The following is a 576,716-nucleotide window of genomic DNA, read 5'->3' on the forward strand; positions in this document are numbered from 1 at the left end:
CCATCGGAGCAAGGCCTATGGAAAGGAGGCTGGGTCACGCGTCATTTGTTGGGGGGTACAACACATGCGCAGTGTAACTAAATTGAGCCAATCGCATGGGCCTTGACCCCAAGACCCATGTCCACCATGTCCGCCGGTGACCCAGCCTCCTTTCCATAGGCTTTGCCCCGGAGGTGAGAAAAATAATTTCCTTTCCTGTCACAAAATGAATTAATTTAACTCCTTGCTGACAATGAGAAGGTAAATGTACCGTCACACAACACTTCACCATAACTTGTGTAAAAATGTATTGTATTTCTTTCAAAGCTAATACAGTACACTAAAGAAAGAATAACAATAGGACAAACAACATTACACAACTACTACTACTAGTAGTATTAGCCTACTTGAGCAGAGAAAAATTAGGGTTTTCAAATCTGGTAAAATGAAATAAAAGAAAAAAATGCTAACGGAAGTCACACATCTCTCGTCTGGGGATCCTACTCATAGATATATATACATATCTACATGTCTATGATCCTCTTTGCTTCCCATTGGGTTGCAGACTCAGGGTCCCTGCATAGACGGGGTCCCCACAATAGAGTGCTTCAGGGATGACGTATTTTTACAGGCCAACCAGGAAGTTATTATTTTTGGTTTCAAATTATTTTTCATGTGATTAGTTCTTCTGAAAATGTACTTGATATTTTTCAGAGGTGGACTATTATACAGACTGTGGAAGACTGTGAACCCTCTGACTCACATCGTAGCTGGATCCTATAAGTGCAGGGTGACAGGGTGCAACGCAGCAGCCTTTTCCAAAAGCAGAACATCTCATCAGAGTGCCAGTAAGACGCTGGTAGGAAACACATCTGTGACATACAATAAGGCCACACAGTAGTAATAACAGGCTGTCAACAGCTTTGAGAAACCGCAGCTTATTAATTCCCCCCGTTTATGACATTAATAACATGAGGGGATGCAGAAAACGTCCCCGACACTGATCTGATAACAGCCCATTGTGAAGCTGAATGTTGTGGATTATGTGTAGATCAAATGGTTTGTCTCATTAGTTCCTACACAGCATCCTCTGTACTGTCATTATTTCAGTGAGCTGAGGATGGATCTGGACATTTGGTGAAGTAATATCACATCAAACTTGTTTGGCTTTTAAACCTCTTATGGTGTGCTTGTGTGTGTGTTTATGGGTGTGTGTGCAATGTTCTTTCACATCCATGTCTCAAATGGACATTCTTTTGTGTATTTAATATGAGGCTGATAATAGCATGGTACTGTCTGTGCTGTATATCATATCATGGCTTATGAAGAGCCATGTTAGAAATAGCATGTTAGTCTTATCCGAGTCTGGGTTTGTATGTGTTCAGCAGGAAGGGGGTTAGGGTTGGGTTGGGGGGGATTACACAGGGCAGGTTCAACAGTGCACTTGGCAGCTGTTACTGGGGAGGGCCGCCCTGTTGGATTCCATTCCAGTGCAACGCCCGCCACAAATAGACAGTCTAGTGCTTTCCATAGACGAGTTAGGGGTGTGAGCTGGGGGGCTTGAATCGGAAGGGAGGGCTCTGTGGACAGGGGTGGTGTCAGTGTGTATAAAAGCTCTCAGCTGAGAGGCAGACAGCACGTTGGGAAAACACTTCCAGAGAGGCCTTCATCTGCAGCCAGCAGCTCTTCCTTACAGCAACACTCCTCCGCCGCCGAAACACAGCAGCCATGACAGAGAGACGTATCCCCTTCACCCTGCTCCGCACCCCCAGCTGGGACCCATTCCGTGACTGGCACCAGAGCCGCATCTTCGACCAGACCTTTGGCATGCCGGCCCTGCCCGAGGACTTCGCCACATTCCCCAGCACCCACTGGCCGGGCTACATGCGTCCCTCCGTCATGACCCCGGACATGGCCGCCATGGGTCAAATGGGCCAAATGGGCCAAATGGGCCAAATGGGCCAGATGGGCCAAATGGGCCAAATGAGCAGCATGGGCCCCATGGTGCCCCACGCCCCCATGATGTACCCAACCCCCATGATGGCCCAGCAGGCTCGTGCCCTGTCCCGCCAGATGAGCAGCGGCATATCGGAGATCAAGCAGACCCAAGACAGCTGGAAGGTGTCGTTGGATGTCAACCACTTCTCACCTGAGGAGCTGGTGGTGAAGACCAAGGACGGCGTGGTGGAGATCACTGGTGAGCACTCATTTCTCCGTCACTGATCCCCTGTGATGTCAGAATACAAATACTTCCAATGTCATCTGAGAGTACAAATGATAGTAAGCATTATGCTTTAACGGTGTTACGATTATGAGGGGGTCCCTCGAAAATGTTCTCTCCTTTAACTGGTCCGTGACCCCAAAGAGTTTCTAGACTTAGACCTAGTGCATGCTGATTCTAGGAGCACAGTATTTTCATCACCTTATAGACTAAAAACCTGAGGTAATTTCCTGTCAGGGAAAGCCAGTCTTTAGTTGGACCACTCAATCTAACAACAAAGTACTAACATCTAAAACTGTGCATATATACAGGACATGCATAGATAACATAATGTCTCATTTAGATAAAATATAAGACAAGATATAAAGACAGGACACCTTGTTGTTCAGTCAAGCACAAGGCGGATGCATTGCTGCAGAGTTGCATAATAAGTTGAGACAATATCCTGAGTTCCAGCACACTGGAGGGCGGGGGCTTTTGGCTGCACGCCTTCTAGATGCAAAACATCACACAATTCAACATGTGGGAGTCGACTGTTACAGCAGCTCACAGATGAACACAATGCAGAAACTGTTTTAATAAATAGCTGGTTTCACTTCTTTGCCGTGAAATGTTCTCATTGTCCGTCCACGCTCGCGAAGGACCAAAGCTAAATGTGCAAACCTGAAGAAATGTGTGTGGAATGGATCATGTACTGTAATAGCTTTAGCTCTCTGAGGCCTTGAGCTCCCCTTTTCTCTGAGTCAGTCTCAGCCTCTCTGTCTGACATTTCACTAAGAATCACGCTCTTAGAGTAGGGGATTTAGCCGTGACTCACCCAGTGTGTCTGCTACTTTAAAAGGACTGCTGGATCTTGTCCAGGTCCATGGTCCAGGGCCGGACTGTAGCCAATACCTCACTGCTGATAGAATGGGCATAGTCAGGAACAGATAAACAAAAGCGCCGCGTCTAGTCCGAGTGGAATTTGCCACCTCATGTTTCTCTTGTCACCGGAGAACGAGGATGATCTGTTTAAAGATGATCTCATCGGCTTTAGTGAAGAGTTTTGTGTACACACCAAAAGTGCAACCTCTTTAGTCCTTTTCATGCACACTCAGAACTAATGACCCCCCTTCATGCAGTAGCTGAACAGGTGTAAACTTGGCCCATTCACACTCACACTACAGTAGCAGTGTCGTCCTGTTGAAAAGGGGACAGCTCCCCGAGGACTGTAACCTTTATCAGCCCGTTGTCATAACAAACATAGTACTGTATTTAGAGCCAGAATGAAGGGGCAATGTTTCAACATCACAGCCAGGCCTCGTAGTGCAGAGAGACATGAGGATCTTCTATGGCTGGTATGGCTGTGGCTACACGGGGAAGATAAAAATATCCACCACAAAGCCTCCAGAGACACAAAATAACACTGCCATTGTGCTGTTTGCATGTGTCACTAATACACATACAGTAGCCTATAGAGTGCTACCGGAATGAGTCCTAAAACCTGGAAATGAGTTAGCATTTTAGCACTTTCGGTTCTCTCGTCTGGAAGTCAATGGGTTTTTAGTTAGACACCCGAAATAAGGTCTGTGGTTAACACAAGCTGAAGAACTTTTAACGTTTTGTTCTACGGCATAAGGTTCTACGGTTGCTAACAAGTGGCCAAACAATACTACTAAACGTCATCACGTCGACACGTCCACCTTTACAGCCTCGTTGTGTATACTCGCGCTCATGCGACTATGGTGTAGCTCGTTTATAGCCTAACATTAGCTTTTTACTTTTGCCGATTGCTTTAAAAATCATAGAAATGGTGTTCATTTGTTTAGATTATTTTACTGAACAAAACGTGTAAGTATCATAAATGTTTTTTGCCACAGAGCTTATTTTCTGCAATAATCCAAAACCCAATGGAACAATCCCATTGGCTTTTTGTCTAGGGAACCAGGGAGATGCTAACTTCCGGGTCGGCCTACAGATATACATCATCCCTGGAACACTCTATAGCACTAGATCGATAAACATGCCCTGACCTTTTCAGAAATACGCTTATTCACTTTCTATGCAAAAGTTAGCTGAGAAGTTTGGTACCACTCTCATGCCTGTGCAGTAAATATGATGCTGACACCAGGAGACAAAGACTGGAAGGGCCTGCCACTATGTGACTTCCTGTGAGGTTGCCTGTCTTTTCTTGTGCCAAGAAATTGTCCAGTGCATAACCTCCTTCAGGCTTCAGAATAATAATTGATATGAAGCTCTGAGCTAGAGCAAGGAGCTGGTTTAGCTTAGCATAAAGACTGGAGACTGGGGGAAAAAACTGCTAGCTTGGCTCTGTCCAAAGCTAACAAAATGTGCTTACCAGCAACTAGGACACATCGGGAATGTTCACATTTACAACTGAGAAATTGTCTATTGTGCACACTGACTCAATGTAGTCTAATGGCTTTTTGTGACATGCTTGAATTGAGCCATAATTAATGATATTAGTTACAACTGGGCTTTTACTGACAAGACAAGACGAAGCGGAAAAAAAACGTGTTTAAGCAAGTTATAGCTAGTTAAAATGAATTTGACAAAATACATACAAGATGTCTTCTTGCAGAATTAGTGCACCATAATGCATTCTTTTAGTTCCAACTCCTTAAAGTTAATGTATCTTTTAGATTAGTGTCACATTTGGGTAAACGTATGTTGTCTGTGTCCTTAGGCAAGCACGAGGAGAGGAAGGACGAGCACGGTTTTGTGTCCAGAACCTTCACCAGGAAATACACGTAAGTAGCTCGATGTTTTTAAGTTCATTATCAAAGAATACGCTGTTAGAATAACATTTCACCCAAATTACATTCGTTCTTGATCACTTTTTACACATTGTGTAAATGAAAGGAAGCTACTGGCCGTGCAATACGTCAACAACTCACTTCAGAACTAACAGATTTCTTATTAAAGTGGGTTTGTTGTGGCTGTTTGTTGGTGGCTTTGCAGTGAATTTTCACAGAGGAAATGCATTTCCCAGGCTGGCTTCAGATTCCTGTGATTCTCTTATTGTGGTTTTGCTGCTGTGCGTCTCTTTAGGTTTGGTTTGGTCCAGCCATGAAGAGGGCTGGCTGCTGCTGATAGCTGAATTTCATGCTCTGAAAAGCAGCAGCAGCAGCAGCCTCCACCTCCTAGTGTTCATCCCTCCTCTGGCTGGAGCTTTTAGCTTCATAGGGCTCTGCTGCCATCCAGGGGCCACATCACACACTTGAGACAAGACAAACTGAGCTGGTCTTGGATCTGATTTTACCCAAGGGTGACTCAGGGATTAATATTTCAGTCAGCCTGTGTTTAAGTAGTGGCAGTGGTGCTTCTTTCAAGACTGGAGCTCTTTGTAAATCTACTGGAGTGATTTCTTAGACTAATTGTGTTCCATTACTCCCCTCCAGCCTCCCCTCCTCAGCTAACGTAGAGAAGGTGGCCTCCTCCCTGTCTCCTGAGGGCTTTTTGACCGTGGAGGCTCCTTTGATCAGATCGGCCATCGAGTCCTCAGAGACCACGATACCTGTCAACGTGGACAACAAAGGGGGCGTGGTGAAGAAGTAGGAAGAAACGCAGCGCAGTGTCTCCCACACACACACACAAATACACTCTTCATGTCTGCTAACTGCTTCTAGAAAGGTGAAGAAGCAGCTTATCGCTCTCCCTAAAGCAGGCTTGTTCACACGCCAGAGAGAGCAAAGCAAGGGATTGCCCTTGCTCTCCTCTCTCCCCTCCGTCTCTGGTAATGAGCCAACCCCAGCTGAGCGCTCTGTGTAAACACATCTGCAGCAGTGCCATATGCCTGCTCTTTCTGCCGTAATTACACTCTTCATCTGAATGTAGGAAATCTCAGCTTAGCCTCGCTCGCAGCTTTCTTTCTCTCTCTCTCTCTCTCTCTCCCTCACTTACACACACCTTCTTCATTTCTGTTGAGTAAACTCGCTTCATGCTGCCTCTACAGACACATGAAAGACAACAGTAAAGCGGACTGTAATAGCAGTGATCTTGTAAAGCGAAGAACCAAGGTCCCAGGAGAGCATGCACACCACCAGTTTGAGTGCAGAACAAAGCCTGTTAGCGTACTGTACGTACTGTGGGTCTGGACTGGAAGTAGACTGGTTGTACCTGCAAACTATTCAGTCCTGCAAACACAGAATAAAGAACAAACAACATACTGAGTCTCTTCTTGTTTATTTGGTAATATGACATCAGAGGTTACGGCAGCTACTGTGAGCTGTGTGTGTTTTACATCCGGAAACAGGAAGATAATAGCTAAATGGAAATGCATAAAGGGATAGATTGGGTGTTTTGAAGTGGAGTTGTATGAGGTGCTTATCCATAGTCAGTGTATTACTTACAGTAGATGATGGTCGGTGCTCCGCCAGCATCAAGAAACAGGACAGGAGCACCGGCACCGGAACAAAGCAATACAGTGCTTAGGACGGGGACGGCAGAAAAACTTATTTTAGTCACATAAAAGAGAGGCTCACCTTAAAAATATATAAGTACGTTTAAGTGTACGCTATATTTAGAATATTTTCAGACCGCAAACTGAACTGAAAGTGAAACTATCTATACTGTCTTTGTCATTTGAACCTGCTGGCGTTGAATAGAGCAAAGATACGTTTCACTTTCAGTTCAGTTCCCGGTCGGAAAGGAGAAGCAAAGGGCTGTCTGATGGCTAGATAAAGCATACACTTAAACAGATAACGATTTTTTTTTGGATGGGCCTTTCTTTTAGGTGTCTAAAATATGTTTTGCTGCTGGCCCTGTCTACAGCACTATATTGCTTTGCTCCAATGTCCGTACTCCTGTCTTTTTCTCCAAGCTGGGGGTGTGCCGACAGTCATCTACTGTAGGTAATACACCTACTATGGATAAGTACCTCATACAACTCCACTTCAAAACACCCAAACTACCACTTCAAGCTTCTTAGTTGTGGTATCTTATGCTAAATTATGCATCCGATGGTCATCCATGCAAAAGAGAGCAAGTGAAACATGTCAGCCCCCCGGAGTGATGCAGGCAGCCCATGACAAACAAGATTCTGTTCACTGTTGTGTTGTAATTTCACATTTACTGTGAGAGTATAGCGCCCCCATCAGTCCATCTGATCTCTACACAGTGCCACAGGATTCATTAAAATTGTCACAATAATGTCTAGAACATTTATTTAACACGGTGTTCTTTCATTACAGCGCCCCGGCCAATCGGTGTGAAAGTAATACTAAAAAGGAGTTAATATAATATTCATTACGTTCATACCATAATATATCAAAGTCAGCAGACAGGACTCATTCAGTGCAAAGGGGACGAACAGTAAGTTCATCCTGACACTGACGTGTCCCTGATCTGTGGTCTGTCCTTTATGAAGTGGAGAAAAATTGCGAAGGCAGTTGATATATGAGATGAGTGTCACATGTACAGAGATATAAGGCCATTGCTGCTCTGTTTCTGCACTGAAATGTGCCATAACGCCCCAAATTGCATAATTCCATCGTACAGAATGGCTCTGATGAATTATTCATGCCCCATATAGATGCATAATTGATGGAGATTTGCTCTCTACTCTTGACTGAGCAAGGTCATTTAAAACAATTGCACCAGGCATGGATGCTAGAGGAGGAATGGGAATACTATAGAGTCTGGTGGAGCCACCTTAAATGTCTGTACAAAATGTCATCCGACAGTTGTTGAGATATTTAAGTCTGGGCCAAAATTGTGGACCAACAGATTGACAAATAATAGGGCCACGCTGAAAATATGGCAAAAAGTATCAATACATTAATCGCTAATAACATAATTAGTGGTTGTACTGTGTATTGGTGAGTGATTATGTTTATTTTTCTAAATGACTCTCAGGTAGATAGATAGATGGGCGGAGCAGAGGTGCAGTGGTAAGCACTGTCTCCTCACAGCAAGAGGGTTGCAGGTTCAGGGCCCTTCTGTGTGGAGTTTGCATGTTCTCCCTGTGTTAGTGTGGGTTTTCTCTGGGTTCTCCGGTTTCCTCCCACAGTCCAAAGACGTGCAGGTTAAGTTAATTTTGTTTGAATGTGAGTGTGAATGGTTGTCTGTCTCTAAGCCCTGTGATAGTCTGGTGATATCTAGATAGAAAGATAGATACTTTATTAATTCCAGCAGGAAATTTTACTGTTACAGCAGCTTAGCGCAAAAAAACCCCAATATATGTAACAGCAAGCACCAAAAAAAAAGATATATATGTTATACTACTACTATACTGGCTCTAGGAAAACAGTATATCTGGAACTGCTACTCTCTAGTTGACACTGAAGCATGGCTGACGCTCTCCAGGAACTCTGCTTTTTGTCACTGCCATGATGCCTTAACAAGAGTTACATAACTCAAAATGGTATAAAGGACGGATTCAGTTCTCATGTCCCCCTTTCATTAGATATCCATGTGATTTTATCAAACACTCAAGAAACAGATTTGGATTTGTTTGCTCATCTGAACCATGGAAATCAATGCTAAAGCAATGGGCCTTAACATTGTTAATTCACCAGAAGAACACGCCATAAGGTAAGTTATCAAACTCAAACACTCAAGACGGTCCTGTATGCTGGATTTTCATCATATCCAGCACATTTTCACAGTGTTAATGTGTACTAAACATATACTATGTAGGTAGAAACACAGACATTGTAAGTAGAAGAACTAGGCCACGGGCAACCACTGGAAACCACATCAACAAACCATACGAGCTGAGGGCCCTATGCAATCAATACACTGTACAGCAGCACGTATGGAGCTATGAATTTTTGTTAATGCTCAGCTCCTTCATCATCAGTCAATGCAGGATGAAATGAAAGATGTAGCAGCACAGCGGGTGGCGTTCTGATTGGGTGCTGGTTTTCATCACTTCTTTTTCTTCCTCCCTGTCAACCAGTCATTCATGTTGCGTGCCAGCCCACTAATGCACATACTAACTCTACTCTTGACTCCAGAGCTGCAGGGGGAGATCTATTTATAGAGCGCTCTGCTATGCACTGAGCCTCCAGCATGTTGAATAGTTACACAGGCTAGATAGTGGACATTTTCCCCCTATGGCCCCAGACCTGCAGTGACTAATGGGCTGCTTGTTATCAGCTATCATTAACATGATCTCAGACATTTCTGTTTCTGTTTGGCTGTAAGTACTGTATATGCAACGCTGTATGTATTCAACAGTAGTATCTGCGGCACAGTGAGCTGAGTGGAAGCTCTGCCATTCATGGAAGCCACGCAGACGCTGCCTTAACAGGAGGCGGCACTCTGTAAACCACTTAGCATTTCAACTTTTCCTCTTCCATGAGTCACCATTTCCTTCCAGTTTAATGCAGGCCTAAATTATTCATGCCAATCCCCATCAATCCAGGAGCCGGCCAGTCGTTGAACCGGGGAAGTGCGTCGCAGCGCTGTTAGCTACCAGGCTGCTGATTGGCTGCTGATTGGACTCCTCTCAGATCTCTACATCCTCCCTGCACCCCCCTGACAGGCTGAACAAATGGGAAAATAAATGAATTCGGTTTAATATGGTGGACATTTTCTGCAGGCAACACATGTTATTATGGTAGCATAAGTATGTATTCACTACAGGGAAATATGGGCATCTTAAAGGATGCTTCTGTTTGTCTAAAGTCCAGTCTTTATACAGCCACAACATAAATATTACTGTAAGCTTTAATTTTGTAAAGTAAATTTTTACTAGCCTACATAGTGTGCATTCTTTTTTTAATTATTATTATTATTATAATTAATTATTGATGTGCATTAGCAAGGCTTTTCACCAAATTTAATATTTTACACTTTCAATTTTACTATAGCTGTAAAAGCATTTGATTACATATGTAAACAAAAGAGAGTGAACCTTCATATTAAACGCTAACCGTCCATTTAATGGCGTTCAATGTTCCAAATCTAATGACCATCTTTAATCTAAAATCTAATGGAGTGTCTAACAGGGAGACATGTCATTTTTGATCATAAAAGATTAATTCCATCCACAAAAGGTCTGATATCTGCAGTGTGGACTGAGCAGAGCAGGTGGTGTGCTTTTTCTCCCTAGCAATAGCTCAGGATTGGCTGGTGACCACACCTTGGACAGGGGGGGTTGTCCAATCATATGTGAGAGTGTTGATTGCCTTTCAGCCAATTAGCACTCATCACCAGCTGCTCAATAATTAGTTCTCCCTCAGTGATTGAAGATGTTCATTAGTCCAATTGTAGCTCTTGATTGACGTCAATTTCCAGCTTTTCAGCACAGTTATTCCTGGTTTCATGAAATGTATTCATTTTGCTCAAAGACGGGGTTTGCTTTGTTGTTTCAGCTGACTTACCTGCATGGAAATTTTTATATTTAATGTGAAAACAGGGCTGACAATGGTAAGAACAGTATTCACCTGTTCTTGATGAAAGTAAGGCTGTGCTTGTCTTGTCACTGTTTTATGAATAATGCAAAAGTCTGATGGACTGAGTCATGAATTTCTTACGTTGTTCTGATGATACCATTTGTTTCAGCTTGACATAACATTGACAATTCCATAGTAAGATAATGAGGACACTATACCATTAATTCCCACTGATGAACTCCATTTGGACTAAAACTGTCCATGTTGCATATTCCTTAATGGTGCCACAAGTAACTGAGCTCTTTGTTGTATTAGCCACGCTAGCAGCATGGCTCCAGGCTCGGCAGTCTCTTTGGTTCAGACTGAAATATCTATATAAATAAAATAAAATAAAATAACGATTTTATGGACTGACATTCATTTTTGTCCAGACATTCATGGTATTCTACTGACTTTGGTATTTCCCCTGAAAAACTTGTTGATGCCTCATTGTGTTTTGAAGATACTGACCGATGAACTTTAAAAGGGCGTGGCTCAGCACATCTATGGACCAAACTCCACAATTGTTGGGGGTCCAATCATCATGAAACTTACAGGATATGTCCACATAAGTACATGAAACATAGCCTGAAAGTTTCATTCAAATCAAGTACACTAAGGGGTGCTACAAATGCAAAAAAAAAGAGACAAATCTGACTATATATCAGAAATTGCTTGCCCAACCATTACCAAACTCACAGGATATGTTTTGAATTGGGCAATTGAGTGAATGGCGATTGCAATATATATATATACTATATATATATAGAGAGAGAGAGAGAGAGAGAAAGAGAGAGAGAGAGAAGTACCCACAAGTCTCCCCTTTAAAGACGTGCCCACTTTATGATAATCACATGCAGTTTGGAGCAAGTCATAGTCAAGTCAGCGCACTGACACACTGACAGCTGTTGTTGCCATGTTATGATTTGAGCATATTTTTTAAGCTGAATGCAGTATCTGTGAGGGTTTCTGGAGAATATTTGTCATTATTTTGTGTTGTTAATTCATTTCCAATAATAAATATATACATACATTTAAAAAACAACATAAAGCAAGCATTTTTGCCCACTCCCATGTTGATAACTGTATTAAATCCTAGACAAATCTCCCTTTAAGGTTAACTTTAAACAGATAAAAAAAAAGTGTGATTAATTTGTGATTATTTTTTTTAATTAATCGATACAGTATACTATATATATTAATTTATATATATATATAGATAGATAGATAGATATACTGTATATGCTATACTTTTTTTAGTAATTTTTAATATATAGTTAATTTTACTATTAAGTACTTTTTAAGTAGGCCATTCGTCACATTCTGTTACAGAGTAAAAAATAAGTCACTTGAAAAAGTCCTGATGAATGCATGAAAATGCAACAGATTGAGCCAAATATATTATCATTATTATTATTATTATTATTATTATTATTATTATTATTATTAAATCAGAAGCTGCAGCAGGAACGAATTTGCTGTTTTATGTAGATGGCTGCTGTTGTGTCTGTTCCATCAGTCTGTTCACCTGTCTGTCTGTCTGTCTGTTCACCAGTTCCGGTGACCCTCTGCACTCCGACCGAGCTCTCAGTGAACAGGACAAAACAATTAACAACAAAGTAAAGAAATTCAGGAAGTCATTATGGGGCATGGTAATGGTTAGCATTAATGTGTCTCTACATCGTTAGAACGCTTCAATTTACCTTAATAATCACTGTTGTTAAAGTAACCTGGAGACACGCTCAGTGACGCAATCAGACACACCTGAGATGTTACCTGGCTCTGGCTAAAAGCTAACATGCTAAAGTGGACCCTTCAGAGGTGACTTCTTCGTCCTGTCAGGAACTTGTACCTTCAGTGAGGTGTCTTGAGGCTGAGCTGACTGGTTATACTGGGATATGGAGGCTCCAGACCAGGTTAGTACAACAACACACACTGAACTCTCTCCAGATGACGACGTCACCTACCACTACGTTGCCTAGCAACGCAGCATCATGTGTAAAATCCTGTGCAGTCTCTCTTTTTGCTATAATGTGAGTTTGCTACCCTTAATATTTCTCACCTTTCGTGGTGCAACAAGCATTTACTGTCCTTTTTATTTATTGTTGGATAGTTTAGTCTCTTCTCTTTGGTTATTCTTCCTGTGAGGCTAATAAAAACAGAGATAGCATCAGTTGTATGAACAGGCTGCAAAGTGCCATAAATGGAATGAATTGATGGTTTGGACATATGGCTCATTGCTGATGTTGTTGTTGTTGCTGATGTTGTTCCTCTCGTTGACATTTAATGTGTTCTTTAATTTAACAGCAGCATCATAAATCACACTCTTTCCACCTCTGCTAATTACAGTCTACAACAGAAAGAGCTGCTGTTGCTATTTGTGACACAAATTAGACCATAACACCTTGTTATGTTCCTCATGAAACAGCAATTGTGTTTAAATGAAGATAGAAAATGAAAGAGTCTGTTTTCTCTGTGTAGAATGAGTGCAAGAGAAATCAGAAATCAAAGGAGATGTATTCCATATTTCAGGGATATTAATGAACCAACACTATTTTGCATGTCGTTATAATCTACCTTTTACATCCGACTTGCACGTTACATTAATGCAGTGTTTGGATTATTACTCCCACATTGCACATATTATTTATCACTTGTACATTCCTTTCTCTTCATTTCAAACACTGTACAGCTCTTTTCACTTTAAAATATGTATTTATTTATATTTATATATGTGTTTTCTCTTACTTTGTATATTATTGTCTGTATGCACCAGAGCACCGAGGCAAATTTCCTGGTATGTGAAAACCTACATTGCAACAAACCGGTTTCTGATTCTGATTTAATCTTGGCGATCTTCACGTTTTGTAATGAATTATTAAGAATTTCCATCATATGATTTTTACATGCTTTCATTTGTGTATCTGCTGCTTTGTCCATCAGTCGTAAAGCTGTTGCATGTTCATTGTGGAGGTATTGTACTCCTTCTTAATTGTTTATCTTGACTCCAGACAAGCAGTGAGCAACATGGAAGATATCATGATTCCTATTTTTGCACTGTATTTTGCAATACCTCTTTCTGGTGTCTTTCGAGGTGACAATTCTTAGTGTCTTATGAAATGCAGTATTTTTCTATTTATAACACTTCAACCATGTCTAGTCATATCATTTGTCTGTTCATACACTTCTCTGACTCTCTCAAGCGTCTACTTGCACGTTGTATTTTTCTTTTAAGGCTCTCTTGAACTTCTAGACAGTTGTTGTCTGCTGTTTAAAGACTAATTAGTCAGAGCTGAGTGAGTCTAATGCACCTGTCCACGTGGGGCTGATGAACTACAAATGCGTCCTTACAGTTTTGGAAGGTCAGTCCTACATGTATCTGCTGTTACTTTTAGGACAGCATTAGCTAAATGGTGCATTTGGAACCAAGCTGACCACCAACAGTGATGGAAACTAAGTACAATTACTCAAGTACAGCATATAAGTAAATTTTTTTGTGGTTTAAACATTTTTCAGATCAGACTTGGTCAGGTCACTTAGTCATGAAAAGCTATGCTGGGATTTAAAAGAGGTCGGCAAACTGCAAGTGCTAATAAGAATAATAAAGTTGTAAGTTGTCCCACAACAAAACTACCAGGAGCGTGATGATGTCACATAAGCCCAGTTCTGTGCACGCCCTCACAGTCCCGTGATATCAGGAGAAATGAGTAACAATACCTGTGATGGACCTTTGAACTACCAAATATAAAATTAGCTCCACCTTAACCAGCCATTAATGTCATATATTGATACAGAAGCCCTTTATTATCTTGTCGCACTAGATGATAATTTGTGAGCATAACTTAAAATCTTTTGCACACAAGAACCGGTTCACCTTGCCGTGAGACGGCTATACAGTCGATGTTTTCCGACGGGGAACTAAAGCTGTTAACTATGCTCTGGCCAAAGCAACCAGACTCCATTGAAAAAGACAGTAATTTTGCCTGGCAGAACACAGGAGTTGCTGGTCTACCCGCCGTGTTCTGCGAGGTTCTACAGTTTTTTTCAATGGAATCCGGTGGCTTTGGCGAGAGCATAGATGAATACAATTGCTTCAGTTCCCCGTGGGAAAGGGCTGTCTGACGGCGAAGTAAACCAGCAAAAATATTCTAAATATAGCGTACACTTAAACTGATATTGCTTTTTTTTTAGGTGAGACTTTCTTTTAGATGTCTAAAATACGTTTTGCTGCCGGCCCCGTCCACAGCAGTACATTGCTTTGCTCCTGTGTCGGTACTCCTGTCTGCTTCTCCAAACTGTGGGCGTGCCGACCGTCATCTACTGTAGGTAATACACTGACTATGTTTAAGTACCTCATACAATCCCACTTCAAAACACCTGAACTATCCCTTTAACGTACATTTTACTGTACCTACCACTTCTGTACTCCTGCTCAAGTAGAATTTTGAATGCAGGAGTATTTTTAAATTGTGGTACTGCTAAAGGATCGGAGCACTTGCTAGTGGGCGTGTCTCCCACTCAGTTGAATTAATGATATAGCACCTTATAGATTAGTACATTGCTGCTGAAAATGTTTCCCTCATGGTCCAAGAGACTGTATTTCACTTTACTTTAGTTGTGTTTGTTGTACACCAAATGTAAAGAATTTAATTTTGCACGTTGCTGTTTTATTTATTTAATTATCATTGTTTGCGTTACTGTAAAGCTATGAGATTCTGCAGAGCTCCCATTGTGTGCACCGTTAACAAGCCAATATGATCTCTTCATCTTTTTTTTGTCACCCATACCAAGAACTGCATGTGACCATAGCGATGTCCGTAACAGATCAATTTATTGTTAACAATCACTGTTTTGGTATAGCGTACTTCAGCAAATGGAGTAAAGAAAACACAGATTAAAATAAGGTCTAGCTAACAATCGCAATAAAAAGAAATAAATAGAAAATAAAATCCGATTAAGGTCTAGTAATTTCCATGTTCATATGAATACATAACATCTACAGTATAAGTTAATAAATTGAAGCTACTGTATAAATACATCACCAGCATGCACAATATTGTATTATGGAGAATATTGGAGCAGTTATCATCTTACACTGAAGAAACAGTATAATAGGCAAGTGCATTTCTTGACCGAGAAGAAACCGAAGACAAAGTAAATCCACAAACCTCAAATCTGCTTTTAGAGCTTCCACTTAACATTTGCATGTGCTCTGTCCACAAATTATACTGAGTTCACTAATCAAGTCTGTGGGTCCAGGTGTCGTTTCCTACTGGTTGTCATGAAGATAGCAGAACTAGAGAATAAGGGTGGACATGATCGTGTTAAATCACTTTTTTTCCCCGTCTAATTTCCATTAATTTTATTTCGCTATCTGGATTTCTGTGAATCAAATCGTTTCCCTACAAGGAGCCAATAGGAGTTGTTATAGTAACGACAATACTGACAATAAGAATTAGGTGTCCAAAAACAGTTAATTTATTTAATAAAGCACATCAGCACATGAGAGGGACAAGCTGCACTAAGTTTACTTTATGAATTTGTATTTTTAGTTACAGTATGACTGTGTGACTGAGCTGGACACATAACCTGACACAAAGCAAACAAAAACATAATTTTTTTTAATGTTATCCTCAATAACAGAGACGACCTGCTTTTCACTCGACGATCATAGTGTGATGCAACTAAAAGATGTTTTTGAAGTTACACAATGAAGTTCGACACCCCCCTTAAAAAGCCACGTCTTCATCTCAGTAACCACTCGCTCTGATCCCTCGTCTTTCTCTCCTGCTAAGCAAGGCCGTGACATTCAAGGTTACTCTTAAATTTTTCTGGTTGCTCAAGCATCGAAACTTCTGAATGCTCCTCCCCTCACCAAATACAATAAGACAGCTCAGCTTCGTTTGCGCGATAAGACCAGTCTCTGCCAGTGTGAAGGTATCGCTACCCAATAGTCACACTGCGATGAACGACATACCTCTTGCTTCTAAAGTGGTATTTTGGCAAAATGCTGCAGAGGCTACCAAGGAGGGGGTTTCATTCTTTTATTTTTTTATTTTTTTAATCGTAGGTTATTTCTCAAACTAAAATTCCCTCCGTCAACTTTTTTTTCACTTTTAATTTGTTGAAAAATAAAGAACAGCAGCCACGTTAGTACAATCGGCTAAATTGGCAGCCGATGTTCCACCGCCTTCCCCCCTCCCCTCCCTTTTTTTTAAATTCTAAGAACTTTTTAACTAGTATTATTATTTTGTCATCATTTGTGAGCGCGCGTGTTGTTTTGGCAGAATGAGGTTTTGGACTCTTTAATTGTTGCCCTCGCCTCCCTCGTCGTCCTGCTGGTCGCTCGTCCACAGCGTCAAGTTGTCTCGTAGCAGCTGCATGATCAGAGTGGAGTCTTTGTAGGAGTCTTCGTTCAGGGTGTCCAGCTCGGCGATGGCGTCGTCGAAGGCGGTCTTGGCCAGGTGGCACGCCTGCTCCGGGGCGTTCTGGATCTCGTAGTAGAAGACGGAGTAGTTGAGAGCCAGGCCCAGGCGGATGGGGTGAGTGGGCTGCATGTGCTCCTTGCTGATCTCGTGGGCTTCACTGTAGGACTTCTCGGAGGACTCCACCACCGCGGCTCTCTTCTCCCCCGTGGCCACTTCGGCCAGGTAGCGGTAGTAGTCGCCCTTCATCTTCAGGTAGAACACTTTGCTCTCGTGCTGCGTCTCGTTGCAGTTCTTGATCAGGAAGTTGTCGAGGAGGTTGAGCACGTCCTGGCAGACGGCCTCCAGCTCCTTCTCGATCTTTTCCCGGTAGGCCCGCACCATCTCGATCTTCTTCTCGTTGCCGTCGGCCGACGTCTTCTGCTCGATGCTGGAGATGACGCGCCAGGATGAACGCCTCGCCCCGACCACATTCTTATAGGCCACAGAGAGCAAGTTCCTCTCCTCATTGGATAGTGCTTCGTTCAGCTCTGTGACCTGAAGGAAACACAGAAAGAAAGAAAGATATGCAGGCATTAGCATGTCTTTTTGTTATCTCAATTGTCATATTTATGTAAAACATGTGAAGACAATGGAACAGTTTTAATCTGTAACATGCTGCAAAGTAGAGTTGGGTTGATTTCCGTTGTTGTCCGTCCGGTCAACGACCTTACACCGGTTCGATTTTATGCAAACTGGCTGAACCGGCATTTGTCATTATGACACGTTCTCGCAAATTAAAATGTAGCCTACATCAGCAACCTGTGCCGATGCTGTCACTGTGCTAAATTCAGCTTGTATTTTCTATTTTTAGTTTGTTTGTAAACGGACTAACCGAGTCACTAGTGTCTTAAAGGCTGTGTGCAATTTACTGTCGAGGCGAGGCCAGCATCATGAAGGAGATCAAATTTCAGTAGAGGTGGGAAGGGGATGTGTTTTTTTGGGTTGACAAAACAAGACGGGTTTCTGCCAGCCAGTGTATTGCAAGCCCGGCGACCCGTAACGTTAGCGAGTGTGTGGTCAAGATAGAAAGAGCGTGTGTTACGGACCGACAGTGAGTATGAAGTTATCAGTAACGTTGTAGCTGTTAACGTAGCAGTGCAGTGTGTGTGCAGTTCAGGCTATCGGTGAATAAACAACTCCTCAAGACCCAAGCCAAGTTCCTGTGTCTTGCTTGCCACCTGCTGATTAAAGTGAAGGCAGTTAGCCCTGAAGCTACCGACAACACCGGCCCAGGCTAACTTAAGGTGGGCTGACATTTAAGGTGGACCAGCTATTCTGATTTTAGTTTTGGTGGAGCAGCTGCTGAGTCAAGCCTGACACCTAGTGGTAAAATTCTGTATACCGGTCTGGTCTGGTGTTTGGCTTAAATATCAAACCAGTTTGAAATTTTTAACACCGGTCCAACCCTTCTACAAAGTATGACTAAGACTGTTAAGTATGACTCGAAAAAAAATATTTAATGCTCTGTGCACATGTCAAACTACAGCAATCATAATCTGTTGAACAACATAAGCAAATAAATACTACAAGCTACAATTCTTAAAACTGTCACAGATGCCTCCAGACAAACTGTACAACACCCAAGTCAACAGTCACTGCAGGAAAACCACACCTCCAGCTCACTGACATCATCCTCTGAGCTGACTCCTGATTGGCTGTCCGCAGCTCTGAAAGCTGGTTTTGTTTTGTTTTGACAGGCCTGTGTCTGGCTGGAGGATTTAATCCTTTATACCCCACTGGGACTGTGCAGCAGAGGCATCTTTACAGACCTTTTCTGAGTATAAAGCCTGTTGTTACTTTCTTTTTCAGTACAGATTTCAGTTGCATGAGTGTAGCAAAGCAGGGGGCCCCGGCCGATCACGCGGAACAGCTCTTCACAATCCCTTTACTGAACGCTATATCGGTTAACATAAAACTACATTCTAAAGGCCTCTGCACACCAAATCAAAGTATTGAACACATTTTGACCTGATGTTAGTGTTGGATAAAAAGTTAAGGGATCACCAAAGTTATTACAATTCATCCTGAGGTGAACATGAATATCTGGAACAAATGTGATGACAATCCATCCAATTTTTGTAGAGACATTTCACTCAAAACCACAAATGTCATCCTCATGGTGGCACTAAAGCCAGAAAGTCATTAGGATGCATCATCTGGGAACCAGGAATGTTGACAATGAAAATTGTGTGCCCATCCGTTTAGTAGATATTGAAATACTTCACAGGATAAATGAAAAATATGACCTAATGGTGGTGCTAGATAAAAAGTCAGGGGATCACCCAAGTTATCAGGATTCATCCTCTGGGGAGCATGAATGTCTATACAAAATTTCATAGCAATCCGTCCAATAGATATTTCTGTCTGGACCAATCAACAGACTGAGAGTACCGTCCATAGAGCCATGGTAGCATGGCTGACAATAATATGATTTTTCTTATTCTGTTGTTACATTTCAGGTAAATCTGCTTCCTGTGTTTGTGTATCATTTCATGTGTCTTCTCCTGACCATCCAGGTGGGGTCGCACTCCACTGCCACAGTGATAGAGAGGCACTAACGGGTCACTTTCGGAACTTTTTAATCACATTGTAAGACAAATATTCCCCGGAAGTCGTGCCGCATGACAGTGAATATGCAGCATCCTCGACACATGGCAGAGCCTCAGTGTGTTGCCCACGGACAGGAAAGTTTAAACCTGTGACCTTTTGAGGTGCACCACAGTCACGATGAGCTAACAGCTGTGTCACTCAGCTTTGGTTAGACTCCAATAACACACAGTAGCTGCTAATCCCTGTTCCAGTTGTTACTACAGTCTCTATTGATATAAACCTGTGACTAATGTCTTCATGTGATGAACTCATTCTCAGCATACACAAGTCCTTTTATACATCTACACCCATCTCTCACGTAGCAATCAAAGCGATGGTTCACTTCAACAGACCTGACCATCTTTTAATGTGAGTATTGTAAAAGGGAGGGAGTGGAGGCCAAAGAGCAATCAGTGATGCAATCTCCTGTTTCCATGGCGACTGCAAAATCTGCTCCTTTGTTTGCGAGAGCCATGCTATCGCTGCTGGAGATGCTGGCCACAAGCTGCTAATGGCGAGGATGCTGACATGGCTGATGGTATGGAGAATGCTGCAGCACTGTGGGTGGGCGAGAAGTGCAAACAAGCCATTTCATATCTCACACCTTTCAGCCAACTCTAACGCTGGCGGTCAGCCATAGCAATGTCATTTCCACGGCTCGGTGCAGGACACAAATGATTCAAAAGCCGGCACATGAAACATGGGAGGACTCCAAAAACCACAAGCAACCTTCTCACTTCAATCATGCTTCGACCTTCCTAGAAGCATGCAAGGCCCGAGGATGGTGATGTTAGTCGGTTGGTCAAATGTATAGAGCACATTCATGCTGCCCAGAGGATGAGCCATTTCCATTTTGAACAGTCCATGAGCTTTCCTCACCTCCATCAGATCAAATTTTCAACTCTGTAGCTTAAAATATGAAAAACAGTTTTGTACAGACATTCATTGTCCCCAGAGGATGAATCCTATTGAGCTTGGTGATTCCTTGACTTATCCTTTTTCGCCACCATGAGGTTGATATTTGTGAAATATATTGCAATCTACTGGATGGATTGCCCTAAGATTTGGTACAGATATTTCAGGGTAAGTTCTAATAATTTTGGTGATAACTATTTGGTAAAAATGGGGTGGCAGTAGCTCAGTCCGTGGGGACTTGGCTTGAGAACTGAAGGGTCGGTGGTTCAAGTCCCCGTACGGACCAAGTCCCCGTACGGACCAAGTATGGAGTGCGGACTGGTAGCTGGAGAGGTGCCAGTTCGCCTCTGGGCGAGAGCAAGGCACCGAACCCCCAAAAAACTGCTCCAGGGACGCCATACTATGGCAGACCCTGTGCTGTGACGCTTCCATAAATGCATGTGTGAGTGGTATCTAGGAGGGATTTGCGAAAAGATACATTACAACTGCCTTATGGATGTGATTATGCCTTGTGTTGACTGACAAATAAAGCTTCTTTTTTTTTCTTTAAATTGGTTAATTTGATACAGGCATTCGTGGTCTCCACAAATAACTTTGGTGGTCCCTTAACTTTTCCGCTGGAACCTCCATGAGGTTGACATGTTTGGCTTTGAGGGAAATATCTTGACAACTATTGAATGGATTGCTGTGAAATTAACTATAATATAACTATGTTTGAGATCCCAAGAACGGAAATTCTCAACCTCACAGAGCTACTAGCATGGCTTTAAACTCTCTTGTTATGGTCACCAGAGGATGAACCCTACTGATTCTGGGATTAATCTGAAGCTAATACTAGGCCAAAGGTTGTATATCGAGGACGGAACCTGCCAAAATCAGAAACTGATAAATTAATGACTCGATAAATGAATAAATATGCCATCAAATGTACCAAAAATAATATTGAAAATAAATGTAGGCATTAATTAATTGATCAAATGTGACATAAATTGATATTTCTGTTTGAATTTGCTTCTTTATTTATTTACCGTCCTCCATAGTTGTAGGCTACATGTCTCACCACCAACGTCCACGACAACTTGTTCTGTAGCGTCGTCCCAACAACCATCCATCATGCTTTTCGTTCCTTACTTTGCATTGGAATGAACAGTGCAGCTTCTAGAGAGCCACTAGCAGTACTGTTGACTTTTGTGCTTGTTCACTAAGGAGTGTTTCTACACAAGATGTTGTAAAAATTTACAACACACATAAATAACTTGACCTCTGTCCTGGAAGAGTAGAAGACAGGCAAACGATAAATGACATCCATTGCATAATGATCCCACTTACAAACACAGGAGAAAGTCGCCCTGCCCCCCCCATTAGTCATTGCTGAAGCACAGCCTCCACTCTATACTGCTCTATGCCATAGCCCATTAAATTACAACTAGTGTAAATGAGTATCTGACCTAAAGCAAATGCAACCAGCAGAGTAGGTCAGTGCCGGAGCAACGGAGAGGTCAGAAAAACAAGGCCTAAACAACACGTCTGTAAAAACATGGATGCCTTTGTTTCAGGAGGCTGCGGGGTGAGCAGAAAGCCCTGACGGAAGCGGTGGTGTGGGGATGACAATGGAGCTCTGTCTACCCATAAAGCTCATCAATCGCGCCTGCTCTCTCGTGACTCATCCTTGCACAAGGCAGTCAAACTTCCAAACAACCGAGTGTTAATACAAACAAAAGCCAGGCAGGACAATCAATAACTTCCTCTTTGACAGCTCTCTGCATGCCCATTAATATCCACAGGAGAGACCCTGTAAGAGCTGCAGGGCTGGAAGAGTAAGAGGATATGTTGGGCCTTAAGTAGAGGTTGGGTTAGACCTCAAAGCCCGCCGCCTTACATTGCCATTTAATGGATTACAATTCACATAATGAAGGCTTGCCACAGTCCTAGAGCTCCCCATTTTTCTTCCCGTTCCACGCTTTCCTTCTGTCTTTTGCTCATTTTGTCTCACTCTCTGGGCTTTCCTAACCTGATGTGACAACCCCCCCCCAGCAGACCCTCTTTCAGGCAGCAGAGCACAAAGGCGCCGTGGACTACCTGACGTCACTGGCGGTGTGAATAGGGCTGGAGCCTTGATGCTAAGGAAAGGGGGATGCAAGGCGGTGTATGTCCGTCTTAGTAACGGTGGTGGAGAGGAAGCTTCAAGTAGCGCTTTGTTGCTACGCTACCACGTATGACGGTAGTTTTCCTGTTATTACAGCTGATGTGCGTATCCAATAATAAGACAGATGAAGGGTTGATCACTCTAAAGGCATGAGGAAGATGTGCAGACTAGGGATGTCACCGTACTAGAAATGTAGTAGTCGATACCAATACTAGTGAAGTTCCATGATTTTCGATACCACGGTAAAAAACAAAAGTCAAACAATAGATCCCATGTACTTCAACATCCACTCCTTTATTACCATTAGCATGCTGTTTTTTGTTAGGAAGCTCAACAGGTCATAATTCCCTCTCTATTATCTATTTCATATTGCAGTGAAAACATCTACTTCAAAAAACTTGATTTATTCAAGTTTCTCGCCAAAAACTACATTTTCTTTTCATAAAAAAAAACAAATTTTGGCATCTATTTGTTACTGAAGTGTTGGTTCTTGTGCCTAATGCAGACCTAATTAGGTTAGGTTACTGGACTGGTCAAACACAAGTTAATGCAAGCCTCTGTTAGTACTAGTTCTCTGCTGTCATTAGAAAAGACTTAGAAACAGCCAATACACAATGTGACCAAAAGTGAAAGTAAAAATTAGCCCTATTACAGTACATGCTGTACATGTGTCAAATATGACTGTGACTAAGTAACTAACGGCTTATTGGGGGGGGGAAAGGGTGTACAGTAGAGCTAGTCATGTCCGGCCCACATTTTTTCCTGCTTAGCTGCTTGTTGTGAAAGGCAGATGTGTTCTGCCTCAGAGGTCAGATAAGGGTCATAATAGCGCCTCCCAATTCACTTTTATGACAGCACAAAAATGGCTAGTGGTTACCTTTACAGTTACTACTAAGTCACATTAGGTGATTAAAAACGTCCCGATCATGGTTCGGAGAAACTGCAGACCCTTCACGTATTGACAAGTAGCATTACGAACAATAACCGTTCGGAGATTATTGTGTAATTGCATTACTAATAGTTGGTCATAGACTGTCTCAGGGACACAGGCTGATGTTTCACACTTGTGTTTTTAGGGTTAGTCCATCTCCTAGCTATCGCCATCTCCTTTTCCTACTTTCCAGGTCTGTAATAATTCTGTAAACTCATTCAGGGGCATGAAATCCCAAACAAATAACCCTCATCATGGTGCCAAAGCAATAAAGCAACAACTTTAACCATTCCTCTACTGTACAAACATGAAATGTGGTGTCAAGGCACGATAAACACAAGAACATAGCCAGAATTAAAATAAGGGAGAAATAAAAAAAAAAAAAAAAAGTGATCTGGAAAGGTCCACAGATCTGGTCTTAAGATGGTAGAACGACGTCCTTGTTTGACCCAGAGTCCTTCCTGACCATGCCAGCTTTACCTAGAAAGCAGAGTGCTCCAGGAATGAGTCCTAAAACCCGGAAATGAGTTAGCATTTTTGCACTTTCGGTTCCCTCGTCTGGAAGTCAATGGGTTTTCTGAATGGCTTTTTAGTTAGATGCCTGAAATAAGGTCTGTGGTTAACATAAGCTTAAGAGATTTTAACGTTTTGTTCTACAACATAAAATACATCCGTAAATATTCCACTTGTGAATTTTGAAGTTTTTATATGTCTTAAAAAAGGCGGTTGTTAACAAGTGTTTAAATGAGACTACTAAACGTCATCACGCCGACTCGTCCGCCTTTACAGCCTCGTTGTGTATACTCACACTCATGCGACAACATTAACCACGTCTTTAAAACTATTTAAAACAGCGATCAAAACATAATTAAGAATGTATGGGAACGTAATTTTGTAGGAGACAGGGTTGGATATTGAATCTGTTAGACACAACACCTGACAGAAATATGAATATCCTAAAAGCTGGCATCAGTCTGCACAAGTTTTCACACTTTGTGAAGATGTTTTTAGTACATGAATACTCCCTACTTATTATTTTTTTAGCTGTCCTTCCTTTCCTTTGAAATATATTACAACTGCACGTCAGGGTAGATGTGTCAATGTGATGCCTCATAACGCGGCTAGCTTTATGTCCCTGCACTCGTTGACAGTGACTAAGCAAAAGGAAAAGTAAAGTAGACATCATAGCGGCTGAATAATGCCACAAGAAAATAAAGTACTGTTGTGGGGAATATCACTCAATTCAGCTCTAAGTAAGATTTTGTGAAATGAACCTGATTATAGTGTGTGTAGGGGGGTGAGGTGGGCGTTTCTCATAGTGCCTGTATGACTCACCACTGAGTCAACACTCATTTCAGGACATCCTGAAATGTCCTCAGATGACATTTGGATTGGACTGAGGTTAAGGAGTGTGTTCATATTTCAGAAAAGAAGAAATAGATGTTTGAATGCTTCCTATGCCTCCTGGACAAAAACTCAAAAATGAGGATGAACTAGAAAAATAGGCATTTTCTGGGGCTATAACCCATTTCTTAGTAATCAGTATCTAAAATGAAGCTCATCATTTGTGTCAAATAAAAAAACAAAACTCACTCTTCCATTCACATCATGGGCACATTTTGAGCCCATAAATCTTGTTCGACGTTGGATGATATCTCCCACAAGATGCACCATCCCACTCACACCCACTCCTATGGAGGTTCTGATCACTCCCGCACGAAACACTGTTTTCTAATGAAAATGTGTCTGCCGGCAAAAATAAGACGCCTGTAGCCCATCGAGTTTGCTTTAAGCAGTGGGAATTAACAAATGGATAAAAAATTATTTGGAGCAAGTTTCTCTTCCAACTTATGTTGTTTCCCATAGCAACAGACAAATCAGATGCTGGAGTGTCAGACTGAGAGACAGTAGCAGTGATGGTGTTAAGTCAAGTGTAACTGTCTGCGTGAGAAACTGAAATGTCACTTGGTTTATTTCAGTATTTGGTGGCACACAGTTACTGCATTTACAGTATTTGGATAGGTAGACCTGCAGGGTCACTCCCTACTGGTACAGATACAGAGCATATGGACTACACTCATAGACTTATATAAGAAGTGGACGTAGTCACGGTTCAAATCACCCATTGGTTTGTGGACTGCCGTTTTGAAGCTTCAAGTTCGGCATTTTGGGCGTCACCATCTTGGTTTTTGGCCGTCAACATCTTGGTTTTATGGACCCAGAAGTGACACGAGATGGGGGAGCTAAGTACAACTGAATGCTGAATAAGACATTTTCAAGCAACCAAAAGGTTATAATTAACTTTGGTGAACTGAAAACACACCGTGAAAGGGTTAAAGTTGTAAGACGAAAACACGGACAACGCCGTGGTAGCGACCTGTCAATCACAAGGTAGCCACGCCCTAAAGCATTCAATGCCTTATGGTCTATTTGACTCTAAATGGGACCATCATTTACTAAATGAACATCATGCTGTATTGAAGAAGACTTGAAACTAGCGATTGAGACCATAAACTCATGTTTACAATGTTTACTGAGGTAATAAATCAAGTGAGAAGTAGGCTCATTTTCTCATACACTTCTTTACAGTCTGACTTATTTTTGCAACCAGAGGAGTCGCCCCCTGCTGGCTGTTAGAAAGAATGCAAGTTTAATGCACTTCCGCATCGGCTTCAATTTTCAGAACCGAGGTAGCCCACTGCCTACACTGTATCTGTGATTATTACGTGTGGGTAACCCAACGCTTTAACAAAGAAATGTCTTAAATAAATAACTAAATTAAAATCTGTCTTTACAGCTCGTCTTAAAATGATTCTACGGAAGGCAGTCTGATAATTAGCTGTTCTATAACACCCTGACATTTACAGACTTTTGTGTCGACCATTTCATTTTATCCAATGCAGAAAACACTATTTAGTCAATACATATTAAACATGCATTCAGTGTACGGAGCAGCGGCAGGCAGCACAATGCATCTGTTAATGCATTGACCTCCATGAGAGAATAATGCATTCAGTTCATTAAGTGTGATGGAAGCCCTTGCTCTCTGTGCCATGCACTTCCTAATACGCTCTGCAATAGGATGTGTGTGTTTGTGTGAGCGTCAAAGCTGATTCAGAATAATTCAGCGCATCATACTGGCTGGTCACTTGGTTAAATCAGTCCTACACAAGCTCAGAAATGTTAGCACGTATATGAAAGTAAGCTGCAACAAACTACCAGACCCTGATTTCACAAAATTACAGCTGCAACGATTAGTCGACTAATTGATTAGCTGATGGACAGAAGAAATAATTGCCAACTATTTTGATAATTGATTAATTGTTAAAGTAATTTTTTTCATGCAAAAATGGCAGAAAATTGTGTTTTCAGCCTCTCAAATATGGAGATTTCCTGCTTTTCTCTGTCATATTAAACTGAATATCTTTGTGTTTTAGACAAAGCAAGACATTTAAAGACATCACCTTGGATTTTGAGAAACTGGGATGGCCATTTTTCACTATTTGCTGACGATTGAATCGATTAATCTAGAAAATAATCAGCAGATTAATCGATAGTGAAAATAATTGTTAGATGCAGCCCTAGAGAATAAATATATAGTATATCCTATGCTGTTGCTATGGGACCCTGGATGTCAGATGCTGGGATCTGTTTCACCCCTTTCAGACCAACACAGCGAAATGGGTCAAACCCAATAGTGCGGTTGATCTGAATGGACCAATACGCATCATCGAAAGTGTTTTCTTGACCCTCATCCCAACCAGGATGCAACTTGAGTTGGTCACTGCCCACTTTTCATGAACAGAATGGGGACTTAAGCTAATGATACTTTTATTTATGACCTGGCTTGTTTAATAAAGCTAAGAGAGAGAGATGGAGAGAAAATGAACTGAAACTTAACCCCCGTTGTGTAGTTACTTTACGTAATCTAATTCTGTGTAACTATGTAACTCTGTAACTCTGCGGTGTAGCAGTCATTTGTATTGAGCTACAGTTGCAGACTGAAGACTGTGAACGGTGACGCTCAGTGATTAACATGTGAAAGCGGTCTCAATTGAATCAGGTCAAACCCGGGTTGAACACGCGTTCAATAAAGCACGTCATACTCTGGTTTGTATGAAAGGAAGAGAAGCCTTGCGTGGCCTGCAAACTGGCAGCGTTTGATTTTGCTGCTTCAAAAGCTTGAAAGAATAACTTGACGTTTTAGAGATTTCTTTGGGTTTTCTTTTCCTTGTGGGAATCAAAGGTGCTCTGTATGATAGCCAGAGCATTAATAGAGTGCTACAGGAATGAGTCCTAAAACTCTGAAGTGAGTTAGCATTTTAGCTCTTCCGGTTCCCTCGTCTGGAAGTCAATGGGCTTTTAGTTAGATGCCTGAAATAAGGTCTGTGGTTAACACAAGCTAAAGAGATTTTAACGTTTTGTTCTACGACATAAAATACATCAGTAAATATCCCACTCGTGAATGTTGGAGTTTTTACGTGTCTTAAAAAAGGCAGTTTCTAACAAGTTGCTAAATATGACTACTAAACGTCATCACGCCAACGAAGACAACAAAGAATGTCTACCTGAGCAGAGAATGACTCTCTCCCTCTGTGTGTGTTGTAATCCGAGCTTCTCTGTGCTTTGTTGACATAGCCGGGCCGGCCGTGCATGCCTTTTAGTGCATGTGAGCGTGCTCCACTGGGTAGCTCACAGCTGCCGCTCCGCACTACGCTCAAACGGAGGTTACAGCTGATAACGCCATCGTGGAAGCGTAGCGCCCACCCTCCGGTTCCCCCTCAGGTTAACACTGTTAGCTCTGTCAGCACTGTTAGCACCGTTAGCTGCTAGCCGCTGCCATGTTGAGAGCCATGCAGAGGCAATAGAAATGCTCCCATTCTCGCATTTAGCACTTTTAAGGTTCAAGGTTTCCCCCCCAAAATGACATGTTGGGTTTCTTCATCATTCAAACAAAGAAGAAGCAGTGCTAGTCGCAGGGTAAACGTATTCTAAATATAACGGTGTCCTCTTAGAAGCTCTTATGATCATTATTTTTAAAATATAAATTTAGCAGAATGACAATTTGACTTGCGTGGGTACATTTCTATACCCTCTTCTTCCGTCAGTATGATCCTGTTTCCGGTTAGTACGATCTCAAGAGAATAAAATGCATACAGTGTGAAGTGAATAATCTACACCATGCAAACACACTGGCACGGTCTTTTTAAGAGATACTGGTGAAAAACGCATAACATTTCTTACATTAAATGCATTTCTTACATTAAAACTGGTGTATTGATTTTGGTTTATTCCTGTAGTTCAGCCTTTAAGAATGCATCGTTACTATATCAAAGGGCTGAGGCACCGTACCCATGTGGATAGTATGATGTAATAGTTTCATTAGATATGCATACTGTAATACTGAGATCATTTTACATGAATATTCAGTATTCACAGTCACTCTTGAAAATGACTCCTAAAAAAAACTATGTCATCAATGGTACTGCATGTACTTTAACAGAGCAGGCATTTTGTAATATATACAGTATTACTATAAAATAGCTCAGTGCAGAGTACCGCTATGTACTGTACAGTACAGCGAACCATTTTTTTATGAATTTATTTGGCTTTTAACATCATGTTTGAATAATTTATAGCCGGGAACAGTTATTGAACAACTAAAATCCTCATTTTTTAGTTCATGTGGCTTTTTAATGTAGAAGTCCAGGATCCTAATTTAATTTTCTGACTCTTGGTCCAAGGCTAATAGGATCACTAGAGACCCACACATAGCCAACTTAGTGCTTTATAGATTTAAGGAAAATGCACAACAGAATGACATTACAAATATATTTTGTCGGCAACTGGGTCTGCATTACTGATCGGTTAACTGATCACTGAAAAGCAGAATTTAAGGTCGCTCTTGAACATGTGATGTTGCACATAGCTCCTAAAGAAATTTGGAAAGACATTGGAGGCCTGATAAGGACTCTTGGGTGTGGCATTTTAGTTTGATGTAAAGAATCAAATGAATTATATAAACGAAGTAAACCTGTCTCTCATTTACAGCTGGTGTGAAATTTGCCTTTTTTGATTTCTAAGCTGGCTCCCAAATAATGAATGCCTGCCCCAGATAATGAGAATGTTTTCCAATGATTTCCCTGAAAGATTACTAAATCATTGGTGCTGTAAAAATATACTTAATGGTGAGGCATGCAGTCCAGATATTCTAATCTTATAAAGGCAGTGGCGAAAACACAAGCGGTTGTTCATTTTGGCTTGGTCTGGTTCCTGAATCTGAAGCGTTAACAGTCCTCTGGAGGACGGGTGCAGTGATGTGTTCTGTAAATCCTGGTTATTTGGTTCAGTTGCCACCGGGGCGGTTGCCATGTCTGCAGTGGCAAGGGATTCCCCTCAAACGATGGGCGAGGCAGCAGACACACCCCGCTGCCCGGTGCTGCAGAGAGACTGGCTGGGTGAGGGGCAGCTCTCGCTCTGACTCGGCATTTAATCGGAAAGGGGTGGATCCGTCCCCCCCACCTACCCCCCCTTTCCTTCCTTCCTTCAGGGCATTACCACTCACTACTGCCTGGTCCTAGAGAGCTGCACATTGAGCGTGGCCTTTTAAACACGCTGACAGCTTACTTGTTGACTCTTGGAGTTGAAGCTGATGTAGGAAAAAGTTCCACTAATCTTGCTTTCTCTGCCTTATACAGGCTTGGGCCCACATGCTGAGGTCTGACCTTGTTAATAAAAGCAAACATTAATTATAGAGGAAAATTATAGAAATATGACACAACAACTTGCATCCAAATCAAAATATATAGTAAAAGCTACTAGAAATCTATAAAAGTCACCACAGACACAATATGAAGTCCTGCACAGATATGATGGCCTGTCTTTTAAATAAAGGAGTGGGCCTTTGTCACACAGCACATCTCTTCAATGTGTCCCTTCCTCTATGATCTTATTGTCCAGACAGCACTGATAACAGAGGGGGATGCAGCCCTCTTTGTGAAGCTCTGATAGCTGCCTATATGAAATGGTGCACTACGGGTGGGCCTGTGCTGCATCTTGGCAGATGCTGCGGCACGCCTCTCTGTGATGGGGAACCTGCTGGAAGAGGTCGAGGACGCAGAGATGCGGCTGCAGCTCCACACACACACAGCATCGATTAACACCAGGCAGACCGTCATGCAAAAAACAAAAAAACGACGCAATATGACATGATATTGCAGACAGAGCTTTCTGGAACAGTCCACCAACACCCACGTCTGTAATAAGCTGGTGGACGCTTCGTAGTGCTTTATTTTGTGTGCTGCTTCTGCGCAAATCGATTGCGATCAACCTTCAGCCAACATTGCTCTTCTCTATGCGCCAAAAAAACGCACTAGGAGGGACTCTGCATGCTAGCTTTCTGCATGTCAAGCTAAATAAAAAAAGAAAAAGTGGTATTTCATACCAAAAAAATTTAATTTCTCATCAAATGTCCCTCTCCTCCTCACCATGGTGCCTCCTATAGCGCGTCCTCTGCTCCAACACTAATGCGCATCTTTTAGACGCGCTCCTTTTCACGCTCTTTCACCACTAAGCACACATTTTCCACACACACATGATTAAATAGCATCTCAATATTGTCGTGCTTTATTTCCCACTTTATTCTCATACAAACAGGGCAGCCTGGTGGTTTTTATTTCTAAGGAGCCTGGTGAAAGGCACCGCCCCAACATCAAACAGTCCGCATCTCCACCACCATCCACCGCAGCAACACCACCCAGAAAAACCTGCTGATTTACTGCAAATTACTCATTTATATTTAACCTTATTATATAAAAACTGTTTCATTAATACCTCTAGAATAAGTGGTGATAATGTGAGCATAAGGCTTTGCAGGCCTGTTCATAATGATGGTGCCCAAATGTGCCTATAGCAGTTACGCATCCTGCTCACACACGCGTCTTTCTCCTAAACGCGTTCTTTAATCATAACTTTAATACACCACTTTTGCATTTCTTATTAGCTGAAGTCATAATGTGTCTCCAACACAGAGAGGCACCGTCCTCTTGTCTGCGTATGGCTGTCCTAATGCCTGGTCAGAGCTCTTTTTTTACACATTTCCACACACTTGAATGAATGATTGATAAAAGAGAAAAGGTCATCCCAGAGGAAACCTACTCACCGACTTCATGGCTGCTGCCATATCATCATACCTCTCCGCCTGCTCGGCCAGCCGGGCTTTCTGCACCAGTTGCTCGCGGTCTACCATTTTAAGATGTAGTGCTGTGTGTGTTGTTTGCTGTCCTGTTCTGTGTGTGTGGGTCTTCTGGAGCTAAAGGAATCGTTTAATGTGAATGTCTTTAATGCAGAGTAGAGTAACGGTACCGGTGCTCCTTCTCTCTGCAGCTGCTGCCTGCTGTCTGTCTGTGTGAGCTGTCTGTGTGTCTGTCTGTGTGTGTTTCTGCCGACGGGACACCACCCCTCCCCCCTCTGAACACTTTCCCTTCGGTTGTGTCACCACCCCAAAAAGGCGTGTCTTCACCGGGTGATGTAACGAGCCTGGCAGCCTGGAGAAAATGACAGCACAGCCCTATTGGCCCTACAGTCAGGCAATGGAGGGTTCACTTATCCAGGGGAAAGGAGGTCGTTTTTATATAGTGGTGACATATATACATATATATAGAGGCTTATACTGTAGTGGATCGTTCTATCACACTTTACATGTACAGTAGCAACTCACATGCCAAGTCACTTCACTGCCATCCGGGCAAATGCCAGCTGCCTGGGTAGTGTCCAGGGCCGGCTCTAGCCCCTTTTGGTGCCCACGGCAAAATTCTGATAAGGACCCCCCAGAAACCCCAAGAACCCTAATGGTACGTGTCCACAGGATCCGTCCTTTCCACGCTTCCCATTCATTGTCTATGTAAGCAGCCGTGCAATGCATTCTGGTAGCGTGGCGGCGCGATTCAAGAGACACAGCGTCACGACTTTCGTAGTGGCCAAACGGCGGTACTGCAACTTCCGTGTCAGTCACGTGATGCCGTTGGGCCCAAAAATACTTTTTCCCATAGACTTACATTGGGAAAGAGACGTCTGTAACTCAGCGGATAATTTTTTTTTGAGGTGAACCAACTCCCCAGTACGAACACTCTAATAGCCCTTATTTAAAAAATTAAGTTTTTAAAGTTGTAAAATGCACTAATAGCCGAATCCAGAGTTATTTCCCTTCCTCCGTTCATTCCGTGACGACGGCGTGGCGTTGGGACCCCGTGACCGAATCATGTGACCGAGCCAACGCTACTGCGAATGTTGCATGTGCCCAAGATCCGTCAAGATCCGGGTACTTTTCCAGACGGAAGTCGAGCCATATAGGCTTCATGTGCCACTGAGCAACTTTCATAGGAATGAACGGGGCCCTGCCTCCAACACTATATCCAGTTTTCTTAATACATCCATGGTCACGACGGCCGTTCCTCATTTGCATAAAGTTGAGGGCTAGTCTACTCTATGCAAATCACGGGCATCCGACGCGACTCGCCGCCTCTCGAAACTCCCGAGAATCTTTTAAAATAAACATTGTCGATCCAAAATAAAGACAGATTCAGCAACTGCATGGCTTATTTCTCGCCTCAAATGTTTTCAGAAACACATTTCGGTGAACTATTTTCGTGAAATAAGTTTCCAAACGAGCCGCATGGTTGTTTCCGGTTCCGGACCTTCAAAGCCTGTTTAGCTGATACAGAAAAGACACACCTGTGACCACAGAGCAGCTCATATCTTAGAGGAGAAGCATAACAGCACGCCTATTATCACTTAAAAGCAAAACATTTAGAATTTATTGCACTTTAATTTTGTAATAATGGAGTATTAGTGCTAAATTTTTAATATTAATATATACTAACTTCATTTAGAATAGAATATGGTTTGTCTCATGTAATTTAAATCGTTTGTGAAACCATATCTTTGTAACCATGGATAAACTATTCCTGGTAATTGTTGTGATTGTAGATATGAAGCAGGTTCAATAACGCTGACATGCTGAGCCATTTTTTATCATGAGTCATCAAACACACCCTCTTGTAAAGGCCACTCTGTTTCCCTATCCGGGACTTGTAGATACTGAATGCGTCTGGAATTGATTACTGCTCAGCTCCAACTTTGCTCTTGAGCCTGCCGGATTATGGAAAGCCATTTAAGCTTTTTATTTTTCTGTTTACCACGTTCATACTAGGTCTACAGATATCTGTAGGCCTACACCTTCATTTATAAGTCAAAATGCCATCTTAAATTATTGTATCTAACTGTGATTTTTATTTATGAAAATGCAAATTTAAGATGCTGAATTAATCTCTAAGTACAATATGACTAATTGCATACAGATATCTGGAATTCAGGTTTGACAATCTGTAATGTGAATGACAAATATCTCCATTTAAAATGGCAAAAATTACATAATAACCTTTCAGCATGTTGTAATTCAAGTGTTCTGAGAGAAAACTAGACTTCTGCACCTCCTCATGGCTCTGTTCTCAGGCTTTAGAAAATCTAGCCCGTGACGGGAGACTTTGACCAATCACAGGTCATTTCAGAGAGAGAGAGTTCCTATTGGCTGTGCTCCGGTCATGTGACCGGTACTTACCGTTTCTTCAAGCCATCTCAACCCGATCTGAACATGGCTGCCGGGTCACAAACTTTCTCATTTTACAGCTAAACAGCACACTACAAGATGTTTCTGAAAACATTAGGGGCGAGAAATAGGCATTAAGGTAAAATAATATTGATTCATATTTGATCAGTGCTGCCTAGTTTGACAGTTTGGTCGGAGTTCGCAAGTGATTGACAGCCGGCTCTAGACGGCAGCTGGACAGCAGAACATCAGATCAGCTCTGACTGCTTGTTTTCCTCCGGTCTGTGAAATCTTGCAGATACCGTTAGGACACAGAGGCACATGATTTTTTTTCAGGTTACCTGTTTCATGTACTACTGTCACGATATAGCGATCGTTTTATAAAAATCTGATTTGTTGATTTTTTGTTGGCAACATTGTTCTTTTTCTTGGTTACATGGACTGACTAAGTTAGCATCATGGTTTAGCTCAACAATTACAATGTTTCTACTAGCAACAAAAGGTAAATATCAAGGAAGGAAATGAGCTGGCTTAAAAGGTAAAAGGTAAATCTAAATATCATACTCTCCCCTGTAAATGAAGATATCTTGTTTTGCCGGTTGTGCAAAATCCTCTCCCTTGAACAAAATCAAATGGTGGAGTCGTCATATTTGCATGTGCCGTTTTAAGAAGAATACAAAATGAAAAGCGATGCACGCGTTTAGTACAATGACAAATGCAGATATCCATTTACAAACCTCTGTTTTTACACCAAAAATATATTATATACCGAAAAATAAGAACATTTATTTTGTCACATGTAAATGATTATTAGTTACATTTATTTATATGATGGTTTACAGGACACAAGTAACACGTCACTTGTAGATGGGGAGATGCTGTATATTCACAAGATATAACACGTATTATGGGTGTTTCTGTTAACTTGCATTCTTGTTGTTTGTATATAATTTGTTCCCATTTATATTTTTACCATACCTACTTGCGAATTGAGGAGCTGAAATCCACAAAATTGTCCCCTTTAAGCCGCATAGTTAATAATTGAGGGACTTCCTCCAGTATTTCTTACTTAATCATCAACAAATCACATGTACAGTAAATATTTTTAACATTTTGGGGGAAAAAAGAGACATATATATATTTATTTATAAAGTGCTTAATATGCATAGATAGTTTATAGTATGTAATCATATATTGTCATATTAGTTACTTTGTATGTTGTTGGTGGTGGAATATTCCTTCAGCAAAGTGAAAGCTGTTATTTACATAATGTATACAAGTCCCAGGTTGGCACGCCCACCTCCTACCCATGGTGGAGATGGGAGTGTGGTTCTGCTGAAATCACGACAGCGAGCAGGTGACGCCAGCATCTTCGGAGTGGTCGCAGTTGTGCACGTTCCAGGATATATGGGAGCACTCCTGCAGGGAGGCCTCCGCGCCGCTGCACTTGAGATTGTCCAGTAGGATTAACCCTGAGCCGGGCCCGAAGAAAGCTTCTCCCCGAGCCGCCGTGGCCTCCCCGCAGCCCAGTTGGCGACACACAACCTGAGCGTCGGGGAGGTCCCAAGCGTCGTCGCACACCGTGCCCCATCGAGAATTTGAGAACATCTCCACCCGACCCTCGCATTGGTGCTGCCCATCCACCAGTCTCAACATTCCTGCAAAGACAAAGAACAGTCACATAAATTACCGTTTTTGAGGCCCAATCCAGAGGAGATGGGTTGATTTCATGTTCATCTCTATAATCAGATTCTGCAGAATCTGTAGGCAACGGGACAAGATTTTGGTATTGGAAGTGTTCTGTTTTGCTTTTGTAGTCCGAGTAGTATTGACCAATAACGTTTGAGCAAGCTTTGGTTTAGGGATGCACCGATACCGGATCAGATATCAGGCCGATACTTACTCAAATAGCTGGATAGGGTATCGGTGACAATGGGTCCGATCTATACAATTCAAACACACCTGAATTGTAATTCCTTTTTAATTTTGAAGATTTTTTTTTCCAAGTTGCTGGAATATGATTTATTATTTTATTACAATTCAGTAAATTTATATCTATGTATTTATTTGTTACATTTTGTTTTACAAAGTTAGGAAAGCAATGTTTAAGTCAAGCCTGGTGTTGCCTTATACATAAAAGAATGATCCCAGTCACTTCCACGCAGTGAGGCATACTGCTTATTAATTAAACACTGGTATCTGATCGGTACTCTGTATCGACCAATACCCAAAGCCCATGTATCGTATCCGGACTGAAAAAGTCGGATCGGTGCATCCCTACTTGGGTTAAATGCAGGTAAACAGTCTGTGTGGAGAGCAAAAGAGGCGGAACGCATCGACCGAAATGCACTCTGGGAACCCACCGGCTATCGTCTGCCGATGGTTAGGCTTTTAATTGGTTTAATATTAGCTTGTAAACTGGCTACTGGTGAAACAATCTGGTCGTACACAACGTCTCTCAACTCCAACTCCAGTCTCGTGTCTCAAGCTGCTAATCGGACTGTAAACAATGAGCAGCGCGCAGAAAAGGAAGTCTTGGCCCGGATATCCAGTATAACCCCAGAAATAAAGCCCCTTGCCCCCAGAGGCTTATCCGTCGTCAGACCAATAGCCCATGAGTTCCGAGATTGATCTTGTGCTGGTTGAAGATATATTCAACCTACCTTCAGAGGGTTGGGGGGTGGTGATGGGGGCGTCAGTTATGTTTTCTGTTACTCTGATGTCACGTCCACCGTAGAAGTCAGCAGCTAAGGGAAGCAGAGGAAAACAGAGTGATGATTCTGGGTCCAGGGCATACTCAGGAAACATCAAGTCACAAAAGGAAAAGCAGGGTTTTCTTACAATTACTCTAGTGATCAATATAGGAAGCATCTTGCTTGGCTCCTTTAATGCCACAATACAGAGACGCACTTTGCAGCAACATTGTTGTAGCAATTTCAACAACAACTGTTTGTAAAATAGGTCCCCTTTGCCAATTCTAATTAGCTTCTGAAGGCAGAGTTACTCGAGACAACTGATTAAAAACTGCTGCCTTTAGAAAACATGTATAATCATTAGGGCTGTCAAAGTTAACGTGATAACGCCTTAACGCAAATTCGTTCTAACTCCACTATTTTTTTTAACACATTCAACACTTGTCAAATCTCCCTTAAGGTACATTTTGAACAGATAAAAAGTTTGGGATTAATTTGCGATCAACTATGTACAGTCATTCGATTATTGCAATTAAACACTTGAATCGATTTACAGCCCTAAATATCATATTTTCTGATCAACTTGAAACCAAGGATGTGCTATCTAAGTAAAGGCGAGCCTGTGTGTGCTTTTGATTTAGCCTTGAAGAAGTGGAATTTGGCCTGCAGGCAAGCAGTGATGCTGATGTGCCTTGACTCATCCACTGTATTTTTTATGCTTTCTGGTTCTGTCTCCTCCTCAGAGTACTACAGTCATACATTGCGAGTGGACAGCTCAGCAGGGCGAGCACAGATGACCGGATGAAAAGGAAGTATGAGCTCTCAGTGGAAGTGATGACTTAAGATAGGGGTTTGTGATACAGTGTTCAGTATTGTGCTTTGTCATACATGTATGCATATTGGAGCCTGCCTTAGCCCCACATGATGTTAAAAGACTGTCAGGTCTTACGTGCACAGATAACTCCAGCATCCTCATGATGGCCACAGTTGTGTTGACCCCAGCCCAGGTGGAAGCACTCGGACAGCTCCGATTCAGCGCCGCTGCATTCCACATTATCCAGCAGGGTCGGACCCGAACCGTAGCCGAAGTAGGCCTGGTTCTTGGCCGCGATAGCTGGGCCGCAGCCTAGCTGCCTGCACACCACTATGGCGTTGCTCATGTCCCAGCCATCATCACACACTGTCCCCCAAATGTTCAAGTAGAGGACCTCTACACGACCCTGGCAGGTGTTGTTACTATCTTTGTCCTTCACACGAATGCCTAGTTTGCCTGCGGAGGGATAAATAGACAGGTACGTCAATGCAGTGTCTCTTTTCTGATAATTACATAAAAGGCTGTAATATTCAGTGAAGTCAGTCCGGTGTCAAAACATACTGCATTTGTGTTTAATTTTAATATTGTTACCTTTTGTCTGGGCAGGTATGGTAACCGTCGTTGTAGTTGTTGTTGTTGTGGTGACTGGTACTTCTTCTGTTGCTGGAGGGAAGTTTTAATACATGATAAGATTACTCTCAATACAGCAGACTACCTGTTTATAATGATCATGGTGAGGTTAGTCTGTTGCAAACACTTTTAGGGGCTTTTCACACTTGCACCTTTTCAGCCCTCCAAACAGACTCAGAACAATTAGTCAGCATTTTTTGCGCATATGTGAACTCAGACCTCTCTGAAACAAACCAAACTCTGAGTTCGGTTTGCTTTAAGTCCACGTTGCGGTTCGCTTCACCTGTGCATTGTGAACACAACGCGCTCAAGGGTCGCTTTGCCCTTTGCCATTGTATTTTAGCCCTCTGTAGGCTTGCTGTTAGGGATGGCCTGTTTAATCAGCCACCGATCGTTATTGGCCAATATTCAGTAAAAATATGCAATCGGGAGGTCGGCACTTATGGTTTCTAGTCACCAATCCCTGATAATGCAATGTTGTGAACAAGACGAGAGCTGGTTGACGTTACCTACGTCACCTACGGAGCTAACAGCTAACGTACGGAGGTTCCATTGAGTTATATTATGATGCGTTCAAACTCAAAAATTTGTAATGGGGCGAAAATTATAATGTTATCATGATAGAATAATCTTGTAAATTGTAGTTTTTGATGAGAATCTTGAATAAATCCAGTTGTTTGAAGGAGATGTTTTCACAGCGATACAAAATAGATACTGATAAGTGAGAAAAAACAGAGAATCCTCTGACACAAGAGGCTCCTTTTATGACAAACTGGACAGTATTCTGCGTGGAAGCGCCTGTGCCATCCCTAAAAATGTCATGAGGGTAGGAGCTAAAGTATGAATAGAGAGAAGACCGAGGCCCCATCAGAGCTGAAGTGGACCAGAAACGGAACTGAGTCCTCTTTCAAATGAACTGACAATGTGAACGCAGACAGTCCCTTCTCTCTTGGTCCCCTTTTTGGTCCCCTTTAAGAGGACAGAGTTTGGTTCATTTAAAAAAGGACTATATGAGAAAACACCCTAAAAGACAATGGGGGGAGAAATAGCTCCCCCTGTTGGTCATTTGGCAGAAGTGCACATTTCATCTTTACTGTGGGAAAGGAATCCAGCAATACAAATTGGACCTGCTGATGCAAAGGAGTAATAATAATCAGTGTGTGCTACGATTGCTGACAGATAAACATATGCTGTGTATTATGTCGATATACCTTCAGTGTTATATGTTCCAATCCGCACTCTCTGGTAATCTGTTGCCACGGGAGCTATAGTGGAGGATCCTACAGAGGGTAGAAATGGAAATTAAATAGTTTTTATACGTACAGTACAACTTCTGCTATTTCTGCTAACACTACTAACACAGATACCACTACTATACTACTGCCATTATAAACTCTTCCCATCCTCCTTATTCAGTATCTCCCAAAAACCAATAAATTACCTTAAGATTTTAGCTTATTTATACTTCAACATTACTAACTGATTTATTCTCTACATGTGGTCAAGCTATTTATAAATGGTAAATTGATAGTTAATTAGATAATAGTTATTTTACCATTAACAAACAATTACGTGATAATTACTAATGTTTACTTATTATTAGTAATGCTATAATTCATGTTATTATATCATTAGTTTGTATAGTACCAAATAATTAGTTTATAAATTATATATTGTATCGTAGCTGATAAGAGATAATAACAATTAAACTATTATCAGTTTATTTTTGTACACATTAAAACATTTTATATACTATATTAAGTATTTGTTAGTGATTACCAAATGATTTGTAAACCTTTAAGAAATTGTATATATATATATATACATATATATATATATATATATATATATATATATATACACATATATATATATATATATATATATATATATATATATACGACTGTACGACTTGTGTTAATGAATATTCATGACTGAGAGCGAGCAGCGTACCAGTGCAGGTGACCCCGGCGTCCTCGTGATGACCGCAGTTGTGTTTGCCCCAGCCCAGGCTTTTGCATCTGGTCAGGTCCTGTTCATTGCCAATGCAGCGGACATTGTCCAGGAGAATCCGGCCGGTTCCGTAGCCAAAGTAGGAGTTGGTGTGTGCGTAGACGGCACTACCACAGCCTATCTGTTGGCACACCACCTGGGCATTGGTGAAGTCCCACTCATCATCGCACACCGTCCCCCACTTTCCCTGATGGTAGATCTCTACCCGGCCCTGGCAGGCGTTCTGCCCACTCTTCAGACGGATGGTGCCATCTCCTAAACCAAGATGGAGAGGGAGGGATTTATAGGGACTGGTGTTGTTTACGTCTTCCTCTTCAACATATTTTCAGACTCTGTTGGTTTTTATTAGAGTCTGTAGAATTTGGTATCTGTGGCTGTCACAGGACTGTAATAAACCCGTCCAATCATTTCATTGCACTGTCAGTGTTGCCGACATTCTTGCTCGTGCAACGACTAGCGACTTTTGGAGTGCTTCTTGCTACTTTCATTGGAAAAGATTTGGCAACACTGGGCTGGATTTTTCGGTTGGATCATTTTGAAAATCTAGAGTACTCTTGCTAGTTTCTCAACATTACCAACCCTAGCTTTAACGTTGAAATGTAATATGTGCAAGGCTAAGTGCTAGGATTTTTGTGCGTGCATTGAACACAGAGGAAATGACTTCCAGACATTGATACAGGGAAAGGAGAAGGGCGTGGGCCTATCAATACATACTGAGGCTCCTGAAGTAGGAGAGTTAAGGTGAGCACCTGATACGGCGCTAAGCACAGATGTTGGCATTTTTTGCCTCGGCCCAGACAAAAACACACCTTTAACAGAGACAATAGATATTCTCATGTGTCCTTCTTTAAAAAAAGCGCTTCACCTGAAAGGAAGTCATGAATCTGGATGGCTTCACTGCATTTCCCAGTGGGTTTTATGAGGGCCACCGGAGAATTAGCTACATACGTCACTTTGTTCACAAAATGCTGCTCTAGTCTGTCATGATCCTCTTGGGAATTAAGGGAAAAAACAGGCACAACAAAGACGAACCCAGTCAACAATAAGGACAGCCTGGAATTCAAGAGGCCCTTGAGGTGTACTATACTGTTTCCCAAAAGATACTTTCCACTGAGCTCAAAAGCCTTTTGATGTTGTGTAAAATTCAATGACAGTTTTGCAAAACTGAAATTATATATCCTTAAATAAAATTTTTTTGGATAAACCTATTTGCTAAATAAACCCGGCTGTGCGATTCCTGCATTTTGGACCCTCACAATGACTAAATAAGCCATAATACATTATTTAATGAAACCCGCCCTCGCATTTTGTAGTAACATCTGGCATGCCACCTGTCTGCTAGATTTGGGTGTGTGTGTTTCTGATTTTGATCCGAGAGCATAAAAAACATCTAATCAAACGGAGAAAAGCTGGCCAGAAGTTTAATTACTCTGACTACACAACACGTTTTCTAAATATCCCCTTACAGTCAAAAAAAATTGTATTTGCACTTTTCTTAAAGCTCGATTGGAATGAGCACATGAATAATGGTCTGATCTACTTATTTAGAGAGCAGTGCAGCATTTGTCCTTAAACCTTCATGCAAATCAGCCTGATGGCGTGAATCCATTTTAGAGGTGGGAGACTAATTTCATCAGTTGTGTTCACTAATGCCAGACGCAGGTGTGGTTTGTGTTTTTCAGGGTCAAATGCTTTGACCTGCAATAACAGATTTGTTTGGCCACTTGGGGGCAGTGAAAACAAGCTGTGAATAAAGTACTGACTTTTTATCACCTTTTTAAAGGCAGGGTTGGCAAAGACTTTAGAAAAAATGTTTTTGTTGTATTAGTTGAAATTGTCATAACATCCCGACAGCAATCAATAAATCAAATGCTCTGACAAAAAAAAAAAGAAAAAAATCTAATATCTGTGGCTGTCGCAGGACTGTAATAAACCTGAACTGTCATTTCATTCAGCCCGAATGTTATGATTGGACGGGCTACTTGCCTACTTGCGTACTGTGGATTTTAAGAGCATTTTTGCTGAAAACAGCTGCCTGCTGTGGCCAAAAAATGACAATACGAGAGCGGTGACAGTGAACAGAAACAGTAAAGTTGCGGGCAGTAAAACCAAAACAGCTAAAAAATGGTATAAGTGCAGAGGGGAACTGCTGACTGACTCTACGGGTTCATCACCACTGCACCAGCAACCTCTTTCACATACTGTGCAAGTAGTTATGTGATTAGTGATTAATGATTAGTGCAACTTAAAATGTATACAGGAAAAAAGGATTCAGTAATCAAAGTAAAACATGACAAGTTTGTCATTTCCTAGTTGTTTCACTACCTTGTTTACTTTTTCACATAGCCCCTAGTTTATTATCCTCAAATTATCATATTTGTTTCTGGATTTTGGCCATTTGCCTTCATGCTTTTTAAAAAAAAAATACACTTTCATCCCTCTGACGTTTCAGGCTGGCAGAAGACCAGTCTCATTTAGATAAAAGCAGGGAGCACTTACGTAAACCGAAGTTCTCCCAGGGCGGTGTGGTGCGATCATCAAAGCCTTTTGCCCCCACCACCTCTGGTTCTATAGCAGCAAAATGAAAAGGAAGCAGGAATTTAGTCACTTTGTCTTCTTTTCTTTCTAGAGTTACACATGAAGAGATGATTTACCACTACCTCTCCAAAGCTCAAATAGACAAAGAAACACCTGGACATACTGTAGTTGTGTGTGTGTGTGTTACGGTGCCGTGACAACGCAGTCCTACAACTGTGGGTTGGGGGACGACATCATCAGCAGTAACCGCTGTATGAGCGCTGTATGAGCGCTGTATGAGCGCTGTATGAGCGCTGTGCAGTGCGGCGGCGATTAGCTAGCCAGTGTGACACACACAGCTTCTATTCACATGATTGGTATCGAATGCAGTACTTTGTTGGTATCTGTATCACTTTAAGGGTACTGGTATTGGTACCGGCATCGTCATTTTTTAAACGATACCCAGCTCTTGTCCTATGTCTTTTCCTGACAACTTTTCCTTGACCTCGATGGAAAACGTCATGGGGTCAAGGAAAGATCTGAGGGATTCATAAGAACTTTGATAACCGTGGTGCTAAGAGAATCCGACTGCACTTGGATGTTGTTTTTGTCTTTTTTAAAGCAACTTTATTGACAGTAACACATAGAAAATGAAAACGTTACAGTGACAAACTCAATGCTGTACATTTCAAGTAAGGATTCCTGTCCAAAACAGAATCACACCTCCTAAAAAGGATGTTTTCAATTTAAGGAATTGAAAAGGAATTTTGGGACGGCATTATCTCCTTTCGTAAAGGCTAAAGGAGATAAGAAAGGAACCTTTATAAGCAAAAAAGACTATTAGCTCACAGCCCTATAAAGTTTTGTGATGCTAAATCGGGCGAGGGGCGTAAAGTGTGTGGCCTTAACTGCACGCCTGTAATGCACGCAAGGTTTGGACTGCATCTTCCATAGTCTCTGCATCTGTCTGCAGACATAAACACTGGGCAAAGTACCCAAAAGCGCCTCCGTGGTAGTTCCCACTACAGTGGGTGTCTCTAGCACCACATTTTGCCATGATGACACACACACACATATTCTCAAGCTAAGAATCTCATTTTTCAGACACAATTTAAAGCTTGTCTCTGTCATAAACTGCTCCAAAGTTCTGTAATGTTTTGTACATTGTCAATACTAGACGAGGCTTTAGAAGCTGTATGAAGGCTTTACCTTTGCAGGTAACACCCACGTCCTCGTAGTGGTAACAGTTGTGGACGCCCCAGTCTAGAGTACGGCACTGGCTAAGGTCTGTCTCGCTTCCTTTGCAGTCCACGTTATCCAGCAGGATGGGCCCTGTGCCTTGTCCAAACCGAGAGCTGCTGCCCACCGCCACGGCCACTCCGCAGTTCAGCTGCCGACACACCACGTTGGCGTCCACCATGTCCCAGTCGTCGTCGCACACCGTGCCCCATGAGTCATTGTAGAACACCTCCACTCTTCCCTCACACCTGTTTTGGTCGGGGTATCTGTTCACCAGTCGCACTTTGAAGAGATAAGCACAGCTGTCAGATTAGTTTTGCCGTCAGTGTTTAAAACACAACTCTGTCTTTGAGTGAGGTGAGGATGTTTGAGGTTTGGTTATAGATTTGTGCCACCTCACTGAGAAGTCTGAGGCCTATAAAAGCTCTACTGTATGAGGGACATTTTAACAACATGATTCTGTTTGGAAAAAAAGAAATGTAATGACAGTTAATAGCAAAAAGTCTAATCCTACCAAGTTAAGGCACACAATACGCCACATGACTCCCTTGGAAGAGAGTGAGGAGGATGCAGGAGGGTGGGAGGTTACATAGCAAATAAGTGGGGATTAGGGAAACTGAGAGCTGGGAAAGTGACCTTGTTTAAAAAGCCCCAGGCACTGATCTACCTTCTGTACTCTCTGTCACTGACACACAGCCAACCACTGATAGCTTTTCATATTGTGGCCTGGATGCAGACATGTTTTTCTGAACACAAGTGTCTTGGGAGGTGTGGAGGTGGCTGTCGAACTCGTTCTTACCTTGGTGCTGCGTCCCAACGGGCGTTTGACCGCCAATGGCTGAAACAGGAGGGAGGAGGGGATATGGAGAGAGACGGAGAGAGAGAGCATGGTCAAATTATTTGTTGAAAGGAGGCTCTTGGCCTTCCATAGTTACTGTACTCTATATCTACTATATCTATTTTCCTGTAACACTAGACTCAGACTGAAACCACAACAGGAAGCCTGTTCAGAACACGCTGGTGCACTAACCAGCTACAACAGAAATATGTTAGCCTATTCCTTTTAGCCACGCTAGCAGCACGGAAAGGGAGGGAAGGTCAACAATCACTCACTTATCCGTGGGTCAAATCAAATTGCTCTCTCTATAATAGCACATTTATTTAATGCCTGTCTTTGATGTTAGCCAAATGCATCAATTAAAACTGTCAATATATATTATATATGGAAACACGGAGGGTCCATGTAGATCTGAGCTGTCTTCTGTGTGTGATATACATGTCTGAAATGTCTGTATTTTAACACAGATATACCCAGGAGTCTCACATGAAGATCTTTCTGGAGCTGTATAAAGGACATTCTAACGCCTGAAGACTAATATCTTTGGTTTCAACAACTCACAATGACACCAGAGGGATTTTACTGCCCATCACACCCAATGTAGGTCGATTCACAGGCTTCTCCCATTTGTTTGCGGTATTGAAATATATACAGCGTATACACTAAAAAGTACCTATTTTAGCTTCAGGGGCTGGTAACACATCTGTTTATGGCTGGTTTATATTCCAGGGGGACACAGTTATTTTTCTCAGGAGGATCAGTTAAGTAAAATGTGATTAACTTAAATATTACTTACTGTTTACAGCCCGTCTGCTTATTTTCATGTCTCCTGAAATTTAAAAAAAAAAATGTTAGTATGACACACGTTTGGATATCTTTTGGCTCTATCAAGAGAAAAAAGCAATAAGCTGGTGTCAACACATTTGTATAATGTCCTCTCTTGATATTTGTTGATCCATAACATCCAGTGAGTGGAATTGATCCTTCAGAATAACTTCAGGGCTTTTAGCCAGCTATCACTGGTAAACACAGGGCAGAGAGTAACTGGACACAAAAGCACTCCTCTAAAGGGAGTTCACTTGCAGGCACACCCGGTTCATGAGCATTATTAACGCCCAAAAACGTGATTCAGCTTTGACAAACAAAACTTGTGTCGCATTCTGTTTCAGTTTATATCAGTCATAACCCTTTCCCCTGGAACAACTACTGAAATATGTAGCATCTCAAATGAATTTAGTCTGTGGACTCGAGTGGCCAGCAAAACGTTGATGGCCCTTTTTTAAAAACTACTGATGGACAGAGCCACTGTATTTTTAAGAGTTTAAAAATCAAGAACATAGGAGTTTGTTTAATGTTACAGTAGTAGACAATAGCTTTAGATAGAGCTCGGGAATCGGTTTCATCTTTATACAACCAACCTCTGGTCCTGAGCCAGCGTATGAAAAATGAACCTTTTAGGAAATGATATCCTTTAATAAGCAGTTTTATCCAACACCTGGCATGGAGAATTTGAAACAAGTGCACCAAACTTGTAAGGCCTATTACCTTTCAGGGTTTTCTCATACACTCTTCGTAGCTATACCTATGAAAAGTAATTTGTATATACTGTATTGCACAAAATAATTTTGTATTTAAAGGGGAACTGCGCCCATTTTGAAAATTCATATATATTATTCCTATGGTCTAAGACAATCCAAATTAATATTAGTAAACATAAACAACTCTCTCCCAAATCCAAAAACCAGAGTGCTAAAACTCAAACTTGTAATTTCATAGGGTATAAAGTGTGGAGCTGCCCCATACACAATGAATAGAGAGAGATATTATATATCTATATTACACTGAGAGCACCCAGGGGAATGTTCTGAGTATATGGAAACATTTTCTGTTTCACAACTGAGAAAACTACGATAGAATGAAGCTCATTTGGATATAAAAAAGAAAACAAACATTCTGTGGGTCTCCCATTCATCGTCTATGGAGCAGCTTCAGACTTTATACCCGATGACATCACAAGTTTGAGTTTTAGCACTCTAGTTTTGGGATTTGGGAGAGACTTGTTCATGTTTACTAAAAAAATGTTGGACTGTCGTAAACTATAGGAATAAAATTTATGAATTTTGAAAATAGGCGTAGTTCCCCTTTAATCCACATAATCATTAACCAGGAAGTATAAAGAGCAACAAACTGTGTAGGGTGGATGGGTGGGTCAAAAAACACCTGCTTTTTGCCCAGGAGACTGGCGACAACATTGATTTATTTGTCACGTAACTTCCGTACTTAAGTAACACCACTTCTGTGGTTATTTTAAATACAATCTTTTCCTAAACCTAACAAAGTCGTTTTGTTGCGTAAGCCAATCCAAGTTGTTTCCTGTGAAGATGGAAGTTTATTTTGAAAAAACTGTAACCCTTTTAATGAGCGGTAGTTGACATGTGTTGCTGGATATTCGTAGAATGAGGATACGTTGTACTTTTCCATATAGACTGTATTTCACATTGTCCCTTTAACAATAATAATACACCACAAATATCATTAAAAAACTGTCCTTTAAAAATTGTTACATGATGTTATTACTTCATAAGTGCAAATGAAAATACAAGTCCTTTAGTTTAAACTGGATTTCAGACTGTGGGTACTTTAATATGTCTTTACCTAATTACTGTATGTAAATGTTTCTCAAAAATGCACCCAAATAGAGACAAATACACTTTTTCCCTTATCACATGTAGCATTCTGTTTGGTAGAAGGTGAACTCCTACAGTCTGGCAGCTTGGAGCAAGTGGCCTTGACCCCCGCGCCGACCCCCCACTCATACACTCACCGTTTCGCAGCACACTGACGGCCACCAAGACGAGGGATCCCAGCAGGGACACCAGGAGCCAGACGGCCGGGTTCCAGCACCTACACTCGCTCTCCACCACACGCTGGCCTCGCATGGCTGCCTGACTGACCATCCGCCTGCAACACAACGCAATCACACACCGTCAGTCTCTCTCATCGGACTTCCCGAAGTCCTGCGCTGCATGCGATCACAACTCTAAATGTAGGAGAGTTTGGTAGACACTTTTCTACTACTACAAAATAATCACTATGTTTTTTTGTCCTGGTTCAGAGCAGCCTAATTATAGTATTGGATTGTTTTCTCTGGTGGAGCCTGCAGCTGTTGTTATTGTGCTTTAGTAGGTATTGATGGTAGTCTGAGGTCAGGCCAAGCTCCCAGGAAGCACGCCGGGCTTTGAAGCCATTTGACACAGCGGCCAAACGGTGGAATTACAACTTCCATGTCCGTCATGTGATGCCATATGGCCCAAAAATACTTTTTCCCATAGACTTACATTGGGAAAGAGACGTCTGTAACTCAGTGGATACATTTTTTTTTAGGTAACTCAACTTCCCAGTACGAACACTTGAATAGCCATTATTTTAATCATTATTCCTACAAATTATAAAATGCATTAATAGCAGAATCCAGAGTTATTTTCATTCCTCCGTTCATGTGAATGAGCCATGGATGTATTAAGAGAACTGGATAAAGCGTTGGAGACAGGGCCCCGTTCATTCCTATAAAAGTTGCTCAGTGGCGCATAAAGCAAAAAAGTATAAAAGTACCCGGATCTTCTCGCAATCTTTCCGCATCCAATTGGCCCAAAGAGCAGAACAGCTTGCATTCAAACGTGTATGTATTGTAGGGAGATGCCACCGCAGTAATGGTGGCTCCGGTATTTCCCTGGATTCGTCCATCTATGTGTCAGGCTGTGATGCACATCACTCACCATCGACATAAGAGAGCTGTAAGGAAGTTTGTGTGGCACGCAAACACTTCTCAGAACAAATCAGGAACCCCGTGCAGTTTCCCAGACATGGGCAAGTGCCATCGAAAAAGTGCAGCTGCTGCCAGTAAAACAGCAGGAACAGGGAGTAGAGTTACGTTGCTGTTTTGTAAGTGGAAAATGGCTGCCGTGCACCTACCTGGCAGCAGGAAACGGAGGCCGCAACAAGAGATTCAGGGTGTTACACTGATGGTCAGAGCTGAGGAAGTTTTATTTCCAAGCTTCCCAGCATCATCAACAGCTGGGGAAGGCTTGTGTTACACACAGAGGCAGGCAGGCACCTGTGTCGTGTCATGGTTTTTGATAATAAAGGGGATTTTCCTTTGGAAGGAGAACATTTGGATTCACCGACAATCACTCAATAATCCGAGTTAGATAGTGCCGTGGTCAGACACTGAATAGCCTACATTCTTCTCAAGTGGAAACGGCGATGAATGACATTCAAGAGGATTCAAATACTTCAGCGCCGTAGTGTGAGGACGTTTAATCGAATATCCCAGAAATGAACTGAATAGGCATGTTGTCATTAGGAGACATCAATGTGTGGCTTGGCCTTGGGTTGTTTGTCTCTTTGCTCATGCAGAATTCCCCCCTGACCTTACCCAGGAATGTGTATTAGGGGATGATGAGGGCAGAATTTGATATTGGCCCCCTCGAGATAGTGGACATTCCGAGCCCACGGGGCACAAAAAGACATTTCTGCTTTCTGTGGTCCCCGTCGTCAGGCATAAACGCTGCTTCCTGCAATCTGTCACTAGAACCCTCCAAAACGCTTAGGCACCTGATGACACTGCAGGGGCGCCTCTCGTCTCCTTTGGGGGAGGCAGGGGGAGTAGGGAGGGGGGGGGGGGGGGGACATCTTGAGCCGCTGTACTGCATACATGCAGTTATCTTAAGCTTGTGTAGGTAAATTTAACTAATTTGTAGGGCCATTAGTGACAAGAAAACCACTTGGCAGCAGCCACAAAACCAACTCTGGACTGTGCAGTTCTCATCTAGGTCCAGTCCATTTTCACTGGACTGTTTGTATTGTCTGCAAATGTGCAGCGCAGAAGGCCAGAGGCCCACACAGAGATCACTGTGCGTCCAATTGGGAGGTGGGGAGTTTAACAACAGCACAGTGCCGGAGAACCACGGCCGTCTCATTTGCAGACCGCACCAACAAACCACTCGAAACTCCGGGACAAATGGCTCAGTTATGAGGGATGAAAAATAATCTAGTCCCCAATGTTGTGTTTTCAATACTCCATTCATAGTAGGATGTAGCGCAGATCCGCTGGGGAATAATGTTGCCTTTTGTGTCGGCCCTGCTTCCCCTCCCTTCTCACTTCCCCGTGCTGAGAAATAGCTGAAAGATCTCGGCCCCACAAAAATACCCCTTAATGTCTGAGATAAACCGCAGAATCACGCTGTCAGTCTCTTTAACTAACAGAATTTTTACAGAGGATCAATGCTATAGCCTTTTATGAGCAATAACCTCTGCAAAATCTATTAAGTTTTTTTGCAAAATGTGACAAAAATGACAGAAGAAAGACATATTTTAGAAAATATGGAAATGTCCTTGTTCAATTTAAGGTAATAATTCACAGAATCTGAACATGTTTGACATTATATGATCTTAATTTAAATATCTGCCTTGCAGTATGAACACCTTAAGGATCTCTGTCCTTCACATTATAATAAATGTGCAGTTATAGCAAAAACAACTCAAATGACAGAGAAAAGCTAGATTTAATCCACTTGAAAGAGGTTCAAAATGATTGTGATAGTCAAATAAAGCAAAAACAACTTAGTATTTCATTAGAAAAAATACATACCTGTTGTGAAAGTATTTCTCTTCGCCCATAATCATAAAAAATAAAATAAAAATAAGTTTCCTCCCCCCCAAAAAGTACTAAAAATGTCCTCAGAATTCAGATAGCAGGCAGCTTAATTCCACACAGAAAACGCAGAAAGTTTGTGCAGAAATTGAGGCAGGAAACTCAGGAGTATCCAGAGCTACTTGTTTAAGGTCTTTCATCTCCTTAACCCTGCTTGACTATAAGTACCTGGCTTCAGTGACAGGGATTACGTAAAAAACAATAAATACCAGAGCATTGTATGTTAATATTCTTAACGCCCTGTACCTGTCTATGTTTAAAAGAAGCAGGAGGAGCAAAAAAAAGAAAGAAAAAAAGACAAAGACAATGAAAGCTAACCCTTCACTAGTACCCCTGCATCTCCAGTTTCAGGTAGCGCTCACAGAAGGTGCGGTCCTGCTCATCTCTGCACACACTCGCAGAGGGCGACGAGGCTGGGGCTCGGGTCCTGTCTCTGTGTGTTTGTGTGTGTTTGTGTGTGCGCATAAGACTCTCCCACTCTAAAGCAAAAGACTTTGCGATTATGAGGCAATGACAATCCGAAAGTTGTACACTGTAGTTCCTCGAGAGTTTTAAAACAATTCAGTCCTCATTCAGTCCCGCAGAAAAGTGATGACTGACAAATGATACTGGATCCACCACAGTGGAATGAAAAGATGAGGCAGACTGAACATGAACATCTTGGCTGGGTTCTTAATAATGCAGCTGTTTGTTTTCAATCTTTTTCAGAAGACAGTGTAGGGTCAGTATTCTGCATTTGACCTTTAAAAGTTCCCACAGCACCTCCAGAATCTTTCATTAGCTGCAGGAACAATACACTGTCTTTTAAGTTCGATATCCAGATCATTAATATAGCACCTTCTCACATACTGTATGTTTACATTATATGTATTCATTTTTTTCATATGGATTGTCTATGTTGTATTTTTATTATGTTGTAATGAACAACATAATGAAAATATGCTGTTTCTAAAGTAGGAGACGAACAAACCAAACACTGGTTTTACAAATAGCCTTTCACGTTATTACGTCACCTGAAGTCCACCGTAGTTCTCCGGCACGCTTGTGAAACTGGTAACGTGAGCCGTAGAGTGCAAAACCGTGGTACCACCAGTCGCCGTCTGACTTCCGTTGCTCCTAAAGTAGTGTTATTATGGTATGAATGGCCACTGAGTGAGGCGAACGGCGTAACCACTGTCTTGAAAAGGAAGGAGTGAGCAGAGGGGTACTCAGTTGGTTGCAATCTGCAACCACACAACTAGATGCCGCCAAATTGAGCCTTTGGAAATAATTGGTTTCAGAGTGCAGTGGTGCCATTGCCGCATTCGGGTTGAAAGGCCTATTAGCTGCGAGGCGCCGGCTCATAGGCCTTTCAAACAAAACACGGCAACGGCACCACTGCGCTCTGGAACACATTATCGCTTGCATGGCGCAACAACAGCTTTTCGCTGCGGCAAGCAAAGCACAAGCGTAGAAGAGCACGCAGCTCACGACGCGCTGCGCCCAAAATTCACACTGTTTGAAATGTAGGAGCAGCACACTGTGATGTGAGCGTAGCAAAAACCGCGTTCTATGTGAAAGGCCCATCAGCTGCTGCCATGTTAAAAGCCATGCAGAGGCAATAGAAATGCTCCCAATCTCGTATTTATCTTCATGTGTTACCAACATGATCTCGACCTCAGCATGCACGTCCCCTGAAAGAAATATTACTCCACAAACTCTTTATTTCCATGAATTCCTGCACTCCATCTTGTTTATTTGTCTTTATAAGTCTTTGCTTCAAGCTAGAAAGAAGCTTAATGTGTCTCAACGTGGTTATATTTCACACATACAAGATATTCTGTAGTTGTTTCAATTGCATGTCTCCTTACAAGGAAAAGCCCGAGGCCTCTGCATTGTGCAGCAGATTAATAGCAATTGCTTCCGAGCACTAATCCTTCCTGAGCCGTGGAGAAACGTGCGGGCTCTCCATGGCCATTGACAGGTTTTCAAGGACCAATTCTTGGCTCCTTCCTGGGGTGTCACCCGAATCAGTGGTTGAGCCAGAATGCGGGGATTCTGTTACACTAAGCTAATTTTCTGAACCTCCGGGATAAGATTGAGAAATCACAACACCACACAGCCAGAGTTACAGAGTTACAAGTAGCCTTGTCTCGCTTTCAAAGCTTGTTTTGCTTTTTGTGTGTCTGCAGCTTTTTCTATACCAAAGAACTAGTGAAGTTGCTTACTAGTCAACTGTAAACAAGCTGGATTGGACAGGCTTTTTACAGTCCTGCGACAGCCACAAATACCAGATTGTTATTTGGGATGTAATGAGAATTTCAACAAATATAACAAAATATGTATTTGAACAACACTACCATACCTTTAAAATCAAAACTACATTCAACCAGCGCTTGCTAACCGGTTTGAATTTGACATTTATTACCAACAAGAGCTCAGCTGTTTGTGCTGGTATGTGCTACAGTAAATAGGGCTAAGATGAGAAGAGGAAACAAAGCTGCTGCTAACAAAAGGAAGAAAAGGCTCAAGGAAGACCTGTCTCCTCATTTCCCAGTTGAATTTCTGAGCAGAGACTCACACAATGTGGATAAACAGGCCACTCTCAGTTGGGAATTATAAAGTTTCTGGAATACATGGCATGTTAGTGGTGTGTTGATGATTTGGCGAGGTCAGCTATTGTGCATGTTCTCGGACTCTTTTTCATAACTCCAGTGATGCAGACCGGACGGAAGTTCATGCATCACCTTGGGTCATATGTCAACACTTTTGTCCCCTTGTCATCAGGATCTTGAATTTGAACTTGACACATACAGTATAGAGCAGCATGTCATCCTGTTGCCTTTGTCCTGGAAAATCATTTAAGTGGGTCATGATGACAGGTAGTATTGTGTGTCGCAGGTGTTGAAAAATGTGACAGTTCACAGTTACAATGCACATGTCAAGACTTAGATTCAAGTCCTTTACTGCCATGTGACTCCTTCTTTTCTTAATTAGAAATGAATAACAGGAGTAAGTTTTATGTCTAATAAAATATGGGCTCAATAAATAAACTTGATCAGACATGTTTGTTTTAAAGATTTTAGTAACAAAATGTAGGCCGCTATATGACATAACATCGAGGGTATTATGTTTAAGGTAAGAACATACCAGTGCCAAATACATCATGTAGTTGTTCAACAAAGATAAATGGCCACAAAAGACACTGTATTCTTGCATAAGGTTGGGTCTGATTAGATAACTACAGAGAACGAGAAAAGAAGAAGGCACAGTATCAAAAATAATACAAGAAGACATACATTTCAAATAGGCAAATATATTGTCTTTTCACATCAGAATTATTAATTATTATTACACAGCTTTGTTGAATACTCGAGTCTGATTAGTCAATCACAGCATTCTACGGTCTGCTATTTCTTTATAGCAGACCGTTGCTATGTATAACAGACCGTTGCTATGGGCGCAGTTCAGATGTCGGACTGTGGCGGACGGTTTTTGTGTCAAATTATTGATCTCTTAAGTAAGTAGCCATGTAATAAGCGTGATAATGTACAGCTAGCGGGTCATTGTTGTGAAATAAACCCCGTCATGATCCCTTACTTGTAGATAAGTTAAATTTATATGTGCACTGGTGGCTGCCGCATTATAAAATTTACAGACATGCAAATGGTAGTATTCCCACATGGTATCAGCATACACACTGACATGTGCCCAATCATACATAAGCCATATGTGCCAGAAATTATTGCATATGAAAATATAGGTACAGAATATGCTGACATCATGTGCATGGCCTCAGATCAGAACTGCAGAGGCAGGCAGATGCAAGACGTTTGCAGACAGAAATGTGTATTAGTTCAGAGCAGCAGCCCCAGAACACAGAAAAAAAGATAGTTATCTATTTGCAGGGAGTATCATTACTGTAGATGTAAAATACACTGTCAACTGTGTTAAAGGCACAGGGTGTAGGATTTGGCAGCATCTAATGATATGGTTGCAGATTGCAACCAACTGAGTACCCCTCCGCTCACTCCTCCATTTCAAATGTGAGCCAACACATTCTCATCCCAACTCGTCACATACCCCCCTTGGTGTCACTTTATTTTTGGCATCAAAACCTCTATAGTTAGGTTTAGGAAAGAACTACATGGTTGGGCTTAAAACTACTATGTTTGTACAGTGAAAATGAAACTGAATGTTGTGAACACAAACGAACAGCTGATTGTAACGTAACACATGGAAGAAAGCCTTGCGTTTGTTGCAGTTTCACAAGCATGTCGGAGAACTACAGTGGCCTTCATGTAACGTAAAAACACAAAAAGACTCTCTCTAGAGCCAGTGTTTAGTTTGTCTGTACTGGGCTACTGTAGAAACATGGCGGGGCAATTTGGCGGACTCCTTGAAATGGACCCGCTCCCATGTAGATCTGAAGGGCTCATTCTAAAGGCCCAGACACACCATGCCGATGGTTTGCCATCGGACAGTTTGGGGCTGTCGCCTTTAGTCCGCTCGTATCGGAGGTTTTTCAGCTGATTCGGCACGTTGAATTGGAGGTGGAGCCCATCGGTGACAGAAATCACTCTGATTGGTTGTTCAGCTTAAACGAATCAGTGCACGAGAAGAGAAACAGACGTGATGAAAGCAAGCCAACGAGTAAAGTAGGGCACACACAGAAGGCTCTTCTCAATCTTCTCATGCAGGCACAGAACGTCCATGCTAACTGGCCGTCGACTGTAATCTTTGCGGTGTGTTCAAATGCAACTTGTCGGCCGAGACACAGGCGACATGAGGTGACGCAACAGTCGGCCATCATCGCATCTGGTTCTTTGATTTCGGTTTGGTGTGTCTGGGCCTTTAGCTAACGAAAACACAATGATTCTTAGTTTCAGGTGATTATACACTAATAAAAAACATAGTTATGAATATTATATTCCATTTCTGCTAATGAATCCCCCGAAATGTTACACACTGTTTCTTTAAATGATTAAATCCCAGCAGCATGCATTGGGGTTTTTGCAGTGCATTAGCTCTCCCTCTCTCTCCCTCTCTCTCTCTCTCTGTTTCTGCCTCTTCCCAACAGCCTGCCACACGTGAGCAGACAGAGATGGAAATGAGAGAGGGAGCGGCCCAAGGACACCCTGATAACACAGAGTGGTATGCTGGATCTCTCTCTTTCTGTCTATCTCTGCCCCGTTAAGCCTCACAATGAACACAAACCAATAGAGATGCTCTCAACTAATGCAAGTACATTAGTTCATTAGCACAGCCTACTACAAAAAATATAGACGAGAAGAACAGAAATATAGACTAAATACACAATTCTGTGTGTATACAAACGCCACCCAGTGGTCAGACATGGTACGCTTTGCCTCTTTGATGGATTTTGGCAACATGATATTGAAAAGGTATGTACATACCTTTGAGGATTTATACATTTCAATATCACTGCCAACAATAATGAAATCTCAGGAAGCATTTTATCAAGGACCCAGGGATCATATTAAACAGTGCATTCCTGCTGATTATATCCTCACACGCAGAAAAAGTGAGACATAACATTAGGATGAGAGTAATAGTAGCAATAACACATTAGATTAGATGAAATGCATACAGCACACAACTCCACCAGACTAATAAGTCGTTGTAATAAAATATTGCTGTGACCAGAATGTCAGCATTAAAGTGTAAAGGATTCCTGACTAAAGGGAAGGGAAGGCAAGGCAGCTTTATTTGTATAGCACATTTCAGCAACATGGCAATTCAAAGTGCTTTACATAAACATTCAAGAACATTGCGACAAAGTGCAAAAGAACATTAAGACATAATTAAAACAGTTATAAAAACATAAAAACATTAAAGATTAGAAAATAAAAACAAGCTAAAAATAAAAGCTAGGATCGAAGCTAAAATAGAGTATAACACACAAGAGTAAGAGTTATAGTGATCATTATTTGGTTTAATAAAAGGCAGCAGCAAACAAGAAAGTTTTAAGCTTTGATTTAAAAGAACCTTCCCAGACCATGCTGCCATCTCTTACTTGTCCACTAGTCCCCACTATTGAGCGCTCTTTCCTTCCTTCCTTCCTTACTTGCCTCCTCATTAGACACTTGCACACCTGATCCCCCTTTCCTAATTAGTTTTTCTTGGTGTATTTAAACCCTGGGCTTGTTTCCTCTCTCTCACTGACTGCATATCTTTACTGTCAACATTTTCAGCCATTCCTTAATCCTGTTTCCTGTCTTACTTCTAACAGTTTTGTTTTTTTTACATCCCGTATGCCTGCCAGAAGTCTCTGCACGCTTTGATTTAGCAAACTTATTTTCAGCTCAGCCTGCTGTGTTCTGCGTCTGCTCCATTCCTCCTTCCTGTTTGCAGTTATCCAAAACTGTGACACAAGGGACGTTTTGTCAGTGCTATGAAACACATGCACACACACACACACACAGACACACACACACACACACACACACACACTACAGATATTAGATAGATAGGTTAGATACATTCATTAAACACTGTGCAGACACCTGACATTGCACTGAGGACATAAAATTATAGGTAAGAGATGACAAATGTAAACAACTGCTAAGTTTTTCTTCCAGAATATACCAGAGGATGTAATTATACTGGTTTCATAAGATTTGATTCTTTTCCACAGCATATAAAGATAATGTAATATATGTCTATTAACCCTCAAAACTCTTGCATACATTTATCATGACAAAAAAATAATGCAGATTGTTAATGGCCCTCTGTCTGCAAACATTACAATCAGTTAGTGGTTTGTGTACTTAAGGAGCATTGGGGGAATGTATCTTATTTTAAAAATGCAAACATAATAACATATTTAGATTTTTATGATAAATCAAAAATCATCCAATACAATGATCCCTCTGAACAGGGCAACATAATCTAGGCAGATTTGCAAACTTTAACAACTATGCACTAGCAGCCTGCAGCCACTAGCGGTCATCCTTCTCTCATAAGTGGATTACACTCAATGATTATGTTGCCTTCAGGAACTGTCGGCAATACTGAGGTTATTGTGAAAAAAAAAATAAATCTGTAACCTAAATGCAGCTACTACTTGACTAAAGGTGGAACTTTCTGTATTAAGCAGGAAGTTTAGAAGTAGAGGAAAAGACATTTAAAAGAAAGAGGAAGGACGTATAGAATAACTTCTGAGAGAGAAATTACTGAAAACTTTGATTACATCTGATATACATTAATCTCATCATTCTGTTGTTGCAGGATAATACAAGTCTGACGCTCCTGACTTCTAAAAATCACATCAAAATTTTGTTTCGGTATTGCTAGAGAGTAATTTATGAAGAAATTAGGAAAAAATTCTTTACAAAAATTAAATGTAAATTCCAAGATTTTGATTCCCTCTCTGACCAAAATAAAATACAACATCTACTTGGAGAAAATAGTGTCATTGCAATAGAAGCTGCAGGATATGTCAGTGCATGTCACATCCTAAGAGACAACCACAACAACAACACATCATAGATGTAACTCACACTCTGCCTTTTATTTACTCCTCTAACCCTCTACTTCATGTTTTTTTTTTGGGGGGGGGGGGTTTTGTGGGGTTTTTACATTTATCCTTTGATATTGCAATATATTGTTATTAATTGTTATTTGTTTGTATGTTTTATTGACACAACAAACATGAATTACTTCTTTATTGTTTTCTTCCATTTACATGTATGTTCTTTTTAAATATCTATATATTGCAATTTGCTTAATGAATTGTATATATGTATATATATATGTTTTTGTTTTTATTTTGTTCTTTTTTTATTTTTATATATTTTTGAATTGAAGCTTTGGCAATATTGTTCACCTGACAGTCATGATCAATAAAACAAATTGAATTGAATTCAATTGAAAATTTAAATACGCGACAAGTCATACTGTACAGTTTTTCAGAGGCCCTTTCCAAAGATGCACCAACAGTGGCCACTTTTAAATCTAGACTCAAGACCAAACTGTTCTCAGACGCTTTTCTTAATTGATCAAATGCTGCACTTTACTGTCTTTTGATTGTTTTTATTATATCCTTTTAATTTTTTCTTTTAACTTATACTTTTATAGTCTTTTATATTCGTTTTTACCTTATGCACTTTGTGCTCTTTTATCTTGCTTTTTATATATGTAAAGCACTTTGAATTGCCTTTGTGTATGTGCTATATAAAGAAACTTGCCTTGCCTTGCCTTTAAATTCTGAGACGAGGCGCACATGAAGGCATCACAGTGCTTGGACGGGCCAGCATAGTGACGCTGGACTCGGACTGTGTGTGTGTATTGTGACACTGGTGCCTCTCAGATAAACAAACCCCTTGTTGCATGGCTCCATGGACCTTTAACAACTAACGGACACAGCCTCAGTGTTGTCAGACCGCTTCTTGTATTCCCTACAAAGATACATTGTTTCAAATGAGATGATTCCATTGATACATTGATACAAAGTTACCGGTTGAGTCGCTGAGAGGTGAGTTTGATACAAAGTTGCGACTAGAGAACTGAACGGTGAGCTAACAGCAGCTAACAGGAGGTGGTCTGTAGCTGTAGTGGTCAGGACTAGTTCCAGCTCTGATATACTACAACATGTTCATTAAATAGCGTTAGCACCAGCTACTTGAACATACAACAGCTTGCTTTATTATGCTAGTTAATTAGCCATTAACCGAGGTCCCCATCCTCTGTAATATGAGCCCATATATCCCAGCGTCCACATGGGCACCGCTAGGTTGAGTTAGTGATGGGTATACATGTCTACAGTGATGAAAGCTAACCACGCTTTGCATGTGAAGTTCACTAGTTCACTTGTTGCATCCTCAGCTGACTGTCAGGCCCCTGCTCCTATAAACATAAGCTCTATTGTTCTCATCTGTTTAAAGGTTGTTAGCTCAGCCATCCATCTGAATGATATGGACATGTGTTCATTTTACCAGGTTTAGATAGAACAATTAAAACATGTCAGGTATAAATACAGTCATAATTTGCTTGGTAAAGCATCTGTAATGAAGCATTTTGTGTATCTATAGTACGTAAGCTATCAAATGTATGTATTGGTTGTACTTCACATAGCCTATGTTATCAGCATCATTGGTGTATTCATTGTGCTTGCTTTACTTATGCTCTTCTAAACCAATTTTTTTCTGAATCTTCTCACTGATAGAGATGACAAATCATCACCTGCTTTCACTAAGGGATGCACCGATACCGGATCAAATATTGGGCCGATACTGACTCAAATAGCTGGATCGGATATCGGGACAATGGGGCCAATCCAATAAATTTATATACTATAAACTGTACATTATATACTGGAATTGTATTCCTATTTAAATTTAAAGATTTCTTATGCCAAGTTGATAGTTTGTTATTTTAATAATAAATAACATTTTAGTAAATTCATATCCATGTATTTATTTGTTACATTTTGTTTTACAAAGTTAGGAAAGCGATGTTTAAGTCAAGCCTGATGTTGTCTTACACATAACAGAATGATCCCAGTCACTTCCACACAGTGAAGCATACAGCTGATTAATTACTGGTATCAGATTGGTACTCGGTATCGGCTGATACCCAAAACCCAGGTGTCACTATCGGTATCGGGACTGAAAAAGTCGGATCGGTGTATCCCTACCTTCACCATGTTGGAAACATTGCATTTCATGTTACTACCTTCATCTAAAACATTTCAAAATAACTGACCATTTCTCCAATTCTCTCTCACCCTCCACTGTCTCATCTTCCCAGTGACCTGGTGTGATAATTGCATGCTGCATGTCTGATAACCTCCCATCACCCACCTGCACTTCCTCTCAGTTCTGATGCATGGCCCCTCTTTAGAAATGTCTCGCCGTTCCTTGCATGTTGTGCTGTGAAAGTGGCATAATGAGAGAAGACGGGGATAACCCTCTGGCGCTGTCATCCAAGAATCCATGCCGGGGCCAGACGGACTGTGGACAAGAGCTAGAGAGGCTGCGGGCTGATTGGGACGCAGAGAAGAAGCAAACCCAGCGGGCGCACGGACACCTCTCCGTGGAGCTTAGGCACCTGCGGGAGGAAGCAGAGAGGGAACAGCAGAAGGCTGTGAGGGAGCTGGCGGCCAGGCGAGGGTGCCAAAAGGACACTAACAGATACCAGCGTCTGCTGGCTAAGGAGGGGAACATTAAACATGGTGGACACACAGAAGTTGAGTCCAAAGAGAAAAAGGCTTTTTGTTTGTGCAGTGGAGAAACGTATACAAAGCTGGAGCAGTTGCTGCTGACGCTGTATGAGAAGATAAATGGTAAGCAGGCAGTCTATAAATTGCATCACAGGCAGGAATTGGAGCTAGAAAAAGCCATCTTCCTCTGCCACCTGCTAGAGGCCCATGGGAGACTGTTGCAGGGGAGGCCGAGAGCAGGACACCCCAGCTACATTTTTAACACGAGAAAGCCAACTCAGAAAAACGGCAGTAATTCCAGTCAGACAAATCCTCCTCTAACCTCCTCCAGGGCCTTGCCACAGAGATCCCAGACTGCCTCCCACTCACTGAAGAAGAAAACTAAACAACATCAGAGAGAGCAGCCTTTAGGGAGGGCCGTCCGTGCAGCTGACCCCTGCACCACCGCTGCAGTCGTGGACACCTGTCAGAGCGACTCTCTGAAAATTTGTCACCCTCACGACGCTCCCCATGCAGGCTGGAACGACCAGCCCCCCTACTGCGCCGAGTCCTCTAGGTCAGACAAGTCATCGCCCTCCAAATGCATGGACAGAAACATGGAGGTAAGCTATTTAATTCTTCCAACTTCCACACATGGTTGCTAAATTAAGTGAGTAAGTAAAGTATTGCTTTTTTCCTTTAACTCAGAAACTGTAGCTGTGTACATACAGTATGTTGTAGTAGTATTGGATTATAGAAGTGTATTACACTTTTCTTTGGTGGCCTTGCTTCATACTCATATGGACTAAGAAGCCCCTGAAGGGTTTGTGGCAATAAAATTGTTTTGACTGTATTTTTTTTGTAAACAATCCTGTGCATTTTTAATGAGATCATCATTTTAAAGAGGACCTATTATGCTTTTGTGCTTTTACCCTTTCCTTTAGTGTGTTTTATAGTTTTTTGTGCAAGTAAAAGGTCTGCAAAGTCCACGCCAAAGGGAGTTAATCTCCCCCACACAAACACTGCTCCTGAAATGCCTGAAACACCTTGCTTGAAATCCCGCCTTTTCTTCTGTAACGTGGTGATGTCACCAAGTAACACATTTGCATAATACCTGCCTAGCGGCTGGTTTGGCACGCCCCCAAACAACGCTAGTTGTGGCGGAGCTGGCATTTTGTAGGGCTGGACCGCAGAGGGCCTGTTATAAGCATAACAGGTCATCTTTAAGTAAGATGAATATGGCAAATTTCATTTAATTTATGCACATATTTTATATATAAAATATAGATATAGACCTAGAGTTATGGTTGTCTAAACATAAGCTGATCATTGCAGTAATCGTACAGGAAGGTAACATCACAGAAGCTGAACAGCTAACTAACACCATGACCATCAAATCAAAACCTATATATTAGTATTGACATAGCACGCACAGCACAGGCTGCATCACAGAACATAGTAATGTAAACCATATTCATTGCAAATCAATGACCACTTTTCATCAATGGGTCTTTATGCTAATGGGGTGAAAGCCTGTACCAGGAGTCGTTATGAATCCACGTTATATTCAAAACAGCTGAGACAGAAACCATTCAGGCTATCATAGACAACTCTCTGTCTTCTCGTCAGTAGTTTTTGCATATCAAGTAGCCTCATCATGTGAAGACGCAGTGTGACTGTCAAATTTCTCCCTCCTATTTGAAGCAAGCTTAGCGTGTCGTTTCATCCTCAGGGTCCACTATTCTGTAAAGGCAGCAAGTGGTGCACAGAGTTTATTTTACTTTTTGTAGCAATTAGACATCACTCTAGTGCAACAAAACAGAGAACCAAACACTAGCTAATGTTGCAGCCTTTTTTTAGTTGCCATTACGATGCAGGATATGTTAAAAATATTGAATATGACCGGTGGTGTGGTATGGTAATGTTAATGTTGTCAGTGCGCCGAGGAACTGTGCAGGATGTGAGCAGAGAGGAGGGGTTAGCACATGTGGGTGGATCTGTTTATGCCTCTTGTTGGAGTGGCAGAAGTGGGTCAGCGTGCTTCCGTCTCTTAAATTTTGGATTCAAGTTTTCACAGAGAGGAAATTGAATAATTAATCAAAGCTCCCGACTGTGTCCAAACAGCGGTGCCGGAGCCTCATATTTCTTGCATGGTCCCGTTGAGGCATCATCCTTGTTATCGCAGCTACTGCCGTCAGGGCCAAGTCAATATTTTAAAGGGGTGCAAATGGGAATCCCCTTTTAAAACAAGAATGAACTCATGTCTGTTTCTATTATTCATGTCAGTTTTGAATTGTCTTTTAAAAGTGTGTAAAATATACTATGATTCACAGTAGTATATGTTTGTAACACAAACATGCAAACCGTCTGCCACCTTTTTGCCTGCTTTTTATTTTCTATATAGCCTGTCTTTGCTATGAAATGTTTGTTTTTATGGATAAATGTGAGCATGTGAGATTTTTTAGTATGTCTGAAACCTTAGTATGAAAAAAGTTGTGCACAAATTGTATACTATTTTGGGTGAAATATTACAGTATGCAATCACTGGACACTACAGTGCAATGCAGTAGTAATGACAACCTTCATAACAATGGCAGACAGCTCTGTAACGTCAATAACGCTTCAATATAAGTGCAAGTATAAGATTCTTCTTTTAAAATGATTTCTGACTTCATGATTCTCACAAGTCATAGTTTGGTCACATTAATTTGGTACGGGTTACCATGGTTACGCCGATAACGATTGTTTGTAAAACGTCCTATCGGCGCCGATTAAACGGCCGAACCGATTAATCAGTCTACCTCTAGTGCATAGTATGTGATTCCGGAGGCAGCCTTTGTGATTTCTTTAAATTCAATTTATAAAATGATAATTTGGTTGAATCTGAAAGAATTTCCAAAAAGAAACCAAATAAAGTTGGGATAAAACAAAGCAAAGCAAGTATTTATATTGTGTGATATGATACAACACAGCAGATAAAGAAAGAAATGATGAATGGCGTGGTGCATCAGGATTTCTTTGTGATTGCAATCTGCTGTTGGGTCTGATAGATGTGGTGATACGGTAACTAACAGCTATTGAAAGACTGCTGTTTAGCTTTTTTGCTGAATTTCAAATGATCTTTCAGAGTCTATGTGAGATGTATTCATCCAGCAGCAGGTCTCATAAGACTCTCATGACAGGCAAACAGGGAGACTTTGTCAAAATATGTCAGTGTGATGATGGGATGCCAATACCACTGAGCCGTGATGGACCTGGCTGCAGCTCATTTCTGTGCAGAGCACATGCTGTTTGACATGCGTTAGGTTGTGCTGACTGGATGCTTTTCTTTGTTAAGTGAGATTTTTTTACGTTTACTGTATGTCTGCTGTGTACAACATGGGATAAGTCCACGTGCTGGTGGCAGTGGTAATGTGTGCAACCGTAATCTCACATATTTTGTTCTCTGTTGGTTGTTTACCTGTCAGCCCCTCTTTTACCAATCAGGGTACATTATCAAAGGAGCTGAAGCAGAATAGAAACAGTGGAGTTCACGTCAGCAGGGTTGGTTTCAGTCTCAGCCATGGTCTTGTGAGCACACTGTAATTAATAAGGGAATAGACTGAAGCTGTGAAATGCAGCGTTAGGGAAAAGTAGGAAGCTTATTTCCGTGGTGGGTGTGATCTGTCTGGGCCATTTTTTAACATTTCTGTCTATGAAAATCAACCCCTTTTCCTTGTGTTACTGTACATACTGTATGTGTGTATCAGTACATTTAAATGGGGGTGACAGACAGTTAATGTGAAATGGATATCAGTTTCTTTCTGAGAGTGAGCCATTGTAAACAATCTTAGTGTTGACAACACTGGCAGTGTGCCAGAAAAATGCCAGTTGAAAAAAAATTAAGGCAAAATGTCTATATTTAACTTTGCTGCACCCAGCTGTGGGTTTTCTAACAGTGACCTTTAAAGGGACAGAAGCTAGGCTGAGCCCTTTTATCAAAGCAGCCACACTCTAAAGTTTCAGCGAGCTTTGTGTCTGCAACACAGCAGTCACAAAGTGTTCAAGTATATTTTGACCTGCTGGAGAGGAGTACAGAATAGGCTGGAAAAGAAAAAGGGTGTTTGGAGTGTAACCTGAGATGAATGTGTAACTACATTTTACTTATTGTGACATATACTAACCTAATCTTAGATTGTGCTATATGTAGTGTCATATTTCGACTGTGCTTTAGCTATATGGAAAACGTATCCTCATACAACGGTTCGTATGATATCTTACAAAAAGTTATTCCTCATTTTTTGTGTGTTTTCCCACGAATGTCCAGCAACGTGTCAATTTCCACTTTTTACATGCATCTTCACAGGAAACAACTTGGTTAAGTTTAGGCAACAAAACTGCTTAGTTAGGTTTAGGAAAAAATTTACTATTCTGTATACACGCCTGCTGTAGAATAAGCAGCTGCCGCAGTGATATTGGGACCTTAAAGTGGTTTACCCAGATAGAAGTGTGAGGCTTTGTGCTTTTTAAATAATGTATAGTTTGTCAAGGCTGGGCGAGGATTTAACCAGATGCATCACAAATAACATAACAAACCCTCCTCCCAGCCTGTGTTCAGGCCGCTGCTTGTTAAGGCAGTTTATTAAGCTGCTTTGCTCATTTAATAGACAATTAGGTGGATGGCCTGATAGTACCTCCTATAGTAGAGGGGAGGGTAAATGACAAGTTAATTTGTGAACTGGCATTGAGTTGTGACAGCGTTTTTCTTTTGTGGCATTAGACCTACGGCTTTATATGTTTTTTTAATGTCTGTGTCCGAGGCTAAATCACTAACACGAGTAGCATTCAGTGCCTTGTAGACATCTTATTTGTTTCTCGAGGGCACAACTGCAATAAAACATCCGAATCAGTCTGGACTGGACACACTTGTCCCCCTGTCTGCCTCCTGCAGCCTCCCTGTGTTGCAGTGTGTACTGCCTATTGATTGTTCAAGAGGCAGCCAACATCATTCCAGCGTCATCTCCATGGAAACGAGCAGTGGTCGCGGTAATGATTGGGCCCCGTCTCAGAGCCTGCCTTTTTGTGATAGGACGATGGAAGCAGTCCTCCCCACCCCCCTCCTCTCAGCGACACTCGCCGTCTTATACACACACAGACACACACACACACATTTTTCCCTTCGTCCTCTTTCTTCACCTTTATGGCGCTGTAACCGAGATGGGATTAAGCAGCCTGTCGAGTCTTATTGCATCTGGATGAAATATTTTTTTGACACGGCGGCATCAATGAGGACAGACTCACAGCTGAAGAGTCAACATGCCACCCTCATCTCCGGCGTACTGATAGGACGGGGACCGGAGCAGAGACCTGTTAGTTAGATCGTTCTCTTGTTTTATTTCTCTCCATCACACGTCTCTTCTTGTTTGATATTTTGGTTGGGCCTCCATGCGCTGTTTCAGCGTCACGTAGCGGACTGGTGTGTCTTTTCCCTTTTTCTGGACAAGTACTTATGACAATCCCCCGTCAGACAACACAGCGGTAAGGCATGAAGAAACAGGCTATGTCATTGCAGTGAGCAGGACTCTGAATGATATGCTGGGATGAATACTAACCACAGAATGCTTAAGAATGCTACCAAGACGATGACATTCATTGAATTGCCTTCACGAGCCAAGGCCGAAAATATGTAAGATCCCTTTGGAGACGATTGTCCTCATTTTGGAAAACGTCACAGCGCAGAGAAGAAGGAGGTACTTTCCAACTCCTGATTTATCTGCAACTGGTTTCGTCTTGGATATGGCACATAGACTCTTACTCAAACAGATTTGAGGCAAAGAACGTCACTAGTGCTATTTTTATCAGCTTAAACTCTTACTGACAACCATGTCAATACCAGTCCTTTGCTTGGTTTCAGACGCTTCACCTTAGCTGTGAAAAACCTCCACTCCTGCTTATGAACTGCTGTGAGGACAGTGACATCTTTATCATTTTGAAGTCAACCTCCCACAGCTGATCCGTGTAATTCTCCTCCAGCAAATGAAAATCCTGCCATGGCTCGGTCTTGGCCGGGCACCTCGTTTAGTCCCGTTGATCCAATCCGCACTGTTTGACTTTGACAGAGAGTGATGTATGACCTGTGTACCCGGCCTGAGCTGCCCGAGCCTGCACCGGCACACACAGAGATGGAGAGCCGCGAGGTGGCCGAAGCTCTCGGGCGACAGCAGCAGGAGCTGAGGGGGTCGGAAGAACAGGATGATAATAAGCAACAGGGTCTCTCGGACAAGGCAGTCCCAACCCTGGCTAATATCACTTCAACATCACTGTTAGGGAAACGGCACCACTCGCTTTATGCAAACCTCAACGGTTTTGAAGTGGAAGGCACGCGCAAGGTGAGTGTGGAACATTTGTTGATTCTTCCAGTGCCATCCTTGACGGTTGACATCAAAATCTTTTGGGGCCTGGAGACTTGAAAGAGGCGTCACACTAATATTAGAGAGTAGCAGACATAGTGTAGTGTGTTATATATATCTTACAAAAAGTTTTTTTGTGCGTTTTCCTACGAATGTCCAGCAACACGTGACGATTGTCCAGGAACTCGTGTCAATTTCCGCTCATTACATGCATACAAAATAAACTTCCGTATTCACAGGAAACTTCTTGGTTAGGTTTAGGAAAAGATTGACTTGGTTAGGTTTAGGCAACAAAACTACTTAGTTAGTTTTAGGAAAAGATTGTGGTTTGGGTTAAAATAACTCCAGAAGTGGTGTAACTGAAGTTTGGAAGTTATGTGACAAATAAATCAACGTTGACTTCTGGTTTCACACGGGACACGAACAGCAGTCTCATGGGCGTGAGTCTGGTGTTTTTTGACCCACCCATCCACCCGGACCTCCTTCCTACGTGGCGTTTGTCGCTCTGTATTCTTCCTTGTTCACAATTACATGGATTACATATGAATTCATTTTATGGGCTATATACGGTATAAATTCAGTGCATTACTTTTCGTAGGTATAGCTACGAACAATGTATGAGAACAGCCTGTATAGGATCAACAGTCAAAAACAAAACAAAACAGTTTGATGGCAGTTTTCAACCCATTACTCAAACTGTGGTTGTGGTTTTTACATTGCAGACTATAATATATTGTCTGGTTGAAATGTATAAAGCAGAGGTTAAAGTTCCAGTATTGTACAGAGTAAATGTTACTCTGTCACATGTTAGAACAGGTAGTTGGATTATCATTTGTGTTGGATTACATTGATGTTACACTGAATTTGTGTGTGTAGCACATTGTCTTGACACCTAATCTGGTACAGCGCTGTAGCTGCTGTAGTAGTAACAGAGAGCTGGCACGTATTATGCTGACTGATTGCGACCTTGACCGAAATTTCACACCTCTGCATATCCTGTTAGCACAGAAGATCCACCTAATGCTAGCCAATTGAAAATCAATGGGAAACCCATCAGATTTCCATCTATCAGATGGATGCTAGTATAGCCAATACCATGAGAGACATCATTGTAAGGAACTCTCAGAATGACTTACATTACTCCAGCCAATTAACAAAATAGATATTTTTAATGTACCAGTGACAAATTAAAAAGTCCAGTATATTTTAGTAACATCTGGAATAATTGATTTTGAGTGGTTTAGCTGGTCTATAGTATAGGTATAGATGTAGTATAGGGTTGCAGATAGTGCCTTGTTGGATAAACCAGGCAGTTCTCCATCATAAAGTGTGAAGAGCAACACAATAAGGCAGCTGAATCAACTCAAGCTATGTTGAGCTGCCACTCAGTAACCCGCCACATACACTATAGTAATATGTGATTTTCCACACTGTCATTTCATCGTATTAGATTATGATTATTCTCATCTGAATTTGGGGTTACTGTAGCTATTAGAATCATACTTGATTGGAAAGTAATGCCAGCTAATCGTTCCGCATTTTTCTGACATATTTTTTACGACTACAGTGTTTTCCATCACCAATTCTTTCATCAAACCTTTTTTCCTTTGTTCGATGGATTGAATGTATCCTTGGTCGAGTTTCATCATTTAACCAAGGTAGTAATCTGTGTGCAACATTGCTCGCTGCCTCCCCCACCCCCACCACTTCATTACCCAATCACCACAACCACAGCGTAGTAAAAAAACCCTAATGAACTGTCAACACAACACGGGAGAAGATCCGTGGCCACAGAGGCTGAAAGAGAGCATCAAATGATGCTTTGGAAATGATTATTTGGCCATTTCAGACAGGGGGCTGTCACTCTTAGATTATTGTTCATAATTACGCCATTATTTTCAGCGGGGGTACCTTGGTCGTCCTTTTGTTTTCTTATCACCAGTTCCACCCGTAATTGATGACTGTGTGTGGGATTAGTGTATGTGTGTTCGTACGGCAGGATGTGTTTTTTTTTGTGAGAATATAATGAATCCCTGTAGACCTTGGAGAGTAAAACCTTGATGTAAGAGGCAGAGCAGGTATTGTACAGCAGAAGGAAAGGGGGGTGAAACTGTAGCTGGAAAATGGCACATGTTCAGCAACCCCCCATATGAATTGGTTGGGCTATAAATGGAGTATATATTGAAAGAGGGCTGGTTTTACTGTGTAGGTTGATGTTAATCATCAGATCTCCATGATCCAGTATGGCTGAAAAGTTAGTCCATACATTATATTACACATAAAGCTCTCCACTATTTTTCAGAGTTTTTTTCTTGTAAATTTACGACTTTATAATCTCACTAATTTGTAATTTTTTTTCTCGTAAATTTGCCACTTTAATCTCTGAGAATATACAAGTTTTTTTCTAATGAATGTATGGCTTCGTAATCTCGCAAATTTCTGAGTTTTTTTCTCCGAAATGTGCCACTTTATTCTCAGATAATATCCACTTTTTTTCTATAAATTTATGACTTCATAATCTTGCAAATTTGTGAGTTTTTTTCTTGTAAAATTGCCACTTTAATCTCAAAGAATATCCAACTTTAATCCCAGAAATTTTGAGTTATTACCTCCGTCCCCCGGCTCCATCATTTTTTTTTTTTACCTACAATGGCCCTAGTATGCCGCCATACTGATACTCATTCATTCAGTCAACTTTCTTTTCCTGTGGCTGATGTCTTTTATGACAGGATGATGTTGCATCTGAAACCTATATTAGTCTGTGAGCGCAAATTACCCAAATCAGTTGTCAGTCATTCCACTTTATGGAAGAAAGAAGTGTGGTTCCTCTGAGGGCTAATGAGCGTGTTGACTGTGTGGTCTTCTGTCTCCCAACACCTAAACACCTGTCTGGATACCATATGGCTGCCTCTCTAATGATTGATGGGTTTACACACTCTGAGTTCCAAATGGAGCTACAAAGAGGTGATGTACAAACAAAAGCCTGTTTCTCCTCAAAACTCCCCTGAAGACAGTTACTTTTTCTTGTTTGACCCTTTACTCAGCTGTGATCCCTCCCTGTGATTGTGAAGCTGAGGCCAGGTCCTTTGAAAGTGGTCTTTAAAATTGTTAGTTTTTATTCACAACCCAACAGTGGTGATACCAAAGATGTACTGTATGTACTTTCTCTGCACAGTTTTACTCCAGCCGCTGCCCAATCTGTCACTGTAAACATTTATTCTGGAGTCCTTGGGAACACCATGTTTGACTGTTTGCCTTTGAAGGATGTGCTGAAGCTACTCTTTGTTTATATTTGTGGTGCTTCTGTTCACCTTTACCTCAGTTAATCCAGTCAGCGGGGGCATTTTCTTGCCTTGTACCCAAACGTAAGTGTGCTTGTCGCTCAATCTGGCGTCAGCTGTGGGTTTATAACCTGTAAATATAGGCTTTGTTACCTTGTCAACACGTCACTTACCCCGCTGTGGGTATAATGACATAACTAGCGCTCAGCAAAAATCCTGGAGAGCTATTTCGCCAAGCAGCTTTAGAAAAGTGCAGTCAGACTTGTAAATGCAGATGGTTGAGTGTTAGACTGTGACGCCAGCCCTACAGGTCACCGCCGACCTAGTTTGTACCTGTGGGAGAACTGAAAGTGGAGCGGTGTGTCTGTATAGAAGACCTGATTTTACCATTGCGTTGCCTGTAATCCTCTGAAATGAATCACAAATCTCAAAGAGGATAGATTCATGCCATTTTGGAGTCTTTGAATTGTGAATCAGCCTCTTATTGTTCTTATCCACTATGTTAGACGGACACGAATAAGGTTGATTTAAAGGGTCGATTTAAAAATTGACTTTTTAAAAATGATTTTTTTTTTTTTTTAATGGATCTTCCAAATCAATATGCTTTAATGGAATAGGAATGCTAAGTAGCAACCTAAATTGTGCACAGTATTAACCTAGTAGTGATGATGAGAGATGTGGCTCAGAGGTAGGGCAGGTCGTCCTATAAATAAATAAATATATATTTATATATAATATAATAATATATATTTTTTAATCACGCTGGTATCGGATCGGTACTTGGTATTAGCAGATACCGCAAGTTCTGCAGCATACCTCACAATGGAGAAGTTGCCACCAGAATGATTCAATTATCAAAATAGTTCAACTAATTGATTAACTAACTACAGTAAGGTCAACGTATTTTTTTTTTTTTTACAATAATTAATTTAACAAGCCAGATAAGATTAGCATCTGTGTAAAATGTATTCCTGTTGCTGATTCTATAGACTCCTTTTTGCCACAAGGCCCTATGTATGTGTGTGTGTGTGTTCACATATGAGTGTGTTTCATCGGCCAGCCATGTTGTGACTTGTGAATAATTGATGGAGTGAATCTCTGGAGTATTGGTCTCTCACTATCTCAGCCCAAACATCGCTGTCTGTCTGCTGTATGTCTGGCTGCAGACTCTCTCTACGGAACAAGGGTCAGACATTATGCTCACTGTCACTCTCACTCACAGCTGAGAAGCCAGGACTGTGGGGTATCACTTCCACATCATACACACGTCTCTCTGTATGTGGGATATAGAATAGAATAGAATATATCCTGTTGAACAGTAGGCATTAACTCAACAGAGTACTGCTGCTGATGCACAGATTTGCCGTGACAAAGATTGAAAACTGAGGAAGGCTTTGAAGCTTTTTCAAATCACTGTTGGAAATGGAAAATGGAAATGTATGCCACATTCAAACACCATGATTTTTTCAGTATTGGAAATCCCCTTTGCCGCTGCAGACTGCAGAACACCTGAGAACATCTTTCACATCTTTAACATGGCACGAGCCAGACAGTACATATATCATAGTCCTTATTATGAACAACTCAAACCTAGCTTCTATTATCTGTCCGTTCCCATCCCATTCTTCACCAAATGAGTACCATTAAAGTGACAATTTATTGTTTACCTGTCATTTAAGTATTGCAATCCAATATTAAGATTTATTGCGGTTTTTGTTAACTTTTTAAACACTAGACACTAGACCATGGGAAAAAAGTTGAATCATACATTTCTAGGGATTTTTAAAATATCTAAATTGACACAGTAAAAATGTTTGATCAGAGATGTCCTGAAGTCAAATATATCAGTCATTGTCAGGCATTATTTATAAAAAAAATTTCCAGCAACCCAAAATTAATAAAAGAATAAAGACATTTCCCTCACACATTAATGGCATTTTCTTTTTAATTTATGAGGGACATGTAATCATTTATTTCCATGTATTTTGTATATCAGTTCCCTTTGTTAACACCTTATTTTGAAAACCAGACGTAGTCACACGTGTATACTTCTGCTAACTTCGCCAGGTCCGTCTCTAGCTCTCCCGTCAGCTCCGTTCTCTTTATACATCCATGGTCAGCTGAATGCATTTAACATAAATGTCAGTATATGGGCGCTCTACAGTTGTAGCATCGGCTGATTTGACCGCGGAGATGAGAGTGACGGCTGGCTTGACCGCACGATACCGCAATACGTTTCCTGTCCATGACAGAGTTAGCATGCAGCTTTAGCTATGATGTCTAGCTCTGCTTTTCATGGCAATGTCTGAAACCCAGTGTTTCATACTTTACTGTATGTGTAGTGTTTACCACTTTGGATTTAAAATGTGAGGGTGCAGGTCATATTCATGCACACCTTCCGCCGTTTTCTGCTTTTTAGTTTTGGCTCGCTTCTGTTTATTGCTACAACAATAAAAGCAAATTTCTTCTATCTCTACATAGACTCAAATGAAGCAAATACATTGATTCTGGCATTAAAAAATCAATTTTGAAATTGTAAAGAAAATCGCGATACATAGGTGAATCAATTTTTTCCCCACCCGTACTAAAATGGCACACAAGAAATAGAAATAGTTTCTGTTACAACTCAACTGTCATCAGCTGTTTTTGCACCTACAGTGTTTGGCTTTAGCTCAGACATCACACACAGAGGGTGTCTGGCTCTCCCGCCTCACGTTTACATTCACCAGCCTGCATCCAGACAGCTATATATTTGGCGTCCTCCAAGGGCTCTCTGCCGTCTGTGACATTTCTGCGTAATTTGGTCGGCCTCCCCAAACTGCTGACGAGATTAAACCCGTGATTACCTGTGTTCCCCCTCACAATGAGAGATGCTTTTTGCCCGGAGGAGGAAAGGGAGACTCATTTTGTTGACCTACTGAATGTCAAGAAAGGTCACTTAGTTCTTTCATTACTGGAGTGCCTCTGCCAGATGTGCATTTATTGGATGTGACTTGTAAAGGTTTGTTGTGGAACACTGTAATAGTGTCTAGACATTTGAATGGTGCAACATTGCGGTCAGAGGCTTATTGACTGTCTTCACCCTCTGTTGTGTTTTATTAATAGCTCTGTCATCTGGAAACTAATTTTCAAGCCTGGTCTGCCCCATGTTCTTCTGAATCTATCTGTAAAGCGAGGAATCTTTGTTTGTCTGTATGTCCTTCGCATATCTCAAGAACCGCTCATCCGATCGACTTCACACTTGGCGGGTGTTTTGCTGGGGACCCCAGAAAGTACAGTGTCAATTTGACCAGATGGTGGCGCTGTAACAATGAACTTTACATTTTGGCTTACTATTGCAACCACATCTGGCGGACACGTGTAGATGTGATGTTTGAGTGACCATGACAAATTTGGTGCAGTTTGGCCAATAGTAGTAGCATCATACATCTATAAAGGAAAGAATCTCTGTCTGTCTGTGTATGTATGTATGACTGTCCTTCGCATATCATGAGAACCGTTCATCCAATCAACTTCACACTTGGCGGGTGCAAGCATCCACATCGCTGTTCTTGACAACGCGGCAAGCAGGCCACGCAGTCGGACCGTTCCAGACTTATGGCTAAGCCTACTTCTAGATCATATCACATCATCTAAATAGAGAGATATAAAGTGTTTTTAAGGTCAACCTTTTTCCTTTGTTTCGATCGTTGCCTTTAAAAGAGATGCCACCTAATGTAATGTATTGAAGAGTACTGTAGTTTAAAGATAGCGTTAGTGTCAAGGACTGTCCAATCAATATATTGGAACATCGCCAACAGAGAGAACAAATTCTCAAACCCATCAACAAGCTGTGAACTCTTGAGTAGGTCGACCATTTAGAGGATTAAATGTCTGAACACAAGTATGATAGTGATCAGTCATTTAGTGTAATAATACATTAAAATAAGTATGTACTGTATTGGCACAGTACTGGTGATACAGGAACGGGGAAGCCCAGTGCTCACTAAGCGTTTGAGAGTCTCTTTACTGGAAATATCCGGAGGGGAATTTTCCAGCTCTTTATCAGTGAGCTTGTGGTGACGAGATGCTGGCTGGGGAAAACTGCGTCGATGACAGTGATGGAGTATGAGGAGTGATTTTTGGCAACATCAAGAATGGCAAAGTACGTTGTCCTTGCGGGGCTGGTTGGACGCATTCTTTCAATTAATTTTATGCACTTCCATTTCTGGCTGAGTGTATTAGTTTATGGAGGTAGAGTCCAATCTGTGGGATGAAATTGGCTGAATGGTGTGCCCATATTTGTCATTTGCTCACCTTTGATTGTTTTTATCAAAGCTGCAGTTAACAAAGGCAGTTTAGCCTCTGTCACATAACTGTTAATCCGCAACACAGAGGCTGCCAGAAATACTTAAAAGTCAATGTTAGTGTCTCTTTAATGTTGATTTTCTATATATCAAGTCATGCTGACAGAGTAGCAAAGGAACCAACATAAATTTCAAACTGTGTGTTTTGATAGAAATATAATCAATATGTGAGTCAATGTGTAATTTAATATTACATTGTAGGGTTTAAGCAAAGCAGAGTGGTGTATAGAAGTTTGAGTAAAGCCAATTATTGCTTTATTTTCCCTATTATGATGTCTGTGGTTTTAAAGGAGCAGTGTGTAGGATCTGGTGGCATCTAGCGGGGAGGTTGCAGATTGCAACCAACTGAAACTTCTCCTGTGTGCCGAGCATGTAGGGGAACTATGGCATGAAAACGCGACTGGCCCTGTCTAGAGCCAGCGTTTGGATTGTCCGTTCTGGGCTACTGTAGAAATATGGCGGCCGACTCTGTGAAGAGGACCTGATTGCTATGTAGCTATAAATGCCTCATTCTACAGTGACGAAAACACAATTCTTATGAGATTGTTTATACACTAAAGAAAACATACTTATTAGGGCTGTCAGCGTTAACGCAAATTTGTTTTAACTCTACTAATTTATTTAACGCAATTTTTTTTTTAGGTTGTAGCGGGTTCAGTTTTAAAGCTAGAGTGAAGATACTGGTATAATATGAAACCTGCTACTGGTACCAACCATATCATACTAGCTTGTTGCAAAGGAGGCTAAATAACGCTCCAAACTTATGCTAAATTTTGGCGAGGAAAAGGGGTCCCTTGACCTCTGACCTCAAGATATGTGAATGAAAATGGGTTCTATGGGTACCCACAGGTCTCCCCTTTACAGACATGCACACTTTATGATAATCATATGCAGTTTAGGGCAAGTCATAGTCAAGTCAGCGCACTGTGTGTGTTATTAATTGATTTCTAGGAATAAAAATATACATACATTTGCATAATGTATGTTGATAAGAGTATTAAATACTTGACAAATCTCCCTTTAAAGTACATTTTGAACAGATAAAAAATGTGCGATTAACTATGGCTTTTAATGGATTGACAGTTCTATTTTTCTACACATCATGTCATGCTGACAAAGCAGCATGTAGCAGTAGCAGTACAAAATGTGTGTTATCACGAATTAACCATTCCTAAGTGTGTCTGTTGTACTAGACCGCAAATTGAGCTGTTGCTAGTGTGATAGCGGGGGGTCGGGGAGATTGTATGCATATGCAATTTTCTTTGACAAGATTAAGGGTTATATTCTTTTGAAGCTCTCGATGTTGAACCTGTGGAGGGTCGTGGGGGGAGAAACAAATCATCTCCAGCACGTTCCGTCTCCCCTCTATCCATATTCTGCTGACACTGCACTAAATGGAATAATCTGGACGACCCCTCCTTCTGTTCATCTCCTGACTTTTTAAAAGACCAGATGTTCTCTGCATGTCTGACACCTTATTAATACCTCAGAGGCTTCAGGGGATTGTGACATTTTTATTTGTGGACTGTGAGATGATGAGACAGCCGCGCTAGTATGGATTTTAATTATTGTGTCGGTAGGGCAGTGTTATGATGCCTTTGTGAGAAAGAAGCTCCAAGATGTAATGGAGACAAGATCTGAAGGCTGATGGGATGAGCTTTCATAATTAATGTTACACATGCTTAAACATAGTTACCATGGCTTCCATGTTGATTTCTTAACTTGGTTTAAAAGCGTAAAATCACTACTGGCATAACAGATGAATTAGGCCATTGTTACATGAGAATACATCATGTTGGGAAACCCATCCCTGCATGTAAACTACATAGTTCATATAAAGGTTATCCACTGAAATGTATGCACATCTTATTTTCTAAACATATGGAAGGGAAAAGGCACTAACAAGCATTTCCAGACAGTGTATTTCATTTTGGTGCACAACCTCACCCAGAGGACGTCTGTATGAGGGGTGGTGGAGGTAGATTGCTGGACGCCTGGGGGGAGTAAAAGGGGAGTCTGGTGTTGGTTCTTTGTTCTCCAACGCAGTAAGAGAGACCCCCTAATCTGTCACCGTCAGGTACCCCGGGGGGATGAGTGGTGATAAATACAGGAGGGGATTTGAGAGGACACTTAAGAGGGCTTCCTCATGACTTATATATGAGTATAGGGAGAGATGCTGCTGTTAATAAAAATACCTCGGGCCACAAACAGCTTTGTGGTTCTTTTCTTATATTTTTTAAAGAGATATTTCTCTGCTTTGTTTGTGACCACTGCAGATGGAAGCCTCCCTGTTTCCTAACTGTAAGAAAGTTTGGCAATGCCTTAGATCTCAAATGAGCTTAAGCCTAGGTAACGCATATTATTGATTTTACTATTATAGCGGCCTCTTTTAAAGCTGGAATGAAGATTCCATCGGTAACAACCATGTCATAGTAGCTTGTCGCAAAGGAGGCTAAAGAACGCAAAATTTTAGCGAGGAAAAACTATCACGGACATTTTCAAAGGGGTCCCTTGACCTCTGACCTCCAGATATGTGAATGTAAATGGGTTCTATGGGTACCCACGAGTCTCCCCTTTACAGACATACCCACTATATGATAATCACATGCAGTTTGGGGCAAGTCATAGTCAAGTCAGCACACTGACACACTGACAGCTGTTGTTGCCGGTTGGGCTGCAGTTTGCCATGTTATGATTTGAGCATGTTTTTTATGCTAAATGCAGTACCTGTGAGGGTTTCTGGACAATATTTGTCATTGTTCTGTGTTGTTAACTGATTTCCAGTAATAATATACATACATTTGCATGAAGCAGCATATTTGCCCACTCCCATGTTGATAAGAATATTTAATACTTGACAAATCTCCCTTTACAGTACTTTTTGAACAGATAAAAAATGTGTGATTAATTACCTATTAACTACGGACAATCATGCGATTAATCGAGATTAAATATTTGAATCGATTGACAGCCCTACTATTTTGATAATCGATTAATAGTTAAAGTAATGCAAAAATGTCAGAACATTCTGTTTGCAGCCTCTCAAATATGCAAGTTTCCTGCTTTTCTCTGTTTTCTATCACATGAAAGTGAATATCTTTGGGTTTTGGACTGAAAAAACAAGACTTTTAAAGACATGACCTTGGACTATCTTGATCATAGTAATTAGAACAAAACACAAGCTTGGGGAGTAGTAGAGCATTGGAGACAAACATTTTGTTTCTTTGCACTGGAAAACCCATGTGCACAGACAAGCAGTGGAGTATTAAACCACAACATACAGTATGTAGGTGGCAATAAAGTAAGAAAAAAAAAGACTACTATTATATTATCTATTGTAGAAGACAAGGCATAGGAGATCAAAACAGATTTAACTTTTTTCATGTCTTTCGAGGATGTTTGACAGCAGAGCAGTTCAGGGAACCTCATTAGAAAACCACTGATGTTGTCCTGTAGGAGACGGAGATAAAGAGAGTCATTGATTCGGCTCTAAGTTGTAATGCTCCACTGATATCGTGAAGTCCATTAGTATCCACTTCAGTGGACGGGCGGCCTGGTTACAGGTTCTCTGTTTCTCGCCTCTGCTGGTAATTAAAACAAGTTCAGGAGTCAAATCTCCAACCGTGTGCTGTTGGAGGGTTGGGTCTACAGGAGGAGGCCTTTCCCCTTCCATTATTACCGGGAGCGGAATGAGCCGGGATTAATTAAGGCACATTTCCAGATTCAGCAGACTGCCTCCATCATGCCAATCCTCTGAGCGACTCTGCTGAATGAAACTCAGCAGCGAGCACTTGCAGCTCGTGCATTTATAAAAATTAGGGCTGTCAATCGATTCATAGTTAATCGCGATTAATCGCAAATTGATCACACATTTTTTATCTGTTCAAAATGTACCTTGAAGGGTAGCTCTTATATTTATTATATTGGAGAAACTGAAGTACCCTTTTTAAAAATATAAATAAAGAAGCTAGAAGGAGTAGTATTAGTAGACGTATGTAATAAAAACAATGATTATCATGTTGCAAAAATTCCCTTTAATGCTTCAATGCTGTGTTACTGCTTTCTTTGAGTATGCAGAAAGCAGACCTACTGAATTATATGTTACTCTTGTTTCCATCCAGGCCTTGCCAAAAGTAAGCTTTGTGCTGTTTCAGTGGGAATGGTAGGAAAACATTGTCAAGAACTAAACCAGTGAAGGTTGTCATATATTTCCAAGTAGTGGTATATTGATGTATTGCTTTAGTAGTAGACCCTGGGGTTGCATGGGTTGTGGTTGTAATACAGACTGTATGGCTGACATGGCTTTAATACTGCCACTTCAAATATCATATCCAACAAAGAGTTAACAATGGCAGAACGTGGTGTTGTGTGTGTGCGTGTGTGTGTGCCCATGTGCATGTCTGTGTCTTTGTCTCACCGGCTCCTTAGAGGTTTATAGTGGGGGATTTCTAGCTGTCAGCTAAAACTGCTGATGTTGGCGTTTCTGTGAAACCAGACTGTGTAGACATTTCCATATGCCTCGCCGTGGATCCCAGACAAAAGGATAATCTGGTTGTGGGACCTTATGAATATGTACGAATAAATGGAACGTTTAATGATGTATTCAGATCTTTGTTGATGGGTAACTAAAGTGCTCTATTGTGTCTCTCCTCCTTTCCTTATAGCCTTTATTTATTGTCAACGTTTTCTGCATTTTTTTTCTGCTTTTCTTTCTGCCAAATATGCTAAACGCTGATTAATACTGCAAAGATGCCTAAATATTGTAGTGTTTTTACATTTTCATTTCTCAGGAAGAACCCCCTCACCCCCATATGTTCATTTTGACAGCTTACCATTTGTGATACAGGAAATCCCATAAAACGCAGTGGAGATAGGGGCTTCCTAGGTCAGGAAGAATTAAACAGAAGAATGTACGGTGGCCCTAAAAGCTCAACGCACTGCAACATAAGGGAACACAAAACACAAGCAAATGGAGAAAACATCTTTACCAATTTTTGCACACGTGCAAAAAAATGATGCAAAACGAGAACACGGTGGTGGTTTCTTTTTTGCTCTTTTAACGTTCAGGTTGCATGATTCAGATATTATTTCAGATACTTTATTTACTGTTAATCTAGCTCTCGCCTTTAGCTAATTGCTATCTTACCAATTCAAATTGTGAATCATGCAATCAGAATCTTTAAAATGAAGAAAGAAAAAAAATGGTTTGATTAATTTAATATATATATATATATTAAATTAATATATATATATATTAAATTAATCAAACCATTTTTTAATTTTCTCTGTGACTTGCAGCATTTCTGTATGGGTTTTTTTGTGCATATTTTTTGTCCTCTCACATTGCAGCATTTTCTTTCGAAATGCTGTGCACATACTATATACAAAATTTTGTTTCAGAGACTTTGTTTCCTGCATTCTGGTGACTTTTAAAGAATGAAAATAACAAAATAAAAAGTACACTGCAACAACACTTGTATGTTAAATAGGCTTTTAATTTTACTTTTACTTTTAATTGAACTTGTGTGAAACTCTGGCATAAACTATTATTACTCCGTGATGTACGGCGAGCGCAGCTCAGACCGTGATGTGTCACAAGCATCTCTTCCTCCGGGAAACGGCATTCGGTGTAGCTCTATTGTCGTCCGGGTGGAAACAGTAGGGCTTATACTGGACAGTCGGAAACAGGTTGAGATAAAGAAAAGGAAATGAAGTTTTGAAAATGTGTCATAAATCGGGAGAAATACGGGACAACTGTGGCTGTGCAAGTGCTGTCAAAGTGATGATGTTTTCTCCATTCGCTTGTGTTTTGTCTCATTCCATGTGTTTCCTCACAGTGTGTTGTGCTCTCAGGGTCACCGCAGGAATGTCTGAATAATTTAAAAGAAATGCACAGTGAAGTTATATTTACTGCTATTGCCAATAAAACACTTTGAAGCTGCAAGTATGGAAAAGTCTAAATTTAGGAGTTACTGCATGAGCGCTGTTCTGTGTGTTCTGGCCCCGTCATAGATCATGCTCTGATAGAGCTATTAGAGCAATTCAGTATTTTCTGCTTTGATTAACGTCCTTATTTGTCTCAGTAACTCTGTTTATATCTCACTTACCTCACATATTGATTGTCTCCTTATGAGCGGTTTTATAAGCTCCAAATAAGACGTTTCATACAGCAAGAGTGGCCAATTTAATATGAAGATTTGACATATTAGACTTTTTATCTGCTATTTTTCCCTAATCTATCTCGACGGTGTCGTTGCTGCGTGTCTACTTCAGAGCTTGCAATAAAATGCCCGAGCAATGGGATGAATTCCAGAGAACCCCTAAGCCATTTTCATTTAGCCGTAGAGGCATATAAAACAGCAACTGACCCAGATAATCAAGAGGCAATTCAGCCTGCTCTCTTTACAAAGCTCTCCGTATCAGCATGTTAGAAGAAATACAGTAGAAGTAATACATGTGGATAATTAGCAACAAGACACTCTTTAAGACAAGACAGTCTTTAATGTTACTCTTTTATTTTAAAGGGCAGGTCGATCTGCGTTCTGTTTCGATCTTGTTTTCTCAAATGGAAACTCAGCTGTTGCAAAAAGCATTGACACAGGTTACCAAAGTAAGCTAATCAAAGCCGATCAATAAGGTTATGAATAATGTGAACGCCATCACTAGCTGAGTCGATGTCAGCTGTGCTAAGTTTGGAAATAATTGAAAGTTCGTTTTTTGAAGTGGGGTTGTAAGTAGATATACTCCCGCGTTCTGCAAGGTAAAATTACTGCTTTTGTGAGTGTAGTCTGGTGGCTTTGAAGAGAGCGATATAACGGCTTCAGTCCCCCATCACAAAAGGCCGTCTGATGGCGAGGTAAAGCGGCTGTGGACTGGAGCAGCAGAAAAACGTACTTCAGCCACCTGAAAAAAAACATCAGTTCATGTGTGCACTATATTCAGAATGTTTTCACCTCTTTACCTCGCCATCAGATTACGACGGGGAACTGAAGCCGTTATTAGACAAGACTCCTTTCACAAAAACAGTCATTTTACCTCTCAGAACACGGGAGTTGCTAGTCTACCACTGCATCGATCGGTTAGTTATTTTGTTTGTGTTGTTGTGTGACTTTCGGATCTGAACTAATGCTGCGTCCACAGCAGTACATTGCTTAGCTTCTGTGCCGGTACTCCTGTCTGCTTCTCCAAACTGGGAGCATGCTGACCGCCATCTAAGTTACTGTGTGTGACGTTAATACACTGACTATAAGGCTGTATACATATGTAGCAAGGTCATCATGCAGAAACCTACATCAGGTCACGTGGGAAAAAACTTTTATAAACTTTCTTTAGATTGACTCAAGTTAGGTTGTTTTGTTTGACCTATAAAACTAATTTTATGATAAGTGGCATTGTCTGTAGTCTGCATTGCTCCAGTTGCATTTACTAACAAGACCAGTAACATGTTGGTGCTGGAACCACCTGCTGTGTCGCCATGGGATGGTGAAGTTTGTCCTTCAGTGGGTGTACTTAGCAGAGTCCCTTTCACAAGTGGAACCTGCAACATTGTTGAGGTCTATTATCTGGATCAGTGTCTTCACACATAAAGATCTCCTATACAGAAAAGGTGTCAGTGTCACTGTGAGATGTTAATGTGAAAGGGGCTTATCTCTGAAAAGCTGTTTTACAGACCTGAAAGTATAGCAGCGTTTTTTGTGTTAATAATCTGAAAAGACCAAAGTGATTCAACTCCTCTTCTTAGGTAGAGAAAGCACCAGAGAATGGTGTTGTGATGAGAACCTGACCCAGATGCCACAGAGGGTTTTTCACAGCACAAAATATCTCAGCAATCAGTGAAGCCTCATCCACGCTGCTTTTATCAGCTGCAGTCGCTCCGGAGCTCTCACAGCAAAATCAGTCCTACGGGACTAAGATAGGAATCCGTCAATTTTGGCTTACTGTGCAGTTCATTTCAGGTATTATTTGCATAATTATGTCTTAGTTTGAATTTCAGATGAATTCTTCCTTAAAGTCCCGGTGAAACGGAAGTTAGAGCATCTTCAGCTTCAGTGAAACAGAAGTGGAGACGCGTCATCCATCTACAGTATATATACAGTTTAGACACACACACCAACCTTTTTCCCATCTTCACAATCAAATAGAATAATTAGGTTTCCCATCTTGACAGCTATTGATACAATACAACAATAACTTAAAAATGATTACAATAGTATGGTACATGATAATGTGTTCTGGGCCCCGCGGGCTGTCGACAGTAGCATTATGCTAAGCAGTGTCTGTGCAGTGTGTGTGGTGTGAATGTGTGTTTTATAATCAGTCCTCCCTTCAGTTATCTGCGTTCATCCACAATGATTGCAGACAGATTCAAACAGAGCACAGGGAGACGGCTCCATTAGGCCCGTCTGCCCTGCCACCAGGCTCAGGCTCTCCTGACAGACGTTTGTGTAGAGACCCCTGCCCTCCTGCTACTGAGTTACATCTGCCTCGCTTCCCGAGCCAGGCCCGTATGAAAACAGCCCTGCTGCCAGAGAGAGCGAGAGAGGAGAACTGGCTGAATGCTAATACACTGGCCTTGAGTGGACCTCACCACCTGCAGCCCCTATTTCTGTGGCAGCAAGAGAAGCGAGGGCAGGGCGGGTTTTTAGTCCGTAAGAAGCCGGCATTACCTCATGCCTAAAGAAAAGCCTCCGGTGTATTGCGGTGTGATTCCCAGGGAACAATTACAAGACATGGACGGATTCCAACATCATTAGAATCAGAATGGAGGCAGGCGGAGGCTGAGTTCACTCTGGCTGGCCTTCCTCTGAGCTGATTGATTGGGCTTTAGCGTCGTCGTCCTGAGAGGAAGACTGGGACACTGGGACCGGCTCCTTTTAACTGATGGCAAAATAAACTCTCAAGGACACAAAGGCTCATCTGAGAGCTGAGGCTAACTCTCTCTCTAAAGCAATTTAACGGTGTTTGCTGTGTAGAAAAAGCAACATAACTCTTCTTAAATCTGAAAAACTAGTTTAGGCTGCAACTATTTCTGCTAGTTGTAGTTTTTTAGCATCACTTCAATGACATTTAGTGGTGTTGTGTGTCCTTTTGCCATTGGCCAAGTTACAGCACCCTGTGGTGTGTCACCTCTAACATTGCTGTGATACTACTTTATAAAGTCAGAGACGCTTTTATATACCCATTACATTCAGTTTTCTATCTCCTGTGTAACACAGGACTTGCTGTAGTTTGTGGGATTGTTTCAGTTTTTCATGACTATTCTTACTTTTATCTCACAGATAGCAGCCTCACTGTTTTCTGATCCTTTCTCCTTTTCTGTATTATCAGAGCTGTCATGAAGTCTGCTGCTGAGCTGACAACCGATAATTCAGACTGAACACTTTGTGCTGCTGCTTCATGTTAAAAGCTTTCCACTGCTATTCAAACCTCCCTGTTTCCTTCATTTTCACCCTCCATAGTTACAAACGAGACAATCTCTGTCTTTTTTTGTCTTCTTATGTTTATGTCTGTCCGTACATACAGTACGTACGTTCGTCCCTTTCTCGTGAACGTGATATCTCAGGAACGCCTGGAGGGAATATCTTTGGCACAAACATCCACTTGGACTCAAGGATGAACTAATTGGGATTTGGTAGTCAACGGTCAAGGTCACTGCGACCTCACAAAACACATTTTTGGCCTTAACTCAAGAATTCATGTGCTAATTATGACAATTTCACACACATGTGTAACAGGACAAAAGGGATGACATTTTGGACAGATGTAAACTTGGCTGGTTACCATTATATTATTACCATATTCACATTGAAAGCAAGAAACAATAGATTTTAAGGATTTACCAGATATTTTTCCTTTCAAGCACTCCCTTATCGCTAACATTCCCATACAGGAGATGAATCAAACCAAGACAGTTGAAATAGCAGCGTCCCTGAAAAATCCCCGTATCATCAACAAAGCTAATGGTGCGGTCATGAAGTGCTGTTCAAAGGGTTTTATGACGAGCTATACTCTTTAGTGTGCAGCTTCTCTATGTGCTCTATAATACATCATCCAAGGAGGGTGAGGAGAGGGATTCTCACACAATGTATGAAAGGGTTAGTGTTTGTCTGTTTGTGTGTTGACCGTGGCGTTTCTTGTGGCTTCTTCACAATAAATGCCACCCTGTGGTTGAATGTTCAAATGTAAATAGATTGACTGGCTATCACAGAAAAAATACCGACCAGATAAAGTATCAAAAATGAGGTTTGATTTCATGGTAATCTTAAAAGGATACTTTGGACTTTTTGGAAGGGGGTTGTATGAGGTTCTCATCCATAGTCAGTGTATTACCTACAGTAGATGACGATCAGCCCCCTGTTTGGAGAAGTAGACAGGAGTACCAGCACTGGGGCAAAGCAATGTTCTGCTGTGGACGGGGCAGCACCAAAGCGTGTTTCAGCCACCTAAAAGAAAGGCCCACCTATTTACTATAGCCAATACACTGACTATGGATAAGTACTTCATACAAACCCAGTTTAAAAAATCCAACCTATCATTTTAAGGCGTTAACTTAAATGGAAAGTGGTGTAATAGCTTCAGTAGTTTCCTTGTCTAATATTTGATGCGCCATCATGCTCAACCATAATGATGAGATTACATTTTGTCTTCCAGTATCTTAGCTGGTGCCAAGATGAGCCCAAAGAGAGCATTCAAGTTTAAGGAGAAGGCACTTGCTGAGTCACGGCCTGTATTGATTATAAATGTCGTCCGTGAAGCATCTTTTTTTGCCTACAGTGACGAATAGTGATCACATCTTTGCTTTGACTGCAAGCTAATTTAGACAGTTTTGGAAATTCACTTAAACATGCACTTATTTAAGGGAAACGGCCGTTGCATTGTGTCCCACAACTATCTTTAAAATGTCGGCACTTTTGAAGTTTGTGCAGATCATTTATTGTCCCATTCTACTACTTCTACAGTTGTACTTTATTATTTTTTGTAAATTATATTCCTCACCAGATCATGTGTTAATGATTTCAGTCAGTATGTTCTTTCCTTGAAAACATATGGTCTGTCTGGCTCTAGTTTGTAACCCACTGACTAGATATTCAGACGGGATGTTACCATCACAATAGCACTGGAAGATGAACACGCTGGAGCCTCAGCTGCTGGTTTAGTAAACAGCTGGTCATTAGTGTTGACTTAAATAACAGGTATGGGAGCATTAAAAACCCTCGAGGGAGCCACCAGATCACCCATCATCTGCCGTTACCAAGACAACATAATCTCACAAGATGATGTCACATGATTTTTAGAGCGCACCATGTCATCCGGATGTTTAATGTTACATTAGTCTTTTTGAGCCGTTAGAAACGTGTGATTGTGGCAGAGGGCTGTTTCAGGTTAGTAATGAGATCCCAGGAGTATTATGGAGACAGGTTTACTGGTGATTCACATGTGGAGCCATCTGTGTGCTTTTGTCATGCTGAGATATGTGGTCTACCACTGTCTAGGCCCTTTCCTTCATCTGTCTGTGGATGCTGCAGTACAGTAGCTGTGGATAGGGACGTGCAGACCACAGACAGGTAACATGAGGCAGTATTACCTTTTTTTTGTGTTTCACTCTGAGGACAAACCCTCCCTTTACCTCCAGCTTATCTGTTCACCCCGTCTGTCCATCTGCTCTCGCTGCAGCCATCACATTCATGTGTGCCAGGTCCACTCTCAAGCTCTTCCCTCTGAGCCTCGGGGCTCATTTAGAGCAGAGCATCCCCGTCACAGCGGCAGGGGGCCATCATCGGTTCCATTCAACTGAAAGACCAATCTTCCATTCTTCCACCATTTCAAGGTTTCCTCCACATGGGTGACAGGGTGTTTGTATATTCATAAATAGATAGTAGATACAGTCTCATCTGGTAAATCTCCCATACCTTCTTAGTCCATGTATTGTATGTTGGGGGGTTACCAATGACAGTCTTGATCACCACATTGACTGTCACATTTACTGCTGCTTTGTTTAGCTTGTCCTTTCACTAAGAGCTCACAAGATAACGAGCTCATTTGTGTAACACCCAGGATTATTACAGTTCTATAAAACATCATAAAGTGTATTTATTTCCGGGCCACATAGGATGCGTGAGCAGCGCGTGTGCGTCACAGAACCTCTTGCCTTTTATTTCGCCTTCCATGTTAACTGGTTAGAGCAGCACGGCTCAGGTGCGATTCACAGCAAAGATAGACCCTTAAAATGATCTTTTGAAAGTCTATTGACATCATACCAGCAACATTACTTCAGTTTCAATATCTATATCTGTAGAATACAGTATGTCACAGACATGGACGAAAGTAAATATTTATTTTCAACTCAACACTTCCTGTTTCCGTTTCAAACTGTGGACAGAATTCCTTCATTTGTTAACACAAGGCTTTACTCTGAAATATTTGCAGGACAGTGGTGGGAAAAAAAAGTGAAGTGACTTGCACGGCTCCATAAATTAATAGAGTAGAGAGCTTTTAATTGTAGATTATTATTATTATTTACAAATGAGCACACACTTCTTAACCTTTTTCTGTCTTAAGATAAATATGAATTACATTTATAATGAAATGAAATTGCCATTATGAAAGGCAGTAGATGTAGAAAGAAAAGGCTGACAGTAGCAATAGTAGAAACGCTGCTGGTGTGGCCGCCACGCGCTGCTCAAGTCCTGAGTGTCCTGGCTTTTAGGTGCAGACCTGACGCCTGAGACAAATCCTCACTTTAAAGTTGCTGTGTGTAGGATTTTGTTAGTATCTAACAGTGAGGTTGCAGATTGCAACCAACTGAAACTTCCCCCGTGTGCCAAGCATGTAGGAGAACTTCGGTGGCCAACATGAAATGGGAATGTCCCTCTCTAGAGCCAAAATAGCGACCCGCTCCCTATGTAGATATAAACGATTCATTCTAAGGTAACAAAAACACAAAGATTCTTATTTTCAGGTGATTATACACTAAAGAAAATATACTTATTAATACATACTTATTAATATTATATTCCATTTCTGCCAATAGACCCCCGTAATGCTACCCACTGTTCCTTTAAGAGACCTGAAGATCACAGTTTTCCTGTCCAATTTGAAAGAGCATCTGCAAGGAAGAGAATGTCACCATGGGGTGCAGCGTGTAGACTGATGACAAAAAAAATTAAATATGTAAAATAACAAAATTAATAAAAACAGGAAGTGTCCACTGTATGTGATTTCCTTTCCTTGATTCTTTTTTTTCTTGTCCTCTCTCTTGCTCTGTCTCTCCTTCATCTCTCTTCATAGCTCAATATGAGCGCAGAGCTCTCCTTCCTCTTATGCTGAGTTGGTGTGCTGTAGTTAAGTGTTCAGTGCCAGTGGTAGACTGATTGAGTTGGTCTAATGAAAAGCCTTTTCACTGGGCTATCATCTGTCAGCCGCCATTAGATAGCTCTATGTAAACATTGGCAGAGGGAGATGAATCATGATTGAAGCAGTTCTAGAGAAATGAAACTCGATCCCTGTTTCACTCTAAATAAAGAAACAGATACACTGATACTGATGGTGTTTTATAAAAACATGAAAAGCCTGTAGTTGGTAAACTCTGTCTGTGTTGTGCTTGTTTTTCAGAATGGTACTGACTACGGCTTCCTGGTGCGTCAGAACTCTGAACTCTTGCGAGCCCTCGATGAGCTGGAGAAGACTTGTTCCACACTGAGGGAGGAGAATGGCCTGCTGGTGAGACTAAAAATAACAGAGCATGCAGTCTTGACTGAAGGCTTCCTAGAAAGTAGGCCAGGTGCAGAAAAAAAGGAACAGCGAACAATACATTTTAAACGTGCATTGTTTCAGTTAGGTGCTGTTACTTGCTCTGCTTCTTTTTTCACCGTCATTTATTCAGTTTATAAATAGATAATTGTCTCCTCAGTGTGTTGGCCTTTCCCCATGTGTATTTTGAATTTCCACTGCAGATGATATAAAAGTAGGAAGTGTTCCACTGAATCCCTCTTCAAGCCATTAATAAGCCGTCCTGAATAACTGTTTTTGTGACTCGTCATTGCTGCGTTTGTGTTCGCTGCAGGCGTTGTCTGATGATGATGATATTTGTTTCACATTTGTTTAGCGGAAGAGCAGCGCCCCAGAGACCGAGGAGAAGGTCAGGCGGCTGAGGAGAAAGAACACGGAACTGTCTGTTCTCGCCAAGAGGCTGGAGGAGAGGGCGCGAAAACTGCAGGAGGCCAACCTCAGAGTGGTAAACGGCACAAATCAAACACTTTTAACAGTTTCACAGCGAACTGCGTCTCCCGGCGTTTGCCCTGACTGTGACCTAAACGCTGGAGAGCGACTCATTATCAGGCAAAATCACCACATCACCACAATGTCCGGTGATGAGTTGAATGGAATAGTTCAGGATGTGATGAATGGGAGCCTTGTTGAAAAATATCAGCATCCTATTGAATAATTTAAAGCTTCACTAAAACCGGCTGCAAGAACTCAGTTTTCAGTAGGAAGTCTCTCGAGATGTAATATCTCTCCAAAAGAGATGCAGCAAAAAAAGATTACATAAAGCAAACTAAAGATGAAACTTAACGGTCGAGGATGATAAACATTTACATTCCTCATGAAACATTGCTTGAATACAATATTTAAAAACCTGATATGATGGATGTTTTCGTTTACTGTAGTTGTCTTGTTTTACAACATAGCTTGCCAGTTAGGTATCATCTGTAACCTCCACATAAGCCCCGTTTCCACCGCAGGAACTTTCTCCTGGAACTAAGAACCTTTTGAGGAACTCATTGTGTTTCGACCACAGGAACCAGTGACTAAATTAAGTTCCAGGGACATTCTATGAGGCCTTTTTACCCCCCAAAAAGACCCTGGTCGTGGAGTCAGGGTGGAGTTTGCAGGGATGACCGTCGCTGATTGGTGAAACACACACACACAGCACTGCTGCTTCAGCGGCTTCAACTCATGTACAGCTTCGACGTTAGAAGAGGGGGACAACGCGTTGGTGCTGTAAATGAGAGAAAGAAAAGTTATTTTCTGATTGTGTCTCAGCGGTTACGTTCTAAAGCACAAATAAATAACCATCAAACACTCAACAGATGATTTACTGTGGAGCCGGACGCTCGTAGTTCCATTTTCCCCTGCTGCATTTCATTCATTACATCCAACGTTCACCAGTAAATATATGCAGCAGTAAATATCGTTGCATTGAGACATAACATAAATAATAATAATAATAATAATAAATTTAGACGAAACAGGCAGACACACTGAGCTGCAGGCTGCAGAGTGTGTTTACGGCCGTGACCACCAGCAGCCCTCGTCCTATGTCATGTTGCTTTTTCATACATCAGTGGACTAATTTGCTTAATCTTCACATGTCTTTAGACCACGGTAGAAACGCAGACAACATTGGGGTGAATTGCTTAAAAACACAAAAATGTACAGTAGTTTCAGCAAAATGTATGCCCTTAGTCCCTTGACTACTTTTTAATACAGTAAGTCTGAATGCTCATGCAGCGTTTCTGTGCATCTCTTTATTGACGGAATACAGATGTTTAGATCCAGATCACTTTTGATGGAGACATCAGCATTAGGGCTGCGTATTGGCAAGAATCTGGCAATACGATCCGTATTGTATACACGGGTTACGATTCAATATATTGCGATACTGTAGCAAGGCAATATAGTGCAATTTATTTGATTAAAGGAGGAAAACTGTCATAGTATAAATAACACACCACCTGACCACCATATGGTGTGTATATATGTGTATAAAATCTGAGTAAAGAAATCTGCATTTGCATTTATCACAGTCCTTTTCTCTTAAAAACAGACCTGAACATCATAATAAAATCAGATACTGTAATACTATTCTAATGAAAAGCTGCATGATGCACGGTTTCTCTCTTTGAAGTCTGAAGCGGGCATTTGAAGCAGGCTTTTGACGTAACAGAGTAGGGGGGGTCGTGAGTGTGGAAAGAGCCTCCGGCACAAGTCTCTCCTGAAGACCGGTAGTGAAGAACACAGTAGTCTAGCAAACAATTAAAGGACCACCCATCTCTGTCCAGGCTGCTACGGTCACTGGCTGCGTTGTTATTCTCAGTGCACCTGTTCACCTCCTCCTCCCTCCCCTCCTGCTGCTCTCTGAAGGCCATGTAGCTCTGATAAATCTACACCAACTATACGTTTAAAGACTTGCATGTATTGAACTCCTGGTTTTGGACCTAATCTAATGATGTTTTTAGAAATGGAGTTGCTTATAGCCAAAGTGAGAGCCATACATTTCTCACAAATCATTGAAAGCTCCATGTTCAGCGGCTGGACTGTAGTATTTGACTACCTTACTGGGGTCTGTTTATAATGCTGCTCCTGTGTGATATTGTATGATTTTCTAGCTGTTCTTTGCTGATCTTTGACTATATATAGGACAGTACTAGTAGCTCTGCTGACCCTGCACCACCAGACATCTACAGCAGCCATTCCTGCATACCACTAGGGTTCAAGGTTCTTTATCTGTCAATTCCAGCAAAGCAGTCATTGGCAATGAAAATCTTTGGTCTCAGGTTCGTTCAACAATGCTCATAAAATATGTATTTATAAAAGGGGAAATTAAAGTAAAAGTAAAACAGAATGATCAGAATCTAAGGCATAAAATAGTGCATTTAAATTTAGGGCTTAAAAACTATAAACATTAGTAAATATAAAATAGTAATGTACATGTACATTTGTAACTTTGTGGAAGACAGTTTTTCAGATGGGAAAACTGAATGTAAGCAGGATGTAGTATGAATATGCGTGAGGAGAAGTAATATATGTACACAGAGTGTAGACAGGAATAAAGTATGTATAGACAAGTAGTAAATATGTATATATATATACAGTATATATATATATATATATACTATATAATGTTAAAAGAGCTTGGTTCATGTAAAAGTTTAAAAAGTAATTTAAAAAATGTTTCACACTGTCTTCCTCTATGAAATACTTTCTGGGGATTAATACATATTTCCTTCTTGCTGTTGTACAGGTGAATTCCCCGTCACTGATGAGACCCGGGTCGGTGGAGCAGTATAAGAGAGCATTCGCCCGTCAGCGAGCTCGTGACCTCGCCCAGCATGCCGATTCGCTGCTGTCTAAGGACAAAGAGATTGCTGCCCTACAGCAAGAGTGCAGAGAGCTGGAGGAACGGCTGGGCACCACCAAGGTATTTCTAATACAACTCCAAAGTAACTAGTTTGAACTGTGGTCTTCTTCACTGCTCTTCCAAGTTTTTAACCCCAGACAGTGTTCCATGTAAGCTCATCATCTCTGCCACAAGCTCGCTCTCTGCTGGACAACATGGGTACTACTCTAAAGTCCTAACTCCCTCCTAAACCCGTATTACAAAGGCTGCGTCACTGCTGATGACTAGATGACAGTGCAGGAATAGGCTGCCTTTCTAAGTGCCTGTTTTTATTGACCGCTCCAGAACTCATTCTCCTGAGTGTGAACATCTGCTGGGTTTAATAATGAAGGGTGTTACAGGGCGATCTGTTTATTGACCTAGTGAGAGTGTCTGCGCTGGGTCCCATGTTCAACCTCAACGAGATGACTTTGATAGTACTTGATGTTCACGACCCACAATCAGTTTTACTGCATGCGTCCCCTCTGGCTGTTATATTTATCACTGTTTTCATTTATAGGGATTTATTAAACACAATTTTAGAGTGTTGGGATGCATTTTGAAAATGTTAACAACTAAAATTAGAACCAGAATCAGGTTTATACAAGTATACACATACAAGGAATTTGACTCCGGTTTTATGCAGCCCTCTCAATGTACTTACACAGAATAAAAATAACAGAATAAAAGAATACAATAATAAATAAATACAAATAAAATGTCTATATATAAGTCAAGTGTTCAGAAGTTGTAACAATACAAATAGTGCAAAGAAATAAATACCGGATGGATATACATGGACTGGATGATTATGTACAGTATGTACGTGTGGAGATGTCTATATACTGTATGTACAGTGAGTAGGATTTATATTTACAGTGACAGGTATGTACATATTATAATATGTATATAAAGTGACAGATGAAATGTACATATTTCCAAAAATGTGCATTAAAGACTAATTTATAATCTAAAAATGCGCATTAAAGACTGTAAATTATAATCTAAAAATGTGCAGTAAAGACTGTAAATTATAATCTAAAAATGTGCATTAAAGACTGAATTATAATAAAAAAATGTGCAATAAAGACTAAATTATAATCTAAAAATGTGCATTAAAGACTTTAAATTATAATCTAAAAATTTGAATTAAAGACTGTAAATTATAATCTAAAAATGTGCAATAAAGACTAAATTATAATCTAAAAATGTGCAAAAATGTGCATTAAAGACTGTAAATTATAATCTAAAAATGTGCAATAAAGACTAAATTATAATCTAAAAATGTGCATTAAAGACTAAATTATAATCTAAAAATATGCAAAAATATGCATTAAATATCATATAACCTATAACAGCGGATATTTGGTGTTTAAGGGATACTGACAGTGTATGACTAAGTGTTCAGATTGATGGCCTGTGGGTAGAAACTGTTCTTGTGTCTTGTTATTTTGGCATACAGTGTTCTGTAGCGCCTCCCAGAGTAAAATTAGAACACCAATAATGTGCTGACTTGATGATGTTACGATCTTGCGGCGGTCTTTGATGCATGCGTCTGTGTCTGTCTGCGTAGGGCTCCCCTGTTCCATCTGGCAGAGTGGAATTTGAGAGGCTTCTCAGGGAGTCTCAGAAGGAGGTGTTGCGGCTCCAGAGGCAGCTGTCGGTCACATCATCCAGACAGCAGCACGCCCACAGTCCCGACCCCGGCGGCCCTCAGAAGTGTGGGGGAATTGAGGAGGAGGAGGAGGAAGAGGTAAAGTCATCCCCTCATATCAGAGCACAGCACAACACTACGCTGACCCCTGTTGGTCCTAAGTGATTTTAATAAGAGAACCTTCTTTATCATTATTATTATTTATTATATTATTATTTATAATTTATATTTTTATTATTTATTATATTTAAAAAAATACAGTACAATAACAATATATACATAAAAAAACTGCTCATGCCAGGGGTACATTAATTAAGTAAAAAAATAAATGAAAATAAACGTAAATGTGGAAGTTTCCCAAAATAGAATTAACTGTACAAAGAACTTATCTTTTTCTTTCTCATTACCTTCAAAACTTTTCCTGAAATTGAATTGTTTGCCCAGCTTTCTTTCTTAAATAATGTTGAGCATCCTCCCGAAATATTCTGATATACATATATTGATAAAACAAATGACGTATTTTTTCTTCTTCCAGTTCACAGAATAAGAGAACCACGTCTATGCACACTAAAACTGATGACGTCAGTCAACTGTACATGAGCAATAACAATAGCTAAGCAAATTCTATCATTCTATCATTTTTTAAATATTAAGAATTTTTAAAAAGGCATATCATTTCGCCACTAATTTCTTTAACGCATTAATGCAACTTGCAATTTTTAGGTTGTAGCCGACTCAATTTTAGAGGCGGCGGAGAATACTGACATCATATGAAACTAGAACCTACGAAATCGTTCGATACCAACCATGTCATACTAACTTGTCGGAAAGGAGGTTAAATAACGCTCCAAACTTGCGCTAAATTTTGGCGAGGAAAAACTGGCATGGCCATGTTCAAAGGGGTCCCTTGACCTCTGACCTCAAGATATGTGAATGAAAATGGTTTTCTATGGGTACCCACGAGTCTCCCCTTTACAGACATGCCCACTTTATGATAATCACATGCAGTTTGGGGCAAGTCATAGTCAAGTCAGCACACTGGCACACTGACACACTGACAGCTGTTGTTGCCTGTTGGGCTGCAGTTTGCCATGTTATGATTTGAGCATATTGTTTTATGCTAAATGCAGTACCTGTGAGGGTTTCTAGACTTTGTGTTGTTAATTGATTTCCAATAATAAATATATACATACATTTGCATAAAGCAAGCATATTTGCCCACTCCTATGTTGATAAGAGTATTAAATATTTGACAAATCTCCCTTTTAATGTTAATTTTGAACAGATAAAAAATTTATTTATTAAAATAAATATTTTAATCGATTGACAACCCTAGTTTTTATACCTAGGAGCGTTGATGGTGTTGGTACTACAGTATAGTTTGGATTACAGTATTCGCCGCCCACAGAGTTTCTCTAAAACCTAGTGTATGTTTATGTTGGCATGGATGCTGTTTTGCAGCGTTATATAATGGCTTGTCGTTGGGCCCTGATACTAATCTGCCACAAGCCATAATGAGATGATTCCCTGCCTTGAACTTGGGCCTGATCAAAGATACCGAAGTCTCACACTCTGATCCTCTCTTCATTTAATACTGATCTTCTCTCGGTTCGCTTCTTAGAAACAATTATTCACCGGTGAAGTGATGCACACATTCTGTACATCATAAATATATAAAAAGGATACATATTGCAGAAAGGACGTTATTTTGTAATTTTGAAATTTAGTTGGCCACACATCTGAACATCTGTTATAGGTTGTTTAAATGTTATCCTTTTGAAAGGTGTATTAATATCAGTTTGCATCACTTAAAGGGATACATCTTATTAATGGATATTTTTGTAAAATTGCCTGTGAAGTAGAGTAAATTCTCTGCCTGTGAAGCTCAAATGAGAATGCCGATTGTGGTAATCTCCCGTTTGTGGGACGCACACACGCACTCCCAGTGGCACACGCACACCCAGAAAGGGGCCATGTTGTGTGAACTCTAATCCCCTCTAACAACAGAATGGTACAGTCCAGTAATCCGCTCTCTGTTGCTGTGGCAGCGGTGAGAGGGTTTTGGATGGTAGGTAAGACTCCAGCCGCACTAAAGACTCTTCTATCTCGCCCTGCTCTGGATAACTAGCAGGCCAAGGGGAGCCTTGACGTTGCCACAGATCACACGAAAGGGGTAGGTTGTCTTGTTGAGTTTTGTTGTCTCCGTGTGTCGGCCCGCCGCCGTAGTTCTCTTCGGCTAAACCTCATATGCGTCTGCTTGGATGCGAGCCTGAAGCCCTGCAGGACTCAAAGTTGAGACTTAACACTGAAAACTAATCAGTGTCATGACGAATCGGGGGTGTGAGAGAATTGGCTCAAGGCGGCGAGTGTTGCATTTGTGTTAGATATTAAACGCCGGTTTATTCTGGAAGATTATTAGTATGTTACATGCCCCATGTTGGTATAACAAGGGGATTTTTCTTTTAGGTCTGTTGTTTTTTCGTATTCATTTCTGTAAATCCTGTGCTAAATCCCATCCATGTCTGTGATGGACTGCCACTTTCTTACGAATCAGAAAGACGGGACATGCATGAGGCCTAGTCAAGGGCAGCCTGTGACAAACCTGCTTTTATAACTGTCATATTTTGGAGCTTCCAGATGCAGAATTTGGACGGGCCGACTTAGCGACAGGGTGGTAGAGCGTTTGATTGGTGGACATCGATATGCTCCGTATTAAAAAAAGAAAATCAACGGCCAGGCCAATCCATTAAGGTGCTTTTAAAAGAAGTGATCCAGTTACCCGTTTCAGTAGTCTGCAGGGATTACACCAATGTGCTTATGGCATTCAGGGCCTGCTGCATGGGATCTGACCCTGCTTTAGTACGCATGGGCCCAAGGTGTACTTGATCCTTTAGTATATATGGACCACATCAGTGTGGAGTGTACACAGTGGCACCTCACCGTGTGAAGCACTGTGCAACATGCAACACCTCGACATGAGATAGACTTTAGACATGGCTGAATCCTTCATCATCATGACTGATAATGATTCATATGGCTGCACACATTCAGCAGGATTTCAGTATTCACTTTATTTATTGTTTTAAATAAGGCTGTTAATTAAAATATTTAATTGCGATTAATCTTAAATTAATCACACATTTTTCTATCTGTTCAAAATGTACCATAAAGGGAGATTTTGTCAAGTATTTAATACTCTTATCAACATGGGAGTGGACAAATATGCTGCTTTATGCAAATGTATGTATATATTTACTATTGGAAATTAATTAACAAGACAAAACAATAACAGATATTGTCCAGAAACCCTCACAGGTACTGCATTAAGCATAAAAAATATGCTCAAATCATAACATAGCAAACTGCAGCCCAACAGGCAACAACAGCTGTCAGTGTGCTGACTTGACTATGACTTGCACCAAACTGCATGTGATTATCATAAAGTGGGCACGTCTGTTAAGGGGAGACTCGTGGGTACCCATAGAACCCATTTTCATTCACATATCTTGAGGTCAGAGGTCAAAGGACCCCTTTTAAAATGGCCATGCCAGTTTCTCCTAACCAAAATGTAGCATTCATTTGTAGCGTTATTTAGCCTCCTTTGCAAGGCGAAGCTAGTGTGACAGGGTTGGTACCAATGGATTCCTTAGGTTTTCTAGTTTCATATGATGCCAGTATTGTCAGAGGAGCCAACGATCACTCATTCCAAATCCTTATAATAATATAATAAACATTTCAATTTTAAAAGAAGTTCAGTTCATCGTGTCATATCAAAAAAAAACACAGGAGTAGAGACAAAACAAGAAAGCGTTTCGGATTTCTGTATTTTCAAAGTTTAAACAAGCACTAGTGTGTTATTGATACATCAGGACGTACTGTATTGACCTGTCTGTCATGACCCACTCAAGCCAAAAGACATACCAAAATAAGATTCCTCCATCAGGTTGCCTGTAATATTTAACTGAAAAAATAAAACAGCAAGGAAATGTAGGAGGTGACCAAAACATTCAATCAAGCTGGAACTGTCTTACATTTATAGATATTTACATACATGATACTGTATGAAAGCCTGACTTAGGCCTCAGTGCTTGAATGCATAGCAAACAGGTGTATGCATGTAAAATGTTAAAGCTCCTATGCACAAAATAAAAGTGCTTGTACAAGTTATACTTGTTACAATTAAACAAGTTTGCATGCCAAGAAATATTATATTTAGCATCCTAGCTCCTCATTCAGCATTAATCTGTAGAATATTAGCGCTTGTTAGCTGTAATTGATGATATATTAATTGCAGATAAGTATGGATCCAGCACATATTCACTCAGAGCTGCAACCAGCTTTTCTCCTACCGGATTATTGTCATTGATGATTTCATTTGACTCCAGTGGCTTCAGCAACGATGTGTATTTGTCTGCAGAGTGTGTTGGAACGCCCCGTGCTGCAGAAGTTAGCTAATAATGAGCTTTTGAAAGCTGGAGCTGATATATTGGATTTGAAGCTGAAGCTAACCATAGCATCTTTGAATTTGACCACCTACTCACCTACCTGACATTGACTGGTTGGTTGATAATTCATATTTGAATGAAAGACCAACACGGACACAATAAATCAACAAATAAATAATATAGAGTTTTACTATAACGTCACATTTTTGGATGGCTTGATGAGACTGTTCGAGGGCAGGAACCAGCTATACGCTTAAGCCTCAAAAACAGAAAAGAAACTTTCAAAATGCAAAGAAAACCTTTTGGAAAAATGACTGCTGTATACAATTATTAAAGGACCAGTGTGTATGATTTAGTGGCATCTAGCGGTGGAATGGAAACTTCTTTCATGTGCCAAGCGTGTAGGAAAACTACGGTTGCCGATGCAAAAACACGGCGGTGCAACACTAATGACAACATAGTTATGAATATTATATTCCATTTTTCTGCCAATAGATCCTAAATCCTACAAACTGGATCTTTAAACCATGTTCCCTTTAAAGAAGGGTATGTTTTATTATAATTGTTCAATATTATTCAGCTTTATATTAATGCAAATATTTATTATAGATGGTGATTTATTTTAAAACACTGATTGACTGTGACTAGTTAAGGCCAATGCAAGCACAAAATTCTTGCAAATATACGGAATGATTTATCTATTCAATGTATGTATATAGTCTATAGGCTGCGTGGTTCTTTGGGGACTCATTTTAATCATGCTCTTCATCCTTTCACCCACATTCAAATATAATTTTAAATATTCTTGAATTGATAAAAGTAGTTTAAGGTAATAGGCGTTTCCTCTGTGGGATTGAAACAGCTGGTGATGCTCTGAAGGATGGGTTTTTTTGCAGGATAAATTTAGATAGTTATCTTCTTAAATAAGAATCCCCACTGCTCAAAATGTATAAGAAATGAATTGAATATCCATTGACAATTAATTGAAAAAAACAAAATCAACCCAAAATTCCTATTAAAACCAACAGACATTTAATTTTTCATTTCAAAATTGTAAATTGTAAAATAAAAAAAAAAAATAAAAAAAGAGAATAATCATACAAACAAGTGGAAAGCCAGAAAAAAAGTAATATTTACATAAAATGAAAAGCATAAGCAAAAGAAATTGTCAAACACTTAATGTCTTGGTTTACAAAAGGAGTGAGAAGAAGTACAAACTTATTTAATCCCACCCCTTCTCCATAAATCATTCATTGATAATTAACCAGCTTCCTTATTGAGCTAAACATATACAGTACTCTAATTAATTTTCCTAAACTTGTCTAAATATAATGATTATTAACTTTTACCTCTGTCATACACAAATATAAATGAATTACTGATATAAAAAATATAAATTCATTATCAATCAAGAATTCATTACTTATATTGTATCTTAATCAAAATACAAATTCATTACTTACATATTTATCTTAATCATATTGACTAGTTGTTATCTTTTCGTATATGCGGATATTGTTATTTATAATATACAATACACACATGTAATACAATATGCAATATATACACAGTACAATACACAGCATCAGACCATGCATATATACACATTAAACCATGAGGCCAGACATGAAATGAATTTAGGCACTATGAAGTGGGTACAGGAATGCCTACCCATTTTTGTACTCCTTCAACACCTGCTCTTTCAGCTCATATATTTTAGAGCAATGACACAATGTGCCACTAAGGCTTGATTTTGTTCCCATTATAGTTTTGCTTCAAAAAATTTCAAAATCCATGACTATGTTTGCTCAGAACTGTAAAGAACGCTATTTGAATTAGTTGGAACATTTGACTCAGTTGATCTTTTCTCTTAATTGTCCATATGAGAACAGAGAATTAAACACTGCGCCATGACCAAGTGAAACCTCTGAAACATGCTCAGCTTGTTAGGTCACACTAAGTTTTGTTAGGTTAGTGTGTTGGCACATAAACCTTTTGAAATGATTCATAAAAGCCTAAGCCTCGGTCTAATGCTCTCTATGACAGTCCCTTTATTCCTCGTAACATTGTATAAATGAGGCATTATATAATATTCCCCCCTCTGTGCTCATCCCTCAGAACCATGTTGGAATTATATCATACGTCGCCTGAAACCTGATTATATTTGCTCTGAGCTCATCATTGTGAGCTCTCGCATTCCCTTTTGCTCTTTTAAGGGATTTCACCTGCAGGGTGACGGCAATATGTGTCAATGCTGATTGTAATGTGTTACTGTCACTGTGTGGCTCAATCTAAAGTTTAGATTCTCCTTAAAGTCACCTGTGATAGGAGTAATTAAGCTGAATCAGGTTTACTTAATGCAAAGAATAGCTGCACAAGTAGCGGAATAATAATTCAAATGATGGGGTTTGTTCAAATTTGTATAGGGATTATATATATATAGTTATATAAAATGTATAAATATCGAAAAAATATATATAATTATTTTTATATATATATATATATATATAAAAATATATATAATTATTTATATATATATATATATATTATAATTATATTTATAATTATATATATATATATATATATATATATATATTTATATTTATATATATATATATATATATATATATGCAGAAGTGGAAGAAATTCTAAAATATTTTAGTAGTAATACCACAGTGTAGAAAAACTCTGTTCAAAATCTAAGAAAAACTAATAAAAGTATTAGCATCAAAATATACTTAAAGTACTGATTATGCAGAGTAATATATATTATTGGATTATAATTAGCAATGCTTTAAATGTGTATCACTTTAATATTTCAGCTAGTAAAGGTGAAGCTGAATCTATAATAATACAACATCATTTCTTTTTTTTTGCACATTCTTTATTCGACTTTCATGAAACATAAACGATACATAACTATATTAATATACAAACATACACAAGACAAATAAAAAATAAAATAAGAATACATTAAATGCATAGAAATAAAAAATGTAATACATTTTAAAAATCTTTAAAAAAATGTTTCTAAATAAAGAAATGTAGTGGAGTAAAAAGCACAATATTTCCTTCTGAGATGTATTGGAATTGAAGTATAAAGAAGCAGAAAATGGAAATACAAGTACCTCAAAATTGTATTTAAGTACAATACTTAAATGTACTTAGCTACATTCCACCACTGCTTATGTGTTACTCCCAACTTGACACACGGCTGCCAGATTATAGCAGCAAACTCCACACACTTACGACTCAATGCGTATGAACTAGTGCTACAAGCTAATTAAGAATCACAAGAAGACAAACTGGTTTAACTACGACTGATCCATGAATTTGCCAGGATACTGGATTCAACTGGAACGTTTGTACTTCCGATGGACATGATGGGACCTTTACTGACCACCAAATGGAATCAGGAGAGCACTTGTTTAAAGCCCTCAGTCCTGTGTGCTGTTTTTGTACAGGGGCCAATGGAATTAGAGCCTCCTGCTGGCCTTTCGTCACCACTACTAACGCCATCTGGTCTCCTATCCAGAAGATAAAACAGGGATAGCCTCGCTTAACTTCACAGACATGACACTGATGTGGTGCTTAACAGTCACAGTAGGTCTTCGGCTCCATACTGAGGTCTTCCGTATCCGCCATGTTGCTTGAACTTAAAGACAACGACCCTTCGCCCTCCCTGATGCAAGCTGCTTCACATGTGAAAGGAAGACGAGTTTATGGCATCTGCTTGTTAAACAAACAGGCGTTTAACAGATGTTTAACAGTGTGCAGCCAGAAAACTTTCACATGATAGTCATGCTGCAAGTAGTAGTAATACAGAGGGTAGAATCTTACTCTGTATGTAAGAAGTGGACGTAGTCACCGTGACCCATCAGTTTGTGGACTGCCGTTTGAAGCCTCAAGGTCGACATTTTGAGTGACAAGAGAGGATGGAGTACAAACAAACGCTGAATAAGACATTTTTAGGCAACCAAAATGTTATAATTAACTTTCATGAACTGAAAACACACTATGAAAGCCTACCACAACGCCGTGGTAGCGACCTGTCAATCACAAGGTAGCCACGCCCTAAAGCATCCCCTGCTTTATGGTCTATTTGACTCTAAATGGGACCATAATTTACTAAATGAACATCACGCTGTATTGAAGAAGACTTGAAACTAGCGATTGAGACCATAAACTCATGTTTACAATGTTTACTGAGGTAATAAATCAAGTGAGAAGTAGGCTCATTTTCTCATAGACTTCTATACAATCAGACTTCTTTTTGCAACCAGAGGAGTCGCCCCCTGCTGGCTGTTAGAAAGAACGCAAGTTTAAGGCACTTCAGCACTGGCTTCACTTTACAGTCCCCGGAGTTGCCCACTGGGTAGAATTCAAGGATGCTGGGAATGGCCATCTTAGTATATATAGTATTATATTATACCAATGAGAATCAGCTCCCTTCTTTATGACATGAAGAGTTGTTTTCCATAGAAGCCATTCTGTCTGCCGACTTTCCTGTCTTTCAGAGGCTGTAGCCGGCTCAGTGTTGGAGATAGAGTGAAGACTGGTATAACATGAAACTAGAAAACTTAAGGAATTCATTGGCTAGCATGTCGGGAAGGAGCCCTGACCGTCCCTTGACCTCTGACTTCAGGATATGTGAATGAAAATGGGTTCTCTGGGTACCCAAGGGTCTCCCCTTTACAGACATGCTCACTTTATGATGATCACATGCAGTTTGGGGCAAAAAACATGCCGTTTTTGTGTGTTTTTTTCATCTACTCTAAAAATGGTTTCTGCATACTAGGGTCCTTAAACAGTCTTGGAATATGACTGTAAAGCTGAGACTCTCTTGGATCCGATGAGTACAACTGTATTCATGTGTGATGATGTTAGTCCCCATAGTAGCCATTTCACTGTAGTGAGACCATTTTTTGAAACTTGACTCTGTATAAAATGACCTGTGGTGACCTCTAGGATAATCACAGCCTCATGAAACTTTACAGCCACAAACTACAGACCTAGAGCATTCAGAGAATGGATGGCTTTCCTAGGTAGATTGACAAAAAGGGGGTTTCTGAGCAGTTTCCAGAACAGAAGTGCTCGCCATCCATTCGCCGAAAAATGCAATTCTTGCATAAATCTCCAAATGTCAAAAGTTTTTTATACCAAATCACAGCATGGCTTTTTCCGTGGTGTTCCTCAAGGTCTTTGTGTCTTAATGTGGTATTTTGGAGGGATTATTGATCGTTTTTATCAAATGGGTGGTAAAAAAATAGTTAAATTTAGCACCAAATCTGTGTAACAAATGATATCAAGCCAAAAATGGCAACAACAACTTATGAGACATTATAGAACATGGGGATGGCCATCACATACTTGTATCATAATGTTCTAAGACCTTATATACTTTCAAAAAGTATTGTAATTCATATTTTTTTTCTTGACACACAGTACTGAGTTGCATCTCAAATGAATCTTCAAGTTCTTCAGAATGAATCCCACTTGATCATTAATTGGAGGCGTGTGGCCGATTGTTTATTATTAGCATAGGTAACGCCCCCCTAAATACTATATAAGGGCAGGTGTTGGAGTGGAGAGATGCCACCAAAAGTTGCCATAAGAAGAAGAACTTCAGCAGTAGTGATATCGAGGTACCGTTAAATAAACTTTGACAAAGTAAACATGTGATTTTCCAGAGCGTCAGTTCTGGCGTTATAGGAAAAAAGCATCGAAGAGCAGTATGTAAGCACTATGTATATCATCCAAGGGTTTTCATAGTCTCAATTGGGATCACTGGACCAATAGTATTTCTGTGGCCCACAAATTTAATAATCCAATCATTCTAATTACTCTTAAACATATTATAATCTACGTTTGATTCTATTATATTCAGGTTTTTCTATGTTCCACAAATTTGTAACTTATGTTTCCTTGCATTTGACAAACACTTTTTTTTCTTATCTTGGTAAGAGTGCTCTCGACCGCTCGTAAAATGTTCTCTTACCTACTGAAAATCAATTGAAATCAATGGATACTAACAAAATAAGAACAAATCTTGGATACGAACAAAATTAAGAGTACATTTGTTCTGATATTGCTTCCTGCATGAGGCCCATTATTAATGTTTTTTTGGGGGGGAAGTATATGACTGGTTTAACAGTACCCCTGCATGAAAAAGGTTGGTACATATGAGTCTCTCCGTGCTGTGTCCTGACAGGGAAATCATGTCTTTCAAAAGTGTAAACTGTGCGTGAAGTCTGCAGGGATATGTCTCTTAGTGACTAACAATATAAAAGAAATGAGATCCTCCCCTTTGCAGCACATGGCAGGGCGACTTTGATCCTGTTATTGGGTCATGGCTTTGGCTGCACTAGCACAGTTCTACTTTGAGCATAAGTAGGTTTGCTCTAAAATTAGAAACTGATTCCCGACTCTTAACCCTTAACCAATGTCAGCCTGTCCCCCACCTGGATCCAAGCTGGACAAATCACACAATTTATAAAAAACGTATGTAGCCTATAACAGCAGTTGGCTAAGAAAAGCAGCCTAGTGTGAAACATTCAAGTAATTACAGCCATCTTAATTAGAGAATATAGGCTTTCTGCTAATGTGTCGTAGTGCTGATTCAGGCTAGAGGGATTCCCCCCTGGATTATTCTTTGATTGTAGTCGGACCACTGGGAAGGAGGTTTGCTGCTAATCCCTCACTCACGGTGGGGGGGTGTAACGTGAAGTTACTGTACAGTATGACAATCATACATTTGCTCCCCTCAGTAGTCATGGTGGTCGTCATAGTGCTGTTTATCAATGTTGTTTTGGTGTGAGTGGCAGAGTGTTGGAGATATCGATCTTCTGCCTTCTCTCTAATATAATGGAACTAGATGGCACTCAGCTTGTGGTGCTCAAAGCTCCAAACAAAAGCAGTATCATGTAGAAACTATTTTCTTTCTACCGAACTACACCCGCCAACCTTATCACCGCGCAGAAGGAAGCGTGCATCTACTCGTGGACAAGAGGCTCGTGCTCGTGACAGGGCGAGATGTAAACATTAAAGGCATCCTCCTCGGCTGAGCTGTAACGTTAGCAAACTCAGTGATGCTAGGTGAGCCAGCAGTATCGGTTAGCTATAAACTATAAATGCAAAACTCTTTTCCGTGAGTAGATGCACGCCTCCTTCTGCGCGGTGATATGGTTGGTGGGTGTAGTTCGGTAGAAAGAAAGTAGTTCCTACATGAAACTGCTCACAATAAGATCGGTGGATTATCTTGAGAAACCGAGTCACGGTTTCCAGGAAGAGACATTGCTGTTGAGTCTTTAGGCTTCTGCGCCGGCAATGTCCGTGGCTGGTGCCATCATGTTTTTGGGTTGTCCGTCCGTCCATCCGTCCGTTTGTCCGATCCATTCTCGTGAACACGATCTCTCAGGAATTCCTGGAGCGAATTTCTTTAAATTTGGCACAAACGTCCACTTGGACTCAAGGATGAACTGATTTGATTTTGGAGGTCAAAGGTCAAGGTCACTGTGGTCATAACTCAAGAATTCATATGACAATTTTGAATGTCTAACAGGATAAAATGATGAAAGGATGACCTTTTGGACGGACATGGATGTAAACTACAACTTGACTTTTTGGTGGAGGCATAGAACCGCGAGGCGTTGATTCTAGTTCACATTTATTTTTTTTGGCACTTTGAGGACCACGAGCCGAGTGCCATCTAGTTCCACTATATTTGAGAGAAGGCAGACATCTCTACGGCCGATAGCTCCACACTCGGCAACTCACACCAAAACAATCCAGACTGATAAATAGCACTACAGATAAGAGGAAAAACATGCATTTTGAATTTTGTGGTGAACTGTCCCTTTAAGATAAGAACAGAAGCTTTATTTCTGGACGTATGAAGTGACTGACTGAATGTTTATCCCTGTCCCTGTCAGGTTGTAGGAGAGACCCCGTGTGTGGTAATAGATGAAGCTCCATCCAGGTGTGAGAAGACTCCCGGAGAGGAGGAGGAGTCGGGGCTGCGAGTAACGCCCCAACCGGGCCTCAGCCCGACCCCCTCCCATCAGGAGGAACACACAGAGGAGCAGCGCCTACAGTTTCTGGTGAGAGCATCTCCTACTATACTCAGCTGATATTTCATAATGTCACTGGCATGTAGCACAACATGCAAACCACATCGTTTTTGCAGTGCTAATGTGCTACATTTGGGCATTTCAGGTATAAAATCCAGTTTAACATTGCTTTCATGAAGACAAAACCGCTTAAGAAAGCAATTTGTTAATAATTACTCTTAATATTATTCAACATAATTGAAAAAAAGCCCCAATTATGATTGTTGCTGAAATTAGAGGGTTAGTAATACAAACGGTGTCACCGCGGTGGCTCTCAAACCAATTCTTTCCTCCAAACAGTCGTTCATGAGAGTCCTACACTCCTCTTAGCAGCAATAACTGCACATTGTGCCTAATTGCAGGTATCTAGCTATCCACTTTGCATTTCCATGTGATACTGAAGCTCGTATTCAGTGCTGCTGTGACTGAGCTGACTGCCACTGAGGCTGAAACTATGGTCAGATTTGTTATGTAATGCTGTGGGATTATTTTGAGCTTGTCCCCTGGAAACCGAAGAGCACATTGCCCTTGCTGATTCTACAAGTGGGTCTCATGGCTTAAATAGACCATATTCCCTCTCAGCTGCGTGTTGACTGTCTTTGCTGGGATGGAAAATGAAGATTCCACATATGAATCGATGATGTATAGAGAACTGATTAACACAGCAGCATTAGCATCAGCACCAGGCTGCATGTCTCCTCCTCCTCACCCTTCACTGAGCCGTTCACGTGCATCATATCTGCACTACCCTCAGTGCTCTCACTGATGTGTCGGGAGCATTTTGAAAAGCTGCTACTGCAGTTTTCTGATAGTGAGAAGAAGTCATAATTAATGTGCAGATGTACCACTGTAATTTAAGTTATTTACATGGTTTGCTCAAATGCATGATTGCTGCAGACACAGCTTTCTCATTTTACCAAAGTCCTGATTAAATCTGCATAATTATGAAGAGAATGCGTAGTACGTGTTATGCTGTGCATCATTATATTCGTTCAGTCATGCTGCACAAGCAGTAACTTAACTTATTTGAGCTTCATCATTTTCTCTTAGCATGGTGAGAATAGCTTAAATGTAGCTCTTTTTTTACCTTAGTGTGTCTTGTTAAAGGATCTTAACCTTACATCATAGACTAACTAGTCATGGGAAAAAAAAGTGGGATATCTTAGATGAGTTAAATGAGTTCAGATGAGTAAACACAGAGCACCCCCAGAGACAATGATGACGCTCATATGCACAAAATATTCTGTTTTATTGCCGTTTTTCCGAAAAAGACAATATTCCTACTAAGCTGTTTACATGGCTAATAAAATATAATATTCCACTAATATTCCTGTTTACATTCAGCCGTGCGTAGCCTACTCCAATTAATGTAACCGGTGGTGGACTTGTTCGACTGTGCGAACACAGCCTCCCTCTTTCATTCCTTCAACCACCTTCTTGAAAAGGTCGGTGTTAGTCGGTGTCTTTCATAATGTTTAAAAGTAGTTGTGTTTCTCCTTCTTTTCTTTTGGGCATCCATCTCTGCTAACTGTCGTCTAGTTTGTTTGTGTGCAGCGCATAGAGCCGGCCATGAACAGGCAAGAGGCCGAACTGCCGTAAAACCCCCAATTGAGATGCATATTGCCGAATGCGTTGTATACAGAATAATATCGGCATATCCCACATGTCTTGATCGGAAAATGCTCCATTCCGAAAAAGGCCCAATTCAGAATATCCGAACAGGATATGCTGTTTGCATGACCCGTATCAAATTCAGAATATTTTGTCATATTTGGAATAAAAGTGGGGATATTAGTGTCCATGTAAACGTAGTCAGTGTTAGCCCAGAAATCACGCAGGTGATATTTTTAGCCGTGCAAGCGACGTCGGTCGGTCCACCACTTTGGTCCAGACTGAAATACATAAACAGCTATGCCATGGTATTGAGATAATCTATGAATTATTATACTACAGATTTAAAATTATAATATTTGTTTAACTATGAAGCCTTTTGTAAAAAACGACGTGTAGCCTATGTTTATCTGAAAACTTTTCACGGACCCCCTGGAAGAGTGACAAAGACCCCCCAGACCCCACTTTGAGCATCACTGGCCTATAGATTTCGTTCATGGGGAGCTGGAGAATCCTAATTGGTAGAAAAATCTGAAGAACAAAAGTCGGACCCAAAACAAATGAACCGTTCAGTGAGGAGTGTCTTTGTTTGATTGTGAAACAGCTGACGGTACATTTAAGTTGCAATCAGTGGTAGTTTAGCTTCACAGTCCTGACTTGAACAGAACGTCCTCGCTTGACACACGTTATTCAGGCTGTTAAAGCTGTGACTGAAACACAATCAAGCAAATCAGACCTCAGATTCCAGTTTAATTATCATTATTGTGTTGCTGTGTCATCACCGGTACAATATCTATTCCAGTCAGCTGCTGGTGGTCTACAATTAGCCTGTCTGTGCTGTAGCTCCCCCCCCAAACACACACACACACTCACACACAGTCACAGCGGTAATACTTGATTGAGGTCCTGTGGCTGTGCTGAAATAAGCTGATTTCTCCTATGTTTGTCCTGCATGTAAGCTGCATTTAGAATAATTAAAGGATGCTAAGCTTTGTAATACCTCATTGCTATCGGGTCAGAGGTCAATATGGAAGCTAAAGCCAACGTATTCCGCATTGCAAAATGTAAATCATTTGTCATTAGGTTGCATGTTGTTTTTCATGGTTTTTGCTCTTTGTTTGAGAGTTTGTTCAGTTTAAAATCACATAAAGAACCGGATCTAGTTTTAGAGCCATATTCAAAATAAGGATTCAGTGTAACTCTTCTTTGCTTCCATGGGTTCAGGAAAGTGAGCTGAGCAAGAAGAGAAAAGAATGTGAAAACCTCGAGCATGAAGTAAAGAAGCGACAGAAGAGATGTCTGGATTTGGTAAGCAGTCTTCTTGCTCCTCACATGCTCTCTGGCAGCGCTCCAGTCGGGGTTTAAGCATTGCATCGTAGTGGAAATAAGGATGACTTGGAGGACATGGATTCCCTCTCCTTTATCTGAACTTTGTCCTGTGGTTTCCTAACAGGAGAGCCAGCTTGAGGATGAGCGAGGCAAAAATGAGCAACTAAAGGAGGAGGCAGATCTCCTCAGGAGGAAGGCACAGCTGCTCGACCAGGTCAGTGTCTCCCTGCACTCTCTCTGTCTTTATAAAGTGGGTCTCAGCTTCATAGTTTTGGCAAACATAGCTGTCAGTTGTGATGATATTTTAACTTAATGCCCAGTAGGTCAAGTAAGACAAGTGGTCTCGCAATCAAAGACACTGTAAACAACTCTTCAGTCTCATGTAGCTGTAGAGTAAAATCTCAAAATAACCAAGAGGAATGATGACCAATGGTTGCAAAAGAATTAGGGCTGTCAAAGTTAACGCTATAATAATAACGCGTTAACACAAATTAGTTTTAACGCCACTAATTTCTTTAACGCAATAACACAACTTGTGATTTTTAGGTTGTATCGGGCTCAGTTTTAAAGCCAGACTGAAGATACTCATCATATGAAACTAGAAAAACTAAATAACGCTTCAAGCATACGCTAAATTTTGGCGAGGAAAAACTGTCATGGCCATTTTCAAAGGGGTCTCTTGACCTCTGACCTCCAGATATGTTAATGAAAATGGGTTCTATAGGTATCCACGAGTCTCCCCTTTACAGACATGCCCACTTTATGATAATCACATGCAGTTTTGGGGCAAGTCATAGTCAAGTCAGCATGCCATGTTATGATTTTAGCATATTTTTTATTCTAAATGCAGTACCTGTGAGGGTTTCTGGACAATATTTATTGTTTTGTGTTGTTAATTGATTTCTAATGATAAATATATACATACATTTACATAAAGCAGCATATTTGCCTACTCCTATGTTGATAAGAATATTAAATACTTGACAAATCTCCCTTTTAAAGTACATTTTGAACAGATAAAAAATGCGCGATTAACTATGGACAATCATGCGATTAATCGCGATTAAATATTTTAATCAATTGACTGTCCTAAAATAATAAATATGTATCATAATCCTTTCTCCTTTTGTTGTTCGTCAGACTCGGGCTGAGAATGAGGAGCTGAGGGAAGATCTCTCTGAAGTGACCGCTCAACACAATTCAGTTCTCGAGGAGAACCAGAGACTCCGTGCCAAACTGGAGAACCTAGAGCAGGTCCTAAAGGTACGGCTGGGCTCAGTGTTATTATTATTTTCAACGTCACTCTTCATCGTGCTACTGGGAAAAAAACGGGCTTCTAATATTTTTTCCTTTCTGAGCAGCATATGCGAGAGGTCGCCGAGCGAAGGCAGCAGCTGGAATTGGAACATGAGCAGGCACTGGCTATCCTTAAGTTCAAACAGGATGAAATCAAACGGTTACAGCGGGTAAGAAGCAAAGCCTCTTCTACGTATTTGACTCAAATTTTGTTCTTGCAAAAGTCAAACCTTCCTGTCCCCCAGGACAGCCTCATTTTGGGGAATGGATGTCTTTGTCCAGCAGGAGGCAACCTTTGGGCAATGATGAAGCATTGAGTTTGTCAACCGAGCTCGTTGTGTTGTGAATTTTATGAGCGACAACCAACGTTGCACTGACTTTAATGTCTTTTTAATCCTCAGGCTCAGTTATACGCCAAGAGGGAGCATGAGGGAGTGGTTCAGATGCTGGAGGTGAGTTTGTGTTACACCACTGTGACTAGCTAAATATTATTTCTACACCATGCAGTGCTTTTATTGCCATACAGTAAAGCATTGAGTTGCTTTCAAGAATTTAGGATGACATCCCAAAACAAAAATCAAAGGTGTCAGTTTTTATTACAGTCACACAAGAGAGTGGAACTTACTGTAAAGAGGACCTATTATGCTTTTTTTCCCCTTTCCTTTAGTGTGTTATGTAGTTTTTTGTGCATGTAAAAGGTCTGCAAAGTTACAAAGCCCAAAATCCACACCAAATAGAAGTTAATCTCCCCCACAGAAACACTGCTCCTGAACTGCCTGAAACGCCTCGCTTGAAGTCCCGCGTTTTCTTCCGTAACATTGTGATGTCACCAAGTAACATATTTTGCCCAGCGGCTAGTTTGGCACAGCCATAAACAAAGCTAGTTAGAGCGGAGCTGGAGCGGAATCTGAAGAGTTTGGTTTCGCTTGACCAATCACAACCGAGTGGGCCAGCTGACCAATCAGAGCAGACAGAGCTTTTCGGAAGGGGGCAGAGCTCAAACAGAGTGTTTCAGACAGAGGGTGAAAAGAGGCGCTGCAGCACAGCCGCTATGAGAAAAATAAAGTATTTTTTGAACATTAAAGCATGTAAATATGTTCTTGTAGAAACCCAAATTACAAGTATGCACCTGAAAATGAGCATAATAGGTCCTCTTTAATTCACTCAGCCCCAACATTAAAGAGAGGATGAGTGTGTCTTGAATGCATTATTGAAGAAGGTGTTTCTTATCTCCCTTTAACATCAAGCAAAAAGAATATAAATATTTGATTATGTCCGTGTTTAGTAGACAAAAGACCCCCGTTGGCACGGCAGCAGCTCTTTATTCTTATCTGAACACCTGGCAGAGAAGCTGTTGCAGAAATTACTTGTACTTTTTGTAGCACTCATGGGCCTGGAAAACCGTTTGAACAGATGGCTTCCCCGCCGCCCCGTGACGTTTATACTTTACTCTCAGTGTGAGTGTAGCACACTTTGAATTCAAAATGAATCCAGACGGCCGATGACAGTTGAAGTCCCCGTCTGTCTGATTGGCTGCTGATTTTGAATGATGAAAAAAGAAAAAAAAAGTCCTCCATCCACACTTGATGACTTTATATGTCTGCTGTCTGTGCTCCGTTTTCCACACTGTGCATTTTGCTAAATGAAGTGTGTATTTTATTTTAGGAGTTGACTCAGCTTGTGTTGCGGAGGGAGCTGGTAGAGTATAGCCTCTCCTGTGTTTTTTTGAAATGCTTGCTTCCTTCCTCTTGCTTCGTTTCTCTCGCTTTCTGTCTCTATTTATTAAACCCAAAGCATCACAGGAGAAAGTCTCTTTCCCTCTCGAGAACCCGAGGCTTTGTTGCCAAGTCAACACGCACACTCTGCCTTTTGTAAGATTAAAAAGAATATTTGCAATCGATCAAAAGGCAGGTGTTGGCTGCCGAGGGCCAAAGACACATTATCTGGTGATACTGGCTCCTGAGAGTTGCCGACCCGGACTCAGACTGCTGTGTTTCTACTTTTTTTAATATGTTTTCTGTTTCTCAGATTCATTGTTTCACAAGCATGTGTTTCCTTTTTTGTCCTTTGTGTTTGCTAACCAGAGTACACTGGACTGCATGCAGGTACTGTTAACCTTTAGGCCAAATGATTTACCTTCCTGCCCCTAAACCTCCCCTAGCTCCCTGTATATAGAACCATCACACCGCAATTATATTCATTTAAATCAGGGCTGTCAAAGTTAACGCAAATTCATTTTATTGCCAGTAATTTCTCTAATGCAACTTGCAATTTTTAGGTTGTAGCGAACTCAGTTTTAAACTTGCGCTAAATTTTGGTGAGGAAAAACTGGCATGGGCATTTCCAAAGGGGTCCCTTGACCTCTGACCTCCAGATATGTGAATGAAAATGGGTTCTATGGGTACCTATGGGTATGGGTTCAGCTTTTTTTAATTAAAAGCAGGAGTAACAGCCCTGCAGTTATTAATGTAAAACAGTCTTTTATAAATGCTTCATGTGGCCACAGAGGCCCAGTTGATGCTTTTTAGGTTCGTAAAGTGTGTGTAAATCAGGTCATTCACATGAGGACTGATAACAGTGTATCTGTGGCACAGTTATCGCTCCCAGCTGCACCGAGCACTTCTCATGCTGGCTTGTTATTTGATGTTATTATATAGCTACATAACCAACACATCGCAGAGTTGAATTGCTGCTTGTAATCAAGTATCCATTTGAGGTTTCTAAAGTGATTTCTCTCGATTGCTTCTGTACTCGTTACCACTTCAGCTCAGTGTAGTTAGATAACAACTTGACTACAGGCAAGGCTCTGCGTAGGTGAGGGCTGACAGGAAATGTTGTTGAGACAGTTTGTCAGATCAGCCTGCCAGGAAACTCCCACCGCAACCTGAAGTGAAATCAGCCACATATAGAAACTCAGTAGAGCTGAGCGAAACCTCTGTAGTGTTCTTAGCAGATAAACCGGCTGCAGTGGCTTTGTTAAAGTGAATGAAGTGTAAAAAACAGAAGCAAAAAACATAACTTCTCATAACCTGCTGTATACTACCCCTCCAGCTCCTGTTTCCCATTACCCAAGAAAACTACCCACCTTTATTTCCCTCCCTTTTTTTGTTTCAACTGAACCTGTAATTCTCTGTTATTTGTGTTTGAAGTGTTTCACTGACAGTTTATATCGAAGAAATCTAACCTTATATTGCAGAACTTCATTTTATAATGTATTATTTATACCTCACATAGGCAGCAATGTATTACCTGTATGTTGTATGCTGTTTATTGTGTTGCTCCATCTGTCCATCCACCAAAATAATCATAACTCTGTAAGATCAGATGTAAAATTGTAATGTGTTTTTATCTATGATAAAAAATGCTTTCCATTGTTACCAATAAGTAGCTGTATGGGTATCAAAGGTTTCTGCATGACACTGACAATTTATAAAGAATGTTACTTTAACATTCAGGGCTCTTTTCTACGACGGAGTATTAGGGCACATTGAGGGGGAAAAAAACGAGGTTATAAATTAGAGCATGGGTAAAATTAGCGGAGGCATTTTTCCCGCCGTAACGTTAGGAAAATACCAAGCGTTCAGGACACTGCTCACGCCGGTCACTGCTGGTCGAAAACAGAGCACACAGGGTTAGATCCCACCACATGACTGAGGTGATACAATACAACACTCACTTAAAGCTCAAATCCACCTTAAACACAAGTTTTCAAACGCTTCTTTACCAACCTATTAAGAAAAGCTCACTTGCTTGTGCATTTAGTCAATTGGTTAAAAACTGCTTTCCCTGTCTGTTGCGCCATATGTGCAGTCAAAGGTACGAGACCTGGAGGACAAATGCCGCAGCCAGAGCGAACAGTTTGGCCTGCTGTCCCAGGAGCTGGAGAAGTTTCGACTGCAGGCCTCGAAGGTGGACCTGGCCGGCGTCAGCCTCCTCAACAACCCCAGCCTCTCTGTTCTGACCAACGGGGTGGGCCTGACTTCAGAGCGAGGTGAGAAACATCCGCACGACATGGACTCACAACCCAACCTGTACAGAGAGAGTATTAGTTGTTAGGGGTTTTGCTCATGATAGATTCGTTACTGCTATTAGCTGTACATCGGAGGATGTAAAAGGAATTTAAAGGCCCATTTTCAAAATTCGTACATCTTATTCCTATGGTCAAAAAAACACTAGTAAACATGAACAACTCTCTCCCAAATCCAAAAACTAGAGTGCTAAAACTCAAACACATAATATGATATGATGATATTATACAATATCACATAATATCTCCGTAAAAAAAACGCCGTCGGTGTGTAAAGGCCTTTACAGTGCAAATCTAGTCCAACTCTTTCCTACTGTATGTATCCCACAAATGTATCTTTCTCCTTACACTGTTCATGTGTTTTAGACTGCACTGGTGACTCATGGGATATGGTGTCCCTGGGCGAAATAGCCTTCTGGAGTCTCGAGGGAGGTGACACTCTCTCCTGCCCTGAGGGTAAATGATCCGCTCGGTACTCTCTCCGCCTCTGTCACTCATAATATGTCACAAAAGCACGGCATGTTCTAACCCGTCATCTGACCCGCACCGTCACCGTCCAGCACTGCCTGCACCATCACACGGGGGTCAGTGCTCGTGGGCTGAGGTGAGCGAATGAACCAGTTAAGCCCCTTAACAGTGCTGGTGTGACACAAGGTCATGTGACCTCTGACCTCAGACAGATGGAGATGGGATTTTTCCCTCCACTGTTTAATCAGCCAGGTTCAACCTTGAGCGTCCTGCATGTGAACCGGTGACCTCGCCCACCTTGCTGCTCATGGATTCAACCAGTTTAACCAGTGAGAGGGCCGTGGGGCTGTCTATTAAAGTCATGGATTATGTATTATCCTCTTCCTCTCTCTCTTTCCTTCTAGATGTGGCGGCTGCGCTGCGGCTGGGGGCCACCCCCCACGCTGCGGGGCTGTCCAGGGTGGAGCGCTCGCCCGTCACCAAGCACCGAGAGCTGCCCACCATCAGCGTCAGCAAGTCAGGCTCTTCCTCCAGCAAGTCGGAGACCACGCACCTCACCCCCAAGTCAGACACCCACCTCAGTCCGCACAAATCAAGCCCAACACATGAGGTACCAGCTCATTTCAGATTTAATACTTTACTTTATTCATCATTTATCAGGAGCAACACACAGTAATTATCCACTCAGTAATAGACAGTTTGCATGTAAGGCGAAGCAGTATTGGAAGTTCTGGCAGCCACTCTTAAAGGTGCAAAATACGTTTTGCTGCTGGCTCTGTCCACAGCAGTACATTGCTTTGCTCCCGTACAGTACGGCGTGCCAACTGCCATCTACTGTAGGTAATACACTGACTATGGATAAGTACCTCATACAATCACACTTCAAAGAATCCAAACCATCCCTTTAATGTTCACCCAAGTTATGTCACTGTGCAGGACTCCTGCCTACAGCTCTTCTGCTTTCTTTGTTTCCACATAGACAGGCAGATTGCTCATCAAGATTACCAAGACGGCCATGCACGATCACATTGATTGTGTGGATTTAATGGATTAAAAAGCCCTCCTTAACCTCCCCGTCATCTCACGCGAGCACAGACTGTAGCTGCGTATGCCAGAGCTCCCTCTGCTCAGTCATAAGAGAAGTTATGTGGATCTGCCGCCATGGTGTAGTATCTTTTGTTGTGCCACGTCTCCACAGAGTCAGTGTCTGGTCTTAACATGATAGACAGGTTGGTGGTCTTCTCATCTGGTCACTCGTCCGCCCACATTTCAATAAAGCTCATATTTAGTGACATAATCCATTCGCCACTGTGGATTATGAAGGTTATACAGTAGTAGTTGTAAGTGATTATCCTTCAAAAGGTTTTCCCAGGGAGCTATAAATATCCAAGCCCTCTTATTGTACTGTGTGTGTAACCGCTATGAATGGAAATCAAACTCGGGTCTCAAGGTGATTCTCTAACAACAGTGACTCATTGATATTAACCATCACAATATAACAAGAATATTAGTACACAGTATCTTCACATCTTCACAGCTCATAACTAGTTCTGTATTTACAGTAAATAGATATATTTTTTAATAGAAAAATGTTAAAATATATGCTTCTTTCCTCTACATCTGCTTTCTGTTGATTTACTGTGTTGAGAGAATACAAACTTTTTTAACCCTAACCCTTTTTAATTAGTTTTCTGCACACTAATGCAAGCAGTTTTAGGATTACCTAAAAGTCCAGGCAACTGACCCTCTGTTCATGGCGCTCTCAGGTGGACACAGCCAGTGAAGTGGAGGAGCTGGACATTGACGTCGCCCCCGCACCTTACACAGCCAGCAGAGGAGCAGCAAAGCTTCAGGTTTTCATTGCAAGATACAGGTAAGTACGCCCATTTTCAAAATGCATACATATTATTCCTATGGTAAGTAAGTGACTAAATGAGAAAGCAATTTTTGAAATTGGGCCAGTATTGGGGAAAACGCTGTAACCGGAAGTGAGCAGCGTCACCATGGATGTATTCCACTATTCCACCGCTGACTTCCAGCAACACGTCACCTCGCCAGATTTCAGAACGAGACTTCTCCTTGAGCGAGACTCTTTCCATAATGTTGTCAGACACCTATAATAACAATCATGACTTGATTGACTCACTATGTCAACAGTTTGTTAATATGTTTTAATAAAATAAATAACTTCCTGGTAAATTACTTTTCAACAGCTATAATCCATATGATGGCCCCAATGACAACCCTGAGGTGGAGCTGCCACTCACAGCTGGAGAATACATCTATGTGTACGGAGACATGGATGATGACGGCTTCTATGAAGGTAAATCTGGAGTTTATATTGTTGCATCTACAATTTCATATTTCAGTCCTATTCAGTGTTTAATTTGTCTCCTTCCAGGTGAGCTGATGGACGGACGGAGAGGGCTGGTCCCCTCTAACTTCGTGGAACGGGTATCGGACGACGACGTCATGAGCACTCACCATCCAGAGACTGCGGACATGTCCCATAACTCCCTGCTAGACAGCAGCCTGCACAGTGCCAGCCACCAGCATCACCTCCACGTGGGCGTCAGCGCCTCGGAGAGGACAGAGGCCTCCGCCGCCTCTGGCCCCGCCTCAGCCCCCTCAGATTCAGCATCGGCCTTGGCTGTCCCAGCCCCCCTCACCAACGGCCTGGACTTGGATTTGGAGGAGGTGGGAGTGGACATTGTGCCTTACCCACGTAAGCTCACCCTCATCAAGCAGCTTGCCAAGAGCATCATCATCGGCTGGGACCCTCCGCTGGTGCCGGCTGGGTGGGGCAATGTGTGGAGCTATAATGTGTATGTGGACCAGGAGCTGCGGCTCAACGTGCCCTTCGGTGCCCAGACCAAAGCGGTCCTGGAGCGGTTGGACATAAACCTCAAGGCCTACCGTGTGTCAGTGCAAAGCCTGACAGAGAAGGGCCCCTCGGACCAGCTGCGCTGCAGCATGCTGGTCGGTCGGGACGTTTGTGTGGCGCCCACGCAGCTGCGCGTGGAGAGGATCACCGCCACCTCTGCCAACCTGACCTGGCTGCCCAGCAACAGTAACTATGTGCACATTGTGTCCTTGAACGAGGAGGAGTGTGAGCTGGTGAAGGCTGGCTGCTGCTCGCTGTGCCTCAATAACCTCTTGCCCAGCATGCAGTACACAGTCAAAGTGGAGGCGCGGCCACACCGCACGCCATGGGAGCTACCTGTGGAGCGACGCGAACACAGGAGCGCAACAATCACCTTCAACACACTGATGGCAGGTCAGGATTCAGTATTTTATTTCATATCAGATGTTTTCTAAAGGTATCATGGACACACAGTCTATGGGTCATGAGTCAGTAAGACTAATTCTCCCCATCCAAAAATCTGAAAAAGCTTAAATGTTGTATCCAATTTAAGGTTTTTGACACCTTTTTGAGAATCTTTTTGAAATAATAATTACAACCTAATACTGTTGCTGAAAAAAAAATTCAGGTTTCCTCCCACAGTCCAAAGACATGCAGGATAATTGTTGACTCTAAATTGCCCGTATGTGTGAATAAGAGTGTGAATGGTTGTCTGTCTCTATGTGTCAACCCTGTGATAGTCTGGCGACCTGTCCAGGGTGTACCCCGCCTTCGCCCAATGTCAGCTGGGATCGGCTTCTCAACATTACAACCCTAGCTTTAATACAGGAGCGTGCCTCCCTTTGTGTGCGGCAAGCAGGAGAACAAACAGTTTTTTGACCGCAGGGAAAATTTAGTTTTTGAAAGGCTAAACGCCAACAAGAAAGAAGAAAGAGAGACAGACAGACATAGATCCCTCGCTTTATAGTTAGATGATTTCCTGCCCCGCCAATAAAGCATTGTACAAGACTAAAAGGGGAGGCTCAAAGAGTTTGAATTCCATGTAAATGAGGAAGCTCAACGTGAGGTTTGGTATTTTGGTGAGAACTGAGTCACTGATGTCATTAATCGCAAACATCATTTGATGTCCGTTTGTGGTGCCATGATGGCACTCAGTTTCTTCCACTCAACAATATCTTATTTTTAGGCCTGCAATATGCTAATTTGTGATCAGTGTCATGTCAGATTTGAGTTGTATTTCTCGAAATGACCGTTCAAATTTGCTTAAGTTCCATGCCCCCAGCCTGGGAACTCAGGTATATGGTTTCTAAATGTCCTAGTGTCCCTCTAGAGTATTAAATAGCATTTTTTAACCCGTAGAATCATGTTCCCGTAGTGATAATCATTTCTTATCCCAAGCACTGTATTTTCAATATGATCGAATCACTTGATCCTATATTGAAGTGGACCTATTGTGCTTTTTCCCTTTCCTTTAGTGTGTTATATTGTTTTTTGTGCAAAGTTACAAAGTCCACGCCAAAGGGAGTTACTCTCCCCCACAGAAACACTGCTCCTGAACTGCCTGAAACACCTTACTTGAAGTCCCACCTTTTCTTCCATAACATGGTGATGTCACCAAGTAACACATTTGCATAATACCTGCTAGCACACCCTCACACAAAGCATGGAGCGGAGTCCAAAGAGTTTGGTTCGGTGACCAATCACAACAGAGTGGGCCAGCTGACCAATCAGAGCACACTGGGCTTTTCGGGAGGGGGGAATGGGAGAAAATTTAAGTGTTCTTTTGAACATTAAAGCATGTAAACATGTTCCAGTAGAAACCCAAAATACAAGTATGCATCTGAAAATGAGCATAATAGGTCCTCTTTAGTATGGAACTATTCTTTATCCTTTGGCTGTGGTATGATGCTTTCAATCCCTGCAGGTCCCCCTGATGCTCCTCTGGATGTACAGCTGGAGCACGGCCCCTCCCCGGGCATTGCCCTCATCAGCTGGCTGCCAGTCACTATCGATGCTGCTGGAACGTCTAACGGAGTCCGTGTCACTGGATACACTATATATGCTGACAAGAAAAAGGCAAGAACTTACGAGTTTTTTGTGCATTGTGGTTTAATTTCAGTATATACCCTTTTATAATGTCGATGTGATGTTTGAATTATAAAAAATACACCTGTCGTTCTCCTATTCAAGGTGCTGGAGGTGTCTTCCCCGACAGCCGGCAGTGCCCTGCTGGGCCCCTCTCAGATGCAGTCCCTGCTGGCAGCCGAGGAGCTCAGCGTCCGCACCATGTCCGCCCACGGGGAGTCCTGCGACTCTTTGCTAGTCAATGTGCCCTCCAAACTGGCTGCCATCATGGCAGGTCCAGCCATCACTGCCCCAGTTGTGCCACCCCAACCCTGCAGCCCCACGGGTTGCAGTAACCTGCCCTCGCCGCCGTCCTACGGGAACTATGCTGCCAAAGTCTCCATGCTGCCATCAGACACAAACATCACCGGCCTCACGGTGGAGGCTGCTGCCAACCCTCCTCAAGCTCTCCACCCAGAAGATCTCCTCTTATCTGCTTCATATGTGAATGCCTGGGCCAACCCCTCATCTGCTGCTGCTTTGGCTGTGTGTGAGGCCATATTACCAGTAGCCTCCACCATTACTCCAGAGGTAATCCTCATTCTTCCACCCTCCTATATGGGTGCAGTTGTCTCAGCTTTGTCTCATGGGGGGGCCCATACTGTCAGACTTGGAAAACCTCTTTTCTAGAATAGTTCTACAAAGTTAATAAGTTTTGTACTGACTATCTTTTTCATTTTCAGGTTAATATGACCTCCCCCATGACCTCCGTACCTCAGACGTCTCCAGTAGCAGCAACTGCACAAACACCAGCAACGGCAGCAGCAGCAGTGTTGGAGCAGCGCAAGGACACCGACAGCCCTGGAATGATACGTCCTTTCCCATGTTTCTTAGAATTCATTGAGGACCCTGGTGCCGCGCTCAGTATCCCTGAGCGCATACCTACCCCACCCAAAGCCCCGATCCAAGACTTCCTTAACCCTCAGGACTATAACCTCCACCGACCCCCCAGCCACTCACCGCTGGGGTCCGAGGCAGACGAGGAGCAAGAGAATACCCGCTTGGTGTCCATCGAGGAGTTCTTGAGACAGGACCAAGAGCCAGCGTACAGTAGGACGCAGCAGGTCAGCCCTCATTTGTTGACACCACCTACTAGTTTACTCTTCACTACAAAAATGAATATGGCATGTTGTTGTAGTTGAGTACAACTGCTGAGAGCACGGTTAATGTCTTCTGGAGCCATGAACAGTGTATCCTAGACTTAATCAACCTTGGTTATATGCTGCTGGGAAGTACTGAAAAAATGTGACATAATAATAAATAATTCTAGGCCATGCTGTCCATTATACTTTAATACTTGATATAGAGCATGATAAATGGTAGTGAACTACATAACTCCAGAGCGTTTTAAAGTCCAAAAGTCAAAATGTATTGCAAAAAGATAGATGTAATCATTTCCAAAATTCAAAACATGGCCTTTTATCTAACAAAATATTCCGCTTCAATCCATACTTGTTGGCGTTTAGCCTTTCAAAAACAACATTTTCACTGCGGTCAAAAAGAATGTTCGCTCTACCGCTTGCTGCACACAAAGGGAGGCACACCCTGACGAGTTATTCCATCAGCTACTCGTTAAAGGGACTTATTTTCTGACATAAAGACCAGTGTGCTCATCTCTCTCTCGCTCTCTCGGGGCAGGGAAATAAAAAAGGTTGGCATGGGATGCAATCAAATCATAACAGAAGTTATCTTTTCATGTAGAGCAGGTCTAGACCGTACTCTATAATTTAGAGACCCAACAAGAAATCCCCCATGAGCATGCACTACGTGCGACAGTGGCAAGATAAAACTCCTATATATACACGCCTATATCGGTTTTAATAGATTATCAGTGTGTTTTCTTCTCTCGCACGTAAAAAAACTAGATTAGACAGATGGCGAAACCACCGCGGTGCCGGGCCTGTGCATGTGTGTGTCTAATTGTGTCACTTTCAGAGTGAATTAAAGAGAAAGCAGGCAAATGAGTATTGACACGCTTCAATTCAGAATCATAGTCATCTGATCGGCTCTTCTGATCGCCCTTTATAAAGACCGGCTGATAACGATCGATCAGAGCACCCTTAGTTAAACTGCATTCTATGTGGTATTAAAAAGGTCTTAAATTCTTGGTGAATCTGCAGAAACCCTGATTAAATATATCTATTCATTTGTAAGTATTAGTTGCTTGTAAAGCAACTTGTTAAAACATCACTTAATCCTGATGGATTAATGGAGACAATGTATAATGCAAAGTATTGAGCACGTATATCTTGGCATTTTGCTCTCATATTAAGAAAGCTTAAATCATTAGTTAATACATTTGCATCATATTTCATTCAAGTGAGCTCTTAGCAGTGCTGTTTCTCAAAGGTTCATGCATTGGGCCAATGCCAGAAGAAGGCCTTGGTCCTGTATGGCTTATAAATTCAGCAGTACAGCTTTGCTTAACGTTTACATTAGTATCTATCTTTTAACTTACAGATTTATTGATTTTACTCAATATTCAATGGAATGACTAATAAGGATTTCAAGATAAATTGGGTAGTTTGTTTCAGAATGTTAATGTATAATGTATTTCATTGCAGAGTTACGGCAGAGGGCTTGTGGAGCCTGCCAGTGAATACCACGCAGACAACAGCCGTTCAGATCTGTCTGACATCCTGGAGGAAGAGGAGGAGGACCTTTACTCCGACCACCTCGGAGAAGCACAGGCCAGGGGCTACTCAGTAGCAAACAGGGTAAAGGAATGAGTGCACTACATACTTCTTTTTTCACAGGCACTTTGTGCGTTCTACTGTTTGAATGCTTCTTTCAGTTTGTCTTGCATATTTAAGTTGTCATTCAGTGGCTTTCTATTTCTTCTGTCATATTTTTGCTTTTCTTTTTGTTTTTCTTCCTCTTTCTTTTCTCTTTCCTTTGCATGACCGGGTTGTCCTCTGTTTTGTCCGCACTTCCCTTATTTTCACTGAACGATATGATTTCCCATCCCACCGTCACCGACCCATTCTTGCTCGCTTTGACGTGTGACCTTGTAGTCCCGAAAGTTGGCGACTCCAGACAGTGATGAGGAGGTTCTTGAGAGGATCCTTAAGTTGCCCGCTCAAGTCCAACACCACAAGCAGCTGTTCAGCATCCCTGAGGCGACAGAAGATGAAGATAGCAGTCAAGAAGGTCCTTCAACCCACCGCGGTCATCCTCGGCCCAGGCCCGACCACTTTCACCCCAGAGACTCGGAACGCCTCTACCATGCCCCCCAGCATCACTCGCGTCACCCCAACCCATACTCACAACCACACTTCCCCCCTCACCATCACCACTTCAACAGGGATCCCAGATCCCTAACCAAAGAGCCTTTACTCAGGCACGGAGCTTCGCAGGTCAAGCCTAGAACGCAGCACAGGGTGCACTACGCAGACCCGGTCGACACCATCAGCTATCCTGAAGAAGACATGGGTCAGTATGAGGGTCCCACCAGCAGGCGGCGGACCCGCTGTCCTCCCCAGCTGACCCACAACAGCAAAGACAGATCACTGCTCAAAGGGCTAGGGGACCGCCTTAGGAGGGAGGCCATGCTCAGGAGTCAGATGGCTGTCGCCGCGGCAGCCAACCCCGGCCATGGTCTTGTCCCGCCAAGACCCTACCCGGTCAGTCAAAAAGCACAGACTCACAGGTTACCTGTCAGTCGCGGGGCGGAGATCGACGTGGAGTACGGCACCGATGACAACGAGGAGCCTGCGCAGTACGGTCCGGGGGAGGCGGGGATGGAGCAGATGAGCTCTGAGTGGTGGGTGGAGGGGGCTCAAGTGGAGCACGGCAGACCCGCTCACCGCCGAGGGCTGAAGCCTGATCCGCTGGTAAATGTCGCTGCAGGCCAGTTCACCCAGCCCCCTCCTCTTCCCTGTAGCAGTGTGGATCTAACCCTCTAATTCCTTTAGTGGATATCACTTAACTCCACCGCTCAGGAGATAGCTACGTTCTCGTCATCACCACTGCAGAGGACAGAGGGAGGTTAGGGAGCACATTTTGTGGCATTTATTGCTGTTATAAAAGGAAGCAAAATATAGTATATTATTTAGTAAGTTCATCATCACCCAGTGACTTCTAATCTTTATAAGTTTTTGTGTCAGCCAAAATGTAGCTGACCCTGTTCTCCTTCTGTCTGACTGCACTACTTCCTGTTGCATTCATGTTCTCCTACACCAGTGGTTCTCAAACTGTGGGGTGCCAGAGGCATGACAGGGAAAACGTGATGTACAATTAATGTTTTGACTTCGGAATCTTTTCCACGACAGCACAGGAAACAAATCGTCTCTTTATACATCCATGGTAGCGATGGTGTTCATTCAGACAGTTAGTCTGTAGGTTTGCAGAATGGACAGATATTTGACAGAACAGGACAAAAAGAAAAGCAGACGATGCTTCGGAAGATGAACAAGACAAAGTGCTCATCTGACGGTAATCAAAAGAAAATATGACAAAGTATGGCTGCACCAAGTAGTTTGAAGCTTCATTCATAACATTGACATTATAATTATTATTAAACTTACAGAAACATGAGCTTACCTACCACCTTCTCTCCCCCCCCCCCATCTCTCAGACACACAGAGCAAGCGACGCGGCGCTCTGTCCGTCTCTGTAACGCCTCAGTCTTCAGTCCAAAAGCCAAAATTTATTGAAAAAAGAGAGATCATTATTTATTCCAAAATTCCAAATTTAGCCTTTTCTCTCCCGCACGCACCTGTAACGTAACGAGGCGGTCTAGCAGCAATCCAACAGCACAATAAATTACATTTATATAAGTATGAATAATAATGAAGGCGGTGAAAAATGAGGAGAGATCAGTGTGTGTTTTATGTGTGAAAACTCTGGCAGCTGTCAGTATGAGACCCAACAAAATAACATTTAGAAACATTACATCCCAGTCACGTCAATGAAGAAATGTGGTTTGATAAAGTTTAACCCCCATCCTACCAACCTATTAAACATACCAGGACTACCGACTGAATAAACTATAAGAAACAACCATCATACCATCAAAACATTATTAGTTATGTAATAAATGTCATCTGAAGAAAAACAACAGATTATTATTATTATTTTAGGAAAGTTAATTTGCATATTGTGTAAAACAAAATAGACCCGAGCACATGAGTAAATCTGTGTTTGCTGCATCTGTGTCTGTCTCCTTCACAATGACCCTCCTGATAGTGTGTGATACTTTAAATTAGGACCCATGGCAAACATTTTATCTATCTATTCTATTTTAAGTATTTTTGACTGGGCGTGAAAATATTTCTTCCTCCAAAAAAGTTTGAGAACCACTGACCTACATGGTAGTCTGCCTTGTTCTGCATTATCTTACAGTGGGTGTGCTTTGGTCTGTGTCTGCTAACACCCCCACTACGCAAAAAAAAAGGAAGATGTGTGTTGAAACAGTAGAATGTCGGAAACCCTGGAGTGCCCTCTCTTCCCCTGTAGTGTTTCTGTATTAGATGTTTTTTTCTTATTATTTCTTTTTTCTGCATGTCGAGCAGGAGGCCAGCCAAATCCCTCCAGCTGAGGCGGGTCCATCATGGGGAGTGCAGGCTGAGCTCTCCCCTAAACCAGCGTGCTCGCAGGCCAGGCAACCCAAAGGTCAGAGACTCTTTCCTCTTTTGACTTCCTGTTCCCTCTATCTCTTGATTTCTTTCTCTCTTATCTCAAATGCGCAGATGCTGCTGTCACACCTGTGTGCTCTCTGTTGGCAAGTCTCCCCCTCTCTCACATGATGGTAGTCAGATTAGCACCTTGTGTACGAAGGGAGGGGGGGGGGGTCAGGGAGGAGGAGGAGGAGGAGGTGCTGTAGCTGCAGTGAAGAAGTGGAAGAGAGAGAGCTTGCTAAGCTGAGAACCGGCTTAACTCAAAGTGGCTTGTCATGACAGGAGGAAGTGACAGACATTAAAATAGTAACCTCGATTAGCCAGCAAAGAAACGGCCTGCAGCGAGGACGTATGAGTCCCTCGCTCGCTTCTTTCCCTCTCAGCCGCTGTTGCGATGACACAGACGGCATGTAATAATTCTGGTATATGTGTGGGTGCACAGTTGACTACACACACATAAGCATGAATGTACACGTGCACACAGATAGAGGAAGGGAGCAAGTTACTGTCCTATCTACTAGAAAATCAGTGAGGATGTGAAAGTGTGCCCGTGACTTTTGCCACAGATGGGCTGATTCTCACTAATGAGATAGAGAACACATCTCTTCACTGCAGCTTAAAGTCTCACTACAGCTCTTCAAATGTGTCGCTCGCTGTCAAATAATAGGCTACAGTTGTAATGCTTTTAGCCACACTGGTTAGTCACACCTCATGTCCGCTATGCTGTAGACCAAAACGTGCTACAAACCATATTCAAAGGCCGCTTCTCACGATCTGTGACTTCGCACCTTTTGATAATGTTCATTTTTTTTTTGTCCTGTGTGTTTGTCAGTAAACGTCCTCAGATTTAGATTAGAGAGTGGGTCAAACACCGTTTTCCCCCGGTGCTCGCTCGCCTGCTGCAGATCATGAACGGGTGCACGTTTGTCAAACGGCTCACACAGCTTAGGATCAGTGGTTTAGCTTGATTACCTCTTTTAAGGACATGCCTGTGCTCGGCGAACGCTGTGAACGCTAGCAGCACTGTGCAGTTGGTTGGGGGGGAGGAGGGGGCGAGCTGGCTGTGCTATTTGCAGAAGTCATTGCAAGCTATGCATGGCTTGTGTGCAGAGGATGCATCGTGTCATAGTAGTGACTATAAATTGTATTTCGATTTTATAAAGTTAAAGAATAAGTAAACAAAAGCTTTTATAAAACAATGCATGAATTAAAAACAAGGAATTATATATTCTTATTTGTTTTAAAGGGATTGTTCGGGTGTTTTGAAGTGGGGTTGTATGAGGTACTTATCCATAGTCAGTGTATTAGATACAGTAGATGACAGTCGGCACGCCCCCAGTTTGGAGAAGCAGACAGACAGATAGGTTAGTTTGTTTGTGCTATTGTGTGACTTCGGTGAATCCGAACTAACAAAAGTCACACAATAACACAAACTAACTAACCGGTCATCTCATACAACCCCACTCCAAAACACCCAAACTATCCCTTTAAGAAACTCTGTAAACCCATAAAAGAAGTCTGATGGGGCATATAACAACTAATGCTCTCAACACTGCACTTCTCTAAACAAAAGGAAAGATGCTTGTGAATCGGTCACCTGAGAACAAATCTCAAATATATAAATCCTGTGTCAAATGCACCTGGATATGTGTAGCAAATTAAGTATTGTGACCGTGTGTGTGTGTGTGTGTGTGTTTGCAGGTGTTGTTGATTCACCAAAGATCAAAGGAGACGGTGACATCCGTATCTTCGTGGCCCTCTTCCCTTACGATCCTGCCACCATGTCACCCAATCCTGATGCTGCTGAGGAAGAGCTGCCCTTCACTGAAGGACAGATCATCAAAGTATGCCCCCCACACAGCTCAGACTCTACTGGAATAACCTTGACAGTCATGCATGTTTTTCATTATAAGCTCACATCAACAGGAGGGCTACAGCACGCACAAAGATTAAAGGGGAACACAACCTAAATTCAGAATTCCAATATGTTATCTTCATGGCCTAGGAAAGTACAGTCAATATTTGTGAACATGAGCTACTCTCTCTCTCGAACCCAGAAATTAGAGAAGTCTCAAACTTGTGATGTCATAGGGTATAAAGTCTGGAGCTGCTCCATAGACGATGAATGGGATCTATTGTAGTGTTGTCAGCTGTGAATCAGAAAATGCTCTGAACATTCCCCTGGGTGCTCTCAGTGTCATCGACAACATCTCTCTCCATTCTTTGTCATTGTTCATTAGGCAAGGCAAGGCAAGGCAAGGCAGCTTTATTTGTATAGCACATTTCAACAACAGGGCAATTCAAAGTGCTTTATAGAGCAGCTCCACACTTTATACCCTATGACATCACAAGTTCGAGTTTTAGCGCACTTTTAGCGGGAGAGAGTTGTTCATGTTTACAGTACTAATATTTTTGGACTCTCTTAGACCAGTAATTCTCAAAGTGGTGTTGACAAAACAACAAAACAAGCATATTGTGTCCATTAATACCACCCACGTTAGTTTTGGGCCAATAGAAACTCTGATATGATTGTGACACATCACGTCAATCTGTCATGAATCACTCACTTCACTCAGGGCGCAACGGACCGTTCCTGCTGCTGCTCAGCTTAGTTTATTATCCAGCATGGAGAAATATTTGAGTCAGTCCATATCGTCAAGTGACGCTAAACCCAAACTAGCTAAATTGAGAAAATCTGACGACAGGTATATCTAGAGACAGCGACGGGAAACCAAAATGCCTCACGTGTCTTCGGGTTGCTGGCGAACGAAGCCATGAAGCCGGCCAAGCTAAAGCGACATCTGATTACAAAGCACCCGGAATATCAGGGGAAAACAAAGTGGTGTTAACATGATTCAAACTGAAATGTGTTTCTGTTTATAACTATGAAACAGGTCTGAAGTATTTCAGATGAAAAGACTACTAATACTTCCAATGGCATCTAAGAGTACAAATGGTAGTAGGCTAAGCATACGCTGAATCGGTGTCACGACTATGAGGGGTCCTAATTCCTCCCTCCCCTCAGGTTTACGGTGATAAAGACTCAGACGGGTTCTACCGAGGAGAGTCTAGTGGTCACCTGGGCTACGTTCCATGCAACATGGTGTCTGAGATCCAGGTGGAGGACGAGGAGACCCGGCAGCAGCTGCTGCAGCAGGGCTTCTTGTCCACGGCAGCCTCCATGGAGAAGATCGGTAGGTGAAACTGTCTAAAGGCGTGTTCTTGTGTGCTGTTAAATGTGTTCTGTTACAGTTGGAAGTGAGTACATTTGGACATCTTTACCATAGATGTTAATTGTAATGTTTTACTCATGATATCACCGCTGTTTGTGTTTAAGTGGTTAAGTGAAAATAGCAGCACAAGTGTTGACCTAAAATGTATTATAATGTTTCACTTCATTTAGTCTTTAAATTGGCCAGATGTGTAAAGACACAAATTGTCATATTTTTTGTCTGCGGTTAATTGGATAAAAAAAAGCTGTTTTTCCAGATGAGAGGAGGCGAAGTGAAAATCTCCCTCTGGCCTGTTGACCTTTTGACCCAACAGGAAGCACAAAGCTTGGATGAAGTAAATTAAATGTGGACCCCAAAACATTCCCCCGTGGCAATTCTTTGTATGTTTTAATGGCTTTTTGTTCACTGTGTTGCTATGAAGGAAATCATAACCATCTATTCTCAGTCACTGACTGCGTTTTCATGCAGGCATCTAGAAAGATAAACCCAAGTCAAAGTGTTTGCCTGTGGCGAGTTGTAGTGAGCCGCGCAGCAAAATCAAGCTGACACTTTGCTTCTGTTTCCTGCTTTCTACCCCGAGCGGTGTAGCTGCAGATGGTTTAACCTTTTCACTTCCACTTGTTCTCACTGCTGTGTCTGCTGCTCACTGGTTGTCATTTTTTAAATTGCTCTTCACTGGCTTTTCATTGTCTTCTTTGTCTGGTCTGCTTCTCTCAAAAAAAAATTGCACCTCTGTGTTTCTTTTTTGTTTCATTTTTTTTTGGTTTTCCTTTCTAAAACTCCATAAAGGCTCTCGCACACACGCACAGCTTCCGCGTCGCCCTGTTCCACCGCCGAAACCGAGACGATCCAAGAAAGGTGTGTCTCGCTGCAGATTGCGGCTTCCCACCTCCTTCCTTTACTCTCTTCTCTGGTTTGCTTCTCTTTCTGTCTCTTTCACTTTTAGCTTTTTGCTCTTTCAGTTGCTGCTTCTCACTCAGCGACCAGGGGGGATTTTTAGGTCAGCTTACTGTAGTAATGAAATCAGACAGCTTCCCAGCAGTCTGGTAAAAAAACACCACTATGAGAACACTGCAGTAGTTTCATATTCTATAGTTAAGTATCAGTGTTACACTTTGTTTCTTAGTGCTTATAGGCTCTTCAGAGTAACTTCATCTCTCCACAGGTTAATTTTTTTTATGATTTTTGTTTTCGCAAATGTTAAAAGGCACATACATGAGTACTGAGTCAGTCCTGTCAGCTTTCATTGGATATTCATGTAATACATTGCAGACATAACAGCAGAATGTGGCAGTTAGAATGAAGCTTCGAGGCGTCATCTTTAACGTTGAAATTCAAATTCTAAATCATTTGAATGCTACGCTAATATTATTAGTATTAAGCCATGTTTCCACTGCATGGTACGGCTCTGCTCGACTCGACTCACTTTTGGTACCACTTTAGCATCGGCTCAGCTTGCTTGCAACCTCGACCAATGTGATACCAAATATGGAGCAGTGCTATTGGTACCATCCACAACTTTTGCTAATGGAAACACAAAAATAACCTTTCTAATGTGGAAAGAACTGAACTGAATTGAACTGGACTGCGTGGTGGAAACGCGGCTTCATAGTATTTGTCGAATTAGATTCCAGTGGTGGCTGCGTAGGATTGTTCCCGACTCGTGTGATCCAAACACTTTCAATAACTCCAGAGCATTGTAAAATCCAAAAGTCAACAGTTATTGCAAAAAAGACAGATGTAATCTCTTCCAAAAGTCACAACATGTTTTTATCCAATGAAATATTCTGATTCAATCCATATTTGTTGGCGTTTAGCCTTTCAAAAACTACATTTTCACTGCGGTCAAAAAACTGTTTGTCAAGCGGGAGCTTGCCGCACACAAAGGGCGGCAAGCTCTTGTATTAAAGCTAGGGTTGTAATCTTGAGAAACTAGCAAGACTACACCAGATTTTAAAAAGGAACCAACTGAAAGAAAAAAAAAGCCCACTCTTTTCCAGTGAAAGTACCTAGCAGCACCAGCTCCAAAAGTCCCTAAATCTAGTGAGAAAATGCCAAGTTGGCAACCCTGACAGTCTGTTCCTTCAGGCCTCCGTCCAAAGCCACTCCCCCAATAAGGGCTATTGTTAGTACTCAGAGCTGTCAGGCAAGCAGCTTTGGAGCCGATCTCAGCTGACATTGGGCGAAGGCGGGGTACACCCTGGACAGGTCGCCAGACTGTCAAAGGGCTGACACATAGAGACAGACACCATTCACATTCACACCTACGGGACATTTAGAGTTAACAATTAACCTGCATGTCTTTGGACTGTGGGAGGAAACCTGAGAACCCGGAGAAAACCCACGCTAACACAGGGAGAACACGCAAACTCCACACAGAAGGGCCCCAAGCTGGGTTTGAACGTTCGGCCCTCATAAAAATATGATGACAGACATTCGAAGCTTCATTCGAAAACCTCAATAGAATCGTTGCTTATTGATAAAAGAAAGTCCTCCATGCCAGAATTCTGCTCCGATGTCACAACTGCATTACATGATCAAAGTCCACTTGTTGAGACATCCATCCCCTCTGATCTCCATCTGTGACTCTTTGTGTGATGAATGAGACTTGATATTTTGACTTCAGACAGGATTAATCTTTGGCCTTTGAGCTCTCGTGTCGTCCTGTGATCGTGCTTATGCTCTTTTTTTCCCATAACTCATCTCTTCCAGTTGAGTCTGCGGCACTCTGGGAGGAGAGCTTAGACTCCTCCAGCCAAGGTTGGTAGTTAACACGTTGACTCCTCTGCTACTCTCTGTTCTCACCTGCATGATCAGACGACGTCTTCAGCGTCCACCGGAGGACGGCATGTGTTTACTCACTATTTCATTTATTCATTTATATGCCATTTTGTGAACGTTTTTCTTTAATGGTTGGACTGCTGATAACACAAGGCTCGACTTCATTCATCATTAATAGGGACTGTTTGATTATTTGGGAGTATACTGAAGAATTATAAATAATTTTGAAATCATTAACAAATACTTTTGATATGTGCAACAATAAACTGTTAAAATTAAATAAATTATAGCATTACTAATAATTAGTAATCATTATTAATTACCATTTCGTTGTTTGTTAACAGTAAAATAAGTTTAATTAATTATCAATTTAGCATTTATAAATGGTGGTTATTATATAGTGTTACCTCTTCTTCTTAAGTTCTTCATTAATCCCCTGTTATAAATGTCAAACAGTCCCTCCTCCTAACTCCTCTTCTCATTTCATCAAATCATTTCACTTTTCTTCATTTTTACAGCTCGAGCTGCTACGAGCTTTTTAATGGAAATGCTAACTCTGACTGCTAATCTCTCTGTTGTTTGTATTTTCATTTTCACGTGTTTGACTGCAGTGGTTTGACTTTTCCTCAGCTTAGCATGACGCTGAGTGAGTCGGACGTGCAAGACACGATGAGCTGCATGCTGATGAGCTGGTCTGAATTGCGGAGAGTTGTTACTCCTCTAATTATCAGGATGTCACTTTGACCCCTCTCTGTTTGACTGACAGAACCCAGCCAGACTGCCGCTGCCGCTGCTGCACCGGTGGGGAACCCGGCCCCAGGAGCTCGCAGGATGGTCGCTATCTTTGATTATGATCCACGAGAGAGCTCCCCCAACACTGACATAGAGGTCAGACTCATGCACATACATGCATAATATCTGTTTTTCCTCAGACAGGTCGCTATATGTGTGGTAGCAGTTGTTTTGCTCATTATCTGCCTGGTTTTTGTTTGTCTGGATTCAGGCTGAGCTGACCTTCAGTGCCGGAGACATCATCCATGTGTTTGGTGACATGGACGAAGACGGCTTCTTCTACGTAAGTGTTGGCGTGACTCGAGAGTCAGGAGTGGCCTGTTTATTGCCACATTGTTTAGTGATAAGCAGTTTTTGCACTGAACTTCCTGAAAACAGTGTGGTGGCTCTAACTAACTATCTTCTTGTATTTATTCTAAAACAAATTAAATGCATTTACTGTGTTTGAGAGGATTTTTTTTTTTTTCCAGAAAACAAATCTCCATAAGATGAGATGAAATAAGACGAGCCTTCATTGATCCAGACTATTTGAAGGAAATAAATAGAAATAAAATAAGACATTATAGAAATTAGAGAGATGACTATATACAGCTATATACAATATCTGCATTACATTACACTTCAGGTATTATATTTAATAATAAATACAATATACATAATATATACAGAATATATAGTGTTATGTATAATATCATATACACACTATACAGTAACAATGCAATGATATCTATATATATATGTGTATCTACTGTATGTATATATATTAGAAATTGAAAAGAATTCTACCATATGATATAGTATATGATATAAAAATACAATGATAACAATAGTTGCCATATAGTAATAATCATTTTGCATCATTGAGTAGTTGTTTGGTTCGTTATTATTTCAAATCTCCCAAAATAAACAGCAGCAAATTCTTACATTTAAGAACCTGGAACCATCAAATATTTGTCATTTTTGCTTGACAAAATTGCTTAAATGTTTAATTGATTTACGAAATAGTTGTTGATTAATTTTCTGTTGGATGGGTTTACAGTAGTTGAACTACATCCTCATCGTTAAAAGGCGTCCTCGTGTTCGTAATATTGTAATTTTTCTTCCAGGGAGACTTGAATGGACACGCCGGCTTGGTGCCCTCCAACTTCCTGCAGGCCGTACCAGAGGAGGCTCCAGCCCCGCGTCACGCTGCTCAGCATGCACCGGAACCCAGGAAGGAATCACAGGTAGCTTAGCGTTTCTGTCTATCTAGCATGTATATATGGAACTGTGGGCAACCTCCTCACCTGCAGGCATACATCATGTCTCATTTTCACAAATCACTGACATCAAAAAGTTCTTTTTTTTACTTTCATGTATTTCCAGCGTCTGGTTACTGTCTTTTTCTGTTCTGTCTCTTAAATTCTGTCCTGTTGCATTTTTCTTTTGCCCCACTGTTTCCTGCATGGCCTCTTGCAGAAGCAGAAACGAAGTGTACACTTTGAGACTTGATCGTAAGTGTTTTTAGATCGGACTATAGCAGCTCAGTGACCACCACTAGTGTCCCTGTTTATGTCCTCTTCCCTCCACCTTAGCTGTAGTCCTACGCTGCTCATTTGCAGCAGCAGCAGCATCCAGCCCCTACCGATGGTTTTAGTTTAACACGGGTCAAAAAGGTTGAGATCTCAGATCCACCGCCTCCTCCTCCTGTGTGTGTGTCCTGTCCTTGTGTTTCCCTTTGGTGTAATCATTTTAAGCGTAACTAAGCTTCACTTTCATTCTAAAAGTCTTACTCTCTTCCTGAAGGGTACCTGGACGTCTTCTACAGAGCCACAAGATCCTGGGCCCTCAACCACAGAAGAGGCTTCGCACCCCCAAACAGAACCTCCTCTCCCCGCCCCAACAGAGCACACAGACCCGCCACCCAAACCGGCACCCGCTGCGAGCCTCGTGCCCGACCTGGACCCTGCTCCAGGTCCAGCTCCAAGTCCAGCTCCAGGTCCAGCAGCAGCAGCAGCGGAGGCCTGCTGCTCCCCTCCGGCCCCCCTCCCAGCAGACAGCCCCGCGCAGACGGACCGCTCTGCGCAAGGCAAGAAGAAGAAAGGCTTTTTCTCCAAAGGCAAGAAGCTGTTCAAAAAGCTGGGATCCAGCAAGAAAGACTGAGTCAGGGACAGCTGACTCAGAATACTCGCGTCACATTGAAAGCACTTTTTCTATCTTCACTGTTCGTCTCAGCTGGTAGTCGGCGCGGTTAGCGACCATCAGATCTAATAACTGATGCTTTAACCGTCAGTAATTTTACATTTGCCTTAGATCACTGCTAGCAGCTGTTAAAATTAGAGTACATCAACATACCGCTTACAGCAGCACACGAGCATGTACGAGTGCATGTCGAAGTGTGCAAACACAAATATATCCTCTAAATACTACCTAACTATCTAAGCATTTGCAAACTCAATAGGCTTTAATGCTCGATATAAAACACTTATTTATCTCTCAGTGGATCGGTTTTATTTAGAATAATCTGATACAGAACGATATTGATCAGCAGACCAGGTAAAGCTAATTAGATATTAGCTTTAATGTTCACGTACTGGTGCCACTTTATTTATTTATTTGAAGCAAACGAACAGAAGCAGCAGTCTATCTCTTCCTCCGTGTGACTATAAAGAATGCACTATCCATCCTGAACGGGATGTATTTTAAATATCTTGTCTGCTCGTCCCTCACACGTGTGTTTTTCGCGTCTTTAAGAGTATTTATACAGTACTTTGTACAGAACATGTTATTTATTTGTATCAGACTCTTGCCCTAACCATCACCGCATTGCATGAAGGGCAGGAAGTTTAGTCGTAAAACAGTAGAGCTGTCAGAGACGGCAATGATCCACTTAGGTTAGATCTAATTAGGTTTGAGTTTAACAGTTAAGACTGTTTATTGAAGGTAAAGAATGTGAAGGGTCGCCCTTCTTTGGTGTGTGTGTGTGTGTGTGTGTGTGTGTGTGAGTGTGTGTGCGTAGACAAAGCTGAAATCAGATGCCTTTCTCAGACATAACCACGGGAACTCTTGATGTTTGTGACAACAGTCACAGCTGGCCTAATGTTGCATACTACATATTTCCTGTGTGTGTGTGTGAGTGTGAGAGAGAGAGAGACCTGCAGCGTGTGCAGTAATGATGTAGTATCTGGTGATCGGTAGGCTGCTCTGTTAGTTAGGGCTGCAACTAATGACTATTATTAAATCATTATCGATTAATCAATTAATCGTTTGGCCTACAAAACGTCCGTCACAGTGTCCTGCAGCCCACGGTGGTGTCGTGAAATATCTCGTTTTGTCCGACCAACAGTTCAAAACCCAAAGATATTCAGTTTATTATAATTTAAGATGAGGAAATAAAAGTAAATTAACACATATTAGAACATAAAATCCATCCACTATTTTTTGCTTAAATGATTAATCGGTTTAAATAGTTGCCAATCAATTTTCTCTCGATTAACTAATTCCCCTTGGTCAAACCTGCGCCCGCATAATCCTCCCAACCCTGCCCCGTAATTTAAAATTGCTTGAGTTTATTTTGAATCTGTGTATAAGAACGGATAGAGGAGAGTGTGAGAGTTCCAGGAATATAAGAACCACGTCAATGGGACATTCTGGGTCTTAGTACTGTCAAAGAAGTGTTGAAAACCTTTTAAGCAATGTGAAATAAGTTAATGTTCATGGATTTTGTCTTATAGAATGATGCAGGGATGACGTATTTTTGTAGGCCAACCCAGAAGTTAGCATCACTCTGGTTCCCGCTACATTTTGAGCCCTATTTTTTTAGCCAACATTTGTTTACATTTTGGCAATTGGCACAATTAAAAGTAGGCCAAATTATCTATTAGTACTTCCTGTTTGCAGTGTACCCACGGATGTATACGCACCTGTCACTGGATTTACCTTGATACTGAAGAAAACTTAAAAACGTGATTCTCAGGCAAGTTCTGGATTTAACTTTTGCAAGTGGACAGTTTGAAAACCTCTGGACTAATTGATCAATCGACTAGTTGTTGCAGCTCTACCTAATTAATACTCCAAAATCACAATACTGAAACTATCCTAGATTCATTTAATATCCAGATTAGAGTGAAACGGTGTCATCGGGGGTGGTTACATTAATAACATACAGTATTTAAGGCTTTGGGAGTCATTATAGCCTGAACGTAGCATGTAGGAACAACATTTGCTAGAATTGCATTTAAAGAGGACCTATCGTGCTTTTTCCCTTTCTTTGGTGTGTTATATTGTTTTTTGTGAATATAAAAGGTCTGCAAAGTTACAAAGCCCAAAGTCCACGCCAAAGGGAGAAACACTGCTCCTGATCTGCCTGAAACGCCTCGCTTGAAGTCCCGCCTTTTCTTCCGTAACATAGTGATGTCACCAAGTAACGCATTTTGACCAGTGGCTAGTTTCAAACAAAGCTAGTTAGAGCGGAGCAATCTGTGTTTTTTCGCGTGGTGCAGGAGCTCAAACAGAGCATTTCAGACAGAGCCGGTATGAGAAAAGTGAAGCGTTTTTTGAACATTAAAGCATGTAAACACCTGAAAATAAGCATAATAGGTCCTCTTTAAAGTGAACAGTTTCCATTCATGGCGCTGCTGTACTGTTATAGACTCTGCAATAAGTTGTCTACGTATCTTTTCATTTGCCTCCATGTTTGAGTATGATGAAGTTCAACTTGTGGCGTGTGAATATTGGGTCAGAAAGGCTAAACGGCGTCTATCAGCCCATGACGTGTCGTTTTTTTTGTGTCCACACATTAGCATCATAAAATCGTAGACTGTTTGGTTGAAGCTAAATAATACAACTTTAGCAATATTGTGTACTGAAGTACTAAAGCAAACCGTTCTGTATCTTCTAATGGTCTGTGACAGCTTTACTCACTTTAAGATGTAGTACCAAGTACTCTGTTTGGATGTGAGTGTGTGGACCCGGCCTTAGTATTGAGCTTCATTCTGATTGGTTATCTGTGTGACACGGGGGCTGTTAGGGTAACTTCTCAGGTTTTTACTTGTAGTTTCTTATTAATGCTGAGCCACCTGTTGACTCCGGCTGTCAAAAAACAAACTGCAGAATATGCCAAAATCTTAGGTGCTTTGCCTGTTACCATAGCTACGAGAGGCCAAGCTAGTCCGGGTTGAAGAGCGGAGGTTCTTCTTGAAGATCAGACCTGATTTCACTCCCGTTGTTGACACAAGTTGGAGGCAAATTATTATTTATTTTTCTTTATGTCATGAATGTTTGTCAGTGTTACATAAAGGGAGCATGATGATGCCAAGAATAAAAGGGAGGGCGGATGGACAAAGACACTTTAGATGTGAGATAGCCGGGATAGAGGCAACACTGTACTGTTTGTTTTATTTATGTTTTTTAAAGAGGGACGGATGCTCAAAAAGTTGCCGAAATGTACAGCGAATATTTGTACCGATCTTGTACTTGACGGCCTTTAATGCACAAGTATTCCTCTGACCTGCTGTGTAGTGAGTAGGCGGCTCCGCTGTTGACTGAATAGCACCCATGTAGGTAGTGTTTTAGCTCGGTTGATCATATTTAGCCTTACGAGAAGACCTTGTTTAGTCTTAATATGTTGTTTACAGGATGTTTATTGACTGCATGCATACCAATGTTACACCCATGTTCGGCCTTATTTATGTTACTGTCATATTTATGTGTTTTCTAGGCGGACTTGTCTACAATGTTTGAGTTGTAGATTGTGAATGCAGCGGACAGGAAGCTGTGTGTATATACTGAACAGTGTTGGGACTATATTTTCATACAGCGCGGATTTTTTTTTTTTTTTTTTTTTTCTTCCCTGACCTGCATTCATTGTTTGAAAGTGGAAGATTTACCTTTTTATATTATATATATTAATGTTTTTATTACCCTTTTTGGAAGCTCGTCTGTAAATATTTTTGTTAATATTGTTTTTCAGATTTTTTTTTTTTTTTTGCATGTTCAGGCTTTGTGGAACGGAGGAACAGTAACTGAAGACGTAGTACAAAGAGGACTTGAAAATTGTGATGGTTTGTTTCAATATGGATCTTTTTACAGGAATAAAGTATGTATATTTTCACAGAAAACAATGTAATGTGTGTGGTGTTCCTCGAAAAACAGACGTTAACACAAGGTATTGTTTCATTTTCATCTTTATTGAATGTCACACAGCTTACACATCATATGTTCATGATTATTTCTTTTTTTTTTTCAGGACAGATGAATTACAAAATGGAGGAAAGAGTTGCGAGCTTCGCTCCGCGCCGCACGCCGCCCCATGTGAACCGACAGGGGCAACACTCTGGGGCAACGCGTGGCCTTGTGAGACAAAGCAGCTTCCTCTTTTGTGACTTCCTGCGTGCGTCGGCTCCTCTCCCCTGAAGCCAACAGTACACTCATCCATAAAGTAGGAAACACTACACTGTGGCGATGAGTTTAGTAGTGCTTTCTACTTTATGGATGACAGCACTGTACGTTCCGCTGCTCGTCTTCGGTCTTCTCCAAGTCCTCTTCTTCTTTCTGCACCTGCGCTCGTGTCTGCAGCTGCACATGAACCAACCCCCCCCTACCCCGCCCATACACACACACTTTTACACCAAACTGAAACCTCTCAGCTCAACGCTCCAACAGCCGTTGCTTTAACCAGAAAATGCACACTTCCTGATTTGTCTTGAGACATTTGCATGGCAGACAGCTCATTCAGAATCTAAGTTTGGCCTGTGAACATTTTTATACAAGACAAAAACCATTCAATAAACCCCCACCCGCATGCTTCAAACTGCCACTCAGTGCTGCGTTGAGGCAAAAGTCAAGAGCTAAGCCCGTCGCCAGAGGAAGCGCTATCTCGAGGAAGCCATTTTGGCAGGCATGAGTAAGCTTTTCTGTCTGAGCGACGGATCACTTTGTACATTCAAAAGTCTTAAAAAGTAAAATAACTGCAGACATCTGTTATCAGTTCAGAAACAAATTGGAGAGAATGAATACAAATCCAGTAGATACATTAAACACTTACACAAATAAATAATATTACAGGAGAAATAAACAGTTTAAAGTACAATGTTATTTTATCTAAAATTCCAAATGGACTTCTGAATAGAGATCAGTCGACCAGAAGTTAAAAGAAATGCAGAGTTAAATGAAGTAAAAGCTGTAATACTGAAAACGTATCTGTCATTATCTGACGGATAATGTCGACACAAACAATTCTAGCATTAAATAAACAACGTCGTCCATCATACTTTACCCAAACCTTCCATTTCTTTTCTCTTGTTTTAAGCGGCGACAGCCCCGGCTGCCTCACAGGTGTCCTCCGCCTGTCCGAGGAGCGGATGAAGAAGAAGAAGAAGTCGTCTCCTTATGAACCCTCCACAACCACGTGACGCAACCACAGGAAGAGGTCTAACAGTCACAGCCGCTCTCCTTCTCTACTTCCGCCTTCACTCTCTGCCTTCTTCTTCTTCTTCTTCTGTTGGCGCTTTTTTAAAACGCTGACTGCAACTAAGAAGATCATTTTTCGATCACAAACTTATTTTGAAACAAATACTCAACATTTGAGATTTTGTTTTAGTCTTAAGTACAAGACAACACAACACTAGAACATCCCATATCTCCTTTTAACAGATTCCTTTTCCTTTAATCAAATTCTTTTAAGGCTTAAGCTCAGTTTTTTCCATCTTGACCACGTCTGCACCGGCGTGATGATGTCATTTATACTCGTGTAGATTTTCTGTAGCTTTATCCGCAGCACAGCGCAACGTCAGGTTGAGCAATTGACCCATAATGAAGTGGTGAGAGATTACAACACACTAGTGTGAACATATTATCTGTAGCATTCCCATCAGTCAAACATGACCTATATACAGTGTTATATTTCATGACTTGTGTGTGTTATATTAATATTAAGTATAATATTAAGTATACACGGCAAAGAGATGCAGGAAGGTTTGGTTGGGTGAAGTACCTGATGAGTTAAAACAGCTCCTGTGAGATGATGGTTTCACTGATAATCTGACTTTCCTTCGCTAGAAATAGCAGTCTTCCAAGTATTTTACAGTCAGATGAGTTAATCATGATTAATCACAAAGTAATCACACATTTTTTTTTCCTGTTCAAAATGTACTTTGAAGGGAGATTTATTAAATATGTAATACTCTTATGAACATGGGAGCGGGCAAATATGCTTGCCCGCTACAACATCCGAAACAGTGATTGCGTTAAATTAGTCGCATTGAAACAAATTTTAAAACGTTATTATTGCGTTAACTTTGACAGCCTTACTTACAGGAGGACTGTGTTAAAAAGATGGCAAGTATGAACAGGAGAAATAATTACAGGGAACAAATGTACACAGGGGGGATGTGAGACTAGTTTTAAGATGCCAGACTTGAAAAATCTAACATTTTTTAAGCTGAATTCTCCGGTTCAAAAGGTGATTTGTTGCGTGTCGAGTGCCATTTGAGCATCACCGTGATTATCATCACCTTTCTGTTGGTTTTCAAAAGTGAAAGGCCACAGGTTTCAGTTCCCTGTAAATGTAAATGTCCAACTGTAACTGAGGGGGTTTCTCATCATGCTAACCTGGGGGAGGTGGAGGGGTGGGGGGTTGGGGGTTATTGCAGTGCAAATGCATCTTTTTTACAACCATAAAAAGTGCTGCTCTGGTAGTTTACTGTCTAATCTAGGTCACCATAAACATGTCTCTGAAGGAGCACCGGCAGTAATGCAGTAAATGGACCTGCTGCTGCCTGTGAGACAGACAGTGATGAGAAACGACTTCATTTGCTGGTTAACAAACATTACACAACAGTTTATTCTATAAGCTCCAAATAAGTCTTTTAGTTTCACAAAGAGGCTGCTCATATATACTCAAAGTGAAGTGTTAGCATGGTAGGATACACATTTTTCCTTTCCATTATTTTTAGTCCTCACATCAGCTCCTTCTCATCTGCTATTCTTTGAATTGAATTAATTTTTTTATTGACAAAATATTAAAAGAGAAATACAGTATATGCATATATAAGGCTTTTGAAATCTGGTCTAGTGAGCCCGGTATCAGTGGAGTAATGTCACATTTAAGAGAAGGATGTTCGGAATCCATTATGTCCATTATGTATAGTTGTAACATGCAGTGGTGGAAGAAGTACTCAGATCCTTACGTTACAACTATAAACAAGAACAAAAGTATTATCAGCATAATCAAAAGTAAATTACTTGTTTCATCCCTGTAAGTGATATATAATTACATATGACATTATTATATTGTTAATACTGCTGCATAAATGTTTAAGTAGCGTAGTTAGCTGGTAGTAGTAGTATTTTATTCACACATCACACGATACAATAAATATAAACAGCATATACAATCTAATCAATTTAAGCTACCCTCCAGAAAATACAGATAAAAATCATTCACACTTTATAAACCATAAAAATAGCTTTATAAACCTATTTTAGTTTTTGGAAACCAAAAGCGAGTTACACATTCTTCCATTTATGTTAGCATTATTCCATAATTTAACCCCAACAATAGCGATGCATGTCCTTTTAATAATTTTTTTTTCAGCTTTTTGTACGATAAACTTACAAACATCACTGTACACAGTCTGGCGGTGACTTTGTTTTAGCTCCGAACATTATTTGCATTATTTTATAATCTACCAAATCATTAAATTTCATAGCATGAGATTTCATAGACAATGTGATCATAATAACCAGCCTTATTAATAATAACACGTATAGCTCGTTGTTGTAATAAAACGAATGAGTTCATAGTCATTTTAAAGGTCGACCTTCCACACAGTAAGATACTGTATATACCGTATGTGGTTGAGGTGGAGCTAGTTTTAACTCCTTTATATAGAATTATTAGTCCTGTGGTTTCCAACCTAGGGCTCGGTCCCCTACAAAGGGTCACAAGATAAGAAAAAAAGGTCTGCTACACAAAACTATATTCACTTTTTCTGCTTTTTGGCGGCATTTGTGTGAAGTTTAGATGGGAAATCACTATTTGGTGGAACTGCTGAAATATCTAAAACCAGACTCTGCTGTTTGTAAGAGGCCACAAGCCAAACAGGAAGTGTGTTATATTTCAAAAGCTCATCATATGTTTTATTTAATGTAAAATCGTAATATGAAGTAACTTGTAACTATGGGTGAGAATCACCAGAGGATACAATATTATCACAATATGATCTTATTGCGATTTTAAACATTTTGCGATATGCTGAATATTGTGATATGATACACTACAGTATATTGTGATTTATTACCTTTTTTCCTTCTCAAATCCTTTTATTGATTTTACACCAGTATTGTGAACAATAAACCGTGGCATAGCTAAGATGTCCAAGTGAACTGGTCTCTGAGTTAACAGACAGGAAATATAAACAAGAACAAATACTAAACCGCAAACCAACCCTCTCTTCTACTCCAACCCTCATACGTATATACCCAAAGACCCCTCTCACCTACTTTTCTAAATTCTAGGTTCAACAGGTACATTCATCAATCAGTAGTGAAGAAAAATAATGACAATAGTAAAAATAACAATAACAATAATAAAATAAATAAATAATAGTAATTGTAAAAGAAAATTATTTAATTTAAATCAAATTGGGAAAGAAAAATTCTGGGGTGGGGGGGGCGTGCTTTCACTTAAATAAAATGATAAAATTGCTAATAGAGGTGTAAAGGCCACAACACGCTGTTTTATCAAAGGGAATTATTACCTTTTTTTCCAACCGCAAGTTATGTCAACGTCTGTTTTATCTAATATTATCTAATGTACAGTTTTGACTCTATTCATCTCTGAGTTTTCATTCACATATCTTGAGGTCAGAGGTCAAGGGACCCCTTTGAAAACGGCCATGCCAGTTTTTCCTCGCCAAAATTTATCGTAACTTTGGATTTAGCGCTCTTCCTGACAAGCTAACTTGACGTGGATTCTTTAGGTTTTCTATTTTCATATGATACCAGTATCTTCACTCTAGCTTTAAAACTGAATCTGCTACAACCTCTGAAAGACAGAACAGTGTCCGGGCCCGCCGTTGGCTTGCCGGATTGTTAAGAGGTTAATAGTTTACATAATAAAAAATCAATACTTGACATTCATGTATCGTCACAATATTGCCACCCAAAATATTGCGATATTATGCTGTATCGATGTTTTCCTCCACCCCTGCTTGTAACTATAACTGTCAAATAAATATAGTGGTGTAAAAAGTGCAATATTTCCATCTGAATTGTGGTGGAATAGAAGCATAAAGTAAAGTATAAAATGGAAATACTCAAGTAAAGTACAAGTACCTCAAAATGATACTGAAGCACAATACATGATGTGAAACAGCATGGGTGTGTATAGAAAGTGTCGCATGGTTATAGGTCCTCTATAGGTCTTTATTCCCATGACGTTTATTCCTGTTTTGGAGTTGATGGCTGAGAGAAAAAGAGCGGATGTTATTGTGATATCAGCACCTTTTGAGGTTCAGTGGAAACAAATCCTACAGAATGTACATGTGTTTGTGTCCACTACACTACAAAGGCCTCAGAGGAAAGATGACACGGTTATGATAGAAAACTCGAGAGGAAGGTGACGTCAGCTGTTGCACCAGATAAACACGTGTATCTATCTCACGCTGAATGTCTCAATAAGGCAAAGCAGAAGCCGGCTGTGTGAGGATCTGGGTATTCATTTTCATATTCAATCACTCACGATGCTCCAATTACAAATCAAACACGTCCCCTCGCAATAAAGACTTGTTGAAAATATCCAGCATATGGTGTCTTTAAAAGCCACACATTTTTTTTTAGCCCTGAACCCTCCAAATCTCCTGACCCCTGCCCTGCGTTTCACTAATCCCTGCCCTCTTCAACTCCATGAGTTAGCGGCCTCCACTGAAGTGCTGCCGCTTCATCTGGCGGACGACCACTAGCGTCTGAGCATGTGCCGGTGAGGGAAGTGATCCTAACTCCCTGTGTGAAGAGCACGCTAAAGCTGGGGCCCTGATAGACCTTATCTGGGCCGGCAGCCATTTCCCCTCCCCGCCTGCATCGCTCTGCGAGCTCCTCCTGGGCCGCTGCAGGGTGTCGACACACCGCCGAGCCGCACACCAGCTTATTTCCCCACCAGACCGGCGAGCTCCACAGAGGCCTGAGCTGCTCTAAACCGGCTTCTGCACTAGATTTACTCACGATAGGTCAAATTTTGATGTACTTTACTTGAGTGTATCCATTTTATACATTTATTTGAAAGCTACAGGTACATTTCAGATTATAGTTTTACATGAAAAAGATGATACGTTTATGAAATAGTTTGAGATGTCTATGAGTTGTTAGCAGTTCCACCAAAGAGACATTTCTCTTCTAAACTTCTCACATGGTGTCATTCAACCCTGGTTAAATATCTATGCATTCATTTTTGTCTCTGCTTTTGTCCTTAACCCACACGCATGGCGTCCTTTGTTTCAGCACAAACTCAATTCAAGTTAATTTACACAACAGGAACCTGAAATACAAGAATGAATGAAACATTTACAAATCTTTAGTAGTAGTCAATCAAAATATTAGAAGAGTTCAAGTTGTATTTATTCACGTCAGTACAAAATAAAACTATAATACAGTCTATTTACAATTATTTACAACATTTCGGGGCATTTTTTTTATTTGAAAGTCTATGAATGACTGTAAATCATTGAAAATATTATAATTCACACTTTTTAAAAAAAACATTTCTTTCAGAAAGATATGATATGGTCTACAGACATAACTGAGATAGTGTGTGAAAGCCCCGCATCAGCACTTTCAGCTGTTATTCTCAGCTTGTCTCTACATGATATATGAATAAAGTTATGTTACTATAGATAAAGCATTCCCAGTGTATTTGCAGATGAATTGTTTTTTTTAATCTGTATTTAAGTCACTAACTAACTATCGCCAAATGAGGTAACACAATAGTGATTAAGCCTATGAAAGTATTGTAATATTTATATATTTGCAGTATTATGAACTGAGTGTCTGTGGTGACAGTCCTGCAAAAAATGCTGTTGTAATGACACAAAAAATGGAACTATGCACACAACTCTGAAAACTTGAAGCTCATGTACATAGAAAAATAACTTTTCTATTCTATTTCTAAGCTCATGGCTTCGTCCGAAATCACATACTATTCACTACATACTCAATATGTGTACTATCGTTGTAGTATGTATCTCTTCGGACGCGCTGAGCAGTAATTTACGTCGTCACTTACTGAGAGCATCCTTGCCGGTTGGAGCTGTAACCATATGTGACCAGTGCTAACCTCATGTGACCAAAACAATGGTTTGTGAGAATCAAAGTCTGAACTAATTTAAAATATATATTACATCTAGCAAAGTGAAATCTGATACTTAAATTGAAGCGTTATTGATGTTCCAGAGCTGTCCGACAACGTCCGTTATGAATGTTGTTGTCACTACCTGCATTGCATTGTGGGATATTTATGCCACTGTAGTCTCTGGCATTGCATACTGTAATATTTTATCAGAAATAGTATGCAATTCGCATACTATTGGATTCATACTAAGGTTTTGGAAATACTAAAATATCTCACATACTGTTTTAGCGTACTAAATAGCATGTTAGTATTGAATTTCGGACGCAACAAAAAGACTCCAGACTGCTAAACTCTGAGCATGATTAAATTGTCTTCACTCAAATAGAAAACCTAAATCAAGCAGGACTGAAATCTTAAGGATTGACACTTTAAGCACCAGTACTGAGCATCAAATTTAACAAACTATCACAAACTGAGGGACTGGATGTGTCCTCCTGTACTGTACAGGCCAACACTGTGAAGCAGAGGCCATCATTTGTAAAAGAAATAGAAATTGTTAAGTAGGACACGTTGTGCTCTCTGTTCTGTTGCTGCTTTCTGTCTGCAAGAGACAGGAAGTTGTGTCAGCCTGATGAAACACACACACACACAAACCAGTTTGAGTGTGTGTGTCCTTCTCTTGATAATGTCCATCCCCCCTTTACTTCCCTATCTCCACTTTATCCCTGTCAGACAGAGCACAATCCAACACTGAGTTGCTTGCTTCATCCCTTTTCTAACAGAGGTCACCGAGCAGCCGAGGCCCAGCAAACCTCGAGCCAACACCTCAGTCTCTGATCTAATACCTTCCCTTCAGCTTATAGCCCTGACATATCCAAATAAGGGCAAAAGCGTGAACACCAACGAAGCCGAGGCCGTGTGTCCCCTTGTTAGTGTGAAAATGAAGGGCGTGCTTCTCTTCTCTTCGCTGCGCTCAGATGCCGGTACAACGCTGGGCGCGTAGAGGAGAGCGCCTGGGCGGAGCTGAGAGCCTTCCTGTGGTTGTGGAAGTGTCTTGCAGCGCTCAGACCAGTTCTCGGTTTCGTTTTTAGCATGCGGCTCTCGTGAAATGACTTCACCCACATGTAGATTGAAGAGAGAAAAGAGGTTCAAATCACATGGGGGGGGAAGGGTGATAAAAACTACACTCTAGTATGGTGTTGTTTAGGTTAACACGGCAGGAAAGACGTCGAACTGAACAATCTACATGCACTCAGATGTGCATTGAGTTAAAAGCCGCATGGAGGCGTACAGAGTGACTTGTGGTTTATTTGTCATTTGATTATAAACCGTCTCCAGGCGCTGTAGGTAGATCTGAGTGCAAAAAAGTATCAGTTCCACTTGTGATGGAAGGAATGAGAGATATTCTGTACATTTGAATGAGATGGATAGTGTGGTGGCAGTTTCTGTTAAAACAAGACACAAACCAACGTAACAACTTGTCTTTCAGTGAATTTAATAAAAAGGTATACATTAATAACTAAAACATCTGCAGATGGACTGCAGATGGACTCACGAGCACAGCCACCTGTTGTGGACTGTGGCAAGTGAGCCCCGAATACAAAGAGTAGTCAGTATTTATACATTTAACGCATAACATGAAGATAAGTGCAAAGAAGAAAAGAAGAGAAGGATAGAAAGTGTATCAATGCGTCAGCACACAGCAGACAACAAAGCATCACAAGACATAACAAGTATTTCAGCAATCTGTTGTTTGCAGTTACAGAGAACTAAAATGTCAGGTCACTGTCCTATGGTGACGAAGTTGAACATGTGAGGCCCTGAGATTATCTAAAGGTACAGTTTAAACTGCAGATATGAAAATTGCCATTACAATAGTTTGTATGTTGTTAAGGAAAATCTGAGTTCTCTTCAAAACTGCAAAGACATTTCACATTTTAACATAAAAGAGGAGCTGGAGGTCTTTGCTTGTCCATTGGATGATAGTGTTAATGGGGTTCTGTATTTAAAGCTGGCCATACACTGAAAGATTTTAGCATGTTTCTGGCCCAAATTTTTGAATTGCACGACTCATTTTAGAGACGGACCGAATTTCAGCTTCGTCAGGCGTCGTTTCCGTGCAGTGTACAGGAGGGACAGAGGACCGGTTTACTCCTCCCGACCGGATCGGTCGGATGAATTTCTGACACGACAGAAATTTTGGTCGGCTGTCCACAGGCTCTCACAGAGTTAGAGCAGAGCCACGAGCCGATTCCCCAAAGTCAGCGCCTTATTTATACTTTTATACAGTAATCAGAGCGTAGCTATCAAAATAACAATGTACATTAGATATAGAAAAACGTAGCTAGCTTACCTCCTATTCTTAATGCAGAATGGACAAGCCATACTGTCTACGCCTTCCTAGCTACAGCAAGTCCATATACGCCGGAGTCAAATTTTTTTTATTTTAGACATTTTAGCAGACAGGATGGCACAGATGATCAAGGCAGCACGTTTCTGCTTTGTTAGCATTATGACCCGTACTGACCTCAGCTAGCAAACACACTTTACCTGCCTCAGAGCTTTCAAACCAATCTTTATTGACTACTATCCACAGCCAGAACGGCCCTCAGGGGCCAACGGGCTGTGTTTTTTTTTCTATTTTACACGTACAGTGTAAACACTCAGGTCGTTGCTGATGATCAGACCGTACAGTGTGAACACTCAGGTTGTTGCTGATGATCAGACCGTACAGTGTGAACACTCAGGTCGTTGCTGATGATCAGACCGTACAGTGTGAACACTCAGGTTGTTGCTGATGATCGGACCATACAGTGTGAACACTCAGGTCGTTGCTGATGATCAGACCGTACAGTGTGAACACTCAGGTTGTTGCTGATGATCAGGCCGTACAGTGTGAACACTCAGGTTGTTGCTGATGATCGGACCATACAGTGTGAGCACATAAATTGTGAGCTTTGGCTTTACATCATAAACAATCTACTCATCATCAACATTTCTAATATCGTACAGTGTATGCCGAGCTTAAGACATATTTAGTCACATGGCTTGTTTTTATGTATCCACGTCGGCTACAGCCGTGGCCAGAGGATTATGTGTCCAGGTTGTCCGTCTGTCCGTCCGTGCGTGCGTATGTCCCATTCTCGTAAATGTGATATCTCAGAAACACCTGGAGGGAATTTCTTAAAATGTGTCACTAACGTCCACCTGGACTCGAGGATGAACTGATTAGAATTTGGTGGTCAAAAGTTGCTGTGACCTCACAAAAATGATTCCGCCGTAACTCAAGAATTCATATGCTAATTATGACAATTTCACACAAACAGGATGATGAAGTGATGACATTTTGGATGTAAACTGCAACTTGACTGGTTGGCGGAGGCATACAACCGGCACAAGCTGTAGCCTGATTCTAGTTTTTAACTTGTAAAATGTCTGACTTCCAGGCAAACGACGTGATCGGTATCAGATTGCTTTGATTGAGCCGAGAATCATTTTATATGTTAAATAAAATCACAGCCACAATCGAGTTTCAATAGGATGATCTTTATGTGGCTGCACACATGCGAGAATATTTTGATACCCACGTTTTCCTGCTCTGACTCACAGGGTGAAGGTATACCAGCATACCAGCATGCATTGGGCAGAAGATGGAGAAATAATCTGAATACATGATCGAACAGCCAATCTTCCTATCTACATTTTCAGCGCGTCTCTCTCTGTCTACCTGAGCTGCATGTATGCATGTATCGCACAAATACAAAGAGAACCAGGCTGTCCGATCATATCTGTAAAGGGGAGACTCGTGGGTACCCATAGAACCCATTTTCATTCACACATCTTGAGGTCAGAAGTCAAGGGACCCCTTTGAAAATGGCCATGACAGTTTTTCCTTTGGAGCGTTATTTAGCCTCTTAGGATCTTCACTCCAGCTCTAAAACTGAGGACGCTACAACCTAAAAATCGCAAGTTGCGTTAAATAATTTAGTGGCGTTAAAAGGAATTTGCGTTATTATCGTGTTAACTTTGACAGCCCTAATTTGAAGTGCTAAATTGAAATGGTTTCTCAGGAGCACTTTCTAAAATGTGGTTAACAATGCCACCTCTTTATCAGAGTTAGTTTCCTAAAACTCATCCATCAACTATGTTGGTCAGTTATCTACACTGTAGCATCGCTGTTTACAATGAATGAGCCTCACTGATCTGTTAATACAGATAGAGCTGCGTGAGTGTTTCCATTGAATAGAATAACTCAAACAGAGTCCTCACACGTTGTTAGAATAATGCTTCTAGTGGAAACATGGTTACGGTGTCGCGTCATGCAGAGGGCCGACAAATCTACATGTTCCACTCCTACACATCCTGCAGTACAAGACACCTTATGAAGTTAGTACTGTTGTAGGAAACAGTCTAACTGTTGTATTTCTTCATCCATAGTATATGCGTATCTTTGCACAGATGCATTACATAAGAAGTAATCATTAAATCATCTTAAAAAATAGATGCATTAAATCCCCTCCTGATGTTTGAACATTATTTAACACAGATGTTACTTCCTTGTTCATTGCATAGAATGAAAAACAAATTGGGTCATGGCGTATGTTGCACGTCATTCCATGTCTTCCTCCCATCTCTCCTTCCGTGACCCATTGTAGTGTGTCCAGACAAGTAAAGTGAGAAATGTTCCTGCATACATGAAACTGGGACAGCTTTCCTGTATAGGGAGTGTGTATTTTATATTGTGCATTAAATCGAGGACTCTGAGATTAAAACAAACACAGCTTCACTTCACTAAATTATAGCCTCAGTTGTCTCACTAACCGTGCCTTGTAACTAAATATCAGCACCATGAAACCCTCATCTAATAAGACAATAGCAAGAGCTTACTGTGCTCACTTCCAGAGACTTAGAGTCCTCTGTGTGCATGACCTCGATCCATCAGGTTACAGTGAAATCAAACAATGCCCAGACCCTCGAGCAATAAACAAATCTTCCTCAACCGTAATATAAGCCAACAATACAGCTGAACAGGAAGACAACCTTCAAACCTCAGATGTTATTACAGACTATCGTACAGTGAAAGAGTAGCCGCAGCAGAGACGGAAACAGGAAAGCATTTAAAATGTAACTGTAGTAACTAGTCATGACAGACAGTAGGTGAGAATTAAACAACTAGATTTACACCACAAATAGTTTGGCTGATGGTTCCCCCTACTGGCAGTGTTTGGTACCGCCTGTAATTCCAGTGCTCAGTTAAAAGCACCATCTTGTGACCCAGATAAATAAGTACAGGGATGTTTCATTAGCATTTGTTCAAAACAAAAATGACAGACTGTTTAGTTCCTCCTCTCTGTTGTTTCAAATCCGTCGCTAGTTCAGTAGACTATTCTGTGACTTCTCTGTGAATACAAGGAACTTTCTTGGTTCAATGAACATTGAGACACTGATGAGTCAAGAACATGATTCTGTGGTGGTTTTAATTCGGTATATTACACCCTAAAGCAGGGGTTCTCAAACTGTTTGGGGCCAGGGATCCCTTACAGGGGAGAAAATTATCCAAGGACCCCCTCATAATCGTAACATAGACTAAGCGTATGCTTAGCTTACTACCATTTGTACTCTTAGATGCTTAGAAGTTTGAGTTTCTATTGGCCTAAAGCTAACATGGGTGGGAGTAATGGGCAAAATGTGCTTGTTTTATTGCCGCAAATGATTCACATCTGTAGATACGCACTTGTTAATGATATAGCACAATTTAATAATTTATAGTAAATTATTTCAGACCCCTGACAGACAATCACTGCCCTAAAGTCATGCTAGTGACTCAGTGAGGCAGCACAGCAGGGCTTTGAGCTATCCATCTAACAGCTGACATATTTCAGTTTGGACTAAACTTATGAACTAACTGACTGCAATCTCTAGAGCTACGCTGCAAGAGTGTGTGAGAACAGTGTGTCTCACTATGCTTCTCTTCCAGGGAAAGAGAGGATTTATGTTTTGTTTGTTTCAGTTCTTTCAGGGAAATGTAGGAAGCTGATTTTCTGGGGACCTCCCAGTATGCTGTATCATCTTTTGCACTGAGACACCCTAGAACATATCTGACACCCCATGGCAGTTCAGTCTACTGAATAACAGACTGCTTGTCCTTGAATTGGTTTACTGTGCTAAAAACCATTAGTCTCATTTCTTATAAAAACAGATCTTTATTTTGTTCTCAATTATTCAAAGAAATAAAAAATATCCACTTCTTCTCCCCTATAAGCAACCATGCTAATATTTCTAAACAACAACAAACACAAATTGAACAGTTGAAGGGCAGTCCCATAAGACATCACAGACGTAATCAAACGTAGTCCCACTGTTGTCACTTCTTCCTGGAGTTAGCGCTACCGCTCTGGTGTGGCTAATCGCACAACTGGATGCAGTCAGCTTTATGACTTCACCGCCGTATCTCTGGATTTGTAGATCACTCCTCTGCTTTTCAACTCTCTCACCACGCCTTCAGAAAAGGAGAAAAAAATCAAATCAAGGAAAAAGCCAAACATTTAATTTGCTACACATGGAGGCAGATTAGATTAAATAAAGTGTACCTGGAGGTAGTCTGCCTGTCACTGACACTGCATATACACCTGGCTTGAAGTTACCTGTAGGATGGAGCAAAAAGATATACATAAATGTTATTAATCACAAAATAATTCAAGGTGAAAAGAGACAATATATATTTGTGTCTATTGCCTCTTAGCTTTTAGAGTTCCTCTGCTCCCTCTATGGTTAAAAATCAATGAATGCAGCTTCAGGTACATCCTTACCTATCCTCTGCCATTTAGCCACCCAGCTGTCCTCAGGACTCATCATGGCTATCACACTGTGGGCATACAAACAGCATTTGAAAACATTAAGAAAACAGTTCAATGCGTGTGAAAGTTTTTAAATAACCAATAATAAATCAATGTTTAAAAAAAAAAAGAGTAATGTGATGATAGTCCGAAGTAGAGAAGATAAAAAATGAGTTCTTCCTGTGTTTCATTCGTGCGATATTCCTCTCACGACATGTAAGGAAATAAAATACCTTGGCCATTTTCTCACTGATGACTGGAATGATGACAGAGATATCTATCGACAGTGCTGTAAACTATATGCTCAGGCAAACATGTTGCTTCGTAAGTTCAGTATGGGTTCTGTAAATGTAAAATGTACATTATTTAGAGCTTTCTGCACGCCTTTGTACACTGCTCATCTTTGGTTTAGCTACAAGAAAAGCAGTATGCGAAGGCTCATAGTGGCTTACAATGATGCAATGAGATTGTTGCTTCGGGTTCCCAGATGGCATAGTGCTAGTCGACTGTTTGTGTCCTCTGGTGTTCCTACATGTGAGGCACTTATAAGACATTTGATGTATAATTGTATTTGTCATTTGGATGAGTCAGAACAGCATCAAAGAGGCTTTAACCAGCCCGAGCAAGAGCTGCACAGTTTTGTTTCTTTTTCTTTTCTTTACTTGCTATGGACCCTCGTGTGTGTCTGAAATAACGTTTGAATATAATAGATATATATAGTTTACCCATCAAACGAGGAACTTGTGCATTCATAAACCATCTCTCGGTTCCCCTTCATCTGGAGGTACGACTCACAGTTGTCACAGCCGTCGTATTCAAACTGATCGATGGTCTGAAAGAAGACAAGAGGGAGGAGAAGAGTGAGCTCATACTTCATATTATATGAATCCAGGACAATAATAGGAGAGAGTGAAAACATAAACATGTAAAGTAAGATATAAACCATCTCTAATAGCAACAGAAAGCATTACTTTAAAGGTTTAGATCATGTTTGAGACACAACAACAACAACAACAACACAGCTCAGAGAGCGGCTACTTGTACAGGCTAGCAGAGAAGCTAACGTTGGTTTGAGATGTTTCTTTCTCTTAAATCTCAGCTTACCTTCACTAGAGAACAAAGCAGACATGCTCGCAGATGGCGAAGGTCTTTGGGGACCGTTTCCAAAGCCATTCTGTTAATCTCCTGCAGAGGAAACACCTGGAGAGTTTAATACTGAAACACCAGATGAATGTTGTCAATGTGCTCCAGTCGCTGGGGAATTACGTCACTGACTGTGAGGACCTAGTGAAGGCCCAGCAAAGAGGGGTCCCTGTTGGGCGCCTGTCTAAAAATATAAACTATAATGCAATGATTTTAATTACAGGGGTTATGCTAGACTTTTTTTGTATAGTCATAAATTGTGTATTTGTTCCACTATGTCTTGTCATGAATATACTAAACATTGGTTGTTATTTAATTTGGTCATGCATGCATGTATTTCAACCAGGGACTCAGATCATGTTATCAGACGAGTGGACACTTTTTGATTATACTAAAATAATAGATGTTTAAATACAAAAGCAAAGACGTGTTATGGATGGATTAAGACCATCTGGGTGTTTTTCAAGTAGATGTAGGCTAAGCATTTGGAATTAATGGCTCACATAGGCTCCATTATATTCATGGCCTTCCCGTGTAGTTAATCCTGTCATGATTGTCTCCCTTATAGAGCCCTTTGATCCACCACTGCTGATCTAATCCTAACTTTTCTCTAAAGTCTTTATCAATTCATTGATACTCCACAACCATTTAAATATAAACACATTCACACAATCTTAAATTCAATTTAGTGTTTCTCAATCTCTGTGGTTTTTGACTGTATAAGACTATGTATTTTAAAAATAATTGTTCTTACATTGTCCGTTTTCATATATTGCATTTTCTTTTTGGTATTATTCTTAATATTAATATTATATCACTGTGCTGTTATATCACTGTCACTCTTTTATATATTTGTTTTAAGGAAAATGTTGAATTCATATTGTGTTTTTTAAATACAATTCAGCAATGTTATAATAAATTCAATGACATACAGTTTACTTTTACTTAACTTAATTTTGGCACAGGTGCAGTTAACACATTTAATTCTGGCTGCCTGCATTTCATTTTTCATGTGCCATTTCCAGGGTCCTGCTATTGTGCATGTTGGCTCAGTGGCATAGTTTAACTGGGACAATTAAATGGAGCAGTACAGTAGCAGTAGTAGTTACAGTACACCTGGGCTTTTTCTGAGGCTGGTATTGAAATGAGGATAAAAAAAAAAAAGCTGAACTTTGCTGAATATGCATAACAGTAAGCCACCTGGAGACTACTCCAGTGCATACAGTATCTATCTATCTATCTATCTATCTATCTATCTATCTATCTATCTATCTATCTTTCTATCTATATCAAAAACAGACTCATAAGAAGTTATTGATACCTTATCATAGTTATATATTTCCCAAGTGGTGAATAGTAGCTAAATGCATTTACTCAAGTACTTATGCTTTTCTATATACATTTTTATTTCATTTAATATATATATATATATATGTAGTAGTTTATCTCCTGTGGACAGACATGCTCTAGATGAAGTCACTTTCATTTAAAAGTGACCCAGAAATCAACACTCAGTTGTCAGTTTATTAGATATACCTGTCGAAAAAGGATGCAGTCCTGTAACAAATCCTACTTTCATGAAGGTTATAATGTTTTAACTGTTATATATATATATATATATATATATATATATATAAATGTGTGTATATCTATATATATGTGTATATATATATATATATATATATATATATATATATATGTGTGTATATATATATGTGTGTATATCTATATATATATATATATACATATATATATATATATATATATGTGTGTGTATATCTATATATATGTGTATATATATGTATGTGTATATATGTATATATATATTTTTTATTATTATAGACCTTCTATATAACCCTACAGTATATAGGTAGGCCTACATACTCGACTGCATGTGTGTGCCAGCTATTGTTACTTAAGTTTAAAATTTAAATATTTTTCATGCACAACATGTTATATAAAAATAGAAAATGTGATGTTATAGGTGAATATATATATATATATATATATATATTTTCTATTTTCTTCAAAAATAGAAAATGTGATGTTATAGGTGAATATATATATATATATATATATATATATATAATACAAACCTCTGAAAGAGACAATTAAGTAGCCTTCAAAGTAGCCAGTAACAAACGGTCGTCTCGAGCTGTGTGCTGTCAGTTGGCTCCAGCATCAGAGTGTCACATGAGAACCGTTGAAACTTGAACGGCACCAACGGTTCGGTTCGGTTCGACTCGGGAACGATCAACGGTTCTGAAACCAGCAGAGAGAGAGATGTTTAGTTCTCCAGGTACAGTTCACCTTCACCTGTCACCGTGTTTCTCTTTAGTGTAACATCACCCCCTTAAATATGAAGATATATCTAAAGAATGTATTTAACTTTACTGCAATAAGAATGATTTAAAAGTACAGTTCAGTTAACTGGTGAGCTAACGGTCGCTAATGCTAACGCTAATGCTAATATATAGATATCTATTATCAAGCTATAGATATCTTGAAATGAATTTTGATTGATCTGGATATATCTTTAACTTTCATTCTGCCTAGTCAAAATGTAATTACAGATATCTTCAATTAGAGGCAAAATGATTCAATTCACACTTTGCTATTCATGTGTATGGGGTTTGTTATTACAGATATCTACTATTAGGTTGCAGATATCCACAATGTGAATTACAGATATCTGCAACTGAATTATGATTGGTTGTAATTCCAGTTTCAGATATCTACAATTTAATTCTGACTAATCATAATTCCAGTTAAAGATAATCTTTAATTCCCCTCAATTCAAGATATCTACATTATCACGTTGTAGATATCTTGAACTGGAATGATGACTAGTTAAAATGATGTTAGGAATAGTCATAATATAATTGTAGATATCTATTATCAAGTTATAGATATCTTGAAATGAATTTTGATATTTGGAGATATCTTTAACTTTCATTCTGCCTAGTCAAAATGTAATTACAGATATCTTCAATTAGAGGCAAAATGATTCAATTCACACTACCTGTGCTATTCATCTGTATGGGGTTTAATACAATTAGGTTGCAGATATCCACAATGTGAATTACAGATATCTGCAACTGAATTATGATTGGTTGTAATTCCAGTTTCAGATATCTACAATTTAATTCTGACTAATCCTAATTCCAGTTAAAGATAATCTTTAATTCCCCTCAATTCAAGATATCTACATTGTCACGTTGTAGATATCTTGAACTGGAATGATGACTAGGCAAGTTAATTAAGGCAAGGCAGCTTTATTTGTATAGCACATTTCAACAGCAGGGCAATTCAAAGTGCTTTACAGAAACATTCAAGAACACTGCGACAAAATGCAAAAGAACATTAAGAAATAATTAAAACAGTTATAAAAACATTAAAACATTAAAGATTAGAAAATAAAAACAAGCTAAAAATAAAAGCTAGGATAGAAGCTAAAATTGCATAAAACTCAAAAGAGTAAAAGCTCTAGTGCAGTGTCAGATCATTATATGGTTTAATAAAAGGCAGCAGCAAACAGGAAAGTTTTAAGCTTTGTTTTAAAAGAAGTGAGAGTTGGAGCGGTCCTGCAGGGTTCTGGGAGCTTGTTCCAGATATTTGGTGCATAAAAAGTGAAAACTGCTTCTGCATGTTTAGTTGTGACTCTGGGGACACTAAGCAGACCTGATCCAGATGACCTGAGAGGTCTGGATGGTTCACTAGTTAAAATTATGTTAGGAATAGTCATAATATAATTGTAGATATCTATTATCAAGTTATAGATATCTTGAAATGAATTTTGATATTTGGAGATATCTTTAACTTTCATTCTGCCTAGTCAAAATGTATTTACAGATATCCTGAATTAGAGGCAAAATGATGTTGCAGATATGTGTAATTATGTCAGAAGCAACAGCAAGAGGAAGGCAGGAGTGGCTATTCAACATACTGCACTACAACTGTATGGGTTTATAAAATGTGTCTGGAGACAATACATCTACAATACGCTATAACTCTCCAGTGAAGAAAGTTCTCGTTTTCCTTTTTCGATCAGTTCCTTGATGATAAGCTCTTTCTATTTCATGGCATTTTCTAACTATCTTAACAGCAAAAGCTTCTGCTAACACTGTTCAGATGATTTTTTGGGGCCAATATCCAAGGGGAAGCCTTGCATGAGCAACGTCATGCACAACAATTCTGACTAGTCATAATGACATTGGAGATATCTGCAACTATTAATTGGGATGGTCAAAACTGAATTACAGATATCTGCAGTTGTCATTTAGGATGTGTGACGAGTTGAGTGTCGTTTTCAGTGACTACTGCAGATATCTGTAATACTACAGATACCTCTAACTGTCGGAATGACGCTATAGATATCTTAAATAAAAATTCGGACTAGTCACAATGTAATTACGACTAGTCAAAATGCCGTTGTTATTTTTAAGATATTTTCAAGCTTAGCTAATAGATGTTAAAACGACTTGCCATAGCGTCATCTCCTTATGTTCACTAACTTTAACTTTACCTCTTTCTCTCATTCTACAGACAAAGACATGGATGTTGGTGGAAGTCCACTCCCTGAAAGCATCAACCCTAACAACTTTCCCGCCAAACTGTGGCGTTTGGTGAACAACCCGGCAAATAAAGCCATCTGCTGGGACAGACAGGGCCAGGTCGTCATCATTGATAAACATCTCTTCGAGATACAGCTCCTGTTTCCCAGCCCCTTGTTCAACGCTGACGCCTTCAAAACGTCCAACTTCTCCAGCTTTGTCCGTCAGCTCAATCTGTATGGCTTCAGGAAAGCCGATCCAGCCTTTCTAGAGAATGACACTGGGGACAGCACAGGGTGTCATTATTTTTCCAACCCAAACTTCAAGCAAAACCACCCCGAGCTTGTCGCCAGTCTGAGGAGACTCACTGTTGACAACAAGGCCAAGATACAAGCTGGTCTGGATGTGAAAATTCGGCCCCCGAGTCGATACAGTCTGGTTGATGATGGCAGTGGAGATAAAATTATGAGAAGAGGCAAGTGTCACTGTATGACTTCCACTTAGCGCATGGCTATCTTTCAGTGGGGAAGTGGCTGTAGATAATGGAAACCTATTGAAGGTCACACAAGTTTCCCTATAGTGGTAAAGTGAATAATACTGTAAGATTAAACTATTTCTTAAACCGTTCATGGACTAGAAAGGGTCCACAAACCCCACTTTGAAAATCACTTTAAATCGTTTTTAGCTCATTTTCTTAAAGGTCTTAACATTCTGTAAACTGAGTGCAATTGTCACAACTATTTAATGGGGCATCACAACTCTGTTGCATGTCTGTAAAAGGTAGTAACTCACCCAAAACACTTAATTCGTGCTTCAAAATCAAGTTATTTTCTCAGTAAATTGGCCATCAGTCAACCCTGGAAATGTTTCTTATATACAAATCTCTGTTTTGTTGACACTGACTGCTTCCTGTACTATGCCAGAATGTCAGTTCTGTCTAGCTGAATGCTATTGTGCATCGCACGGAGCTTCTTAGATTCCCGTTTCAACACTAGGTCAAAGTTTTCTGGGTAAAGTCAATACTGTAGTAGCTACACAGAAAAAGGATATGCACATTTGTATGTATACAGTAAATGTATTCATGTAGCAATGTGTTAGATGTACTGTAAACAGAAAATTCACTTTTGATCTTTCATGTAAAGTCATATACAGTGAACAGAAATTTAGCCACAAAATGACATCTATGCCAAAAAAACTACGAAAAAACCTGCAGTAGTTCACTTTAACAACAACTAATTGTACCTCCTTGCAGTACCTAACACCATGTCATAGATATTTATGGAATATACATGCATGTCTGACAGATTCTGATAATTGAATGGGTCATTTTGCATGTGATGGCTCAAACAATGAAAGAATATTCAGAAGTTGTGAAGAAGATGACGATTTCACTGAGAATCAACTCATCAGTTTTGATCAGCAGGACGTGCAAGTGGTTATTGTACTTACTCTGTTGCACACATTTGCCAAAACATGTGCAATTTGCTTGAATGAATGAGAAAACAACAAACTAATTGTTCAGAGATTTGAACTTATTGTATTGGAAAAAAAAAAAAATTCTCTTTTAAGAATTGAGCCAAAGCGAATGAGAAAAACTGTAATCTAAACCAAACGTCTAATTGCAGTTTTAATTCCACAATCCAGTGCTTTACATTTGAATAATGTCTAACAGGTTGTTGTCCTGCTTTGCTTGTTTCCTGTTTCTGCAGGCAGTTCTTCCCTGCTTAGCCCCACACACCAGGAGTCACCTCATCCTTACTATCCAAATATAGCTCAGGCCATGACGGCGCACAATGGAACCCCGGTCCCACCGCGATTCCTGATAAGGGGTCACTCTGCACCTCTTTCGCCTACTGTCTTCACCACGGAAAAGGGGATACCAGTACCTTTACGCCACCACTACACTGGAGTAGCCTCAAGCGCCAGTGCCGTGGACTTTCAGCAGGGTTTACTGGCACATGCGAACCAGGGAAATCAAAATTACACTTTTAATGCTCCTAATGTGCAATATCAGCCTGGCTACTATTCCCCACGTGAGCATGACATCAGTTAATGTATTATGGATGGAAGAGTTATAAACCACACTATTTACATCACTTATATTGTACATGAGTAGAAAAATACTTTAGCTACAATGTACTTGTAATCTACTAACATGTACTTATCTGTGTGTTGAATAAATATTATTTACTGATAAGGAATGCAAAAATGTAGGTTTCAACTCCAAATCCTGCATTTTATAATCTAAAATATTATCTTTTGCCTTCTTGAAGTTTGCCAGTGTTACCACCAGAACCTTGTGGCATCACATATGGCAGGCAGTGAGCTTCAGACTGGGCCGTTCTCTCCCCTCGGTTATTACCAGGTAGGTGGATTGGAGTGTATTCACTCTGTCAAGTAATCAATGACTCACAACAAATGTGATTGGTCAAGGAAGATGGGATGTGTCTAAAACATATCTTTATATTTCACTGTTTTAGGCAGGCTATCCTGTGAATATGTTGTGTCATGGGGACCGCAGCCAGGTCCCAAAGAACAAGGAACACCAGGAGCTGAAAAAATGTGACATTAACTTGGACACAATTTTCCAGATTGCCGACGAGATGCAAACTCCACCCAACAGCGGCCCGGTGAGAGTCATGACCCCCGAGAAGCCGGGCCCTGTGTTAGTGCCGTTCTCCGTTACCACCATGCTGTGCGACAATCCTTCTGGCACAGTGGAAGTTCTCCCTTTGAGTCCCAGCCCCATTATAGTGTCTGTGACAGGCAATGCTGAGCTAGTCGCATACGGACAGCAGGAGGCGTCTGTGGTTTCAGTGCCTGAGCAAATGCCCGAGGATGCCATAGTCAAGGTAAGCCTCTACGTTGTAGATCTCCTGAAGGAATTTAGCTTTCTTTTCCTTAAGGCAAGATACTTGGGAAGGTTGGCTGAGGGCCGTCCAGCAGTTTGCAAATAGAAATATTCATCCATGATGTGTATTTTTTTAAACATTTGATAGGGAATTTATTAGGGCTGTCAATCAATTAAAAGATTGAATTGCGATTAATTACACATTTTTATCTGTTAAAAATGTACCTTAAAGGGCTATTTGTCTAGTATTTAATACTCTTATCAACATGGGAGTGGACGAATATGCTTGCTTTATACAAATGTATGTATATATTTATTATTGGAAATCAATTAACAACACAAACCAATGACAAATATTGTCCAGAAACCCTCACAGGTACTGCATTTAGCATAAAACATATGCTCAAATCATAACATGGCAAACTGCAGCCCAACAGGCAACAACAGCTGTCAGTGTGTCAGTGTGCTGACTTGACTATGACTTGCCCCAAACTGCTTGTGATTATCATAAAGTGTGCATGTCTGTAAAGGGGAGACTTGTGGGTACCCATAGAACCCATTTACATTCACATATCTTGAGGTTAGAGGTCAAGGGACCCCTTTGAAAATGGCCATGACCGTTTTTCCTCGCCAAAATTTAGTTTGGAGCGTTATTAAGCCTCCTTCCCGACAAGCTAGTATGACATGGTCGGTACCAATGGATTCCTTTTCTAGTTACATATGATGCCAGTATCTTCAGTCAAGCTTTAAAACTGAGCCCGCTACAACCTATACATTATTTGCTGTGGTTTCCTCTGTGCCCTGGCAAGGTTGACAATGATGAAGCAAAGTACATTGAGGTCATAGATCTCGAGGTAACGTCACTCTGAGGGACACCAGTCAGTCCTACAACAGCAGATGAGCAGGAAGTACACCAAATCTTTAGGTAAGACAACATTTAGGGAGCACAGTCAGAATAGAACTAGTGGAAGGAAAGGCGTATAACATTTGAATGTATATTCAAGTCATCACTGCAACTAGTTTACTGACAGTTATTTCTCGTTTTAGATCTCAACTTGTTGATTTGAGTGGCATGTGACAGGGAGTCTTGATTCACTACTTCAGGATGTGATCTTAAATTCTCACTATTACCACTTTATTTATTCTCCATTTTAATGATTTGTTGTTGTGCAGAAGTTTGTTGATGTGTTCTTATTTAAATCTTAATTTAAAAAAAAAATTGCATAAGTAGTTCTATATTGTACATTTGTGTGTATTTTCATAGTGCATTTTCCTTATTATTAACTTTGTAACAGTCATATTTTTGTTTCTATAAGAATTATAATTACTTGTACCACGGTATATTTTTAAAGCAAGATTTTACCGCTACATTTTTAACACAGTATTATCTAAAATGTAACCAACTTGTGATGTTTTTAAAGAATTGTAATTTTAACTATAAATTATAGAGGTTTGCTGTAGTAAGGCTAGCTCAGCCTCTCCCCATTTTAATGTGCACATTAAAGTGACTTAGTCTGTTTTTAATAGCATAACCGGTAGCGTTTGTCGTTGCAAATTATAACAAACTGCTGCAATGGGGGAGAAAATATTGAATGAATTGTATGAAAATATAATTATTAAATGTACTAGTGATTGTTTGCTTTGTGATGGTGACCAAATGGTGGTTGCATTTCCACACATTTTTATTTTTCACTACATAACTTGAAAGGTGCAGTGTATTTAAGACAACTAACTGACATGTTTTTTAAAGGCAAGTGTGTAAAAGTATTAGAATTAAATATATTTCCGATAATTCAGCGTTCAGTGTATTTAATTATTATGTCCTCAGGTGTTGTCCTGTAGGCTCGTGTCCACTAGAGGGAGCCACTTGCTCGGTTCTGATCAGCTCCGCCCTCAGCCTCCAATGTGGCGTTCAGGTGCTACTCGGAAGCTCCTCTTACATTATTACTTTAACTATTTTTTAAATTATGTAACATGCAATTTTAAGGTTGGAAAAAAAGTTGACAAAAGTGGTTATTGATATCTGTTTATTATCAAAGACTGGACATTGCGTGAAAATAGGTGTAAATAGCCTACCTGTTGTAACTTTTACTCATTGATTTTTTTATAGTAGCGTCATAATAATGACTTAAATAACCTGTGAAGTCATTTGTTTTGTTTTAGAACTCGGATGACAAAAATCCATCCTTCCCTAAACGAGTGGTAGGCTACATGTGCATCGTTTCTCTAAAAAAATCCCAAATGTCCCACAGCACATGAAGGCAGCAGGACAGTGAGCAGGTAGAGAGTGTCAATGAGATCCCAGGGGAGAGACAGAGAGACAGAGAGACAGACAGTCCGGGAGGTAGACAGACTTTAGGGACGGTGTCATAACTGTACACGGTGTCTCTCCACTTTATACACTTTAAATGGAGCTCACGAGGAGTTTGGACCACTTTTATTCCGTACTTTTTTTCTTGTAGTCTGTATAATCGCTGATGATTTTGATAAACAATTCATTTTTTCTCCCCTCAGTGTTCTTCAGGAGGATCGGATCTAATTTCTTACAGTGCAGAGGAGCCACTGAACTCAGGGGAATGCCTGGTGGTGATTTTTTACAGCGAATAAGTTGATGTGTCTTGTTAGAGAAGTTAAACTCAGCATAATTACCGAGTTACACGTGAAGTAAGGCAACGGGTCCATTTGCTTTTGGTTAATAATTAGTGCTGAATTTCTTCGAGGATTTATTTTTCGCAACTCTTTGGGTCGTAAAAAAATATTACCCAACTTTTTTTTTTTTGGCAGTGCACAATCTGTCACCATGCCTCAGAAGTCCCAGGCGGACACCTGTAACACAGCCTTTGAAGTTCAACCTCTTCTTCTCTTCTTTTCTTGTGGAATTATGCAGAAAACGTGGCGCCTGCAGGATGTGCTATCTTGTGAATGTGAGGTTCAGTGACTGGTGCACAGTAATAGTTTGGATACGGATGAAGATTGATATGCCTGCTCTTCTTCTGGGAGAGGATACAGCAGCTCAACTTTAACCAAATGAGGACATTTGTTGTGTATGTCCTGCAGACCAATGCACACTTCAAGCTCCCAACACAACACAGCGTGTCTGCACGGTGCCTCTGAGCATGCACACACATTAATGACACTGGAGAAAAGTTCATTGTATCTCGGAAGATATCAGGCTTTATTTGCTCCATGTGCGCACTGAGAGGCATTTCTATAAAGTTTGAACTCTGGTGCTGAATGGAAGTTTTGAGTTATGATGGCAGTCCTCCTCCGGCTTTAAAAGGATCTGTTTAGTCGGAAAAGAAAGAAGAAGAAGAAGAAGTGTGGACGTATAACTATCTCTAACTCTTCTCTCCGTCTATCTATCCGCGGGTGCTCGCCTTGCTTTGAAGTCCACCATGTGCGGCCGGGCACCGCCGCTGCAGCCGAGGCCATGACCGTCCCTCAGCGGCGCCTGGCCGGGCTCTGGCCGTGGCTCTGGCCGTGGCTGCTCATGGCGGCCCTGCAGGTGGTGCTGGGCCAGCCGGGCCTGGAGTCCGAGCGGCCGGCCCTCCGAGCGCTCATCAAGGTTGCACTGCTGAACCACGAGCCGGCGGGGAAACCCATCACTCTGGAGGGGGTGTTCGTGGGAGGAAGTGCCGGCTACGCGGAGGGGAAACTAATGCAGGTAAGGTGTCATATATAAGAGCATCTGTGTTGCATTCTCACTCATCATTCAGCCTACACCTCCATACATGCAGCCTGCTGGACTCACTGGACAGGGTTCCAGGGGTGCACCTGTTGTCAGAGTTGTTGTTCAGCTGTGTCAGGGGGCCTAAAGTTACTACAGGCTGCCCTGCATGTGAATACATCCCTCAGAGCTGTTAGGAATCCAATGCCTTGCTCAAAGACACGTAAGCAATGTGGAATTGTGGGAATATTTGGTCTGGATGGACAGCCTTACCACTTGGCATCCTTTGTGCTTTGATATACTGTTGCTCTGATAAGCATTTTGTCCCAGAGGACCCTCCCATTGACAGTGTCATTGTAGATTAGAGGTGTAAGAAAATATCGTGATGTTATGTTATGTGACACTGTATCGATTTTTATTTAATAGTATGCATGCAAAGATGAACTCAGTCAATACTTTATTTCAGTTGCAAAGAGATGCATCCTCTCAGTGGATGTGCCCTCTCACAGTAGTGCTCTGATGTTGGATGACTGTGGTAAATGCAAATGCAGATCCCACTGTTCTGATTTCATAAAAAAATCTGATTTAATGCATATGGTGGTGTGTTCTTTATACTATGACAGTTTTCATAAAGTTAGATAAAAAAAATTTAAATATATTGCCTTACTAACAATATCGCAATATATCGAATCGTAACCCCTGTATCATAATACGTATCGTATTGCCAGATTCTTGTTCTACTGCTGTTCTATCTGTAAATGGACAGATCATTTTGAGACTAGATCAGTATTATTCACTTGAATGTTCTCCCATCCTACGTTATTGAAAAAATACTGATGACGTTAAATGGTGTCAACTGGAGAGTAACGATTCAACATTTGTTTGTTTGTTTGTTTATTTACACATATAAAAAAATTAAAAAGATACAATATATAATTTGCCATGGGATGTGAAGGAGAAAACCCTCCAGGGGCTTGAAAAGTGGCATTCTCCAGGCAGCAATATTACATGAAATAATTACAGTAAAATACAGGATTTGTATCTATCAATCGTTTTAGACATAGGAAAACATAGGAAAAAACAGACATAGTTTAGCAAAGTACTTGACAACAATGCATCCCATAAACACCCATCGATTATGCAAATATCAAGAAGACTCATTCATAATTCACTGTCAGAGACTAACTTAACAAACTAAGAGCATACGCTCATGTGATATGGCATAGAGTTTTCATAAGACAAGAAAGATAAACAGAAAATAGAAGAAAAATAAAAAGGAGAATCAAGCGCTAATCATAGAAGGCTTGTATGACAAAGGAAAATATTGGTTCTGCCGAGCTTATATAGGCAGTCCAAAATGGAAATATTCAACATCAATCATTCAAAATAAGATTAGAAAAAGCATTCATTTGAAAATGACTTTTCAGAACACACCGTCCTGCCTTTCAGTGCATCAATCCCTCTGTGGAGTGACTGTTGGCGCCACATGTTTCTCTAACCTAAAAAAACAGTTTACACAGCATCCACTGTCTGATAAACCAAATGATGTTAACACCAGCACTTGTTGCCATACGCCATCAAACATACTGTAGTGACCGTGGGTTACTGCATCTTTCCGAGAGCTGCTGCTCAAAATACCACACTCTGCATGTGATGACAGAAAATTCCTCGAACAATAGTGATGACATACAGGTGTTATTGAGGTTAGTTGGTTTTCAGTCTATTTTTACGTATCCCCTGAAAAACATGGGTTTGGTTGAGGTTGCCAACCTTTTTTTTTTAATGTGTTTCTTTTCAAAGATGACAGATTTGTTTTGCAGCGTGATGCTCTTCCAACATTTTTAATATCGAGGTGTGGTCGAAGACTGTTAGACAACACTGCAAATCATGTTTAGACTCATGCAAACCTATAATTTAAGCAAAAGTGTTTTTTTTTTCTCTTTACCATTTAGAAAAAAAGCACGCCGTTACCTTGCAAACGTAAAGTATGAGCTCTATTCAGCATGCATATTTAGGATTCAGGAGTGGATTAAGGTTCCCCCCGGCTGTGTCGATTTATTTACCGTCTCCGGAGAAACAGGACGACAGATGTGAGGTATACTGTAGGGTCTTGTCTCTTCTCACTCAGCAGGCGTGGGAGGTTTTGTGAATGGCAAGCCAGATGCATGCAGTTAGCTGTAATTGATAAGGATTTACATGGCTTCTCCACAGAGAAGGCCCAGTATCAGGCACTGTGAAAAAGCCATTGCTGTTTTTCTTCTCCTTTTGGCTTTAATGTGTCTGTGTGGGAGGTTGACAACATGTTATGGATGCATATCACAGTGCAGGTGAGATTAAAGACATTTCCAGCTTTCTGGGATTTCCAGCTTTACTTTTCTTCCCCATAAAACCTTGCACAGTGTTCCAGATACAAATGTGCTGTAGAGGAAATACGTGATAAGATATTAACCCCCTGTATGTCTCAGCAGAGAGCTTCAGCAACATACTGTAAGGTAGCACATGGGTGACAGAGCTTGATCAACATTGTCGAAGTGATATCTTCCCGGATTTCCCTAAAAAGTGTGATGAACGTTGCACCAGTGTCACATTCAAACTGACTTTTTTCTTGCTTTCTGCTGGCTAAAAAGTCTGTAGTGGTTTTGTCCGCTCTCCTGTTTCCTTGTTTCCCCAAGTCAGACCATTGATTGTGGTTCTGTCCGAGGCTAGGAAGGTATAGTTTTGTCAGACAGGCTGTTCCCACAGTGCACAGAGGTGGTGTTATGCCGCAGGATGCTCTTTGTTGCAGCTGAGGCCTGTTCCAACAGGTCCTCGTTGCCTCTGCAGGCTGCTTTACGGTCCCGCTTTATGTTCTTGTCTTCCAGTGGATGGGGGGGGGGGGGTTGAAGGCTTGAGTTCAATACATAGATTCTCTTCCTCACTCTGTCTTTGTCCTTTTTCTATCTTCGATCGCGCTCTCTGTCCAGACTTCGTGTATTATCGTGACAGCAAAGCCAAATTGTGTTCTAGTGAGCTTAATTGCTGTCTGTGAGTTCATTAAGTGCATTGTAGGAGTGTCAGGAGATACCTCAGATTTGACTCTGGACCACGCTGAAGCATTGCAACTACTTTTCATAAAACTATTACTTGTCAATTTGGCCACATGCTGATCTTAGTTAACATGTCGCTCCTCTGAGCCTTGGGCTATCTTGCTGTTTTATTAGAAGTGTCTAATTTTGGGAAAAATTAACAACACAAAACAATGACACATATTGTCCAGAAACCCTCACAGGTACTGCATTTAGCATAAAAAAAGATGCTCAAATCATAACATGGCAAACTGCAGCCCAACAGGCAACAACAGCTGTCAGTGTGCTGACTTGACTATGACTTGCCCCAAACTGCATGTGATTATCATAAAGTGGGCATGTCTGTAAAGGGGAGACTCGTGGGTATCCGTAAAACCCATTTTCATTCACATATCTGGAGGTCAGAGGTCAAGGGACCCCAGTGAAAAAAATCACCATGCCAGTATTTTGTTGCCAAAATGTAGCGTAAGTTTGGAGTGTTATTTAGCCTCCTTCTTGACAAGCTAGTATGACATGGTTGGTATCAATGGATTCCTTAGGTTTTCTAGTCTCATATGATGCCAGTATCTTAATGCTTTAAAGAAATTAGTGACGTTAAAACGAATTAGCGCTAACGCGTTATCTGTGACAGCCCTACTTGTAGCCTTTTGATGATAGTAAGTTTTGTAGAGGCAGAACTGGAGTTATTTGATCCTGTTTTGATTATGTTTGCTTACAGGACAAACTCAGAGTGCTCGGGATAGAAGGAATTCCTAGTTCCCCTCAGTGTATTCAAGTCATAAGACTTTACTTCGGTACACATCTCCCTCTGATCTATTAAACTGTGATCTCCCTGGAAGTATGCCCTGTCCTCTGAATGAACACGTTCATTGGAACACTGGCTGGTGTCTGGCCAGCACTATTTGGACAAATACAAGTGCCGAGGAATTTTGACTCCCTCCCCCCCCTTTCCAAAAACGAAGCTTGGATTATGACCGGAGGAGAAGTGCAAAGGCTTCTGGGATAACTTTGAACTTGAGAGGATTGTCAACTGTCCTCTGTTGAGAGAAGGAGCTGGAGTTTATCCTCCAATGGGCGCTGTGCCATAAAGGACATCACAAGAGCTCCACCTATTTTTTTGCTCAAAGCCATCTTGACTTGCTTTTCTTCCCCACGCTGTATTTTTGTGCCTTTGTGCTTTGAAATGTTGAATTGACCTTTGCGAGCTCCCTTAAATACATCAGCTATAATTAAGGCAGGGCAGGCAATTGACTGAACACCAGTTAACTCTGCGCCACTTCACATTCCTTCCTCTCCCTTCTCGGTGTCCCACAAGGTACTGAATGCCTTCTCGTCTCTCTTTGAGCCCTCGACTGTCCGAGGCCACTATCTGCACGTTTTACCCGGCTGGCCCTCGGCGCGGCCGTTTGGGAGCGAGGGATGGGAGGGCGGAGGCGGCGCTGAGGGAGAACATCAAAGCGCGTCCAGTCCGGAACGTGAGCCGGGATGATTAAAAACCGAGACTGTTTACACTGCGCTTCCCATATGGGCCCTCTCCTCCCCCTCCCTCTAGATTTCCTGTCCATACTTCCTATCTCCCTGGATGAGATAACAGCCTGTCCAGGGCTCCTCGGGGCTCCTCGCTGCTTTACATTGTCAGAGATGCTGCTGGGCATGGCTTTGCTTTTGTATATGTGGCATTACATAAATGTATATAAAAAAATATACTCATTTGTTTTCCTAACGTGTGTCCAGGTACCTGGAGCTTTTTTTGTTTCATATCAAACCTCTAAACTTCTTGTTGTGTGAGAACTCTTGATTAGATGAATAATCAGTGTAACTTAAAGGGGCCATATCATGGAAATTCAGTATAACTTAACAATCACTACTTCGCAGACTCTGGTGACAAATGGCGTTATAATCTCTGGATGGCAGCTCCCGTATCGGGGATATTTTGGCTTCGCATTACAATGGTAGGAAGTGGAGATGCGTCGTCCATCTGTATATACAGTCGATGGTATAAACCCACACATTTGGCAGAACAAATTCACTCCCAATTCTTTTACAATACAGTAACAGTCAGAGTAGCAGTAGAGAAGGCCTGCTCTGAATTTTGCTGCAAGTTCCCGTTCACCATATGAGACCCCAACATAAACAGCAGTAGAATCACGTTGCCATCCATCCTATCTGCCCCTCGGCAACACTGGCAGTCATATAAAAGTATGAATGAAATCGCTATAAGCTCACAATTTCCCCCTGCTTTGCCACAGCGCCTGTTAAAAAGAACGCTGACTTTTCTGTGATTAACTGCTGCTTGCGTACCAAAAAAAAAAGAAGGCTATTCAGGGACAAACTTTAAAGCCTGCGCATAACATAAGAAACATTCTCGGCACTGTTGATACGGAGATTATTCACATTCCTTTATGTGGCCAGCTCACACAGATCTGCTGTCAAGACATGTTCGTCTTTTGTACTTCCATATGGTCATCAGCTCAGCCTGCGCTGCTATTGCCTTTCTATCGTCTCCTTCCTCTAGTGATCTGAGACCACGGTTCCATGTTGCCTCTGGCTCTCGCCTTGAACGGACCCCCGCGTGTGTCCAACCTATCAGACAAGCTAATGGTTTCTCCTGAGCAGGGGGATCTGACAAAGCTGCAGCCCTGCAGCACAGGAAGCAGGGGCTGGTGCTGTCTCGTCCATGCTTCTTCTTCCACAAGAGATGGCTGTTGAGATGTTTCTTAGGGCACTGGGAAGAAGGGGAGAGGCAGGTAGGGGGAAACATGGCAAATCTCTTAATCCTGCCGGGCCCCCTTCTTTTTAAGTCATTAGACCAGGTCTGGAATTCGTGAACGTTATACAACACATTCATTCATAGCTCTCCTCGTGCAAATAACAAGAGAAAGTATCCGTTACTTCAGTGTACACTCTGCCACTGTCACCGTTTCACCCATCCAGTCACCGCCTTTGTGTTTGTGCAAAAGAGTTGCTTAACTTCTTTGTAGCACACCTACAGTATGTAGAGCATGCAAACCCACACACATGCTAAGTACACACACACACACACACAATGCAGCATGGTAAAGGCATTACTACTGGACTTCTCCTTGAACCGGCCCACAGACAGGGCGAGTTGGAGAGGAAGAAGGAACAAACAGCGTTACCAAATCTCACATTAAAGTCAGGGCTTGTCCTCTTACACCAATATTTTTGTGTGCGCTCTCACATTCACACATTTCATTGATCTCAGACAAAAGCGGTGGAAAAACTTGAAAATGGCCGCACACACACACATAAACACACACTTAGCTGAAATGGTAATGATACAGGCTTTGTCTCGCTCTTCTTTTCGAGCGGTTTTTATTGTCTGTCCCTCCGAGAAACCACCAGGGCACTGAAGGAGCTGCAAATGTACGCAGCTCTTTTAAGTCGTGCCATCAATGTAGCCACGCATCCATTACAATGGAGAGCAATGAGTCACCGCCGGCTATAAAAGAGCACTCGCACTCACACACACACACGTGTTTGTTTCCCTTTGAAGGCACCGTACCTGACATAGGGCCAGGCGGGGCAAGGGTGCGTTCAGGGTCAGCGGAATTCAATTATGTGGGGTTAAACAGTTGAGAATACCTTTGCATTTTTGCATTCCCGGAGAGATGGGTATCTTGTGCGCCCTTTCTGAATTTGTCCTGACAGTGCAGGTCAAGTGAAGCACCTGTCCTCCAGGCTTCCAGTTGAAACCGATCCACAGGGAGTACAGGGGAAAGCCTGCTGATCCGTGGCGGGTGTGGAGGCCAAGCTATCCCTTCCCCGGGGATCAAGGCCACATTTATAGAGATTTACAGAGAACCATGTTGCAACAGATGACAATTGCACCATATTGGCAGTAGAAGTCATATGCTACTGGTGGGAAAGTTGGCTCTGTCTGTTTTGTATTCTTCCCCCAGGTGGAGGGAGAATGTTGCATATACATTGTTAAACAATACTACAAAAAAGAAAATAAAGAAAACTATTTCAAATAGTTTTTAGATAGATGAAATAGTTCATCTTGCCAGGCGTTTCAGACAAAGTTAGCAAACTTAAACACATCAAATTTTAACAACCATTCCAACTTGTATTCATGCGAGTGGCATGACTCTGTCTGGCGGTCCACCACTTTGATCCAAGCTGAAATATGTCAACAACTACTGGATGGATTGCCATCAGATTCGGTACAGATATTCACAGGTGGTCCCCTGACCTTTCGTCTTGCTCCACCAATGAGGTTGACATTTATGGTTTTGAGTGAGATGTCTCAGCAACTATTGCAGATCATATTTGGTACAGACAGTGTTAGCATGCTAACATGCTAAACTAAGATGGTGAACATGATAAACATTATACCTGCTACACATCAGCTTGTTAAAGTTGATATTGTGAGAATATTAGCATGTTGACTTGCCTGTCTTGACTTGGGACTTGACTTGAGACTTGCCTCTCTTGACTTGGGACTTGCCTCTCTTGACTTGGGACTTGCCTCTCTTGACTTGGGACTTGACCCGGGACTTGCCTCTCTTGACTTGGGACTTGCCTGTCTTGACTCGGGACTTGACTCGAGACTTGCCTCTCTTGACTTGGGACTTGCCTCTCTTGACTTGGGACTTGACCCGGGACTTGCCTCTCTTGACTTGGGACTTGCCTGTCTTGACTTGGGACTTGACTCGAGACTTGCCTCTCTTGACTTGGAACTTGCCTTTCTTAACTTGGGACTTGCCTGTCTTGACTTGGAACTTGCCTTTCTTGACTTGGGACTTGACTTGAGACTTGTCTGTCTTGACTTGGGACTTGACGTGAGAATTGCCTGTCTTGACTTGGGACTTGACTTGGGACTTGCCTGTCTTGACTTGGGACCTGACTCGGGACTTGCCTTTCTTGACTTGGGACTTGCCTCTCTTGACTTGGGACTTGCCTCTCTTGACTTGGTACTTGCCTGTCTTGACTTGGGACTTGACTCGAGACTTGCCTCTCTTGACTTGGAACTTGCCTTTCTTAACTTGGGACTTGCCTGTCTTGACTTGGAACTTGCCTTTCTTGACTTGGGACTTGACTTGAGACTTGTCTGTCTTGACTTGGGACTTGACGTGAGAATTGCCTGTCTTGACTTGGGACTTGACTTGGGACTTGCCTGTCTTGACTTGGGACCTGACTCGGGACTTGCCTTTCTTGACTTGGGACTTGCCTCTCTTGACTTGGGACTTGCCTCTCTTGACTTGAGACTTGCCTCTCTTGACTTAGGACTTGCCTCTCTTGACTTGGGAATTGCCTCTCTTGACTTGAGACTTGCCTGTCTTGACTTGGGACTTGACTTGGGAATTGCCTCTCTTGACTTGAGACTTGCCTGTCTTGACTTGGGACTTGAGTGCAAAGACTTGAGACTTGTGAGTTGCAGAACAATGACTTGGTCCCACCTCCGACTGTTGTTAGTTACAACAGTATAATTCCTGCTTGCTGTCTTATCATCAGACAGGTATTATTGTGTAAATGTTTTCATAGATAATGTAAACGTAGACTTTATCTCAAAGTCCCTCACTGATCCTTCTGCCCGGCCTGTAGTGGCGAGAGCTGCCTCTTCTGCCGCCGCTAACATCAAAGGCTCAGAAGCTTCTCTGCACTTTTTTCATTTCTCTGTTTGTCCCGCTCCTCTTCCTCCCACAGCGCGGCTTCAAATTCCTCCTCCTCACCTCCTCTCCTCTAACCAGCCCTCTCTTGTTTCTTGACAGCTCTTTAAAATGCTTGTAATTCATTGCATGTGCTTTAGTTTCAAGGACAAAAATGGCCACATGCACTCAAAAGGCAGGAAGCGCTTAGTTTGCTGAGAGCTTGGAGGAAAAGAGTCATCACCATACCACAGATAAATGCTCTCTGACAAACTCCCTCCCTCTCTCCGGCTCCCTGTGGCTCCTTCACCCACTCTCTCAGGCATTTTTGTATGGCTTTGTGTTACAATAACACCTCCCAGCAATGTAATTTCATAGAAAGTTGTTTACTTCCTGTATGAAAACTATTTGCAGTGCATGTTTATAACAGACATGTGCGTCAGAGCTGCGGAGTGATATTGTTAAAAAGCAGAATCTGCAGAGAGCACAGAGCAGTCTTCTCTGAGAGGAAGCACATTTTCTACTTTTCTGCTTGAACGCTTGGCTCAACGATCCGCAAGAAGAGAAGCTTTCACCTGTGTGACGGTCTGATTCTTTATGTATGTGTGTACAAGCATGAGTGAGTCTTTGTGAGTGTGTCCACCACAGTGTGTGTGTGTGTGTGTGTGTGTGTGTGTGTGTGTGCGCAGGAGGCGGAGCTCCCATACTGAGATCATTTACCAAACTCTATTAAGCAGGATCAAAGTGACTTAGATCTTTCAGTGCTGCATGACTACAAAAGCCATATTGTAACCCCAGATCCAGGGAGATAGCGCTGCTGACAAAAAATGCTTTATGTCTGCAAAAGTCACATGGTCACTTCCAAACAACAAACTGCATGTCCCATTTTTGACCTTTCTTTTTTTTTGCCTTTTTCTCAGAAAGGCTTCAGTGTTGGTTTCGATAATGATCCTCATACTTCCCTGCTTCATGCAGAGTTTGAGATATTGAATTAGAAAAGCTGAATACGAAATGTGAAACAGCACTTGTTGAAATATTGGCCTTCACTACGGCCTTGCAGTACACTATCACTCTCATGAAGGCCACATGCCACCCATACATCACACACATACTGGTACTTCATGAAACGTCAAGGCTGCGCCCCCTTTTTGGGGGATAGAAAACCAAAGATGCCACAGATGTCAATGCAATTTGACGTGGGTTTGGATTGTAATTTTGACAAGTTTGTATCTCTTGTAAACAAATGTTTGTTTTATACATTATAATAATGATTATGAACTTCAATGCCCCAAAGTTACGCTAAATTTTGGTGAGGAAAAACTGGCATGGCCATTTTCAAAGCGGTCCCCTTGACCTCTGACCTCCAGATATGTGAATGTAAATGGGTTCTATGGGTACCCACGAGTCTCCCCTTCACAGACATGCCCACTTTATGATAATCACATGCAGTTTTGGGGCAAGTCATAGTCAAGTCAGCACACTGACACACTGACAGCTGTTGTTGCCTGTTGGGCTGCAGTTTGCCATGTTATGATTGGAGCATATTTTTTATGCTAAATGCAGTACCTGTGAGGGTTTCTGGACAATATGTCATTGTTTTGTGTTGTTAATTGATTTCCAATGATAAATATATACATACATTTGCAAAAAGCAAGCATATTTGCCCACTCCCATGTTGATAAGAGTATTAAAAACTTGACAAATCTCCCTTTTAACGTACATTTTGAACAGATAAAAAATGTGTGATTGTAATTATGGACAATCGTGATTAAATATTTCAATCGATTGACAGCCCAAATTTAATGTAAACTATCAGTCAGTTTATATTAGCAGTAACTTAGCACAGCTCTGTTAGGTGTTAGGAGTAAACAGTATATCAATGAGATATAATTACAAACGGTAACCCTGGATTACAAACTTACATCATTTCCTGTGAATCACTTGTGCGTAAGTAGGTAATTGGTCAAATTCCAGTATATAATGTATATAGTATATAAATATAGAATTTAATTTATCGCCCCCATTGTCACATATATCCGATTCCGTATCGGTGCATCCCTAATGACAGTTTTAAGGATTTTAATTTAATCTGGAAATACGGATGTATGACTATCTGTGTCCTTTGCTAATTGTTCAGCTAGCATAGTTGATTACAGACTTTAGAACATCACTAAGACACAGTAAACCAGATAACAAGTATTCTAGGAATTCAGTTATAGTGTTAACATCCTCAACCATAACTTCTCCACTCCAGTGAAGAAGTAGCATCAAAGATTTTTGTTTGTGAAAGACTCCTCATCACCTCTGTGTTTTTCAGAGAATGTAGTATTAATCTTTCTGGAACGGGAGGTGTATTACAGTATAAAACACTGTCAATGGAAAATGACTGTCATTTATTTTTGGGGCTTGAAACAGGGCTGTGTTTTTGCCCTTTGTAGTTGCTCGCCTGCTCCTAATGACTGCTGTGTGAGCGGAAGGTGAATGATTGTTCTCTGTGAACACGGCTGATCATCACACTTCCAGTCACATGCTTTGCCAGCATGATAGATGGCTGTTCTCTCAGTTGGACCAAATCAAAAGTGCATTCTTCCGAACCAGACAAAGGGTCAGTATGTCTGCCAGACAAGTGTGTTTAACTGATGCGTTCGTCTCTGAGTTTTCCTCTTCCCCTTCAGGGAGTTTTTGTTTAAAAAGGCGCCCTGGTGTGAAGGGTGTCACATTGGCATTGGGCGCTATATGTACATACAGTGTGCATGCGCTCATAGGTTTTTATCCTATATTATAGTTGTTCAAGCACTCGGAGATCTTTACGAGTCCACTTGTTTCTGAGGAACTGAGACCCGAATCAGGACTCGAGACAAAGACATCCAAATTATACTAATTGGTTTGGTTAAGGTCTCGTTCTGCTGCCACTGATCTCAGGTCTGTGTGTCAAGATTTCATTGCTTTATCAATGACAATTCTTTTTTTTTGGAATTTCATTCATAGATGTTAAATTGATTAGAAAAATCTATTGCTATGGCAAATAACTCTTCCAAATTGATCACAACCAGGCTAATCATTAACAGTGTAATATGCAAATATTTCTCCAATTACAAGATTGTTCAGGACTGTGGCACTGCATGCTCTTCATAACAACATTTCCAAAGTCCCTGTAGCCACTGCGGGGCCATTTTAGAGCCATATACTCCCTTGAAGCGTGCGATAACAATGCTGCCACCAGCCATGCAGTGACCTTGTTGCACGCTCCAAAAACAACGAAACCCAAACTCGACTGTGCCCGGTGCGCTGGTCCAGCAGCCCTCAGGAGAGGACGGCGTATCCAGGAGACCCGTTCCAATTGGCCGTGACCTCCTGACTGGCTGCTCCTAATTAGAAGCGGTCCCTCACAGTGCCTCCCTCTCTTGTCCAAAGTAAATACCTTGGCACCCAGCAGGAATGCTGACAGACTGCTGTTTAGGGTGCTCCGAGAGAGGCTTGGACAGTCGCTGACTCCCCTCATGTTTAACCCTCTGGAGCGTGGCGCGGCCAACACTAACAACTAACGCTAGTTGGCAACGGAAACACAAATGACTTCATTGTTGAACTCACTCAAAATATGCATTACTATCTCGGCTTTTTCCATGCCAGCATGCTGTGTTGGTTTTCCACTTGGAACACATTCAGATTATACTCTCTTCAGATGGCCTTGACCACGGACTGGGACTTTGTAGGGAAGTGATAGAGCCGGGGGAATATCATCTAGGTTGCATAACCTGTGTATTTACTCCAACGCTAGGCTTCCTGCAGCCTCCCAAGTAAAAAAAGAACAGATCCTCGCCATTTCAATGTCAGCTGCCCTTGGTGTGCAGCGGTTCACTGGAATCAGGTGGGCGGATCAAAAGGCAGTCTGTATTTGAGAGAACAGGGCCATGATGTCTCATCAGGGCCATTCACCTGATAACCTCCTCTGTGGGAGCCGCTCCAAAGCAGCGGAAAAGTAGTACTTGACTGCTAACAAGGCATGTTTGTCGGGCTGCGTGGAGTCATACGGGCTCCTTTTTTTACTTTGTGACGGTCTGTTGGTGACCAGAGCTGCCAAGCCCCATTCCCTCACAGCCTGCTATTTAAACCCCCAGATTGCTGTGCGGGAGCGGAGTGGAGCATGGTGTCGCTCTTTGTTCTGGGCCCTAGGTTAGGGTTAGCACAGCATTACACCACAGCGGCCCGCTGAAAGCCAGCTCTAAAGACTAAAGCAGAGCTGTGTGTGGTTTGGTGTTTGGTCTGCTCACTCTGAGATTAGAGCAGCAGGTTGGCAGAGGACCGGGTAATGACATGTCTACCGCTCTCGAGTCCTTGGACTGTCTGGGACTGCGGGGAATACTTGAAAGCGAGACGCACACACACACACCTACACACATGAGCGTATTCTTCCGCCACCGGGGTAAATGTGACCATGAAGAATCACCGAGACACGCTAACATTGCGGTAGCAGAAACAACATAACATTTATAATCTCTGCCAAATGAGATGTGACATGGTCAGCCACTAATAGTCGTGGACACAGATGACACATAATGTTCCACTCATGTCGCCGAGTCAAAATGTTATTTTCCATGCAGAGTAGAGTCTTCATGACCATATACAATGATAATAAATATGAAAGTGAAGCAGGAGAACACAAGAGGAAGCGTGCTTATAATATAAATAACGTCACAGTGACCGAATTATAATAAAGGAACGCATTCATTTGAAGTGCCGTCCGCAGCTTTGATCTTGTCACTCTTACACTCCATTAACATAGGTGTTGAATTTTGCATTCTTTCCATTTTACACACGTGTGTTTGTACATGTTTGGAATGTTTCCTAGCGAGGATTTAGTGTTTTGCATATCTGTCTATTCACAGCATCTGACCCTGGAAATGAAAGGTTGCGTCTGAAATTCCATACTAACATGCTATTTAGTACGCTAAAGGCTAAGATTTTTAAAATCTTAATAGATGTTGAAAATGTGAGAGACCCCACATATAACCACGTGTTATGTTAAATTTAACAGTTTTGTTCCTATAGTATGTGGTGAGCAACAACACACTAACAGATTCATTCACGAACAACAAGAGTCCCGACTTAAACAAATTGAAATCGCGCAAAATATCTTGCGATCAAACATGACTTTAGGGTAAACAAACATGGCTGCTTTGACTGTGGTTGTTGTCCTTCCGCTTCAGTCAGCTTGGTTTTCCATTGGCTATCGTTCTTTCCCAGGTGACTGATTCATCGGCTGTCCTCGGGGTTCCCCACACACAACAGGATATCCGATTGTAAATATTGAACATGTTTAATATTTATGATTTGAACTCGGTGCGGCCAGGATGAACTTCCGAGCAGATCAGGGGATGTAAAAAAACACTCTTAACATACCTCACACCACAGGAATATCTGGCGAATTGCGTACTATTTCTGGTGAAATATTGCAGTATGCAATCGCTGGACACTATGCCGGTATAGTAGTAGTGCAGTAGTGACAACAATGTTCATAACAGACGTTGACGGACAGCTCTGTAACGTCAATAACGCTTCAATGTAAGTATAAGATTTCACTTTGCTGATATATTAAAAAAATTAGTTAAGACTTTGATTCTCACAAATCATCGTTTTGGTCACATGAGGTTGACATGGGTTACCGTGGTTACGCGTCTCCGGCCGGCAAAGAGGCTCTCAGGAAGTGACAACGTACATTTTTGCTCAGTGCGTTCAAAAAGATGCGTACTACTGTTGATTCACACAAAAGTATTTTTAACGATGGCACACATGTTGTAGTGCATAGTATGCGAGTTTGGACGAAGCCAGTGTGTAAGTATACTCAGGTACTCTGAGGGGTCAGTCAGATACTGTGATCCTGTTTACATCCTGCAGTATTTTATGAAGACAATCCTGTTGAGTGCTCATTACAGCACTCTGTCCCATATGAGTCAACAGCATGTTCATGAAGCTCCAGTTCAAACCCAAGAGCCAGGAGCCGAGCCAAGTGTCCCAGTGCTATGCCAGATCTGGGAGGGAGGGTTGGGCTGGAGGGGAGTGTGGGGGGGCAGCAGTGTGTCTACTGCAGTTCTCTGACCTACCTCCATGCCGCTGACTTCCACTGTTTGCCCACTCTGTTAACTATTACCAAAAGGCTGTGTACCTTGGCTGCAGCCCAGCGCTCTTACACATACTGTGGCCCATTATCAAAGGAGACCTGCACTACAAGCCCTGGAGTCCTTCCAAAACAGGCCACGGTTTCTGCTCGGAGACCTATCCCAGCGCTGCAGCACTATCTGAGCACTCCCTCCTGTTTTTGTCTACCCATCGCTCTCCCTCTACCTCCTCCTCTCTTTCTCCTAATCCCCTTGCTTGAACATGCACATGTTGGTTAAACTGTCTTTGGCAGGTACCTCACCCACTCGCACTTTATTTTATAATCCCTTTTATGTTTGCATTCATTTCCTTTGGTGGGGTCGCAGTACGAAAACACTGAGAGAGTAAAAACAGGAGTGCTTCACCTCAATCCATGAAATTACTTTCATTATCTATTTATGTTTTGCTTTATTAAAAGTACCTGTCGATGTCTGCAGCTATGCTGCTACTCTCATGCAATGCCACAATGTATTGTGGCATTACATGTTACAGAGTTGTTAGAACATCAACAAGTGAGTTAAGTGAGGTTCTTGGAAACGCAATTATTTTCATTATTGATTTATCCAACACTTATCTCTGTGAATAATCAACCAATTGTTAGGTCTGTAAAATATTTTTCTAATTTCTAAATATTTTCTAATTGCTTATTTTGAGACTTAACTGTCTCTTTGAGAACTATCTCATGGTCGGCATTTTTGCTTGAAAATTGACCTAAATGATTAATTGATTAACAAAATGGATTTAAATTTGGATCATTTTCAGTCAATCAACTAATCGATTAATCAACAAATCGTTTCAGCTGATAATAATAATAATAATAAACATTATTTACTCTGCACTTTTCATACATGAAATTAGGCTCAAAGTGCCTTACAAGAAAAAATAAATTAATTAATAAATGGAAACAATAACACAGGTGTTAAAGACAGAGGTCATCAGGAGCAAAGTCTGCCAATAAATAATACCAATAAAATAGTAAAATAGATAAAAAACAATGATGTTACAAAAGGTACAAATTACTTAAAAGCAAGATCATAAAAAATATAATATATATATAAGTATTGAGCTGTGTTGCTTGTCTGATTTGTGATGGGTATCTTGAGTGATATTAATAGCAGTTTTTTGTTTGTCAAACAAGCAAAACGTTCTCGCCTTTTCAACTACATAACTGAGAAAGTAGTAAAATAATAATAATATGTTTAAAAGCATATTGAGTAGGATTTGTCAGTTGTGGTTTGTAAACACAACATTCAGTTGGCTCGCCAGCGGGTGAAAGCCAACCACAGATTCACTTTCGTTTTGGAACAAGCTTTGTTTTCACGTTTTTTCTGGGCTGTGTCCGCCATTTCCATTTCCTATTGGATGCGTGCTTACGATCTGGCACCTGGTCGCTATGTTTTTATATTTGACTGAGAGGGATTAGTTTGGTATCAGTCTATACATTGTTTTAGGAAAATCCTAGTCATTGTGCCTTTTTAAGATTGCTGCTGTATACCCACGCTGAGAGCGGATGTACTGTAGTTGCTCATAAATGTTTTCTCAGCTTTTTTTTTCCAGTTTTCTGATATGACATCGTAAAGGCAGCTTATGCGATCCAAATGTAAAAACTACAGTCACCTCATCTCAAAACTAAAACCAAAAAACAAGACTGGAACCTGCTATCAACACCAAATTATTATCACAACTTTATTATTTCATTATTACTGATAAGAAATTACAATTTTTGCATATTTAGCCTGTTTTGTCAGCCCATCATTCTGAGATAATAATCCAATTATATTGCTATCTTGAGATATGAAACATTGTCTTACTATGATCAGGACTTTATTATTATCTCATTATTTTGAGATGACTCATAGTTGAGCCGAGAGTCTGTCCGTGAGGAAGTAGCCGTAGACGGCAGAGAGGATGACTGATCAACTAATCAGATTTCACTCAATTACTGACTCACTGTAAAAGTCAAATGAGAAAGCCGACTCGGATACAATCTTTATCAACATTAATCCAATTGGCAAAATCATACAATTGTTTTCTCAAGAAAGTGAGATATCTTTGTCACGATCAGCAGAAAACAATTTTATATGCATGTAATTATATAATTGTATCGTTAATGGGGCCTTTGAGGACCAGAATTAGTTATTTTAAGATAAGGAGATATGCTTTAAAGGTGCTAAATTCCAAATTTTTTAGGGATTGCCTCCATGTGGAGTCAGCTGAGCCGGTGGCTAGCAGCTAACAGTGCTAACTGCACGAACAGTGCAAACAACGGCAACACTGCCGACAGAGCTAACAGTGTTAACTGGGGAACTGGAGGGTGGGCGTTATGCTTCCACGACAATGCAAATCAGGGGTAACTACCGATGAGCGCAGTGCAGAGCAGCGGCGTTTAGCTACAATGGGACTCTAATACACTAACATACACGTAAACAAAACACAGAGAAGCTCTGATTACAACACACACAGAGGGAGAGCGACTTCATTCTCTGCTCAGGTAGACATTACTCCTCTATATCTTTACATAGAAAATAATTATTTGCTGCTACAGTATATTAATGATCTGAATTTTTACACAGGTCTGTTTTGTGTCCGCAAATCTGAAGTCGTCTTATTCGGATTACGTCCCTTAGTATTCAGTGCAAGGAAATGCATCTCTTTACAAATGGACAGAAACGCCACCGCAGATGTGGGAGAGAAGTTCATTTTTCTGTTTTTCGTCGTCCTGCCTAGATGAGTCACATTTATTGTAAGTGAAAGATTTGACGGCATATTTAGCTAACATTAGTAGCATGCTAGCTGTGTAACATATAGAGTGCATGCATAGTGGATCACGTCTTTTAACAAAATAGTTCACAAAACTGCTAAATATTCCGTAGAAATTTTTACCTAAAAAAATAAATAAATAAATATACAGTGTGTATATAGCTTCATCAATCAGTTATTAATTTTCTAATTCGACAGGAAGTTAGCATAAAGTGATGACTGGAGGTTCTCATAGGAATGAATGCACTTGGGGTTGACTCCCATACGTACACAGAGCTATGTGGAAACATGGTGTTAAGTTGTAGTTTCAACATTAATGGATGAAAAAATATGAGAAAAACATGGCCAATTTTAAAAGTTATAAACTGATAATAACCTGCATTAATTATCTGAGATTGGAATATTTGGTGAGGGGGACATTTGTACACAGAATTGTTACCTCAGATGTTTCCTGATATTTATTTAAATGTTCATATAATTGTGTAATTGTAAAGTGTGCATGAGATACTGTAGCCTACAGTGTATTCATTTTTTAATAGTACATTTTATATCTTTGAGTCATTCATTACAACCAAGTTCCAACTATTGAATATTGTAGCTCTTGTGAACCACAATATCATATTGTAGTCAACCACATTCAGAGTTCACAATGTAATGTATTTGTTATGCCCCCTGTTGGTTCAAACTGATATGTGGCTGCCATGTTGTTCATGTACTTTCAGATTGCATAGAGATTGTGTGTGTTTGGCTGTACACTGATGTTGTCCTCTTTCCTGTTAATTGGTGACAGCAGCCGGCTGAATATCCGTGTGTCCATCTGTATGTTTTATCACAGTGTATTGTGCTGCGTATTTGATCAGGTGGCAGCCTCATCACACTTGAACCAGGTGCTGCTCTCCCGCATTAGGTTGAACTGACTGCACACAACGTCCTGTACAACAGGCTTTGTAGTGTGGATAGTTGTGTGTGTGTATTAAACTTGGAATCTGATTCTTTATAATTGATATGTAAACACACACAAGTGCTTTGAAGTGCGTGTGTGGCACAGACTATATATCTTAAAGTGTGTCAGATATCCTCGGGCCATACTCTTCTCTGTTGGTTCAGTAAAGCCTGTTAATGTGGAGAGATAATCCCCCCCCGACCCCTTCAAGCTCACTTCCTCTCCCCAGTAGGAAGTCCTGGCCTTTTTCTACCCTGACGAAGCACTGGAGACTTCTCATTGGAGCCTTATCTCTGCAGCTTTTAATTAACTCCGAGGTGTTTACTGTCACTCTTTTAATGCCGGGGGGTAAATAATTACACACACAATAGAGGCACTAACCGTGTCACTTTCATCCATGACCTAATTGTGGTTCATTATGTGTAAGAAAGTTATCCTAGATACATAATAGCTCACCTGCAAATTAATTATCTAGCGTCTTTCCTAGTAAATATGATTCACAGCCACACACACCATATTAAACCAGCAGCAGATTGATCATATCAAGGTTCTTTATTTGTCGTATGTCAGTTCCAGCGAAGAAGTCATTGGCAATGAAAATCTTTGGTCTCAGGTTCCTTCAACAATGCTCGTAAAAAATGTATATATAAAAGGGGAAATCACACAATTAAATGTAAAAGCAAAATGATAATCTAAGGCATAAAATAGTGCAGTTAAAATATATATATAAACATAAGTAAATATAAAATAGTTATATAAATTTGTAATTTTGTTGACGACAGTATTTCAGATGGGAAAAACTGAATGTAAACGGGATGTAGTATGTATGTAATTATGAATGTGTAGCAATCATATCATTAAAGCTGCAGTAGGTAACTTTTAGCAAATATCTTGTTTGTTTTTTATAAAACTGTCACTATATCCTGACAGTAGTGCATGAGACAGAGAAGACAAGAGGAGACAAAAAAGAAAACAAACACTACGTGGGTCCATAAAATCAGTCTACCATTCATCGTCTATGGAGCAGCTCCAGACTTTAAACCTGATGACATCACAAGTTTGAGACTTGCTTCTCTGGTTTCTGGCTTTGAGAGAGAGTAGCTCATGTTCACAAATACTGATTGAACTTCACTAAGGCCATGGAAATAAAGTATTGGAATTCTTAATTTGGGTGGTGTTCCCCTTTAATATGTGTGTGAAGGTACATGCACGTGCCAGCTTGCTGTGTGAAAGCTGAAAGTTACAAAACAGGTACAGATTTTAGAGGCGTTGACTACAATTAAAATTACCTGTTTTTATGCCCTATGCCTATCGGCGGTAATCCTGTTTGATTTCAGCCGGGCGGTGTCGCAGAGCCCTTTGTAGTTTGTTATTTAACAGTTTTGTCGCGACTTTGTGTCTGTTCGTGACACCTTTGCTGGAGGGGTAGGGTAAGGCAAGAGCTGGCTTTGACTCGAAGTAGGCCGACATCATTTGTCTGGTGTCTGGTTGGGGCGCAGAGCACAAATGGTGGCGGCACTTAACAGCTGGATCTCGCTAAAGACTTCACAATACAATGTGCACAATGATGCATAGGCCACAATATGGTAAAATTACAACTCTCCGCTTTAAATGCCTGCACTTGCCAGCACATAATTATGTGTAAAACATACAGTTACTCACCACCTTCCAAACACAGTTATTGCTTTAAACAGTCTAATTAGGCACAACTTGAAAATTGGTGACTAGTGAGATCTCAAACACACCTCCCACAAACTTACAATACACACACGCAGACATAATATGCACTGCAGTGACCCAGTGGTTCCAGTCTGCATGGCGAGCGGGGGAGGAGAGAGAGGGCAGTACCCTTCGGAGAGTTTCTCCTCCACGCCTACGACGCCTTTGTTTCCTCACATAATGTTTTCCTTTTGGGTCACCTCTCCAGCCTTTTAGGGCAGTGAAAGTGGATCTGTCCAGGGCCTCTCCATTACATAGCCCATCAGATAGGGAGCGCTAGATAAGTCCCCCCTGTATAATAAATGTCTCATATTTGATCTTCACAGGTGGGAGCGATCTCACAAACACTGTAGCCAGGGTGCCTCTCCTGGGACAGCTTGCACAAACACCTGCTTTTAGGAAGAGGAGAAAGACACGTCTGGTTGCCTTTTCACATGCACTGTGTGTCACACAAACACAATTTCAAAAACACACACCCTCGTGTAGCCGTTTTCCCTGTGACCCTGTACTGTTCGGGTGCGTGGGAAGGTGACAGGTTAACTCGCTTATTCAGCCCGGCCAACCTTTCAGGAAGCTTTATGGCGCGAGTCGTAAACGAGTTAACCTCCCAACCTAGAGCCCTCTCCCCGTTGCCTCGCCTCCCTGCAGTGTACGAGAGAGCGCCTGGTCGGTTCAAAGTTCAGACGCAGGGCCCGGCAATCATTGACGCGGTGAAGCGACACCATTTTCATGGAAAGAAATCAAAGGGGAAATATAAGAAGGGTTGGCTCCAGAATAGACAAGAGACCATAAATACAGTGGAAAGTAAATAGTGGAAGCAGAATGTCAGGCCGCCTTGTTAGCAGGTATAGTATTGCACGGCTGTGGTCTTGAATGGGAGGCAATGGAGACGTGGGAGGCAACCCTAGCCGTGAGTTATGTTTTCCGAGCTGCACGGGTATGCGGTGCTTGTTCCCTCCTTAGCGTTCGCTAGCTGTGGCTTGTCAATCATTTTTCAGGGTGACATTTTTCCTTGGAGATCATTGGCCACCCGGGGCAGGGGTGTGTTCCACCAGAAGGCCCACTACGAGCTCTCCCTCTTCGCCCCACCTATTGCTGGTGGAAAAACAGTGACCCGCTTTTGTGCTTTTACGCCTGCCACCCTGGTTGATTGTGCCATTTAACAGAAACATACATTTAAAGAGGACCTATTATGCTTTTGTAATTTTTCCCTTTCCTTTAGTGTGCTATATAGTTTTTTTGTGCATGTAAAAGGTCTGCAAAGTTACAAAGCCTAAAGTCCACGCCAAAGGGAGTTGATCTCCCCCAGAGAAGCACTGCTCCTGAACTGCCTGAAACGCCTCGCTTGAAGTCCTGCCTTTTATTCCGTAACGTGGTGATGTCACCAAGTAACCACCATTTAGCCACTTGTGAGCAAACGCCATTTTTAAAATACATAAAGACCTAAAAATTCATGAGTGGGATATTTATTGACATATTTTATGTCATAGAACAAAACGTTGAAACGTTTTCAGCTTGTGTTGAACCACAGACCGTATCTCAGGCATCTAACTAAAAACTCATTCAAAAAACCCACTGACTTCAGACGAGGGAACCGGAAATGCTAACTCATTTCCGGGTTTTAGGAGTCATTCTTGTAGCACTCTATTTAGAGTGGAGCTGGAGTGGAGTCCCAAGAGTTTAGTTCGGTTGACCAATCAGATCAAACTAGGCTTTTTGGGGTGCAGAGCTCAAACAGAGGGTGAAAAGAGGTGCTGCAGCACGGCCGGTATGAGAAAAGTAAAGCGTTTTTTTGAACATTAAAGCATGTAAACATGTTGTAGTAGAAAATATAGTATAGATAAGCATAATAGGTCCTCTTTAATACAGCTAAACACAGTGAATGCTGGGAAAAAAGTGCCAGCAGCGGCTTTTTGAAAGAAGGTGAAACTGTGCTGCAGGCTGTTGAAGCTGTAGACTTTGCTGCCACTCAGCATTCCAAAATCAATAATTTATATTACATGCGAGTCTCACAGCTCTTTGTTACCCATACTTGAGATATGGCTTGGAAACGTTGCATTGTTCATTGTTTTACTGTTATTCAGAAGGCTTATCTAATGTAAATAGATGAAAGGTTCTTTATATCAGTCCGCTATTTTTAAAACCACAATCAAAGTTTGTTTTTCCAGCAGTGGAAATAGTCAGCTGTGCCTCCCTCCCTTTAAAGACGCATGGATTACATTAATAACAATATAGCGTTCAGGTGGCATTAAGGTATGTATCCTTCACTTCACTGAAGGATAATCCACACACAGCCTGCAATCCATAGCGAAGTTAACCGAGGAGCTGACCCCTGGCCTAAGTTGTTGTTGTTGCCAGTGTTTGTATCCAGTAGCAATGGAAACAGGCATTTCCCCGTTTTATCTCCCTCTGCTTCCTCCGCTATACAGATTCAGTCATTGTAACCTGCACGCTTCACTCTGTCATCGTCTACCCGCTTCTTCGGCCCCTATATTTTTAGATCTCTTATCTGATATTGTCATGGCAATGCAGAATAAACAAGCCGTTTTGATAGCTGCAGGTTGTTCAGTTGGAACCTGTCTCTGGCTCCCTTTGATCAGAGAGGCCTTTTATTCTGCCAAGAAGCTTGAGAAGCCAGGAGGGGGGGGGGCGGAACGACAATGAGGCAGCCAGAAGAGCAGCAGTGTGCCACGACTCTTCCCCTTGAAATGTGAGGAGAAAGGAGTAGAGCTGACAACTCTGGTTGACCTGGAAGTAGCTGTAATGCCGGGTTCAGACTGACACCGTCATAACTTCTTGTGATCAAATCCTGTCTCATAGAATTATAAACCTCCGTGTTTTACTCAAACTGGACTTCCTTCCAGTAGCAGCCCCTTGCACTTTTTTTTTAATGCAGAGCTGTTTAATAATCACAACTGTGGGTGTTACGTCACCCTCTGCACAGTCTATATGTATATGCATGCTGTGTGCATTCACACACTCACCGTCTTTCTACCTACTGGGAAGGGAAAGACAGAGCAGCACACCTCCCTAACACATGATGATGATGATGGGATTAGGGCTGTCATAAATATCAGACTTTCACTACCCGATTTATCGTGACCAAACAATTGTTTATTGTGCGTTTTGTCTCATTTTTGAAAAATAAGTTACACTCAAAATACGAGTGTAGGGAGGTGGAGAAAGAGAGTCTGTAACCATAACTGTATATATGAAATGATTTAAAGGTGCAGTGTGTAGGATCTGGCATCTAGCGGTGAGGTTGCAGATTGCGACCAACTTAAACTTCTCCCGTGTGCCAGACAGGTCGGAGAACTATGCTGGCTGACGCACAAACTAGAGCCAGTGTTTGGTTTGTCCATTCTGGGCTACTGTAGAAAAACATGGCAGCCGGCTCCATGAAGAGGATATGGCATATTTTTTATGCTAAATGCAGTACCTGTGAAAGTTTCTGGACAATATTTGCCATTGTTTTGTGTTGTTAAATTAATTTCTAATAATAAATATATACAAACATTTGCATAAAGCAAGCATATTTGTCCACTCATGTTGATAAGAGTATTAAATACTTGACAAATCTCCCTTTAAGGAACATTTTGAACAGATAAAAAATGTGCGATTAATCGAGATTAAATATTTTAATCGATTGACAGCCCTATTATTAATATTATATTCCATTTCTGCCAATAGATGCCTCTAGATGCTACACACTGGCCTTTTAAGAGGCACTGAATTATTTACACAATATTATCATATGTCTATTGTTAATATGATTTCAGTTTTTCATTTTTAAACATCACGGTAACTGTCAGTACATCAGTCAGTATTGCAACACCCCTAAATAGTATACATTCGTCGTCGGTGCTGTCAGGTGGAGCAGTGAAGTCGACCTGGGCACCGTCCCAATCACTTGTCATCTCTGTCATGCAAGTCTGGATAGATGGCAAGCTGTGATTTGGTTGGGGTCCAGCATGCAGTCTGCCACGTCTCTCAACCAAGTCGTGATGAGAATTTATGACTAATGTGACACAGTGATCATCACACAAATATCATGTGGTCTGATCTTGGCAGAAGTGGCAACCACGGTAAGAGCTGGCCAAATTCTGTAAATAAATACTAACAAAATGTTCTTCATTGCGTCCTTTTCATTTCTCTTTTAGCTTAGGAACACAGCGCCGTCTTCACAAGAGAGAGGAGGCATAATCGTCTCATAGTTCCTTGTTACAGCCGTATCTGAAAGACACGTTTTGGTTAAACCGTTTAGTCACTGACTGACACAAAGCACGCCTACAACATTTGCAGGTGATGCCATGTTTACTTGTTTACCCTTGTGTGGTTGTACATGTCATTGAGCCACAGTAATTGAGTTCTGGTTGAGAGTGCATCAACTGGAGTGTGGCATTGTGGGATATGGGGGATGGTGGCATTGATGCAGTAGGTGTGTGGATGTGTGTTCACAAATAGTGTTTATGTGTGCCAAAGTGTAGGTGTTTGTGACAATACGTGCGTGTGGAGGTTGTGCATGAGCGCCGAGCCTCTACACGGTGAGGTCGTTGCTCATTGGCCCTTTTGTGGGGGTAAGGTTGGGGAGCAGTGATGCCTGCTACAGAAGAGGGAGTGTGGGAACCAACTGGCCGGTGCACAGAGGATGAGGGGGTGGGAGGGTGGGGGGGGGGTGAAAGATGAGGTAAATGTTCTGGAGCCCAACAATCAGCATGTTGATGTCTTCATTGGTTGGCCTAGTTCTACGGGCGCTGCTGCAGGACAGAGCAGGTCGCTGGGTCTCAGGGCGCTATGGGAGCTCTGGGCAGGGACACACGGATGAGCTGTGCTGCTCGCTGCTGCTGCTGCTGCTGCTAAAAATAACAAGATGGAATCATTCCACGAGGTGTCAAAATATGTACTCCACTTGATACCGAATCCAACAACATGCGGCATATGAATGGACTGGAGGGTTGTTGAGCGCGTGTGTTTTGAGATCGTTGGATAAGCACGGTGCCATGAAGAGGCTTAGTGCCATGAGGTTGAAATTCAGTTTTATTTCCTCAAATGAATGTTCATTTTATTACAAAATAACAAACACATTTGATGAAAGCATCGCTAAACCTACAAATTGCTTTTCATTTTTTATTTATTATGCACATGCTGTCAGCCATTTGTTTTGCCACTGGTCTGTTAATATTGTAGTGAGTTCTTTTTATTTTGCCTCTTTTATCCTCATTTAAATGAGTTTAGAGGCAAAATGTGTCTTTGTTGGAACTGCTAACAACTCATAGACATCTGAAATGTGACAAAGGGCCCCGACTAGACACTGTTTTTTTGTTAGGGCCCAAAAAGATTTGGAGCCGCTAGTTTAATCTTTAACAATATATAATATTCGATAAGCTTATCATATGTGTTTTTTAGGTCTGTCAGTCGATTCAAATATTTAATCGAGATAAATCGCATGATTGTCCATAGTTAATCGCGATTAATTGCACATTTTTTATCTGTTCAAAATGCACCTTAAAGGGAGATTTGTCAAGTATTTAATACTCTTATTAACATGGGAGTGAGCAAATATGCTTGCCTTATGCAAATATATGTATATATTTATTATTGGAAATCAATTGGCAACACAAAACAATGACAAATATTGTCCAGAAACCCTCACAGGTACTGCATTTAGCTTTAAAAATATACTCAAATCATAACATGGCAAACTGCAGCCCAACAGGCAACAACAGCTGTCAGTGTGTCAGTGTGATGACTTGACTATGACTTGCCCCAAACTGCATGTGATTATCATAAAGTGGGCATGTCTGTAAAGGGGAGACTCGTGGGTACCCATAGAACCCATTTTCATTCACATATCTGGAGGTCAGAGGTCAAGGGACCCCTTTGAAAATGGCCATGCCCTGCAAGAACATACACTGTCTCCGTTATGTTATACCAATATAATTCTTCTTTTCTGTTATAGTCAACATTTACTAACATCTCTTGTTGGTAGACATGAGAGTGCAGTTAGTCCTCTGCCTCACCCGGATGTGACAGGACCCAGCTGACTAATTTTATTTTAGCTCTGCTAACACCACAGGAGTCCACTAAGTCTGTCTTTTATTGTGGGCTGGGCCCTGGGCGGTGCTATGTTGGCAAAACATCACAGATTAGAGTCTCGGTTCTGCGAATTGTAGCTTTGGCACAGTTAGCTTTGCTTACAAATAGTAATGATTAGCTTGTGCTTTTCTCTGTAAATAGCATGCGCTGTCATTGTGGTGATAGCTTTAGTCCTCTGTCACTCTGTTGTCCGAAGAGGCAGCGTCACTTCTCCCTGCTTGGCAATACAATACAATGCCCCCAACAGTCTTCCCAGCTACTCTATTCCTTTTGCATATATTTATATTTTTTCCAAGCACAGTTGGCTCCTGTTGGAACAATATCAGCGCCCCCCCCCCCCCCCCCCCCCCCCTCACCACACCCCCCTCTTTGGAGTGAAATCTTAACTGCCAGCACTCAAAGCCTGTCAATGAAAGGCCAGCTGTTCCCCGCCCTCTGACGGCCTGCCCAGGCCTCCGTTAGATGCTCGCCTCGATGTTCGACCCCCCCCACAAACTCACACACAGACAGCCCGGGCTCGTGTGAAAGCATGAAATGCCATTACCGGCAGGCGTCAGGTTACGTGGGCACAGCACCAAGCTATGTCCCCGCTGCTAACGAAGGATGTGGTGAGAAACTTATATGCTACATGCTAACTGCGCTCCCAGCGTGACGCTGCTGCTCTGCACTCTCTCTCTCTCTTTCACACACGGTCCTCGAGGCCTCTGGTTGTCGGAGCACAATTCTGTAAAAGTTAACCATATGACAGAAATAGAAACGCAGCCGTCTTTAATGTTAGAGTCTCCTCAAGAAAACACAGGCTGCTGGTGGGACCCCTTGGAAGAAACGAAGGCTGATGTGGTCAGCTCGTATGTTGGGCTACTAGAGAGCTTTGACTGTTTTGAAGCGGTGGCTAATCAAACTGTGTGGAGGAATGTCACCACCAATAACAGCCTATAGAAAAGGAAATGTAACTAGTATTTTTAAATATGACTAGTAGGCCTATTTTCTTTTCCTTTCTCTTTTTTTAACTATGGTAGCAGCATGGCTAAATACCTGTAACAATGTGTTAATGCACATTCCCATCAGCCTCAACTCTACTTTGTGTTTAGTGTTAATTAGCAAATGTTAACATGCTAACGCATTAAACTAAAATGTTAAAAATAGGGCTGTCAAAGTGAACGTGATAATAAGGAGGAGGAGTTTAACGGTGGCTCTGCGAAACAGTTCAGCTTCAGACGGTTGATCTGCACACCTGTACCGGTACGGAGCAGTTAGCTGCCTAGCATATAGTCCATCTATAAACTCTGATCCCATGACACACGTTAATGAGGCAGAAAAGTAAAAAGAAATGTGTAAAAAGAAAAGAATACATAAATAAATAAAATTGTGGAAATAGATATATGCATAAATACATAAATAAATACATACATTTAAAAAAAATAATATAAAATAAATAAAAAATAAATGCAAAAATAAATGAATGAATAAATACATTTAAAAATGAATAAAAATAAATACATAAATAAATAAAAGGGAAAATTAAACAAGAGTAAATAAATAAGGGAATTAATACCAAGATAAATAAATAAATAAGCTAATTAAAACAGAAATATCATTTTATGTCTGATTTTATCAATTAATTAATCGCTACATTTATCTTTAATATTATTTTTGCTACATTTAAAGACCTATTTATTCATTTATTTAGTCATTTAAGTATTCATTTATTTTTGTTCCGTTCTCGATAATAATGTAGTAACAACACCGGTTGTTTATTCAACGCATTATTATCATTTTTATTATAATTAGTAGCATTCATAGAATAAAACAACACATTTTTAACACAAAAATGTTAGCAATACTATTAGCCATTTTTTATTATTACTAGCCCAGGTTTCACATGATAATTTGTATACTAGGCTACAATATGAATTTTTTTGGCATAAAATTAATATTTTGTCTCTTGATGATAATATGATTCCACCCTGTTGTTAATGGTTTCCAGCTTTGGGAAACCGTTGCCAGTGTGTTTGTTCACAAGTTGTTCAAATGCTGATTACCTGTGTAGGATAGCATAGTTAATAAGATAAGATAGCTGCCTGTCCTGTTTTATTGTGTATATTTGCTTTAATTACAACATGCACGGCAACAAAATAGCACATCGTAGACTGATACCACGCTGTTGTTGCAGATAGTAGTGGTGGTGCTTTTGACGGGGTGGAGGGATTGGTTTCATTTCCGCACGTGGGAGGCATGCTCTGCATAGCCCGAGGATACAAAACCAGATATCTTTTGCATCTGATATCAGCTCATATCACTTCTTGAGTCTCGTCCATCACAGGCTGCGTTTTTCAATGTGTTTTCCCTCTCTCCTGCTCTATCCTCGCCTTTCTCTTTGTCAGTGTCGGGTTAGCTTTAATGAGTGGACTCCATTGTTACTCGGGGCGGCCGCCTGCTTGCAGCTGTGGATGAAACTATCTGGTGTATTTGGCATGGCGCCCGTCTTCGGCCTCAGTTTCTAACAGGAGGAGGAGGAGGAGGAGGAGGTGGAGGAGGCCAGCACATTGGATGTGCTTGATGTGGACTGATGGACAGCAGACAGCTTGCCATGTCTGCAGGAAAACAAGAGTGCTTTTCTAATCTATTTAGACAGGAGTCCATGGAAACCAAATGCTGCTGGAGAAGAAGGGAGTTACAGTAGATGACATCGGCTAACAATTTTTTTTTTACAATTATTTACAGTGGCTCTTGCATATTTGGTGTCTGATGTTTTGCTTGTTTCCATGGCCCATATAGTATAATCTGCTTTCTTGTATGTGACAACATCAAACTGCAGTGTAAACTCTACATTAACTTGTGGGCTCCACTGCCCCCTCAGTCATTATCACGGCCCAGCAGATGCTGCTGCTGACAGTCAAAACACTGAGATCTCTTATCATTTTATGCCCCTGGTGGAGCATTACTTTGTTTTGCCCAGTGGGGTTAGTTTTGCATGGGCTTTCCTAATTTCTCTGGAACTTTATAAATCATCTCTGACATGAGCTGAGAGGTCCCATAGTCCTCATCTTTCAGCCAGATGAAGGTGATGGAACTCCCATATTACACATCGCCCGGATCAGATCATGCATTAATTGTGTGAAGTCATCTACAGAGTCTTTTGTTGAGCTCCGTTGAGACTGTAGCACTGTGAGAGCTCGGCACAACCGCCACTCCTACTGAGTAACCTTAAGTCAGACTTTCACTATGCATTTAAATAAGATTGAATAAATAAAAGAGAAAAGTTGGATTGGTAGATTCTGATAACTCTTTCCACCAGCTGACTGGAGGTGATCACCTTGATTGTTGCATAGAAAAAGACTTGCCATTGCCCTTTCTTTTTTCTCTGACACGCTTGTAAAACTGCGGTAACGTGAGCAACAGAGTGTGAAACAGTGGTACCGCCAGCCGCCGTCAGGCTTGAGGTTGCTCCTAAAGTAGTGTTATTATGGTATGGATGGCCTCTGAGCGAGGCGAACGGCGTTCAAGTGAGAAGTAAGCTCATTTTCTCATTGTCACCACTATAGACATAACTGATTCAATCAGGCAACAATGCTGTCAACTTTGTTTGATTTTTCTGCGTTTTTTGTAACTAAAATTTGATGTTTCACTGTTTCTCAGTAGTACGAGGCGGACTGGTGTGTGTGTACGTGTGTGTTGGGAGAGTCTTGGAATTCCAATAGCTTGGGAGTTTTATGTTTGTTCCAAAACAGTGTACGGGCTAGACCGTAAGCCAAAATATCTGAACACCTGGAGAAGTAATTGATGAGTCATTGGTATTCATCAGCATTCATATCGTTGTGTTGTTTTGTGCTCAGCAGCAATTATAATTATTATTTTTTTCTTCTTTGCCATCACATACATTAGCATATAGAGATGGGTATCAAGTCCAGTAAGTCTTAAGATTAAGGTTTGCTCCGTCTTTTGTGTAGTTTGTGTACAGTATGTGGTGTTTGCGCAGCTTTCATGCCACTCTGATCAGCACCAGAGCGGGCTACTGTAAGTGGCCGGTGGTGGAAATAAAGGATCGGGATGAAAGGGGGCAGATTACATATTCATCTGGCCCATTTAGAGGAAGCGAAGCCTAGAGAGATGCCTGTCGAAGCACACTGACGGACCCAAGATTACTCACAGGTGCAACTGTGAGAGACACACACACACACATAATCTCTCCCTCTCTATCCCTTCAGTTTTTTTCTCTTCCTGTCTCTCCGTTTCAGACGCTTGTGTTTCGCCACCTTCAGCTCGGCGTGTTTTATCGCAGGCCCTCATCTCCCTGGTCTTGGCGCGTTTCTGCATGTACGGTCTTTGTCTCTAATCGCCAATCTGCCTTCCTTATCAGTTCCCTTTTATGTGTGAGTTTTTTCCTTTTTTTTCCTCCCCCCTTGTCTGTTGCCAGCATGCTTTTATTTTTCCACAGTTGCTCATAATAAAGTCCTTCATAGGAAGGTCCTGCTCCAAGGCCAGTGATGTCTCTCTCCTCGCTGAGAGACAGTTTATAAGAGAAGGGCCCCAGTGAGGATGTCAATGTTCAGAGGTTCAGATGGGACAAGTGGGAAAATTGTTATTTTTATGTGATGGTTGTCAGTGAATACTGTGTTCTAAAGTTTAACTCTTAAAGGAACAGTGTGTATCATGATGGTGTATTGTATTGTCTTGTAGTATTTTGTTTAATATCAGAAGAAAGACGGTTGTAGCAGGAAGCTTCGGTCAGGCTCTGGAGCTTCTCTTCTGGAGTACTCCACCGAGTTATCACTGCACTCCTATAACGTCGTCGCTGCTTCACAGATCAAAGTGTGTTTACAGGTCTTGAGGAGTAGCACTGCCTGTGTGAACAATGTTTTTGTGGCTCAGGGGTTAGCTAAACAAAACCGTGGGAAGATACTTCAGTGATATAAATGATACTTCACAGCAGTGTATTTCACATCACAGGGCATGATGTTTGTCTTCAGTTAGCGGCGCAGTGAAGGCTGCCAAACCCCCACCTGTACTCCACACTGGTCTGCTGTGTGAGGGATCTCTGGTGCCCTCTCTCTGTGGACCGGCTGGTCTCCCATGTTTACAGAACATGCTCTGCATCACATTGTCAAATTCACACACTATTGAGAACTAGTTTATACTGGTCCATCAGTTGTTCTCAGGTTTTCAGAAGTGCTGTGGTAGAACAGGAGCATGCTGAACAGTTTGATTGGGTTTTGTGTCTTTTTACCTGCGGACAGAGCCAGGTTAGCTGTTTACCTCTGTTTCCAGTCGTTATGCTAAGCTAAGCTAACCCTCTTAGCTTCATATTCAGCATACAGACATTAGAGTGGCTTTAATCTTCTCATCTAACTCTTTACAAAGATGCAAAGAAGCGTATTTCCTAAAAAGTCATGCCTTTCCTTCAAGCTGTGCCACTCACTATATCACACTAAACCACAAATGCGTGAGGATGCTTCCACCATGAATCTTGCTCTCCTTGGGGGTCTCGCAGCTTGACAGGCGTGCTTTTGATTCATACCTGATCTGCCTGCCTCCTCCACTCCTATGTTCTGCCTGATTGGCCTGGAGGGCCGAATAGACGGCGCGCTTCTGAGCGGTAGCAGCTAAGCTGTCGCAGGTCTGTGCCTTGGGCCAGATCCATCGCGTGCAACCACTTCAGCCTCTAATTAAGCTTCTGAAGGGAGCGACAGCTTTTATTGAGAATAGAGATTTTCTTCGTATTCCATGCCCTATCGTAGCTGCTACAAAGGCAGGAAACTGAATGAAAAGTACCTTTCATTTTAGGCCCTGGTTTAACCTCTATGTACCTCTCATTCATAGGCTTAATAGTTAAAAAAGTCTTGTCGCTAGGGCTGTCAATCGGCTAAAATATTTAATCACATGATCGTCCATAGTTAATCGCGATTAATTACGAATGAATCTCTTTTATTATCTGTTCAAAATGTACCTTAAAGGGAGATTTGTCAAGTATTTAATGCTCTTATCAACATGGAAGTGGGCAAATATACTTGTGCATATGCAAATGTATGTATATATTTATTATTGGAAATCAATTAACAACACAAAACAATGACAGATATTGTCCAGAAACCCTCACAGGTACGGCATTTAGCATAAAAAATATGCTCAAATCATAACATGGCATAACATGGTACCCATAGAACCCATTTTCATTCACATATATTGAGGTCAGAGGTCAAGGGACCCCTTTGAAAATGGCAAAGCCAGGTTTTCCTCGACAAAATTTAGCTCAAGTTTAGAGCGTTATTTAACCTCCTTCGCGACAAGCTAGTATGACTTGGTTGGTACCGATGGGTACCGTAGGTTTTCAAGTTTCATATGATACCAGTACCTTCACTATATTTGCATTAACGCGTTATTGTCACGTTCATTTTGACAGCCCTACTTGTTACATTTGTGCACGAAGAAGTACAAGTGTGTGGATCTGATTGTGCATTTGCGTCGTGTTTGGTGGTGGTGGAGGATGATGGTGGGGGAGTGCAGCCTCTGGTGGGGGATGACTCCTCCAGATGATCCTGTGTGTAGCAGCAACAGCGACGCAGCTGGAATTGTTATCTCCTTTGATATTAGGGCTGCATGTAATGTGGAAAACACCCTGGGCCGGCTCCACTTCCTCCTCAGACGATAGGGGTTTCACATGCCAGCGGGTTTTTATAATCCCCAAGAGATTTGTAGTTTATTCCACTGAATTCAACCTTAGCTATGTTAAATATTTCCCCATGGCTGTGCTTTAAAAGCTCAAAGAAGAATACGGGGATTACATTTTGTTTTGCTCTTTTCTGAATCAAATCAAACGCAGCATGGCGTTAGATTCGATTGTTAGGATGTTACTGGAAATGAATGAAAGGAAGTGAATTTGCGCCAGAAAGTGTCTGATAAAATGATGCGTCAACAACTCACTGATGAATTAGATGGGTTCTGATATGTGGGGTGTATTTCCCTCCGGGGCCTTTCTCACTGATAATGGAGCTACCTTGTGATGAATCTCTGAGCTTCTCTCTCTCTCTACCTTAACAACATGTTTCTTTCGGAGGGAGTACGAGGGAGGAAGTGCTTTGGATGTCATTGCCCGTCTACCCAGAGGGGCTGCGTGTTGAGACACACCCCATCCTCCTCCCCTCCTTCCCTTCCCGCCTTCCCTTCACACCCCTCGCACTGATCTCCCAGCCCCATACATCTGTCCTGAGGCGACAGTCCCGTCTCCTTTACTAGAACTGTCTGGCCCGTGGGGTCCACATAATGAGGCGAACACACACTCACCGTAAAACACTGCCAACATCACTTCACCACTCTAACATAATGCAGACTTTCTCATGCTCTCGAATGTGTTTGTACTGTGCATGTTCATTTATGTCAGAGGAATGTCTCGAGTAAACCACCAACAGAGAGCGAGGTTGAGGCAGCTGTTGTCGCTCCCTGTAGACACACAGATGTTTGCTTGTGTCTCAACATTGACCAATGACGGCGGATGGTTCTTACTGCGTCATACTCTTTACGCAAAGCCACATATAGTATATTTAAGGCGCCACCAAGTAGCATGACTCATCTATGGTTCAGCTATCTTTGGTTTTCCTTTTTGTTTCTTTGTCTTCTGCACATTACAGCTAGGTTCTCTCAGCTTTTCTTTTCATCATTACCTCCCGTTCCCGCTGTCATTTTTAAACCACTGGTATCACTCACTACGTTTAAATGCACACTAATATTCAATTATTATTCAGAATATCTATCAATCTATATAGAAACAGGTTTTTCGACATGCGCAAATATCTCAACGCCGACTTTTTCAAGAAGGGGGTTGAAGGAATGAAAGAAAAGGAGGCTGTGTTCGCACGGTCAAAGTCAAAGTCCGCCACCGGTTACGTTAATCGGAGTGCGCACGGCTGCACGTAAACTGGAATATTAGTGTAATATTCATGTTCATTAGCCATGTAAACCGGAATATTTTGCGCATGTAAACATAGTCACTAGTAGTTCTTGCAGAGAGTTAGACGAGAGTATTGATACCACTCCAACACCTGTAAATTAAATACGAAGCACCTCTAAAACTCACTAATTAACATGTTACACCTCGTTATTTTCATTCACACAAAAAAAAGTGTAAAAATGACACATTGCTGTGTTAAAGGCCTTTACACAACGGCGTGACGAATAAACAACAAAATTGTGAAATACTTGTCTGCAAATCTTATATGTCTGGGGCTTTTATTGTGAAGGTGAGAAGGGGAGGAGTGGATCTGGTCTGCACTGCCTTTGTCAAGGTTGAAATGAGTAATAAAGTTTTCCATCTTGGTTTCGGACCGCGGAGCCTCCGTGTTGTTGTTTCATAAATATAAGTGCAACTAAACCTGTTTGGTGTAACGTGATGGGTCGATGCCTTTATTTGCGAAAGCTCAGAAAAAAACAACCGCATTCTGAAAAAAGTGTCTCTTCTTCGCCGCAAAATATTTGCGTTCTTTTTGAAAGTACAAAAACAACAGTTTGAAAAAATATATTGACATGTAATTAAAAATAATCGCTTCCGTGGTGTAATAGACTTCACAGGTGGTTATGTGTCTATTTGTACTAACTGTGTACTATTGTCTGTATACTATTATATTCTGTGTACTTTTTCTCGGCCAGCAGCACTAACTTTTGTTAGCGAGCTTTAGACGTACTGGGAGGATGATTTTGTTACCTTTAGACAGAGCCAGGCTAGATTTCTTCATTCTTTACGGCTGCCTCCAGCTTCATACTGAACAGACAGACATGAGGTTGGTATCAATCTTCACATATAACTCTCAGCAGGAAAGCGAGGAGGCGTATTTCCCAAAATGTCCAACTACTCCTTTAATATGTTGTCCAACTGGGAGAAACCACTTCACTTTTTTTGTTGCTTGAAAGAGTTTGAAAATGTTTTTTGTTGTATCCGACAACAACTATGGTTTTTAATATTCATCTTATTTATGAGCTACTGTTTTTAGTGGTATACCTTCAGGCGAAGTGATACATATTTTCCTGCGTGGGAGGTCTAGACGGTTGGGCTGACGTTCTGCCTTAGAAATACCCTATGAGATAATTATGAAGAAAAAAACACAGTTAATTAATAATGAATTATTAATTAATTACCTTTTTAAAAGAAGAGGGAACGGAAGACTGGGTTGAGACCTCCCCTCTAGCACCGTAAATCAGTGCCTAGTCACTCTGAAGTGTGTGAGTGTTTGAGGAATTAACTCCCAGTAAAACAGCCATCACATGAAAGACACCCTGGGGGCGAAGCAGCGCTGAGTAACACAACAAGAGAGCCTCTTTTAGAGCTCTGGCCGTCTGGTCTTTGTCAAGCGATTCTTGATGATTTCTGTTTCATCCTGCTCGTCTCGAGTGCCTGCGTTCGTTTTTCTAAAAATGTTCTTTGCAAAAATAGAAAAAGCTACTGAAAGCTAAGCTTGTTTTGTCACAGAACAAGCTCCGTGTGCAGAGCCAGCATTTTAAGTCCATTAACAAATAACTCTTGAACATATGTTTTCTGTTGTTTATGAGCGTATTAGGCCAATAGGAGTAGGAGTAATGATATTTCATGTGTTTTGCTAACCTGAGTGACGTGTTCAGCTGGCACCTTGCATGGTGAAAAGCACGTCTAGAGCGCGTCGGTGTGCCAAGAATCACAGCGAGAGTAGAGATAACCACTTAAGTCGTAGTAATACTGCCTAAACTTGAAGAGCGCAGCAGCTCCGCGCTATCAGGATGACTCACGTCAGGCTCTTTCATGTCGCAGTGATAATAGGCTGGCTGAGTGTCAGGATGACTAAACATCTGCTGGTATTGATTTAACAGTTCATTCTAGGCTAGGTCTGAATGCCGAAGCACACAGAGAGGGACACACCCACAGTTTACCTAATGCTTTATGAGTTTAGACAGAATTAACTCCTCTGCAATTACTGAGCTGGATCCCATGAGTCACACCTTCATGTGATGAAATCAATTAAACTAAATGGAGGGTAATGCAGGAGACAAAAACTGGATTAGTGTGTTCATGAGGCTATTTGTCACATAGCAGGAATTCTGTACTGAAAAGTAAGAGTACTCGTGTTTTTGCGTATACTATGTGGTAACTCTACCACCATAGAGGTAAGGCAAACATATTACTTCCTTTTGTGTCTTTTGACTTTCATCCAATATGATGGAAGAGCAGTTAAATGAATCTATACATACTCGTGATTTTGTAGTGATATAAAGTTATGTATATCATCACAATGTAAAGTCAACAGTGAAAAGGGTGAAACCACCCACCGTGACAACGACATTTTGATTAAACCAAATTAGGACTTGAGGTTGAGAAACCCACATCCTTGATATATCAACATATTTAGCAGTTATGGTTAATGTGTTTGCAGAGACAGCAACCAATCATGACTTGCACACTTCCAGCATGATGTCTCAGCTCTGGTGTGGTCCACAATCTCCTATCAAAAACATCTGGCTGTCTCAGCTTGTTGAATGTTTGAGCTTTTCATCCGCTCTCTGCTGTTTCACATTATGCCAGCAGCATACGTGCGCCTTACGTTAGTAGGGATGCACCGATCCCACTTTTTCAGTCCCGATACCAATGGCGATACCGGGGCTTTGGGTAACGGCCGATACCGGGTAACGATCCGATACTAGTGTTTAATTAATAAGCTGTATGATTATTCTTTTATGTGTAAGGCAACATCAAGCTTGATTTAACATTGCTTTCCTAACTTTGTAAAACAAAATGTGACAAATAAATACGTAGATATAAATTTACTGAATTGTTGTCCGTCCGTCCCATTCTCGTGAACGTAATATCTCAGGAACACTTGGACGTCCACTTGGACTCAAGGATAAAGTGACTAGACTTTTTGGTGGTCAAAGGTCAAGGTCACCGTGACCTCACAAAGCACGTTTTTGGCCATAACTCAAGAATTCATATGCTAATAATTAAGACAATTTCACACAAATACCTAACAGGATAAAATGATGATGTAGTGATGACATTTTGGACAGACATGGATGTAAACTGCAACTTGACTGGTCGGTGGAGGCATAAAACCGCGAGGCGGTAATTCTATTTTCAATCAAAATCTTCAACCACGCTATGGTTGCAGCTACTCAAATGTGTGGTTTGCTGCTTTTCCCTGCTTTATATATCTCTGTAAACTGAATATCTCTGAGCTTTGGACTATTTGTCTGACAAAAAAAACAACATTTGAAGACGTAACCTTGGACTAATCCGCAAATCAGCTGATAATGAAAATAATTAGTTGTAGTTAGTTGCACTGGTGAACTAAAACAATAAGCTACAAGTGGCTGAGAGCTGTGTTAAGCTGCAGAATGTACGGTTGATTGTCATTGAGGTTGACAGTACTAGCAACTCCCTGTCATGTTTTTATTGTGTTATGTATTGTCAAAGAGCTTTGGGTGTATCTTTCTCTACATTATAGTCATGCCACAAAATAAAAACGTGCTGTGGGTAATGTGAAACAATAATATGATCTGAAAAAGTGCTTTGTTGTTACCTGTCAGTACAGATGTTTAACATCAGCAAACACCCACTGCAGCTTGTTTTGAGCTGTTTAACTAAACCATTTAATGTTGATGCACTCCCCCCCCCTCCCCCCTGTCCCCAGCTCTGTTATTTCACCATTATCCTGCAGTGATAATCAGGTGTGAATGGGAACGAGAGGGATGTGACCGTCGGGAGGTGATGAGTGCTCTTAGAGGTCCGGGCCGCCGTGGGTTTGGCTGTGATGTGGTTTACCAGGAGAGAGTTTGGCGGAGAATGGCAGCTGGCCTTTGCCACACTGCGCTGATTCCTCTAAAGGGGACGGGCCTGTAAAAAAGCTGGTTCTGATTTGCGGCCCACCCACGTAGCAGCGCAGCTTGAATGGACCTAACTGAGGGAGCGCTGTGCTTTCCCTCGCTCTTTATCATTACCCTGCCAGGAGTTTAATTTTATGCGGTTATTTACTGCGGCCTACAGTGGAGCTCCAGTGCTTTTTTTTTTTTTTTCCCCCGCCTGTCCTCCTTCTTTCTGCCGGGTGCAGGTGTGTGTGCACTTGAGCGTGGAGATGTGTTGGCTCATCTACAAAGGCTCCGACGAGAAAAAATGGATCAGGAAATTCTGGTTCCACTTTATTCTGGCGTAGCAGTAAATGCTACAAAGCAGCCCCGTGAGCCACACACAGCTGCAGGAAAAGGTGATGAAAAGTTATTGCCACACTGTTGTTGTCACCTGCCCGCAGCTTAGTACAACATTCCTGTCCGGTAGCCTTCAATTAGCAATTAACTTGATTTGATCAGTCGGACAGAAGGTCGGAAAAACCCGATACAGGATTTCTTTTTTTTCCGCCGTGGGCGGTTCAGCAGACGAACTTGACTCACATGACAGTCGATAGGCAACTGCAGGACTGCCGGCATTGTGGACCCTCCAGTTGACTCCGGTTGAGACAGGATCCTCGAGTCTCCTTTCATGTCATATGAGGTCACCTTCTTTTGTGTCCACTGCACAAACACACCGTCACAGAGATGCACAGATACCCATGGTCCTCACACCCTCAGGGCTAGTGGAAGGAGACCCAGTAGAGGAAGTGTAAAGGTCTAATGTGAGACTGCTGAGTGACTCTGGAAAGAGAATAGATCAGGTTGCGGGGGGGGCCAGCCAGGTCGCTATTGTGAAGATGAGTTGATCTGTCTCGGTGAATGGGCCTCGTCTCCGTCGGCGGGGTCCTGTTTTGTGTCGTAGACCCCTGGACCTGGCCGCGGGCGCTAACCGCAGAATGCCGCAGTGGAAATCTGAATTCCTTTGTGATACAGAGGAATGCCATTCATGAATATTTGACCCAATGATTCATGATACTGGGATTGTCTTTCATGGTCAGACACATGTTTGACTCATGAACCAGGATGTATCGGTCATGAAAAGCACATTTCTGGTATTTTTGCTAAAGAAAATGACTCTGCAATCTATGTTTCTTTGCATGCCACAATATCCATTATGGTTTCCTGGAAAATTATAGCAACATTGAACGAAGGAATGGATCAATTTTTTGCTTTTTTTCTTCTTCTTTTTTAACCATTTTCAGGATGAAACAAGTAAAAATGCTAAATATTTGCCTTGTTAGAATTAAGGGACGTAGAGGAACCAGGATAATAATAATAATAATAAGTCGTGGTATTGTTAAATACTCTGGGACTTTCCTCCGTCTCATACTGTAGCATTGTGCCATCTGCAGGACTTCTGTATTCTGAATAAAGTCTCCATGTGATTCCCGCCCTCCTGGTGGCAGCCCGCTGGTGTTTACGTGCTCAAGGCTAGGCTGGTCAGGCCTGTGAAATTGTAGGCAATGGATATGCACTTGAGGATTGCCAACTCTCTCTGTGTGTCTGTCAATGATGGCCCAGGCGTGTGTCCAGAGCCGCTGGGTTAGCCACCATATTAGAAAACAGAGGGGCGCCAGCGGTAAATCTACCCCTAAAGACAAGGCAAGGACAGAAGGGGGGCGGGTGTTTTGATGGGGCCCAGAAGAAAAGACTGAGGAGTGATGAGACTGACCCCATGAAAAGCTGAGATTGAAATAAATATTCCATCAGGAAATGACTTAAGGAGCTCCCTGGAGCTGACCCCAGACTGGTTTAGTCATTTGCCAGAGGCGAAAAGACCAAAAGTAAGGAAGGCACACTTTCTGTCAGGGACATACCTTCTCTTTTCTACAGGAGAGGATTCTCTGTTTACGATGAACCCTAGCCAGTGATAGTAAAAAGAAAAAAAATGCATGCAAACCTCCAGCGCAGTCTGGGTGATTGAATTGAGAGGCCTTCTCTGTCGGTGCCAAGAATCTGCAGAAAAACAGCAATGTTTTGACTGCTCCTCGGTTCGGAGGAGGAGAGTACGAGGCGTGGCTGAGGTGGATGAACTGCTGCTGGGGGGTTTTACCCTCCTGACCAAGCTCTCTCTCACTCACTGCAGGGCCCCCCTGTAGTGGAGCGGTGCCCACTTGTGGTCCCGGCTGGCCCCTAAACCACAGACAGACTGTCCCTGCTGAAGAGATTTATCTAGCGGCTACCAGAATACACCAGCAGACCTGCCCTGCCAGGCAGCACAAGTACCAATTTAAAAAGCTCCCCTATGATATGACAGCGAAGCGGTGATGACAGGCTGCGCTCTGTTCCGGGCTCCCCTTACTGTACCTTTCATCCCGCAGAATACAGAGGGAGAGAGCGGAAGCCTGCTGAAAGGCCTTTAAAGCAGGAAGTAGTGCACCATAAGGTTGCTGCCTGTGGTCGAAGGACGCCTTGTGTTTTGTCGTCTGAGGTACATCGAGCCTTCCCCCTTCTGTAATTACGCGGCAAATATATTTTAATGAGGATGATGTCTAGATATTGTGCAAAGGCATTTTGTTCTCTTGAGCATTTGGAGTACATTTTGGAAGTTGCTCTATCTGTGTTTTTTGGCTGGACCGCAGAGGGCCGGCCCCGACAAACACAACATTAGTAGGGGTTGGCCTAAATGGGATGCACCCATACCGAAAGCGACACCTGGGCTTTGGGTATCCCAATATCTGATCCGGTATCGGTGCATCTCTAGCCGCGCCGTTGCTCTTTCAAAATGAAAAGGCGAGGAACCGTCCTTTGTGCAAATGAAACCCGTCCAGCGCGACGTGTCCGGCTCACGAAACTCTGACCGAGCTGTGAAACTAGGCGATCTGGTTCTAAAATGAAAACAGATTCAGCAGTGGTATCGCCTATTTCTCGCTTAAAATGTTTTCAGAAGTAGATTTTGGTGGATAACAGAAAGTTTACCAGGAGGACGCCGTGTTGCTTCCTGTTTGAAGCGGCAGGCAGAAAACCAGAGGCTGATCAGGTGCCTTCCACGGTAGGGTACGTCGCCGCTTGAACGGCCAGTTGAGTGGAGCCAAAGAGCACAGAAGCAAAGAGACGAAACTCCAGCCGCTGCCGCCATTTTGGACTGAAAACGCATGCTTTATGTATAATTCTTCAACGCAGGCTGTTTCAATATTATATGACAAAAGAATAGAAATAATTTAGTTTAACTTTTGTACAGCACTTTGTAGGCGGACTTTACTGGCGTCTGGTAGTCACTTTCAGTCCAAAATGGTGGAAGCGTAGCTTGGGCGCTGATGTTGCAGTGGAATTGGCTTTCACTTCGTGGCATTAAATGGTGGAGCAGCGCGTTGCCTAATGTCTTCGCCTGACCTGGTGGACATGTACCGCTGGATTTAACATTTTAGACATGACCACTGACTGTTTGTATAACAATTTAGCCACAAATTCACAGACTGACCGTACACGGTCCAGCATATACTCGGTGTAGACAGAGTCCTGTTTCCGCTGGCGCCCAGACAGAACTGCAGTAGGTGAACGCCGCAGAGTTCATTCATCGGACTCGGGACTGTGTGCTGATGTCCAAAGACACTCTTCCTACTGAGATGGCACAGCTCTGTGAAAACGAAAGCCCTCAGCAGCAGCAGCAGCCACGGCTCAACTTGACTTTGTTAGTGTCTGTGTGTGTACTGTATACATACTGTTACCAAGTGGGACAAGTGATTTATGTGTATATACACTATAGAGACTTTTATGAGTGTGCATATGAATGTGTTTGGTGGTAGCGGCATTGAGTGTGCGCTGATGTCGGAGCGGGCCGATGTTATCATACGACCGCGTCCAGTATTTAAGACTTCCGGCGCTGAAGATAAGCACTGTTTGTATTTACTGGAGGAGGATCCTCAAACCCTGGAGCATGGAGAGTAGGGGTGGAACTGTACGTGTAGCAACACTATCCTAAACCGCATGGTATGGGACGTTCAGTTTGGTCATTTACATAACTTGTTTGGTTAAGTGCACCAGTTAATGACAGAGTTTAATGCAACCTAATTACCGCCTGCAGCTTGACGTACGAGGAACTTACAGTAAATTCAAAGGAACATTTTTGGCAGCGTTTCCGTTTGTGACTGTTAGATAAACATAGTTCATTAGACGGGTTAGCCCAGCCTGTTTAGCTGGAATCACCTTTATGGTAAAGGTCACGGCAATCAAAATGCCCTGCCTTGATCAACGGTATGTTGTGCAGTTGGGTTCATTCCACGAGCCCAACGGCGTAAACAACATCAGCTTGACCGTCAGGCCAGTCGTGTGGCGACCTACTGCACCGTGATACGGACAAATGGAGACGGCACTGGGAGGCTGAAGTTTTAGACAGCAGAAGTTACAGCAGAAAAAGTTGTGAAAATGACATTAGAATAGTGGATGGACCCAGAGTTACAGTAGTAGACCCTCATTGATTTTAGAATATGGATAATAAACCCCAAGAACATGCTTCACGTTCTCAAAAAGACAGATGAAAGAAATCTTCAATGAGTGATGAGTTACACAAGATAGTGGAACAGCAGCTAACCAGGAAGTGACATCACAACTTTTGCATTCTTAAAGTTACTATGAGAAGGTTTTAACTGATTATGATTATCAATTTATTACTGATACCTCTATATGACCTACATAAGTGAAGGAGACCATCAGCGAGAAGATTGGTTATTTCTATTTATTACACGGCTGTGTTGAATACTCCATTCTGATCAATCACGGCGTTCTGCGGTCTGTAATGTCTATATAACAGACCGTTGCTATGGGCACAGTTCTGATCTGGGACTCTGGAGGACCGTTTTTGTGTCACATTATTGATTTCTTAAGTAAGTAGCCGTGTAATAAGCGGGATAATGTACAGCTAGCAGGTCATTGTTGTGAAAGAATCCCCTTCAGGGCGATGAGCCATGACCAGAGACCGGCTCGCTGTACATTATCCCTTACATAGTTATTCTTAATGCTTGTCATCGGTGTCCAATTCTGGCGAATTCAGACAGAATCATGCAGCTTCGCCAGAACCTCCTTCAGCTCAGACTTGAGCGGGGCCTCCGGCAGCGAGCAGCTCATCACGGACAGACTCAGATCCGGCTCCGCTGACGCCTTTTAACCTGCAGTCAGAGCAGCGGCGGGAGGTGGAGAGCTCTGTGCACTTATGCTTTTTCATGCTGATTGACTCATTTCCAAGAAATTTCTGAGCGCATCTCTCGTAAACACGCTTCAAAGTGGTGCTTTTGTGTGATTCTTCTCTCAGTTTTACAGATCTGTTGAATAAATCAACTAATCGTATGAGTGTTAGTCGACTAAGAATGTCTTACGTCGAGGACAGTCCTACATTACACCCCTAGTCGTGAGTGGTTTTGATGTAACGCTTGTTCAGTTACAGTCTCTCTCTCTCACACACACACACACTGGTTATAAGAGAGAGTGGTGATCCAAAGGGCAGCGGTGTTTACCTGCCCACTTGAGTGGATTCCTCAGCCGGCTGGCTCAGACGCTGAGGGTAGAGGCTCCGGTGCCTGCGTGTCTACTGTCTACACCGGAGACATTCTTTGCCTGATATCACTGCCCGCACGCTCAACAAAGATGTTGAAAGGCCATATTGAAGCAGGACTAGGAGTGGAGGGGAGAGGAAGGGAGGGTTTGGGGGCAGAAAAGGAAGGGAGGGGGAGTTAGAGGAGATAGATGGACTCGGCTCATAAAAGTCACTATCGTCAGCTGGGCCGGAAGCCTTGAAGTGTTGGAGGGAGAGCAGGTGTGAGCTTCCTGTGTATGTTTGTGTGTGTGGACGTGCCGTACATGGCTGCGCAGACATGTGCATGGGTGCGTGTGTTGAAGTGAGTGCATCTGTGTTTGAGTAATAAATAGAGTGTGTGTGTGTGGACATTGAGCCGGGGCTGAAAATGCACACATACTGTACATGCCGTGTTTTGAGGTTCATTCATGTCGCCGCCCCAAACAAAGCAGAACATACAGCGTGGTCACTCGGTTAATCACACAGGAGTAGGTCACGGGCGTGTGTGTGCGTGTGCGTGTGCGTGTGTGATAGGGAGATGAAGCCACTTCAAAGCGGCGTGGCAGCATTCTCCCCGCCCAGCCTGTTTACACTGCTCAGTGGAGTCTGCATTCCTCTGTCTCACTTTTCCATGGCATTCCACGAGGAGCTCCCTGCTCCTGGCCGCGTGCCCACGCCTCAGCGGCGTTTACCCCCCCAACACCCACCCCCTCTCCCTCCTCCACCCCTATCCATATAGTGCATACATACTTCTGTACACACAACTGTACGCTCCATTTGGCCATTAAGACAAGACAGGACCCAGCTGGGACCGGAGCGCCCACCAGCAGGGGAGCCTTCGGAGAAAAGCGGGGAAAAGTGGAAGGGAGGGATCACATGCACCGTAGCACCGCAGGAGGGCAGGATATTCCGGCTTCCTCCCCCCTAACCTCTTGCTCCTTCTCCCCCCCCCCCCTCCGCTCACGGACTCAGGTGGATATCCAGTCAAGCGTAAAATGTCATCCCGCGTCCCACCAACCTGACCGGACAGAAACATCTGCGCTGGTTCGTCTTGAAAAGCTCTCAGCGCATTCCCTGACCATAAATCAGGCCGCTTCAACGCCTGCCTCGGAGCCAAAGTGAAATATAGCTGCGAAAAAAAGCAAAACAATTATGCTGCCAATTACAAGGTGTGTTGCAAGCAGTCGGCGGCCACATCAGAGGAGTTCTCTGCTGATGTTTTCGTGACTATTTACTGCGGCGTTGCTAAGGATGCAGCGTGTGTGTGTGCGTGCCAGGGCAATATGGTCACATAAACATTTGCGAAGAGTAAAAATAACATGGAAAAGCCCTTTATTTGGTTGTTGGTGTTTACTTGATCTTTAGCCTTTATGACTGCATTTCTCCGACATCGGCCACAGGTGATTATGGGATTCCCTGTGGGGTGGAGCGGAGGGATGGGTGGCAGACGACGGTGACATCTGTGGAGAAATATGTCTTCGCTTCTCCTTTCCACGGGATCCTCCCCCGGATTAAATTAGAGATCTTCCATGACAGAATAGTAGGTAATGACAACTGCGCAGTAAAAACACTCCTCTGATTTTCTAGACTCTCCCCTGTTTTGATTTCTTCTTTCCAGGAAAATAAGATTTAAGGCCGAGCATAACGACTACACGACTCGTTGGAATGGAAAGGTCTTGCAGTGTACAATAAGTGTACATACTCGAGGACAGATGTTAAAGGAATCAACTGTGAGGGAAGAGGAAGTCAGTGGGTGAAGTCATTCTTGTCTGTTTTTGAGCAGATGGGAGGATGGGGATGCCTCGGAGGAGGGTATTTCGGGGGAAATGATTTACGGTGTTGTAACCACGATAACTGAGCTTTACATTTCTCTGCAAATGTTTATACTTAATTTACGTTTGAATTGTGTTCAGCACCCAACAGGTGAACCACACCTGCCGCCAACTGGTAGACGAGATGAAAAACTGTGTGATCCAGAGCCACAAGTCTGAACTTATATTTCACTCAAAACCATTTCAATAATTTGCCAACTTATAAATCAATTTTAAGCAGTACTTTGCATTTTTAAAGGGCCAGTGTGTAACATTTCGGGGGATCTATTAGTAGAAGTGGAATATAATATTCATAACTATGTTTTCATTAGTGTTTAATCACCTGAAACTAAGAACCTTTGTGTTTTTATTAGCTTAGAATGAGCCCTTCATATCTACATAGGGAGTGGGTCCTCTTCACGGCCATGTTGCACCGCCATGTTTCTACAGTAACGCAGCCAAACATCTTTATTCATTTATTGATTTTAAAGAGGACCCATTATGCTTTAGTGCTTTTTCTCTTTCCTTTAGGGAGTTATATTTTTTTTTGTGCATGTAAAAGGTCTGCAAAGTTACAAAGCCCAAAGTCCAGGACAAAGGGAGTTATTCTCTCCCACAGAAACACTTTTCCTGAACTGCCTGAAACACCTTCCTTGAAGTCCTGCCTTTTGTTCCGTAACGTGATGATGTCACTAAGTAGCACATTTGTATAATACCTGTCTAGCAGCTAGTTTGGCACGCACTCAAACAAAGCTAGTTAGAGTGGAGCCAGAGCGGAGTCTGAAGAGTTTGGTTCGGTTGACCAATCACAACAGTGTGTGCCAGCTGACCAATCAGAGCAGACTGGGCTTTTCGGGGAGGGGGGGCTCAAACAGAGCGTTTCAGACAGAGGGTGAAAGGAGGTGCTGCAACACAGCTGGTATGAATAAAGTGTTTTTTGAACAAGCATTTAAACATGTTCTAGTAGAAACACAAAATACAAGTATGCACCTGAAAATGAGCATAATAGGTCCTCTTTAAATGGCAGTAGTTAAACTTCCACGTCAGGAGGTTTCAGGCTGTCCCCATCCTCACAGAGGGAGTTATGAACAAAGGAAAGCTCATTGGCTGCATATGTCGCCATACAGTGGCATCCGTTTTTAGCCCGCAAGCTGTGTTTTAGGGTTTAAAGCTTTATGAGGTTAACTGGAAGAACAGTTGGAGAGCTGGAGCAGCCAGAGGACGAGGGGAGGGAGAGAAATGGCTCCATCTCATATGCCATAATAAAGTTTAACCCCCTCTTTAAGAACAGCATATTGCCACAGAGGAGACATGTTGGTGGGTGGGTTCGGGGGGGACAGGAAACATGGGATTGCACTTTCAAATGAAAGAGGGATGTTTAAAGCACCACCAGCAGCCTACTGTTTTTTTATTTTATGTGCAAGTGTGTAAAAAAGGCACCTGTCTCTCGTTAAAGGAAGCCACACCGTCATCGTTCTCATGCTGCGTTCACACTACGTGCGACACACCAACAGGCTACAAGTCATCTTCAATGGAAGCCGGTGACATGAAGCTACAAACTGGTATCCACCACTTGTCGCTGCGTGACGCACTACAAATAAAGTTGAGCTGGTCTCTCAGTGCAATTTAATGACATAACTACATCAACAATCCCTTGAGCGACTTCAACAGCGTCTTGGCGACACTGTACCATGACACGCTTGGCAGTTTTGTTGCTTTTGTTACTCGTAGTGTGAACATAGCTTTACTGTCTGAGTAGCGTGCGACTTTTTCTTTAGCCATGCTAGTGGCCTGGCTCCAGGGATGGCGATGTCAGTCAGTCGGTCGGCTCAAAGAACGTGTCTTGCCAAGAAGTGAGAGTCAGTTGTTCACCCCATTGCAACATCAGCGCCCAGCAGCAGAGCTACGCTTCGTCTCTTTGCTCCTGTACTCTTTGCTGACGTAAAGCTTATGTGAACTCTGACGTGGTTGCAATTTAACAATCATAAGCCCGAAAACACATGTAAAGTGCAATTGCTCACTAAAAGAAGTCACTAAAAGGCTCACCGTTGACAGTAATTACGGTACATGTCAGCTCGTCCTCCTGCTTCTTTGCATCATATTTCCTTTGTGTCTGTTTCTCTGTGTCTCTCCTGCTCCTATAATTTGGAGTTCCCTTCTGTGAACACCCTTCCTCATTCTCCGGGCTAATCTCTTTCCACATAGCTGACCTCAAGTTCCCAACCGTGCGTGATTGACGCGTCGAAAAGTGTGGGTTTTCTCTCTGACTAATGTTGTGGAACCTGAGAGATTCTGAGAGTGGTCCTGCGGGCCAGGGACGGGCCGGAGGAAGCCTGGAGGACGTGTGGATGTGGCCCCGGTGTCCACGGGGAAGAAGGATCACTGCAATACCAACAAACTGCCGGGTTACCAAGCCACTGACTTGTTATGACAGGGAAGTGCTGTGTTTATGTTTAACTGCGAGCTTTGAAATGTATAGCGTAGCGCTGGCCCGGGGCTGATGGAGTGGCCCTGGTAGTTGTTGGTGGTGTGTATGTTTCGGTGTGCGTATAATGTGTTTGTGTAAGGCCGCAGAACCTGTGCAGGAAGTGTGGAAAGGACACTGGGCTCCATCTTTAAGCGGTTTCCATGGTGATCACAGTGCAACTAACACACTTCGCCTGTTGAGTGGCTCTAAGTGCCTCGTCACCAGACACACACAGAGAGAGAGAGAGGGGTCATTCTGCTATGATTTACTGTGGCAGCTATACTGATAATACAAACTTTAAAAGTGTGATTATCAGGGCTGCAGAGGCGTCTCACTACGGCTTCATGTACAATCCACTGTACAATTAGCTGCTTTGTTGCAGCATCCATAGATTTCCACCCACAGTTCATTGTCCTATAAGTGCTCATCATTTTAATTGGTTCTCTGTGTACCGTACTTGGGTGTGGTCACACTTTGTATTTCAAATACAGGTGAGCGGTGCTGGCAGGGTGTGTCCCTCTTTCTTGTTTGATTATCTCTGCAGGTCAGGCTGTTCTCACACACCGATCGTAGCTATACCTACGAAAAGTAATGCACTGCAACTCGTGTATATTCCACAGAATCAATTAGTATGTAATCCACGTAATCTTGAACCAGGAAGTATAAAGAGCCACAAACGGCACGTAGGGAGGAGGTCCGGGTGGATGGGTGGGTCCGCTGTTCGTACCTCGTGTGAAACCAGAAGTCAACGTTCATTTATTTGTCACGTAACTTCCGTACTTAAGTTATGCAACTCCCGGAGTTATATAAACCCAAAGGACTAGGGCTGTCAAGTTCATACGATAGTATGAATAGCTAACACAAATTTGAAGATACTGGCATCATATGAAACTAGAAAACCTCATGAATCCATCGGTACCCACCATGTCATACTAGGTTAGAAGGAAGCTAAATAATGCTGGCGAGGAACAACTGGCATGACCTTTTTCACAGGGGTCCCTTGACCTCTGACCTCATGATATGTGAATGAAAATGGGTTCTATGGGTACCCACAAGTCTCCCCTTTACAGACATGCCCACTTTATGATAATCACATGCAGTTTTGGGGCAAGTCATAGTGAAGTCAGCACACTGACACACTGACAGCTGTTGTTGCCTGTTGTGCTGCAGTTTGCCATGTTATGATTTGAGCATATTTCTTATGCTAAATGCAGTACCTGTGAGGGTTTCTGGACAATATTTGTCATTGTTTTGTGTTGTTAATTGATTTCCAATAAGAAATATATACATACATTTGCATAAAGCAGCATATTTGCCCACTCCCATGTCGATTGATGAGAGTATTAAATACTTGAAAAATCTCCCTTTTAAGGTACATTTTGGACAGAAAAAAAGTGTGATTACAGCCCTACTGAGGATACGTAGTTCAGCTTGTGTTAAAATAACTTGAAGAGTGCTCTCACATAGGGCATTATAACTCCCCCACTGAGCTCTTTTTAATGACTTTTGCCGCGTCTGAATGAAAATCTTGCTGCACTGATCAAAGCGCAGGTGCCGCTGTACCAAGTTTGCCGCTTTTGGCGCGCAAAGTTCATCTCAGTTGAACTTCTGTGCTGCATGTTATGATGAAACCCTTGCACATCTACTAGATGCCAGGGAAGTAGCAAGTGAGGAAGGCGAAGAAAAAGGAGCAAAAGATGGATTTGAGTTTAAGAGTTTATTCCCTCGTCAAGCAGCTTTGTTTAACGACAACATTCAAGCTCACTCCTCAGCTTCCTTTCATTGACTCCTCTTCCCTCTCCAGGTTCTTTCTCCTCTCTTGTCTAATCCCTTTTATAGAACAGAGAGACAGTCTGACGGGCCTGGAGTTTTGGGGGGAAGCGTTCCTACTTAAAGAAAGCGCCCGGGCAAATTTGGGGCTGGTGGTAATTATTTGGGCCTCATTATGGGATCACGTTTCCCCCAAGTCATTCTCTGTGGTAACCGTTACTGGATACGGGGCTGACACTGTCAATAAAGCGGCGGGGGAAAGATGACACGCCTTTTGTTTTGACAGGACCAAAAGCAGTAATGCCTCCTGTTCGTTTGCATTTGCAAAGAGAGGAGAGAGGGAAAGGAGGCCCACTTTTCCAGATGCCGTGACAGAGAGAGAGAGAGAGAGAGAGAGAGAGAGAGAGAGAGACCCTCTGCTCTCGGCTTGCCTGGCACCGTGCGACCCGGTATCAGCCTTTCATGTAAATCTACTTAGCGTAGGGTCATGAGATACCGTTTGATTGAGGAGTGCGGTATGAGGAATGTGTATCTGTGGCATCTGTGGCAACCGAGAGCTGGACCACAAGTGTGTGTGCGGAAGCCAGCGCCGCTTGATTATTGGTCCAAGGACGGATGTGACATTTGAGAAAAGGCAGCGCGTTTTGGCTTTGAGCGCCACCCTGAAGTAACCGCTGAGACTTATCAGCACTGAGTGACTCACTCCCCTGCAGGACCACAGAGGGACTTTTTTGCATCGGTGGATCAGTAGACACACGCTCATGCGCACATATATTCACATGCAAGCACATGCTCAGGTGCCTCTAGCAACGATACATAGCTGCGCTCTCATTCATTCATTAACCCATGCTCTTCTTACACATCGGTGGCAGCAACGGGGTCACTGTCTCGGCCCCATCCTGTCACCTCGGGCTCCCTCGTCCCTTGACAAACACATACCCCGGAGCCAAATCTCAGCTGGGACCCGCACTAAGTGTTGGCCAGTAACCCGGGCAACCAGATTCAGATCTCTTTCAACTTTTACATGCGGTCTCGTTTGCTCCTTTTGGCAACCGCTTTTTTTCTGCGCGTAAAACAAACATTTGCCCTCGTTACAAAATCTTCTGCCAAGTCGAATAAGAGAGGGCTTTGATTTACACCCTCAGAGACAGATATAGAATCATTAATTCATGTCGGGCTGCGAGCGAGCCCAAGTCGCTTTCTTTCTGTGTGAGAGAGAAAAGCAGAAATTAACTTTGCAATGAGTTTTACATTACTGAATAAAGGAGTCTAATAACAGGACGGTTATTATGCAAATAAAGTACTGAAGGTCATTCTGTTAACTTTGGCAGGCAGATTCTGAAGCCTGGTCTCAATTTCTAAATTCACTACTGGGCCCGGTTGCAGCACACTCTGACTCCTTTCTCTCTTTAACCATGTGTGTGTGTGTGTGTGTGCGCGCACAAAACAGGTGTGAGTTTAATGGTGGAGTTTCAAGAGAATGAGACAACAGAGATCTCATTAGATTTAGAGCCCAGACATGGGAGGCTGAGTCACTCATAGGGCTGTGTATTGCCAAGAATCTGGCGATACGATACATATCATGATACACAGGTTACGATTCAATATATTGCGATATTAGGGATGCTGATTTTGAAAAGAAAATGTAACCAATAGCCGTTCCTCGTTAACCGATTATTAACCGTTAACCGACAAGATTAGTGTGTTTCATGCAGCGGTGCGCCAGCTGCAGTGTGTGAGCACAACAGACAACTGAGTCCCCAATTCACCCGTCCAGGAGCGTTTCTGAAGCAGCCACGATGCTGCGTGTAGTGTCGCGAACATGCAGCCACTTTCCCAATAAAAGTTGTCAGCTGTGTGTCTGCCCGGCGTAACGATACTCTGTCGCCCGACGTAACTTTAGCGATTGTCCGACAAAACGTGAGTGTGGGTTTGTCGGTAGCGTTCAAGCTGTGAACGTAGCTGTAGCAGACAGTGTGTGTTCAGTTTATTTGTCGGTGAATAAATGTTACGAGGCTACAACTCCTCTGCTCAAGACCAAAGCCAACTTCCTGTATCTTGCAACGCCGGCTCAGTCTCTCTTAAGGTGTACCAATAGATAGTATGTGCTTTAAGGTATGTGTGTGTGTGCGTGTGTGTGTGTGTGTGTGCATGTGCTTGCATGTGGCAGGCTTTGATTGAATTCTTCCCTGATCTGCAGTAACCTGGCAGGCCTCTCCAGGTCTCTGGGCAGAGCTCCATTGACGGAGCCTTCCTCTTGATTTATACTGTGTGATAGAATAATCACACCGAGAGGTTTCTTTCATCTCCTACTTAACCAGTCTGCTTTGTTTGGATACTGTTGCATATAGCATTTCATCCAATAGTTCTTGATCAGCTGTTGGTGGAGCTTGATAAGAGGTGCGAGCTCTTTTTTTTTGTTTTCGCTCCCCCCCTCTAACGCACACTGACATAACTCTCTGGGCCTGGTTCCCTATACTGGCAGCAGATGAACTAGAAAGCTCTCTTGCTGATTATTGGCAGATGAAAAAAGAAGATCTGCAGGGCTAAGCGAGGAGGGGAAAAAAAAGAAATATTATTGACTTCTCACCACAGCTACTATTTATTCTCCCCTTTTCCTGTCCCTGTATTTGTTTTTGAGGCTGTTAGGTTCTTGCCTCGGAATATTTTTGGGGTGGTTCTTTGATTGAGCTGGAAAGGAATGCCTTTAATCGTGGCTACAAAGGAACCGAGGGACATGTCCCCGTCAGTTTTGCAACAGATCTAGACAGATGAGGAGGAGGAGGCGGAACGGAGGAGTGAGCATTGTTAACAGTCTGTGGGGAGCTGTTTGCGTGCCCTGTGGTTTCTAGTCCCTGTGAAATGGAGACTCAGTGATTCGGTTTCCCAGGCCCCTTTTTTCTCAGGGCCGTACAAAAACCGAATGAAGACGTCCCAGTCTGCCATTTATAGCCCAGTTGCAGCGTGTTTCTATGTGGCACCAATGGTGGCACATGGAGAGTGTTCACAGAGTGGCGTGGACACATCTAAAATAGAAGATAATGCTTACAAAGCATAGACACCGTGACCGCGGAGGTGGTTGCCCTCGGAGGAAAACCAGCCGCTCCTTCTGAGCCTGTTTGGCTCAGCTCTGGGATTATTATCTGCTTTATTAGGTATGATTGCTCGGTCCCATGTATCAACATGTTTAATAGCAGAACAAGATCATAACATGACAAAGATTCAAAAATAAGTGTTGTAATTTCACGGTGTTTCTTTTTTCTGAATGTAGCTCTTGTGCAACATTTCCCGCAAACCTATAGTAGAAAGAGAGCATGGCATCAGTGAAGTAGTGTCATTAAAGGATATTTTTTGTATTCCTTTCTTTTTCTTTGTTAAGGGCCAAGTTCAACTGCAGGCCTCTAATTAGGGCCTAGTAAATGTGGACTGGTAGAGGCAGCTGGCAGGGCAGCATGCAGGCCAGGCAGGCCAGGGGTTCCTGCTGTATAGCTGCCTGGCTTCCTTAACGGGGGCTTCCATTCGGGCCACATGCGAAGGTCTGAAAACATCATGCAGGGCAGAATCTTCAGTCGAGATTATTCATTTCCTAATTCACCTTCAACCCCAACTAGGGTCGTGTCTAGAAGGTAACCCACAAGTTGTGAAAATGTGAGAAGACTCTTGTTGGACTCGCTGCCGACGACCTATCCTAACCATAACCATTCAGGGGCAACGCGTGACATTAACCATCTCGCCAGGGTTTCGCAACTTGTAGGTGACCTTCTAGACACGACCCCTCAGTCTTACGCCCTGCCAGGTTTCTTAATAAACCCTAACTGCAGAGGATTGTTGCCCCACCCTAACTTTCTGGTTTTTGTACTCTCCTTCTGGTAGTCTGTCGGGCTCACACGCCCTGATCTTTCCTTTTAATTGTCACGATTGCTTATAGCCAACGAGAGTTTTAAGTGACATGCGCTGGCCCGTGCCTTGCCTTAGGTCTCTATTCAACGCAGGGAGAACTCTGGTTTACGAATTCCCCTAAGTAGAGAGAGGCGTTTTGGATTTGTTTCTGGGTTGTTTTCGTGTCTTTGAGTACTTATCACCCTGTCTTCAATACTCTATAGCAGTGGTGGTTCCCAACCTTTTTTTTCCTGACGTACCCTCACATCATGGATGTACAGTATAGAGAAAACTGTATACAGCGTTGGAGGCTGGCTCCCTTTCATTCCCATGAAAGTTGCTTCAGTCAAGCCAAAATGGCTCGAATGCCGATTGATAAAATTACTTGGATCTTCCGTATTTATGGGCCCATAGAGCAAGCGCACTAGCGTTTCCTTTAACTCCGCCTCCCAGCCGCTCGGTCTCATCAACGGCAGCACGGCTACAACTCTTCCTGGGGGCTTGCCTCGCATCCCTATCAGATGAGCTCAAGAACCCCTTCAGTGACACCATCCCTCATGTTCCAAATGTCTTCATTTCAATGGATTTGAAAGTGGATGTTAAGTAACACCTCTTTTTTTTCATACAACTGAATTGTTAATGTTTAGTTCATTCATACTACTTCCATTTGAGCTAACTATTTTCTCATTTTGTCGTCTTATTTGCTGATAGACCGATTGTAATCAAGGAAGCGACAATCTAATCGGTGCATCCCTAGTTGTGACAGTAAATTTACCAAAGATCACAATCATACCAATTTGTAATTCACATATTTGTAAACATGAATATGTGGATACATTTCTTTAATCCAATCATAATTTATGTTTTTTCAAATTAGCTGAGCTACACCATAACCTTTTCATAAACCCCCAATTGCAGAACTCCCCCATGCGGTACAACTCCTCTGGTTAGTAACCACTGGTCTGTAGTGTCATTAATACATTCCTCATATGGTATTTGAGCAGTAGGTATTTGGCTGGCTGGTTTCCCAACTACTTTCATCATTAACACTCATAGTAGATATCATTTTAATTATTTGTGGTAAGTGAGTCCACTGCACTGTCCCATCGCCGTACACCAGGTGTTTCCCTCCGACCTTCTTCTACCTCCGTGCCCCACCCCGCCGCTCCCCCACGTCTGCTTTCTGTCTCCTCTCCTCTCTCTCTCTCTCTCTCTCTCCAGACATACACCAGCCCTTTGCAGCACATTACGTCAATTCCCCTGACCGGGGTGCCAGCTGTTGATGTCACCCATGGGTCTTTTTAATTTAGGGATTTCCGCTGGGTGAGATGAGGGGGAGCCCCATGACCTCAGCCCGCAGCCACATGAAGAGGCCCACCGGGGCAGAACCAGGCCGGGTCGGGCCTATCCAGGGCAGGGCAGGGTGGGACCGCTCTGCTGGGGTGTGGGTGAGCGTGGGAATTCGGGCACTGCAGGGGCGATCTGCGATCTGCGAGCTGTAACAGGGACCGATGGAGGAGCGCCACGCTGCGTCGGTGCCCTCGTTGATGTCATGTGAGGAAGTTAGATGATGCACAGGGATGTTTTTGGGAGCGGTTCACTCCCTTTCGGACTGCCGTGCAATCCCTCGTACCCGTGACAGCATGTCTGTGACTTGCAAACACTTCTGCTATCCCTTGAGCTCTTAAATGCAGCCTTTCAGCAGCTACGAATTTCCTCCCTTTCAGAGGGGATCAAATGTTCCGAGCAAAGACTGTCTCTCCTTCTTTCAGTCCTCAAGGCTTTGGGTGGGAGTGAACATCACCATCCATGTAAATTGATTTTGCAGGGTGCCAAAGTTTTTTCCTCTTGATATCAACTGTGGACGATTTAGAGAGGAAACGGCTTCATTTAACACATAAGAGCTTCTATTAAGTGGAACTGTCTCGAAAATTACTTTTTCTTATTCTTGGTTTTAGTCCAATCTTTGATATCCTTAAGGTCACATACTGTAGCTTACATGTGTTTGGTATATTTGGATAGATATATTGCATATACTGTATGAATTCAGTGGTTAGTGTTAGTATAGTATAGTGCATAGTGTTATTTGTCTTACTGGTTTACAGCTGTATTTTCTTTCCCCACCTCCACCTCCGCCTCCCGTCATCAGAGGACAGATATCATTACTCTTAAATACACCTGATGATGCTCAGTAATAGTGCTGTAAAGATGAGCAAGTTTCCACCAAAGTACATTCAAGTATGTCACATATTTCAGATGATTCCAGCACCCTCTGCTAATCAACGTTTTTCTCATGTATCGGCATATGTCTTGTACTCGTCACTGGTATGTGAGCTTATATGTCTGCTTCTCCAAACTGGAGTCGTGCCAACCGTCATCTACTGTAGAGAATACACTGACTATGGATAAGTACCTCATACAACCCCACTTCAAAACACCAAAACTATCCCTATTTAATATTAAATTGTTAAGTTATTCTCCATATGTGTGTTAAAAATAACAAGCCGTACTTTTCATTCTGTACTGGCTCTTTAGGGACTTTAGGATCCATCAGTGCGGCCTGTTGATTTTGTCTGTAATCATTTCAAAAGAAATGTTTTTTAGGATACGACAAATATTACAAGTTATTATTGTAGATTTTGAGACTAATTTGCATCATCAGAGAACAACAAGGTGATCTGTATGGTTAGTTTGAAAGACTTAAAGAGGACCTATCATGTTTATTTCCAGGTGCATACTTGTACGTTGGGTTTCTACTAGAACATGTTTAAATGCTTTAATGTTCAGAAAACGCTTTATTTTTCTCATACCGGCTGTGCTGCAGCACCTCTTTTCACCCTCTGTCTGAAACGCTCTGTTTGAGCCCCGCCGGCTCTGATTGGTCAGCCGGCCCACTCTGTTTTGATTGGTCAACCGAACCAAACTCTTCGGACTCCGCTCCAGCTCCGCTCTACCTAGCTTTGTTTGAGGGCGTGCCAGACTAACTGCTAGGCAGGTATTTTGCAAATGCATTACTTGGTGACATCACCACGTTACAGAAGAAAAGGCAGGACTTCAAGCGTGGCGTTTCAGGCAGTTTAGCAGCAGTGTTTCTGTGGGGGGAGAGGAACTCCCTTTGGCGTGGACTTTGGGCTTTGTAACTTTGCAGACCTTTTACATACACAAAAAAACTATATAACACAGTAAAGGAAAGGGAAAAAACATAATAGGTCCTCTTTAATAGGCATCTCGGGAGCTGCAGATGTGATCTTTGTGTACCTGGGCGTTCATGCTTCTTGCACTTCTCATGAGCGGCTGCACACATAAAACTCCAGTGCAGACAGTGTTGCAAAACAATGTATTCCTCTTAACCGGAACAATGATCCCACCAGAGACATCTGCGATGCTTTAAATTTCACATTTTCAGAAGTGATTATATTCCTTTCTTCGTATGAGATAATAACCTCTTTCACTCTCTTTTTCTTTTTGCAGTATCACCCTCTGTCTCTCTGCAACACGAGCGAGGATGAACGACAAGAGAGCGACTTCATCACCATCGTCAAACTGGAGCACAGGGTACCCCGCTGTCTGCCGCTGCTCGATAAGGTACACACACACACACACTCACACACACACACCCTCCAAAATGCCTCATGCATTTTTCCTCGCTGAACGCTCTGAGAAACTCCCCTCTCTGTGACCCCGTCCCCTCTCAGACATGGCAGCAGACAGATAAACCATCTTGCCACCGTGTCTTCTCTCCAAGAACCCCTTCCGCTCTTGGATTTGGACTTTAAAGAGAAGATGGTTTTAGAGGGAATTATTTGGCAGGAGCTTAATGTTTTGTTCAGGACAGTGATCTTTCAGAGTGAGGGCTTGGACAGGAGGGGGTGGGCTTAGCTCAGCGCTGCTATGTAGCAAGTGGCAGTGAGCCCTGGCTTTGGATGTGAGGCTTTCAAGCCCCAGCTGTCACTGGTCCGATCCCAGCCAGCCGGCCGGCCAGCCAGCCAGAACCAGACACTCGGCGTTCTCCATTTCTGCTTCCCTCTAATATGAACGCAGCCAGAGCTCCATAGATTCCACCCACAATGCTTTTAGATGTATGTGCAACTGCAACAGAGTTGACCTAAATCTTCCCTTGTGTTTAAGCATTCTGCCATACACACACTGACTGGCACATCCTGACTTTAAAGTAGTGTGATTTAAGGCTGTTGCTATTTTTTCTTCGTTTTTCAAGTGGTGACAAATTAGCAGGCAGGAGTATAGTTAGGCGACTGCCCTTTTTTTAGCCTGTGTTTTCTTTTCCCCTAATTTAAAGCCATGTTTAGGAGCTGCCCGCCATGGCGACGATGTAGAGACATTCCCACACTTCCCCGCTCCTTTCTTCCTCCTCCTGTTGCTCCGTCAGTGGGAACCAGACCAAGCGGGCCAGAGGGTGGGGGTGGGGTGGGGAAGAGGGGTGTCACTCAAGGCTGACTCCAGAAAACAGTTTTGATTAAAGCCGTAATGGCAACACTATGTTGCCCCGTAAACAAAACACGGTCTCTCCCTCATGCAGAAGTACCCTTGAACAAAAGGCTGTTGCTTCCGAGTGCTTTTCTCCCTCCCTGCAGATCGCCTTTGAAATCAGGAGACGTGAAGGAGGAGAGGGGAGAGGAGGGGAGGAGAGGAGGGGGGGTCTCTCTTGTTGTTTTGGTCGTCTGGAAAGTATGTGTTGCAATAAACTCCGCTCCAGCCACCTGCATCCTCGCTTCCTCGGCGAGAGATTCAAAGCTTTTTGGTCGTGGTGGATTTATTGGGGATTCATCATGCAGCTGTTGAGGAGTTTGGCCTTTTGAGGAGGATGAATCAGACGGTTTGGGATGTGCGGTGCCGGGTCAGCCGTGGTCTCTCTGGATGGGACTTGTTTACAGTTTAGTCTGACTGCAACCCGCCCCGCTGATCTATAGATACCTCGACGGCCACAGAGGGCTCGTGTTGCACCACACACACTCAGAATAGACTGTAAACCAAACAAAGTGAGGCTGAAAACCTTGAAGGATAAGGTTTCATTGTTGTCCTTTGTTTTTATTTTGGTTTTCCGAGGTTCTTATCCTCAGCGACATCGTGATCAAGGGAGATTTCTTTGCTGATTTGCAGCGATCTGTCTCTAAAGCTCTTTGTTTCACCGAATGGATCTCACAGCATCTCTGAACTAAAAGTTCAAGTTTATCTCTTAGGATGTCTACGCTGCACTTGAAAACCTTATTTTGAGAGTGCAGGACATCCTCCCAATTAAAAGGAAACCAGACGCTAAATAAGAAGTTGTGCATTTAACCATCGCCCTCTCCTGGTACATTCTGCGCTGCTGGCCACCTCTCACCCACATTCACATAATGTATGAAATGAGCAGTTTTTCTTACGTAGAAGCAGTGCTGCCCCAGTGGAGTTGAATCAATCAATCAAACTTTATTTATGTAGCAAACAAATCAAATGCACTTCAAAGTGCTTTACAAGCGATTTACCGATGTCATAATAAACAGCAACTCAAAGTAGTAAAATGTTGACGAAACAAAATAGAATATAAAATACTATGAATAATAAAACCACTCAAATTGTAAAACACGACATGAAAGCCAGTCTAAATAGATGGGTTTTTAGTTTATGTTTAAAAATATCAATATTTTCAGCTCTTCTCTTGAAGGCTGTTCCTGCGGCTTGGAGCGTGATGGCTGAAAGCAGCATCGCCACATCTTTTTGTTCTGCTCTGTGGAACAACTAAAAGAGAAGAACCTTCCCGGTTCATAAACCAAAAGCATTTCTGAGATGTAGTCTGGTGCATGGCCGTGCAGTGCCTTATAAACCAATAAAAGAATGTTAAAGTCAATACGAAAACTAACAGGTAACCAGTGTAAAGACTTAAAAATAAGCGTGATGTGTGCTCTCCTCTTTTGGTCACTCGAGCAGCAGAATACTAACAATAGTCAAGCCTGCTTGTTGTAAAAGCGTGAATCAGTCTCTCTGTGATGCTCAGAGAGAGAAATTAATCCTATAATACTGTAAATCTTAGAAGGATATTGTTCATTACACGCAAGTAAATGGACTTGCATTTATATAGCGCTTTTCTAGTCTTCCTACCACTCAAAGCGCTTTACACTACATGTCAGCATTCACCCATTCACACACACATTCATACACTGATGGCAGAGGCTACTAAGGTGCCAACTTTGCCCATCAGGATTTAATCTAAATACTCATTCATACACTGATGGCTATGCCTTTGGGGTTAAGTGTCTTGCTCAAGGACACATCGACATGTGACCCGGAGCAGCCGGGGAACCACTGACCTTCCGATGGTGGACGACCTGCTCTACCCTCTGAGCCACAGCCACCCTAGAATTCCCCAAAGAAATATTATTATAAAACTGTAGGAAATTAGATTAAACAACATAAACTATAGTGATTTTATCTCATTATATTTAGAAAATTGGACATTTTTATCTAAAAGTGAAGTCAATGAGTGCCTTAAACTTGCATTCTTTCTAACAGCCAGCAGGGGGCGACTCCTCTGGTTGCAAAAAGAAGTCTGATTGTATAGAAGTCTATGAGAAAATGAGCCTACTTCTCACTTGATTTATTACCTCAGTAAACATTGTAAACATGAGTTTATGGTCTCAATCGCTAGTTTCAGGTCTTCTTCAATACAGCATGATGTTCATTTGGTAAATTATGGTCCCACTTAGCTCCACCCTCTCGGGTCACTTCTGGTTGCAAAAAAATAAGATAGCGATGGCCAAAATGCCAAACTCGAGGCTTAAAAACGGCAGTCCACAAACCAATGGGTGACGTGTTTTATTTACACACCTTTGAAAAGTCAACTTTAAAAAATCTGAACTAGAAGAATCTAAAGTCAGAAGTCTCCTACTCTTTGTGCCGTTATATTTCCTACCGACAGCTCTCTCTCTGTCTCTATGCAAACCCTCCACCGCTCCAGTGGTTTTGCATCATTACACAACACAACACAAGCAGAGGCCACGTTCTTCCTCTGCCAGCATGTTGTGCTAGAAGTGAGCCGTCTGCTTTCCACTATAGCCAGCCTGACTTTTCTGTTTACACACTGGAGCCCTGGAAAGGTTCTCAAGCTAAGTCACGGTGCAACACATGACTCAACGAGAAAGGGCATCGCAGCGGCGGCGGTGCCAGGAGGGCTACTCTGAACTCCACACACAAGGCTTACTTTGCTCTGAATAAATGCTGTAATCTGTGCTCTTTGAGATACCAAGCTGAATTTCTCCCACTCCGTGAAACGCCATCAGTAAGAATCCACGGTTTTACAGCGATCGAGTGTTGGGCTCCGTGTCTCAACTTGTTGACTCTCATAGAAAGCCTCGCTTATTGATTCTGCTCCTCTCAGATGAAAAGGGTTTTGGCCTGATTGTGCAGTAATCCTGTTTTCTTTAACTAGGGTTTTCGTGTGTGTGTGTGTGTGTGTGTGTGTGTGTGTGTGTGTGTGTGTGTGTGTGTGTGTGTGTGTGTGTGTGTGTGTGTGTGTGTGTGTGTGTGTGTGTGTGTGTGTGTGTGTGTGTGTGTGTGTGTGTGTGTGTGTGTGTGTGTGTGTGTGTGTGTGTGTGTGTGTGTGTGTGTGTGTGGATCACATCACTTCAACTGTGCCTTCCCCAATTTCTTCTCCTGCCAGTAGAAAGGTAGCCACGTTATGAGGAGGCAGATCCAAACACAGTCAGTCATTGTTGATAGCATCCATCATCTAATCTATTACACTAAAGGTGTGATCATGTTTCTCAGAATAAGACCAGGTTCTCCAAAAACATATTTTTAGCTAGGTGTACCTAATAAACTGGCAAGTGGCAACTGAGTGTGCATATACTGTATGCAGTACTTGTACTTGAGTGTTCTCTTCTCTTCTCTTTATACTACTCATAAACTCACTAAATATTTTACTTTTTACTCCACTACGTTTAGTTTACTTTAGTTACTAGTTACTTTGCAAATTAAGTTATTGAAGTAAATGATGATATATTATTATTGGTTAAGCAACCCAGCAATATATAAAGTATTTAAAATGTTAATTATATATATAATTCTGAAATGGGCCATTCATTTGACTTGTAACAGAGAATGCAAACTCCACACAGAAGGGCCGCAAGAAGTTTGAACCGTCGACCCTCTTGCCGTGAGGCAACAGCGCTAACCACTGCACCACCGTGCCGCCCCTTATTAATCCTATTTAATCAAAAATAAAAACTAAAGGAAATCTACAAAGATGCATATTTATATTTACACTTTTTACATTTGAATTATTTAACTAATAATATGATTTATATTTATACCTTTTGTCAGTTCTGTGGCTCCATATATACAATATACATGTCCTTGTTAGCCAGTGAAACAGCTGTCAGCATTAGACCAGAACATGTAAAAGCAACAACTACTTGCTATAGAATGAATAACTAAAGAATGGATAATAATATTTATACTTCTTTCCAGCACAAGTCATGAAAACTCTGTCTTCTAGTGTGGCCTAAACTTTGAGGCCAGGAAGAGAAGTCCCAGTGACAGGAAGTGGTTGAAAACAAGGGAAGCCCGTCGAGGGAGGAATAAATCACGGCCCTCATGACAATGTTTTTGTCTTCTTGTGTCTGATGGTCTGTAGGGGGTGACACTGACCTCAGGCTATTCCTGCCTGCTGTTTTTTAGCAAAAGCCAGGGGCTGGAAATGCAATGGCAGCTGCCTCTGGCTTCTTTTCCTCCAGTAGCCGAGTCCAACGTCTCCAGTTCATCAGAGACGAGTGAAGCAGGAGGAACACAGGGGGAACATCTGGAAAAAAGGGGGAATATTTGAGAGTAAATGCAAAAAGCAGCAGGTACACAATGGACATTTTGGCTAGTATGAAATGCATCAGTGTTAGCAGACTTCTGGGTTTCGCTTTGATTTCCCTCCCAAGAAAATTCATTATTTGCTCGTGAGTGCCAGACAGTTGCACGGTTGTCTTCAAAGGGATGACTTTCTGTTTCTCTCTGTTAGTCGATGCTGGACTCTTTGCTAATAGAACCGTGCACCTCTGAAACCACTGCATGCACCTTAGATTATTCTTTTTCACCTTTGAAGCATGCAAAACACACACCACAGCATTCTTGTTATTTCAATATGATATAAACTGTAAATCACTGCATAAGAAAATATGTGGGGACATTTCAAAATCAGTTTTTCAGTCCTCGGAGCAAAAGGTCCATCGTATTCCCTCTGCTTCTTGTCAGATATGATCATTTCATCTTGAATGCAACAGCTTCAAAAGTGATGAAGAAGTAGCTTTGGGCTTATCTTTCACCTTTCTATCCAGCAGCGGTGTGACTGTTCCAAATACTTCTCCTGCTTTTAACTGTTCAGTGACTCTTCTTTGCCTTTTCAGATAGTTCCTCCTTCTGCAGCGTATATGTCATTCCTCCTCTCTGAAGAAGACTGACTAACCGCGTTCTTCTGTTTGACCCTGACGACACAGTCTTTTCCCTCCCATTTCCTCTGTTGCTAAAGTTAGCCGCTGTCTTAGCTCGCCTTATCAATGTGAAGATAACTCAGTAGGAAGTACTTAGAGTCCAGCAGCCTAATGACTGCCTTCTTTTCACTCATTATGGCTCTTACCGTACCCATGATGTCATTTGTAGTCTGATTATCCTGTCTTATTTATTCTGTCTTTTATTTTGAAACGGATGGTGTTGTGACTGTGAAGGGCATTTCCCCAAGCCGGAGTCTTTTGATCCTTTCATGATGATGCAGATATTAAAAGGGAAGCCACACTCACAGGGTTTTTAATAAAGACAAACAATGGGCACCTCTGTCAGGCAGTTCCCTTATCCACAAGAATCATTCCCTCTTTAGCATACTGCAGTGTTAACATCAGCTGCAGTCTCCTTTGTTCCAGTGGTGTTGTGACAGAGTTGGTAACAGTGGTATGCATCCGTTTGTCCATGCATGTCTCCACTTCCTCCCACTGTACAAAACTGAAGCCAAAATATCCCAGATACGGGAGCTACCATATTGAGATTTTGACATCGTTTGGAGCCAGAGTCTGCGCAGTTGCGATCGGGGGGGGCTGGAGCCGCGGTATCGAGGTCCCGCCCACACACCCGCCCGAGCCAATCACGAGCCGAGCACAGCTGCAGCTTACTAGCGTGAGCCACCTAGCTGCTACGTTAGCACCACGGTAGCTATTAGGCTAGAAAGGCACAACTAACTATTATATCTCTATAACTACATTTATGATCAAATTGACACATGTTCTATTACACAGACTCGTTATGGAAAGTTAAAGTTACATCACGTCAATCATGACGCCTCAACCTCTTTTTATAGAATCAAATAAGTAATTAAAACCACATTTATCAGAAAACTGAACACTTGAATACACGTCAGCGTGATAAGAGCCACCTAAAATGACAGAAACCATCTTTGTGAAAAATGTATTTGAGGTGTACTTTGACTTTTCAGTTTGGCCCATCCGCTAACATGAATCGGCCGGCTTTATGACCTATACTGCAGCCAGCCACCAGGGGGCGATTGAGATGTTTTGGCTTCACTTTTGGGGTCATGTTCTGCAGAAACATGCAAAAATTCTCTCGACACTTGGGACCTGTCATGTCGTCCATCTCTATATATACAGTCTGTTGTGTGTGCATGGCTTGTTGTTAAAGACTAGCAAAATGACCATCCAAAGTGTCGGCTAACAGAGGGTCAACTCAACCTGGAGCAAAGTTTGAGAGTGAAAATGAGCCGTCAGTTGTCATGGATGTTGGTGAAGTATCTGCTGGGTTAGAAGTCCAAGGACAGGAAAACAGGGTGATAAGTCTCCTGCTGTCGTCACACAAACAGGAGAGCACATTCCCGTGGGACTCGGACAAAGAATATTTTGGACAAGGAAGAGCCCCGAGCAACAGGAATGTCATTCAAGTTCCAGCCGCTAAAATGAACCTCGGGTTGCTGCTTGTTGACCTCGGCTTGTCTGGGAGGGCCTGTACACAGTTTCAGCAAGATTTTCTGCTCATTAGGTACAGATAGCTGCTGTGTTCATACCACTCTGTATTGTTGATGCCTCCCTTAACCACCTGAGTCCCTACTAATCGGAGGGAAACTTGAGGTCACCAGCTGGTTGTGGTGTGAATTCGCAGACATGGTGGAATCTGTGGACAGGGGGTAGGGCAATACTGTACGGCAGTGTACTTTTAACATGAGCTCTGCACAATCAGGAAGGAGGGGGGGGGAGATTAGCAAACATAGGAACAAGCCTTTATCGCAGGGGGAGACCTTTCACGGAGAGCTTGGCTTTGTGGGCGGCTCAACAATGAGAGGAATACTTCAGGTTTCCCTCCTCAATGAGAAAGTGCATTCCTCTTTTTGTCACCACTTCAAAAACAAGTGGTGTGCTTTGCATTTCGCAGTCATGTGTGGTTTATGGAACAGTGGCTTTGGTGACCTTAGTGAGGCACGGAATTGGAAAACAAGCTTTGAGTTGAATTAGTCTATTTCAGGTGCAGCAGGTGGGGAAGAAAAGGACAGCGTGGTTGGATAAATCCAGCCGATTAGACTGTTATTATGTAGGCGATATCAGTCCCTATAAGCCCCATAGATGTGGGTCAATCGGGGCCTACTACACCAACTAGTAGGTTTTATCATCTATCCACATGGAAGATCACAGAAAGAATGATTAAAAGAAGAAGACAGCGACCTCTAGCGACGGTAGTAATTGTAACAGGAGCAGAGGCGGGAGTCAGGCACTGTAGTATAGACAGGACTTTCACCCAGGAGACCAGAGTTTGCATCCCATGTATAACGAAACAATGTTTACAATTAGTTGTGTTTATGTTCGTAGTTATTTTAACCCAAAACACAATGTTTTTCCCTAAACTTAAGCAAGTGTTTTTCAACAAAAGTTGTAGTTTTGTTGCCTAAACCTCAAGAAGTTGTAGTTTTATTGTCTAAACCTAAAGAAGTTGTAGTTTTGTTGCCTAAACCTAATTAAGTTGTAGTTGTGTTGTCTAAACCTAACTGGGTGTTTTGCCTAAACCTAAAGAATTTGTTGTTTTGTTGCCTAAACTGCGTAAACCTAAAGAAGTTGTAGTTTTGTTGCCTAAACCTCAAGAAGTTGTAGTTTTGTTGCCTAAACCTAAAGAAGTTGTAGTTTTTTTTGTCTAAAACTAACTGTTTTTTTTGCCTAAACCTAAAGTTGCAGTTCTGTTGCCTAAACTTCCTAAACCTAAAGAAGTTGTAGCTGTGTTGCCTAAAGCTAAAGAAGTTGTAGTTTGTTGTCTAAACCTTTTTTTTTCCGAAACCTAAAGAAGCCTTTTTGTTTGTGTTCGAAACATGACGTTTCATTCAGTTTTACAACATGTTAGAACGTGTTGCTTTTATGTTTCACTTTCACTTTTACAACGTAGTAGGTGTAGTAGGCCCCTAATGACCCATATATATGGTGTTTATAGCGACTGATAACGCCTATTTAATGGCCTGATAACAGTCAAATCGTGTGATAAATCTCAGGTCTCCTCGTCTCGTCGTGTGGTAGGAAATGGGGTTGGGCTGCTCTGCGAGAAATCTTTGACCTTTGGGGTGAGTCTACACAAAGATATGCGGAAGAGGAATTAGAGGTTAAATCAACTTAATGCCAATTGGAGGTCATTGACACTCCATCTATCCATCACATGTCATATTTTAGTGCATCTCGCCGCTGCATTCCTACAATTACAAACTGGCCCAACGCTGCTGCGAACACAGCTGTAAGCAAGCAAGTATATCTATTAGTTTATTACTAATCAATCACAGTTCAACCTACAGGCGACCAGAAGCATTTGAGCCGCAGGTCTTCAGGTTTACAGGATCACAACACAGGCCTACAGTTCACAGCTCAACAGATGTCACCTTGACCTGCAGCATTGTTGTCGTTCGGCTCAGTTCGGCGCTGTCATCACTCCCACCGACGAGACGTGAGTGATTTGCGGAGGGTGTGCTCCTCCGCTGCACTCTCTCCACTCATCCTGTCACCTTAAATAGGTGGAAAATTCTCTGGCCTAAAGGTGCGTGCATTACTCCCGCGGCATCTGTCGGGGTATTTTCAGCGCAACACGCCCCAGCTGTGGCTGCGGCTCTCATCCACATGTCTTGTCCTCAGTCGGGTTTCTCGGCCGTTGCCAGCGTTGCTAAGCTAAACATTGACCTCCCCACACATACGTAAAATCTGGAAGATGCGTTGTTTGCTTTGAGAGGTGGTGTTTTCAGATGCTGGCTCTCTTTTCCCCAGCGACTGGCGATTAGCAGCTTATTGCTCCCCCTTTCTCACTTTTCTGCTCTTCCCTTTCTCTCCCCTCACCGCAGTGACACCCGGACTCTGTTCTGGCTCTGCATAGTTACTGGGCGAACACAGCCTCCTCTGATTCTACAGGCCAATCTGAGCTTGTCGACAGCATCACCGCAAAACTTTTATACACAAACAGTGAGATGTCTGCAGTGCCGCTCGATGGGAAGTACCTCTCCAAAATAGAAGCTGCTGGAATATCACCTGCATGCGTATATGTGTGGATTGCAAAATATGTCCCTCCTAACAAGTTCCGGGTAATGTTTTGAGCCCTATTTTTCCTATGTAAATCCCATTGTTTCCACTAGTTACACAGATTTCCTGTGGAAAAATAGGCAGATCCTTTACTACACTGGAAAACATCAACCAGGAATTTAGTGGAATCAACAAATCTTTTGTCACTAATATACATATATGTTTTATACCACTTAAAAATTCTAGTTTTTACTGTTTTAGTTCACTTGACTTGAAGTCCTTTGACTTCAAATGATGAGTTTAATACATAGACTGTATATAAGAAGTGGACGTAGTCACTGTGACGTCACCCATTGGTTTGTGCACTGCTGTTTTGAAGCCTCGAGTTTGGCCATCTTGGGTTTTTGCAACCAGAAGTGACACAAGAGGGTGGAGTTAAGTACAACCGAACGCTGAATAAGACATTTTTAGGCGACCAAAATGTTACAATTAACTTTCCTGAACTGAAAACACACTGTGAAAGAGTTAAAGTTAAAGATGAAAACACGGACAACTCCCAACTCCCCCAACGCCGTCTTAGAGACCTGTCAATCACAAGGTAGCCACGCCCTAAAGCCTCCCCTGCTTTATGGTCTATTTGACTCTAAATTGGACCATAATTTACTCAATAATATTGAAGAAGACTTGAAAGACCATAAACTCAGGTTTACAATGTTTACTGAGGTAATAAATCAAGTGAGAAGTAGGCTACTTTTCTCATAGACTTCTATACAATTAGACTTCTTTTTGCAACCAGAGGCGTCGCCTTCTGCTGGCTATTAGAAAGAATTGGTTTTACGGACGACTTTAATGATTCAAATTAAGTTCAGTTAACTCACATTGTTAAGACAGCAGGGAAACGGCTTTAAATTGAACCAGCATAAAATGATTTAGTGCACTATCGCAAAACAACGACCCTTGAAATGAGCTAATTTACACAGAAAACATGGAATTATCTCAGCTGTTGGAAACACTTGGTTAAAGGCAGTAATGATTTAAGGGCGTAGATAATGTCTCTCCTGTAGGAGGAAGGAAAGAATATCTTCTTTCACATGCAATTATGCATCTGTGACTGTGCACACACACACATATATGAACATGCATAAACACTGCACATGTGAGCACCTACACACGCAGGGCTGCTTATCTGCTCCCTGAGGGCGAGCACGCCACCCTCTCGCAGCAGAGCTGCTACCGGTATTGGAGAATGCTAAGTGTTTGCGTCTCAAGGCGTTCATATTAGGGCGGCACATCCCTCACTTGTCACTTCAAAGGGAGCGCGCGGCGGTCAGGGTTTCATCTGGCTGTCGTCGGCGCAGACGATCGGAGAAGAATGCCGGCCCTAAAAATAGAACGCCGTGTCATGCTCACAGAGACAGACGGAGGCCACATGACACCATTCTGTGCCAAATTGCTGTTATTAAAATGCCTCGATCCCAAACGGTTGGGAGACACCTTCAGCTGGCTGCGAGGGGATAGGGGGGGCGATGGCGTGTGTGGCTGCAGCCTCGGCGAGGGGGCAGGAAGAGTGTTTCGTCACAGGGAGCGAGATGTTTGTGCACTTCCTTATCAGCGCAGATTTTTGGCATTGCTGGTAGTGGAGTTCATTCTTCGTTCTCACTCTGCCTGCAGAGCTGAAGATGTTTTTCCACAACGGAATGGCAAATAGAATCATATGATGAGTGCTTAATGGCCCTCCAGTTACAACTGTACTATATCACTGCCTCTCCCCGATGAATGAGGCGTTCATAGGGCAGCAACTTATTATTACTGCAGTATTAGTCCTTTGATCTCCCAGCAGTTTGAACCCTGGAGTTTTTTAGGGGGGGGTGGCTTGTCAAAATAGCTTTGCAGATGGGATCGGGCCTGGTCTTGCCCCGACTATGGGGAGAGGAGGCCTGGAGGTGTGCAGGAAGACAAGAAAACCTGGCTACAGACGCATCGCGCTGCAGTTTCACGGACCTCGCGGAAGAAATCATTTATTATCTTATATTTGCAACTAATCTGTTGTTGGTTCGTCAGCACGCAGACTCTGATGCTTAACCGTCGGTTAAATCGTCTTCACAGACTGCATGAAAAGTGGGGCCCTGAATGTGAACGTGCCGTCCGTTTGAGTCCCTCCTCAAGAGCCACGATAAAACACGAGATGTCGTTTATCGGCCAGGACATTCCTCTATTAATGACAAAGGCGACCGGTAAAGCCCCCACGGTGAAACATGAAGAGGGAGAGGAGAAGGGAGCAGAGAGCAGGAGAGAGTCAGAGAGGTGAACGGGTTGATTGGAAGGAGTGGCGGGCGAGGCCAGAGGGCGACCCACACCACCTGCAGGCCTGTCTGTCTAGTGCTTCAAGGTCAGGTCTGGCAGGTCACAAACAGGACTGTTGACAGGAAAATTTGTTGCATTGATTTGACCCTTTTTGTCGTCGCCAGTCCTCCTCCCACTCCCTACCTAATTCTCTCTCCACCCTCCCATCCTCCATCGGTGCGTCTGGCACATCCCAGTTCTCATTGTGCAGGCTGAGCCGCTGGCCCTCTTTAAGATCTGCATTAGAATGTTGTTTTTATATAGCAGCAAGCGGAGGCATGTGGAGTCTCTTTTGAACTGCTTCGGCAAACAGATGGAGGTTTTCACGCCGCCTTTATGAGATTAAGTGAAACATTCCCATAAAAAAAAGAAAGAAGACATCTCCCCGTGGTCCCTTCACTGTCTCACTTTCTCCCCGTCTTCTTGCTTCTATCTTTCTTTCTTTCTTTCTTTCTATCTTCGTCATTCTCTTTTTTTTTCTGGCTCGCCTCAGGCCTGGGCAAGGGCACGCTGCAGCTGAAAGTGAAGTGGAAAGTAGACAGGTTTGTGTTACCAGTAACTACTTCCCCAGGCGAGCGAGCACCAAGCATCTCCCAGAGTTTAGAGCAAACAGGTCTTGTGAGTCTGACACGGCAGGCGAAGGGAGCGAGTTCTTGTTTCTTCTCTGCGGTATGAACCTGTTTAACTCTGACTCGGTTAGTGCCAAGTGCCCCCCCACCCCCACCCCGGCTTTGGCTTTTAACAGGGGTTTGACAAAACAGATTCACAGGGCAAACAGTGAGGCTGTACAGTATGTAATTCACCAGGATACAATGAGACTATTTAGACTGTGATTTTCATGGGGTAAACGCCTAGCAGCTATCAGGCGTGGCTATTCGAAATTATGTGATTTTTTATTTTTATATTGACCCACATTCCATGAGAATTTTGTTTTAGAGGCCAGATGCCATTCAGAAAGTCAAACCCTGTACGTGTGAGCTGTACAGACTTACCCACTAACCCCTTTTTGGTGGTGAGTAAACATTTTAGCTACACCAGCTCTGTAGCTCTTAGGATGTCGTGGTCGGTCAGTCCACCACTTTGGTCCAGACTGAAATATCTCAACAACTATTGGATGGATTGCCATGAGACATTCATGATCTTTGGTGATCCTATGACTTCATTTTCTAGCACCATCATGAGTTTCACATTGTGGTTTTGAGTGAAATCCCCCTCTGGCTGGGTTTCCATTAAAATGTCAAGCGAATTTTAAGCAAACTTTTGAAATGTCGCAAAAAATGAAATGCCAATTATCTGCGTTTCCATCAACTGGTTTGGAGTGAATAAACTCGGCTACGCATGGCTGTAATCCGCCTGTAAACAGAGTAGAAGAAGAAGAGGTAGCGAACCAGGAACAAAACAAGTCGGCTTGGCCATCTAACCATTTACGAGAGAAAAATGGGGAGAGGTCTTCAGGAATTTGTTTCAATTGGGACATTTTTAATTGTTCTTTCATGTCTGCTGGTATTGGCCATGTTTCATGCTGTCTGGAGACGAAGACAAACATTCACAGATTCCAGACAGACGCCGACAGCGGTAAACAGCTGATCAGTCATGTGAGTTAAATGTTCGCTACGTTAGAATTTTTTTGGCAAAAACGTTTCCATAATCCATTTAGCACGTCAACTCTTTTTCGCTAAAGTCAAAAACAACCTCAAACTTTTTTCCGCAATTTAGTAAATTTTGTTTTATCAAATTTTGTTTCCATACAGCTTTTTCTAATGCAATACTTCAAAATGCGAATAAAAGTACATGAATGAAAACACGGCTACTTTGGTGATTCCTGAACTTTCCTCCAGCGCCATCATCATGTCAAACCTTTTATCTATCATCTCAAATCAGCGCTGTAGTAGAGCCTCACAGAGACACTAGCAGGGCCGTAGACTCTTAGCTTTTACCGAAATGTAGTAGAAATCTATCTATATATATATATATATTGTATAAGGTAAAATAATATCCAATAAACAGTGGCGGAATGTAACTACATTTAAAGCCAGGGTCGGTAATCTTGAGAAACTAGCAAGAGTACGCTAGAATTATCCAACCAAAAAACCCAACGCAGTGTTGCCAACTCTTTTCCAATGAAAGTAGCTAGCAGCAGTAACTCCAAAAGTCCCTAAATCTAGACAGCCCGTCCCTTCAGGCCTCCCCAAAAGCCACAATTATCATAATGAAACAACAAACATGGCTATTGTTGGTACTCAGAGCTGTCAAGCTAACAGCTTGTGGAAGACTCCGGTGACGTGCAGTGAGTGCACGCAGGTAGACAGTTCAATCTGTTATATGGCTCGCTTCAAAGCCACCAGACTACATTCACAGAAGCAGTAATTTTACCTCGCAGAACGCTGGAGTATATCCACACACAACCCAACTTCAAAAAATCTGAACTAACCCTTTCAGTTATTTCCAAACTTAGCACAGTTAACTTTGACTCAGCTCGTGCTGCTTATTCATAACCTTATTGATTAGCTCACTTTGATAACCTATACGTCGCTGCTTTTTGCAACGGAAAAACGGAACAGAACGCAGATGGACCCGCTCTTTAAAGGTGATGTTGATAACATTCAGCCACTAGATGTCTCATTCTCCCTCCCCCGTTTCATTGCATTTACATCACAACAAGTCGTTGCCAGACACTTGCCGTCAATCTCAGGCATTTATCTGTTTTTTCCAAACTAACTGACGACCCAGAGATACCACGTGATGCCAACGTCGTTTTACTATTGGCTCAAAAGCCTTGTTAGAAGTGGGAACCAAACGTCAGGTATCTTCCACAGAGATAAGCAAAACGTTCATTTCGGACACACCAACATTTTTAAAGTGATTAATTCACAATCATAATAGTTTTTTCAGGAAAAGTCATAACTTTATTCATCACCTACTGTAGCTAAAAGCTCAAAATGTTCTCAATAAAACCTTTATTTGAAGGCTCTGAACACTTCTTGCACCACTGCCAATAAATGATTGACATGCTTTTCCGTTGTTGCATCAATCATTTGAACTAATAAAATAAGAACTGTATCCCTCTATTATTAACTGGGGAATTAAAAGCCCTGAGGTGTGAACCAGTAGATATAAAATCTGACTTTTCTTCACTGCTTGTAAATAGCTTCCATAAATGTCAAACATATTCTTTTCATAAACAAACGTCACATTGATTTAACTGAAATGTACAGTCTGCGATCTACAGTCAGAACGTAACGCACAGTATTTGTGAAATCTAACAAAGTGGGGCATTTTTTTAAACTTTATTTGTGTCTACCTCATTTACAGACAGCGTGTGTGTTCAATTGTCACTGTGCTGGCTGTGTGTGTGTTTGCTCTGCAGAAAGACACGGCTTACTGCACGGCCTGTTCCAAGAATGAATTCCTGGAGGCTTACAAGAGCTGTTGAATGAGATGGAGGGCTCAGGGCAGGAATGATGGGAGGGGAGGAGAGGAGGGAGGCCGCTCTACACTGGAGGAGGGTTGTCAGGCTCTCACTTACAGGCCTGATTAAATAACAGGATGCTTTATGAAAACAAGAACATTATCTGCCTCTTAAAAGGCCGGGAAAGGCCCTCTAATTGGCTTCCCCCGAGTCTCGGTGTTGCCGCCCGTCGGTGAGAGGAAAAACTCCTCCACCATGTCACAAACTGAGAGAAATTACTCTCCTCCTGTAGTCCCATCACTGCTATAGGAATGTATCAACATACCGACACAGAGCCTACAAAAAGGCCGTCTTTTTCTGCTCAAAGGAGGATCATTCCGACCTGAATCTCTTAATTGAGTGCAATACAAACAAATAAAGAGATAGTGGCTCCTCTGTGGGATCAGACAGGTTCTCATGTGGCAACTTTCACAGCTGAGGTTTTAGAAGAAAAAAAAAGCCCTCTAGATGTTTGGAGAGGTGAGAAGAAGGCGTCAGAGGTGGGGTTCGGTATGTTTGTGTTTCTCAGAACAGTCCGTACATCCAGAGACCAAACTCTTTACATCTCTTGCCATGTAACTCAGGTAGTTATCTTAATTACACTTATTACAGTCAAGTGTTGCTGTGATTAAAGCATATCTTCATAGTTACAACTGTAATTAATTTTTAGAAGTGTTCTCATATGCATACATGGGTTTCGTTGTTAATAGAGATCGTTTCGTGTCAGTCAGTGTTTTGGGTTAATGTGGCAGTAGGCAGAATATCTTTGGCATCATTGGGAAAAAATTCCATAATTACCTTTCAACATATTGTAATTCAAGTGTTCTGAGAGAAAACTAGACTTCTGATCCTCCTCATGGCTCTGTTTTCAGGCTTTAAAAACATATAGCCTGTGACGGGAGACTTTGACCAATCACAGGTCATTTCAGAGAGAGAGCTTTCCTATTGTCATAATATAGATTCATATTTGATCAGCGTTGCCTAGTTTGTCCGTTTGATCGGAGTTCACGAGTGTTTGACAGCTGCTCAGAGACTCCTCGGCTCTGATTGGTTGTTTTCCTCCGGGCATTTTGAAATCTTGCAGAGTCCGTTGGGAGCACTAGGAGGACACAGAGGCACATGCTTTTTTTCCACAGATTATCTGTCTCATGCACTACTGTCAGGATATAGTGACAGTTTTATAAATATAATTTTTTATCATATTTGCTGAACTGCAGCTTTAAGGAGCAGCACAGCTTCCAGTTGTTAGCGAGTCTTTCATTCAAAGTCTTGTTTGCTTAACCCTCTCAGTGCCCGGGCATCAGGCTGGGTTGGAGTGAAATGGTAGGTGACATGGTGGCGTGTGTGCGACCGAGTCACGCCTCTGGGCTCCATCATCACGGCTGTAACTGGCAGCCACATCAGTCTCATCTGTCCCCCGTTCCCCCCCCCCCGGGGCTGCTGGCGCTCACCGCCATTGATGTTTGGAGGATGTGTTTAGCAGGCGACAGCGTATCAGATGACATTGGTCTTTCTCTGTCACCCTGTGCTTTGCATTTCAAATGTGTGTCACGGCCTGCTAACGAGAGGGGGCGAGAGACAAGGGGAGTGCAGAGAGGGAGAGACGGAGGGAGGGCGGGCCGGGCTTCAATACTGTGAGTTCTCTAAATGACCTCTGTTACCTCCAGACAGGCAGATCAGGTTCATTACTTTTTTCCAGTGTCTCTCCCCTCTGCACGAGAAGGGTGGCCAAGCCCAGCTTCTGGATTTAGTGTTTCTGTGTGTGCGTGTGTGTGTGTTCCAGGATGAATGGGAGTTTATAAGTAGGAGGAGGAGTGTGTGTGTGATTCAGGGCCCACCCCCTCAGGCTCAATACTTTTCCTGAGAGCGTAGAATCTTCTCACCTGCCCTGACATGCCCGCCTAACCCCCCCTCCTTCATACATTACTCCCCCCCCCCTCCAGCGGCCCCACTTCAAAGTACCCCTGTGAGTAATGGATACCCAGCAGGGCCACACCCTTCCCTCCAACCAACTCAACTGCCGCTCAGTCAGTAGCGAGCACCCGGCAATCACGTAGCACACACACACACACACACACACACATACAGCAATTATTCACACACAATTAGACTTAAATACACCGCCTCCGAGCTACGTAAACAATATTTAAAGCAAAGCTGTGTTATTTATGGTGTCATTTGCCAAACTATTTCAACATTTCTATAAGCGTACCACGAAAAGAAGAAGATAAAAGTAGAAGGAATGTAGTCGCTGGGTGAAATCCAACTTTCCTGTCCTCTTATCTAATATGTTGTTGAGTGTGTTCTTAAAAGATTAACCGTCTAATAATTAGGGCTGTCAAAGTTAACGCGATAATAACGCAAATTCGTTTTGTCTGCACTAATTTCTTTAACGCATTAACGCAACTTGTGACTTTTTAGGTTTTAGTTTTAAAGCTAGAGTGAAAACTACAAAACCTAAATAATCCATCGGTACCAACCATGTCATACTAGCTTGTCTCAAAGGAGGTTAAATAACACTCCAAACGTACGCTACATTTTGGTGAGGAAAAACTGGCATGGCCATTTTCAAAGGGGTCCCTTGACCTCTGACCTCCAGATATGTGAATGAAAATGGTTTCTATGGGTACCCACGAGTCTCCCCTTTACAGACATGCCCACTTTATGATAATGAAAATATGTAAATAATAATTGCCTGTTGGGCTGCAGTTTGCCATGTTATGATTTGAGCATATTGTTTTATGCTAAATGCAGTACCTGTGAGGGTTTCTGGGAAATATATGTCATTGTTTTGTGTTGTTAATTGATTTCCATTAATAAATATATACATACATTTGCATAAAGCAGCATATTTGTCCACTCCCATGTTGATAAGAGTATTAAATACTTGACAAATCTCCCTTTTAAGGTACATTTTGAACAGATAAAAAATGTGCGATTAATTCGCGATTAAATATTTTAATCGATCGACAGCCCTACTGTAAATATGAATCATTATAATGTTAATTCTTTACACCATCCATAACTGGGAAAATGTAATAATATTACTTTGACAACCTACTTACTGTAGTTCCACTGTTGAATGTGTCCCTTTGGACAACACACTAGTGATGACCCACATCACTTACAGGTGCAAGGCTATTAGAAATAAAAAAAATTTTAAAAGGTAACGCCTCCAGTCCACAAATTCGTATTATTAAAGTATTAGAAGACAGTATTTATTTTCATCAGGTTAAAGTGATGAGAACACAGACACCAGAATCATTCATGTGTCTGTCCACAGTCGTCAGTTTAACATGCGCTATGTTTGGTATATGTGAGCTGGTTAGTCATTTAAATTCCATGGAATGTAGTCATAGTTCTTTGTATTCACCGTGCTAGCAGCGTGGCTCTATCTCTGGCAATCTATCCGTCTATCTGTCGGTCATCCCAACACTTTGGTCCAAATATCTGAATAACCATTGGATGATTTGCCGTTAGATGTTGACATTCAGACATTCATGGTTCCCAGCCTGGACATGGTCCTATACTGACTTTGGTGATCCCCTGACTTTTCCTCCAGCTCCGCCATGAGCTTCACATACGTGGTTTTTCTGTGAAATTTCTCAACACACCCATCAGATTGATTTCTACGAAATCTGGGACAGACACACCTTCGCGTCCCCCTCGGGGTGAACTGTAATAACGCTGGTGATCCTCTGACTTTATATCAAAAGTTTTAATTAGTCCAATGCTTTGATTTATGAACAAGTACCTAGTACATCTCATGACATTGCCATCGGCCTCGGCTGAACTTTGTGTTTACTGTTGTGGATTAAATGTTAGCGTGCTAACACGCCATAAACATTACCTCCGTCAGTTAGGATTTTCATTGTCAACAATCTACTAGAGATAGATGATTTTGATGTCTCATTATGTAACAGGTAAACTGACCAGTGGGCGAATCTCCAAACTATCTGTGAAGTCATGAAATCTCCTGTTGCCAATAAACGAGCAGAGATTCACAAATCCTGAAGACTTAAAGGGGCTAAATGCGAGATTGGGAGCATTTATATTGCCTCCGCACGGCTCTCAACATGGAGCTAACAGTGTTTCCCTGAAGGGGAACCGGTGGGTGGGTGCTACGATTCTGAGTCGGGGTGGCATTATCAGGTGTAACCCTCATATGAGAGCAGTGCAGAGCGGCGGCCGTGAGCTAACTAGTGCGGCACGCTCACATTAACTAAAAGGCATGCACAGCCGGCCCGGCTATGTCAACAAAGCACAGAGAAACTCTGATTACAACTCACACAGAACGAGAGCGACTTCATTCTCTGCTCAGGTAGACATTACTCCTCTATATCTTTACATAGCAAATAGTTGTTTGATGCTATATTAAAGGACCAGTGTGTAGCATTTCGGGGGATCTATTGACATAAATGGAATATAATATTAATAAATATGTTTTCTTTAGTGTATAATCACCTGATAATACAAATCGTTGTGTTTTCGTTACCTTAGAATTAGCCTACTAATCTACAAAGGGAGCGGGTCCTCTTCACGGAGCTGGCCGCCATGTTTCTACAGTAGCATCGGCCACCGGGATAAGTTGGTTGCAATCTGCAACCTCACCGCTAGATGTCGCCAGATCCTACACATTGCACCTTTAATGCTCTGAATATCATATAGAGAACCTTTAAAGGGTTGAGTAATACTAAACATTAAATTGGATTCCCAGTTAAACACAATGTCAACAGCATCAACTCAGACTGCACCTGTTTTCAATGCCCCCCCTCCCTCCCTTATTATCACCACCAGCCCTTTGCCCCTGTCTGCTCCTCATTTAGCCATGCGGCGTGTCCCAGTGCCTTAGTAATGGTTCCAGTGTGCCGGGCCAGTCAGGAGAAATGACAGAGCAGAGAGTCGGCCTCAGACCTGGAGGCCCGGAGCTCTGTACTCTGTCATTAGACACTTTAATGCAGCAGCAGCACCACAGCCTGCTCGCCTCACTCCTCTCCCTCCCTCCCTCCCTCCATCTCCATCCTTCTCTTTTTTCTCTCTACCTCATTCACTCTCACTCTTTATTCCCACACATATTATTCCATGGTATAATTTACTCATGCACTGAATGATGTGGATAGTCACGCTGGGAAAAGAGGAGTTAAATAGAGTCTGGTGGCATGTTTTAAAGAGGCAGGAAGGGTTATCTGAGAGCGAGGAAGTGCAACATCTACAGGTTTATGGCAGGGGGTTATAGAGCGTGCGGTGGTGTGTAATTAACGGTAATAAAGATTTTCACTATAGGAAAAACCATGCTCACTAATTAGCTTAGGTTGAGATTGAAATGTCTTACTTGTTGGTTGAACTGATAAAAATGTCTGTCGTAACATGGTCATTTGCTTGTTTCAATTCAAAACAACTTCTCCAAGAATTTTCTTGAAACCTTTTCGTGTTACTAGAGCTCTGTCCTGCCTTGTTCTGTCTCGTTTTATGCGGAAACTAATTTCTAGAAAATTCCTGAAACAAGGGAAATGCTGGCCACTTCTGGAACAAGTCAAACTGTCATTCCATTGGCAGATATTGTCTGGTATATGAAAAATATTGATGGCTCCAGTGCTCGAAGTGGGCCGGTAGATCCTCTTACACAGTACCGACACTTCATTTTATTCTTTGGCGTACGGTGACTTTGTCCTGCGTGTTGGAACTTCTACTCTTCTCTGCCCCTTTCCTTATCAGGTTCTCTGTGAGATTCATAATGGTGATTCGTAACGGCGCAGCGCCAGCGTATTTGCGCCTCGCCTCATAAGCCGGATGAACATAAATACTATGTGTGTGCATGTATACCTGCCTGTCTGGCTGGCTGCTGTTGATTCCAGGCTATAGACATCCTATAATATATTATAATATACTTTAAGTATTAACACTATATGCAAACACGCCACCGTAACCCTTTAATGTTCCAGTTGGAATATAATTGGAGTCTTGTAGGTCTACTATAGGAGATGCATAATCTAAGTATAATAATATAGCAATAAAATCCCAACTGATCATGACTGTTCAGTATAACATGCTTAAAGTCACAAGAGATTGCTGATACCGGTCGATACACACGGCAACATGTGAATAAGGGGAGAACCGTCACTTATTTTTTTCCACTTCAAGCACTGGATGGCTCAATATGAGAAGAAATGACTTGCTCAGTGGGAAATGTTGTTGCTGTGTGTTCAAGGCTGAACATGAGTGACTTTGTGTTTACCGCCTCTTTAATGCCCAGTTTTAAATCAAATCAAAAGTCAAAGGTTATGAAGCTACTGGGTCACGCTTGGACTCTGAATATAGTTCTGTAATCATAGATGTTGAACTAATATAGCAGATGTTTCCCCATGGCAAGCCTGAATGTGTCTATGTGTGCCTGTGTAATATTCTCCCTTTCCTCTCCGTTACGTCGGAACATGGCTGCAGATGAAGGGGATTCGCCCTCTGGGTTGAATTGGCCCTGCCGTGCCATCCGCACCACATTAAACTTGTGACAAACACTGAGACGTTAACAGGCGAAGCGATCTTGTCAGACGACGGAAAAACCTTGGCACGTCCTCTTATGTGAAGTAAAAGTCATGAGAGCAGCGTAGTTTTGTTCCTGCCCCCGTTGAGAACGCGCTGTGATGCCAGGCCTGGCTCACAGACCGCACTTCACCAGGGATGTAAACAAACAGGGCTGGCTGGCCCCGAGCGGGCCACCCAATGCTGGAGAGGGCAGGTCGCTGGCTCGGCATCGGCCTGGTGTTTATGCAAGACGGGCTGTGGTTAATACTGCTCTAGTAAGGTGGAACACAGGTTCTGGATTGGTTTGATTTAGGGCTGTCACGGTATCAGATTATAACTACGCGATTATCATGGCCAAAAGAATTCACAATATTATCGTGATATCTATAGAAAATTTGAAGGAGAAAAAATAATGCTGATGAATTATTTGCTCCTGTCAGCTTCAGGAGGTGTTTAAAGCCACTATATGTCACATTTGTACGAGATTATAGCAGCTTTCAAATTACTATTATCGAGGGCTTCTGAAGTTCTTGTTTGTAGAAACGAGAGATAATGTTGTTGAAAATTGGTGCAGAGTATGTGGTGTTTTCAGACACTTGAACTCAGTGTCCTTCTTAGGCTGCGTTCACAACAAATCAGGCACCCAATTCGACTGTTATCAGCTCATTAAATATATGTTACCGATCGCTATCAGCCTCATAGATGTGGGTCAGTATGGGCTGCTACACCTACTACGTTGTAAAAGTCAAAGCGAAACTTCAAAGCAACACGTTGTAACATCTTGTAAAATTGCATGAAACGTTACGTTTTGAACACAAACAAAACAGCTTGTTCAAATTTAGGCAACAAAACTACAACTTCTTTAGGTTTAGGAAACAAAACTACTTTGTTAAGTTTAGGGGAAAAGATTGTGTTTTGGCTTAAAATAACTACGTTTCATCACCCATAACCTCCAGCCTATATGGAGTTTCACACTGTCTATACTACAGTGCCTGACTTCTGCTTTTGCTCCTGTCATAATTACTACAGTCGCTAGAAGTCGCTGTCATCTTCTCTCGATGATAAAACCTACTAGTGGGTATAGTAGGACCCTACTGACCCACATCTATGAGGCTTATAACCACTGACAACGCCCATTTGATGACCTGATAACATAGTACTGATAGGACTGTACTGTAAGTAATGGCTTGTCTGTGATTGCTTACCTGCTAGTGTACCCGTTTGACCTCACAGTGCCTCTTTCTGGGTCTCTGGTGCCCTCAGGTGTGTTTATGTTTGGGACAGCAGAAAGCTCTCCACTAGGTACCTGCTGCTACTCCTCACCGGCCTCGTCTAATATAATCACACACTCTTTCACGAAACACAGCAAAACCTCAGCCAAAAGCAAACTATTGTGGTCTGATCTGTTTGTTAGTTTTGATAATGATGCGATCGTCTTCGCTGTTTACCTCTTTAAACTGCAGTCATTTCCGACGTTACAATTGTTAATGTTTACTCCCATTCCAAATAGTGTTGAATTGCATGTGTCAAGTTGTGGGTGCTGCTTACCCAACCACAGCGATGTCTGTCTCAGTTCCGTCCGTAACAGACCTGGAGATGTTGAAACCCTCGTGCTGGCAGCCCTCGTCTTGTTAGCGTCACAGCTTTTCACTACACCATTAAAGGTTAAATATATCTTCTATTAATCATGTAATGAGATCTCTCGGGCCTCTTCCTCTTCTTCTGTGGCTCAGCAGAGGAAGGCGTACGGCTTGGCAAACGCACTGTGGTATCACTACTGCTAATACTGAGATATAATAAGACCGCAGTCATTTGAGAGGTATATTATGATATATTCTTGAACTGTAGGAGAACTGCTGTGTGTCTGCCTCTGTGTTTGTGTGTGTGTGTGTGTGTGTTGGACCACAAGAGCAGGCTTCCCTGCATTTATTACCACGATTAGAGGACGTACGGGCTTAGTGCCGCGTGAGGGAACTTTTGAACCCCAGGTAAAGCAAATTCCCACATGTCAAAGATCCAGCTTTTTTCTTTTTTTTTTTCTCCTATGTGACCGCACCCCATTTAGGCCCATGCACGTACTACAATTACCGTTCTGATGAAACAGGGGAAAGGCTGTTGCACCACAGCTGGAAACCAGATCAAAGGCGATATGTTAATTTTTTTCTATTTGACCTCTTTCTGACCGTCAATACTACGGCCACCAGCGGTTCTGTGGGGCAATGTTGTTAACTCTCAACTGCATGCTTCATTGTGCACAAAAACACACAAACTGTATGCACGCTCACAGACGGGCATTTAGGGCACGGGGTGCCTTTAAAGCCGGGGTAGGCAGGTTGGAACAAACATGATTAAAAAGAAGTTGTTCGTGGGTACCCATAGAACCTATTTTCATTCACATATCTTGAGGTCAGAGGTCAAGGGACCCCTTTGAAAATGCCCATTCCACTTTTTTCCTCGCCAAAATTTAGCACAAGTTTGGAGCGTTATTTAACCTCCTTCGCAACAAGCTAGTATGACATGGTTGTTACCGATGGATTCATTAGGTTTTTATAGTTTCATATGATACCAGTATCTTCACTGAGCCCACTACAACCTAAAAATCGCAAGTTGCGTTAATGCGTTACAGGAATTAGTGGCGTTAAAACAAATTTGCCTTGTAGCAAAGTGGGTAGAATTGTAGCAAATATGATTTTAAAAAAAGTTATTTTTATCAAACGGTCACTATATCCTGACAGTAATGCATGAGACAGGCAATCTGAAAAAAAATCATGTGCCTCTGTGCTCCTAATGGCATCTGCAAGATTTCACAGACCGGAGGAAAACAACCAATCAGAGCCGAGCTGGAGCCTTGCCGTCTCTGAGCAGCTGTCAATCAATCGGGATTTCCGACCAAACGGTCAAACTAGGCAGCGCTGATCAAATATGAATCAATATTCTGTTATGTTAATGCCTATTTCTCGCCTCAAATGTTTTCAGAATCATCTTGTAGTGTACTGTTTAGCTGTAAAACAGCCCTGGGCAGCAAGCAGTAAGGCTGGAAATCACTGTTTAGTGTTGTGTGTTTGACCCGGGTGATTAGGTGTTTAAACTCGTGTCTCCTCCTCATTAAGCGTTGGCAGATGCCAGACGCTTGAGAGCATGTGATGAGATATTGATGAAAAGGCCGTATTTATTTTCTCGCTGTCTTCTGGTGATGCTCCAGAAAGCATTTCTGGGTTGTTTTAGGGCATGCTGATAACAACAACAGCATTCAGAGAAACCTACACACACACACACACACACACACAGAGCAGAGCAGGCCTGACACATGACAACGTCAGGTCAACCCAGCCGCTGTCATGGAGGAGCTGGTCAGGGGTTGTGTCTGGAGGGGAGCCTGCAAACTGCAAAATGTGATGAGATCTGCTAAAACTTGCAAAAACTCTCGCAAGACTCGCTGCCCGACGACCTATCTTAACCTTAACTGTTCAAGGTCAATGCCTAACCTTAACCATTCAAAGTCAAAAACCCAAACAAACTGCAGCGAGCTGACACGGGAAAGTAGAAAACAGCAGAGGGTCCACTTGGATACGACCTGCTCCCTCACATTTTAAATCCAAAGTATGGAAACACTTTGGGTTTCACATATTGCAGGAAAAGCAGAGCTAGACATCACGGCTAAAGCTGCATGTTAACTCTGTCATCGACATGAAACGTTATCGTATTGCGGTAACGTGCGGTCAAGCCGGCCGTCACTCTCATCTCCGTGGTCAAATGGGCCGACGCTACGACTGTAGAGCACCCATATACTGACATTTATGTTAAATGCATTCAAACGGCCCCGATGGAGCTGACCATGGATGTATAAAGAGATCGGAGCTGACGGGAGAGCTAGCGACGGACTTTGCAAAGTTAGCGGAAGTATACATGTGTGTCAACGTCCGGTTATCAAAATAAGGTGTTAACAAAGGGAACTGTATATACAAAATACATATATGGAAATAAGACTGATTGGGTTATGTTAACCAGAAGAATATAACATTACATGTCCCTTGTGAATTAAAAAGAAAATACCACTAATGTGTGAGGGAAATGTCTTTATTCTTTGAATTTTGAGTTGCTGGAAAAAAATTTATAAATAATTCCTGACAATGACATCTGAACATCTTGCTGAAAATCAAACATTTTTACTTAATTTCGATATTTTCCAAAATAGAAGTCCCTAAAAGGGTATGATTAGACTTTTTCTCATGGTCTAGTGTTGAAAAAGTTAACAAAAATTGCAATAATATGAAATCGCAATACTAAAAAAATCGCAATACATATCGAATCAGCACCCAAGAATGGTGATAGTATCGAATTGGGAGATAGGTGTATCATCCCAGCCCTAACTTATGTGCCATCATGCTTGTTCAGACATTTTTTTAGCTTTATTCCACACTGTAAAATGACATAATGAATGAATGAACACCTTGTTTGAATTCTAAATGTCCTTATTTGCACGTTGGGACCTATCATTCAGTAGAACACCTTTTCTTTTCACTCAGTCAAATAATCCTGCACATTTCTTTTGGCTTCACTCTCAGACATTAGAAAAAAAGGTTGACATCATGCAGCCGATCTGTGCTGTGGCCTTCAGATTCCTGCTCACACTCTTTTTAAGTCAGTGTGTGGCTTCCAGAGTCAGGTGGAAAAGTGGCAGGAGGAGCTGCACTTTGGTCTGTGTTGTGAGGCCTGAGGCTCAGTGCATGACTGCCACCTAGTGACGGGTTAAGACACTAAGAAATGGACCGGTGTTGTCTTCTATATTCACATAAACTGTCCGCTGTATAACTGGCCTCTGAAGGAGTGATGTTCTCTGTTGCATGGGTGACAAGCTTCCTGCTGAATATGTCGTCCATCATTCACATCACACTAGTAAAGAATCTCCTAAAAATGTCCTCCCTGTGTTTATGTTTTGCTTTTAACCATCGTCCCTCCTGTGTTGTGTCCCTCAGGCTCGCATGGCGTTGAACAAAGGAGCTCAGGCTGTTATCTTTGATGTCAGCGATGATGCCAACGCTGCTGCTGAGGTGAGTGTCCAGCCACAGCTATATTAATCTATAAAATATGTAAGACAAAGAAAAGCACACAGATAATGTCACACTCATGTTTCTGTGTCTTTCTCTTCCTGCTTTGGTTTGCACAACACACACAGCTGCGAGAAACCGACTCCCTTCCCCGTCCAGTGGTGCTGGTGGAGGCGGAGGACGCAGAGGAGTTAATGGGTCTGGTCAACAAGAACGAGGAGGCCAAAGTTCGTATTGAGATCATGGTGGAGCAGCCTAGATGGGTAAGCACTGAAACACACACACACACCTCTGGCTTTTCTTCCATTGGCTGGAAGAAGAGGAACCCCAGAAATCATGTGAAAGCTCATCATGATAGCTGAGAATGTATTGATGGGACTGGATGTCGGGATGCTAAAGGACCGCCCAGTGTAGAGAGGAGAGGGTGGGAGACAGATCTACGGGCATGAAGACTGCATGGGGTCTCTTGCCACCTCATTTTACAGATTCATTATTACTGTTATTTACAAATGAACACACGCTTCTTTACCTTTTTCTGTCTAAAATAAATATAAATGACATTTATAATGAAATGAAATGTCCGTTATGAAAGGCAAACTCTATGCGCTGCTCATGCGTCCAGTGTGTCCCGGCCGTTAGACTTTTCCTTACAGGATGTGCTACTTTCTTTTTACTTTATATTTAAGATTAAGATATCTTTGAGTAGTCTATGAAATAATATAAATATCTTGCTCTCTTTTCTTTTTCCTTTCCAGCCACATTATGATGTGGGTATCCTGCTCACCATTGTCCTAGCCATTGTGACCGTCGTCCTAATCTTTGCTTTCCGCTACAAGTGCAAGTCCAACAGGACCTGGGTGAGTGAAAGCATTAACGTCGGTAGAAGTGTAAAGTGTGTCTTCTTCAGTTTGGATCCACAGCTCAGCTGGAGATCTTTAAAATGTTTTTTATAACCCTTGCTTCTTGTGCATTCAGGACTCCGTCCATCAGCAGACCATGCGGGCCATTAGTCGACTGGAGACCAAAACCTACAGCTCCCAGGGCTGCTCGGGCTCCCAGCATCACCGTGCCAACTGGGGGTCAGCCAGCAGCTCCAACTCGAGCCCCGTCTGTGCCATCTGCCTGGAGGACTTCCAGGACGGGCAGGTGAGAGGAGAGAGAGCGAGGAAGCATACCGTATCTGTAGATTTAACTGTCCTTTTCAGCCGTTTATCCTCAAATCTACCTCTCTTGTCTCACTTTCCTCCCAGCATTTGAGGATCATCTCCTGTGCTCACGAGTTCCACAAAGACTGCGTCGACCCTTGGCTGCTACAACACCGCACCTGTCCCCTCTGCATGCACAACATCATGGGTGAGGAAAAGGATATTTCCAGTCAAGTTTTAGTAAAGAATGGGCACTGAGCCCGCTACGACCTAGAAATTGCAAGTTGCATTGATGCGCTAAAGAAATTAGTGGGGTTAAAACAAATTTGCAAAAACGCGTTAAGATCACGTTAACATCACCTCAGGCATGTTTTGAACCAGCAGCCATATCTCTGAATTCTTAACCCCTTTTTGAATCTGGTATGATAAGTGTTGTATAAATAGAAGTTACTTGGTATATTCTGACTGCTGCTGTGTTCCACAGGGACGGAGCGGCAGGCCCAGAGGAACCGACTCCAGCAGAGTCCAGAGCAGAGCCAGGGTTTCCTGCACCCTCAGCCTTACAGCGGCCCACGCAACCACCCCTTCCCCCAGCACGCCATCCCCTTCTCTATGAGGCCCCACTATCCTCGTGGACCCTCTGGACCTTACCCCTCTCTGGGCCACTACTCCGGCCCTTCTCCTGTTGACGCCCAAACACTACGTTTCCTCGCCAGCAGGCCGCTTGCCACCGGCTGTGGGTACCACCTTCCTGCAGAGGGTCCCGGGAGGCCCCACAGGATGGGAGCGAACTGCAGGACTTCCACCCACCACTACACGCCCCGTCGGCCCTGCCACAACTATCGCTCATCCTGTCCGGCCCAGCGCAGCGCGTCCAGCTCCAGACTGCACCACGTCGCCTCCGTCCCGTCACAGCCCCGCGGAGCGCCGGCCCACAGCCGGCAGGACGACGGCAGTTGCTCGGGTGGCAGCTACCACACGGAACGCAGCGGATACTTGGCCGACGGGCCGGCGAGTGACTCCAGCTCAGGGCCGTGCCACGGCTCCTCCAGCGACTCAGTTCTCAACTGTACTGACGTGTCCCTGCAGGGAATTTATGGCAGCTGGTCCACCTTCCGTAGCTCTCTGAGCAGTGACTACGATCCGTTTGTGTATTATGGGCCGGGTTCTGGGCGCGCCCCTCGCAGGAACAGCCTGGAGGCCGGTGCCCAGGCCCGGCCCAGGTCTCTGGATTCTGTGGTGAACAAAGCGGGCTGCCCTGAAGAGCAGCCGCAGACTGTGTTCAGCCACATCCACTACCACCGCCACAGACACCACCACTATGAGGAGGGGGAGCACAGTCAGGGGGGCCCGAGCAGAGGCTCGGACGAGGAGCAGGGGGCCGCCGCTGCCGCTGCTGCAGCCGCACCTGCTGCTCTTGTCCCGGACATAGACTTGCCTGTCTGCCCTCCTAAGCACAGCCCCTGCCAGTGCCCAAAGCCAGACCCCACAGATCGGTCCAGTCCTGGGACTGAGTGTCAGGACCATGACCCCGGCAGCCCCGCAGGACCTCCTGTCCTGGTTTCCCCAATCCCTTTACAGCTTCAACCCCACTGCTGCCACCAGGGACACGGACACCCTCCCGCTCCTCTCGGGCGAGTGGGTGGCTGTGTGCTTGACGGCCCCTCTGTTCGCTTCCACCAGAGCCTAGATCTGCAGGACGACCGTAGCATCCACATCCACTACGGTCAGGGCCCGGGCTTCTGCTGCTCCCCTCCCGAGCTGCACCCCGCCTTGCTCCCCGTGCCCCTCATTCTGGACTCTGGGGGTATGGAGGACTGGCCTTGCTATGCCGGGGCCCATGTTGTGTGGCAGAAGCGGGTGCAGCAGGCCCGCTCAGAGCCTCAGCTGTTGGGGCCTGGGACCTCTATGGACAGGCCGCCCTGCAGGTTCCACCACGGCCCTGCTGCTGACCGCAACACAGACATTTGTTTGTACTGCCAAACATTACACCACAATCAGGGTGGGTGTCTCACTTGTTTATCTTTAATAACATGGCCAGCCCTTTGGACTTAAAGGGAGAGTGCGGGTGTTTTGAAGTGGGGTGGTATGAGGTACTTATCCATAGTCAGTGTATTACCTACAGTAGATGGCACACTGTACTGCTTGTGGACGTATTTTAGCCACCTAAAATAAAGTCTCACCTAAAAAAAATTATATCATTTTAAGTGTACATTCTCGTAAGTACGTAAGTGTTCTCTAAGCTGGGGGCGTTCCGATCGTCATCTACTGTAGGTAACACATTGACTATGGATAAATACCTCATACAACGGCACTTCAAAACACCCAACCTAATCCCTTTAAAAGAGAATTTTGAGTTGTTATTTTCATAGTTTTGGCCATTATTTCTATTGGCGTTGATGATGTTGTACTCACCAGAATATTTGGTCATAGTTGGAACACTACCAACATTTGCTACAGCGAAGTCGGACCGGGCAAGAAACAAGAGCAGTCAGTTAACAGTAGCGGTAACAAGCCAACCGTTAAGCCAGATTTTTGGGAACCGCTTTATTTGGAGGTTAAAGGTGCAGTGTGTAGGATCTGGCGGCGTCTAGTGGTGAGGTTGCAGATTGCAACCGACATAAACTTAACTCCTGTGTGCCAAGCGTGTAGGAGAAAAAGACTTGAAACCGTAAGTGGCTCTGTACAGAGCCAGTGTTTGATTTGTCCATAGAGAGCTCCAGGGATGATGTATTTTTGTAGGGCAACCACAAAGTAAGCATCGCCCTGGTTCCCTCCACAAAAAGCTAATGGGATTTGTCCATTGGATTTTGGATTATTGCAGAAAATAAGCTCTGTGGCAAACAAACGTTTATGGTACTTACACGTTTTGTTCGTGAGTATACACAGCGAGGCTGTAAATGTGGACGAGACGGCGTGATGACGTTTTGTAGTCTAATTTAGCCTTTTCATAGCAACCGCCTTTTTTAAGACACATAAAGGCTTCAAAATTCACGAATGGGATATTTATTGATGTATTTGAATTCATAAAACAAACTCCATATGTAGATATAAACGGTTAAGGTGACAAAAACACAACAATTTGTATTTTCAGGTGATTGTACATATATTATATTCAATTTCTGCCAATAGATCCCCCTAAATATTGCACACTGTTCCTTTAAGCTGCAAACGAGTGCACCAGAAATGTCACTAATAAGGAGTTACAGTAAGTACGGCAAGAACAGAAGGTCAAAACTGAACCAGAAACTAAATCTGTGATGGATGTTCACAATGGATACTAGTTTGTAAAAAGCTAGTAAAAGATAATATCTCTTTCTGATAAGTTTGGCTCACCTGGGGTTTGTCTGTATGTTCATCTGACTGCTTGCGTTTCTTGACCCATCTGACCTCAGCCATTATATTTGGTAAGTACAGTGTATTTTATTACCAAATAGGAATGATGATGAGAAAATACAAACATAAGCTCTGGAGAAAAGTAATCTTTTAAGACCTGCATTACATGTTTTGTATTCTTTGTTTTTCCTTTGAAGATGACTTGAGCTGTGTTTGTGTCCACAGGATCAGAAGAGGAGTCTGGTGTGTGAGAACTTGTTGCATCCCCATTATTATCACGCTGCTACACAGGAGCCAGAACGGACAGGCCTCTCATTGGCTATAGCTCTCATGTCTTCCACATAATTCCACCAGCACTGCCTTCGTTTCAGACGATTCCCCAGCTTCCCCCAGGATCCAAAGCTCACGTGAAAAACTCTCTCAGCCGAGTTAGATTGAAATGATTGTGATTAAATCATGCAGACATTTTAGAACCCTTCATAATGTTGTATATGAAAAATATATTGAATGATTTCGGAGTTGCTGGGGAAACGACTCAAAGGGGAAAAAGTGTTTTTCTGTGTTTCTCCTCGTCAGTTATAGGAAGAATATTCATTACCGATATTGCAAGTTCCCATGCTCCTTAGTGACAAGCAACGAATGATCCTTGCTTAGGGTGTTGAGCCCTCATGAAGTGAGACTCCATCTCTGCGTCGCTCACTTGATCTATTTTAGAGGTACTTAACTTTCTTCGTCTTCCTTCGCTGAGTCCAGCCTCAGCTGAGAGAAGCGTTTCTCTCCAGCCTACCTCAGCTCAGATTTCTTAACATGCCTCACACAGGGGGGTCTTTAAAGGTACTGCTGTAGTGATTTTATTTTTATTTTTTGGTCACAACCATGTAGCTCCCATAAACTCAACAAAAAGTTGTCAGTCTGACCTGTCCAAACGGAGAGAAAGGTTGACGCTCAGCCCCTCAAACAACGAGCATTCACCGAGGTCGCTGAGCCTTGCATGGGCCTTGTTTTCATTATTTCAATAATGGCAGCTGTTTTCAACAATGTTTGTTTGTGTTTTGGATCATTTTCTGTTTTTTGTAGTCTGTAATTATTATTTTTTTAACCTTTCAAAACGAACCGGTTTGACTGAATTATGTCGTCGTCATTACAAGCTCTTGTTCTTGTCATTTCTCTTGCCAGTGGTTACTTCACTTGTTTGACCTCAGTGCTGTTTAAACCAGCCAATTAGACTGTTATCAGGTCATTAAATAGGCGTTATCAGTCGCTAAAAGCCCCATAGATGTGGTCAATAGGGGCCTACTACACCCACTAGTAGGTTTTTATCATCTATTCACATGGTAGATCACCGAAAGAAGGTATAAAAGAACACAACAGCGACCTCTAGCGACCGCAGTAATTATGACAGGAGCAGAAGCGGAAGTCAGGCGCTGTAGTATAGACAGAGTGAAGCTCCAGAGGTGGAGGTTGGTAACGATGGATGGAACACAAAACACTGGGTTTTCACCCAGGAGACCAGAGTTCCAAGTGTTTTTCGTTGCCTAAAACTAAAGAAGTCGTAGTTTTGTTGCCTAAACCTAAAGAAGATGTTAGACACGTTAGAATGTGTTGCTTTTAAGTTTCAATTTTACAACGTAGTAGGCGTAGCAGGCCCCTAATGACCCACATCTATGGGGCTTATAGCGACTGATAACGCCTATTTAATGAACTGATAACAGTCGAATCGGGTGCTTAAACCCCCTGATCAGTGTAGAGTGAACACGCCTCATCAGAAGGATGACAACTACATCCTCGTCTCCTTTAACGCCTTATTCATCACAATGTTGTATCATCCTCCAGAAAAAGATATACCGTCCCGTTGTCTTCCAGCAACTAAAGCTCTAGAAAAATGTTCTACGTTGCTGCCATAGAAAAGAGACAGTGAGTGTTTAATGATGGAGTAAAGCCATGCTCGGTAGACCTTACAGTCCCCAAGCAACAGTTCAGTCTGTTGCCGTAGCACCAGTTTAACGAAAAGCTCGGTGCGCCTTTCCCATGACTTCAAACTGTAATGGGCAGAGCCTGAGAAACGTCTCAGGAACAATCAAAACACTGGAAAAAATGGGAAGAATTCATCTTAGTTACATGCCCAAATCGGTAAAAGATGCTTTGTCGTGGTAAATGTTTATCGCCAATCACTGCTTTTGGGGCTTTTGAAGGAAGATCCACTTTAAAATCAGAAATCAAGTAGAGTATTTTAAAGATTCTTTTTTTCATTCAGATGAATCGTTTTTAAAGGACCAGTGTGTAGCATTTCGGGAGATCTATTGGCAGAAAAGGAATATAATATTCATCACTGTTTTCATTAGTGTATAATCATCTGATGATAAGAATCATTGTGTTTTTGTTTGCTTAGAATGAGCCCGTCATATCTACGTAGGGAGCGAGTCCTCTTCAGAGTCCGCCATGTTTCTAGAACGGACAAACCAAACTCTGTTATCTTTTCCTGCTTGTGCCGGAGTCGATAACGTTACTCGCTCCCGTCGTCACCGTCGCTCTCTCTCTCTTGCTTCACCACTCACTTCCCACATACATACACACTCTACTCACTGGCTCTGCTCCAAATGGCTCTAAAGCAGGCATCCTCAAACTTGTTGGGGTCAAGGACCCCTAACAGGGGAGAACATTTTCCAAGGACGACCTCATAATCGTAACACCGATTAAGCATAATGCTTACTACCATTTGTACTCTTAAATGCCATTGGAACTATTAGTATTCCAAAATTTTGATAGTAATAAACACAAACACATTTCATGTTAACACCACTTTGTTTTGCCCTGATATTCCAGGTGCTTTGTAATCTCAGATGTCGCTTTAGCTTGGCCGGCTTCATGGCTTCGTTCATGACGCGTTTTGGTCTCCCGTCGATGTTCTCAATAAAACCAAAGTTGATATAACTGTCATCAGATTTTCTCAATTTAGCTAGTTTGGGCTTAGTGTCACTCAAATACTTCTCCATGCTCGCCAACTAACTAGCTGGCTAATAATAAATGAGCAGCAGCAGGAGCAGAAGTGACTGATTCATGACCGATTGACGTGATGTGTCACAATCATATCAGAGTTTCTATTGGCCCAAAACTAACGTGGGTGGTAGTAATGGACGCAAATAGTCCCCATCTGTAGATTTGCACTTTTCAATGATACAGCACAATTTAATAAATGATAGTGAATTATTTCCCCACTTTGAGAATCACTGCTCTAAAGAGGGCCATGCGTAGCTCTCCAACACACTTGGCACACGGGAGAGGCTTCAGTTAGTTGCAATCTCCTCACCTCACCGCTAGATACCGCCAGATCCTACACACTGGACCTTTAAATGTGTAACCATCTCTCAAAACTATAAACGACAGAATCAAGGTTTAAATCTCTGTTCCCTCCTCCTCCTGTTTTGCCACTCTGGCAGACGGATGGATAAATGTGTTTATATCCCAGGACTCTGAACACTTCAACTGTGTAGATACAAATGATGGCTCTGGTATTTTTGGCGTAACCACAGACGGGCTAAATAACCTGAGATCAGAGGTATAGGAATTCTGTTGTAGTGTGGACTTTCCCTTAAAGGCTCAGTGAAAATGTGAAAGGGTTTTTTCTCCGCAGTCAGATTCAGTTTAACAGCAGACAAAGAGCTTGTGGGTATTGCAATGTAACCAGTAGCACTTACTAAAGCCTCACATGTGCCTTATTCATTCAGACTGTTCATAATGGTAAATCAGGAGCGTCCCAACACACTAAGCTCTTACCTGTCCAACCAAAGAGGCAAAATCTTGAACACAGTGAACTTGTTGTGCCTTTTTTTCCTGCTTCCTTAAACCCTTAAATCTCAGAGTGAAATGTGTTTTGGATGACGAGAGAGAACCAGAATTGAAGTGGAAAAAACTCAATATTTTGGACAATCATGCAGAAATGTTCAACTGCAGTCTCTTGTGCTAATACCTCACTCTGAATGTGTCAACGTCCTCCAGCTAAAGCATCGGGGTTCCCTTGTCTGTTATTGTTCGCGCCCAAACAGTCTCCAAGACTGAGATGGAAATGACTGAATTACAAGCAGCACTTTGGCTCGAGCCGATTTTTATAATAATAAAAACAACATAAAACTCATAGTATTAATTTAAAACAAGCCCAAATCCGTCAGCACGTGCAGAATAGCATTTAGTGATGCCGCCGAATATCCAATGTGATTTCATCCTGTTCAAGATCTTTCTCTTTGTGTCGTTTATGTGTTTGTTTTGTTATGTTTTGCAAGAATAATGAGCTGAAACTGCCTTTTCTATGAGTAAAAAAAAAATCCCTCCAGAACTTTTAAGGGATATGTCAGTATATTTTGGATACTTTGTGTACAAAACGAGAACAAAAAAAAAAACAGAAATGAAATAGTGTTGTATTTTATATATAATAGAACATTTCAATATAGTGACATGTCACTAATATATTTATTTACTAATATATTTATCCATTTTGTCCAGGTTTGAAAGAGTGGTTTCTGTATAGACTGAATGTTTCTATATGGAAACTGACCAGTGCCATCGCAGATGTATCGACCTGTCTTCATTCCAATTATATGCAAATAAATTATTTTGAAATAAAACCTGTGTGCTGAATAAATTTTTTTTTTTCTGTAGGAGAATATAGAGAAACTCCCCCGGCGTCAAATGAGTTGTGTTTGCGTCCCAGTGTTGTTAAATTTCAGACAGAGTAGAAACTCAAAATACGTATAAGTATATACTCTGCAAAATCCTTTATCTGACCTTTGATAGAGTTTATCATCTATAAGTACATAGTTAACCTTTTCTACTTTGTTCTTTCTATCATGAAATAGTTTTTTCTAAAATTTCTCCAAAATATTTTTCTAATATATAAATGATACTTTAATATGTTTATCCTAATTAACTTGAGATATTATGTCCGTCCCTGGAGGTCTCCTCCTTAGGAACCCAGTCGGAGTCGGGGGTTTTGTTGTTTCCATAAATAGAACATTACATCTCTCCTTTGTTGTGTGTCTTCATAAGGCTGCATTCTAGACACTTGGCTTTTCCTATATTGATATGTAGACTTTTTTGATGACTGTACAACAAAAGTTTACAGCCACGTAACAAACTTTCTCATTTTACAGCTAAACTGTGCACTACAAGATGAGTCTGAAAACATTTGAGGCGAGAAATAGGCATTAACGTAACATGATATTGATTCATATTTGATCAGCGCTGCCTAGTTTGATCGTTTGATCAGAGTTTGCGAGTGATTGACAGCCGGCTCTCATAGACGGCAGCTGGACAGCAGACCTCAGATCAGCTCTTACTGTTTGTTTTCCACCGGTCTGTGAAATCTTGCAGATGCCGTTAGGAGCACCGGAGGACACAGAGGAACATGATTTTTTTCAGGTTACCTGTTTCATGTACTACTGTCAGGATATAGCGACAGTTTTATAAAAATAACTTTTTTAAATCATATTTGCTCCGATCTCGCCTACTGCTGCTTTAACCCCATGATTGAACACACCTGTGTCTTATCCCCTATTTGATGCCTGTGGAGCTGTTTTTGTCCCTCAATACTTTGAAGAAGACTGTCATGTCAAAACGTTGGTAAGATCTTAAATCACTTTTTTTTTTGCATTGTGGCGACTAATAAAGTGACTATAAAGTTACCCCACATAGTTTGAAATCAGATACTTGGAGCTAAAAAAAATTAAACCATGTTAAATACAATACAAATAGTTGACAAGAGTATGTTTTACTTCTTAAGTTTGATTTAAGTTCCTCCAATTTGTGTGTGAATTGCATGCACCCTTCTGGCTCTTAACAAAAGAGAACAAACTATTGATTGAAATCCAAGAGTGGATATATCCTATTTGTGAAACAAAAATTCAGTTCTCACCTGAGCAGAGTATTTTGCTAAAAAAAAAAAAAAAAAACTTTGAAAGAACACCTGAAAAGTGTTGTTTATATCATCCAATACATTTCAGTGGGGTTTTTGATTGACCTGGAGCAGAGTAGATGATGACAACATTTACATTTTTATTCCATATGTTTATTCCATATGTTTCAGTAATAAAGATTCATGCATTTAAAGCTCGGGTTGGTTATGCTGTTCAAATACATTTTTGTTATATTTGTTGAAATTCTTGAACATAAGTTTCTTTATTTAGTCATACGGCATGCAATCTATAGACAACTTAAAGCATATCTAATAGCACTAGCAGCTTGTCACATGAAGATATTCAACACTTTGTACATGTGTCTGATATACTGAGTTGTTGATTGCCTTCTGAAATGTACGGCCGTATATAACAGTCGAAGTGTGGTTTGGCAGCAGCAGCAGCAGTCGGAGGATCAGTAGAAGGCTTTGGCCTCCCCTTCGGGTGTCAGCGCGATGAGGTTGCCCCTGGCGTCTTGGTCCTTCTCAATGGCCTCAAAGAGAGACTTGAAGTTTCCTGCCCCAAAGCCCTGGAGAGAGAACAAGCACACACAGATGGCTAATTACCCAAAGATCTACCGTCTTCCGTGTCATATGTTATGGCTCTGGGGATCTTCTCTCAGACACCGTTCAGGGTGTTAAAAAACTTTGATGTTGGATCACGGCAGATAAATATTCTCACAGGGTTCAAACATCCACTGGGCTCTGACAGGGCGCTGTGCTCACCGGGGGCTCGCGAATGAATCATGTAAATATTTTCATAGATAATGAAAAGATCAAGTGTTGGTGGTTGCTCGGAGTGATTCTTTTGCTGCGGTTCGGATTCAGTTTCTCACTTTCATGCATTGTATCCACATCTGTAGGCTCGGTGAAATGCTGCAGAGTGACAAGATGTGCCTGTCCTGACAAGCAGAATGGGTGCTAGGTTTTATAAATGAAGTGCCACAGGGTGCAACCCTATCCAAAGATCCCCCTCGCTGTGAAGCACGGAGCCTTTTAATCTGTATGTGTGATAGATTTACTGAGCTTTTACAAGTGGGCTACTGTTCACACTGGGTGGGAGCTGCAAACAGGTGTTCGGGCGACTCTGCCTCGGCTTCTTAAAAAGTGGTGAAGTTAAGAAACAGGACCACAGGCCTGTAGATCCCACCATAAAGACACACTAAGATTACCCTCAGTTTACCAGTTATACCAGTAGTTACAAGTCACTTACAAAGTGGTTGTTCCGCTGAATGACCTCCAGGAAAAGGGTTGGTCTGTCCTGCACAGGTTTGGTGAAGATTTGAAGTAGGTAGCCCTTGTCATCAAAATCTACTAAGATTTTCAGTTCCTGAAAAGCAAACAGTTTATAGTTATAGTTTAGACAGAAGCATAAAGGTTGTAAATCATTTCAGGCTTACTGAAATAATATATCTGCTCACCTGTAAACGGTTGAGGTCCTCCTTCACCTTGATCTTGGCGGATTTGAGATTGGCCCGCAGGTTGCTGTAGTACGTGTCAGGCGCTGAGAGGAACTCCATCCCTCGGGCGCGCAAGTTCACTACCTGAGTTAAGACACCCAAAGAGAGCAGGATTTAAAACTTGCCTTCACTTGCAGATTTGGGGAGGCTATGTGAAGATGAAGATGAAGTTAAAGTTTATGGATTGATGTGAGATTTTGGCGCGAATGCAGAAGGCTCACGGCTTGGATGATGTTTGATGTGTTGAGGGCGATGTGCTGAACACCTGGTCCCCCGTTGTAGTTCACATATTCCTGTGAAGAGGGAGATGCAGAACATAAAATGCACTGAGGCAGGGTTGTAAAACAGGAGTTGTCACACATTTCGACACGGGGATCCACATATGGGAAGATTTTGCTCATTTAGTACCAAATTTTGCAAATGTTCCTCAAGGAGCTCGGGACCCTCTGTGATATACCACTATGATACACCACTGTGATACACCACTGTGATAAACCTACCTCGAAAAAACACTGCAATAAACCACTGAGATGTGATACACTGGGATAGGCTACACCACTGTGATTAACATAAAGTGTAGTAATAAACTGAGCTGATGAAGTCACACCTGAATTTGTGAAATACTTTTCCCCGGTGCAGGTTCATTGATGGGCATCTTGATGGTCTCTTCATAGTTGGTCACCACTATGGACCTCAGTGAACTGTAGTGCGTGTGGATCTGCTTGTCGTCTATGGACCAGAACCGATGGAACATCAAACACTTCTGATACCTGGAATTTGGCGAAACACAAAAAGAAAATGTGACGGTAAGCTAACTGAACAAGCCATGCCTCATTTGGAGTTGTTTAAATATGCCTTTTCTTTACTCTTTTATTGAAAGTTTTTATTTTATTGACCAGAAATGTTGCACTGGGGCCCATTTTTGAATATGTGCACTAACATTTCCCAGTGTGACAGAGGTGGCTGTGACCGTCTGTGGAGTGTTTACTTGTCCTTTTGCCCTGTGTGTGCTCTGCCCGCCGCGTGTACGTGCGCTCAGACAAGAGTCTCTTACCAGTCTGAAATTGGCACCATTTCGGCATCTGGCTGGTTTCCCACCATGTGATCGATGAAGCTCAAACCTGCTGGTGGACTACAAAGAAAAGAAGAAAAACACGTGTGTACTTTTCCATGAAAGTTCAGCCATTGAGAATACCCAATGCATACATTTTAGTAAAAGTTTGTAGCACAAGGAAATGTTAGAGACTCACAGTTTGGCTAACAAAGGATCCCTAAACAGAGGCTCTTTGTAGCCGGGCAGGAAAAGGCCTTTGTAGGGACTGAGGTACTCAATGAATGTGTGAGTTGTATCTCCATACTGAGGACAAAACATTAACACAACATTGTTATTCATTATCCAGTTTCATGTGCGTATTCACATGAGGCTTTGTTTGCGTCACTCTTTACGTACCGTTTGAACCACAGCATACTTGACCCTCCCCTGGCTGTCCTGCTCCACCCAGGGCTCCTTGACAATTACAGCTCCTCGCTCTCTCGCTGTCTGTCAGTGGAGTTGTTTTGGGATCAGTTGGGGAAATACAGGAGCTTAACAACAGTTGTTTTCTGTCTTCAGACAGCTCCTGGAGGCCCTCCAGTGGCTAAAGACAGAATATCTCCCTATACTGATATACTACTTTGTTTTAGATGAGGCTACTGTTGATCTCTGTGTGAAGTCAGAGGTGATTCTGTCCCTTTGTAGCCACCTGATGGTCAACACAGAGAGTTTATCCAAACCTCCAGTCTGACCTTGACTAGAGTAAAGAGTTCCAACAGGGCACTAAACATCAAAGCTGCACTTTGTCGTACCACCACCATGTTTGCCCCTATTTCAACACACACTGAGTACACAACACGTAATATGATAATACTGTTCAAAACAGGTTGGGTTTATTACTTGAATTTGAAGCAGAATTGCAGTTTACAATTTAAAGTTATTAGAAGTGAGTGAATTTGAATTCAGTGGAACTCAAATATGTTACTTATTTTAATTCCTCTATTGCTGTACATACTGTATATTAGTAAAGGAGACTGGAAAATAACTATCGCCATTATGGGGCTGTCAATCGATTGAAATATTTAATTGTTACCAGCTGTAACATTAAAGTAATGCTGACACATTAATGCATCAATAAATATAGTGCACCATGCATTATTCTGAAATGGTCCATTCTGTATATGAGTATATTTTGATGCAAATACTTTTGTACTGTTACTTAAAGGGACAGTGTGTAGGATTCTGTGGCATCTAGTGGTGTGGTTGCAGATTGCAACCAACTGAGAACCCCTCATCTCACTCCTCCCTTTCCAACACTGTGGTAACGCGAGCCGCTGAGTGCAAAACTGTGGCAACGCCACTTGCCTTGCTCAGAGGCCGTCCATATCATAACAACACTGCTTTAAGAGCAACGTAACTCAGAAGACGGCTGGCTTTACCACTGTTTTGCACTCTGCGGCTCACGTTACCGCAGTTTCACAAGCGTGTCGGAGAACTACGGTGGCCTTCAGATAACGTAACAAATGTGAAAGTCTCTCTCTGGTGCCAGTGTTTGGTTTGTCTGTTCTGGGCTACTGTAGAAACATGGCAGACTCCGTGAAGAGGACCTGCTCCCTATGTAGGTATAAACAGCTCATTCTAAGCTAACGAAAACACGATTCTTAGTTTCAGGTCATTTATCACTAATGAAATCATATAAATATTATATTCCGTTTCTGCCAATAGATCCCCCGATATGTTACACACTGTTCCTTTAAGTAAAATGTTGAATGCAGGACCTTTACTTGTAACAGAGTATTTATACACTTTTACCCATTTCTTTCTTCTTCCACAGCTTTTCCAAAAACAGCTAAACACACTGGTCATAACTGTTGTCAAATCATATGATTTAATTTGGACCTCTTGCAATTAAATTTCAGTTCCTGTTCGTCCTCCTTATCATTGTTACCTTGATTAAGAAGTCACAGTCCTCCACTTGAAAAGCGATGTCTTTGACTCCATCTCCATGCTTAATCAAGTGTTCTCCCATCACTGAGGGAAGATAAAACCATGTTGAAAGGCACACATGTTCACAGCATTTCATACTGTATTGTCTCAAGTAATGAGAAAAACTTGCCTTCGTTTCCAGGATTTAGTGGAGATTCAAACACAAATATTATCTGTGAGGAGAGAGGAGTGGTGGTTGTGTTTGTGGACAGGATCATTGATCACAGATATACTGAGTTTATTCAATCAACACCGGATGTCTGACTGCATACCTTATCCTGTCTGATGACATGAGACACCACCTCTCGGCTGCCGGTCTCCAAACCCTTATAGGCCAAAGCCTCGAAGCCCATCTTATCACTGTAGAACGAGGCTGCCTGCAAAGGAATTGTTTTGTTTAGGAAGATTGTGAAAAATGCCCATTATATTTTGCCAATGTTTAGTATTCACATAGCTTTTTTCCCCCCAAACCCCAAAGATATGAAGTTAATTATCATGTATCATAAAGAAAAGCACCAAATCCTCACATTTTTAATAAGCTGGAACCAGTGAAAGTTTGCCATTTTTTTAATTAAAAAATGTCTTAAACAATTAATTTATTATCAAAATGGTTGTAATAGACTGTATCTGTTATTCAGAAGTGAATGTTTTTGTTTTTGAAAGAACAGAGGCTGGAAGGTCCAGAGGTCAAAAGTTAAACAACTCAAGTAAATATACAGTCGTTATGTAATTACTAGGGCTGTCAAAGTTAACGCGATAATAAAGCAACTTGCAAATTTTAGGTTGTAGTAGGCTCATTTTTAAAGCTAGAGTGAAGATACTGTCATCATATGAAACTAGAAAACCTAAAGAATCCATTGGTATCAACCACATCATATTAGTTTGTTGCAAAGGAGGTTAAATAACGCTCCAAACTTATGCTACATTTTGGCGAGGAAAAACTGTCTTGGCCATTTTCAAAGGGGTCCCTTGACCTCTGACCTCCAGATATGTGAATGTAAATGGGTTCTATGGGTACCCACGAGTCTCCTCTTTACAGACATGCCCACTTTATGATAATCCCATGCAGTTTGGGGCAAGTCATAGTCAAGTCAGCACACTGACACACTGACAGCTGTTGTTGCCTGTTGGGCTGCAGTTTGCCATGTTATGATTTGAGCATATTGTTTTATGCTAAATGCAGTACCTGTGAGGGTTTCTGGACAATATTTCTCATTGTTTTGTGTTGTTAATTGATTTCCAATAATAAATAAAGACATATATTTGCATAAAGCAGCATATTTGTTTACTCCCATGTTGATAAGAGTATGAAATACTTGACAAATCTCCTTTATTTCTCTCCTAAGGTACATTTTGAATAGATAAAAAAAATGTGCAACTAATTTACGATTAATCGTGATTAACTGTGGACAACCATGCAATTAATCGCGATTATATATTTGAATCAATTGACAGCCCTAGTAATTACTAAACCTAAAACCTGCAGATGTTTCTGTAAATACTGAAACACGGTAACTTATATTTACCCAGTAAAAAGTATAAAGAAGTGTGGTGAAGACACTGAATGTTACACAAATACATCTAAAAAAAAGTGCATCTTGATCCAAATATGAATTATGTGGAAAAGAATTTGACTGGTGCTGGAATCACTGAGTGATCACTGGTGTCACAGATGACAGAAAAGTAAAGTGTTAGTTGTACGTCAGCGTTCGGATACTGACCTGTTTGGCGTTGCCGACCCAGAAGGTGACATGATGAAACTTGACAAACTTTCCCTTTGCGTGCTAAAAGGCAAAAGTACAACAGAAGAATTAGATAAAGATGAAGTAGTTTAAAGTCTCATACAGGTGAGAAACATAACACCTCAACTAAGTGTTTATGTTTTAGACCTGTTGAATGATTAGCATCAACTTAAGACTTGTAATGAAATCTCATTATAGCTTTAGAATAATTAATTTATTCCAACATTCAGCCACTCGGCTTTGATTCAGGCCTTCTTCTGCAGAACAAACAGAACTGTTAACACATCAAACTACATCACAGACTCCTGTCCATCGTCAGAGGCAATCTTACCTTCTCCCCTTTATCTGTGTAGCTTGTCTGCAAAGAAAGAAAAGATAGAAATCATAAAAACGAACCTACAGTCAATAGATCTCAGGTACTTATCCACTGAAGATATAATTATCTCCTCAATTACTCAATGGTGAGGATGTCTAATGTCCCACAACTGAGAGCACCTGCTCATCATAATGGAGTCTCTTACCATGCTGTGATTGTAGATGGGCCACAGTTCAGAGAAAAGAAAGATCAAAATCAGTGTTCAGGCCCGACGGGGTGCAGATAAGTACTGACCGGATGACCGACTGTGATTGGTTCTTTAGGATCTACACCCACCTGTCCGCCTCCTCGCTTCCTGCTGCACTTTAGCTAAAAAGTTCATCTCTCCTGAGTTCAGTGTCTAATCAGTTGTCAGTCCTCAGAGCCTCAGTCGTCATAGAAACATGGACACGTTAACCTCAGCGTATGCAAAATAATGAGGCACAGACACTAGTCTGGGATGTTTTGCGACTCATTAAAAGTGATGCATCCAGATGTGAAGAACTGAACTGGGAGCACAGCACTAAATAAAAATACAGTGGTAGTAGTGTTGAGGATAAAAAAAGAGAGAGATAATCCTGTATAATCCTGTTCCACACCAGTCCCTCTGCAATCCCTCTCTTGTTTCTGCACCACCAGAGGGAGCAATGTTGCCTGATTTAAAACAGATACACAATCATGTACTGTGAGATCAGTGAGTAGATCCAGAACTTTCTACAAGCATGGCAAGCAACTGATTTTCCTCATTTTATGATTGTTTTGAGAGTTTACAGATTCTTTTAAGAGCCTTTAATTTCTTTTTCATAAAGACTCACTTTAAAATTAAAATAAAAAATTAGGCTGTAATTATGAGTTTCAACCCAGATTAAGATTAAGATTCAACCAGGATTTCACTTTATTCACTGTTGCTTACACAGTAACCCCGGATCATCACAGTACCTGCATATCAAAAAGCCTGATAATTACAGCAAAATGTGCACATGCAGTATTTCATTTAAAGTTTTTGACAGTCTTTGAGGTTGGAGTGAGGCGTTGTGTTGCTGTTGACTGGTATCGGAGAGCATGTGAGGTCAGGTCCAGGCTGCATGGTGAACAAAAATAGTGTCAGACCTCAGCTACAGTGCTGTAAACTGCATGGGCATGCCACATGTATGCCGCATGCCAATGTCTGTGTCAGGAAGCTGTCAGGATCATGTAGTTAATTGTCTTACAACTCTGCATAAATACTCACTTTTAAATTGAGTGGTTTAAATGAAAAAAAAATAATAATAGATTAATCCATCAATGATTTTTTGGTTATTAAAGTGGCAGTAGGCAGAATGCTTTTGGCATCGTTGGGCAAATATTCCATAATAACATTTCAGCATATTGTAATTCAAGTGTTCTGAGAGAAAACTAGACTTCTGCACCTCCTCATGGCTCTGTTTTGGGAGACATTGTCCAATCACAAGTAATTTCAGAGAGATAATTGGCTGTTCATTCAACGGAGGCAGCTGTCAATCACTCGCAAACTCCGATCAAACGGTCAAACTAGGCAGCGCTGATCAAATATGAATTAATATTCTGTTACTGTAATGCCTATTTCTCGCATCAAATGTTATCAGAAACATCTTGTAGTGTACTGTTTAGCTGTAAAATGAGACCGGCTGGTGGGCGGTGCTTGGTATTTCCTCAACAGATCTCAACATGACGGCCGGGTTACAAACTTTCTCATTTTACCTTTTTCACCTAAATGACTAATGGCTAATAATAGTTCCTACATGAACTGAACTTTCAACTCAACCTATAAAATAAAGGAGGGAAAAAAGAAAAAGCTGTTTATCATTGAGTGAATTCCAGTTAAAACAATCTTCGAGTGGATGTTTCAATCTCTCTCAAGTTGGGATATTGCACGTATTTGAACAATAACTTGACATTGACCTTTTAAAGGTTGTTTCAACCACCCTTTCATGCTTCTCTCTTTTTACTTCTTGTTTTCATTTCTGCTTATTTAAGTTTTAAGTAAGGCTGGTGAGGAAGGCTAGCTCTGTGGTTGGATCTGAACTGGACGATGTGGAGGTGGTGGCAGAGGCGAGGATGAGGAGGAAGCTGGACGTTATCCTGGAGAACCCCTCCAACTATGATGCGCTAGTCAAGATGAGGAGCACCTTTAGCCACAAACTCATCCCCCCTCGGCACAACACAAAGCGCCTGGGTCAGTCCTTCATGCTGGTAGCCATCAGGCTCCACAACCAAGGCTGACCCCCATATGAGAACTATGAGGACTTTAAGAACTTTTAACGTGCACTATCTGCAAACATCTTGGACTCAAACCACTGGTGCACTTTACACTTACTTTACACTATACATCCTATATACCACTTTATAGACTGCACATATGTACATATTACATTTATTTACTGCACATACTACATGTATTTATTGACGGACTGTACACACTATGTTCACCCATTCACTCTGTATCTTTTATATCTCTATTTATTGTTTTTATAATTGTTGTATACCTTTACCTCTCCTGTTTCACTCTGTTTGCTGATGTTTGCTGATGTTGCTGCTTTGACACCTGAATTTCCCTCCGGGGATTAATAAAGGTTCATCTTATCTTATCTTATCTTATTTTATCTATGGTTCAACTCATTTTCAAAGCTCTTCATTTCAGTTTTGAAAAATGAAACCAATTATTTTTTTAAAAATTGTTTATGATAAGTGAAACCTCTGCTATGAGTGTGCTTGTAACGCACTTACCGTTCTGTGTATGTGTATCCAATATTGTGGCGTGCTGTGATTTTCTATACATATCAGGAAGTATTAATGTACATATATAAGAAATACTTTGTACAAGGCATATTAAGAACAAATACAGTGGAGCATATTAAGAACATAAAACTGGTATTTTTGCTTGGCAGATGACATTTTCTTGAATTAACCATGACCTTATAATTAAAGGTTGTTTCAACCTCCCTTTCATGTTTCTCTCTTTTTACTTCTTGTTTTCATTTCTGCTTATTTTAAGTTTATTCTAGGAATATTTTTTTAATCATTGACATTTATGGTTCAATAAGTGAAACCCTTGCTATGAGTGTGCTTTTAGGCACATACCGTTCTCTGTATGTGTATCCAATATTGTGCCACGCTGTGATTTTCTAGAGAACAGAGAAAAGCAAACAGCATAATAAACTGGGACACATTTAGAATGTTTAAAATTGTGTCAAGGGTCTAAATATTGTATATTCGTGACATCACGAATGGGCAGAAATCCTGACAGCTTATTTCAAAAGCACATGAATACGGGCTGTGTGTATTTCCCTGTGGATTGAGTGTTTTGATACTTTCACAGTATTTATATAGGACTTTATCCTGCTTTATAATAAAAAAACATGAAAATCTCCCATTTTTTTATAATATGGGACCTTTAAAGGTTGTTTCCACCTACCTTTCATGCTTCTCTCTTTTACTTCTTGTTTTCATTTCTGCTTATTTTAAGTTTATTCTAGGAATATTTTTTTAATCATTGACATCCATGGTTCAACTCATTTTCAAAGCTTTTAATTTCAGTTTTGAAAAATGAAACCAACTCTTATTTTAATTGTTTATAATAAGGTAAACCTCTGCTGTGAGTGTGCTTGTAACGCACGCACATTACCGGCTATGTGTGTGTATCCAATATTGTGCCGCGCTGTGATTTTCTATTGGTGCGCTCTGGGAGCTTAGTGGCTTCTGATTGGCTCTCGTGTGGGTGTGTTCAAACTACTCGCTAATCCTGATTGGCCGGTGCGAATCCTGTAACGCTATTGGCTTAGACTAATCAGCTTCCTGCTTGATGATTGGCTGGCGCTGTTGTCATCACACAAGAATGCGGAAGTCGTGCAGTCTACTGAGTCACCGTTGTGTCAGCTGATTCTTTCTGTGTGAGTAACTCGATTTATCTCTTAAAATTAAGTAACTTCTGATGAATGTATTGAGTGTGACATGATCTCAGGCTGTTGGACTAATGTTGGACGTGTGAACTTGAAGCTGCTTTGTCGTTTTCTGTTAGTAAATGAGTGATTTAACACCCAAACGTCTAGTAATGCTGCTATCCGGCAGCTAGCATGATGCTAACATGGCATGCAAACACACCAGCACACTTTCGGTTTGTTGCCTCCTCGTACAGTCACAGACTTGTGGTGAAGGCTGCGGTCCACTTTCACTTTCACCATTACATGTCTGTAAACTTTACCCCTGTTGTCACACGTCCACACCTGTTGTGTTGTCACCAGTCAAGCAGAGCACCTGTTATCTACTGTGTTATTCAGAGTCTTCCAGGTAATGCTAGCACATTTCTAGTTAGATTGGCTGTATTTATGTTCCAAGGAAAGTACCTGGGAATCCCCCACTCGACTGGAAATGTATTTTATGCTCAGTGGGAGGCAGAGGGACTGGTTTTGAAGAAGTGATTCTAATGCTTATTGTTCATCAGTATCATTATCTCTGTAAACAGGTGTACATACTGTAATACAATTGCTTTTAGTAGTTCTCCTTATGACATAACATCCCTGTTGCCCTCCCAATGCCCATACTTTAGCCTGTGCCAATTCTTTATAAACTCTTAATGTTCATATAGCTGTCTGTACAATGTCTGTAACTAAGTCTTATTTTTATAATTAATTAATTTGCCATCAGAGTGCTTTTTTGTTTGACCAACAGTCCAAAACCTATAGGTATTTCTGATATATATATATATATTTATAATATAAGATAAGCAGCAAATCTTCACGATTGAGAAGCTGGAGTTAGAGGATGTTTGTCATTTTTTTTTTTTTTGGCGTACTGGTCATCCAATGTCTGTAACCTGGGAATGAAATTAGAACCTGCCACCGTCCAAATGTGGTGAGGCTTTCGTCCACTTTCATTTTCACCTGAACATGTCTGTAAACTTTACCTGTTGTGTTGTCACGAGTCAAACAGAGCACTGAAAACAAGATCATTATTCTCCTCTATCTGTTATGATTAAATCCAGTAGCTTTCCCTTCAAATTAAATTTGTTCAGAATGTCACCTTAATTATAAATAAATAAATAAATAAATAAAAGAGTTACTGTGATGATATGGCTACACAATCCAGAGGTGATTACAATAACTAAGATGTTTGTGCTGAAACAACAATGAATCAACTAATTTAACTATAAATTAATCGTTTAAATCATCTATCAAGTTAAAAATGAGGAACACTCTCTAACTCCAGCTTCTCAATCGTACAGATTTGCTGCCTGTCTTATATTATAGCCCAGATATACCTATAGGTTTTGGACTGTTGGTCAAACAAAACAAGCACTCTTCAAAAAAGGGAAAAAGTCCAGAGTGCTGGGAAGTTCAAATCAGTGTGATGAAGGTGCTCTTTGGTGGGGTACACAAAGGTTCAAAAAAGGGGAAATCCAAGGCACTCTTCTGGCAAAAAATATAAAAAGCCTTTATTCAATTGGCTATGAAATAATTAAATTAATTAATTATAAAAATAAGACTTAGTTACAGACATTGGATGCTCAGTACGCCACTTAGCTATATGGACATTAAGAGTTTATAAAGAATTGGCAAAGGATAGTGTATGTGCATTGGGAGGGCAACAGCTAGTTCTAGTGGAGCTGACAGTCTTACCCGTAATGCTAGCACTTGTCTTGTTAGATTGAAAGTACCTGGGAATCCCCCACTGGACTGGAAATGTATTTTATTCTCAGGAGGACGCAGAGGGACTGGTTTTGAAGAAGTGATCCTAATGCTTAATGTTTATCGTTTATCAATGTCATTATCTTTGTAAGTAGGTGTACATAAGATCAGATATTCCTTTATTAGTCCCGCAGTGGGGAAATTTGAAGTGCACAGCAGCAAAGGGGATAGTGCAAAAAACAAGATGCATCAGCTAACGCAGTAAAAAAAGAGCTAAACAAAGTGTAACAAAACACGAACCATTTAAATAGAAGGAAGTATAAATATAGGAGCAGTATATACAGTATTGACAATAAACAGACTATTAACGAAATTGCACAAGTGGAAAATGATATTGCACAGTGAGAATGAATGGATGAATGAATGAAATTACACCTGAAAATATCAGGTTATTGTCAGTTTTTTGGTGTGTAAGTGGTCTACTGGGAGCAGTGCTGGTTGTGGAGTCTGACAGCTGCAGGAAGGAAGGACCTGCGATAGCGCTCCTTCAAACACTTACATACTGTAATACAATTGCTTTTAGTAGTTCTCCTTATTATTTAACATCTCTGTTGCCCTCACAATGCACATACTGTAGCCTTTGCCAATTCTTTATAAACTCTTAATGTCCATATAGCTAAGTGGCGTACCGGGCATCCAATGTCTGTAACTAAGTCTTATTTTTATAATTAATTAATTTGCCATCAGAATGCTTGTTTTGTTTGACCAACAGTCCAAAACCTATAGGTATTTCTGATATATATATATATATTATAAGATAAGCAGCAAATCTTTACGATTGAGAACCTGGAGTTAGAGAATGTTTGTCATTTTAACTTCATTGATGATTTAAACGATTAATTATAGTTCAAATAGTTGGTTAATTGTTGTTTCAGCACAAACATTTGTAGTTATTGTAATCACCTTTGGATTGTGTGGCTATATCAACACAGTAACTCTTTTATTTATTTATTTATTTATTTATAATTAAGAGGTGACATTGTGAACAAATTTAATTTGTAGGGAAAGCTGCTGGATTTACACATAGAACATAACAGATAGAGGAGAATAATGATCTTGTTTTCATTGCTGTTTTTATACTACATTTTTATATACACTGTCAGTTTATTAGGTGCACCTAGCTAAAACTAATGCAGTCTAATACAACAGCCCTCCAATAGAGTGCTACAGGAATGAGTCCTAAATGAGTTAACACTTCCGGTTCCCTCATCTCAATGTCAGTGTTTGTTTTTTTAATGGGTTTTAGTTAGATTCCTGAGGTAAGGTCTGTGGTTAACACAAGTTGAGATCTTGACGTTTTGTTCTACAAAATAAGACGTCATTAAATATCGCACACTCGCGCTCATGCGACCGTGGTGTAGTTCGTTTATAGCCTAACGTTAGCTTTTTACCTCTGGTGATTGCATTTACGCTTCAAAAATCATAAAGTGGCGTTCATTTGTGAAGATCTTGCTGAAAAAACCTTTAACTATCAAATGTGTGTTTTCCACAGATCTTTTTTTCTGCAATAATCCAAAACCCAATGGAACAATCCCATTGGCTTTTTGTCGAGGGAACTAGAGCGATGCTAACTTCCTGGTCGGCCTACAAAAATATGTCATCCCTTGAGCACTCTATAAATCCTACCTTCACAGAGATTATAATGTAGTTTGTGACACTGTTAAATTGTATTGTGTTATGGTGAGACGTGTTTGTAATAATCTAATTTAAATCTAATCCAGTGTTTGTCTACTCCAGCCCATTTTTAAGGGCAGTTAAAAAATGAGTAGCTGATTTGTTATTGGGAGCTTTGAGTATACTTGTGTCCATCAGACATCATCTCTCTGTATTTAGATGATTCCCTAAAAGGATGGAGTAATATATAATGACAAAACTGTGTGTTCTGGATATCTCACACCCTGTACTCATCAGGTCACCTATTACCAACCAGATGTTTGATATTCGCTTCTAACTCTATGACCGACCTTTTTTTAACGTGCCAATGGACATTGAGGATCAATCTGAAGGGATGAGTCTTAAAGCTTTTAGTCAGATGCAACAATTTGGACAAAAAGCATGTCTTTACCAGAGGAGACACGCTCCACTGGTGATTACCTGCTGCTCCTGAAGTAGCTGCCATCACCTATAGCCACAAAAGGCCAAACTTTATGATTATGTTAAAGCCCTCAACTGTCTCCACACAGTATTCAAAGTAACGCTCGCTGGCACTGAATGCTTGTTCAGATTCATATTCCTCTTCAGTTATTCTTTGATGTTAATCCCATTTTTGCCAATTATATACTGTATTTTATACAAACTATTTGGAGGGCTTATAGGAAAAACTTAACTTGAGATGATTGTGGTTCTGTTAAATGTAAAAAGGGGAAACAGTTGGGCAGAGAAACATTTTCATACCCCTCAAAGTAAGTTAAGAAGTATCATATTGGTACAGAGACTGTAGAGGTATTGTATCAATACTAGCATATAGAAACATTTCATGCAGTAGTTTTGAACAATGCCTTGAAATGGTCATTCATTTACTGTTAGTTTAATGAATGAATGTCATGTACACAGCAGTAGCAATGACATCCTGTCTCTTAAAACAGGATTTGACCTGCATAAGTATGCATAATGAAGGCGTGACACTTGGAATACATAGTAACACCTCCCTTTTTTTATACAGAAGTACAGGCCGTACTGTCCACTGTGTGTGTGGAACCTGGCAAGACATTAGAGTATCACACTGAGATATAACACAAGCTGCAGCCTCCAGTGTGATGTTTTATATTCACCAGCATTTTCTTTAAACTGGTGTCAGATGGATATGGGAGAAGTCATGGCACAAATGTGATTAGTGTTTTGAACTACAAATCTGTTTTCCTTTGGCCGATACAATTTCCACAAAACTTTTGCGAAAGCAGAATGATCACAGAGGGGCAGTCGCAGTGTGCATGTCATTATGTTTTGTGTTTGTTTGCAGAAAGAGTGAATTAGAGGAAAGAATTTTGGATTAAACTTTAAATAAAGTGCACTCTTGCATGAGTTAAAGCTAGGGTCGGAAATGATGAGAAACCAGCAAGAGTACTCTAGATTAAAAAAAGTATCCAACTGAAAAAACCTGTCTATTGTTTCCAACTCTTTTCCAATGAAAGTAGCTGGCAGCAGTAGCTCCAAAAGTTGCCAAGTCAGCAACACTGACAGTCCATCCCTTCAGGCCTCTCTCCAAAGACACTCCCCCAAAATGATCATAATGAACATAACCAATGAACATCCCTATTGTTAGTACTCCGAGCTGTCAAGCTGGCAGCTTGTGGAAGACTCCGGCAGATTGCACACAGGTAGACAGACGGGTATCATTTCATTCAGACCGAATGTAATGATTGGATGGACTTATTACAGTCCTGTGACAGCCACAGGTACCAGATTGTTTCTTCTTTTTGTTGGAGCATTTGATTTATTGATCGCTGTCAAGATTTAATGAGAATTTAAACCAATATAACAAAAAATGTATTTGAATAGCACTACTAACCATACCTTTAGTCCACCAAATTGTGCCTTGATGGAAAATTGTACTCACAAAACTTGATAACCAGAGTGATAAATAGTGCCAGAGCAGCTGTTTGAGAGATAAATGTTTGCACATATTTTGAAAACATAGATGATAAAGTGCACTAATGGTATGGCTAACATGCAGAATTGCATGTTGATGCCTCTATAGAGCCGCCCAGCCTTTTAGTCTCTTTCGGCTCATTATTTTTGTTTCACCGCCCACAAATGTACTGTATGTTTCAGACAGCAGCAGGCACCTGTTTTCAGCCAACTAGCTCTGATAAAGCCACTGCCTGCCCAGCACCAAACTGCACACAAAGTGAGCAACTAGCATGTGAACGTCTAGCTAACGATCCAGATATTTTTCTCAGGGGTTGGTCGATATGAAGGACGGAACCTACCGAAATAAAAAAATTATAAATAATTGACTCGATAAATAAATAAATATGTCATTAAATGTAGCAAAAATAATATTAAAAATAATGTGACATAAATTATAATATATTATATATTATAAATATTTCTGTTTTAATTTGCTTCTTTATTTATCTTTGCATTAATTCCCTTATTTAGTTTCACTTCTGTTTTAATTTTCTCTTTTATTTATGTATGTATTTATTTTTATATTCTTTTTATTGGTTTATTTTTGCATTTATTATGTATATATATATATATATATTTATTTATTTTTATATATATATGTATATATTTATTTATTTTTATATATATATATATATATATATATTTATTTATTTTTATATATATATATATATATATATATATATTTATTTATTTTTATATATATATATATATATATATATGTTCATTTATCAAATCATTTATTTAATTTTTTTATTTTGGCTGGTTCCGTCCCCAATAGATTGAGTCCACATCAGAGCAGCAAAAGGAGATTGAATATTGGACACGATATTTAAGTAAATAGGCAATTGTTAGATAACATGTAAGCCATCACAACTTTATAAGGCAGTGATCTGTCAGGTTGCTGTTGAGTACTTCATGTCCCACAAGTGGCCAAATCATCAGTTAATGCAGCTTTAAAGGTTTGGTTTCCTCACTGCCTTTACTTGATCGTTTATCTGCTAAAGTAGTGTGTTTTTGTCGAGTCAATAGGTGATTCATGTTGCTTCGAGTGTGATATTGTACCTTTTTTTAAAAGCAATTATGACCAGCTGCCTACACGTGATTTCTTTATTCATGGCCGATTAGCGATGAAGGCCATTCCTTTTGATAAAATGAGTCATGAGTGGAGGTCCGTCCCCTGTAGTAGGGTTTCTTTCACTTGGAGAAGCCTGGCACTTAGTGAGTGGGAGGGAGAAAGAGTAAGCAATAGAGAGAGCGAGGGAGGGAGGAAGGGAGGGAGGTATGTCATGCGCTGGATTACTACCAGTATGTGTTTGGGAGACGGAGACTACTGCTACTTTGCAAGGCATTGAGCTTTAATTCAACCCTAGATAAAAGTTTCAACAGAAAGTTTGCAGCACACTTTGGACAGGTAAGAGACTTTGGAAACAGTATTTTGTGAGTTGAGAGTAGTATTTCTTTCTTTTTTGTGGAGCTGTGTGCAAAAGGGGGTGTGTCTGGAAAAAAAAAACAGTGTAGGGAAGTAAGACAACGAGAGCACTACAACAAGAACTTTGATCCAGTTTCAAGTTGTCCTTGTAATCAATGTTAAGTTTAGTACGACACGCAAGGAAGTGAACACCATGTCCCTGTTTTGTTTAGCTGCCTGACTCTTCATATTAAACATACACTGAGCTTCCTGACTGAGCTTGCACAGGAAGAGACGGCAGCGCAATATCAGAGTGTTACTTTTCATGTCAGTCATTTAGTGAATCAAGTGTTTACTCAGTATTTCACTTCATTTATCCCCAGTGTTGCTTTATTATGTGTGCAGCCACTGTCCAGATATTAGAATCATGTCAGAACCTCCTGAGGTCGTGTTGTTAGAAGGTCAGGATATCTACCTCAGTGTGCCACCTTTTTGGTGTGTTGGGGGTGTGTAGGAGAGTTGTCCACATCTGCGGTCTACTTATGCAGTTATCTGTTTGGCTGCTCATAATCTACATGAGGAATATTGAGTTTGCATTTCCTGTAAATGAGAGTCTCTCCCGTCAGGTCAGGTCAGGTCAGGTCAGCTGATCCGCTCCAAGGTTTCCTTCGCAGCGTTAAACTTCACGCATGTTCCTGCATGTCTGTGGAGGGTGTTTGACCTGGTTTGTGGATAGTACTCCTTGTTCCAGACCACCTAGTTCAGCCAAAAAGTCTGTATGCACCACACTCCTCTCAGGGCTTAAATTGTGGGGACTTTGCGGTGGCAGCAGAGGGTTGAATGATAAAATATAAAGTGCATCCATACCTCTGCCTCTTCAGCAATGAGATATCTTATTATGATTTTTACTAGTGCCATACTACTTGCTGTACTTCAGACCAAGAAAGGTTGGTTTTTGGAATCCAGCCCTTTTAGTTTACGCAATCACACACTCCACAACCGCCCACATGCACACACACACACACACACACACACACCCACACACACACACATACACATACACACAATGTCTGAAGGTAGTGTGTTTTTATGTTGGCAGGAACCATCGCTGGCACAGCAGAGCCCAGTAGACAGGAGGAGAGGGAGGGATCTGAAGAGGAGCGCCCAGACCGACTGTCTACTGCACTGGCTGGCAGCATGGTGAGCAAGTCACACTATATACACATCCATCCATCCATCTGCAACCGCTTATCCCGTTAGGGGTCGCGGGGGGGGCTGGAGCCGATCCCAGCCGACATTGGTCGCCAGTCCATCGCAGGGCTGACACATAGACAGACAACCATTCACGCTCACATTCACACCTACGGGCAATTTAGAGTCCACAATTAACCTAACCTGCATGTCTTTGAACTGTGGGAGGAAACCGGAGTACCCGGAGAAAACCCACGCTAACACGGGGAGAACATGCAAACTCCACACAGAAGGGTCCCAAGCCGGATTCAAACCTCTAGCTGTGAGGCGCCAGTGCTAACCACTGCACCACCGTGCAGCCCGACCTATATACACATGTATATTGTTTATATGTACTACTACTACCTAAACTAGTTGCCGCTCTTAATATTCTGAAGGTAACACGGCGAGCTGGGACTTTTTCGCACTCTCACAGGAAATGGCACAATACTCTTACAGGCCTAAACAAAGCTCAGGGTTTTGCAACAGAATGCACTACTTAAACATTTAACACTTTTTCAGCTTGCCACACATGCTGTAGGGCTGCAAAGTTAATTGTGCATGTTCATTTAAACAATGTACACATTTTCCAATTCAGAGTGTTAAAATGTATTTAATTTTTTTAATTATACAGCAGTTTACATATATGACACTTTATGATATTGGAAATTGAGACATTTCCACTTCAGTAATGAAGAAGTCTGCTCTTGTTTATTAAATGCATGAGAAATAAAAAAAAATTGTGTTCTTTAGATCATGATAAATCACACAAATAAATCAACATTACTTTAAAAGTGGGACACATTTTCCATCACAGGGGTCAGTTCTTTGAGGCAGTACGTTCAGCTTGTTCTTGTATTGTAAACATCACATTTGGCAATGTTTTGGGGGTGGGAAGCCAGTTAGGGAGTAATTGTTGCTGCATTAGCGACTCCTTCTCATGGTCCCTGCACAGGGAGGGATCGTGGGATCTTTTGGGATCAACAAATATGCAAATAAATAATAACTAGGGTTGTCAGACGATTCAAATATTATATCAAGATATTATAATCGCATGATTGTCCATAATTGTTCGCACATTTTCATCTATTCAAAATGTACCTTAAAGGAAGATTTGTCAAGTATTTAATCCTCTTATCAACGTGGGAGTGGGCAAATATGCTGCTTTATGCAAATGTATGTATATATTTATTATTGGAAATCAATTACCAACACAAAACAATGACAAATATTGTCCAGAAACCCTCACAGGTACTGCATTTAGCATAAGAAATATGCTCAAGTAAGTCATAACATGGCAAACTGCAGCCCAACAGGCAACAACAGCTGTCAGTGCGTATCATAAAGTGGGAATGTCTGTAAAGGGGAGACTCGTGGGTACCCAAAGAGCCCATTTTCATTCACATATCTTGAGGTCAGAGGTCAAGGGACCCCTTTGAAATTGGCCATGCCAGTTTTTCCTCGCCAACATTTAGCATAATTTTGGAGTGTTATTTACCCTCCTTCGCGACAAGCTAGTATGACATGGTTGGTACCGATGGATTCTTTAGGTTTTTTAGTTTCATATGATGCCAGTATCTTCTCTCTCGCAAGTTGCCTTAATGCGTTAAAGAAATTAGTGCCGTTAAAACACATTCGCGTTAACGCGTTATTATCATGTTAACTTTAACAGCCCTAATAATAACCATTTAGCCATAGGCCGCACTATAAAGGGGTTTGTGGGGCACCAATTTCAGTGAGTGAAGGTAGATTGTCCTCAGTCTTTGATGTAGCTCCTTGCCACGTGCCTTCTGTACAACTTTCTCTTTTGAAGCACATCCAGACCCTTTTGACCTACTGTTCACATGAAGAAGCTCATGGTAATATGTGATATTTCAAAGTATTGATTGCGCGTGTCCTTGAGCAAGACACCAAACCCCAACTTGCATATTCAGTGACCGTCGTACTGAACGTGAAGCTCCGTTAAATGACCGATATATGAAATAAAATGTTTGTGCTGTAGTCGAGTGGTGAAGCTGTGCACTATCGTGGCAATTGTGTAATCCCACTCTGACAACGAGGGACGAGACAAAAATCTCTTACAGTATTGTAACACTTTAAATGCTCAGAGCATGATACACAGGGTAAGGGTTAGGTTGATGTGCACCCCGATGAGAAGCTGTTCTCTCTTTATACCTTGGCTTTGTCATCCCACTCCGGTTACTTCTTTCAGTTAGTTATACTAAGGAATTAAGGAAAACGAAAACGAAAATAAGCAGTGAAGAATATTTTTAGTAAACTGAAACTAAATAAAAACGCAATCCTTTAAGAAAAAATAGAATTAAACTAAAACTATATTTTAAAAACAAATAAAAATGAACATAAATTCATTTTTTTTGTTTTTTTTAGCTATAATCTATCACTACCAAAAAAGGCAACGGCATGAATTTCTGACAACTCTCATGACATTGAACCACAGAAACAGACTTAAACTAAATATATAAAAACTATGGCTGTCAAAGTTAACGCAATATTAACAAGTTAACGCATTAACACAATGTCATTGTTTTGTGTTGTTAATTAATTTCCAATAATAAATATATACATACATCTGCATAGAGCAAGCATATTTGCCCACTCCCATGTTGATAAGAGCATTAACTACTTGACAAATCTCCCTTTAAGGTACATTTTGAATAGATGAAAATGAGATTATAATATCTTAATATAATATTTGAATCGTCTGACAACCCTAGTTATTATTTATTTGCATATTTGTTGATCCCAAAAGATCCCACGATCCCGCCCTGTGCAGGGACCATGAGTAGGAGTCAGATAAATGAACAGATAAAAATTGTGATTAATTTGCGATTAATCACGATTAACTATGGACAATCATGCGATTAAATAGTTTAATTGACTGACTGACTGACTGCCCTAATAGAAACAAAAATTAAATATTTAAAAACTAAACCTTTTTGAAAAACCGAAACTAAACTAAAACTAACAAACGTACCCCAAAAACTAACTATAACTTAAATTGAAAAGTCAAAACTAAAATAAAATAAAAACTAATTGAAAATTCAAAACTATTATAACCCGGATTAGTATCTTGCATGTCTTTGTTCAAAAGACAAAGGTTATCAGAGCCCATCAGCCTTCTGATTGTATTCTTCTGATGGGCCACAATGCCTTAGTTCAGGCAATCAGGCCAAAATTCAGCATGATCAAACACAAGAGAAGTTAACACCATCACATTATGCTTGATCAAGGGAAGTTAACATGATTACATTGTGCATGATCAGAGGAATTTCCTCTACACCACCCAAGATGACCACTCTGCTACAGTAAGTACTGAATTGGGATCTGTCCATTTCTACTGATTGCCCTCTAGTGGATGCTACTGTCTATTAAGCAAAACTAAGTCTAAATGTTTTTTTGTATTATGCAACAGGATCATGACGGTAGTGAAATAAATGTGCTGCTTCAAGTTGCTACATGCACATTTTAGTTTGAATCAGAGTTTATTTGGAAATGTTGTGTTTCAGATTTTGCTCCATGTGAGACAAGCAGCGGTTTGTCTAATCATGCTGCAGTCGTGGGCCTTAGGGTTGTAATTACACTGAAGCAGAGTAAATACATAACGTGCAAGATGCAAAACTGTTTATAGGTCACAACTCTACTTAAAAGATCCATGCAAACTGTGAATTATAGTATATGTTGACGATGACTTGACTAGTGTATACAGTATATTTGACTGAAGTGCTCAGTTTCTTAGAGCTTAAGAAATGTGCATAGACATACAGGTCTTCTCAAAGTAGATATAGATATAATAGACATATTCTTCTGCAATTTTAGCCTAGAATATAGAAAATACTATATGTTGTAATATGCTTTTTTTTTAAATTGATAGCACCATTATACTTTATAACTATGCAGTAACAGAATCTTGATTCATATTTGATCAGCGCTGCGTAGTTTGACAGTTAGATCAGAGTTTGCAAGCAGCTGCTCAGAGACTCCTCGGCTCTGATTGGTTGTTTTACTTCTGGGGACGGTGAAATCTTGCAAATGCCATTAGGAGCACAGGAGGACACATGTTTTATTTTCACAGATTATCTGTCTCATGCACTTCTGTCAGGCTGTAGTGACCGTTTTATAAAAATAACTTTTTTATCTTATTTGCTCAAAGTTACCGACTGCAGCTTTAACTTCATATAAGGGTTTTGCTGATCTCCAGCGATTGAACTTCTCACCTGTTGCACTGATGTAGAAAAGTCCTCTAAGGTGTGCTCATTAGACCTGACATCAGTGTTGAGTGTAGTTACAGCAGAGCACACTTCCGACCACGCCAAAAGTGCGACACACTAAAGCAAAGAGAGATCAGTGAAAAGATGCTTTCCAGAGTCCTATGATATTGAACTTCAACTCAGGACTAGCAGAGGTCCGCATTCTCATTTTACGTGCCTCGGTGGGCACATTATTTGTTCATCAGCCCCCGCCATCAATTAAGCCCGGAGCTCGACTGTGTGTGTGTGTCCCATAAAAAGGCTGAGAGCTGGGCAGCCAGCCATGGTGGCATTCTGTGGACCCAGTTGACCAGAACCTCGGGACACACATCCTCCTGTTACACTTCCTATTTCTGTCCCATAAAAGCTGCAGCCATTAGTTTCAAGAGGAATCCGTCACTCGTCTGGTGACTTCTTCCCCTCTCTTAAAGCACTGTGCATTCACCGAGAAAGAGCAAAGGGACAGGCCGCCATGTGCCCTGGGTTCTCCCATAGACCGTATATAAGAAGTGGACGTAGTCACCTTGACGTCACCCGTTGGTTTGTGGACTGCCCTTCGAAGTCTTGAGTTCAGCATTTCGTTAGTGGTCGTCACCATCTTGGTTTTTTGCAACCAGAAGTGACACAAAAGGGTTGAGTTTAGTACAACCGAACACTTAATAAGACATTTTTAGGTGACCCAAGTGTTACAATTGACTTTCATGAACTGAAAACACACAGTGAAAGGGTTAAAGTTACAAGACGAAAAGACGGAAAACCCCCAGACCGCACAACGCCATGGTAGCGACCTGTCAATCACAAGGTAGCCCCGCCCTAAAGCATCCCCTGCTTTATGGTCTATTTGACTCTAAATGGGACCATTTACTAAATGAACATCATGCTGTATTGAAGAAGACTTGAAACTAGTGATTGAGATCATAAACTCATGTTTACGTTTACTGAGGTAATAAATCAAGTGTGAAGTAGGCTCATTTTCTTATAGACTTCTATACAATCAGACCAACCAGAGGAGTCGCCCCCTGCTGGCTGTTAGATAGAATGCAACTTTAAGGCACTTCCTCATTGGCTTCACATTTCAGACCCCGGAGTCGCCCACTGGGTTCTCCTCAAATAACTTTTTATCATATTTGCTCAACGTTACCAACTGCAGCTTTAAGTTACTCTATGATGTACAGATGCACATACATTCGTAGTATTTGTGCAACATGAATATAAAGTTGTTATTTTTAAGTATATAAAAATTATCTTAGTGGGTAATTTTTAAGTGTGTGGCCACAGATAATGATATTTCTATCTGTTTTCAGTTGTTGTTGATCTCAGGTTTCTTTTCTGAGGTGGGATTGTGAGACATTTGTTCAAGCAACTTGTTCAACAGGTAATACGATCCTTTTAATCCCGTCTTGTGAAGCGGCCATTAATTGCTTCCCAGCCTCCGGCTTTTTTCCGCTGAAACAAAACGGGAAGTATTGAATTCATACTGTCGTCCACTCACGCTGCCGTATTGTTAGCAGGATAATGCGAGCATGGAAACGAGGACAATGGGGTTGTTTTACCCTGCCCTCGGTACCCACAATGCATCGTAATGCTACCTTGGTGGGGTTGTGGGGAACTAGCAAGGGGAAGTTTCTGTGCCAGCACCGTGCAGAGACGGGTGTTTCTCTGTCACTGCCCCCCTATATGTAGTTACCTGCTTACATAAGGATTGCATCACCTGCATGTGGACTTTTTTCCCCAAAACTCACTGGCTAGACACCAGAAGCTCTCAGTGAGGGTTATAGTTGAAGCCAGCGGGTTCATTCCAGGTTGTGGTTAATGATTTGACTGTCGCTTTCCTTGAAGGGACTTTGGCATCTAGCACTGTTTGACCCTGCTCTGGTTCCTGACGTCTGGCTGTCAGTGTCTGGTTCCCTGTTCCTCCTTTTCATTCAGTTCGAATAATGATAACTTTTGTTGTTTTGTTTCGTTTAGTGCTGTATGTGTTTTTTTTATCAGTCTGTTGACCAGAACTTCTGTATGATTCAGATGTTTTGATATACAATTTTTTATGGACACCTGAATGAACGAAAGTTACATGGCTGAGCACTTGTAGTCAATATATTAGACAGCCTACATTGTAAAGCTTGCATCATATTAAGCTAAATCCTGCTTCAGTCTATGTAACAAAAAACTTCTAACATATAGGACACTATTGTACGCTGCAATCATTTTACCTACAAAATGATTATAATTGGTTGGGGAACACTGCAGATTGCAGATCAGTTGCAGGTTATGGCTTCATAAAGGCATGCAAACATATCTATATATATTTACAGACACTTAAAACACAAATGTACCTATTTACTGGAGTCTGAAAAGCTCCATAGTCACCTAATGCCTCATGTATTATTCATACCCTACTTCTATAGCTGCGTGTCAACATGTGGGCCGACACTCTGCGTTGGTGACTCGCTGCCCTCCTTTCCTAAAATAAAACCTGAGACACAAGAGGCCAAATCTGGTGCTCAGTTTTGCGGCCGGTTCAGGCGGGGCAGGCAGGCGGAGAGGGGGAATTTGAAGCCCAGTGTTTGGACTGTGGACCCACTCGTCATGAATTAGGCTGCAATATTTGAACCCTGTCTCGTACAAAAATCCATACAACTAAACAGCATTGTCAATTGTGTTGCGAGGGAAACACATTTTCTCCCGGATTACGGTCACAGATTTAAACTTGTGGTTAATGTTGTGAGTTTAAACAAAACAAAACAAAAAAACTAGGGCTGTCAGTCTATTAAAATATTCAATATATCACAATTATTCGCACATTTTTATATGTTCAAAATTTACCTTTAAGGTAGATCAAATATTTAATACTCAAATATGCTGCTTTATGCAAATGTATGTATATATTTATTATTGGATCAATTAACAACAGCTGTCAGTGTGTCAGTGTGCTGACTTGACTATGACTTGCCCTAAACTGCATGTGATTATCATAAAGTGGGCATGTCTGTAAAGGGGAGACTCGAAGGTCAAGGGACCCGTTTGAAAATGGCCATGCCAGTTTTTTCTCGCCAAAATTTAGCGTAACTTTGGAGTGTTATTTAGCCTCCTTCTGGACAAGCTAAAATGACATGGTTAGTACCAATAGATTCTTTCACTCTAGCTTTAAAATTGAGCCGGCTACAACCTCCGATCAATTGCGTTAATGCGGTAAAGAAATTAGTGGCGTTAAAATGAATTTGCGTCAACGCGTTATCACATTAACTTTGACAGCCCTAAAAAACTTTCTCCTGGGTGAAAGTCTTGTATTTATTTAACCATCCACCACCCCAACCTCCTATGTATGTCATAATGTAGTTTTGTTGTATGGGAATTTACATCATTTTTTGGACCTGCCCTGACCTTGGATGCCATTGGAACTATTTGTATTCTAAAACTCTTCAACCTATTTACTTCAGACATGTTTCATAGTGATAAACAGAAATATATTTCAATTTCAATCATGTCAAATAAGTTGAGATAATCCTTTATTAGTCCCGCAGAAGGGGAATTTGCAATGTTATTGAATGTAAATACCACTGATATACCTTTAAACAGGGAGGGATTTTATTCAAATTGCATTTGGACTCAACTTGACAGTATTTATCTTACATTTCAAGTAATTGATACTAATATCTTTCAGAAAATGAACAGTAGCAAGACTGGCATAGTCCTAATAAATCCAGACATTTAAACTCTCCAGTCTAAAGCTGACTTTCAGTAAGTGCTTCAATTTAAAAATAATGAACTCATCGCTGTGTCACAATCACATCAGAGTTTCTATCGGCCCAAAGCTAACTTAGGCAGGAGTAATGGATACAATATGCTTGTTTTATTGGTGCAAATGGTCCCCATCTGTAGATATGGACTTTCTAATGACACAGCACAATTTTATACTTATTAGCAAATTATTTCGCAGACACCCTGCCAACGCCACGGACCCCACTTTGAGAATCCCTGTTCAAAAATCTTCTTTTTATAGTCTCCCTAATCTCATTAAGGGAAAACCCTCCACACTTCCAAACGTGATGAGGTTGCACTTGTACAGGATATGAGAAGTCTTCATCATTGGGATTTTGCCAAAGAAATAAACATTTCAGACTGTGGTGCCGCCGAGTGATTTTCTGTCACACATCACGGGACAGAGATGCTGGCATAGCTTCAACAGCGTTCATTCTTCTGCCTCTTACTCAGTATGTCAGCTCTCGAAAGCATTTGTGCACTTAAAACACAACACATGGCTCTTTTTATAAAGCTGGAATGTTGGGGCTTAAGTGCAGTCAGTGCATAATGCTTTATTTCACTTCTTCATTTCGCTACGGGATAATAAATGTAACGAGGGAGTCACGGGGTTACCATGTGACGTGCAAGTGATTCTCTGTAAGGTTCTGCTTGATTTGTGGAAGTGCATTTTATATAGAGTCCATTTACCTGATGAGATGGAAGTCAAACTGCACATGAGTGCAATACGTCATGCCTCCTGCAGCATAAGGCACTCCCTTCTAATATATCGCTATACTAAAGATTAAAAGTTTAGTATTAAAAAGATGATGACATTTGTGAATTTGGATCAATAAAATCAGCATTTAATGGACATTTTTTTGTTCAAAAGCCAATGTGAGTGTTATATAGAATAGAATAGAAATGAGTAATTATTCTGAGTGCGATGTATTGATGGATGTTATAGAATTTGCTAATTTTCACACTGGACAGTTGTATGTTCTGCTTGATTTCTAAAACTGAAGCAGAATAAGAGATACACTTCTTTTATTTTTTGGTCAAACAAACTTAGTGCACCTATAATGTGAACTGCCAAATAATGTTCTCATCAAAAACAGATGTGGTTACAACTAGTTTCAGTTTTCAATGACAATAGCGGAAGACCTGCACCAGTAGATACTGCATTCAGAGCAGCAGCTGATGGATGTGCAGGGAAAATCTGCTGAAGCCGTGAGGTTTAATGACATGCTACATGTCTCGCTGTTATATAACACCCTTGTGATATGCGATTTGTAACATTTATCCATACTGGATTATTTTTTTATCAGGGGATGTCCTGTGCTTGTTACTATGGTATCTGGATTTTTAATCCAGCAGAAACTTGAATTGTCTGTAAATTCAGTATTGACGTCATTTTTTTAACTGCATGCACTGCAGAAGAAAGTATAGGTTTTACATCTTGCTGATGGCTGTAATTTAATCCAAATCCTTTCTGTATAAATTACCCTGTGGACAGATTATACTGTAGAAACACAAAAGTGGTAACATTAGTTGTACTTATATTAGTGCTGTCAATTGATTAAAATATTGAATTGCGATTAATCACACATTTTTTATTTGTTCATAATGTACTGTAAAGGGAGATTTGTCACGTATTTAAAGGTCCCATATTGTTCTTATTTTCAGGTTCATACTTGTATTTTGTGTCTCTACCAGAACATGTTTACATGCTGTAATGTTAAAAAAAAACATTTATTTTCCTCATAATGTGTGCCTGAATATACCTGTATGCACATCTGTCTGAAACACTCTGTTTTAGTGCATTTCAATGGAATTGTAATGGAATTGCGTTGCTAGGCAACAGCTTGGGTCAATGTTTACTTCCTGTCAGCTGATGTTATTTAAATACACTGCAACAGGAAATAAACTGGGACACATTTAGAATATTTACGTTTAAAACCGTGTAGTGGTCTAAATATTATATATTTGTGACATCACAAATGGACAGAAACGGCTTGTTTCAAATGCACAATTTCTGAATACGGGTTGTTTGTATTTCTCCATATATTGAGCGTTTCGATAGTTTAACAATATTTATAAAGCACTTAAACCTGCTTTATAATATAAAAGACCTGAAAATTTCATTTTTTACAATATGGGACCTTTAATACTCTTATTTACGTGGGAGTGGGCAAATATGCTGCTTGCGTACCTACATCGGCCTACAACCAGTATAACAGCTCTCCAATGGACTTTTATTTCTGTCCTTGCTTACTTATTGGCTGTCAGGAAGTGTCCAGTATCCAGGCGTAGGTAAATGTGTGCACCCCCCATCCTCCAATGCTTCAATATCAGGTCGCCTTGCTCCCTACAGACTTAAATGACATTGAAAGATCGCTGGCATTCGTGGAGACTGATGAATGGCAGCAGGTTCCTCTAAAAAAAGCAGTTGAAACTTGTCTCTTGGAGCTAGATTTGAATTGTCAGACCTTTTAACTGGGGTCAAGTTGAAAAATATACTTTGGTTCTGATGGTTTCTTTACATGGATTACACTTAACTACAATAAACCATTACAATTACCGCGTCCCCTATGACAATTCATCCCGTTAAAACGAGGCTTCACCATGTCAAAATTACATTACAGCACCACCCTCCTGTAAAATGAATCCTGTTTTAATATTGCGGCGTTGTGCATCCAGCCTATGCTGCGTGTACTACGTTATACGCGTTACATAATGTGGGGTCATACAGCTGAAGGCAAGTGGCTGTCACGACTCCGCCAGGGAGGAGGAGGTTGGGGTAAGAGGGGGAAGGGCTGTGTGTGTCCCCCCTGTAGAATAATGGACACTGCATCAGACACCCTTTACATCAAGTGACCTTCCCTGATTTTAAGCACAGTAAGGTGCTGCACTGTCCACTGCAAAGGTGCACTGCACTCTGGTAGGACAGTGCCAAGAAGACACTCAGGAGACAGGTGAGGGGAGAATTAGTCTGTAGAATGCTGTGTCACTGGAGATCTCCGCATACACCCTCCCTCCTCTGTCCTCTATTTTCCTCTTGCACTAGATCAATTGCTGCCAATGCAACGGTTTTGCGACGGGACACTGTCCAACTGCTGGATGGGGTGTCTCTCTGCTCTCCGTCTGTGTGTATGAGTTTGCTTCAGGTTGTGTTTTGTGTTCAGCACAACCCGTGCACGCGGCTATTAGCATACAGCGCGTGCGCTTGAGCCACAGAATACTGCGGTTGATCATATGGTGCATGCATGGCAGTCGGAGCATCTTCTGGTTGCCAGCGGCACACTATGGGCTTTACCGCCTTGTTGCTGGGGGAGAAGCATATTTATGAGGAGATGTCGGTGAAGGGTGAACAAGGAGGGAGAGGGGGGAGGAGTAAGGGATGAGAGGGAGACAAGGGGAGAAATGTGAGCATGTGAATTTGTATGAGAGAGAGAGAGAGAGAGGTAGATGCGCATGCAGAGGGTGGAGCTTAGCGTCAGGCAGTTCCCTCTGTCTTTCTTTCTCTCCTGCTCTCTCTTCTAGCAGTTTCCCCCATCCATTCGCTACATTTCAGATGGCACATCTGCAGTGATTTCATCACTTTCTCCTCTAAGTCAGCTGATCGCGTGGACCGCTGTTCTTGTTTGTATCTTTATGGACTATCCTCCCTCTTTCAGCAACGCAACAGGGGCTGTCTTCAGGCACCGGCGTGCTCTCTCTCCCCACTCTGGGAGTGGTGGCGGTGGTGGGGGGGTGGGGTGGGTTCCTGAATGAGAGCCCGGACTGGCGTGTTGGCACACAGCAACTCTTGAGAAGGGGGGGAAAAGGTGTCTTGGGGAGGGGGAGAGGGGCAGCAGGCAGAGGGGTTCTGAGCGGACGAGGGGTGGACAGGCTCCGGCTGGGAGAAGAATGGTTATGCCGGCTCCTCGTGCTCTGGTGGTGCTGCTGCTCTATAGGCTGTGTGTCATTCAGGCACAGCCCTGCCTCTCCTCGACATGAGCTTCGCAGGAAGGGTGTCCTGCTCCATGCTCAACTGCTTTGTAAGTCCAGTAGGCTTTTATTTTGTTTTTGTTTGTGAGTCTGGTTTGTGATGGGTGTGTATTACAACCCCTCCCTTACCTAACTCGCCTGCTTGTGTGTGCCTGCTGGCCAATCGGTGGGGGATGGGGGGGGGGCGGCGGTGGCGGTGGTGTTGGTCGACATGTGAGCGCTGCAGTTATTAGTGAGAAACCCACACTCCCTTCACACTCCACATACAAATAATTGAATTACCTCTGTGTCTTCTCATGCGTGTGATGATGAAAAGCTACTTTATTACTCTCGCCACACAGCTCTCTTGTGGAGGGCCTTGAGCTGCCGGTATGTTGATTGGCAGGGAGGAGAGAGGGTGTAAGATGTGTAAAATGTGTGCTGCTGAGAGCGAGCACATTGTGCAGTGTACCGTTGCAGCCTTGAAGTATGTTCACTGCAGTGGAGGACCTGCACTGAGCTCTTTGTGGTATTAGGATGTACAGGGGATATAGGACAATGACGGATGTAGAGCAGGTGTTTCTCTTAGTTTGCATCTTGAGACACAGTGGTGTAAAGGTTGATGATTAAGGAACAACTCAGAGTGGTTTTACCCTCCAGTCCCTGGGCCTAAATTACCTGATGATTCACAAGTTAACCTCCGACCTTTCAGTGATGTCCACAGTCCACTGTCTGGGCCTATTAAGTGCTTGCTTAATCGGCCTATTATTAACTTTGAGCAAGTCCCTTTTAAACTAAACACAAAATTCTTTCACTTTCACCCGCCAGCCATCCCATATTGATATTAGTGATCTAAATATAGTATTGGACTTCCCAAACTCGGTCAAAACATCACAGATATGTGTCTCATTCATATATTTAGTATTGCAGGAATTTTCTAAGGCTGACAGATCTGCATCTGGTAACTGGGTGATGATTGTTTTATAGTAAGAAATACCCATCCATATTAGGTAGTCATTAGGTACATAGATACCAGTAATGTAAGCTATACATTTTATAACAAGACTTAAGGCCTTTACACACCAGGGGCGTGATGAATAAAGACATGGAAATGCACAAGACTTGCCCGCGAATATTATATATCCAAGGCTTTTATTGTCATATGCTCCGACAGCACAGCTGATGATGATGGGGAAATGTTATTGATTTTAGCAGGTATTTTGTCATAAACAAGTATTTGACATATTTAAATTGTTCCCCTGCTGAATGCACCAGATGGAAAGTTAAGGGACCACCAAAGTCATTACAATTCATCCTGAGGGGGACATAAATGTGCGTACCAAGTATAACAGCAATCCATCCAGTAGTTGTTGTAACATTTCACTCAAAAACATAAATCTCATCCTCAGTGGGAGGCTAGAGAAAAAGTCACGAAAGTCATTAAGCTATGATTCATCGTCTGGCAGCTATAAATGTCTATGCAACATTGTGTGCCAAATAGGGCTGTCAATCAATTCAAATATTTGACCGCGATTAATCGCATGATTGTCCATAGTTAATCCCGATTAATCACCCATTTTTGTGTGTGTTCAAAACAAATATGCTTGCTTTATGCAAATGCATGTATATATTTATTATTGGAAATCAATTAACAACACAAATCAATGACACATATTATCCAGAAACCCTCACAGGTACTGCATTTAGCATAAAAGATATGCTCAGATCATAACATGGCAAACTGCAGCCCAACAGGCAACAACAGCTGTCAGTGTGTCAGTGTGCTGACTTGACTATGACTTACCCCAAAACTGCATGTGATTATCATAAAGTGGGGAGACTCGTGGGTACCCATTGAACCCATTTACATTCATATATCTGGAGGTCAGAGGTCAAGGGACCCCTTTTGAAAATGGCCAGAATTACCAAAATTTAGCGTAAGTTTGGAGCGTTATTTAACCTTCTTCTCGACAAGCTAGTATGACATGGTTGGTACCAATGGATTCCTTAGTTTATGGGATATATGACGCCAATATCTTCACTCTACCTAAAGTTGCATTAATGCGTTGAAGAAATTTGTGCCGTTGAAACAAATTTGCATCAACACGTTATTATTGTGTTAACTTTGACAAGACAGCCTTAGTGTCAATCAATCTGTTGAGATATTTCACTGGATAAGGGACTTTGACCTGCTGGTGAAGCTAGATGAAAAGTCAGGGGTTCCCTGGAGTCAGTAGGATTCATCCTTTGGGGACCATGAATGTCTTTAAAAGTTTCATGGCAATCCATCCAATAGTCGTTGAGATATTTCAAGTGGCGGACAGACCGAGTGGCCAACAGTCTGACATTGCCATCCAGAGAGCCATGCTGCTGGCATGGCTGAAAATGATAATTAATAGCAATAGGCAGTAGTAAAAGTAAATGGAAATCAGTTAAAATGATACTAGCAGAAACAGTGTCTTGTGCTGTGTTGAACAGGTCAGATTTACTGTGTCTAGACAACATTGAAGGATTTTTTGCAGTTTAGCATTTTAGCATTGCCCAATGTGATGCTAACATCACAACATTTTCAACAATCAGTGTTAACATTGAGAAAGCTCCACTTTAATTTCCATCACCGTTCCTTCCAGAGAAAGTGTTGGTCGTACAGTTATCGGGTGGATCAGGAAGAGCGTCGCCGCTGGTTCCTCCCCTCGTTCCTTTGTGACCAGACATGGTCAGGCATTACACAATTTATGATCTCGCTTTTAATATATCTGTGGTGCAGCTGAGTCGGCAGTTCCTCGTCTGCGTCAGTATCTGTATAATTTAGTATCCTAGTCCTCTGTGACTTATGTGGATCACAGCTCTGTCAGTCTTCTCCTGTGGAGGAGGGCTGCAGTGTTGTGCTGAGTTTTCATCGTCATGGCCATTGTTGTGATCCAACTATGGAAAAAAAACCATCTTCAGTTACGGTTCCCTCTATCTCCAATATATCATGTTTATCTCCCTCTGCGATATGTTGTCTGCACCAAATGGAACTATAAAAAGCCTAATTGAATTGGTTAAGATTTTTCCATGACTCAGATTCTATTATATCCACTAGCTAAATGAATCAAGAGTGTAAGTACAGCCAAAAGCTTTTTTGGGGGGTGTGCTTTAGGCTATATACCTTCTTGCACCCTTGGTACCTGTGATGGGTCTGGTTACTGGGTATTACCACTCTGCCTGACACCAAGGCAGTAATACTGCTAAGAACTACACAGTACTGTATGTGACACAGTCAATGTGTTTTGACACTGAGGAAGATATCATGACCACAGCGTCCTGACAGAGGACAAAGTGCAACAATATGAGACGGAGCATGCTGTCCTTTTATTGATAAGAATGGTAATTTCTTTTCTCCTCAGTATCTAATGCCTAAAATATTTATCTGTACTTACCATAGATTGTATATAGATGACCACTAGCATGAGCACCTAGCTGCTACGTAAGCACCTACGTTTAGACCATGTCCCATCTGCTTTATGACCTGTACTGCAGCCGGCCACCAGGGGACGATCAAGATGTTTTGGCTTCACTTTTGAGGATCTGTCACATCGTCCATCTTTATATACAGTCTATGGTACTTTACCTGCACATAGATAAAGTCTTTCTCTTTTCTCTGTCTGTTATCTTGTGAATTATAATCCAGTTTAAATTAGTTTTTTCAACGAAACATTTTCTTCGATTGTTCGTTTGTTTTGCTGCTCATGCTAATGTTTTGAGAAGTCCTATGTTGTCAACCAGTTAATTACGTTTGCTATATGTTACCTTGTGTTTTTTCTTAAAGAGGAACCAGTATGTTTGGGCGCTTTCACAAGCCGTAGTCCGTTTGGCTAGTCCGAATCGAATCTAGTCTGAGTGAAATTGATACTTTTGGTTTGTTTTCTATTTAGTTTGGTTCGGTTTCACAGTGCACACATTAAAGCGGACCAAATAAAAACAGTAATTTGCTGAGGGGCGTGTACTAAGGAGCAAATTTATCTTTTTCGTCTCGAGGGCTGCCACTTCTATGCAGGGATTCGCAAACTTTTATATATTGCTGTCGAAGTTTTTGCACTTTGACTTTTACTGATATACTGTGCGCATGAATCCCTTCTCCTCCAGTTTATCTCGAGTGACTTTATAAAAATCACTATTTTTGTGGACTTTATTTACCGTATTCTGTATGTTATCTTTGGCCCAGATGTCAAGCAAGCTGCAGAAATCCAGGTCGGTCCACTCCCATTCATGTTAACCTGTCGTTTACCTGTGTCCAGCTGCCTGTGTTTTGGTTTGCTTGGAAACAGTCCAAGACCACCTCTCGCAAGCAATTTCGGACCAGTTGTTTTGGTTTGCAGCGGAGTACGATTACTGGACAACTGCCCGAACGAACCGCACCAGAGTTGGATTAAAACGGTCTAAACGTTGGGTTGTGGAAGCGCCCTTAAACATGACTAGAAAGAAAGATCTGCTCACTTCTCCGTGTGCTACAGAGTGTTACTCCAACTTCGTATGTTTCTGTTACTCCAACTTCGTATGTTTCAGGTGAATTCTGCTTCCTTATCGAAAATAGTGCCCCTGCCTAGTTTCCTCAGCTCTTTGAGTACGGCCCAAGACTAAAATGGGAGGGATCATTTAGAACATGGTGGTCTATGAAATATTAACTAGTCTGAGAGAGGACGGGGGGAAAGAAAAGTGCTTTTGAAAAGATTTGTCAATGTCATACTCTGCCATCTTTGATCTTGACCTACTATTTAGGCTGCACTGCCCAACACAGCTCAAAACGAGTCTTATTTGCTGCTTCTCATTCTGCCTCGTCATTGCATCCTCCGTTTCATTCATCCGTCCTTTTCTTACTACCTACAGTAACACCTGATTTGAGGTCATTCTTCACATTTCAGGTGATGTGCCAAGCTGTGTTTGCCTCATTTGATATGTCCAAAACAGCAAATAACTCGACACTTAATAGCAGACACATAAGTACTTGTTCCCCCACATATTTAAGAGGTCACCTCTGCATCGTGTAGTGGTTCTCTAATCTGCACAACTCTAGGACAAAGCCCCAGTCAGATTAAGTAAATAATCTGGCGAGTACAGCAAATTGTTTCCAAAAGCTTTAGAGAGAAAGAGACTCTAAAAAGAGGTTGTTGTATCCATGGCAACCAGACACTTATTCATGAAGACTGTGCCTGTGTGTCTTTCTCTACTTATTCTACCTTTGTGTTGTTATTTTCCCATTCACTCACAAGCAGAAATCTCTGGAAGACAGTTTTTCACACTTGCTTTCTCCAGACGATTAAAACCTTCAAAAATGAGGCCTGCACGTTCTTACCTCCACACACACACACTATTAACCTGCTAATCGGTGCTGTCTAGTCAGCAGCTGGCTGATACCATCACTGTTACGGCAATGCATGTCATCAAGACATTACATGTGTTATACACGGACATTAATATTTGCATGGCGTATGTGTTTAATGTGCGCATGCCTGTCAGCTCCGGCTTTTTGATTGCTGGGTGGACAAAGGTGGGGGAGGGTGCGCAGGCTCACAGCAGTGACGAAGCAAAAACGTGTTGGGCACAGGACAAGCTGTGCTCCATCTTTGTGAGTCGGTTGGAAGTGAGAGAATTTCTCTTTTCCTTTTAATCTTCTGTAAGCTGATTGTCTGGTTGTGGTCACACTGCAATGGACCGAAAAATCTGAAAACAGTGCCTCACTGTTTGTGTTTCTATGTAAATATAAGAGGCCTGTCTTGATCAAGTGTTGTCTGCCACGCGAAGGGACTTTATAAATATCAAAGGTTATCTGCAGGAGAGGTTTCAGTTGCTACAAGTCTTCCTCCAAACACTGCTCCACTGATGTCTGTGCTTTAATTCAGCTCTTGTCTCTTTTAACTGCCATAATAACTTGTCAGGTAAACAATCAGAAGTGCAACATCTTCATTCTAATGTTTGTAAAGTATGACAAGCCCGTCTGTGTTTATAGCCTTTATCAAGGATTTATGGAGCAACACAACAACCACGCAACTTTTAGTCAGCAGTTTTTTTTTGCCTTTTAAAGTACACTGTGTTCCAGCAGGCCTCTCAGAGGAGTGCAATGTCAGGGCTGCTCCATAAGAGAATTGAGTAAACGGTGCCAAGTATCTACATTGTAGTGCAGCCCAAGACATATAGGATCTAAGGGAGTGGATGGATTATTGACGTAGGACCCGTGTGTGTAAAGATTGAACGTTCCACTCAAACTGATTTACATTGAATTTCTAAGGGGGCGGTTCTATAGCGATAACTTCTCCAGTAATTTATGATGGCTGTCTGGCACGCCACAGTAAACTTAATTCCCTATAAAAAAAAAAAAAAAAAAAAGGCAGAGAAATGTGTGCCTGGGTGGCAGACTGGTGGTTCAGACTGCCCAGCAACACTGTGTGTGAGATCAACCTGTAATGGCCCGACCCTCGCAGGATGCCTCTGACTGATGGCCACTGTCATGGCCCGCCCGTTCTCAGGTGAAAATGAGTCAAATTGATGATGCGCAGCTGCTTCATCAGTCTGATGCCGAAGGCTGACTCAGGTCAAAGGTCAGGAGATTAGTGGGGTTGCATTGCAAAGGGATTTGAAGGAGTTCTGACAAGTCTAGCCGTCTGAAAGTGAAGCTCTTAGTATCGACTGGAGTATGTGTGTCTCAGACAGACACCGCAGTTTGAGTTATAAATGCAGTATTTTACTGTGAGATTTGGTGAAATGCTCAGTAGCTTTGTTCTTGTTTTGCCGCATTCACGTAATTTAGACCGTAATTACAGGAGCATCCAAAAATAGCATTAACATAAGCCTTCGACTTGTGGCATATGAGATGTATTTCTCTCCATCAGCTAAAATCTATAACATCATAAAGTTTAATTTATGTAAACAGAAATAATATTTGTATGTTTCTGTACACAAAAATAGATATACATAAAAAACATAATCCTTTGAGTTGTAACTCCGAGTCAGAGATGATGGGAATATCTGACATTGGGATACTTTCCAACTTGGTGAAGAACTACAAAGTGTAAATAAATGGTTGGTTAATCCAACCGAATTAGCTAATTTAAAAGGAGATGTAGACTGTTCGTAGCTGCTTACCCTTTTTTAGGAACTGCTACAAATACGCAACAAAAGCAGCTAATTTAGGCTATTTATCTGGTATAACTATCATGATTAGTAGTTGGGCTAACCATCTTTTCAATAATCTGTGAACACTCCCAAGTAGGAAAAAACAGGAGGTTTTCCAAATTCTCTCATTCTGGTGACATTGATTGCAGCATTATGCTCGAAACGAAGCTTCCACCTCATCTTCACCTTGAGTGGGTCTTACGTGGAGATGGAAACACAGAAGCACGAACATAAAGGCATCATTTAGAGGAAATGGAGCCCACAGTAATACCAGAAAGCACTTAACATTGGAGCATCTTTTAAGGAGTGTAGACATCTCAGTTTGGCACAGCCTTGACACCCACCTCCATGGCTGCCATCAGCACTGCCATTTACTACAATTTATGGTGTAGAAGTAGCAGGTAGACTGGCTCTGTGTAGTGACTTATCCCATTAATCTCTCCCACACAGAGACGTCTCACACCTGCCTTCAATACAAAGTCAGCAGCAGCAAAGGATTCTCCAGCTGAGGACTAAGACCTGTACTAATATCTCTATATAAATCTGCCGATTAGTTTCCTCCTTATTGGTTTTAACTATAAAAATGTCAGAAAATAGTGAAAAATGTTTTTCTATATTTTGCCAGAGCCCACGGTGGCCTTTTCAAATTCCTTGCTTTTTACAATCAATGAGTTATCAAAATAGTTACTAATAAAGATAATCAGTTAATTATTCCAGCTCAACTTGTATTACTTCTTGACTTCTTCAGTTGGCTAAAACCAGTGGGCAACCTTCGGGTCTGAAAAGTGAGGCCAATGCGGAAGTGCCTGAAACTTGCCTTCTCTCTAATAGCCAGCAGGGGGCGTCTCCTCTGGTTGCAAAAAGAAGTCTGATTGTATAGAAGTCTATGAGAAAATGAGTCTCACTTGATTTATTACCTCAGTAAACATTGTAAACATGAGTTTATGGTCTCAATCACTAGTTTCAAGTCTTTTTCAATACAGCATGATGTTCATTTAGTAAATTATGGTCCCATTTAGAGTCAAATAGACCATGAAGCAGGGGATGGGTTAGGGTTAGGGTCATTTAAATATCTTTTTCAATGAAAATGAGAATAATTATGTAAAAATAATCGTTCCCTCTAATATTTGCAAATCATATCGCATTGCAATATCAGTCAATGTGTTTTCAGTTCATAAAGGTTCATTTTAACATTCTGGTCACCTAGAAATGTCTCAGTCAGCGTTCGGTTGTACTTAGCTCCACCCCCTCGTTTCACTTCTGGTTGCAAAAAAACATTGTCTAGAAGGGAACCCGCGAATTGGGGAAAGTTTTGCGGTGATTCAGGGTGATTATGTCCACTTCTTATATACAGTCTATGGCTAAAACAAGAATTATTGTTTGACTTGATTGCAGTAGGAAGGTGAATGTATCTTGGTAATTTGAACCCATTCATTTGTCAACATTTTATGATTGTAATTAGTAATTGCTGACCCATTTTTGAAGAACAGTACCCCTCCCTCACATTCAAACGTGTGCACGTCATGTCAGCAATAAGCTATCCCCTTATTGCTGAGCCTATAGATTGTCTGTATGCTCAGCCTATATAGGCAGCAATAGACTGTTTGTCCTCTGTCAACAAAGCTGTCATGTCACAGAAGCTGGTAAATTGTGCTCTGTCTATTCTATGCCATGCCTATGATCTCTATGACTTTGAAATCAGATGGTGATCTCAGTGACAAGTTGGTGACTTGTAGAGGAGAGGTTGTCACTGTAGGAGCACTAACTCCATCTGTTACCAGAAAGCCCAATGGGTGGTATGCTGTCATGTGGTTTAATCACTGGCTTGGACCTTTGGCTGACAGGTGAAATGATTGTAAACATGGCAGGAGGTCTGCATGGTGAGAACATCAACGGCTTTTCTGCTATAATATGACATTTTGCTGTGCTTTTTGGCCTGGCTGGGACACAAGTCTTTTTTTATTAGCAAGAGACCAACCTAAGTCAGTAGTACTACGGTACATTCTGCCTCCCTCTGGTCCCTCTTCAGGACGCTCATTGGTGTTTTCATTAAGGAACAGTATCGACATACGGTCGTACTCAGATGGTGAAGCCAAATCCAGCAGAGTAGTAAAAGAAGCAGTGTATGGGCAGCCAGAAACCAAACTGCTTTCATCCTCAACCGCTGAGGTAACTCAGTCCCTGCAGAAAGCACAAGAAAGAGGCTGGTTAAGACTCAAAATTGGGATACTAGTTAATATGTAAATGCAACTTTATGTGTATATTTGCTATTATGTGAGAAACTTACAACTGCTTGCTCAATCTGAGAGGAGCACTGGCACTCTTATGCTGCAAGGATGGGGTCGACTGCCCTCTTATTCCTCTCTCGTTCTCACCTCTGCTGCTTCTTGAGGTGCTGCAGTCTAATTTTAGCCAACCATCCATTATAACAGGTGTGCACCTGATAAGACTGCGTTTGGATGTTTCATTCTTCAGCAACCTTCGGAATGTACCATTGAATTAGATTTAGGGCTGTCAATCGATTTACAAAATTAAATCACGATTAATTGCATGATTGTCCATAGTTAATCACGATTGATCACAAATTATTTACACATTTTTTTTATCTGTTCAAAATGTACCTTAAAGGGAGATTTGTCTAGTAAAACTGCATGGGATTAGCATAAAGTGGGCATGTCTATAAAGAGGAGACTCGTGGGTACCCATAGAACCCATTTTCATTCACATATCTTGAGGTCAGAGGTCAAGGGACCCCTTTTGAAAATGGCCATGGTAGTTTTTCCTCGCCAAAATTTACCGTAAGTTTTGGAGTGTTATTTAGCCTCTTTTGCAGCAGGCTTGTATGACATGGTTGGTACCAATGGATTCCTTAGGTTTTCTAGTTTCATATGATGCCAGTATCTTCACTCTAGCTTTGCTACAACCTAAAAATCCTAAATTGCATTAATGCGTTAAAGAAAATAGTGGAGTTAAAACCAATTTGTGTTATTGTGTTATTATCGCGTTAACTCTGACTGCCCTAATTAGTTTACATGATCGTCCTACACGGTCATAGAAACATTTAACACACAGCAAAGAATTTTTTAAACTCTGTAAGAAGTCAATGTAAGTGTCTGATGACTCATGAAAAACTAGTCATGTGTGTGAAATACTTTACTAAGTCCTAGTATCTTTGTTTGCACAAGACTGTAACACCCAGTCACAAAGTCTACGGCTTTTTGGCATCCGGTGCCCTTCTGTCTATCATTTGCTAATGCAACGACTACCTGCACAGCGCCAATGCAAACGGAATAAAAATATGTGAAAGGTGCATTATTCCTTCACCATTAATCAATCAGGGGAAAAATGCTTTTTAGGATGAGTGGTAATCATTTTAAAATAGCTTGCCTCATTGACCTAACACAAGGTCATGTGCTCCCTATTTAAAGGGGGTTTTGGAACTCTTAGTCAATATTTAATCTCCTACGTGATGTCGGTGAGTGAGCTGGTATGCCATGCACCTTACATCAAAGGCCAACCACCTTGATAAGTGCTCAATACGAGAACACTGACAATATTAACTTTGGGTTTGATTTTAGGGAAGATTTGTATTTTCGTTCGCGATGGCCATTCCACTGTTCTTGCTATAGTTAAACTGTTTTGGTCCAGGGGTTTGACTGTGTTCCTTTTATTATATGTATCTGTATGTGGTGTTTCAACCTGCTGTGTCGACCTAAATGATGACAGCGGTAATTGTCTGACCATCCCTGCGTTGTGTTTGTGTCTGACAGGGTGAAGAAGGGCCTCCCAGTCTGGAGTATATCAAGGCCAAGGACCTGTTCCCCCAGAAGGAGCTGGTGAAGGAGGATGAAAGCCTTCAGGTGAGCTGAACAGTTTTCATCAACCCTTGACAGTCCCGTCTGCTCCGACATGTCAGGAGCTGGTGAAAAGACCAAGTCTCGCACTTCCAGATTATGACCTCATCCTCAATCCCGGCTCCTGGCGTGTCACCAGAGCGTTCCTCTGAAACACCCTGATGAAGCTTTAGCTCTACACCACTGTGTAGATTGCCAGGATATTACTGCAAGAGTCACCACTCAGCAGGCTTGAGGCCAGACACTGAAGGAGAGATGATGACACTGGCCTAGAAGAGCAATCTATTTTGTCATTGCTCTGCCATCCTTTATCAGTGTTGAGCACACGAAAAAATCAATTAGGCAACTTGGCAGATAACAAAATATTTGCATGTGAATGCAACCGCTGCCCACGCTCTCTACAGATAAGGAAGCATACTTCTAAAAGAAACACATTTTCCTCAGAATTTATTTAGAAAAGAGTTTCTGAATTAGTCTACCATATTAAAATAAGGCATGTATTTATTCAAGGCCCTAAATGGGAACAGTGTATCATTTTGTTGGATCTATTAGCAGACACACTATGTTGCTCTGCCAGAACGGACAAACCAAACACTGTCTCTAGAGTGCGCTAACGTGAGCCACAGAGTGAAAAAAACGTGGTGCCGCCATCTGACTTCCGTTGCTCCTAAAGTAGTGTTATTTTGGTAAGGATGGGCTCTGAGCGAGGCGAACGGCGTTACCACAGTTTTTCACTCGACAGCTCACGTTACAGCGGTCTTGGAAAGGGAGGAGTGAGCGGAGGGATACTCAGTTGGTTGCAATCTGCAACCACACCGCTATATGCCGCCAAATCCTACACACTGTCCCTTTAACAAGAACAGAAGGAATGGTTTGAAAGCAGGAAGTTGAAAATGTTGACAGGTTTATGTGAACAGTATGAAAGGACTGGGGAAGGTGTGATTTGCACCTCCCTGTAGTTGTAGTAGTGGTTACATCACACTGACAACAGTAATGACAGCATGCTACATGGGTTCGTCTACGTCACACATACGTCATACACATAAATGTCCTTCATTCAAAGTGCATTAGCTGACCATAAACATTATCAACACTATTATTGGCTCAGTGTCAAGTTGAAACCATTATTTTATAGTTTTTGTTTTATGAAAGTAAACTCATCTAAAATAATACTTACATTGAATTGGACAAAACTCTGTCAGTTCCTTTTAATGACAAGATTTGACTTCTAAGTGTCTGTCTCCGTTGCACGGCTGTATCCTCCACTGTTACGTAGAAGTCACTGCAGAGGATAAAGAACAGGGCAGCTAAAAAGCATTTAGGTCACTGAAGTGAGAGGGATTTGTAAGTCTATTCTACAGTGAAGACGCCAGTAGCAAAAACTGTGACGGACAACTTGCGTTGTGCCCTCCGTGGTGTTGAGTTTGTGCGCTTTGGCTGTCTGGTGGTTAATGGAGCTGAGCATTATGTGTCTGGAGAACTGGACAAAGGATAGGTGGACTCTGGATTTGCCCAGCCTGGGGTCAGTATCTGTTGTTTCTGTTTTTTTGGTTTTCACCTGAAGCTCGTTTCCACTTGGGTTACAATGAACTGCAGGAAGTATCAACCTGTTCAAAAGTGTGGGGCAGTGCGCCAAAGGGCTATGTGGGTCAAAGGTCCTGGTAAATTTCTTTATTTCCTGCTTAGCGACGTGAGAAGAGTCTAACAAAGTTTATGAGGCTGTATCTTAATCTGAGGAGCCAGCCTGTTTCCGTTCAAAGTAATGCTCTCATTTTAGTTGCCTTGCAACATTTTCTTCTACTTCGCCTCCCCTCCCCCTGCATTCACACATGCAGCTCCTCATTGTATCTCTGCTTTTATGTTTTTGCTTTGTGTGCAGGCGATCCATGATAGTTTCTCTGACAGCTGATGTCTCTTACAGGCATTCCCTAACCCACCGTATTTAATACCCTGCTGCCTTCCCTCCTGTGTGCGTGCAAGCCATGGTGCATGCTTGCATTTGTGTGTGTGTGTGCACACGTGCATGTCCTCACAGGCAGGCTGCTTGAACCGGAAGTCACGACTTGCAAGTCAGAGAGTGTTATTCATGGGTCTTTCTGCTCTCTCTCTCTCTCTCCCTCCCTCCCTCCCTCTCTCTCTCTCTCTCTCTCTCTCTCTCTCTCTCTCTCTCTCTCTCTCTCTCTCTCTTAAATATTTCTGCTGCTGAGGGCTTCATAGAGGGAAACGTGACACAGTATCTTCTGCTGCACTTGCTGACTGCTGGTGACTCATGCACCTACTTTTGGAGCACAGCTTGTTTAATGCAGCGCCCGGTCTGTACAGCATGTTAACTATGGCACTCTCAGCAGGACATGGTAGGTCTCTCTACCACAACAGAGCAGCACACAGATTCAGTAGCTAGCTGCACATTCTCATTTCAGCCATTACTTCTGCTGTTGAGGCAATATTTAAAGCTGCAGTGGGTAGAATTAGAGCAAATATGAGTTTAAAAAAATCATGTGTCCCCGGTGTCTCCTGCTGTGCTCCTAATGGCATCTGCAAGATTTCACAGACCAGAGCAAAACAACCAATCAGAGCCGAGCTGAAGCCTTGCCGTCTCTGAGCAGCTGTCAAACTAGGCAGCGCTGACCAAATATGAATCAATATTCTGTAACTGTAATGCCTATTTCTCGCCTCAAATGTTTTCACAAACATCTTGTAGTGTACTGTTTAGCTGTAAAATGAGAACGTTTGTGACCCGGCCCACATGTTGAGATCAGTTGAGCCTCATTTTACAGTTTCTGAAAACATTCACGCTAGTAATATGCATTAGAGTAACAGAATATGAATTCATATTTGATAAGCGCTGCCTAGTTTGACTGTTTGATCGGAGTTTGCGAGTGATTGACAGCTGCCTCCGTTGAATGAACAGCCAATAGGAACGCTCTCTCTCTCTCTGAAATGACCTGTGATTGGTCAAAGTCTCCCGTCACGGGATAGATTTTCTAAAGCCTGAAAACAGAGTCAAAAGGAGGTGCAGAAGTCTAGTTTTCTCTCAGAACACTTGAATTACAATATGCTGAAACGTTATTATGGAACTTTTGCCCAATGGTGCCAAAAATATTCTGCCTATTGCCGCTTTAATGCAAATTGGCTACGTCCCGTGACTCTTGAAGAAAGCCAAAATGCTTTACATTAGGGTTTCTCTCCTTTTTTATATAGTAAAACTGTATCTGCAGCTTTTTTCTGACACATTGAACGACTTCATAGTTTTCAGCTGCGTTTGTGCGCCTGTCACTTTGAAGCTGGTTGAGTTACAGAGTTGAAACATTTCTAAAAAGCATGCATAATTTTCTCTCCTTTTTTATATAGTAAAACTGTATCTACAGCTTTTCTTCTGACACAGTGAACAACTTCATAGTTTTCAGCTTTGTTTGGGTGCCAGCTGTGTTTGTACGCCTGTCACTTTAAAGCTGGTTGAGTCGCAGAAGTGAAACATTTCTAAACGCATGCATAATTTGACTGTCGAAAATTTAGATATTCCACTTTTTAGAAGTCCCGGTGCAGAGTGCCAGGAGGCCTGTGCCTATATTTGGCTCTGTTGGTGTCTGAGTGCAGAGTACTACGTGCTCCATTTCCCAGGTTAAGCTGTGCTCTTTCCCTCATGCTTCCTGTCCCGGCTCACACACACATTTTCAGCTAGAGATGAGCAACAGCAGGTGCAGTGATAAATGTCAGGGGATTGATTGTTTTTTTTTTCTCTGGACCAACAGTCGTCAACAGCTTTTGACACCTTGCCAATCGACAATATTCCTTTTAAAAAGACAAGAATAGTTTTATTTTGGATCTATTATATGTATGTTTTTTTTAGTAGATGTCGACCTGTCATTCTGGGTCAGTCACGTCCAGCTCGTGTGCCCCCTGTGCACTAACTAAGGCTGTGCTTTTAACCGCGTTGGCTAATGTTATTTCAACTAAGCCTGATTTTCTGACATTTTACCATAATCCCCCATCTGCCCCGCTGCATGTCCTCTTTTTAGCATGCACCAGCGGGTCCTCCTCTCCGTGACTCAGCATTGCATGCTAATGCAGGATGAGGTAATGTTGTCTCCAAGCAACACTGTTGTCCTCACTACCAGCAACTAAACAACGAGACTTGGGTCCCAATCCGCGGTCCCCAATGACTACGGTTATGTTAATGCAGCCAGAACTAACATCAGTGCATGCAGGTGATTGCACTGAAGTGATGACTCAGAGAAACTCAAGTGTGAAGAGGTTATGTAAACGAGGAATGAATGGGCGTAACACAACCCTCAATTTGTCAGATGGGAGAGAATAATGTCCGAGCTGTAATATATCTCCCGACTCACTTTACTGTTTCACGTCAGCCAGAAGGAATGTTTTATGCAAGTGGACTGAAAATGATTTATAATGTTATAGCTTTAAACCTCCTGATCAACTGCAGTCATAAAGGGTCTCACAGTTCACTGAAATCATTTTTAAATCCCTTGGAGATGCAGCTCCAATAAACAGTACAGTCACATTTAGTGGACGCCTCCATCTCCATATGAATTGAGACGTCTTTCAAAAGTTGGCAACTGTAGCTGTGTGTTTCCTTGCGGTCGGCTTTTAAAGCTAATGCCCTGCCTCAGAGCGAAATGACGAATGTTTACTATTTACCTCAGTTGGGAACCAATTATCTTAATGTTTGGGTCTCGTTGCAGACAAAGCCTGGGCTTGGCTTGGCTGTAATGAAATGGGTACAAGTAGGAATGTTAATGGACAGTTCTGGGATCCCTCACTGTACCGTCAGCTCTGGTGCAGACGGTCTAGCCCTGCCTCTTGTCTGCCTGCTCATTCAGGCTCACCAACAAGCCCTCTGCGCTCACAAAGGTCCTTCTGTAAAACTACTATGTGCTAATTGGACAGCTACACATGCACATTGTTCCCCCCCACATCGCCCCTTTTTGTCATATCTGTAATGTCACTCTTTCCACAATCATTATGAGTTTATCTTTATCTTTATAGGAGAGTGCGAGCACAAACTTGTTGCTTGTTGATTTTGTTTAGTGCGGAGTATTGTTCGATAAATGTCAATACCAGCGCCAATATGATACTTGAGTTTCTGTAACGATACCAGAATGATACATTAGATACTTCCCTTTCAGGCATAGAAACCGGTTGTTCCTCAAAACCTTTTTTCTGTTTAAAAAAAAAAAAAGCCAGACTTCTCAAATGCACCAGTGTTTAATATTGTCTCAATCCCAAGCAGCTCCTGCTCAGGATCTTTGCCTGAATAAAATGCAGTCTTAAATTAGCAAAATTATGTTTTTTAAAATTCTGAATATATCTAATCAAAGAAGTAAACATGACTAAGAATCTGACCAAGCATTTCGAGGCTAATTTATTGACTAGTTAAAGGTGTAATGTGTAAGATTTGGCCAGAATTTTAGTTTATAATATAACATTATTACAGGATGAGGTTACAGTGTTATGTGATTTTTAGGGCTGTCAGTCAATTAAAATATTTAATTGCGATAATCACATGATTGTCCATAATTAATTGCATTAATTGCAAATTAATCGCAAATTTTTTCTATCTGTTCTGAATGTACCTTAAAGGGAGATTTGTCAAGTATTTAATACTCTTATCAACATGGGAGTGAATATTATAAGATAGCAGTGTTAATTAATTTGACCGCCTCTCGTACTTTCAGTAGTTTGGTTGAATTTTACATATTCTGATGACTGTAAATTTAGATTGTATGGACCCAGTAGTAGAGGTGAAATGCTGACCCCTATTTGTTTGGAGCAGGTGACTATTCTAGCAGTGATAGCAATGTCGGTCTCTTTGTGGGGTGATGTTGGTTGATTATTCTCCCTCAGAATGAATTGTAATAATTTTTGATTATCCCTTAACTTTGGGTTAATACTAAATACGTAAATGTTACTCATGCCAACATGCTCAACTAAGATGATGAACATGTTAAACATTATGCCTGCTAAACATCAACATGTTGGCATTTAGCTCAAAGCACTGCTATGCCTAAGTACGCCCTCCAAGAGCAGTTAGCAATGGCTGTAGACGCCTAGGCTCGGAGAACACAGAGAGAAAACGTGGATGTTATGATTTATACTCCCTGTAGACATAATAAAGATAATAAACTGGTGTTGGTGTCGTGTTTTTGCTGCTACAACCTCAACAATCTGGTGTGTTTTGTGTCTCTACAGGTGCCATTCGCAGTTCTTCAGGGGGAAGGGGTGGAATATCTTGGCTGTGCCGACGAAGCCGTCATTGCCATTTCTAACTACAGGCTCCACATCAAGTTCAAGGACTCTGTCATCAACGTAAGTGCACGTCCCAGACAATAAACACACAGAAGAAGAACCACAAAATTTCACTTCTGTCCAAATGGCACGAGCGTCTGTGATCTCTACTGCTGTCATGCCATGCCACTACAGAAGCCAATAGCAGGAGAGAGGAGGCTAGTTTGGACGCACATACTGTTGGCTTTTCCCCTTTCCCTCATATAAATTTTATAAACACATAATTGCGCTAACTGGGCAAATAAAAAATTACAAGTATTTTACTGTACATGGAGTACCCGTAAAGCGGTTTTGGTCATATCCCAGCGTAGTTGGCATGAAGTTGTTTGTACCAGGATTGGCGGCCCCCCTTGATCTCCAGGCAGGAGAGCTTTAATGTGACATCTAGGCTCCAAAGGCCCGGCCCCCACTGGCACTGATGTCCACCGGCTCGCTCCTGCTGACGTCAGACCTTGCTCAAACACAAACGGGCCAATTGTTTGCGTTCACTGGCAGCGAAATTCCTCCTCCTTTCCAAATCCATAGTAATCTTTTCCAGAAGGATTCAGCTTATGGAAAAGATGACAAAGATTTGAAAAGGAGGAGGAGGAGGTGAGGTCCGATCACCGGGATGTTCAGGACGCCTCTTCACCTTGACTTACTTTAGCAGAGGAGAGTCGGCAGCTAACAGTCCCTATCGAACTGCTATCCAGAGTCCTACCTTGACCCCGGCAGCACAGATGAACTCTGTATGAATGCCAACAAGCCTCTCTCCCACCCCCTTCACAACTCATCACCCTACTTCTAAGCTGTTTTCTTGCCCTTTGCTCCCGTCCATGTTTGTCTTTCTCTCCATGATTTCCATTTGGCTCAGTCATGTGCTGCAAGTAGCGCAATCAGTTATTGTCCTTTTTTTTCCAACCTCTTTGATGTTTTCTTTCCTTTTAACTCTTCATTTCCTTTTTGTATCCTGGATGTTTTTGGTTTAATAGTTTTTCCATTTCCTCCTGTCTTGTGTCTTCCCTCCCTCCCTCCCTCCATCCCTCCCTCCCTCTCTCTCTCTGTGTGTGTGCTCCATGGTGTCACTGTGTTTTAGACCTACCCAGGTGTGGACACTGAGATATCTGTGAGTACCATATGATAAAACACCACCCTCTGCCACTGTCTAGACAGCTTAAAGCGGCAGTAGGCAGAATATTTTGGCTGCATTGGGCATATTAACCTTTTAGCATATTGTAATTCAAGTGTTCTGAGAGAAAGTGTTCTGATAGACTTCTGGATCTGTTCTTGGATCTGTTTTCGGATCTGTTTTCGGCTTTAGAAAATTCAGCCTGCGACGGGAGACTTTGACCATTTGGTCAAATTGGTCATTTCAGAGAGAGAGCGTTCCTATTGGCTGTTCATTCAACGGAGGCAGCTGTCCGAACTGTCAAACTAGGCAGCGCTGATCAAATACGCATTAATATTTATTAATATTGTAGTGTAATGTTTAGCTTTAAAATGAGAGTTTGCTCTGACTGGTGGGTGGTGCTTAGTATTTCCTCAACTGATCTCCACATGGCTGCCGGATCACAAACTTTCTCATTTTACAGCTAAACAGCACACGACAAGATGTTTGTGAAAACATTTTATGGGAAGAATATTTACAGTAACAGAATATTGATTCATATTTGATCAGCGCTGCCTAGTTTGACCGTTTGATCGGAGTTTGCGAGTGATTGACAGCTGCTCAGAGACGGCAAGGCTCCAGCTCGGCTCTGACTGGTTGTTTCCTTACGGTCTGTGAAATTATGCGGATGCCATTTGGAGCACCAACAAACAGCTCCTCTTCATTTTAAACGATTACGGTGCGCCGAGGACAAATTGTAATTAAAGATCAACTCAGTGTTAACACTGGATTTATTGTAATTATCTGTGAAAGGAGAAAATCTTTGTGGTGCAATGTGTTGGCTGACCTTGAGACTTAGTAAAAAAAAAAGGTGCTATGAGACATAAAATAGTATTTTCTCATTCATACACGGTGAACAAAGTGCTGTTGCATTGAGGTTTGACCAAAGGGGAAGTTGCGTGGGCGATTTTTGCAAATCTTAGCAGCGCCTTCGTTAACACCACAATCCACAGGATAACTTCAAAGCTTTGAAAGCACAATAGACAAACCTCTGTTTATAGTTCTTGTTTGGTATCATAACAGAGGTCGAGAGAAAAAAAAAAGTTAAAACACTGCAGCAGCTTTCTTCTCCTCCACAGTGAGCTAATAAAGCTGTACTCTGTCTATTCTAGCCAGGACCAGAGGGTGGTAACCTCTTTGCAGATGTGCTGTCTGCTCTGACGGCGGGGCCATCAGGCTCATCACGCATGCGCTCTGTCTCCCCCTACAGGTGCCTCTCAGGCTGATAGACAACGTGGAGAGCAGAGATATGTTCCAGCTGCACATCATCTGCAAAGACTCCAAAGTTGTCAGGTAAGGAGAGCAGCTCACTCACACACTCAACACGTCATATTAACCCCGCAGGCAGATTGATGCTGTTATTAACAACAGTGCTGTGGTCTGGTATGCATTCGAATGAATAATACAATAGTTTCAGTCTGGCCGTGAGGCAATCTACACACTACTATACTTAACTAATTAGGTTACAGGCTTATAGCTCTAATAAAGTGATATAATTCAGTAACACTTTATAATAACAATCATTTATAAATGGTAAATTGATACTTAATTAAACTTAGTTAATTGTTATTTTACTGTTAACAACTATGAAACGTTAATTAATAATGTTGTACCTGTGAGAGTTATATTTGTCCACTCCCATGTTGATAAGAGTATTAAATACTTGACAGATCTCCCTTTAAGGTACATTTTGAACAGATAAAAAATGTGTAATTAATCACGATTAACTATGGACAATCATGCGATTCATCGCAATTAAATATTCAAATAGATTAACAGCCTTAAATTAAACATATTATTATTTTTCATAATATGTTGTATTGAAGACTGAATAAAATAACGATAATTCGGATGGACATCATATTTATTGTTATTTAGATTTCTTTTAAAAGATATTAAAAGATGAGATATCTTAAAAGGTATGCTGTTTAGCATTTGGAGTTGTTTTGTTTGGTGATTTAACTTCATTTTTGATTGCTACAGTCATTTACCAAGATCAGACAGATGGCAAATACACATTATGTGAAACTGTTTCAAGTAAAAAAGTCAGAGACCTGTTTTTATTTCACAGCAGACTGAAATTATCATGTGTTCATGCACATCTGTAAAGATCAAAACCAGTGGAGCCTTCATATTCTCAGCAGCATATGTGCCGGCGGCGTCTTGGTTCCTCATCATTAAGCAGCCACATTGTTACTCCTGTTTTAAGGCTGGAAAATAACGGAACATCTGAAGAAATTAGTTTTTCTGTTTTTTTCTCTCGGTCCCTAATGCATGAAGTTGTAACGAGATATTTTGTTGTTTGTCTCGTCTTTCTAATCTTCACGTTGGGTTCTCCACAGATGCCACTTTGCAACGTTCAAGCAATGCCAGGAGTGGGTCAAGCGTCTGAACCGGGCCATAGCTCACCCGTCCCGGCTGGAGGACCTGTTCGCCCTTGCCTATCATGCCTGGTGTCTGGGAGGCAACGCCGACGATGAAGACCAGCACGTTCATCTCTGTCGCCCAGGTCAACACACAAGACTGAACTTAACACAATTGTTTAAGAACAATTAGGCCTCTGGGGTTTTTTATTTTGTTAAAATGTTGATATACCTAAAATAATTTCCTTTGTCTTTCCCTCTCTGTGTGTGCAGGCGATCACGTGCGTCAGCGAATGGAAATGGAGGTCAAGAGGATGGGCTTCGACACACAGAACGTCTGGAGAGTGTCCGACATAAACTGCAACTTCAAGTATGTCACAGATACTTTAACATAAATAGCACGGCACCTCTGTCGCGGCAGATAGCTTTACAATAACTGCTGCTGTACAGAGTCCTGGTCGTCGTTTAGAGAGTGAATGATGAGTGACGGTGTTTCAAAGAGCTTTTTGAGAGCTGTGACAAAGAGTAGGGCTTGGATCAGGCACAAGTAGAGATGCTATGTCGCCAAACTGAACAGATTGTGTGGTGGCCTCGTCTCAGCACTGTGTGTCAGAGCTTTCTCAGGAAATAGAAGTTTTGAATTGATCTTGAATTACGGTTACTTTTGGGGAGGGTAGAAGTCCGGTTGATTTACACTTACACAGACGTTATACACTTAGTCATCATTTTTACATTTGGTGTGATTTACATTTCTCGAGGTTATCGTTGTCTCCAATGTCCACTGCAGATAGATGTCCCTAAATCCATAAAATAGAGGGAAAAAACCTTCTCATAACTCCAAAACTTGTCTGAGAATCAGTAATCCAGCGATAGTTGTCTGTAAATCTATCGGTACACTGCAAACAGGAACTGCTAAAAGCTAATTCTGCATACTTTCAATGGTGCCAATTTTCCAAAATGTAAACAAATATGCAAGAAAAAAAACAAAACGGGGCTCTTGCTGCAGATCGCAGCTAACTAACTGTCTCCATGGCAACATGATACTTCCTGTTTACATGCCAGAGCATCATGGGAAATGTAGTTCCAAAACTTAAAGCATGATTTTCCCTCAAATCAAGTAAGACAAATAATATTAGTATCCATTAGTATTAAAGGAACAGTGTGTAGCATTTCGGGGGATCTAGTAGAAGAAATGGAATATAATATTCATAATTATGTTTTCATGAGTGAATAATCACCTGAAAATAATAATCATCGTGTTTTCATAAGCTTAGAATTAGTCCTTCATATCTACATTGGGAGCGGGTCCTTTTCACGCAGTCCGTGTTGTTTCCCGCCATGAACATCCTACGGTAGCCCAGAACGGACAAACCAAACACTGGCTCTAGAGAGAGGGCAATACCGTCTGAGTGAGGCGAACGGCGTTACCGCGGTTTTGCGTTCGGCGCCTCACGTTACTGCAGTCTTGGAAAGGGAGGAGTGAGCGGAGGGGTAACCAGTTGGTTGCAATCTGCAACCACACCACTAGATGTCGCCAAATCCTACACGCTGTTCCTTTTAACTTCTTTCATCCTGCACTATCAATATTAGGTCCCAACGGTTACAGGTATGGAGTCATGACAAAAAATGTGTCAAGATGTATCAAAACATACACAGGAACTTATCAAACCACTAATGCAGCTTAATCCACTTCTCTTCCATTATTGGTTTATTGGTGAAAGAACAATTGTGGAGACGGATCAACAGTGGAGACACGTAATACGCTGCTGGAGTGGTTGGATATGTTTCTATGTACATTTAGATATTTTCGGCATACTTTTGCCGTGAGTCTGGATTGCCTCTGTTATCCATTGTAGCTGCTATTTTATACTCAAAAGATAGATTTGCAGTGGACTATTGCTTTATAAATGCCTTCAACAAGGCAGGTTAATGTGTATACTTGTTCGCCGTGGCCTCGTCTGACCACTCAGGCCAGCAGCGTTCTCACCAAATAACATCCAGCACTCACGCTGGAATAATGCTGTATACCGTGTGTGTGTGTGTGTGTGTGTGTACCTGTGTACGAGACCCTTCTGTCTCCTTCGCTGTCTGGACAAATAAACACTACGAAAAAAAAAGGTCAGTCTGCTCGGAGGGCCCTAGAGAGCACGTCCCGCTGAGGGAGAAAGACACACAGGACAACTGGCTAATTAAACAAGCTGCAGCCTGCTGAGGCCCATGACTCAGCACAGTGTTTCACTTTCCCTCTCTTTCTCTCTCACACTCACACACACACACTGTCTCTGTCTCCCCTCCTTAGACAGCCAGCAGATGAATAGACATTGAAGACAGTATCATGAGAGGAGGAGGAGACCAGAGACAGAGACAAAGCACTCTGTGATTTGTTCTCTGCCAGAGCTGAGAGTTCTTGATGATGTAGTGACCCTGAAAACCAGAACATTTGTGTATATCTAACAATGTTGTTTGCTGCTCCTTCAAGGACTATTTTGTCTACACTGAAAGACTCTTATTGCTGGCAAAGGGTAATTGTAGTATTTTTCAACCTGGACCCTATTATTCCATGTTTTTGTGTCTTAAGTGACTAATGGGAACAACAATTATTGAAATTGGTCCAGTATCGAGTGATAACACTGCAGACAGCAGTCGCTAAACGGGCTGTAATATAGTTGCTCAGGGCAGCTCCTCACCATCAATTTATGTCCACTAAAAGGTTTTTTTTCACCACTGACAGGCTCATATTATTATTATAAGTGTCTGACAATATTAAGGAAAGGACCCGACGGAGAAATAAGACGTTTTTCTTGCCTTTCGCTTGATCCGATCTGTTTGTTATTGTGTGTCCCGCTCTGAAACATCGCGTTCCATCCACATTGTCGAAATCATCTAAATATTTAGCCATGACATTGAAAATCTTTTAGATAACACTATAAGTTACGCCTTCTGTACTCCAACACAACCAAACTCTGACAACACCAGCACTCCTCTCCAACTGACGATCGGCAGGTTGCCCCACATGATTACATTGCAGCCCGTTTAGCGGCTGGCAGCTGCAGCGTTCTCCCTCAATACCGGACCAATCTCAAAACATTTTGTCCCCCATTAGTCACTTAGACACAAAAACATAAGAAAATAGGGTTGAAAAATACTGAAGTCACCCTTTAAGTCAGCCTTAGTGTACTATATAATGTTTGCAGCAGTATGAACTGCATTGAACCTTCCTGTGTCTTGTCCTTTTTGTCAACAGGCTATGCTCCAGCTACCCGCAGAAGCTTCTGGTTCCAATATGGATCACAGACAAGGAGCTGGACAGTGTGGCTTCCTTCAGATCCTGGAAGAGGATCCCTGTGGTGGTCTACAGGTGGGTTTACTGACACACAGTCATATACACACTATCACATTTTTACATGTTGTGCATACAGCCTTTTCTGTTTTGATCTTTAGATCTGTACTTGTGTGTACTGACTCTATAACCTTGAACTCCAGGCACCAGAGGAACGGGGCGGTGATCTCCCGTTGCAGCCAGCCTGAGATCAGCTGGTGGGGCTGGAGAAACACAGATGACGAGTACTTGGTGACATCCATCGCCAAGGCGTGTCAGATGGACACCGGAGCCAAGGGCACCTGCGGAGCGCCAGCCTGCCGACAGCGCGGGGAAGCTCCCGACTCCTCCGACAGCGATTTTGGTAAAGCAGTTGTTTGATTTATGCTCATGCATGCACCGTAGCTCTCAAAAATGCGTTCAAAATTCAAGCTGATTATTGTGAAAATATCCTTATGACTCAGAAGGAAGATAAAAACGGAAGGAAATTTCCATTATTTACATGTCTCATTAATTTTCCTTACTTCCAAAGTGGACTACCAACAGATAAAGATGCTGAGCAGAAGTAATACACCATTTTCAATTATGCCTGCATACATTGGGGCTTGTTCGGCAAATACATTGTCAACAATTTATAGTGAATTAAGTAGCATTAAATCACATTATGCTCCATTTCCTGAGTTCTTACATGCTCCCATTTTAAAATGAAGTGCATGCAGTATCCATTAATGTTACTGCATTATGATCAGACTTAGTAACTAGTGGAACAACTGCCAGTGCAATTTGTGTGGTTTTATTTTTCCCTTTTTGCTATTTTTAATTTCGGTTATTTTTCAAAGATGATGCCAATATGTCTGAAAGGGTCTTTAACACCATTACTGGGTGCACGACAACAGGCTGGAAAGGGAGTGGCAGCACAACACTGAGTGTAGAGACAAGTAGTTTAGTTGCAGCATCGGAGTAATTACTCGTCTTTCTCCATGGTAGAAAGCAGGTCTCTTGACTTGTGATCGTTACCTATAGCAGCCCTGTGGTTGTGTCATCAGGAGGATGTATTGATTTTCAGCAGGTTACAAATAGAGTCAGTTTCTGTTAATCATGTCCCTGACACTTCTCTGATTCCCTCCTTCTCCTTTCACGCTCTCTCTCTCCCTCTCTTCACCTCCCCAGCAGTTTGATTCACATAAATGCCATCCACTCATAACAGTAAAAAATCATCTCTCTGTCCTCCAGACTCCTCTCTGACGGGCGGCTCTGGCTGCGACGACAACACTGTGCCACAGAAGCTGCTGATTCTGGATGCTCGCTCTTACACCGCTGCAGTGGCCAACCGAGCCAAGGGCGGAGGCTGCGAATGTGAAGGTTAGTGCGACCAGACATTTGAAAAAGCCTTAAACAATTCAATGAATTTTGTTTTTTTGTAAGATAGAGATCAAAGGCAACTGATATTGTGTGTCAACGTTTATTTATCACATTAAAATTTTTAACAGCCCTTACAAAACTCTGGAGTGTGTATTCACCACCTGTATGCTTCTGATCCTGCTCAGTGATCCTTGCAGGAAATTCAAACTTAATAAGAATCAGAATTCTTTATATTAACTAATGACTTGTGTGAAAGCCATCGCTCAAAGTGACGTACGCACAAAGATTTAGTACTCAACTATGCCGTTCCCATCAACTCTGCAGCTTTTGAGTCCTTCATCTGAAGGACCGTATGAGAACCGTGCAAGTCACTGAATTTTCCTCAACTTCCTGCGAATGTTTAACAATAAAAGCCTTTTCAGAAACTAAAGGGATTCCACTGAAATGCTAGGGGGCTTTTAATTTTAAATGGATCCAGGTAGTGTTGAAATTTAAACGCAAACGGGAGCACATTAGAAAACAAGGCGGTAGCCTACTCACCGGGTTGCTTTAGTGCCTCTGTCGCGCACAACACTCATTGTCGTTCCCTATCCGAGCCGACACCCTACGACGGCCGTGTCGGGCTATAACCGGGCTGATATCTTGTAGTCTGAACCAGCCATGAATGGAGGGTGAATATTGGGCTCCCATTTGTCAGGTTGCCAGAAATGCGATTTGCTAATGTTTCCCCATAACTGCTGGATGTGTACATGGGGCAATCGTTTTTTTACCATCAAAGTGTGGTGGTCCTACAATGCAATTGGATCTGTCTTGTAGAGGTCGACCTATTTAGAGGTCAAAGTTCAAAGAAGAAGAAGCTGCCCACAAAAACTCAAAGATATCAAGTTGGTCTGTGCTGCTTTTGATCACACGGCTATTTAAGAAAGTGCTACTCGGTCCTGGATTGTAAACATCGTTTGACATATGATATTCAGTAAGCAAGCTGTTACTGCCATCAGTGACTGACTTATTGCTAAAAACCATGAATGTTGCATTTGACTCAGATAATCAAATCACCGGAAAAAAACACACCATCATCTGAACATATGATGCTACTGTATCTTACACGCTAAGTGTTTACGTCTTGGCGTTCATCAGAGTTGTTTACGTTTGTCTGTAATTAGAGTACTACCCCAACTGTGAGGTGATGTTCATGGGAATGGCAAACATCCACGCCATCAGGAACAGCTTCCAGGCTCTGAGGACCGTCTGTAGTCAGATCCCGGATCCAGGAAAGTAAGTCGATCTGTTTGACCTTTTCTCTGTGAGCGGCGCTGCCCTCATTCGTGCCTCCCTCTCCCTCTCCCTCCCCCCCTTTTTGATGGCTTCACCTCACGGTAAGGTAACACCGCACAGCGATGGGAACGCTTCCACCGTCCAGTCCCATTCCTGCTGGGCCGGCCAGCTGTCTGTCTGTACACACCGACAGTGGATATGTGTGTTATGCATTTCCGTTTATACTGTGTGTTTTTACCAGCTGTGTGTGTTTTACTGGCGTGTTTACATCTGTGACTGCATGTGTGGTTGAACGTACAGTACATAGGTTAACCCAGCTGCTATGACGTCACACCATGTTATTTTCTTATTGTTATTCTGATGGAGGTGTGTAATGATGTAGGGAGGCCGCCGCAGATCTAGGTCAGAGGCTCCCTCCTAATAACCCAGTGTAACTTAACCCTGAGTAACCAAAGCAACAATACAGTATCTAGCCACCAGATCACTTCATCAGCTGGGACAGGCTCTTTAAAGATTTGTACTTTTCTAATCAGTCATCTCTGGTGTTTCCAGCTGGCTTTCAGCACTTGAGAGCACCCGATGGCTGCAGCACCTGTCTGTCATGCTGAAGGCCGCCACTCTGGTGTGTTCAGCGGTGGAGAGGGAAGGCCGTCCTGTCCTGGTGCATTGTTCGGACGGGTGGGACCGCACACCCCAGATCGTAGCCCTCTCCAAGATCCTGCTGGACCCCTACTACAGGACATTAGAGGTGAGAGGCTGCACGGTTTGGCAATATAAAAGATGTCTCTCTCTTTTTTTTAAAGGAACGGTGTGTAATATTTTGAGGATCTATTAGGGAGGAGTGAGCGAAGGGGTACTCAGTTGGTTGCAATCTGCAACCACACCATTAGATGCTGCCAAATCCTACACCCTGTACCTTTTTAAAAGTGTCCATTGTGACAATATTATAGGAGTGCAATGCTAAATCAGTGGAGTACTCTCTTAGTGGCATAGTATTTGTTGCGCTGTAATGTTATTACCTTCAGTACTGACTACGGTGTCGTCCACAGGGTTTCCAGGTTCTTGTAGAGACTGAGTGGCTGGACTACGGTCATAAGTTTGGGGACCGCTGCGGCCACCAGGAGAACGCCGACGATGTGAGCGAGCAGTGTCCCGTCTTCCTGCAGTGGCTGGACTGTGTTCACCAGCTGCTCAAACAGTTCCCCTGCCTGTTTGAGTTCAACGAGGCCTTCCTGGTGGGTGGTCGTACAGCGCTCTTTTCCTCCCTGTATTTCTGATAATGACTATAAACATTTATTTTTGTGACTATTTCACCAGTAAACCTCAAAGTGTGAGAGACATTTTGCATGGCATTACATGAAACTGTCTTTTAAAGACCAAAGTAATGAAAGAGTTTTTTGTTTACCATTCTAATCTTTGCGCCATTGCCTTGAAAATGTTGCAGCCAGTCAGATTGAGGACCAACATGTCATTTTATAACAAGCTAATCTTGTTAGATAACGTCTCTCATCAATCAGCTGTTATATTGAATTGGCTATCAAACCATAAAGGATGTAAATCATTGCCTGACTTCAAGTTCCACGTGTCTTCTGTGTGCGTCCAGGTCAAGCTGGTGCAGCATACGTACTCGTGTCTTTACGGCACCTTCCTGTGCAACAACGCTCGCGAGAGGGAGACGAGGAACATCTACAAACGCACCTGCTCTGTGTGGTCGCTGCTTCGCAACGGAAACAAGAACTTCCAGAACTTTCTCTACATCCCCAGTCATGATATGGTACCTACCACTTATTACATTGCCCTGACACTGTTATTCTGCTATTACTATTATTATCATTACTATTACCACTGAGCCTTTTAGTCAGAGGAGATGGTGACTTGCTTAAAGGGATAGTTTTGGTGTTTTGAAGTGGGGTTGTATGAGGTACTTATCCATAGCCGATGGCGGTCGTTATGCACCCAGTTTGGAGAAACAGACGGGTACCAGCACGGGAGGAAATCAATGGACTGCTGTGGACGGGTGCAGCAGCAAAATTTATTTTAGCCACCTAAAAGAAAGGCCCATCTAAAGACATCAATATCGGTGTACGTTATATTCAGAATATTTTTGCTGGTTTACCTTGCTGTGAGACAGCTTTGCAATCTACGTTTCCGACAGGGGAACTGAAGCCGTTATCTATACTCTCGTCAAAGCAACCAGACTCCATCGGAAAAAAAACAGTCAGTTTACGTTGCAGAACACCGAGGTTGTTGGTCTGCCGCTGCATCGATCGGTTAGTTTGTGTTATTGTGTGACTTTGATTAGTTCGGATTCACCAAAGTCACACAATAGCACAAACAAACTAAACGATCGAGGCAGCGGTAGACCAACAACTCCCGTGTTCTGCAAGGTAAAATGACTGTTTTTTTCAATGAAGTCTGGTGGCAAGAGCATAGATGGCTACAACGGCTTCAGTTCCTGTAGGAAAGGGCCATGGATGAGTAGCTCATACAACCCCACTTCAAAACACCCAAACTATCCCTTTAAAGACACAGTGGTATTTAAAGGCCTCAGCATAAATTGGTAGATCTTTAGTCTTATTTCTCAGACGCTGAACAGAGTAAGTGGCTTTATTAATGATTAATGCTTAGTATGACTGAATTTTCATTTAATTCCCAAACTGTCTTTTTCATCAAAGATTTAAACCCACTTCAAGATTAAAGCTATGCCACCCTGATAGTCTGTGAATGATCGCTAAGAAACGGATAGAAATGGTCATAATTCACCAGCTACAGCAGTGGTAGAACTAATAGAGTAATAGGCACCATCATAACTGTATGATGACCTTCTGGGATTGTCCTCGTCACTCGTTTGTCTGCCAGGTGCTGCAGCCAGTCTGCCACACTCGAGCATTACAGCTGTGGACAGCTGTGTACCTGCCCACATCCTCCCCCTGCACCGCTGTGGACGATTCTATGGAGCTCTACCTCCCCCCGAGTGTCACAGGAGACGAACTCACCTCCCGTTCCCTGGACCGGTGCGTTTTGTTTGAACTAAATGTGATCGGTTACTCAGTATCTGTACTTACTGGTCTTAACATTCCCTGAACAGAGATTCATTCAAATTTCCCTCGTGTTACAGAGAGCAAGACTGCCCTCTAGAGTCCCAAATTGAGAACTGTATCATTTCCATTCCTGCACAAAATAAACCTTTTATGTATTTCTGCTTTCCAGACTTCCCAAGACCCGCTCCATGGACAACCTGCTGTCAGCTTTTGAGAACGGGGTGCCCCTGACACGTACATCCAGCGACCCAAATCTCAATAAGCACTGCCAGGAGGGTCGCTCTGCCCCGGAACCCTCACCAGCCACGGAAGAAACCTCCGCAGACATCTCTGATGAGGTCACACCTGACGCTGGACTGGACAGCAGCGAGGGGGAACCTCCACATCAGAGTCCTGCCAAGACCCCAGAGGGTGTCCCAGGTGCAGAGAGCTGTGAAGACCCAGTGGAGGAGCCCTGTCTCACTACACAGCCCCTGCCCTCTCCGCCCCTACCCCCGGTCCCTCTCTCTCTCTGTACGGACGTCGCTCTCGCTCACACTCCCTTCCCCGCTCCTGTCCTCCAACAGGCTTTGCCTCAGATCACTAACACTCCGCTCCCACCACCTCCGCTGGAGGCCGAGAGCCCCTGTAGGACTGCCGAGAGCACCGCGTCACCAACTCATAAATCAGAGCCGTGCTTACCTCTCCCCTGCAACGGCACGGAGTCTGCAGCCACCACGCCCACCCCGCTGCTTAACGGCTACGCCGACGGCCAAGCCAACGGCCAAGAGAACGGCTACGCCGACGGCCAAGCCAACGGCCAAGAGAACGGCTACGCCGACGGCCAAGAGAACGGCCTCCCTGAATCTGCAGACCTGCTGGCTCTGAAGCAGCTAACACCACTCCTTCCCATGGAGGACTCCACGGAGACTCTCACAGGTGAGGGTGAGCTTCCCTCCGTCCTGCCTCCCACAGAGGACCAGGACCTCACGCAGAATTATTTTAATGATGAGGAGCAGCCTGAGTCAGAGCCCCAGGTTCTACCCCAGAGGGAGAAAGAGGACAATAGGACAGATGTAGTGAAAGGAAAAGAGCGGGCGTTAGCAGTTGCTCCTGTAGATTGCACCCAGTTAGCGGCTCGCCAGCTAATCTCCCAGAGCCAGCTCACAGACCTGTCCCTGCTCGGCTCCCACTGGGAGAGCGTCCAGGGTCTGGTCCAGTCGGCCTGCAGCAGTGCTAGTCACTCTGGCGTCAGCCGGGCCTTGCAGCACAACGCTTATCAAAGCCGCCGGCTTGCCAGTAAGCTGCTCCGCGCCCAGGGCTTTGCCATCGGCAACGGGTCCCAGTGCTGCCGCAGAGAGGCTCTTTGTTATCCCAGCAGCCCTCTGCAGGCTGGGTGGCTGTCTGCTGCCAGGAGCGCAGGCTACGCCGGCCTGTGTGGGCCTGCTGCCGCTGCCCTCAACAGCTACTCCCTGGCAGGCCATCAGCTCCTGCCGGGGTCATACTCCTCGCCCTCCGCCTCCAGCTCCCCTCCCCCACCCCAGGCCCCGGCCTACCTCGATGATGACGGGCTGCCGGTGCCCATGGACGCCGTGCAGCAGAGACTGCGGCAGATTGAGGCGGGCTACAAGCAGGAGGTGGAGGTGCTGAGGCAGCAGGTGCGACAGCTGCAGATGAGGCTGGAGAGTAAACAGTACAGCACCCCTCCCTCGGAGCCAGACATCGACTACGAGGATGACATTGTGAGTAGCTTTTTCAGTGACAACAATAATACCAGACAGCCCAATGCATGTCTGCACTAAATGTTTGCTGTTGATTATCCTCAGGATGTGTTCTCTCTTCTCTCATTCCTGTCTGTCTTCTGATCTCGCCCCTTTTCTGTCGGTCTTCAGACTTGTCTGCGGGAGTCCGACAACAGTAACGAGGAGGACTCTCTGTCGACCCACAGTGAGGACCGTCTGTCTGAGGGCAGCTGGGATCGAGTGGAACGCAAGGACACAGAGGTCAGCGTTAAAATAACTTCTCTATCCGCTTCCTCACCTTCCTTCCTTCCTTCCTCCCCCTCACACCTGTATAGCTGGGAGCACCTCATATTACACCCCTGTTCTAATAAAGATGTCTGTGTGTGTGTAGGTCACGAGGTGGGTGCCCGACCACATGGCCTCCCATTGTTTCAACTGTGACAGTGAGTTCTGGATAGCCAAGAGACGTCACCACTGCAGGTGGGGCTTCACCGGGGTTTTCCTACATTAATAAACACAAGAACACAACGACGCAATTCATTATTATTTTCTATCAATTCATTGACGATAATCTTCAAAAAAACATTCTATTGATCAATAAATAGTAAATGAAGAAGAATATATTGTCATCACAAGTACCACTACCCAAAATAATGATAATATAACGATATAAAATGCAGAAAAAGCAAGAAACATTCAATTAAATCTTTTTTGATTCTTTAAACAACAACACAATTTCGATGAAATCAATCAAATCCTTCTCGTTCATTCTGAAGGACATCTCGCACTATTGTTCCTGTAGTCTCAAAAGTTTATTTTTTAAGGAATACTTTGACATTTTTATGCCTCCTTCCCGGCGACCGCCGTGACCAGAAGTGTTATGTTTATCTCTGAGAGAATTTCTTCATATTTGGCACAAACATCCACTTGGACTCGAGGATGAGCTGATGAGATCTTGGTAGTCAAAGGTCTCTGAGCTAAGCTAAGCTAACGGCTGCTGGCTCCGGTTTCATATTGAGCATACAGACATGAAAGTCAATCTTCTCCATCTAACTCTCAGCAAAATAGCAAGTGTCTTTCCAAAAGTGTCAAACTATTTCTTCAAACTTCTGTAGCAGTGATAGCTGCTTCAAGATCCGGTTTAACAGCGTCCTAATTTGTGTATTCACTTCTCAAAAGCATCAGATACAATGAACTTACTATTTCCTTTTAAACTCAAGCAGTTTTTTTTGTATGCACATTTCTCCTGGCACTCTTTTGTTGCAGCACGATTTCTGCCAAAGTAGCAGCCTAAGATTCAAAGACACACTTTGCTTTGTATTTTCAAAGCAATAAACCGAGCTTTGGGCCGGGCCTATGGTTTCAGAATGAAAGGCTCTCGGTTAGCCAGAGAATTATTTATATGCTCCACTGAAAAACTGAGACCGTTGTAGGAAAGAAAGTCACAACAGACAGAGCACCACTCAGAAAATAGACTAAATGTATGCTCCAGTAGATGTAGGTAACTATTAGACGCATTCTCTGTTTAAAAATGTTCATCCTTTAAAGTCATGTAAGTTAACATGTACACACTGCTTGACCAATACTAGACATGGAAGGTTATTTATCTGTGCAGTTGTATACTGTTATGTTACTACACCTTTTGTTCCGAAGACTGCAAAAGCATGCATTGCACCCTCAGTTTAATATATTACACCCTCAGTTAACATTTGAATAATAAATGCCAAGTGCACAGTGGAGGGCGCAAAAGGGCAAAAGAGCTGGGGGGAAGGTGAATATAGATCCGTGGGTGTGGTGGGTATTAAATACTCTCTCAGCCAGTCACATCACCGGTCTCTTAGCTCTGAAAAAACTGTGCCATTCAAAGTTCAACATGATAACAACAGCTCAGCAAACGGAAAGCTTTACCTCATGTCTGGATGGTTCAGAGCGTCACAACATGAACACACGTCACCACTAGGGCCGTCAATCGATTAAATATTTAATCGCATGATTGTCGATGATTAATCGCAAATTAATCACACATTTTTTAACTGTTCAAAATGTACCTTAATGGGATATTTGTCAAGTATTTAATACTCTTATCAACATGTGAGTGGGCAAATATGCTGCTTTATGCAAATGTAATGTTGCATATTTGCCTCTTTGCATTGGTTTTGTATGTAATTTTGCCCTGCGAAAAGTTTGCTTCGCTCTAAGTGTGAGTTAGAGCTGACTGACTGCTGCTTCAAATGCACAGCATAGAAAAGCATCCTAACTTCCTGTATGGTCTTCATCTTTAGGAACTGTGGCAATGTGTTCTGTAAAGACTGTTGTCACCTGAAGCTGCCCATCCCAGACCAGCAGCTGTACGACGCCGTGTTGGTCTGCAACACCTGCCACGACCTGCTCCTGGAGTCCCGCACCCGTGAGATCCGCAGCCAGCAGCTCAAGAAGGCCATCGCCACAGCCTCCAGCTGAGAGAAGTGTTGTGTAGCATGGCCCGACTCGGCTCTGTCCTGCTCGTTTTGGACTGATTTGCTGAGCGCCCCGTTGTAACCCCAACCTGCCGTCTGGGGAGGGGGGAGATAAGGAGGAATTGTTACTCTTTGGGAGGCTCGGTTTGGGAGGGAAGATGCACTGTGAGACTGTCTGTCTGTCTGAGAGAAGAGGAAAGGGTCTGAGATGGAGGCATGTCAGCGGGGGAGGTTTTCCTGCAGAACAAACCCCTTCTGTTCAAAGACATTTTCAGCCTGGGAGCACTGCAGCGTCCAGCTGCCTCCACACGGCTCAGTCCTCTAGCGGTGTCCTCTCCGAGACACATCTCCAACCTGTCCACCCCAGCAGAGTCACCCACCTTTAGTACCAAACACCTACACCCTCCTTACAGACACCGTCTCGCACTTCAGAGGACAATCGCTCACCCTTCCACGTGTCGGGGACTCCAAAGCCTTTACCTGTACTACTGGAGGCTTTCAACTTTAAAAGAAAAGAAATTGCTGCTACAGTATTTAAAAGTCTAATTTTGTATTCTTATTTTGTGCACTACTAGCTGTTGTGTTTTTGAGGGAATTTGAGACCAAACTTGAGCAAAAGGGAGAAATCTGCTGTTTACTTTGTCATTGCATCTTTTTCTTAGAGCCTGAATGTAATATGTAATGGATAACTGGATCGAGTTTATGTTCATGTGCATTTGGTGGGTCGTATATGTGTTCATCGCTGCAATGTGATTTCAAAATTATGTATATGCACAGTCAATGTGGTTCCGTCTTTATCAATGCTTTTCTCCAGTATAGCCATGTTGCGGCATTAGGCGCTCTGAGGGATGTGTGCGGACCGATCGATGCAACGCTGCGTGTTGTTTGTTTTGTGGGACGTACTTGATGTGTTAAGAGGAAGAGAACACAATAACGTTGGGAGATGGCAGATTTCTGTACGGTCTTCTTCTGCTGTGAGAGAATGACATTAGAAGGTACCGTGGGTATTTTGTGATGAGACAGGGAAGGGAAGGTTTTTCTGCTGAGATGTGTGAATGAATAGCTTAATGTCCATCTGACTGATGACTCCTCTTCAGATTGTGAACTGGCAGTAAAGACTGCTCGGGCAAAGACTGAACAAAGTGCTTGGAGTTTCCTGTTCTGTTTAGGGGAGTTTGGCCATAGTCCCCTTTTAAAAATGTGTTTGTGTCTACTGGTTGTTCTTTGAGACAATAGTGCCATATTCTGTTTCGTCTATTTTTAAAGCCTTTTTCTTTCTTATGGATGGCAGCAGGTTTCTAATTGGCCACCTCTCTGTATATTTTAATGGTACAGATAGTTAGCTGCTTAATTGAGACGACTAAAGATTAACAGGTGGTTCGGTTTGATAACGAGGCTAACCGTTTCAATGGATGATCGGATGTCACTGAATTAGTTAACCTGTGTGGTTATCCATTGTCTAATATTTGGGATTTTTTCACACGGTGTTCATGAAGTCAAAATCTTTAAGAGGAACTCAGAAATGTAACATACATAGTTATCTGATCTGTAGTGGTGGCTAAAACCTGTCACTTAATGAATAATTGTTGTAAAGAAATGCACTGTAAAAGTTAAATCCCATGGGTTAAAATAAAAGATTATATCATGGATCTGTTTCCCAGCAGGCTTATTTGCATGTAGCTCTGGAAAAGGTATTCAAATTAGCATGAAAAATCAGAATAAACCAATTGTAGACGGACAATTGTTAGGAGGGTCAAGCACACATACTTGTCATGGTAAGTTTAAAATGATAGAAGGTGAAGGGGATGAGTGAAAAAAACCGTTACAAAACAAGAACAAAGAGTAAAAAACAGAGGAGACAAAGATCAAACGGGGAAAAACCTCGTACACTACCGGATTGACAGAAGGGTGAGAGTGTATGTGTATTGATGTGGCTACAAACACCCTCAAACTAAAGCAAAAATTCTGAACTTTACTCTCACTTAAAACCAGTGTGCTGAAGTATATCCATATCAATGAAAAAATATCCCACTGACCAAATACTTTACTTACTTTACCTTATACTGCCTTACATTTCTGACACCTATAGTTACTTTCAAAATAAAATTTATGATCTGTTTATAAAATATTCATGACATACTATACTATGACTTATTTTTATGACCTACTATACTATCACTTATTTTAATGACATACTATGACTTTTTTTACTTTTTTTGACATACTATAATATGATTTTCTTTTTCATTTTTCAACATACTAAACTATGAAATCTTTTTAATTTTTCGTCATACTAGACTATGACTGTCTTAAATTTTTTAACGTACTATACTATGACTTTTTTTCGACATATTGTACTTTGACCTTTTATTAATATTTCAACATACCATACTATGAATTTTAAAATTTTTAAACATGCTATACTATGACTTTTTTTCGACATATTGTACTATGACGTTTTTTTCGACATACTATACTATGACTTTTTCTTAATATTTCGACAAATTATACTGTGACGTTTTTTTCAACATACTCTACTATGACTTATTTTTCAACATACTCTACTATGACTTTTTTTTCGACATACTATACTATGACTTTTTTTTCAACATACTCTACTATGACTTTTTTTTCGACATACTATACTATGACTTTTTTTTCAACATACTCTACTATGACTTTTTTTTCGACATACTATACTATGACTTTTTCTTAATATTTCGACAAACTATATTATGACGTTTTATTCGACATACTATACTATGACCTTTTATTAATATTTCAACATACCATACTATGAATTTTTAAATTTTTAAACATGCTATACTATGACTTTTTTTCGACATATTGTACCAAGACTTTTTTTTCGACATACTATACTATGACGTTTTTTTCGACATACTATACTATGACGTTTTTTTCGACATACTATACTATGACTTTTTCTTAATATTTCGACAAATTATACTGTGACTTTTTTTTCGACATACTATACTATGACTTTTTTTTCAACATACTCTACTATGACTTTTTTTTCGACATACTATACTATGACGTTTTTTTCGACATACTATACTATGATTTTTTTTTCAACATACTATACTATGACTTTTTCTTAATATTTCGACAAACTATACTATGACGTTTTTTTCGACATACTATACTATGACTTTTTCTTAATATTTCGACAAATTATACTATGACGTTTTTTTCGACATACTATACTATGACGTTTTTTTCGACATACTATACTATGACGTTTTTTTCGACATACTATACAATGACTTATTTTTCAACATACTATACTATGACGTTTTTTTCGACATACTATACAATGACTTATTTTTCAACATACTATACTATGACGTTTTTTTCGACATACTATACTATGACGTTTTTTTCGACATACTATACTATGACTTTTTCTTAATATTTCGACAAATTATACTATGACGTTTTTTTCGACATACTATACTATGACTTTTTCTTAATATTTCGACAAATTATACTGTGACTTTTTTTTCGACATACTATACTATGACTTTTTTTTCAACATACTCTACTATGACTTTTTTTTCGACATACTATACTATGACGTTTTTTTCGACATACTATACTATGATTTTTTTTTCAACATACTATACTATGACTTTTTCTTAATATTTCGACAAACTATACTATGACGTTTTTTTCGACATACTATACTATGACTTTTTCTTAATATTTCGACAAATTATACTATGACGTTTTTTTCGACATACTATACTATGACGTTTTTTTCGACATACTATACTATGACGTTTTTTTCGACATACTATACAATGACTTATTTTTCAACATACTATACTATGACGTTTTTTTCGACATACTATACTATGACGTTTTTTTCGACATACTATACTATGACGTTTTTTTCGACATACTATACTATGACTTATTTTTCAACATACTATACTATGACGTTTTTTTCGACATACTATACTATGACTTTTTCTTAATATTTCGACAAATTATACTGTGACGTTTTTTTCGACATACTATACTATGACTTTTTTTTCAACATACTCTACTATGACTTTTTTTTCGACATACTATACTATGACGTTTTTTTCGACATACTATACTATGATTTTTTTTTCAACATACTATACTATGACTTTTTCTTAATATTTCGACAAACTATACTATGACGTTTTTTTCGACATACTATACTATGACTTTTTCTTAATATTTCGACAAACTATATTATGACGTTTTTTTCGACATACTATACTATGACGTTTTTTTCGACATACTATACTATGACCTTTTATTAATATTTCAACATACCATACTATGAATTTTTTAATTTTTAAACATGCTATACTATGACTTTTTTTCGACATATTGTACTAAGACTTTTTTTCGACATACGATACTATGACTTTTTTTCAACATGCTATACTATGACGTTTTTTTCGACATACTATACTATGACTTTTTCTTAATATTTCGACAAACTATACTATGACGTTTTTTTCGACATACTATACTATGACTTTTTCTTAATATTTCGACAAATTATACTATGACGTTTTTTTCGACATACTATACTATGACGTTTTTTTCGACATACTATACTATGACGTTTTTTTCGACATACTATACAATGACTTATTTTTCAACATACTATACTATGACGTTTTTTTCGACATACTATACTATGACGTTTTTTTCGACATACTATACTATGACGTTTTTTTCGACATACTATACTATGACTTATTTTTCAACATACTATACTATGACGTTTTTTTCGACATACTATACTATGACTTTTTCTTAATATTTCGACAAATTATACTGTGACGTTTTTTTCGACATACTATATACTATGACGTTTTTTTCGACATACTATACTATGACTTTTTTTTCGACATACTATACTATGACTTTTTCTTAATATTTCGACAAATTATACTATGACGTTTTTTTCGACATACTATACTATGACGTTTTTTCAACATACTATACTATGACTTTTTTTTCGACATACTATACTATGAATTTTTTTTCGACATACTATACTATGACGTTTTTTTCGACATACTATACTATGACTTTTTCTTAATTTTTAAACATGCTATACTATGACGTTTTTTTCGACATACTATACTATGACTTTTTCTTAATATTTCGACAAATTATACTATGACGTTTTTTTCGACATACTATACTATGACGTTTTTTTCGACATACTATACTATGACGTTTTTTTCGACATACTATACTATGACTTATTTTTCAACATACTATACTATGACGTTTTCTTAATATTTCGACAAATTATACTATGACGTTTTTTTCGACATACTATACTATGACTTTTTCTTAATATTTCGACAAATTATACTATGACGTTTTTTTCGACATACTATACTATGACTTTTTCTTAATATTTCGACAAATTATACTATGACGTTTTTTTCGACATACTATACTATGACGTTTTTTTCGACATACTATACTATGACGTTTTTTTCGACATACTATACTATGACTTTTTTTTCGACATACTATACTATGACCTTTTATTAATATTTCAACATACCATACTATGAATTTTTTAATTTTTAAACGTACTATACAATGACGTTTTTTCAACATACTATACTATGACTTTTTTCTTTTTCTTCGACATACTATACTAAGACTTTTATTTTCATTTTTCGACATACTATGACTTTTTTTTCGAAATACTATACTATGAAATTTTTTTCAACATACTATACTATGACGTTTTTTTCGACATACTATATCCTATGACGTTTTTTTCGACATACTATACTATGACTTTTTTTTCAACATACTCTACTATGACGTTTTTTTCGACATACTATACTATGACTTTTTCTTAATATTTCGACAAATTATACTATGACGTTTTTTTCGACATACTATACTATGACGTTTTTTTCGACATACTATACTATGACGTTTTTTCAACATACTATACTATGACTTTTTTTTTCTTCTTCGACATACTATACTAAGACTTTTATTTTCATTTTTCGACATACTCTACTATGACTTTTTTTTCGACATACTATACTATGACTTTTTCTTAATATTTCGACAAACTATATTATGACGTTTTTTTCGACATACTATACTATGACTTTTTCTTAATATTTCGACAAATTATACTGTGACGTTTTTTTCGACATACTATACTATGACTTATTTTTCAACATACTATACTATGACGTTTTTTTCGACATACTATACTATGACGTTTTTTTCGACATACTATACTATGAGTTTTTCTTAATATTTCGACAAATTATACTGTGACGTTTTTTTCGACATACTATACTATGAAATTTTTTTCAACATACTATACTATGACTTTTTTTTCGACATACTATACTATGACTTTTTCTTAATATTTCGACAAACTATATGATGACGTTTTTTTCGACATACTATACTATGACCTTTTATTAATATTTCAACATACTATGAATTTTAAAATTTTTAAACATGCTATACTATGACTTTTTTTCGACATATTGTACTAAGACTTTTTTTTCGACATACTATACTATGACGTTTTTTTCGACATACTATACTAGGCTTTTTCTTAATATTTCGACATACTATACTATGACGTTTTTTTCGACATACTATACTATGACGTTTTTTTCGACATACTATACTATGACCTTTTATTAATATTTCAACATACCATACTATGAATTTTTTAATTTTTAAACATGCTATACTATGACTTTTTTTCGACATATTGTACTAAGACTTTTTTTCGACATACTATACTATGACGTTTTTTTCGACATACTATACTATGACTTTTTCTTAATATTTCGACAAACTATACTATGACGTTTTTTTCGACATACTATACTATGACGTTTTTTTCGACATACGATACTATGACTTTTTTTCAACATGCTATACTATGACGTTTTTTTCGACATACTATACTATGACTTTTTCTTAATATTTCGACAAACTATACTATGACGTTTTTTTCGACATACTATACTATGACGTTTTTTTCGACATACTATACTATGACGTTTTTTCAACATACTATACTATGACTTTTTTTTTCTTCTTCGACATACTATACTAAGACTTTTATTTTCATTTTTCGACATACTCTACTATGACTTTTTTTTCGACATACTATACTATGACTTTTTCTTAATATTTCGACAAACTATATTATGACGTTTTTTTCGACATACTATACTATGACTTTTTCTTAATATTTCGACAAATTATACTGTGACGTTTTTTTCGACATACTACACTATGACGTTTTTTTCGACATACTATACTATGACTTTTTTTTCGACATACTATACTATGAAATTTTTTTCAACATACTATACTATGACGTTTTTTTCGACATACTATACTATGACTTTTTCTTAATATTTCGACAAACTATACTATGACGTTTTTTTCGACATACTATACTATGACGTTTTTTTCGACATACTATATGCTATGACGTTTTTTTCGACATACTATACTATGACTTTTTTTTCAACATACTCTACTATGACTTTTTTTTCGACATACTATACTATGACTTTTTCTTAATATTTCGACAAACTATATTATGACATTTTTTTCGACATACTATACTATGACTTTTTCTTAATATTTCGACAAATTATACTATGACGTTTTTTTCGACATACTATACTATGACGTTTTTTTCAACATACTCTAATATGACTTTTTTTTCGACATACTCTACTATGACTTTTTTTTCGACATACTATACTATGACTTTTTCTTAATATTTCGACAAACTATATGATGACGTTTTTTTCGACATACTATACTGTGACCTTTTATTAATATTTCAACATACTATGAATTTTAAAATTTTTAAACATGCTATACTATGACTTTTTTTCGACATATTGTACTAAGACTTTTTTTTCGACATACTATACTATGACGTTTTTTTCGACATACTATACTAGGCTTTTTCTTAATATTTCGACATACTATACTATGACGTTTTTTTCGACATACTATACTATGACGTTTTTTTCGACATACTATACTATGACCTTTTATTAATATTTCAACATACCATACTATGAATTTTTTAATTTTTAAACATGCTATACTATGACTTTTTTTCGACATATTGTACTAAGACTTTTTTTCGACATACTATACTATGACGTTTTTTTCGACATACTATACTATGACTTTTTCTTAATATTTCGACAAACTATACTATGACGTTTTTTTCGACATACTATACTATGACGTTTTTTTCGACATACGATACTATGACTTTTTTTCAACATGCTATATACTATGACGTTTTTTTCGACATACTATACTATGACTTTTTCTTAATATTTCGACAAACTATACTATGACGTTTTTTTCGACATACTATACTATGACGTTTTTTTCGACATACTATACTATGACGTTTTTTTCGACATACGATACTATGACTTTTTTTCAACATGCTATACTATGACGTTTTTTTCGACATACTATACTATGACTTTTTCTTAATATTTCGACAAATTATACTATGACGTTTTTTTCGACATACTATACTATGACGTTTTTTTCGACATACTATACTATGACGTTTTTTTCGACATACTATACTATGACTTTTTCTTAATATTTCGACAAATTATACTATGACGTTTTTTTCGACATACTATACTATGACGTTTTTTTCGACATACGATACTATGACTTTTTTTCAACATGCTATACTATGACGTTTTTTTCGACATACTATACTATGACTTTTTCTTAATATTTCGACAAATTATACTATGACGTTTTTTTCGACATACTATACTATGACGTTTTTTTCGACATACTATACTATGACGTTTTTTTCGACATACTATACTATGACTTTTTCTTAATATTTCGACAAATTATACTATGATGGTTTTTTTCGACATACTATACTATGACGTTTTTTTCGACATACTATACTATGACTTTTTCTTAATATTTCGACAAATTATACTATGACGTTTTTTTCGACATACTATACTATGATGGTTTTTTTCGACATACTATACTATGACGTTTTTTTCGACATACTATACTATGACCTTTTATTAATATTTCAACATACCATACTATGAATTTTTAAATTTTTAAACGTACTATACTATGACGTTTTTTCAACATACTATACTATGACTTTTTTCTTTTACTTCGACATATTATACTAAGACTTTTATTTTCATTTTTCGACATACTATACTATGACTTTTTTTTCAACATACTATACTATGACGTTTTTTTCGACATACTATACTATGACTTTTTCTTAATATTTCGACAAACTATACTATGACGTTTTTTTCGACATACTATACTATGACGTTTTTTTCGACATACGATACTATGACTTTTTTTCAACATGCTATACTATGACGTTTTTTTCGACATACTATACTATGACTTTTTCTTAATATTTCGACAAACTATACTATGACGTTTTTTTCGACATACTATACTATGACTTTTTCTTAATATTTCGACAAATTATACTATGACGTTTTTTTCGACATACTATACTATGACGTTTTTTTCGACATACTATACTATGACGTTTTTTTCGACATACTATACTATGACGTTTTTTTTCGACATACTATACTATGACGTTTTTTTCGACATACTATACTATGACTTTTTCTTAATATTTCGACAAATTAAACTATGACGTTTTTTTCGACATACTATACTATGACGTTTTTTTCGACATACTATACTATGACGTTTTTTTCGACATACTATACTATGACGTTTTTTTTCAACATACTATACTATGACGTTTTTTTCGACATACTATACTATGACTTTTTCTTAATATTTCGACAAATTATACTGTGACGTTTTTTTCGACATACTATACTATGACTTTTTCTTCGACATACTATACTAAGACTTTTATTTTCATTTTTCGACATACTATACTATGAATTTTTTTTCGACATACTATACTATGACTTTTTTTTCGACATACTATACTATGACGTTTTTTTCGACATACTATACTATGACTTTTTCTTAATATTTCGACAAACTATATTATGACGTTTTTTTCGACATACTATACTATGACTTATTTTTCAACATACTACACTATGACGTTTTTTTCGACATACTATACTATGACTTTTTTTTCGACATACTATACTATGACCTTTTATTAATATTTCAACATACCATACTATGAATTTTTTAATTTTTAAACGTACTATACAATGACGTTTTTTCAACATACTATACTATGACTTTTTTCTTTTTCTTCGACATACTATACTATGACTTTTTTTTCGACATACTATACTATGAAATTTTTTTCAACATACTATACTATGACGTTTTTTTCGACATACTATACTATGACTTTTTCTTAATATTTCGACAAACTATACTATGACGTTTTTTTCGACATACTATACTATGACGTTTTTTTCAACATACTCTACTATGACTTTTTTTTCGACATACTATACTATGACTTTTTTTTCAACATACTCTACTATGACTTTTTTTTCGACATACTATACTATGACTTTTTCTTAATATTTCGACAAACTATATTATGAAATTTTTTTCGACATACTATACTATGTCTTTTTCTTAATATTTCGACAAATTATACTATGACGTTTTTTTCGACATACTATACTATGACTTTTTTTTCGACATACTATACTATGACTTTTTTTTCAACATACTCTACTATGACTTTTTTTTCGACATACTATACTATGACTTTTTCTTAATATTTCGACAAACTATATTATGACGTTTTTTTCGACATACTATACTATGACCTTTTATTAATATTTCAACATACCATACTATGAATTTTTAAATTTTTAAACATGCTATACTATGACTTTTTTTCGACATATTGTACTAAGACTTTTTTTTCGACATACTATACTATGACGTTTTTTTCGACATACTATACTATGGCTTTTTCTTAATATTTCGACATACTATACTATGACGTTTTTTTCGACTTACTATACTATGACGTTTTTTTCGACATACTATACTATGACCTTTTATTAATATTTCAACATACCATACTATGAATTTTTTAATTTTTAAACATGCTATACTATGACTTTTTTTCGACATATTGTACTAAGACTTTTTTTCGACATACTATACTATGACGTTTTTTTCGACATACGATACTATGACTTTTTTTCAACATGCTATACTATGACGTTTTTTTCGACATACTATACTATGACTTTTTCTTAATATTTCGACAAACTATACTATGACGTTTTTTTCGACATACTATACTATGACTTTTTCTTAATATTTCGACAAATTATACTATGACGTTTTTTTCGACATACTATACTATGACGTTTTTTTCGACATACTATACTATGACGTTTTTTTTCGACATACTATACTATGACTTATTTTTCAACATACTATACTATGACGTTTTTTTCGACATACTATACTATGACGTTTTTTACGACATACTATACTATGACTTTTTCTTAATATTTCGACAAATTATACTGTGACGTTTTTTTCGACATACTATATACTATGACGTTTTTTTCGACATACTATACTATGACTTTTTTTTCGACATACTATACTATGACTTTTTCTTAATATTTCGACAAATTATACTATGACGTTTTTTTCGACATACTATACTATGACGTTTTTTCAACATACTATACTATGACTTTTTTTTTTTTCTTCGACATACTATACTAAGACTTTTATTTTCATTTTTCGACATACTATACTATGACTTTTTTTTCGACATACTATACTATGAATTTTTTTTCGACATACTATACTATGACGTTTTTTTCGACATACTATACTATGACTTTTTCTTAATATTTCGACAAACTATATTATGACGTTTTTTTCGACATACTATACTATGACGTTTTATTAATATTTCAACATACCATACTATGAATTTTTTAATTTTTAAACATGCTATACTATGACGTTTTTTTCGACATACTATACTATGACTTTTTCTTAATATTTCGACAAATTATACTATGACGTTTTTTTCGACATACTATACTATGACTTATTTTTCAACATACTATACTATGACGTTTTTTCGACATACTATACTATGACTTATTTTTCAACATACTATACTATGACGTTTTCTTAATATTTCGACAAATTATACTATGACGTTTTTTTCGACATACTATACTATGACGTTTTTTTCGAAATACTATACTATGACTTTTTCTTAATATTTCGACAAATTATACTATGACGTTTTTTTCGACATACTATACTATGACTTTTTCTTAATATTTCGACAAACTATACTATGACGTTTTTTTCGACATACTATACTATGACTTTTTCTTAATATTTCGACAAATTATACTATGACGTTTTTTTCGACATACTATACTATGACGTTTTTTTCGACATACTATACTATGACGTTTTTTTTCGACATACTATACTATGACTTATTTTTCAACATACTATACTATGACGTTTTTTTCGACATACTATACTATGACGTTTTTTCAACATACTATACTATGACTTTTTTTTTCTTCTTCGACATACTATACTAAGACTTTTATTTTCATTTTTCGACATACTATACTATGACTTTTTTTTCGACATACTATACTATGAATTTTTTTTCGACATACTATACTATGACTTTTTTTTCGACATACTATACTATGACGTTTTTTTCGACATACTATACTATGACTTTTTCTTAATATTTCGACAAACTATATTATGACGTTTTTTTCGACATACTATACTATGACTTTTTTTTCGACATACTATACTATGACGTTTTTTTCGACATACTATACTATGACCTTTTATTAATATTTCAACATACCATACTATGAATTTTTTAATTTTTAAACATGCTATACTATGACGTTTTTTTCGACATACTATACTATGACGTTTTTTTCGACATACTATACTATGACTTTTTCTTAATATTTCGACAAACTATATTATGACGTTTTTTTCGACATACTATACTATGACTTATTTTTCAACATACTACACTATGACGTTTTTTCAACATACTATACTATGACTTTTTTCTTTTTCTTCGACATACTATACTAAGACTTTTATTTTCATTTTTCGACATACTATACTATGACTTTTTTTTCGACATACTATACTATGAAATTTTTTTCAACATACTATACTATGACGTTTTTTTCGACATACTATACTATGACTTTTTCTTAATATTTCGACAAACTATACTATGACGTTTTTTTCGACATACTATACTATGACGTTTTTTTCGACATACTATATGCTATGACGTTTTTTTCGACATACTATACTATGACTTTTTTTTCAACATACTCTACTATGACTTTTTTTTCGACATACTATACTATGACTTTTTTTTCAACATACTCTACTATGACTTTTTTTTCGACATACTATACTATGACTTTTTCTTAATATTTCGACAAACTATATTATGACATTTTTTTCGACATACTATACTATGACTTTTTCTTAATATTTCGACAAATTATACTATGACGTTTTTTTCGACATACTATACTATGACTTTTTTTTCGACATACTATACTATGACTTTTTTTTCAACATACTCTACTATCACTTTTTTTTCGACATACTATACTATGACTTTTTCTTAATATTTCGACAAACTATATTATGACGTTTTTTTCGACATACTATACTATGACCTTTTATTAATATTTCAACATACCATACTATGAATTTTTAAATTTTGAAACATGCTATACTATGACTTTTTTTCGACATATTGTACTAAGACTTTTTTTTCGACATACTATACTATGACGTTTTTTTCGACATACTATACTATGGCTTTTTCTTAATATTTCGACATACTATACTATGACGTTTTTTTCGACATACTATACTATGACGTTTTTTTCTACATACTATACTATGACTTTTTCTTAATATTTCGACAAATTATACTATGACGTTTTTTTCGACATACTATACTATGACGTTTTTTCAACATACTATACTATGACTTTTTTTTTTTCTTCGACAAATTATACTATGACGTTTTTTCAACATACTATACTAAGACTTTTATTTTCATTTTTCGACATACTATACTATGACTTTTATTTTCATTTTTCGACATACTATACTATGACTTTTTTTTCGACATACTATACTATGAAATTTTTTTCAACATACTATACTATGACGTTTTTTTCGACATACTATACTATGACCTTTTATTAATATTTCAACATACCATACTATGAATTTTTTAATTTTTAAACGTACTATACTATGACGTTTTTTCAACATACTATACTATGACTTTTTTCTTTTTCTTCGACATACTATACTAAGACTTTTATTTTCATTTTTCGACATACTATACTATGACTTTTTTTTCGACATACTATACTATGAAATTTTTTTCAACATACTATACTATGACGTTTTTTTCGACATACTATACTATGACTTTTTCTTAATATTTCGACAAACTATACTATGACGTTTTTTTCGACATACTATACTATGACGTTTTTTTTCGACATACTATATTCTATGACATTTTTTTTCGACATACTATACTATGACTTTTTTTTCAACATACTCTACTATGACTTTTTTTTCGACATACTATACTATGACTTTTTCTTAATATTTCGACAAACTATATTATGACGTTTTTTTCGACATACTATACTATGACCTTTTATTAATATTTCAACATACCATACTATGAATTTTTAAATTTTTAAACATGCTATACTATGACTTTTTTTCGACATATTGTACTAAGACTTTTTTTTCGACATACTATACTATGACGTTTTTTTCGACATACTATACTATGGCTTTTTCTTAATATTTCGACATACTATACTATGACGTTTTTTTCGACATACTATAGTATGACGTTTTTTTCGACATACTATACTATGACCTTTTATTAATATTTCAACATACCATACTATGAATTTTTTAATTTTTAAACATGCTATACTATGACTTTTTTTCGACATATTGTACTAAGACTTTTTTTCGACATACTATACTATGACGTTTTTTTCGACATACGATACTATGACTTTTTTTCAACATGCTATACTATGACGTTTTTTTCGACATACTATACTATGACTTTTTCTTAATATTTCGACAAATTATACTATGACGTTTTTTTCGACATACTATACTATGAAGTTTTTTTCGACATACTATACTATGACGTTTTTTTCGACATACTATACTATGACTTATTTTTCAACATACTATACTATGACGTTTTTTTCGACATACTATACTATGACTTTTTCTTAATATTTCGACAAATTATACTGTGACGTTTTTTTCGACATACTATACTATGACGTTTTTTTCGACATACTATACTATGACTTTTTTTTCGACATACTATACTATGACTTTTTCTTAATATTTCGACAAATTATACTATGACGTTTTTTTCGACATACTATACTATGACGTTTTTTCAACATACTATACTATGACTTTTTTTTTTTTCTTCGACATACTATACTAAGACTTTTATTTTCATTTTTCGACATACTATACTATGAATTTTTTTTCGACATACTATACTATGAATTTTTTTTCGACATACTATACTATGACTTTTTCTTAATATTTCGACAAACTATATTATGACGTTTTTTTCGACATACTATACTATGACGTTTTTTTCGACATACTATACTATGACCTTTTATTAATATTTCAACATACCATACTATGAATTTTTTAATTTTTAAACATGCTATACTATGACGTTTTTTTCGACATACTATACTATGACGTTTTTTTCGACATACTATACTATGACTTTTTCTTAATATTTCGACAAACTATATTATGACGTTTTTTTCGACATACTATACTATGACGTTTTTTTCGACATACTATACTATGACTTTTTCTTAATATTTCGACAAACTATATTATGACGTATTTTTCGACATACTATACTATGACTTTTTTTTCGACATACTATACTATGACTTTTTTTTCAACATACTCTACTATCACTTTTTTTTCGACATACTATACTATGACTTTTTCTTAATATTTCGACAAACTATATTATGACGTTTTTTTCGACATACTATACTATGACTTATTTTTCAACATACTACACTATGACGTTTTTTCAACATACTATACTATGACTTTTTTTTTTTTCTTCGACATACTATACTATGAATTTTTTTTCGACATACTATACTATGACTTTTTTTTCGACATACTATACTATGACTTTTTTTTCGACATACTATACTATGACCTTTTATTAATATTTCAACATACCATACTATGAATTTTTTAATTTTTAAACATGCTATACTATGACGTTTTTTTCGACATACGATACTATGACTTTTTTTCAACATGCTATACTATGACGTTTTTTTCGACATAATATACTATGACTTTTTCTTAATATTTCGACAAACTATACTATGACGTTTTTTTCGACATACTATATTATGACTTTTTCTTAATATTTCGACAAACTATACTATGACGTTTTTTTAGACATACTATACTATGACTTTTTCTTAATATTTCGACAAATTATACTATGACGTTTTTTTCGACATACTATGACGTTTTTTTCGACATACTATACTATGACGTTTTTTTCGACATACTATACTATGACTTATTTTTCAACATACTATACTATGACGTTTTTTTCTACATACTATACTATGACTTTTTCTTAATATTTCGACAAATTATACTATGACGTTTTTTTCGACATACTATACTATGACGTTTTTTTCGACATACTATACTATGACGTTTTTTCAACATACTATACTATGACTTTTTTTTCTTCTTCGACATACTATACTAAGACTTTTATTTTCATTTTTCGACATACTATACTATGACTTTTTTTTCGACATACTATACTATGACTTTTTTTTCGACATACTATACTATGACGTTTTTTTCGACATACTATACTATGACTTTTTCTTAATATTTCGACAAATTATACTATGACGTTTTTTTCGACATACTATACTATGACTTTTTTTTCGACATACTATACTATGACTTTTTTTTCGACATACTATACTATGACCTTTTATTAATATTTCAACATACCATACTATGAATTTTTAAATTTTTAAACGTACTATACTATGACGTTTTTTCAACATACTATACTATGACTTTTTTCTTTTTCTTCGACATACTATACTAAGACTTTTATTTTCATTTTTCGACATACTATACTATGACTTTTTTTTCGACATACTATACTATGACGTTTTTTTCGACATACTATACTATGACCTTTTATTAATATTTCAACATACCATACTATGAATTTTTTAATTTTTAAACATGCTATACTATGACTTTTTTTCGACATATTGTACTAAGACTTTTTTTCGACATACGATACTATGACTTTTTTTCAACATGCTATACTATGACGTTTTTTTCGACATACTATACTATGACTTTTTCTTAATATTTCGACAAACTATACTATGACGTTTTTTTCGACATACTATACTATGACTTTTTCTTAATATTTCGACAAATTATACTATGACGTTTTTTTCGACATACTATACTATGACTTTTTTTTCAACATACTCTACTATGACTTTTTTTTCGACATACTATACTATGACTTTTTTTTCAACATACTCTACTATGACTTTTTTTTCGACATACTATACTATGACTTTTTCTTAATATTTCGACAAACTATATTATGACATTTTTTTCGACATACTATACTATGACTTTTTCTTAATATTTCGACAAATTATACTATGACTTTTTTTTCAACATACTATACTATGACTTTTTTTTCAACATACTCTATCACTTTTTTTTCGACATACTATACTATGACTTTTTCTTAATATTTCGACAAACTATATTATGACGTTTTTTTCGACATACTATACTATGACCTTTTATTAATATTTCAACATACCATACTATGAATTTTTAAATTTTGAAACATGCTATACTATGACTTTTTTTCGACATATTGTACTAAGACTTTTTTTTCGACATACTATACTATGACGTTTTTTTCGACATACTATACTATGGCTTTTTCTTAATATTTCGACATACTATACTATGACGTTTTTTTCGACATACTATACTATGACGTTTTTTTCTACATACTATACTATGACTTTTTCTTAATATTTCGACAAATTATACTATGACGTTTTTTTCGACATACTATACTATGACGTTTTTTCAACATACTATACTATGACTTTTTTTTTTCTTCGACAAATTATACTATGACGTTTTTTCAACATGCTATACTAAGACTTTTATTTTCATTTTTCGACATACTATACTATGACTTTTATTTTCATTTTTCGACATACTATACTATGACTTTTTTTTCGACATACTATACTATGAAATTTTTTTCAACATACTATACTATGACGTTTTTTTCGACATACTATACTATGACCTTTTATTAATATTTCAACATACCATACTATGAATTTTTAAATTTTTAAACGTACTATACTATGACGTTTTTTCAACATACTATACTATGACTTTTTTCTTTTCTTCGACATACTATACTAAGACTTTTATTTTCATTTTTCGACATACTATACTATGACTTTTTTTTCGACATACTATACTATGAAATTTTTTTCAACATACTATACTATGACGTTTTTTTCGACATACTATACAATGACTTTTTCTTAATATTTCGACAAACTATACTATGACGTTTTTTTCGACATACTATACTATGACGTTTTTTTCGACATACTATATTCTATGACGTTTTTTTCGACATACTATACTATGACTTTTTTTTCAACATACTCTACTATGACTTTTTTTTCGACATACTATACTATGACTTTTTTTTCAACATACTCTACTATGACTTTTTTTTCGACATACTATACTATGACTTTTTCTTAATATTTCGACAAACTATATTATGACATTTTTTTTCGACATACTATACTATGACTTTTTCTTAATATTTCGACAAATTATACTATGACGTTTTTTTCGACATACTATACTATGACGTTTTTTTCAACATACTCTACTATGACTTTTTTTTCGACATACTATACTATGACTTTTTCTTAATATTTCGACAAACTATATTATGACGTTTTTTTCGACATACTATACTATGACCTTTTATTAATATTTCAACATACCATACTATGAATTTTTAAATTTTTAAACATGCTATACTATGACTTTTTTTCAACATATTGTACTAAGACTTTTTTTTCGACATACTATACTATGACGTTTTTTTCGACATACTATACTATGGCTTTTTCTTAATATTTCGACATACTATACTATGACGTTTTTTTCGACATACTATACTATGACGTTTTTTTCGACATACTATACTATGACCTTTTATTAATATTTCAACATACCATACTATGAATTTTTTAATTTTTAAACATGCTATACTATGACTTTTTTTCGACATATTGTACTAAGACTTTTTTTCGACATACTATACTATGACGTTTTTTTCGACATACGATACTATGACTTTTTTTCAACAGGCTATACTATGACGTTTTTTTCGACATACTATACTATGACTTTTTCTTAATATTTCGACAAATTATACTATGACGTTTTTTTCGACATACTATACTATGAAGTTTTTTTCGACATACTATACTATGACGTTTTTTTCGACATACTATACTATGACTTATTTTTCAACATACTATACTATGACGTTTTTTTCGACATACTATACTATGACTTTTTCTTAATATTTCGACAAATTATACTGTGACGTTTTTTTCGACATACTATACTATGACGTTTTTTTCGACATACTATACTATGACTTTTTTTTCGACATACTATACTATGACTTTTTCTTAATATTTCGACAAATTATACTATGACGTTTTTTTCGACATACTATACTATGACGTTTTTTCAACATACTATACTATGACTTTTTTTTTTTCTTCGACATACTATACTAAGACTTTTATTTTCATTTTTCGACATACTATACTATGACGTTTTTTTCGACATACTATACTATGACGTTTTTTTTCGACATACTATACTATGACTTATTTTTCAACATACTATACTATGACGTTTTTTTCGACATACTATACTATGACGTTTTTTCAACATACTATACTATGACTTTTTTTTTCTTCTTCGACATACTATACTAAGACTTTTATTTTCATTTTTCGACATACTATACTATGACTTTTTTTTCGACATACTATACTATGAATTTTTTTTCGACATACTATACTATGACTTTTTTTTCGACATACTATACTATGACGTTTTTTTCGACATACTATACTATGACTTTTTCTTAATATTTCGACAAACTATATTATGACGTTTTTTTCGACATACTATACTATGACTTTTTTTTCGACATACTATACTATGACGTTTTTTTCGACATACTATACTATGACCTTTTATTAATATTTCAACATACCATACTATGAATTTTTTAATTTTTAAACATGCTATACTATGACGTTTTTTTCGACATACTATACTATGACGTTTTTTTCGACATACTATACTATGACTTTTTCTTAATATTTCGACAAACTATATTATGACGTTTTTTTCGACATACTATACTATGACTTATTTTTCAACATACTACACTATGACGTTTTTTTCGACATACTATACTATGACTTTTTTTTCGACATACTATACTATGACCTTTTATTAATATTTCAACATACCATACTATGAATTTTTTAATTTTTAAAAGTACTATACTATGACGTTTTTTCAACATACTATACTATGACTTTTTTCTTTTTCTTCGACATACTATACTAAGACTTTTATTTTCATTTTTCGACATACTATACTATGACTTTTTTTTCGACATACTATACTATGAAATTTTTTTCAACATACTATACTATGACGTTTTTTTCGACATACTATACTATGACTTTTTCTTAATATTTCGACAAACTATACTATGACGTTTTTTTCGACATACTATACTATGACGTTTTTTTCGACATACTATATGCTATGACGTTTTTTTCGACATACTATACTATGACTTTTTTTTCAACATACTCTACTATGACTTTTTTTTCGACATACTATACTATGACTTTTTTTTCAACATACTCTACTATGACTTTTTTTTCGACATACTATACTATGACTTTTTCTTAATATTTCGACAAACTATATTATGACATTTTTTTCGACATACTATACTATGACTTTTTCTTAATATTTCGACAAATTATACTATGACGTTTTTTTCGACATACTATACTATGACTTTTTTTTCGACATACTATACTATGACTTTTTTTTCAACATACTCTACTATCACTTTTTTTTCGACATACTATACTATGACTTTTTCTTAATATTTCGACAAACTATATTATGACGTTTTTTTCGACATACTATACTATGACCTTTTATTAATATTTCAACATACCATATTATGAATTTTTAAATTTTGAAACATGCTATACTATGACTTTTTTTCGACATATTGTACTAAGACTTTTTTTTCGACATACTATACTATGACGTTTTTTTCGACATACTATACTATGGCTTTTTCTTAATATTTCGACATACTATACTATGACGTTTTTTTCGACATACTATACTATGACGTTTTTTTCTACATACTATACTATGACTTTTTCTTAATATTTCGACAAATTATACTATGACGTTTTTTTCGACATACTATACTATGACGTTTTTTCAACATACTATACTATGACTTTTTTTTTTTCTTCGACAAATTATACTATGACGTTTTTTCAACATACTATACTAAGACTTTTATTTTCATTTTTCGACATACTATACTATGACTTTTATTTTCATTTTTCGACATACTATACTATGACTTTTTTTTCGACATACTATACTATGAAATTTTTTTCAACATACTATACTATGACGTTTTTTTCGACATACTATACTATGACCTTTTATTAATATTTCAACATACCATACTATGAATTTTTTAATTTTTAAACGTACTATACTATGACGTTTTTTCAACATACTATACTATGACTTTTTTCTTTTTCTTCGACATACTATACTAAGACTTTTATTTTCATTTTTCGACATACTATACTATGACTTTTTTTTCGACATACTATACTATGAAATTTTTTTCAACATACTATACTATGACGTTTTTTTCGACATACTATACTATGACTTTTTCTTAATATTTCGACAAACTATACTATGACGTTTTTTTCGACATACTATACTATGACGTTTTTTTTCGACATACTATATTCTATGACATTTTTTTCGACATACTATACTATGACTTTTTTTTCAACATACTCTACTATGACTTTTTTTTCGACATACTATACTATGACTTTTTCTTAATATTTCGACAAACTATATTATGACGTTTTTTTCGACATACTATACTATGACCTTTTATTAATATTTCAACATAACATACTATGAATTTTTAAATTTTTAAACATGCTATACTATGACTTTTTTTCGACATATTGTACTAAGACTTTTTTTTCGACATACTATACTATGACGTTTTTTTCGACATACTATACTATGGCTTTTTCTTAATATTTCGACATACTATACTATGACGTTTTTTTCGACATACTATAGTATGACGTTTTTTTCGACATACTATACTATGACCTTTTATTAATATTTCAACATACCATACTATGAATTTTTTAATTTTTAAACATGCTATACTATGACTTTTTTTCGACATATTGTACTAAGACTTTTTTTCGACATACTATACTATGACGTTTTTTTCGACATACGATACTATGACTTTTTTTCAACATGCTATACTATGACGTTTTTTTCGACATAATATACTATGACTTTTTCTTAATATTTCGACAAACTATACTATGACGTTTTTTTCGACATACTATACTATGACTTTTTCTTAATATTTCGACAAATTATACTATGACGTTTTTTTCGACATACTATGACGTTTTTTTCGACATACTATACTATGACGTTTTTTTCGACATACTATACTATGACGTTTTTTTCTACATACTATACTATGACTTTTTCTTAATATTTCGACAAATTATACTATGACGTTTTTTTCGACATACTATACTATGACGTTTTTTTCGACATACTATACTATGACGTTTTTTCAACATACTATACTATGACTTTTTTTTCTTCTTCGACATACTATACTAAGACTTTTATTTTCATTTTTCGACATACTATACTATGACTTTTTTTTCGACATACTATACTATGACTTTTTTTTCGACATACTATACTATGACGTTTTTTTCGACATACTATACTATGACTTTTTCTTAATATTTCGACAAATTATACTATGACGTTTTTTTCGACATACTATACTATGACTTTTTTTTCGACATACTATACTATGACTTTTTTTTCGACATACTATACTATGACCTTTTATTAATATTTCAACATACCATACTATGAATTTTTTAATTTTTAAACGTACTATACTATGACGTTTTTTCAACATACTATACTATGACTTTTTTCTTTTTCTTCGACATACTATACTAAGACTTTTATTTTCATTTTTCGACATACTATACTATGACTTTTTTTTCGACATACTATACTATGAATTTTTTTTCGACATACTATACTATGACTTTTTTTTCGACATACTATACTATGACGTTTTTTTCGACATACTATACTATGACTATTTTTTCGACATACTATACTATGACTTTTTTTTCGACATACTATACTATGACGTTTTCTTAATATTTCGACAAACTATATTATGACATTTTTTTTCGACATACTATACTATGACTTTTTCTTAATATTTCGACAAATTATACTATGACGTTTTTTTCGACATACTATACTATGACGTTTTTTTCAACATACTCTACTATGACTTTTTTTTCGACATACTATACTATGACTTTTTCTTAATATTTCGACAAACTATATTATGACGTTTTTTTCGACATACTATACTATGACCTTTTATTAATATTTCAACATACCATACTATGAATTTTTAAATTTTTAAACATGCTATACTATGACTTTTTTTCGACATATTGTACTAAGACTTTTTTTTCGACATACTATACTATGACGTTTTTTTCGACATACTATACTATGGCTTTTTCTTAATATTTCGACATACTATACTATGACGTTTTTTTCGACATACTATACTATGACGTTTTTTTCGACATACTATACTATGACCTTTTATTAATATTTCAACATACCATACTATGAATTTTTTAATTTTTAAACATGCTATACTATGACTTTTTTTCGACATATTGTACTAAGACTTTTTTTCGACATACTATACTATGACGTTTTTTTCGACATACGATACTATGACTTTTTTTCAACATGCTATACTATGACGTTTTTTTCGACATACTATACTATGACTTTTTCTTAATATTTCGACAAATTATACTATGACGTTTTTTTCGATATACTATACTATGACGTTTTTTTCGACATACTATACTATGACTTATTTTTCAACATACTATACTATGACGTTTTTTTCGACATACTATACTATGACTTTTTCTTAATATTTCGACAAATTATACTGTGACGTTTTTTTCGACATACTATACTATGACGTTTTTTTCGACATACTATACTATGACTTTTTTTTCGACATACTATACTATGACTTTTTCTTAATATTTCGACAAATTATACTATGACGTTTTTTTCGACATACTATACTATGACGTTTTTTCAACATACTATACTATGACTTTTTTTTTTTCTTCGACATACTATACTAAGACTTTTATTTTCATTTTTCGACATACTATACTATGACTTTTTTTTCGACATACTATACTATGAATTTTTTTTCGACATACTATACTATGACGTTTTTTTCGACATACTATACTATGACTTTTTCTTAATATTTCGACAAACTATATTATGACGTTTTTTTCGACATACTATACTATGACGTTTTTTTCGACATACTATACTATGGCTTTTTCTTAATATTTCGACATACTATACTATGACGTTTTTTTCGACATACTATACTATGACGTTTTTTTCGACATACTATACTATGACCTTTTATTAATATTTCAACATACCATACTATGAATTTTTTAATTTTTAAACATGCTATACTATGACTTTTTTTCGACATATTGTACTAAGACTTTTTTTCGACATACTATACTATGACGTTTTTTTCGACATACGATACTATGACTTTTTTTCAACAGGCTATACTATGACGTTTTTTTCGACATACTATACTATGACTTTTTCTTAATATTTCGACAAATTATACTATGACGTTTTTTTCGACATACTATACTATGAAGTTTTTTTCGACATACTATACTATGACGTTTTTTTCGACATACTATACTATGACTTATTTTTCAACATACTATACTATGACGTTTTTTTCGACATACTATACTATGACTTTTTCTTAATATTTCGACAAATTATACTGTGACGTTTTTTTCGACATACTATACTATGACGTTTTTTTCGACATACTATACTATGACTTTTTTTTCGACATACTATACTATGACTTTTTCTTAATATTTCGACAAATTATACTATGACGTTTTTTTCGACATACTATACTATGACGTTTTTTCAACATACTATACTATGACTTTTTTTTTTTCTTCGACATACTATACTAAGACTTTTATTTTCATTTTTCGACATACTATACTATGACGTTTTTTTCGACATACTATACTATGACGTTTTTTTTCGACATACTATACTATGACTTATTTTTCAACATACTATACTATGACGTTTTTTTCGACATACTATACTATGACGTTTTTTCAACATACTATACTATGACTTTTTTTTTCTTCTTCGACATACTATACTAAGACTTTTATTTTCATTTTTCGACATACTATACTATGACTTTTTTTTCGACATACTATACTATGAATTTTTTTTCGACATACTATACTATGACTTTTTTTTCGACATACTATACTATGACGTTTTTTTCGACATACTATACTATGACTTTTTCTTAATATTTCGACAAACTATATTATGACGTTTTTTTCGACATACTATACTATGACTTTTTTTTCGACATACTATACTATGACGTTTTTTTCGACATACTATACTATGACCTTTTATTAATATTTCAACATACCATACTATGAATTTTTTAATTTTTAAACATGCTATACTATGACGTTTTTTTCGACATACTATACTATGACGTTTTTTTCGACATACTATACTATGACTTTTTCTTAATATTTCGACAAACTATATTATGACGTTTTTTTCGACATACTATACTATGACTTATTTTTCAACATACTACACTATGACGTTTTTTTCGACATACTATACTATGACTTTTTTTTCGACATACTATACTATGACCTTTTATTAATATTTCAACATACCATACTATGAATTTTTTAATTTTTAAAAGTACTATACTATGACGTTTTTTCAACATACTATACTATGACTTTTTTCTTTTTCTTCGACATACTATACTAAGACTTTTATTTTCATTTTTCGACATACTATACTATGACTTTTTTTTCGACATACTATACTATGAAATTTTTTTCAACATACTATACTATGACGTTTTTTTCGACATACTATACTATGACTTTTTCTTAATATTTCGACAAACTATACTATGACGTTTTTTTCGACATACTATACTATGACGTTTTTTTCGACATACTATATGCTATGACGTTTTTTTCGACATACTATACTATGACTTTTTTTTCAACATACTCTACTATGACTTTTTTTTCGACATACTATACTATGACTTTTTTTTCAACATACTCTACTATGACTTTTTTTTCGACATACTATACTATGACTTTTTCTTAATATTTCGACAAACTATATTATGACATTTTTTTCGACATACTATACTATGACTTTTTCTTAATATTTCGACAAATTATACTATGACGTTTTTTTCGACATACTATACTATGACTTTTTTTTCGACATACTATACTATGACTTTTTTTTCAACATACTCTACTATCACTTTTTTTTCGACATACTATACTATGACTTTTTCTTAATATTTCGACAAACTATATTATGACGTTTTTTTCGACATACTATACTATGACCTTTTATTAATATTTCAACATACCATACTATGAATTTTTAAATTTTGAAACATGCTATACTATGACTTTTTTTCGACATATTGTACTAAGACTTTTTTTTCGACATACTATACTATGACGTTTTTTTCGACATACTATACTATGGCTTTTTCTTAATATTTCGACATACTATACTATGACGTTTTTTTCGACATACTATACTATGACGTTTTTTTCTACATACTATACTATGACTTTTTCTTAATATTTCGACAAATTATACTATGACGTTTTTTTCGACATACTATACTATGACGTTTTTTCAACATACTATACTATGACTTTTTTTTTTTCTTCGACAAATTATACTATGACGTTTTTTCAACATACTATACTAAGACTTTTATTTTCATTTTTCGACATACTATACTATGACTTTTATTTTCATTTTTCGACATACTATACTATGACTTTTTTTTCGACATACTATACTATGAAATTTTTTTCAACATACTATACTATGACGTTTTTTTCGACATACTATACTATGACCTTTTATTAATATTTCAACATACCATACTATGAATTTTTTAATTTTTAAACGTACTATACTATGACGTTTTTTCAACATACTATACTATGACTTTTTTCTTTTTCTTCGACATACTATACTAAGACTTTTATTTTCATTTTTCGACATACTATACTATGACTTTTTTTTCGACATACTATACTATGAATTTTTTTTCGACATACTATACTATGACTTTTTTTTCGACATACTATACTATGACGTTTTTTTCGACATACTATACTATGACTTTTTTTTCGACATACTATACTATGACTTTTTTTTCGACATACTATACTATGACGTTTTCTTAATATTTCGACAAACTATATTATGACATTTTTTTTCGACATACTATACTATGACTTTTTCTTAATATTTCGACAAATTATACTATGACGTTTTTTTCGACATACTATACTATGACGTTTTTTTCAACATACTCTACTATGACTTTTTTTTCGACATACTATACTATGACTTTTTCTTAATATTTCGACAAACTATATTATGACGTTTTTTTCGACATACTATACTATGACCTTTTATTAATATTTCAACATACCATACTATGAATTTTTAAATTTTTAAACATGCTATACTATGACTTTTTTTCGACATATTGTACTAAGACTTTTTTTTCGACATACTATACTATGACGTTTTTTTCGACATACTATACTATGGCTTTTTCTTAATATTTCGACATACTATACTATGACGTTTTTTTCGACATACTATACTATGACGTTTTTTTCGACATACTATACTATGACCTTTTATTAATATTTCAACATACCATACTATGAATTTTTTAATTTTTAAACATGCTATACTATGACTTTTTTTCGACATATTGTACTAAGACTTTTTTTCGACATACTATACTATGACGTTTTTTTCGACATACGATACTATGACTTTTTTTCAACATGCTATACTATGACATTTTTTTCGACATACTATACTATGACTTTTTCTTAATATTTCGACAAATTATACTATGACGTTTTTTTCGATATACTATACTATGAAGTTTTTTTCGACATACTATACTATGACGTTTTTTTCGACATACTATACTATGACTTATTTTTCAACATACTATACTATGACGTTTTTTTCGACATACTATACTATGACTTTTTCTTAATATTTCGACAAATTATACTGTGACGTTTTTTTCGACATACTATACTATGACGTTTTTTTCGACATACTATACTATGACTTTTTTTTCGACATACTATACTATGACTTTTTCTTAATATTTCGACAAATTATACTATGACGTTTTTTTCGACATACTATACTATGACGTTTTTTCAACATACTATACTATGACTTTTTTTTTTTCTTCGACATACTATACTAAGACTTTTATTTTCATTTTTCGACATACTATACTATGACTTTTTTTTCGACATACTATACTATGAATTTTTTTTCGACATACTATACTATGACGTTTTTTTCGACATACTATACTATGACTTTTTCTTAATATTTCGACAAACTATATTATGACGTTTTTTTCGACATACTATACTATGACGTTTTTTTCGACATACTATACTATGACCTTTTATTAATATTTCAACATACCATACTATGAATTTTTTAATTTTTAAACATGCTATACTATGACGTTTTTTTCGACATACTATACTATGACGTTTTTTTCGACATACTATACTATGACTTTTTCTTAATATTTCGACAAACTATATTATGACGTTTTTTTCGACATACTATACTATGACTTATTTTTCAACATACTACACTATGACGTTTTTTCAACATACTATACTATGACTTTTTTTTTTTTCTTCGACATACTATACTATGAATTTTTTTTCGACATACTATACTATGACTTTTTTTTCGACATACTATACTATGACGTTTTTTTCGACATACAATACTATGACTTATTCTTAATATTTCGACATACTATACTATGACGTTTTTTTCGACATACTATACTATGACCTTTTATTAATATTTCAACATACCATACTATGAATTTTTTAATTTTTAAACATGCTATACTATGACTTTTTTTCGACATATTGTACTAAGACTTTTTTTCGACATACTATACTATGACTTTTTTCGACATACGATACTATGACTTTTTTTCAACATGCTATACTATGACGTTTTTTTCGACATACTATACTATGACTTTTTCTTAATATTTCGACAAACTATACTATGACGTTTTTTTCGACATACTATACTATGACTTTTTCTTAATATTTCGACAAATTATACTATGACGTTTTTTTCGACATACTATACTATGACGTTTTTTTCGACATACTATACTATGACTTATTTTTCAACATACTATACTATGACGTTTTTTTCTACATACTATACTATGACTTTTTCTTAATATTTCGACAAATTATACTATGACGTTTTTTTCGACATACTATACTATGACGTTTTTTTCAACATACTCTACTATGACTTTTTTTTCGACATACTATACTATGACTTTTTCTTAATATTTCGACAAACTATATTATGACGTTTTTTTCGACATACTATACTATGACCTTTTATTAATATTTCAACATACCATACTATGAATTTTTAAATTTTTAAACATGCTATACTATGACTTTTTTTCGACATATTGTACTAAGACTTTTTTTTCGACATACTATACTATGACGTTTTTTTCGACATACTATACTATGGCTTTTTCTTAATATTTCGACATACTATACTATGACGTTTTTTTCGACATACTATACTATGACGTTTTTTTCGACATACTATACTATGACCTTTTATTAATATTTCAACATACCATACTATGAATTTTTTAATTTTTAAACATGCTATACTATGACTTTTTTTCGACATATTGTACTAAGACTTTTTTTCGACATACTATACTATGACGTTTTTTTCGACATACGATACTATGACTTTTTTTCAACATGCTATACTATGACGTTTTTTTCGACATACTATACTATGACTTTTTCTTAATATTTCGACAAATTATACTATGACGTTTTTTTCGATATACTATACTATGAAGTTTTTTTCGACATACTATACTATGACGTTTTTTTCGACATACTATACTATGACTTATTTTTCAACATACTATACTATGACGTTTTTTTCGACATACTATACTATGACTTTTTCTTAATATTTCGACAAATTATACTGTGACGTTTTTTTCGACATACTATACTATGACGTTTTTTTCGACATACTATACTATGACTTTTTTTTCGACATACTATACTATGACTTTTTCTTAATATTTCGACAAATTATACTATGACGTTTTTTTCGACATACTATACTATGACGTTTTTTCAACATACTATACTATGACTTTTTTTTTTTCTTCGACATACTATACTAAGACTTTTATTTTCATTTTTCGACATACTATACTATGACTTTTTTTTCGACATACTATACTATGAATTTTTTTTCGACATACTATACTATGACGTTTTTTTCGACATACTATACTATGACTTTTTCTTAATATTTCGACAAACTATATTATGACGTTTTTTTCGACATACTATACTATGACGTTTTTTTCGACATACTATACTATGACCTTTTATTAATATTTCAACATACCATACTATGAATTTTTTAATTTTTAAACATGCTATACTATGACGTTTTTTTCGACATACTATACTATGACGTTTTTTTCGACATACTATACTATGACTTTTTCTTAATATTTCGACAAACTATATTATGACGTTTTTTTCGACATACTATACTATGACTTATTTTTCAACATACTACACTATGACGTTTTTTCAACATACTATACTATGACTTTTTTTTTTTTCTTCGACATACTATACTATGAATTTTTTTTCGACATACTATACTATGACTTTTTTTTCGACATACTATACTATGACGTTTTTTTCGACATACAATACTATGACTTATTCTTAATATTTCGACATACTATACTATGACGTTTTTTTCGACATACTATACTATGACCTTTTATTAATATTTCAACATACCATACTATGAATTTTTTAATTTTTAAACATGCTATACTATGACTTTTTTTCGACATATTGTACTAAGACTTTTTTTCGACATACTATACTATGACTTTTTTCGACATACGATACTATGACTTTTTTTCAACATGCTATACTATGACGTTTTTTTCGACATACTATACTATGACTTTTTCTTAATATTTCGACAAACTATACTATGACGTTTTTTTCGACATACTATACTATGACTTTTTCTTAATATTTCGACAAATTATACTATGACGTTTTTTTCGACATACTATACTATGACGTTTTTTTCGACATACTATACTATGACTTATTTTTCAACATACTATACTATGACGTTTTTTTCTACATACTATACTATGACTTTTTCTTAATATTTCGACAAATTATACTATGACGTTTTTTTCGACATACTATACTATGACGTTTTTTCAACATACTATACTATGACTTTTTTTTTTTCTTCGACAAATTATACTATGACGTTTTTTCAACATACTATACTAAGACTTTTATTTTCATTTTTCGACATACTATACTATGACTTTTTTTTCGACATACTATACTAAGACTTTTATTTTCATTTTTCGACATACTATACTATGACGTTTTTTTCGACATACTATACTATGACTTTTTCTTAATATTTCGACAAACTATATTATGACGTTTTTTTCGACATACTACTATGAAGTTTTTTTCGACATACTATACTATGGCTTTTTCTTAATATTTCGACATACTATACTATGACGTTTTTTTCGACATACGATACTATGACTTTTTTTCAACGTTTTTTTCGACATACTATACTATGACTTTTTCTTAATATTTCGACAAACTATACTATGACGTTTTTTTCGACATACTATGACGTTTTTTCAACATACTATACTATGACTTTTTTTTTTTTCTTCGACATACTATACTAAGACTTTTATTTTCATTTTTCGACATACTATACTATGACTTTTTTTTCGACATACTATACTATGAATTTTTTTTCGACATACTATACTATAACTTTTTTTTCGACATACTATACTATGACGTTTTTTTCGACATACTATACTATGACTTATTCTTAATATTTCCACATACTATACTATGTTTTTTTCGACATACTATACTATGACCTTTTATTAATATTTCAACATACCATACTATGAATTTTTTAATTTTTAAACATGCTATACTATGACTTTTTTTCGACATATTGTACTAAGACTTTTTTTCGACATACTATACTATGACGTTTTTTTCGACATACGATACTATGACTTTTTTTCAACATGCTATACTATGACGTTTTTTTCGACATAATATACTATGACTTTTTCTTAATATTTCGACAAACTATACTATGACGTTTTTTTCGACATACTATACTATGACTTTTTCTTAATATTTCGACAAATTATACTATGACGTTTTTTTCGACATACTATGACGTTTTTTTCGACATACTATACTATGACGTTTTTTTCGACATACTATACTATGACGTTTTTTTCTACATACTATACTATGACTTTTTCTTAATATTTCGACAAATTATACTATGACGTTTTTTTCGACATACTATACTATGACGTTTTTTTCGACATACTATACTATGACGTTTTTTCAACATACTATACTATGACTTTTTTTTCTTCTTCGACATACTATACTAAGACTTTTATTTTCATTTTTCGACATACTATACTATGACTTTTTTTTCGACATACTATACTATGACTTTTTTTTCGACATACTATACTATGACGTTTTTTTCGACATACTATACTATGACTTTTTCTTAATATTTCGACAAATTATACTATGACGTTTTTTTCGACATACTATACTATGACTTTTTTTTCGACATACTATACTATGACTTTTTTTTCGACATACTATACTATGACCTTTTATTAATATTTCAACATACCATACTATGAATTTTTTAATTTTTAAACGTACTATACTATGACGTTTTTTCAACATACTATACTATGACTTTTTTCTTTTTCTTCGACATACTATACTAAGACTTTTATTTTCATTTTTCGACATACTATACTATGACTTTTTTTTCGACATACTATACTATGAATTTTTTTTCGACATACTATACTATGACTTTTTTTTCGACATACTATACTATGACGTTTTTTTCGACATACTATACTATGACTTTTTTTTCGACATACTATACTATGACTTTTTTTTCGACATACTATACTATGACGTTTTTTTCGACATACTATACTATGACCTTTTATTAATATTTCAACATACCATACTATGAATTTTTTAATTTTTAAACATGCTATACTATGACTTTTTTTCGACATATTGTACTAAGACTTTTTTTCGACATACGATACTATGACTTTTTTTCAACATGCTATACTATGACGTTTTTTTCGACATACTATACTATGACTTTTTCTTAATATTTCGACAAACTATACTATGACCTTTTTTTCGACATACTATACTATGACTTTTTCTTAATATTTCGACAAACTATACTATGACCTTTTTTTCAACATACTATACTATGACTTTTTTTTTTTTCTTCGACATACTATACTAAGACTTTTATTTTCATTTTTCGACATACTATACTATGACTTTTTTTTTTTTCTTCGACATACTATACTAAGACTTTTATTTTCATTTTTCGACATACTATACTATGACGTTTTTTTCGACATACTATACTATAACGTTTTTTTCGACATACTATACTATGACTTTTTCTTAATATTTCGACAAACTATATTATGACGTTTTTTTCGACATACTATACTATGACTTATTTTTCAACATACTATACTATGACGTTTTTTTCGACATACTATACTATGACTTTTTCTTAATATTTCGACAAATTATACTATGACGTTTTTTCAACATACTATACTATGACTTTTTTTTTTTTCCGACATACTATACTATGACTTTTTCTTAAGTTTTCGACATACTATACCATGACTTTTTTTTCGACATACTATAATATGACTTTTTTTCCAACATACTATACTATGACTTTTTTTTTATTTTTGACATACTATACTATGACTTTCTTAAAAATGTTTGACATTCTATGCTATGACTTTTTTTTAGACATACTATACTGTGACTTTTTCTTAATTTTTCAACATACTAAACTATGAAATTTTTTTCATTTTTCGTCGTACTACACTATGACTGTCTTAAATTTTCTAACGTACTATACAATGAGTATTTTTTCCACATATTGTACTATGACTTTTTTTTATTTTTCGACATATTATACTGACTTTTTTTAAATGTTTCAACAAACTATAATATGACTTTCTTTTTAAAAAAAATTCGACATAATATACTGTGACTATTTTTCGACATACTATACTATGACTTTTTTTTTTTTTTCGACATACTATAGTATGACTTTTTCCTTAATTTTTCAAAAAATAAAAAAAAAGTAATTATATCGTACGTCGGGGGAAAAAATCATAGTATAGGATGTCGAAAAAGCTAAAGAAAAAAGCCATAGAATAGTATGTCAAAAAATGTTTGGAAAAAGTCATAGTATAGTATGTCTAAAAAAAGGCCACAGTATAGTATGTCGAAAATAAAGTCATAGTATGTCGAAATATTAAGAAAAAGTCATAGTATAGTTTGTCGAAAAATTAAAAAAAAATTCATAGGATAGTATGTCGAAAAAAAAGTCAAAGTATAGTATGTCAAAAAAAAGCCATAGTATAGTATGACAAAAAGTCATAGTATAGCATGACGAAAAAAAGTTAAAAAGTCATAGTATAGTATAGTATGTTGAAAAAAGTCAGAGTATAGTATGTCGAAAAAAACCCACAGTATAGTATGTCGAAACAATTTAAAAAGTCATAGTATAGTATGTCGAAAAATTGTCATAGTATAGTACGTTAGAAAATTTAAGACAGTTATAGTATAGTATGACGAAAAATGAAAGAAATGTCATAGTATAGTATGTCGAAAAATTAAGAAAAAGTCATAGTATAGTATGTCGAAAAAAAAGTCATAGAATAGTGTGTCGAAAAATTTAAAAAAATCCACAGTATAGTATGTCGAAAAAAAAGTCATAGTATAGTATGTCAAAAAATCTAAAACAAAAGTCATAGTATAGTATGTCAAAAATTTAAAAAAAAGTCATAGTATAGTATGTTGGAAAAAAAGTCATAGTATAGTATGTCAAAAAATCTAAAACAAAAGTCATAGTATAGTATGTCAAAAATTTAAAAAAAGTCATAGTATAGTATGTTGGAAAAAAAGTCATAGTATAGTATGTCTAACAATGAAAAAATCACATTATAGTATGTCGAAAAAAATCCAGAGTATAGTATGTCGAAAAAATGGCATAGTATAGTATGTCGAAAAAGAAATCATATTATAGTATGTCGAAAAATAAATCATATTATAGTATGATGAAAAAAATTAAATAATCATAGTAGAGTATGTTGAAACAATTTAAAAACTCATTGTATAATAAGTCAAAAAAAACTCATGGTATCATAGTACATACTATATTACGACGTTTTCATTACTTTTTTCAACTTAGCAGACAATTACTTTTTTTTATATAATATACTACGGCTGTTTTTGTGATGTCGGAAAATTTTTAAAGAGTCATAGTATAGTATGTCGAAAAAAAAAAAAAGAAATCTCGGTATAGTATGTCGAAAAAATGCCATAGTATAGTTTGAAGAAAAAAATTAAAAAGTCATAGTATAGTATGTTGAAAAAAATTAAATAATCATAGTAGAGTATGTGTAATGTTTTTGTCATACTATAATATGGCTTTTGTGTCACTCTTCTTTTTTTACATACTATACTATGACTTTATTTGATATACTAAACTAGGATTTTTTTCAACATTTTTGTGAGTTTTTATGGCTTTTTTATTACTTTTCATGACATACTATGACTTTTTCAACTTTTTTATGGGATGGGATACTATACTATGACTTTATTAGGACTTTTTTTAACTTTTTTTATTGCATACCATACTATGACTTCTTTTACGATATACTACACTATGACTTTTTCCTCTTCATCACATTTTACACTATGACTTTTTTATGGCATATTATCCTATGATTTCTTTATTTCATACTATAGTATGACTTTTTATCTAGTTTTTATGGTATACTAAACTATGACTTTTTATCACATTTTCATGGCATACTATACTATGACATCTGGAAAATGTATTCAAAGGTTTTAGGCTTGTGGATTTACATCCTTATTTTGTCCTAAGTAATGAGACAAAGCGCTATTGTCAGAAAAATAAGCGATCGTGAGGCTGAAAAATCAGAATAAACCAATCTTAGACAGACAATGTGTGTTGAAATCAAGTAATACATTCTTTAGATGCTCAAACAGACTATAAACATCCCGGTAAATGATAGAAGGTGAAGTGGATGAGAGAAAAAAAACGTTACAAGACAATAACAAAGAGTATCAAACAGAGGAGACAAAGATCAAACAGATTAAATGAACCTGTACACTACCTGACAGAAAGTTGAAAGTGCATGGATAAATGAAAGGAATCTGTTAAGTTGATCAAACACCCACAAATTCAAGCTAAAAAATTAAAGAACACAGAACCATTACCTGATCATTACTGTCATTTTGTGTGCTTTATTGTATGTAAGCTTTGATCCTATTTAGACTTTTTTCATTATCTTTATAGGTTAACTGTGAGGTTCTCAAAATTATTAATAAGAGAACATAGGTCCAATACATGACCAGTGTTCTCTTTTATGAATCATTTATGTGTAATTATTTTCTATGAGAAGGCCACTGAGAAAATATATTCATCTTGTATTCAGATGAACTGTGCCTTTATAGGGTGTTCTGTGAAGGTTATACTTCTCATAAAGTACTGCCAGTTTGAGGTTAACATTGGTAAGAGCACCAATGAAAATAGACGACAAGTAGACAACCACAAGCCAACAACTTCACCAAGGTAATCCATGTTCAGGGATTCAGTAATGAGGTACTCACATGAAGCAGGTCTTCCTTTGAATGATTGCTGTGAGGAGAAGAATACAAAAACACAATTGATTGAAATGATAATAAATCTAGCCACCAACCAGTATGTGTCCAATCAACACAGATGCAGCAGACACAGATTTCCTCATGCCTTTGTCTATTTTCATCTTACAAAATATGCAAAGTAACTGTAACTTTCTAAAATAATAATAATTTGTTTTCTTCAGGTGACATTAATAAAATAAATGTCTTGAGAAGAAATAAGTTAACATTTTGCTATGATGTATTTTTCTTACAGTCGTTTATTCTTGGAGTCCAAACATACATACATACACAATATACACATACTCTACATAATACAGTATACACACATGCATACATACACACATACTGTACATACAGTGCCGTGAAAAAGTATTTGCCCCCTTCCTGATTTCTTATTTTTTTGCATATTTGTCACACTTAAATGTTTCAGATCATTAAACAAATTTTTATATTAGACAAAGATAACCCAAGTAAACACAAAATGCAGTTTTTAAATAATGATTTAATTTATTAAGGGAAAAAGCTATCCAAACCTACCTGGCCCTATGTGAAAAAGTAATTGCCCCCCTTGTTAAATCATGAATTAACTGTGATCAACCACATGTTTTGGAAAGCTGAGTTCAATTTCACTAGCCAATCACTGCTCAATCAAGAAATCACTTAAATAGAACCTGTCTGACAAAGTGAAGTAGGCTAGAAGCATTGAAGCATGAAACATTTAAGTTTGACAAATATGCAAAAAAATAAGAAATCAGGAAGGGGGCAAATACTTTTTCACGGCACTGTACATACACATACCGGTCAGGGTGCCCATGTGGTCCTAATGTTATGGCCGATCGGTGTATACATACACACATACATACATACATACATACATACACACATGTGTGTGTATATATATATATATATACAGTATATACACATATATACATACATATACATATATATGCATATACATCTACAGTATATACTTACACACACATATATATACATATACACAATACATACAAATTATAAATACATACATACATACATACACATACATACTGTATATACACATATATATACATACACACATACATACTGTGCATACATACACATATACATACATACATACACACATATACATATATACATACATACATACATATATATACATAGATACACATTCACATGTGTGTGTATATACATATATACACAGTACATACACATATATATATACACTGTATATATACATGCATACATATAAATACAATATACATATATATACAGTATACATATACATATATACATACAGTATATACATATCAGCCTTTTTTCGTCAGTGTCTGACTGTCTAAGGTAGGACAGGTAAGGTAAACTACTACAATCCTAATTTTATGTGATACTAAATATGCCTACTGTATGTGCACATGGTTTCATTTTCCCAATTGATTCATCTTAAATGTACCTATCATTTTTTAATCAATCACAACCACACTGATGTAGAGTTAAATAATCTGAGATATAGAAAAAAAAGTTTAATATTTTATTTTTGTTGCAATTTCCTTTCCAATCCAAGGAAAACACTTTCAATGTAATGTCAACTTCTTTGAGTACACAACTGGATATTTTGAGTATAAACTCACCTGAAAGGTATCACTCCTTCCAGGTAATACACAGCACCCTGGTTCTTCTGTTAAAGATGGATCTGTTCGTCTTAATGCACCTCAGTCAACATCAACGTCATCAAATCCACCTGTTCAACATTCATGACAATGAAACAGAATAATTACAGTAGCATCACTCACACACATAACGAAATACAAAACAAAACAAACATACCTCTCTATGCACACAACCAGAGAGGAAACGAGTCCACTTAAACAACATTAGATCTTATAAACTCTTCATGCAACATCACTTTAAAACTTCAACTTCACTCCTTAAGCGTCAAGACGATAAAAACGTCATCAGGTGCACGTGTTGTTGTTGGAGGGAACCTAAACATGTCCCTGCACAACACAGCACCTACACATGGTTCCTATGTGGTGTTCATACTTAAACAAGTCAATATTGAGGAAATGAATCACATGAATAATAATATGTTAGCAAACATTACAAATAATGACATTAATAATAATTATGGCAGTTTAAAATAATTTGTTGAAGCAAGTCATAGGACTATATTTTTAAGTTCCTTGAGTACCCTGTTGGATATTCGAGACACTTTTAGTTTTTACAGTAGGCTAAAACACTTACTATACTATGACTTTATTTGATATACTAAAATATGATTTTTTGTGATTTTTTTAAATATTTTTGTGAGTTTTTCAAACTTTTTTTAAGATATACTATACTATGCCTTTTTAATGAGGTCTTATGACATACTATACTATGACTTTACAATTACTTTTTTCACATTTTAATGGCATACTATACTATGGCTTTTTTATTACTTTTCATGACATACTATGACTTTTATTTTTTGCATGACATACTATGACTTTTTAAACTTTTTTATGGGATGGAATACTACACTATGACTTTATTAGGACTTTTTCTTTTACTTTTTTTATTTCATACTATATTATGACTTTTTTTTCGACATACTATACTATGACTTTTTCGACTTCATCACATTTTATACTATGACTTTTTTAAAGGTCAAATAAGATCAAAATGAATCCTCTGAGACCCACAATAGACCAGTTTTTGTCTTTTTTTAGGGGTACAGGGGTGTTTATTGGGAGATAGCAGGTCCACAGTAGATGTCACATAGAAGTGGTGTACATCATCTGAAAGCTGAGAACCTGAAGATTAATTTGAGATGCTGCTCAGCACTGTGTGTCAAATTGTTCTAGTCATAAATCAGAAAAAAACATTGATTAATTAACTAATTAAAATACATTTTGAAAGTGTATAAGGGCTTAGAACATTATGATGGAAGTATATGATGGTCATCCCCATGCTCTATTATGTCACATAAGTTGTTGAAGCAATTTTTAGGTTGATATCATTTGTTACACAGATTTGGTGCTAAATATAACCATTTTTTAACACTCGAGAATTGATAAAAAATTATCAATAATCCCTCCAAAATACCACATTAAGACACCAAGACCTTGAGGAACACCATAGAAACAACCATGCTGTGATTTGGGATCAAAACCTTTGACATTTTGAGATTTCTGCAAGAACTGCATTTTCCGGCAATTGGATGGTGAGCACTTCTGTTCTGTAAACTGCTCAGAAACCTCCTTATTGACAATCTAGCTAGGAAAGCCATCCATCCTCTGAATGCTCTAGGTCTCTATGTTGTGGCTGTAAAGTTTCCTAGAGGTCACCACAGGTCATTATATACAGTGAGGTCAAGTTTAAAAAAAATGGTCTCACTACAATGAAATGGCTACTATGAGAACTAACATCATCACACATGAATACAGTTGGGCTCATTGGATCCACAAGAATCTCAGCTTTACAGTGATACCCAGTTTATGCAATTCCAAGACTGTTTAGGGACCCCAGTATGCAGAAATATTAAAATACACCATTTTAGTATAGACTAATATAACACATACTGCATGCAAAAAAACTGCATGTGATTATCATAAAGTGGGCAGGTCTGTAAAGGGGAGACTCGTGGGTACCCATAGGACCCATTTTCATTAACATATCTTGAGGTCAGAGGTCAAGGGACCCCTTTGAAAATGGCCATGCCAGTTTTTCCTCACCAAAATCTAGCCCAACTTTGGAGCGTTATTTAACCTCCTTCCTGACAAGCCAGCATGACATGGTTGGTATCAATGGATTACTTAGGTTTTTCTTGTTTTCTAGTCATACATCATATTCGATATGATATATGATATCTTCACTCTAGCATTAAAACTGAACCTGCTACAGCCTCTGAAAGACAGTCGGTCGGGATTGCCCGCAGGTGTCAGAGGGTTAATGAGCATATCAAATATGATGCTTTGCTTTTCAGTAAATTAAAAGTAAAAAACATTATATAAAGTAGTTAAAATGCTGCTTACATTGTGTGAATTGTAGTTTAATTAAAGGATCTGAAAACTCCTTCCAGCACTGGGAAGCACATTAATGGAAAAAACACTTATGCTGTCCCTCCATTTGTCCACCAGATGGAGCTTTTCTATCAAAGGTAAAGTAAGGCTGTACTTGGTTGTTGTACTGCAAGGAGACCAGCACTTTCAACAAATCAAATCAGGAGATCTTTGCATGATCACAGTGATGGATTTCTTCATTTCTCAGCTTTTTCTGGTAAAGGCTGTAAAGTCCCTCCCTCATATGAACCAACATTTCCGTGTATGAAGATGAAAGGAAAACTTACATTTACATGTTTTATGACCACACAGTCTATACAAATCCAAGACACATCATCACACACACCATCATGCCCTTTTCCCATTGCTGGCAAAAAAAGTCTTGAAGAAGAGCAACGCAAGCTAATTCATGTTTTCTGAGGAGGAACTTCTGCCAATGTGCCTCACTGTACTCACTCAGCATGATCAATAATTCAAGCTTGAGGGTATTCTAGGTTTCCGTTCGGTGAATGAAAATAAAAGTGACAGCTTTAACTTTTCTGTGGAAAACTTGATGGGAGATGTTGAGATTTTTTTGCAAAGCATTGCACTGACTGGACAGGTTTTCTGGATCGGGTGAACTGGGCCGGAAAATAAACCTTTTTAAAGATTTCACCTGATATCCTCTTTTAGACGTGCGGCTCTCAGGTGAAGGTGTGTGTGTGTGTGTGTGTGTGTGTGTGTGTGTGTGTGTGTGTGTGTGTGTGTGTGTGTGTGTGTGTGTGTGTGTGTGTGTGTGTGTGTGTGTGTGTGTGCATTGTCTCTGTTTAACGCTCACTCTCACTGTGTTTAACTCACTTACCTGCCAGTGGTCGTTACAAACCACAGAACTTTATTTTGAATTCCAGTAGATCTCACATTTTCTTATAAGATACCAAATATGTTTCAGGTATAAAAAGTAACTAAGTACATTTACTCAAGTACTGTATTTTACAGTAGTACCTACATTTTGAGGTACTTGTATTTGAGTATTTCTATTTAGTGCCCTTTCTTTCTGTATCTATTTTCTTGTACTTATTTCTTATTTTTTGTGTTTCCTTGTAAACGCCACTCAGAGCGGAAGGCAAAAGAAGAATTTTATTGTACATGGAAACATGTTTTAACAATAAATGCTTTGACTTTGACTTAATGCTACTTTATACTTCTACTCCACTACATTTCAGAGGGAAATATTTATCTGACAGCTACTTTTCCAGAATAAAATATATAATCCATGTATAAAATATGATGCATTCTTATGAATTAGTTATCAGCCCCACCTAGTAACACTGCATAATAATAATACATAATAATGATCCAATAATGAGTACTTTTGATACTGTATGAACATGTTGTTGCTATATTTACTATGTTAAATTTCGAATGCAAGACTTTTAAAAAGAGTATTTTAATTTAAACATAATATATCTTCAATAAATGATACAGAATATATCAAGTATGGTACTGAGAGTGTGAAACACAATGATTTTTCTAACCTTGAGTGTAAAGGAACAAGAGGAAGTATCTACTTAATGATATTCATGTCTTTCTTCACAGTTAATCCTCTGAGCACCTTGAGGTGTATACCTGTAGAGCAATGAGCTGCCATGCATTGATAATGAACTCCTTCAGATTCTCCACAGAGTCACACTTCTACCTCTCAGATCAGCAGGAATTCTTTCTATCAACTCCATGATGACAGTATGATGAGTGCATTAGATTTGCATGGAGCCCATTGATATTATCAGTGGAGAGCTTTATTAGAGGCGATGCCCAAAGGTGGGAGGGGCCACTCTTTCTTTCCTGATAGATAAGTATAAGACCCCCTGCAAGAATGCCATCACATTGGGAAAAACAAGTCATTGTGTTGCCTTGCCTTGCCTCGGTCGAGTCAGCTCCAGAATGCAGAAACTCATCCTGCCCGTTCTCCTGGCATCCTTCTGGACACTCTGCACAGGATCAGGTGAGTCTCCTTTTATTCATATAGCTGGGAAATATGCACTGGAGAATTTATTTACATTTCACTTGCCACAGTAACAGAACAGAAACTGAAAAAAATAACTGAATAATTAGATATTTATCCTCTAATATTAGCCTAATATTAGATATTTAATTTTTTTTTCTGCAGAATTTCAGCTTGTCCTTTAATATGTATTTCTTATATATGTATATTCTTATAAAATCTGTGAGCTGTGTAATCTAATAATGCAAGTGATATATTATTAATATCTGAATTAACACTGAACAATATATATGAAGTGAATGAATACATCAGAAAGCTTTTCAATGAGACCAGCAGGGTGAAGTTGCTTTTTTACCATTTTTATTTACATTCCACCTGCCACAGTAACAGAACAGAAACTGGATAATTAACTGAATAATTAGATATTTATCCTCTAATATTAGCCTGCCAGGAAAGGAATCTGCAGAATTTCAGCTTGTTTTTTTGTATTTCTTATATATATTTATTCTTATAAAATCTGTGAGCTGTGTAATCTAAGCATGCAAGTGCTATTTTAGTAATATCTGATTAACACTGAACAATAAGTGAATGAATCAGAAAGCTTTTCAATGATTCCAGCAGGATGAAGTTGCTTTTTTACCATTTTGTTTTTACCAGGAAAGGATTTAAAAAGCAAGTGATATCTTATTAACACTGAATAATACATATGAAGTGAATGAAAACATCAGAAAGCTTTTCAATGAGACCATCAGGATGAGGTTGCTTTTTTTACCATTTTTTTTCCGTGCCAGTCACTTTATTCAATTAAAAAGTTGATATTTTTCGGAATCCAGATAATCTAAAAAGACAGAAATCCAAAAAATAGATTCAGAAAGATGCTATGCAGAGAGGAGAAGAAAAAAAACGTCACCAAGGAGCCACAGCTCCTCAGATGGAAGAGAGGCTCCCATCGCACCAAAACCGCTGCACGCGTAACACCTGCCTGGTCCATCACACTGATGTAGTACCGAGCATTCCAGATGTGTGTCCGACATCTGCAGCTCGATGGTATGGTGGTATATGAGGATACAGAGAAGCTGTATCAGCTGAGCCAAAGACAAGAAGAGCAGGCAGATCCGGCCGAGCTGAGAATCACTCAGAGCCTCTGTGGTCCGGACACCTCTCAGTCTCTCTCTCTCTCTCTCTCTCTCTACCTGCTCACTGAGCCAATCACAGTCGTTTGCGTCCTCGTTGCAGCAGAGAGACGCATCGAGCTGCGCGTCTCCATCGTCTCCAAATCAACTTCACAGCGGGTTGATTTCATTTCACAGAGAAAGCCTCGAGGTCTGACACCAACACTCTAATGGAGTAAAATAAATAAATGTGATATGTGCATATGTGCAGTCTATAAAGTGGTGGATGTATAGTGTAAAGTGCACCAGTGGTTAGACTCCAAGATGGTTGCAGATAGTGCGTGTTTAAAGATATTGTACATGAAGGGGTACAAGAATTGGTAGAGTGAACTGGAGGCTATAGTTTCAATCTCTCCTTTTCGTTTGAACCGTGTTTCTGTGTGAAAGCGCACAGTTTATGTCTGGCTCAGACAACACAATGGCATGAAAAGATCCGTCTTTGCTCTCTCTCTCTCTCTCTCTCTCTCTCTCTCTCTCTCTCTCTCTCTCTCAGCTCCATTGAAACTTCATTCATATTGTTCATCCGCTCTGCGCCTCACGGAGAGATCAAAGCTGAGCGCTGATTGGTCAGGAATTGTGCGGACAGAGATCTGATTGGCTGAGATAAAAACAAGCATGAGCCATAAAAATAGATGTTTCTATATACAGACAGGGATGGAGGAAGTATTCAGATTCATTTCTTAAAGGGACTGTTTGTAACTTTTTACACGTATAAATCTACCGGGTCGGGATCCCATGCGCGTTCGCAGAGAGAGAGTTCCTATTGGCTGTTCATTCAAAGGAGGCAGCTGTCAATCAATCACAAACTCCGATCAAATGGTCAAACTAGGCAGCGCTGATCAAATATGAATCAATATTCTGTTATTGTAATGCCTATTTCTCACGTAAAATGTTTTCAGAAACATCTTGTAGTGTACTGTTTAGCTGTAAAATGAAAAAGTTTGCTCCGGCTGGTGGGCGGTGGTTGGTATTTCCTCAACTGATCTCAACTTGGATGCTGGGTCACAAACTTCCTCATTTTACAGCTAAACAGTACACTACAAGATGTTTCTGAAAACATTTGAGGAGAGAAATAAGCATTAACGTAACAGAATATTGATTCATATTTGATCAGCGCTGCATGGTTTGACCGTTTGATCGGAGTTTGCGAGTGATTGACAGCTGCTCGGGGACACCGAGGCACATGATTTTTTTTAACATTGCCTGTCTCATGCACTACTGTCAGGATACAGTAACCGTTTTATAATCATCAATCAATCATATTTGCTCTAATTCTACCCACTGCTGCTTTAAGTAACTATAGCTGCCAAATAAATGCAGTGGAGTAAAAAGTACAATATTTTCCCTCTGAAATGTTGTGGAATATAAGTATGAAGTGGTATGAAATAGAAATATTCAAGTTAAATACCTGAAATTTGTGCTCAAAAACAGTTCTTGAGTAAATGTACTTTCCACCACTGCTCACACACAAAACATGAGCAAACATTATTTGGCTGGAATTCAACTTTTTATAGGAGCGATTTTGCAGCAATATTCTATAAAGAAAGCATCTTGACTGATGACTGACAAGCTTAATTATCACAGTTATCAGATGTAATTGCTACATCTCACACAGCTGTGGTCCTGAATGCTCCTGTGATGATAAAACCCACTTTAGCTGCGGCCTCAATGCAAATTTCTGAGGGCAGAAAGTGACACATGTTCACAGCTATACCGCCCATGCTGTCAGACCATGAGGCAGGCGAAAGTGAGTCAAGGTTTTGAAATTAATCATAATCTTTTAATACCCTCAGTCAGCGCCCAGGCGGTAGTCACAGAGTAATTAGAAATTTCTAAGAATTATTTTTTCTTCTGCAGTGTTCGCGCTCCGCTCACGCACATGCAAATCTTGCAGCAAGAATAAGAACCTATCAAAGAAATGAGCATCTCTTTATTTACAGCGACCAGTACAGTGAATGATGGTACTACCCAAATGTTTGCCCCGCTGCTACATTTATTTTCAATATCCATTATCGTGTCAGAGCAGGAGGAAACGGCTTACCAACATGGCAAAGAAACCAAACATTGACTTCCTTCACAAACACTGGGAGCAGCCCTCGCACCAGTCGAATAGCAGAGCGGGAGACCCTCCCTGTATTTTTTCAATGGCATGGTGTGTTTTTCATAAATATTTGATTTGTGAGATAGCTGCAGATATTTGTCTCCGAGTGCCGGGTGGAAACATGCAAACCAATTGTGAAATATTAATAAACCCTCAGACAAACATGTGAGAACGGGACCTCGCTGATGCAAAAGATTGGCTCTGTGTTGATTCTGATAGCACGGAAAGATAAAGCACAAACGCCAAGGAAGACAATTCCTGTGTATTAGGGCTTTTTGTATGGCTGGGAATAACAGCCAGGAGCCAGTCCCATACATGGAGAACAATTCACTGTTTGCAGTAAGGAAAATAAACAATTAATAAAAGGAAACATTTGTAAATACACATAAAATCTAGCTGGACGTTTGTCAGTGTTAAGAAGAAACATCCTATTCTGCCCTCACAATAGCCTCGTTGGTGTCACCCACAGGTTAATAATGCAGACTGACTGTGTGTGTGTGATCTTTACATTATTTGCCATTGACACCAAATCTCAAGTTAGAGCTGTGGGAGCTTTTGTTGCCTTGACAATTTTCTTTATTTTCTGTGTTTCAGATTGGTGCTACCAGTCCCAGTTCGCCTGTGATCATCAGTGCAATGGTAAGCTCATTTTAATACAAAAAGCATAACATTGTTTGATTATAATAATAATTGTATTTATATGGTACTTTTCAAAAGCAAGTTACAAAGTGCTTCATATATAGGATGTAAAACCAACAGATGAAAAAGTTCAGTTCAGAAATTGGGCTGAAGAAAACTGAAGAAGAATCTGAACCTGTGATAATAAATTCAGATTTATTGGAGTCTAACTGAAGGAAGTTCTGAGATAACCAGTTTTTAACGTCTCTAAGACAGACCTACTAGATACTACTGGAATTGAAGGGAAAGAAGATCTGAGAACCATTTAAATAAAAATGAAACTTGATATGGTGCTTTTGAAATATTTGATCTAAAGGTAACATGTAGATGGAGAAGACTCCCTGCGGTACTCCATCCATGGAGGACTTACAGTCCGCTATAACTTGTTGGTCTTTTTCTCGTCTTAGCGCCAGACAATTGGAACCACGCCAACAGCGACTGTGAAGGAAGAAACCAGTCGCCCATCAACATCGTCACCAGAAAGACTTTGAAAGACGAGCGACTGACTCCTTTCCAGTTCGACAACTACCAGCAGATCTTCAGAGGCACGATCAAGAACAACGGCCACTCGGGTGAGCATATCTTACATTAAAAATCAGATCAGCCGTCATCATCAGCTGTGAAGCCTCTGTGTGACGTCCTTATGCTCGGTGTGTTTCCACTCCTCAGTTCAGGTTGGAGTTCCTCACCTGAGCACCGTCTCAGGTGGAGGCCTGCCAGGCAGCTACAAGGCTGTGCAATTCCACCTGCACTGGGGCAACGACGGAGGGCCCGGCTCCGAACACACCATTGATGGGGAGCAGTATCCCATGGAGGTAACCTTACCATACAAGATACACACCTCCTGTCTTTAGTCAAGTTATTAAAGGTCTTATTGATAACAATTTTATGACGATTAATATAAAAAAAAAAAAAGATCCACAGAGCTTTTAGAACGGTGCTGAAAAAATGATTATGATTGTGAATTAAACATTTTAAAAGTTTTAGCGGGTCCAAAGTGAATGTCTCGTTTATCTCTGTGGAAGATATCTGACGTTCGGTTCTCGCTTCTAACAAGGCTTGTGAGCCAATAGCAAAACGACGTTTGTATCGCGTGGTGTCTCTATCTGGGTTGTCAGTTAGTGTGGAAAAAACGGATAAATGGCTGAGATTGACAGTGAGTGCCTGGCGACGACTTGTTGTGAAGTAAATGCAATGAAACAGGGAAAGGGAGAATGCGACGTCTAGTGGCTGGTTATCAACAGCACCTTTAACTGAAGCTGGAAACTCAACAGTAAAACAGACCAACAATTTAAACTATGATCATAAAAGTGCACTTTTAAAATACGTATGTGAATATACTGTAAATTTAAAGGGCAAGGTTGGTGATATTCTATATTTTTCCCAGTAAAAGACGAAGACTAACAGTGCATTAGTCCGTCTTTCAATACTTCCCAACCTCCCTACCCTGTCTGTGGCTCCCAGCTTACTCAAGACATAAATGTTTAAAAACAGGCCAGAAATATATAGTTGTTGTTGGTTTTTAAAGGCTCAATAGTTCCCTGGACACTGTAGTTTTAGCAAACGCTACTCAAACAGGAGTGAATAGTGCATTTGTTGGGAACTATTTTCTGCCAACACGTCTTGTTTGATGTACTAGTGAGTATTTACAGCAGCAGGATGGTGTATGAAGGGTCGACTCAAAATAAACCACACTGCCCGTGTTCATTGTAGTAAAGAAACATGTGACTCATTGATGTGTTTTTTGAAACAATGGAGCTCTACGGCACAGAAAAATAAGATATATCAGGCATGGGATACACAGACTTGTTAGTAGGATCAATTCATTGTTGGTTTTTGGTCATTTCATAGAATTTGTTGACAATATATAATACCACCAGACTTATCCTTTAAATGGTCAACAATACTGATTGGGCCTTTTTATGGTTACACCAGTTCATTCTGTGACTAATTGATGATTTGTACATTGGTTAGGAAAGCTTTATTTATCTATTAAGTCCAGTGTGTAACAATTAGGTAGAGACCGCCAGATCCTACACACTGGACCTTTAAGACACGTTTTTAAGAAAGAACTGATTAACTTGAACTGATACCTTAGGTATCTGCGTCTATTATTAGAGCATGAAATGTACTCAACAAACGTTGCAACGTCTGTAAACTGATAAAATCGTGACTTTTTTGCGGGTCCCATTTACAATAAGATTCCACTGTAAAAAATTACTTTGTGAAAAAGTGTTAACATCAGTCATTTTGTTCCAACAGCTGCACATTGTTCACATGAAGCACCAGTACACTGATCTGGCAACAGCGCTATCAGACACACAGGGAGTTGCAGTCCTTGGGTTCTTCTACGAGGTAATCATTTTGAATCCTGTATTGTTTAAATTAAACTGCTATATGACAGAGCAGACCTCCAGTTGGAATGAAACAGTGCTGAAATGTTTATATTTCCATTCTCAGAGGTCCGATAGTGCAAACCGAAAGTATGACCCCATCATCAACGCTCTGCGAAGCATCAAAGCTGCAAGTAAGTACAGAAGTTCATTATAACCAGCTAAAGACATGGCTGCACAGCAGTGTTGCTATAGTTTGATCTGTGGCTTTTCTGTTTTCAGATGGCAATACGTCTCTGCCTCCCATCTCCCTGGCACAACTAATCCCAGCTGAGAAGAATATGACCTCCTATTACCGCTACAAGGGCTCTCTGACCACCCCGGGGTGCAATGAGGCTGTGGTTTGGACTGTGTTTGAGAATCCCATCCCTCTGAGCAACGAACAGGTGAGCGTCAAAGACTAGAACATGTAACGGAATGCAAGTGGATTTTGTTTTTCTAAAATACCCTTTCTTTCTTTTGGTTATAAGGTACAGTTTCTGACTTTTTATTAAAGGTACAGTGTGTTGGATTTGGTGGCATCTAGTGGTGTGGTTGCAGATTGAAACCAACTGAGTATCCCTCCGCTCACTCCTCCCTTTACAGTACTGTGGTAACGTGAGCCGCCGAGTGCAAAACAGTGGTAACGCCGTTCGCCTCTCTCAGAGGCCATCCTTACCATAATAACACTACTTCAGGAGCAACGGTAGTCAGATGGTGGCTGGCGGTACCACGGTTTTACACTCTGCGGCTCACGTTACCACAGTTCACAAGAGTGTCGGAGAACTACACTGGCCTTTGGGTAACGTAAAAACGTTTGGTTTGTCCAATCTGTGCTACTGTAGAAACATGGCGGACCACATGAAGAGGACCCGCTCCCTATGTAGATATGAAGGGTTCATACAAAGCTAACGAAAACACAACTCAATATTCCACACTGTTCCTTTAAAACTGCAGCCATTAAAAACGTTTCCCTGAATGGTGGGCGGAGATTTCTATCTAAAAGTATCTAAAAATACTAATTATTTGATGATTAGCTTATCAGTTTTATTAGCTAGTTTTCTATAATAACTTTTTTTTGTGAAATACTGGATTATTTGACCTCTTCATGACTCTTTTGAAGAATTTAAAGGGGGGATGAGGTGGAATTTGGTTGAACTGTTAACAACTCATCAATATCTGAAATGTGACAAGGGGCCCCAACCAGACACTGCTCTTTTGTAAGCATTGGCATACCAAAAGGTTTGGGAACTACTGGTTAACACGGGGCCTCATGCAGCAACATTCTCTTAAATTTATCAGTTCTTATGTAAATTCTCAATCTGTAAAGTAACTTGTAATTATAGCTGTCAGATAAATGTAGTGGAGTAAGAAGTGCATTTCCCTCTGTAGAAGAGCAAAACTATAAAGTAGCATAAAATGGAAATACTCAAAGTACAAGTGCCTCCACATTGTACTCAAGTACAGTATGAGTAAATGTACTTAGTTACATTGTTTTGACAAAAATGCTGTATTCACGGACTCAGTCAGACGACACACCTCGATGATCTAACATATGTGTTTATCTTCTGTTCCTCCAGCTGCGGGCGTTCTCCGAGCTCAAGTTTAAGGATGGCAAGCCAATGGTGGAGACCTTCAGGCCGGTCCAGCCCCTGAACGGTCGGCAGGTGTACCGGTCGGGAGGCGCAGTGATCCTGGCCAGCTCCGCCATCCTCGTGGCCGCCATCGCCACGGCCTTGGGACTGTCTCAACCTAACTAGAGCGAGGCATCCCGTGCTGCACTGCGACATTCATGGACACAATAAGTTCTGTTATCACTCCTAAGCTGAACCCTGGTTTGTGACATCTTCATCGCATGGTTGCCTAAGATGATCGACCACGTCGTAGTGCAGGCAGGCATGACTCACCTGGTGTTCCTCCCTTACAACACAAATGACAAAGGCGTTCAAGGAACGCCTTACGAAAGGTGCTGTGAGGGTTCGATCAGCATTCGTGCATGCGTAGTGAAGCAGTAGGTCTTATTTCAGCATTATGAATGTGCCATAAAGCAGGTTACCAAGCACTCAACATCAGATCTCTTAGTCATGCCCTAATTTTTCACAGCGTCATCCTATAAACACCAGCACACACTCGTACGCTTTTGATCCTCCTTGTCCAATGTCAGGTAAATTTAGTCTCTGCTTCATGTCAGTGCGAGTCGCCGATAGTTTGCGCTCTGAGTGCCAATGTCAGCCCCATGGCCTGGCACGTGACGCGCTGTTCTCAATGGGGCATGTGAACGGCACGGAGCTATTAATAGCAGAACTGAGTCAAATACACACGCTCCATTTCAAAGCCAGCGGTCAAAGGAGTCAGCAGTTTGGCTTTTCTTTCAAAGTCCAGGAGCACGCAGCGCGACCGTCAGGTGAACCCCACGCGGCCACTCGGTCAGCAGTTGGTCTGGGAAAGTGGGGGGAGGGCGAGGGGAGTGAGCTCCTTTCTCTGCGGGAATCCAGTGTCAGAAGCAGAGCTGCAGTCTATCACCTCCCAGAGTCAGAGGCTAATGACACCTGAGACAAAGATGAAGCTGCAGGGATGCTAACGCTAATAAAGTCTGGTTCCAGAGGGAGGAGGGAGCATCTGCAGCGTGACGAGACAGAAACACTTTTGAGAATCAACCTGCATACAAAAACGTCACCAAACCATTATTTTTCATGCATCTCAAACACTCGCATGAGTCCGCATGTCTCGATGTTCCAGATGTTCATAATGAGCAATACGCGTCCGTAGCCGCTGGAGTGAAGCTGCACACACATAAACCGTGCTTGCCAAAATTCATACGCACACACCTCAGGCACTCCATTTCCCATTTTTGACCTGTGAAGTTCAGTGAGCTTTATCTTGAGAACATGTGACCGTGTTCATGGCTTGTATTACAGGGTCTCGGATGCACTGAATGTTATCGACTGTGAATTACACCCCACTGAGTTCTCACTCATTTATTCAGGAGGACTCGTTATGTATTCTAGAGAGAGATCTGTGCAATTTGCCAGCAAGACTTATTGTGATGATCGAGCAAAGGGATCTGTATATTTTCCATTGTTTCATAAGGCATCAAGTTTCTATGCTGTGTCATTGTACACATGTATTTATGTACTGAATGTGTATATTGATATGAGAAGCACAGTTATTGTTATTTATGTATTGCAAAGTTTATATATATATATATAGTGTTGAATGCAAACCCATATATGAAGCATCAAGTTGTTCATGACCAATCGAGTTTACTTGTGATGTTCAAGTGTATGAGATTGTCAGGTTGTAATGCTTGAACGTGTCATAAATAATATGGAGAATGTGTTCCAACTGAACAAAAGAATAAACTACTTACATGTCTTTTTAATGGCAGCCTCTTCTGTTTGCACAGGCACAATTCAAGCTATTTGAACCGGTGATCAAAACAGTATTTAGCCTCATACAGTGTGTCAGCCTTGTCCCAGCATCTCTGCTCTATGAAAACTGATATTAGAATACACTCTGTCAGCTCTGATGTTTGTCTGCTGGCTCAGACACACAGACAAGCTTCTCACGTTCCTGTTCAATTCCCCTTCGGTCTGTCGGGAGAGTCTAAGGGCGCTCACGGATCTCAATCTCTTAATCCATTTCTAATTGACTTGTCCTTGATGTTATAGAGGCTGTTGGCCGGAATTCACTTACACACACACACACACACACACACACACACACACACACACACACACATACATTACACAGCTCACTATGAAAGCTACCAGAGGAGTAACACAAAAACGTTAAAGATGCTTTTGTGATTTTTATCTTTCCTTCAGTGTGTTATAGTTTTTTTTTGTGCATGTAAAAGGTCTGCAAAGCTACAAAGCCCAAAGTCCATGCCAAGGGGAGTTACTCTCCCCGACAGAAACACTGCTCATGAACTGCTGGAAACACCTTGCTTGAAGTCCCACCTTTTCTTCTGTAACGTAGTGATGTCACCAAATAACACATTTGCTTAATACCTACCTGGCGACTAGTTTGGCACGCCCCCGAAACAAAACTTAGGGGCCGTACACATGCCGTGTCTAAAAAAGCATGGAAAACGGCAGGTTATTTTTTCTTTCCAATGTGCTTCGGAGGTCACACTCCTGTCGCCTCTGCCGTTACTAAGCAACTGAAACCTGCGTGCTGCGATGACGATGATGATGAAGTTGCGGTAACTAAACTAAACACAATCAAAACAAGATAAATGCATTTCCAGCACCGTAAATCCCTCACAGTAGCTTTACACTCGATTTCTCTGTGTCAATTTGTCTGACCTTTCAACCGGATGTTGTGCCGTCCTCAGACCGAAAGGGAGAAGCCAGTAAAATAGTCTGTGGGACAGATCATAAAGCTCTGGGTAGCCCTGCACTAAAATGATTAACATCTCCTCCATATATTTACCGTAGACCGATATTTACGAAAGAAAGAAGATATCTGCCGGCTGTGATTGGTTGTTCTTCGTCACATGACATGCGGTGCGCACTGCAGCGTTCCAAAAGTTGAACCATTTTTATCTTGGGGCTCAGCCCGAAAAATGTGTGCTTGGGAATGCTTGCGCGCTGTGACGACAGCATTTGTGTTGCTCCTTAGAGCTGGAGTCCAAAGAGTTCGGTTCGGTTGAGTGGGGACGCTCAGACAGAGCGTTTCAGACAGAGTGTGAAAAGAGGCGCTGCAGCACAACTGGTATGAGAAAAGTAAAGCGTTTTTTGGACATTAAAGAATGTAAACATGTTCTAGTAGAAACCCAAAATACAATTATGCACCTGAAAATAGGATAAAATAAATAGCATAATAGGTCCTCTTTAAAAATCTATGTGACAACAACACACGCCTTTCTTTTCCTTACCGGCCTCTGAGACAGATTGCAGGTGCTTTTTCAAACTTCATCTCCTTTCAAGTTACATTATTTCCCTCCCCCCTATCCCCCCCTTCTTTTCTCAAGGAATCAAAAGGCGTATTGTGATGGACAGGCTTAGGAAGACAGCAGCCCTTCACAGAGAAATGCATGGAGACGGAGACAGAGTATAGACAAAAGCTGTAATGAAAGCCTCCCGTTCATTCCCTGCTCGCTCAGGCCTCTATCGCTTCTTCAGTTAAGCATCAAGAGGGACCGGGGATCAAAGGGTGGATGCTTAATATCTGGCAGGGGTACCTTGGTCTTCTAGTCAGGCTTCTAGGACAGCACCCATACAATTTCACTAACTCCTAAATCTCTCCTCAAATGCCCAATGTCCCTGGGGTCTCCGGGACAAAGGGCACCATTCTCCCCGCGAGAAACCAGATGCATCCTCATATTGAAAGTGACCCTCCCCGAAACACGCGCAGCTGCCCATCAGATATCCAGCAGCAGTTAAAGGTCACTGGGCCAATCTTTGTCCATGTGGTCCAGAGATAAACAAACAGTGTCACCTTTACTGCCTCTCTATGTGAGGTCCCTACGTCTCGGATCTCACACAGTCTCCTGATCGATGCTGCGATGTGTGCATCTCTACAGCGAGCTGTCACCAGGAGACAACTATAGCCCAATCAACTTTACTCTAATCCAATTGATACACCTGCTAACCTAGTTATTGTGTTGCCACAGTGTGATATAACTCACAAAGGTGTCTGCCCGCTACGGCCGTCATGACGTTAGCCAGCGGTGGAGAATGACTCATCTGCTGCCAGGTAATGTAGCAGCAGCTAGCCAGCGACAACGGCCCCCGCCAGAGGAAGCAATCAAAAAGGGCAAAACATTCATTTCCTCTTAAATTGAACTCAGGAGAGATTGGCTACGAGCAGAACGTTGCTTTGCCCTTTAGCACACAATGACTTTCATTCAATGAAAATTGCACAAAAACAGCAGGGGACCATTAACTGCTAATATCTTTTTTAGGAGCCTACTTATCACAGCGCAGACAGTGTTACAGCCATTAGCATACATTTCCCATCAGTGGGGATGATATCCTGTCATTTAGACACAGCGGCTGACATCGGTTTACGTCCAGCGCTGTGATAAACGCTGAGAAAGAATGTGAAGCGACTTCAAGCCTTTAGATCTCACAGAGCGGGACAATGAGTAAATCACCGGGTTTAAATAGCATTTTTAAAAAACATCATTCTTCCTTTCATAAACACTTGAGTTTCAATTGCAGGGGGTCGTTGTGGTCAGGACCAGTCCCATAGCGAGCTGTGGTGTCTTTACCTCGAGCAGAGCTGGCCCTAGGCATAGCCGCCATCCACCCATAGGGGCACCCCAATGAGGGAAGAAAAAAAATATGTGGAAAGAATATTCCAATATGTTCTCATCCCAACTCATCACATACCGCCGCTTTGTCACACCCCTTGGCGTCACTTCATTTTCGGCATCAAAACCACTATAGTTTCCCAAGGCGTCACTTTAGGATTAGGCAACAAAACCACTTAGTTAGGTTTTGGAAGCAACTACATAGTTGGGCTTAAAACTACTACGTTTGTACAGTGAAAATGACACTGAATGTTGTGAACACGGGACACAAACGAACAGCTGATTCTAACGTGACGCACGGGATACAAAGAGCGACCCATCCACTTCCACTCCCGCCCGCCCGGTGTGTCTCTTTCGCTCTTTAAACTACGTCACCACACTCCTGGCGCACTTTTTCTGAGTGCTTACTGTTGCCGCAGGTGGGTTTACATTATAGTTAATGGAACGCCATAAGACATACGACATAAAGCTAAGCAGTTTCTGTGTGAGTGGTGGTGGAATTGGCTGCGACGGAAGGGGCACCAGCTAAAATCTTCTTGATCAGTGCCCTGGTCCTCTGTGGTGTTCGAGGAGCACCGTGGCATTTGGCGCTGAGATCAGCTGCTGCCGAGGCGGCTCACTGCTCCCGGTGTCGGGCCGATGAAAGTGGAGTCAGTAAAGTAGACAGACCTGGCTCTGAGGCCGGCCTGTGGGAGTCAGCTTTAAGCGATAGGTTAACCGCTGTAATCCCTTTTAGGAGCAGCAGCTTTGGGAAAGTGATCTGGATTAGTCTGGCCTACTGTAGACAGTAGTTCATTGAGCGATAAGAGAGGTGGATGCACAGATATGGAATAAAAGTCCCGCCACACTATTAGAAGAAAATCACTCAATTAAAAAAAACTCCCCTCTACAGTCAGGGGGATTTCCGTCAGTAATTGGGAACACAATCGCTCACCCTTCTTCCAAAGTCAGAAACTTTAACGGACAGGTTCACATTTTTCAAGTCGGTCTTACTGTACACGTGCCCATATACACACGTGGACAAAATTGTTGGTACCCTTCCGTTAAAGAAAGAAAAACCCACAATGGTCACTGAAATAACTTGAAACTGACAAAAGTAATAATAAATAAAAATGCAAAATTAACTAATGAAAATCAGCTGTTGCTTTTGAATTGTGGTTCAACAGAATCATTTAAAAAAAAAAAACTAATGAAACTGGCCTGGACAAAAATGATGGTACCCCTAGAAAAGATGTAAAATAATGTGACCACAGGGACATATTAAACTAAGGTGTGTCCTGTAATTAGCATCACAGGTGTCTTCAAACTTGTAATCAGTCAGTCTGCCTATTTAAAGGGTGAAAAGTAGTCACTGTGCTGTTTGGTGTCATGGTGTGTACCACACTGAACATGGACCATCTAAGGAGAGAGTTGTCTCAGGAGATTAGAAAGAAAATTATAGACAAGCAAGGTAAAGGCTATAAGACCATCTCCAAGCAGCTTGATGTTCCTGTGACTACAGCTGCACATATTATTCAGAAGTTTAAGGTCCATGGGACTGTAGCCTACCTCCCTGGACGTGGCCGCAAGAGGAAAATTGATGACAAATTGAAGAGACGGATAATACGAATGGTAACCAAAGAGCCCAGAACAACTTCCAAAGAGATTAGAGGTGAACTCCAAGGTCAAAGTACATCAGTGTCAGATCGCACCATCTGTCGCTGTTTGAGCCAAAGTGGACTTAATGGAAGACAACCGAGGAGGACGCAAATCATAAAAAAGCGAGACTGGAATTTGCCAAAATGCATATTGACAAGCCACAAAGCTTCTGGGAGAATGTCCTTTGGACAGATGAGACAAAACTGGAGCTTTTTGGCAAGTCACATCAGCTCTATGTTCACAGACGAAGAGATGAAGCATCCAAAGAAAAGAACACTGTACCTAATGTGAAACATGGAGGAGGCTCGGTTATGTTCTGGGGCTGCTTTGCTACATCTGGAACAGGGTGTCTTGAATCTGTGCAGGGTGCAATGAAATCTCAAGACTATCAAGTCATTCTGGAGCGAAATGTGCTGCCCAGTGTCAGAAAGCTTGTTGTCAGTTGCAGGTCATGGGTCCTCAAACAGGATAATGACCCAAAACACAGCTAAAAACACCCAAGAATGGCTAAGAACAAAACATTGGACTATTCTGAAGTGGCCTTCTATGAGCCCGGATCTAAATCCTATTGAACATCTGTGGAAGGAGCTGGAACATGCATTTGATTGCAGTGATTGCCTCAAAAGGTTGTGCAACAAAATATTAAGTTAAGGGTACCATCATTTTTGTCCAGGCCAGTTTCATTAGTTTGTTTTTTAAAATGATTCTGTTGAACCACAATTCAAAAGCAATATCTGACTTTCATTAGTTAATTTTCAGTTTCAATTTTTATTTATTATTACTTTTGCCAGTTTCAAGTTATTTCAGTGACCATTGTGGGTTTTTCTTTCTTTAACGGAAGGGTACCAACAATTTTGTCCACGTGTGTATACATTGAAAAATTTAGCAGTCACTTTAATCGTTCCTCCTGTCCATACTGGTCCTGAAGCAGCCCGTTCTCACGAAAAGGCGTATAAATGCCACAATAAAGTGCAAGGCGTTTAGCGTGCAAAAATGAACTGAAGTGTTCTCCATGAAAAAACACCTTATTCTATTCACTACTGACATGATTCATATCTTACACCAGTGACGGTAGTGACGTGGTAGTGTGACTGTTCTCTTGTGGTCTCTGGTTTAAGGATAGCAGTTTATGTGTACATATTGATAAGATGGTACCACGCAATAGAAATAAGATTAGGTTTCTAAGTTACACGCTGCCACTAGACCTATGACAGAAGTGCTGGCATTGTCTGAGAGCCATAGCAAAGATATGAGAAGTTTACCTCAAGTAAATGTGCTCCGATGGCCAAACACAGTAAAATAAACAGGAGAGACTGTTGAATAGCTGTCCTTCTGGGAGAAAGAAATCAAAATATATGCACAAAGTTAACTGCGAGGAAGTTCATATCATTGCACTTTTGTTGTGAAAGTGACACTCCATCGTGACCTGAGTGCAGACTTGGGCCGAGGTGGCGTCAATCAACAGGAAGAAGGCTCAGGCTGGGGTGAAAGACGGTCCCCTTTCGAACAGAAAACAAAGGCACCTTAAGTACCAGCGCTCACAAAGAGCCGGAGGCAAACATGGTGATGACGATCTATTTTTGACAACAATGTTATTTGGCTGCATTGTTCTGGGGGCTCAGGCCGGGGACGGGGGTGAGGGGTCTCGTGAAAAAGATAAAAATTGATGCGAAGCCTGAGGTTGACCCTACATTCTCAGCTGAACCAGATTTATGGCAGGTTTTTCCTGAAGAACTGCTGAGGAATCAGAATTGTGATCATGTACTGATCACCGGTGTACAGTATATTCTCAATAACCATATTCATATTGTCTTAAACATTTCTTTGTAAATTCTTGAGAGTTATTCTGATAGAAAAAAAGGCATGGGTTCTCAAAAAGGTGCCAAAGGCCACATAAATCCTGCCAACTTTGGGTGTGCAGGACACATCCTGTCCAAAGACGCTTAGCAATAGTTGCCAATCGAATTCCTAAATCCCCACATGAGGATGTGATGATGCACATTCTATTATGTTCCTATATTACCTGACGGTAAATACAATTAATCCACCCATCTACTGGTGCCACAATTTGTGTTCTGGCTGACGTCACACCCTGTTCACCCAGACGGCGTGAGGAAGCAGCGGGCATTCTCATTTTCCATTTATTAAATTGAATTTCGTGAGCCAATCTGACCAATGACACAATGACAGTGAAAGGCTTCTGCCTGCTGGTACATCACGACAAACCCCCCCCCCCCCCCCACCGCCCGCCGGCTACCTCCCACCCACCATCCACCTCCACTCCTGGCACTCAGCCTCATAACCACCTCCCTCACCCGTCACGCAGCTCTGCTGCTTCTTGAATGCAAATAAGGCCACACTGGGAATAAAAAGGCTAAAAAGAGTCGTGCTTTGGTCCACCATCAAACAAACGTTTGATGCAGAAGCATATATTTTGATTTGTTTGTTCTTTTCAAAAGTAATATTTATAATTTTGAAGGAAGGAGACATCCAGCCAACTGCAGGATGAGGGGACAAGAGACAGGAGGCGGAAATGTCCTTGACTTAAGCGGTGCAGAGCTCTGGACAAATCGAATATACATAACTTTGTGTTTTCAACAATAACTTCCAGTATTTGTACACATTGTAAGAGGTTTTATTTTCAAGTATTTTACCACCATTGTCAATAACATTCATTAAAACAACATTTTTGCTATGGGACATGCTGGAGAATAATTATGAAGCATCATTTATCGTGGATGGATAAGCAGTAAGACACGTTGAAATAATATGAAATGAATAAATGGTGTTACAGCCTACACAGTGTCTGTGAACTGCTGTATGCTTGTTTTCTCTGCTCCCACACTATGATGATACTCTGTACACATGTACAACCAATCTGCTCAGGCTCTTAACATGCATATATCAGATAATATACTTTGTAAACTCATTTTTGTAGCTTCCGTTGCTGAAGCAACGTGTAACTGACACGAAAGAATGAAACGGGCATTTGAGTTAATCCATCAATCTGATATGATGCACTCTTTAAAGGGGACCACCACCCAAATTAAGAATTCCAATATGTTATTTCCGTGGCCTAGTAAAGTTCAATCAATATTTTTGAACATGAGCTTCTCTCTCTCAAAGCCAGAAACCAGAGTAAGTCTCAAACTTGGGATGTCATAGGGTATAAAGTGTGGAGCTGCTCCATAGATGATGAATGGGAGACTGATTTTGTGGGTCAACAGAATGTTTGTTTTCTTTTTTATACCCAAATGAGCTTTATTCTATTGTAACGTTCTCAGATGTGAAACAGAAAATGTTCCCATATACTCAGAACATTCCTCTGGGTGCTCTCAGTGTCGTCTATAACATCTCGCTCCATTCATTGTCTATGGAGCAGCTCCACACTTTTATACCCTACAGTATGACATCACACATGTTTTGGGATTTGAGATTTGCTCCTTCCTGTTGGTGGACATTATAGTGATAGCGGTGAGACTGAACAATATTAATTGGCAGTAAAACCAAAAAAAGAAGCTAAAAGAAGCTTCAAAGTTTCAGCTCAGTAAAGCAGCAGGGTTGGGTGATTTAAAAAAAAAAAATTAGTAGTTTGACTTTATCTGGTATTTAATTGAATTATTTGTAATTATGTTCAGTAGTGAAGTGTATGAAACTACAGACCCATCTGAATAGGTCAAACACAGGACAAAATGAGCATTCAGTGCATCATTGGGGCGATTCCTGTTAAATTCTTCCACCACGCATCACACCTCCAGACTTTAGCTAAGAAATGAATGACTCAAGTTCCTCAGAAAAAGGAACTCGGAGTTCCTTCTTTTGTTTTGTTTTGTTTTGTTTTTGTTGTCTTCTTAACCATGGTTTTCCTGGCAACTGTGATGTAAGAAAGCAGTAATTAAGGTAGCTGTGTTGTATCTACTATATAGCGTTACTAAATATTAAAATAATGAGGGGGAAAAAAAATCTCAAAGATAACAGAATGTGAGCTCTACTATACTATACTATACTATACTATACTATACTATACTATACTATACTGTACTGTACTATACTATACTATATTATACTATACTATATTATACTAATGCTGATAATATTTGGGAAATTTATGAAAATATAAATTGTCTTGATATTGACATTGTTTTCTTCGCAGACGTCACTCAGATCTGAATTAAATCTTGTGCAGAGAGAAAATCACGAACACACTGTAAAGTTGTCCGTCTGTGCATCTAAGTGTTTGTTAACCTATAAATCTATTCAATATAGCCTACTGACTATGCTTCCAACCCAGTAGCAGGATTTCCTACATGCTTCATATCTATTCTACTTTTCTTTACTGCAGCTGTTGCGATGAGTCATTAGATTCACAAAATCCAAAATGAGTAGCTTCTCAAAAAGCTGAATAGTTAGAATGACTACTGACCTTTTCAATGTGTCATCACTGAATTACAGTAAGATGTTGCTCCATTTCTTTCTACAGTTGTTTAGGTCATCATACAGGGTTACTTCTATAGGAAATAAAAACTGACATGGAGTCTTTTAGCACTGGAAATTTCAAAATGACATACAGGTTGAATTAAAGGTACATGCTTAAAATGATCAAGTATCAGCAAGAATACCTAAACTCAGGGCTGTAGTCAAGACCAACTTAATCGAGTCCAAGTCAAGTCCAAGACCAAGTCCAGTCAAGACCAAGTTCAAAAGCTGTTGAGACCAAGTCAAGAACGAGTCCAGAGCAAATCGAATCCTGTTCAAGACCATAATAGGCAATAGTCTCTTTCCAGATGATGGACAGAAAATAATCTATCTTTAAACAACATCGATTTATCTTCTAACATTAACATTAACCATTACAGGTTTCTACAGGTACATTAAGGAAGAGGCGGAGGGGTATTTATTAATTTTTTTGAAGCAACATTCTGTACAACTGATCCCGAATCAACATCCAGGAACAACTTGACCAGTTCTCAATAGCCGAGCCAGAGACCAAGACATTTTCTAGTCCAACAAGAGAGCAAGACAAGTGCAAGACTTCAAAAAAAAAGAAGTGGTCTTGAGCCCGGACTCGAGTTCTACAGCCCTGCTTAACCTTTAACCTCTTCAGCCCAAGCAAGCATAGCTCAAACTCACAGAAATGTATTCTTGTCCAGATCCCAACAAACACATCATGCTACGTTATCAGTAAATTTATATAAACGATGCAAAACCATCATCAAGTTTTCATTTGAAGTAATGGTGCAGCCATATTTTATTTGAATATTGCAGAAAATACCATGCGATATGTATACATCACACTATCGTATATCCATCCAGGAAACCGGAGAACCCAGAAAAAACCCGCGCTGACACGGGGAGAACATGCAAACGCGACACAGAAGGGCCCCAGGTCAGGTTTGAAGCTGTGACCTTCTTGCTGTGCGGCAGCAGTGCTAACCACTGCATCACTATAGTATATGCAATATTCAAAACTGATCTGCTGACGAAAAATGCAGAAAATGACTATACTGCTCCCATGTTTCACGCTTGTTAAACGCTTTTAATGTGAAGCAGAAGCAGTAGGCTGCATCATTTCCTGTGAATCCCTAAGTATGTATAGGAAGGTCAATGCCAATACCAATGAAAACTATTATATAGAGAGTTAATTACTGAACGTAAATACATTGAATGGCTATTGTTGGAAAAGAATTCCAACCATGAATAATGTAATTTAAGGGAAATTTTGGATACGTAGGGATCAAGTGCTGGAATCCTGAAATACTGAGTAGATATAGAGTTCCACTTCTTCACAGTGACTCGGATATTTTTCAGCAGCGCGGCCTCTGTAATGAAAAGCCTGCCGCAGGTCAATGGGACATTTGTGTCACCTCACCTCTCCGTGGCAAAGTGCTCCGACCTTGTGTGACCTGTCGAAATATCTTCCATATATTATTACGCCACCTCACCACCTCTCCCAGGGGAGCACTGAGCCACTAATCCCGCTTAGTGGCTGCCAAAACACCCGGCAGACTGAGCAATCCCTCACCTCTGGCGCCTTCACAACAGAGGAAGGAAAGAGGAAATATCAAAGACTTCCCACTTTTTTTCTTCTTGTTAGTGGGCTTTCAGCGGGTCGTCATTAGTGCCGCGGGGACCCATTAAAACATGGGACAGCTTCCTCATCAGGCGTTCGTTTCACAGCTGAACGAGGGGCGTCCGGGGCCTCTAGATCATATTCGACTTCGTCAATGTTACGCCGAAATAGACAAGCACTCCAGTTTCAAAGGGAATGCTTCGGCAGGATTTGGAGGGTTGCATTACTGAGTGTTGTCAATCCTTCACACAAACACACACACACACACAAGTGCACTGCATGTATGCATACAGTAAACCAATGAGGATGACCTTACTACTGTGTGTACAAACACAGTTGTAAAAATAACTGCACATGATGTGATGGATTGCAAAAGACTGAAATAAGAGATTGGCACCCATGATGTGTTGTTAAAAGTGCCAGATGCGAGATTGGGAGCATTTCTATTGCCTCCGCACGGCCCTCAACACGGCGACAGCTGAGCCGGCAACTCAGAGCTTACGGCAGAGAACGTATATTGCTAAGAAGTGAAAGTCAATTGATCGTTCCATCGCAACATCAGCGCCCAGCAGTAGACCTACGATGCCGCCATTTTGGACTGAAAGTGACTCCAGTGCTACGTTGGTCGGGGCAGCAGTATCAGCTGTAACCACCGTATGACAGCAGTGCAGAGCGGCAGCTGTGAGCTAACCAGTGGGGCACGCTCAGAGCGAACATGCCCTAAAAGCATGCGCGGCCGGCCCGGCTATGTCAACAAAACACAGAAAAGTTTGGAATACAACACACACAGAGGGAGAGTGACATCATTCTCTGCTCATGTAGACATTTGTCCTGTTATTGAAATGACTTTATCACCACATAATCAGTCACTCACACTCAGTCCTCCTGTCTGTCCAGCAGGCCCTTGGCAGTTAATTCCTCTGCTGTGCAGTTTGGGACACTGCAAGCCTCTCAGATGTCTGCTTTAAGTTCATTCAGCCTTTTTTCCTGCTGGCCTAAAGGGGACAAGGGGCTTCTCTTTCCCTTGCTTCTGCTGACATTGTGCTGTTTTGGAATGAGACGCAGAGAACTTTTCAAAGGAGACTGCGCGGGCGCCCCACAGGGCGAAGCTCCTCTCTCCGTCTCTCCACACACCCCCAGCCGCATTTGTTTGTTTGCCTGCAGCTGCAAGTGAGTGTCCTCATTCTGCCCTGAGTGATGTCGCGCAAGATGACAACTTTTGTCACCGTCAGATGGCTGCGTGGCTGTTGATCTGGGGATTTCACGGATCACACAAACCCAATAAGACATCGAAGCCTCGAGCATATCTTACTGGTGTAAAACAGTGAGGGTATGATACTACATCTGCACTGAGGGAGGAGGAAACGCTCATGCAGGAAGGATTTAAAGCAGTGATTTTGTAGGAGACACACTCTCAGAACAGAGAGCAGCTCTGCTTGAATTGACATGAGCTTGTGTTCCATCCTGACGCACCAGGATCACTTTGCAGTTTCTATCTTTAATGTCACACAGTTTAAAAAAAGACTAAAAAAAGGATACAGAAAGGATATATATAAATGTTACCATGACTTATTCAGCTGATGAACATTAAAGGGATACCCTGCTCCATCCATCCACGAGTGGAGCTCCTTTGCACTTTCTATAGTCAGTCATGGGTGTATGCACAGAAAACGTGCATACACAGGACCAGACCAGGACAAACAGAGGCAAACTTACATGTACAATTCATAAATAACTGGCATTCACCATCATCCATCCATCCATCTTCAACCGCTTATCCGGGATCGGGTCGCGGGGGCAACAGCTCCAGCAGGGGACCCCAAACTTCCCTTTCCCGGGCCACATTAACCAGCTCTGACTGGGGGATCCCGAGGCGTTCCCAGGCCAGAGTAGAGATATAATCTCTCCACCTAGTCCTGGGTCTTCCCCGTGGTCTCCTCCCAGCTGGTCGTGCCTGGAACACCTCCCAAGGGAGGCGCCCAGGAGGCATCCGTGCTAGATGCCCGAACCACCTCAACTGGCTCCTTTCGACGCAAAGGAGCAAGGACTCTACTCCGAGTTCCTCACGGATGACTGAGCTTCTTACCCTATCTCTAAGGGAGACGCCAGCCACCCTCCTGAGGAAACCCATTTCGGCCGCTTGCACCCGCGACCTCGTTTTTTCGGTCATGACCCAACCCTCATGACCATAGGTGAGAGTAGGAACGAAGATTGAACGGTAGATCGAGAGCTTTGCCTTCCGGCTCAGCTCTCTTTTCGTCACAACGGTGCGGTAAAGCGAATGCAATACCGCCCCTGCTGCTCCGATTCTCCGACCAATCTCACGTTCCATCGTCCCCTCACTCGCGAACAAGACCCCGAGATACTTAAACTCCTTCACTTGGGGTAAGGACTCATTCCCTACCCGGAGTAGGCAAACCATGGCCTCAGATTTAGAGGTGCTGATTCTCATCCCGACTGCGTCACACTCGGCTGCGAACCGATCCAGTGAGTGCTGGAGGTCGCAGACCGATGATGCCAACAGGACCACATCATCTGCAAAAAGCAGCAATGAGATCCTCAGCACACCGATCTGCAAACCCTCCTCCACCCGACTACGCCTCGATATCCTGTCCATGAATATCACGAACAGGATTGGTGACAAAGCGCAGCCCTGGCGGAGGCCAACCCCCACCGGAAACGAGTCCGACTTACTGCCGAGGATCCGAACACAGCTCTCGCTTTGGGCGTACAGGGATTGGATGGCCCTGAGAAGTGCCCCCCTCACCCCATACTCCCGCAGCACCCCCCACAGTATCTCCCGGGGGACCCGGTCATATGCCTTCTCCAAGTCCACAAAGCACATGTAGACTGGATGGGCATACTCCCAGGCCCCCTCCAGGATCCTTGCGAGAGTGAAGAGCTGGTCCGTTGTTCCACGGCCAGGACGGAATCCGCATTGTTCCTCTTCGATCCGAGGTTCGACTATCGGCCGAACCCTCCTTTCCAGCACCTTGGAGTAGACTTTACCAGGGAGGCTGAGCAGTGTGATACCCCTGTAATTGGCACACACTCTCTGGTCCCCCTTTTTGAAAAGGGGAACCACCACCCCGGTCTGCCACTCCTTAGGCACTGTCACCGACTTCCACGCGGTGTTGAAGAGACGTGTCATCCAAGACAGCCCCTCCCCACCCAGAGTCTTCAGCATTTCTGGGCGGATCTCATCAACCCCCGGGGCTTTGCCACTGTGGAGTTGTTTGACTACCTCAGTGACTTCCACCAGGGTAATTGATGATGATCCCCCATCAGCTTCCAGCTCTGCCTCTACCATAGAGGGCGTATTGGTCGGATTCAGAAGTTCCTCAAAGTGCTCCTTCCACCGCCCGATTACCTCCTCAGTTGAGGTCAACAGTGTCCCATCCTTACTATACACAGCTTGGATGGTTCCCCGTTTCCCCCTCCTAAGGTGCCGGATGGTTTTCCAGAAGCACTTTGGTGCCGACCGAAAGTCCTTCTCCATGGCTGCTCCGAACTCCTCCCACACCCGCTGCTTTGCCTCCGTCACGGCAGTGGCTGCTGCTCTTCGGGCCCGTCGGCATTCACCATCATATATGATATAATTTTGGGCTGTCAAATTAACGCAAATTTGTTTTAACGCCACTAATTTCTTTCATGCATTAACGTAATTTGCGTTTTTTATGTTGGCATGGCCATTTTCAAAAGGGTCACTTGACATCTGACCTCAAGGTATGTAAATGAAAATGTACCACAGACCATGTTTTATGGGTACCCACGAGTCTCCTCTTTACAGACATAACCCCCTTTATGATTATCACATGCAGTTTTGGGCAAGTCATAGTCAATGAGTATATATTTCATGCTAAATGCAGTACCTGAGAGGGTTTCTGAACAATATTTGTCATTGTTTTGTGTTGTTAATTGATTTCCAATAATAAATATATACATAACTCTGCATAAAGCAGCATATTTGCCCCCTTCCATGTTGATAAGAGTATTAAATAATCTCCCTTGAAGGTACATTTTGAACAGATAAAATATTTGTGAATCATTTTCAATTAATCAAACTATGGACAATCATGCAGTTAATCGCGATTAAATATAATTAAATAAAAATAAATTAAAACAAATTAATATAAATGATACAGCTGTTCTGGAGCTTTCATTCATTTGTCAACTATTGTGCTTTGAACTTCATACTATAAATAATAGAAAAGACAAAAACTGAAAAATACACTTCTGTAGCTTGTATAAGGATTAATCTAATAATCCACGCAATGTAACTGGCATGATTAATAAATTAATAAACCTGAATGATTTGATGCAATTTTAGGAAAAACAAAGCTGGTAAACACATTTTATACATACACCTACTACATATTTAAACAATCAACTACAGTCATTAAAAGTGATCATTTAGTTGTGAACAAATAAAACCATTTAGTGGTCACCCAAACAAAAGTTATCATTTGTCCTGAATCTGTTATATCTAATATTTTCCCACAGTTATTTTGGCTTTTGTTGAAGCATGTTTGGGTTTTTCTGGTCCTGAATCAGCGACTCTCAAAACATCAGGCCCCTGGATTATTAATATTTATCATCACACATCCTGCCGTGAATTATTCTCCTGAATGGGATGAGATTTTGTCACCAGCTGTGTTGTTTATTTATAAAAACGGGGGCGCCACCGTGAAGGGACATTATTCGTGCGTGACCCGCCCTGGCCTTGACCTTTGAGTCAGATGACAACATCATCAATTGTATAGTGGGCCTCCGTGTCAGTAAACGAAGCAGTGAATTGTGCAACAGTTTTCTACAACAGTATCTCTGAAGAAACAACTTTGCTGACAGTGATGTAAAACAGGTCACGCAGGCAGACCTGAAGCAGCTCATTAAATTTCATTTTCACTATAGATGGAATTCTTAATTAGATGAGCTTAATTGCCTCTGAGACAAGGAACATTTGTGTTTACCCACTATCCTTATCTAGATCTTTTCCCACAGCAGGGGGGCTGACAACCTGCCCCGCAGCTTCCACTTAATTTCCTTATGAGCCCGATTATAACAGCCACCAGCTTTTTAGAATTCAATCGCGTGATATTTTTTTCAGATTTGTGCACTGGAGAAATACTCCTCCACAGAGTTAGTGGTGTTAGCGGGAACTGGGATGAACAATGACTAAGAGCACTTGTGAAATCAGCTTATATCAGCTTATGCACCCCTTTCTAATGAGGCATACTTTTAAGACTTGTAACTAATGGCTTTATTTATAGTTAAAGGTGCTATATATAGGACATTCAGAGCATTAATATAGCAGCAAACTACTACTTTCTATGTAAAGATATATATAAGATAGAGAATGAAGTCACTCTCCCTATGTGTGTGTTGAAATCAGAGCTTTTCCATGCTTTGTTGACATAGCCGTGCCGGCCGCTCACGCTTTTAGTGCATGTTCGTGCATGTGAGCGTGTCCCACTGCCTAGCTCACAGCCGCAGCTCTGCACTGCGAAATCATAGCGCCCACCCTCCGAGAGCACCTTCATTCTCTGCTCAGGTAGACATTACTCCTCTATATCTTTAGGTGTTTGCTGCTATATTAATGTTCTGGATTTTGTTTAGAGCACCTTTAATGAATCATTTTGCAATGCTTTATAGAGCAAAAATAAGGACATGGCTCTCTTCTTAGGCCCAGACTGAAATATGTCAACAGCTGCTTGATAATTTGAGTATTCATGGTCCCCAGAGGATGCATCCTAGTGACTTTAGTGGTCCCCAGACTTTTCCTCAAGTACGGCTTGTCCTCAAGTGCTATTTGACATTTGCAGCAGGGATTCATGTCCTCCATCAAAGCACCACTGTGGCTAAGTACGTTCTCACAGAGCCGCTAGCATGGCTAAAACGCTTAATCAACATGATCAATATTTGGGTTACCGGGCTGTGAAAAATCCCTTTGGTTGGTGGATATCCTCCTCCAGCATAAGTTGCTTTGCCCTTTTAAGTAGCTCTTTAGTAACCCCTCCAATGGACCAAAATCTATTCATTAAAAACGACTTTTAACATTCAAACCTCAGATATGATGAATTATTGAGGTGGAAGAACCCTTTATTAATAACTTAATAAATTCACAACCTGGAAACCCAAAAGGTTTCTAAGGCATTAATAATTATATTAACCTCTAACTAAGTCATTGGTTACCATTTATAAACATTGTAATGTATGTCATATTAGGATAATACCAGCATGTTTAACACTCTACATGTCACAAGAATCTCATGCAACAGCTATACAATCTTAATCATTTAAAAGCGTGAGCCTCTGACCAAGCATGACCTGCCCAGACACCGGCCTTGTAGACAACATTACAGGCTCACAAGTTCAGTTCAGTTCAGCGTTATTGTCCCACTAGGGGAAATAAGGTTGGCAGCCACAATAAGCCAAGCAGTCTACATGAAAAAAACAAAATATGAAAACATTAAACAAACATGCAATATCTCGTAAAAAGCATAAACAACAGACGACAGATGATTGAACCTCCAGTACAATGTTTACTTGATAGAGTTCAGCAGACTAAAGGCTACTGGAACAAAGGATGTCTTAAATATTTAAGGGCCCAGACACACCAACCCGATATCAAAGAACTAACCGCGACGAAGGCGGATCTTTGAGTCGTCTCACGTCACCTTGGCCAAAAAGTTGCACTAAACCACACCGCAAAGACTACAGCTGACAGCCAACTACCACGAACGCTCTGCGCCTGCGCTGTGGCAATTCGCTGTAGGGTTGTGCGGCGGTGTGGGAGAGTCACTTTGATTGACCATTAAAGGGACTGTTTGTAACTTCTTACACGTATAAATCACCCGGGTCGGTGTCCCATGAGCTCTCGCATATGCAATATCAGAACCTTTTATGACAGTCAAAGTGGGACTGGGTGATGACGTCCTAAGACCAACACACATGTCCTTATTTTAGCCACATTTAGGAGAATGAATGACCGATCTAACCACGAAACAAAGTCATCAACCACGGGTCCATGATCTTGTTCCTGCCCTTTAAGAAGGCTAACAGAGGAGCAGCGGAAAAATCAATAAATAAAAGTCTGGCGTGGGCCAAACTATGGAGTTTGACACCAAGGTGAAATTTTCCATTTTCACGCCGACTCGATCATTGCCTTATTCTCATGGTGTGTGTTTGGTTGCAGACGTGTGGGTGCAGACCTGAACTCTCGACCCCAATCCACAGGTCTCAGACGCATTGTGTGGAGAGGGACCGGGTCGCAACTCGAGCAGACACAGGATGACATAGGTGATGAGACGCTATAGGGGCGCAGGGTGAGGGACAGTGACATCACAACACGCCCAGCCCAGAGGGAGGATGTGAGATAGACACCCACAATCTTGTTTGTTTTCAGTTGGGAATGGATGAGTTAGAGAGCTGGAGATAAAGAAAGCAATACATCATTTTAAATTTTAATTTAATATTCTTCAATTAGGTCACCGCATGTACGAGAAACTGACACCTGACAGGCAGTGTAGTATAATTAAAATGATGGTATTTCTTTTTACATTTGAGTGAGAGCAAGGTCAAATCTGATTAGAAATTTTACAGGACTGTTGTGCTGATGTCGCAGGCAGTTCCAGATGTTTCACCCTGGTTTGTTTATTGTGGGTGGTCTGTGCACAAGGCCACTACTTTCTCATGATTACTATCCTCTTCCCACCGCTGCCGCTGCGTATTCAATCGTAACCTTTCCTAGACCTCAAACCTTAAACCCCCATGTTGGCCTGACCACATCAGACATCCTTATGTGAGTCAACATGGCCTACACATAACAGGTGAGAGGCTGTGTCTGAGTCCGTCTCTATACGTCATACCGGCACATATGTCTGTAACTAACCAATGTGTTAATAGCCAACTGTTTGATCTATACGCTGAGATTTAGTTAGATACGACAGTCTGCTGCTGCTATAACGTTAATGTATGACTGTATTACTGCAGCAGCCTCCCACTCAAGCTATGCCAGTCACTGTCACCAGCATCATTTAGCCATTTACCACACTGACAGTGAATATTCACGTATCACATGTGCCTCAAATCTCAGTGTGAAAGCCTCAGTTAACCCGCTACGCAGCAGCTTTTCATCATTTTCCATTTTCTCTCCTGTGACAGCGAGTTTCTTGTTGGTGCAACCAACTACACAGCTGTTCTTCGGCATAGCATTTTTACCGGTTTGTTTAAAGTAGAAGTTTGGAGACATGTTTCAACTTCTTCTGTTTACTCTGTTTCAGTCTATGAGGGGTTGTTTTCCCCCCAAAAGGGGGCATGGTCATCATGACAGCCTACTCTGGATGACGTATTGACGGTCTGATGTATACATAGAGCAACCTAGTTTGTTGCTAAAATCATGCAGACATTTCCTTCCATGTCTTCGAGGTGAAGATAAGTGTTGACCAGCATGTCGTCTCGTCAGATAAAGCCATTGTTGATTAAGGTTTATCAGGCTGGAGCAGAGAAGGAGGTCAGTTTTGCCGAACACGTACCGTCCTGTACAGTATGTTGACTTGAAATCTGTGTCAAGGACTTTTCTACACATGTTTTGTAGTGATTGCACATGATCTATGACTTGCAGGATTTGTTATTTTTACACTGTTCCTGTACAGTATGCTGGTTATATAATGTACAGTATAATCTGTGCATTGTTTCTGCTGGGTAATAACTGTAACTGTGAATTCTGTTAAGCTGAAAAGTCTTCTCTACAGGTCAAGAATTTTCATTGACTATTCATTAATTATGACATAGTTTGAATGCAACTCAGATCATTACAATATAAAAGTCAGTAATTCACAAACTAGTTTTGATAATTGTCAAATAAAACATTTTCTTTTTACAAAATTCCTATTTCATCACCACGTCTTATCTCTGTGCTGAGCAGCGTCACAGTCTGTCTTCGTTTCCTTCCAATGTTTCAGTTTTTTTTGCTGTTAATCTTCTGAAGTGTTGTGTAACCTCTGGCAAACTTTACCCCCAAATTTTTAATGGAACAGACTTCTTTTGAGATGCTGACTTGGCACAGAAGCATTTTCTGAAAACATCACTCTAACGTCTCTTTTAATATCTGTCAGGGTGCGTCGATGAGTTGGAAACCTGGACAAGGAATTAGCATCGCTACACATTCCTCTAGGGTCACGACACTAAATGTAAGCATAATGAGAAATTCTCCTCGTTACTTTCCCAGAGTTTTTCAGACGACTAATACGGTAGTGAATCCATGGCTACGCGCTTTATATTCCATCAACAGTTGACCTGATGTGAAGACAGCGGGTCGCCTGCTTGAAAAGCACAGGAAAGTGCGGAGTTACGGTTTGTGTGACGCAGCCTGACAAATTCCCATAGGGGAAAAGGTAGAGACACCTTGTCCACCCTGGCACAATGGGAAACAAGACTGTGTCACGTCATGGCTCACAACCATTGTTAATACACCAGGATACAGCAGGGAGGGAGAGTGAGGCTCAAGCCAGACAGGCAGTCAGTGACTTAGTCCGACGTGTCGCTGGTCATAACCTTTATCGCTCAGCAAAGAGCTTCGGCCTGCTGCACGCTGGAGCGGTGCTGCCAACTTCTGAAGAGCAACCCCTCTGTGTTGATGTGATCACAAACACTGATTAAGTCTCTCGTCGCAAGCACAAGTAACGAGCTGGGAAATAGTTTGTTGCATTGATGCCAGGAACAACAAATGCGTGGGCTGCCATACAGGAAGCCAACCTCTGTGGAGGTTGGAGTAACCTGAGTAATATGACTGCATCGCAAGTCAAACCTTCTAAGGTCAAGAAAGAAAGTGTGAGACATTTTGGGAAATATGTTCATTTGTTATCTTGCTGAGATGAGATGAGATCAGATGAGATCAGATGAGATCAGATGAGATCAGATGAGAAGATCGATACCACTCTCTTCGTGTCCCATGTTAACAATGTTCAGTGTCATTTTCACCGTACAAACGTAGCGGTTTTAAGCCCAACCATGTAGTTCTTTCCTAAAACTAACCATAATGGTTTTGATGCTGAAAATAAAGTGACACCGAGGGGTGTGACGGGAGAGATGAGGATGTGTTGGAATGTTTGAACCAAATTTCATGGCAATCCATCCAATAATTGTTGACATATTTCAGTCTGGACGACAATGGTGGTTTGACCGACCGACCGTCATTACCACCCCTAGAACCATGTCGCTAATGTGGCTGAAATTGACAAAGCTGTTGGCTTACAGGGAGTTATTTACTGTAACTATAACTATAACAAGACTCCACGAAGCATATTTCCCAAAATGTTGCACTACTATTCCTTTGAAATATCCTATATCTCATATCTATAGGCCTACTGTATCTTATAATAAAATTGCTCAGGAAAATGAAGTCATTCTATAATCCAGATACAAGGATATTTCTTATAGATTACTATTTATAGATAATTATTTTTTTCAGGAGAATTAACATGGGGCACCAGCTCATCTTAATGAGCTGTATGGTAAACATTACTATCATTCTTAGCATCTAAATGTGCTGCTGACAGATGTGTCCTCTCATCTAAGAGAAGAGATTTCACAGTCAACACCTGCTGTCACGTGAGCTCCTGAATATTGAGACTTCAAGTCTGTGGCATGCACTTATTCCGAGCAAAGGAATGTGTGTGGATTTATGAGAAATGGTCCCCCAGACATCCTCCGTGTCTGTGTCTTTGTGAACGCTCTCCTGCAGCGCCGGCCTCTTATTCAATCTCCTCGCAAGCAGGAAGAGGAAGCTGAGTGTTCGATTGTGTGTTGGAGCCAAACACTGATCAGAACGTACCACTCCTCTAATAACAAACTATGTCATGAGAAATATGTGACAAATGGCACAACAATGATACGTATGTGGAAATATACTCGTGAAAAGCTTTGTCTATAATGGTGCTTTCTTCTATTACACCACGCTACTATCCTTTAAGAGTCTTCCTGTCAAATCGCTAATTTATCAGTTATGTTTTTTTCCTCAGGTCATGTTCAGGAATGTGACCGGAGAGCTTTGATGATTCAAGACTAGGAGAGAGGGAACACTGATTTATTTGTTCAGCTGAAGACCCCATGACGCTGGTCCACTCTGGAGAACACTGACCCTCACCAGAGGCATGGACCTCTGAACCAATCAGTAGGTCTACAGGCTACACATGCTGGAAAACAACTCTTACTGCATGGCTTTAAAGCTGCACTTATCAATATCTTAATATATAACGATTGGTCAAATGACTGTGTGTAACGTGAAAGGAGTCACTCATAGTGAAACCAAAGTGAATTCCACCACTCCTCAGCTCTACAGGGGGACTTTTGGTTCAGTCTCACTGCAACTATATGCTTTTTTTCCACAGCAGAAATACCTGAAGTAACCGTCACCATTACTGCGGTGGCATCTCTCCACAATACCAACAAATTTGAATGCAAGCTGTCCTAAGAAGTGTACTTTTACTTTTACTTTCTATGTAACATTACTTTTGACAACGATGTCTAGGAGATCAGGAAGAACTTGAGCAGTTCTCAGCTGCCTAACATTAGCCTGACATGGTGAAACAAGTAACGTCTAATGCAGTGAGGACCCGAGTGCAAACGAGAGGCAGGACATTGAAGAATCGTCTTGAGGAGATTTGTCTGGAAGCTCTTTTCAGCAGGAGCTTCCAGTGTGTTTGTTCTGGAAATGTATTTCAATTACTTTTTTTGTTGTTTGCAAATTCTTCGCCGCAGAAAGCAAACAAATCTGTCCACGCATTATTAAATTCTCCATTTTCCTCTAAGAATATTCTTTTTTTTTTATTTGGAAACCTACTGTAGCTAGGGAAACTCAAGACTAGCCAACACTATTGAGGATTGGCAAAATTAGAGGATAAGTGATGGGCCGTAGACGTACGTATATGACACACAGTGGAGTTTACTGAAATGTTAAAACTTATTTTATTATTCAGTGTAAAGGCTAGGGATGCACCAATCCCACTTTTTCAGTCCCGATACCGATAGCGATACCTGGGCTTTGGGTATCGGCCCATTGGTATTGGTGCATCCCTAACATGGGATACACATTTGTGCAGTTGCAGAATGTAAGAATCACTTTAGGCCTACAACATGATTAATTAAAGTTAAAATGTTAAAAAATAACCATTATTCATTTCTATATAATTTGTTGTCAAAGCCACAGGGAGCCACTGGAGAGGGGCTAAAGAGCCGCAGGTTGCTGACCCCTGGTCAACGGGCTGCGGTGGTCCCACAGAATAAATGAACTCAATCAATCATTATCGTAGAAGACAAACAAATTACATGAACACAGCAAACAGCTAGGCCTCATGATCAACGTTGGAAAGACCAAGGTCATGAGGATCAACACTAAATCCCACCAAGGAATAAATATCAAGGAGCAACCCCTAGAAAATGTGGCAGAGTTTGTCTACCTGGGAAGCAACATCAGCACAGACGGAGGAGCAGATAAGGATGTGGAGCTACGCATCAGCAAAGCAAGACATGCCTTCAGAACACTCCGACCTGTATGGCTCTCTTCCCAGCTCTCCAAAAACACAAAAATCCGAATTTTCAACTCAAATGTAAAATCTGTCCTTCTCTATGGCTGTGAAACCTGGAAAACCACAAACACAATCACCAACAAACTGCAAGTGTTCATCAACAACTGCCTCCGATACATACTGAGGATATGGTGGCCCAGAAAAATTACAAATACAGACCTGTGGAAACAAACAAACCAGGAGCAAATCAACAAAGAAATCAAAAGGAGAAAGTGGAGATGGATCGGGCATACACTCAGAAAACAAGAAACAAACATAACAAGACAATCTCTGGACTACAACCCACAAGGAAAGAGGAAGCCAGGGAGACCAAAAAACAACTGGAGACGGTCTATGCTTGACGAGTTAAACAAGATCGGGACCTCCTGGCAAGAAGCAAAGACCACTGCACAGAAGAGAGTGAGGTGGAGATCCATGGTGGACGCCCTATGCTCCCAAGGGGGCCAAGAGGACTAAGAAGAAGAAGAATCATTATCGTGAAATAATGCCCCTCAATTCAACATGAATAATAACTTATAAGTAACCAAAATACAAATGTAGAAAAACATTCTTGTTTTTTTAATTGCTTTTAAATTGAGTTATAATAAATCCCTTTTTGACGATGTATTTATCGATGGAGGTGTCTTATTTAGGCTACTTAAACCCTCTTTAACTTATTATGTTATAATTTAAGAGAAGGAGATTAAAGATTAAAGCTCATCTGATCCGGTGCTTGAGGAATTATTCCCGTTAAAGCCTTACAATCTTCTGGGCTTGCTGATTTGCTCATCTCATCTAAAACAGATTAATTAAATGTTTCCTTTCCATTGAACCACACAGCCTCCTCTTTGCTGCAGATGCCTCAGAGGAGGTGGTGTTTTTAGCCATAAACTGCAGTCATTTTCACACAGAATGTGACCTTTATCGCAGGTCGTTTCACTAACATATTTCTTCATAATGTGTGTGTTGTCAGCATGAATTATTCCTGCAGCTCTGCTGAATGGACACCCAGCTGCTTGGTGTCATTAAAGAGGGGAAACCCTCAGCGCTGCCTTACATAAGCCCGGATCAATTCACACCATTGCCCAATGTGCTGCCACACGCAACCTTTTGTCATAATACATGCTGCTGTACACGTTCACATACAAGAGATAAAGTCTTAACAGTGCACATCATCCACCAGCCTCTGCTCCCTGGTGTTTAGCCACAGCTTCAATGAAACCGCTGGGTTAGAACCGCCACCACACATGCACATCCCACATCGCTTTAATAAGTAAAAGTGCAGCGTGCTCCTTTGTCTTGCCCGCGGGTGTGTTGCTTCTTCACATACATGTGAGGTGTATATTTAGAATAGTTGTGCGGTGGGTGTTGCGTGGGTGGATGTGAGGAGTTACTTTTAACACTGGAGCCAATGACCCATGTTCCGCAAAAACAAACCACACATGCATGAGCTCAGATGTGTCAGCATAGACACACTTCACAGAGAATAATTTACATGCATTCACAGACTGAAACACAGAAGGGAGAAGGAGATAAACCCCGGTCGTGCAGGTCGAACGCATTGTGCTCAATGAAATGCATGTGGGCTATTTTAGCTCCTCTGCATTGGATGAAGCAGGTGAGAGATCACTCAGCGGGGGAAACCCTCCTCTCTCTCTTTCTCTCTTGCTCATCAGCATGCATCCTTTAATCACTTGCCCGTATTCATTATTCACCTCCCACAGGCTATGAATTATTCAACGCTTGTATTCTCACATGAGAACAGTGAGAGGAGACACGAGGAATGCCTGTTCCCTGTCTTTACTCTTCCTCCCTCTCCAGCTTCGTGTCCCTCTCCGCAACATTGTCGCTCTGACACTATGAGGACAAAGATAGGGAAGGTGTCTGAGTGCAGAAACTGAGGCTTTTTGTTGTTCTGCCTGGAAACAAACCATGTTTACAGCAACTAGTAGACGAAGACTAACTGAATGAATTTCAAGCAGTGTATCACGTTGGAGAGCAAAGCAGTTTTGATCATGTAAGCAACAGAATAACAGCATGTATTATTAAAATATCTGCAGCGCTTTGTTTCTAATACCAGCAGATTAGACTGTTTAGGTTTTATCATCTATTCACATGGTAGATCACCGAAAGAAGAAATAAAAGATCACAACAGCGACCTCTAACGACCGTAGTAATTATGACGGGACACAAACCACAGTTTTCACCCAAAAGACCATAGTTTGCATCCTGTGTTTTTCCTAAACCTAAAAAAGTTGTAGTTTTATTGCCTACACTTAAAGAAGTTGTAGTTTCATTGCCTAAATCTAAAGAAGCCTCTTGTCTGTGTTCAAAAAGTGACGTTTCATTCAGTTTTACAACGTGTTAGAACGTGTCGCTTTAAGTTTCACTTTCACTTTTACAACGTAGTTGGCGTAGTAGGCTCCTAATGACCCACATCTATGGTGCTTATAGTGACTGATAACGCCTGTTTAATGGCCTGATAACGAATGTGGTGCAAATACAAACAATTCCTCATATAGTCATTTGATTAATTATTAATCAACCGAGTATGGCGCAACAATACGAGCAGCAAATAGCAGCACATCTGCTTCCTGTCACTATAAGCGATGAGGCGTCGGAATCCACAGGAAAGGTCGCTGACCTCTGCTCGGCACTGCTCCCATGACAGCTATTACGTTTCCCTCCATCAGCCCCAGCCGCATGACCTGTGATGGCCATTAACAGGTTGCAGTGAAACAGTTAATCTTTAGCTGCTTTTTGTCCGTCACCTATACAGGTAGCCGCGGCACAAACAGGATATTGCTTGGAAATTTTTGCTGAGATGTTGAAATCCATAACTATTCCCTCTAAAAATGAATCTCAGGGTCAGCTGCAATACAGCCATCATGCAGTATGTCTTCTTCACCCTGTTTGGACAGGGAGACGATTGCGACTTGGAATTAAAATCGACCGACCAGGCCCGTTTGTTGGCGCAGCTGCGGCTCTCACACCTCACACAACATTATGGTGTCAGAAGCTGCTGCCGTGCACCTGTGTTACTGCGTCCACTGGGAGCAGCCTGCACCAGTCTGCTGTTATGTCATCTGCAGGAAAGGGAGGGATTTTGATCATTCGCAACAGAGCAATTACAGCATATAAATCCTGGGTTCCAATATAAACTCTGACAGATGGCAAACCCTCTCTGCAGGCTGAAAATGCTGCTCCTCGTGGTCCGAGGAGTGTAATAATCACTCTACGGCTGCAGCAGTCACCTCCTCAAACTCGTGCATTACTGCAGGAAAGTATAGCCATTATTAATAAGACGTGGAGGAGAGAGCAGATCTCTGCTGGGGGGGTTGGCGGTTCTGCTCGGCTCACGATCACAGCCGGAGCTTTGGCAGTGTGAAACCTTGGCACAGAAGGAATCGCACAGCAGGAGTTAAGAGATGACTTCCTACTCTGTCATGCATGCGCCCACACAGCCAATCTGCCACTATACTGCTATCTGAGCTGAGCCTCCAAAGACCCCTCAGTGCAGCTACACCCATATTTAGGCTTCCTCACTTTGCCCCACACTCATATCTCTGCAGGGAGACAATGGTGCATTATGTAATTTTAAGAGGTTCATAAAAAAACACCCAAAATGACACTGCAAAATGTCAGCAAATAATGTAATGTTCTCCGGCAAAATCTCTGCAATCAAAGTGAGATGCATTGGTCAATTTTGAGATTTTGAGCTATTTTGCTTCCATAACATGTCTTCTTTTAGATTAGTGGAAAGAAAACATCTAAAATACACATTTAGGTGTTTATGTTACTACTTTGTCTATTGATATCTGTAGATTTCACCAAAAGTTAGCATTACATAATGCCTCATTTGCATATTTAAACATAACATTTCAGAAAACTTGTAATACAAAAAAATAATTGTCTTGATGTAAGTAAAAACATGGGGATGTTTCATGGTGATATCTATTAGTTTACATGTTTTACATTATTCAGCTGTAGTGTTTTACAAAATGTATGGAATTTTAAAATGCATATCTTTAAAGGCTGTTTTCTCAAACTCTGAGCCAGAAATGTCCACTTCAGTAGCCCTAACATACACCAAGCTGTCCAGTTTCATTCCTATCTACTGTATATTGTGAAGGTTCTTACAGAGAGGTTTGTTCAGATATCAATCATAGCCTGATTTATACAACATTTTATTCCTAAAAACATGACGAAAATTGATTTTTTTATGGCTGCTGACAGTATTTTCTGATTTAGTGATACAAAGACATATCCAAAATTCCCTCTGTAAAAAACTTTGACTCTAATATGTCAAGAAAATGAAAACAACAACAATGTTGAACCTGGCTTTATCCAATGTTCAGATTTCTGTTCTGGACATTTATGCAAATTAGCACATATTCAATATGATAATGCATCAGTTGCATAATATTTAAACTAGGGCTGTCAATCGATTAAAATATTTAATCGTGATTAATCCCGTGATTGTCCATAGTTGATTGCGATTAATCACAAATTAATCGCACATTCGTTTATCTGTTCGAAATGTAGTGGGCAAATATGCCGCTTTATGCAAATGTTTGTATATATTTAATATTGGAAATCAATTAACAACACAAAACAATGACAGATATTGTCCAGAAACCCTCACAGGTGCTGCATTTAGCATGAAAAATATACAAATCATAACATGGCAAACTGCAGCCCAACAGGTAACAACAGCTGTCAGTGTGTCAGTGTGCTGACTTGACTATGACTTGCCCCAAACTGCATGTGATTATCATAAAGTGGGCATGTCTGTAAAGGGGAGACTCGTGGGTACCCATAGAACCTGTTTACATTCACATATCTGGAGGTCAGAGGTCAAGGGACCCCTTTGAAAAAGGCCATGCCAGTTTTTCCTCGACAAACTTTAGAGTAAGTTTGGAGCGTTATTTAGCCTCCTTTGCAACAAGCTATTATGACGTTGATACCAATGGATTCCTTAGGTTTTATAGTTTTATATGAGTATCTTAATATGAGCACGCTATCACCTAAAAATCGCAGGTTGCGTTAATGCATTAAGGAAATTAGCGTTATTATCGTGTTAATTTTGACAACCCAAATTTAAATTTAATATTTCAGAAAACTTCTAATACAAAAATAATGTAAGTAATCAACTGGGGGCATTTAATGGTGCTATCTAGTAGTTAAAATGTTTACCACATTCACCTGTAGTCTCTCCCTTTAAAAGCTTTGTGTTTTAGCTGCTAGAAGGTCACATATCACACCTATCACACCTGACTAAATTCCAAAAGCTTCCTGCGTCTTAATCTCTTCTAGCAACACATTTACACCCCCCATTCATAATGCTCAACTCACTTCATAATCTATTAGTGACTAATGTTACATGCAATGCCTCATTAGACGGCCTGCCAAAGAGTTATGGCATTAATAATGTGCTCAGTAATTTAGAACTTTATTCTCTCATGAGGTTTTTATTGTGCTTTTTATTGCATTACACATTCTTATTACAGTAATTAGGAGTTGTTGAAATATTTAAGGTATTGCGACACACACACACAACAGGTCTGTATTGGACTTTACTGCCCAGACGGAGGATGTGGAGAAAGGAAGAAAGCATACACCAAGCTGTCACGATGACCGGTTTCACCTTGTAACACATGTTCACTGGGCACAACTCGTGGTTCTAGCAGAGAGTGAGTAATCGGTGAGTAAGACATAAAGGCACAGTGCAAAAAAAATATCCCTTCTTCTTTGTCATTTTATTACCCGAAATGTTGCATGAAATTCATTTGAGGGATATCCTGAATTTAGAGTCAAGCTACTTTGAAGCCCGTTGGTTTGGATTATGGCCTGGAGAGTTCAGAAGCAAAGCCACATGGGTCCTTATCACATGTGCCATCAAGCAGTTGGTGTTTATCCAAGCCGAGTTGGACGCTCTCGACAATGAAAATAGACAGGATGCAGAAAGCACTATAGGAAACACATAAGTACATCCGCACTACACTGGAACCAGTCAATTAGCAGTAGCCTGTTAATAACTGTAGGTCACTATTATTAGACATGCTTTAAATAAACGGACAGCACAAATAGCCAAACCACCGTAAACCATTACGAGTGTCCCTCACAGTAGAGGATGTGCTGGACCTTTCTCTATTCATCAACCTACTGGCTGTTTGGTAGTTGGCTGTCATGACTGTTAAACAGTGTTTCTGCAACTACGGGCATTTTTAAGTCCCAGCAAAGAAATTTTGGATTCATGTTAAAATTAGCACTGCGATGCTTGATAAATATATACACCGTGTTATTACCCGTCTTGACATAAAAATAATTATTAAATAATGTGATTAAATTAAATTTATGGAGCATTTTAATGGGCCCAAACACAACTTTTCTCCATGTTCCACAACTGTGGTTTCAATGTTGAGATACGTAAAATGAGCTAATTCAATTACAATATGACATCATTTCAAACGGAATTGTTTAATATACATATTACTTTAAACCATATTTAAATAATTTATTTGTTTACAAATCATTTATGTGATTTTCGTGACACTGAACAAATGGTGCCTTCAAATGGGGTGGTGTTTACCGTGTTCACGAGAAGAGTCCATATGAACGCACCCCTCTTGTCGTATTCACGACTTCGTAAGTGGAACGTTTCTGAAAGCTCCGAGTTCACGACTCGTGACGTGTTTGTTGACGTTGTCTGAAATGGCGGAGGTCGTGGAAGTTCATTTTTCGGCGCATTATAAGTTAATGTATATTTCTTCGTAATTTTATAATACGTCTGAGGAAAATGTTGATATTCCCAACAGCCTCGTCTTTTTCCTCTGTCGTTATGCATTTCCTGCATTATGTTGCTTGCTATCTTGCTAAATTGTTCACCTCTGTGGCTTCTAAACGCCGACAGTAACGTTAATATTGCCGTTGCATAGCAGCGTTTTTCTCACGACTTAACCACTTGAATGTCAAGCATATTGTGTACACGACTTCCCACGTTGTAAACACAAGCTCACGAGTTTCATTTGAAGGCACCATGAGTCAAAGCTAACGTAGCAGACCTTGCTATCGTCATTTGCACAACATGTCCTTACCGTAGACATTAGAATTACAATATCTGTCATAAAACGCAACATATTATATATTTTTTGTGTATGAAGACTGACATCTATGGTTACTAAAGTTTCAGAGTATCAGAGCAAATCATGAAATCACCTATTTTGACCTGCGACGTACATGAAACCTGCCTTGGCGGAGGTCTGCGCTCTCCGAGTGCCCTTCTAGTTAGAAAATGTTTTTATATCAATATTTACCGTGATGCACAAAGCTTGATGAAAATTTAAATGTCTTGAGAATATTATAGAAATTAAAAAAGTAAAATGCATAAAATATAATATATAATATATATTTCAGTTTACATACAGTATATTTCATACTCTGATGGTTAAAATGATAATTCATCATTTTTTGGGAGAGTCAGTGACCGTAGTTGCAGAAACACCTTGAAATGCCTAAGCTTTGCGTGGGCCTACAAAAATTCCACCAGATAAGTGTTTATGGTATGAAATTACTGTACGTTCTGCTACAGTTCATTCACAAAACTAAATGCAAGACATCAATGAGAAACTGAGCTGCTATCTAATCTACTTGTGGGATGTCATCATAACATTATTAACTACGTCTGCACAAAATACAGGTTGAGATAAGGATTTTAGAATTTCATATCATTGACACAGAATGTGCAGACCGCTGGACTCTGCACTTTAAACCCACACTTTGTACTTAAGCCAGCAACCAACCTTGTTTTGTCAGGGTTTTTTTCCCATATCTGTATGTTGTGGTCAGATCTAAAGCTGTTACTCGCAACTGAACATGTCCTTGTGTTCTTTCACCACTGATGTAGTGGTAACACGGGGCGCAGGCAGCACGAAAAGCACATCAGCAAAAATCTGGCTTTGGGGAATTGTGTCCCCCTTTATTCTCTCCTTCTCGCCCTTTATGGTTCCCACTCCCCCTTGCTTACTTATCAATAATGCATGAATGAACACCCCTTGAAAACTGTTTTTACTGCAAAATGCTTTTCAGTTTTTGCCGACTAACAAATTTATTCATTAAAAAAAAAAAGTAAGAACAGCAGGTCAACTATGAAAATAACAAGTGCTTCAAAAATGACAGCGTGAGATGGGATGAATGAAAAATGTGCACTTAATTAGCTGCCACAGAGCCCAAAATAACTTGTATTCTGAATATCAGAGAGATGACAACTGAAGAGCTTCTCTTTGATCAATAGTGCTTTCTATTTGCAGTCTGGCCTTCTGGAGCTAATTTTATATCTGATTCACAACACATTCTAAATCAGGTAGAAACACACCGAGATGCCACTTTTATTCCTCCTGTTTAAAGCAGCAGAGGGTAGAAATGGAGCAATTATGATTAAAAAAAGTTATAAAACAGACACTATATCCTGACAGTATTGCATGAGACAGGTAATCTGAAAAAAATCATGTGCCTCTGTTTCCTCCGGTGCTCCTAACGGCATCTGCAAGATTTCATAGACCGGAGGAAAACAACCAATCAGAGCTGGAGCCTTGCCGTCTCTGAGCAGCTGTCAATCACTCGCAAACTCCGATCAAACGGTCAAACTAGGCAGCACTGATCAAATATGAATCAATATTCTGTTACTGTAATGCCTATTTCTCACGTAAAATGTTTTCAGAAACATCTTTTAGAGTACTGTTTTGCTGTAAAATGAGAAAGTTTGTGACCCGGCCGCCATGTTGAGATCAGTTGAGGAAATACCAACCTCCGCCCACCAGCCGGAGCAAACTTTCTCATTTTACAGCTAAACAGTACACTACAAGATGTTTCTGAAAACATTTTATTTGAGAAATATGCATTAGAGTAACAGACTATTGATTCATATTTGATCAGTGCTGACTAGTTTGACCATGTGATCAGAGTTTGTGAGTGATTGTCAGCTGCCTCCGTTGAATGAACAGCCAATAGGAACGCTCTCTCTCTGAAATGACCTGTGATTGGTCAAAGTCTTCCGTCACAGGCTAGACTTTTTAAAGCCTGAAAACAGAGCCATGAGGAGGTGCAGAAGTCTAGTTTTCTCTCAGAACACTTGAATTACAATATGCTGAAAGATTATTATGGAATTTTTGCCCAATGGTGCCAAAAACATTCTGCCTACTGCTGCTTTAATTAGTTAAATTTAGAGTAACAAAAGCAACCAAAAACATACATGAAAAACTCACCGTCACAAGCTGCCTTGAAAAATGCAAAAGCAAGTGACAATAACCTAAAATTAAACAGACTGAAAGAACAGACGGGGTTTTTAGACAACAGTCTGATGGATTGACATGTTTGCCAAAAGCTGAACCCTCCTTGCCTCAGATGTGGGCATGACCTCCACCAGCTTTTTTTCTCAGTCAAGGTTATGACTTCTTTTGTAACCCACAGCTCCTCTGAGCATTGTGAGTGCCTTTTTAGCTGCATGGCTCGGTATCAGAGAGGCTGCAAAGGAAAACACACCGTGTCTGAGACAAGTGAACACAACACTTGATTTGTCCTTTTCTTAAAAGATCTATAAGTCCAGCCTATTGTTGTCAATTAAATATTACTAATATACTATTAAATAGGTGTTATCAATCGCTATAAGCCCCATAGATATGGATCAATAGGGGCCTACTACACCCACTGGTAGGTTTTATCATCTATTCACATGGTAGATCACTGAAAGAAGGTATAAAAGAAGATGACAACGACCTCTAGTGACCGCAGTAATTATGACAGAAGCAGAGATGGAAGTCAGGTGCTGTAGTATAGATCATTAACCCAAAACACAATGTTTTTCCCTAACCTTAACTGTTTGTTTTTTTGCCTAAACCTAAAGAAGTTGTAGTTTTATTGCCTAAACATAAAGAAATTATAGTTTTGTTGCCTAAACCGAAAGAAGGCAAAAAAGAACACTGACCTTTAATGACCATAGTAATTATGACAGGACACAAAACACAGTTTTCACCTAAAAGACCAGAGTTTGTGACACCAACAATGTGTAGTTGTCTTTGTTCGTAGTTATTTCAACAGAAAACACAATGTTTTTCCCTAAACTCAACTGTTTTTTTGCCTCAACCTTAAGAAGTTGTATTCCTCGAGGAGTTGTAGTTTTATTGCCTAAACCTAAAAAAGTTGTAGTTTTACTGCCTAAACCTAACTGTTCTTTTCCTAAACCTAAAGAGGTTGTAGTTGTATTGCCTTAACCTTAAAAAGTTGTAGTTCTACTGCCTAAACCTAAAGAAGTTGTAGTTTCATTGCCTTAACCTTAAGAAGTTGTAGTTCTACTGCCTTAACCTTAAGAAGTTGTAGTTTTATTGCCTAAACCTAAAAAAGCTGTAGTTTTACTGCCTAAACCTAACTGTTCTTTTCCTAAACCTAAAGAGTTTGTAGTTGTATTGCCTTAACCTTAAGAAGTTGTAGTTGTATTGCCTAAACCTAAAGAAGTTGTAGTTTTACTGCCTAAACCTAAAGAAGCCTTTTTGTTTGTGTTCAAAACGTGACGTTTCATTCAGTTTCACAACATGTTAGAACGTGTTGCTTTTAAGTTTCAGTTTCAGTTTTACAACGTAGTAGGCATAGTAGGCCCCTAATGCCCCACATCTATGATGCTTATAGACTGATAACGCCTGTTTAATGGCCTGATTACAGTCAAATCCGGTGCAGCAATGAAGTTTGATTTTGAGGTAGAGACGTGTTTTTCACCCCTGCAAAAAAATCTGATGTTGGTGAAGATCTGTTGGAGTCAAAGCAATCAAAATGTGTGAGAGATGTGAGAGCAGGAGTGTGGAGGTAGAAGAGAACAGCTTCCTGAGAAGCCTTGTGGAATAACAAGTGATGTGAACAGGTTGTGGATGGCTACTGAGAGACAAGTCATTTGTTGCTCTCTGAAGCACGTTAGAACCAAGCTGTGTCATTAGAGCTTTACAGGGTGCATCTAAATACTCATTCACACAGCGATGGCACAGTCATCGGGAGCAATTTGGGCAAAGAGTATAGAAGCAAACGATGAAACTACAGCGTTTTATGACAATAGCCGCTGCCACCATTTTACACTGAAAACGCTCATTATATTTATAATATTTTGTTGTTCAACACAGGCCATTTTGGTAGAATATGACAATAGAATAGAAATGATTTTGTTTTACTTTTGTACGGCACTTTTTAGGCGGACGTTTTACTGGCGTCCGGTAGTCGCTTTCAGTCCAAAATGGCGGAAGCGTAGCTTTGCTGCTGGGCGCTGATGTTGCAATGGAACGAACAATTGACTTTCACTTCTTGGCAATATAAGTTCTTTGATTTGGGATCCGGTATCTTGCCCAAGGACACTTCGACATGCAGACTGGAGGAGCCAGGAAGCAAATCTTACAATTAGTGGACAACCCGCTCTGTCTCCTGAGCCACAGCCGCCCTGCATGAATGCCTCAAAATGTACTTCATGTGTACTCAAATCAATTGAAGTTGTATGCAAACAGGATCTGCCACAAAAAAAGTTGCAAGCCAGGATGATACTGTATCATTAAAACATTTTTCTTTATCAGATTTTGGTAATAAGCTTGAATGCTTTTGGAAAATTACATTTCATCCAAGGATAGGTATGTTGAACAAGACATCACTGACATGGGAACCAAAAGGAATATCCCCAAAAATAGATTAAAAGTGCTTTTATTTTGAAACATCCCAAATGAATCGGTGGGAAAATGACTTGAGACAGACTGCGTACAGGAAATTAACACTGAACTCACCATTAACCTTACATTAATCCAGTGCTATGGGTTGTTTGGATGAGTGTGTCACTCTGTGAAGCACTTTATTATAAACCTGCCTTGTTTGTGCTTTAAATGCTCAGTAAATCGTACTTATTTGTGCCAAACCACATAACTTTTAAAAAAAAAAAAAGGTTTTATGATGATTTGATTATCTCTTGGGAATAGAGTTTTCCAACTGCAGTATGTCACTTGGTCAATGTGAAATATTTTTGATTTAATGAGGAAGCATGCTCCCCTAGAATCAATCACAACAAAACCTTTTGGAGACGAACCAGGAGGTCATCGGGTTAAAGAAAATGACAGACATAAATCAAAAGTAAAACGAAAGAAATGTAGAGAAAGTACTGTGGCTTTTAGTCAAGTGCAAGAGTTGGTGGAGCCTCTCCCTCTGGGATTAAGAAGGTATGCGGGAAAATAAAGCATAAATCAATTTGTGGTGGTCAGAGATGGGAAACATACCTGGATAGAGAATAAGCAGGGATGGAAAGAGTACTAGAGTATTATACTCAAGTAAAAGTGCTGTAACTTGAAATAGTTTTTACTATTCACTTCTATAGACGGCACTTTGCAACCTGTTCATACAACTGATTATCATTTATATATATGCAACTGCCTTCCTCTGCGTAGCCTCACAAGAATTAACCACAAAACTGAGACAAGTAAATAAAAATGTCCGACTATAAATAAAAAAATCAATGCACGCCACAGAGGGTGCAACAAGCATTGTTAAGCCACAGAAATTAAATAACCTGCCACTTCTTATAGAATCAGCAGCAGAATTAACATCAACATTTCACTGTTGTAAACGTAAACATTCCAAATGTGACCCAGTTTATTTCCTGTAGCATTGTATGTGAATGACATCAGCTGACAGGAAGTGGACATGGACCCAATCTGTTGCCTATATGCAATTCCATTGACAAAGTCTATAAACTCCACAGCAGCTACTCCCACAAACAAACGTTAAAGCAAAAAGACTGTACAGTTGACTGTAACGGCATTCAGTCTGGTGCACCACCAAGTCTTCCTTTCTGCTGGTTCATTCACAATGAATAATATAACCAGTCTCCAGCCTATCTGACCCACCATAACCAGTCCACTCGGCCTCTCTGTCCCACTGCACTCCGCAAAATTAAAAAACATTTTGAGCTGAAAGAGGCTCTGCAGTCACATCAGGGGATTAGAAAGGCCTCAAACACCTCACCAAAGACCCAGCATGCACCTGTTGGTCACGCACATCTTCGGTGTGTTTGATTTGGGTCACTGAGCGGCCTCGCCGGGTGGTGCATTAAATCAGTGATTATTAAGGTAGATGCAACCTTTTTTAACTCTGCCGAGGTATACTAATGTTAATCATACCTCGTAATGACGTCATGCTTAACTTTATCCTATTGTTGTGCATCTTTTTGTACTGTTCAATAACTGCAAGCCCCACACACCCCATACCTAACACACCACCAGTGAACGTACACATTTACAACATGTATGTTTCTGGAGTGTCAGCTGAGTGAAGAGTGTCACCTCTCTGGAGCTTTGCTCTCTTGCGGCCGCAGACACACCTGCAGCTTGTTCTCTGCTGCAGCTGTCGATTTAACATCTTTCATCTGTTCCATTCTCACAGGACGTTTTCATGTGACTTGTTTTAGCGAAGTACAATACTTGTCATACAAAGAACTTGAGTAAATGTTTTTTTTAAAATAGACTACTCAAAAATGTGACTTTGTTACAACGTGAGTAAATATAATTAGTTACCTCCACCCCTGGGAATAAGCCAATGTTCTGTGCAATGTAAACCAAAACTGGATTGAGGCATGTGTGGGTCTAATCAGTGAGACTTAAGTGTTAGTAAGTGTAAAACTTCAACTCAACAAACCTAGAAAACTGACAATTGAAGACTAACTGTATGTGACACTTTGAACAGATCCACACATGGAACGCAACAGAAAACCTTCAAAGTTGAAAAGTTTAAATGTCTTATAGCTTTTTTTCCTGTCATGTCCTTATGACTGAAATAAAAATATCCATTAAAACTGTTGTGTTTCTGTGTCATAATCCAGTTCTCAAACATTTGCAGAGTTGTGAACCTAACCCTGACTCCACAAATACTACAAGATCCTGACACACCACTCTTCCAATGCACAGTATAGTGCCAGTAATTCCCTCCCGATTCAACCATTTTGGGGTCACTAAGAAAGCTGACAGCAATACAGAGTAGACATAGTTGCAGTGAAAATATTTTTGATATGCCTAAATGTGCTTTTATCCGAATGGAGAACCCTATGAGTTTTTTAAAAGAGTACTTTTTTGGCCATTTTATGCCTTTATTAGCGATTTGACAGTAAAGAGAGGACAGGATTTAGGGGAGAGACAGATGGGGAATGACAAGCAACAAAGGTCCCGAAGCGGGTGGACCCGTACCAGGGACGCTGCAGTTCATGGTCAGTGACATCCGCAGGCCACCAGGGCTTTGTGATTTTACAGTACAACCTGCCACTGATACAAAACTGAGCCTGATGTGGACACAAAACATCAACTACTGCTTCATAAATCTGTAGACATAAACAAGTTTTACTATCACTAAGTTTGTGAGGAGGTGGATGGTTTAGAATATTTTGCAGTACACTTTCTGATTTTGCCATAGCATCTACTCCCCAAATCCCCAAATCTTTCTTCATTGTGCGTCAGTTGGTTTCTTGTAATTTCATTTATTGCAAATTTGTTTGGGAATGATGCATATTCATGGATACATTTTACCAAATTTCCACAAACAGGGCATCAAAGGGAGCCCAAAGCTAACTTTTTCCTCCCTAGTAGATTCATTCATCCATGTGCTGAAAGTAAATTTGGGGATGTGGACACTGCTCCTGTGCTCTGTCCCGCTCTGCTGTTGACTCTGATGTAAGAGTATCTGGCTCCATCTAGTGTCACCTATTCAATGTTGCATCCGTGAATGATGGTTCAGAGAACCTGTGCTGAGAAAATAATGTGGATTTAGAATAAAGTATTAGTTTCCTCGTGTTATGGTTTATTTATTGTGTTTGTCTATTGCCAGCCAGGCCAGGGGAAGGAAGACACGATGCTGCCTTCAGGTCTCATTTTTAGATGAAAATGGGTTCTATGGGTACCCACGAATCTCCCCTTTACAGACATGCTCACTTTATGATAATCACATGCAGTTTGGGGCAAGTCATAGTCAAGTCAGCACACTGACACACTAACAGCTGTTGTTGCCTGTTTGGCTGCAGTTTGCCATGTTATGATTTGAGCATATTTTTTCATGCTAAATTCAGTACCTGTGAGGGTTTCTGGACAATATGTCATTGTTTTGTGTTGTTAATTGATTTCTAATAATAAATATAAACATATATTTTCATAAAACAGCATATTTGCCCACTCCCATGTTGATAAGAGTATTAAAGGTCCCATATTGTGCTCATTTTCAGGTTCATACTTGTATTTTGTGTTTCTACTTGAACATGTTTACATGCTGTAATGTTCAAAAAAACTATTTTCCTCATACTTTCTTCCTGAATATACCTGTATTCATGCTCTGTCTGAAACGCTCCGTTTTAGCGCATTTTGATTGCAACAGAATTGCGTTGCTAGGCAACAGCTTGGGTCCATGTGTACTTCCTGTCAGCTGATGTCATTCACATTGCACTGCAACAGGAACAAACTGGGACACATTTAGAATGTTTACGTTTAAAATTGTATCAAGGGTCTAAATATTGTAAATTTGTGACGTCACAAATGGGCAGAAATCCTGACAGCTTGTTTCAAATGCAAAGTTTCTGAATACGGGCTGTGTGTATTTCCCTGTGGATTGAGTGTTTCGATACTTTCACAATATTTATATAGGACTTAAGCCTGCTTTAAAATAATAAGGATGGGGCGCCTGGGTTAGCTCAGTTGGTAGAGCGGGCGTCCATGTATTAAGGCTTGGTCCTGACCGCGGCGGCCTGGGTTCGGATCCGGCCTGTGGCCCTTTCCGCATCCACTCTCTCTCTCCCCCCTTTCAAGACTCTATCCACTGTCCTGTCATAAAAATGGAAAATGCCCCCAAAAAAAAAATAAATAAATAATAAGGATGAAAATCTCACTTTTTTATAATATGGGACCTTTAAACACTTGACAAAACTCCCTTTAAGGTACATTTTGAACAGATATAAAACAATTTTGATTAATTTACGATTAATCACGATTAACTATGGACAATCATGCGATTAATTGTTTATGAATTAAATATTAAATATTAAATTAAATATTTTAAGCGATTGACAGCCCTACTCATAATATATTCACGATTTGGTCAGAAATAATAATGTAATTTTGTGTATGATAACGTTTTCATAAAACTAGGCTGTCTGTGGTGCAAAATGTTTTAAATTGGTGCAACAAATTGGTGCTGATTTATTCCCTTTTGCTCAAAAGGTAAAAAAAAACTACAACACCCAGAATGCACTGGGCTTGTTGCAGCCACAGTAGACAGTTTACAGTTAGGGCACGTGACTACAGAACAAATCACGTGACTGACTCAGCATAGAGGACCGCGGAGCTGCGAAGGAGTTCTTGGACTCTCTGAGTAGCACGCTGCTGCAGTAGAAGATCTGCTCAGGATGCTCCTCGCTGGGAGCCTCGGGTGGCTGCTCGGTGGTTTGTGTCTGGTCTCCGTGTTCGGGTCTGGATGTCCGCTGGACTCCGGTCTGCTGTTCCCTCGGGAGTCTTCCTCCAGAGAGATAAAGCAGCTGGACGGACTGTGGAGCTTCAGGGCGGACAAGTCTCCAAACAGGAACCAGGGCTTCGACAAGGCTTGGTACAAGAGTCGACTGAGAGAGGTGAGCAGGAGGGTAACCAAACATCTGACTGCATACAGCAGCTCTACTCTGTTTGTTTCACTGGTAAACAAAAGTTGTTTACAAGTCTGCTATAACCACACAACAACATCCATATGGAGGCTGAAACAGGAAATACTATTTTCATATCCTCTCTACTTCTAACTTTTTCTTTTTCTTTTTTATTATTATTCACAAGATGAATTAACAAATAATAAGGCAATCATTAGAATTATTATAGTGATCATCCTCAAAACTGAGCAGATATCACAGTAGACTAAAACATTTATGCAGACAATACAAATATTGGAAAAACATTTGAAAAAAGACATAAATAAAACAAAGTTTAAAAAAAAGATTGTTAGTTCTTGTTAGTCAGAAACCTTTACTATCAAAAGAGCCATTTTAGGAAAGAAAAAAAAAATCTGTCTGGAGTCGCAAAACATTTAATCATTGTGATGAAGGTAACACAGTTTATAGTCTAAGTATATAGTATATAAGTCTAATGCAGTGAGGGCCAAAGAGACAATGTACTACGGAGTATTAGGGCCACATTGAGGGAAAAAACATCTGAGATTTACAGAATAAAGTCATAACTTTAGGAGAAAAAAGTTGTAATATTACGTGAATAAAGTCATAACTTTACAAAAAAAAAAGTTGTAATATTACGAGAATAAAGTCATAACTTTAGGAGAAAAAAGTTGTAATATTACGAGAATAAAGTCACAACTTTACGAGAATAAATTCATAACCTAACGAGAAAAGAAGAAAATATCACGTAAAATGACTTACTTAAAAACTACTTTATAATATTATGACTTTATTCTCGAAATCTCAGATTTATTTTTTGTCCTCAATGTGGCCCTAATACTCCGTCGCACCGTCATACTATAGACCTAAAACAATGATAAATACAAATTTAAATGTAAACAAAAAACAGTTATTCATTTCCATGTTTAAAAATCCACAGAGAGCCACTGGAGAGGAGCTAAAGAGCCGCAGGTTGTTGACCCCTGTTCTAGGGTCAGATAACTTTCAAGTAATATACAGAGATCTTTAGCATATTTGGATTTCATTCATTTCAGGGACTTAATATAGAGTTTCATTATAGTAGCACATGAAGATGAGATGGGTCTTTAAGGATTTTTGCCTTATGAATAATAAAATAAAAATAAATAAAATGAATCTATTTTTGCTCTTATGTCAATACAGTAAGTATTAACCGTGAACCGTTATACATTATGGGAGTTTTGGTGCTTTAAAAGTGTGAAAATGTAATTTAATATAAGTGTTCCAATAAAAAGTCTAATAAGAAAACTATTTAAAAAATTTACAAAAATATAATAAAAAATGAGGGATGTCAATCGATTAAAATAGTTAATTACGATTAATCACACATTTTTTACCTGTTCAAAATGTACCTTAAAGAGACTGTTTGTAACTTTTTACACGTATAAATCTACCGGGTCGGGATCCCTGTGCGCTCGCATATGAGCGCTCGCGTGTGGCCGGAGTCTCTGCTCCTCTGCTCCTCTGCCTGCTTACCTTCACACACACACACCGCGCGTTCTTGCTGTCTCGCTCCACCTCTAGGCGTACATGCGCGCTCACTGCACACTGCAGGAGAGTTAGTTTAGCTCTGAGAATATCTAGTGAATGTATAGTGGACGTTTGTGCAGAAATAACTGCTGCAGCTCCTCCAGACCAACAGAGGTTTCCCGTGTCTTGGGAAGTGACGGGGCTCCGCAGCAAGTTATGTTATCATCTCCGACCGGGTGCCGGTATCTCACTGCGGGCGCAGTCGGGAGACGATAACGTCGGGCTGAAGCAGGAAATGCCAACACTAGGATCAGCATTGATTCACGGAGAGACCTTCGTCTGGTCAGCTAACATTACTGCCAAGCAGCTGAAATATAGAGTGATATTGTGCTTTTAGCTGACGTGTGTCGCCTCACTGTTTTGAGCGATGCTCGTTCATGTCCATTTAGAGCGAGCACAAGCACGAGCCCGACGCTGACTTTCATTGAATTAACGACCACAGGTGTCGCTGTTAACAAGACGTTCTGAAAGTTACAAACAGTCTCTTTAAAGGGAGACTTATCAAGTATTTAATACTCTTATCAAATGGGAGTGGACAAATATGCTGCTTTATGCAAATATATGTATATATTTATTATTTGAAATCAATTAAAAACACAAAACAATGACAGATATCATCCAGAAACCCTCACAGGTACTGCATTTAGCATAAAACAATATACTCAAATCATAACATGGCAAACTGCAGCCCAACAGGCAACAACAGCTGTCAGTGTGTCAGTGTGCTGACTTGACTATGACTTGCCCCAAACTGCATGTGATTATCATAAAGTGGGCATGTCTGTAAAGGAAAGACTCGTGGGTACCCATAGAACCCATTTACATTCACATATCTTGAAGTCAGAGGTCAAGGGACCCCTTTGAAAATGGCCATGCCAGTTATTCCTCATCAAAATATAACGTAAGGTTGGAACGTAACGTATTTATCCTCCTTCATGACAAGCTAGTATGACATGGTTGGTACCGATGGATTCCTTAGGTTTTATAGTTTCATATGATGCGATATCTTCACTCTAGCTTTAAAACTGAGCACACTACAATCTAAAAATCACAGGTTTTGTTAATGCAATAAGAAATTAGTGGCGTTTAAACAAATTAGTAATAAAATGTTGGTATATTTGTTAAAGTATTTTTAACAACATATAAAAGCGTTTTTTTATGATATTGTTTTTTAAAAAGATTGCAATATGTGACTTTTGTCCTAAAACATGGATCTCCTCAAATATCAGTTAGACCACATCACATGAAGTTATCCATGTGACAGTCTGTGAGGATACAGTAGCCCCTGATACAGTAAAAAGGTTAATAGATCACTCTTAAGGGTTTTTCCTGCTCTATGAGCACACTACAACCTAAAAATCGCAAGTTGCATTAATGTGTTAAAGAAATTAGTGACGTTAAAATAAATTTGCGTTTATATGTTATTATCATGTTAACTTTGACAGCAAAGTTTACTTTTGGGCCACCAAAAATGTACTTTGGCCACCAAATTTAGGGGCTTGGTGGCCCATGGGGCGTCTATCTCTGATGTTGTTATTATTAGAGTTGGTTATAATCATCCCTGTAACTACAAGCTCACCACTGAGAGCTGCAGATCCACTGTTAGAAATAAAATATTGCCTTTTCATTGACGTTTTATTTTCCCTAGACCGGCCCAGTGATTGACATGCCAGTTCCTGCCAGCTACAATGACATCACCCAGGACCCCACGCTGAGAGATTTCACTGGCTGGGTGTGGTACGAGCGAGAGGTGGTGGTGCCCGCCCGCTGGATCGCCGATGAAGGAACAAGAGTGATCATCAGAGTGGGAAGTGCTCACTATTATTCTGTAGTGGTGAGTATCGCATGAAAATTAAAAGTCCTCTGCTTCACAGTTTTAAAATGTGACACCCATCCCTTTTTATACCCACCTCGTGTAATAATGTGATCATGTGGATTCACTGTGTGTGCCCTTTGCAGTGGGTGAACGGGGTGAAAGTGACAGAGCATAACGGCGGTCATCTTCCTTTTGAGGCTGAGATAGGCGGTGTACTCCGCAGTGACACAACTCAGCCGTGCAGGATCACCATCGCTGTCAACAACACTCTGAAACCGGACACGCTTCCTCCGGGAAACATCAAATACATGGACGACCGCACCAAGTAACCTCATTCATTCAGTTTTTAATTAAAACGCTAACTGACCTGAGTTGAAATCGGCATGACGAGAGTTAGTTAGCTGTAAGCAGCACAGTCCTGCACCGAAATAACAGGTAACGTTATGTAGCTCTCCTCCTACCGATTTTAACATGGATTATTTATTTTTTGGGGGCTTTTTTTATTTCTTTTATTGATAGTTAGAGAGATAGTTATGAACGGGAGAGAGAGAGGGGATGACATGCAGCAGAAGGCCACAGGTTCGTTGTTCACAATGTTGCATTATCAGGGAAAAAATAAGGTGCGTCGATAGTGAGTTAACTGCATCACAAACACATTTTCTGTCAACCCCGGGACGCCGTTAGTCTCGAGCCCTGACAGTACCTACGGTAGCTGCGTTACTGTAGACAAACGAGTACCATCCTTTTTTCAGAATTTTGGCATCGACTTGGTACCCAAGTATCGGTTCTCGTATCCTATTTGCGTATCAAATGTTACCTTGAATTCTTGAAGAAAAATGTTCTTCAAGGTAACACAAAGGTAACACGAGGTGCGTAATTGACTTACAAATGGTCATTTTGTGGGTGAAGTATTCCTTTAACTTAAAGAACAGGTGTGTAGGATTTAGTGGCATCTAGCGGTGAGCCTTTTCTATTTTGATGTCGTTTTTGGGAGAAATGTGCACCCGTCAGTGAATATTCAGATAATGAAGAAAATGTAATTACTCAACAGGTACCCCGATGGATTTTTTGTGCAATACTACTACTTTGATTTCTTCAACTACGCCGGCATACATCGTTCTGTATTGCTGTACACTACTCCTAAGGCTTATGTGGATGACATCACCGTGGTGACTGACTTCTTGGATAACACAGGTAAATGAATAGACGTGATTACAACGAAAGCACTAATTTACTCAATTTCAAATCATCACTGGCACCAAAGCACTTGTAAGAGAGTGAAGTGCTCAGTAAAGCTACATGTGTTTTTTGTAAAGAGTAGCTGTGAGTGTTGTTTCCCCTTCGTTTCAGGTCTAGTTAAATACATGGTATCAGTGAAAGGTGCTGCCACACCCGCCCTGAAGGTCACTCTGATGGACAAAGATGGCCACTGTGTGGCCTCCTCCAGCGCGCCATCTGGAGTGCTCAAAGTAACAGATGTCAATCTGTGGTGGCCGTACTTGATGCATGAGAATCCAGGTTACCTTTACTCCATGGAGGTAAGACAACATGTTCACATACACATCAAAGTGACTTTCAGGTGCGGGTTGCATGAGCATGTGCCACTAGATTTGTGAGAGTAATAAGGCAGTGGGCTTAAGAAAGAATAATCTTTTATTAATTATAGCGGGCCATTATTAGGGTTAACAGTGTTTAATGCACTCTGCAGCATATTTACCTCTAGGAAGAGCACAATTTGTAGGTTGTAGTGGGCTCAGTTTTTTAAACTATGACTATAAAACCTAAGGAATTTACTGGGTGTTTTTGTTTGTTTTTTCAGCTGTATCTATATTAGATATTATAGATAATTTAACAAAATAAAATTGAAATACAAAAGTGTTGGGGGTCAGATTTCAACCACTTAATTGTGATACATTTAATTGCTAATGAGATATATTTTTGGAGAACAGCAGCACGCTCCCTGCAGATGAGACCAGGAAGCTGTCACATTACACTTCAATATTTTGTTGTCAGATGTGCCATGGTAAATCAGAGCGCTGTTGATCATAGCTAAACTGCAGCTTTCAAAATGTAGAATAAAAAGCCAGTTTTTATGCTCCGTTTTTGCACCCTTACTAGAAAATGTAGTGTAATGTAACGAGAAATTAACTAAAGGGGGATGAAAATTAAAAAACTAAGAATTTGCTGGCCAAATTTAACGATATATTTATAGTTGTAATTACCATTCACTTTTCTTCTTCACCTGATATTTTTTGTGCAAGGGTGGACTCCCCAACTCGCTGTCGAGCATATTCAGCACAACCTCTTCTATTTACAATGTCTGCTTAAGGACATGTTTCTAACATTTGCATTTTACCATCTAGGTTCGCCTGATGGCAGCCGATAAAAGATCTACGCTTGAGGATGTGTATACTCTACCTGTTGGCATCCGCACGGTCAACGTTACCAGCACACAGTTCCTCATCAACAACAAGCCCTTCTATTTCCATGGAGTCAATAAACACGAGGACTCTGATGTGAGTACCACTAGAGGGAGGCAAGACATTTACCAAAAGACTCAACATATCTGATCTAACATCTACAGGCCATCTTGACCATAGCTCAGTCACATTTAACAGACAGGAAATTTGGTAGAAAAAGTGGATCCAGTTCAATAATCCAGCCCTCCCTTCCTCTGTGTTGTAGATTCGAGGTAAAGGCTTCGACTGGCCCCTGATCGTCAAGGACTTTAACTTAATGAAGTGGATGGGGGCCAACTCGTTCCGCACCAGCCACTACCCCTACGCTGAGGAGATCCTGCAGATGTGTGACCGCCACGGCATCGTGGTGATAGATGAGTGCCCGGGGGTGGGCATCAAAGACATGTAAGTGTCACTGCTCACGTCGCTGTGACCTTTAGGTGTGTTTGAGGGTTTGGACTGGACAACAGCACAAACATTTTACTGTCAGTCACAGTGTAGGATAGAAACAGTGTGTGGTGAGCAGGTAACCTGAAATGACGGGTGGATCTGGTGTGTTAAGTCTAGTTTTTCCATAAGATGTCAACTCCGTGTGTGCCCTGTCTTTTGTGCCTTAACAATGTAGTCGCAGTTTTAGAAACGCCTCCCTGACCCATCACCTGGCCGTCATGGACGAGCTTGTACGTCGGGACAAGAACCACGCCTCCGTGGTCATGTGGTCAGTAGCCAATGAGCCGGCTTCAGAGATGCCCCCCGCTGAATTCTATTTCAAGTGAGTCCTGGTCTTTGTGTTTAGATGTGAAGATTTTATGGACTGTGTTAGACCATACAGGAGTAACATGTATGAATTTTGAAAATGGCCGTATTTCCCCTTTAAAGCTTTAAACTGTCTGTACGTGTGTGTCTGTAGGGGAGATACTGGTTTGTTATTCAGTCACAGCCTCTCCCTTTGTTATGTGGAATGCAGTAAGAGTAGTCATGAACTTGCCCTGTACACTAACAGCTGGAGCTCAGTAGTAGCCCGAGGCTTCAGGAAGACAAACAGGACAGACACACCCAACTACCGTAGCCATCAAGTAAAGCAGTACGGGTGTACATACCTAGAATTTGAACGTACAGACATGCTTTGTTATACTGGAGATGTAACACATTGTAGTGATTATATAACACTGTAACCACAAAAAAGGGTGCTTTCTGATTTCTTGCAGGACCTTGATAAAACATACCAAAGACCTGGATCCAACCCGGCCTGTTACTTATGTCACAGACAGTAACTTTGCCAGGGACAAAGGGGTGAGTTTTTAAAGTACTCGCTTCAGAGTCAACAGTCAGACTGCTCTCACACACCGTTCGTAGATATACCTACGAAAAAGTAATCCTTACTTACTTCCGTACTTAAGTTATGCCACTTCTGGAGTTACTTTAACCCAAACGATAATCTTTTCCTAAACCTAACCAAGTCGATCTTTTCCGAAACCTAACTTTTGTTTTGAAAAGACTGGAGCGGAAATTGACATTCGGAGGAAAACACACCAAAAATGAGGAATAACTTTTCATAAGAAATCATACAAACCGTTGTATGAGGATACGTTACGATGGCTGTCAATCAATTAAATATTTAATTGTGTTTAATGTTGTTTTTATTTGTTCAAAACGTACCTTAAAGGTATTTAAGCTTAAGTATTTAATACTCTTATCAACATGGGAGTGGACAAATATGCTGCTTTATGCAAATATATGTATATATTTATTATTGGAAATCAATTTACAACACAAAACAATGACAGATATTGTCCAGAAACCCTCACAGGTACTGCATTTAGCATAACAAATATGCTCAAATCATAACATAGAAACTGCAGCCCAACAGGCAACAACAGCTGTCAGTGTGTCAGTGTGCTGACTTGACTATGACTTGCCCCAAACTGCATGTGATCATCATAAAGTGGGCATATCTGTAAAGGGGAGACTCGTGGGTACCCATAGAACCCATTTTCATTCACATATCTTGAGGTCAGAGGTCAAGGGACCCCTTTAAATTGTGAAGCTGCTGAGCTTCAGTGGTTGTTGATCCAAAGTCAGACTACATTGTTGACACATTCCTGCACTGTGAGGAATATTTTTCATGGTGTACTTGGTAGCGTAAAGGTTCTGATTAGTTTGCAGTCCCAGACTACCTGCAGACACTATTCATTTACTTCAGGGAAAATAACTGTGGATGTGCATGTACATGTTACTGCTGCACTCTCTCATGGCCAAAAGTGTGAAAACTGCCACTCCATAGTTCCTAATATTGGAAAAGATGAGAGATTAGTGTTATGGAATTTGTATTTTGCCTCATTACAGGTAATTGCTACTACTAGAAAGTATGTTGCTTCATTATGAATTAATCTACAAAAAGGGGTGATCATTATAGAATTTATTTGTAATTTATGCTCATAAAGAACTGATCAAACTGTTCAACAAGACTCACATTCAGTCTTTTCTCCCGTCTCCAGGCTCCCTATGTGGATGTAATCTGCGTTAACAGTTACTTCTCCTGGTACCACGATTCAGGCCACCTGGAGCTCATCACCCTCCAGCTCAACACACAGTTTGAGAACTGGTATGGAAAGTACCAGAAGCCCATCATCCAGAGCGAATACGGAGCGGATGCGGTGGCAGGGCTTCACAGCGTGAGGATCCATACCCCACACACATCCAATTACCTCACTGTAGCATCCTAAGGCTGCAATGAATTTCAGATTTTGCTAAACCTAAACCTCCACACATCCGTCCTACAGATTCTGATTGCAACACATTTTCCAAGAAACAAGTTTGTGGGTTATTCTATAATTAGGGGTGCATTTCACATGAACAAAAGTTAATGTGCTTCTCAAAAAAACAGTGGTTTAAGTTATTATAGATATAGATGATAGATATTCCTTCAGTGTAAGAAATGCACTATTGCAAAGATTAAACATTAACTACTTTTTTGATATTTTAAAGGGATATTTTTCCATTGATCCCAGTAGTGTCACGTCAACTATATTACTTGCAGGGGGATGTTCTGTTAGTAACATAGTTGACAGAACTTTTGCGAACAAATTAAGTAAATTGAGATATTTACATAATTGTGAAACTCAATTAAAAAAAAAAATTTTTAAAGCATTTAGAATTTTTAAATAAATAACATATAGATAATGCTAACTTTAATGGTTTTAAATAATTATTCTGACCCACTAAATTGAAAAATGGTCATTGCAAAAACTGTCAATTTAGGAACATCATGACAATTTCAAGCTAGATGAAACAGTGTGCACAAAATGAGTGTCTGATCTTATAATATGCATTCACTTAATCTGTAAAATATGATCATTATCATCAATGGATATGGAACGTACCCCCAATAAGAGACTTTTCACTCTCCAGGATCCGCCCATGATGTTCAGTGAGGAGTACCAGAACCAAGTCCTGCGGAGCTACCACGAGGTGTTCGACCAGAAGAGGAAGCAGTACGTCATCGGTGAACTCATCTGGAACTTTGCAGACTTCATGACTGCACAAGGTACTGCAGCAGGACTTGTGCTACAATAATGCATAAAGTTGGCAGTTTTTGCGGGTCGGGTTCGGGTGGTTGATTAACTGAACTGAACGGTGCAACTCTAATGAGCACGGTCAGGAGGACTCGGGAGTAACTGCAAAGCTGCATTCTTAATCGTTCAACCTGTGTTTTTCATCTGATATTGTGAGATAACATTTTATGTGAAATAAATTTGGCTAAAATGACAAAATTATTGGTTTTTGGTTAGAACGGATTGACTGAAATGTTTAAGATAATGTGATGACTAAAAAGGACATTTCACACAGGAGGACTAAGACAAAAAAATAGCTAAAACGTCTTTCATCTTAAGACTAAGACTACTAAATCTAAAATAGCTGTCAAAACGATCACTGCCCAGGACCACATTCTGCCATGATGACTCACACAGACTCTCAAGGTGAAAACAATACCAGCGTCACTGTCGCGGCTGGTAACAAGTCAAAGGCTCCTGTACTGGTCAGTAACCTGATAATGCAAGAATCAGGAAGGGATATTAATAACCAGGTTTCTTATGTTCCAGAACATTTCAAAAGGTTCCTCTGTGTGTGACGAGCTTCTTGTTGATCCGTCTTGTGTCTACAGGGCTCACCCGCGTGGTGGGGAACAAGAAGGGTGTTTTCACCAGGCAAAGGCAGCCCAAACAGGCAGCATTCATCCTGAAGGAGCGGTACTGGAGACTGGCAAATGAAACGGGCACACTACCTCCCTGGACCAAGTACCCCTGCTCACTCTGAGCACCCATTCCAGGACAGGCATGTAAACACTATGCCTCATGGGAGAAAAGTGCCTTCCACTGTTATCATAAAAAGGTCAGATACAGATACAGAGAGCTTTATTTATCCCCGAAGGGCAATTCAGTTTCTGCAGTCCACCGAAACATATACACACATTCAAGGTCAAGGTTAAGGTTAAGGTCAAAATCTGTCATCAGTGATTAGCTGTCACCTTTCCTCCAGTCAGATGATACGAGTACACCTACACATCACATTACAAAGACACTGTACAGGAAGGAAGTTACCACACTTATTTCCTCTATTTCCCTGTCCTCCATGTGTTTGGGACACATTTTCTCAACTAAACGCATAAAATAGCAGTTTGATATAAAAACTGTGCTGGAATCCGCTGTCATTTCTGAGCATTTAGCGTGAGCGTGTTTTAGCTTTTGTCAAGGATAAAAGTACCTAATACATGTACTGTTAATGTGAATCGCAATGCGGATTGTAATCATAAGTGTTTTATTTTTATAAATGAAAGTGAAGTGAAAGAAAATCTTGAAAAATGTTATATGAATCAATCTAATAAAGAAAAAAGATTTACTCAATACGCACACTGTATTTTTTTTCCTCTCAAAGCATTCACATACTTTTGTAGTTTTGTAGAGCACATTGAAGAATACTTTGCTGTCTTATGCTGTGTTCAGATCAAGAGCGAAGCAAATTTTCGCCCTCGCTTTACTCGCACGAGTTGGACCGCCGGTATCATTTGTGTTCATTAACGTTAAACACGTGGGAGAGGAGAAGGAACTTGTCTCCATAGATACCAACAACTTTTCTTTCTACCATCAACCATGAAAGAAATAACCACTGTTGCTGCTTTGCACATGTTGTGGAAGTCCCAGCTATGTCAGAAAACCAAACGCCGTCGCGTCTGGGTTCATAACATCATCCTGCAGCGAGCTGTATTTGCATACAGCGCCGCTGCACTGACTGTATCTAGCAAGTCACACATCACTACTGCGGTATGAATCCAATATGAACAGATTGTGCTGGGATTAAAATGCAATAAACAGATCAAAATGATGCTGAAATAAATACATAATGATGCTGATTTGTAAAAAGTCTGAATTCATGCTTTGTCAGGTCTGTCCGCAAGACGAGAAGCAAACAACTTTTAAAATGCTTGTTTTCTGAATGGAGTTCGGATCAATCAGTGCCGGGCTATACAGCTGCTCCATCAACACTCAAGATAAACTCATCAAGGCATGAATACGGCAGCGACGTTGTTGTTTATACCATAGACAGTCTGATACACATACATTTATACACAGAATTTGGTCCGGTCTCTGTACAGATATGAGGTGTTATCGCAGCTCTGGGTGACCACACACAGCTATAGCTCCATTTCCGATTCAACAACGTCAGTGACGACAAGAGGAGGATCTCAGCGCTGATAGGCACGACACAGCTTCACACAAATTTCTCGCTCGAGTTGAAATATTTAAACTCCCGCGAATATGCAAATGACGCAAATTTCATGATGTTCAAAATGTTTGCATCGCATTATTCGCACCATTCATGTCGCCCAGTGCACATTTGCGTCTATTCGCCTCTTTGCATTGACTTTGTAAGTAGTCGCGCCACACGAAAGGTTCGCTCTTGGTGTGAACACACCATTAGTGCTGTTTCTCTTAGCCACTGTGACTGAAGGCTTTCAAAAACTCAACATACACCTAAAGGGTTAAGTGACGTGTTGATTGTCAAAGGTGGCGTGACTGCAATCAGATTTTTCTTTTTACTATCAGTGACTTTGCATCACAACCTCATCACAGGTGTGACCTCCGTGTCACAGCTGGACAAATACTGACTATTTAGACCGCTTTAGATTTCTTTCAAACCTACAGTAGCACACTTACTTACAAGATTTAGACATCTGATAAACACCTTTTTTGGCACTTGTATTTGTAGTGCTTTTCTTGGATTGGGTTCAGCTGTAATTGCTTTCTACACAATCATTGTTGAACTGGCGTCCGATGTGTCATTAAGCACACCGCTCATTCAACAACTTCCTTGAAATAATAAAGTTATCCAATAAACTGATCCAATAAACTGCTGATTATTAACCAGACTTGTTAATAGTCACGGTGACTTAGAGGTTCAGACACACTTTAACTGGAGGGATACAGTATATTGTTCACATACAGTACATATATTTTGAATATCCTGTCACATAAGCTTTGCGTTCAATTGCATTTTATTGCATCTGCATCCAGTGTTGTTTTCAGTTGTTGAATGTGAATGTTTCAATCTCTCCCTGTCTTAAATCTATATGGTTTAGATTTCAGAACAACATAATTAAATGTTAAAATAAGAACTTACAACATAAAGAGTGATACTCAAAGTACTAAAAACCCAACAATTGCCCGATTTAGGGAAATTACTTTATCTAAATTACTACCTAATTACTACAGCTTTGTCATTGCTAAAAAAAAAGAAAATAAAAGATTTGATAAGAGAATAGTTACAGTGAGCTTAAAGTATTTTTATACATTAAGCTTTGAGTTTGAGAACCACTAATCTAAGGTAACGAAAACAGAGATTCTTATTTTCGGGTGATTATCCACTAAAGAAAACACTTAATACGTCATAAGTATGAATATTCTGCCGATAGATCCCCCTAAATGTTACACATTGGTCCTTTAACCTGATCAGCCAGATGGTTTGTTACACAGAACTATTTCAGAAGCCGTCATTGGAAACTGGTTGGAAAGGGGCAGGAACTTTCATAAAATACTTGGCAGGCGATTGGATGAATCATCTGTCAAACGCTTGCCGAAGCCAGTCGGGAGAAGAGTGAAAACATCTTTTCCATCAAGAAAAGCCTTCAGTGCCGTTCTTTGCTCTTCTTTTAATGAAGAAATACTCCAGTTCTGATAGAACTGATGCTATTGCAGTATCTATGCTTCAGGAGCCGCCAACAGTTGTTTAAAACAAACCGTGTCGTCACGCACACCTAAGCCACGCCCGTTGGTTGCCAGTAGCTCCTCACAGGACGCCGATTGGTCCATGATCTGGCTTGCTGGACACAAACGCATTACTTGAAGCCTGACAAGATGGATTTCCGTGTGATATGTGATCCCGCGATCTCGTGACATCGCGAGAATCCAGCAGCAGTGCAAGTTAAAGTATGAATGAGTATAGCAAGCAAAGGCAGTTTTAATATTCACACCCTGACTATTCAGAGACAGACCTTTAATGTCACAGTAACAACATAAACATTGCAGTGATCCCCTTCAGTTTAGTTTAACAGCATTTCATTTTATTCAAATAACTTAAAATGACAGGTGGTTTCAGAGGGAATGTTTTAATGGTAGATCATTTCCACATGACAATGACACAATTAAAAATGTTCTCATGTCAACCTTTTCCACAGTTTTCCCTTAAGGTAAGATGGATTTAAACAGATTATTTATTTTTTTTGCACCCTCCTACCATTCATGTAACACTTTTCCATGTAAGAAAATACAGCATTTTAAAACATATTTGGCAATACAGAAGCAAACCCAGTAAGTTTTCCTCCACAAAGAAATTGAATAAACATTTTATGCTGACACATGGATTCCTAGCCCTCCAACCCCTCAACGTTTTTTCTTTTTTTTACTAAAATAACCCAGAATGTTAACAGTCTATACAGCTAAAGGGCATAATTAATGATGAAAAAAGAACATTACAATCATGTAGTTTAAACAGAGTGTATTCTTAGCTAACAAACATGTCCTAGCTAGACAAAATAAAGATGAGAATTATATAGTGGAGTTCAGAGGGGAAAAAGGGAACGACCATTGATTTGACGGGGCATTTTGTCTGGCAATTTCTGAATGGATTTTTGCACCGATACTGGATATCAAATCTTTGGGAATTGCCAATTTATCAGATTACATTTTAAGGAAGGCAAGCAGACGTGCCTGTTACAGTTACCATTCTTCATTTTACAAGGCTATTACTGTTGCTCGTCTTTGGCTCAAGGCCTAGTGATCAAACAGAAGGCACTTTTGTTGGCATTGGTGATGCAACTAACATGGCAGTTTATACCTTAGGGCCTAAATGAATATTCATGAGAATGCAGTATCGATCATTTTTGACATTAAATCATCACACAACATGTGTTACCAGCCAAATATTTCACACTTTTGACTCAACATCCAAATTCCTTATACCCATTTCTTTAAAGTAACTGCGCACAACTAGCGTCATAGGCTTGCATATGACTGGAATTATGAACAAAATGATAGGCTACCCACTGTACACTAGTCAGTTCTATGGTCGATACTCACAGGACCCAGATTTGTTGCCACAAAAACTAGCAAGTTATGTCAGTTTGACTTGTGCAAGTGAATCCATAGGAGACTTGTCTTTTATATGTGAGTGCACACAGGCTTTCCCAGACAAAGGACGAAGACGAAACAGTGCGGTTGTTAATCTTATTCTGAGCTGAGATGAAACAGAACCTGATGTAAGCCTGACAAGGCAATACTGTATAAGGAAGATCTTAAAGATGACTTGCTAAGAAATGATGCAAACATTTGAATCATTCTATTGAGGACCATAGAGTTTGTTAAAAAGGACTGTACTGGTGCTTGCATGTTTTATTTGCCAGTTTACTACCAATCATGTCACCGTAACATAACCGCCAACCATTTTCCAAGGCAAATCCTACGGAGTTTCTCTTCCAGGCAGCCATTGGTTCCCATTCTTTTCTGTATGGCATGAAACTTTAAATGTGTTTTAAAGGGGAACTCCACAGATTGTACACATCATACTATGTTTACAGGTGTTGGGGGATATTACTGCATATGTGAAAAAAGTTGTACCTTTCACTACGTTAGCCACTACTAGCATACAGCACGAATCTCTGGCCGAGCTGTCGGTGGTCGAGTTGTATTGTGGGTAATGTAGGCACCATGTTTTGACAAGAAAGAAGAATGCATGGAATAAAAAATGACTGGTTTTGCTGCATCGATTTGGAATAAATGTTATAAACCCCTTTTATGTTAGTACACATGGTGACGTATTTCTCTGGGCAGAGCGTAGGTGGAGGCAGAATAACTTAGCTAACGTGATGCTACGATTAGAAGAAGGCTAACTTCTGCTAACCTTAGCTAAATTATTAGCAACATTTTCTCTCTTCGCCAATATTGTAGCTTGCATGCAATATCGATTCTTGCACCCAACAACACAGCAAGATGACATTTTTGATGTGTAACTTTAGCCTACTACTCTGAGGGGATTTGTGTTTGCCTTCAGTCTTTCCTCTGTATTGCCTCCAGCTAACAACACCGTGACGTACCCATGATGTCGGCTGTAAGAGGGTCTATAGGATTGTATGCTAAATTGGTGGAGCACTCCTTTAAGTTTGGTTATCCATTTAGTGATTTAGTGGCTAGCAGGCTGCCAAACTGCATCACATTTCTCGGTTATACTGAAACCCAAAGGACAAACATTGACATAGTGAACAGTATATACAAGCTTCTCTGTGAGGGGGATTAAGTGCTGGAAGCATCTCTTAAAGTGTGTTTCATCACATAGTGAAATGAATGGAAACCATTGTCTGCCTGGTGTACAGGAAAAACTATCTCAAATATATAGCACACATTATGCTTTGGAAAATGAGTAACATTAATGTAACACAGTCTATATATGAGAAGTAGTAAATGGGTTACAACATGCACAAACAGACAATTTCACATTGACAATATCCTGGGGGGGAAAAAAAGTACCACCTCAAGTTCCATTCTCATAGACGAGCGATGACTTCATATGTTATCACAGGAAGCACGTCACTGAGATTACTTTCCTGGCAGTCGCCATCATCAATACTTAAACAACCCCCGCCCCACACACAAACTGACAGGGAGAACTTGAATGCTATTAAAGTGGAGGGGCATAGAGACTAGCAGTGATGGAAACTATTAACAAGCTGGTTTAACACCACAGATTAATCACATTATTACAGTTATTACTACGACTCTTCTGGATCTTTGACAGTGTGTGTAAGATTGTCCGATGTGCCAACATATGTTTAAAGCCAGGAGATAGTGTACCATGCATCTGACACGTAGGATGCTTTAAAATCAGTGGATTCTGGATGGAAAAGAGACAACGGTCCTACTCGGTGCTGAACTGAACTGGCAATGCTGTGGATTTCTAGCAAAGCCACTACCAGCTGTGGTTGCTTTTCCCCCATACTGTGATCTCTCTCTGTACAAACCTTGCTATGTTAGAGATCAGCCACTTCATGAAAAGCTTCAGTGTCTGTCAGCGACCTGGATATCTTTCCTTCTGGAGCAAAAATCCCACATATGGCTTAACATACTGTTTTTTGTTTTCTTACACCTTGTTACGCTTCTGCCGCTCGTGTCAACGTAAAACATGACAAGTTTTGTTCACATCCTGCAAATGAACTGTAACTCAGCTTGGCAAGATCACCGTTACTGTTCAATTGACATCAAATGTACACAGGCTGGACAGTGAACAAAAGCCAGATGAGCATCAACGCAATTAAAAACAGCAAGATAAGAGACGCCTCCGCCGCCGGGGCTCTCACTCTACACTTCAGCAGACAATCACAGTGTAGCAGCCTTTCGCTACCTCATGAGACTCTATTAGGGAGGGAGAAACACTTCACTGGTATCTTAATTTACAAAACTGTGATCATAAAAATAAAGCCTTGGACCTGTGACAATAAAACAAATGAGCAGAACTGGTGTTAACATAACATTACCCCCCCCCACCCAACGCCCAAAACGTAAAAAAAAAAAGAAAAAAAAAAAAGAAATTAAGGTAATTCACCTTAACACTCCTTTAGGCACATAAGTCTTTATGGATCCCACTTGTGTGGAGGTCAGGAATGCTTTTCACACAAAAAAAGAAAGAAAAAAAAGAGTGAGGGTGCCTTTATGCAAACTTGGTGAAAAGAAGTTCTGTTTAAAAGACTTGTGTCGGTGGCATCAGATGAAACAAGAACCACTTACAACAAAGAACTCTGAACCGCATGCCTGACCAGGTTTACGGGACGGAAGATGTCCCGAGCACATCTTCACCTAACCGTGACCTTTATCACTGTTTGTTCCAGATGTTTTCTCCTGTTTTGTTGGTGGGGTTTGTTTTTCCTTAAAGGTTTGTGTCAACACTAAATCACAATCTAGCCTGGAATATTGCTCAGCAGCTATTTACAGAATTGCAAAACAAACAAATCTGACTGATCTACACACAATATCTCACATTGTCCTGTGTTTAATTTTAGTGGTCCTCTTCATAAAAGAAACGTACTACAAAGTGTAAACATGAAAAGAAACTACTCGGTATAAATGTTAATCGTTTTGCCCCCCTGCCAACCTTCCCGCCCCGCCGTAGAACCTTATCTGCAAACTGTACGATAACCTAATGAGTGTTTTTCTAATTTGGGGACCCATTATTCGGTTCCGAGTTTTTAGTGCAGATCCTCTGTGCAGTAATAGGACCGTTCTAACCGTTTCAAGTAAACCCCTTTAATGTCCCGTTTTCTTCCATTCTGCGATCCTTTTTGTTCAAAAGAGAGCTGTCCTCCGTCGTTTCTGCCTCTGCTTGCTCGGGTTGATGTGTTTCCCCACACACACGCACACACACACAGCCAGCCCCGTCCTTAAGTGAGTACAATGTTAAACAAGGAAAAAGAAATTAAAGAAAAAAAAAAATCATCTTTCACTTACAAATCCTTCCGTGTTTGCAACATTGAGATGTCAGGCCCCAACATTTAAGTTAAATTTCTTCATTTTTTTTGAACACACAGCAGAATAAACATTGTTTGGAAGCAAGGTCTCCTGGTGGCAAGTCAAATGTTCAGAGGTCACGTTTCTTTTTTTTCTTTTTGTTTGTTTGTTTGTTTATCGCATTTTTCTTGCCGTTCTCGACAGCTTAGTCCTCCTTGGCCTGAAGCTGCTGCTTCCAGGCTTCGTTCAAGTAAACCAGTCGCTTGTAGTTGAGAATAAAGAGAATGAAGTTCAGCGCGTATGTGGTGATGCAGATGATGCAGAGGTCCTGTCCTTTAGGACAAAGTAGAGGATGTAGCCCAGGTAGAGCGAACCCACCACCGACAAGATGGATGTCGTCATGAGAATAAGGGCGGCCATTGCACTGACAGTCATTCCTACGGCGAGAAACACAAACTAGAGCTTAGGCAAATAACTGTTAAAAAAAATAAAAAAGACAACCTTAGAACACACAAGTAACCTGATGACTCTGCTGTTTCCTCAGAGCTTTCAGCGTCAGATAGTTCTCTATTTATGTAACCAACCTCCTCGTGATGACATTCAGCTTAAACACTGAATAGACTGCTCATATTATTCTGTTGTCACATGAGGTGCAGTCATAGTTCTAAGGCCAAGTTTCCTCAGTGTTTGTGTTTGTGACATTTCATTAGGTTCGTAACAATGTTGTTACTGTTGCATACCTGAAAATGAAACAGTCGGTTTTTGGGTTCTCTTATGCCTAGTTCACACTACACAACTTCAACCCTGATTTTTTGCTCGCCGACAAGTTTTTGGATTTGGGAGAAAGTTGTTCATGCTTACTCATATTTTTTTGACTGTCTAAGACAATAGGATAGAATTTTTTAAATGGGCGTAGTTCCCCTTTAAAGACATGTGGAAACAGGCTATTATGTGAACACATGTGTTTTCGTGACAAAACATAGTTTTGATACGTCATCTGGGATTCCTCCCAGTGAGAGATCTTGTAGTGTGTGACCCCCCGTCGCCGGTCAGTCATGTAGTATGAAAATCACAACGACTTAAAGACTCCAGATTACAAGACAGCAAGTTGTGTAGTGTGAACAGAACAGTAATCTGACGACTTTCAAAGTTTACAGGCAGAATACCCAGGTGAACAGCTGCTGGTATGTCTGCACATCATGCGTGAGTCACACAGATTGACAGTTCTTAAGGCATGAATGAACGGCATGTCTGAGGGCTGTAACGGCTCACTGTGAAACCACAGAGAGGCGTTAATAACAGGCATGCTGGATTTAATATAATGAGTGTCCAAATAAAATCAGTGATTACACGTTGTCTGTTTCAGTGATTATTAATGATAGATTATGAAATCCTGACATAAATACAATGCAGTGGGGAGTTACTCAAGTACTGCACTTAAGTGTAATTTTGAGGTACTTGTACTTTAATTGTAGTAATTCTATTTTATGTGACTTTATACTTCTACTTCACAACAACTCAGAGGCAAATACTCCACTACATTTATTTCAAAGCTTTACTTACTTGTTACTTTGCAGATACAGATTATCAAAACTAAATCTAATCCATAAATACTGAACTAAAAATCATAATTATTTTTTACAAAAGTCTGTATACAAAACTATTGAAAAAGATATATATATTTGTGCGTCTTATTAGCAAAATCTATACCAAAATATTCAGCTTCAATCCATATTTTCTGGCGTTTAGCCTTTCAAAAATAACATTATTTTACAGCACAACAAGAAAAAGATCATATTCACTTGGCGGCTCCGTCTCAATGTCATCATAATGTTTATGTTGACAAAACTGACGAGTTATATTCATTAAAGAAACTTGATTTAATAAATACATTTAATTCACTGAGTCATTATAATCCAATATGCTGCATATTATTTGGAAATGGGCCATTCTGCATTGTGATTATTTTTACTTTTGGTACTTTTGTACTTTTACTCAAGTCAAACTTTGAATGTTTGTAATGGTATTTCTACACTGCAGCATTGCTACTTTTACTTCAGTAAAAGATTGAAGTACTTCTTCCACCACTGGGGGCTCATTCAGGTGGTAACATCAATCACTACCAGACATTTATAAAGTTGTAGTAGTACAGGAGAGGTCTCTTTTAGCATGGGAAATGACCAGAACACATTCTGACAGTATGTCCTCTTCTAGGGTTGGATGATATAAACAATACAAGACAAATTATATACCATCAGGTGAGATTAATTTGTCAAATGTCAAAAGATTTTTCCATGACGTGTAATGTCCTGTAACTATTAATATCTCTGGGTGTATTAGACCAGTGTGGGCAATGTCGCAAAATCAATGAGCAGAACTGCTTTATGGACGCATTGTATTATTATCTCTATGATATTTACACAATTGTGATGAAGTAATTTGTTTTTGGATAATCCAGCAAACTAAATACCAGACAAAACAAATATTAATGTGGTTATTTCATCCTTTTACAGATTCTCAATTGATTTTCATGAAAATGTACTATATCATGATATTTTTCCATATTGTTAAAGGTTCTGTATTTGTCTTTTGTCAATTCCAGCAAAGCAGTCATTGGCAATGAAAATCTTTAGTCTCTGGTTCCTTCAACTATGCTCATAAAATATGTACATAGAAAAGGAGAAATAACACAAGCAAATGTAAAAGCCAATCTAAGGCATAAAATAGTGCAGTTAAAATATAGAGCTTAAATATAAACATAAGTAAATATAAAATGGTAATGTAAATGTACATTTTTATTGTGATAAAAAGAGGATTTTATCCACATTGCCCACCCATATTCTCGTCATAACACTAAATTACAATAAAGGAAAATATAACGGGAAAAGGCACAACTATAGCATTAATTTGACGTTTCATTTCAACATTTGAGTGTACAGTTAAGTCATTTTTGACAGTAGTCAAATGCTGTACACCGGCATTAATCCGAGGATAAACGGTCCAAGGCTGTAAAAATAATGAAACTTCTGAAACTGAGTGCTCTTGCCTTAAATATGGAAATCTTGACCCGCTGTAGCAGTTTGGTTTAACTGGGCTGCTATTGTGTTAGTCAAATGAGTGCTAACTGCTGTGGCTAAAAGGACCTCTTGTTCTGTGCCAGCGCCAGGTGGCCAGGGAGGCCTACAGGCCACTCAGCAGGCAAACATCATGTCGAACCAGTCTGCGACACCATCAATGTACTGAGGGGACGAGTTAAAACAAGTCACACATATGGAAAAATATGTATGCTTACTCTGAACGGACAGTGCCAAATTACACTATTATTGGATATTGGCAAGAAAGATACATGATACAGGGGTTATGTTTCAATATATTGCGATACTGTAGGCAAGGCGATATATTGCAATTTTTTAAATCTAATTTTAGAAAAACTGTCACATGCATAAAATCTGAGTTTAAAAAAAGTTGACTTTTTTTTATGCAATCAGAACAATGACATCTGCAATTGCATTTATCACAGTCCCTGTAACATCAAATATCATAGCACTACATTGAGAGGGCACAATTCATCTTTGCATGTAAACTATTAATCAAAGATCGATATGGTGTTTTTGAGAATCAATACAGTATCACAAAACGTAATATCGCTATACTCAATATTTTCTTATACCCCTAAATCTTAGTAGAAATAGATTAAAAAATAAGTCCAAATAAATCTAAATATTGACTGCAGTTCAGTCAGGTGACTGAAAGTACAAGCTTTCAAGTTATCTATTTAGTTATATTTATACATGACCGCTAAATATGATCTCATGTGTCATGTGAGTCAGGTTTGGGAAAATGCAGCCATGACAGAGGAAGGCAAAGTGTTGAGTCAGCACTAGTTGCTAGAGCCATGGCTTGGGAGATTTGTCACCTGCAATACCAACAGATTACCCTGAATAAAATGACAGCTTACCTAGTAGGAGCTGAAAGGCATAAAAGGCGATCCCGTAGACACTGTTGGGTTGGTTCAGTGCGCTGTCATTTCCAAAAATTGAGCCCAGGAGTCCAAATCCTCGACCCCACCTAGACCACACGGAAACATCAGCAGAGAAGGCGGTTACAATTTGACCTCAGGAGGACAGAAATGAACAAACTAAACAGCTCAACTCAAAACCAAATGAGTCAAACTAAATGAGTGGAGATGGGATAAAAAGAAAATAGTATGCAGCAATCAGACCCAGGTCTTCCTAATTGATTTGTTGTCTAGGAACTTGAAGTACCGACTGGGTGAGGTTCGCTTTTTAGCAAAATTGTGTTTTAGGTAGGTCTGTCACGATAATAAGGCAAATTAATTTTAACGCCATTAATTTCTTTAACGTATTAATGCAAATTGCGATTACTGAGGTTGTAGCAGGCTCAGATTTTTTTCTAAATAACGCTGTAAACTTACGCTTAATTTTGGTAAGGAAAAACTGACATGGCCATTTTCAAAGGGGTCCCTTGACCTCTAACCTCAAGATATGTGAATGTAAATGGGTTCTATGGGTACCCACGAGTCTCCCCTTTACAGACATGCCCACTTTATGATAATCACATGCAGTTTGGGGCAAGTCATAGTCAAGTCAGCACACTGACAGCTGTTGTTGCCTGTTGGGCTGCAGTTTGTCATGTTATGATTTGAGCATATTTTTCATGCTAAATGCAGTACCTGTGAGGGTTTCTGGACAATATTTATCATTGTTATGTGTTGTTAATTGATTTCCAATAATAAATATATACATACATTTGCATAAAGCAGCATATTTGTCCACTCCCATGTTGATATGAGTATTAAATACTTGACAAATCTCCCTTTAAACTACATTTTGAACAGATAAAAATGTGATTAATTTGCAATTAATCGCGATTAAATAATTTAATCACTGCAATGGACACATGACCACCATCAAGGCTGGAGTTGTCCCACCAAATTCTTTGGTGCGCGTGACAGATGAGAGCCTGTAAAAAGGCAACCCTTTTATTGAGTTTGTCTGATGTTAAGAACTCTATTAATACTGTCTCAAGAGGGTGACATTTAATTTGCCTGTGGCGCAACCACTGGTGCTGATGAAATATACTCTCATTCTCACCTGTTGTTCACCACTAAACCTACGCAACACACTAGGTCTTGTTCCAGTTTGTGCTCTAGTAAAACGGAAGCTTTTGCCCTGCTGTGAAACTGTTAAAGTGGGGGTAGGCAGAATGTTTTTCGCTGTAAAATGAAAAAGTTTGCTCCGGCTGGTGGGTGGTGCTTGGTATTTTCTCAACTGATCTCAACATGGCTGCTAGATCACAAACTTTCTCATTTTACAGCTAAACAGTACACTACAAGATTTTCCTGAAAACTTTTGAGGAGAGAAATAGGCATTACAGTAACAGAATATTGATTCATATTTGATCAGCGCTGCCTAGTTTGATCGGAGTTCGCGAGTGATTGACAGCTGCTCAGAGACGGCAAGGCTCCAGAGGCCTGTACTACGAAGCAGGATTTGGCGTTAGCGAGGTAACTTCAGGGTTTACTCTGGGTTTTCCTTCCTACGAAGGTGGATCACTTCTTACCGGGGTAGATCGCCATGGAGACTTAAGCTGAACACCTAACCTGCTCCGGAGCAGGTTATGTTCCAGATAAGAGATCAACTCGTATAAAAGCACCGCCTACTGACCAATCAAAGCTCAGTGAGCGGATCGTATGGTAATATTACACACACATGAAGAAGTTTAAGTCATAATCCAGGCTAAAAACAACACAGTTTAAACTGAAAAATGCAGGAAGGACAGCTGGCTGTATGTTGTGGTTGCATACCGCTTTGAATTATATTTTCATACTTATTTTTTAACTTCCTCTTGAGTCCCGTTTCACACCGCCTGAGAGGGGGGGACGCAGTTGAAAGAAGGTTCAGATAGTCATACAAGCCGCAATGTTATTACTGGGCATGAGTAGGTGTAATCCAGTCATCCGTTGTACATTAAAAAGCTATTTATATCTAGACGAGTATATCTTACTTTTGAGTGTTCCGTTAAATTAATAAGTCTGTTAATTTACGCATTCACACATAGGGAGTTTTTTCTTTTGCCAGCTGTTTCTTCCCGCATTTAGCAGCTTCAACTGTGTTACTTTTAGCCTGGATTATGTGTTTAATTTCTTCGTATTTGTCTAATATAGTTTACTCTTTGTAAAATGTTCTGCTCTGCAAATTTTATGGACTTGTCCATGTCTGTGATTGGTCAGATGCTGCAAACACCTCCCTGTTCATGTGAACGCGCTCATAACCAGACTGAGAAACCCTGGGTTGATTTACCGAGTTGATAACCACCTTTGTAGGACCGCTTAGTGTGATCTCGGTTGTTAGGGTTAGTGAAGCCAGATAACGAGAAGATACCCTGGGTATGTTGAACTCGCTTCGTAGTACAGGCCTCAGCTCGACTCTTGATTCGTTGTTTTCCTCCGGTCTGTGAAATCTTGCACATGCCATTAGGAGCACCGGAGGACACAGAGGAATGTGATTTTTTTCATATATTACCTGTCTTAGATACTATCGTTTCATAAAAATAACTTTTTAAATCATATTTGCTCCAATTCTACCCACTGCTGCTTTAAGTTTGTCACAATATGTTTATGTGCCGATGGATTTTTCTTTCCAAGAAAACCACGACATCCAGCACACCAAAAGATAAGATAGGAGTGCAGTCATATGCTTAGGCTATTTAAAAGCAGCACGAGTTTCACTCAGTGGGAACTTATTCAACATGTTCAGTAAACAGGTTATTCACACACTTTTTTTACGTAGTCAGAAACAGTCTTTCTAGTTCCTGAGTTCCAGCATAGAAGAACTGTAGATAATTTTAAAATGTCTGAATATACACTGATCTATATCCATACATATTTTTTATGTACAACTATACAGGTATATCACTATTCATGTTTTAGTGAACATTAGAATGAATTCAGCATGAAGTTTTCCATGTCTTATTTGAGGCTAAAATACAGTAGGAGCATGGAGATAAGAGGCTGGTTCAATAACTCAGACATTTGTGGTATTTCTTGTCATTTACCACAACCGCATGCCCAATTATGCCACAGAATTTGTATTTATGTAACTGGGTAAAACGAATTGAGATAAAATCTCTTGACCAAAAACCATGACCTTGACCTGACCAAAAAGGCAGCAAAGTTCTCAAGAGTCGACTTCTAAACACGATGCTATAAAATATTTGGGAAGAATGCTAGTAAGAGTTGGGGATGATAAGATTTAAAAGCTTCTGTACGAGTATGTTACCATTGTTAAGTCTTTTTTTTAATAAATAGCATGCAATCTCATTCCATTTGCCACTTGAAATTATTCTCCAAGTGTATAATAAATGATGTGATGTTTTCCCACATTGCAGGCAGTCATGCTTTTGGTTATTTTCACTACAGTAGACCTTCTGGCTAGTTTGTCAAGACGTTATGTCAAACAGATGCATGCACAAAACAAATACAATAAGCTGCATCACCAAATATAGGGTATTCACTTTGTAGACATTGATGGCATTAGAGATTAGACTGAAACAGACACTGCTAGGGATGTCACGAGAACCGATACTTTGGTACCAACTCGGTACCAAAATTCTAAAAAGGTCACGATACTCGTTATGTTTACCGAACGATGCCTATAGTGGTCATTTGGTACCGGAGCGTAGGTACTGGAGATGCGATTCTTCTGGATCTAATGGGGGCAGTAACAAATGTTCTCATCTGCCGTGAAATGAAGGAAGAAGAAGAACGCCGTAACAGCAACGAAAAAAACAACAACACGAGACGTAATAATAATAACTTGGATTTATATAGCGCCTTTCAAGAAACCCAAGGATGCTTAACATAGACATAAATGGACACAACAAACGGAACATAAGAGACGTGAAAGATGGCAGCTGCTGCAGCGCTACCTCCGCCTCAACTCGTTGAGAAAACAAATATCAAGAGTCGGGTATGGAAGTACTTTGCATTCGAGGCGGATTTACAAGGGGTAATAATAGATTAGCAAAAACCAGTATGCGGTGCAGTAACGGTGCCGTTGTACTTTTCTTTCCAAAGGAGGAAATACTTCCAATTTAGCAAAGCACCTCAAAGACAGCCATCCAGACAATATTGTTTGTTTTAAATACTTGAAGGCTACATGCCACTGTTCTGTTTTGCAATGTTAATAGACGTTTCTTTTTATTTATTACTTAAAGGCCTCTGTTTTTTGTAATGTTCAAATGTTTTAATAAAGGAGTGCGTGTTGAATTACATGGGATTTATTGTTTTTTTTACCGTGGTATCGAATTGGTATCGAGAATCGTGTAAATTCACTGGTATTGATATCGACTACTAGATTTCTGGTACCGTGACATCCTATCTCTATTGAGAGGGAAGAAATGATGTCTTTCATTCAGTCATTTACTGCACTAATTGTAATCACATAGCTGATGGTTTAACTGCTTATCTTAGGTGACAAAGGCAAGACTGTCTCTAATACTCAGACAGTGAGTATACTCCCTCACTTTACAAGTCCTAGACAAGTTACATTCCTGTGAATGCTTTGTATTTGCTCAAGGCCCGCAAAGACTCTGAATCTATCAGTCAGTAGGTGGGGTTCCCTTGAGTCATAGTTGCCCACTGTCAAACTGGTATGGGAACTTAAGAGTTGTTTTAATAAAAGAACTGTGATCTAAAGACTGTAAAAGTGGTGTATTTTTAAATGACTGCTTGCAATGGATACATAACTAGAGTGAAACTCCAGCAGCAGCTTTTATCTGTGTAGCTGTGGCACATTTATCTATCTGGTATTGATGGTTAGCAACAGTGAAACTTTAATGTAACTAGTCCCCTCCACTGACCTCTGGTGCAGCTCTCTGCTCTGTCTCTTCAGGTAGCTATGGGTGTTTGGTTTAACCCCTTGGACTGAATGAGAGCTGCCAGGTGACATTAGCATGGTAATGACAGCAGCTTGACAGCTAACGTGAGCTAGAAACTCAGAAACTTACCCCAATTTATCTAAATTAAGTCAGCTAACCACCAAAAAGCACAGTTTTGAGTAGGCGGAATGAATGAACTCATTCAGCAAACACACATGCAACAATAACGGTAGTCTGAACAAGCTAAAGTTGGGTGTTACAGATGTGTAACCTCATTCATACACAGAGCAGTTAACGGTAGCTAACCTATCAGCAACTTAACGGTTGGTTTAAATTTACCAACGGCTGACCGTTGGTAAATTTAAACCAACTTAACGGTTGGTTTTTAAATTTAAACCAACTTAACGGTTAGTTTAATTAACGGCTGACCGTTGGTAGCTAACTGGCTAACAGAAGTATACAGATGGGTTAGCTAACGGTTAGCAGAGTTAGCTTCATTGAGCTAGATAGGGTTAGGCAGCTAATGACAGCAGCTTGACAGCTAACGTTAGCTAGCTAGCTAGCAGGTTAGAAAGTTACCCCCAATTTATAAGTCAGCTAACCACCAAAAAAAGCAGTTTTAGTGTGCGGAATGAATGAACAAATTCAGCAAACAACACACATGCAACAATAACGTTAGTCTGAGCAAGCTAACATCAACTTTTGGTGCTAAAGTTGGGTGTTACAGATGTGTAACCTCATTCATACACAGAGCAGTACGAGCAGTTAACGTTGCTAAGCAACTTAACGGTTGGTTTAATTTATCAACGGTCAGCCGTTCATAAATAAAACCAGCTTAACGGTTGGTTTAATGTACCAACGGCTGACTGTTGGTAGCTAACTGGCTAAAAGAAGTATACAGATGGGTTAGCTAACGGTTAGCAGAGTTAGCTTCATTGAGCTAGATAGGGTTAGGCTGCTAATGACAGCAGCTTGACAGCTAACGTGAGCTAGCTAGCTTAGAAAGTTACCCCCAATTTCATCAAAATGAAGTCAGCTAACCACCAAAAAGCACAGTTCTACTGGGCGGAATGAATGAACTCATTCAGCAACAACACACAACGTTACTCTGAGCAAGCTAACATCAACTCTGTATGCTAAAGTTGGGTGTTACAGATGTGTAACCTCATTCATACACATTCATACACAGAGCAGTTAACGTTAGCTACAGCAACTTAACGGTTGGTTTAAATTACCAACGGCTGATCGTTGGTAATTTAAACCAACCGTTAAGTTGCCGTTAGCTAACCTAACGGCAATTTAACGGTTGGTTTAAATCTACCAACGGCTGACCGTTGATAGCTAACTGGCTAACAGAAGTGTACGTTAGCTAACGGTTAGCAGCGTTAGCTTCATTGTAGCTGATGGTGTGAATGGTGAGCTAAAAGTTTACTTATTCCAGACATGTTATTTAATGAACAGCTCAAAAGCACGCCGGTGGTTATAGTTTACACTTAGCCTTTGCTAGCTTGAGAGTGACAGTTCGAACCGCCCAGACAGCACTAGCAGAGAGCAGCAGCTTCTCTAGCAGAGCATCAGCCTCACTAGCAGAGAGCAGCAGCCTCACTAGCAGAGAGCAGCAGCAGCCTCACTAGCAGAGAGCAGCAGCAGCCTCACTAGCAGAGAGCAGCAGCAGCCTCACTAGCAGAGAGCAGCAGCAGCCTCAGTAGCAGAGAGCAGCAGCAGCCTCACTAGCAGAGAGCAGCAGCAGCCTCACTAGCAGAGAGCAGCAGCCTCACTAGCAGAGAGCAGCAGCTTCACTAGCAGAGAGCAGCCGCCTCACTAGCAGAGAGCAGCAGCCTCATTGAGCCTCACTAGCAGAGAGCAGCAGCCTCACTACCAGAGAGCAGCAGCCTCACTAGCAGAGAGCAGCCTCACTAGCGGAGAGCAGCAGCCTCATTGAGCCTCACTAGCAGAGCAGCCTCACTAGCAGAGAGCAGCAGCCTCATTGAACCTCACTAGCAGAGAGCAGCAGCCTCACTAGCTGAGAGCAGCAGCCTCACTAGCAGAGAGCAGCAGCCTCATTGAACCTCACTAGCAGAGAGCAGCAGCCTCACTAGCAGAGAGCAGCATCCTCACTAGCAGAACAGCCTCACTAGCAGAGAGCAGCAGCCTCACTAGCAGAGAACAGCCTCACTAGCAGAGAGCAGCAGCCTCACTAGCAGAGAGCCAGCAGCCTCACTAGCAGAGAGCCAGCAGCCTCACTAGCAGAGAGCAGCAGCCTCATTGAGCCTCACTAGCAGAGCAGCCTCACTAGCAGAGAGCAGCAGCCTCACTAGCAGAACAGCCTCACTAGCAGAGAGCAGCAGCCTCACTAGCAGAACAGCCTCACTAGCAGAGAGCAGCAGCCTCACTAGCAGAACAGCCTCACTAGCAGAGAGCAGCCTCACTGAACCTCACTAGCAGAGAGCAGCCTCACTAGCAGAGAGCAGCAGCCTCACTAGCAGAGAGCAGCAGCCTCACTAGCAGAGAGCAGCAGCCTCATTGAGCTTCACTAGCAGAGAGCAGTAGCCTCACTAGCAGAGAGCAGCAGCCTCACTAGCAGAGAACAGCCTCACTAGCAGAGCAGCCTCACTAGCAGAGAACAGCCTCACTAGCAGAGCAGCCTCACTAGCAGAGAGCAGCAGCCTCACTAGCAGAGAGCAGCAGCCTCACTAGCAGAACAGCCTCACTAGCAGAGAGCAGCAGCCTCACTAGCAGAGAGCAGCCTCACTAGCAGAGAGCAGCAGCCTCCCTAGCAGAGAGCAGCAGCCTCATTGAGCGGCTCTTTGACTGAATTCAAATCACCTCGAGCTGAAGACCTTCGAACAGCTGATGGAGCTGCTGACGTCGCACAGAGCCGTGTAGCCGGGATCCCGAGCCGTTTCCCGCTCCACGTGAAAGGCGTAGAGAGACAGCAGCACGCCCAGCAGGCAGACGAGAAGCCGGGCTATTCTCTCCCACCGAGGGGTGGACACTCTCAGGACGGGCGCCGCCATCACTCTCTGGCCTTAGCTGGAGACACGCATACATACGCAGAGCGGAGCGCTGCCGGAGACACAGACAGAGACTGCGACGTGGAGAGATGACGTCAGGACGTGATTCACCGTGAGGGGCGGGGCCGCTGGGAGGAGGAGTTAAACACAGGGCATCATATAAACACTGGTTTATATACCACTATGAGGACACACATATCATATGCAAGCAACTAAGGTCATATATAGGTTTATAACAATGCACAATGTTAAATTATTTATCTCATATAACCCATGCAAAAATCTGATATATGGCCATATAGGAACATATATATTAAAGGCAAGGCAAGGCAGCTTTATTTGTATAGCACATTTCAGCAACAGGGCAATTCAAAGTGCTTTACATAAACATTCAAGAACATTGCGAAAAAGTACAAAAGAACATTAAGACATAATTAAAACAGTTATAAAAACATAAAAACATTAAAGATTAGAAAATAAAAACAAGCTAGGATAGAAGTTAAATTAGAGTATAACACACAAGAGTAAAAGCTCTAGTGCAGTATAAGATCATTATCTGGTTTAATAAAAGGCAGCAGCAAACAGGAAAGTTTTAAGCTTTGATTTAAAAGAACTCAGAGTTGGAGCGATCCTGCAATTTTCTGGGAGCTGGATGGTTCATAGATTAAAGCGGCAGTAGGCAGTATATTTTTTGCATCATTGGGCAAAAAATCCATAATAACCTTTCAGCATATTGTAATTAAAGTGCTCTGAGAGAAAACTAAACTTCTGCACCTCCTCATGGCTCTGTTTTCAGGCTTTAAAAGGACTGTTTGTAACTTCTTACATGTATAAATCACCCGGGTCGGTGTCTCATGCGCGCTCGTGTGTGGCTACGCTGTTCAGACGAGACTCCAACACAAACTACACGGAAGCACCAAAACCACAAAGTTGTATCTAGTGAAGCCCGTCTGTTAAACAGTGTTGGCCACGGTCGGAGGACGCGGGGGAGACTGTAGCTTTGGTCTCCAGGGCCGCAGTCTCTGCTGTACTCTGCTCCTCTGCCTGCTTGCCTTCACTCAGCCTGCTCCACCTCAAGCCCATGCGCGCACACTCCACACTGCAGAAGAGTTAGTTTAGCTCTGAGAATATCTACTGAATGTACAGTGGATGTTTGTGCAGAAATAACTGCTGCAGCTCCTCCAGACCAACAGAGGTTTTCCCGTGTCTTGTGAAGTGACGGGGCTCCGCAGCGAGAAACGTTATCGTGTCCAACCGGGTGCCAGTGTTTTCCTTTCTGCCGCAGTCGGGAGGCTGAAGCAGGAAAATTCAACACTAGGATCAGCAGTGATTCATGGAGAGACCTTCATCTGGTCAGCTAACATTACTGCCAAGCAGGTGAAATATAGAGTGATATTGTGGTTTTAGCTGAGCTGTGCTTTTTTCGCCTCACTGTTTTGAGCAATGCTCATTCATATCTATTTAGAGCGAGCAAGCGCGAGCCCGACGCTGACTTTCGTTGACTTATCGGCCACAAGTGTCGCTGTTAACAATTATTTCTGATTCTTACAAACAGTCCCTTTAAATTATTTATCTCATATAACCAGGGAATTAAATTAGCACCTGCCACCTGCCAAATACAGGGTAAATGTTGGCAGTAGCAGGTAAGAATTTCAAGTCACCTGCCACTAGGGCTGACACAATATCAGATTTTCGCAACACAATTATTGTAGACAATATAATTCATGATAACAATATTATTGCAATTTCTATAGAAAATTTGAGGAAAAAACAAGCTATCAAACAAATTCATCTTTAACTCTTTTTTGGCAAATTAATTACACTCAAAATACAAGTGTAGGGAGGTGGAGAGAGAGTCTGTAACCAAACCTGTATATATAAAATTATTTAAGAGGCTCAGAATTATTTATACAATATTATCATAGTGTATTATTAACATGATATCAATATTTCGTTTTTAAATATCACAGTTATCGTCAATACCTATATATTGCCACCACCATGGCAGATAGGATTGCCTTATATTAGGAAATATTATTTTTAAAAGGCAATTCCTGAGTTAAAATAGTCAGGTTACATAATATATTCCATATTTCTAGTGTCTGGTACCACTGACTCAGTGTTTACAATTCTAAAGCGTTCTACATAGATTTCAAGAGTGGCAGACAAATAAATTGAGTGGCCGGTAGAAATGTTCAGTGACCTGCCAGAGTGGCAGGTGAGGAAAAACTTAATTTCAGACCCTGCATATAACCCAGACAAAAATCTGATATATGGCCATATATGAACATATATATATATATATATATATATATATATATATATATATTAAAGCGTCAGTAGGCAGTATATTTTTGCATCATTGGGCAAAATGTTCATAATAACATTTCAGCATATTGTAATTAAAGTGCTCTGAGAGAAAACTAGACTCCTGCACCTCCTCATGGCTATTTTTTCAGGCTTTAAAGGTCCCATATTGTAAAAAGGGGAGATGTTCATTTCTTTTACATTATAAAGCAGGTTTAAGTGCTTTAAATACTGTTAAACTATCAAAACGCTCAATATATGGAGAAATACACACAGCCCGAATAACAGGACGCTGACTTTCGTTGACTTAACGTCCACAGGTGTCGCTGTTACAACCAATTTCTGATTCTTACAAACAGTCCCAAACAGTAATATATGATTCAGTTATTTACTGATACTCAGATTATGGATCAAAATATATATTTAATATGTAATATTCTTATATGTAACATTTATGTAGCATCAAAAGGTTACAATAGATGTATAGTGCATTAATATAAAATCTTTATTCATAAATAGACAAATTAATGCATTTGTTAAAATGAATGTTAACTTTGTTAACAAAAAAATCATACAAAGGGAAATAATATGAACAAAATAGCAACATGTTCCAACATCCAGAACAATGGGTCCACATTTCCTCAGTCAGAAACTGGCCCAGCAGTGATCACGTGACTCCTTGTATATAAACACAGAGTGACTTCATCTGTTTACTCTCAGAGACTCACAGACTCAGAGACTCGTCTGCTACAGAAGAACTGCTCTCTCTTTGTCTCCTAATGGCGACAGACATGGAAAGATTCGTCTCCTTCGAGGAGACATATTACGACCAATACGACTACTATAACCTGCTGGAGTTCTCGTGTCATGCTTGTGGAAAAGGCAGATCCAAGAGAGAGATCGAGCTGAACACAAACCGCCATGTCCCTGCAGGACACGAGAGGAAGATAGCAGAGAAACTTCACAACAGCGAGATGAAGCGCAGGAGAACCAAGAGCTGCTCTTCTTGATGGACTATTACCTCCTTATGTTTACAGGTAACTATGTGCATTTATAGTCTGGAAGATTTGGTGTTTATTCGGTGTTGAAAACCTCTTTATTTGTTCAACAGTCGGCCCTTTGTGATAGAGAAAAACAACCTCATCCTACTGGGATATTTGCATAACTAACAACGAGATCCTGCAGACTGAAAGCAGATTACTGCCATAAATGTGTCAGGTGATCAACGTCTGCTGTTGTTGTGATCACAGTTAATTGCTGCAATCTATGTTTGGTAATACTAGTTTGTTTTGTTCCACCTGTTAGGTCACTCTGATAGGTAGAGCCATAACAGGCCATATCTAGACAAAAATATATATTTTATTATTATTATTATTATTATTATATATAATAAAATATGATTGTTATGATTATTTAATAATAAGTATGAAAATATATATTTTATTTTATTATTATTATATTATATACAATTAAATATGATTATTATGATTATTTAATAATAAACATGAAAAATATATTTTATTTTATTTTTATTATTATATAATTAAATATGATTATTGTGATTATTTAATAATAAATATGAAAAACAAATTTGATTATATTATTATTATTATAATATTATATATAATTAAATATGATTGTTATCATTATTTAATAATACATGTGAAAAATATATTTATTATTATTATATTTATATAATTAAATATTATTATGATTATTCAATAATAAATATGAAACATATTTATTATTTTATTATTATTATTATAACATAAATAAACAATGGGTCACTGATATTGTTGGCTTAAAAGTGTTAAGTCAGTTTCACTACAATTTACACTTTTATTAACAAATAATTGCAGCCGGGAAGGTGCAGTTCATTTGTTACCTCAATGCAGAAAATGAGGAAGGGCGCCCACCGGCATTTTTTTAACTATTACTTTTTTTTTTTTATTGTATTTGGCGCCCTAGGTGACCGCCTGTATGGCCTATGCCTTCTGAGCCATATAGGTCAAGCATTTCCATTTTTGTAAGTTTTATTCACCTATTCTATTTTTATCATAATAAAAGGAGGAATAACTGTGATGATACTTTAGATACCTTAAAATTTAAAAAAAAAAAAAAAAAAAAAAACTGGATTAGATAAAATTGGATATTTGACTCAGGCCAGCATAGTTAAAAAAAAAAAAAATCTAAAAACTATTAGTCAATTAATCTCTTAGTCAACCAACAGGAAATTAATAGGCAATTTTAGATAATTAGGCCTTCTCATTTGAGTAATTTTGTAATGCCAAACAATTGCTGTCCACAAATGTGAGAATTTCTTGTTTGTTTGTTTTTCCCTTTGGCTTTTAGACTGTTGGTCAGACAAAACTAACAACTGGAATGTGTCAACTCTGGGAAATAGTGATGAACATTATTTTCTGACATTATTCTGACAAATAATCTGCAGATGAAGAAGAAGGCTATAATGACAGGATGTGATTTGTGATGACCATTTAATTCTGATACGCACACAGACCTGGACAAAAAGAAGTTGGATTCCTGATGTTGACTATGGCCACGGCTGTCTGCCTTTCCTCCCTGACCCAGTGAACGGAGCGCTGTGACACCGGGTACCTGCCCACCAATCAGTCACGAGACGGCTCTCCATTCCATACTCTGTAGCAAGACCTGCTACTCTCACGTTACAGCTGTGTAAGAATAGTTTGTGTTGAGCTATATAGGTCAGTGGTGGTTTGTGCTTGATAAATATATATATATAGAGAGACATAGATGTCGTCATTTATGTGGGTGCGGAATATATTATACTGTATTATTTTTGATTCAATAAAAACTGATGCTAATTAAACCAGTTTGGATTGTTTTATTTCTGTTGCTCATAACTGAATACAAATGGAAAATGTGTATTTAAATACAACATGTTTAGTTCTGTTAAGTACGCTGCATTACAGGTTTGTTACTGTTTTGTGAATTTATTCCTCCGTCCCTCACATTAGGACCAACTATCTTCCTGCTCTCTATAGATTCCTCCCTCCCTCAGGAGGAATGAGGGCCGGCTCTGTTTACTTTTTGTATCCCAGAGGAGTGTCATGCTCATGCAGACACTAAGGTCAAGAGGCAGCTCCTTCAAGAATGCTCAAGTGGCCTGCAGCCTAGAAAAGAGATTTGTTATTATAAGTAATTAGGCCTGTCAAAGTTAACGCAATAATTACACAGTAACACAAATTTGTTTTAACGTCACTAATTTCTTTAACACATTTAATGCAATTGATATTTCGGAGGTTGTACCAGGCTCAGTTTTAAAGCTACAGTGAAGATACTGGGATCAAACTAGAAAACCTGAGGAATCCATCTGTACCAACCATGTCATAGGTTGTTGCGATGGAGGTTAAATAACGCTCCAAACATACACTACATTTTGGCAAGGAAAAACTATCATGGCCATTTTCAAAGTGGTCCCTTGACCTCTGACCTCCAGATATGTGAATGTAAATGGGTTCTATGGGTACCCACGAGTCTCCCCTTTACAGACATGACCACTTTATGTTAATCACATGTAGTTTGGGGCAAGTCATAGTCAAGTCAGCACACTGACACACTAACAGCTGTTGTTGCCTGTTGGGCTGCAGTTTGCCATGTTATGATTTGAGCATATTTGTTATGCTAAATGCAGTACCTGTGAGGGTTTCTAGACAATGTTTGTCATTGTTTTGTGTTGTTAATTGATTTCCAATAATAAATATATACATGCATTTGCATAAAGCGAGCATATTTATCAAGCATATCTCCCTTTAAGATACATTTTGAACAGATAAAAAATGTGTGATTCATTTGCGATAAATCAATTGACAGCCCTGGAAGTAATACTTCGTTACAGTACTTAGCCTAAGTATTTTTTTCTGGAGTATCTGTACTTTATTTGAGTTTTTATACTTCTGTCAACTTTCCCTTTCACTCCACTACATTTTTCCTAAATAAAATGTGTACTTTTATTCCGATACATTTCCCCTAAGCATCTTGGTTACTCGTTACTATTGCAGGCATGCAGGTTTGGTGAATCAGCGATCCTAGCTTGCAAGTTACATAATTCACGTGATGTGCAAGTACAAACAAAGAGCTCTCAAAGCCTTACATAAACTGCATGTCAGATCATGCTGGAAAAACTGGATTTTGTTCTTTAAATCCTTTTAAGTTGTGAAGACTTTGTTCTTCAGGTGTAATGTAGCCTCCATTATTAAGGTGGTGTACATGTTAAGAGGAAAAACATCATAAATCTCAAAATTCTGACTTGCTTGCTTTTTTATTAACAGCATTTACTTTTATTTTCAATACATTTAATATCAGAAAATTACTTTTGATACTTAAGTACAGTAAATATCAGATACTTTAAGATTTTTACTCAAGTTATATTGTAATAGGTGACTTTAACTTCTACTAGAGTAATTTTCTGGTTAGATATTTGTACTTTTACTCAAGTGTGGCTTTAAGGTACGTCATCCAACACTGTTTGCCCTATCCAATAAGGCTCCTAAATCATATGTCTTTAACTGGATGATGAGGACTAAGCAGTGACAATTCAAAATACAGTATATGCATCTGCAGGTTTTGTAAAGTACTCTGCAGTGATTGAAAAGTTACATAAATAAATGATGAATGCAAAGGTTAATTGTTCTTCAGCTGAACCAGAGGCTCGACATTCATACCAGTGTTAGGGTTTAAGCAGCTGGACTACTGGCTGAACCGTGGGTGAAGTCATGCTTTTATTTTGAAGGAAGGATTTCCCAACCGGAAGCGATATTCATTCACTTCCGGGTCTTCACACATGTGTGAACTGCTTGTTACCAGATAAACTGAATTATTCTTCATCATTTATTTGTTGTTTTACTCGTCAGGATGCAGTTATGCAGAGTGTGCAGAGAGCAGACACCGAAATACAGATGTCCAGCCTGCAAAATCAGATAGTAAGTCTCTTTAAATAACTTTAGTTTGTGAGCTAGCCTCCAATTAGCTTCCAAGTTGTTTGGCTAAAATTGAAAACAGATATTTGACACATACAGTAGCCAGATTATGATCTGTTGTTATGGCACATCAGTAAGTTTGTTGGACATAACTCAAAATAGTACATGGCAAAAAATAAATACAAAAAGCAGCCTTTTATCCACCAAGAACTGACATTAAAGCTAAACTATGGTACAATGCTGTAACTTAAAGGTCCCATATTGTAGAAAGTGAGATTTCATGTCTTTTATACCATACAGCGGGTTTAAGTGCTATATAAATACTGTGAAAGTATCGAAGCGCTCAATATACGGAGAAAAACACACAGCCAGTATTCAGAAACCGGCGTTTGAAACAAGCCGTCAGGATTTCTGTCCATTTGTGATGTCACAAATATACAATATATCGACCATTACACGGTTTTAAACGTAAGCATTCTAAATGTGTCCCAGTTTATTTCCTGTTGCAGTGTATGTGAATAACATCAGCTGACAAGAAGTAAACATGGACCCAAGCTGTTGCCTAGTAACGCAATTCTGTTGCAGTTCCATTGAAATGCACTAAAACGGAGCGTTTCAGACAGACGGTAAATGCAAGCATATTCAGACACAGTATGAGGAAAATAAAGTTTTTTTTTAACATTACAGCATGTAAACATGTTCTAGTAGAAACACAAAATACAAGTATGAACCTGAAAATGAGCACGATATGGGACCTTTAACGTTTGTTTGTAAGCATGTTCACTTCAAAACATTGGAAAAGATAAGATTTCATAATCGAGAAAAATATGCGCATTACAGACCATGTCACTGACTTAAAGTAATGTCCTTAAAGTGACACGTGAAAACCCAATGTGGACATTAACACCACATGGGAAGGCAGCCTATGTAGGTCAAAACAACACCATTAATTGGATTAATTAATTCATCCATTAATTTAATCAATCTGATTTTTACATTAGGAAACACTTACTTGCTTATTAATAGATGGACGTTAACATCCCCTGTCAGAATAATCACATTTAAACACGTTAACATTAGACACAGTATGTTAATATACGTACTGATGTCACTGTTTACTACCTTGATCCAGTATTGCACGGAGGTTATTATCATGATCTGCCAGATACATTTCTGTTTTTAATTGTTTTTTTCTCTTGCAGTTGTTCACTTGTCTGTTACAAGAGGCATAAAGGTAAATGAGCTTATATCAGTATTATAGTGATATACTGTTTAGACACTCAGAGGACATATTACGCTGCTCGTCATCCACTGATCCACCATCATAATTCTCTGTTTGTCCATAGACACTTGCCGTCCTGCTGAGCAGTCTGCACCTGCTGATCCTGGAGCTACGGGTTCTTTCAACACTGGTAAGTTGTTATTTCTCTGATCATCCCTGTGATTCTATTTTTTTGCATAGCGTGTCCTCATCAACCAGCAAGAGCACTAATCAAATATATTATAATAGGTGAGGGTGGGCACCTTATTTAATCATGAGACAGATAATAAACAATATACTAATCCACTATCACCAAGTTGTGCATACATTACACTGTTATAGAGACTAGAGTAGGTAGGTGGTGGAAATATTTGTTATTTAAAGTTGTCAAAATTGTGTTAATTGTCCCTTTTAGTAGATTAAGTCACAGCAAAGAGAGGCTGTGAGATGAAGTGATTGAAATACCACAGTCCAACCTTCAGTTTTCCAATGCCCTGTGTGAAAAGCACTTTTTGCTTTCCTGTCTTTGCAGAGACGTGGTCTGTTGAGGATCTTCTGCAAGCAGATGACGTCACTGACAAAGTACCTCTGCAGAGGCTCCAGCTGTTAGGTATTAATCTAACAGTACCTTTCATCTGCTCTTAACACTATTGGCAGCAGCACCACATCACATGTTCCTTCATCTGACACTTGTGTTTACTAAGAAGTCATTTCTCTACAGGTCAGTCAAAAGAGCTGAGAGATCTTCTTTGCAACCCCCATCTGAGACAGTTACTGCGCTCCATCGACAGCGCCGACAGCAAAGACGATGCGATGAAGGCCGCCATGCAGGAGCCTCTGTTTGTTGAATTTTCAGATCGGAGTTTGAAAATTGTTGAAAAGAATTAAGCAAAATCATAAACATTCAATGAAGCCGGTGATTTGTAAAACTGAACCTGCATCAGTTTGTCTATCAGATCACTTTTGATTCTATTTTTTTTTGTATAAAGTCTTGGTATCGACATTTTTTATAGTAATTTTTGTTGATGCAGCTTCCTGTCCTGTGCCTTGCAGTGCTACAGTTTGTATATAGTGTTCAAATAAAAGCTGCAATGTTTTAAAACAAAGTCACTTCCTGAGTCAACACAAAGGGCTTTACAGAGTAGGTAAAAAGTCACTTGTGGAATGGTTGATCACAAGTTTGAGGTGAAATGATAATGCATTTAAACATTTTATAACACTGATGTTTATTTTAACAAAACAGTCATTTAAATATGAACATTTCATTGATCCCTTGGTGCCACTCACAAAACAGTTACAGATCTCAAATTACAAACTGTCATAACGACACAATGACACATTTCGGTGAATCTATTGCTGGAAAAGGTTTAAAGATGAGAAATTATTTAGGGAGCAAATGAAGATATGCAAGGAATCAAAAGCTAGGATGATTAACGCTTCAATGTTTAGCGTTTGTAACATTACTTAGAGCAAAAAGACGTTTTGAATATTAAAAGTATGAATATAGTAAAACTTTGCTATAATAACATGTTTGTTCTGCCTAACGAAACACTAGTGTTAAAAGACTTTGGTATGTTATACAGTACTGCCATTAATGCTTTGGACTGCAGGAGATAAAAATCCACACAATGGTTTAGTCAAACATTTTACAGATGTGCATATTACAAAAACCCTTTATCCAACAAAAAAAAAAGCAGCTATTTGAATAAACCCAGGTTCATCCTTTTCCCTGTTTCACACCAGTCATGCGTCTGCTTGTTTGTTGCTGTATAAGAGCAGTAGTGTGGTTTTAATGTGCAATATGTGCTTTACATGTGCAATACTTGCTTAATTACTATTTTTCCCACCAGCATAAATCACACTCAAAATAATGGATCTTGAGATCATATCTGCAATCGACCCATGTGTTTTTACACCCAAAATAAATCTATAAAAATCACACAGAAATAATCATCTTTAAATAAATACTTAGACTAACAGCTCATTTGTGATTTGAGTGTAGATTTTAAGGAAGGCACTCGATACTTTGATCAGCAGTCCTCTGTTTAAATGTGCTAAAGTTGTGCCATATCATTTCAGCTCTCCAGACAGGGACTAAGACTTTATAAAAAATGATTCCGTTTGTCTTGTCCTGCAGTGACATCGTCATAATCCAAACCCCATTCATTGTTTTCTATATATATATCTTATCTGAGGTGTGGCAGGTCAGAGGTCAGTGTTTCTGGACAGTCTACTGTCTGAGATTTAGATTTTTGTTTTTAAGTCCCTGGAGCCTGAAGCCGACCGCAGATTATTCATGATAAAATCCGGTTCACGGCACAGTGCATAATCTCACCTGACCTCCTGGTATGTTAGAATATTATTATGCCATGGTGCAGGTTTTGCACGTCGTTGCAACCTTGTATAACACAGAGTGAGATGAACTTTGGCATTCTTTAAAAAAAAAATGGAGCAGTAAATAACAACTTCAAATACAAAAAGATAGCATAAAATACCAGGTTTGTTCCCTCTGTTAAATTATGGAAGAGCAGCCAGACTGTCCTTAACCTGTGTCCATGGAATCAGCCTTTAGTGTTCTGCAAAGGGGGAACTCTTATAAAGTTTTCTCCAGCAGGATGGCGTTGAATCCTGTCACGTCACTCTTCATGTCTGGTTGCCTGTCAGCATAGAGAAGTGGAGATCGCTGACAGTGCAGCTTTACAGATCCCTGAGTAGAAAAGAAAAATCTCAAATGATCAATCCTAAAAATCCTCCAGATGATAGAAACATGATGGGAGATTTATGTGCCCTCACCTTGGGTTGAGCCCGTATGGAGGCTAGCTCCTCCGAGTACTGGTTGGGCTTCACCTTATACCCCCCTCTCCTGGAGGGCAGGTTGAGGGAGGCCATCACAGACACCATCTTCTGGAAGCCTGTGGCGGTCAGAGACATGGTGATGGACGGGGCCGAGGCCAGAGCCAGGCCCATGGGCCACCCTCGCACCGGGACAGGCTCCGGGATGGAGGAGAGCTGCACCGAGCCGCGCTCCCTGACAACAGGGTTCAATGTTGGCTTTTCCTCCTCCACAAGGTCCTTTGGATCATCCAGTTCAGCATCAGCCAGGGCTTTCAATAGTGCCTGCCACAAAAACAAAACTAATTTACATATTATCTATAACTCCTTGTTTATTTGTTTATTTAACACCAATGCACACAAATAAACATTGGTATAAATGCGAAAGTCAGCCAAAAGTCAGACACGAGCCAACCCTGGTTCCAACTGACGCTGACTCATGTGACATCACTTGAGGACATTTATCAGGTTTTGTGCAGCTCGCTCTGGAGCCACAAAAGGCTGAAGCACGAGCAAGAAAACATAAGATGCGATATGTGTTCTTTCCAAATCTCACCCTCCACTTCCTCCAGGTGTTCTGGATGACTGAAGCTGCTCTGTTCCATCTCCGGGTCTGCCTCCTGACCAGCCAGGACCGCACCACTGCAGGAGGCATAAAACACATTCAGCATCTGACCAAGCCATTCATTCTGCAAGTTTAATCTGTGCATTGTGGAGACAAATGTTTACATGCCCCCATTCAGAATGAAGTATCTAAAGAACATCTGTCATTAACAGTTAATCGGATGAGCTATTGTGGCAGCTTCTGTCGGCCTGCAAACGTTGTGTACAGACTCCACCAGCTGGTTCCTGTTGGCCAGACAATGGGGTCAAAGGCAGCAGACTCCGTGGGAGTGAGGCCACAGAGCTCTGCTGATTCCAGTCAGTGGTACCTGGCCAGGGCATTAAGAGTTTACCTGCTTGGATCAGAACGGCAGACTGCTGACGGGCGCGACGTCTTCGGCGCTGGAACCGCAGCCAGCAGCACTGAATGGAGAAGGCACACTGAGACAGGATCTTCTTCCGCTGATCCTCCAGCAAATCGAGCTGTGAGACAACAGCGAGACAGGTCAGTACTCCAAAAAAGACCAGAGCCCTTATTTGCATTACAGCCTCGAAGTTATACATACACTTTAAATTATGTGTGAGGATGCCTGTTTATATAGATGACTGACCATCAACTGGGTGAGGAAAACTTTAGTCCTTCCGCAGTGCACCCAGGAATTGGGTTTTCCACTGTCAGGGTTGCGTGAAGGGTCAAACGCCTTGTGCTTTAACACAACGCTGAGGAGCTTCTCCACCTCTTGTCGAAGAGCGTCGTTGTTGTCGGCCTCCACATCTAAGACGGAAAGGAATTAGAATTAGAGTGAAGCACTGGAGGCATAATTCAAGTCAGGGCAGAGTGGCACTTCAACTGTCTAGAGATTCACTGTTATTTGTTTGACAGTATGTCAGTCAGTGAGGTAAAAACTGGGTGAGCGTGAGAGAGAGCACAGAGAGATCATCAGAATCAACAGAAGAGCTTTCACAGACACGGATATGATTACTCTGAATTCAATGAATCTTTCAAATGTGATCATATTTGGCAGCATTCAGGATTAGTGAGCAGGTCCCTCGAACATTCATACAACAAGACTTAAAGGTACAGTGCGTAGTATTTCGGGGATCTATTATAATATTCATAACTATGTTTTCATTAGTGTCTAATCACCTGAAACTAAGAAGCGTTGTGTTTTTGTTAGAATGAGCCCTTCATATCTACATAGGAAGCGGGTCTCTGTACCTTAAAGAGTCTACAGCGCCATGCTAGAGGATCTATGAGGCTCTACTTGAGCTAAATGCTAACAACAATGTTAACATGCTGATGTTTAGCATGTATAATGTTTACCATGCTCACCATCTTAGTTCAGTGTGTTAGCATGCATTTGCTAATTAGAAAGTCAGGGGACCACCAGAGTTATTATAATTCCTCCTGAGGGGGAACATGCATGTGTACCAAATTTCATGGCAATGCATCCAATAGTGTTCGAGACATTTCACTAAAATCTGTCAACATCATGGTGGTGCTAGAGGACAAGTAAGGCGATCACTAAAGCAAGTAAGACACATCCTCCGTGGACCATGAATGTCTGTACACAATTTAATAGCAAATCCATCCAGGAGTTGTTGACATATTGTAGTCTGGAACAAATATGTGGACAGACAGACCAGCATTGGCATACATAGAGCCATGCTGCTAGCACGGTTAAAAAGCAGCTGAACAGTGTTAAGATGAATGGAAGTTCAAGCACACACTGATCAGGAGTGAGTAAAGAAACGTGAAACAACATGCAAAGCAAGCTCCGATAGACAGAGGTGCATGCATTTACCTGGAAAGTTCATAAGGAGTTGCAAATTTTGTTAGAAAGTCCTGTTTTTATACACCAAATGGAAAAGTCCCAGGAGAGTAGAGAACTGAGGATCACAGTTACTAAGAGGGCTAACGAAGGAAAAGGTGAATATACCCGCAGACCTAAAGAGAGGAGATAGAATCACTCTTTGTCCACAGTAAACATGCCAAGAATGACCTTAAATTGATCCCGCAACAAACTGTACTTACCAACACAATGAGTCCCTGACTTGAAATTTGAATATTTTGCGATCAGTCCGTAACGTTGCAGGAAGCCTTTGAAAGGAACTCTGTACAACAGAAATGACAAAGTCAACCAAGATCCAACAGAAACAATGCAATACATTAAAGGGATAGTTCAGGTGTTTTAAAGAAATCAATATCAGTTTAAGTGTATGCTATATTTAGAATATTTTCATCGCTTTGCCTTGTTGCCAGACAGCCCTTTCCGACAGGGAACTGAAGCTGTTGTCTATACTCTCTTCAAAGCCACCAGACTCCTTTGACAAAAACAGTAATATTGCCTCGCAGAACACAGGAGTTGCTGATCTACCGCTGCCTGGATCACTTAGTTTGTTTGTGTTATTATTACGTGACTTTGGTGTTTCAAAAAGATTAGTTTGGATTCACCAAAGTAACACAATAACACAAACAATCCAGCGGACAGCGGTAGACCAGTAGTCCCCCGTGTTCTGCGAGGGTAAAATTACTGTTTTTGTCAATGGAGTCTGGTGGCTTTGTAGAGAGCACAGATGGATAGTACAGCTTCAGTTCCCCGTTGAAAAGGGCTGATTGACTGCCAGGTAAGAGGTGAAGATATTGTAAATATAGCGTACACTTAAATTGAATTTTTTAGGTGGGCCGTGTTTTAGGTGACTATCCCCATCGACAGCAGTACATTGCTTTGCTTTCGTGCTAGTACTCCTGTCTGTTTCTCCAAATTGGGGGCGTGCTGAACACCATCTACTGTATCTAATACACTGACTATGGATAAGTACCTCATACAACCCCACTTCAAAACACCTGAACTACCCCTTTAAGATTAAGAGTTAACAAAGAAACATTTATTCACCTTATTGGAAAGCCAGCAGCACTGATATGAATAGTCTCCACAATCCCACAGGCCTCCAACTGCATGATAACCTAACAGCAGACAGGAAATAACCATTAAAACCTGTCCCTTTTGTGAAACTATAAAGCCTCTGTTGTCATGGTGGCACTGCTGAAATAGTGTACATCTACCTCCTCCTTTTTGAAGGTCATCGGCTTGCAGTCTGGGTTGGGTTTGATGCAGCGAGTGTAGTGAGGAGTTGTTGTGTGGAGGATCCTCATCAGGCTCTCCAGAGAGTTCTACAAATCAGACATTAAGATCATGACTAAACCCTCCAGGAGGAACTCTACAGGCCCAAACAAGCTGGTGATAAAGGCTTTAGTTGGCTCCCACCTTGAACTTGGAGACCACAGTGACTTTACTGAGCCCCTTGGTAGTCGGGTTCTCAGATTCCTGGTCAGTGAAGATCTGGTGAAGAAGCGGGTTGTCAGACTTCTGAAGCAGGCCGATGAGCTCTGGTGGCAGTGGGTCCTAAAACACAGAGACCAGGAGAAGATGAGTGGATGGATCGGTGGTGGATCTGAACACAATTTAAAAGTTGTTTCTTACAGTACACACCTTGTTTTTCTCCACCATCCCCTGTATCTGGTAGTTGACTTTGCCAGCGTAATGGGACACAGTGAAGTGTGGCTCCTTGCTGAACTTGTCCCAGCTGATGTTGGCGTTATCACGGAGCTCCTTCTCCAGACGAACCCTGAATGTCTTCGCGTCTGAGGCTCGATTAAGACGACTCTCCTGTAGGACACGTGTATAAAAAGTTGTCAACCTCCACTTACTACAGATACACATATTTAATGATAAATTAATGTAGGGATTAACCAAGAAAATGACTGCATGGAAAGGGATAAAAGGGATGCGGGACAATTACTTATTAAAAAAAAATTACATAGTTTCAACGTAAAATGATAAATTATATAATTTCCTTTTCTTTTAAAAGAATATGATTTAAATGCAATTCCTCATAAATTTCAACTCTAATGGGAGGACATGTTTGATAATCCACTTACGTGGAGACCAGGAGGGCATAAATGGCAAGGACAGTTAAAAAGTTATGTAATTGTCCGTTTTTTATATTTGTATTATTAGTTTGTTTTACCATTATTAGTGTGCTGTTTTGTTTGCTTTTGTGTGTGCGGGTTATGCAAGTTATTTTTATCAATAAAAATTGTGATAATTAAACAATAATAATAATAAAAACAGGCAAAAAGACAAGAAAATGACCTCATTAAGAAGAGAAAACACGCAGACAGGGCTCCCCTCTAGAAGATCCAGACAGCTCTGGTTGTCTTGGTATTTGACAAAGGACCACTCCAACCCCTCAGACACGTATTCCTCCTGAGAGAAGCAGAGATAAACAATCAAGTACAAAAATCATTTTTGTACACTACAAGAGTTACCACAAGTTCCTCTGTTTACGATCAACAGAGATTTCATGAAGACTGAAGGAGCCTCCTGAATGTCTGAGACCGGCACATCGACACAATAAGGCAGAGAAACAACGGCTCTCCTGAGATCTCTGCGTGGAAAACTGACAGACGCCGTACCTGCTGAGCTCTGAGATAATGAGCCACAAAGTGCTGCTGCAGTTTCTCATTGGCGTAGTTGATGCACAGCTGCTCCAGGTTATTGATCTGGAAACACTCAAACCCGTACACATCTAGAACTCCTGGGGATCACAGAGAGGAGAGGACTGTGTGAGCTTAGGAAAAGAAACTGGAGAAAAAAAATTACAAATGTATTCATATTCAGTGAAGTAAAAGGCAATAATGCTTTTACCTATGAAGTTGCACCACGTGGATGTGTCTGCACATATGCTGTTATTGATGAATGTAACCAGCCATTCAAATAATCTGTTGGAGAAAAGAGACACAAACTCTTACTCTTGTGTGATTAACAGACATATCTTCCTCACTGTTTATTGTAAACTAACGGGCATGATGGTTTCACATTTGAGTGTTTGCTCGAAAGGAGTGTTTGACGACAGCCGAGTCTTAGTCACGGGACAGAAACAAGTTCCTGCATGACCAGTTATTTTCACATAATACGCTCACATCGCTGTGTTATCTCATGATCAATTCCTCATTCTTACTGGGCGTAGATGACCTTGGCCAGGCAGTCTCTCCTCATGCTGCACTCTGCCTGGGAACAAGGCTTGAGCACGCTCTGCTTCCCCGCCTTCAGCGTCCTCACTCTTAAAGACGTGTGAAGCTCCTCGGCAGGGACACACAGCAGCTCAGCAGCCCTCTGCAAGAAGTCTGAAGCGCAGGCGGGAGTGGAAGGCTGTTAGATACGCATTTCATGTTTGTTGAGAGTTATTGTTATTGGGAGCGGGGCGTCATGGAATTTATTCTTCAATCTGGCAGCATGACACATGAAAGTACAACCTGTATGTATCTTTCAAAAGAAATCCCTTGAGCATCATTCTGTATTTATGCCAGCCTTAAAGGTACAGTGTGTAGGATTTGGCGACACCTGGTGGTGTGGTTGCAGATTGCAACTACCTGAGTACCCCTCCGCTCACTCCTCCCCTTCCAAGACTGCGTTAACGTGAGCCGCTGACTGCAAAACCGTGGTAACGCCGTTCGCCTCGCTCAGAGGCCATCCTTACCGTAATAACATTACTTTAGGAGCAACAGAAGTCACTCATTCTAAGCTATCAAAAACACAACAACTCTTATTTTCTGGTGATTGTACACTAATGAAATCATAGCTATGAATATTATATTCCATTTCTGCTAATAGATCCCTGAAATGTGACACACTGTTCCTTTAAATGTTAAAATAATGGATATTTTAAGCACAGAATAACTGGAAGTGATTGACAAGAGTTGATTAAATATCTTAAACAAAATCATATCCAATACCTTTGGAGAGTTCATCAAGGTTACAAGGTTGTGATTCATCCGTCGAAGAGGAGAAATTCACATTCCCCAACTGCAAGATCCCTGCTACTATCTGTAACGCATTACAACAAACAGAGAAATTAGATTCTATGCTTACAGAGAAAAACACACAAAACTAGATTGAAAATTTAAGATAAGGTAACACTTTTCTCTAACCTCCCATTTAGCATCCATAAACAGTACATAAACATTGAATACATACTTTACAACACATTATGTGTGTATGTAACTACACTAGATTGTAGTTGTAAGCAGATATAAGTGTTTATTAATGTATTTGTCCACCACTATATCTCCTCCTGTGGACACAAATAGCTGGATGCTGGCGTATAAACAGATTAATGAAGGACGATATTGTAATAATATAAAATGTGTCTGCTTACAACTACATTATAGTGTATTATAAACAATTCATTAAATGTTTCTATAGTGTTTAGAAATGCGAAATAGAGGGGGCTATATTGAAGTGTTACCGATGATGAGTACCGTACCCTGAATATCTGACTCCGTCTTTCTGCATTAATGCCCAGGTGAACCATTGCCTCGACAGTCTCTTGAAAACAATCCTCTATAAAAACATTACATGAAGAGTAGTTACTTGTGAGAATCACAAAAATGTATAGAATAAAAAGACAAAACACATGTCAAAATACACAAAATAAAATAAAAAATAAAGACTAACCCTCAACTGTTTTTTCAGAATTTGGCAGCCACACAAAGTGTTGGTCATGCGGCATCTTCCACTCCTTCCTCTGCTCATCTGTGGCCCCTTTCATCATCTGAAAGACAAAACGCTCTCAGCATTTACATCTGCTTTACATATGAATGTGTGAATATTAAAAGGTAACTTTGGTATTTTTCAACCTGAACCCCTATTGTGTCAAAGTGACTAATAGGGACTACAATTTTTTTAATTGGTTCAGTGTTGAGTGAGAACGCTGTAACCAGCAGCCGTGAAACGAGCTGCGAGGACAAATGAGCAGCATCAGTGTAACGTTGCATCCACTAAAAGGGCTTGTTTTTGCCACTGACAGGGAGAGAGAAATAAAATCTTTTCGTACCTTTCTCTTGATCCTGTTCGTTATTATGTCCAACTTCCGCTCAAGGAGAAATCTCGTTGTGAAATCTGAATATCTGTATACTCTGGTTCAAATAAATACGGGCAGACATCGATTTCAAAGACCTCATCCACATTGTCGAAATCATCTAAATATTCAGCCATGACGCTGAAAACTGTTTTAACACTCAGTTACGCTTTCTTTACTCCAACACAACAAACTGCCCGGCTGGCACTCACGTTTCCACCATGGATGTATTCCACTATTCCACCGTTGTCTTCTGGCATCACGTCACCTCGCAAGACTTCAGAACTTCTTCTTTCAAGACTTCTCCTTGAACGAGACTCTTTCCATAATGACAATAATAATAATAATAATAACAATCAGAGCCTGTCATGACAAAAACAAGCTCTTTTAGTGGGCGTAAATGACGATTCCAGCTTGCCCCAATAGCAGCATATTGCAGCTCGTGAGCTGCTGCCATCTACAGCGCTTTCCCTCAATACTGGATCAATTTCAGAAATTGTTGTTGCTATTAGTCAGTTAGACACAAAAACATGGGAAAATAGTGTCCAGATTGAAAAATACCGAAGTTACCCTCTAAACTAAAATACCACATGTGCAGGCCTGTTAACTCACCTGGTAAAAGATGTGGAAGTTCCTCTCATTGGCCAGTTGGCACGCCACCCTGGTCTTCTCTAGCAAATAGGTTTGCACAGACGCCCCCACTAACAGCTGACACCTTCATGTGAAAATAACACATTAAACTGACAGACAACTTGTACTGATGCTATCTCACCTGATGAAGAAGGATCAGTTTTAGTACCTGTCTAGCTGGAGCTGGATGTACTTCCCAAAGCGACTGCTGTTGTTGTTCCGTAGCGTGCAGGCGTTGCCTACATGGAGGGTAAAGTGTTGACTGAGTGACTGTCCACACTACAGTAGTTATTTTCACAATAACAAGACACCAGCGATCATCAGTTATCTCACCGAAAGCTTCCATGATGGGGTTGGAGTCCAGCACCCTCCTCTCTATCCTCTCCACCGTGTCCTGACTCTTCACCACAGAGGACGAGGCCGCCACAGTAGCGTAGTATTTCATCAGGCAACGGGACGTCCATGTCTATTAAGAAACAAATCACAGGTCCACTAAAGATTGTTTCAACTGATCCTGTAACCCAATTTACAGCCATCACCTACCTAGTTATTTGTTTAAAATAAACTGGGATGTGAGAGAAAAGCTAAATGTAAAAAGACACATTGCTTCCTGTGGGCCAGAGGAGTTTTTTGTGCATCCAGAGTAGAAAATGATCTGGTCTGACAATTAACTGCTTTTGTCTTTCATCAATCAGTGAAGTGCCAACAGATATACACATCCAAACTGCCCTTACGATCTGCAATAATATTCAGAGCATAAATCACTAAAAGACTTAAAATTGTTGAAACCAGCCAGCTTATAAATGCGTAATCAGCTTAATATATACACTGTAGATTGGTCAATATACCTCAATCTGTGGCACTGTAAGTAAAAAAGCAACTGATAGTTTGAACCCCTGATTGATGTAGTAGGTTACGATCATTCTTTAAAGCATTGGTTTACCTTTCCTGCGCCGCTCTCACCGCTGACCACCAACGATTGGTTCACTGGCTCCACCTGGCCCTGAACATTCCTGTAGGCTTCTTCCGCCACAATAAAGATATGTGGTTTAAACTCCTGTTGGCAAAAAAAGAAAAATACAGACTTATTAAAATGACGGTCATTTCAGACTGCAGGAAGAGCCGTCAGTATCTTCAAGAGGTTCTAGAGTTTAATGAGTTTGACTTAGAAGTTGTTCCTGACAAAAGGAGGAAGACGAGGAACCGGAGGATTCATGTTTGACCACAAGACAGCAAAGGTTATGTTTCTTGCACTTTGAAACTCTGCAAAGTTGGTAAAACAACAGACTTGACTTGTTGGCACACTCGTGGCACCATTTGGGTCATTTTTGAAGGTCTGCATTAGTGCATGATCTAATCCTGAAAGTGCAGGAAACCCTCTGAAAAAGCCAAACTCTTACAATGCAACCTCCACCCACCCTCACCATCCACACCCCTGCTTGCACCACTATCCATCTTTCCCCTACAAAGAAATCCCTATATATAAATATACACAAGTTAGCTGAATTACAGTGAGAGCCAGCTGTGACTTTGTAAATACCTGTGGCTGAGGAGCGCAGTGATACTCCTTCATCACATCCAGAGAGTAGAGGTCCGGGATGGGCTGGAAGGGGTTGAGAGCCACCAAGGTGCAGCCAGCGTGGGTGTAAAACACCTTCACGCTGTACCTGGCCTGCAGGCATTTCAGCACTACCGGAGGAAAATGTTAAATATCATCACATCAGGCATTAACAGGAAAAAACAGACAAGCAAATATCTAACGATGATGATGAGCTGAGGCAGGAAAAAGAGAACACCAGAGAAGACAGGAGCATTAAAATGGCAAAGATATGTTTATCTATAATAAAATTCTTTAACTACATAAAACATGATCCATTTAACAGAAGCAGCATCAGTCCGAGAGCTTTTAAAGAAAAATCTCCTACAGCAATTCCATACAGTCACCCTGACCTCTGCTGTTACTGTTATGTTTCCTCCCTTGGGCTGAAACTAACAACACCTCAGATTTAAATGAAAATCTTCACTGTGTAAAATAACAAATGCTGATCTTTTCTTACATAATACCAATGACACTGCATTTTTAATGTCAAGACGAACAATGGAGAGTAAAAATGACACTTTAAGATAGTATGCTTCATATTTACATGTGGCCCTACTGTATTATAAATCTATAAAGAATACAAAATGTATTGTTTTTGTGGATGCATGTGTCTGCCAGCAAGGTAAATCATGCCCTTGGTTCACTCACATGAGTGAAACTTGATCCTTCTCATTGTGTACACTGCAGCATTTTGGCAGCACAGCAGTTGTTTTTATAATGACCCTGTAGGTTTTATCTTGACGAGGTTAAACAATACACAGAAAATGCTGCAATCCAAGGTGACACACTGGCTGTGTTTTTGTAAATAAAGACAACATATCAAACAGTAAGGATTTGTGCCACTAAATTAAGTGGAAGGAATATCCCAAAATTTATAATAGATGGAAAGACTTAAATGCCACTTAGCTGAAACAGCAAGCATCATGTTTATCAAGTGACTTAGAGACTATAGAGTAGAGTGACATTATAGCCCCATTTGTTACCTGTTGATGGGGTCACCGGGTTGACTTTGGTGAGGTCGTCATAAGTGTGGAGTTGGTCTTCATCAACGAGGAAGGCCTGAATGTCTCCCTCCAGTGAATCATTTAGGGACGGGTCTGGTGTATGGACTTTCTGGACGAGTCCTTTCACCTGCGGGAATGAGGCAAAATGGGATGTTGTGTTTAAAATATGAACCGACACCTTGTAAGTCATGCCAAGGAAATTCCCATGGTAATAGTGCAAAAGTATTAAAAAGCCAGGAAGAGGAGAATTACGTTTTTATGCATATTGTATTTGTTATTCCCACAATGTAGGGCACAACAGTCAGAAACCAGACAGCAGTCAGTGTCCAAACCTCTGATGTCATCATGACGTCAAGTCTGATCGCTGATGTGGTATTTTCAAAATAAGGATATATTTCCGAGCTCCATACGCATAACAATCCAGCAAAATATATCCTATTTTGTGCATCAAAATTTCAAACATGCTACATACAATCTGTCAAACTTTCCTCATCTACGAAGCGCTTACAAACATTTCATCTCTATGCAATCAAATGTTCAAGTTTTTATTCTTGGCTTTGAGAGAGCTGTCGAACATCACACAGATTACATACTGTATGTAAATCAAGTATTCCTACATCACGTGCTATTTTCATTGACACCGTGGTTTACTTTAGAGGCCTAAAAATAGGCCATAGTCCTACATTGGTAATTGCTACTTGTTCTGAATCACTTTGGTCAATGTGTCATGTTTAATTAATTCAGTCATAATCGACTCAGACTGACAAAGGGAAGTCTGCTTTATCCTACCAACATCACATGGCCTGGACCTGCAGCCCGCCTGACAACACCGTCAACAGGTATTTGTACAGACACATTTAATCCAATAGCAGGTAGCCTAGATCTCATCATTCTGCAAGCCGAGGCCATTCAAACCACGTAAACAGTCTTAATGACATTAATTGATTAATCTAATGCCTAATGCCACAACAATAATATCTAAGTACACAATACATTCAATTGACACACATACAGTATATTTAACACTAGTCACAAGTATCATGTTACAGCAGTATGTTATATTATAAAACAGTAAGCGTCTGAAGAATACATACTGAATGTACAAAAAACGTATAAAGGTAAAACACTTTTGTGACACCTGTTTGAGTAACCCTGGTCCTGTTCTGCTGTTCTCACACCAAACAATTCACAATTTTTGAATGCTTTTTTAATATACTGGCAGACTGGCAACTACACCAATATAAGGCATTATCTAAATATTTAGAGTGTGTTACTGTTTTCTCAAGCAAGGTAGAAATACATTGCCAAATTAATCTAATACCTAATGCTACACCAATAATATCTGAGTACAAAATATATTCAATTGACACACATCTTACACATACAGTACATTTAACACTAGTAATGAGTATCATGTTACAGCAGTATGTTATATTATAAAACAGTAAGCGTCTGAAGAATACATACTGAATGTACAAAAAACGTATATAGGTAAAAACACATTAAAAAAGGTGATTTGTTAAGTTTTGTGACACTTGTCTGAGTAACTGCTGAACACAGACCATACACATTTTAAATGACTGTTATTTAGAGGAACTTTAAGATATGTTGTTCTTATATATTGTTCCTTTTTTTGGCTTTTATTGCCATAATCCTATTTATATGGTTCTTATTGTAACTTGTCCCTCCAACTGCCCCATGCCATTTAATGTTTCCTTTGACTTAACTAATTATTGGTTGTCTGTTGTATGGATGTATGTACTGGGAATGCTACAAATGAATTGCCCCCTTGGGGATAAATAAAGTTGTCTGAACTGAACTTAAGTGAACTGAACTAACCCTGGTCCTGTTCTGCTGTTCTCACACCAAACTCCAGTCAAAAATCTGGCAATTTAGTGAATGTCTTTTTGTTATACTAGCAAATTTGCAGTGTACAGCAGCAAAGGGGATAGTGCAAAAAACAAGATGCATCAGCTAACACAGTAAAAAAAGAGCTAAACAAAGTGTAACAAAATATGAACCATTTAAATAGAAGGAAGTATAAATATAGGAGCAGTATATACAGTATTGACAATAAACAGACTATTAAGAAAATTGCACAAGTGGAAAATGATATTCCACAGTGAGAATGAATGAATGAATGAATGAAATTCCACCTAAAAATATCAGGTTATTGTCAGTATAAGGCATTATATAATGTATAATATATACATATATGTATAAGGCAATATAAGGCATTATATAATGTATAATATATACATATATGTATAAGGCAATATAAGGCATTAACTAAATATTTTGAATATGTTACTGTTTTGTTAAGCAAGGTAGAAATACATTACCATTTTAATCATTTACTCCTATTATTACTATTGGGACTATTTTCATCTGGCGCATTAATTGTTAGATTACAGGGTTGTGATTCGGTTCATAAAACACATATAACAGCGCGTTTGAATACCAACCGTCCAATCACAGCTGAGGACCGTTAACGTTACTCACACACTGATAAATCTACTCCAAGTTAATTTATCATTAACTTTTACATTTTATAAACCGAAAAGGAAAACCAGTTGTGGACATTATGGTGTCCTAACTCACCGGTCCTCCTCCGTGTCTGTGTCCTTCTCGTCGGTTGTTGGTAGAACTCATTGAGTTCACCTTTTACTGTCTTCAGAGTCAACAGACAAACCTTGATAGGAACTCTTCCTATATTCAGATTAATATAAATTAAGGTTATTCTTCGCTACAGTCCTGAACCTCAATAGTTTCCATTAACTGTCAGAGATTCCTTCAGGACAGGACAACTCCTCTTGTCTGTCTGTCTCCTGTCTGTCTGTCCCACTGACTCCCAGACTACAAGGCCTATAGAAAGAGGTTAGGACACGGGTGTTGGGTTTGGGATATACCGTATGCGCAGTGTAACTCAAGCTTTACTGCGCATGTGCTCTACCCCTGGAGATATGACGCATTGATGACGCTTTAATATATCCTCCTTTCCATAGGCCTTGTCCCAAACTCCCAACCACACACTTATTCCCGCCCTCTTCCTGATGCATTCAGGGTCCCAACTGTCCTCCACGTTTACCCTGAGATTACTCTTACTTTAGAATATTATATCTCATTTCATTTCAACATTTATTTCGAACATGTAGAATACAAAAACAACAAAATAAAAAAGAAAGAGAGAGAATGATCATACCAACAAGTGGACAGTCAGAAACAAGTAGTATTAACATATAATGAAAAGCATAAGACAAATAAATGGTCAACTCTTGATGCCTTGATTTACATATTCAAAAAGGAGTGAGAAGAAGTATACATTTATTTAATCCCACCCCTTCTCCATAAGTCAATTATTAATTATTAACCAGCTTCCTTATTGAGCCGTACATATACTCTAATTCAATTTTCCTTAATTTGTTCCTTAATAACTATAATTATTATTATTTATAATTATTCTAACTATAATTATTACCTTTAATCTGTGTCATACAGAAATATAAATTAATTACTGATATAATTATCCTTATCAAAATATAAATTTGTTATCAATCCAGAATACCAATTCATTACTTATAATATAATTTAATCACAATACCAATTCATTACTTACATATTTAACTTAATCATATTGGCTATTTGTTATCTTTTCTTATATGCACAAATTATAATTTATAATATACAATATTCACATGCAATACAACCTGCAATATACACATATACATACACATATACATATATATATACACATATACATACACATATACACATACACACACCGCACATTGCACTACATGCGCACACTGCATACCACATATACATATATATACATATATAGACATATATATACATATATACAATACACAGCATCCAACCACACATACATTATTCTTATACCCAAAATCAAATATCCAGAAATTTGCATTATTCTTTACAGAAAAAAATAAGAAGATAGACTAACACAGAATAAATATGAAGTAACCGATAAATAAATAAACAGTAGTAAATAAATCTTTGGGACTTAACTGTGCTTAAAATTAGGGCTTTTATATTTATTAATTTATATCTAGTTTTCCTTTTGTGTTGTCCAAAAGTCGAAACATTAATGGTCATGCTGCATTTATCAATTGCCTGAAATAGATAGTAAACCAGAGCTCTTTGAACCGTCATATTCTTAATATATTATAAGGTTAGTTTAATATAATACTATTTTTTTTAGAATAGAATATTTTTATGCTAGAAACTCATGTTAGGATGGAAGTTTCCAGAAATCCGAGTTGTCCTGAATGCGTCATGGGGCCGAATGCGGAAGTACAGGAGCTCTAACGTGTTACTGCAGAATCCTGTTAGACAAGCTACTGCACATAGTGAATGCTGTGAACCTGCATTACCGACGAATAACAGACAAATCCGTAGTAAGTATTGATAACTAGACACACAACTAATGTATTAAAAGTCGTGGTATAGATTAGAGAGCTACTGTATGACTTAAAGGTCCCATATTATGCTCATTTTCAGGTTCATGTTTGTATTTTGTGTTTCTACTAGAACATGTTTACATGCTGTAATGTTCAAAAAACACATTATTTTTCTCATACTGTCTGTCTGAATATGCCTGTATTCACCCTCTGTCTGAAACGCTCCGTTTTAGTGCATTTCAACGGAATGGCAACGGAATTGCGTTGCTAGGAAACAGTAAGGGTCCACGTTTACATCCTGTCAGCTGATGTCATTCACATACACTGCAACAGGAAATGAATTTGGACACATTTAGAATGTTTACATTTAAAACTGTTAAATGGTCTAAATATTGTAGACTTGTGACATCACAAATGGACAGAAATCCTTACGGCTTGTTTCAAACGCACAGTTTCTGAATACGGGCTGTGTGTATTTCTCCATGGATTGAGTGTTTTGATACTTTCAAAAGTATTTATACATCACTTAAACCTGCTTTACAATATAAAAGACATGAAAATCTCACTTTGTACAATATGGGACTTTTAATAATGACTGTGGTGGGTGCTAGTGAAATCCTATCTGGGAAAATGAAAGGTCATACGGTTTGCAATGTTCTTTTATATAGTTAAGCCAATAAACAAATACTGCTTTAGCTGAAATTCAGTGCATTAAGAGTTGTTAATTGATGGGACACTTTGTATACCTTCTAAATCAGAAAGAGTTCATCTGTAAATGCATTGTGGGTGCTGCCATAGTGTCCTAAAAGTTGTTTAATTCCCCATGAACATGTTCATATTTATTCGTCTCTTATTTATTCGTCTCTTAATACAGTCCTGTTTCTCTCATGTTTGCAGGCCATGTCTCAGAGGGACCTGAAGGAAGCGTTTGTCAGTAATCTCAATGGGACCAGTCTGCAGGAGGTGCTAGTGGGCTCATTTCTTTCCCCACTATGTCTCATCAACAGAGGACTGATTCTGACCTTCTACTATCAGGCCAAAGGGACTCTTCCTCTGCCACTTCCACAGATTTCTCACCTGCTTCTGGACTTCTGTGTGCTGATCCTTCCCCTCGTCCTGTCTTGCACCGTCCTGAGCAGCGTTCTTCACCAGGTCATCCTGAGCCTGACCTTTGTAACGGCTTGTGCGTTATGTTACATCTGTCGTTCAGCTCGGCACCCACAAAAAAACGTCAGCGCCTTCCTCCAGAGTCACGTTCAGTTCAACCAGGTTCCCTTCGTGACTATCTTTCGAGTGCTTGTGAACGTGAAAACAGCCATCAGCATTCTTGCCGTGGACTTCAGTGTCTTCCCAAGGCGATATGCTAAAACTGAGACCTATGGGACAGGGGTTATGGACTTTGGCGTTGGAGCGTACGTCTTTGCAAATGCCATCGTCTGTCCAGAGGCGCGGGGGAAGAACATCTCAGGATCCAGGATGAATCACATCGTGAAGCAGCTCCTGGCCGTGTGGCCCCTGGTTGTTCTTGGTATGGGAAGGCTAGTGAGCCTCAAGATGTCTGGCTACCAAGAGCATGTGTCAGAATACGGCGTCCACTGGAATTTTTTCTTCACACTCGCCATTGTCAGAGTCGTGGCCTCTGTGCTTCTGGCCGTTTTCCCAGCCAGTTGGTCATGGGTCATTGCCCTTCTGATCAGTGGATTTTATCAGCTCGCTCTGGAGACATCAGGGCTGAAGGCTTTCATTATCCACAACGATGACAGAGAGAAGGACTTACTGCATGCTAACAAGGAGGGCATATTCTCTGTCGTGGGCTATGTGGCCATCTACATGGCAGGAGTTCAAGTTGGACTCTACGTGATGAAGCCAAGATCCCAAATCAGACAGTGGCTCAAAACACTTTTCAACCTCTTTTTGGGAAGTGTTGTCCTGTACGCTGCTTTGTACGCATGTCAGACACTCGTGGAGCCGGTGTCTCGCCGCTTAGCTAATTTACCTTTCTTCCTCTGGAGCATTGCTCAGTCTATGTTTTTTATGTCCTGTCTCGGTACAGCCGACATGGTGTTACTGTTTTCCAAAAGATCATCAGGCTGCAATTTTGTACCCACGTCGTGGAATCTGTATAAAAAACAATCAGACTCTGAGAAAAAGACATCTGAGATGGAAAGACACTGTCTGGTTCAAGCTGTCAGCAGGAATCAGTTGTTGTTTTTCTTGCTCGCAAATCTCATGACAGGATTGACCAACTACATAGTGGACACACTCGTTTGCAGCAGCTCATTCTCAGTGTGCGTTTTACTTTCGTACATGTTCGTGAATTGCTTTGTAATATACGTTTTACATCTTTGTGGAATTACAATGAAATTCTGGTAAAATTGCATTCATAAAACTACAAGGTTCATTTGTGAATTTTGAAGGTTTTTGTGGGGCTGCAGTGACAGACATTGAACAACTGAAAATACTGGGAGAATTAAATGTTATAAGAAAATATGATCTGTAATGCCCAAGATACTGTTGTACATATGTTTATTTATGTAAATAAGTGCATTTCTTGTTAAAATGGTGTCTCCCAATACGTGAAGACTTGGACTACAATATAGTGTGAAACCAAACACAGAGTGTTCTTAAGTTATATGTTTTTTTTTTAATTCACCTGAGTTGTTGCTGCTGAATAATGCATTCTGCTTATATGGGATTGGTCTACTATTAGGGCAGTCCTCAACCAGAGAAATTCTTAGTCAACCAACACTCCTACGATTTTGTTAATTAATTTATTAGTTGACGACTAATCGTTTCTTGAAGTTTCTTGGAAGTAAGTCATTCAGCATGAAAAAAAGCATTAAAAAATGACTAATCGACTAAAGAAATCTTAGTCGACTAAGACCAAAATGACCGATTAGTTGACTAATGGACTAAGAGGGGGCGGCCTTTCCTGCTATAGAACTGACATCAGCTGACTAGGACTTAAGACTGGGTATTTTGCTTTCAATCATTCAGTGAACTTGATGGTGAATTGTCCCAAACAGACACTTTTCTCTTTATTATTCTGTTCAAATAAAGAAAATATGTCCACAATAATTCTTCCATGTACAGTATAAACACAGACAACATATATATTCAATACTTAAGAGTTTCAAACCAGAGCTGCAATACGTTGTATGCTCAGCTCTGAAAAAAACTGTCTGCAAATGTACATCCACACATTTTCAAAAATAAAGATTTGCCCTTTCAAATATCAAGTTTCAACGTTTCAGAACTTTTTCCCCCCAACATATGCGCACCAGTATTCAGATTAACATTTACAAGGTTCCAAACCTGGAACAAAACATGTTGGAGAAACACTAAAAAGAGAGCTGCAGCTGTGAAGAAGGAAAACTGAAATACAAAATAATATTTGTTGAGATTTTAAACTTTTTTTCAGCCTATCGAGCTTCATGCAAGCCTTCAAAACTTAGTTTCACTATTGCAAAACCATTTTTATTAGATTTCAAACACAGTTTCAACCTTTTGAAGCTTCTTCTACACAATATATAGATCATTACACGGTTTTAAACATAAACATTCTAAATGTGTCCCAGTTTATTTCCTGTTGCACTGTATGTAAATAACATCAGCTGCCAGGAAGTGAACATGGACCCAAGCTGTTGCCTAGCAACGCAATTCTGTTGCAATGCACTAAAACGGAGCGTTTCAGACAGAGGGTGAATACAGGTATATTCAGACAGACAGTGTGAGGAAAATAAAGGTATTTTTTTAACATTACAGCATGTGAACATGTTCTAGTGGAAACACAAAATACAAGTAAGAACCTGAAAATGAGCACGATATGGGACCTTTTAAACAAAAAATCACCAGTTGTCAACTTTGTGAAAGAACGTGACCCACACAGAATATAGTCACATATTGTTATTTGTGTATTTATTTTATTTTTACGTAAAATTAACTGTATTTTGGGGATCAGTATTCTGTTTGTCCAACAGTGATCCATTTTAAGTGGATCAGTGTTGGATCCTGTCCAGGCCAGTGGGTGGCAGTAGCGGAGCGTTTGTAACTCAGGGTAACTACAAAACAACTTTATTTTGTATCCGTACAATACAATAATACAAATAAAACGGGTTTAGGTTTTGAATACAGGACTAAAAGAGCAAATAGAGAAAAGACCAAACGTGATTTGCTTTTAATCAAACACTATTACAGCTTTTAATGTGAAAGTAAAATTGTGTGTCAGTATTATCAGCAAAATAAATAATATTCTTTCTGTCATAGTATAATATAATGTGTCATATTATAGTATGATGTCATAGTATAGTGTATATACCTTGTCTGTGTTTATACCTGGAAGAATTATTGTGGAAATATTTTCTTTATTAGAACAGTACAACAAAAAGAAAAGTGTCTGTTTGGGACAATTCACCACCTTTTCATTAAAGGGAAATAGCATTTAAAATGAGGCAATTGAACATATAGAGCTTCTACTCTTCTGTGTGTGTATATATATATATATATATAACAATATATATATATATATAAACAAAGGAAAATACAAGGGAACAAGCAAATACAAATTAAGAAGTGTCCATCCTTAAGGCTCTTTTATTAATTTCAAACAAACTTGATTAATAACAGCTTTACTTAAATAATAAATAATAAATAATAAATAATGCGCCACCTGGGGGCCACACCTGGCCACGCGCATTACGACGTCAGCAACGACGTGCAGAGAGGGCAAAGGTCAAATCAGTGATGAAGATTCCTCCTCCTCCTCCTCTTCTCAGCAGCAGAGCAGACTCACTCACTGTCGCACTTGTTTATCATCTTTAAGAGGAACTTTCAGCAGCGGGTGAGTCAACGCAATAACTGATGTTAGTCACGTGTGTCTTTATGTTGTCAAGGTGACAGATTAGAGTCAATCTATTAAACGTTAGTAAGAGAAGCTAACTGACAGTGAAGGTTGCTAAGAGAAGACAGCTCAACTTTATATATTAGCCGTGTTCAAGCCAAGGCCTATAGAAGGAGGTTAGGACACTACTCTTGTGGTGTTGGGTATGACGCATGCGCAGTGCAACTCAAGCTGCAGTCCTGCATTGTGATTGGGGCTCAATTTCAGCGAGTGCAGACCAGATTCTACTGCGCATGCGTAATAACCCCGCTGCTATGACGCGTGTTCTAGCCTCCTTTTATAGGCCTTGATTCAAGCTAGCTAACGTTAGCTTTGTACTACAGCGATGCTAACTAGTAAGTTAGCTGAGTTTACTGGCATCGACAGGGCGTAGACAGACTATATACACACTGCAGTATGTTTATTACTGGTTAAGGTGTTAATAACGACAGTATATAACGTTAATAATCGCTTGAACATTCTGTGCTTAGAGTACCGGCTTCCTCATACTGGCTCATTAGCTAGCAGGCTAACTTAGCTGGTTAAATCTGGGTCAAAGCAAATCTGTGTGTACTCCAACAGTGTTGGTAGCGTTAAATAGGATGTTGTCAACATTTAGTACCATGTTTTATTGCCTGTTAGCGTGTAAAAATAGCTTACAGTGACAAGGTGATGTTGCAGTTAGCTCTCAATGACCTGCAACAGATTAGCTTGTTGCAGCCTGTGCTGATGTCTCCTGTCTGTGTGTCTCCTGTCTGTGTGTCTCCTGTCTGTCTGTCTCCTATCTGTGCTGATGTCTCCTGTCTGTGCTGGTGTCTCCTGTCTGTGTCTCCTGTCTGTGTCACCTGTCTGTGTGTCTCCTGTCTGTGTGTCTCCTGTCTGTCTGTCTCCTATCTGTGCTGATGTCTCCTGTCTGTGCTGATGTCTCCTGTCTGTGCTGGTGTCTCCTGTCTGTGTCTCCTGTCTGTGTCTCCTGTCTGTGTCTCCTGTCTGTGTCACCTGTCTGTGTCACCTGTCTGTGTCACCTGTCTGTGTCTCCTGTCTGTGTGTCTCTTGTCTGTCTCCTATCTGTGTGTGTCACCTGTCTGTGTGTCTCCTGTCTGTGTGTCTCCTGTCTGTGCTGGTGTCTCCTGTCTGTGCTGGTGTCTCCTGTCTGTGTGTCACCTGTCTGTGTGTCTCTTGTCTGTCTCCTATCTGTGTGTGTCACCTGTCTGTGTGTCTCCTGTCTGTGTGTCTCCTGTCTGTGCTGGTGTCTCCTGTCTGTGTGTCACCTGTCTGTGTGTCACCTGTCTGTGCTGGTGTCTCCTGTCTGTGCTGGTGTCTCCTGTCTGTGTGTCACCTGTCTGTGTGTCTCTTGTCTGTCTCCTATCTGTGTGTGTCACCTGTCTGTGTGTCTCCTGTCTGTGCTGATGTCTCCTGTCTGTGTGTCTCCTGTCTGTGCTGATGTCTTCTCTCTGTGTGTCTCCTGTCTGTGCTGGTGTCTCCTGTCTGTGTGTCTCCTGTCTGTCTGTCTCCTGTCTGTGTGTGTGTGTGTGTCACCTGTCTGTGTGTCTCCTGTCTGTGCTGATGTCTTCTCTCTGTGTGTCTCCTGTCTGTGCTGATGTCTCCTATCTGTGTGTCTCCTGTCTGTCTGTGTGTCTCCTGTCTGTGTGTCTCCTGTCTGTGTGTGTGTCTCCTGTCTGTGCTGATGTCTCCTGTCTGTCTGTGTGTCTCCTGTCTGTGTGTCTCCTGTCTGTGTGTGTGTCTCCTGTCTGTGCTGATGTCTCCTATCTGTGTGTCTCCTGTCTGTGCTGATGTCTCCTATCTGTGTGTCTCCTGCAGCCTAACTGGAAGAAGAAGTCATGGCTCGTCTGGTAGCAGTTTGCAGGGAAGGAGAAGAGGACTACCCGTTTCTTGACAGACAGATTCCCCTGTATATCGATGATACTCTCACGGTTAGTAATCTTTTCCCATATATATATATATATCACCCAGGGTTGTAAATTAACTTTTGTCCACCTGCCACTGAATAATAATAATAATAATAATAATAATAATAATAATAATAAATTGGACTTATATAGCGCCTTTCAGAAACCCAAGGACGCTTTACAAAGGAGGCACACAAAATCATACTAATAAATAACACAGAGGAGAAACTATAGCTAAGTAATTAAAAGAGTGATGTGTAGGAAGAGTCAGCTGAGATCAGAGGCCTTGATGAACAGGTGGTGTTTCAGGTGTTTTTTGAAAGTGTCCAGGGATGAAGCATTTCTTACTTCAGGAGGGAGAGAGTTCCAGAGGGCGGTGCCGCGACTTTGAAGGCTCTGTCGCCTGAATGTTCTCAGCCGGGTGTGGGGGGGTGGAGAGCAGACCAGTGTCAGAGGATCGTAGTTTCTGGGATGGAGTGTAGGGGTGGAGAAGGTTGGTTAGGTACTGAGGGGCAAGGGCATGGAGGGATTTGTATGTGAGAATGAGGAGTTTATAGTTGATGCGGGACTTGATTGGAAGCCAGTGAAGGTAGACAAGTGTAGGGGTGATGTGCTGCCAGGGCCGAGTGCAGATGAGAACCCTGGCAGCTGAGTTCTGGACATACTGGAGCCTTTCCAGGGCTTTGCTGGGTACCCCGGACAGGACTCCATTACGGTAGTCCAGACTGAAGCTGGTGGATTTCCAAAATGTCACAGCCACTCAATAGATTACCATTGTTTTTTTGGGGGCTGGTGAGTGAAGCAAATCTTGCAGCCATTTGCATATTTTACCAGCATTTGGCTGATGCTAATTTAAGATAAGATATACATTATGGTCCTGAAGGGAAATTAGTTTTGGGCTCCAAGCCACTGCATCACACAACATACCAACAATTTTCAACCCTGTATATGACCACAAGGATAAGCCTTTTTGGGTCAGGTGTTAGCACGCCACATAAGTTCCCTAACTGATTTAATGTCCAGAAGTAAAGGCTCAGTTATCACCAAGCAATGATCATTATCAAAATACAAAGTCCCAACCTGTTTGGGGGACCAAGGCGGCCGTAGCTCAGTGGTTTGAGTGGGTCGTCCTTTAACCGCAAGATTTGCAGTTCAAACCCCGGCTCCTACTGTCTGCATGTCGAAGTGTCCTTGAGCGAAACATTGAACTCCGAGTTGTTCCCTGGACATTTTACAGCTGCCCACTGCTCCTGGGTTAAATGCAGAGGTCAAATCTCATGTATGTACCTGTATGTATGTATGTATATGATGATTCTAATAAAGTTTAAGTTTTAAAGAAAGCTAAGGGTTTAGACAAGAAGTACATTTCTATGGCTGTGTCTATGATGTGAGATGACATGCTTTATGCAATGTCGTCGCTAAACGTTCAACCAGTTCAACTTTCTTAACATGTTGTGGTGATGTAGATGCGATATTGATAATAGCAAAGTAAAACCATGTTTCTTTATTATTACAAGACACATTACAGTCGTACACCTCAATGTACACTTTGAAGGTTATTGTTATACATAACTATTGTGTACATAAGCTCAAAGATCTCTCGCTAAAAAAAGGCACTGAAGCCTTACTACTGATAGCGACATACAGTTACAGTAAAATGAGCACATTCATTTAGAATGGTAAAAACCTGAGTTAGAGGTGTTTGTTTATTGTGTATGTTTCAAGGAAATGATGAACACCTGCCAGCTGATCAGGATTTTTTGTGGCATTATAACATATATATACATTTTAACAACCAAGAAGACGAACTTGCCCTGTGACAATTCTCAGCATGGCTGAAACAAGTCTCTGAAAATTTCTATAATGTACATTAACTGTTGTATATCATCTCTTGTCGTCAGATGGTGATGGAATTTTCTGACAGTGTCATGGATGTTGACAGCCAAGAAATAAACACGTCTCATTGGAAACAATTCTCTGAGGTGAGTAGTTTTAATTGTCCGTACACAGGAGCTGATAAATGTGTAGTTTGTCTTCACGTGACTTGGCAACAAAGTGGTAACAGATGTATGATTCCTTGGCCTTTAGTATCACTCCAAGTTGAAGCAACAGGACTTGAATATCGCCCTGATGGTGACATCCAGAGAGGTGTACGGTGCATTATCTCAGCTGGTGCCATGCGTGGGCTGCAGACGAAGCGTGGAGCGCCTCTTCTCACATTTAGTGGAATCGGGGAACCCAGCCTTGGAGCCCCTCACAGTGAAACCCACAGGCATGCTGTCTGTCACCAAAGCCTGTTTAGCAGACGTAAAGAAGCTCTACACCCTCTTCTACGTCCATGGGTAAGATACAGAAAAGCGTGTTTCACTGCCAAAGCATTTTCACTGCCAAATCAATCATACCATGTATCAAAAGAGAACAGCCAAAACTAACTGTTACTCATTGAATATGAACAAGTGCTTTTGTTAGTTAAAGTGGACCTATTATGCTTATTTTCAGGTCCATACTATTTGGATATAATATGATATACTGAGATATTAAGACATTTTTGTTTTGTTTTTACAGGTCAAAGTTGAATGACATGATTGATGCCATTCCCAAAAGTAAAAAGAACAAACGCTGCCAGTTACACTCCTTAGATACGCACAAACCTAAACCTTTGGGGTGAGTAATAAGAGCATCTTTTATCTGTTTTCCTCATCAAACTGCTGTATCAGTTGTTTCTTTCTCTAAGCAACATTCAGGATGTTTGTGTTAATTTGAGGAGTGGAATAGTCCCACCAGGCAGGACCAGTGTGTTTCAGTTGTTTTCTATCCAACTGTAGTGAAGGGGGCACAGAGAGAGAGTGGCAGGTTTTAAGAATCACACTAGAAGACGACATATGCAGCGTTTTCTTTCCCTCTGGACAGTTTGTGTCCCCGGTCACGTAGACACAAACCAGAAAAGACTGAGTTCAGCTCTTTGCCCAGCCTCCAGAAGGACTCCGTTTTAGGCCAGTCATCACTGGGCTCCATTTTATGTTGTTTCTTTTTTTCCCTGGATGGTAAATGATATAAACAAACATGTGCCTTAATTAAAAAGTTGGTGAAAGTAAAATTTGACAGAGCATGAGCCTGATATTTCCCTCAAGAGTTCGTAGAGATCTAAACCAGAACTGCCAGAAAAATCCGTAGTTGCAGGTTTAAGAGCTGATGACTGTGCATTGTGATGGCCCAGCTATAATTGTTGTATGTTTGCTTACAGGGGAAGCTGGATGGATGTGTGGGAGCTGATGTCTCAGGAGTGCAGGGACGAGGTGGTCCTCATTGATAGTGCTTGTCTCTTAGAGACACTGGAGACATACTTGCGTAAACACAGGTAATGTGTGACTTATCATAGCCTTTATTTCCAACATTTTATTCTCTGTCTTTTAAATGTTGTGTCAGACGTTTAAAGGGTATCTTTGGTATTTTTTCAACCTGGACCGTAATCTCCCATGTTTTTGTGTCTAACTGACTATTAGGGACAACAATGTCTGAAATTGGTCCAGTATTGAAGGAGAGCGCTGTAGATGGCAGTTGCTCACGGGCTGCAATCTGTCATTTACATCCACTAAAAGTGCTTGTTTTTGCCATGACAAGCTCTGATTGTTATTATAGTGTCTGACAACATTATGGAAAGAGTCTCGCTCTAGGACAAGTCTCATTCTGAAAATCTCTTTTCACTGCTGCCAGTTACAGCGTTCTCCCTTAATGCTGGAACAATTTGAAAAATGGTTGTCTCCATTTGTCACTTTGACACAAAAACATGGGAAAATAAGATCCAGGTTTAAAATAGCTAAGTTACCCTTTAAAATGAACTCGATTAACTGTGTAGTACTTTCTTGTCCACAGGTTTTGCACTGACTGTAAGAATAAAGTGCTGAGGGCATACAACATCCTTGTGGGGGAGCTGGACTGCAGCAAAGAGAAGGGGTATTGCGCTGCCTTGTATGAGGGACTATGCTGTTGCCCCCATGAACGCCACATCCACGTGTGCTGCGAGACTGACTTCATCGCTCACCTCCTTGGCCGGGCAGAGCCAGAGTTTGCAGGAGGCTATGAGTAAGTAAAGGTTTAAACAGTGAATACTACAGAGCTCACCTTTGATGAATTTCTATCACGCCATGTTCCTTTTAATGTATTTATACATTCAGTTGGATGATATTGTTTTTGTTTAAGACGCAGAGAGCGACATGCCAAGACCATTGACATTGCACAAGAAGAAGTCCTGACCTGTCTCGGCATTCACCTGTACGAGCGGCTGCACAGGATCTGGCAGAAACTGCGAGCAGAGGAGCAGACCTGGCAGATACTCTTCCATCTGGGAATCGATGCACTACGCAAAAGTTTTGAGGTAGGCAACTTCTAAGCCAGCGTGTGTTTGGTATAATTTTAGACTGATTTATCGGATGATAAACTATCGGATGATAAATGCATTATGGCTGTGTGATAATGTATTTATCGCCATGCCCCTAGCTGGCCGTGGAGAAGATGCAGGGGATCAGTCGGCTGGAGCAGTTTGTCGAGGAGCTGTCTGAGGAGGAGAGGGCCAAAGAGCTGAAGCAGGAGAAAAAGAGGCAAAAGCGAAAAAATCGTCGCAAAAACAAGTGTGGCTTTGACATATCTGAACAGGAGGGAGAGGACAAGGAGAAAAATCTGGACGAGGTAATCCTCCACCAACAGTCTGTGTTCATCCGCAGCTACACATCTGTTTGCCTGTATGTATTTATTTATTTAAGTCTGTCCCATTCGGTGTGTTGCAGGGTTCTCTTGAGTCTGTGGAGGGCACTTGCAAGGTCTGTGGTAGCAACGATGAGGAGGAAGAGGAAGAGGAGGAGGAGGAGGCCGTATGTGTTCAGAGCGTCGCCGCCAGTGGAAGCACTTCCTGTAGCTGCCCAGACACCGGCAAACAGGGTAAAAATGCACACAGGCTGACAAGGCTGTCACTTTTTCAAGCAGTCAAACGAATTCAAAGTAGGGCTGCAGCTATTGATCATTTCAGTAGTCGAGTATTCTACTGATTATTACATTGATTAATCGAGTAATCAGCTAAAAATACTCTTGCTTTATTAAGGAGCAATAGTAAATATACAAATGAGAAAATAAGACGGGGTCAGACGAGGTTGTACGATGTTGCTCCACTCGTTTCTGGTTTCTCCTCTGTCTGCTGCAAACCGCCTTATCTTTGTTGGTAGTTTTGCCTCTAACCACCATTAAAGCTGTGTTTATACATGTTTTTTTCCATGTGTTTCTCCAGATTTGTCTCCCCACAGCAATGGTAGTGACTGCGGCTACTCCTCAAGCATGGAGGGCAGTGAGACGGGATCGCGAGAAGGTTCTGATATTGCCTGCTCTGAGGGAATATGCAACCACGACGATGCAGGTCTGGTTTCCTCTAAGATGCTGAGGAACCATTTCGGGGTCTTTTAAACATCCGGTATAGTGTCTTGGGTCTTTTTTCTCACAGTATGTCTTTGTTTGCCCTCTGCAGGAGATGACTCAAATGCCCATCGCTGTGCTGAAGACAAGGAGGAGGATGCATTAGACAGCTGCGTGGACTGCTGGCCAAACTCTGTGGAAAACACTCAATGCAAGAGTAAAAAGAAGAAAAGGAAGGGCAAGGGTTTATGCAACGATCAGGTGAGTGAACAAAATGTAGAATTCACATGCTCTGTGCAGAATATTTAACGCTGTGTATCAATTAAAGTATGCACTTTTCCGCAGGGGCAAAAGGGTGAAGATTGTACATCAGATGGGATCAGGGAAACAGGCCAAAGTCCACCATCATCACACACTTGCCGAACCAAAGAAATCTTTTCCTCCTTGTGTGGCGGTACACTGGCCAGCATTGCACTACGGTTACCTTGGACAGTAAATCAGAATAACCTCAGCCTTGATGCGAGGTCTCCAGAGGCAAAAGCAAGTCTCATGGAACTTCTGGTTAGTGAGGAATGTAGTTTAAGACACTCAAAAATAGACCTTTTTTCACAGGAGACAATTTGACTTGTTACAGTAGGTTGTAAGTAATAACATTAATGATAACTCTGCCATGCTACTGAGCCACTATGCACAGTAGCAAGGCCCTGGACCTGGCACAAAATGTCTGCTGTATGAAAGGTCTATAGGCTTGTATTCTTTATATTCAACTACATTTCACTTTTTCCTAATGAGAATTAATGAATACACAGGTTTGATACTGGCTCTTATGTGATTTTCTGTGTTCTGGTTGTGTTCTTAATACAGGATGATTCAGAAGTGACTTCAGATGAAGAGAATTGTCTGACAAAGGATGAAATTCAGGCATTTTTGCAAAGAAACCAGTCCTTCTACAACAACCGCCACCAGTACCGACAGCTGCTGAAAGAGAAGTTCACCAACTACTGCCGTGCCACTGAGCGGAGTAAGCCAGTCTGTGGAAAGTGGTTCACCACAACCAGTGTCAACTAACTGCACTAATGGCATCTTCCCGGGGGAAAACACTTGTGACCACTGCTGCAACATCTTTAGAAAAGATACAATTCTGAAGTGCATTTGATGTCTTGTTCAGTCGTTTCTCCTTTAAAGTAAATGTGATTCTGTTGATCATCTCTCTCTTGCTTTCTTTTGCACTACACCAACACACTTTTCCATCTCATTTCTTGGCCACTTTCTCACCTGTAATTGTTCTCTTTGACCAAGGCTAGCCTATTTGTTGGTCTTCTGTAGGGGTTGTTGGGTAAGAGCACAGTGGAATCAGTAATCATGCGTCGTAAGCTGTGACATTAGGGATACATTTTAGGAGTCTTATTTTATGTTTTTGTTTTCTATTTTATTTCTATTTGGTGACACTTCAGTGTAGTGGGAAAGGTACCATTAAATGTGTACAGAAATTCTAAATATGAAGATTTTACAGAGAATAAACATCCATTTGTAATAAGGATTTGGGTGTGATGTTAAGAGCGCAATGTGCAAAATTTACTAAATAAAAAATATTTATTAATATGCATTATATATTTGTTGTTTTTTGTCTTGACCTTACAAGTTTTGTGTATATTTTGATCTTTGAAGATAGATAAATACTAGAGTTCTTATCCCGTGAGCTACTTTTTCCCTGTTCTTTACTGTTAAACAATACAAACACAGGGCCAATAGGACTGGTAGTAACGTAGTCCTAAATTTAGAAAATTGTTAAATGAATACATACATTGAGGTTTGACATAGTCTGGGACCAGTTTTAGTCCCTGCAAAGGAAACTGGACTTCCAGTCTGTAATGTAGTAATAATTTTAAACTAAAGAGGCGGTAGCTGTTGTAATTTCTGAATAGTTAAACACTCAAAATATAGGCTTTGTTAGCTGCTTTATTATCAAACTGATTAAAGTCATATGCGGAATCAATTTTTTTTATTTCCCCTTATGTAGATTAGAACTATAAATGTAGTGAATGGTTCAAGTACAGTATTGAGATATTGCTGCATTCAAGTGTATCGGAAATGTCAACGTTCTCAGTTAAATTAATTACAGTAATCAACCAGGAAGAAGTTAAATTAAACCTTGATAAATATAAGGCTGAAATCTATGACATACTGATTTAAACGTTATGATTTTATATGTGAAAATGTCTTAGGTGTATGTTTCTTAATCCTTAGTTGTCACACTTTTTTGTTCTGAAGAAATCTTTTAAAGGGCCCATATTGTAAAAAGAGACATTTTCATGGCTTTTATATTATAAAGCAGGTTTAAGTTCTATATAAATACTGTGAAAGTATCGAAACGCTTAATCCACAGAGAAGTACACACAGCCCCGTATTCAGGAACTGAGCTTTTGAAACAAGCCGTCAGGATTTCTGTCCATTTGTGATGTCACAAATAAACAATATTTAGACCATTTCAAGTTTTAAAGGGACTGTTTGTAAGAATCAGAAATGCTTGTTAACAGCGACACCTGTGGCCGTTAAGTCAATGAAAGTCAGCGACGGGCTCGCACTTGCTCGCTCTACATAGACATGAACGAGCATCGCTCAAAACAGTGAGGCGACACACGTCAACTAAAATCAGAATATCACTCTATTGTATTGTATCGTCTCCGACCGGGTGCCGGTGTCCCCCTCCGACCGCGGTCGGAGACGATAGCGTTTCTCGTTGCGGAGCCCCGTCACTTCACAAGACACAGGAAACCTCTGTTGGTCTGGAGGAGCTGCAGCATTTATTTCTGCACAAACGTCCACTGTACATTCACTAGATATTCTCAGAGCTAAACTAACTCTTCTGTAGTGTGTAGTGTGCGCGCATGCACGTGAGGTGGAGCGAGCTGAGTGAAGGCAAGCAGCCGACTCCGGCCCTGGAGACCAAAGCTACGGTCTCCCCCCGTGTCCTCCGACCAACACTGTTTTGCAAGACGGGCTTCACTAGATTTAACTTTGTGGTTTTGGTGCTTCTGTGTAGTTTGTGTTGGAGTCTGAGTCTGAACAGCGTAGCCACACGCGAGCGTGCATGGGACACCGACCTGGATTGATTTATACGTGTAAGAAGTTACCAACAGTCCCTTTTATGTATGTAAACATGTTCTAGTAGAAACCCAAAATACAAGTAAGAACCTGAAAATGAGCACGATATGGGACCTTTAAAATATCGGTGTTATTGGAGAGCACTAATGTAATAATGTTTATGGGGAATACTTGAAGGTATAGTGTTATTTCCCCCAGTAGGTGGCGGTAGATAACCACACACACTGAGAACACTTCAGGGCTCAAAAAAGAAAGTGGGAGGTGATGTGAACCAAACATTTCCTCACCTCCAGAGCTCTTCATATTTCATCCAGAGGAGAGCGCGTGGATCCGGGCTCAGGCACACACTGCCCGCCGCTGTCTGTCCTGGATGCTGGAGCTGGAGCTGGAGCTGGAGCAGACTGAGAGGAAGTTGTTATTAACCGCTGCATCCCTCCATTACAACATATCTACAGCTACAACGGTGACAGCTTGAACTAAGCAGTCAGAGGAGCTGTAGTTGTCGTGTACAGTAGTAGACAGTAACCGGTGGAGAGAGATGGAGCGGTGGAAAGGCAGAGTGGCCCTGGTGACCGGAGCCTCGGTGGGCATCGGAGCGGCTGTAGCCCGGGCACTGGTCCAGCAGGGCATGAGGGTGGTCGGCTGTGCCAGGAATGTCGACAAAATAGAGGTGGGTATTTAAATTTAATATAATTAAAACAGTCAGCGCCACTCATAGGGAGAAGCTAGCTCTGTTAAGAGCAACAACAAACTAGATAACTATCGTTAACTGTTAACTAACATTAGATTAACAACTTCAACGGTCGAGCCGTTGGCCCCAACGGTCGAGCCGTTAGCCCCAACGGTTACAGCCGTTAGCCCCAACGGTCGAGCCGTTAGTTAGCCGTTGGTACCGCAGCCGTTAGCCGTTGGTAAGGCAGTTGGTGCTTTGTAAGGTATGATGTTGTTGTTAACGTTAGATAACATTTACCCATTTAATTTAAAAAGTACCCCATTAATCCTACTAGTTTTACATTGGTAACATATTTGACTCATATTTAATACAAAATAACTATAGACTATAGGAGCTGTGGCATAATAAGAGGTATAGCTAAATCAAGCTAGCTATTGTTATTGATTTCCTATATTAATATTATTATTGTACCCAAGATTGGCATACAATACAACCCACCCAATGTGATGCTCCTTAAACCAGCATCACTCTGCATATTCCCACCACCCCCCTAATCTGTTATAATCTCTATTTTTATTAATCCTTTGCTGGAAAATACACTTTCTTTTGGTTGACCTTCTCCAGTGAGGTCAGAGGTCAACAGCAGCAGACCAGCATTCACAGAGCTGGCAGTGATTCAGGTTGTCTTGTCAAATGACAGCAAAAGAGATACCTGCTAACAACTGATCATTATGTGGGACAGTAACTAGTAGGTCATCCTTCATCTACTGCCAGTGTTACAGTAAAAAACGGTCTGTTCAGGTAGAGTCAAACAGTGGATGCCCATCATGGTGCCAGGGCTGTGTGGGACACTGTAAATAAAGTGTATGCTTAAACCAGCATCACTCTACATATTCCCACCACCCCCCTAATCTGTTATAATCTCTATTTTTATTAATCCTTTGCTGGAAAATACACTTTCTTTTGGTTGACCTTCTCCAGTGAGGTCAGAGGTCAGAGGCTAGCAGCAGACCAGCATTCACAGAGCTGGCAGGTTGTCTTGCCAAATGACACTCAGCAAAGGAGATACCTGCTAAGAACTGACCATTATGTGGGACAGTAACTAGTAGGTCAATACAAGTAGGACTGATGACAAAAATCAATAGCAGTGGATGTAAAAGAGTGATAATACAACTATCGGAATTGATATCATTGGGACGTCCTCAGACGGGCTTTCCAGCGGAGCTTCGAGCTATCTCAGTCCTCCATACATCTGGCTAGCTCGCCAGCACTGTCCAGCATCTCTCTTCAGTACGTCCATGTATGTTGGTGGTGGACGTCCCTGCGATCGATGCCCGTGCGTTGGTTCCCACAGCACCAGAATGCTTGCTGGGAGTTCTTGATGTCTTTGGCAGTGACCGAGAAGTCTCATTCTCTAGGCTGCCAATGGATATGGATGTCTCAGGCTCTCTACTGACTCCCAACCATTAGGCTTACCCCCAAAAATATCCTTATAAAAAGTACCCACATTTCTACCTTTTATATAACCTTCTATAGTGAGGTCAGAGGTCAGGGTCAACAGCAGCAGCAGCATTCACAGAGCTGGCAGGTTGTCTTGCCAAATGACACTTCAGCAAAGGAGATACCTGCTAACAACTGACCATTATGTGGGACAGTAACTAGTAGGTCACCCTGTCATCCTTCATCTACTGCCAGTGTTACAATAATAAACTGTCTGTTCAGGTAGAGTCAAACAGTGGATGCCCATGGTGCCAGGGCTGTGTGGGACACTGTAAATAAAGTATTGTCTATTTAGAGTGTATAAGGATGTCTCAGGCTCTGTGCTGACTCCCAACCATTAGGCTTACCCCCAAAAATATCCTGACAAAAATTACCCACATTTCTACCTTTTATATAACCATGAATATATTTTAGAAAATCAATTTTCAACAACCCAATCTCACTTTACAAACTGTTCTATTGATATACTTTATATTTTATTGAATTTTTCCCACCTAGATTTTGTATAGCAATATTTATTTCTGATTGGTTTGGAACAGATATTATCCAATACACATCACATTTTCACATTTTTGAGGTCAATGCTCAATTAGCTGTGTAACAGAGAGCTTAAAGGTAGGGTCGGTATTGCTGAGAAACTAGCAAGAGCACGCTAGATTTAAAAAAATGATCGGACTGAAAAACCCAGCCCAGTGTTGCCAACTCTTTTCCAATGAAAGTAGCTAGCAGCACTATGATTCCAAAAGTCCCTAAATCTAGCGAGAAAGAATCCCCGACAGGGCGATGCTGCTTTGGTGGACCCCGATGCGAAGCGGAGGGGTCTCTCATCGCCCTGAAGATGATTCTTTCACAACAATGACACACTCTACTTTATCCTGCTTATTACACGGCTACTTACTGAAGAAATCAATATTTTGACACAAAAACGGTCCGCCAGAGTCCGACATCTGACTGCGCCCATAGCAACGGTCTGCTATACATAGCAATGGTCTGCTATACATAGCAATGGTCTGTTATACAGAAATTACAGACTGCACAACGCCATGATTGACTAATCAGAATCCAGTATTCAACACCGCCGTGTAATAAAAGCATATAATGAACGTAAACAACAAACATAGCTATTGTTAGTACTCACAGCTGTCAAGCTAGCTGCTTGTGGAAGACTTTGGTGACGCGCAATGAGTGCGTGGGCAGAGTGCGGTAGCCCAGGTAGCCCGTCCAATCATAACATTCGGCACGAATGAAATGATTCGACGGCCTTATTACAGTCCCGCGACAGCCAGAGATACCATATTTTTTTCCTTTTTTTGTCAGATCATTTGATTTATTGATCGTTGTCGGGATGTAAAGAGAATTTCAACAACAAAAAAGGTATTTGAACAGCACTACCAACCCTACCTTTAAATCACACCCACGATCATAATAAAAGACAGGTCCAGTCATTATTTAAGTCTCATCATGACTAGTGACTATTCTGAAAGTAATTAGTGCCAGTGGTGATTATGCTTGAACTGCATGTGAATTTGTCATCCGCATATTAAACTATTTATGGCTTTAATTAAAAATGAATTAATTACTGGGAGTATCGACTGGAAGGCAGAAGCCAAGGCAGGTGTCCGTGACCCCACGTCGTTAACTCTTGCCCAACCATAAGCCATAAGGCACTGCACCTTGCTTGTCTTGTCAGCCAATAATTAAGCCTCGCTCCACACTTGTCCCAGCTTCCAGCACTGGGCTGCAGAAGACCGACATTCAGCCACCTTTTATAGACAGCTAATGTGTTTTTCTTAAAGCAGAGTACTGTGGCTTGGCAGGCCTGTGGTTGTTAACATATTTGACAAGTGTTGTTCTGTAGGATGTCACCCAAGTACATCCATGTGTGTATTCACTACTGTGAATAATACATCACAGGTTAAATTTTTACCTTTTCTTCAGGGCTCTCAAAGTTGACTTGATAATAACACTTTGAGGCGAATTTGTTTTAACGCAATAGGTCTTTCGGAAGTTGTAGCGGTCTCACTTTTAAAGCTAGAGTGAGGATATTGGCATCATATGAAACTAGAAAACCTAAATAATCCATCCGTACCAACTAAGTCATACTAGCTTGTCGCACAGGAGGTTGCATAATGCTCCAAGCTTATGCTAAATATTGGCGAGGAAAAACTGGCATGGCCATTTTTAAAGGGAGCCCTTGACCTCTGACCTCAAGATATGTTAATGAAAATGGGTTATATGGGTACCCACGAGTCTCCCCTTTACAGACATGCCCACTTTATGATAATCATGCAGTTTTAGGCAAGTCATCGTCAAGTCAGCACACTGACACACAGTTGTGGCCTGTTGGGCTTGAGTTTGCCATGTTGTATTTTGATAATATTTTTTTATTCTAAATGCAGTACCTGTGAGGGTTTCTGGACAATATTTGTGATTGTCTTGTGTCGTTAATTGATTTCCAATAATAAATATATACATACATTTACGTAAAAGAAAGCATATTTGTCCACTTCCATGTTGATAAGAGAATAAAATACTTGACAAATTTCCCTTTAATGTACATTTTGAACAGACAAAAAATGTGCGATTAATTTACAATTAATCACAATTAACTATAGACAATCATGCGATTAAATATTTTAATCGATTGACAGCCCTACTTTTCTTACATCAAACTTGATGACGCCGCTCAGTACAGTGGCTGTTATACCTGTTTATGCTGTTGCACTGTTTACAGTTTGCAATAACCTAGTTTGGCAAAGCTTAGCAACATTGGAGCAACATCCGTTTGAGGAACTCTGCTGATGAAGGTGTTGTGAAAGCCTGAATTACAAGCAGGCATGTAACTTTACTTTTTTTTCTTTCTAGTGTTAAAAAAAGAAATCCATATTTCACTTAGGTCTTGTTTTTTTACATGCAAGCATTCTCCCCACCTTGACTACACACACACACACACACACACACACACCCTTGCCCATACATGAGTATGAATTGCACAATAGCTAGCCTCCCTCCATTCATACTCTGGTCACATGGCCCCTCCTGTCAATAGTTAACTGCAGTAGCTTGTTTCAGTCCCCGTCTGTGACTTGTGCAAGACTAAAACAAGGTCACAACATTTAGAATCTTTATAGTGCTTTTACATAATACAATCAGTCAGCATTAAAGAGCTGACTACATCACAGCCAGAGCAATCTGAACTATTCTTTACAATGGATTATGGTTAAACCAAAGCTTAAATTCAACTAACTAAATATTTGGCCAAACTAGAGATTGATATCAGGTTGTATGAAGTGACAGGTTTTCATCCCTCCCATTCTGTGACAGATTTGTACTTGTACAAGACCTTAGAGGGTTGTCTGTGAGTCGAGGAGGGACAAAGCCAGTATTGTACTCTCTGCAATGTAAACTGGGTTCTTGCTGTAGTTGTGCCAAACCTGGCATGCTGCTAGTGGGGGGATGTAAGTGTCCATCACTAAGTAATTGTTCTTGACTTCCCTTTTGGTGTTTATGTCTTTACTTGGGGGGGAAATCAAGCTTTTACGGACAGTATTGTCCAACAGCAATATTCACACACTTATAGTAGACCAGATAAAACAACAATGAAAGGGAGACATGTATTCAAATGTTGTAGATTTCTGTATTTTCTGTGTAAACAAAACCTTGAGAAAGCGGAGTGGAGAGTTGTGGCTGCGGTATTGTTATGTTGTCTGTGAGACTATGGAGTTGGCAGTGGGGGAGCAGCGAGCTTGAGCGAGACGTGTGGTCACCATGGGCTCTGTGCAGGAATGGAGGCGACAGGGACGCGTCCAAGTAGCAGCAGCGCAGCTTCTCATTAACTCCTGTGAAACCCTTAAAGAACAGTGGAAGAAGAAGCTTTTATTTCGCTGGAAGAACATTCAAAATTTATCGTTTGGGGATATAAAAGGTTTAAAAGTGGCCTCCGTGCGAAGGACGGAGCAGTCTAAAAGTGTGCCATTGAGAGTCATATGTATGCAGTGAGATCACCGTCAAACAGAGAAACGATCCTCTCAAGAGACTTAATATAACTGTGTTTTTCGTTGGGGTGGAAGAAAGTATCGAAAATATTGAGTATTGCGATACAGTATTACATTTTGTGGTACTGTATTGATTCTCAAAAATACTATAGATTTTTAATTAATATTTTACATGTAAAGATGAACTCAGCCAATACTTATTTCATTTGCAAAGATATGCACCCTCTCAGTGTATGTGCCCTCTCAAAGTAGTGCTAATATAAATAATAATAATATATCGCCCTGCTTACAGTATCGCAATATATTGAATCATAGCCCCTGTATCAATATACTTATTGTATCGCCACATTCTTGCAAATACACAGCCCAAGTTTATTGTGAGAATTCTTCCATATTAGAAGGATTTTAAGTCTGAGCTCATATGTGACTCAGAAGAAGAGGAGTACTGTAGTTACTGCTTGAGTAGGGCTTTTTTTTCTCAAAGCGCTCTGGCCCACATAGCCCATATGTTGGGGTTATTATATCTGCTTACCTAGCACAAGATGATGCAGCAGTAAATACGCAGTTATGGGAGTATGAACTCCAGTTGCTGATCTTTACAACTCACAAATATTAGATATAAGACTACTATTAAAGAGGAACTATTATGTGTATTTTCAGGTTCATACTTGTATTTTGGGTTTCTACAAGAGCATTTTTACATGCTTTAATGTTCGAAAAAATTGTTTATTTTTCTCATACCGGCTGTGCTGCAGCACCTCGTTTCACCCCCCATCCCTCCTGCTCTGATTGGTCAGCTGGCCCTCGGTTGTGATTGGTCTGCCAATCCTAACTTTTCGGACTGTGCTCCAGCTTCGCTCTAGCTAGCTTTGTTTGAAGGCGTGCCAAACTAGCCGCTAGGCAAATTGTATTACTTGGTGACATCACCACGTTACAGAAGAAAAGGCGGGATTCAAGCAAGGCGTTTTCATAACCAGTGTTTCTGTGGGGGAGAGTAACTCCCTTTGGTGTGGACTTTGGGATTTGTAACTTTGCAGACCTTTAACATGCACAAAAGGAAAGGGAAAAAGAACAAAAACATAATATGTCCCCTTTAATTTCTTTCCTTTTACCACATTTGGTAGGGGAATTCCATAAGGCTGTTATGAATCTAGATGAAAGTGATTTTATATGTTTGTGAAACTTGATTTCACAAATGAAACTTGTTGAGTTGTAATTAAATGTAGAAAAGAGTTTGCTATCTGAATCCCCCATAGCCTGGTTGCTAATATGAGTGTCACTAAGTGTATGCCTACAACTTTCCAATATAAGATAATCATTAGTTGCACATATTGTTTTTGCATTATGTGCAGGTCAGAGGTCAGGGTGGGTGTAGAGGAGATTAGTGTCGATGCTGCTATTGCTCAAGGGGGAGGAGAGGCAGTTGGGACGGGGTGGGGTTTGTCACATAATCAATCAAGTTCAATGGTCGCCTAATATGCATTCAATGATTCCTGGAAAGTATAGTTTGTGTCACACTGTATGCAGGCTGACAAGAAACATCAAAACCTAATTCTTCATTCTTCACTGGTCAGTTAAATCATACACCTACAATCTTTATATAGCAAGTATCTGAATTAAGGCTGTCATTAGATTAAAATATTTAATGCCGACTAATCACATGATTGTCCATAGTTAATCGTGATTAATCTCACATTTTTTATCCGTTCAAAATGTATTTGCAGTTACATATTTTGAGGTCAGAGGTCAAGGGACCCCTTTGAAAATGGTCATGCCAGTTTTTCCTTGGTAAAGCGCAAGTTTGGAGTGTTATTTAACCTCCTTCTCAACCAGCTAGTATGTCTTGGTTGGTACCAATGAATTCCTTAGGTTTTTTCTAGTTTCATATGATGCCAGCATCTTCACTCTAGCTTTAAAACCCTCTGCTACAACCTTAAAGTTGCAAGTCGCATTAATGTGTTAAAGAAATTAGTGGCGTTAAAACAAATGCGGTATTATCACGTTAACTTTGACAGCCCTAATCTGAATGATTCAATATCCTAAACAGGCATTCATTTGAAATGTGCTTTTTACAGGGCAGAATTATTTTTCCATCCTTTCTGCAAGTAGTCCCATTTGTCTTAACTCTGCTTCTAAGTAATTAATACATCTATTTGTATTGTAAGTCCATTTCGAACTGCTATAGTGAAACTGACATTTCCTGGGTGCTTTGAGGCTACCCACGATAGAGGCATCTGTCAAAATTCAAAGCTTTGGCCGCTGCAATTTTAGATCAGATAAATTTAGCAAACATAATTTGTGGGGTTTTAGTGCTAAACAGATTTGTGGTTGGCACAGACAGAGAGAGAGCCTGTGGGCAAGAGATTCGGAAGAGATTCTGTATAAAATATGTCCAAAGGCTGATGGCTTTTTGAGATAATAACATTTCAATACATTGGTTATATTCTGTTTCTGGTCTTTGTCCTTTTTTAGACTTTGTCAAAGCAAACAAACACATTTATTTCCAGTGGGCTTGTATCAAACAGACTCCCGTTAATGCAGTTCTGCACAAAGCGGTAGCCTCTACACTTTTTTTGACTAGTCCAATCATCTTTTATGTAAGTGAGTAAATTCTAAATTAAAACACGAAGCCTTTGGCATTCGAGCCAGAAGGTTAATTTAAGACCTTGGCTGACCAACTTCGATTTGGTGCCCGTTCTGAAGGAGGTAAAAGGTGCTCAGTCATGCTTAAAAAGTCAATCAGTGACTCTCGGTCTGCAAATCGGACGCTGTCTCAACCGCCTCATGTACGTTGTGTGTCTGGACAGCCCGTCTTGTTATTTCACAGTGAATAGATTTCACTCCAGAAAGGATTTGAAGTGGGTCATGTCAGACAGCTTTACTCTCTTTGTCTCGTACCCTCTGTCTCACTTTGTCTTTCTGTCTCTCTTTTAGTCTGTGTCCTCCTGATTCTTCTATATATAGTTTTCTGTTTTGGTCTTCATGTTTTGTAATTTTAGTGATATGTGTGACACGCAAAATGTAGAGTTAAATGGTTGTTGAATTGTTGTTCAGTATTATAAAACCCCATTTAGCCTATTAGGGCTGTGTATAGAGTGGTGCAGGGATGATGTATTTTTGTAGGCCAACCAGGAAGTTAGCAATATCCTGGTTCCCCTCGACAAAAAGCCAGTGGGATTTTTCCATTGGGTTTTGGATTATTGCAGAAAATAAGGTCTGTGGCAAACACATGTTTATGATATTTACACGTTTTGTTCAGCAAGATAATCTTCTCAAATGAACAACACTTTTATGATTTTTGAAGTGTAAATGCAATCCCCAGAAGTAAAAAGCTAACGTTAGGCTATAAACAAACTACACCACAATCACATGAGCGCGAGTATACACAACGAGGCTGTAAAGGCGGACGAGTCGGCGTGATGACGTTTAGTAGTCTCATTTAGCCACTTGTTAGCAACCGCCTTTTTTAAGACATATAAAAGCTTCAAAATTCACGAGTGGGGTATTTATTGATGTATTTTATACTGTAGAAATACAGTGTTTTGGAGAATTTATACAGTATCACAAAACACAATATCACAATATTCCCAAGTATCGATATTTCCTTACACCCCTATAGCCTATGTACATTAAATACAATATGAATCGTCCAGTCATTATGTTTTAACATTGTTCTTTTTGCTGTGTCACTTGTCATCGACTGTAAGAGAAATCACAGCACCGCCGTCTTCACCTGCACAGTCGCCGTTTTATCTCCCGTGTCAATTTTCTCCTGAGCTCATCGAGTTAACGTCACGGCTTCTTCGGCTCACAACCCTTTGTCTCACCCATGCAGAAAGCTTTTTCCACTGACTGCACGTTTTCCACTTGAGCTGCGAGCTGACAGAGACTTATACCTAACTAAGTAATAATCCATCACGTCTCCATGGATTCTTCCCCCCGAGACAAGCAACATTGTCACCAACACAACAAATAAGAGCATTTTCTCATAGATGAATCCTCCCAAAGCAGCAAGCCAGATTGTTTTGTGGATATCAATGACTCGTGAGAATGGAGACACAGATCTGTGATAGAAGGGTGGAGGATGATGATAAGAAATCAGCCTTTTTCATCTCTGTTGTGTTCCCAAGTGTGCAAAACACTACTGACCTCAGTACATTTTCACCTTGACATTAGTTTTAACCTCACCTTCACCAATTCCAAGGTGAGAGGCATATGTGCAAGGAATTTGATTTGCACCCTTAAGACGGCAGATAGAAATAGCCAGTAAAATAGGTCAATGATTAATGGATTGAGATCCTCAAGAGCAGGTGGAATGAGATAATAAGAGCTCAGTTTTATTCATTTATTCTGACTGTAGTCTCTCGTAAAATCTGTTGAGATTAGGGCTGTCAAAGTAAACACGATAATACGCAAATTCATTTTAATGCCACTCATTTCTTTAACGCATTAACGCAACTTGCGATTTTTAATTAAGCTCGGCCGCTATTCATTCTTTCAGACGTTGTAGCGGGCTCAGTTTTAAAGCTAGAGTGAAGATACTTGCATCAGAAAACCTCACTAGAAATGGTAATCACATGCAGTTTTGGGAAAGTCATAGTCAAGTCAGCACACTGACACACTGGCAGCTGTTGTTGCCTGTTGGGCTGCAGTTTGCCATTCTAGGATTTGAGCATATTTTTTTATGCTAAACGCAGTACCTGTGAGGGTTTCTGGACAATATTTGTCATTGTTTTGTGTTGTTAATTAATTTCCAATAATTAATATATACATACTTTTGCATAAAGCAAGCATATTTGTCGTCTCCCATGTTTATAAGAGTATTAAATACTTGACAAATCTCCCTTTAAGATACATTTTGAACAGATAAAAAATGTGCTATTAATTTGCAATTAATCGTGATTAAATATTTTAATTAATTGACAGCCCTAGAGAGATACTGTTTACTAAAAACACTTCCATCAGTTAAATTCCTTCTCATTGCTTATGTCAGGAGTGTTTTTAATTACTTGTACTGAATCACTGGGGTCTCATACAATTAACAGTGTGATTGGTCTCGACAGCTCAGTGACCCCTATGAGCCGCTCTCCCTGCGCCACCGCTGTGCCGTCCTCTCTGCTTATCATCTTTCAAGGTGTAAGGTTTACTGGCATTGACATTCCCTCCCCGGGCCTCCTGCTATGATAGGTGGGGCGCTTCCCGTCCTGTCCTGTCCTGTTGAAGACTTGCTGGAAATCTCTTCTCTGAGTGTGCAGTCTGTGAGAACGTGTTTGTGTGTGTGTGTGAGGAGGCCTGATGTTCACAAGGGAGGAAGACATCACGTAAACGCTAAGTGCAACTGCAGGAGCAGGCCAGCACTTGTTATTGAATGTATGTTTGTAGCAGAGAGAGCAGAGTGCGAAGGAAAGCACTTCGTGGTGAAAGCATTTTACACGAGTCTTCAACACAAACACAGAGACGCTTCGAGTTCGCCAAGTTCAGTGTTGACGAGAAAGAATGCAAATTGGATTGTTGTCGCTTCGACAGCGGCCAAATTGGATTTGTTGCTGGGTGTTTGTTTGATTCTGGAAACATTTTATGGCTATTCTAAGCTCACATGCTGAATAGACCCAACTCAGGCTGGCCCAGTTTGAAAGGTTTTCATTCTGGACGCGTCAGATCAACACCGTCTCCATGAGACTCCCCTATGTCTGTGTTTTGTTGTCTGCTCTGGGCTCAATTTATCATACACGTAGCATGCATAATGATGATGTGGCTCATAGCTAGAACCAGCTGCGATGAGAGCAGAGTTGTTGCACCGATGGCCGGCATCAGGTGCAGGAATAACTCATCACATGAGATGGAGGAGGCACGTGATGCATGCTGGTTCACTAGAGGGAAGATCCACCCCTCAGCATGTTTCATCTACAAACAAGAGAACTGGAGAGGCATTTCTTATCATATGATGCCCATGTGAATATGTGACTAAAGGCTGCCCTACTCTCTCTCTGTAGTTAATCTAGCATGGAAGTATAGCTGGCAGAAATGCCATCCTCGCACTGTTTTCTGTCTTATTTGAAGTAAAGACGTGCCGCCGCCTCTTCCTGATTTTTATCACTTTGTTTGGGAAAATAAAATGCCACCACACTGGTTGCACCAGTCTGTAAAACAACACCTGACTGCCGGCTCTGTCTCTAGTCTAAAGATTATAAATCACAGGCGCCAGATACTCAAGTTGTCATGTACAACTTCTCAATGTACTCCTCAACAGGCGCCATGTTTAGGTTTAAAGTTATTTACGTTTACGGCTAAAACGTATTCCTTGATTGGAACATGTGTCAATGAGTAGTTACTAATGATTAGTCCCTAATGGCCTAAATATTGATTTTTAGATAACCACACCTGTGTGTTATGCCCTATTTAACGCCTGTGAAGCTGTTTTTGTCCCTCAATACTCTGAAGAAGACCGTCATGTCGAAGCACTGGTAAATTATTAAATCTTTTTTTTTTTTTTGTGCGACTATTTTTCCTTTACACTACCGCGGTCAGCACCTCTCCAACACTGTCTCTCATCCAATGAGTAGTTACTGACTAAGAATGTAATCATTTTCTTATCTCTTTGTCTTGATGAGACAGTGCTGTAAAACCCCCCTGTTCAACCTTTAGACCTTTTTGGTGGCGGTCTTTCAGTGTGTGAAGAAGAGATAATCGCACAACCATCCCCTCTACCCTGCTGCAATAGTATTATACAGCCCACTATCACCTTTGACCCCCACACTCGGTATGATTACGTCACACAATAGTAGATGAGCTGGATAATGAGTGATAGGGCTTACCGGAATAAAGTGGATGTGTTCCTCAGAGACCTTCTTGTTTGTTTTCAGAAAAGAAATCAAGAAACGAAGAATGGATTTCCCTTCACTTATTTATTCTGTGGAGTAGCTCCTAGTGAAATGTCATGGTATCGCTAAACACAGTTTTGGCTCTCTGGTTCATGGCTTTAGGGGGGAGTGTTGCTTACTTTCCAGTGATAACACTAAATTATGGGAATTCATCTATAGGGTGGATTATCCCTTGCTTGCACGACCCGTCCTTCGCTGCTGTTCTCTTCCTTCTTATCGAGTAGGGCTGTAAGAACGTACCGAAAATATAGAGTATTGTGATATTATGTTTTGTGATACTGTATTGATTCTCAAAAACACTATTGATTTTCAATTAATATTTTGCATGGAAAGATTAACTGAGTCAATACTCATTTCATTTGCAAAGAGATGCACCCTCTCAGTGTATGTGCCCTCTCAAAGTAGTGCTATGATGTTGGATGTTACAGGGACTGTGGTAAATGAAAATGCAGATCTCCATGTTCTGATTGTATAAAAAAAGTCAACTTTTTTTCCTCAGATTTTTTGCATATGGGAATGTCTTCTTTATACTATGACCGTTTTCCTAAAAGTTGATTTTAAAAAATGTAGGGCTGTCAATCGATTTAAAATATTTAATAAAAAAAATCACAATATATCGCTTTGCTTACAGTATCGCAATATATTGAATCGTAACCCCTGTATTATGATGCATATCGTATTGCTAGATTCTTGCCAATACACAGCCCTATTATAGAGTAAAACATTCTGATATCTGAAAGCATTTTGATCAGCTTTAATGCATTTTAATGTGTGCTTCAGGTTTTGTTTTCTCCCCCTCACTCTCCTTCTGTTTCTCTTTCTGGCTGCCAACCCGCCCTCTACTCCTCCCTCCTTCTGCACACTTTTTGTGATCGCTGGACAACAGTCTCAGTAATGAGGATGAAAATGCATTATGACAGGCAAAATAGTTTTGTGTATCACAGCAGGTACTTAAGAGATGGGACAGGAAGGATTAAGAGGGGAGGAGGTTTTTTTTTTGGCTGAATTATGGCTGCATTACATCTTTTGATTTTTTAACCACCTACCAGTCTTTTCAGAGAATAAGCAGGGGTACAATGGCCTATAACACTATCCATCTTTAGTCCGTGAAACCTCCTGAGTCAACCTGAGACAAATCTAATCTCTCAGCTCTCTCTGCTCACGGCTGCTGCCTTGTGCTATCGATCTGGCTGGCTCACCACTTAGAGCTCGTCTGCCTTTTAGCGCTTTGGCATCTTTATTTTTTATCTATTTCCTCCTCTCTAGCGAGTTGTTTCTCTGGTCCATTTACACCAGTTCCACGTGAGCGGGTGAATGATTGATGAACATGGCGCGGGACAATGATGTCGCTTGCATTGTGGCGCTTATATAAGAGCCCCCTGCAGGGGTTAGTGGCCGTGAATGTGACCATGTAGGCATGTACACATGTGACCGGGAGTGCTGCGTGCGTGGGTGTATGTACACCCATTACTGTAACATTTAAAGGCTTTATGACCTGTTGTAACATCATTTGTCTTTTTGAATTGTACGAATTTTTATCTTTCAGTGTTGGTCTTATCAAGACTGTCTGGGTGATGGCAAACAGTGATTTTATTTGAGCTCTGTGTGTGCAGTCTTCCATAACAACCCAAGAGCAAAACCATATGAAAGTAACTGATAGTACAGGTGATTTGAAAGCAGGCTTGTACAATTTTTAGAATGTTGTAAATATTGTCACAGTAGAAAATCAAACCAGTAAAACGACGATTTGTACAGTATGTAAGGCTTCCGTTTTGAGGAGGTGGCACTAGTGTTGCCAATTTCAACACCAGCAATCTTATAAAACATTTGAAGACGCACCACGCAAAAGAGCACGACAACTTCACCAAGGCAAAGGGGAAAAAAGGACAAACGTTGGAAACCGCATTCCAACGATGAGATGTATTCCACAAAGATAGCCCAAAAGCAACAAAGATATTATATTATCATGCTGGTATCGGATTTGTACTATTGGTCGATACCGCACATTCAGGTATCCGAATCGGTATCTGGAAGGAAGTAGGTAAGAACGTGAATGCTGCATTGAGAGAAGAATAATGACATAATGGCATGAAGAGCTGCAAAGATTAATCGATTATTGATTGGTTGTTAACTATTCAATTAATTGCCAACTATTTTGATAATCGACTAATCAGTTTGAGTAATTTTTTAAGAAAGTAAAAGTCAATAATTCCAGCTTCTTAAATGTGAATATTTTCTGGTTTCTTTACCTCTCTATGACAGTAAACTGAATATATTTGAGCTGTGGACAAAACGAGACATTTGAGGACGTCATCTTGGGCTTTGGGAAACACTGATCGACTTTTTTTGGACATTTTATAGACCAAATAACTAATCGATTAATCAAGAAAATAATCGACAGATTAATCGATAGTTGCAACCCTACTGTCATGAGTTGTTTGCATTTTGGTTGATTGGATTCTGATGCTGCATTTGATTGATTTGAGCGCGACCTGTGCACCTCCAGTACACCTTGCCCTCATATACTTATCTTCAGTTTTATTTTGTGTTTCCCCATGGCTCATTTAGCAGCACTGCTGTGTGTGAGTCTGTCATCGAGGTATATTTGAGTGGTTTCCTCGCTCTCATTTCTACCCCTGTCTTAAAAAACAGTTAACATGCTTAACCTGCAGATATCCAATTTCAATTTGGACTGTGATGAATGGATCGTGCGTAGAGTGCGTTTGCCAACTATGTTGCTGCTGCACTTTCAGGCCCGGTTGCTTATCTGTGGGACGGCGTGCTGTAGGCGTGGCCAGTATGAGGGCTGGTACTGGCCATGGCGCTACAGCTGGTGCCAGAACTCACCCACACACATACACACAGAGAGAGATTCACAGCCTGAGACTTCCTGTAGTTGGACCAAGATCACAGCCTGTTTGCTCCCACTTAAACCTCAGTAACATAACTAATTCTACCCCTCCAACAGAACACTGGCATAGCTTCCCCTGTATGTTAGCCTTCTTTCTGGATAAAGAAGAGCCTCTCCAGCAGTCTGCCTGAGAGCCTGTCCCTCATGGGACTCAGGCGAGTGTGAAGTAAAGATCTTTGGTCTAAAGGCAGTTCAGATACTTAACTTTAAAGACGTCACTGCAGCTGAACAGACCGCATCTTCACATTTAAGATAATGAACAAAAAGGAATGGTTCACCTGTATATAACACGGGCAAAAGAGCTGGTTTTAAATCTTTACAGATGAGACAAGCGTTTTCAGTGTTTTAGCATTTTGACAGCTTTGTTGGGGTAATGCCTTCTCTCTGGATAATCCCAGTTAAACAGCTTAGAGGAAGAGCAGGGAAATCTGCACACTCCCTAAGTGTGAGATAGGATGCATTCACTCTATTACGCGTATTGTTAGAAAAAAAAAAAAAGCTAAAATGATCCCTCAATCCAATTTCATCCTGATTATAAAAAAGCAGGCTTCACAAGTATACTTAGTGCAACAGTATGTCCAGGTGTCAGACATTTAACAGAAGTGTAGTCCCATCAATCCACACTACTACGTATGATGATTGATCACCTTTCATCACATGTGGTAGTGTCATATGCAACTTCCTGCAGGTGCTTTCGGCATTTATATTCTGGCTGTAAACTGTCACGAAATGTCAGGTACTTATGATCATGCTGCCTTTTCACTGGGATTAGTTGCACTACAAAAAATGCTCAACATTGTGAGCCATGAATATATGTACTTACTATCTTTACAACATGTTTCGCTCTTCCTATAAAGCAAGTTTTGGGGTTGTTTATATACTCATGGTCACACCCTCAATATGTCTCATGGCTGCTCGGAATTCTAGTCTGTTATCACATGTCACATGGTGTGCTGAAGTTGATGGATAAACCTGGAAATATGCCCTTGCTGTTTCCTTATGTAGGACTGAGACCAGAATCAACATGTATTGTTGATTGTTGCTATTGTCAGTGATTCCCAACCAGGGGTACTTGTACTCCAAAGGGTAACGACAGGGGATTCATGGAAAATAGGGCTGTCAGTCAATTAAAATATTTAATTGCGATTAATCATATGATTGTCCATAGTTAATAGTGATTAATCGCAAATTAATCACATGTTTTATCTGTTCAAAATATACCTTAAAGGGAGATTTGTCTAGTATTTAATACTCTTATCAACATGCGAGTGGGCAAATATGCTTGCTTTATGCAAATATATGTATATATTTATTACTGGAAATCAAATACCAACACAAAACAATGACAAATATTGTAAATAAATGGTTAGGATGTCCATTTTCTGCCAACTATGGGCACAGAAGCTTTTGTAAGGTGATTTTTTTTCTTTAATACTTCTACATGGTCGACTTTCTAAACATTTAGTCCTTCTGGCTGCACACAGACGCTTACGCTAGGCAGAGTGTTACAGTGCCGTGCATCATCTCCGTCTAACCAGCAGCCCCGCTCTTATCACCCACGCCCCCTCCTGTCTGACTGGCACCCAGAGCGAGACATCAGGTGACCGGTGCAGCTGTGCCTGGCAGGGGGATGTGTGTCAGTTTGTATCAAAGCCCACGGTGGTGGACGCAGCCGGCTGACCTGGTTGGAGTGTAGCCTGCTCAGCCCGCAGCGGGCTCGACCCGGCTGTATCCCGAAGGGAGAGGCGTCCCATCCATCATTCTCATTCAGGCTCATGATTTGGATTTTGGTAGAAAAGTGCCATTAATATGCTTTTTATTATCGGCTAAAAGACAGATGGACTACACTGGTGCTGTCAGGTTACCTCTTGCCCTCAACTGATGTGGTGTTGATTTTATGGCTGCATGTTCTCACTGCTTTGTCAGTGTCTGAGTGGGTAGGGTGTTTATCATGGCGCTGACTCTATCTTAATTATGGCGCTGCAAGTTAATTATTTCTAGCTCTTATCTAACAGTGTCTCGGTCCTGATAATCAATTTATTGGCAACTTAAAGTTTTGTGTTTATTATCCTCTAACTACTGTTGTTAAATCGGGTCTGATTTGTGTTTTTCAGAAGCTGTCAGCAGAATGTCAGAGCGCCGGCTACAGCGGCACACTCATCCCATACAAGTGTGACCTGTCCAACGAGGAGGAGATCCTGTCCATGTTCTCAGCAATCAAGACGCTACACAAGGGCGTAGACGTATGCATCAATAATGCCGGACTGGCCCACAATGAGCCCTTGCTCAGCGGGAAGACGGAGGGCTGGAGGAACATGATCGACGTGGGTGGATCGCAGACACACAAATATAAACACTTCGGCTAAAACGAGTTAGGGAGAAACGTCATATTTATTTAGAGTAGGGACGGTTTGAATTATCCCCTTCCGTTTTTCTGTTGTATTGACTTTATGGTCGCTCTACTCAAACAGAAAAGCAGAAGGAGGAGCTGAAATGGTTGCCCAGCATGAGTGGAAGTCTTGTGTTGTTCAGAGAATAAGAGTTAAAGCAGAAATGTGTGGCTCTGCACACACACACAGATCCCCTCCCTCCCCTCACAGAGGCCGCTTCATTGGCTCTGAGAGAGCAGCACTGGCACAGCAGAGGCCCACTAATGAAAGCCAGCACTATTTCTCTTGTTTGGACCTTACAGTCTGATTCATTGAGCTCTTGACCACCGAAGACCCCCCCTGCTCCAAAGTCTCTGTCTCCAGCGCCCCGCATTCGTAACGCTCGTCCATCTGTTGTCATGGCAGCCACATATGAATGTGTACAGCAGTGTATTTTTAGCCTGTGTTTAATCTGTACGCTGACCTTGTTTGGTCACTTCCCCCCTATCTTGCCACCACGCTGGCTTTAACCTGCGTCTATCAATGTCACTACGGGAGCAGCTTAGAGCCCACAAGCTGGACAGGAACAGCAGGTTGAGCTGGTCTAACACAGTGACCTGGGGAACATCAGTCAGCTGCTCTGATACAGTTTCATCACAGGACGTTAAATATTGCAAAATCACATTTAAGTTCTGCAAATGATATCAACTGACTAATGTTTTTCTTTTGTTATGTGTCTTATTTGAATGCAGTGCGTATATAGATTGATTGAAACATAAATTAAGCTGCTGTCTTCACCTCCCCTGCAGGTGAATGTCTTAGCCTTGTCTATCTGCAACCGTGAGGCGTACAAATCAATGAAGGAGAGGAATGTGGACGATGGCCACATCATCAATATTAACAGGTAAGCTGTACAGACAACCTTTGAATCTTTGTATAGATTAAAATACCTCAGACAGTTTGTTCAAGGTGATTTTAATCTGGCGGGCATTAAGTAAAGCCCGTTGTGAGCCCCACCTGGCTAGACCTGGAACCATTGGATTTATTATAATCCTGTTGTTGAAATTCTGCAGATCTATATAATTGATTTAACCGTCTATTTCTGTGCCTGTAAAGCCCATTGAGGCACTTTTATATGATATTAAACCATACAAATATATGTGGCTTGTGAGAAATCTTGCTGTATAAGTGAGCAAGTAGAGGCATTTAAAACATGACAAGTAAAAATCTGAGTCTGTAGGGATTAGTCATTTATTACCTTAAAGAGCACCTATTATGCCTTAGTCCTTTTCCCCCTTTCCTTTAGTGTGTAATATAATTGTTATGCCTCTGTGTTGGAGGCATAAAAACTCAGGAACACCTGGAGGGAATTTCTTCAAATTTGGTACAAATGTCCACTTGGACTCTGATTAGATTTTGGTGGTCAACGGTCAAAGTCACTCTGACCTCACAAAACACGTCTTTTAGCCATAATTCAAGAATTCATATGCTATTTATGACAATTTTACACAAATGTAAAATAGGATCAAATGATGTAGTGCTGACATTTTGGACAGACATGGTTGTAAACTGCAACTTGACTGGTTGGCGGACGCATACAACCGCGTGGCGGGAATTCTAGTTTGTGTATGTAAAAGGTCTGCAAAGTTACAAAGCCCAAAGTTCACGCCAAAAGGGAGTTACTCTCCCCCACGGAAACACTGCTGCTGAACTGCCTGAAATGCCTTGATTCAAGTCCCGCCTTTTTCTTTCATAACGTGGTGATGTCACCAAGTAATACATAATATCTGCCTAGCAGCTTGTTTGGCACGCCCTCAAACAAAGCTAGTTAGAGCGGAAAGCACTATATAGATCAAATGTATTATTATTATTATTATTATTATTATTATTATTATTATTAAAAGTGAAGCATTTGTTGAACATTAAAGCATGTAAACATGTTCTAGTAGAAACATGTGGATACTAGCTCACGCATCCCTCTCTCCTCTCCTACCTGTTACAGTATGGGTGGGCATCGAGTGGTGCCGAGTGCAGATGATCATTTCTACTGTGCCACTAAATACGCTGTGACTGCTTTGACTGAGGGGATACGGCAAGAGCTTCGAGAAGCAAACACCCACATCAGAGCCACAGTAAGTTAGTTGTTACCATCAGAGTGTGCAGGTTTTTCTTCAACCTGTGCTATTGCTCGCATATTGGATCCAATAAACAAAATACAGTATGCCGCAAGCAGTACATTTTCTAATCCATGTTCCTCCCCTGCAGTGTATATCTCCTGGAATAGTGGAGACTGAGTTTGCCTTCCGGCACCACAACAGTGATCCAGAGAAAGCAGCTGCAGTGTATGAGAGTATGAAAGTAAGAGTGCTCATTTGACTGAGAGTCACAAGACGTATTTCACAAAGTGAAAACAGCAGCGTACTGTTGCATCAATAATAACTCTTTTCTCCTCTTTCCAGTGTTTGAAAGCAGAAGACATAGCCAGTGCAGTCACATTTGTCCTCAGTGCCCCTCCTCATGTCCAGGTATCTCCCTCTTTCTTGTACAGCATCAAAAGCATCAGCGTGGAGTGGTGGCCGGTTTCTCTATTGAACTCCTTTTTATTTGTGCCCTCAGATTGGAGATGTGCAGATGAGGCCAGTAGAGCAGGTGTCCTAGCAGTGAAACAGGAAGCTGCAGGAGGAGCAAACAGACGGCAGCCACGGTGACTCCTTAGCGACCTCTGCTGGGCAAAGGGGAGGGGTGGGTTGGGGGGGTAAAAACAAATCAACTACAGCTGTCTGCAGGGACGTGGTCGAAGAGGGCTGGAGCATTAAGGAGGCTGTGCGAACGGAAATGAAGGGGCGTGTGGACTCTGTAAACCACTACAAAAATACTACTGAATGCAGCGACCTGGTATTGGTGAATCGTTGAGCCCGGTCCTGAACTGAGCCGACTCCAAAACTACAGTAGGAACAAATAAGAAAGGAGCTGCTGCTGTGCTATGTGGTCATCTGCACGACCATCACTTCAGAGGGAAGAGTATGCCATTGATTGCACGTGTTTTGTTTTTGTAGGTCATACGACATATCTTTTTTTGAAATTAAATGGAAAGAGTAATTGCTGTTTATATAATTTTTTTTATAAATATCTTAACTTGATCATAGATAGATGTGGTCTCATACTCACTAACCATAGACAATACTACCCAGTGTCACTAAACATCAACAGGCTGTCCATCCTGCCACCTTTACTCACAGTATGTTCATATTCATTTAACCCTTGTTTGGATCTATCCAGGTCTCAACCCCCATGATAAGGAATCAGGAAAAGCACAGGTGCCCTTGTCTGTTAAGCACATGGGTTTCTACTATTCACCTTTTTGCCTGTGTATTTTCAGTTCTGCACTTTGGATTCATTCACGAGGAATTGTAAGAAGGAAACACTGGCAACTTATGTAGGGGGAAGAAACTAACTCTGTGTTCATGTATACCCTACAAATGTGTACCTTTCAGTGGAAATTTCTCCTTAAATGAATAAATAAAACCAATTGCCCAGAAGTAAGTTATGGTCTGTGTTGTGTTCAGACTGTTACGGTCAACCCGTTCGTTGCAGAAGTAAGACACGAGCCGTGGACTTTGTGACAGGTTTTTATTACACCTTACATGACATGAGATAATATTGCATGACCCGTGTACTCCTCTGTTTACCGCCAGCGTATATCATTTTTATCAGCAGCGCCCTGTTGCATTTGACCTAATAAATGAGTCAGCCACGATGAATTGGTCCAAAGTGGTTTATGTTTTTAAAAGAAGTGGTTCAACTGTTTGAACTGTGAATGTTAAATAGTGCCGTTACTTTGTCATTTTCTTAGTTTAAAATGTGTCTATAGTACAGTACCCGACCTCAGATTTATCAACTCTCATGCTTGCATCATCAGACGTGGCCAAAAGATGGCACCCTTAGCAAAGCAAAGTCCACAAATGGGGAAGGGGAGTGCGTGTGAAGTCCTGAGCCGTTTGAAGCTCTGGCGCAACAGAGGAAGTGTTGGCCGGATATTAAAGATGTACACAACAATAACGGATTATAAACGCCGTATTTCCACATCTCGTCACATTGGAAATCAGCAAAACTGTTCAACAAAATTTACAACAACAAACTTAATTAACAGGCTAAAAAAAAATGCCCATTTTAATATATCTGCATGGCAGACACATTTTCATAATCATGTAAATCATTTTTGTCTTATACTTCTGTTGGAAGTTTGTCGAAGATTTAAAGGTAATGACAAACAATAATTTGTGATTAAATCTTTTTTTTAAAATGCCTCTCTTGGTGGCTGAATATGAGAATTGTGCAAAGCACAGAGGTATCACATGTTTGTCTGTATAGGAGGTTTTTCAGGTAGAGGGATGTTGGAGCTGATGACAGCTAAGCCTGGATGTGCATCTCCTCCTCCCCTCTCATAATACGCCGTCTTTGACTTTTCATTTAGGGCGTTTGGTGTGATGGACAGCTTCAGTTTCTGCAGGAGAAATAATACCAATAATATTAACACATAGCATGACTTTAGCAACACATGCACGTGGGTACCTACAATGTCTTAGGTGGGAAAAGATGTGTGTCACCTGCATGAACGAGCCAGGTAGCACCCATAATGTGTGAAGAGCACCCAAAGGAATCCAGATGATGGAGCCCATGGCAATGAGCCAGCCGACCCCCTGAGCCCAGGGAGGGAAGACGTAGTCCTCATAGCGGGCTGGTTTAAACTGGATGATGGAGAAAATCAGTATAACCTGCAGCGAGAAGAAACATACAGTATAAGGTTTAGTTGTGACGCTTTGAGATGGATCTCAGTTTTGGTTTAAGGGGGAAAATCTTAATTATATTAATTGATTGACAGCCCTACTTTAAATCTAAATCATGTTGATGAAAAAATGACTTACAGTGATCAGCACAGGAGCAACTATTTGCCAACACAGTCTGAAGAAGATGTTTGGTCTTTTTCCAGTCATCTCCTCCAGGTTGTCTGAAAGTCGTTTCACTCCTGCGCATGGAAAGCTACTTCAGTTAACAGCCATGCATATTTACATTTATACATGTTTTTGCAATGAGAATGAAAGTATAGTCATATATAAAGTATAATCTTAAAAAGTGTTGTGATGTGTCTACTTTTGGAGTAAATTACATTGAAAAAGAGAACACAGCTGAACATGTTTACTCACCATAAAGCCAACAGATGGCTATGACCTCAAAGAATGCCAGAAACATGATGGACACTATGGCAGTGTAATGGTCCATGAGCTGGAACACATAGATGCCCACCTGAAAAGAGACACACTCTTTAGAACTGCACTAATGAATAGACTGATGATTTTACTATCTGGATATACTTTGGTTAGAGTTCATCCAGTCGTACCTGCATGACACAAGGTATTCCTAGAAGGCACGCTGCACCGCAAATAGCAAGAACAAACAGCTCCTTCCGTTTGAAGAACTGAATCAGCTGTTGATAGTACTCATCCATGAAACTGGTCACCATCACTTCAACCATTGCAAACTGGTAAAAAAAAAAGAAAAAAAGTCAAACTGTAGCTCTATAGGACTGCAGTAGGCAGAATGTTTTTGGCATCATTGGGGAAAAATTCCATAATAACCTTTTAGCATATTGTAGTTCAACTGTTCTGAGAGAAAACTACACTTCTCAGGCTTTAAAAAAATCTAGCGTTCTTATTGGCTGTTCATTCAACGGAGGCAGCTGTCAATCACTCGCGAACTCCTCAAATGTTTTCAGAAACATCTTGTAGTGTACTGTTTAGCTGTAGAATGAGAAAGTTTGCTCCGGCTGGTGGGCGGTGCTTGGTATTTCCTCAACAGAAAGCTGCCGGTTCACAAACTTTCTCATTTTACAGCTAAACAGTACACTACAAGATGTTAATGAAAATATTTTATGCAAGAAATAGGCATTACAGTAACAGAATATTGGTTCATATTTGATCAGCGCTGCCTAGTTTGACCGTTTGATCGGAGTTTGCGAGTGATTGACAGCTGCTCAGAGACGGCAAGGCTCCAGCTCGTCTCTGATTGGTTGTTTTCCTCCGGTCTGTGAAATCTTGCAGATGCCATTAGGAGCACCGGAGGACACAGAGGCACATGATTTTTGTCAGATTACCTGTCTTAGACACGACTGTCAGGACATAGTGACCGTTTTATAAAAAAAACTTTTTTTAATCATATTTGTTCCAATTCTACCCGCTGCTGCTTTAACTACCTCACTGTCCAGTCCGAGGCAAAGCAGCATGAAGAAGAACATCACGGCCCAGAGCTGAGCCACTGGCATGTTGGCAAAGGCTTGTGGGTAAACAACAAAAACCAGTCCTGGACCTGGACACACAAACACACAAGATGACAGGGTGGCATTGCTAAATCATGCCCATTCTAAGGAAGGGAAACTGACATGAAATTATGTAAATTGTGATGGAAAGAGCAATATATGGAGAATGTATCAACATCAAAATGTATCTTCATAACATTAGTGGGAAGTTCATAGCCAGACTTCATGCATTTGAAAGAAGCATACTGATGGTGTGTATAATGTAACACACCATTTGGTTTTTAAAAAGATATTTGTAGTTATTTATTAATGCATTTATTGTCAATTCCACATATTATTTGTAAGGTTTTATAATTAACAGTATTTTTTGTTGTATGTATGACAAGCTGAGTTGTTGCATTAATTTCAGTTGGCCTTTTTTAAATTCATCGTGGCTTTAATGAGCTGTTATGGCTCATATTTTATTGGACTGCAGCTGTGCTTTCACTTTCCCATAAAAAAATGACCTGCTAATGTACCACGAATCATTGCCTTGCAAGGACACTGATTTATAACCCTACAAATAAATGCAAATTTATTCTTTTCTTTCTTTATGATTAAAATCATTTATATGAGTAATTATCCAGTCACACTCACAGTACTATTGGAGAAAAGGCAACACTCTCTATAAACCCAAATGAAATCAAACCAATCCCCCTGGAGCTGATGATATTAGTTGAGTTTTGTTGTTGTTGTTTTCTTACCATCCACAGCCAGTTCGCTGACAGGGATGCCCTGCAGATGAGACATGTATCCAAAAGCAGAGAATATGACAAAACCTGCCAGGATGCTGGTGAGGGAGTTGATGATGGATATAGTCAGGGTGTCCCTGTGGGGAGAGAAGACACTTTTATATCACTTTCTCACTGCCCAGTAATCATTATCATCACTACTGATGGGAGCTTATTACTTCAGAACGTTGTTGTTGAAGGAGTTGTAGCTGGACATGGCCAAGAGGGAGCCGAAACCAATCCCAATGGAGTTGAAGATCTGAGCTGCAGCATTCACCCACACCTGCAACACAGAGTGATGAAAACCACTGATCACTGCCAGTACCAATCATCAATACCTAGTACGAATCTACCAGTCAGCTGCTCTCCTGTGTCAGACAGGACCAGTCTCTCTGTTTCTTCTCTCTCACCTCCACTGAGAGCAGCTTGTCCCATTCCGGCACGATGAAGAAAGTTATCCCATCTAATGCTCCAGGAAGCTGCGCATTATTGATCAGCAGAGCAATCAGGATAACGTACGGGAACAGAGCCGTGAAGTATACCACCTGCAAACAAGAGAGTTGTTATTCACTGTCACTCTGTCCTCGTCTCTAGTCTTCATTCCTCTCTCTCTTTTTCACTCACCTTGCCTGTTGATTTCACTCCTTTAAAGATGCAAAAGTAAATGAGGATCCAAGCCAGAAAGAGAATGAGGAGAAGCTCCCACCGGACCACTCCTGCTTCATCTACTCCACTAGTCTGCTCCAGCATCTTGTATCTTCAGAGAAGGCACACAAAAAGGAGAAAAAGTTAATAAGACGATTCTACATTCATCACGTTATCATGCCTCAAAACTTGGCTCCAATATTCTTTCCTGTTGGAATGAATTAGTCATTGCAATCAGATGGACAATGGGCAGCATTAACATGTGGTGAACCACAGAGGGGTTTTACTGTTTCTGATCTCTACTGGTTGCTGTGTCGTCATCATCTGACCACCACTTTTATCAATCAAGTAGGCGACTATCTTTGTCCCCTTGTGTACTATAATACGTCAGTTTATATTTGGTGCCCAGTAACCTCCCAATACTGTAAGAGGATGCAAATGGTTTTATGATGGTGGGGAAATCTGATTTCAGATATGCAACAAGGAAACGAAACAAAGAGCGGTTGGAAGTGTAAGTGCCATATATACGGTATAATAAACAGATGATGTCCATATATTCAGATAACAAGGCTGTATTTCTGACATCTCTATAGCCTTTTTATTCCACATCTCTGCTCATACAACACTGTATCTGTTATCATAAAATCACAACTGACATTTTATGAGATGTTTATCTCACGAGTGAAAACGTGTTGTCCTTTCTGCTTATCTTCAAACAAATAAGGCCGATGCTATTAGCAACCAGGTCTTCGCAGCCAACAATATTATTTGTACCCAGAACCAGGCACACATTAGATCCTGTATGTATATTTTTCCTAAACCTCACAAGAGTGACTATTCTGATCATAGGTTTCATCTCCTCCACGGTTATCTCCTCAACTGTAGTTGACAACTATAGAATTCTGGTTTTAATCATCTAACAACCCAAATCTTTTCGGATGGAGGTCCCTGAAGCCAAATCTTATCAATCAATTTCGGGGTCCTTGACACAAACAAGGTTGAGAACCACTGGCCTAAACTTAACCATGTAGTTTTGTTGACTAAACCTAACCAAACTGCGACTGAAAACTGAAAATAATAAGTTATCTAAGTGTAACATAGGCATCTGGACTCTAACCCTTGCCTCCTGGGTGAAAGTCCTTGACCCATTCATCCACTACAACCGACACGTGCTTTGTCGCTATTTACACCGATCAGCCATAACATTATGACCACTGACAGGTGAAGTGAATAACATTGATTATCTCGTTACAATGGCATATGGCAGTGGGGGGGATATATAAGACAGCAAGTGAACATTTTGAACTTTGAACTTTGTGTTGGAAGCAGAAAAAATGGGCAAGCGTAAGGATGTGAGCCACTTTGACAAGGGCCAAATTGTGATGGCTAGACGACTTGGTCAGAGTATCTCCAGAACTGGATGTTCCCGGTCTGTGTGGTCCAAGGAAGGAAAACCGGTGAACCGGCGACAGGGTCAGACCCTAGGCTCATCACCCTTTAACTAGTTATCTATTGTTAAATTAAGTTGCATATTCAACTTGGTCGGGTGTAAATAGCCGAATAGCTGCCGTGCAAGTAGACTCTCCGTACAAATAAACTATATAACTATGCACATCTCTTGACATGGTCATGCTCACGACATGATAAACCTCTTTAATATAGGTTGCCAAAGAGAGAAAGAACAATTTTGGGCATGAACCTAACAAATTGGTTCTCTTTACAAAGAGCAGTACAGCCTAACGGAGCCACTAGCGTGGGTGTAGACTCTCAGTCCAGACAAAAATCTGTTTCCTCTGGTTGGTGCGGCAGGTCAGAGGTTAAAGCTGATGCTTTAAAAGATTTTGCAAGTTCATATTGTTTCTTCCACAGTCCAAAGACTAAGAGTTCATATACTTTGTATCAAGTGTGAGCAGGAACGTGATGTGTTTGTTACCCTGTAACCGCCGATCAAACAAATCCCGAATTTGACAAATTAATAATTTCCCAAGCAGTCACTGTGAAACTGTGGCATTCACTATAATCCAGTAAAATCAGTTGCTTGGCTGACGCGTCCCATGACGCTTAAAGTGTTTTAACCAAAACTTACATTCCATTCCCACATTTATCCACCAACCTCAGTTAAACAAGTTAATGAGTAAACCAGAACGTGAGGATTCGCTCCACTGTCTAAACAGCACGATATCCACCATGGAAAATGTGGATGATCTCAAGCATGACGTCATTGCATATTGGAAAGCTAATCCCAATACTTCCTCAGTTTATCCACATGCAAAACCAAAGAACCAACATAAGTTTGAAGTATGTTTTGCATCAGACTGGTGATGAAGTTCAAGGCTAAAACTGACTCAACACTTCCTTAATATAACCTCTGTTATCTGTTTGCCAAACTCTTATCACCAACCTTCACGTCGACTTCTCCCCAGATGACTAATCAATTTCATGTTGTGTATTAAAATAATTAGTTCCCCTCTGATATAATCACCACAGGTAGAGCAGTGTAAGCATCCGGCCTGTTGGCAGACTACAGGGATTTTGTAATCTAATCATTATCTCGTCTGAGTTTTACAGTTCTGAGAACCAGCACTGGTTTCTCCCACAAAGTGAAACGTACTTGAAGAACTCCTGGCTGGCTGTGGAGGAGTAGCTGCTGTTGGTGGCATGGTTGGTGCAGTTAAGTGTGTTCCAGGTGTTGTTGCAGCTCTGCCATGGTAGCGGTGACTGGAAGGAGCTGAAGAGGTAATAGAGGGCCCAGGTGATGACCACGTTGTAGTAGATGCACATGATGAAGGAGATGGCCACTGATGCGATGCCCACTCCTGAGGACACACACAAATAATGTCAGTGTTTTTAGTTTGGACACCCAAAACAGAAGTATACTTCAAGTTTATTTTATGATGTAAACTTAAGTATAGTTCAAGTATAATCCCAAGTATACTTTATGTAATAAGTATACTAATATCAATGTACTAGTAGTATACTTGTAAGTCTTCAATACTTCTTGGTATACTTTTAAGTATACTTTAAATGTAAGAGTAGTAAACTTTGAGTACACAACTAGTTTACATCTAAGTTGTATTTTGGACTGAAACTATAATATGAACTACACTACAAGTGAACTTATACTGCTAGTTTACTAGTTATATACTTGTAGCCCACTTTTTAGTTTATGTAAGTAAACTTTAGAAAATACTCTCAGTTTAGTTTTTATTACTGCAAGTATACTTGTAAGTTTTCTTTAAGTTAACTTATAATACTCAGCCAAATATACTTTTCTGTATACTTTTCAGTCTAAGCCAAGTATACTCAGAGTTTTCTGTATACTTGCCAAGTACACTTATATTTTTCTGCATACTTGTCGGTATAAGCCAAGTATACTTGAGTACAATTTTGTTAACTTCATCTCTGATAAGTACATAAAAAGTAATCTGAAAGCATACTCTCTTATTTAAAGTTTTAAAAGAAGTATACTAATATCATACCGGAATAAACTTATTTTTTGTAGGGCACCTTTCAGTGACACATTCATGCCACCTTTTATGTACCTTTTAACAGCGGGCAGACGTTAGCCAGAGCATGGACAGGCCCTCTCCTGGTGTACTGACCCACAGTCAGCTCCATGTAGAGCAGAGGGACCCCCAACACCACCAGCATGAACAGGTACGGCACCAGAAAGGCACCTGACAGGAAGTGACGGCAAGTCAACGGTCACATACATTTTGCTGGCAGAGGAGGTTTCCACTGCCCCAGTTGTATGGCATCCTCTAATATTTAACTTTTGTGAATGTCATCCTGCCCTATCGTTTCAATCATTATATGTTGGGTCATGTGACGTATCCGTCCATAAAATGTCTTCTTTTTTATTGTAAACCAATGTTCCTTCCAACTGTACATGCAGTGTCTCAGAGTATAGAATAGGCGTGTAACACATATTCTTACATGAAATGCACACTAAGGTAAGATCAGAAAAATAAATTTTCAACATAATCATCATCACAACAGTGTATAAGTACAGAGGCTGGTCTGGTTTCATAATTCTGTTTGAGGATGTCATGTCTCACCTCCTCCACTCCTGTAGCAGAGATAAGGGAACCGCCAAACGTTGCCCAGGCCCACGGCACAGCCGATGCCGGCCAGGGTGAACTCTATCTGCCTGCTCCACGTCGGTCTGATGGGCTGTTGCTCCATGTCTTCTTTCTGCGTCACCGCTGTCTCTCGTCTGGGCCCAAGCTCCATGGAAAGGTTGGTTGGTATTTCACTGACTCCGGGGCTGATATAACCTTCCTTTTTTATTATGCTTAATGATTAGCTTAGCAGAAACACTGCAGCAGCTCAGAGGCTCGCAGACAGAGAAATGTTTGTGGTGCCATAAACTCATCAGATTTGAGTGTTTTTTTTGTAACAAGTGCACAAGGGTTAAAGATTTTCTATTTTATTTTGAGAAGCTAACATTATTATTTTTTACCTGTTTGGCCAACCAATGAGCAGAGCCCATTTTTCTTAACATTTAACAGATAAATCAATTTTTAACACAGTAAACTCTTCAAGCTGGATGGTTTTTTTAGGACTGTCAAAGTTATTGCAATAATAACACGTTAACGGAAATTTGTTTTCTTTAACGCATTAACGCAATTTGATGTTTTGGAGGTTTTTAGCAGGCTCAAGCTAAGGAACCCATCGGTACCAACCATGTCATACTAACTTGTCGCAAAGGAGGTTAAATAATGCACAAACTTTACACTAAATTTTGACGAGGAAAAACTGGCATGGCCATTTTCAAAGGGGTCTCTTGACCTTTGACCTCCATATGCGAATGTAAATGGGTTCTATGGGTACCCACAAGTCTCCCCTTTACAGACATTCCCACTTTATGATAATCACATACAGTTTGGGGTAAGTCATAGTCAAGTCAGCACACTGACACACTGGCAGCTGTTGTTGCCTGTTGGGCTGCAGTTTACCATGTTATGATTTCAGCATATTGTTTTATGCTAAATGCAGTACCTGTGAGGGCTTCTGGACAATATCTGTCATTGTTTTGTGTTAATTGATTTCCAATAATAAATATATACATACATTTGCATAAAGCAACATATTTGCCCACTCCCATGTTGACAAATCTCCCTTTAAGGTACATTTTGAACAAATAAAAAAAGTGCGATTAATCGAGATTAAATACTTTAATTGAATAGTTTTTATCATAAATTATTACTTTTCATACTCTAATATATATTATAACATTTCATGGATTCCTCAGGCTCTGCTTCTGTAACACCAATATCTTTACATCGATGAGAAACCTAATGCTCCAAGGTGAAGAAAAGAGATAGAGATATCTCGCATGTCTTTTATGACTAGTATGTTACACATGTACAATATGCCACGCGTGAAACAAGTGTTCTGAGTGGCACGTGCTGTAACACAGATTTCAGGTGGGGTCATCGCTGTCAAACAAACCACATGCCTATATAGCTATAACCTTCGTGATAAGCAGAGATATGGCTGGTGGCTCTTTGAATATGTAACCGAAAAAGCCACACAGCAGCTTTCTAAAGAGCTTTCATCTTTCAGCCTTCTGTGTTGGCACTTGTCTTTGCAATTAGGCTCATGTCCCAGTTGGGTATTTATTGATTTCCTGTATTGTCCCAGATCACTCATGAGACATCAATATATTCATCATGTTGACGTTTTAGAGAAAACATTTACACTGTATGGCAAATGGGGAAATAAACATTATTAAAGGGGACCTATTGTGTTTTTTCAATTTCTTTTAGTGTGTTATATATTTTTTGTGCATGTAAAAGGTCTGTAAAGTTACAAAATCCACTCCAGAGGGAGTTAATCTCCCCCACAGAAACACTGCTCCTGAACTGCCTGAAACACCTTGTTTGAAGTCCAACCTTTTCTTCCGTAACGTGGTGATGTCACCGAGTAACAGGAGCTCAAACGGAGCGTTTCAGACAAAGGGTGAGAAGAGGTGCTGCAGCACAGCCGGTATGAGAAAAGTAACGTGTTTTTTGAACATTAAAGCATGTAAACATGTTCTAGTAGAAACCCCAAATACAAGTATGCACCTGACAATAAGCATAATAGGTCCTCTTTAAGTGAACACTCAAAATAACAATCTCGCAATAATACAAACAACTCACAGCACGAGTGGTTGCAGGCAGTCATCTATCAAAAGGAAGTCAACTGATTGGATATTGGACACAGTATCAATACACACAGAGATCTGAGGGGTAAAGTGGGCCAAATTTACTGGGTCACATAAAGGCAGCTGGAAAGAAACCAATATGAAGCATCCCCGAGGGAGTTAACACAAAGAACCAAGAAAAAAAAAAGCAGAGGGGTGTAATAGTGGTGGACATCGCAGGTCGACAAACATGCCCTCAGTGTTTGTGCCACGGCCAAAGCCAACTCTGCTGAAAGGAGGAACGTGGTGGTGCAGCAAGAAATCTGGAGTATGGATGAGAGGCAGAGGATGAGAGTAAAGCCGTGGGGCTGAGACATCAGATAGAGAGGAAATGCTGTAATCCACTTCCTATTGGGAGGAGTACATGACAAGTTCATATCCCAACAATCAAACCTCAAACCTGATGTGTTGAAATTCTGGAGAATACCAGAGAGCTGCAGGCCTGGCCCATTCAGACATGTAGCCAAGTCTGAAAGTCAAGAGACTTCTCATCACTTTTAAGCCACATAGCCCCAGCGTCATCATAATACCAAAAGAAAACTCCCACTTAAAGGAGCACATTTTAACATCTGTACAATATGAAGAAAAGCAGAAGAAATGCTGGTCATTGAGGCACTTTGGTGGTTTGTGTCTGTGGGCCACCTGCTGGATAGAGCGGGCACATCAGATTATACGGCTTGGCACCTGGTAGGGGGGGTGGGGTTTGGATGACAGTCAGTGCTCTCCTTTAGTAATTGTCATACTTTAAGTGTACGGGTTAACTTGTTTTTGAAGAGATGATGTTGAATTAAGAAGTTTGGAAGCTGTCCATGGCTTAGTTGTGTTGCCTTCTGAGCAAGTGTCTTGATGGCATCTGCAAGATTTCCCAGACCTGCCGTCTCTGAGCAGCTGTCAATCACTCGCAAACTCCGATCAAACGGTCAAACTAGGCAGCGCTGATCAAATATGAATCAATGACAAAGTTTGTGAACCGGCCGCCATGTTGAGATCAGTTGAGGAAATACCAAGCACCGCCCACCAGCCAGAGCAAACTTTATCAATTTACATCTAAACAGTACACTACAAGATGGTTCTGAGAACATTTGAGGAGAGAAATAGGCATTACAGTAACAGAATATTGATTCATATTTGACCGTTTGATCGGAGTTCGCAACTGACTGACAGCTGACAGCCAATAGGAACTCTCTCTCTCAATGAAATTACCTGTGATTGGCCAAAGTCTCCCGTCACGGGCTAGATTCTTTAAAGCCTGAAAACAGAGCCGTGAGGAGGTGCAGAAGTCTAGTTTTCTCTCAGAACACTTGAATTACAAAATGCTGAAAGGTTATTATGGAACTTTTGCCAAATGATGCCAAAAATATTCTGCCTACTGCAGCTTTAATTTTTAATATGGTTGTTCTTGAGGACCCTCACCACCACCCTTATCCAGGCCTTACGTTAGCCCAAAGCTCCTGCCCTTATGAGAGATCAGTGCTCCCAACGGTTTGATGCGACTTCACCTCAGGAATGTTTGTGAACGCAGCTTTATGTTATTGTGACAACTTTGCAAGAAGCGGCTGCGGTGTGGGATATTTACATGCTGGTTATAGAGGGCCAATATGGGTTGTGGTCCAGGTCTATAGACCCAGTCCGTTCCTGCCCTGGAGTATGGAAAACATGACAACATCACAAGGCAATGACATCACAATGAAGCTTAAGGAACTAGAAAACAAGATATCATGGCATGGTGATGATATGGAATTATGAAACACTACGGAAGAAGACGAATCATGTGTCAGCTCAGATTTATCTCAGAGAGTTTGTGGTAGACTGTAGTGGGAAGAGATATTTGCCACAACAGACCACAAATGAGCCATCATCAAGCATCATCTGACTGGTGAAAGCCAATCCAGTACTTTGACTCTGCCAAGGTCAGGAGTCTAAATGTGGGCCAGGTTTGTGATTCCTGTGGAACTGACACCCGACCTCAGAGTTTATCAGTTAGTTATCATGCGTACAGAGCCAAGTGCTAACATGCAATTAGTGGCATTCTCTCAAGGAAAAGCAGTCATGCCGGTCTATGTGGATTATAGTGTTGACAAAGGGCTCGCTCCGTGGGAGGGCAGGATGTGCCACGCCTTGTTTTGCACTGCTACAGCCCATCAAATATTTTGGTAATGATAAGGTCAAAGATTGTGATTGTGCAGATCTACTACCGTGAATACATTCTGATATTGCTTTGAATGTCCACGCTTTTACTCAGCCCTTGGGATGAGTGGCTTACGACTGCATGGACTGTGCTTACTGGTCGTGAAAATACAAACAGAGAATCTAAGCTGCTTGAATAATTTAGAAATAGGAGAAATTATGAGAACACTGCATGAATTTTATTTGCATACCACTCTACAGCAACACACATCTTCTATCTGCATCACAGAGAAGCTGTCACAACAACCTATGACCATGTTAATGATACCAAAGGACATAAATACTATGTGATGAGGTTACTAAACACATGGCTGAGCACCACAAACACACTTCTCTGTGAGGAAAATTACAGAGATTCTTGTTTAGATTACTTTCATGAAAGGAAATGTAACCAACCACGCCTATTTTATTATTATGGCACCGTGTCTCTCCACGGTGGAGGAGGGGCAGAACAGAGAGGAGGGGTTTCTGATCAGCTGAGTCAAGCTGCAGAGAAACAAGAACAAAAACATGACAGTTTAACTGTCAAAATAAAATCCACATGATAACCTGTTCATCATTACCTTTTATGAAATTGTTGTTGTTTTTTTTGCTCTTCTTCTTTGAGGTATTTATTTGTTTTGTCTTATCTTTTATTTTATTTGTTTTCTGTGTTAGATATGTGAAATACGTTAATTAAAAATAATAATAATAAATATATAATTTTTTTTATTAAAAAATAAAAAATAATAATAAAAAATTATTATATTTATTTATTATTATTATTTTTAATTTACTTATCTTTTTGTTTTTTTGGTTCTTTCCCTTTTTTTTGTATATGTTTCGTTTCTGTTTCTATTGCATTTAATTCATTTATATGTATAAATGTAATTGTTTATGAAATTAATTATGTTTATTTAATGGTGCAGTAACATTGTTATAGGGATGGGGGTGGGGGTATAATTTGTTTATACAATTATTTCTGTGATTTATTGGATTTTGTACAGAATACCAATAAAAAGACCTTGAACCAAGACAAGTGAAATACATGAAATATCATGTCTCTCTTTCTTTGATTAAGAAAATTCTGACTAAACATTTCATTGTATAATTTAATTATTAATATTGTTAGTCTGTCTGTATGTGTATATATGTATATATGTTTATATGTATAATTCAATAAAAAAAATATAGATTTTTACATGTTGGTTTAGGATATTTGAATTTGCATGTTGGATTTAATTGGAAAAGATAAATGCATTTCTTTATTTAAAAAAAAATGTTTTTTATATTAAATTGATTTTCCACCTTTTTGTCTGAATCTTCTCCGCAGCCAGGTGAACTCAGCATGAACCCACCTTCTCCGGCTCTGTTCTCAAAATAATTTGATTGCAGATCGTAGCATTAAAAAAAATTTGTATATATTAATATATGTTTATATGTCAAATTCAATAAAGAATTAAAAAAAAACATAACCTTTTATTTTGAAAGTAAAAAGCAGAAGTGCAACGTCATATAAGGTTCGACTTGACGCGCTCACTGCTCGACTGCAGCTGGAAGAAACAAACCCATCATCGATAATTGAGAACTGGAGGAGGAAAGAAACGGGGAAAACAGAGTTTATAAGTGCGATTAGTTCAGTAAGAGTCGAGTAGGTTTGGATACGCGTTTATTTTCTGTCGGTATATAATGGGGAACTGCCACACCGTCGGACCAAACGAGGCCCTGGTGGTTTCAGGTAACGAGACGCTTTTTAAGCTGCTAGGCTAACTACTAACAGCGAGCTCCAGGAGCTCCTTCCTGCTAAAGACACCAACACTCTCCTAACCTTTATTACACCTATAACTCATGTGGTTTTCATTTCAACATTTATTTCTTACATGTAGAATACAAAAAAAGAAAAGAAAAAAATAAAGAAAAAGAGAATGATCATACCAACAGTTTATTATTATGGTATTATAACACACACACACATAAAATATATATATATATATATATATATATATATATATATATATATATATATATATATATATATATATATATAATATGTTATTTATATATATGTATATATATATATATATATATATACATATATATAAAATAAAGAGAAAGAATGATGATACCAACAAGTGGACAGTCAGAAACAAGTAGTATTTACATACAATGAAAAGCATAGGAATAATAAATTGTTATATATATATATATATATATATATATATATATATATAAACACACCTATATTCAATAATTATTTAAGACCTAAATAGATCATTTCAATTCGAACATGTAGAATACAAAAAAAGATAAAAAATAAAGAAAAAGAATGATGATACCAACAGTTTATGACTATGGGATTATAACACACACACACACACACATATATATAATATGTTATTTATATATATATTAAAAAAGAATGATGATACCAACAAGTGGACAGTCAGAAACAAGTAGTATTTACATACAATAAAAAGCATAAGAATAATAAATTGTTATATATATATATATATATATATATAAAAAACACACCTATATTCAATAATTATTCAAGCCCTAAATAGATGATTTCATTTCATTTCAAAATGTATTTCGAACATGTAGAATACAAAAGAAATAAAAGAAAAAAATAAAGAAAAAGAGAATGATCATACCAACAAGTGGACAGTCAAAAACAATTAGTATTTACATACAATGAAAAGCATAAGAAAAATAAATTGTCAAACACTTGATGCCCCCATTGTTTGTTTGACCAGTGATTGGTTGCTGTGTTACAGTAAGTGATGCTTGATGACTACAGTTCATGACTATGGGATTATAACACAGATATATATATATATATATATTATATTATTATATTATATTCTTAATATGCCCTTGTACAAAGTATTTATTTTTATAATTGTAATATAACTTAAAGTCTTTGTAATTGTAATATAACGTAATGGTAATATAACTAATTGTAATTGTAATATAACTTATTATTTTAATGGAGCTCCCAGCAAAAAGCATTTCACACAATTGTACCTGTATAAGCAGTTTGAAAATAAACATCTTGAATCTTGAATCTGAATATATATATATATATATATATATGTGTTATATATATATATATATATATATATATATATATATATATATATATATGTGTTATATATATATATATATATATATATATATATATATTTTATATTTATATATATTATCTATATTATGTTATATTGTATTTTATATATATTGTATTTTATATATATAATATATGTTTTTATATATATATATATTATATGTTATATGTTATATTTGCACTTTGGCCCTCACTGCATTAGACTTATATACTATATACTTAGACTATAAACTGTGTTACCTTCATCACAATGATCACATGTTTTGTGGCTCCAGACACGTTTATTTATTTATTTTTTGCCTAAAATGGCTCTTTTGATAGTAAAGGTTGCTGACCTCTGGGTGAGTGGATTAGCATGGTTGTGGTTCACACATCTGTTCTTATTTTTGTCTCTCAGTGCAACATTTGCTCATGGATCTACTTTGTCTGTGGTGTTTTGTTATGATAAAGCAGTCATTATAGTATTAGATGTGGGGAAGCTGGGCTAATGGGTTTATTTTAAGTCTATTTCTCTTGAGCAAATAGTGGAAGGATATGGTGGCTCTCTGCCGCAGAAGGAATACGGCAAAATTAATTAAATTACAGGGGCTGATAAATGATCCAGGTTCCACACTCACCATCAGCTGATTTTTCTTAGATCTGAAACACTTTTCTTAATCTCAGGGACCCTCAAACCCAGAGGTCAGGGCCCCCTTTTGTGTCAAAGTTTTGGTCCAACAGACTGGCGTTGGATTTTCCTTTATTCAAAATAAGATAAGATATTCCTTTATTAGTCTCGCAGTGGGGAAATGTGCAGTGTACAGCAGCAAAGGGGATAGTGCAAAAAACAAGATGCATCAGCTATCACAGTAAAAAAGAGCTAAACAAAGTGTAACAAAATATGAACCATTTAAATAAAAAGGAGCAGTATATACAGTATTGACAATAAACAGACTATTAACAAAATTGCACAAGTGGAAAATGATATTGCACAGTGAGAATGAAATTAAATTCCACCGGAAAATATTGCAAAATAAAATGCAACCATGAGTCGAATCACAACACTCATTCTATACTGCGGGTCACTAATCTCTTCTATGTTGTCAAGTTATAGTAAAAACAAGACTATTTGTCATGTCGCTGCATTCTCCATTGATCTGATATGGATCCCTGGTGGATTGGTGGAATTACTGACCTTTGCCTCTTTTTGAAAATCTTGCCTAAGTTTATAAATGTGGTTTGGCAGTGTAGTGCACCAAATATTTCCAGCAGGCTTCTGTAACTGAATCTGTCAGGGTAGTTTTCCTGTCCGACCCACATGTGATGAACAAAAACAAAACAAAAAAGAGAAACCGCTTTGGGATTTTCCATTGTGAACAAACTGTTAAGAGCGTATCAGTCACCACACATAGAAATGAGTGGGCGTGAGTTGCACATCTTGATTCACAGACTTGTGAAGAAATTTATTTTTTACGAGGTTGAGTGCCAAAGCACAATTTCCTTTTCTGGGCCAAAGGTAAAAAGATGGATAGATAGTAACTTTATTAATCCCGAGGGAAATTCAAGAAGTGAAGTAACACCTTATCTGTTGTAAGCAAATACTTTCATTACTTTTCCAGAACAAAACCCTGCATCAAGGAAAGTTGATGACAGGTTTTTTTTAGCTTGTGTTAATTCTCATTCATTCACATGGAGCCTCTCTCCCCCTCCACTGTGGAGTGAATGCAGTCAGGAATCTCAGATATGCCGGTGGTAGACTGGAACCACTGGGGTTATTATGGTTTGTTGCTCCAATAGGACCTCGGCCTGTTACAACTTTAGTTTGCAATACCATTTGGGAGGAGTCAGGTGGGTTTAAATAGTAAAAGCCTGTCCCGTACACTTTCCTTAATTAAAACAGCACTTCTAATGTGTATGAATTAGTTTATGCTGTAACGGAGCATGTCTAGAAATTAGGGCTGTCAATCGATTAAAATAAATAAATCTATTCAAAAACGTACCTTAAAGGGAGATTTGCCAAGTATTTATTATCAACATGGGCAAATATATTTGCTTTATGCAAATGTATGTATATATTTATTATTGGAAATCAATTAACAACACAAAACAATGACAACTATTGATCCAGAAACCCTCACAGGTACTGCATTTAGCATGAAAAAATATGCTCAAATAATAACATGGCAAACTCAAGCTCAACAGGCAACAACAGCTGTTAATGAGTCAGTGTGCTGACTTAACTATGATTCACCCAAAACTGCACGTGATTATCATAAAGTGGGCATGTCTGTAAATAAGTAAGTAAGTAAAGCTTTATTTATATAGCACCTTTTAAAACACACCATTACAAAGTGCTTCGAAAAAATGAAACATCGAACAATGATAGAAACTAAACTAAACTAAAACAGATAAACACATATGTGAATGAGGCCTATAGAAAGGCTTGCCTATAGAGATGTGTTTTTTAGAAGCCACTTAAAGCAGTCCAGAGATTCAGCAGCTCTAATAGACTGGGGGAGGTGATTCCAAAGAGTTGGGGCTAAGACAGAAAAGGCCCGATCACCTTTTGTTTTGCAGTTGGAGTGGGGGATGGATAAAAGGCAGAGATGTCAGGATCGAAGTGGTCGACAAGTAGAATAAGGAACTATGAGATCAGAAATGTAACTGGGTGAGAGGTCATGCAGTGCCTTATATGTATTAGCAAGATCTGATAGTTTATTCTGAATTTTACAGGAAGCTAATGGAGGGATTCAGAGCAGGGGTAATGTGAGATTGCAAGCTAGTGGTTAATAAGCTGGCAGCTGTAGGCGGTTTAAAGCAGTTTGACTGAGGTGTAGAGGGAATTACAATAGTCTAGAAGGGAGAATATGAAAGTGTTGAATGAATTAACTTAGCTGGAGAAAACAGGACTAGACAAGTTTAGGGACATGATGGTCAAAAGTTATATACCGGTCAAAGATGATACCAAGATTCTGTAAAGGGGAGACTCATGGGTACCCATAGAACCCATTTTTATTTACATATCTTGAGGTCAGAGGTCAAGGGACTCCTTTGACCCCTTTCTTTCCAAAATTTAGCACAAGTTTGGAGCATTATTTAGCCTCCTTCTCAAGTTAGTACAACATGATTGGTACTAATGGATTCCTTAGGTTTTCTAGTTTCATATGACCGGTATCTTCACTTAACTTAAAAACTGAGCCCACTACAACCTAAAAATCGCAAGTTGCATTAATGCGTTAAAGAAATTAGTGGCGTTAAAACGAATTTGCGTTAACGCATTATAATCGTGTTAACTTGTTAAAATTTTTAAAAATGTAAAATTGAAAATAAGAGTTGATTAATTAAAAAAAAAAAGTCAGTATCATTATATTTGAGCAGTACATGTTACATTTTCTCAGATATTAATTGTTTGAGGCAAGATGGACTGAGGGTAATGTGGCAATATAAAGAGTCACAAGACAGGCTAGCTCAATAGGTCATCATTTTGAGCTCTAGTTGAGAGTATTGCTCAGTGCTCTGTGTCCTTTTCCTGCTCTCTTTGCACATTATGCTACTGTTTCCTGTGGGTTATTGTTCAATCACACACCAGGAAGAAAGTCCACTATTTGTATAATGTGAAAAATTGGAAACGGATGCGGCCACTGTGTCAGAGTAAGATTTCTTCTTATAGACTTGAAATTTCATAATATGACCTTAAAAGTGTTGACCCTGTTGATGGAAAACACATCAGTAGTGTGTGTGTGGGATGTGGGTCAATATGTCCCGCTGTAATGTTTGGTTGTTGGGGGAGTATGTGTCAGTAAAGATAGTCCAGCTCCTCCCCCTCATCTGTCTGTCCGTTAACAGTGTGACAGCTGGGAATCTCACACTCAACACACCAGATTAAACCATCACACTGAGGCCAGAGACTGGGACCAATATGTGTTTCTTTACACCTAACTTACATCTGGAAATTCACTAACTATTACTATAATTTCTACAGTGGCGTGTTGGAAGGGAAATGGCAGATGAAATTGTTGAAATGGGATGTTTCTGTGGTGGTCTGCATGTAGTTTAATATCCCTATAGGGAAATTAAAAAGTGCATTGTAGTATGTTTTGTAGAAAGAAGGGTTTGTTTCAGGTGTTAATTTAATGCTTAATGAGCATCGTCAGGACAGTTTAGTGTGATTTTTAAGTTTGCATTTAATCACACGAACCACCAAAATCGGATAAATAAACCACATGAAGCATTTACAGAATAGATGTTAAACATCTCGCCCTATCTTGAGGAAAAAAACAAAACATTGCGTTTGTTACACAGTAAATCACAGCAACTTACCAGACAGTATTTGCGTGGGAAAGTAACGACAAGTGAAACGAGTGAAAGTGGCACCGGAAAGCAGAGAGGAGGTGCATGCTCGTAGTGCAACTGGAGCAAACATTGTGGGCGCTGTGGTTGGAAGGAGTGGTGCTTGTTTTTGTGACTTTCTGAACTGCACATGATCATCTTCCTGAGAAAAGCACAGGATAGGAAAATTGTGTCACTGTCCTACCTCTATGCTAGTATGGGGTTTAAAGCCAAATCTGCTGCTACAGCTACATACATGCCTATGTATTGTACGTATTATTCTAAATGTATTCCTTCTAGGGTTGTCATAGTTAACACAATAACGCGTTTACGCAAATTCGTTTTAACACCACTACTTTTTAACACACACACATTAACACATTTTGTGACTTTTAGGTTGTAGCTGGCTCTAATAACGCTCCAAAGTTGCGCTAAATTTTGGCGAGGAAAAACTGTCATGGCCATTTTCAAAGGGGTCCCTTGACCTCTGACCTCAAGATATGTGACTGAAAATGGGTTCTGTGGGTACCCACGAGTCTCCCCTTTACAGACATACCCACTTTATCATAATCCCATGCAGTTTGGGGTCAAGTCATAGTCAAGTCAGCACACTGACACACTGACAGATGTTGTTGCCTGTTGGGCTGCAGTTTGCCATGTTATGATTTGAGCATATTTTTTAATGCTAAATGCAGTACCTGTGAGGGTTTCTGGACAATATCTGTCATTATTTTGTGTTGTTAATTGATTTCCAATAATGAATATATACATATATTTGCATAAAGCAAGTACCACTTTGTTCACAGCTAGTTTCTAACAGTGTCTGTCTGCTGTTTGGTGCTGAGCAGGTAGTGGTTTTAGAGCTGTTTAGCTGCCTTGCACAGCTAAAAACGGCATTATGAAAGCAGTGAGAGTGAATCAAAACAGTAAAGTTGTGGACCAAACATCTAAAATGAGCTGAAACTTGCTATAAAGCTTTGTGATTCTCTGTAGGTTCATCACTACGAGTGCAAAATACCGATTAAAGACGCTTTAAAGGTCTAAACAATCTAAATCAAATTTCTGGCCTGTTGCATTCGAGCTGATCCCTTTTTTTCTTCCTGATGCTTCTACAGTTTTTTCTCTGTATTGATTCTAACCATGTGACTTCCATTTCATCTGTGTTGTTCCAAAGGTGGCTGCTGTGGCTCAGATCAGAAGACATATGTTGTGGGAGGCTGGTCTTGGGCCTGGTGGCTCATCTCTGACATCCAGAGGTAAGTCATCACCTCTCTGCTCTGGCGCCAAACCAAAGAAAGTGCTTAAATGTCCCCTAGAGCCAGTCAGTCTTAGATGGTACAGTGCTCACAGAATCAGTCAGGGAGCTTTTAAGAACAGGGTATCTGCAGGTCTGAAAAAATGTTCTTCATATTTATACATTGCTAAACACAATAAAACTTTATTTTCCTCACCAATGAATATTTTCTTCTCCTTTTTGCCCTGCTATTGGGGGGTGTAAGGGTATTTTGATTTGTCTAGCTGCCCATCCATTTGGTCCAGGGGAGATACCTAAACAACTAGTGGTCAAATTACCATAGAGACAGAGCGCAATTAAGTCCCGCCCAAACCGAAGGGGAAGACAATCCATCGCTCTCCATTGATTTTGTATTGTGTGAAGGTGAATCCTTGTCACTTTTGTCTGCTAGCAAACAACAGAAAATGTCTAAAATCTGTTGTGTGGTGGGATGCACCACCAACAAGGGTAAAGAACCCAGAACTAAGTTTTTATAAGCTGCCGAACCAAAAAACTGAGGATTCAGGCAATAAGACGGGAGGCATCAGCAGGAAGAATGGGAAAACTGGGATCCTGACACACAGTATACCTAAACTTAAGAGTGCAGCATTTTGTCAGTTTTAAGATAACTATATTTCTACAAGTTAAGCTAAAGCATGTTGAAAGTATGCAGCTTATGTTATAGTGGAATGAGGATAAATCAGAAAGCTATGCAGTATTATGTTTGCAAGTGCCTTAACTAACTAGAGAAGCTTGCTAACACATAACAGCTAACTTGTCCTATGATCATTTTAGTTATTAACTGCAACCCTGGTAGACATAGGGAGCTAAAATAATCCTCTGACATGCTGAAATCTGATGTTTTTAGCAAGCTACAGGCATTTTGTTAGCGTTTCAGCCCTTGGTTGCATATTGTGGCGCCGATTGTTTTCCCCCTCTTGCGGGCGTTACGCTCTGTTGTTATGGAATTTGGTATAAATATTTAATACCTCCAGATGGATGTTTCTTAATGTTTTGGTGACTTCCTGATCTTTCTTCCTATACCATCACTAGGCCAGGATGTTCATTGGGTGGAACAAGATGGATCAAAATCTATTGACCAGTTTGTCATTAAATTTAGTGAGCACATTAAAAACACACTCAAATGAGCCACGCTGTTGCTCTGGGTGACATGTTCCTTCATAACGATGAACGTGGGCACTGTAGTTTGAGCCAATCGCATATACATTATCCTGGTGCTATAAATACTCTCTAGGACACCAGCTGCGTTAATCCACGGCTGGATAGTTCCCAACAAATGCTCTATTTAATTATTGTCATGGGATTTGTTGACCATAAGATACGTTATGAATAATGCCAAATTTGTACTTAAACATTTAAGAATAATAAGTTTTTTTATTTTGACAAGTCTTATTTTCATAGTATGTATTAAGAATATTTTAAGTTTATCTCTGCAGATACCCTGAAAAAGTTATTTTATTAAGACTTCCCTACCCTTGTACAGTTCAGTGAAGAATAAACAAGTTATTATGGTAAATTGAAGTATCAATATTAAATGTTTATTAAATGTGTAAACATAGGGGCTCACCACTGTGCGCTGCTTTTAAATGCAGCTCCAACAAACCAGCTTCCGAGAAAACGCTGGAAAGATAAACAGATGGTGTATAATGGCAAGGTCAGGGAAAGTTGCAAGCATAATATTTACAAAAGTATACCAAAAACACACAACTGTTAACATTGCAGTGTGTTAAACTCCCACACTGACACTGAAGCAAACGAGTTAAAAGAAATGGAAAAGAATTTGCAAGTGATATTCACTTGATAATAAACAAATGGAATTAGTGTTTTGTTTCTCTGCCAGAGTTTAAAACCAGAAAAATATTTAAATCAAGTTTAGCTGGAAACACTGACGCTCAAAGGGAGATAGACTTTGTGAACTCGCAAACTGTTTGTTTGATGTTTAACCCACTGTAAAGCTTAGAGCTACCTACTCTGAAATGTATCCCTGTGAAAGCTCAGAGTTGTGGCGCTGGGGTTGATTTAATGTCAACTTTGGTTTGCCGTTATGAAACTGTTTACAGAGTGTGGGCTGTCATGTGGCCAGCTCTCAGTGAGACTTGTTCACATCTGAGTGATTACAAATTTAGACTGAAAAGCCCCTAATCTATCTGTACCACCTGTAAAAGATGGCGTACAGTAATCATAATGAACATGAACTAACATGAGATAATATTATTAGGGCTGTCAACATTAACACGATAATAACGTGTTAACACAAATTTGTTTTAACGCCACTAATTTCTTTAACGCATTAACGTAATTTCCTACTACGCTCCAAACCTATGCTAAATTTTGGCGAGGAAAAAAACGGCATGGTCATTTTCAAAGGGGTCCCTTGACCTCTGACCTGAAGATATGTGAATGAAAATGGGTTCTATGGGTACCCACGAGTCTCCCCTTTACAGACATGCCCACTTTATGATCATCACATGCAGTTTGGGGCAAGTCATAGTCAAGTCAGCACACTGACACACTGACAGCTGTTGTTGCCTGTTGGGCTGCAGTTTGCCATGTTATGATTTGAGCATATTTTTTATTCTTAATGCAGTACCTGTGAGGGTTTCTGGACAATACTTGTCATTGTTTTGTGTTAGTAATTGACTTCCAATAATAAATATAAACATACATCTGCATAAAGCAGCAGATTTACCCACTCCCATGTTGATAAGAGTATTAAATACTTGACAAATCTCCCTTTTAAGGTTCATTTTGAACAGAGAAAATGTATGATTAATTTGCGATTAACTATGGACAAACATGCGATTAATCACGATTAAATATTTTAATCGATTGACAGCCCTAGGACTAACGTGTGATTATTAATAGTCCTCGTCTCTGGCGCTCCTGGTTTTAACTGATGTATTATTTTGGGTTTGCTTGCGTCTTTGTTTCTACTTTGCTAACCTGCTTTGCTTCGTCTGGTGTTGATCTCACCCTGTCTAATCCCCAGTGTGTCTCCTGCAGGTTACCCATTCCCCATTAAGTGCTGCTCTTTGTCTTTAGTTGCTAGGAAACGTAATGGTAGACCTCAACAATAAAATAAAGTTGATGCATTTAGAGACCGGCTGTCCCAGGAATCCTCTCTCGCCTATTTCTATTCTGCATTTCGGTCGTGCAGTTTGCTCCACATCTCGGATGCTTTCTTGGATGATAAAAACAGGAGGGAGTAGTGACCACTTCAGCTAAAAGCCCCGTGAGCATAAGGACAGCGTTATGAAAACGGGTGTGGGGAGGCAGCATGGCCTCCCGCTTTTGATGCAGTAATCATGTTAATGTCCAGGCCTGTGACTCATTGATCCAATTCGTCTGGAGAGAAGAGGGAGGAAGAGCTGCTAACCAGAGACTCTCCCCTTCTAAGCGTAGCTGCAGTCAGCCTCCCATGTCTTTGACTCGGACAACAATGAATCAGTATTTATTGTAAAAGAACGGCTCTGGCTGTTTTTATCCAGTCCAAAACATAATCTCACAGCCGGCCTAGTACTGGAGAGGAGGATAATGATTGTTTGTAGAGGACATTCTTGTGTAATCTCCATACAATGTAATCTTTGGAGAGGCGCTTTGCTCAAGAATCCTTTCAACATGGATCTTGGTCTTTGTCCCAGATCACTGAAACATTTATTAACAGACAGAGACAAGAGAAGCTGCGTTGTAGCTGTGTTGATCCTGGTTTTGTAAGAGGTGTCAGCAGCACCACATGATACATGAAACAGCCCTCTGGGCTAAAACAGGAGGTCCGGCTGTGTCTTGCACCCCTCCCTCCTCCCTCTTTCTCTTGACCTTGGTTACTGACATTCCTTACAGCTGTTGTCCAACTTACTGTTTTGCCTCTGCTATTCCCGCCTTCCTGCCCGCCTGCGTAGAATGTCTCTGGAGGTTATGACCATCCTCTGTCGCTGCGAGAATATCGAAACGTCGGAGGGTGTTCCCCTGGAAGTGACAGGGGTGGCTCAGGTAATGCACTTCAAAAGACCACCAAAAAACAAACAAGCAGGGGCTGGTGCTCGAGACCAAAGGAAGACCCAGGAAAATGGTTCAACTAACAAGCTAACGTTGTCTATGTTTGCTTTTCTCATCTTCATGGCTTTTTTTCTTCTGCAGTGGAGGGGAGACAGTCGGCTGTCACTAACTTAGGCCGAACTCTGAGTCACCTTTGGCAACGGGGTCAATAAATGAAGGCTATAGAAAAGAGGATTCGAGGAACCCAATGTTAAATACAAATTGAGTTATTTGAATAAAGCTGAAAATAATTACGGCAAAAATCTAAATCCTACAAGTTTTGAGAAGTGGATAGCATCTCATTTTGCTCCGTTGTTCGTGATCTGGGGTCCTTGGGTGAATGGTTTCACTTTGTCCTGTTTTGTTTCCTTGTGTTCTTCCCTTCATTTGCTTTCCCTCCGAACATGTCAATTTTTATTTTATATTTTTTCCCACATTCTTCAACAGGATAACGCTTGAGATTATGACCCTGCAGCCCAAGTGTGATGATGTAGAGACAGCGGAGGGTGTAGCTATTACTGTCACTGGGGTGGCTCAGGTAATTCACTACACTTTTCTGGGAATGCCAGTTCAGACTCCACTAACCTCCCCTCCCCACCTCCTCCTTTTCTCTGGCATCACCCCATAATCACAGCACAGGTGCTATTTCATTCAGAGGGCTCAAATTAAGATGCACACCTGTATTTTTTGATTAGGACTCTGCGTTAGATGTACATACAGAAATGTTGGGTCAAATTGTTGTCTGCATGATTTACCCTCATGTCTGGGCAGAATGCACCTAGGTAAACCTGTTTGACTAGGCCAATTCAGACTGACAGCAGCACTGAGTCAAAAAAACACAGCCTGCTTATTTAGTTCAGTGAGGTCACAGAATTGGAACAATTCAGTTGGCACACTGTGTCTGACAACCCTTCAAACTGGGCTTCCTGGTTCGTATGTCATCGTCTCACTAGTACCTGTAAAAGCACACCCTACCAATGTAGCCCCTTGCATCATGTTGACAAAGTGTTATTTTCAGTCTGAACCTGGTCCTGGTGTGACAGGAGAAGGGGTCTGTGTAGAGCCTGATGTGCATTTCAGTGTCAATCTCAGTGTGTTTTTTTGTTGTTGTGTCTGCTATTTGGTTGTTTGATCCTGTTCAGTGCCAAAACGCTTTTTTTTTTTATGTCAAAGAGAAAATCCACCTTAAAATAAAACTCGCTATATATCTACTCCATACATACACAATAAAAGTTAGCAGTTAGTTAAAGATGTACTGCTGCTAGCTACTTTAATAGGCCCTTTTCACAGTAGCCATTTTGACATGTCATTGCAGGGTAAACGCAGGTGTAATATAAACGCGGGTATACTAAGTCAAAAGAATGTATGGGAGGAATCTGTAGAGTCAGTAGTGTAGGGAGTGGATGTGTGAAAATGTGTTGCATGGATGTTGTGCAGTAAAAACAAGGAAAAGAAACCAAAAACCAAGGCACAGAGATATGGTGTGAGAGGAGATCTGCCCAAACCACAGACAGCTGACTACACATCAGGTCTGCAGCCCTGGAGAGAGAAAGCACTGACACAGCAGAGGATCCAAACACGGAGGGGCCGTCACAAATTAATAACATTAATTATAGGCCTTGTTCCACTTAGGTGGGCCAGGGCGCTGGTATTGTGCACGCAGGCTCACTGGAATGGTTGTGACACTAAATAGAATGGGACCATAATTAATTTGATCAATTACACCTGTTACCCTGCAGTTGCATGTCAAAGTGGCTGCTGTGAAAAGGGCCTATTGGAAAAGAGTTGGCAACACAGGGCTGGGTTTTTCGGCTGGATAATTTTTAAAATCTAGCATACTCTTGCTAGTTTCTCAAGATAACCAACCCTAGCTTTAAGCAGGAATCATAGGTCTGCATTAGGTTCAGCCAATGCTGTAGGCTACATAACTGACGGTGCCTTTGCCTCCTGAAATATGGAACTACATGTCAGAGGACTGTGGCTACAGGGATACCAAACAGTCCTGGAGTATCAGAAATGCATCCGATACTGCCACAATCTCATGATCGGTATCAGCGAGTACGCCAGTCTACGCACCGATCCGGTACCATCATTTATTAACCCAGAAAAAAATCAACTTGTTTAACCGGAAATCAATTCTTCTTTGCCACCCCGAAAAAGTAGCCTACTGTTTTAAAACTACTGCTTTAGAGCAGCGAAGAAGAACTGACTGCAGGTAGTTTGTCAGGTGACGATAGCAGACGGAAGGAAAAAGTCAGCCATTTGGCAATATTTCACAGTGGAAAATAAAATAAAAAGGCGATATGATCAGTATGTAGGGCTTCCGTTTCGAGGAGTGGCTCTAGTGTTGCCAGTTTCAACACCAGCAATCTTATAAAACATTTGAAGATGCATCGCGCGGAAGAGCACAATACAACAAAGATGATAATCATATCACATCCATACATGGTCAGTAGTAAACAGCTGTTACAAAGAAAATAATAACTTATTTTATAACGCTGGTATTGGATCAGTACTCTGATGCAAGTTCAGATATCGGAATCGGTATCGGGAAGGGAAAAAATGATATCAGAACATTTCTATTTCGTCTATCTGGTAGTGAAAGAACATTACCCACGTTGAAGAAAGACTCACGGAGCAAAGCTATCTCCACTGCAAACATTCAGCTCTCTGGGATTGTCGCTCTCTGTCACAGTGCCTGAAAGAAGATAAACGCTGATTTCATGGGAATAGTCTCCTAATTCAGTAATGAGACAAAGCAAACCTTTGCATTTCCACTCACTATAACAAGGTGTTACAATGATTGTGGTTCTATCAATGCCAAAGTTGCTGAAATAGAAAACCTTCACTGTAAATATCTACTGCAGGACTGTTGTCCCTTGAGTCAATTATAAATCCAGTTTAAGTGTCTTTAAGCAACAAACTGAATCCCTACCTTCCAAATAACAAGTGAAGTCTTTTTTTTACGGTGGATTTTCTCTTGTAGAACTTGTTCCATAATATCCCACTATTTTCTGCATTTCTGTTTTGCAAACGATATTCTGCTCATGTTCCCTCATTTCCCTTTTTTTTGTGTCTGCATGCCAGTATTTCTTTTTGAAGATACCTCATTATCAGTTCTGTATTTTAACCACAGTCATGCCAGTGTTCCCTCTTCCTCTGTGTTTCCATACATGCATGCTGACAATGAGCCCACTGTCTGGAGCTAGAACAGCCCCTCACTCTCACACAGTTCACTTCACAGAGAGGCTCATCATGCCACTGTTTGATTGGTCCAACCTAAACCGAAGCCATTGTGGTGCGCGTGTCCCATGGCAACAGGAGTAGTGTGCTTGTTAAATTAAAGAGACACACATATGTTTAGACCAAGAGGGAGGCACCCGGCAGAATGAATGTTAAGGAAACCAGAGCAGAATGTTAATCTGGGATATTGTTTTAACTAAGTGGATTTCAATCACGATTTGTATTGTAGTGTGTTTGCCTACTTCGACAGCCACAGTGAAACCACATCAATCGACAAATCCATCACCTTTTTAAAAACAAAAAACACACAAAACATGAAGATGACCAACATGAGTTGAGGAAATAGTTGTCAGGAGAAGTTCAGATCACATTTCCTGTTCTTGGGCTTTTCAGTGTTGTATCTTGAAGGAGCTGTGGGTTTGGAGGAGGCAGGAGGAAGGGTGGTGTCACGAGGGGAATAGGGTAGGAGGTCAGGACGAGTTAATTGCTCAGAGATTACCACTGCACACTTTATTCCAGTGTCGGCCGCGGCACGGCTCCCCCTGCTGTCTGTCTGAGCTGGTCCTGTGTGTTGTGGGTTGTGTGGCTGGCTTGTAGCCTTTTTTCTTGTTTTCAGACATGTGTTTCCTTGGAATGACGTCCATCCTCCCCCGACTTTGTGTTGCCCTCATTCCTGGTATGAGTGCATGTTGCAAAACAAAACCATGTGCAGACCTCTCGCCTAAGGACCCAGCTCACTCTCTCTTTTCTTCCAGCTCCAGTGGAGTACAATATCACCCAAAACTTTCTTCTTACACCATTTCTTTTTTGATTTCCTGACTGTACAAGTGACCTCTCTTACTGTCACTGACTGTCCTTGTGTTTATCTTGTAAACCTCAGGTCATTTTCTTTTGTTTCATTTTATTGTATTTATTCCACTGATGATTTTTTTTGCCATTTAATTCTGTCAGCTCTAAATGATCCTGTTCATTGTTTTTTGACCTTGTAATAGGAACATACAGTAGATTTCTGAATTGGGATTGGCACTTGCATTACCCTGAATCAAGCTTAGATGTTGGGATTTTCTTCAGTGTAATTATCACTTGAAAGTAGAACTTTGTTAACAGGGTGCATCATGAAGTTATAGAGTAGGGTTTTGATCATAAGTACATGCTTTGCTTGTCATAAGCGCAAAAGGAACGGGGTTTGAGGTCAAATTGTCTGCATCTTCTGCTATTGATCACAGATGTTAAGCATCTAATAGCTGATTACTGATGATTAGACCATCTGATGGACAGGCACGCTTACAGTGTGACTATAATCACCGTTATGATAATTTATATGAGATAAGGACAAAAAGTGATGCTCTGTACATGCATAGCTAGTAGAGCTGGGCGATATGGCCAAAATCCTCTCTACCGATAAAGGTCATTTCATATCTCAATGCAGATATATGTCTCAATATTGCATGTTTTCTGGTAATTCAATACATAAATAGTCTATATGAAATAAACACATGGTAAAGCCTATTTTTGTGTACTCCTGTGTGAATTAAATACTCGACAAATGATAACTGAGTTTTTTTAAGAACTTGAGTGCAGAATGAGCATAACCATTTATTGGTTAGTGAAATTATAGAGATAAAAGAAATAAATATAGGCCTAGCCTATATCACGTTAGAAACGATATGGAAAAAAATATACGATAAACTTTTTTATATCGTTTTGATGATATATCGTCATATTGCCCAGCCCTAATACCTACTATGGCATATTGAAAATATAGAAGCATTTGGATATAATTTTGCAGATTTAGTGTTTATAGTCCTTTTGCTTGTGTAAATAAGAACTGAAGCAGTTCATCACTAAACAAATCAAAGATGCATGACCAAAAGTTTGATGCACATGTACCCAACAGTTTCTTAAAAACATCCCAGCCTTTATGCATCCATGTCACTAATGCATTGCAGACTTTTGCAAGCTTTTTCTTAAATTCAGTTTGAGTGTTGATTTCCCATTCTAAATGTTATGCTTCATTGTGTACTTGTTTTTTTATACATTACTGTGTGAACGTGAAAAGAATGATGTGTGGGTAACTGATCAGAGAGAAAGTGATTGTTGTATGATGCCACAAAAGCTAGTATGTGTCATGTTTCCATGTGTTGCCTGTATTTGTGCACGTGTTTGTGGATGTGTGCTCAGCTGACGATCTTTGTCCACGTTGGCACCAGGTGAAGGTGATGACGGAAAATGAGCTGCTGGGTTACGCCTGCGAACAGTTCCTGGGGAAGTCTGTCGTGGAGATCAAGAGCGTCATCCTGCAGACCCTTGAGGGTCACCTGCGCGCCATCCTTGGTGGGTAGTCTCTCCAAACTGCATTGTCACTACTTGATTTATTTATTTTTTTCCCCAACAAATGTGGACAGTCCATGTCGTTTTTAAATCTTTGTTTACATTGTAGGGAAGAAGAGGGATTAAGGGAGATGCAGACAGATCATTTCTTCCTTTAACTATTTATTTATTTTGGCAACATTTTGAGTCAAAACATGTAAGAAATTATCAAAAAATTATAATGTTTTGCTCCCAGAAGATTGTAAATGGTTGTAATAATCATCATGATTCTGGTTTCTAAATGTAGGTACATTTCTGTTTTGTTCAGTATGAGATAAGAACCTCACCATGATCTGCACAGAGTCACAGTGTGAAGCAGTTTTACCAGAAAGGTGGTTTTGGAGTAAAATGTGCAAATAGCCAAGAGGCAGGTTTAGTTGTTGGCTCAGCTCGCCCTAGTTTAGTTTCCATTCTGGTAAAATGTGGTTGACTTGAACATCCAATGTGCGTCAGTACTGCAGGTGTGTGATATTATAGAGCAGATATATCAGCATGCACAACAACACAATGATCCGATGGCAAACAAGAACAAGGTTAATTTGATCAGTGAGCACAAGGAGACAGAATGATACATTATATTGAACAAATGGCAGGTGCTGCTTCTGTTTATTCAAATAAATTGCTCTTGCAAACATATAATGTAGAACTTCCTCGGTGTCAGAGCAGGTGTTTAAAACATGAAGTGTAAAAGCGGTCATGAACCGTAGCTCGAATCACCACTCGGTTATATCAATTGATGGTCGAGGGCAACAATGAGGATGTATATATCGGACATTGGGCCTCATGCAGCAACAGTCTCTTAAATTTCTCTCATATCATCTCTTCATTTTCTGTTAAAGGGACTATTTGTAACTTTGTACGCGCATAAATGTAGCGGGTCGTCACAAATGCGCGCTCGCATATGCGCGTTCGCGTGTAGCCGCTGTACCCTCCTCCTCTGCCTGCTCGCCTTCACTCAGACAGCTCAGCTCGCTCCACCTCTAGACGTGAACGCGCGTTCACTACACACTGCAGAAGAGTTAGTTTAGCTCTGAGAATATCTAGTGAATGTACAGGGGACGTTTGTGCAGAAATAACTGCTGCAGCTCCTCCAGACCAACAGAGGTTTTCCGTGTCTTGTGAAGTGACGGAGCTCTACAGAGATTTACGTTGTCTTCTCGTTACCGACCGGGTGCCGGTGTCTCCTCTGCTCTCTCCGGCTGCGGGAGGAGAGAGCAGGGAGACACGCTGCAGAGCCCCGCTGCCTCAGCCTGCACTTAGGCAGGAAAAGCCAACACTAGGATCAGATCTAAATCATGTTCATGGAGAGACCTTCGTCTGGTCAGCTAACATTACTGCCAAGCAGCTGAAATATAGAGTGATATTGTGGTTTTAGCTGACTTGTGTCACCTCACTGTTTTGAGTGATGCTCGTTCAGGTATATTTAGAGCGAGCAAGCGCGAGCCCGACGCTGACTTTCGTTGATTTCACGGCCACAGGTGTCGCTGTTAAGAAGCATTTCTGAAAGTTACAAATAGTCCCTTTAAGAGAAAGAATAAGAAGTCAACTCCAGATGCACCGAACGCTCTTAACCATCCAAATCTGCTCTTACCCAGGTGTTCTGAATGATGAATCACACTTGATATAAAGTTGAGGCGCATGGCTGATTGTTTATTATTAGCATAGGTGAGAGAGGAATAATTTGTTCTCTTGACATATTGCCCAACTTTGTCAGTGTGCTCAATTTGGGTTAAATAAAGTCTGTAGAAGTAACAATGTGAATGTGAAGGCACTAACCACTGTTTCCATCCTTTCAGGCACCCTTACTGTTGAGCAGATTTACCAAGACAGAGACAAATTTGCTTCGCTGGTGCGAGAGGTGGCATCACCTGATGTCGGCCGCATGGGCATCGAGATCCTCAGCTTCACCATCAAGGTGTGAAGATCACCTCATCCTGCGTTTATCTTTTGAACATCTGTTTCTAATTTGAATAATGGAATTACTTACCGTGCGTCCGTGTTTATTTATCCTCGTGACAGGATGTATACGATAAAGTGGAATACCTGAGCTCACTGGGAAAGACTCAGACAGCTGCAGTACAGAGGGATGCAGACATCGGAGTGGCAGAGGCCGAGAGAGATGCTGGCATCAGGGTAAGAGGAAATTAAAACTACAGACAAGCAATTGAATAATCCATTCTCTGATTGTTAAATAGCTTTTAGCTAATAGCCATCACATTAGGAAACCAACAAACTGCTCCTAACCCATCTCCCTGTCATTATCTTCTCCACACATCTTTTACAGGAAGCTGAGTGTAAGAGAGAAATGATGGATGTCAAGTTCTCAGCCGACACAAAAATGGCCGACTCCAAACGAGAGCTGGAAATGCAGAAAGCTTCCTTTAACCAGGAAGTGAACACAAAGGTAATGAGTTGTATAGTTTTGATTGGATTGTGAGCGGAATATTGTTAAAAGACAGAAACATGAGAGTAAAGTATTAATGAAAACCCGTGGTCCTCTCTAGAAAGCAGAGGCTCAGCTGGCGTACGAGCTGCAGGCGGCCAAAGAGCAGCAGAAGATCCGTCTGGAGGAGATCGAAATCGAGGTGGTGCAGAGGAAGAAGCAGATCGCTATTGAGGAGAAGGAGGTCATCCGCATGGACAAGGAGCTCGTCGCCACGGTGAAGAGACCCGCCGAGGCCGAAGCCTACAAGATGCAGCAGCTGGCTGAGGGACGGAAGTGAGTGGCTCCAACACAGATCGCCCTTCAGTGCAAACATTTCAATTTACAATCTGCCTATTTTTTTTACCTGCAAGTCAGGCTTATATATTCATATATTATTGCAGAACAGTACATGACTGACTGCTAATGACAGTGAACACTAAACAGTCCCGTTGATGCTCCTCTAACCCCTAACCTCTAACCCTAGGATTAAGACGGTGCTGACGGCGCAGGCCGAGGCCGACAAGATCCGCCTCATCGGTGAGGCCGAGGCCTCCTCTATTGAAGCGGTGGGGAAAGCAGAGGCCGAGAAGATGAGGCTCAAAGCTGAAGCCTACCAGCAGTACGGCGAGGCTGCCAAGACGGCCCTGGTCCTGGAGGCTCTGCCCTTGGTCTGTGGTATTTATTTATACACCAACATTTGGGAAGTTTATTGGTCTGATTACCTAACATCTTCACCACTAGAGGGTTGGCACCAAAGTCATCTGTGTGTTCTTTAAACAGCTTTTTTCCCCCATATGAATGCTAACAATCAAACACATTCTGTAAAAAATAATCCTAAGCAGCAGTTAATTTAAACATGAGCTTTTTGTAGTATTCTGAAGTTGGTATATATATTTTTATTCTCAAATATAAGCAAACTCATCTCCACCATCAGATAAGTCCCATTATAAAGGCAGGTGTCGAAGAGAAACAATCTGCCTTTGTCAGGACTTCCAAAGACTATTTCCTCATGTTTCCTTAACACGCCTAGCAGGTGTACAAGTGGATCATTAGAAATGAACTAACCCTCCTGCCTTACAGATGCAACAAGTACTAATTTTTTCACATTTAGGGTAATGCTATTCCATGGTGTTTGCTGAAGCATTACGCCTGGGCTACACTGGATGCATTTGCAGCGTGACTGCTCCTCGCTGAACTGCTGCGTCTCTCATGCGTGGGGTGTCCACACTGACAGCGTTGCTGCTGAGGGGCTGCTACTGCCAGCCCTTTCTTTCTACATAGAGTTTGCCTTTCATAACAGCCATTTCATTTCATTATATTTTATTTCATATTATTATATGATTTATATTTATTTTCGACAGAGAAAGGCTAAGAGGCGTGTGCTCATTTGTAAATAATAATCCACGATTAAAAGTCGGTAATCTATTTAATTTATGGAGCCCTGCAAGTCACTTCATTTTCCACAACACTGTCCTGCAGTTATTTCAGAATAAAAGCCTTGTGTTAACAAATGAAGGAGTTCCGTCCAACGTTAGAGGGCTTTTATTTTTAAATGGAATCAGGATGTGTTGATTTAAAAATAAATATAAATTTTTTTCCATGTCCATATTCTACTGATGTAGACATTGAAACTGTGGTAATGTTGCTGGTATGATGTCAATATACTGTCAGAAGATCATTTTCACTGCTTTAACCTGTTAACATGGGCGCCAAAATAAAAAGCAAGTGGTTCCGTGCTCGCTGCTCATGCATCCAGTGTGGCCCGGGCGTTACACTGGCAAGAGCTATCCATCAGAGACAGATGACTTTGGTATCAATATTTTAGTCAGAGTGAAGAGAACAAAGGGCCAAACCCCAATTTTTTTTTTGTTTTTTCCTGTTCATGTCAATTCCTGTCATGTATTGATGGTATGAGGAGCGTTTTGCCAGTGAAATAACCAACAGATGCTCACTTGTGTTTCATCAGATCGCCAGTAAGGTGGCTGCACCCCTGGCCAGAACCAGTGAGATTGTCATCCTGAGTGGAGACGGCAGCCGCGTGACCGGAGAGGTGAACCGTCTATTAGCTGAGCTCCCCGTGTCCGTCAACGCCCTCACTGGAGTGGATCTGTCTAAGGTGAGAGTGGCGCCGTTCTCCACAAGAGTGCATACATTTCATCACACGTTATCTTCAGGGTCAACTGTATTCTCGGTTTATGATTGAGTGTTTGAACTTTTTGAACAAAAACAAACAGAATACAAAGCAGCAGTTGTTGATCCTTTTTCAGTGGAATAAAACATTACAACAGATGACCGGAGGGCATTTAATAGAACACAAACACCCGCCAACGCTCAACAATTCTCCATCTTGCCCAGCTGCAGCCTCCGTGCTGTTAGTTTATCATTCACGTCTTCAGGGACTCTCCAACAAAATAGCACAAGGAGGCAGTGCAGATTGGGATCAGCCTGGGAAGTCACATGGAGAAGTTTACCACCCACCCATGAACAAAGTTTAATAGGTCTGACTCAAAACTGAAAATTGTATTGTGTAAATAGCAACACAGTCACCATAACAACTTCATAAGGTGATAATATGTCAGTGTTTTCAGTTTGTTCAGCTGCCCCCGAGTAGCTAAAAAAAATCTAAGAGTAAGCACGAACAAAGAATTGCGATTACATACATTTTTATGCCTCTGCATCGGTGTCAGCCGTGGCCAGAGGCATTATGTTTTGGGTCATCCATCTGTATGTACGTACGTACACACACATACATCCCGTCCATTCTTGAAAATGCGATATCTCAGGATCAAATTTGGCACAGACGTCCACTTGGACTCAAGGATGAACTGATTAGATTTTAGTTTTCAAAGGTCACTGTGACCTCACAAAACACATTTTTGGCCATAACTCAAGAATTCATATCCCAATTATGACAATTTCACGCATATCTAAGGCGTTCAGGGCACGCCTGTAAAAACGTGAGGCGCTAAGGAATGCAAAAGCAGCGTGCAAAACGCTTAAAACTCATTGAAAAAAATTACAAAAAGCCACCTCAGGCTGCTAAAACGCACTCTCCCTGATTGGGACCTAATCCTGCAACATCTGTTGGCATCCTGTCTACAGTTGATATTACAGAAACATGATGATTACATATAGTCATAACTCAAATTAACTGTCCATAATTAGATTTAGATATTCTCCCAAAATGCCATCAGCCCCTTGTTACTCACAAGATTTGCCATCAGGGGGTGCTGAAGCTACTCTTTAAAATCTCTTATCATATTTTACTCATAGATACGTATTGGAATTCAGAAGATTAATGTGTCCATAAATAAAAATGTACATGTATTTTCTTCAGGAAATGGCTCTTCTGGTCTCATATTTCATTCCAAAGTTGAAAATTGCTGCGATGGAGAAATATAATATACATATTATTAGGGCTGCCCCTCTTAGTCGACTAATCGTTAGTCATTTTGGTCTTAAAGATTTCTTTAGTTGATTAATCGCTTTTTATGCTTTTTCATGCTGAATGACTTATTTCCAAGATATCTGTCGATTAAACCAACTAATCGATTAGTTGCCAAAATCATATAAGTGTTAATCGACTAAGAATTTCTTTGGTCGAGGACAGCCCTAATATATATATATAGTTTCTCTGTGAGCTCGTCCCTTATAGTTATTACTCTGTGTTAAAAGCAGCTAACTGTCCTGTCCTCTGATCCTACAGATCCCTCTGTTCCAGAAGATGATGGGCCAACAGTGCCAAGCAGCCGTCTGAAGAGTCAGGCCGGAGACTCGCTACTCTGAATCCTTCGACATTTATCTGCCTCAAGCATGAAAAGAGTTTTTCCAGCCTCTGGCCCCTTATGCAACTGCCTTTGACCAGAAACACTTGACACCCACCAAGAGTTTTTTTTTATATTTTTAAGAGGTTTTTAATTTTCTAAAGGAAAAAAAATAACAAGCTGGGGCCTTACTTCTAAAGGACCAGACTATATATGTATCTTCTGTTTTATAGTTTTAGACACATTGATTCTTATCACACGGCACTAGTTAGCCAGTCCTGCGAGTCATCCAAAGTAGATTTGGGTGTTTTTGAGAGACAAAAGTCTGAGTTGGCCCCTTTTTTAATGTTTTTAGAAGGAAAAACACACCAGTCTTCAATAAAAGGTGCTGGAAAGAGTCCAAAACCTTAAGGCCAAATCTGAATATTGTTCTCTTCTCCAGAGCTGTGTAAGTTTCTACCTGTGGAGTGCACCACCTCCCTGTCAGGTGGTATGACATTCATTCACCTTGGGAGCAGAGTGTCCCAGCTGCTGCCTCTTCATCCTCAAACAGTTCAGAGCCCAGTTAGTGAAATAACTCGCTGTAGACTGAGCCCAGCTTTTTATAGTCTATTCTCTATTTCTCATAGATTAGTTTAACTCTAACTCAGAGAACTTGTTGGATTACCGAACCACCACTAGATCTTCACCCACTGTGATTGTAAATTTTAGAGTATATTACAAAATCGGTAATATCTGAATCACTTGTATGATAATTCTTACCTCGCGGTTTACTGTCATGTTGCCTGTCTTCTGATGTGCAGTGCCTGTTCACCACTCAAGTGCCCAAACCTTAGGACAGTGGTTTGGCTTTAGATGGATTTACATCCGAGTATATCACTGTTATAGATGGATGGTGTTTTAATATTGTTCCCTTATTCTCATAACACCGGCTTGTACTAACAACAGTGTTTACTCTTCACTTTTGTCACGTGTTTAGACACATAGGCAGATATATAAACGCTAAGCATAACACAAAGCCATACTTAGAGAAGATTAGCCTTAAAAGATAACCCTGGACGCCTGCCAGGCTCTCTGAACATTTCTCTATAACTCAAGTAGGGAATGGTCGACGTCCAGGGTCTGAGCTTTAATTCATTTTTGCTACTCCTCTCTATCTTTTCCTCCTACTCGGATGAACTGTTAGTCCTCCTCCTACTCAGATCTCCGATGTCGTTTTGAAATGTTCACTTTTGCAGATACATGTTTTGTAACTTTAAAGAGAGTAACCCCCTCAACTCTTCCGGTTGAAAGTTGCCGCTGTGTCGCTCATCTGACCACACCCAGTCCGCGATGACAAAGCAGGAATTTAATGTTCCATTCAGTCGGCCCACACCTCTTTGAGTTGGAAGATATGCATGTGATGAGGTTGTAATGTTTGTGCTCGGGCGGTCTTCAGTTTGGTTAATGTAATGTTGAGCAGTTGGATCCGTTACTTTTTCCTAACTCTAAGTGAAGCTTTTTATCTTGTTGCCAGGTCAATCTAATTACCACATGTAGTCTGTTACAATCATTTAACCGTTGAAAGCAATAGATAAGAGTCACATCATCACTTGTGACACAGTGTGCAACACCTTTCAACCTCTAGATGGCAGCATCGTCGCAGGATTTGAACCAATATTGAGTCTCTGCAACCTGATTGAGCCTTTTGTTGTTATACATTTTTTACTTTTTATTTTCATATCACTCTCTTGTCGTTTTGCCATCCAGCCTGTTTGCAGTTAAGTAGAGCTGAGTTTTTTTTTAGTTCTGTGTTTTGCCTCTGGTTAATTTGTGAATTAACACTTTACAGAATCTGTGATCTTTTTGTTTTATTTTGCCACTGACCATTACAAAGCTATTATAGTCGCGCTATTTTCTTTTATTTCCTGTGAATACATTCAAGGCTTGTGGCTTGTTTGGTCTGAGCGAATTTCATCTTCTGTTTTTGACATAAATGTTACAATTCCCTCTCAGTTCAAATGTGTGTCTGCGACTAATTTCCCTGTAGGTGAAAACGCCGCCTGTCTTGCCACAAATACAATAATATTATTAACCTATCGATGTGTAATATTCTTTACCATCATTTGAAATGGCCAGTATTTTCAACAAGTGATTAACAGCATTTAATATCAGTCATTCAAACCTGACAAAGATCATCTGAGTGAGAACTCAGTGGTCTGTGAGCGACATTGAGACAAATATCATTTTAAACCGGCTGAACGATAGATGATTGACAGTTTTTGTTATTATTGGGCTTAGAAAACTGATCTGGAAATGCAAAACGACCCACCCAATGTAGCTTCTGAATACATTTAAGGTGAGAACAGTTGCAGAATCATCTTGACAGTTTAAAAAGTGGCAACTCCCCATTATGTTCTTCACATATCTGAGATGAATCAACTGTGAGTGTTTGTTTCCAGAGGGGGCAAAGGTTAAAGCATCTAAATAAAACTGTTAACAACTTAGTATCATACTTTGTAATGATCCTTTTATTTAGAAAAGGTAGATTTAGTTTCTGTACACAGTGCCTTTGTTAAATAATGAGGACGTCATTCAGGTTGTTGACTATTAATCACACACAACATGAATTTACTATAAAACAAAGATTGACTTGTAGAATATGTGAACGTTATACATAAATAGTGTTCTTTCTTTCTACCTATTCTGTTTGATGTACTTTACATTCTGTACTGCAAATGTACAAAGGAACACAGATAATATATATATCTAGTTAGATGATATATATAAATGTAGTGTTGGGTAGCATTTAACAGCTTTCCTATGGAATCTGGATTTATTATTTTGGCCATTATATTGTGTGCCAAAAAATATAATTTCTTGATTTGTATTGTCTAATCAGAGTGGAGGCAACTTTTCTGTTTTTAGGGGAGAATGTGGTTAAAGACCAAACACTAAACAGACCTACGCCTTAACTCTTTGTCTTCATCTGATACATGTCCATCTGTCGTCTGTCATGGAAATCATCTGTAATCTCTATTAAAGGTTATATTGTGGATTTATCTTGTGGCTTCTCATGTTAACACTGGCCTTTGGAGAACTGATCCAGCATGGCATTTCAAGCACGTGTTCATGATATTGTGTTGTGTGACGCCCTATAATAAATGTTATACTACTTCCTGTTGGCCTCGCTGTCCGTCTGTTACAGAATATTAAAGAGGACCTACTATGCTATTTATTTGATCCTATTTTAAGGTGCATACTTGTATTTTGGGTTTCTACTAGAACATGTTTAAATGCTTCAATGTTAAAAAATCGCTTTATTTTTCTCATACCGGCTGTGCTGCAGCACCTTTTTTCACCTTCTATCTGAAACGCTCTGTTTTAGCTCTCTCCCCCCCACCCCGAAAATCCCAGTCTGCTCGGATTGGTCAGCTGGCCTGCTCTGTTGTGATTGGTCAACCAAATCAAACTCTTCAGACTCCGCTCCAGCTCCGCTCTAACTAGCTTTGTTTGCGTGCGTGCCAAACTAACCGCTCGGCAGGTGTTATGCAAATGTGTTACTTGGTGACATCACCACGTTACAGAAGAAAAGGCAGGACTTCAAGCGAAGCGTTTCAGGCAGTTCAGGAGCAGTGTTTCTGTGGGGGAGAGGAACTCCCTTTTACGTGGACTTTGGGCTTTGTAACTTTGCAGACCTTCTACACGCACAAAAAAAATATAGAACACACGAAAAGGAAAGAGAAAAATCACAAAAGCATAATAGGTCCTCTTTAAATTGGGAAGGATTGACTTGGCATCTGAGGAGAAAAATCCCATCACAAAATACTGTATGTGGGTCATGAGCACGAGGGCAGAGATGAAAAGCTTTGGGTCAGCAGGAGCAGATGTGTCCTCTGGCCGGTGTCCCCTAATAAGATGGACATCCTCATTATCAGAGGACAAAGGTCAGGATGCTGGCGAGAGAACCGTGACAAAGCGGTGAAAACATGTCCTCAAAATGTTATCCATATTTAATGAGTATGACTAACAGTTATTATGCATGGCTTGGGTATGTATGGACATATTTACTAGTATTTCATTGACAACTGTTTTTCAGTTGTGCCTCCCTTGTGACTGTGCTTACATGTTTTGTGTGTAATGTCACTATTTCACTATTTCTATTAGCATTTTATTAAGATTGCTACGATCTACGGTTTTCAAAATATTGTACTTAAAGGACCAGTGTGTAGCATTTAGGGGGATCTTTTGGCAGTATATTTTCTTTAGTGTATAATAATCACCTTAAAATAACAATCGCGTTTTCGTTTCGTTAGAATGAGCCGTTTATATCTACATACGGAGCGGGTCCTCTTCACGGAGCCGGGCGCCGTCGTTCTCCTACACACTTGCCACATGGGAGAACTTCCAGTTGGTTGCAATCTGCAACCTCACCTCTAGATGCCGCCAAATCCTACACACTGTACCTTGTAATGCTGCTCTGCAATGACTAATGTGTGTTTTATCATTTGTACTCTTGCTTCAAATTGCTTTGCATGGCTCCATATACTGAATAGTGGATGACATATTATTGCAACAACATTTGGCTGCTTCTTGTTCTTCTTCATGGTTCAAACACCATCTTGAGAAGGCTGACTTTGTTGCTATTGTTGTCATTTTGGCGTCTCTCACTGTGCTGTTTGTATTCCTCATTAATCTGTCACTTCATTAGTTGTAGAGCATCTTGCCAAAGAAGGGCTGCTGCAGCTGAAAATGAGCTGTCTGGCTAACACTGGCATTGATTCATGTGTGTAGTCTGTTAGAAATCATGTCTGCTGTCTTCCCTGATGAGCTCAGAGAGGAGCCACAGGCTCACCTGTGCTGTTCAGAGACAACCAGCACAGGTGAGCTCAATCTGCACCCAATCAGTGCTTCTATGTAACTAGGAGGGGAGGATGAAGAACATCTCTGTTTACTCTGTTTGCCCTGATACCAGCCAGACCTGTCTTCATCCAGTGCATCTAAAGTGAGTTACTCTTTAAGGTTTATGTTTAAGTATTATAGCTTTGAGTTGATAATAATGATTTCAATGAGTGCATGTGCAATGCTGTTTATGTCATGCATCTCCCTTTGTTTGCGTATTTAATGCAGATACACTGTTTGATGATATTAAAGGGGAAGTTCATCTAAAATAAAGTCCCTTTTTTGGTGGAAATATCTGTCTCTCTGTCCCCAATTCTGGTTACCTCATGTCTGATACCTAAGTGTCCCTAGACTCCACAAGGTTACCAGGTTACCTAAAGAGTTATCTGGAGTTGATATGTCTATCTGGACAGCTGATGGAGGACGTGAGTCTGACCCAGAGTCAGTTCAACCTATTCAACCTGAAGAGGGCAGTCATCTCACAAACAGTAACAGAGGACATAGCTGCTGCAGCAACACACTCCAATATTACTGTTGTTAATTAATAATAAAAATAAAAAGCTATGAGTAATATTACTACCATAAAAAACTGAGTCATACTACAACTACAACAAATTCCGATGCTTTGTCTCGGCCGTCTGCGTTAGATGCCGATGCTTAAGGCACCCTTTAGCACCGGTATGAGACGCACCATGCTTTCCATTAACTACAGTGAAAAATCCACGCGCGACAAAGCGTCAGTGTCTGACGAGTTGGGATGAGAACACGTTGGATCTTCAAGTTAGTTTCTGTACTGTAGGAAGATCAAACTTAAAGTGACTGGAGTTAGGAAATCCTGAATAAAAGTGTGTCATTTGAATTCATTTTAGTTATACGATCATGTGGCCCAGACTTTAACATGACTCTGCAAAGTACACGAATAATGATTTAACTTCCCCCGTAGATGTCTTTGTTACTATACTGTATGTGTCAATGGAAACATCATCTTTAGTGTTTGAAAACATCCGATAACACGTCCTTTCCCAATTATACCTGGTATTCTGAGGTAAGTAATATTATACAACTTTTCTTTTTTGGTTAATCAAGCTCAAAATGCATTAATGGATCCAAATGGAGACCTTAAATCCCAACATACTTCATTTAGAAAACACTTTGGCCAGTGCAGATGCACTTCACTTGTGCACATGTAATTTATTTATTTTGTAAGAGATGAAAAACCACTGGTTTAATCTGTAACAATGTGTTGTATTTTATGAGATTGTCTTAAAATGCCATCTCTTAATCTGAAAAGAAACTAGTTATCAGATTAATGTAGTGGAGTAAAAAGTATTAGGAGTATAAAGTAGCATATTTTCTACATTCATTTTCTATATGCACTTGCTGTAGTTTGATTTGCCAGATGTTTCATACCTCTGAAAATGGAAATGTGAACTAACAGATAATAACAGCTGGATTTAAAAAAAGGTTCAAATGGGGAAGAAAAAAATTAAATTATCACTCAGTTTTTTTTATTTTTAACTCCAGACACTCATGTTGCCCCGGAGGATGATCAAAATCAAACTCTTTAATAATGTCTGTCTCGCTTCTTTCTTTCTCTCCCCCTCTCTTAATTAGTCTGCTTATATAAAAAATTATTTCCGCAGTGATCTGAGCCAGGGATGGGGGTGAGGAGGACGGGGTGAGGCTAGACAAAGCTAGAAACACGTGGCAGAGACACGGGGGGATGGGGGACACTACATGATGTAATGGCGTTAAGCATTTACTTGTCTTTTAAGAACAATTTAAGAGAAAGCTTGTCTGTTTAATCAGTTTAATCAACCCAACAAGTTCCCTTGATTACTCTGAATAAAACCGGCCTGTTGCATAATGACAGCTTCCTCCCTTTTTTGTCTTCACATGTGGCGAAGAATAAAAAACTAATCTACGAACGCAAAAGGAAATTCGTAGAAAAAGTGTTGCATTTCAGCAGCAGATAAAGAGTTGGAGTGAAACCACCCAGATAGTCCCACCTCTGTCTTTTATCTGCGCCTACAAGGAGGACCTCTCACACCCCACACCCTGACCAAGGGAGGGTGTTACCATGGCAACCGCCACGTCCCACCTAACTCGGGACCTTGCTAAAGAACACGTCGCAGTGCATCCATAAACAAAGTTACTGAATTGAGTTATTGGTTCATTGTTAGAAATATTAAGCATCACATGCAGCCCCCTCCCTCCCTCTGTAGGTTTACACTAACTGTGATAAATGAACTTGACCTTAAAGCGCTGGTGTAACGGTAGCTGGAGACGTGAATATTTCTATGGTAATGACTCGGTGTTGCAGCCGGTACATTCATCAGTGTTGCTTGAGAATACCCAACAGAGGAGGCTAAATTGTGTATTCCTGTGTACATCCTGCACTACATGACTCTGACTGTGTTCAGTTACGACTTCACAGGCTTCAGAAGGAAACGGAGCAAAGTCCCCCCACAAAGACGTATTCTCTTTACAAAGACGGTCTATTATTTTAAAGCAGCTGTAGGTGGAATTGGAGCAAATATGAGAAAAGTTATTTTTATAAAATGGTCACTATATCCTGACAGTAGTGGATGAGACGGGTAATCTAAAAAAAAAATCATGTGCCTCTGTGTCCTCCGGTGCTCCTAATGGCATCTGCAAGATTTCACAGACCGGAGGAAACCAACCAATCGGAGCCGAGCTGAAGCCTTGCCGTCTCTGAGCAGCTGTCAATCAAGCAATCAAATGGTCAAACTAGGCAGCGCTGATCAAATATGGATCAATATTCTGTTACTATAATGCCAATTTCTCACATAAAATGTTTTCAGAAACATCTTGTAGTGTACTGTTTAGCTGTAAAATGAGAAAGTTTGTGACCCGGCAGCCATGTAGAGATCAGTTGAGGAAATACCAAGCCAATAGGAACGCTCTCTCTCTGAAATGACCTGTGATTGGCCAAAGTCTCCCAGGCTAGAGTTTTTAAAGCCTGAAAACAGAGCCATGAGGAGGTGCAGAACTCTAGTTTTCTTTCAGAACACTTGAATTACAATATGCTGAAACGTTATTATGGAATTTTTGCCCAATGATACCAAAAATATTCCCAAAATGTTCCCCACCTGGGGTCCGGGCCCCATAGATTTGCAATAGGCCTATAACTAAAATCATAAGAACACACTTACTGGATAATTCATACAAAGCTGTATATCAAACTATTTAAAAATATATATTCTTTTGGCCACATTCTGTTTAAACCTTGTGTTTCTGCACAGTTGCAGATAAAGATCAGGCTACACTAATATTATTAGTATTATACTATTTGTAGAATTAGATTCCAGTGGTGGCTGCGTAGGATTGTTACCAACACGAGTGATCCAAACACTTCCAAAAACACCAGAGCACCAGAGCGTTCTAAAGTCCAAAAGTCAATACCTGCAAAATTCACAACATATTGTTATCTAAAGGAATATTCTGCTTCAATCCATATTTGTTGGTGTTTAGCCTTTCAAAAATAGGTTTTTAACCACAGTGAAAATGTTATTTGCTCTCCGCTTGCTGCGTACAAAGGGAGGCGCACATCTGGGGGGGTTAACTCTGCTTAGATACTAATAGGGAGGCTTCAAGAAAAATAGGACGGGAACCACTGATTTAAGGGACAAACTGTCAGGGATTAAAGACAAACTGCACAGTTATCTCCGTCCAGGCATGATTTGATGCTGTGAATTTTGACATGCGATGTCCGTGTAACATATCTAATAAAAAAAACAGATCTCAGCTGCTCTCCGTATCCTGGAATCTAGCTGAGCGCATGAAGTTTAATAAGTCAGATAACATGACATCAGCTGACATATCGCAGCATTAAATTCCAATCCATGAAACCATCACGCATAAATCCAAGGACGATGAGATCCAGAGGACTTGAGATGCATTACTGCGTTGTGAGATAAAGCTCCGGGCGTTTTAATAGGCCTGTTTTTAAACTCTGCTTTGGCTTACTGCTCGGTTCTTTTTAATTAGACCAAGTTTGACCAAGAAAGGTCAACATATTTGGGGAAATATTGAGTGCTTCTAGGAAAGCAAGTCAAACTGAGTCATGTATAAAAATGAACTCTGGTACAAAATGAGATTTATAAATGGTAAACGAATGACCTTTTTCCTCTGATACCAACGAATGAAAGTTCTCTTTTTAAATAGCTTTTAAATACTAATAAGTATTGATGTTCCCTATTATAGCTGATGTTTCTGGATTCATATTACTGCTGCATTAATGTGTAGGTTGCATTGTAACTCCTTTATATCCTGTTGGCTGGTTTAATCTACAGCAATGCATCATGGTCTATCAGATCATCATATGTCCTGTGAGAACCGCGTATCTCTAAAAAGTCAGAAAAACAGCCCTGACGATGCATTTTCCAGCTGATCCAAGAGGCTTTTTAAAGAGTTTATTTAGCTGAAGCAGTAGGAGGATTTTCTCAACACATAAAGGAACACTTCATCCTTCAGTTTATCACAAACATTCAACATCAACAAGGGATGTTAATCGATTAAAATATTTAATCGTGATTAATCACACATTTTTTTTATCTGTTCAAAATGTACCTTTTTAAAGGGAGATTTGTCAAGTATTTAATACTCTCATCAACATGGGAGTGGACAAATATGCTGCTTTATGTTTATATTTATTATTGGAAATCAATTAACAACACAAAACAATGAAAGATATTGTCCAGAAACCCTCACAGGTACTGCATTTAGCATTTAAATATGCTCAAATCATAACATGACAAACTGCAGCCCAACAGGCAACAACAGCTGTCAGTGTGTCAGTGTGCTGACTTGACTATGACTTGTCCCCAAACTGCATGTGATTATCATAAAGTGGGCATGTCTGTAAAGGGGAGACTCGTGGGTACCCATAGAACCCATTTACATTCATTGATCTGGAGGTCAGAGGTCAAGTGACCCCTTTGGAAATTACCATGCCAGTTATTCCTCACCAAAATTTAGCGTAAGTTTAGAGCATTATTTACCCTCCTTTACAACAAGCTAGTATGACATGGTTTGTACCAATGGATTCCTTAGGTTTTCTAGTTTCATATGATCACTCTAGCATTAAACCTGAGCCCGCTACAATCTCCAAAATATCGATTGCATTAAAGAAATAAGTGGCCTTAAAACAAATTTGTGTTAACGAGTTATTATCGCGTTAACTTTGACAGCCATAACATCAACACATCTGGAGAGACGTGGTTTTCACTGGACAGGAAGGGGATGAAAACTGTCATCTGAAAAGTAACTAAAGCTGTCAGACAAATTTAGTCGAGAAAAAATTACAAGTTAATTAATTAATGAGATGTAGTGGAGTAGAAGTATAGAGTTGCATAAAAGGGAAATACTCAAATAGAGTAAAAGTACCTTGAATCTGTACTTGAGTAAATGTACTTAGTTAAATTCCACCACTGCAGAGTGTATATACAGTAGATAATAAATATAGTGTAATGTTTTCTCCAAAGTCCAACCGGGTGTAATAAGGGTGTGGGTAATCGTCGGACCAGAGGCGACCAGGTTGGGACCAGATAAGAGAAAGTTGCTGTCCGTCTGGTCCACCCCAGATGTCATCACAGTATGCTAATGAGCCGGAGGGGCCTTTAAGTGTTGGAGCACCCAGCAGGCAGACCAGTTCCAGACGTGGACACGGAGCAGCCATGAAACATGAACACGTGGAGGAAAGAGACGGCGAGCCATGACCGGAGCCACACTGCATGTAAAAACAAAAGGTGAGTATGTGATGTGAGGCCTCGTGGAGCTTCGTGGCTCTGTTGTTGGTGCGGGAGGAAAGATCTTACATTGTTTTACAGTAAACTTTAGTAAAACAGGATTTTTCTTCTGACTGGTATTTTTTTATAGGGATGCACCTATTGTGAAATTCTTGGCCGATGTTTAAAATAACAATTTGGCCAATAGCTGATACCGATGTTCGTTTATTTTGTTTTTAATGTAATTTATTCCTCTTTTGTGCCAGGGGAAACAAAGATTATAACATTATAAAATAAAATAACTGAGCTGTTTTAAAGTCATTCAGCATTTCATAACACTGTCTTTGAATGAGCACAAATTCAATCAAACACATTTATTAAACAACCTTTAATATATCCTTCTTTCACATGAGAAATATTCTTTTTTTAATTTTTAATAACTGACAGGCGCAAATTTGATGCAACACAACAGATAAAAACAGTCAACAATCGGTGAAAGTCATCTTATTTACCGATCGGCCGATGGCATACCGATTTTCAGCCGTTAAATCGGTGCATCCCTAATTTTTTAATATAGCATCTTTACCATATGATTAACATTTTCATTGGTAAACCATCACTGTGTACGCATCACTAATGACCTATCGACCTTTTATCTTGTAGATCATAACCATGCCAGGAACTCGCTGCTGTTAACTGTTATGTCTTGTGCCCCGGACAGGATATCATCTTATACTGTAAGTTTATTAAAGTGACACTACAGTATAGATGATGTACTATCCAGGGTTTCATTCCCCCTGCCGACGCTATCAGCGTCACTCTGACTGACCAACACACTGTAGAGGAGGGCCGTCAAACCGTTACCATTACTGAGTTCCAGATATGGTAAGGGTTATACGGCCCTCACTCACTGTCATCTGGACCGGGAGGATGAAGACGGCTGTGCTGAGCTGCTGGAGGACATCTTTTGACCCCATTGAGACGTATTTGTGGATGTTTAATAAAGCTTATGGCTCCCAAACAAACGAGTACCTCATTATTTTGGTGACAACACATTTAAATCCTGGTATGAGCTTTCTAAATATCTCTCTGTATATAAGTATTATTTTAATGTGCTGGCTGACGTACATCAGCTATAATATTTTCAAGCAGCAGTTGGCTTGTCTAAGTGGTGATCTCTGCTGAGCAGCCGGCTTATCTAATCACTGGGAAGCAGCCGTTGCAGAGAGCAGGGAGAGCTGGAGGGGCTGACACAGCTTCTGTGAGACATTCAAGGCCTCCCCCCCCCCCCGCCCCCCTCCTGTCGCCCTCGCTTCAGGCCACTAGCTGGTTATTCATCAAGATGCCCCGGATAGAGTAACCGTCGAGTTAACTCACAGGCAGCGGGAATGAATCCAATCACCATTATCTGACCCATTTTAGCATCAGGTTAGTGCTCCATTTTGCCATCCATTAGGGAGACAATTCAGCCCTCGGGGGCAGAGCCGGGCTTTATAAGAGCCAAAAAAGCACAGGGAGGAGGAGGAAGATAGAAAAAGAAAAAGAAAGCAGCGGAACAAAAAGTGATAGTCGCAGGGATGGATGGCCACACTTCAAAGGCGGCGGAGAGGGCTAAAGTGATGTGGGAGTGGAGGGAACAGGGGTGGATGGTACATCAGGGACATTTGAGTGAACATGACTGTGCAGGTCCCGCTAGGCGCGAGGCGCCCGCCAAGTAAAAAGCTCTGAGAGCCAAAGATAAACCATCGGCCTTTTCACAGCTCGCCAAACCTGCTCAGCCTTGAACACGCTGTCAAACTCGTGTCAAAACATCCATGTGATGAGAGTCTGTGTCATGTTTGTTGCCTAAAATATAGTTTTGCTAAATAAATGCCGATGATTAATTGTGCAGCTTGTGTAAGCTGCTTTTAATGAACATATTCTCTCCGCTTTACTGATTTAGATGAGTCACATTTCTTCAAAAGTTGGGGCACCCCTCAGTTTTCCATTTCTAAAATAACAACTTATAGGTAACATCGCTACATAAACATCTTTAATAATGTCTTGGCATGACAGGATGCTGCTGCTGTGTGAAGACAGAGGATGCAAAAGTCAACATTTAGAGGACACTTCCTGTCCTTCAAACAGGTCCATCTCAGTGGGAGGTCTGGGACAGCTCCACGTCCGACTCATGACCAGCTCTCATCCTTTGTCCGACCCTTCAGGTCTGTCCTTTGCAGAGAATAATACAAGAGTCGTCATCTCAAATCCAGCAGGATCTGTTTCCACATCTTCACCATTAAAAGTCCGTCCATCATCTTCACTTCCTCAGCTTGACTGAGAGCTTCAGCCTCACTTCCCTCAGGAAGATGCGGCTCAGGTCCTCGCTCGCCTCCCGGGCCATACGTGCTACCATCTGGCCGCCGGTGCCGATCACCATCCTCTGTAGACGTGAGAAACACAGCGACATCAGGCTCCAGTGAATAGACATAGGGGACATTTATTTTGGGTATTTGAGTGACGCAGGTTTAAATAAACTCAAATGTCTGTATTCAACTGTGTGATTAGACATATTTGAGCAGAAATAACAAAAATCAGAACCAAGAGAAGAACTTGAAACATTTTTAATAAAACCTACTTCGTCCTATGTGCATTTTCTTATATTGATAATTCATTTAAATACTATCTTTACCTCTCACTGAGGCTTTGTGTGAGGCGTATTTAAATTGTATCGAAACTAAAATAAAAAATGTCATTTAAGATTTAGTCAAAGAAAACAGGACTTGGTACCAGGAACTATTCATAAATAGATGAGATTGAATCATTCCTGTGTGTTGAATGTAAAAGCTAAAAAATGCTCTGGGTCTTCTTGGAGGTCATCGGCCTTGAAACATTTCAGCACCACAGATGCAGCTTTTTATATTTTTTATGCCATCAAATATGCATGGTTTAGAAAGGCTGCTCAAATATTTACAAGTTAAAAACACAAGGAAGAAAAGGAATGTGGAGGTAGATAAATATCAGAAGCCATCAGAGAGAGAGAGGCTACAGGTGGAGGGAAAGATTTCACTTCCTCCAGCCTCGGGTCCAGAACCTCGAATCAAACGCTGATATTTCTAAATATGGTGTTTCTTACGGAGTAGTTTGTTCGTGCTGCGTTCATGTTACATCTAACTGACCAACAGGAGGAAACATTTATTTGACTGTCTTGATCGTGATCACAAAACAGGATTTGATATTTGTCACTTGACACTGGAAAAGACAAATAAAATGAAATGGAATAAATCATTTTAAAGATAAAATAAACGCTATGTTTGATGAGTCAAAGCTCAGATTTATTACCCATATAGATACTTTACAAGACCGGCGTCTCAAAAACCCATAAATGTGTGGAGAGCACTTACCATGTGAGTGTCTTTCTTGGCGTAAAGTTTCACAGAAATGTCGACTTCACCGTTTTCTCCGTCCTGCCAGAGTTCAACCGCCTGAAACAGATAAATATTAACACTTCTACATGAGTCAATAAAGTGAAGGTCAATGTGGCACAGCTGCTGTTTTAGAGCCACTACTTACATATCCCAGAATTCTTTGCATGTGTATTACAGATGTAGGTCCTTTCTCAAACCGGACCCTCCCCACTCCCTCTCCGTGACGGAGTGAACTCCGTTTATAGTCACACTCACAGCTGAATGAAGCACCTTCTTTAAGGTGTAGGGTGTAAATACAGCAGCCACTTCGGGGCGAACTTCTGTCGTAACGTTTCGTAACCATTGTTTCGTATCAAGCGTAGGGGATGTGCAAAGGTTCACAGTATTAATAATAGAAAGAATATGCATTATACAGAGAAAGTAAAAATAAAACTTACTCTCATGCTTCTGTGGTAGCATTTCTTTTCTTTTTTATGTAAACATCTTCTCGTTTTGAACTCGTTTTTTGCAACAGTCCCTTTAAACACTTTACAATCAAACGAACATGTCTACGGTTTCTTAGACTAGACATGGGCAGATTTAATTCTAAATACAATGTAACCTTGTTAACATCTGTACGACAATGCTAAATGTCTATCTTAGTTTGAGCAGTTTACATTTGTACGGGTATTTGCACGGAACTTTTGTATGGGGCGTGTTCCGTGACGAATGCAAAACGGCGTTTCACGAGGCCGATAAGTCGTCGTTGATACAGGCTCGCGGTTGGAGGGTTTTTATAAACCACTTCCACTCCACGCTAATTGTTTTGAGATGCCACTTAACATGGCGCACACTCAACACAAATGCGCAAACGGAGTGGAAGTAGGCTGGAAGAGGGAGTAGGCGGTGTTTGAGAAAGGCCCTGGGATATTTAAGTGTCAAATATTTTGCATTTCTATTCATGTTAGTTTGACCTGATGGTGTGATTCTACACCTGTGGATGCAGCAGTAAATACACACGAACATGATAAACATCATGCAGAGAGCAAAGAAAATATAATGCCAGAATGGGAAATGGTGCATACAAAGTGGCCCTCCAGGGTGCACACGACCCAGCAGCAGTGAAGCAGGTGGAGGCTGTCAGCATGAAGAGTGAGAGTGAGTCTATGAAGGGCTTTAAATAAGCCACAGAATCAGTGCAGTGAGATGTGATGGGTGCAGTCAGTTAGCTGTCAGCTTAGCATCACGCGTGACTTTATAGAGTTGTCCCTGGTTCACCTGTGTCATTGAATAGGGCACTTCCTGGGGCAGATACTCCAGGAGCTTCTCTCTGATGATGTTGGTGCAGACTTCTTCTGGAGTCTGGTCGGTCAGGACCTCGCTGTGGTACTGCCACGACCCCGGCTTGGCCGCGACCATGAAGTAGCTCTACGAACAATGAAAGAAAAGGGAATGGAAATGAACTAACTAAAGCAGCATGGAGGAGAACAGAGAGAGTGGCTAAAGGGTCTATATCATTATAAAGGTATGATGATAGAAGAATTTATAATACAAACATGCATTCTGTTTTCCCTGCCATGACCGTTAATACCTTCAGCGTCTCCACGTCCTCTTTGTCCACAGACGAGAGCATGAAGACGTCCTTGAAGTGAGGCCAGCCCTGCTGGTTCTTCAGCTCCTTCAGCTGCTCTTTGTTCAGCGGAGAGTCCGTCTCAGCGCTGCCCTCGGGCGCCGCGTCGTCCTCGTCGAGCGGCAACTCCGAATCACTCTCTGGCCTCTTCTCAGCCAACGGAGGCCTGATCACCGGCCTGACCCGCATCCTGCGTCCGTTCACCACTCCGCACGTCAACACTGCTGTGACGTCCAGCAGCCTGTCCTTCGCCTTGACCAGGTCTACCTGAGGAAACAGAGGAGCATCAGTGAAGACCTCCGGAAGACTCTTCAGTGCAGGTAAATATTTATTTGTTCAAGTTTAGGGATATCCTATATTTTTCTTATTGTCAACAGATATCAGGAAAAGACCAAATGCAGTCTTAATATAGGGCTGCAAATAATGATTCTTTTCATTGTTGATTAATCTGTGAATTATTTTCTCAATTAATCGATTAGTTGTTTGGTCTATAAAATGTCTGAAATGGTGAAAAATGTCGATTAGTGTTTCCCAAAGCCCAAGAGGACGTCCTCAAATGTCTTGTTTTGTCCACAACTCAAAGATATTCAGTTTACTGTCATAGAGGAGGAAAGAAACCAGAAAATATTCACATTTAAGAAGCTGGAATCAGATAATTTTGACTTTTTTTATGTTATCTTAACGACTGATTAATCGATTATCAAAATACTTGGCGTTGAATTTAATAGTTGGCAACTAATTGATTAATCTTTGTAGCTCCAGCTTGTTCCTTTGTGCCACAGAGCTCCATTGTTGTTCAAAAACACATTAATGAGCCACACTGTTGCACTTCCTTCATTACCATGAACACGGGCACTGTAGTTTATTTTCACACACACTGTCCTGCTGCTGTAAATACTCACTGGAGCACCAAATTGATTAATCTGCTCCTGAAAACAGTCCCCAACAAATGCACTATTTAATCCTGTTTGAGTAAAGGTTGCTGAAAGCTACAGTGCCCTAACCTGACCCGCCAGATGGTTTGTTACACAGAACCACCCGAGAAGCAGGAAAAGGGCAGGCACTTTGGATTGGATGAACCATCTGTCAATCAAACTCTTGATAAGCCAGTGTGATATCGTGACATTGCGAGAATCCAGCTGCCGTGCAATGTAAACAGTGCCCAGCTGTTTTAGGAAATTTAGCCTTCTGAAAAAAACAAAACTATATATCCATGACCTGTTAATAAAGATGTATGTCTAGCATTGAATGGATCAGTAGTAAGAATACCTTATTCATGACCAGGATCGCGGGGATGTCAGGGTGCTGGGCCAGGCATTTGAGCACCTCGAAGTCAAGCCCGCCGCACATCCATCTGTCCGCCACATCCACCAAGATTACCACTGGGGAACGGACACAGTTTCAGTTATAAGCTATTAAAACTCAGCACTGTTTTGTACTCTTTAACGTCAAAATTTGTTATACGAAAGCATAAAAAATCTGCAGCTCAGGTCCAACTAATAAAATGCTCAGAGTATATTTATATCATACTTATGTCAGCTTCTTTCACCGTGTTCCAGGGATCCACGAGCAAAGTCTTCTCCAGCTGGTGTCTGTGGAAACACACGGTCCATTACATTCATATATCACACTGTATATTAATACTGCATGTACAGACTTCGAAAAATACCAAAGGATCTAAAAGAAGAAAGGCACCTTTTGACCTTTGATGCAGTGGTGAGACCCGGAGTGTCCAGTAAAATCTGCAAAAAGTAAACACATATGTATTCACGTTTGAATGGCATTATTCAATTAGAACAGAAGAGCAGTGGTGGAAGAAATACTCAGATCTTTAACTTCAGTAAAAGTACTAATACCACAGTGTAGAAATACTGTTACAAGTAAAAGTCCTGCATTCAAATCTTTACTTAAGTAAAAGTACAAAAGTACCAGCATCAAAATATGCTTAAAGAATCAAAAGTAAAAGTACTCATTATGCAGAATAATATATATTATTGTATTATAATTATTGATGCATTAATGTGTTTATCGTTTTAATGTTGCAGCTGGTGAAGGTGGAGCTCATTTTAATGACTTTATATACTGCTGGGTAGTCCAAGTAAGGGATAACGTACAGCGAGCCGGTCATTGTTGTGAAATAAACCCCCGATGCGACAGGGCGATGCGGTTCGCATCGGGGTCTCTCGTCGCCCTGTAGGGGTTTATTTCACAACAATGACCAGCTCGCTGTACATTATCCCGCTTATTACACGGCTACTTACTTAAGAAATCAATAATTTGACACACAAACAGAGTCCAACGTCAGAACTGCGCCCTTAGCAACGGTCTGTTATACATAGCGACGGTCTGTTATAAAGAAACAGCAAACCGTAGAATGCCGTGATTGACCAATCAGAATTAATTATTCAACAAAGCTGTGTAATAATCTATAATAATACATAATTTATTAGTTGATTATAATTTGTTTTAATAATCAGAATCAGTAAGGCAACTAAAGATGTCAGATAAATGTAGTGGAGTAAAAAGTACAACATCTCCCTCTGAGATGTGGTGGGATAGACGTAGGAAGTAGCAGAATACTGAAGAAATGCTCAAGTAAAGTACCTCAAAATTGTACTTAAGTACAGTTCTTGAGTAAATGTACTTAGTTACTTTCCACCGCTGCAGAAGAGACATGAGAAAGCTCTTACTATCTGTGTGTCCTCCTCTGTCAGGACGCCCAGGGCACGTGACCGCGTGGTGTGGACTTTCTTGGACACAGCAAACACCTTTAAGAAATAATTATTGGTTTTACAAAGTGACCGTCGACCTCGTCCTCCTCGTCCTCGTCCTCCTCCTCAGTAAGACGGATACATTATATATTATATAGAGAGACACTTAGGGACAAAGACCTTTGTGCCAAGGAGCTGATTGGACAATGTGGACTTCCCGGCATTCGGGGCACCGATTATGGCCACTTTCAGAATCTTTGCGTTGTCAGGCTGATCCGGATGTCTCAGTAACAACGATAATTGTTCAGCTGAAAACACACAAACACAATGAATCATCAGGCATTAGACAATCAAAGTAAATATGGCAGCAGTGGGAAAAAAAGACTTAGAACATCAGACTGGTGGCAGGATGATGTCAGCAGAATTTGATCAGATGAGTTTAGAGATGTAAATCTCTGAGGCAGCGGTGGTCTGATTACCGCTGTCCGGCGGAACTGAGGCGGGGAGGCGATAAAGACTGCCGTCTGCCTCCGCTGCTTTGCCTTTCACCAGTCTGTTGAGAAATGCCTCTGATGTAATAGAGCGAGCAGGAGTGGAGATAAATCCGTTCCTCCCTCCTCGGCTGCAGGCGGCGTTTCCTGTAAAGACATCAACATCTCCATCACTCCGCTGCTGGCAGGGCTGCAAGCTATAACTGGTTATTTATGCTTACTTGGATGTTAATGTGACACAGTAGAATAATGCATTCAGATGGTCTCATTCATAAGATTAAATTAATCACAGAACCGTCTCCGTGTTGGAGTGATTGTGCAGATTGAGTAAACTTTACTGTAAATGCTTTACACTGTTTTACATGAAAATGACAAGTCTGCTTGTAGCTTAAGAGCCATAAAGTATTTTTTAGTTCAAATTACAGCTGAAAGGATTAGTCGATTAATTGATAACTGATTAATTGGTAAGGTCATTTATCAAGAAGAAATGTTGAAAATGTTCTATTATTGTAAATGACAAACTTTAAATATCACTAAGGTTTTGACTGTCTTCAAGCTGTTTGATGACATCACCGTCTTGTGATGGACATTTTTTATTTTTTATTATTCCATAGACTAAATGACTATTTGATTAGTTGACCCAGTTTGCCCAGTACAGTATGTGAGCCTGCCAGATCTTTAAAAATCCCCATATATATTTTGATGCTTTTAAGATGCACCTTTAGACCCTTTTTATTCTCTGGATTTTAATTGTGTTTAATCTGTTTTTATCTGAAAATCTGGGTTTAAATTGTGATTAAACTTGTTTCTAATTTAATCTTGTTTTATTTCCACATCTATGCTTGTATGTGTACGCATTTATTTATGTCTTTGTGACGCACTTTGGTGCAAAACCTGTTTGCTTTTTAAAGTGCTTTATAAATGAAATAAACGTTATATTTAAAACTCTGCCTAATACCCAATTAGAAATTATTCAAATTACTCTTTCTCCCTCATAGAAACAATACAGACTGCTCTGTCTATCCTCGGTGTATGTGCACTGGAGGTTTCCACATCACACGTCTGTAAATTGAACACGATTGACCTTTGTGATGTCACAAATGATTTAAGGTGAGCATATGAGAAACCTTCCTCTTTCAGTAGATGAATGTAAAAACCTCCTGTATTAAGAGAATCACTGTGCACAGTGAAGCTCAAACATCTGAGAGCAGTAACAATAAGTAAAACACATCTTTGAGTGGAGGGGGGCTTTAAATTCTGCCAGACTAAATGCACAGGTATCTTGCGCATAAAGGGAAGTCACAGGTGTAAAATAATATCCTTTTCACATCACATATCGTCATCATCTGCCATTCATTCTGTCTGTACGCTGTCTACCTTTCAACACAGGCGTTGTTGATGGAAATTCGAAGCAGCATACCATTTTATTCACGTGTTTTCAGCAACACATGTCACCTTTTTTTTTTTTTTTTAAATGTTTATTTCTTCTTATTTCCTTTTAACAGGTATAGTCGTACAGCACAATCACATGTTTTGACATGACACGCCAGGGTCATAAGTGTCCTTAGGTGGCAGTCCGTGAGCTTCGGCATCCCCACAATGTCCATACATTGTTCCATTAAGAAAGGAACGAGTTATAATATTTTTCGTCCATAGGCCCAGAGGGAGGAAAAATTAAATGTTTATTTATACTTATATTAGGAGAAAAGAGAAGATAAGTATAGAAAAGGAATTGAAAAAGAATAAATGAATAGCTATTTATTGTATGCCATATGTACCGTATACTGTGTATACTGCACTATTTTGCACTAATTTAAGTATTTTACTAGTATCATCATTTATTAGTACTATATTAGTATGTGTACCTGTATTGTGTTAATTGTACTACTCTACGAGCCTTTACAATTGCCCCTCTGGGACAAATAAAGTGATTTGAATTGAATTGAAATAAATACAATTTATAAATAAATAATAAATAAAAATGAGGGATAAAGTTAGAAAATAGAAATAAAAAAATAATAAACAAAAATAAATACAAAATAAATAGGGAAATAAAAATAATAATAATAATAAAAAAATAAAATAAGAAATAAAGAGAAACAAAGTAAATAGTGATAAATCACAACGAAATAAAATAAATAAAAAAATAGGGAAAACTAAATAATAATAATAATAATAATAATTAATAAAAAAATAAAATAAAAAATGAAGAGAAACAAAGTAAATAGTGATAATAAATCACAACGAAATAAAATAAATAAAAAAATAATAGGGAAAACTAAATAATAATAATAATAATAATTAATAAAAAAAAAAAAAATGAAGAGAAACAAAGTAAATAGTGATAATAAATCACAACGAAATAAAATAAATAAAAAAATAATAGGGAAAACTAAATAATACTAATAATAATAATTAATAAAAAAATAAAAAAAATAAAGAGAAACAAAGTAAATAGTGATAATAAATCACAACGAAAGAAAATAAATTAATAGAAGAAGAGGTCATCATTTTCTGAGGACAGCTGTCATAAATGGGGACCTCATGTGTTGCTGGTCCTCTGCAGTGACAGATTTCAGTGTAACACCTCATCTATTTAGTCGCCCTGTCAGTGTATTCACTACTGAGTTCAAGGTCACATTTCCTCCATTATGAATGTATCCCGTTCTTTACTAGCAGCCCAACACATCTCCATGTCAACATTAGAAATGAAGGAGCATCAGAAGGAGTTATTATTATTATTACTGACCAGCTGTTCGGATCCATGACGCAGCTTCCTGTCGAGCAGAGTCCAGGAGGACCAGTCTGGAGAGAAACCGACCACTCACTCTGAACATCATTCAGCTCTGATAGCAGCTGCTGATGTGTGATAGAAGATGTGATAGTATTCTTCTATCAGAGGTGAGTCGCTTGTTTATGTTCACATGCTTTCAGGGTGACGCCATGCTGCTTTGACCAAAGAGAGACAACTTCCGGTGTGAAGAGCGTCATCACGGAAGTGAAGCGGAAGCTACACTGCCCTCTGGCGACCGATGAGTCAACTACAACATGTGCTTCATCATATACCAAACACACTATACGGTCTGTAACAACCACAGACGAAATGTGTCTGTAGGTAGCTTATTTAGGCTACATGTTGATATCTGCCCACACACAGTCACATGATATTGATCTTGCCCAGTAATGTTGGCTTTTTAAAAAAGTTTTCTTTCTTTCTTTATTTGTTTATTTTATTTTTTATTTATTTTTTATTTCTTTAATTTATTTTTCTCTCCATTTTGTTTTATCCATATTTCATTTTATTTTATTTTGTTATGAGGAAAAGGAAGAAAAATAAAATACATGCAAAATAATAGTTACGGTACGTGTCCACAGGCTCTGTGCTTTCCACGCTCCCAATTCATTGTCTATGCAAGCAGCCGCGCAATGTATTCTGGTAGCGTGGCGTCACGACGCCCACTCCTTATTTGCATAAAGTTGAGGTCCTGGCTACTTCATGCAAATCACGGGCGTCCGACGCGACTCGCCGCCTCTCGAAACTCCCGATAATCTTTTAAACTAAACGTTGTCGAGCCAAAATAAAGACAGATTCAGCAACTGCATGGGTTATTTCTCGCCTCAAATGTTTTCAGAAACACATTTCAGTGAACTGTTTACGTGAAATAAGAGAAGAAAGTTTCCAAACGAGCCTCCATACTGGTTCCGGTTTGAAAGCTGGGAGCAGCAGCCAACGGCGGGAAAGCGTTCGTCCAATCAGGAGCCGAGTGCCTACAGCACACCAAGCGTCCAATGTTGGGAAGCGTCGCGTCCCCTCGCGATAAAAAACGCCCCTGTGGACACATACCATTAGAGTGATAAATGCATGGGGTGTTAAGCTAATGCAAATCGGAAAACAAGTTGCCATTTTAAATGCCTGATTAAAAACAGTATTCTTAATTCAATTTGTGAATATTTATTTCTCTTTTTAAACTGCATTTTCAAAGAGAATTTTAAATTCCTTTATTTATTTACGAATTCATATATATATATATGTAGCTTTAAATGATGTACTTATTGACTGTTTTATGGTGTTTTTGTAAATCCCTTTTTAATTTAAGCTATTTATTTATATTTTTATTTGTATTTTTATTTAAGGTTAAAGGAATACATACACATACACATACTTGTAAAGGGACATAAAGACAGCAACAACATATATACTGGCCGGGCAGGGGCCATGCTGCCTCAACACTAACTGGGCTCCTCCTCCATCTCCTCTTTCCTCCCTCCAACGATTCTATGGATAGAAAAGGGCAAAAGCCCTGAGCTATCAAACCAGACTCACAAATTTACGATACGATCTGCCCACACAATGGGCCACCAGAACACCCCTCTCCATAATACTCCAAAACAAACCACCATAACTATCAAACCACCACCACCACCACCACCACTAATATCAACCCATGATTACATTTAACTCCAGTTACAGTCCACACACCACATACAACCACATCATCTTTTTCATCCATCATGCTCTTTTAAAACACCATCCTTTTATCCATCATTCTTTTACTTCTATCTATCTACCTATTTATATTTATTTGACTTTGTTTTATCTTATTATTTTTAATCTTGCCGTAATTTGATTTGCAACCTGACCGACACCCCCACCCCTCTCAAGCGCACACACTGTACACAGTCACATCATATTGATCATGCCCAGTTATGTTGGCTTTTTAAAGTTTTCTTTCTTTCTTTCTTTCTTTTTTTTTATCTATCTATTTATTTTTCATTCATTCAGAAAAAAACCCCAAAAGAAACAACAACAAAAAAAAAAAAAAAAAAACTTCTCAACTGGCCGGGCATGGGCCATGCTGCCTCAACACCAACTGGGCTCCTCCTCCATCTCCTCTCTCCTTCCTCCAATGATTGCCTATGGATAGAAAAGGGCAAAAGCCCTGAGCTATCAACCAGGCTCACGAATTTACGATCTACGATATACGATCTGCCCACACTCCACAACCCAGACGTCAACTAAGACTGCACAAGTAGAATGAACTTCAGTTCCTATAAATCAAGTCTAAGTGAACACAAAATTATTGGATATAGGGCCAAAACACCAAGGAAAGAAATAAAATGGGGGCTAAGGAATGAGAAGTAGATATTTCAATCTATAATTGATACAGTAATTCTAATGGGAAAGCATCATATCCATATATGTGAGTGGGAAGAACAGAGAGCCTGATTCTATTGTGTTTATTTATGAAATAAAATACTTTGTCAAATCATTGAAATTTGTAAAAAAAAACAAAAAAAAACATGAAAGCCATAAAACTCCTGAATGACTTTGAAGATTACCTTTTGTTATAGCATATAAGTAATCATTGCCCAGGATGTGCCTTGCTAAATATCCTTTAATAAGTGAATTTATTTATCATAGTTTGCTTCTTCAAAAGTCCTCTTTCATTTTATTTAATTGAATTAAATTGAATTGAATTGTATTTTATTTAATTTTATTGTATTATTATTATTATTATTATTATTATTTTATTATATAGTTTACTTACTGTTACATTTCTTCAAAGGTCCTCTTATATTTTATTATATTTAATTACATTTTATTATTGTTGTTGTTATTATTATTATTAATAATACTATTATTGTTATTATTATTATTATTATTATTATTATTAATAATAATAATAATATTATTATTTTATTATATAGTTTACTTACTGTTACATTTCTCTAATAGATATGTTATATGTGATGATTACATTATCAGAATTGTTGTCATTGTCCCATCCTTGATTTGTAATATTTATATTATTGAATGTAACAGTAGGAAGAGGACAATTCAGGTGGACAAAGCTGTGCTACAGGTCTTGAAACCATTTTTGATATGCAGAATAATTACATGCTTATTTTAATTATTGTACTTTTTTTTTTCAGCAAACCCTCTGTAACCCCAGAAGACCCTCGGGGCCCCAGTCTGGGAACCACCTGTCTAGATCAGGTAGGATATTCAGAGGCTAAAGTCAGCCAATTCAAAATCAGCTCATCACGATGCACAAACACATCTGCCGACATGAGCAACTCGCAGCTTAAAATGGATGACGGCGCTCAAAGAGATCTTTTGGCCGGGGTGATATTCTCCAGATTACTTTGTGAGGGATGGTGCGCCTACAACCACAAATCAGATTGCACTGTGCAGACTTTTCTCTCTGTCCCTCTTGTCCCTTGAGTACACAGAACAGAGCTTATCCCCGAGGGTGCTCCGAGCACAGTTATGACAATGTTGTCGAGGATATATCGAACATCCACGCTTAAAGCAACATGCCAACCTGAGGGAAAACACTGCTGCATGCTCTCACACCCTGTAGCTCTGCAGCACTGATTCACTGTGACAAGCTGATATAATGACTTGATAACCACGAAGTCTGTAAGGTTAATCATCACACTAAAAGGACACAGTTGCATATTGATTGATTACTGTAACGTGTTGTTTTCACTCTGTATGGCAGAGCCAGGCAGAGCAGATGTCTCCCCGTAGTCCATCAAACACGCCGGCTGTTTGTTAGTCCTCGAGGACTTGCTCAGGGCGGAACAAACACCTCCACTAGGGAGGATGATGAAGGATATCAGGTAGCTCGCAATCTGTCATCATCTAACTCTAAAAGCTCAGCAGCAATGGAAGGGCAACAAAAAAATGGAGCTTTTAGCAGACACTTACTGCCGAATTCCAATTGAACCAGAAACCAAAAGGATATTTGAGGATCAGTAATGTTTGAACTTTCTCTCTATCTGCCTCCCTCCCACTCTCCCTCTCTCAAATTCATTCAAGGCCCTTTTCTCCCTCCGGGCTTTCCTCACATGGCCATTTCACGTGGGAGTGTATCAGAGTTCTTTCTATGACTGCATTAACTTTGGCCTTCAGAAAGAGCTCTCTCTCTCTCAAAAAAAAAGACAAAAAGGCTTCGCCTGCAGACCATTTAATCATAAGCTGTAGCCCACTTTGCCATTTGAAGTGCACTTGCCAATGAGATTCAGCATGGTGTGATGGAAAACCTCCCTGTGCTGTTGCAATTCAGCGTGCTGTTGTTTCCCAGTCAATCTTGTTTTCTGTAATTCGAACAGAACACTTTGTATTGATAGGGAATAGGTCCCTGAATATGCAGCATTTTTTTTTCTGCAGCTGTTGTCAGACTTTCTGCCACATCAGCCTTGTTGATTTGCTAATAGCTGGGATTAGACATGCAATGACTGTCTGCACTAATAGGAAGATCTGGCTGCTCGCGAGGAATAACAAAGCATATGGAATAATATGCGTGTGTGCCATGGGGCATCTGTCAGAGCATCCATCACTCCATCACCGCTGATTGCAGTGAGAGGCGTGATGCTGCACAGCTGGCTGACTGTCTATAAAACAGCAGCTCCTGAAACTTTTTCACGCTGAGGACTCCGACGCCGATAGGCTATTTGCAAAAAGGATCCCACAGATTAATGAGTGGATGGATGAATTTCCACACTTGATGAATGAGAAAGCAGCAATATTTAAAGCAGCTGTGGGTAGAAATGGAGCAAAATATGATTTTAAAAAAAAGTTATTTTTATAAACGGTCACTATATCCTGACAGTAGTGCATGAGACAGGTAATCTGACAAAAATCATGTGCCTCTGTGTCCTCCGGTGCTCCTAATGGCATCTGCAAGATTTCACAAACCGAAGGAAAACAACCAGTCAGAGCCGAGCTGGAGCCTTGCCGTCTCTGAGCAGCTTTCAATCACTCGCAAACTCCGATCAAACGGTCAAACTAGGCAGCGCTGATCAAATATTCTTTTACTATAATGCCTATTTCTCATGTAAAATGTTTTAAAAAACATCTTGTAGTGTACTTTTTGGCTGTAAAATGAGAACATTTCTGACCCAGCAGCCATGTTGAGATCAGTTGAGAAAATACCAAGCACCGCCCACCTGCCGGAGCAAACTTTCTCATTTTACAGCTAAACAGTACACTACAAGATGTTTCTGACAACATTTTACGTGACAAATATGCATTACAGTAACAGAATATTGATTAATATTTGATCAGCACTGCCTAGTTTGACCATTTGATTGGAGTTTGCGTGTGATTGACAGCTGCCTCCGTTGAATGAACAGCCAATAGGAACGCTCTCTCTCTCTGAACTGACCTGTATTTGGACAAAGTCTCGTCAGATTTTTTAAAGCCTGAAAACAGAGCCATGAGGAGGTGCAGGAGTCTAGTTTTCTCTCAGAACACTTGAATTACAATATGCTGAAAGGTTATTATGGAATTTTTGCCCAACAATGCCAAAAATATACTGCCTACTGAAGCTTTAACTGCTACTTCTTACGTGATGCCCCGAAGGTCCTCCAAGGTCCCTCGACTCAGCAATCACTGCTGCCTTTTTTAAAAGAGGTGATTTAGCTCCCAAACTACCCGCATAGGTCACACTGATGCTCTGATTGTACAATCTCTCGCTCAGTGGGGGAGATAAAGGACGATGGAAAAAAAACTTTTATTCATTCTAGACTTGCAATCGATGGGACTTGTCTGTGAAGTGGATCAATAATGCCTCTCTTTGAAATCATCAATCACGTCAGTGGTGAATTTAAAAAGCGTAATTAGGAGCAGCGTTCTTAAACATCCTGTATTGACGTCTTCTTTGGTACGGAGAAAGACACCATTCTGCATCATTAACTTTGTATTATTGCGCGATGGAGCCTGCTGCTGCTACTTCCCCACCTGCTGAACTTGGAGCGCTGTGTGTGATTGGGCTTTCACACCAAATTCTCCCCTCTTTCACTTGCTGATGGGGGAAGTGAAGCTTGCAGGCCTAAATTGGCTGGAGTATTGTAATAAACCCGGGCCGTACAGGAAGCCAGGCCACAGAGTTATCCTTCACAATGCTTTATATCAGAAATGTTGGTGGAGTTGAACGTGTGTAATTTTCTCTCTAATCATCTTATTTGATTACCTTTGTGCAGGCTCTAACCTGACATGGCATTACATGGTCACACATTCTCCAGCAGACTTGCCACAGTGTTCGGTGTCGTCCATCTGTCTCTCTCTGGTAATAAAATGGCATCAATACTGCGGAGAGGGCAGGTGGGTGGTTGTAATGGAGTAATTTATTTTAGTTGTCACAGAAATATAAGTGTTTGATTAGGGAGCTATACACATCAGGCTGCACAAATAGAACCTTTCATCAAATCACAAAGCATGTGACACTATTGACCGTGGAGTCTTCTCGCTGGGCTTTATCTTCCCCCAACGAGATTCATAATACAATGTGTGAAGAGCACAATGATGCAAAATGCAAGGGTAATGCAGCTCAAGGCAAATCTTGTGCCTGTGTGCCAGATAAGTGTTACATGTGGGCCAGTAAAATGCATGAACAAGGTGTAATTTTGGAAGATGTTGATGCAAGAAGAAAGAATGATTATTAAATGACTGAATGTGTTAGAGACTTTTCCCAGTCAGGGAAATTAAA

At 40.2% G+C, this 576,716-nt stretch overlaps 20 protein-coding genes and 3 long non-coding RNA genes across 44 annotated transcripts; 13 read left to right on the plus strand and 10 right to left on the minus strand.

Annotated features, from left to right (window-relative positions):
• The first annotated feature begins 1,585 nt into the window (after window positions 1-1,585).
• On the plus strand, window positions 1,586-6,368 carry hspb1 (heat shock protein, alpha-crystallin-related, 1). Of its 2 annotated transcripts, XM_074611108.1 has the most exons (4): window positions 1,586-1,899; window positions 1,954-2,176; window positions 4,887-4,950; window positions 5,602-6,368. In XM_074611108.1, the coding sequence occupies exons 1-4, from the start codon at window positions 1,708-1,710 to the stop codon at window positions 5,756-5,758; spliced, it is 636 nt and encodes a 211-aa protein (XP_074467209.1). In that variant the 5' UTR covers window positions 1,586-1,707; the 3' UTR covers window positions 5,759-6,368. The 2 variants fall into 2 exon arrangements, with proteins under 2 accessions (XP_074467209.1, XP_074467208.1); XM_074611107.1 differs by having other exon boundaries at window positions 1,586-2,176.
• Window positions 6,369-15,393: 9,025 nt separating this feature from the next.
• Window positions 15,394-32,107, minus strand: ywhag1 (3-monooxygenase/tryptophan 5-monooxygenase activation protein, gamma polypeptide 1). Its single transcript, XM_074610470.1, has 2 exons — window positions 31,791-32,107; window positions 15,394-17,543 (listed from the first exon to the last, which is right to left on the minus strand). The coding sequence occupies exons 1-2, from the start codon at window positions 31,875-31,877 to the stop codon at window positions 16,887-16,889; spliced, it is 744 nt and encodes a 247-aa protein (XP_074466571.1). The 5' UTR covers window positions 31,878-32,107; the 3' UTR covers window positions 15,394-16,886.
• Window positions 32,108-34,886: 2,779 nt separating this feature from the next.
• LOC141752611 (scavenger receptor cysteine-rich domain-containing group B protein) lies at window positions 34,887-47,976 on the minus strand. Its single transcript, XM_074610653.1, has 11 exons — window positions 47,804-47,976; window positions 45,776-45,808; window positions 44,941-44,979; window positions 44,112-44,423; window positions 42,885-42,953; window positions 40,326-40,640; window positions 39,584-39,652; window positions 38,334-38,405; window positions 37,878-38,198; window positions 36,899-36,982; window positions 34,887-35,893 (listed from the first exon to the last, which is right to left on the minus strand). The coding sequence occupies exons 1-11, from the start codon at window positions 47,934-47,936 to the stop codon at window positions 35,577-35,579; spliced, it is 1,764 nt and encodes a 587-aa protein (XP_074466754.1). The 5' UTR covers window positions 47,937-47,976; the 3' UTR covers window positions 34,887-35,576.
• Window positions 47,977-58,643: 10,667 nt separating this feature from the next.
• tspoap1 (TSPO associated protein 1) lies at window positions 58,644-138,181 on the plus strand. Of its 9 annotated transcripts, none has more exons than XM_074610099.1 (33): window positions 58,644-59,168; window positions 60,443-61,456; window positions 88,461-88,568; window positions 88,954-89,082; window positions 91,873-92,049; window positions 93,581-93,760; window positions 106,038-106,205; window positions 109,050-109,133; window positions 109,279-109,368; window positions 110,295-110,417; window positions 110,516-110,620; window positions 110,852-110,902; window positions 112,116-112,148; window positions 114,261-114,441; window positions 114,844-114,933; window positions 115,350-115,555; window positions 116,712-116,818; window positions 117,159-117,268; window positions 117,347-118,222; window positions 119,733-119,884; window positions 119,999-120,463; window positions 120,616-120,996; window positions 122,497-122,649; window positions 122,947-123,765; window positions 125,446-125,545; window positions 127,252-127,394; window positions 128,576-128,744; window positions 129,573-129,641; window positions 131,496-131,543; window positions 132,331-132,452; window positions 132,568-132,639; window positions 133,463-133,582; window positions 134,142-138,181. In XM_074610099.1, the coding sequence occupies exons 2-33, from the start codon at window positions 60,557-60,559 to the stop codon at window positions 134,496-134,498; spliced, it is 6,888 nt and encodes a 2,295-aa protein (XP_074466200.1). In that variant the 5' UTR covers window positions 58,644-59,168; window positions 60,443-60,556; the 3' UTR covers window positions 134,499-138,181. The 9 variants fall into 9 exon arrangements, with proteins under 9 accessions (XP_074466200.1, XP_074466201.1, XP_074466205.1 ...); XM_074610100.1 differs by lacking the exon at window positions 112,116-112,148 and adding an exon at window positions 112,535-112,555; XM_074610104.1 differs by lacking the exon at window positions 114,844-114,933 and having other exon boundaries at window positions 58,645-59,168.
• Window positions 138,182-151,863: 13,682 nt separating this feature from the next.
• supt4h1 (SPT4 homolog, DSIF elongation factor subunit) lies at window positions 151,864-153,804 on the minus strand. Its single transcript, XM_074611296.1, has 5 exons — window positions 153,621-153,804; window positions 153,242-153,348; window positions 152,490-152,545; window positions 152,271-152,324; window positions 151,864-152,179 (listed from the first exon to the last, which is right to left on the minus strand). The coding sequence occupies exons 1-5, from the start codon at window positions 153,687-153,689 to the stop codon at window positions 152,112-152,114; spliced, it is 354 nt and encodes a 117-aa protein (XP_074467397.1). The 5' UTR covers window positions 153,690-153,804; the 3' UTR covers window positions 151,864-152,111.
• A 2,020-nt stretch (window positions 153,805-155,824) lies between these two features.
• Window positions 155,825-162,855, plus strand: hsf5 (heat shock transcription factor family member 5). 2 transcript variants are annotated; one of them, XM_074611406.1, is made up of 7 exons: window positions 155,825-155,958; window positions 158,205-158,691; window positions 159,926-160,245; window positions 160,486-160,577; window positions 160,693-161,064; window positions 161,873-161,988; window positions 162,111-162,855. In XM_074611406.1, the coding sequence occupies exons 1-6, from the start codon at window positions 155,943-155,945 to the stop codon at window positions 161,930-161,932; spliced, it is 1,347 nt and encodes a 448-aa protein (XP_074467507.1). In that variant the 5' UTR covers window positions 155,825-155,942; the 3' UTR covers window positions 161,933-161,988; window positions 162,111-162,855. The 2 variants fall into 2 exon arrangements, with proteins under 2 accessions (XP_074467507.1, XP_074467508.1); XM_074611407.1 differs by having other exon boundaries at window positions 160,804-161,064.
• Window positions 162,856-163,170: 315 nt separating this feature from the next.
• On the plus strand, window positions 163,171-258,390 carry rnf43 (ring finger protein 43). The gene is made up of 9 exons (XM_074611405.1): window positions 163,171-164,727; window positions 221,887-222,000; window positions 249,219-249,293; window positions 249,419-249,553; window positions 250,046-250,147; window positions 250,266-250,436; window positions 250,541-250,643; window positions 250,920-252,437; window positions 253,997-258,390. The coding sequence occupies exons 1-9, from the start codon at window positions 164,494-164,496 to the stop codon at window positions 254,020-254,022; spliced, it is 2,478 nt and encodes an 825-aa protein (XP_074467506.1). The 5' UTR covers window positions 163,171-164,493; the 3' UTR covers window positions 254,023-258,390.
• Window positions 258,391-259,513: 1,123 nt separating this feature from the next.
• On the minus strand, window positions 259,514-266,586 carry hpda (4-hydroxyphenylpyruvate dioxygenase a). Its single transcript, XM_074611408.1, has 14 exons — window positions 266,458-266,586; window positions 266,268-266,294; window positions 265,916-265,978; window positions 264,467-264,571; window positions 264,325-264,367; window positions 264,157-264,239; window positions 262,626-262,715; window positions 262,426-262,532; window positions 262,230-262,307; window positions 261,783-261,945; window positions 261,397-261,468; window positions 261,137-261,259; window positions 260,929-261,045; window positions 259,514-260,245 (listed from the first exon to the last, which is right to left on the minus strand). The coding sequence occupies exons 1-14, from the start codon at window positions 266,458-266,460 to the stop codon at window positions 260,132-260,134; spliced, it is 1,188 nt and encodes a 395-aa protein (XP_074467509.1). The 5' UTR covers window positions 266,461-266,586; the 3' UTR covers window positions 259,514-260,131.
• Window positions 261,842-325,879, plus strand: mtmr4 (myotubularin related protein 4). 8 transcript variants are annotated; one of them, XM_074611396.1, is made up of 20 exons: window positions 261,842-261,981; window positions 278,131-278,231; window positions 301,159-301,248; window positions 307,453-307,569; window positions 308,624-308,653; window positions 309,906-309,988; window positions 311,038-311,204; window positions 311,332-311,428; window positions 314,303-314,416; window positions 314,542-314,741; window positions 315,611-315,739; window positions 316,903-317,014; window positions 317,567-317,762; window positions 318,064-318,249; window positions 318,618-318,788; window positions 319,874-320,028; window positions 320,225-321,776; window positions 321,927-322,037; window positions 322,168-322,256; window positions 324,059-325,879. In XM_074611396.1, the coding sequence occupies exons 1-20, from the start codon at window positions 261,921-261,923 to the stop codon at window positions 324,234-324,236; spliced, it is 3,939 nt and encodes a 1,312-aa protein (XP_074467497.1). In that variant the 5' UTR covers window positions 261,842-261,920; the 3' UTR covers window positions 324,237-325,879. The 8 variants fall into 8 exon arrangements, with proteins under 8 accessions (XP_074467497.1, XP_074467498.1, XP_074467505.1 ...); XM_074611399.1 differs by lacking the exon at window positions 261,842-261,981 and adding an exon at window positions 270,091-270,199; XM_074611401.1 differs by lacking the exon at window positions 261,842-261,981 and adding an exon at window positions 276,875-277,034.
• On the minus strand, window positions 299,429-311,933 carry LOC141753078 (uncharacterized). The gene is made up of 4 exons (XR_012590386.1): window positions 311,807-311,933; window positions 302,420-302,524; window positions 299,676-299,867; window positions 299,429-299,569 (listed from the first exon to the last, which is right to left on the minus strand). It is a non-coding gene; the product is annotated as an uncharacterized LOC141753078 (long non-coding RNA).
• Window positions 325,880-362,147: 36,268 nt separating the features above from the next.
• Window positions 362,148-364,143, minus strand: LOC141752586 (uncharacterized). The gene is made up of 3 exons (XR_012590271.1): window positions 364,006-364,143; window positions 363,810-363,919; window positions 362,148-362,176 (listed from the first exon to the last, which is right to left on the minus strand). It is a non-coding gene; the product is annotated as an uncharacterized LOC141752586 (long non-coding RNA).
• A 3,931-nt stretch (window positions 364,144-368,074) lies between these two features.
• ca4a (carbonic anhydrase IV a) lies at window positions 368,075-377,907 on the plus strand. Of its 2 annotated transcripts, XM_074611122.1 has the most exons (9): window positions 368,075-368,202; window positions 371,179-371,181; window positions 372,070-372,114; window positions 372,561-372,725; window positions 372,823-372,968; window positions 374,416-374,508; window positions 374,614-374,680; window positions 374,769-374,932; window positions 376,106-377,907. In XM_074611122.1, the coding sequence occupies exons 1-9, from the start codon at window positions 368,142-368,144 to the stop codon at window positions 376,283-376,285; spliced, it is 924 nt and encodes a 307-aa protein (XP_074467223.1). In that variant the 5' UTR covers window positions 368,075-368,141; the 3' UTR covers window positions 376,286-377,907. The 2 variants fall into 2 exon arrangements, with proteins under 2 accessions (XP_074467223.1, XP_074467222.1); XM_074611121.1 differs by lacking the exons at window positions 368,075-368,202; window positions 371,179-371,181 and having other exon boundaries at window positions 371,441-372,114.
• A 39,503-nt stretch (window positions 377,908-417,410) lies between these two features.
• Window positions 417,411-428,502, plus strand: gusb (glucuronidase, beta). The gene is made up of 13 exons (XM_074610534.1): window positions 417,411-417,727; window positions 420,972-421,157; window positions 421,283-421,464; window positions 422,191-422,333; window positions 422,490-422,677; window positions 423,503-423,655; window positions 423,825-424,003; window positions 424,224-424,370; window positions 424,807-424,891; window positions 426,097-426,273; window positions 427,010-427,145; window positions 427,764-427,990; window positions 428,083-428,502. Exons 1-12 carry the CDS (start codon window positions 417,509-417,511, stop codon window positions 427,913-427,915), a joined length of 1,947 nt encoding a protein of 648 aa, XP_074466635.1. The 5' UTR covers window positions 417,411-417,508; the 3' UTR covers window positions 427,916-427,990; window positions 428,083-428,502.
• A 2,743-nt stretch (window positions 428,503-431,245) lies between these two features.
• On the minus strand, window positions 431,246-447,699 carry vkorc1l1 (vitamin K epoxide reductase complex, subunit 1-like 1). The gene is given in 4 exon segments (XM_074610161.1): window positions 431,246-435,973; window positions 435,976-436,082; window positions 439,604-439,713; window positions 447,373-447,699. Coding segments are annotated over 4 exon segments (531 nt in total). The 5' UTR covers window positions 447,564-447,699; the 3' UTR covers window positions 431,246-435,850.
• A 1,555-nt stretch (window positions 447,700-449,254) lies between these two features.
• On the plus strand, window positions 449,255-452,715 carry LOC141753107 (uncharacterized). Its single transcript, XR_012590389.1, has 2 exons — window positions 449,255-450,904; window positions 452,384-452,715. It is a non-coding gene; the product is annotated as an uncharacterized LOC141753107 (long non-coding RNA).
• Window positions 452,716-454,646: 1,931 nt separating this feature from the next.
• znhit3 (zinc finger, HIT-type containing 3) lies at window positions 454,647-457,192 on the plus strand. Its single transcript, XM_074611474.1, has 5 exons — window positions 454,647-454,828; window positions 456,028-456,059; window positions 456,172-456,237; window positions 456,619-456,696; window positions 456,808-457,192. The coding sequence occupies exons 1-5, from the start codon at window positions 454,761-454,763 to the stop codon at window positions 456,972-456,974; spliced, it is 411 nt and encodes a 136-aa protein (XP_074467575.1). The 5' UTR covers window positions 454,647-454,760; the 3' UTR covers window positions 456,975-457,192.
• Window positions 457,193-457,293: 101 nt separating this feature from the next.
• myo19 (myosin XIX) lies at window positions 457,294-472,509 on the minus strand. 2 transcript variants are annotated; one of them, XM_074611467.1, is made up of 24 exons: window positions 472,281-472,509; window positions 469,659-469,806; window positions 468,616-468,764; window positions 468,019-468,132; window positions 467,409-467,541; window positions 467,245-467,314; window positions 467,058-467,160; window positions 466,043-466,139; window positions 465,852-465,928; window positions 465,322-465,412; window positions 464,547-464,712; window positions 464,234-464,307; window positions 464,002-464,123; window positions 463,679-463,792; window positions 463,016-463,192; window positions 462,791-462,928; window positions 462,589-462,696; window positions 462,419-462,489; window positions 461,557-461,636; window positions 460,133-460,296; window positions 459,875-460,004; window positions 459,475-459,560; window positions 458,880-459,203; window positions 457,294-458,793 (listed from the first exon to the last, which is right to left on the minus strand). In XM_074611467.1, exons 1-24 carry the CDS (start codon window positions 472,329-472,331, stop codon window positions 458,680-458,682), a joined length of 2,901 nt encoding a protein of 966 aa, XP_074467568.1. In that variant the 5' UTR covers window positions 472,332-472,509; the 3' UTR covers window positions 457,294-458,679. The 2 variants fall into 2 exon arrangements, with proteins under 2 accessions (XP_074467568.1, XP_074467570.1); XM_074611469.1 differs by lacking the exons at window positions 457,294-458,793; window positions 458,880-459,203; window positions 459,475-459,560; window positions 459,875-460,004; window positions 460,133-460,296 and adding an exon at window positions 461,222-461,469.
• A 1,446-nt stretch (window positions 472,510-473,955) lies between these two features.
• Window positions 473,956-477,339, plus strand: pigw (phosphatidylinositol glycan anchor biosynthesis, class W). Its single transcript, XM_074611106.1, has 2 exons — window positions 473,956-474,097; window positions 474,998-477,339. The coding sequence occupies exons 1-2, from the start codon at window positions 473,969-473,971 to the stop codon at window positions 476,471-476,473; spliced, it is 1,605 nt and encodes a 534-aa protein (XP_074467207.1). The 5' UTR covers window positions 473,956-473,968; the 3' UTR covers window positions 476,474-477,339.
• A 1,457-nt stretch (window positions 477,340-478,796) lies between these two features.
• On the plus strand, window positions 478,797-487,898 carry ggnbp2 (gametogenetin binding protein 2). Of its 2 annotated transcripts, none has more exons than XM_074611470.1 (14): window positions 478,797-478,940; window positions 480,801-480,913; window positions 482,791-482,871; window positions 482,978-483,231; window positions 483,455-483,553; window positions 484,134-484,247; window positions 484,763-484,972; window positions 485,090-485,264; window positions 485,387-485,575; window positions 485,674-485,824; window positions 486,168-486,293; window positions 486,402-486,550; window positions 486,635-486,850; window positions 487,154-487,898. In XM_074611470.1, the coding sequence occupies exons 2-14, from the start codon at window positions 480,821-480,823 to the stop codon at window positions 487,355-487,357; spliced, it is 2,061 nt and encodes a 686-aa protein (XP_074467571.1). In that variant the 5' UTR covers window positions 478,797-478,940; window positions 480,801-480,820; the 3' UTR covers window positions 487,358-487,898. The 2 variants fall into 2 exon arrangements, with proteins under 2 accessions (XP_074467571.1, XP_074467572.1); XM_074611471.1 differs by lacking the exon at window positions 478,797-478,940 and adding an exon at window positions 479,630-479,648.
• Window positions 487,899-489,685: 1,787 nt separating this feature from the next.
• On the plus strand, window positions 489,686-511,262 carry dhrs11a (dehydrogenase/reductase 11a). Its single transcript, XM_074611473.1, has 7 exons — window positions 489,686-490,064; window positions 507,469-507,678; window positions 508,533-508,627; window positions 509,726-509,855; window positions 509,989-510,081; window positions 510,183-510,248; window positions 510,340-511,262. The coding sequence occupies exons 1-7, from the start codon at window positions 489,933-489,935 to the stop codon at window positions 510,379-510,381; spliced, it is 768 nt and encodes a 255-aa protein (XP_074467574.1). The 5' UTR covers window positions 489,686-489,932; the 3' UTR covers window positions 510,382-511,262.
• Window positions 511,263-511,336: 74 nt separating this feature from the next.
• On the minus strand, window positions 511,337-519,709 carry LOC141753110 (sodium- and chloride-dependent GABA transporter ine). The gene is made up of 13 exons (XM_074611472.1): window positions 519,510-519,709; window positions 518,994-519,128; window positions 518,063-518,267; window positions 515,431-515,563; window positions 515,217-515,351; window positions 514,986-515,089; window positions 514,780-514,904; window positions 513,974-514,086; window positions 513,122-513,262; window positions 512,928-513,027; window positions 512,649-512,749; window positions 512,331-512,498; window positions 511,337-512,227 (listed from the first exon to the last, which is right to left on the minus strand). Exons 1-13 carry the CDS (start codon window positions 519,682-519,684, stop codon window positions 512,075-512,077), a joined length of 1,788 nt encoding a protein of 595 aa, XP_074467573.1. The 5' UTR covers window positions 519,685-519,709; the 3' UTR covers window positions 511,337-512,074.
• Window positions 519,710-525,306: 5,597 nt separating this feature from the next.
• On the plus strand, window positions 525,307-551,529 carry LOC141752872 (flotillin-2a). 2 transcript variants are annotated; one of them, XM_074611112.1, is made up of 11 exons: window positions 525,307-525,545; window positions 532,414-532,495; window positions 537,016-537,106; window positions 542,022-542,145; window positions 543,978-544,096; window positions 544,201-544,314; window positions 544,466-544,585; window positions 544,686-544,900; window positions 545,091-545,274; window positions 546,573-546,722; window positions 548,313-551,529. In XM_074611112.1, the coding sequence occupies exons 1-11, from the start codon at window positions 525,497-525,499 to the stop codon at window positions 548,361-548,363; spliced, it is 1,299 nt and encodes a 432-aa protein (XP_074467213.1). In that variant the 5' UTR covers window positions 525,307-525,496; the 3' UTR covers window positions 548,364-551,529. The 2 variants fall into 2 exon arrangements, with proteins under 2 accessions (XP_074467213.1, XP_074467214.1); XM_074611113.1 differs by lacking the exon at window positions 537,016-537,106 and adding an exon at window positions 536,433-536,523 and having other exon boundaries at window positions 525,349-525,545.
• A 7,845-nt stretch (window positions 551,530-559,374) lies between these two features.
• On the minus strand, window positions 559,375-570,189 carry eral1 (Era-like 12S mitochondrial rRNA chaperone 1). Its single transcript, XM_074611110.1, has 11 exons — window positions 569,969-570,189; window positions 567,208-567,366; window positions 566,909-567,036; window positions 566,708-566,785; window positions 565,713-565,759; window positions 565,548-565,609; window positions 565,287-565,399; window positions 563,979-564,284; window positions 563,666-563,815; window positions 562,385-562,465; window positions 559,375-561,423 (listed from the first exon to the last, which is right to left on the minus strand). Exons 1-11 carry the CDS (start codon window positions 570,057-570,059, stop codon window positions 561,301-561,303), a joined length of 1,338 nt encoding a protein of 445 aa, XP_074467211.1. The 5' UTR covers window positions 570,060-570,189; the 3' UTR covers window positions 559,375-561,300.
• Window positions 570,190-576,716: the final 6,527 nt, after the last annotated feature.

This window comes from Sebastes fasciatus, chromosome 16 (genome assembly GCF_043250625.1).
Source record: "Sebastes fasciatus isolate fSebFas1 chromosome 16, fSebFas1.pri, whole genome shotgun sequence".
Lineage (NCBI taxonomy): Eukaryota > Metazoa > Chordata > Actinopteri > Perciformes > Sebastidae > Sebastes > Sebastes fasciatus.

What these genes read in the sequence shown, in the direction of transcription:
- hspb1 (XM_074611107.1), top strand. Translation starts at nt 1,708, where the DNA reads ATGACAGAGAGACGTATCCCCTTCACCCTGCTCCGCACCCCCAGCTGG. An exon ending in CGGCGTGGTGGAGATCACTG is followed by an intron (nt 2,177 to 4,886) that starts GTGAGCACTCAT and finishes CTGTGTCCTTAG; the next exon opens with GCAAGCACGAGGAGAGGAAG. An exon ending in ACCTTCACCAGGAAATACAC is followed by an intron (nt 4,951 to 5,601) that starts GTAAGTAGCTCG and finishes ACTCCCCTCCAG; the next exon opens with CCTCCCCTCCTCAGCTAACG.
- ywhag1 (XM_074610470.1), bottom strand. Translation starts at nt 31,877, where the DNA reads ATGGTAGACCGCGAGCAACTGGTGCAGAAAGCCCGGCTGGCCGAGCAG. An exon ending in TGGCAGCAGCCATGAAGTCG is followed by an intron (nt 17,544 to 31,790) that starts GTGAGTAGGTTT and finishes TGTTTCCTTCAG; the next exon opens with GTCACAGAGCTGAACGAAGC.
- LOC141752611 (XM_074610653.1), bottom strand. Translation starts at nt 47,936, where the DNA reads ATGGTCAGTCAGGCAGCCATGCGAGGCCAGCGTGTGGTGGAGAGCGAG. An exon ending in CGTCAGTGTGCTGCGAAACG is followed by an intron (nt 45,809 to 47,803) that starts GTGAGTGTATGA and finishes TTTAAATTTCAG; the next exon opens with GAGACATGAAAATAAGCAGA. An exon ending in CACCCCCCAACCCTCTGAAG is followed by an intron (nt 35,894 to 36,898) that starts GTAGGTTGAATA and finishes TTGTCTTTGCAG; the next exon opens with GAATGTTGAGACTGGTGGAT.
- tspoap1 (XM_074610099.1), top strand. Translation starts at nt 60,557, where the DNA reads ATGTTGTGCTGTGAAAGTGGCATAATGAGAGAAGACGGGGATAACCCT. An exon ending in CTGAAGGACAGATCATCAAA is followed by an intron (nt 127,395 to 128,575) that starts GTATGCCCCCCA and finishes CCCTCCCCTCAG; the next exon opens with GTTTACGGTGATAAAGACTC. An exon ending in CCCCCAACACTGACATAGAG is followed by an intron (nt 132,453 to 132,567) that starts GTCAGACTCATG and finishes GTCTGGATTCAG; the next exon opens with GCTGAGCTGACCTTCAGTGC.
- supt4h1 (XM_074611296.1), bottom strand. Translation starts at nt 153,689, where the DNA reads ATGGCTTTGGAAACGGTCCCCAAAGACCTTCGCCATCTGCGAGCATGT. An exon ending in ACAAGTTCCTCGTTTGATGG is followed by an intron (nt 152,546 to 153,241) that starts GTAAACTATATA and finishes GTATGCCCACAG; the next exon opens with TGTGATAGCCATGATGAGTC. An exon ending in GGCTAAATGGCAGAGGATAG is followed by an intron (nt 152,325 to 152,489) that starts GTAAGGATGTAC and finishes TCCATCCTACAG; the next exon opens with GTAACTTCAAGCCAGGTGTA.
- hsf5 (XM_074611406.1), top strand. An exon ending in AAAATTATGAGAAGAGGCAA is followed by an intron (nt 158,692 to 159,925) that starts GTGTCACTGTAT and finishes TTCTGCAGGCAG; the next exon opens with TTCTTCCCTGCTTAGCCCCA. An exon ending in GCCTGGCTACTATTCCCCAC is followed by an intron (nt 160,246 to 160,485) that starts GTGAGCATGACA and finishes GCCTTCTTGAAG; the next exon opens with TTTGCCAGTGTTACCACCAG.
- rnf43 (XM_074611405.1), top strand. Translation starts at nt 164,494, where the DNA reads ATGACCGTCCCTCAGCGGCGCCTGGCCGGGCTCTGGCCGTGGCTCTGG. An exon ending in ATGCCAACGCTGCTGCTGAG is followed by an intron (nt 249,294 to 249,418) that starts GTGAGTGTCCAG and finishes CAACACACACAG; the next exon opens with CTGCGAGAAACCGACTCCCT. An exon ending in AGGACTTCCAGGACGGGCAG is followed by an intron (nt 250,437 to 250,540) that starts GTGAGAGGAGAG and finishes CTTTCCTCCCAG; the next exon opens with CATTTGAGGATCATCTCCTG.
- mtmr4 (XM_074611396.1), top strand. Translation starts at nt 261,921, where the DNA reads ATGGAACATCAAACACTTCTGATACCTGGAATTTGGCGAAACACAAAA. An exon ending in TCGACTACGAGGATGACATT is followed by an intron (nt 321,777 to 321,926) that starts GTGAGTAGCTTT and finishes GTCGGTCTTCAG; the next exon opens with ACTTGTCTGCGGGAGTCCGA. An exon ending in AAGAGACGTCACCACTGCAG is followed by an intron (nt 322,257 to 324,058) that starts GTGGGGCTTCAC and finishes CTTCATCTTTAG; the next exon opens with GAACTGTGGCAATGTGTTCT.
- hpda (XM_074611408.1), bottom strand. An exon ending in AAAGTATTTCACAAATTCAG is followed by an intron (nt 261,469 to 261,782) that starts GTGTGACTTCAT and finishes CCCTCTTCACAG; the next exon opens with GAATATGTGAACTACAACGG. An exon ending in CATCAAACATCATCCAAGCC is followed by an intron (nt 261,260 to 261,396) that starts GTGAGCCTTCTG and finishes GTCTTAACTCAG; the next exon opens with GTAGTGAACTTGCGCGCCCG.
- ca4a (XM_074611121.1), top strand. Translation starts at nt 371,952, where the DNA reads ATGCAGACTGACTGTGTGTGTGTGATCTTTACATTATTTGCCATTGAC. An exon ending in CTGTGATCATCAGTGCAATG is followed by an intron (nt 372,115 to 372,560) that starts GTAAGCTCATTT and finishes TTCTCGTCTTAG; the next exon opens with CGCCAGACAATTGGAACCAC. An exon ending in TCCTTGGGTTCTTCTACGAG is followed by an intron (nt 374,509 to 374,613) that starts GTAATCATTTTG and finishes TTCCATTCTCAG; the next exon opens with AGGTCCGATAGTGCAAACCG.
- gusb (XM_074610534.1), top strand. Translation starts at nt 417,509, where the DNA reads ATGCTCCTCGCTGGGAGCCTCGGGTGGCTGCTCGGTGGTTTGTGTCTG. An exon ending in CTCACTATTATTCTGTAGTG is followed by an intron (nt 421,158 to 421,282) that starts GTGAGTATCGCA and finishes TGCCCTTTGCAG; the next exon opens with TGGGTGAACGGGGTGAAAGT. An exon ending in GTTACCTTTACTCCATGGAG is followed by an intron (nt 422,678 to 423,502) that starts GTAAGACAACAT and finishes TTTACCATCTAG; the next exon opens with GTTCGCCTGATGGCAGCCGA.
- znhit3 (XM_074611474.1), top strand. Translation starts at nt 454,761, where the DNA reads ATGCAGTTATGCAGAGTGTGCAGAGAGCAGACACCGAAATACAGATGT. An exon ending in CCAGCCTGCAAAATCAGATA is followed by an intron (nt 454,829 to 456,027) that starts GTAAGTCTCTTT and finishes TTTCTCTTGCAG; the next exon opens with TTGTTCACTTGTCTGTTACA. An exon ending in GCAGAGGCTCCAGCTGTTAG is followed by an intron (nt 456,697 to 456,807) that starts GTATTAATCTAA and finishes ATTTCTCTACAG; the next exon opens with GTCAGTCAAAAGAGCTGAGA.
- myo19 (XM_074611467.1), bottom strand. Translation starts at nt 472,331, where the DNA reads ATGAGTTCTACCAACAACCGACGAGAAGGACACAGACACGGAGGAGGA. An exon ending in GCCAAGGTCATCTACGCCCA is followed by an intron (nt 464,308 to 464,546) that starts GTAAGAATGAGG and finishes TTTCTCCAACAG; the next exon opens with ATTATTTGAATGGCTGGTTA. An exon ending in GCTGCTGGCTTTCCAATAAG is followed by an intron (nt 461,637 to 462,418) that starts GTGAATAAATGT and finishes TCTGTTGTACAG; the next exon opens with AGTTCCTTTCAAAGGCTTCC.
- pigw (XM_074611106.1), top strand. Translation starts at nt 473,969, where the DNA reads ATGCGTCATGGGGCCGAATGCGGAAGTACAGGAGCTCTAACGTGTTAC. An exon ending in GAATAACAGACAAATCCGTA is followed by an intron (nt 474,098 to 474,997) that starts GTAAGTATTGAT and finishes TCATGTTTGCAG; the next exon opens with GCCATGTCTCAGAGGGACCT.
- ggnbp2 (XM_074611470.1), top strand. Translation starts at nt 480,821, where the DNA reads ATGGCTCGTCTGGTAGCAGTTTGCAGGGAAGGAGAAGAGGACTACCCG. An exon ending in CACTACGCAAAAGTTTTGAG is followed by an intron (nt 485,265 to 485,386) that starts GTAGGCAACTTC and finishes CCATGCCCCTAG; the next exon opens with CTGGCCGTGGAGAAGATGCA. An exon ending in ATGCAACCACGACGATGCAG is followed by an intron (nt 486,294 to 486,401) that starts GTCTGGTTTCCT and finishes TGCCCTCTGCAG; the next exon opens with GAGATGACTCAAATGCCCAT.
- dhrs11a (XM_074611473.1), top strand. Translation starts at nt 489,933, where the DNA reads ATGGAGCGGTGGAAAGGCAGAGTGGCCCTGGTGACCGGAGCCTCGGTG. An exon ending in GGAATGTCGACAAAATAGAG is followed by an intron (nt 490,065 to 507,468) that starts GTGGGTATTTAA and finishes TGTGTTTTTCAG; the next exon opens with AAGCTGTCAGCAGAATGTCA. An exon ending in CAGTGTATGAGAGTATGAAA is followed by an intron (nt 510,082 to 510,182) that starts GTAAGAGTGCTC and finishes TCCTCTTTCCAG; the next exon opens with TGTTTGAAAGCAGAAGACAT.
- LOC141753110 (XM_074611472.1), bottom strand. Translation starts at nt 519,684, where the DNA reads ATGGAGCTTGGGCCCAGACGAGAGACAGCGGTGACGCAGAAAGAAGAC. An exon ending in ACAAGCTGCTCTCAGTGGAG is followed by an intron (nt 515,090 to 515,216) that starts GTGAGAGAGAAG and finishes TCTGTGTTGCAG; the next exon opens with GTGTGGGTGAATGCTGCAGC. An exon ending in AGCCATCTGTTGGCTTTATG is followed by an intron (nt 512,750 to 512,927) that starts GTGAGTAAACAT and finishes TTCCATGCGCAG; the next exon opens with GAGTGAAACGACTTTCAGAC.
- LOC141752872 (XM_074611112.1), top strand. Translation starts at nt 525,497, where the DNA reads ATGGGGAACTGCCACACCGTCGGACCAAACGAGGCCCTGGTGGTTTCA. An exon ending in AGAGAGATGCTGGCATCAGG is followed by an intron (nt 544,315 to 544,465) that starts GTAAGAGGAAAT and finishes CATCTTTTACAG; the next exon opens with GAAGCTGAGTGTAAGAGAGA. An exon ending in ACCAGGAAGTGAACACAAAG is followed by an intron (nt 544,586 to 544,685) that starts GTAATGAGTTGT and finishes GGTCCTCTCTAG; the next exon opens with AAAGCAGAGGCTCAGCTGGC.
- eral1 (XM_074611110.1), bottom strand. Translation starts at nt 570,059, where the DNA reads ATGATGTTCAGAGTGAGTGGTCGGTTTCTCTCCAGACTGGTCCTCCTG. An exon ending in CAGAGGAGGACACACAGATA is followed by an intron (nt 565,760 to 566,707) that starts GTAAGAGCTTTC and finishes TACTTTTTGCAG; the next exon opens with ATTTTACTGGACACTCCGGG. An exon ending in GGTGAAAGAAGCTGACATAA is followed by an intron (nt 565,400 to 565,547) that starts GTATGATATAAA and finishes TCCGTTCCCCAG; the next exon opens with TGGTAATCTTGGTGGATGTG.